Source organism: Callithrix jacchus, chromosome 3 (assembly GCF_049354715.1).
Source record: "Callithrix jacchus isolate 240 chromosome 3, calJac240_pri, whole genome shotgun sequence".
NCBI lineage: Eukaryota > Metazoa > Chordata > Mammalia > Primates > Cebidae > Callithrix > Callithrix jacchus.
Genome location: NC_133504.1, coordinates 178,870,731 through 179,447,446, shown reverse-complemented (window position 1 = coordinate 179,447,446; position 576,716 = coordinate 178,870,731). Strand labels below are relative to the sequence as shown.

At 39.0% G+C, this 576,716-nt stretch overlaps 2 protein-coding genes and 1 pseudogene across 18 annotated transcripts in view; all 3 read right to left on the bottom strand.

Annotated features, from left to right (window-relative positions):
* Positions 1-86,239: 86,239 nt before the first annotated feature.
* Positions 86,240-86,701, bottom strand: LOC100390468 (small ribosomal subunit protein uS8 pseudogene; annotated as a pseudogene). Its single transcript, XR_013533526.1, has one exon. The product of XR_013533526.1 is annotated as a small ribosomal subunit protein uS8 pseudogene (transcript).
* Positions 86,702-215,490: 128,789 nt separating this feature from the next.
* Positions 215,491-557,948, bottom strand: LOC103792108 (uncharacterized). Of its 11 annotated transcripts, XR_013533196.1 has the most exons (16): positions 554,271-556,569; positions 553,973-554,112; positions 511,202-553,455; positions 510,950-511,063; positions 510,179-510,280; positions 508,756-508,802; positions 507,633-507,765; positions 503,731-504,884; positions 503,125-503,328; positions 492,317-492,789; positions 483,047-483,118; positions 481,523-481,764; positions 477,280-477,435; positions 472,721-473,036; positions 472,233-472,408; positions 447,274-447,934 (listed from the first exon to the last, which is right to left on the bottom strand). XR_013533196.1 is itself a non-coding variant. In XM_078367508.1 (14 exons), the coding sequence occupies exons 1-4, from the start codon at positions 556,644-556,646 to the stop codon at positions 508,791-508,793; spliced, it is 399 nt and encodes a 132-aa protein (XP_078223634.1). In that variant the 5' UTR covers positions 556,647-557,948; the 3' UTR covers positions 447,274-447,934; positions 472,233-472,408; positions 472,721-473,036; positions 477,280-477,435; positions 481,523-481,764; positions 483,047-483,118; positions 492,317-492,789; positions 503,125-503,328; positions 503,731-504,884; positions 507,633-507,765; positions 508,756-508,790. The 11 variants fall into 11 exon arrangements, 10 of the variants coding, with proteins under 10 accessions (XP_078223628.1, XP_078223634.1, XP_078223629.1 ...); XM_078367508.1 differs by lacking the exons at positions 510,950-511,063; positions 511,202-553,455 and having other exon boundaries at positions 556,502-557,948; XM_078367503.1 differs by lacking the exons at positions 508,756-508,802; positions 510,950-511,063; positions 511,202-553,455 and having other exon boundaries at positions 556,502-557,948.
* A 10,739-nt stretch (positions 557,949-568,687) lies between these two features.
* Positions 568,688-576,716, bottom strand: part of LOC144581835 (uncharacterized) — a 16,496-nt gene continuing 8,467 nt past the window's right edge. For 2 of the 6 annotated variants that reach the window (XR_013533192.1, XR_013533193.1), the window contains 2 exons: positions 576,675-576,716; positions 575,832-575,963 (listed from right to left, as the gene is read on the bottom strand). The exon at positions 576,675-576,716 is cut by the window's right edge and continues 51 nt beyond it. The gene's annotated coding sequence lies outside the window, so the exon portion shown is untranslated. The other 4 variants (XR_013533195.1, XM_078367498.1, XR_013533194.1 and 1 more) reach the window with 3 other exon arrangements.

Here is a 576,716-nt window from a genome sequence, read left to right as displayed (position 1 = left end):
TTCAGGTTTCACTGGGATCCCCTTGGCCAAGAGGGGTTCTGTTTAGTCAGTTCTAGGGCTTAGAATTTTATTCTTGGTATACAGTTTGTTTCTGGATAACACTAATATTTGAATTAGAAGACTGAGTAAAGCAAATTGCTGTCCCTGTGTGATTGCACCTTATCTAAACTTGTCTAATCCATTGAATGTCCAAATAGAATAAAAGGCTGGGTAAGAAAATCCCTCTCTCTGACTGACTCACCTGGGGTACAGTTATTCTTTTGCCTGTAGGCTCTAACTCAGACTACCCAGTCAGTTCTCCTGATTCTCAGGACTTTAGACTTGGACTGGAACTACGTCAATTGCTTTTCTGTGTCTCCAGCTTGCTGACTTCAGATCTTGGAATTCTCAGCCCGTGTCATCACATAAACCAAGCCATTAACTAAGACATATGAGTTGATTTTGAGCCCTTTTTATTCTATCCCCTTTGATTTCTTTTGTTTCAGCAAAAATTTACATAACTTCTACCATGTGTCAGGGTCAGGCACTATAGTGGAGGATGCTGGAATATGACAGGCTTCTCCCCTTACGACCCTTGAAGACTAGGAAGGAAGTCAGACATAGAAAGAGACAATTGCAATACAGTGTAGTGAGGGTCACAGAAAAGGCAAATCTCTTTATACTCTGGCCTTACCTCTTGGTCTCTGTAGCAATGTCCATGACTGGCTTCAGCTCCAATTATTGAATTTCTGGTCATGCTTCCTCAGCACAGCCCCCCTCCCCCAGGCTTGGCATAGACTTCCAGCCAAGACATCTTTCCTAATGATATTTCTGGGCTCTTGCACTGACGCAATGACAGCTGTGAAGAATGCTTCATCCCAGAAAGGTCAGGGAACAGCGTAATCCACAGACTAGCAGCCACTTTGCACAAAGCCCATGGCTAAAACACAGATTTTAACCTTTTGGGTTTCTCTAAAGCTGGCTTCAGTGTCTGCACCCTGCCCAAGCCTGGCAGTGCCGAGGGAAAGGTGAAAATGGGAGTTATGAAGGGGTGGTCCTTATAAAAGACTTCTTATCCTGCCCTGCCAACCTCTGCAAATGTTGCACGGGATGCTTTGGACCTGTGTTTACTGGACAACATATGTCTGATGAAACAATGCTGCAGCTCACACTACAACAAATGCATGAAAGTGAAGCATGGATATGTCAACCAGTGTCTTCCTTCATGCTGTGGGAACAGGTGAAGGATTCAGCTGGGAACCCAGTCTCTCTAGGAAGACAAATCCCTTTTCTCTTGGCTGTTAAATGACTGCTCTGAGGCAGACACTTCAGTGAGCACTGAGCATCTAAAGGTAATGAGAGTAAATCCATTTTCCTGGGGCTCCCATAGTCTAGCGGGGAAGTTGGAGGCAACACCAGGTTGCAGGGCACAACAGCCTTCCTCTGTGAACAACCTCCTAACCTCCTAGGAAGGCAGTGGGAAAAATGGTTTAGCGAAGAAGGTTTAGGTTTAGGAGTATCCATGTTTGAATCCCAGTTTCAACACATACCAGTTTCTCAGTGTAGACAGTGACTTCACCTCACTGAGCTTTAATTCTTCATCTGATTGTGAGACAGCAGTGCCTTTTCACCATATGGTTATTGGATGATCTGTGGAAAGACCTGACACATGGTGCATCCAAGAGAAGGGGCATGTGGCTATCTCTGTTTCCAACCTCCACCCGCCCCACCGGAGGGTCCTGAGCTGCTCTCGCTTTGCCCCTCCCGTGCATCATCACCACATCTGAGACTGTTTTGCTCTCACCATTTCAGATTGTGATTGTCAACAAAAATTAAGTCATTTAACCCTATAAGTCTCAGTTTCTCATCTGCAAAATGGAAATAAATGATCGTATTGGATTGCTATGGATGGTAAATAAGGCAATGGTTGAGAGAACGCTTTGTGAACTATGAAGCCCCCTACCATACTTGTTCATTACCTGTGTGAAGAGACCCTCAAGAGGAAAGTAAAAGCACTGAAAGAATTTTCCTGGGTTGTAGGTGCAGCTGCTCCCTCTGGTCTGAGTTATGTCTTTTAGGGTTATATTGCATATGTTTTGTTTTAAAAGACGTACTTTTTTCATAATATGAAAGCAATGCATCCTCACAGTATTGCATTTAAAAAGTTTACTGCAGCACTACTCACAATAGCAAAGACATGGAATCGACCTAAATGCCCATCAATGATAGACTGAATAAAGGAAATGTGGTTTCCTAGCACCATAGAATGCTATGCAACCATAAGAAAGAATGAGATCATGTCCTTTACAGAGACATAAATGGAGCTGGAGGCCATTATCCTTAGCAAACTAACACAGGAACAGAAAACCAAACACCACATGTTCTCACTTATAAGTGGGAGCTAAATGAAGAGAACACATGGACACATAGAGGGAAACAACCCACACTGGGGCCTACTGAAGGGTGGAGGGTGGGAAGAGGGACAAGATCAGGAAAAATAACTAATGGGTACTGGGCTTAATACCTGGGCGATGAAATAATCTGTACAGCAAACGCTGTGACACAAATTTACCTATGTAGCAAACCTGCACTTGTACCCCTTAACTTAAAATAAAAGTTTAAAAAAAAGAAAAAAAGAAAAAGAGTTAAGAAAACCAAAGCCTTCTTTTATTCCACTCTACCCATCACATCCTGTTGGCTGCCTTGTGCATTTCCTTCCATGAGCGCTATGTTTGGGTTTGATCTGCCTTGGTTACCAGGTTGAATAGCACTCTATTTGCCTGTTTTAGAAAGCTCTGAAACCAAATGAGAGAGAACAGGGGAGAGAAGAGCAAAGTCGATGAAAGGAAGTGGGTGAACAGACAGCTCCTGGTCTTTAGTGAAGTTTAACTAATATTTATCTTTGAACCCCTAATCTGAATATTAAAGAAGAAAGCCCCAAGGAGGCGAGTGGTGTATCCTCCCTCCTGAAACCTTCTTCAGACACGTAAGTACAGGCCTGTAAGTCTTCTAGCTCAACTCTCTAAACAGCCACTTTACCAGGTATAAAACATGGGGGCCCAGAGTGGAAAGAATAAAAGAGACTGAAAATGTTGGGGACTGGAGAGAAACGTGTGTGTTTGTGATTGTGTCTGTGTGTATATGTGCGTGAGAGAGAGAGAGGGAGAGAGAGTTTTTCTTCTGGGACTTTAAGAGAACATAGTAAGGAAACAACAGTGAAACTCAAAGACAAGCAAGGGAATGTTCATCTGCAGGCAAATTCAGGAGAGTGAAAAGCAGACCAGGTAAGCAAAGGCCTTGAGCTACCTTTAAAGATAACTCAAAGCTGAGAACTTCCGGAGCAAAGGATTTTTCCAGAGTCCTTAAACGTCCATGGATTTGAATATTCTTTGCCTTTTCCATAGTTCAAGGGCCTAAACCAGGGGTCCAAGAAACTCCATAGGCCACGAACACAAGAAAACAGGAGAAGCTGTGGTTTGCTCTCCAGTGGAAATCACAGATATTTCCATCACACAACAGTTGTTTTAGGAATTGAAAAATATCACTACTATTATATTCTAGAGGTTACTCATTCCATCACTAAATCATTTTATTTAAAATATCAATAAAATTCTATTAGTAGATTATACATTTGTTGTTACTTTTAGTATTCGATACAATTAGTTTTACTTGTAATTCTTTGTATTATACTTAATGCATTAAAAATAGTGCTTTGAAAAGAGTCCGGAAATCAGGACTTGGTTCTAAAGAGATTATGGCATAAGGAAGTAAAGAGCCCTAATCTCAGTGATGACAGGAGAGACACCCGCGAAGGCTTCCAGGAGCAGAGTCAACAGGTCCAGAAACTTTTGGTGGCCAAAAACAGAAAACATGACTCTAACTGATTTAGCTACAAGGGTAAGTAGTATCTCACATGCTTTGAAGTCAGAGGTAGGTTTGGGATAGCCTAGTTTATTACATCACCAAAGGGAAGAGTGACTCGTATTCCACTGACTTCTCTACTTTTCCATCTGCAGTGTCAATTTGGTGCCAAGATGACTCCTCATGGCCACAATACAGCTTCCAAAGCTATTGGGGCAACTTACTTGTTTTTTTTTTCATTTTTTTTGTTTTGTTTTGTTTTCTCCTTCAGAGGGAAATAGAGAAACTCCTTTCCTCTTTCTCTCTCTTTACAAGTGAGGGGAAATCTCCAGCAACTTCTCCTGGAGACTAGTTGGCCAGAATTTGGTCGCATGCCCATTCGTCAACCAATAATCGCAAGAATAATTTAATTAGGAATGAAAACTTATGCTAGTTAGAACCACTCCTCTTTCCCCAGGGCTATTTTCCAAACTGCATAGTGTGGGAGTAAGAGGAATAAACCTTGTGTGGGCCTTCATGGAATCCATAGGCTTTGCAATTACCATATTTATAATCTGTGGATTAATGTGTTTGAGATGCTGAATTTGATGGTTTAAACATCTGCCAGTGCCTTCTGCTAAGAATAATTGCATGCACAAGTACCAGGAAGGGTGATGAATGAATGACCAAAAAGCTAGATACAGATTTAGAAAAAATATAGGTGACTCATAGAAGTAGTAAGGGTTTGTACAGCTTTCCAGCTGATATACTCCAAACGGGTTAGAAGCAAACTGAGATATTTAACCCCTGATTCACCAAGGTCTCTGTACAGAGGCTGGGGCAGCTAGTTTCAGGACAATGGCCACTAACCATGAACAACCACCTTCATTTCTTTCAGTGTGCCTTACAAATGCCCATCATATTTCATGTGCATGCCATGAAAAGACAGAGAAGGACTAACTTAGTAATTGAGAACAAAGACATTAGCTAGACTGTGTGGGTTGACATTTGATATTTGCTAGATATGCAGCTCCTCTGTACTAACATTTACTCATTTGTAAAATGGGAATTAAATAACAATGATCATCTCACAGGTCATGGTGGGTTTTAAATACATGACTGCATGCCAACTATTATTTTTACATGTCTGGCACATATAAACATTATAAATCTTACTATGGATTAAACATTTTTTAATCTCCCTACTACTCCTTCCTCTAACTAGAAGACAAAGCAATGCAAACCGCTTACTTTTAGAAGTGACTCTAATCCGAAGGTATAGGTTTTATTTGCTCAACAGATATTTTCAGACGATGTAACAAAAATATATGAAATAGATCAATGCAGTCTTTCACTAATAAATAGGTAGTTGCCAGGGTTAGACATAAAGTACCATGAAGTTTAAGGCTGAACAGGAGGAGAACACAGATGCTCTTTTCTGTGCACACAGACATGCACACCACACACAAAAACACCTGCCAAAGGTAAAATAAACTCACAAACAAAAACCCACCATCAACAATAAGGACTGTATAAATAATCACATTTCAACCTGAATTCTCAGGGCCTCAGAGTCTGTAGGGCATAAATTAGATTGCATTGCCATTAATTCCTACATATTATAGGTACAGGCTGACTTCCTATAGTCAGCCTTTTCCTCCCTATCCTAGCTTGCTACACTACAGACTCGAGAGATAATTCCTTGGTAGCCAGGGGATGTCTGACATAGACAGAAGAGCAAACATGCCAATGTTTCTCCTCTCTGTCTTCCATGATAGCTTCTTCCCTGTTCACATCTAAACTAGTGACTTTCTAGGATGCTTGGCTTCAAAGCTGCAAAGCTGTCGAGCAGCCAAAATAGCATTACATTCCCTAGTGACCTCTGTGTGATAACGAAAGCCCCTCCACTACATGTTGCATCATCCATAATTACCTGGGCTCCAGGATGACACAGCTTATGTCACCATCAAAACATCGAAATGGTCCCTTCAGATTCTTTCTGCATGTTCTGTTTCTACAGTGGAGCAGACACCATTCTGCAATTGCTACGTCTTTCTCCATGAAATGTTTCTTCACAAACACACACAGGTACACACACACACACCACACACACACACCACACACACACACCATACACACACACCACACACACACACCACACACACACACCATACACACACACACCATACACACACACACCATACACACACACACCATACACACACACACCACACACACACACCACACACACACACCACACACACACACCATACACACACACACCATACACACACACACCACACACACACACCACACACACACACCACACACACACATGTTTATTTCTGAAAATAAAAGAGATAATCCATGGTTTAAAGGAGCAATCTGGATCTTTGTACCAACGTCCACACTGTCCCGTCCCACCCTGTTTCCCTATTCAGGAAGCCCACCCTGCTGTTGAGATATAAATAACTGACTAACGGAGCAGTGAGGGGTGAAAGACAAGATGGTGATTCTAGGGAAAATTCAAAATGGCAGTTGCATCAGGCAGCAAGAAAAGTAGTCACAGGAGTCCCAGGAGAAACCATGTTTTTTTCTGCTAAGAGTGCTGAGAGTATGGAAAGTAAATTGACAACTGTTGATGGAGTATTGAGGGCAGCATCTTCTAGGAACAGGTGGTGGTTCACAATAGCCATGGAGATGCCCCTGGAAGTGCCTCCCCCAACCAACACTCATACATACTACACACACACACACACACACACACACACACACAAATACCTGAGCTTCTACTTCCTATCTTCTCTTCCAAGTGAGCGATTAGGATGTTGGACGTAATCCACAAAGAAATGAGCTGCATGTGACATAGATCTTGACATGTCAGTCACTCATCGTCTCTGTTCATTCAATCTTTCTCTGTTCCTGTATTTTCCCATTTTACAAATACCCCAGTATAAGAGAGGAGGGAAGAACAGGCATGTTCTGTGCAACACATATTGCTGATATCATTAATTTCAGATAATATGATAGCTTTCGAAGATACTTGCCTTGAAAGCGATCAGCAGGCAAGCCCAAGAAGGTAGTTCCATCTACTGCAAGCAAGGCTGAGATTCCCTGGACAACAGCAGATGACCACACTTTTGATTAATGTCTTTAAAAAAAATAACAACCACAGTTTGGAATTCTTCTCCTCTCTCCAGAAGGCTCACTTCTTATAGTATGACGAATAACCACTGCAGAGTATGACTAGGTGTGCATTCTGGGATAATGCTGCTACTGAGTTAAATGTGGAAACAAGTGACCCATTCATATATCAAGACACTCAGGAAAGCAAGTGAGTCATGGAAAATGTTTGTCTTTAAATGAATGGGTTAATGTGCCTATGTCTAATGTTCCTCAGATCCGCCCCCAACTTGCCTTTTCATGTGTGTTCAGGAATGATCCCTCACAGTGTTTTGTGTTGGGCCCAGCATCATGTTACCACCCTGCAGCGTCCACTGCTGATTTCCATCATGGAGCCTCTGTTCTGCTGAACACAGCTGTTCTGCCCTAGTGATCACTGCTTTATCTCGACCCAGCCCTGGGGAAGAGGGTGACAGTGATAACATATCCACTCATAAAAATATACAGAAGTGACTTAATCTTCCTGGGTCTTTGCCTTTGCTTCCTCCACTCTAAAATACAGAAAATATCAATGGGTAGCATTTATTGAACATTCATTCTGTGCAGGCACTTTCCCAAGCATTTGCAAGTGTTAACTCATTTAATCCTTTTCTTAGAGTTGTGGTAAGATCAAGCAAATCAATACATGTAAGTGCTTAGGACATTGTACAAAATGTAGTAAGTGCTTATTTTCTGCTATGACTATTGCTCTGATGATTATAACTTCTCTTGTGGTTTTTGTATTAGCTTACTAGAGCTGACATAACAAAGTACCACAGATGGAGTAGCTTAAAAAACACACGTTTATTTTCTCACAGTTCTAAAGGCTGGAAGGTCCCGGATCAGGGTGTTGGTAGGGTTGATTTCTTCTGAGGCCTTTCTGTTTGTAGCTAGCTGCCTTCTGCTTCCTGCATCTTTACAGGGTCTTCCCTCTGTCTGTGTCCAAATTACTTCTTCTAATAACACCAGTCATATGGTGTTAGGGTCCACCCCATTCCCTCATTTTAATTTAATTATCTCTTTAAGGACACCATTGCCAAATATGGTAAGATTTTGAGGTTACATTTTGAAATTAAGGGCCTCAACATAGGAATTTTGTGAGGGCATGATTCAGCTCTTAACAGATATAGTACATGCCTTTGCCCTTATGTTCCTACTATGAAACTCTAGCGATGACTTTATATTAAGATTGCAATGAAAGTTGAGATGGCAAATGATAAAGAAAGGGAATACAGAAAATGACTTAAAAGGGACCAGGCACAGTGGTTCGCACTTGTAATCCCAGCACTTTGGGAGGCTGAGGCAGGTGGATCACCTGAGGTCAGGAGTTTGAGAGCAGCCTCACCAACAATGGTGAAATCCCATCTCTACTAAAAATACAAAAAAATTAGCTGGGTGTAGTGGCGGGTATCTGTACTCCCAGCTACTCGGGAGGCTGAAGCAAGAGAATCGCTTGAACACAGAAAGTGGAGGTTGCAGTCCTTCGAGATTGCGCCACTGCACTCCAGCCTAAGCAACAGAGAGCCGGGACTCCAACAACAACAAAAAAAGCCACCTTAACATGACTTAGAAACTATGTGGCTATGTTTAGCCCAGACCACCTTGAGGATTCCCTAAAGACTGACTCCATCTCCATTTTATCCCTGTAGCCCATCACCTTCTTATCTTTTGTCTTCTAGTTGGTACTAATATGCGACCAAGAGGCTGCAGAGAAAAAAAAGAATGACTGTTTTCTCATAGTATTTTATAGTCATCTTCTCCAGTTCTGATTCTTCAACTCACGCCAAAGAACTTCCCAGAATGATGAAGAGGATGAGTGTCCATTTCTTTCATGAAAAATCCATTTGGATTTTGTTCTTTGACCAAATGCTATCCCAGTAAAACTTAGTAGATCAGTCTGAATTATTCTTAATTTAACATAATTATCAATGTGAAACATGCTTCTACATGTCGTTTATATTCCCTTATTTTTGGAAAATTACTTAACATTACTATTTTTAACTTTCTGCATGTGGTTTCCTTTTCTTCACAGCTGTTTTCCTATCCCTAAAAATGTTTTCAGTCATGCTGTTTAATTTTTTTGGTATTGCTCTTGTTGCTTCAAATGTGGCTGCCATTTTTTTCCAGCAGTTTTGTATTTCTCATTCATTTTTAAATATCTATTCTCACTCAATCTTTAACCTCCTTCTATTACATTGTCAGTTTCTTTTTTCTTTAATCTCTAAGCTTTATTCTTTGAGATTCTTTTTTAAGAAATCTGTTTTCAAATTATTCTGGTGACTGATCCTTTGCTGTTTTCTGGAGTAATTCTGAGAAGTTTCAACTGTTTTATTTTGCTTCCATTCCTTTATCAACATTATTATTATTTAAATTTCATAATCGATACATATGCCCTTAGCCAGTTATTTTCTATTACATGTGTTTGAAACCTGTAGAGAATGGTTTCTTCTGAGCCAGTTATTTGCTCTCAGCAAGTGGGAAAGCTGGCAGAAGGGAAAGCGCTGAGAAAGCCAACAGCTTACTTTTTGATTAATGGTCTCAGCCATTATTCAAACAATGCCCTTTGGCCTGAGGGCATGTGTTTCCCCAGTTTGAACATTCAAAAGTTTTTAGGGCTCACAGTGAAGTTCTGGAAGCCACAGTTTTTCTCTGTTATCTGATTTTCTGCCCTCTCTAGATTGTCTCTATGTGGCTACATCAACAATACTATTGCTAATAAAGTTGGCATGATTTCTGGCTTCTTTCTGCTTCATTTCCCAAGCTTCTCCGTGGTATCTTCTATCCATTCAGCCTTCTTATACATCTTTATCTTTTGTGCTAATTAAAAGATCATTGGCGGGGTCTTTCCACACTACGACATTTATTTCAGAGAAATATACACCTATCCGTATATTTGAAAAGTCTCTCATTTCCCCCATTTTAATATGCTTTCTTTCAGTTATCGTTTATAGTTTGTGATCTGTAGATGTGGTAGCATCTTGTGCCATTAAACAGCAAATGATATTTTCATTTTTTCTAAAATTATTTTGAGGGGTGTCAAGGGAGGAAGGTGGCTACAGATGTCTTTACTTCACCATATTTAATTAGCCCACCCACTATTCACTCTTACGGTTAAATCCTTTGTTTTAAAATAACAGGACTCCCAAATATGTTTATTTCTATTGAGGTGTTTATATAATGGCACATTTCTTCCCACCAAGGCACTTAGTCTATTCAAAATGCATGGTAATACTAGACATGGAAAATCAATGGCCGTGTCTATTTAGAGGAACATGAAGAGAAGGCACTATTTTTTTCTCAGTCTTTCATGGTGTAGTGAAAACTATAAGCTTAATGAAAGCAAGAGCTTTCTTTCTTTCTTTTTTCATTATTTGATGTAAAACCAGTCCTTAAGTTAATACATGGGGCATAACAAGTTCTTGATAAATTTATATTGAATTTATGAATCACATCCATGCCTATGGTTTTACTGACATCTCAGCTCTATGTTAACTGCAAACCTTCAAACAACAGCGGAAAGAAAAACAACAAATACAGTACTACAATGCACAAGAGAAATTATAAGCATAGATTAATCTAAAATCTGTCTCTCTCTCTCTCTCTTTCTCTCTCTCTCTCTCTCTCTCTTTCTCTCTCTCTCTCTCTCTCACACACACACATACACACACACACACACACACACACACACACACACACACACACAAACCTTTTGGTCCAAAGAAGCAACTTGGTTTCCACATCTGAGTTCTGCAAAAGGTGTGTTCAGTGTATATGACTGAAAGGGGACACACTTTCTAGTTTTAAGATGATCAGTTAGTTTTGGCCTCATTTTCCCTGGCTTATCCTCCCCAAAATGTGAAAAACTGGCAACTTTTTTTGTTGTTGTTATAACTAAAGGGCCTATTACTGTTTTTCTTTTCCTTAAAACAAAGAAATAGTTTAATCCAAGTTTCTACTTAATTTATGTCCAATTTAGAGAACAGATAGTGCTTATCACTTTTAGGTAATACATATTTTCAGCTTTTATTCCCAGTAATGTTACAGAAAGAACTTGCAGTATACTTATCTTATCACAGGCATTTTTAAAACAAATATCTGTTGGGGTTGCAGTCCACATAGGTTCTGATAATTGGGGGAAATAAACCATGTAAACTATGCACCATGGAATGCTGTATAGCAGTTAGAAGCAACATGCTGGAGGTGTTCATAGCAACATAACTACATTTTCAAAACTTAGTGCTAAGTAAGAAAATGGAAAACAGGGCCAGGCGCGGTGACTCACACCTGTAATCCCAGCACTTTAAAAGGCCAGAGCAGGTGGATCATCTGAGGTCAGGAGTTTGAGACCAGCCTGCCCAACATGGTGAGACCCTGTCTCTACTAAAAATGCAAAAGTTAGCTGGGAATAGTGGCACATGCCTGAAGTCGCAGCTACTCAGGAGGCTGAGGGAGGAGAATCGTGTGAACCTGGTCAGCGGAGGTTGCAGTGAGCTGAGATGACACCACTGCACTTCAGCCTGGGTGACAGAGTGAGATGCTGGTAAAAAGAAAGAAAAAAAGAGAAAGAGAAAAAAGAAAGAAGAAAGAAAGAAAGAAGAAAGAACGAAAGAAAGAAAGAAAAAAGGGAGGGAAGGAAGGAGGGAGGGAGGGAAGGAAGGAAGGAAGAAAGGGGAAAAAGAAAGAAAATGGGAAAAAGAACAAAATAAGGTCTACAGCTCAGTATCATATAATGTATGTCAAATATATACAACAACAACAAATATCCACAAGCTATAAGAACCCATACACATGAAAAGACAGAAGTTAAAAAATGACTAGAATGGTTGGTTTTGTAAACGGAGGAGATAAGAATGGAGAATGAGGCTTAGCAAACTAACACAGGAACAGAAAATCAAACACCGTCTGTTCTCACTCATAAGTGGGAGTTTGAGAACACATGGACACAGGGAGGGGAACATCAAACATGTCGGGTGGTGGGGGGCAAGGGGAGGAAGAGCATTAGGACAAATACCTAATCCATGCGGGGCTTAAAACCTAGATGACGGGTTGATGGGTGCAGCAAACCACCATGGCACATGTGAATCTATGTAACAAACCTGCACCTTTTGCATATCTATCCCAGAACTTAAAAAAAAAAGAGAATGATTATAAAATGTAATAAATAAAGAAATACAGCCACACTGTATTTATCAATGGAATCAACAATAATCTGAGAAGTATGACAGATTCAACCTGGTGCAATTTCAGGTTTGAAAATACATACATTGATAGGACATGAGAAGGCATATTATGAAAACTAACTGGATCAGGGGCTGCAAAGAAAGGACCTGCAATATTTTGTGGTCCTTTTGGAAATGGGATTTGTGGTGTGAAGGAGAATGAATGGTAAAAATAACCTCAAAGATTAGACCTACAGAGATGTATAAAAAGTAAAATAACTTCCAAGTTATTCTTTTATTTACTGAGTGCTGTCACACATTAGAAAGAACTACGCGAATATCTATACTATTCTAAACAAATCTGAAATACTAGGGTTATGAACTGTGAACTGTGTGGTCAGAGATACAAATACAGTAACCTATGGGAGTGGGTATCAGGACTATCAGCTTTATCTCTATGGATGCTAAGGCAAGACTGCAGCCTTAAGGAAGAGGAGGGAAAGCAGAGAAAAATTTCCAGAGCAGTGGCACCTAGGAACCCAGTCACAGATAATAAAGTTAAAGATGAGGAAGTGCTCACCATGGGATCTAAGTAACGGGGTTGCAGTTTCATAACATTCGTAGACCCAAAGACAGGGAGGAAATGGGGTCTTTTTTCTTTTCCATATTTTTCTCTGGGTGATAAAAACTCTATTGAATGTAATAAAATATTATTTTTTGTTAAAATACTTATTTTAAGTGTAATATTTTTTATTATGTGACATTTTAAAGCAAAGAAATGCAGAGAGAAGAAAAAAATTGTTCATAATCCAATGAAATAACATCATTTCAGGGTGTTTTCTTCTTGTCTTTTCCAGATATAAAGCTACTTTACAAAGCTATAAATATGCTTGCATGCTATTTTTTTCTAATTAAACATGACAATTTCAGCATTTTGTCAAGTAACAATATACTTTTCACAAACATCTATTTTAATGTCTAACTAACATTACACTGATGTAGATAAAATTTACATAACACTTCTCATCTTATTGTCTTAGGATTTTTTCTCCTCATAATATAAACTAATGACTATTCTCTGTATTTAGAGATTTATTTTTTCTATATTTCATAATATTTCCTCAGGAGACATTTCCAGATGTAAAATTATTAAGAATAAAAGTGGCAAACATTTAAGGATATTGACAAATGCAGTACAGTTACTTCTAAGAAAGGTTGGGCCAATGTATACCATCACCGGTAAAGGATGTAGGTGCCTGAAGACATATTTGAGCAGTTGCTGTATTAGGTCAGAAATTCCCAAACTTTTTTTGTTTATATATATCATATGAGCAGCTTGTTAAACTCTAGGTTTCAGACACAACTCATATACAACCTGATTCAGTAGATCTCATGTTTGCAGCTTTAAAACTAACCCAATGTGGCTAACATAAGAATTACAAAGAATACATGTTAAAAATGCCATTTTGAGATATTACTGGGGAGCCTTTTATGTAGGATTTTTTCTATAGCTAATGAGATTATGAATCCAGAAATCCCCTGTTTTCAATAACACATGTAAACTTTAGGATTCTGACCACTCTATCTTGTGTCTTACCCTGAACCTGCACAGTTAATTTTTCCTGGGTGAGCCCAAATCAGGTAGCTCTTAATTAAATGCTGATTTCCTGAACATAAAGTAGAATTTTAAATTCTTACGTTACTATCTAAGCAAAAATGCTAGTGAAAATCTGTCAAGGGCAAACAGTTTTTGGTAGGAGAAAAAATAACCATAGAAGAAAAAGAACTGACACTTGAAGCATCTGGGACTTCAGCATGCTCTGCATCTTGGAGCCATTTTTCTCCAAATTATGCCTCCCAGTCTTCTCTCCTGGTCCTATTCAACACCAATACACAAGGATTCCAGGAGTGGCTGGGGTATCTTTGTCTAGTGACCTATGTGAATCTTCCTCCTGTACAGCAGAATGGTTTATTTTCTTCAATTTTCTTAGCGAAGTCGGCCAATTAGGATCCTTACCAGGTGCGAGTGGCAGGGAGCTGTCTATGGTCCTGTCTGGATTGAAGCTGGCGTACAGAGAATAAGTAGGATTAGCAAACGGAGAAGCAGCTCTAAAAGCTTTTAAGTACTTTGTTCTGGATTTTTCTTATATCCATCTGTTTTCTTGTATTTCCATCACTTAGAGCTATTCTGCAGAGTACCCTAGTATAAATGAATAATTTCTTTTTAATTTATGAGCTTATTAGAGTTGGGTTTTTATGACATGCAGGTGGGATACTTTTAATTCACTCATAAACACAGTCACTCTTGCTTCCAGAACCTGTTGGCCACACCACTGGCTTTGTAAAAAATGAGAGTAGAGGGTGTTTAGGGGGGAAGTGTTTGCTGTTATTAGTAAGCCCCGTGACAGAGTGGAAAAGGCTAAGTAGTTCCAGAGCCATACAGGTAGGGATTAAATACTAATTCTCCTATCTCATAGTTGTGTGGACTTCAGTGAGTTAACTTCTCTAAGCTTCCATTTCCTTCCTATATAAAATTGAAATATTTTATCTCACATGAATTTACAGTTTCAGTGAGATTTTACATACAAGTGGCTATGATGAGCCCTTGGTATAGCAGGTGCTTCACGTGCACCACTCTGGGTTGTAGCTCTAGCATCTTTTTTCAAAACGATGACTTTGAAGTCTGTATTCTTCTGCTTCTATAAATTTTGCCTCATCTAGCACCTCTGAAACCAAACCCTCATTATTTCTCTTTTTCATAACCAAAACTAGATTTACTGAAGTAAAGGCAGAAATAATCAAGTTTTTTACTTGGCTTTGGAAAAAAAATTTCTAATAATCATTTTCTTAGGGGGTGATTCTCTCAGAATAGTCCAATTCACTTATGGATGAGAATGACTATGGGTTATCTCATGAGAAAAAAATATCTCGTGTTCTACCACGTTTTAATTCTACACACTTTTCTGTGCATTATCTCATTCAAGCTTCATAACGTTCCTCCAAGATAGTTAATGAGAATATTATCATACTCATAAATAGAAATCAAAACTGAGGCTCTCCCGCTCATTAATTTTCTCAAAATTAATATTCCTTTGTTGGGCCAGGCACTATCTTAGGTACTGGGGATCGATTAAAAGAATACTAAATTGTGCTCTGAGCTTTCCACAACCAGGGTGGAGGAGAGAAAAACAAATAGAAAGTATAACTTGGAGTTATGGAGGAGTCAGGAGCACACCTGGAATTCACATTATCAAGGGCTCACAGTGAAAATGAGCAGGAAAGCCAGAACTGAAATTAATGCCTTTGCTTCTGGACCAGAACTAAAGCTAAAGATGAAAAGTGATGGCTCTTTCTGATATTTAACATTTGTGCCATGGGATACAGGTTTGATACTGTATATTCTGGTTAATCTAATATTCCACGTAATCGTGAATTCTGCATACTAAATGATAATTACAGTTTTGAAAAAATCAAATAGAAAAAAAAAGTAACAAACCACTTTTGGTTCTGACCTTTAGAGATGTTGTTCCAAACATCAATTTGCATCATAATATAAACTAGAAGGTCAGTAAGGTGTAGTGTGGTGATTAAAAGTAGGAGCTGTGAGATCATGCTGCCTGTGTTAAAATCTTGTCTGTGTCCCATGCTGGGAAAAACTACTTAACTACTCTGTGCCTCGGTTTCCTCATTTTTAATGGAGCTAGTGATGATATCTACTTCACAGAAAATTTTGTGAGCATAAAGGAGTTAATTAACCCACAGCCTTTGACATAGTTCTTGGAACATGGAAGGCACTCAATAATGTGTTAGTGCTTGAAGAAGTTGTGGTTCATGATGGAACAAAGGGTTCCTAGTGCCCAGGTCGAAGTGGTCTTAGGGTGCTGACTGTGCTTCCCTGAAACCTTCCTTGGTCCTGTTATTCCAAGGGTTATGAAAAGTCCCAGAGCCTGGATTACTGCACTGGCAGTACAGGCAGAAACAGTAAGATGATAAGGGTATAGCAATTCTTCCCATTCTTACCATCTTCCTTCCAAAACAAGGCTTTTGGGCTCTAAGACTGAGCAGTTAACCTACCTAATCCTGCAGGTGGGAGCCTCATGGCCTAGCACAGTGGCCCAGATGTAGTTCCAGAGGGTCTCATTACATCCTTATCTCCTTAGGAATAGATAACCAAGAAGCCTGTCCCAAAAGTTTTGGAAAACCTTAGTCATTGTAATGAGTAAATTGAGAGTCAATTCATTAACATATTGTTAATTAGTAGGACTGATTAGTAGAAAAATTTAGTGACCCAAGATGGAAGAAGCTAAAATTCAGCTTTTTGAGTTAGATATTGCCTTAATGGCACATGTCTATTATACAATCAAAAAAAGTCTTAACTCCTGGAAAAAATTAATTATGCATTACTAATCTCCTTCATCAATATCAATTTCCTAGTTTAATGCTGTTTACACTATTGAACACTTCATGAAGGCTAGGAGTGCAAAGTCTACTCATAAGAATCTCTCCCACCATTATGCTTACCTCAGAGTACTCAAGACCACATAAATATGCTTGAACCTTAATTATCAAGCCAATGGCAATTGGAGATATTTCAGAATGTTACTTTTTGGGGTTCAATTTGTCTTTCAGAGGGGCAAAAATAAATGCTACTTTTTTTCTAATTTAACTTTTTACATTAAACCTATTTGTAACTGTAATGTTCAATTTTTAAAATTTTGTTTTTGTTGGCAGACATATAAAATGCTTCTTGCTGGAAAACATATCGTGGCACTTTGATTTTCAATCAAAATGATATTCCTTGAAAAACAAGTAAAAATATCACTTTTCCTTAATATTCATGGCTTTATCAGTAGTACAAGCGTTGTGTGTTTTCAATTCCTGATAAAATATTTATGACAGGGAGAGATACCCTTATCTATGAAATTATATACTCTAATTCAGCAAATACTTTATCTTCTGGAACATGAGTTTAATTGGCATATTTAGGCTTGGGCAATTCTTGCTAGATTAATTCAGATTAAGATCCCTAAGGTTTTGCTTTTATGCCAATCTCTTGAAGGAAAAAAAATCTGTTCTAACTTCTTCTAAAGTGTTTTGACTTTTTGCAAGCTGTAAAACAATGGTTTTATTCAAATTGATGCAAATTTGAAAAGCCCTTGACATTTTCCCTCAACCAGGCATTAAAAAAAAAAATCCAAGTAGCAGGTGTTGGCTTTTATGCAACCAGCCATCAAAATGAGCTTCCTATTTTCTTTTTCTTAAGTTTCCAGCAAACTCTGAACTCACTTTACAGTCTAGAGAAATAGGCCATTGATTCAGCAGCACATAAAACCAACTGGGGTTTTGCCTTGAAGTAGAGTGTTTGGCAAAGGTTGCTGTGGTGATTTGAGGAGCATCCTAAAGCAGATTGTCAAGGACACTCTGAAATAATGGCTGCTATAAATCAAATTCTTCCTTCTTCTTCCCTCTCCTGCTCAACTTCATCTATTAACTGTAAAATAATGACAACTGAAACCCTTCAACAGGTACCAAGAGTACTACAAGGACTTGCATTTATTGCAAAGCCTGTAAAACTCCAATCTAGTGTTTAATATGGTGGGAGGAGGAGAGGGGGAAGAATTCCCACCAAGTTAAAAGTTTATGGAATTCATTACTGGAAAGTTTCACTGTGTGAAGTTTACAGACTTGTGATTTGATGCCTGGTAACTTTAAGCTCCTGGTGCTTTTTGTTATTTTGTTTGTTTTTTGTTTGTTTGTTTTATTTTGTTTTGTTTTGTGCTATGGTTGGAATGCTTATCCTCTCTAAAACTCATGTTGAAATTTAATTTCCATTGTAACAGTATTAAGAAGTGAGACCTTTAAGAGGTGGTTAGGTTATAAGGACTCTACTCTCGTGGGTGGGATTGGTGTCTTTATAAAAGGATTAGTTTGGTCCACCCTTGCCCTCTTACCTTGTACCATGTGATAATGCAGAAACAAGGCCCTTGCCAGATGCTGGCACCTTCTTCTTAGACCTCCTAGCCTCTAGAACTGTGAGTCAATAAATGTATATTGACTATAAATTACACAGTACCAGGTTTTTGCTATAGTAGCACAAAATGAACTAAGATATTTTATCCTTAGTGTTTTTGGGGTACAATTGACTTCTCTTTCTTTCATGATCTTTTAATCAATATTTTGATTTACTTTCTGTCTTTCCTTATAACTGAAGGCCAAAAAAAAAAAAACCATGACTTCTTCTCACCATTCGATGCAATTTCTTCAAAAACTTTCAAAACTGTCTTCTTTTGTTCAGGACTTTGAGGATTGGGAGAATACCAACAATCTAGTTTCAGGAGGTGGTATTTGCTTTGGTTTAATGTTTTGTGCCAAGTCATTCTTTTTTGCAGGTTCAGAAATGACTCTACTTTCTTGCAGGCCTTTGAGTCATTCCACAAATTAGGCTTGTAGTGTCTTGGCTGTATTTTTCTCCCTTCCCCCCTTTTTTTAGTTTCCATTGAATTTTATGCAGCTTTACCATCTTGATTATCTGGTGCCATAATTACCTCAGAGGCAGTCATGGGCAGCGGGTGAAGTTTAGGATTTTCTATTAAGCAGTCTCTAATTCTGACTTTCTGAATATCATGACTTCACACTTGGAAAGGGCAGGTAATAACAATGCCAACTTCATGGGGATATTGTGAGAACTAATAAAAATTTACCATAAAACACTACATATAGCATGTACTCATGGGATACTCACATTTATCTGAGCTCTTGACTATCTTTTTCAGGTAGCCAAAGCTCCTCCAGAATAGAGGCCAATCTTAACTCTTCTACATTTTCAGCCCAGAAGAGTACTTTGCATGTAATTCAAACTCAACAAAAAGATGTTGTATAATCATATGATGGAACCAAATTCTGGTCTCAACTACTTTCCTTAATGAATGCCTGGCTCAGGAACATAATATGTGTTTAATTTACCCAAATGTAATTTCCCTTATCAGGTGTTTTATATGTCCTTTAAGACTCACCTCCTCCAGACCAATTGTCTTGACTGTTCTTACCTCTGAACTTTACAGTTCTTTGTGTATTGTTCATGTTATTGTAGATCAATTTCTCCATGAGGAATACATGTACTATTTCCCACATCACAGGTCTTTGGTAGTTTCCTAGTATCCTCAGGATGGAGTTGTTAACCCTCACGATGGGATGCAAAGTCACTATTCTCTGGCCACTGTGCATCTCTCCAGTCACCTGCCATTGACACTGTTATGCTTTTTTAAGGCTCTTCTATTTAGAAACTTCAAATTACTTTTCTCTCCTTTTCTGTAAAACTGACACAGAATTTTAATTGTTGTTTAATTACTCCTCACTAACCCTTATTCCGCCATAATGGTAAAAACTATTTTTTTCTCCTGCTTCCAAACCCAGTTCCTGACACATAGTTAGATATTTTAAAATGGTGACTGAATAAAGAATTCTCCTATCTTTGGAATACCATTCCCTGTATATGGAATGCAATTCTACCCCGTTACACCTTAAAATAAATGTTCATGATTAAAACCCTACTTAGTCTTCATCTTCATTATCAGGCTTTCCTGACATCACCCAGAGGAAATGATTCATGCTCTCACCTGGTACATTCCTTTTTAAATTGCATGTTTTGCTCAGAATTGCTTGTTTACATGTGCATCTCTCTTCTACTGGGATGTGAGTTTGTGGTGTGCAGGGACAGTATCAAATACACTTTCTGGTACTCGAAACTACAACAGACTTGCTATATCAGAGATGCACAGCCAGTGTGTTGATTCATTGCTCTGATTTCCAAATAGTGGCAGGTTTTCCATTCATCTAGCAAATCAATCCCCAGCAATTCCAGAGCACTGTAAAGGGTAAGCCCATCATCTTTAAGCTATTATTGAGCAATTCATGACAATTTACTGATTAATAAGCCACCAAACTGGAAGAGATTGCTGTTGCTAAAACCCTTGTTAGGTAGAGGATTTTACAGCCTGGTGGCCAAAAAGACATGTGCCTGGAATATCTGAGAGAGACAGAGTCTTTGAAAGTGTGAATGATGGAATGACACGCATTAGGAATGAGCTTAAGTTTTTTGAAAGATATAAATTCGTGTAGTAATTGGCACTGAGCAGAACCCACACCACCTTAAGATTCTAGAAGCATGATCCTGAGCTGCAAAACTACTCCATGAGAGAAGCAGGCATGGAAAATATCCTGGGACTGGAAAGGAGGGAACATTCTAAGGTAATGTTGTGTAGTGGAAAGAACACTGACAAACTGTGTGATCTTGGGCAAGTCTGCTGAGCTTCCCTGGCTCCATTTCCTTTATTTGTAACATGAGGGCTTGAGAACAATTTACATTTTCAACTATCTAAGTAGATACAGTCCTATGTAAACACCAATGTATGACAGTTAAAACTGGTGTTGCTTCGACTGATGCTGGAATGGATCCTGGAAACCCCATTTCAATCCCTTTCAGAAATGCCCACTAGGGTAGCTCTAGGGGACTTTAGGACACCTGGGAATGCAGTTTGTAAACCAGTGGCCTAGATTAAATCAAGGCCACATGTACATCTGACATGCTCAAAATCTGTCATTCTTTAATGTCACCTCTCTGTAATAATAACATTAACAATAGCTACATACATTCACATAAACACACAGGCATACACATATGTGCACACATATGCAGATATTTTTGTATTTACACACTTATTTATACAATTACACACAATTGTATAATCACAATTATACAATTACCATTTACACAATTATTATATTGATTACTGCTTTCAATTTCACCTCTGAAATTGGAGGAAAGCACAGCAGAATTTCATAGTCTCATTTTACAAAAGAAGACACAGCAATGGATTGGTGTTGCAAAGTTGGTGATTGTGGGTTTTGGCATATCTTCTGATAGGCATTAAATGGATGGCGATTTTTTGAGAGTTGAATGATATTGAACATTGTGTGTGCTAAGACTATATTCAGCAATGGGCACACAGAAAAACAAAAAGAGTCCCTGATATTTAGATAGTTATGGTCTAATGGGAGATATATGCATATAGTTGAATTTCAATATAACATATTATAATCTTAAGTTCAGCTTGTGGTTCACAAATAAAAAGGGCACTTAGTATAATGTAGGTTTAAGGAATTACTTTCTGGGGGAGATGTTGATGGTCTGAGTCTAATAGAATAGAGAAGAGCATTTCAAGCAGAGGGAACATCACAAGCAAAGATACCATGTCTTAAACAGCATGATATCCTGAGAAGACAAGGTAGGAGATGAAGAAAGGCAGGATGGGGACTGGAGTGGTAGATGGGGACCAGATGTCAGGGACCAGGATGCCATGCTTTACACATTAAATCTGATGAAAATTGCAATTGGAAAGTTAAAAGTTTAGATTTTTGGTTTAGAAAGATCACCTTGGCTTTAAAAGATTGCAGAAGGGATTGGAGTTGGAAGAGATTGGAAGTGAAGAGAGAAAATTAGCTTGTGGGTATAATAACCCAGGAGTGAGATTATAATAAACTGGTATAGAACAATAATTGTTACTGAAAACAAAACGAATGAAACAAAACTAAAACCCTCTAGTGACTCAAATAAATAAAAAAGTCTTGGCCACTTTAGCTTCTTTCCTAATTGTTTAATGCCACCTTGTATGTGATCTCCTGTCTGTCTCTTCAGCATCTCCCACCTGAACTTTCTCCTCATCACCACATGCCAAAAATACAGCACAAAATTATTTTAACATAGAGGTGACTATTTGAATAATCTGGGGATGAAAGTATCTTAAGAATCATAGTGAAAATCACAAAGGAGACTTATGAAGCATTTGAATGGATACATATTTTAAATGTCAAATATACCATGTACAAAATGAAAATAAAATAACTTCATAAAGCATTTGACTTTAAAACACAAAAATAAAATACCATTAGTGTTCAAACAGTTTACACAATTGGAAAAGCACTCAAAGTTAAGAATATCAATGGCTGAAGGACTGGAACAGAACATCACAGGAAGATTTTAAAATAGCTAATAAATATAAGGACAATATTCAACCTTACCAGTGTAACAGAAAGGAAAACAGAAGGAATGATGAGACAAGTTTTCTATGTCAAATTCTCACAGCTATTTTACAAGTCTACTGCCTCATACTGTTGCTGGTGGGGAGGAACCTGCCACACCTCCACATGGGCTTGGTGTGGGTTTGGGAGTATTCATACAGCCATTCTGAGAAATAGTTCAGTTTTTTATTCATATCTCTATATAGCTCTGTTTCTATCTAAAAATCTCTATGTCACATATCTGAGTAGGTTTTTTAAAACTTATTCCTTTTGGGACTTTTAATTTCTTTACTAGGAATTTATCCTTTAAAAATACTTAAGATGCAGTAAATATTTATTCACAACAATGTGCATTACAACACTATATACAGTGGCCAAAATCTGAAACAGTCCAAATATCTACCAAGGGAGGGTTGCACAAGTACTTTTATTAAGAAAACTGTTTCACTATAACGACAAAGAAGAAAAGGGTACAAAGCTGCACTTTTGTAAAAAAGGATTACAAAAAATATGTAATGTTGCTTTAAGTGACTTAGAAATGTATTTTGCAAGGCTTATTAAACCCAGCTGACACTTCTGATTTGATATCACAAAGTCTTGCTATTGTCAATGTATTGTGCAAGGAAATGACTTTTGAAAAGTAATAATGACTTTATTTCTTTGAAAAAGAAAACAAGTCATTTTCCAGTGACATATAAAAATTCAATGAAACTTGAACAGGTGGCTAAATTTGTTCTGAGGAGAGATCTGTGAAATTCGTGACTCTTGGCAGAGAAGTAATTGTGGAAAACCCCAAGAACCTTGATTTACAAAGTTAGGGTCTCCTGAATATGCATGTTAAATAAACTGAAACAAAAACATGGAAACCTTAGCAGTGGAGACATATGTGTTGGGTGAGAGAACATTTCTTTTTACTTTTTTGATGCTGAATTTTCTTTGAGGACGCACTGCCTGGAAAATAGGAAAGAAATACAGTGTTGAAGCTATAAAAATTAAAGTCACACTCTACTGATTTTTTCACACCTTCAGAGCTTCTCAAAAGAGACAAGGGACATGCAGGGCTATGCAATTTTGTTTGCAGTTTCCTTAGGTTTTACTCTCTAGATCGCATCATCAGAAAGCTTGGAATGGATCTCATTTTCAAACTAAGAGTGCTGAGTATGTTAGTTTTCCTTCCATTAAAATCATTCCATTTCCTGCTGCTATTTCTCCCATTGTCTCTCCAATCACAAACAACCTCCTATCCCAACCCCTCAATAGGTGACGAGTGACCTCAAGAATACCCTGCTTCCGGAACAGCTCATATCCTCCAGCTCTCCAAGCAGGGATGGTCTCACTGAACACCTCTTCAACTGAACCAGCTCCCAGAGGCTCGTATCTCTGTTTACAGACCCTAATTATGCAGCACCTCATGAATAATCTGCACCAAGATGTCCTCCCTGCAGTATCCCAGCTGGCCTGTGGTATTACTTGATCCTTACTCACAGCAAGTCTATAAAAGTTTTAAATTTTCAAGCAATAATCCACCAACCAGGGTGAACTGAGGACATGTCTGACTCCAGGGTGAAAACAGAAAACCAAAAATACACTCTCTCCATACAGATCAGAGGATCCCTCCCTTGGAAAAGAAAAATAACCTGAAGAAAAATCATCTATGAATTTATATTTATTCAAAGCCTACTGTGTGCCCGTAACTAACTACTAAAACATCGCTGAATGATCTCATTTAATTCTCATGACAGAGCAGATACAATAAGGCCTCTGCTTTATTGGTTAAAATACTGAGGTACAGAGAGTTTAAATAGCTTAACTGAGGTCACAGAAACAGGACTTGCAGCCAGGGACCTGGCCCCAAAGGCATGTTTGTTCCTTGTAGTGAAATTCTATAGGCAGACAGCAAGGCCCTGAGTTAATGAAAGCACAGAACATTGAGCTTGAGTTTTTGTAAAGACATATGCACACATTTTGTAAAGACATATTGCAGCACCATTTATGATGGCAAAGACTTGGAACCAACCCAAATGCCCTTCAATGATAGACTAGTTAAAGACAATGTGGCAAATATACACCATGGAATGCTATGCAACCATAAAAAAAGAATGAGTTCATGTTCTTTGCAGGGACATGGATGAAGGGGGAAACCATCATACTCAGCAAACTGACACAGAAACAGAAAACCAGCCACCATATGTTCTCACTCATGAGTGGGAGCTGAACAATGAGAACACATGGACACAAGGAGGGGAACATTACACACCAGGGCCTGCCTCAGGGGGTGGGGTACTAGGGGAGGGAGAGCACTAGGACAAACAGCTAATACATGTGGGGCTTACAACCTAGATGTTGAGTTGATAGGTGCAGCAAGCCACCATGGCACATGTATACCTATGTAACAAACCTTCATGTTCTGCACATGTATCACAGAACTTAAAGTTAAAAGAAAAAGGAGGAGAGCAAACAGCTATTCAGAAAAAACAGCCACTGCTCCCCTGTAGCAGAGGTGAAAAGAGGTGTGAGAATAGAGAAAGGGTCAGGAACACACACGGGGACCGTTGGGCTGATGGACCACACAGCCAGACATCATGAGACTGAGCCTCTGGCTCTGAAGAGTCCAAGTGAGCTTAGGTGAGTCATTTCTCCTGGGTCTCAGTAGCTGTCCTAATGTTAAGTTCTAATGGTACAGGCAAGTTCCTTTATTCTTCTGGTTGTTGAGTGGGGCTCTTACTGTAACTAAAAAACCTACAGACTATTCTATTTTCCAAATATAACCATATTCTGACTCATCTTTACCACCTCACTGCTTTCACCCTGATCCAAACCACCACCCTCTGCCTAGATTGTCACAGGGTTCTTAACAGGTCCCTCTTAGACATCTCCCCTTACTTCTCTAGTGCCCCTTCTCACCGGAAATCAGTGTAATTTTTAACAAAGTCTGTCATTAAAGGGAATTCCTCCACTTTCATTAGAATAAAACAGAAAAGTCTTCAATAACTTAAAAGACTCTATTTCAGGGGTTAGGAAGTGTTTTTCTATAAAGGATCAAAGAGTACATATTTTAGGCCTTGTCAGCCATTATTATGGTCTATCACAACCACTCAGTTATACGACTGTGGTGTGAAATTGGCCATAGACAATATAGAAACAAATGAATATGAATGTTTTCTGATACAACTTTATTTAGAGGAGCAGACCCAGTCTGTTTTCTTCTTCTCGTTCGTGACTTTATTTCCTGTAACTTTTTTACTTGCTCACTGCACTTCAACCACACCAGCTCTTTTTTTGTGCCCCAAACACGTCCTGTCATCTCCTGCCTCCTGGCCTTCTGTTGCCCTAGATCACTCCATGTGGCCAGGTATCTACACGACTCACTCTCACTTTCTCCAGTCTCAGTTAAAGATTACCCGCCCAAGGAAGCCTACTCCAGCCATCTTTTTTCTCACCACCCCAATGCCTCTTTCCCTGCTCTAGATTTCTTCTTTTTCCACGTTTATCACCTTTAAACAAAATATAATTGTTTATTGTCTCTATCATACATCATCTTTCTCCCCCACTAGAATGTAGTCTCCACATGGGCAGGGGGTTGATCGTTTTGTTCACTCACATAATCCAACTACCTAGAAGAGTATCTGGGGGCATAGTAGACACTCAGTACACATTTGCAGAATACAAAGATGAAAACAAATTTAATGCCAAACGAGTTACAAAAACGTACAGAACATCTTGCTGATTTCACTTAACCTCTCCCTTGGCTCAAAGGAACAGAACACTAGAAATGCAGGTGATTGCATTAGGTTAAGGATTTGTCCATTAAGGGGAACAACATGACATTTTTCCTATTTTCACTATGCGCACCTCACAAAAACTAAGTAAGGATTGTTCAAAGAAACTACCAGTAGAAATTAAGGATGTGGGCCGGGCGCGGTGGCTCAAGCCTGTAATCCCAGCACTTTGGGAGGCCGAGGCAGGTGGATCACGAGGTCAAGATATCGAGACCATCCTGGTCAACATGGTGAAACCCCGTCTCTACTAAAGATACAAAAAATTAGCTGGGCATGGTGGTGCGTGCCTGTAATCCCAGCTACTCGGGAGGCTGAGGCAGGAGAATTGCCTGAACCCAGGAGGCGGAGGTTGCAGTGAGCCGAGATCGCGCCATTGCACTCCAGCCTGGGTAACAAGAGTGAAACTCCGTCTCAAAAAAAAAAAAAAAAAAGAAAGAAATTAAGGATGTGTTTGAGTTTTTACCAAAATGAGCTGATTGACGTCCCCTGCTCCCTTAACCCATGCCCTTTGCAACATGACTTAGTAATTCCCTGCAAATAGTGAAACTTATTCTCCAGCCCTTTAATCTTGGCTTGGCTTGCGATTCATCTTGTCCAGTAGAATATGATGGAATGCCGTTGTGTCAAGTCTCATCTGAAACCCTTGCAGACACCATGTGAATTACATCAAGCTAGTCTGCTGGAGAATGAGACATACACAACAGGGCTCAATTAGTTCAGGAATTCCAGTGAGACCTCTGGAATGTCTCAGACAAGAGCAGCCAAACCATTTAGTCCCCCTGCAGCTGATCACAGATGCATGAAGGAGCTGAGTCAATATCAGAAGAACGTCCTAGTTGCATTTATTCAATATTGCCCACTTGAAGAACTGCGACTTAAGTATTTATTTATTTAATCAAAAGTTGGAGCTATTGCCTGTCAATAGCCAATTGATACAGGTGTGGCTGCAAGAAAGAAATATTGGCCTTTCACTAGTTGGTTGTTTGGATATAAGCAAAACTGAAGAAACCCAACAGCCAAGTCAGGTTTTTCTGGTGGAAAAGAGCACATGAGCACATGAGCACATTCTTTTGAAAAACTGACACACATTCCAGGGGTTTAGGGATGAGATGTGGAAACTGAATGAGGAAACTGTGTTCTGTGGCCAATAAACACCACCAGCCCAGGAGAAGCAGAATATCTGTTGAATGGAAGTGGTAGATTAGGATTCTGGCAGTGAGGATTTCCTAGATTATCTGGGAGGTAATCAATAGATAACATTAGAAGCCCTGGCTGTTGGCACCAGTGTTTATGAAAGAAGGTCCTGGAGGCGATAAGAGTAAAGGGGGTGGGTATGGTGGCTGCTCTGTAATTCCAGTGTTTTAAGAGACTTAAGTAAGAACTTCTTGGGATTAGGAGTTTGAGATCAGCCTGGGCAACATAGTGAAATCCCCATCTGTACAAAAAAAAATTAAAGATTTACCCAAGTGTGGTGGTGCAGGACTGCAGTACTAGCTCCTCAGGAAGCTGAGATGGGAGGATTACTTAAGCCCAGGAGGTAAGCTACAGTGAACTATGATCACACCACTGCACTCCAACCTGGATGACAGAGGAAGATCCTGTCTCTAAATAATAATAATAATAAAAAGAGTGAATTTGGATGGAGAGCCGACGTGAAAGGATCACTGATGCACAGTGGAGGGACATCTGTGCTTGAAACAGAGATGAGGAAGAGAATATTTATAGAAAGGCAGGTGATTGTGTGCTTAGGTGTGGAAGGGCAAGGAGGATGAGGATGCTTAATGACTTTAATTATTTTAATAAACCAGGAACAAGACGATTTTACATGGGAGGAGCCATTATTAACTGAGTCAAGATTGGAAAAAAAAATCGTAGTCATGCTTCAGAAGAGTTGCTGTGAGTAAAAGTTGACCATAAGCAGTAAAATAATTGACAGGCAAGTCTGAGAGCACGGCGGAGTGGGCGAGCCCTGGCCATTGCTTTCTTTTTACTATCATGCTCTCTGCTGCTTATTGTTTTTTTTCACTTGCTCAAGTTTAAGAAGAAGAAACACTGTGGTGAAAATGTAGACTTCAGATGTTGCCCAGCAGGTGTGGTAAAAAAACAGGAATGTGATGAAGTTGAGGGGTTTTTTTTTTGTTTTTTAAAAAAGCAATTTAGGTAACCAAAAATGAGCACCAGCTGGTAAGGAAATTGCTTTACATGAGCAGGGCAGGATGGACTGATCAAGGTGGAAGCTACAAAAAAGAAGATGGAACTAAACTTCAATTGAGTTGGGAAGGTCAAGATACTCCAGTGCTAAGGTGTTTCCATAGAAGTCTCATAGAACGACCTATGGTCAAGAGAATGGAAGGGAAGCTATACTGTGCTATTCTTGTGACCCTGACAAAACCCTCAACTCTTGCCTTGCAGGTGATGCAATCTAACAGCACCGAGCCCAAGGAAAATTGTCTATAGATAAATGTTAAATGGCTGCAGGAACCTTCTTTTCCTCTGTTTTGCTTCTCAGTGGCAACTTATCAGTGTCTGATAAGTTCTGAGGAGGAGAGGAATAAGGGCTGTGAGAGTCTGAGTGCCTCAAAAGCAAACCTCAGGGTAACAGAAAAAAGCATAGAAACCCTTGGGCAAGAGTTTGCCATTTCTGGATAAGCACTGGACAAACAATATTTTCTTCTCTGCCTCTCTCAGCCCTCCAACTGCCTCAGGTCCAAGGAGGATGCTTAATATAACATACTTTTCCAGACAATAGAGCCCAGGGTGAAATGGGGGTTTGGGAAAGCAGCATTTCTCCCCAGTACAAATAAACATCCACAGATCACTCTGTGTAGTGTTGAAGCAGAACACTGCTCTGTTTCATGCCATTTTAAATGCCCAGGCATGAATGATCTAAGCTACCCTCATTTCTGAGATAAGAAAATTGAGAGTCCTAGTTGTATAATCAGATAGGTTGTAAGTCTCAGCTCTGACACTTCATGGTCATGAGACTTTTTTCCCCTAACTTTGGTTTTCTCATCCACAAACTGAATATAATGCTATTAAACTCAGATGTATTTGGAGGATTAAATGAGATAAAGTACAACCCAGCACAGAGTTGGGACTCAGCTATTGTTAGCTATGTATATATGCATATATATTAATATCAACATATCATGAATACTACTGTCATTACATCTCATTCCACAGACTGCTAATTGCACAACAAGGATGGGGATAGAAGCTAAAACCTTTACATTCAGGTTGGCTATCCTCCATCCCAGTCACCGAGAAACTGGGAATCATTAACTCTTGATTTTCAATGACTGCACACTGTCACATATTTCGTTGTGACGGCATAAAAGCAAAACAAGTTCAATCTGATGTGAAAGCCTAAATTCATTTCTCCTCCCACATGTAAAAAATTCAGTTGCTATAGGGATTTGGTAATAGGCTGAAAGTTTCTGATTCCAAATGACCAGCAGGCATATGTGATAGAGTTTCATCTTCCTCCACATATTGGTTCAGACTGCCAGTTATTTCAGTATTTGGTGCCTCACATGAGAACTGCTCCCAAGTCGTGAGATAAAGAAATAGACACACTATCATCAGCAGCAGTAATGAATGCATGGGACTCTGTTCAAGTCCTGATGTATAAGCCGTTATGGCAGTAAAGCTCCATTATGGTCATGTTATTTTGCTAAAGCAACTGTTCTGTTTGTTTTGTGCTCTCCTTTTAAAGGTTGATGTCACAATTTTTAAGAAGTTATTTAAAAGATGATGTCAGTTGAACTTTATGTCTATTTTCATGGACTAGGCAGCATCAGAAATACATTAAACCACAGCATAATCAATGCCCGGGATTTATTTATTACCTATTTTATATTGAGAGAACTGAGAAAGCACAGAGAAAGAGGAGAAACCCTCATCAGAATTAGAAATATGTCAACCCATCTCCAAAAAAGCTATCACTTTGGCTTTAGGGAAAGGCATTATTACTGGGCTGTGAGGGTTGATCTCAGTGGAGGTAAAATAATGATAAACTGACAAATGCTATCTCTCAGAAAAAAAAGTAAGATTCTTCCAGCCTTTGTACCTAATAGCTTAACATCAAAGGCTCCATAAAATTAATGAAACATGATTTTATATCTTTTGGAAAGACCTTCATGACCTTGGTCAAGTCTCGTTTCTGAGTCTTAATTTCTTTATTTTATAAAATGGTGTTTATAATACCAATTTTGAAAGATCATAAAGGCTTTAAATGACAACATTGTCTAGCAATGTGCCTGAGACCTGACAGGTTTTTTTAATGTTAGTTTCTTAACTAGAAGTGCAGAGAAATTAACCCAGCAGGATGTCTGCATCTGCATAGATACAGGGCCTGGAAGAACCAAGTAATTTTTTAGTGGTACCCATGACAATGTAATACACCACCAAATTTCGCCAGACATAATGTAAGATGAAATTACATTGCCTAGGGTCAATAGGTGAGAACAGGTATCAGACGTGAATGTGCAATGAAGATTGTTAGATACTGTGTACTAAATTTAATTTAGTCTTGTTTTTATTTACTTACTCCTCTGTTAAGCATTTCTGAGCTCCTGCTGTGGGCCAGTTACCAGAACAGATTTTGAGTGAGCAAAATCTTGAGCATGATTCTTGCCCTCCTGGAATCAGGGTATAAAGTGTGAAATGGTTGCACAAACAGATATAGAGTTGTAACTGGGCAAAGTGCAGTGAAATTGAAGAGTGCTATGCTATGGAGTTGAGAGAAGTTGGCCTCATCAGAGAGGCCCAGAAAAATTTCCTAAGAGTGATGTCTGAGATGAAATTTGAAAGAGAAGCAGTTTTATGTTTAAAAAAAAAAAGGAAGGAGGAGAGAACAAAGAGCACACATGCTTTCTATCAAGGACAGCAGGCAGGTAAGGGGAATGAGACAATGCTAGCATTTTTGGTGTCCAAAGATGGTGGAAGGTGAGCTGTAGGCAGAAAGTGTTGTCTTATAAGTCATGGTATGAACTTCTCTTGTTATTTTCTAAGTTCTGAGATCTGTCTGAAGTTCTTTAACTGAGTAATAAAGGTATCTGAGCAGATGTACGTTTTGAAAGGGTTATGATGGCTACAGTGGGATTTGTAGGAATGTACATATGGTGGTTAACCAGTTAGGAGGCAACTGGTAATAGATGGTAGTAAAGGAGAACTACTAAGATGATCTGTGCAATGTTTAGAAAATCAAGGGACAGTCCTTCGTGATGGGTTACCTAGAACTGTTAGAGAGACAAGGGCATATCAGGAGAATGTCTAAATCACTGACTTTCTCAACCAAGCAGATGGTTTAGTCTTTTAGTGAAATAAAGACAAGTAAAAGAAGCCCACTTTGGCTGGGGAATAATGAAGTAGTCAGTTGTCATCTTAAGACTGTGGTGCACTTAACAAATACAAAAGTAGATGTCAATTAGACATTTAGATATGAGGGGCCATGATCTAAAAAGGAGGCTGTGAGCTTTGAAATATATGTATCAGTGAATTACCCGACTATTGCTGGAGGCAAGGGGATGGAGAGGGATACTAAGGGTGTTAGAGTGAATGAACATCAGTGCCTAAAACTGAGTACTGAGAAACAATTGGTGAAGTAGAGGAAGAAATAACAAGCAAGAAGGCAAAGAAGAGACAGAAAAAAAGTGGTTAGTTATCCCTGAGAACAGCACAAAGGACAATAAATGAGATGATTTTCCATAGAAGGCACAGTCAAGGAGGTCAAATGATGCTGAGGTTAGGTAGATGAAAGACTCTAAAGTGGTACTGCTTTATTTCCTGAAAGTAAATAGTAGTCTACATTTGAATATACAAGTACTAAACCAGTAATGATTTGATTAATCCCTCCCCCTGTATTAAACTCCACTTCCATCACATACACCCATTAAATTACCCTCCATTCATCAAACCACGAGGAGAGTACCTAGCAATAGGATCCACAAAACAACATTTTGAGTCTTCACTACTATAAACAGTGCCACAATGAACATACGTGTGCATGTGTCTTTACAGTAGAGTGATTTATAATCCTTTGCGCATATGCCCAGTAATGGGATTGCTGGGTCATGCCCATCAACGATAGAATAGATGAAGAAAATGTGGCACATATAAACCATGGAATACTATGCAGCCATAATAAAGGATGAGTTCATGTCCTTTGCAGAGACACAGATGAAGCTGGAAACCATCATTCTCAGCAAACTGACACAAGAACAGAAAACCCAACACTGCATCTTCTCACTCCTAAGTGGGTGTTGGACAATGAGAACACATGGACACAGGGAGGAGAATATCACACACTGGGGTCTGTTGGGTGTTGGGGGCTAGGGGAGGGATAGCGGGGTTTGGGGGAATTGGGGAGGGATAACATTAGGAGAAATACCTAATGTAGATGATGGGGGGATGGAGACAGCAAACCACCATGGCATGTGTATACCTATGTAACAATCCTGCATGATCTGCATATGTACCCCAGAACTTAAAGTATAATAAAAAAAGAAAAACCCAACATTTCAGATTAAAGAATGATCACAATTCTTTCTGGAATAATGCTATATCACTCTTATGAGAATTACTATATGTCACTAAAATAATCATTGGGCCAGAATATGTATTGAGCAACTAATCAGTGAAAGAAAATAGAAGAGGATAGGTAGGTACAGGTCAGAGCTTATGATCGGGAGTAGGTACATCTCCATGCCCAAGAAGACCAGAGTCCTGTTGATGACCACTTGCCTCCTCAGGTCTCATCCAAGCTCAGGTCTCATCCAAGCTCTCTTCCCTTTCTAATAGACAGGGAGGTGTTTAAAAATGCAGAGGTATCTTTTTCTCATTTCCCCGCAAAAAAGCTTCATTGCAAAAGCTGTTTATTTTCTTCTATTTGCTTTATCTGTTTTTCTCTTATTAGCTCCCAAATCCTTTGATTTTTTTCTCCTAATCCTTACTAATAATTTCTTATTTCTTTGGTTCATTTGTTAAAACTATTTGACCCTCACAAGAGGCATTATCACTGGTAAAACTGCCTCAATACCAGACCTCAGACGAAGCAGCTGATCTGAATTTGAATTCATATCTCTCAAATATCACTAATTATAATGGAATTATATTCCCCAAGGTGGCAGCACATGAAATTTTCACATAATGAAAGTCTGTATTCTTCTGACTTTTAGACTCACAATGTCACAGCTATTAATGCATCCAGTGAAGCTGCAGTTAGAAAAGAGGAGGAGGAAACCCTGGTGGTTTTGCAGATAGTCTCTCTGTCATGAGGATCAAAGAAAGCTGGACACTGAAGGAAAATGCTAAGAGAAAAAGATAAAGTACAATGGAAAAAGATCTGTAGGAGACATAAAGATGACAGGAAGTCCAAAGCAAAACTGAATTCCGCTTTGGGTAAGAGAACGAACAGAACTGGCATGGCATAATGTTAAATTAGTGTTGGGCAGTAAAACATGATAATAATCTAACAGGCTCAAATAGAAGAACAAAAGTGAAATTTATGGTAAATAAAATGAGAAGTTAGGAGAAGACAGAAGAGAATCCTCACCAAAAAAAAAAAAAAAAAGAAATATTATTTGAATGTTGGAAGATGTTTTGAGATAAGTAAACAAATTACAGTTTTCTAGAGGAAAGAATATTTGAAAATAGAAAGGTAAAATCTCATTACATTCTAAGAAAATTCAAAACTCTGGATAATTTTTTAGACACGTTAAAAATAACTTTTGATATAGTTTGGATATTTGCCCATGCCTGAATCTCATTTTCAATTATAATCCCCAGTGCTGAACGGGGGCCTCGTGGGAGGTGTTTGGGTCATGGAGGTAGATCTCTCATGTCTTAGTGCTGTCTTAATGACAGTGAGTGAGTTCTCATAACATCTTGTCCTTTAAAAGTATGCGGTACCTCCCCCACCACTGGCTCTCTCTCTTGCTCTTACTTTCCCTGTGTGAGATGCCTGTTCCCACTGTGCCTTCCACCATGATTCAAAGCTCCCTGAAGCCTCCCCAGAAGCAGATGCCTCTATGCTACCTGTACAGCCTGCAGAACTGTGAGTTAATTGAACTTCTTTTCCTATAGATCACCCAATCTTTGGCATTTCTATATAGCAATGCAGGAATAGCCTTATATAATTTTAAAAATCAAGAAAAAATTTCTATTACTCTCCATACAGGGAAATGTAGGTACTTCTAGAGAAATAAATCAATGTCTCAGACTTATGATCTACAATGATCTAAATGTAGGTTACTTCTAGAGAAATAACATCAATGTCTCAGACTTATGATAGAGAATGTTTATGGAAAATGGCCACAAACCAAGAATCGTTTATCTTGACAAGTGTAAGAGAAGCGTAAAAAATCAATTTCTCATGTGAAGGGGCTAAAACATGGTCCTCTGCACCATTCTTGAAAATACTGTATTTTAAGCAGTACTCTCAACAACCAAAACAAGAAACAAAATTATAAGTCAAGAAAAAGAAAGTTGTATAAGATGATTGGTGTTCACTTTTTCATTATAAAAATTATAAAAAGTTAGATATTCACACATTTACCTCTGCAAAAAATAATGCTTTTATAATAGCATGGAAATAAAAAGAATCTGTCATATTAGGGAAATTTTGGGGGGTAGAATTGAATAGTCATTAAATATAATGTTTTGGAAGAGAGTCTAATGACATGGAAACATGCATATGATGATATTATAAGAAAATATAAATACACAGCATTTAAGTCTTTATAAGCAGCTTAACTTTTACAATGGTAAGAAAGAGAAGCAGATTAAGACAGGAAGAAATAAACTGTGATGCTGTTTAACAAAACCAGGCTTGATGCTGCAGCTCACACCTGTAATCCTGGCACTTTGGAAAGATGACGCAGGTGGATCACTTGAGGTCAGGAGTTAGAGAACAGCCTGGCCAACATGGTGAAACCCTGTCTCCACTAAAACTACAAAAATTAGCTGAGTGTGGTGGCACACACCTGTAATCCCAGCTACTCAGGAGGCCAAGGCACGAGTATCACTTGAACATGAGAGACAGAGGTTGCAGTGAGACAAGATTGTACGACTGCACTCCAGCCTGGGCAACAGAGCAAGACTCTATCTAAAAAAAAAAAAAAAAAAGTATAGCAAGGTAGATGGAAAATAAAAGTGAGGCAGAAAAGAGATATCAGGTAGGAGCAAGCAAGATAAGATTCCGGAAGGAAAGAAAGACCAGGCGATTTACTATTTTCCTCTAAGAAATTATGAGATGACTTCTAAAGATTTTGCAAAGACAAGCCAAATTTTGATTTTTTAAAATATACTGATGGCGATATGAAACATCAGTGGAGAAGCTTATGAATGAAAGAGAAACAGTTACAAGACCAAAGGAGAGTTAAGGTGGTTTTAAAAGAATGGCACAGTGAAGACACAGAAAATTACAGCAATTCTAGAGTTATTTGCAAAGTAGAATCATTAATACTTGGCAATTGAGAAAAGAGGAGAAAATGGTTGTTAGGTGGACATCGATGATATTTGCTGAAATGAGAATTACCTGAAGGTGAGAAGTTGGAGGGGGAGTTGACTAGTGCACAAATCTGGAATCAGTCGGGAGAGGAGAGCCAAGGTCTGAGTTTTGGGGAGAGCCAAGATGACAATGAAATATGGAGGGATCAAAAGTGTCACAGAAGCAGAAATTCAGACCTGGACAACACACTTTAAGCAATGCAGCTTAGGGCTTCTTGCTCTGGTTATACGGTTTGGCTCTGTGTTCCCACCCAAATCTCATCTCAAATTATCTCAAATTGTAATCCCCATGTGTCAAATGAGACCTATAATCTTCATGTGTCAAGGGAGAGAGGTTATTGGATCCATAAGGGTGGTTTCTCCCATGCTGATCTGGTGATAGCAAGTTCTCACTACATCTGATGGTTTTATAAGTGTTTGACAGTGCCTTCTTCACATTCTCACTATCCTGCCTTGTGAAGACACCTGCTTCGCCTTCAGCCATGATTGTATGTTTCCCGAGGCTTCACAGCCATGTGAAACTGTGAGTCAATTAGGCCTCTTTCCTTTAAAAATTACCCTGTTTGAGAAGTTCTTTATAGAAGTGTGAAAATGAACGAATACATCTGGGTAGAATGTACATCTGTTGATTGTTACCTCTCCTTCTTCCAGAGACACCACAGAAATGCTATCATGAGAATACAGCAATACATATAATGACATTTGAAAGAATCAATAGAAAATAGGTTTCAAAAAAATTCTGGGAAATAGAAAGCTGACATAAGGAAGGAAATAGATGAAACAGGGACGATAAGCCACAGCCTGGATTTCAATACATGATTAGGGGCTAAGGATGAAAGGGAACCAATACGTAGGAAACTTCATAACCCCATGGTGACTTGGGACTCAGAAATGTGAAGTACAATGAAGGACAGAAGGGAGAATAGGGTCTGAAAAGAGGCATTCACATAAAATCTGTGTATGGGACAGTTGTCTGACTCTTCAATCCCATCATCAGGTACAGAATACCAAGAAGCCTGGCAAAATAAAGAAACCAACAGAGAAAACAAAATCAGAAGTTCTCCTCTTAAAAATTAGAATAAGCATTCTGTGAATAGTCATGGTAGCAAAAGAGCAAACCATAATCCCGAAGCTAAACCACCCTTTTTCTTGTATCTAGTTGTGCTACACCAGCTTCCTAAAATGAGAGCTGTTACTTTACAGGCTGTACCCATTACCACAGAGCTCAAAGTCAGCTTTTCTACTGTTCACTCTTTTTTTTTTTTTTTTTGAGACGGAATCTCGCTCTGCCTCCCAGGCTGGAGTGCAGTGGCAGGATCTCGGCTCACTGCAACCTCTGCATGTCTTGCTGTGTGCTCATGCTAGTCCTTTAATCAAGAAGTGGAGTTCAATTCCCTTCCCTTCTAATCTGGGCTGGATGTCATGGCCTGTTTTACCAGTAGAATGCTGCAAAATTGTCGTTCTTGTATGTCTGTGTTACAAATAATCTGTGGACCTTTTGCTTGGGGCTCTTCACACACTCACTTTGGGGTAAGTCATCCACCAGGTAAGTAGTTTAATTATTTTGATAATCTAGTCTACCATGCTGTGAGGGAACTCAAGGTAGCCATGAAGAGGGTCTGTGTGGAGATCAATTCCTGGCCATATCGAGGTGTTCCAGCCATCCCAGCTCAGGACTCAGATGTGGAAATGAAGAAAACAGGCTTAATTTCATAACCAGCAAATTCTTTATGGAACCCAGCTGTTAAAAAATTGCAACTGTATGAAAGTCACCAAGAAATCACTGTGCAAATGAGCCCAGTTAACCCACAGCTCCCTGGGAGGAGATGCGTTGTTTTAAGCTACTAGTTTTAGGATTGTTTTTAATGTAAACTTCTTATTGTTAACCATTAGAATCCACATAAAGACAAAACATGGAAGGTAGTTACAGACTAGGGGTAGAAATACCTATTTTCGACTTTGAAAAAAAAAAAGATGATGACATTTGGAATGTAAAAGTAGGAAGATAGCCGAGGGAAAGAGAAAGGGTATTAATATTCTTATCACACAGGTGGGAGTCAAGAGATACATTCATATTTGATGAGTAAGAAAATGAAGTTGCAAATATATTCATAAAGTGACAAAGAAAATCAACAGACACACCGAAAATTGAGTAAATGGGGTTAGAGAAGTGAAGAGGGGGTTAAAGGAACCAGATCAACATCAATCACAGCAGAATATATCTAAAATTTTAAAATTAAGAAAGAACAACACAGAAAACACCCAACTACCTACCTTTGTTCTTTTGAGGGTTCGGCCTAGAAGCAGAAAGCAATAACATATGGAGTGGCTGCATTTTATTCCTATTTTACTTGCTTTGTCTTCATGTTAAACCAAAAGCATTAAAAATTAAACAAATCGAGCAAGTGGAGATAATTCAGGCTCCATGGGATCACAGGTAGATCTGGGACGGGGGCAAGGTGGAAGTGAAAGCTGCCCGGTGCTACTGGCTGAAGATCAGGGAAGGGAGAGTACAGTACTCAAGACACCACTTCAGTTGAACAGGGGAGAGGTGAAAGGATACAGAAAGAAACAAGAATGACAGATAGGGAATTAATAAAATGTAAAGGCTTTGGGGTGCTTTGAATCTTGAAGCACCCTTTCTTTGAAAACACCTCCATGGGCCTGTCATTTATGAGTCATGGAAAGAGAAATTTCAAGATCATCAAGGGAGCTCTAGGGTGAGGGAGACAATCCCAAGAAACTCACTGGTTGAGACATGCTTTGTCAATCTGCCATGGGAATCTAAGTGCTCCAAATACTCCCTGTGCCCCAGAATTTGAAGGTGGTAAGGACATACCTTGGCCAGGTTATCGAATTCAGCAACAGCAGGGGCAGGTTTGAGCAGGTCACAGTCTTGAGTATGTCAACTGGTAAAGCCAACTTTTCCTCTCAGTTCCACTGAAACCCATTCCATGGCTCTGCCCACAGTTATTTCTTCTTCGATGTATTTTTGGTTCCTCTGATCTTCGTTTGGAAATAATAAGGTGACCAACTGTCCCAGTTTTCTTGGGACTGTTCTAGTTCCAGCACTGAGAGTCCTGTGTCCAGATATATCCCTAGGTTTAGGAAAACGAGAACAGTTAGCACATGGCGAACATGTATGTCTTAGAAAGTGTTTTTTGTTCCTTGTGGTTTGACTTGATCTCCACAAACCTGTGCAGTAGCCATGGCATGGTTTATGTGCCTCCCCATTTGACATTTGAGTCAATTGAGGCCAGAGAGATTAGGCATCTGTGAATAATCAGAGTCAGAAATTAGTTGATACCACGTTTTATCACTTGACCCAGATCCTGCACTCTGTTCCGTATATGAAGTTGCTGGGTTGACATTTGTTTCCTCATAATGAGAACAATACCTCATTAACTCATCTCATCAGTAGGTTCTAGTATTAGCCTTATGTTAAAGATTAGAAAATTGAGGAGCAGAAAAATTAAGCAACTCTCCTGAGAACAGCAAGTGAGTAGTAACCGGCAATCAAAGTGATTTCCTTCTATGCCTTTACTGACTGAGCAGAAAATTTGCAATTCTCCTAATTTTCAGGAATTCCTAATACACCTTCTTAAGAATCCCAACGTACTTTCACGATTTTATCCCCCACTAGTTCTTTTTCATAGAACTTATGTGCTGGCTGAGCTGAACTGCTGTCTGGGTCTGGAATATGTTAACAGATTCTCTCGCTCTGGCTTTTGTTCTGGACAAGCTGCTGACTAGACTTTGTTCATCCAGGCTCTCAACATAGGGTCCAGAAAGAAAAGGCACAGCTTCTGTAATCAAACTTGGGCTTCATTCACAAAAGTGCAACCTTTTAGCTTGGGAGATCTCTGGTCAGTGTCCCAAACTTCCCATAGCCTTCATTTCATCATCTGTAGATTGAAGATGATTATGTGAAATCATGCTGGGCAGTTGAGAATTCATGAGCATATCCTCCTACATTGTCCAACACTGCACATGACACACGGTCTGTGCACTTCACCTCATGGCTGTAGGCATAACAGAAAAGACTGCAATTCTTACCATCGTATACTTTGGAAATGGCTATGTCAACAAAGATTGCACATTCTATTCGCATATCTGTATTTTGTATATATATGTGTGCTTGGCGGCAATTATCTGTTTTTTGGTAAGCAGCCCTCTGCCTCTTAGGTAGTTATGTATGAATGATTGTGAACTTTTGAATACAGTTAGGAATCGTTGACTGTGGACTGAGTAGAGCATGCCACATGCTGTATCCAATGTATTTAAGAAGACCTGTGTGTGTGTGTGTGTGTGTGTGTGTGTGTGTGTGTGTGTGTGTGGTGGAGCCACACATTGCATGGACAGCAGTGGATAGGCAACCATGCATGTTGAAAACAGTGTTTTATTTTGAACCCATATGGTGAGAGGGGCTTTAGTATCACTCTGCTTGTAAACACATCTTCAGTGCCCTGTTGGTTACCAATTTGTCTTCTCATTTCAGTCCGTTTTCTCTTTTGGTTCAAGCATATAGCCATGAATTCAAGTTTGGACTTGAGCTCAAAAATCTTCTAAAATTATTTTGTTAATCTTTTTTATGTTAGTCTGAACATTATATATATACAAATGTGTGCATGTGTGTGTATAATCTTCTAGGAAACATAGAAATTAAGGTTTTAAATGGTTTTTTTTTTCAAAATCCTTTCAGTTTAATTTAGCTTCCACTAATTTCTTACTAATTCCCCTTCAGCAGAAACGTCACTTATTGAAAGAAAGAAAAAAATGCAACAGAGAAGATGGAATCATTAGATCCAAATTAAAACCTTGAAAAAAACAAATCTCTTACATATTAAAATCTTGAAAAAAGACAGTCTCTACAGTGCAGGAACATTAGTACTGTAGCAAAGACTGAGACGTGTCTGTTTTTTTCCCCCTTTCTGGTCACAGAGCTAGAGTACAATTTTTGGCTTTAGACATCTAAGCTGTGGCCCCATGCGTGAGTTCTGGCCCAAGCCAGGATCCACACTGAGCCAACCACCCAAGATCCATTATCTCAAGTAATCTTCATGATTTCCCTGTGAGAGGCATATTAGTTCCATTTTGAAAATGAAGAACCCAAGTCTCCAAAAGGCTAAATAATTTTAAAAGACCACCAAACAAATGCCTAGGATATCAAGGAATTTATCTCAGTTTCAATAGATTATTTGATGATTAATATTTAATCCGACATATTTACAGATGGTCTATTCAGTATAACTGGAGAGTTTGGAAATGTTTCTGGAAAGAATTTCACTGTATACCAAGAACACCAACTAGAGAAAATATACCGTTTTCAATAGCAGTACAAATTACAAAGTATCTAGAATTTAATCTAAAACAACATTGCAATTTTCATATAAAAAATATGAAAGTATTATTGCTTGATATAAACAAAATAAATAATTTTATCTTGGGCAAGTCTAAGCCCAGTACCCAAGTTTTTCACTACACATTGAGACAGAGAGAGAAAACAAGAGGCCAAAACAGACACAGAGACAAGAGTGTGGGGAGACTGAGGGGCAGGCAGAAACATGCTCTCTGTAACTTTGTCCCATTTTGATAGTCAGGGAATAGGCTAGTTACTAAAAGGCTCTGCCCTCCCACTCTGAGACCAGAAGTGGGAAAGAACAGTGTATCAGACATATTTACCTGTTTGTATATGTTGCTGTTGCTTAGACAGCAAGGACCCTTTTCAGAACCCAAGGCGCAAGCAGAGAACAAGTGCAAGTAAGGGACTCATAAAAACGAGGCTTCTGGCCAGGCCCAGTGGCTCACGCCTGTAATCCCAGCACTTTGGGAGGCTGAGGCAGGCAGATCAGTTGAGGTCAAAAGTTTGAGACCAGCCTGGGCAACATGGCAAAACCCTGTCTCTGCAAAAAAAGTACAAAAATTAGCCGAGTGTGGTGCTGCATGCCTGTGGTCCTAGCTACTCAGTACGCTGAGGTGGGAGGATCCCTTGATCCCAAGAAGTGGAGGCTGCACTTCAGCCTGGGTGACAGATTGAGACCACGTCTGACAAAAAAATAAAAAAGGGAGGCTTGGCAGCCTTGTGCTGGGACTGAGCACAAAGCCCTTCACTCCTCGCTAGCCAGGACTCTCAGGTTGATTGGCACATGAAACAGACCCAAGGCCCAAATTTATCCTCTCCAGCCAGAGAGCGAGCTTCTGACTCCACAGGTATACCTTATACTTGTTTCAGGTGCTTTTCCTGGGAAATTAAGTTCATTTTTTAGAGAAATTTTGGAAACTCAGCTAACAAGAGTGTCCTTTTGCCAGCAGGGACTTCTCTGAATGCCCTTTCCAGCTCAGCTCGTCTGAAGCTATGCTCCTATCTTGTTCTGTGGTCCATTTTGCAAAGAGAACATGCACACTGGACATCTCAAAGGTGGCCTTCATGGGCTCATCTGAGGTCTGTGGGGTTGACTCATGAACTTACTGTGTCCAGGAGCATTTTGGTCCAAGGCATTCAGAATGGGCAGCCTGGAAAATCCAGTTGCCACTTTGCCTGACTCCTTCATCGTGATCCTTATTAAAGCTGAGACTCAATGGAACTGCCTACGATACCCTGCTGTGCCCACAATGGTGTGTTCTCATATATAAATACAAATTCTACTCATGAACTCTTTGGATGTTTTCCTGATTTTCAATGAGAAAATGCTGTGGCCCCATGGACTGTTGAAGGCTCTAGAGGCAGAAAACCCTGGGTTCACCCTCTGGCTCTGCCTTTCCTAGGTTAGGAGGCAAAGGGCAGCTGCCTGATTCCTGCAGCATCAATACCATAAGTTTCAGAAGGAAATTATTCGTTTTATCTACAGAGATTGTTTTTATGGGATGTGAGGTACTATATGTAGAAGGACTGCATTGCACAACTTTGCTCCCTAATATTCAGACTATTTGCTCGTATTTTGGCATATTCAATTCTGGATTCTTCAACATGCCATTTCACCTGTCTGAGGCTGGGTTTTCATCTTAAAAAAGGTCATAAATGCCATGTATGTCATAGTGATTAATGTAAAAACAAATTGAAATCATGCTGTATAAACTGTAAAGAATTAAAAAAACAAGCATCATCATTGTCAGAATTTGATTATTGGTTTAGTTTTCACAATCTCTTCCTCACCACTTAGTCATCTTCTGAACCTGTATAAAATACTTACACAATGGAAAGTTGCCCTATTCCTTATCTTGAGTTTCAGGAAGAAAAAATAAATTGAGGCCTGGAGCCTCCAACTTTTAAAAGAAAAGTTTGATTTTTTCTAGTTTTCTTAGATGAGATGCAACAAGGTCAGCCTTTAAAAATTAAAAATTTTCCTCTGGCTTCTTCACAATGGAGAAACTATAATGAAACCCGCTAAATTGCTTTTTAATTGGCAAAGTAATAAATCAGTGAAAATGTATTCTTTTTGTATTTCGGGATGACTCTATTGAATCTGGAAATAATCACTTCATGTGGTATTGTTTTGTCTTTTCTTTGTTGATTCTTCTTTTTCACAAATTTATAGAGGTACAAACACTTAAGGGTGAAGAAAAATAGAAAGTCACATATGACTCCTGGCATAATGATTTGCCTTTTAGATCAGGTGAGAAAAGCACTAAACTTTTTAATTCAATCTAGGAATGAAGCATTTCGGAAATGTTTTTCAATATCCTAAGAAGATTATTACAGGAATTTTAGTGATAGATAAGTGCCTCAAAGGTCCAATCAAGGATTATAGACAGATTTCGTCTGTGCCTGGATTAAGAGACACAAAAAAGATGATGGCAAGATGGTGTCCTAATTTTTCCATATATTTATAGAGAAGGTTTATGTTAGAAAGCACCTTCTTATTCATTGTCTAATTTGATTTTTCTAACAACCCTGGGAGGTAGACAGGGAAAAGATTCATTTTCTTTTCACTCTATTTTTTTTTTAGATGGAGTTGCACTCTATCACCCAGTCTGGAGTACAGTGCAATAGCACGACGTTGGCTCACTGTAACCTCTGCCCTCCGGATTCTAGAGATTCTTCTGCCCCAGCCTTCCAAGTATCTGGGGTTACAGGTGCCCACCAGCACACTTGGCTAATTTATTTTTTTTGTATTTTCAGTAGAGACAGGGTTTAGCCATGTTGGCCAGGCTGGTCTCAAACTCCTTGAACTCCTGACCTCTGGTGATCCGCCCACCTCGGCCTCTCAAAGTGCTAGGATTACAGGCGTGAGCCACTGTGCCCCGCCTCTTACTCTGTTTTCTCAGAAAACTAAGGAATGAACAGTTTTAATGACTTACTCAAGTCATTGGCAGGATTGAGATTGAAATTAAGCTCTGTCTGATATCAAAGCCCAAGAGAGAACACTATTACCAAGTTAATAGACTATTCCAAAATGGATGATAATGTCTACCTAAAAAGGGTCACTGAGAAGGAAATAATAATCAGTGGTCAGAATACCAGTTTGAATGATCAAGCAAAAACTAACAGTTTGGTCCAGCACAAAGCATTTCAAGGTAAACTTGGTTGGGGAGCAGAAACACAACAGTCACTCATTAAAGCACAGACTTTGCAAGACAACTGCAGAGACTGGCTCAGACATTTCCTGCAGACGCCCTGGGCACATCGCTTAACTCCTCTGTAATCAACAAAGGATAGTGATTCGTACCTAGTCTGCCAAAAGAGGAAAGCAATTTCTCCTTCATGGAGCTGCTGCAAGGATTATAGGTAATAATGTGCAGAGCTGTTTGGGACAAGAAGTATTTGCACAAAGTGAGCCTGGTTGAGCTGGCTGTCCCTTTTCAGAACATAACGGAATGTGAAGCCCTTGGCCCAGTCTGTGGGCCCTGCTTCTCCATGTATACAAATGACAGAGAGCAGTGGTATCTGTGTACACACAAGGGAGAGAATTATAGACTCCAGGGCCAGAGACATCTTACAGGGAATATGGAGAATCCAAATGGAATGTTCAGTTTAGGCTACATGGAGGAGATCTTGGTCCCAGAGCCTGGAATGTGGGCTCTACTCTGCAGGTAGCAGCAAACCACAGAAGTGGTTGCAGTAACCAGACGGCATTCTCCAAGCTGTTCTTCAAAAACATTGATCTGGCAACCACTGTCAGAGGCAGGGGGACACATCGGAAACTTGTTTTGGTACTCCATCCTTAGGAAGAGAAGCAGAAGGTAACCATCAAGTCCCAGAATTACCACTCACAGGGGCAACTAGCATCCACAGGCCACTCAAGGGCTGGACACACCTCAAAGCCAGACTCATTTTTCAAATTTTATTTAATGTCTGAAATTTGCCACTCAGCACATCCGACCGGGTGCTATACACTGTTGTCAGCAGCTTCACACAAGTTTGTGGTTGTTTTTAAATATCAACATCCAACATTTGCTCTTGTCCTTTGTGCCCATCTCTAGGTGATTAAAATCCTATCTGGTTTTTCCAGGACTTGAACATCAATACCTTATCAACGCCGCTCTCTGCTGGCGTCCCTCGCTCTTCACTGACCTTGTCTTCCTTTTGTGCCTGAAATGCTTTCATGATGGACTGGATCTTCTCTCACCCCTGAACACTCTGCCTTTCATCCTGAAATCCATGCCGTTAGCCGTTTTTTCCACTCTCTTAGCTCAAGACCCGTCTTTTTGTACCCTGTTTGGTCTCGCTATTCCTTGATTTTTTTTCACTCCTCCGTATTCATGGTGACCTTTTTTTTTTTTCCTGGTGTATTTATTGCTTGGTGGCATTCATCACCTCTGGGTATAGAATCATTTATCCACGATGTCTCCTTTCTTCCCGCTCGAACTTCACTCAATGTTACCTTTATTTCCCCCTGATTCTATTCTGCTGTAATCTGACTTTCCATTATTATTCTTATCAGCAGTCTGTTATTTATAGAGTGGAGAAATAAGATAAGCCCCTTCTAATATAGATGGGGCACAGGCAATGTAGCTGGGAATAAGAAATGTAGAAAGGAAAGCCGAGCTGCAAAAAGCAGAGCTCCCGGGGCATTGCTGATGGCGGCATGAAAAGAGAATTGCAGAGAGGATTTGAGGTAGAAAAGTGAGATCGCAGCAAAGGGGAGAGAAAACAGTCGCTGATCATTTGCTGAGCACTGTGCTAAATGACGCACCTTCTCCTTTAATCTGTACTCTAGAATATGAGGTAGTATTAGTCCTTATTTCATAGGTGAAGAAACTGAGGCTTACAGAGGTTATTTTCCAAGATAATGCAGATACTCTGGAGCAGAGCGTGCACACGAGCCCAAATTGTATACAGATGTAAAACACTCATAGATGGGTTACTTGGCTGTATCTCAAAAAGATCAGAGTTTCTGTCCTTGAATCCAGATTTTCTGAGTCTGAGCCTCTATCGTAAGAGAATATTTTGAGATCCAGATAAAGACTTAGGCACACACTGCTCACGATATTCCTACTTGACACTATCATCAGCCATATGTCTAATAAAAGGGAAATGACAAATTAAATAATAGCATACCCACAAAGAGAAGTTCTTAAAAAACACTCAGACATTTTAGTGATTGTAATAAAAATGGAAAACTTGTCTAAAGAAGTATAGAAAATGAAGCATACAGAGGATGTGTGATTGAAAAATATCAAATTATTCAAATTTAATATTTACATTTTTATTTCATATTTTCTTTTTTAAGATATATTACATAAAATATTTTCTCTCACTTTATAGGAACTTGGAAAAGATTTCAAAGTAAAATCGTGAAGGAAAATGATAGCCCTGAACTTTCTGCTGCTTAGCTCTTTTCATCTTCATACTATGAGAGAGACAAATGTTTGTATTTATACATATCTGATTTTCTTGTTTCAGTTTAAACATTTTGAACACACACAAAAGAGAAAATAAAAGAAATGAAAATCTCTTATAATTTTGCCAACTAGAAATGACCACCACTAATATTTTAGAGTGTTTCTTACAGGTTTTCATTGCACTATTTTTTCATGGTTGAAATCAGGCTCCGTATACTGGTATATTAACAACGAAAAATGTTAACACAAGATTAGTTATAGGAGTAAGTTATCTAACATCACTTATGATTACCTCCAATAATTATTATTGCCCATGTATTTATCTGTATCACCCACACCCACTAGACTGTAAAGTTCCTCATGTAGATATTATATCTATTTTGCTCACAGATACAGTCTTAAAGTGTAGAATAATTCCTGGCATTGCAGGCACTCAAAACATACAGTGAATGAAAATAATACAGGAGAATTTTTCCTTGCCTGCTTTATTTACCTGATTTTAAAAAATTAATTCAAATGTGTTTCATAGTTGCAGAAAATAATATTTTCATTCCCTTGATTATAGAAATGGCCATATGTAGCTCAATGTTACCTGCTTTATTTAGTGAGAGAGAAAAGCAAATATAAAACATAATTTGTCTGACAATTTTTCTGGCACCGTGTCTCAAACATTTGATCATAGTTAAATAGTGGAAATAAGCAGTATCAATAATGGTTTTAAATGATATGAAACACATCAAGAGTAAAGCTTGCCTATTAAGAAGCACAGTTGTAAATACTGCCAAAAGTCAAAAGCAAAGAAGGACCAAGTTTTCCCCCATGAACAGAGTATTCTAAAAAACATATGGCCTCGATTATTATGGAATTTGGGGTACAAATGAAGCAAAAGAAGATCTGAAAGTCTTTGAAAAACACAAGTTTTCTAATTTTTTTTCTAGTTTGTATTTGTCTCTCCACCAATTGAAACATATCCTTAAATCTCTTAACGACATGTTTCAATTGGTGAAGAGACAAATACAAACTAGAAAAGGTCAATAGTAATTATTGGAGGTAATCACAAGTGTATTATGCAAATACATACCTTTCATATTTGCATAATAGCATTTGCATATTATGTACTTTATACTGTTATTTTCAGATATAAATGACAACTTGGCTGGTATAACATTCTTTGACTACTTTATATTTCCTTCTGATGTGGAAGTCTTCGAACATTTAGTGACACAGAGAAGTCTGATAAGAACTCTATTATTTCTAGAAGTAGATATTTATTAATAGTTTTTTTTGTTTGTTTGTTTTGGTTTTGGTTGTTTTTGAGACTCCCATGCTGGAGTGCAGTGGCACAATCTAGGCTCACCACAACCTACACCTCCCAGGTTCAAACAATTCTCCTGCCTCAGCCTCCTAAGTAGCTGGGACTACAGGCAGGCGCCACCATGCCCAGATGATTTTTGTATTTTTGGTAGAGATGGGGTTTCACTATGTTGGCCAGGTTAGTCTTGAACTCCTAACCTTGTGTCCGCCAACCTCAGCCTCCCAAAGTGCTGTGATTACAGGCGTGAGGCACCACACTTGGCCTAATAGTTTTCTTAATAGTTATAAAATTTTTTTCTTCTTTAAATTTCACTTCACATATCCCTCAGAATATGCCCAGATGTATTTCCTTTTATTTGTTATGTTTTGTTTGTTTTATTTTTAGTGAGTATTTTTAAGCAATGCATTAAGTCCATTTCAACCTCATGATCTTGGAAAAACAAATACATCATCAAAGTTAATTCTCTTCTAATTATTCATGTACTATCCCAAAACAAACAAACAAAATCCTCAAATTTTAGGTCAGACTTTTATCTATTTTCCAAACTTAGAATCTTACCTCTTATTGTTATTCTCTGTATACAAATAAAACACTTTCATATCCTATCTGTCATTGTTAGTCCATTTGCATTGCTATAAAGAAATGCCTGATGCTGGGTAATTTAAGAAAAAAAGGTTTAATTGGCAAACGGTTCTGTAGGCTTAGACGCATCTGCTTCTGGGGTGTTCTGGAGAGGCTGATAATCATGGCAGAAGGCAAAGATGGAGCAGGCATGTCGGATTGCAAAAGAGAGAGGGGGGAGATGCCACACACTTTCAAATGACCATATATTGTGTGAACTCAGAGCAAGAGCTCACTTATCACCAAGGGGATGGCACCGGTCATTCATGAGGGGTCAACCCCATGATCCAAACACCTCCCACCATGCCCCACCTCCAGCATTGGGGATTACAATTTAACTTGAGATTTGGGTGAGGTTAAATAACTGAACTATATCAGTCATCTTTTTAATTTCATTGTATTGTCTTTTTATCTCTTATGCTTGGTATTCTTTCAGAGAATGTCTTCTTGTAGAAATCTGCTTGACTGAGCTCTAAAACTAATCAAATAACTAGGAACATCAAAACAGTCCCCTTTATAAATGGTTTTCAGAAGCAAGTTATCCACAAGCATTAAAGTACCCCCTTTTTTACCTTTGTCTACCAGGGTCATTTTTCACGACCCTGAAGTCCTTGTTCTAATTATTGCACATTTCACATCTTATCACATTTTATTACAATTGCCCATTTATTTGAAAATTGCATTTTACTCATTTTTGAAAGTTGGTATCCACCCAGAACCAGCATTTGCCAAATGACATACTGTATATCTTGTCCTGGATTCCATCCTCTTCCTGGTTGATTGAAAATCACTTTACCTTTGTAGATCAAAAGCAGGTCATCCTCTCATCTCATAGGCCAGTAAACAGAAACTAAAGAATTTTCACGAGATCGATCCAAGATGGCCGACCACTAATAGCTCAGGACTGTAGCTCCCAGTGAAAGCCCAGAGAACGAGACGATGCCACACTTTTAGAAAAATTTTCGTCACTCACCGATCAGCCGATTCCCAGTGGAGGAGCCCCACGGGTCGCCAGCGCGACTCTTGTGGCCGCCGCAGCAGTTTTGCCGTCTAGGCGCAGCAGCTCTTCATGCAGAGCCAACGGGACTGCTTCCCCTACTGACCGGAGTTTGGAGCTCCGGGAACTCAGAGCCGCTTGTTGCGGACTCAAGAGGGAAGCCAGACCAGAGATTCCCGGGCAGAAGAGCACCATCAGTCTTATCGCTGCTTTTTAGGCCGCCACAGTGGGTTGTTCGGATCTCAGCACTGGGAATCAATAAGTCGGACGTCGACTCAGAAAACTAATTAGAAAGGCGGTTCATCTACAATGAAGGGAAAAAAACAGCCTAAGAAGGCCGAGTATACTCAAAATCAGAACCCATCAGCAATGGAACAAGCCCTGATGGAAAAGGACTCATCAGCAACCGAACAAGCCCTGATGGAAAAGGACTGTGTTCCATTATCTGAAGTAGGCTTTAAAAGGTGGATGATAAGAAACTTCTGGGAGTTAAAGGAACTTGTTCTAACCCAATGTAAAGAAACTAAAAACTTAGAAAAAAGGTTAGATGAAATGTTGAAAAGAATAGACAATATAGAGAGGAATACAAATGAACTTATGGAGTTGAAAAATACAACACGAGAACTTAGTGAAATTTGTACAAGCTTAAACAGCCGAATGGATCAAGCAGAAGAAAGGGTATCAGAGGTCGAAGATCAACTTAATGAAACAAAACAATAAGACAAGAATAGAGAAAAAAGGATAAAAAGGAATGAGCAAAGTCTCCAAGCAATATGGGACTATGTGAAAAGACCTAATATATGCTTGATTGGTGTACCTGAATGTGACGGAGAGAATGAATTGAAGCTGGAAAATACTCTCCAGGACATTATCCAGGAAAATTTTCCTAAATTAGCAAAGCCGGACACTATTCAACCCCAGGCAATACAGAGAACACCACAAAGATATTCCTCAAGTAGACCAACCCCAAGGCACATAATCGTTAGATTCACCAAGATCGAAACGAAGGAGAAAATATTAAGGGCAGCCAGAGAGAAAGATCAAGTTACCCATAAAGGTAAGCCTATTAGGCTTACAGCAGATCTCTCAACGGAAACCCTACAAGCTAGAAGAGAATGGGGGCCAATATTCAATATACTTAATCAACAGAACTTTCAGCCCAGAATATCATATCCTGCCAATTTAAGCTTTACATTTGAAGGAAAAATAAAATCTTTCAGGAACAAGCAAATACTCAGAGATTTTATTACCACCAGGCCTGCTCTACAAGAACTTCTAAAAGAAGCATTATACACAGAAAGGAACAACCAGTATGACCCTTTCTAAAAATACACCAAAAAGTAAAGAGCATTAACATAAAGAAGAATTTTTATAAACGAAAGGACAAAATAGCCAGCTAATATCAAACGGCAGCAACCCTAAATTTAAATCGACCAAATCTCCCAATTAAAAGATACAGACAAAATCTAACGGTATATCCAAAGATATAGACTCAAAATAAAGGGTTGGAAAAAAAAAAATGTACCAACCGAATGGAGAGCAAAAATAAATAAATAAAAAGCAGGAGTTGCAATTTTCACATTTGACAAAATAGATTTCAAAGCTACAAGGATACAAGGGTAAAAGGATTAATGTAATAATAAGAGATCTTAACACCCAGATACATAAGACCCATAATGAGATTTAGATTCAACGATACAGAAAATTGATAACGATATCCGGGACTGGAACTAAGATCCAGAACAAATAAACTCAATAGAGCTCTCCATTTTAAACACGCAAAATATATATTATCCACAAAATCTAACGATATATCTAAAGATATACAAAAACTCAAAACAAGGGGATGGAAAAAAAACTCACCAACCAAATGAAGAGCAAAAATAAATAAATGAAAAGCAGGAGTTGCAATTCTCACACATAATAAAATAGATTTCAAAGCTACAAGGATGCAAGGGTAAAAGGATTAATGCAACAATAAGAGATCTTAACACCCAGATACATAAGACACATAAAGAGATTTAGATTCAATGAGACAACAAATTGATAACGATATCTAGGACTTGAACTCAGAGCCAGAACAAATAAACACAATAGAGGTCTCCATTTTAAACACATAAAATATGCATTAACCACTTTAAACACTCAAAATATTGATCGGCCATTATTGAAACCCATTTTAGGAATGAAGTAATATTCCTTTTTCCCTCTTTTTCTTTTTTTCCCTAAAAAAAAAAAAAAAAGAAAAAAATAAGTGTGTGTTTGAAATTTGAGGCTCTCCTACTTGTGACTAGAATTTTCATTTAAGAAGAAATATATATCTGCATATAAAATTCTTGAATTGATAAACATTCTTGTATATTCTTAGGCTAGTGCCCCATGAAAGTAGGAGCCATAAAAAAATAAAAATAAAAATAAAAAAAATAAAGAATTTTCACTTAGAAGGTCTTCTTAATGTGTAATCTTTTTCTACCCTACTTCTCTTCTTAAGATAGAATATACCACTGCCAGCCACACACAAATCCCTATCCCAATCTCTAAATCAGCTGCTTTTCATTTTGCATTTTCTGAATTTGGAGACATCAGTTGGAGAACATGATAAGAAGCCAGGAAAAACTGGCAATAACCCAGTTTTCTATTACAAAACAAATTGTGCCTTTGAAATCCAGGAAAGAGTGACAAAAAGTCTTCCTAGCTATTGTAAGTGGCTTGTTATAAAACATATTTTTTCTGCCTCATTTCTGAATCAATTGATGATAGGTATAGAATCCAGGCATATTGAGTTTAAAATCCACTTTGATAATAATAAAATTGGTGGAGAACTTGAACTCAGATCTGCAGCCAAGTGAAATTACTGTTACTGTACCCTGTGCTAGATAGACCTACCTTCTCATGCGGAGCAAGGCAGCACCACCTGTTGGTGCTGTCACTATGACCTAAGCCTGAAGGAGGAAAAGAGCATGTGTTTCCTACAGGGAGGAGTGAATAAGGGGTGTTGACAGTGTAACATTCCCAGAAACAGGAAAAAAGGATAAGAGCGCCCACCCTAACAAATAATTGTTCCCTTTCTTTTCAGGTGGAACCCCTAGAGTGGATGGGCTACCAATTGTATATTAAATTCTGTTAATTAGGATAAATGGTTGATTAAACTTTCTCTTAGATTCTGAGATTGGGTTGGTAAACTTTCAAAACTGTGTGTTAGTTGTTTTGGTTCTTTGGAGATTTTAATAAGAATTTAGAAAGTTTATTATAAGATAAGCTAGCCTAGCCTATTTTTTTCTTTTTGTTTCTCTCTTTCCCAGATTTTCTACAAAGAACATACTGATTAGAATTAAAAAAGTAATAGCAATGAATAAGCAATTAACAAATCAATATTAATTGCTTTAGAATAAGGCTCACCTTTAAAGAAATGCACTGTGCCTCCCTGCTCACTAAATGCTATTTTACATGCATGAATCTGCTCAAACTGCTATAAAAAACATCACAGGCTGGGTGGTATAAACAACAGACATTTATTTTCTTATAGTTCTGGAGGCTAGAAGTTCGTGGTCGAGGTGCTGGCAAATTTGGTTTCCACTGATGGCTTGCATCTGGCCTTGTAGATAGCTGTCTCTCACTGTGTTCTCATGTGACCTTTCTTCTGTACTAGCATAAAGGTAGAGAGATCGCTGGTATCTGTTCCTCTTCTTATAAAAACACTCAAGCTTTGTTTAGTTAGGGCCACACCTTTCTGACTACATTTAACTTTAGTTCCTCTTCAAAGTTTCTATCTCCAAATACCATTGCATTGTGGGTAAAGGCTTTGGCGTTGACATATGACTTTTGAGGGAACAGCCTTCAGTTCATAACACTTTAATTCTAATTTACTCTAATAATTTACCTTGATATCAATGTGAAGTTTGATCAAGTAAGGATTCTGCCCAGTATTGTGTAAGTAAGCATAAATTACCTCAAACGCGATTTGAATTAATGTTTCTCTTGAGTGCATAAATACCATGACAAAATTTGTTCAAAGAGTCAGATACATGGTGGAGAAAATCCTGTGTCCTTCCCTAGCTTTGCTCCTCACAGTGAAAGAATCAGGTTGTTTATACCGCCAACTACTGGTGACTATCACTATCAAGTACGTCACTAACTCGCATTATAAGTTTGACAAGTATTTTTCAATTAGCTATGGGCAAACAGTTGCTATAGGACACATAAAGATAGATGAGACATCTTAAAGACTTGAAGACATGGCATTGTGGAGTTATAACACATTTATTTAAATAATTTTAATAAAGGCAATTATTATTATATGTAATAAAATAAGGAGTATATGAGGTATTTTGAGAGTTTTAGAATGGTAATTAATTGAGCATCTAGTACAATGACTTACGTAGGGTAGGCACTCAATATTTCTGCACTGAATAAACAAGGAAAAAGTAAGTGGATGATTCAAAAAAAGGTAGAATGCAGTTTTTAGGGACATGGTCTCTGGAGTTTAATTCCTATAAACATCATGGCTTTTAAGGAAGCCAGATTCCTGCAATCCCCTTGAACAAAATATTATGTACAGACAGGTAAACAAAAGACCCCTTTCTCAACCACCAACCAAGATGTACTTAACACAACGTTTATTATTATTTTTTAACTTTTACCTTAAGTTCAGTGATACAGGTGCAAGTTTGTTACATAGATAAACTTTGTCATGGGAGTTTGTTGCACAGATTACTTTATTACCCAGATATCAAGCCTGATCCCCAATAGTTATTTTTTTCAGTTCGTCTCTCTCCTCCCACTCTTCACCGTTATGATATTCACACTGTGATATTCACACTGTTATAACACTATGTGTTATTTCCCTGTATGTGTTTTTATCATTTAGCTTCAACTTATAACTGAAAATGTGGTATTTGGTTTTACAATCCTGCATTAGTTTTCTAAGAATAATAGCCTCCAACTCCATCCATATCCCTGCAAAAGACATGATTTCATTCCTTTTTATGGTTGCATAGTATCCCATGTGTATATGTACTATATTTTCATTATCCAATCTAACATTGATAGGCATTTAGGTTGATTACATGTCTTTGCTACTGTGAATAGTGCTACAATGAACATATGTGTGCATCTGTTTTTATAATAGAAAGATTTGTATTCCCTTCTGTATATACTTAGTATTAAGATTACTGGGTCAAATGTTTCATGTTTAGGTATTTGAGTAATCTCCACACTGTCTTTCACAATGGTTGAACTAATTTACACTTTTAGCAACAGTGTATAAGGATTCCTTTTTCTCCACAACCTTGCCAACATCTGTTATTTTTTGACTTTTTATTAATAGCCATCTGACTGGTGTGAGACGGTATCTAATTGTTGTTTTGATTTGCAGTGATGAGCTTTTTTCATATAATTATTAGCCATCTGTATGTCTTCTTTGGAAAAGTGTCTATTCATGTCCTCTGCCCACATTTTAATGGAATTTTTTTGATAGTTAATTTGTTTAAGTTTCTTACAGAAGTTGGGTATTAGAATTTTCTTGAATGCATACTTTGCTAAAATTTTCTCCTATTCTGTAGGATGTCTGTTTACTTTGTTGACAGTTGCCTTTGCTGTTCAGAGCTCTTTAGTTTTAGTAGATCTCATTTGCCAATTTTTGCTTTTGTCATGATTGCTCTGGGCATCTTTATCATCATGAAACCTTTGCTCTTGCCTGTGTCTGATGGTGTTTCCTAGGCTGTATTCCAGGATTTATATAGTTTTGGGTTTTACATGTAAGTCTTTAATCCTTCTTGAGTGGATGAGCACTTTCTATCCATGAGCATGGTACATTTTGCCATTTGTTTGTGTCTTCTCTGATTTCTTTGAACAGTGGTTTGAAGTTCTGTTGTAAAGAGCTGGGACACAATGCCTCCTTGGAGGTGAAAGGGCCAGGGAAAGAATTAATAGTTTGGTTGTCAATTACTGCTGAAGGATCCAGAAGAGGTAATAAGAAATTTGTTGGAAAGACATATCTATAGCTGAGAAGAGAGTTTTTAAATTGTAGATTAATGTAATAATAAACACATTGAGAGTATATAATATGGTCAAATGAGAGAGAAGAATGTGGGAGAGAGAGAATGAAAAAACTAATCTAGGGACATCAGGAAAGATAACAAAGAAATAAGTAAACTTAAAGGAGATTAAAAAGAAATAATTTCAAATGTATAAGGAGAAGCAGACAAAAGCAATATCATTAATGCCCCCCAAAATGAATAGTTTTTGAAGGAACTTGTCAAACTGGAAAATCATTGGCTGAGGCAATTGCTGAAGGAAAAAAAAACAAGAAACAAAAACAAAAACAAAACCACCTTCCAAGGAAAAGTTTTTACAGAATGGATGGCAAATAAATAAATAAATAAATAAAGCCTCATACAAGAGTCTAAAAATGTGTTGGGGGAAGCTGAGGCCATCAGTTTATATTGCTTTTCTAAGAAGTTTGCTAATTAAGGAAAGGAGCAAGAAAGGAACAAGTAACAAATTTGTGACTTGATGGAAAGAAGCTTGAAGTTGAAGCTTGGATTTCCCATTAAAAAGCCACTTGTATTTTCTGATACAATTTGTTGGTCTCTTCTTTGAGAAAATTGTCTCAAGAATGTAATGAAGAGCAAACTATGTACCCAGTCAAAATAACGAAAAATTGATGCTCTATCTGTGTACTTGATGATTCAGTGGATCTCATTTCTTACAGAGATAAGCCCGTTTCTATTTTTAATACATTATTTTAAAAATTTTATTTCCACATTTTCTTTTGGACCCATGTATGATACAGGGTGGCTTCTCTTGGTCTCTCTTTTGAACCACATTATTTTGAGCCATAAAGACTAGAATTATTTTACCTCAATTTTCTTTTAGACATGAACAAAATAATGAATTTTGTTTAATAGAGAGTAAGAATATAAGACACAAACAGAGCCACATTGAGGAGGGATATTAGCCATTTTATTGATCTCTTTTTACATAAGTCAGAGTGGATGTAGCAGAATATTAAAAGTGCAGAGTGTACACCAGAATTTGGAACTCAGAAAAGTAATGATAATGGCTGCTGCTTACTGAGCATGTACCCTGTAACAGGTGTTTGCCAAGCATTCCTTGTCACTCTGAATATTCTCAGCACCACCTTTTTCTTCATTTTAAGGTGAAGTTGAAGTAAAATAGTCAAGAACTTAAGGTATTGATAGAAGAATTACGATTTGAAGTTTCATTTGTACAAAACTAATGTCTGTGTATTATATCTTGCTTTTTCTCCAGAAAGAAATGCTATTTAAAGGGTTTATGAATCATATAAGCATTTTCCAAAACAGTAGTGGAAATTATTTGTGTTGTGTTAATAAATTTTCCTGCATATTTTTAGAAGGAGCCATGGAGGAGTTTTATAAAAATAATAAGTTTCATTATAATTTAAAACATATCTTTAAGCTACAAGGAAAATACTTTCTCAGACTCTTAAGAACTATAGAGGACCTATTTCTGAATTGAATGTAATAATATTTTATTATTTTTGTTCACTTAGTTTGTGATTGCCAACTTTTTCACATCTTATATTCAGAAATTGGAAATTCTCAGCAAGTTGTAATTAAAACAATATTTTATTACCACTCTATTGAAAAGTGGGTAGTGTCCTAATTGATGGTGGCTTTCACATATTGGGGATCTTGTTTAGATGGTTTACTTGGTTGGCAAAGAAAAATTAATTCCTTCACACTGTATTCGTATTGTAACTTTTTTTCTTGAGTCTGTAGTCTTGTGATTATGTTAATCCAGTATAATTCTCTAGTCATCCTAGTATAGATTTCTGGAGTTAACCATTACAGCATCTGTCTCAGATCCCAGCACCAGCCTCTCAGGGCCACCTGTACCATGATGCTTGATGGAGTATATGGCAAGTGGGTGGGTAACAGATACTCAATAATTTAAGTGAATTGAAACAATGTAATGTAAAGAAGCCAACTACATATAAAAATGCATCCAGTAAATAGGTGGCATTGAAGTTAATTTCTGGATCACTAATTAGAAACACTATTGTTTTACATTTTTGTCTATGATTTCATTTTTGCACTGTTTCCTTTATATCTTCTTTAAATTTCTTTCTTCCTTCCTTTTATTCATCTCCTCATTTCACCCTTATATAATGTAAAATTGTCTACATTTTATTAAACATTCATCCTGTTCATGTTTTCTAATTACTGTTATACCTTTGAAATACAGGAATTTCCCACCCTCAGTGATGAATGTAACTTGCATAAAAATTTAAGTAGCTTTGCCAATATCAAACAGCTCAAACTAGAAGAGACGTTCAAATCCTGATTCAAATTTCTATTTCCATAGATATATAAAGAGCATAAAAGTTGTTTCTTCCTTACGAGGCTGGATAAATTGTGATCCCTGACAATGTGGGCTCTTGAAGCTTCCCTATGACTTCAGGGCTTTCTTTTTCTTTTTCTGTTTTGTTGAGTGACACTGCTAGCCACAGATTGAAAATTTCCCTCTGGTTTATTATGTATGAAAAAGTTTAAGAAGAGATCAAGGATGTTTTTATTCCCCTTGGCAAAATATATCAGTGGAAACATTTGCCTGTAGAAATACCAAGGACCAGTAGTTAAATAATCAATAGAAATATTGATTTGTCTTTTCTTCATCATCATTCTTCTATCAGACATTTCTTGGGTTGAATTGGGTTAATTCTGCAGGGCAATTGGCAGATACTGTGAACTTTAAGTTGATCTTTAAGTTTCTGGGATGGAAGTGGGCTTCATTAATAACTAACCCCATAAATATTATGTACTATACAACATTTAAAATCTTTTTTCATTTAATGTCACTAACACTTTATGGAAGATTAAGCCTTGCCAAGTAATATGTAAATGTAGATGTAAAATTTCTGATTCCAATACCTTTAACTATTTCAATGGTTTTATATGCCTCTAAATCTCTGTATTATATAATGTTTTGTTCAAAATTTCTTGAGTGGTTTGTATTTTCCTAATACAAATCTGACTGCTTGAATATATGGTGTCAGAAATAGGGAGTTGCCTAACATAATTTATCTCTCTGAGAGTTTGGCCAAATGGATGGCAAGGAAAAGCATGTTATAGGCTGGAAACACAATAAGCATGTTACATTGTTACCAAACAATTTGTATTTCTAAGGAAGAAGTGGTAACACAGAATGTTAGTTATATGTGTTGGTAGTTATTGACTCCACCAGGGTATGTAAGAGAGAAATTAATTCAGGAAAGAATCAACAGGTTTTTAAGCATAAATGGAAAAGAATGGTCTAGACAGCTCAGACTTTAAATTAGAAGAAAAGCCACCTTCTGGACTTAAATCGTAGGGAATGAGATTGAAAAAGCTTTTGAGAAGCAAAGGCCAATCAGAATCTAGTATTGCAATAAAGATTGGATTAAGGGTGTAGTCTTGTCATTCAATCTAGATATCTTAAAGTTGCCATTAAGCTAAGAGGAAAAGGGAGAGGTGGGGAATATAGCTGTGGGTAGAGTAAGAAAGGTGAAGGCACATGGAAAAACTAAGCCTGGAGGAATAATCTAGGTGTGGTTCCCAACAGGTGGAGCCAACTGGAAGCCAATAGATCAGAAGCCTAGTAAGGTATCAAAGAAAAAGTGTTTCTGACGATAATCCCTTGACTAGTTGAGACCAAAAGAAACCTTCAGACCTTGGTTTATCATTCAAGGGATCCCTCAAGATAACCCATGTCTTTAATGTGTCCAAGAGAGCCAGAGGAAAGGGAGAATTACAGCCTAGATGCCTCTCTCCCACCTGGAGGTCAGAAACAGTGGGTAGCCAAGTGAATATCCCACTCCTGGGATGTCTTCACTGTGGGTCCAGCAGGATTCCATAATTGCAATTGACACGTATCTGCTGAGGATCTTTCATTCTGCTGTTATTTGATGGAAACATTGTATTGGGGTCACCCTAAACCCATTCAATCTTGTATCTGTGCTATCTGTGTTAGTGTGTGTGAGCAGTTAACTTATATTTTTAGTTCATACATTGCTGGATGCAGGGCAGCCACACCCCTATCTGACAACAAGGACTACACTTAATCTAAAAAAATCCTGAATTTTAAGCTAAACATAGTGACTGAAGGGAATGTTTGATTTTCTTCACTGGGAAAGGGATGAGTGTGTTCTGCAATTAGAAGAACATGTTTTGGTTACTCCCATGGTACTCACCACCTGATAATAACACCCTTGTATAATCTCCTTCCCTGGTGGGTTGGCAGGACCTCTGACTTGATTCTAAGCAACAAACCAATAGTAATCGCCAACCACTATTAGCAAAGGTGATAAAGTGTTTCTCCTATGATTACACTAAATGTAAATAGAGGTAGGGCTTTGCTTCTGTGATTATGTTATATTACATAAAACTGTCTGCTAGCAGACCCACTCAAAAGTCTCTGTCCGTTGCTGGCTTTGACAAAGCAATACAACCACAGGAAACAAGTTCTACTACGAGTATAGAAAGAACTAGGAAATGCCCCCCACAGCCCCTCAACTTGAGCCCCTCTCTGTAGCTTTGTGAGACTCCTAGTGAATGACCCAACAAAGCCATGGTTGAATTCCTGATCCACAGAAAATGTGGTTTTAAAGATGTAAGTATGTTTTGACATTATGCATTATAGTAGTCTTCCCCTATCTTTGGAGTCTGTGTTCTAAGACTCCCAGTGGATGCTTGAAACCATGAATGGTATTGAATCCTATATATTGTTGCCTTTAGTGCCATTTTTGTTTTAACTGAGAACTGTGACTGTAACTTTTTCAGTTTGATGTATAATAAGAAAACTAGCATAAGTTTTTCCCTCTTCACAATTTCAGGGCTAGAAGATCTGTTTTTACCTTAGACCTTAACAACTTCGGCATGTGATTGTTTTCTTTCCTTATTAAGACGAGAACTTTCACCTTTTCAATTAAGAAAGTACTTTAGGGCTGCTTTTCGGCACATCACAATTGCTCGTATCACTACTTCTGCACTTTGGGGTCATTATTAAGTAAAATAACGGTTGCTTGAACACAGGGACTGATACTTCCACAGTTGATCTGATAACTGAGGTCACTGCTAAGTGACTAATAGATGGGTAGCAAATACAATATAAACATCCAGAATCAAGGGATGACTCTCTTCCAAAGAAGGATGGAATGGGACAGTGAGAGCTTTCATCACATTACTAGGAATGATGTGCAATTTAAAACTTAAGAATTACTGCTGGGATTTTCCATTCAACATTTTCAGGCTGTGGTTGAGGATGGATAAATGAAACCATGAAAAGCAAAACCACAGGTAAGGGGGAACTGCTGTAATAGAAGTCCAGTACAGGTGTGATTGGATGTGTGATGATCAGAAGGATAGAAAGTGAAAAAAGTTGCTTGCACACCACAAAAAATTCATTGGCTTTTTTTTTATGGTTTGGAATTGCTATTAGGAAAAGATTCCAGTGAGGAACATATTCTCTTACCCTTTTATCAAGGTAGGGCCGTATGAGCAGCTCTGATTAATGCATACTGGAAATGATATGTACCATTTCTGAGTAAAGATTTCTTTGTGCCCTGTATGCCTGACACATATTAGATCATATGTATTTAAGACAGTCAAATTCCATGAAGAAAGGAGCTTCGATCCCAGGAAAATTACATTCCCCTTGCATGTTTTCATCAATAATTTAAGCTGTAAAGTGAGGACAATAAAATCGCATTGTGTTAGTCCATTTACCCTTGGGATTTTTCATAATATGACTTCATCTATTCTTACTAACACTATGAAAGTTAAGTATTTTTATTATCATTTTATTTTAATTGAGACAATTTCTTGAATTAATTTTATAATATTTAAATGGCAAATGTTATGTATATACACAAGTGCATTTTATCTTTCAAGTGAAACAAAAAGTAAACTAGCATTGCTTCCAACTAAGTTTACGAATACATCAATGAAACAATAAATAAATCAAGCAAGCCACTTTTACATCAGTTTTCTAGAACTATATATGCCTATTCCAAAATGAAAGTAATATATCCACTGGCTAATCACAATATGCAATTGAAACTGTGTAAATATCATGGACATTGACTACTAACAGATTTGAACCTGGTTTCAAAAGGTACAAGTTGCTTGACCTTGGCAAAGTAATTTAACCCATTTCTCATTTTTGTCATCTTGTAAGTGTGTGTAGTATTTATAATATAGAACCATTATGAAAAGGTAATGATGTAAAATATCAGGTAAGCACAGTTCTTGTCGCTTAGTAGGTGGTCAAACACTGCTAGATCTCTTCTCTTTCCCCCTTTATCTATGTGTATCATAGGATGTCAAACAGATAATGGATAGCATCAGTTATAGGTATGACACCTCCAGGACATTACTAATGAGAGTCATACATCAAAACGCTAGGATTATTTGTTATGCAACTATTTGCTGAAGCTGTTCCGACTTGAATTTTCAAGACAGTAACTTCAGAGCTTTCTAATATAACAAAATTTATATTTACTTTGAAAGCTATGCAGTACTTTGATTATAAAAACAAACTGACAAAACTGTGCATTTGGAATCACTACATCTTTTCAAAATCCTCCAGTCTTTTCTGTTCATATGTTTCTAGATAAAAAGAAAAAATGCTATGAAGTTTAGTAACAGCTGTGTGTGTGTGTGTGTGTGTGTGTACATATACACACATGTAACTCAAGAACTAAAGAAAGACTGAAGACATGTTTGTTGTGTGACAATCTTGGAATCTAATGATCAGTATTTTGCTTCTTGCTCACTTTCCCTGTACACACCAGGCCTGTTCACCTTTATTCTTTTAATTTTTCTCTCTCCTCTTTTCATTACCAATGTCCCCCCTCTTATCTCACTTATTCTTCGAAACCCAGCTTAGGTTTGTCTTGTGCTAGAAGGCTCTCCTTAAGATTTCTCTCTTCATTAGCTAATTTTGGTCCTACTTGTTTCTAGAGCAGAGGTCACAACTGGCCCAGAAGCATGACACTTGGATTCTGAGGGTCCAAGTCCATAGCAGAAAATTCCAATGCTTCAGGGATATTGGTGGGGAGATAAAATATCAAGGGAAGTGCCTACACACACCAATTCTGGAGGGGTCAAATGTGAGTTTGAAGTTGGAATCCCAAGAGATGAGAAGATAATAAGTGGAGAGAGATACAATATCATTATGTAAGGTACATGAAAGGTTTCCAAGAGGGTGAATTTCCCTAGACTGTTCTACAGAGGATATCTTATCTTTGTGTTCATAAGACTTTATTGTTTATATTCACAGATTAATTACTATGTCAGCCTACATGGCCTGAAGTACTATGTCTTGGTAGGTAAATAACAGTGGTCTAGATATGGCTTCACAATTTATTAACTGCATTATCTTAGCTATGCTGCTGAACTGCTTCTGAGTCTTGGTTTAATAAGATACAAGAGGTCAGGTAATGTCCATCTCATGGAAGGATGGGAAATTTAGTGGGATAATGCATGGAAAAATGTTTGCAAATTCAAAAGTCGGGAGAAACACTAAACAATGTTTTTATACATGCATCTGAATCCAGTTAGTGTTCCTGATCATCTGAGCCTGGATAATTTATAAAGAAACAGGTTTATTTGGTTCATGATTTGGGTGACTAGAAAGTCCAAGAGCATGGAATCAGCATCTGCTTGGCTTCTGGAGAGAGTGTTTTTCTATGTCCCAATGTGATGAAGAGTCAGAAAAGAAAGCAGATGTGAGCGAAGTGGCCAAAAACAATATGTAACCTCAATTTGCAACAACCCACTTTCACTGGGACTAATCCATTCCTGAGAAAACTAATCCAGTCTCATCAAAAAGACATTAATCTTTCTTTATGACCTAATCATCTATGCAGAGTACCACCTCCTAACATTGCCACAATGGAAATTAAGCTTCCTACATGAGCTTTGGCGGGGAACACTCAAACAATAGCACTGTGCAACAAAATTGAGCACTCTTTGAATGCTATTTATTAACTCCTCTATAGACATGAAATACTCATTTTTTTAAACTTACAGTGAAAGCTTTTTGATGGGAAAAATCCATCTATCAGGGCTTATTACTAAGCCATGCTTTAACATATAGGTCTAGGAGTCCATTTGATATTCAACGCATTTGTCTAGTGTTCAGTGAATGATTACTCTTCTCTCTGCATGACACTTTGTAGTCTTCTGGTTTCTCTTATGTCTCTTCTTACAAAAAGAAATTTACACCAATGATCACTTTTCAGAATTAAATTAAGCTGACAATGTAAATGATGGGATTTACCACTGCATGAAATATCTGAGTTCAAATCCTGGCTTTGCCACTCACACAATTTTTTAGTAAATTGCCTAGTTTCCCTTTATCTCCTTCTTAACTTAAAACTATTCTTTTCTCCATTATTCACCTGAATAAATGGAGGTATGAATAGCTTTCTCAGGGAGTTTTCAAATGGCCAAATGACTTAAGGTATGTCAAGTACATATCACAGTGCTTTCCTTACCACAAAATAGTTGAACAATAAATGCTGCTTCCCCTTATCTTCCTTCTGCCAATGTCGTCTCTTCCCTTGAAGGATGTGAAAGCATGGCTGATCTCACTACTTGATTATTGATGGCCTGCTTTCCTGTAACTATCTCTGATTTTAAGGATTATAGACATAGAGGAGGTATGTCAGAATGAGTGGCTACAAGGAAGGTTTTCTTTTTAATGTTAATATATTTTATAAAACAATAGCCTTGGTTGTCCCTGCTTGCTAATCCGTACAGCATCTTCCTATCTACAGATAAAAGGACTTTCTACTTTATAACAAGAAGAAGGCTGTTTGATGTCATTTTAAAATTTTAAAGAAGCCGATAGAAGGAAATCTAGAAATAAAATAACAGGCTGACTCTCAGGAGTTTCAGAGTGAAACAATACTTTATTTCTGTTCACAGGAAACTTCACCATTCAAATGCATTCACTTTTCATACAGCAACTCCTCAATTTCAGACTGAAAGTTGAAAACTGAGCACATACATTCAGAACAAAATCACTTTTGAAAACATCTTTGCAAAAGTACAATTTTGGCATAAAAAGAAGAGAATCAAGAAGGTTGAAAAAAAATCAAAATGGAATTCAGTTCAAGGGAGACAAGTTCTCAGGTGGTTAGCTATTTGTGAAACTTGCAAAGGACCAATCAAAGGGGGAGACTGTACCCATCAGCACATATTGTTCCATAATAACTCTAATTCACTCTTTCAAACATTTAAAGAGTCAAGCAATTATAGGGGCCGAGGATCCTATTTTGTAGAAAAGGGAGGACATAGAATTGATCGTTGCAAGCATATTTATCAGAATATGCTTCATTCCTCTCTATTCTTTCAGATCCTCTGTCTTTTTCATGGCCTCTCCCCATGCCCCACTGCATCTGTAAAGAACTCCCTGACCACTATGCTTAACCATGTTTCCTTACTCTTTCAAAATCTGTGAAGAGAGATTCTCTGCACTGTTTAGGGCTGTTCCATGTAGTAGAGTATTGGCTCTTGATGCCAGACTCCCTGGATTGAATCCCTGGCACTTGCTAATTGTAAAATCTTACGTGACATTATTTAACTTTTTTGTACATATATTGTTTCATTTAACCTTTATCAGTCGAATGTCAAATTTAACTGATAAATAAATTTAACTGATAAAGGTTAAATGAATTAAAGATTGTAACACACATCAAAAGCACCAGAAGTGTGGTTAATAGTACACTCTGAATTAGTTATTTTTAGTTAATATGACCATTTTACATTCATTGGTTCCAGACTTAGAGCTGTGCAGTCTTTCTAAAAGCAAATTTGTTTTAGCCACCTCATGCTGCAATTCCTTCAGTGACTTTACTAATCTTTAGAAGGAAGCCCAAACTCCTTAACATGATGTTATGGTGAGCAATGCACATACACACCCCAGAAAATATTCACACCATAACACTGGAACCTGAGTTTATTTCACTCAGTGGCAACAAGGGCTTTACGTGTCTACTATGGTATGAAGCTTGACATTATCCTGGATTATTCGGTCTAAGAAAGTGTGTCCTTAAAAGTAATTAATCTTTCCTGTCTATGGTTAGAGAGAGACTGGAGATAGAGAAGAGTCAGAGAGATGGAAGAAATGAGGCCACATACCAAGGAAAATAGGCAGTGTCTAAAAGACGGGAAAGGGAAGGAAAGGGATTCTCCCATGGAGCCTTCAGAACAGAATGTAACCCCATAGATACCTTGCTTATTAGTCCAGGTAAACCCATGCCAAACTTCTGATCTAAAGTACTGTAAGATAATACATTTGTGTTGTTTTAAGCCATTAAGTTTGTGTTAAGTTGCTAGAGTAGCCATAGGAAACCAATATACATTATATACAAAGCCTTTTGGTTTCATGCTTGTCTTCTCAGCCTACATTCAGGGCCCTGGAGAACAAGATGGGAGAGACAGTCTGAGTCTAATGGCCAAGCTTCTTTGTGTGTAGGCAGCATTCATATGGGTCTGGTGGTGTATCTCTAGGAAAGAGACAATGTCATTCAAAGGATAATTAATAGATGTCTTGTGCAGAATGAAGGGAATGAGAAGGGGAGGAGCCAATTTTAAGATTTTTTTTTGAATATTCCCTTGGTTTACCTGCCCTTACAATCCCCAAATCTGCAAATATAATGGCATATCACTCCCATGGTGGTTGCTTATATAGCCACGGAGATTTTTCAGATGTAATTAATTTCCAAAATCAGTTTATTTAGAAAGATCACCGGAATGAGGCTTACTTTATTTCATGAGCCTTTTGAATATGGATCTAGAGATCAGAGTAAGAAGAAGGCAGAGATTCAAATCTTGAGAAAGATTTTATGCGTGAATGCTGGCTTCAGAGGCAAAGGGAATTGCACAGCAGGAATGACGGGTGGCCTCCAGACCCTCAGAGTAGCCCCCAGCTGTCAAACATCAAGGAAGTGAGAACCTCAGTTCTGCAGCCACCATAATTCTGGCAGGAATTTGAATGAGCGCCAAAGTGGACCCATCCCCAGAGCCTCCAGAAAGAATCATTACCCTGGAAACTTTGATTTCAGCCCGGTGAGACTCCAAGCAGGGCACTTAGCTGTGGTTGGGCCATGATTTCATAAATGGTTGTTGTATCAAGCTGGTCAGCATAGGGAAATTGTGACATAGCAATAGAAAATAAATACAGGGGACAAGCTAAAGCTGCAATGACACCTTCATCCCAAGTTGCCCACAGAATATAGTGCAACTGGCCCCATGGAGAGTTTAATTTCAACCCAGTCTAATGTGTGACTTTGAGGTCAGAGAATCCCAGGCCAAATAATGGCTCAAATCTTGAATACCTGTGTAAACTTGAAAAAAAAAAGACTTAACTTCTCTAAGCCTGAGTCTGCTAACATGGCTGTAATGAGGATTAAATGAAATGATTCATATAACAGATTTTGCATGATTCCTGGTACACAAAGATTTTTGGCAAAGGTGGTTTTGATAGACCTGCTTCCTCTTCCTCTCATCATTACTTCCCTATCTCCCCTTTCTTTCTGTTGAAACTTCCCAGTATAATTGGAAAAGAGTAGCAGCTGATTATCTGGGAAGATGAAAAGGAGAAGGTTGCAATGATTCTTGAATGCCAAGCTAAAAAATTGACTCTTTTCAGTAGGCAGTAAAAAATCAGTCACTTATTTTAACAGAGTAATTACTTTTAAATTATTTATTTGTAAATAAATAACTAGCAAGGCCTCACTCTTTGGCCCAGGCTCGAGTGCAGTGGCATGATCATAGCTCATTGCAGCTTTGAACTCCTGGGCTTCAGTGATCCTCCCACCTTAGCCTCCAGAGTAGCTGGTACTACAGTTGTGTGGCACCACACCCAGCTAAAAAGAAATTGCTTTGAAGTTCCATTATATATACTGCAAGAGTGATGTGGTCTCCACATGCTTTTATTTTCTCAACTATAACATTAGAAATATATGAAGACCTACCTCCTACAACGGAGTGAATTAATGCATGCAAACTGCATAGAAAGTGTCTTAGATGGTAAGATTCAATAAGCAGAATTTTCATCTACTTATTTACTTATTCATGGTCCAATATTTAGCAAGTGCCTACTGGTGTCAGAAAATGTTCTAGGCATTGAGGAGATATTAGGAGAAACAAACAAACTCTGTGAATCTGACATTATGTTGGTGGTATTCAGATAGTGAATTGAAAAGTAGTTTTTAAAGAGAGAGAGAGAGTGTGTGTGTGTGTGTGTGTGTGTAGCATATTAGATGGTGATAAATGCTCCACAGAAGAGAAGAAAAAGATTATGAAAGGGAATCAAGAATGTCAGGGCAGAAGCAGGGAAGACACGCTTCAGGTATAAATGGATTATTTAGGAAGTTCTTGCTAGGAGAATGGCATTTGACCAAGACTGAAAGGAAGAGGGAGTGTGCAAGCTATGAGACTTTCAAGGGGAAGAGCATTTCAGGCAGAGAGAAGAGCTAGAGCTGAAGTTCCAGCTCCAACTGAGAGCCCAACAGGGATGTCTAAGGAACAGCTAGGAAGCCAATAGGGCTGAAGTAAATGTAGCCAAAGGGCAGAGGAAGTCCCAAGGAGATGAAGGCACTGAATTAGAAGGAGAGGTAAGATTTTGTAGGTACCTCATCACCACCGTTAGAATCTGGGCTCTGAGTCTGCTGGATAAGGAGCTGTTTATTGTTGCTAAGCAGAGGAGGAACACAGTCTGGCCTATATTTTGACAGCATCAGGCTAGATGCTGTGCTGCAAATTGACGTAGGAGAATGAGATCTGAACCACCGAGACAAGTTAAAAGAATTGCCTAGTATTTCAAATAGTACTATAAATGTTTAACTTCAACTAGAGGTTTTAAACAAAATATTTGTTTTGGAAATCAAAATCTGCTTTCCCCAATGAATAATTTAATACATTTTGTGTAACTGAATTAGTTTTTTTCTCTCTCTCTCTTGAAATAATACAGGTAATAGATCTTTCTTCTTCACAGCTCTTTGTAAATTATCTGAAATTCAGCCAGCGTATAAAGCTGGATTAAAATGCTGGCTGCCTTGTCCTCTGTTAACATTTGCTTTGTTCAAAACGTGACTACTGAATAGATGAAGGATCAGGATGATTCAGAAAAGAAATATACAACATTTGCAAAAGACCTGAATGATAAATTACTGATCATTCCCGAAATGCCAGCATCACATTGCAGATCTCCTTACCTGGAATCAGGCAGCACCCAAGGTTAATCATTTCTTGTCTGGGTGTCTGGGTAGTAAAGGTTGAAATACAGAAATATCCAAGACATCTCTGACTCTTGAGGCCTTCTTTTGGCTGTGAAGTTTAGAAACAAAGAGATTTGTTACTCTGATTCACTCCATCGTTGATGACACCACCAAATGAAGTATTTATTATTTCTCTCATTAAATGCAGACATTTAAACATTAAGCATTTATTGAGACTCTTTTATACATTGAAGACAATGCTAGGCATTGTGATAATTTGTATGTGAATTTTAATCCTGCTTTTTAATAGTTATGAGTCCTTAGGAAAATCTTAATTCAACCTAGCCTCAATTTTTTTTTTATTATTTAAAGCAAGTACAGGCAATTTCTTACAATACGGCAGAGAAAACTTGAATAGGTTTCCCTTCTAGAGTCCTGCAATACATTTATAAAAATTCTGGCAAGATATTTTCAATATTTTGAAACATTAAACAATTTCAGATTAAAAATATTTTCAAATATAATTTACATGTAAATATATGGTTATATGCAAGTTCAAAACAAAGCAAAATATAGACGTGAAAAAAATGTAGATAGAACTCAAAGTCATAATAATAAGGACCATCTGACACCATGGCAACACCTAGAGGTATTGGTCTCACTAAAAAGACAAAATGGGACGAAGGATTAAGATAGTGGATGGGAAGCAGGACTAGCTTGTGGCTCCTACTTGCATGGATAGAGCAGTGTGTAGAGATACACAGTAAACTTTTGCTCCAAGAACTACCTCAGGAACATAAACAGGAAACCCAAGAGAATTCACAGATCCTTGGAATGAACTGGGTCACCACTGCAGACTCCCTGACATGCCAAAAATTCATGAGTCTGCTTGCTGTCTCACTAGGGAGGCTTGTGGTATGAGGCAAATTCTTAGCCCTGCTCATTGGCTGCCTGGAAATAGACTTGATGGTCTGGGGTAGGAGGGGGCACAGTGGGAGTGAGACCAGCCTTTAGAACTAACAGCTGCATAGGAGCAAGGTGAAGCCAGTGACTCCCAGCTTTCCCCCATTTCCCTGGTGACCTGTATGACTCTGCAGAGGCAGCCATAATCCTCCTGGGAATTACTCTACTGGAATTGGAACCATCCTCCCATCCCCCACACCAGCCACAGCAAGCCTCACCCAGAGAGAGGTTGACCTCAGACATGCCAATCCCTGCCCACATGGTGGTCTTTCTCTATCCACCCTGGTAGCCAAAAACAGAGGTCATAATCTCCTGGGAGCCCTATGGCCCTGCCCACTGCCTGAGAATCCTGAGTAATTAACCAAGTATCCCTACGGCAAGTTTGCATCCTCCCTATAAGGACCACAGCTGATACACTCTTGAAAGTGCCAGCTTTTGGCTAGAGGCCAAAACCAACACAAACGTAGTGGACTAAACAAAAACACAACCAAGTACCCTCAGAGTCCACTGCACTCCCCTGCTGTCTCTGCTGGGGGCAAGTGCTGAACACAGATCACATCACAGGATTCTTTGCAGACACTCCCCAGTACCAGTTCGGAGGCTAGTAGCTCCCCTGGGTGGCTAGACCCAGAAAAGCAAAAGCAATTACTACAGTTGGGCTCTCAGGAAGCCCCGTTCCTAGGAAAAGGAAGAAAACACCACATCAAGGGACCACTTCATGGGACAAAAGAATCTGAACAGCAGCCCTTAAATTCCAGATGATTCCTCTGACATAGTCTACCCAAATGAAAAGGAACCAGAAAAACAATATGACAAAGTAAGGTTTTTTTAGCATCCCCAAAACTTCATACCAGCTAACCAGCAATGGATCCAAACCAAGATAAAATCTCTGAATTGCCAGAAAAAAAATTCAGAAGCTCAAATATTAAGCTCTTCAAGAAAACACTAGAGAAAGGTGAAGTCCAACTTTAAGAAACCGAAGCCATGATATAAGATATGCAACCAACATTTTTCAGTGAAATAAAAAGCATAAATAAGAAATAATCACAACTTCTGGAAATCAAGGGCACAGAGAAATTCAGAAATGCACTGAAAAGTCTCAGGAATAGAATCAAGCAAGCAGAAGAGAGAACTTCAGAGCTCAAAGACAAGGCTTTTGCATTAATCCAATACATCAAAGACAATGAAGAAAGAATTAGAAAAATGAACAAAGCCTCCAAGAAGTTTGGGATTATGTTAAAAGACCATATCTAAGAATAATCAGTGTTCTTGAGGAAGAAAAGAAATCTAAAAGTTTGAAAAACATATTTGGGGGATTAATCAAGGAAAATTTCCCTATCCTTGCTATAGATCTAGATATCCAAATGCAAGAAGATCAAAAAACACCTGAGAAATTTATTACAAAAGATCACCACCAAGCACATAGTCATCAGCTGTCAGGAGGCCCCTGGTTATCTAAAATTAAGACAAAGGAAAGAATTTTAAGAGCTGTTAGACAAAAGCATCAGGTAACCTATAAAGAAAAACCTATCTGATTAACAACAGATTTAAGGAATGAGATAGGTGGCAACACAATAATGCTAGGGGACTTTAATACTTCACTAACAGTACTAGATGGGCCATCAGGACAGAAAGTCAACAAAGAAACAACGAACTTAAACTACACTCTACAACAAATGGACTTAACAGATATTTATAGAACATGCTTCCCAACAACTGCAGAATACACATTCTATTCATCACCACATGGAACATTCTCCAAGATAGACCATATGATAGGCCACAAACAAGTCTCAGTAAGTTTAACAAAGTCAAAATTATATCAATTAGTATCTCAGACCACAGTGGAATACAATTGGAAACCCACTCCAAAAAAATTTTCAAAACCATAAAAATACATGGAAATTAAATAACCTGCTTCTGAATAACCGTTGAGTCAACAATGAAATCAAAATGGAAATTAAAAAATTATTTGAACTGAACTATAATGGTGACACAACCTATCAAAACCTCTGGTATACAGCAAAAGCAGGGCTAAGGGGAAAGTTTGTAGCATTAAATGCCTACATCAAAAAGTCTCAAAGACCACAAATGAACAATCTCAGGTCATTCCTCATGGAACTGGAGATACAAGAACAATCCAAACCCAAACCTAGCAGAAGAAAAGAAATAAAGATCCGAGCAAAAATAAGTGAAATTGAAACAAAAAAAGCTGTAAAAGATAAATTAAAAAGCTGATTCTTTGACCAAAAAGACAAGAGAGAAGATCCAAATAAGCTCATTTAGGCATGAAATGAGGGATATTACAGCTTGATGACAGAACTACAAAAGATTATTCAAGGCTGCTATGAACACCTTTGTGTGCATGAACTAGAAAACCTAGAGGAGAGCGATAAATACCCAGAGGTATTCTTTAACCAGCAAGTTAAAGAATCTCTCAACAGACCAATAACAAACAGTGAGATTGAAATGGTAGTAAAAAAAAAAAAAACTGTCAACAAAAAAAAAGTTCAGGATCAGACGGATTCACAGCTGAATTCTACCAGACATGCAAATAAGAATTGGTACCAATCCTATTGACATTATTCCACAGCCTAGAGAAAGAGGAAATCCTCCTTAAATCATTCTATATAGCAAATATCACCCCGATATCAAAATCAGGGAAGGACATAACAAAAAAGGAAAACTACAGATCAATATCCCTAATAAATATAGATGCAAAAATCCTCAAAAAAAATACTAGCAAACCAAATCCAAGAACATATCAAAAAGATAGCCTACCATGATCAAGTGGGTTTCATACCAGCGATGCAGGGATGATTTTACATATATAAGTCAATAAATGTGATGTGGTACATTAACAAAATTAAAAGCAAAAATCATGTTTGTCTCAATAGATGCAGAAAAAGCATTTGACAAAATCCAGCATCCTTTTTTGATTTAAACCCTCAGCAAAATTGGCATAGAAGGGACATTTCTTAAGATAATAAAATCCATCTATGACAAACCCACAGCCAACATTATACTGAATGGGGAAAAGTTGAAAGCACTTCCTCTGATAAGGAACAAGATAAGGATGTCCACTTCCAGAACTTCTCTTCAACATAGTACTGAAAGTCCTAGCCAGTTCAATCAGACAAGGTAAAGAAATAAAGGGCATCCAATCAGTAAAAAGGAAGTTGTACTGTCACTGTTCACTGATGATAAGATTGTGTACCTAGAAAACCCTAAAGAGTCATTCAAAAAGCTCCTAGAACTGGTAAATAAATTCAGCAAAATTTCAGGATACAATATTATTGTACACAAATCAGTAATCCTGTTATTCACCAACAGTGACCAAGCTGAGAATCAAATAAGAACTCAACCCCTTTTACATTAGTTGCAAAAAATACTTAGAAATATACTTAACCAAGGATGTAAATGATTTCTCCAAGGCAAACTACAAAACACTACTGAAAGAAATTATGGGTGACACAAATGGAAACACATCCCATGCTCATGGATGGGTAGAATAAATATTGTGAAAATGAACATGCTGCCAAAAGCAATCTACAAATTCAATGCAATTCCCATAAAAATACCACTATCATTCTTCACAGAACTAGAAAAAAACAATCTTAAAATTCATATGGAACCAAAAAAGAGCCCACATAGCCAAAGCAAGACTAAGAAAAAAGAGCAGATCTGGAGGCATCACATTACCCAACTTCAAACTACACTGTAAGGTGTAGTCACCTGAACACGATGGTAGTGGTATAAAAATAGGCACATAGACCAGTGAAACAGAATAGAGAATCCAGAAATAAAGTCAAATATTTACAGCCACCTGATCTTCAACAAAGCAAACAAAAACATGAAGTGGGGAAAAAATACCCTTTTCAAAAAATGGTGCCTGGATAATTGGCAAGCCACATGTAGCAGAATGAAATTGGATTCTCATCTCTTACCTTATGCAAAAATCAATTCAAGATAGATCAAAGACTTGAGTCTAAGATCTGAAACTGTAAAGATTCTAAAACATAACATCAGATAACCCCTTCTAGACATTGGCTTAGGCAAGGACTTCATGACTAAAAACCCCACAGCAAATGCAACAAAAATAAAGATAAATAGATGTGATTTAATTAAACTAAAAACCTTCCGCACAGCAAAAGAAATAATCAGAAGAGTTAACAGACTACCCACAGAATGGGAGAAAATCGTCACAGTCTATACATACAACAAAGGACTAATATTCCAAATCTACAAAGAAATTAAACAAATTAACAAGAAAAAACCAACCTCATCAAAGAGTGGGATCAAGACATGAACAGACAATTCTCAAAAGAAAGTATAGAAAGTTGGAAAGTATGCTTTTCCAACAAGCATATGGAAAAATGCTGAACATCACTAATTATCAGGGAAATGTAAATCCAAACCACAATGCAATACCACCTCATTTGTGCAAGAATGGCCATAATAAAAAAAATTAAAAATAATATGGTGTGGTGAAAAGGGAACACTTTTAGTGTTCTGGAATATACATTCCAGTTTAGTGGCTGGAATGTAAACTAATACAACCACTATGGAAAACAGTGTGGAGATTCCTTAAAGAATTAAAAGTAGATCTACTGTTTGATTCAGCCATCCCACTACTAGGTATCTACCCAGAGGAAAATAAGTCATTATACCATAAAGATACTTGCACAAACATACTTATGGCAGCACGCTTTGCAATTGCAAAAATATGGGACCAGCCCAAATGCCTATGAATGAACGAGTGGATAAAGAAAATGTGGTGTATATGTACTATGAAATACTACTCAGCCATAAAAAGGGAAAGAAATAATGGCATTTGCAGCAACCTAAATAGAATTGGGGACTATTATTCTAAGTGAAGTAACTCAGGAATGAAAAGCCAGATATTGTAAGTTCTCACTTGTATGTGGGAGCTAAGCCATAAGAATGATTCTCTGGACTTTGGCAATTCAGGGGAAAGAGTGGGGGGCGGGTGAGAAACAAAATACTACACATTAGGTACAGGGTACACTCCTTGGGTGATGGGTGCACCAAAATCTCAGAAATCACTGCCAAAGAACCCGAACACCATCTGTTCCCCAAAAACCTATTGAAATTTTAAAATAAATTAATAAAAAGACAGAATGTCTGGGGGCCTAGTGTTCGAAAACCTTCACAGGAGTAAAACAAAAGACCTGCAGCCCACTGGAACCTAGATCCTAAACATTAAAGTAGTAACATCCCCTCAAATATAGATACTGACAAATGCTTCTACAAGGAAGTTATGGATGCAGTGAAGAATCTTGTCTATGTTCTAGACTTTGGATAGATGAAATTAAAAAAAAAATAAGTCACCACCAAGAAATCTAGATTCTAGGGTTGTGCCACCTAAGATTATGGGATCTGAATTTACTAGTAATATTTGGTGCTAGAAGCCCAAACCAAGAAAATAACATACCAATGGAGTAGAACCTTTGAAATCCACAGAAACTCTTCAGAAACAACACAGAACTGTTCTAAAGTTTCATTCACAGGATTCTTGTGAATCCTGCGAGTCCACTGGAGATGAGCTCCCAATCAAAAAGTACACCAGTGACAGTAACCATGCAAAAAAGGAAGAGTCAGATCAGCTGTGGTAGCTCACACCTGTAATCCCAGCACTTTGGGAGGCCGAAGCAGGAGGATTGCTTGAGCCCAGGAGATTGAGACCAGTCTGAACAACACAGTGAGACCCTATCTCCACAAAAAATAAAAATATTATCCAGGCATGTTGGTACGTGCAGGTACTACTTGCTATTTGGGCGGCTGAGGTGGGAGGGTCACTCAAAATCAGGAGTTTGCGGCTGCAGTGAGCCGTGACCATGCCATTGCACTTTAGCCTGGGCAACAGAGCAATATTCTGCCTATTAAAAAATAAATAAGAGAGGGAAAGAGAGAAAAAAATGAAGAGTCAGAGATAGAATAAGAGGAATCAGTGCTCTAAGAATTTAGATAATCAGTAAGTATGAATGGTTCAAATTATTAAGGAAGAAAACACAAATATATCAAATATATTTTAAGGAATAAAATAACCAAAGTTGTTGAGTAGATTCTCAAATATCACACATCTTTCTAAATTCAACGAATTTTTTGAAAAATATTTGGAAAATCCTTATAGATTCTAAAAGTAAGAAGCAGGTTGTCAAAGAGCTATTTCCCAATTCCTGAAAACAGTATGGCCAGATAGTTTTACACGGAGTTCTGCAAAGTTTTATGTAATAAAATATTTCAATAATACTTAAGCAGCTCTACAGCATAAATAGAAGCTTCAAAAATTAGTTTTATCTGTTAGCATAAAATTGGTACCAAACCTAAAAAAGATTGCCTTGATTGACTTAATATTTCAATTAAAGTGAGATATTACATTTATGTAATATGTAATATGAGTTAAAAATTTAAAGGTAACTATTAAAACAAAAATGAAATCCATAACTTCCAACTAAACAAATCAAAGAACAAAATGTTATTTAAAGGTATCTGCTAACAGTGGTTCTCAGATTAAATGTATGCATTGCAGCTTTATGCTATTTATTAAATTTCTCTAGGTTGATGAAATAGAGTGGTTTAAAATAAAGGAGAAAAAGAACATTTTAACATTGTAATAATATTAACATCTGACTATATATAAGAAAATTTTTATTAAGTACTAATAATGTAATTATTTTATGATTAAAATTTTGTTTTATTTATTTATACAAGATAGAATTATAGAAAAAATGTAAATAAAATAGTGGCTTTTAAAAATATAACTGCCTCAGAATTTAAATATACATTAACAAATGATGATTGTATAAATTTTTTTTCAACTTTCATTTTAAGTTCCAGGATACATGCACAGGATGTACAGGTTTGTTACCCAGATAAATGGGTACTATGGTGGTTTGCTGCACAGATCAACCCATTGCCTACAAATTAATCCCAGCATCTATTAGCTATTGTCCCTGATGCTTTCCTTTCCCTGCACAGCTTGACAGGCCCCAGTGTGTTTTGTTCCCCCTCATGTGTCCATGTGTTCTTATGGTTCAGCTTCCACTTATAAGTGAGAACATTCAGCATTTGGTTTCTTGTTCCTGCATTAGTTTGATGAGGATAATGGATTCCAGCTCCATCCATGTCCCTGCAAAGGACATGATCTCATTCCTTTTTATGTTTGCATAGTATCTTATAGACTATTTGAAAGGAGTCCTTAGCAATAGAAAATGAAGTAATAAAAATCATTCTATCGATATTTTCAGTCACAGGGTAATTTCAATAAATACTAAAGAATTTATAATTTATAGTCCACCCTACCTGAATATAATGAAATTAAGTTGGATATATATACCTCCAATAAAACACCTGTCAATTTTGAATAAATCTGTTTTTATTTAGACAATATGTTTATATATATATATATATATATATAATGTATAGTCAACTGGGGCCACACGAGGAGACAGAGAAAAGGCTCAGGAAGACAAAGTTCATTACACTCACAGGCCCTAAAGACAAGAGGGACAGCTGCTGAAAAGGGTCCAGTGGGCCAGGGAAAACCATGAATACGGAGCCTGGACTGGGGTTTTCACATGCTGTGGTCTGAATGTTTGGAAGACCAAAATACATATGTTTAAACCTAACCCCAAAGGTGATGGCTTTGTGAGTTTAGGCCTTCGGGAAACGATTATGTCACATGGCTGGAGTCCCCATGAATGAGATTAACACCCTTACAAGGGGCTGTGGAGACCAGAGTTCTCTTCTACCATGTGAATACACAGCTAAAAAGTGCTATCTGTGAACCAGAAAGCAGGGTCTCACCAGACAAGGAAACTGCCAGCACCTTGATCTTGAATTTCTCAACCTCCAAAACTGTATGAAATAATTTTCTGTTGTTTATAAGCCATCCAGGTTACAGTATTTTGTTATAGCAGCCAGAATGGATGGAGATATCAAGACGAAAACAATGCAGGGCAGAATGAACAGTTTAGAATTGGCTAGCTGGGATAATTCTAGCACACTCTGGGGTATAGGGGTGGTCTGTAGTTGTGTGGTATCTGGTGCTGGGATAATCAAGGCAGAGGAAGAGTGCCTGCTGCGGTACATAGGTTTAGTTTACAAATCCAAGGCATACCCCTCGCTGGTCACTTTGTTATCTCTGGAATTTGGCTAGCTATGGATGTGGAGGAGGCAGTCTCTTTCCCGCCCCCTGACATTTTTATTTAAGATCATAGTATATAGAGAATTTTAAACACACCCATATATAATATTTTTGACTGCTTTGCTTTTTTAAAATGCTTTGCTTTTGTTATTGTGCTGTTGTGCTTAGCAAAAGCAAAGCATTTAAAAATAATTCTTGAATCAAAGAGAAAATAATCCAACTGTGGAATATTTAGGAATAAATGGCAAAGGAAACACCACATATAAAAGATTGAGGAATGCAGTGAATGCTACACTTGTAGTGGAGGGCAAAGGTAGACAGGATCTGTAGCCATAGATATTCATACAAGAAAAGAAGAAAAATTAAAATTACAAATGGCATTCTTCAACTCAAGAACTTAAAATAATGATGAAACAGAACAAAGAAACAAAGAACCATGCATACCAAAAAGATGAGACAAAAGTAATAAAAACAAGAGGATAAATGAAAGAGTAAGCAAAGATACCATTAAAAAGAGCCATGCAACTCTACAAAGAGCTGATGCCTTCACCATCATAATTGCCTACCTTTGGCTCTATCAGACTGATGGGACCTAGTTTTCTATCTTATTCTACTATGACATATGAAAGTTTCGGCTGGATGTTAAGTACAAAGCTGCAGAGAGCATGTCATTTTCATACCAACTCAACTGATGGAAAATACAGGGAAAGGAGTAGGCTCTGCTTCAAATGTATGCATCCTAATCTCATTTAATCTTTCTAACATCTTGTAACATTTAACTGTGGCCACAATAATGCTGTGTAACAACCATGCTCAAAATCTCAGAGGCATGTAATGAGCATTTATTTAGCTTACATGTCCATAGGTCTGCTAGGGATTGGCCAAGCCAACAGGGCTCAGCTGTAGGTAGCTTTGTCTCAGTTGTCTCTCATTCTGAGCCTAGGAGCAGTCATGGTTCTGAGTAAGCTCTTGCCAAGGTGGGACCAATGATGCCAAAGAGCAAGCCCACTGTAATAGTTATTTCCAGACCTCTGTTTATGAAGGTGAAGGCAAGTCCTATTTCTGAATCCAAAATTCAGGGTGGAAAAAGTTACTCTGGCTTCCAAATGAGAGAAACAATGAAGTCACAAGGAAAAGTGGGTACAGGTAGACACAAAAATTGGGGCCATTAATAAAACATTCTATACAATCTAGATGGTAGATATTGTTGATATACATCTCAGCACATTTCTGAGAAAAAGAGAAAAAAAAATCCTAGAAAGAGTGCTGCCCCACTGGGCACCTATAAATAGATTTTCAGAGCCTGCTGGGGGAAATAAGACTTCCATAAATACGAGCAGAAGAAGGTTTCATAGTTTTTGTAGTTCAGTATTTACTATATGCAAGAAATCATGCTAGGCACAAGGGATGCACTAATGAATAAAGGTTGACGTAGATTCTGTCCTCAGGATGCTACCAGTACATAGCCAGAAAACAGGAAAGTATTAGGTAAGTTAATGTATAATGTCATACTTTTTATTGTGATGAATGACATAAAGGAAATGTTGTGTTGTTAATTCATAAAGGAAATATGACTTAATCTGGGTGTCAGATAGGATCCCTCAGGAAAACATGATGAAACTGAGACGTGAAGAATCAGCAGGCATTTCCAAGCCTTAGACAGAGGAAAAAGCATTGCCAGCTTAAGAAAGATTATTTACCAAGACCCTGCCATGAGGAGAACATGTGAGTGGCCACGGCAAAGAGTGTGGAACATATACACCATGGAATATTATACAGCAATCAAAAATGATGAGTTTGTGTCATTTGTAGGGACATGAATGAATCTGGAGAACATCATTCTCAGCAAACTGACACAAGAACAGAAAATGAAATACTGCATATTCTCACTCATAGGCGGGTGATGAAAAATGAGAACACATGGACACAGAGAGGGGAGTACCAAACAGTGGGGTCTATTGGGAGGAAGAGGGGAGGGACAGCACGGGGGGAGCTGGGGAGGGATAGCCTGGGGAGAAATGACAAATGTGGGTGAAGGGAAGGAAGGCAGCAAAACACACTGCCATGTGTGTACCTATGAAAATGTCTTGCATGTTCTGCACATGTACCCCAAAACCTAAAATGCAATTAAAAAAAAAGAGTGTGGAACAAGATGAGCCTGGAGATAGCCAGAGCTAGAGATTTTATAGGGTCATGTGGGACAGGTAGGTGGAGGATGTGGGTCTTTATCCAAAGAAAAATGGAAAGTCATGAAAAAGTTTTCACAGGGGCATAACATCATCAGGCTTTCTCTTTGGAAATATTGTTCTAGCTACAATGCGAAATAAAATGAGCATGATGCAGGAGTGAATAGGTTGGGGAACACGGTGAGGAATTGCTTTCAGTGCACCTGCTGCTGAGAGATGACAGTAGCTGGAGAAGAATGAACCTGCACAGGGGGCGGGAGAAAGCCAGAATGTTAGAATAAGCAATTAAGAAGTATTACTTCATTATAGTGGAGAAAATTGTTATTTACCAAAACGGAAAGAAAGAAGGGTTGATGAATGATACTCTGAGAGATCAGGTACTACTGGAGGTCACTGATAATCTTAATGTGAATTGTTTCAAGGGAGTGGAGGGGAGGGGGCTAAATCTTGACTGTAGTAAGCATTATTTATAGCACCTTCAAACTGGAAACAATCCTTATAATCATAAGCAGAAGATTGAAGACATAGGCTAAGATATATTCATACCATGGAATACTATAAAGTAATATAAATAAACCAATTCTTATTGCATACACTGATATGGATAAACATCACAGACATAATTTGGAGTAAAATAAGTCAATGCGAAGGAACATATACTCAAGATTTTTGTATATAAAGTTCAAACACAGGTAGAACTAATTTGTGGTGAATGGCATAATTTTCTAATGAAAAGGGTAGGTCATTTCAACCCATACTTCAAGGTAAAGTACTCAAACTAGCAATAATAATAATATTATAATATGATTACTACTGTATAAAATTGTCTTGAAATATGACACATGGCTAAAAGAAGGTAATGTTCTAAATTATAATAAACAGATTTGTTGTTTTCATGATAATACTACAACTGTTAACATCAGAATGTTATAAGAGTTACATAAGAAAACATTTTGAAAATGCTGGCTCTTATTGAGAGAGACAACAGTCTCAAACTAAAAGAATGGGTTTGCTTTCTGCAACTTTGCTTCCTGAAACATCATTTTCCTTATTTGTAAAATGCACTGCTAAATAATATCTACCTCACAAAGTTGTTAGATTCAATGAAATCATGTAAATACATGCATATCAAAAGCCTAAAAATTACTAATAAATGCAACTTCTTGATTCCTGTCAATGGCTCTAGCAATCTTCAAGTGGTTTTATGTGCTGATGTACAAGTAAACATTTTTCAGATCTTATTTTTGCTTTGTTTTCTTCCAAGCAAATTGCACACTAGAATTCATCTGCTATAAATGTGTGTATAAAATATTTCATATAAAAAGTGTTACAGGCATATATTGGAGAAAACTGCAGTTTCCAAACTATTGCAATAAAGTGAATATTGCAGTTGTTTGGTTTTGGATTGCATATAAAAGTTATGTTTACATTATACTTTATTAAGTCTGCAATAACATGTTGTCTAAAAATAATGCACATATCTTAATTAAAAAATAATTTATTGCTAAAAAATGCTAATGATCATTATTGCCTTTTGTGAGTCTTATTCTTTTTGTTAGCGCAGGGTCTTGCCTTGATGTTGATGGCTGTTCACTGATGAAAGTGGTGGTTGCTTAAGGATGGTGTTGCTGTGGCAATTTCTTAAATACAGTTTGCTTTATTGATCGACTCTTTTCTTCACAAAAGATTTGTCTGTAGTGTGTGGTGTTGTTTGATACCATTTTGCCCACAGTAGAACTTCCTTCAAAATTGGAGTCAATGCTCTCAAATCCTGCTGCTTCTATATCAACTGAGTTTATGTAATATTCTGAACTCTTCATTGTCTTTTCATCAATGTTAATAGCATCTTCACTAGGAATAGATTGTCTCTCTAGAAATCTTTTTTTATTTCTCATCCATAAGAAGCAACTCCTCATTTGTTAAAGTTTTAGCATGGGGTTGCAACAATTCAGTCACATACTCAGGCTTCACTTCTCATTCTTGTTATCTTGCTATTTCCACCACATCTGCAGTTACTTCCTTTGCTAAAGTCTTGAACTCCTTACAGCCAACCACAAGGGTTACAATTAACTTCTTCCAAACTTCTGTTGACATTGATATTTTGATTTCCTCTCATAAATCATAAATGTTCTGAGTGGCATATAGAATAGTTAATCTTTTCTAGAAAGCTGTCAATTAATTTTGTCCAGATCCATCAGAGGAAACATTATCTGTGGCAACTGCAGCCTTAGAAATGTGTTTCTTAAATAATAAGACCAGAAAGTCAAAATTACTTCTTGATTCATGGTCTGTGGACCGAAGAACGATGTTGTGTTAGCAGGCATAAAAGCAACATTCATCTCTTTGTACATCTCCCTTAGAGCCCCTGGGTGGCCAGGTGGATTGTCAATGAGCTATATTCTCTTTAAAATAATCACTTATTTTGAGCAGTAGGTATCCATTGTGGACTTGAAATAGTCGGCAAGCCATGCTGTAAACAGATGAACTATCATCCAGGTGTTGCTTTTCCATTTACAGAGCACAGGCAGCGTTGACTTAGCATAATTCTTAATGGTCCTAGGATTTTTGAAATGATCACTGAGCCTTGGCTTCAACTTAAAGTCCCCAGCTGCATTAACCCCTAACAAGAGTCAGTCTGTCTTCTGCAGCTTCGAAGCAGGGCATTGACTTCTCCCCTGTAGCTGTAAAAGACCCAGATGGCATCTTCTTCCAATAGGAGGCCATTATGTCTGCATTAAAAATCTGTTGTTTAGTGTAGCTACCACCATCACCAATAATCATACATTGATCTTGATAATTTGCTGCAGCTGGTGCATCAGAACTTTCAGCTTCACCTTGCACTTTTATGTTATGGAGATAGTGTCTTTCCTTAAACCTCTGTTAGTTTCAGACTTTTGCAGTTCTCTCACCTTTCTAAATCTTCACAGAATTGAAGAGGGTTAGGGCCTTGCTCTGGATTAGACTAAGGAAATGCTGTGGCTGGTTTGATCTTCTATCCAGACTATATCAGCAATAGGCTGTTTTTGTTTTTTTGTTTTAAGACACACATTCATGTGTCTACTGAAGTAGGATTTTGAATTTCCTTCAAGAACTTTTCCTTTTCACCTATAACTTGGTTGTTTGGTCCAAGAAGCCTAATTTTCAGCATATCTCAGCATTCAGCATGCTTCCTGCATATTTAAAGTGAAAGACATGCAACTCTTTCTTTCACTTGAACACTTGGAGTTGATTGTAGGACTTAGTTGGCCCAATTTTAATATTGCTTTGTCTTAGGTAATAGGGCAGCCCCAGTTGAAAGAAAGCGATGGGAAATGGCCAGTCAGTGGACGAAGCAGTCAGAAAATATACTGTATTTACCATTAAGCTTGCCATCTTATGTGGGCACAACTTGAAGCATTGCAAATAATTCCACTAGTAACATCAAAGATCACTGATCACAGATCACCATAACAGACATAATAATAATGAAAGAATTTGAAATATTGTGAGAATTACCAAAATGCGACACAGAGACATGAAGTTAGCACATGCTGTTGAAAATATAGGCTTTTTTCAACACAGGGTTGCTACAAATCTTCAACTGAAAGGAAAAAAACAACACATCTGTAAAGTGCAATAAAGCAAAGCAAAGTAAAGCAAGGTATGCTTGTATGAAGAGGGTGCTTGTGGAAAACCACTGAATGTGGTAAATTTTGTGCAAACCTCTGAATGTATGACAGAGTGAATCATGTGGATTTCTGAAGGAGGAGTACTCCATGCTAAAAAGATATCAACTTGAGGAAAGGATTTAATGTGTTCAAGGAAAATAAGGAGGCTAATGTGGCTAGAACCATTGGAAAGAGAGCCTTTAATTATACAGGCAACGGGAGTAGAAAAGGTAGGGTACAAAAAGACAAGGGGCAAAGAGCCTGCATGCTTTCCCATAATCAAGCTCATTTTCTCTTTCTAATGTTGGAAGAGAGGTTTAAAAGAATAATCTAAGAGATTGTTTTAAGACTTTTCAATTAAACAACCCCAGAGTCAATATTCATATCTAGGCCAGACCAAAACCCCAGAAGATTTCCCCACTACTCCTGATGTGCATTCACTGCTTTACTACACAAAGGAGGTGTTTAAGGAAACCTTAGCCATATTTGTAAGCTCTACCTTATTGCTTCCTGAATTGTTTACAAGTTTTCCATTCAACAGGACAACACGAAGAGACTTTCAGCAATGGAATTACTTTTCTTTGCCATTTTTATTTTAGGTTCAGCAGGTACATGTGCAGGTTTGTTACATGGGTAAATTACGTGTTGTTGAGGTTGAGTGTACAGATTGTTTTGCCACCTCTGTAATAAGAATAGTGCTCAATAGGTAGTTTTTTGAACCTCATCCTCCTCCCACCCTCCACATTTAAGTGGGACATGGTATCTGGTGTTCTATTCTTTGTGTTCATGTGTACTCAATGTTTAGCTCCCACTTATAAGTGAGAATGTATAAATTTGGTTTTTTATTCCTGTATTAATTCGCTTAGGAAAATGGCCTTTGATTGAAACCATGCTGCTGCATAGAACACATTCTTGTTTTATTATGGCTGTATAGTATTCCATGGTGTATATATATCATGATTGTCTCCATGCCTTTACTATTGTGAGTGGTACTACATTTAACATTCACATGCATGTACCTTTATGGTAGAACAATTTGTATTTCTTTGGGAACATACCCAAAAATGGGATTGCTGAGTTGAATGGTAGTTCTGGTTTAAGTTCTTTGAGAAATCGCCAAACTGCTTTCCACAGTGGCTAAACTAATTTGTACTCCCAACAGCACTGTAAAAATGGTCCATTTTTTTCAGCAACCTCATCAGCATCTGTTATTTTTTGACATTTTAGTAATAGCCATTCTGACTGTGTGAGATGGTATGCCATTGTGGTTTTGATTTGCATGTCTCTAATCATTAGTGATGCTGAACTTTTTTGGCCATGTGTATCTCATCTTTGAAGAAGTGTTTGCTCATGTCCTTTGCTCATTTTTAAAAATGTGGTTGTTTGGCTTTTGCTTGTTAATTTATGTTCCCCATAGATGTTGATATTAGACTTTTATCATATACATAGTTTGAAAATCTTTTCTGTCATTCTGTATGTTGTCTGTTTACTTTCTTGATAGTTTCTTTTGCTTTGAAGAAGCCCTTTAATTAAATCCCATTTGTCAATTTTTGTTTTTTGTTTTTGAGACGGAGTTTCGCTCTTGTTACCCAGGCTGGAGTGCAATGGCGCAATCTCGGCTCACCGCAACCTCCGCCTCCTGGGTTCAGGCAATTCTCCTGCCTCAGCCTCCTGAGTAGCTGGGATTACAGGCACGTGGCACCGTGCCCAGCTAATTTTTTTGTATTTTTAGTAGAGACGGGGTTTCACCATGTTGACCAGGATGGTCTAGATCTCTTGACCTCGTGATCCACCCGCCTCAGCATCCCAAAGTGCTGGGATTACAGGCTTGAGCCACCACGCCCGGCCAATTTTTGTTTTTACTACAGTTGCTTTTGGCAGTTTCATCATAAAATCTTATCCAGAGATTATTTGCAGAGTGATATTTCCTAGGTTTTCTTCTAGGGTTTTTATAGTTTTAAGTTTTATATTTCAGTCTTTAAATCCATTTTGAGTGTTTTTTTTCATAAGGTGAAAGAAAGGAGTCCAGTTTCAATGTTATGCATATGGCTATCCTGTTATCCCAGCACCTTTTATTGAGTATGGAGTCTTTCCCCATTGCTTATCTTCATCAAATTTGCTGAAAATCAGATGGTTGTAGTTGTGCATCTTTATTTATGTGTTCTCTATTCTGTTACATTAGTCTATATGTCTGTTTTGGTGCCAGAAATATGCTGTTTGATATCAGCTAATGTGATTCCTCCCCCTTAGGATTGCCTTGGCTATATGAGCTCTATTTTGGTTATATATATATGTGTGTGTGTGTGTGTGTGTGTTACTAATTCTCTGAAATATGTCATTAATAGTTTTATAGAAATAGCATTGAATCTGTAAATTGCTTTGGGCAGTATGGTATTTTAACAATAATAATTTTATCCATGATCATGGAAAGACTTTCATCTGTCTGTGTCATCTCTGATGTCTTTCACCAGTGTGTGTTTTGTAATTCTCATTGTAGAGATTTTTCACCTCCCTGGTTAGCTATATTCCTACGTATTTTATTTCCTATGTAATTTTTATATGTATGACTATTTTGAATAAGATGATGTTGTTAATTTAGCTTTCAGTTTGGACTTTGTAGTTGTATAGAAATGCTATTGATTCTTGTACATGAATTTTTATCCTAAAACTTTGCTGGAGTTGTTGATCAGATCTAGGAACTTTTGGGAAGAAAGTATGGAGTTTTCTAGATATAAAATCATATCATCAGCAAAGATGGATAGTTTGAATTCCTCTCTTCTTTTTTTTTTTTTTTACCAGAGTCCATGAGGCATTTTATTTGTAAATATATGTATCACATCCCTAGAAAAAGAATCCCAGGATTTTCCCTCCTGTTTGTTTTCGTCTTGCTTCTTCATGGTCCATGATGCCAGCTGAGGTTGTCAATACAATGAAACCAAACTGGCGGGACGGAAGCAGATTATTCTGCCATTTTTCTAGATCTTTGAGTTGCACATCAAATCTGGGGCTGATCACACCACACTTGTTTAGCCTGCCTGTGAGGTTCACAACAATTTTCCCAGCTCTGTGATCATCAATGATTTCAAATTCGCCAATGTAACCATGCTTCATCATCACAGTGAGAAACCGGACGATGACTTTGGAGCACGGCCTAATAAGCACCTGGCGTTTGCCTCTCTTTTCGGCATTGTTGATGCTCTTGAGAGCATCAGCCAGGACATTCATGCGCACCATTGTGGCGGCACCGAAAGATGGCGGAAAGATGAATTCCTCTCTTCTTATTTGGATGCCTTTTATTTCTTCTGGCCAGGACTTCCAGTAGGATGATGAATATGAGTATTGAGAGCTTATCTTGTTCTGATCCTCAAGGGGAATGCTTTGAGCTTTTGTCTGTTTAGTACAAAGTTGAGTGTGAGTTTTGATTCTTTCAATCCAGGAATATGGAAAGTGTTTCCATTTGTTTATATCACCTCTTATTTCTTTCAGCAGTGTATTTTAATTCTCATTGTAGAGCTATTTCTTCTTTTTAGTTGTATTCCTATATAACTTATCAATATAGATCTCTCATTATTTTGAGCCACATTCTTTCAATTTCTAGTTTTTTGAGGATTTTTAACATGAAGGGGTGTTAAATTTTATGAAAGGTTTTTTTCTGCATGTATATAGATTATCACATGGTTTTTGTTTTTAATTGATGTAATGAATCACATTTACTGATTTATGTGTATTGAACCAATCCTGCATCCCAGTAATAAAGCCTACTTGATCATAGTGGATTAGCTTTTTGATGTGTTGCTGCATTCATTTGGCTAGTATAATGCTGATGATTTTTGCATCTGTGTTTATCAGGGATATTGGTCTGAAGTTTTTTCTTTTTTTCTTTCTTTTTTCTCTTTCTTCCTTTCTTCTCTCTCTCTCTCTCTCTCTCTCTCTCTCTCTCTCTGTCTCTCTCTGCTAGGTTTTCGTATCAGAATTTTGCTGAGTTACGGAAGAGTTTCTCCTCTTCAATTTTTTGTAACAGTTGCAGTAGGATTGACACCAGCTTTTCTTCGGACATCTGGTAAACTCAAAGAGAGAAATGGTTTCTTCAACCACCCTGCCATTGGTAACCATATGGACACTTTCTTGCCTATCGTGGTGGTGTCTAAAGCCCAGCATCAGGTCAGAGGCTAAAGAAGGAAGGAAGTCTGTCGGTCGGTAGTCAGAGTGGGGACTGCAAGCAGTGACTTCAGACTGCTGCTGCTGCCACTTTCTTAACTTTCCTTAATACCTTTATGCCTATGATTTCAACTTTTACTGCCTCTGTCAGAGACTTGTTGTCCCTACCTCTGAATCAAATGTATTTCCCAGCTTTTCTCTTTTTTAAAAAAAACATGCTGTCATTATCTCTTAGCTTGGCCAGACCTGTAGTCATCTTTTTTCCCTTTCTTACCTTCCATGTTCTTCAGCAATATTTATTTATTCAAATAGTAACAATGTTTATTCTCAGTTGGTAATTATGGGTGATTTTTATGATTTTTCTTTTAGCTTTTAGCTTCTCAAATTTATTTGCAAGCATGTACCACTTTTTTTAACTTTTATTTGTAGAAAATTTCCAACATGTAGAATAGCAGTGTAGTTACAGTGATCCCTCATAGTAATAATTGATCTCTGATCCCAACTATTCTGCCCTAACTGCATTATTTAAAGCTGGTCCCTGTGAATCTGTCTGGTCCTGGGCTTTTCCTGGTTGGTAGGCTTTTTAATTTTGATTCAATTTCAGAACTCATTATTGGTCTGTTCGTGGTTTCAATTTTTTTTTTGGTGCAACCTTGAGAGGTTATCAGTTTTCTAGATTTTAGCCGTTTATTGTAGGTTTTCTAGTTTGTATGCATAGAGGTGTTCATAATCATCTCTGAGGATTTTTTTTTTAATTTCTTTAGCGTTGGGGGAAATGTTCTCTTTAACTTTTCTGATTGTGATTCTTTGGATGTTCTCTCTTTTTTCCTTTGTTAGTCTAGCTAGTGCTCTAACGATCTTATTTATTCTTTCAACAAACTGACTTTTGGTTTTGTTGATCTTTTGTATGATTTTTCACAACTCCATTTCACTCTGATTTTGGTGATTTCTTTTCTTCTGATAGCTTTAGGATTTGTTTGCTCTTGTTTTCCTAGTTTCTCTAGGTTTAATGTTAGGTTCTTAATTTTAAATCTTTCTAAATTTTTGGTGCAGGCATTTGGTGCTATAAAATTTCTTCTTAACACTGCTTTAGTTGAGTTCCAGAAATTTTGCTATGTTGTATATTTGTTTTGCTTTCATTACTTTCAAATAACTTGTTAATTTCTCCCTTAATTTGTTTACCCAAGGTAAATCAGAAACACGTTGTTTAATTTTCATGTAAGTATATGGTTTAGTGAGATTTTCTTAATATTGATTTCTATTTTTATTATGCTGTAGTCTGACAGTGTGGTTGGTATGATTTTGTTTTTTTATGAATTCATTGATAATTATTCTATTGCAGACAGTGTGCTTAATTTTAGAATTAAGCACATGTGTGCCACATGCAGATGAAAATATTGTATATTCTGTTGTTATGTGTAGTGTTCTGTAGATGCCTGTTAGATCCATTTGGTCAAGTGCCAAGTTCAGGTCTTTAACATCATTGTTAGTTTTCTGACTCTACTCTGTCTAATACTGTCGATGGGGTATTGAAGTTTCCCAGTATTATCATGTGTTTGTCTAAGTCCCTTTGTAGGTCTTTAAGTTCTTATTTAATCAATCTGGGTACTCCAGTGTTTGGTGCATACATATTGTATTTTTTATTGTTATGAAATGCTCTTCCTTGTCTTCTTATATTGTTGACTTAAAGTCTATTTTGTCTGAAATTAGTACAGGAATCCATCTTCTTTTTCATTTTCCATTTGCTTGGTAGATTTTTCTCCATTCATTTACTCTAAGCCTATCATGGTCATTGCATGTGAGGTCATCTCTTGAAGAAAGAACATAATCGGGTCTTGCTTCTTTCTCCATTTGGCCACTGTGCATGCTTTTTAAGTGGGGCTTTTAGCCCAGTTACGTTTAAGGTTAATATTGATATGTGCAGATTTGATTCTGTTATCATGTTGTTAGCTGGTTCTATGCAGACTTGATTGTGTAGTTGCTTTGTAGTGTCAATGATCTATATACTCAACTCTGTTTTTGTGGTGGTCAGTAACAGTTTTTTATTTCTATGTTTAGCACTTCTTTAAAGACATTTTATAAGGCAGGTCTGGTGGTAACAAATTCCCTTTGCTTTTGCTTATCTGAAAAGGATCTCATTTCCTTTTTTCCTTATGAAGCTTAGTTTGGCTGGATATAAAATTCTTGGTTGGACATTCTTTCTTTAAGAATGCTGAATATAGGCTCTCAGGCTCTTCTGGCTTGTATGGTGTCTGCTGAAAGGTCTTCTCTTAACCTAAAGGTGTTCTCTTTGTAAGTGACCTCCCCTTCTCTCTAGCTGCACTTAATATTTCTTTCACTTTGCCCTTGGAGAATCTGATGACTATGTTTTCTTTGGGATTATCATCTTGTATAGTATCTCACAGGAGTTCTTTGCATTTCCTGAATATGAATGTTAACCTCGCTTGTGAGGTTGAGAAAATTTTCATGGACAGTATCTTCAAATATGTTTTCCAAATTGCTTATTCTCTCTCCCTCTTTTTCAGGGATACCAATGCATCATATGTTTGTTTGTTTGAAATAATCCTATATTTCTTGGAGGTTTTGTCCATTTTTTTCTCATTTTCTGATTGAGTTGATTCAAATAACTGGTCTTCAAGCTCTGAGATTATTTCCTCAACTCGGTCTATTTTTCGATTGATACTTCCAATTGTATTATGAAACTATTTTAATGAGTTATTTGGCTCTATCAGATCTGTTATATTCTTTCCTTAAAATGACTGTTTAGCATTTCAGCTCTTGTATTATTTTATCAGATTCCTTAGATTTCTTGGGTTGGTTTTTGACTTTTTTCCTGAATCTCAACGATCGTGACTCCTATCTCGATTTTGAATTCTGTGTCTGTCACTTCAGCTATTTCAGTCTAATTGAGAACCATTTCTGGAACAGTAAGTGTGATAATTTGGAGATAGGAAAATACTTTGAATTTTATAGTTGACAGAGTTCTTACACTGGTTCTTTCTCATCTGTGTCAGCTGGTGCTCCTTTAATCTTTGAAGTTGCTTTCCATTAGATAAGTTTTTGTTTTGTTTTGCTTTTATATTCTTTGATGCACTTGGAGGCTTGACTGTGGCATAAGGTGGGTTAAGTAAACTGGCTTCTTTTCTAGATGACTTCAGGAGGCCAAGGCTCAGCTCATCACTTCTGGTCTGCATGCTCTCATCCTGTGGGGGCTGGTATCAGGTCCATGGCTTTGTCCTCTGGCCCCTCAAGGTTCAGCACCTGCTGTGCTGCAGGAGCCAAGGTGTTCCTAATCCACTTCACTTGCAACAACACTCTGATGGGGGTGCTGGTCAAAGTACTTCATCTGGACAGTGACAGCAGGATTTGCTCTAATATCTATGTGTCATTAGTGATGGCAGTGCAGCAGGATATGTACACATTGGTTAGGGCAAGGAACCAGTGGGAGATTGACAGCCACTTTTTTTTTGGTAGAGTCAAGCTCTCACTCTGTCACCCAAGCTGATCTAAAATTCCTGGCTTCAAGCAATCTTCCTGTCTCAGCCTCCCCAAGTAATGAGATTATAGGTGTGAGCCAGCACTCCCAGTGCTCCGGCAGACTATTTTTTATTCTTAACTCCTAAAGACAGTTGTGGAGACACTATCTGGCCACCTCTAAGTCATTTCTTATTAATGAGTAGAATCTAACTAAACTGGAGTTAGTTAAGGTAGTCCAGCTCACAGCTCCCCACCTAGAGGGAGAGGGATGCTATATTCTAAAATCTCAGCTATCCAGAACCAAGCTGAGTATGCCTAAGAGAACAAACACTGGCCTTAAAACTATAGTGAGAATCCATGTGACAACATTTATTAATGACGGTTTTCAAGGAGGTCATCAGGCTCGTATTCAAGTTCTATTCATTCCTTCTTTACCACGATTTATAACATGCTAGACTGTCAATGTTGCAAGATGACAACTTGCAAGTAGAGGAACCAATTGCCCCTAATGTCCCTAATTGAAGGGTTTCACAGGAGCTGGGGACTATAGAACCAAAACTAGGAAAGTCTGGGGCAAGCAGAAGCCAGCCACCCTATTTCAAGCCATCTTCAAGACTGACAGCAGTTGACAGATGTGGATGGAGGAAGATGCCACAACAGAATGAGCCAAAAACTGATCTTCCAGAAACAGTCAACAAAACAAGTAAAGTTAAGGACATGATAATTTCAAGCACTGCAATTGGGTCACTCAGTGCAAGGGAAAACAAACTTTCATGCTTCACACCCATGAGGATATCTAAAATTATAGCAGAGCACAAAAATGGATACTATTTTAGTTGAAAAAGTTGAGAAATATGAAGTTTATTTATAAAATTTTCATTTCAGTAACTAACCAAGTGTAGTTGCTTCATTCAAAGGACAGCTTTTAGTTATTTGCAAAATTGTCTCTTATGACATAGCACATTTCCCAGTGTTGTCAGACAAATGAGATGCAACCGTAATAAAATATGCTAGAGGCCATCCACACCTAAACTGCCATTCTAAGCCTTGAGGAAAGTGGTAAGTTGTTCAGGCTTCTACTAATTTGGGCACTAGAGGGATGATTGCTTAAATAACATACTTGTAGTAGGAAAAATAAAAAAAATATATTCTGCCCTTTCAAGAATGTCTTATGGGCAATCCAGGCGGGATTTGCCCTGCAATAAAATCTGTGCCAGCATATGACTTAAAAGTAAAAAATGGTGATTCGATCTGGTGGAAAATAGGCACAGATCTTTATTGTGAGAATATGTAGTTTGTAGGTTCTAAAATTAGAGCAGAGTCTAATTTTAGACTTATTCTAGTTTTAATTTTTTACAACAAATTTATTTTTGTCAAAATAAAATTTTTAAACATGTCTTAAAGACTTTAGAATATTTGGAATAAAATATTTCAGCTATATTAATAATTTCAAATGTAATAATGGCATTTTAATATCAACTTATAATTTAAAAGACACATCAGATACATTACTTCAAACCAACTAATGCTACCATAGAAATTTTAACTCCATTTGATAAATGCAGACAATTACTCTTAGAAAGAGGAATAAATTATTTAGTGTCTACTGCATTTTACAATGCATTATTTTATTTAATCCTTCAAATAACCTGACAAGGAAGGAATCACTAATGCCATTTACAAATGAGGAAACTCACACTTTGGGAAATTTGATTCTTGGCTTTTCAAAGTCCAAAATCTATATTTTCCTTCTGCATTTTTCTATTTCCAGGTAACTTATTAAGAAACACTCCACAAACCAGTGGATTTCAGACAGCTCCATCACTAAGCCTGGGATTCTTTCTGCTAAATTAATAAAACTAACTTAGCTGTTATTACTTTTAATGATAATGAGCATGCATTGACTTCCAATGAACTAAACAAACAATAAAAATCTTGAATTTGGTTCTATGCGACAAAATTTACAGCTGAAACAAAACAGCTTATGTAAGCTGTAAATTATTATGTAACAAGCAGTTTACCAGAATAGCCTGGTTTCTGAAATGTATCGCCCTTATATTTGTTAAAATTGCTATTAGAGTTACATTTTATCTGTATTATCTTGTAATAATATGCAAATATTTATTTTATCATCTTCATAAATATATATTGAGTATCAACTATATGCCAGTATTATCTAGAACTGAGATTTGAAGGTAAGCAAACATAGCCCAGCACCAAAAGCTCTCACAGTTTAGGTGAGTGTGTTTCCAAATTGCTGGCTCTTTCTATTTAGTTAAGAATTATTGAATTTTAAAACTGATTACATATGCAGCCCTAGCTAAATACAGATGATGGTCAAATGTAAGGGAGCAGATCTACAGTTTGGAGGAAGTCATAACAAAATTTAGGTACAGCCAGTTTTATGTGAAACAACAATAATAAAATAAAAATATGGCTGTGTGATAATTCTGTTGTGTACTTTTCGCATCATTTCATGGTCACAAACCTGTAAAAGACACATCAATATCACCATGTTACAGGGGAAAGAGATTGCACAGATGCTAAGTAGTGGAGATAGGTTTTTTTAAAAAAAAATTCTTATACTTTAAGTTCTGGGGTACATGTGCATATCGTGCAAGTTTACTACATAGGTATACATGCGCCATGGTGGTGGTTTGCTACATCCATTGCCCCGTCATTTACATTAGGTATTTCTCATAATGCTATCCCTCCCCAATCCCCACATCCCCTGCTATTCCTCCCCTATCCCCCCAACCCTCAAGCCCTGGTGTGGTGATGTTCCCCTCCTTGTATTTGTGTGTTCTTATTGTTCAACACCAACTTATGAGTGAGAACATGTGGTATTTGGTTTCTGTTCTTGTGTCAGTTTGCTAAGAATGATGGTTTCCAGTTTAATTCATGTCCATGAAAAGGACATGAACTCATCCTTTTTTAAGGTTGCATAGTATTCCATGGTGTATATGCGCCAAATCTTCTTTATCCCGTCTATCCTTGATGGGCATTTGGGTTGGATCCAAGTCTTTGCTATTGTAAACAGTGCCACAGTGAATATACGTGTGCATGCGTCTTTATAGTAGAATAATTTATAATCCTTTGGATATATACCCTGTAATGGGATTGCTGGGCCAAATGGTATTTCTGTTTCTAGATCCTTGAGGAATTGCCACACTGTTTTCCACAATGGTTGAATTAATTTATAGTCCCACAAATTGTGTAAAAGCATAAAACTGGAGCATTTCTTCACGTCCTCTCCATCTCTTGTCTCCTGAATTTTTAATGATTGCCATTCTAACTGGTGTGAGGTGGTATCTCAATGTGGTTTTGATTTGCATTTCTCTAATGACTAGTGATGATGAGCTTTTCTTAATATGTTTGTTGGCTGCATAAACGTCTTCTTTTGAAAAGTGTCTGTTCATATCCTTTGCCCACTTTTTGATGGGTTTTTCTTGTATATTTGTTTTAGTTCTTTGTAGATTCTGGATATTAGCCCTTTGTCAGATGGGTAGCTTGCAAAAAAAATTTTCCCATTCTGGTTCACTCTACTGATAGTTTCTTTTGCTGTGCAGAAGCTCTTAAGTTTAATTAGATCCCCTTTGTCTATTTTGGCTTTTGTTGCCATTGCTTTTGTAGTTTAGTCATGAAGTCTTTGCCCATTCCTATGTCCTGAATGGTATTACCTAGATTTTCTTCTAGAGTTTTTATGGTGTTAGGCCTCATGTTTACATCTTTAATACATCTAGAGTTAAGTCTTGTATAAAGTGTAAGGAAGGGATCCAGTTTTAGCTTTCCACATATGGCTAGCCAGTTTTCCCAATACCCTTTATTAAATAGGGAATCCTATCTCCATTGCTTGTTTTTGCCAGGTTTGTCAAAGATCAGATGGCTGTAGTTGTGTGGTGTTTTTTCAGAGGCCTCTGTTCTGTTTCATTGGTCTGTATCTGTGTTTTGGTACCAGTACCAGGCTGTTTTGATTCCAGTAGCCATGTAATATAGTTTGAAATCAGGTAGCATGATGCCTCCAGCTTTGTTTTTCTATGTTTTTGTTTTGTTTTGTTTTTTGCTTAGGATTATCTTGGCTATGTGGGCTCTTTTTCTGTTCCACCTGAATTTTAAGATGTATTTTTTTCCAGTTCTGTGAAGAAAGTCTTTGGCAGCTTGATGGGTATAGCAGTGAATCTATATATTACTTTGGGCAGTATGGTCATTCTTACAATAGCGATTCTTCCTAACCATGAGCATGGTATGATTTTCCATCTGTTTGGGTTCCCTCTTATTTCCTTGAGCAGTGGTTTGTAGTTCTCCTTAAAAAGGTCCTTCACATCCCTTGTTAGTTGTATTCTGCAGTATTTTATTCTCTTTGTAGCCATTGTGAATGGGAGTCCACTCATGATTTGGCATTCTGTTTGTCTATTATTAGTGTATAGGAATGCTTGTGATTTTTGCACATTGATTTTTGTATTCTGAGACTTTGCTGAATTTGCCTATTAGCTGAAGGAGATTTTGGGCTAAGATGATGGGAGTTTCTAAATCCACAATCATGTCATCTGGAAACAGGGACAATTTGACATCCTCTCTTCCTGTTTGAATACCCTTTTTTTCTTTCTCTTGCTTCATGGCCCTAGCCAGAACTTCCAATACTATATTGAATAGGAGTGGTAAGAGAGGGCATCCTTGTCTTGTGCCAGTTTTCAAAGGGCACAAGAACTGCTTCCAGTTTTTGCCCATTCACTATGATATTGGCTGCAGGTTTGTCAGAAATAGTTCTTATTATTTTGAGATACATCCATGGATACCTAGTTTATTGAGAGTTTTTCATATAAAGGGCTGTTAAATTTTGTTGATGGCCTTCTCTGTATCTATTGAGATAATCATGTGGTTTTTGTCTTTGTTTCTGTTTATGTGATGGATTACATTTTTAGATTTGTGGATGTTGAACCAGCCTTGGATCCCTGGGATGAAGTCGACTTGATCATGATGGATAAGCTTTTTAATATGTTTTTGGATTTGGTTTGCCAATATTTTATTGAAGATTTTTGATCAATGTTCATCATGGACATTGGCCTGAAATTTTCTTTTTTGGTTGTGTCTCTGCCAGGTTTTGCTATCAGGATGATGTTGGTCTCATAAAATGAGTTAGGGAGGATTCTCTTTTTGTATTGTTTGGAATAGTTTCAGAAGAAATAGTATCAGCTCCTCTCTGTGCATCTGGTAGAATTCAGTGGTGAACCAGTCTGGACCTGGACTTTTTTTGGTTGGTAGGCTATTAATTGCTGCCTCTACTTCAGACCTTGTTATTGGTCTATTCAAGAATTCAACTTCTTCCTGGTTTAGTCTTGGGAGGGTGTAAGTGTCCAGGAATCTATGCATTTCTTCAAGTTTTACTGATTTATTTGCATAGAGATGTTTGTAGTAATCTCTGATGGTAGTGTGTATTTCTGTGGGATCACTGGTGATATTCCCTTTATCATATTTTATTGCATCTATTTGAATCTTCTCTCTTTTCTTTTTTATTAGTCTGGCTAGTGTTCTATTTTGTTGATCTTTTTAAAAAACCAGCTCCTGGATTTATTGATTTTTTGAAGGGTTTTTTGTGTCTCTATCTCCTTCAGTTCTGCTCTAACCTTAGTTATTTTTTGTCTTCCATTAGCTTTTGAATTTGTTTGATCTTGCTCCTCTATTCTTTTAATTGTAACATTAGGGTGTTGATTTTAGAACTTTCCTTGCTTCTCTGGTGGGCATTTAGTGCTATAAATTTCCCTCTGGACACTGCTTTTAATGTGTCCCAGAGATTCTGATACATTGTGTCTTCATTCTTATTAGTTTTGAAGAACATCTTTATTTCTGCCTCATTTCATTATTTATCCAGTAGTCATTCAGGAGCAGGTTGTTTAGTTTCCATGTAGTTGTGTGGTTTTGCATGAGTTTCTTAATCCTGAGTTATAATTTGACTGCACTGTGCTATGAGAGGCTGTTTGTTATGATTTCTGTTTTTTGCATTTGCTAAGGAGTGTTTTACTTCCAATTATGTGGTCAGTTTTAGAGTAAGTGCAACATGGTGCTGAGAAGAATGTATATTCTGTGGATTTGGGATGGAGAGTTCTGTAGGTGTCTATTAGGTCTGCTTGTTCCAGGTCTGAGTTCAAGTCCTGTATATACTTGTTGGTTTTCTGTCTTGTTGATCTGTCTAATATTGACAGTGGAGTTTTAAAGTCTCCCACCATTATTGTGTGGGAGTCTAAGTATCTTTGTAGGTCACTGAGAACTTGCTTTATGTATCTGGATACTCCTGTATTAGGTGCATATACATTTAGGATAGTTAGCTCTTCCTGTTGCATTAATCCCTTTATCATTATGTAATCCCCTTCTTCGTCTCTTTTGATCTTTGTTGGTTTAATGTCTGTTTTATCAGAGACTAGAATTGCAACCCCTGAATTTTTTTTCTCTCCATTTGTTTGGTAAATCTTCCTCCATCCCTTTTTTTGAGCCTATGTGTGTCTTTGCAAGGGAGATGGGTTTCCTGACTACAGCACACCAATGAGTCTTGACATTTTATCCAATTTGCCAGTCTGTGTCTTTTGATTGGGGCATTTAGCCCATTTACATTCAAAGTTAATATTGTTATATGTGAATTTGATCTGCCATTTTGATGCTATCTGGTTGTTTTGCTCGTTAGTTGATGCAGTTTCTTCATAGTGCTGAAGGTCTTCACAGTTTGATATGTTTTTGCAGTGGCTGGTACTGGTTGTTCCTTTCCATGTTTAGTGCTTCCTTCAGGAGCTCTTGTAGGGCAGGACTGGTGGTGACAAAATCTCTGAGCAATTGCTTGTCCATAAAGGATTTTATTTCTCCTTTGCTTATGAAGCTTAGTTTGGCTCAATATGAAATTCTGGTTTGAAAATTCTTTTCCTTTGGGATGTTGAATATTGGCCCCCACTCTCTTTTGGCTTGTAGGGTTTCTGCCGAGAGATCCTCTGTGAGTCTGATGAGCTTCTCTTTGTGGGTAACCAACCTTTCTCTCTGGCTGCCCTTAGCATTTTTTTCCTTTATTTCAACCCTGGTGAATCTGACGATTATGTGCCTTGGGGTTGCTCTTCTCAAGGAATACCTTTGTGGTGTACTCTGTATTTCCTGTATTTGAATGTTGGCCTGTCTGCCTTGCTAGGTTGGGAAAGTTCTCCTGGATAATAATCTGAAGAGTGTTTTCCAACTTGGTTTCATTCTCCCCATCACTTTCAGGTACAGTTATCAAACGGAAATTTGGTCTTATCCCACAATCCCACATTTCTTGGAGGCTTTTTTCATTTCTTTTTACTCTTTTTTCTCTAATCTTGCCTTCTTGCTTTATTTCATTCAGTTGATATTTAATCTCTGATATACTTTCTTCCACTTGATTTATTTGGCTATTGAAACTTGTGTATGCCTCACGAAGTTATTGTGCTGAGTTTTTCAGCTCCATCATGTCGTTTTTATTCCTCTCCATGCTGGTTATTCTCATTAGCATTCTATCTAACCTTTTTTCAAGGTTCTTAGTTGCCTTGTATTGGATTAGAACATGTTCCTTTAGCTCAGAGAAGTTTGTTATTACCCACCTTCTGAAGCTTGCTTCTGCCAATTTGTCACACCCATTCTCCCTCCAGTTTTGTTCCCTTGCTGGTGATGGGTTGTGATCCCTTGGAGGAGAAGAGGCATTCTGGCTTTTGGCAATTTCAGCCTTTTTGTGCTGTTACTCTCCATCTTCGTGCATTTATCTACCTTTGGTTTTTGAAGTCAGTGACTTTAGGATGGGGTTTCTGAGTGGACATCCTTTCTGATGATGTTGAAGATATTTCTTCCTGCTTGTTAGTTTTCCTTATAACAGCCAGGCCTCTCTGTTGCAGTCTGCCTGCAGTCTGCTGGAGTTTCCTGGAGGTCCACTCCAGATCCTACTTCCCTGGGTATCATCCATGGCGGCAGCACAACAGCAAAGATTGCTGTGGGTTCCTTCTTCTGGTAGCTTCATCCCACAACGGCATCTGCCAGATGTCAGCCAGAGCTCTCCTGTATGATGTGTCTCCAGTTCGGATACACTGGGGGTCAGGGAGCCACTTGAGGAGGCAGCCTGCTCCTTTGCAGAGCTCAAGCACTATGCTGGGGGATCCGTTGCTCCTTTCAAGGCTGCTAGGCAGGGACGTCCAAGTCTGCTGAAGCAGAACCTACAAATACCCCTTTTCCCAGGTGCTCTGTCCCAGGAAGATGAGGGTTTTGTAAGTCCCTGATGGGTTGCTGTCTTTTTTTTTTCTGAGATTCCCTGCTCAACAAGAAGGGAATGTACTTTACAGTCTACGGGCAGAGGTCTTGCTCAGCGGCCATGCTGTGCTCCACCCAGCTGCTGCGTAAACTTCCTGGTAGCTTCATTTACACGGGCAATGTTAAAACCTCCTAACAGGGCCTCAGCAATGGCGGGCGCCCCTCCCCCACCAAGCTCAAACATCCAATGTCAAGTTCAGAGTGCTGTGCTGGCTGTGGAAATTTCAAGGCAGTGGGTCTTAGCTTGCCAGGTGGGACCCACCAAGCCAGCTCGTTTGGCTCCCTGACTTCTGCCAACTTTTTCAGGGGGAATGTGTGGTTCTGTCTTGCTGGCATTCCAGGTGCCTCTTGACTAAAACAGCTACCCTGGGTGCTGGCATTGTAGACGCCAGAGGGAATCTCCTGGTTTTCAGGTTGTGTAGACCATGGGAAAAGCACAGTATCTGAGCCAGAGTGCCAGAGGATCTGGAAAAGTCCCTAATGGCTTCCCTTGGCTGGGAGAGAGTTCTATGGCCCCTTGCACCTCCTGGGTGAGGCTATGCCCCACCCTTCTTTGGCCTGCCCACCTTGGGCTGTTCCCGTTGTCTAACCAGTCCCAAGGAGATGAACCTGGTACCTCAATTGGAAATGCAGAGATCACTCGTCTTCTGGTGCGTTCTCACTGGGAATTGCAGAGTGGAGCTGCTCCTATTTGGCCATCTTGGCAGAAATCTGAGATGGGTTTTTGAATGACAGACATTGACTAGAGATTATTGTAATACCATGGGATAAGGTTTAAGATAAAGTGATATAAAAATTGGTGTGGGAGTACAGAATACAGGATACATGATTAATTCAACAAAAGACCTATTTCCAGAAGACTTACACTGTCCATGGTAGAGACCAAATTTTGCTTATAGGTCAAATGTGGAGATATGTCAGTGAGCAAATTAGTATAGTCATTGTTAAATGACTGTACTGTTGATTCATAAAACTGTTTCAATGGCAGAATTACCTAAAGTTTAAACTGAGGACATCTGTCTATAGTTCATTGATAAATAATCCCAATCTGAATTTTGTCCTAAACGCCAAACCAGGAGTGCATTAGACAAAAATTATTAGTAATTAGGTCTTGAGATAAATACTTTGATGACTTTGCTTAATATCAAAATTTACTTTTTCTGTTAAACTCAGTAAGCTGTGCGTGGCGGTGCACCCTATCGTCCCAGCTATTCTGGAGGCTGAGATAAGATGATTGCTTGAGTCCAGGAGTTCAAAGCTGCAGGGAGCTACAGTGGTACCACTGCATTCCAGCCCAGGTGACAGAGCAAACCCTCATCTCTTAAAAAAAAATAAAAATTAAAAGTCTCAAATCAGTGCTAATAGTCTTATCAGTTTGAAATAAATTCTGAATTATACTTTGAGTCTTCAAAATCTCATCCTTGTCATCCCAGAGATTAAACCAACTCATTGAAACTTGGACTGCGCAGACTGAACCCCTAAACTGAGAAGCTAATGCTACTTACTTCGGGAACTGTGTTTTCTTAAACACTCTATTCCAATCAATGTTGTTACATAGCAGGGTTTCGATAACATGGTGCAAATGAATGACTATTAATGTTACTACTTTTGCCGTAATGTTACTATTTTTCTATGGCTATGCAAATTATTCCAGCACCTTGAATTTTTGTGGAAGAGTTTATGATTTCTCAAGTACTTTTAAGCATCTAAAGCATATATGCTCAATGAAGACAGGGACTTGTATGCTTGGTCAATGCTTGTATTTCCAATACCTAGAGCATGGAAGGCACTCACTTAATATTTATTGTGTAAATGGATAAATGACCTTTTCATGTCTATCTCCTTTGAATTTCTCAATACTTTAGTAAAGATTATCTGTAAATATTTCTTTTTCTCTCCTTATAAATGTAAAAGTTTAAGTCAAGAGAGTATATACATTTGCCCAAAACCCTGTAGAAAGTTATTGCGAAGTCCCATCTTTTTCCAGAGCATAAGAAGCATTCTTGGATCAAGGGCAACTTATCTTTTTTTTCCCCTAATTTCCCAGTACATATCACTGCACTATGTACATAATAGATGCACCATTAATATTTGCTAGGTGAATTACCATGCGTTCCTGCAATGCACTTCTTTTAAATTATAAATTTGGGTTAAGTGTATTTTTTTTCTAATTTCCCTCTCTTTACTAATTCTAGCAAGAGGATAGGGAGAGCGCTGTGGAAATGTTCATTTTATGAATTCACCTTAAAGGCTATAATTTCATTTAGCTAATTTTAATCAACACTGTTTATTTTTTAACAATTTTATTTTCACAATGTAAATAAAATTTCTCTCCACATTGAGTGTAATATATGAATGAGACATCTGAGGAGAGATGGAAATAACAGATTTTCTGGAACCCAGGTTGATCACTTTAAAGTTAGATGAGTACAAAAGTAATTGCAGTTTTTTCATTGTTAAAATTTGCCTTTTGATATTGGAAAACATTCTTAAATAAATGTGGTTAGGTTGTACATCACCTCAATGGGCATTTCTTGCTTTATATTTTTTGTGAATGACTTATTACTTGCTGATAATTTTATATTTACTTTAGACTATGGAAATGATGTTAGACAGAAAGCAAATTCAAGCTATTTTCTAGTTCAAAAGGGGTGGTAAAGCAGCAGAGGTGACTCACAACATCAACAATGGATTTGGCCCAGTAACTGCTAAGGAATGTTCAGTGCAGTGGTGGTTCAAGAAGTTTGCAAAGGAGACAAGAGCCTCAAACATGAGAAGTGCAGTGGCTGGCCATCAGAAGTTGACAACAACCAATTGAGAGCAATCATGGAAGCTGATCCTCTTAAAACTACGTAAGAGGTTGCCAAAAAACTCAACATTGACCATTCTACAGTCGTTCAGCATTTGAAGCAAATTGGAAAGGTGAAAAAGCACCCTAGGTGGGTGCCTCATGAGCTTAGCAAAAATAAAAATAATAAAAATCATTTTGAAGTGTCATCTTTTCTTATTCTAGACAAAATGAGACATTTCTCCATCAAATTGTGATGTGCGACGAAAAGTGGATTTATACAACAACCCGTGACTACCAGCTCAGTCACGGACTGGGAAGAAGCGCCAAAGCTCTTCCTAAAGCTAAACTTGCACACAAAAGAAAGTGATGGTCACTGGTTGGTGGTCTGCTGCCGGTATGATCCACTACACCTTTCTGAAATCTGGCGAAACCTTGCATCTGGGAAGTATGCTCAGCAAATCGAGGAGATACACCAAAAACTGCAACACCTGCAGCTGGCATTGGTCAACAGAAAGGGCCCAATTATTCTCCATGACAGCACCTGACCATACACCACAATACCAATGCTTCAAAAGTTGAACAAATTGGGCTGTAAAGTTCTGCCTCATCTGCCATATTCACCTGACCTGTCGCCAACTGACTACCACTCTTCAAGAATCTCGACAACGTTTTTTCAGGAAAAATGCTTCCACAACCAGCAGGGTGCAGAAAATACTTTACAAGAGTTTGTCAAATCCCAAATCGTGGATTTTTACCCTGAAGAGTTAAACAAACTTATTTCTCATTGGCAAAAGTGTGTTGATTATAATGTTTCCTATTTTGATTAATAAAGATGTGTTTGAGCCTAGTTATAACGATTTAAAATTCATGGTCTGAAACTGCAGTTACTTTTGCACCAACTTAATATTACTTTTTTTAAAGAAGTATTTATTTAGTTTTAGGTGTTTTTCTTTTCGTTGTTTGCTTTTTTTTCTTTTTGACAACCTCTTGCTCTGTCGCCCACACTGCTCCATAGTTCCAAACTCTTGGACTCTAGCCATCATCCTGCCTCTGCCTTTTGTGTAGCTAGGACCACCAGCATGAACCACCGCAACTGGCCCCTACATCTATTACTTGAATGGATTTCTCAAGCTAGCCATGCCAACAGGCTTTGTTACCACCATTTTATAGAAAAACGTAGGATTTGGTATTTAGCTCAGAGTAGTTGGTGAAATTGGTGGAAAAGCTGCCTGGGCTCAATTTAGCTTAAAGGTCTATGCCCTTTGCATTATGTTCCTATTCTTTCTATAAATAACATTATAATTTTAAAAAGTTCAGGGAGATGGGCAAATAGGATTTGTCTTGTTGTTAAGCACTGGCTACATGCTGAGCACTCTGTTAGATGCTGGTGATCCATCAATGAACAAAATGGACAAAGGTTGTGCTCTTTTAATTAAGCTATTGATAAAGCAAACTTAAAAGCCAGTGCTGGAGATTAAGTGATGCTTAAGCAAACACAAAAATAAACATATCTTTAACCTTGGACTGATTACAGCGGAGGAAATGACCAATGCAAGAATGGAAAACAACACAAGGCTCTGCCTAGAAAATGAGCCTCCTGCCGTAGTCCCTGCATAACTCTAAACCAGCGAAATGTGAGACTGAAGCATTGTATCCACTTCCTGCCCTGGAGTAAAATTTTAAAAAAAATTTACCCAGATTCTTTCAGATTCTGTTTCTTTATCAGAAAGATGGAATTCATCTTTTGAAGATATTTTAAGGTTAGATAATTTTGGTTGTGAAAATGCTACACACTCATACATATAGTAGGTTTTTATTATAAATTATCAAAGTTTTTACACATGCATTTAGTTGATAAATATTTGTTGAACACTTGTGAAGTACAAGAGCTAAGCAAAGTACTCAACATATAAAGATACGTTGAAATTCTTACTCTTAAAAGTAATTGATTAAAGGATAAAACACATACATAATTTAAAAATATATATTACACTTGGACAAGTAAAATATAGATAAACATAGAGGAGAAAGATCTAACACATTAAACCTTCCTGGAAGATATGACATTCCTCCAGTGTGGCAAAAAGATTCCTAGTGGAGAGAACAGCAGAGACAGAAAGATGGAGATGGGACACAGCATTGGTTCCTGGAAGTGTGGACCAGTGCTGGGGCTTGGAAGAAGTAAAAGAGATGGATAATGGACAATTTTTCATGCTTGCTTGTTATCTCATTTAACATACAAGAAAGAGACTGGCTTGACATATTATCATGGCTATTTCACAAATTAGAAAACTTTTGAGCAAGAATAACAAAAAGAACACTAGATTCTAAGAAAATTGATCTGAATACTTCAGATTAAAGAGTAAATAACAGGGGGTGAAGATAAGAATAAAAAGAAAGCAGAAACACAAAATTATAGAGTGATGATCGCATCCTGTGGAAAAGGAGAGAGACTGGGCTGATGGCCGGAGAGCTATATGGTCAAGGGATATATTTTGCTTTATTTCATTTACATATGTCTTTATGCTGAAACTTAAAACAGGAGGAGATAGAAGGTAGTGAAGAAAAATAATGATTAGGAAAAAAGAGCCTAGAAAATAGGAGAGGTAAGGAGCAGAGGTGAAGGGATTACCCTTAATGCTAATAATAGTTAATTAGCGTGTATTCAGTACTTACTATGTGTGAGAATCTGTGGTAAGTGTGTTAACTAACATATTTATAAGGTAAGTACCAGTTTTACATGACTTACAGAAGGAAAAAAACTAAAGTACAGAAAAAGTAAAATAATTGTCCCAATGTTACTGAGCTAGTTAATGCTGTAAATTGGACTCAATCACACCACTAAGTTCTAAGCTCTATGAAAATACAAGCAGAAAAATATGACTCAGTTTGTAGTTTGTTACATTGCCATAACCACATACTATATATAACGTTCCTTCAAATCTAGCTTTACAGTGACATAGTTTAGATATAACTAACAAGAGTGTATTGAAAGAAAAATGTTAATTCCTAAAGTACAACCCTTGTTAATTTTTGTTTTCCCAGCAGGATGAGACAAAGGAAAAGCTAAGATGATTTTTTAAGCACTTGAATTCCTTCCTACCCAATATACGACGTATTTCTATCAAACACAAAGACGTTATGCAATTTGAAAAAATGTCTGAGTTTTGGCAGACATCTGCAAAAAGGATTTTATATTTTATCTTCAAGAAGCATGTGTCTTTTGAAAACCATTTCCAAGTGATTGTTCCTGATGCTGCTGTGATAGAAAATCAGGTTCAGATAAATCAAAAGGCTGGTTTCTTTAAACTCAATAAATGTATCAAAATCTTCTGTTCTCTCTCACTCATGAGGAATCCTGCAAATTTGAGTACATATGAATATTTAGAAACTGGAAGTTATCGGTTAATGTACTGAATTAATTTCAGAACACTGCTGAATTGAATTATTTAGTAAACCTGATATTAAAATATCAATTAACTATTCCATTTCAATATTAATCCAATCCTTGCTCTTTTATTGATAAGTATCCATAATTTATTGATCACTAATAATATTATCATGAGATTGTTTTCAAGCACAATTAGGATAAATTAAAACAGATAGGACCTCTTTTCTTTTCTGGTCGTAATAGAATAACACAGTTCAAATTTTTTCATTTCACGTATTCTGCTAGAGAGTATATAAAACAATCATTTTCAGACAATATATAGTAGGCACCAAGGTTCTGTGATCAGTAAGAGAAGGAACACAACAAGATAGTCCTTATAGTCACATGGCATTCTGACTGGAGGCACACGTTAGATCACAGAGCAAGAGGAAATAAGGCAAGCATAGCATTCGTGCCTCACTGAATTTAAGTTACAGAATTTAGTTTAAGGAGACCAAGGTTGCTGAGTGCTGCAGTTTTAGAAAGAAAAGAGCTAAACAGAAAAAGAGCTTCAGAAATTTACAGAGAAATACTTGCTTGTTGAACACCCAGGGCAAGATCCCACGAGGAAGAGCAAAGAGCACTGAATAACTGTGAGCTGACTATGGTTCCCATAGTCAATTCAGGGCTAGAAAATGTTTGGGTGGTGACCAGCCTGAGTAAAAAGTACTCACTGATTACTCAGAACATTCAAGAGACACCCAGAAGAACCAGGCCTTTTCGGTGAAAGTAAACAATTTATAGAATAGAGAGGAGTGTAGATCTGCTCTGACAATCCTGAAAGATAAGCCTGAAAGGATCACAATAAACTGGAACTAATTAAGAGTCTGCCAGAACAAAGCGCCATCCTCATAAAATAAAAACAATACATTTCAGACAATTCACAATAGAACATCACAACATCAAGAATCCAGTCAAAATTACTAGACATGTAAAGAAGCAAAATTAAGTAAATCACAACCAGGAGAAAAAACAATAGAAGAAGACAAGGAAACGAGGAAGAACATGAATTCATAAAGATTTTTAAATACCTATAAAGTTTTATAAATATATGAATAAGAGGAGAGAAATAGAAAATACAAAATATAACCAAATACAACTGCTAGAAATGAAAATATATTGTGTATGAAATAAATAGGATATAAAAAGCAAGAGAGTACTAACAGATCAGGTATGGCAGAAGAAAATATTAGTAAACTTGAAAAAATAGCAATATAAATTATGTTAAAAAGACCACAGGGAGAATAAAAGATTTTAAAATATCAACAGGGTATCTGTTAGCTATAGAATGATATCAAATACCCTTATATACAATAAAACTGGAGCTCCAAAAGAAGGGGCTGTGAAATAGAATTATTTTTAAATAAACAGCCAAATATTTTCCTAATTTAATGAAATGTATAAACCTATGCTTCTATGAGAAACTCAATGAACCTCAACTGGGATAAATAAAATAAAATCATACCAATTCATAGTGATCAAATTGCACAAAATTGTTCACAGTAATAAAATTTCATGACAAGCCAGACACATAATCTACATTTGCATAAAATACAAATCAGCAGTCATAAGAAACTATGTAAGCCAGAAAAAATAAAAAGATATCTTTAAATTGGTGCATGAAATTTTCAAGTTAGAATTCTGCATTCAGTTCACGTTCTGAAAATTAAAGACCCAAAACCGCCCCTGCAAACACACACATACGTTGTTGAGAAGACTACTGAAGACCCCCCCATAAAATGATTAAATAAAAAATCTCAGAAATAACTGAAATGTATATTGTCAATTTGTTTTTGACAAAAATACCAAGTAGAAAAACCAAATAAGAATGAGACTATTTTCAATCCATGGTGTTGGAACAACTGAATATGCATCCATATGTAGGGAAAACACCCACCCACCTACACACACTCACGTGACACATAAAGAAATCTCAATAAATTCTAGTTATCTTCATTATTTTTTTGGACACGTACAATTGGAATAATGGTATCAGTTCAACTGATCAGTCTAACTTACGTGATAGCAGGCAGGATGTGGCTAAGAGGGTCAGTGAGGAAGCAGAGAAGGTTGTTTATGGGATGAATATTGGAAAGGCCATTGTAATGCTATTTAATTTTTTTAACTTAGGAAAGAAGACATATTGATCTACTTTTAGCTCAGAATGCATGTTAGAAGTAAGTTTTTGTACTAAAATGGTTTTAAAGTGCCCATCTCTCTGCTAGAGTGAACAGAGAATGCTGAAAGCCACAAGAGAAGGCATTCACCAAAGAGAACACAGAGCCAGGAGAGAGCCTTTGGGAAAGAGTAGGCTTTAGAGACGTCGTTTTAACTTGGCAGTAAAGCAAACAAGCAACATACCCATAGGACTGTTGGAGGGGGACAACATATTCGCTAGAAATAGACATTAAAGTCTTAAGGATTTGTTTTGAGCAAATACATAAGAAATAAATACAACTTTTATTTGATAAGTAATGTGCATGTGTGTATGTGTGTACAGAGTGTGCCGGGACACTAGGGAGAAAAACAACATCATGAAACACTCTAAGGGTAAAACGTAAAAACATATACAAAACATAAAAACGATTTTGTTATTTTCACTATGACATCTGAAACATCATTTTTTTCAAACCCTTTTAACATAGGTGACATATCCATCCTACAGTGTCTGTGAGCCTTATTTTATTCATTAGTAAAATAAATTCATTGGACAAAAAGGGTCTCTTTAGTGTATCCTAGATTTAACTGTCTCTATAGCAGTTCCTCTTTTCTCTGAAAATAAGAAATGATGGACACCACTCTCTACAGCACCCTTGACATGAAAAGAAATGCTGTATCAGGGCCTTTTGCTTTAAAAAAATAAAAAGTTTCTTTAGCATGAAAAAACCTTTACAGCCTGTGGGGTGATGATCAAGAAAAAGAAAATTGCATAATCCCCTTACAGATCTCTTCATGGCTGCTATGACCACATATTAACAGTCCCCCTAACAAAGGCATCTGCCAGATGTTTCACGTGACACTGACTTTCCTAAGAGCGAGGCTGTATGATCCAGATGCCAACCTCATCTAATTTGTTGAAACATAATTCATTTCTAATAAGGATATTATATGAGAGAGGAAAGAGTGTTCTTATAGACTGCAGAGAAGTAATAGTTGAGGAAATAACTTGAAATAGACTGAGAATTTATTTTGGTCCTAGGAGACTTGGAAGTGAAATATGAGTTCCTTGAAATCTCCCTCAGGTCTTTAATCTTTAAAGTGTTCTGTGGTTCCCTGAAAATCCCACTCCTTTTCTTACAACAACCATTAAAAATATTACTTAGGTTGGCTTGAGGGCTTTTAGATGTGTTTATAAACACCTGTTAACTGTTGTTCACATGGGGAAACTTGGTTCTTCACTGGCCAGTGACAATACTTGTTCATCAAAGAGAGCACGTGTTGCCCAGTGCACTGTGGCTACTCGTGTATTGGTGAACCATCATCCGGAGCAAAACGTCCTAGTTATCACAGATACCCAGGAAGACTTAGAGTACGTTACTCCAAACCACATCAGCACGTTCTCCTGCATTCCTTTTAATTTCTTCCACAATGACTGAGTTTATTCTGCCTTGAAACCTGATCAGACCTCTCACTTTTTGAAGAGTATGAGATTTCATTAATAGAATTACCCTTCAGGATTTTATTCTGAAAGAAAATTACACCGTCCCCACTTCTCTCACTTTGTGTTATAAAATTAGGTTCACAGCTATTTGTTATTAGCCTCAAAGAAGAAATAAGTCACAGGTGGATCTTAAAGAGAAAACTAGTATAGAGGGAGTCAATCCCTTCCCTATATTCCACTAATGCCCCTGGGAGTGAATGTGTTTGTACAAGCCATGAGCTTCCAGATGGAGAATAGAGAGACTAGGGACATCTAGGGTTACCATTCCAATTGAGCTATGGGCAAATGTCGCAGAAAGTCTAGGAATCAGGGTCAGGGCCAGGAATTGAGGAAAACTCAGTTTCTAGGTGTCAGGACATAAGCCACAAAGAACCTAGTACAGAAGACATGGGAGTTAGAGTCATGGATGGAAGTCAAGGTTCAAAACTGGTAATATAAAGAAAGATAAAGTAAGAATCAGGCCTGGAACAGTCATCCAGTCTTGGTGGGAAGGAAGAAGTAAATTTTGACTGAAACTACTTTAGGAAGAAGAAAGTTCCAATTGACAAGGAATTTATTTAAAGATCCAGACACGCAGATGCTTGGATAAGAAGCAGATTAGCTCACAATGCTCTGCCTCTGGCTCAAACTAGATCTGTTACAGGGTTTGCTTTCAGAGTCATTACCTTCCCTTAAAGAGGGTGTTTTCCTGACTCTTGACCCAGCTCCTAACAGCAAGTCTGAACTAGCCATTTTGCAAAGTGAGCATACATCACTACAGAGCTGCTTCCTCATCAACTAATATAACTGTACTTGCATCTGCAAATGGTCCAACAATTCACATGCCAGTACATTTTATGAATGTCCCTAACTCAGAGATGTTTTAAAAATTATAAAAACAACATGATTTTCCCATCTTCGCTCCTACTGAAGAATGGCTGGTAACACAGATATCCTCTCTTCTCACAACTGCATCAGAATGATTTCAAGACACGCTTAAGACATTTTTCATCTCAGTTCTGTGCTCAGTCATTACAGGAGACATTCAGTGCTTTCCCTTAGGTCAGGCTCCTGGGTCTCTCATCTGTAACACTGAAGTTAAACAGGACTTTTTCTTGCTATAGGCTTACAGAGATTTTAGTGAGAATGATCTTTGGTTTTCATCACATTTTCTTCTCAGATCAAAGGTTTCTAGAATTTGAACATGGTGAAAAGTAGAAGGTGGTTGGGGGTGGATAAGCATCATGACAATCTCCTATTCTATGTTCACTGGCCTCCTATGTTAGACTCTGCTTTTGCAAATTCAGTTTCCTCCTCCCGCGGTATAGTTATATCTGTGCAAATCTCAGATCTCCTACATGCAGACTCCCAGTAAGACTTGCCGCTGGCAGCCAAAAGATGCCTCAGTTCCAGAATAAATAGAGTTTTATGAAAAAGCATCATAGAACCTATGGCATATAGATTAATTGGTGTTCTTAAGTGTTGTAATAGACATACAAATATGAACTTTTTAAGGTTTCAAAAGGCTAAAGCACTAAATTTTGTTTTCAAAATTTACTTAAAGTCTTAAAATTGCCAAATTTTTATTCATAGAGTAAGCAGCAACAAAATATCTTGAGGCTTTCTAGGACATGAATGTCTTTTCTAAACTGTTTATCTCTCCACAAACCAGGGAGACCTTTAAAAACTCCCTAATCCTGACATAACATTTCCCCTAGAAATCATTACATAAATCAACCATCATTTATTTATTCTATGAAGACATATTCCTTATCTTTCTTTCGTTGAATTTTTAGTTTTATCTATTACACATCTATATATGTATCTACCTGTTATCTATTAATCATCTATACTCTGTGTTGGGAAATACAAAAACAAATCCCAGCACCAATACTGCAGCCCAAGACACATAGAGCCACAAGGTTTTGAGCTCCTATCATGTACATGTGTTGGTTGATTCTCACAACATTATGAGATGGATATTAGTATCCTCATCCTGCCATGAGAACAGAAGCTCACAAAGGTTAAGTAACTTGTCCAAAACCACACAGCTTTCAAGAAGCACAGGCAAATTTTGAAGCCAGGTTTGTCTTCAAAGCTAGTGCCTTTTCCATTAATACACTGCCACTTAGCTCTTTGAGCCCGGCTTTACCTTTCCTTGGGGCAAATAATGCTAATATCATGGGATGATTGTGTGAATTAATTACAAAATGTGAATGTACCTGGTACAAAGCCTCATATACATTAGAGCCCAAATACTGTTTTCACTTTAATTTAGCCTATTGTTTTTAAAGTTTACCATTTTTTTCAGTTGAAATTAATCTGTTAAAGTCTGCAGGGAGCTTGTCCTTTCGAAGTGCTTAGGATACTGTGGGGAAAGAGAAAGGCATTATTGTTTCCCAGAGCCCTCAAAAAGATGCTGAAGGTGATAAAAAGAAGCCTGCAGGATTCTGAAGGAAGAACTAAGGAGAAGGGAAGTTTGTAAATGAGACTGAAAAATATGAAACAAATTAGGAGGAATAACAGGAGATAAAATATTACAAAAGAAGGAAGAAAATACTTTGGAAAAGATCTCAAATTATTTAAAAGCAGTACGTCATAGGTAATTATAATAGCTAAGCTTATATGACTCTTTATGTGCCAGCCCTATCCTGTTATATATAGAGAGGAGTGGCTTGAGGGTCTGCATACTAGTCACACAGCTGTTGTGTGGCAGACAAACAGTTTAACTCTAGGGACTTCTCTTCAGCGTTTTTCCACTGGGACTGGCAACATAGATATCAACAGAGATTTAATGGAGGGCAATTTTACTGGAGCTATGAGTGAAAACCCCAACTGCTGGAACAACAGTCATATTCCCATGATTCCTAAATCTTTGCTTCTTTTGTTCCTTCCACTCTCTTCTTTTTTTCTTTTCACTTTCACTTCCCTTCCTTTTATTTTTCTTCTTTTTATCCTGATCCTCTTTCTTGTTGTTTCTCTTTAACACTCAATTGCTGAGATATTCAATCATTAATTTCATTTACTCCAGTAACATTTACTCATAACACGTACTAAGTCTGGTACTTAGGGCCCAGTTCTGAATTAGAAGCATATTTCTTCTGCCAGAGCTTACCATCTTCCCAAGACTCTGTGACATGCTTTTATCTTGAAAATTATTCAGATTGATCCTCTGATTTATGTAGTAAGCACAATTCATCTCTCTTGTCACTGGCCCTTCTAATCTGACTTTTTCCCAGAAGTGAAAGAAGTATAACTGGAAGTTCATGGGGACTGTCAAGTCAATCCAACCTGTGTTTGAAACTGGCTGGTAAGCAGGCCACATTCATCAACACTGCTGCTGAAAAGCTTAACTTTTCAGAGATTACATATAATTCAAAAAGGCAATGTATAAAAGCACTGATTGTAAGTCCCACTATTCCCTAATAATTTGTTCTAATTGAGAAAATGATGACTTCTACCTTTCATAAAGTAATTTTACAATGATCTCCAAAGAGTAAACATTTTAGCTTTTTTAACCAGGCACTTTTATAAAAAATGAACAAATATAAAAGGGGCCTACAAACTAGGTAAATTTAATTTTGTATTTTTCTGTTTAATCTTTGGAGTTATACATATAATCAATAAAGACAAGAAAAAAAAGGTCACATTTGATAAATTATTTTCTTGACAAAAGAAAGACTGAATGAATAATAGAATGAATTAGCAAAAGAGAAGTGAACGAATAGATAAGTAAATAATGAATCAACTACCTACCCACTAAGAACAACCTAATGTAGGCCAAAGATGATAAACCAGTTTCTGAAAAGACATATTTGTTTTTTGTTTTCTCATATTTCTTTTTTCCACTAGAGCTGTCCATAGCAAAATGTTCAGGGATAAACATGGAAATCTTACTAAACCACAATGGTGAGAGTTTTGTAGAGTAGTCTTAGGCTCAGGAATTTCCCTAGTCTGGCAGAGGTAATTGGAGCTAAGGTAAAGAACAGCAAACAAAAAAACAAAAAACTGTTCTGAGTTTCAGATAATCTTCAGCCATGCTAATGAGAAAAGAGACTTGATCCAAGGCCAAGTGTCTAACAATCAGCCAGCCCAGAAGATGCAGGGCTGCTAGCCCTTAGTGGGTTAAAGGCAAAAGAATGCCTTTGAATTAGGGTTACCACTTCTTGAGTGCCTCCTATAAGCCAGAGACGTTGCACACTGTCTTGTTCAAGCCCCGGCAGTCCTCAGTGCAAGAACAGGGCCATGGAGCTTCACCTAAAGTTCCCGAGGCCTTCTGGCTTTCAACATTCAGAAGTATATGGCTCTAGGAAGCATAATACACTAGATATGCTTCACAGTATATAACATCCTCAGCATAATCACATTAATACTTCTACATCCAAAAATTATGAATATTAAGTGTAATAAGGGAAGATTTACATAGTTGTATGTCAATTCAGAACAGATTTTACTGCCAAAGGATTTTTCACTCTAAATTTATTAATGTTTTTTAGATTCAAGGCTGTAGAATTTCAAGATTGTGCAAAAGAAATTGTGAACATAAATTTGTATTGCCACGTTATAGATAAAGAAACTGAGACCCAGAGAAGTAAAATGACTCACCAATATTTGCAGAGCTGAGGAGCATGCAGTCAGGATGTGGACATCAAAGCAATGCTCAATGTTTCTAGAGAATATGGGCACATAGAAAGAAGCTTGACTCTTTCTGGTCCCAACGTCTGTTAAACACATCCTTTCTATTTAATTTACGATGGAACTGGGGACATAGGTTCTCTCAGTGATTCAAGCTTTCCTCAATTTTTGAGGCTTCGAGGATATTAAATGATGAAGAAATCTAAGATTCAATTGTGAAAAATATACATTCTCGCTTAATCTTTCGCTTTTGACAAACATACACACAGTGATCTTCATTTGGAGATAATATTTTTAAAGATCTAAAATTAAGAGTTTTTATGAGTATTCACTGGTTAAATGAGCCTATCAGTTCCATTTACCGTAATTTTAGCCTTAGAGACATGTCAGTGGAACACATTGTATCTCAACAGTCTTAGGATCAAGCGAATTGATTATTGAGAAGATGCTGTGTGAATTATAAAATATAGTATGCACATGCACAATCACCATTCTTTTTTTTTTTTTTTTTTTTTTTTTTTTTTGAGACGGAGTTTCGCTCTTGTTACCCAGGCTGGAGTGCAATGGCGCGATCTCGGCTCACCGCAACCTCCACCTCCTGGGTTCAGGCAATTCTCCTGTCTCAGCCTCCTGAGTAGCTGGGATTACAGGCACGCGCCACCATGCCCAGCTAATTTTTTGTATCTTTAGTAGAGACGGGGTTTCACCATGTTGACCAGGATGGTCTCGATATCTTGACCTCGTGATCCACCCGCCTCGGCCTCCCAAAGTGCTGGGATTACAGGCTTGAGCCACCGTGCCCGGCCACAATCACCATTCTTAATAAACAACTCTATTCTGTGCATCTACCACTTGAGCCACGTGAGCTTCTGATTCTATAGAATTATCTTGTCTTTTTTATTTTCTTGAGACTATAAACTATGCTAGGCTATATCTAGGGATATCTAATGCTGTCAACTCAGCAATGTCCTTTTACAATAGCTTTCTTGAAGTATACTTTATATACAAGTATCTACTGTTTTGGGCACAGTGATTGACACTGAGTATACTTGGAGCTAACTAGATAAGATCTTAACATAATAGAAATTAAATTTAGTGCCAGAGGTGGATAATGAGCAACAAATTGCTAGATAAGTATTTAGTTTAAAATTATGAGTGAGTATTGTGAAAAAATAAAATGTTATCTGAGAGCATGAAAAGGGAGGACAGAATGAAAGCTGGATCAGGGCTGGCCTTAATCTGAGACCTAACAAGAAGTAGAAGACATTGAACTAATATCGTGAAAATGATCATAGTGCCAAAAGTAATTTATAGATTCAATGCTATTCCTATTAAATGACCCTTGACATTCTTCACAGAATTAGAAAAAAACTACTTTAAAATTTATATGAAACCAAAGTGGAGCCCATATACCCAAGACAATCCTAAGAAAAAATAAACAAAGCTGGAGGCATCACATTACCTAACTTCAAACTATATTCCAAGGCTACAGTAATCAAAACAGCATGGCACTAGCACAAAACAGATAAGGAGACCAATGGAACAGAATAAGAACTCAGAAATAAGGCCTCATATTTACAGCCATCTGATCTTTGGCAAACCTGACAAAAACAAACAATGGGAAAAATATTCCCTGTCTAATAAATGGTGCAGAGAGAACTGGCTAGCCACATACAGAGAATTGAAACTGGACCCATTCCTTACACTTTTTATAAAAATTAACTCAAGATGGATTAAAAACTTAGATGTAGAACCCAACACTATAAAAACCCTAAAAGAAAATGTAGGCAATATTATTCAGGACATAGACAAGGACAAGATTTCATGAAGGAAATGTCAAATGCAATTGCAACAAAAGCAAAAATTGATAAATAGGATCTAATTAAACTAAAACAATTCTGCACAGCAAAAGAAACTATCATCAGCATGAACAGACAATCTATAGAATGAGAGAAATTTTTTCGATCTATCCATCCAACAGAAGTCTAATATCTAAAACCTATAAGAAACTTAAACAAATTTACAAGAAAGAAACAATCCCATCAAAAAATGGGCAAAGGACACGCACAGACACTTCTCAAAAGAAGACATTTATGTGGCCAAGAAACATATGAAAGAAAGCACAACACCACTGATCATTAGACAAAGGCAAATCAAAACCACTTGAAATACCATCTCATGCCAGTCAGAATGACAATTATTAAAAAGTCGTGAAACAACAGATGCTGGCAAAGGTGTGGAGAAATAGGAACACTTTTACACGTTGGTGGGAATATAAATCAACTCAACCATTGTAAAAGTCAGTGTGGCAATTCCTCAAAGGCCTAGAACCAGAAATACCATTTGATCCAGCACTCCTATTATTGGGTATATACCCAAAGGAACATAAATTATTCTATTGTAAAGATACATGCATGCATATGTTCACAATAGCAAAGACATTGAATCAACCCAAATTCCCATCAGTGATAGACTGGATAAAGAAAATGTGGTACATATACAGCATAGAACACTATGCAGTCATAAAAAGAAAAACAATTATGTCCTTTGCAGGGATATGGATGAAGCTGGAAACTATTATCCTCAGCAAACTAATACAGGAACAGAAAACCAAATACTGAATGTTTTTACTTATAAATGGGAACAGAACAGTGAGAACACATGGATACAGGGAAGGGAAGAACACTCACTGAGGCCTCCTGGAGAAGGGAGACAGGGAGAACATAAGGGAAAAGAGCTAATGCCTGCTGGGCTTAATACCTAGGTAATGGGTTGATAGGTGCAGCAAAGCACCATGAGATACATGTTTCCCAATGTAACAAACCTGCATATCCTGCACATGTATCCCAGAACTTAAATCAAATAATTTTTTTAAAAATATTATAATAAAAAGAAGTAGGAGATATCCAGTAAAAACCAGGGGGATAATCTGAAATAAGGATGCACAGAGAGGCAGTAGCCAGATCCCACATGGCCTTGCATATTGTATTATGGCACACTGTTGGGGCACTGCCCAGGGAGACTGTGGTTCAACTCCTTTAGATTTTTTATTTTCATCTTCATGTGTTACAGCAAGGACTGAAATATACAAGACAGCATAGATGGTCAATATAGTGTCAGCTCAATATAATCCAAGGATGATTTAGTTGCCATACCAAGCAACATAGTTGGATTGGGATGTAGAAAAAATAATGAAGGCTAGCCTATGATGTGTGATTAGGTTTGGATCATAATCCTGAACACTGTAATCCTGAATGTTGAAATCTCAAAACATAAAAATCCCTAATATCCAAAATTCTGAAAATCATAATCATGGGATAGTTGTATCATGTTAGACAGAACTATTATTTTGTTTTTGTTATTATTATTATGGTCATTATTTGGAATTCAAGTATGCTTTAAGGAGATAAATGAGAAATAAATATAGGTTAAGGAGATGTGTGTGGGTGCTAAGTTGACAAGGGGTGGATTTGCGGACTTAATTTTAGGTTTCAACTTGAATGAATTGAGGAATACCTAGACACCTGGTAAAACATTTTCTGGATGTGTCTATGAGGGTGTTTCCATAGATTAGCTTATGAGTCTGAGTGGAGTACGTGGCAAACATCTGCTCTCAATAGTGGTTGGTACCATCCAACTGGCCAGGGGCCCAGAGAGAACAAATTCAGAAAGTGAATGGCACTGTATCTGAAGGCTAAGACAGATTTTTCTTCTAGTAGCCTCAGAACACGAGGCTCTCTGGCCTTAAGACTCTAGGATTTACACCATTCTGCCTTCAAAAAGTGTCCTTTGTCAGAGAATGAAAAGAACGCAACAAGCTCAGTAACCTGTTGAACCAAAGACACTTGCTAACTTCCTCCAGTGTTAGAAAATACATTATGTGGTGAGATAACTTGATTAGGGATTTGACTGTTGAAGAAGATAGACTTCCTATATTTACCACTAAATTTATCATAGAAAAACTAGCACATGCTTCATTTTAGCTAACAGATGGTGCCTTCAAAACTGTTTGTACTGTTTATACATAATTCATGACCCTGTTGGATCTGAAAATTCTAGAACTCTAGACTTAGAATTCTGGAATTCTATCTTCTCATTTATATATTAATGAATGGAAAAGGTGAAGCACTTTACAAACACTTATTTGAAGATTTGGTGGACTCTGCAGAAGAAAATGAAATTCAATTGAATCCTCAATCCCTAATAACAGAATTGAAATTAGGTCTGAACAAAGCTTCTAAAAGTGGGCCGGGCGCGGTGGCTCACGCCTGTAATCCCAGCACTTTGGGAGGCTGAGGCGGGTGGATCACGAGAGATCGAGACCATCCTGGTCAACGTGGTGAAACCCCGTCTCTACTAAAAATACAAAAAATTAGCTGGGCATGGTGGCATGTGCCTGTAATCCCAGCTACTTAGGAGGCTGAGGTAGGAGAATTGTCTGAACCTAGGAGACGGAGGCTGCGGTGAGCCGAGTTCGCGCCATTGCACTCCAGGCTGGGTAACAAGAGCGAAACTCTGTCTCAAAAAAAAAAGAAAAGAAAAAAAGCTTCTAAAAGTGAATTTCAGGGTATTACCTACCAGTAATGTTTGTTTTATCCATTAGGATTAGTGCATTTGGTGGAAAATTCAGATGAGTGCATTGGCCACCTGATAGGGCAATGACAAAAACTTTATTTCAAGAATTTGTCATTTGCCCCCATTGGCATTCTTTCCAACTGATGACATTCCAGGAGTTTCTAATAAATTAAAGACACATTTTTCTGAAGAAACTAGCAAAGCTACTGACTGGCTCAAAATAATTAAGTGCATGGTATGATAAAAAGACATACAATGATATTGCTGTTTGATCACCAATCTTCTTTCTGCCAATCTGTGGTCTGTAAACGTAGGCATGCAGAATGTATTTATGGATACCCAAAGCAACAAATAAATATCTTTCAAATAATTTTTAATTCTATCTTTAGAATTATATTTTCAGGATTTTTATATTTTAGCATTTCAGTATTTGGAGTGATGGCATGATTGTGTCTTTCAGGATTATAATCAGCTCCCTAGTAGATTATATTCATGCTTCTAACACTTACATTGTATTATAGTCATTTTCCACAGGTGCTTCTTCCATGGTAGGCTTAAAACTCAGGGAGTGGACAACTTTATATCCACCTGTATATCCTGTTTAAGAGATGAAAGCAAACTTCAAAAATAAAAATGAATAGGGCCTATAATTTGAGAAATATACATCTTTCAGTGCAAAGAAATCTATAGATCTAGCAGTGGGAAAGCATGCTGACAAGGGGGCAGTGCCCCTGGCAAAGAGCCTTGTGAAAAACACCTGGGATTAAGGGCTTTATCTTGCCTGAGATGGCGAGTCATCCAGGGCTTTAAAAATGGCGTGATCAGATTGACTTTTAAAAAGATGACTCTGAATGCACTAGAAACAAATGTATCTGGCAGCAGGAGGTCCAGGCAGGTGGCTGTGGCAACAATACAGAGGGGGAAAAGAAGACCTAAATCAAGGGAGTGGCAGAAGAGAGGTAGGGGAGGGGGCATATTAGAAAAGCATCCAGAAGGATTTTGCAACTTCAATTGCTCAACTGACTATTATCAGTTATTTGCTATTTACTAGGTAGGCTAGGCAGAAACAGTCCCCAGCCCTGCTTCTGAGGAGCTCAATCATTTTAGGGGGCATGAAGAAAGTCAGGTGATTCCTATTATAAAATGAGAAGAAACGCACTTTATTGGCAAATGTTTTGGAAAAATCCAGTGAATACCGTTTATGATAATATTCTTTAAATGATTTATTTATACATATTCTTAAAAGCAAAAATAATGGCAGGTACTATTCTAGTTTTTTTGTTTGTTTGTTTTGAGATGGAATCGCACTTTGTTGCCCAGCCAGGAGTGCAATGCTGTAATCTTGGCTCACTGCAACCTCTGCCTCCTGGGCTCAAGCAATTCTCCTGCCTCAGCCTCCCGAGAAGCTGGGACTACAGGTTCCTGCCACCATATCTAGCTAATTTTTGTATTTTTAGTAGAGATAGGGTTTCCCCATATTGGCCAGGCTGGTCTCAAACTCCTGACCTTGTGATCCACCTGCCTTGGTCTCCGAAAGTGCTGGGATTACAGACATGAGCAACCATGCCAGGCCACTATACTTTACATTTGTTAGTCCATTTAATCCTCCCAATAGCTCTTTGTGTTAGGTTCCAATATAAGCTCCATTTTACAGATGAAGAAACCAAAGCATTGTTGTTATTGAATTACACCAAGTAGCTTATCGAATTATCATAAATATACGCCATGCCTTTAGAACACAGCCTTACACGGCAGGCAATAAGATGGAGCTAACAACAGTACAAACCAATTGATCTTTTCCTAAGTTTAGAGGCTGCATGAATGTAGGTGAACAGAGCAGGGCCAAGAGTCACTTCTCTTTGACTCTGATCAATTCCTCCAATCCAAATCGCTAAATTAAATGGGGTGGTTGGATATATGAAAGCATGGATGAGTGGTTGGCTAATAGGTGAAACATAGATTCATCTCAGCCTGGAATTTTTAAAACAGGTGAAGCCAGTTGATCTCATATAACATGTATGTGATAGCTCTTAAAGAGACAGACACCTATGGGTATTTGGATACATATTTCCTGGGAGGCTTCATTATCATGCAGCATTTTCACCTTTAAACTGGTGTTTTATTCAGACCCCGGCTTTTAAATTTGGTTTCCCTTGCTTAGACCATCTTGGGACATTTGCATTCCTCACTGGGAATTTTGAATTCCCAATCCAGGGGTCGGTCCTCTGCGCTAATTGACCAGTCTTTCAGGAACAGGGGAATTCAGACTATGTAGATGGAGGGAAGGATACATTTTCACCTGGACCTCATAACTTACTAGATTAGAGATAACAGTTGGGCCCAGAAATGTATCCCTTATTCTTCCACACTTTATTTTTGTTTCCACTGTCTACAGCTTATCTTGGCAGAGTAATTTTTAGCAGAATTATTCTGATTGACTGTCTTGTTTATTTTAAGCCAGTTTCTTATCCATGCCGGAGAGCAAAAGTTATATAATGTTTCGCAAGGGTAACTGGGAATTCAGCTCTTGGAATTCAGCAATTAATAACAAAAGTACCAAGTCATGAGATTTTCCATTCTCTGTGGGGTCTCTTGTTTGTCTGACTTTGATCTTTGAAGATTTTTGAGGAGACACCAGATTTCACACTTGAGTGGGTTCTTGCCCTCAGAATTAACCAATATGCTTTTTCTCTTGGCTATGGCACATACTGTTCTATCTTACTTGAAGTCAAGTAAAATAGGGTTTTGTTTGGTGTACGCATTCATCCTATTGGCCTTTTGTTCTTTTTCTTCTACTTTTTAAAGAAACGTCCTTATTTTTGTCCAGTTTCATCACAGAGCCAATTGCTTAAGAGTCAGAATTAGAGCCTGAATCAAGGGAATGGCACAGGTTCTATGAAAACTGAAGCACCAAACATGACTCTAGGGTATCCTTTGGATTCCAAGCTCAATTGCATTTAGCTCCTTTATATGCATGATATCTGCAAAAGAGATTTATTTCCTCAGAGTTGTGGTATGGTGTAGTAGAAAGTCCATTAGCTTTGTTAGGACAAAAGTAGACAGTTATGAGCTGACCTGAAATTTACTTATTTTAACATCTTCCTTCCTTTCTTTTTTCCTTTCTTTACTCCTCTTCTTCTTCCCTTCCTTAAACATATTTACTGTGTGCCTGCTATGGACCAGTCCTTGTGTTTGCATCTGGAGTAAAATCACATATTCTCTATCGTGGATCCTATAAACTTATGATTATGAAATGTTAATACTTCTGTCCTGGGGTTTACATCTATCCAAAAATTAGGTAAGTTTGCTTGTGTATGTGAAGCTCTGCTGACTAAGTACAAATGAGTGCAGTAGAGCTAGAACAGTAGAGGCGGGCTCCCGGGAGAGGGATTTACAAGGGCAGAGGTGCTATGGAAAGAATAGGACAGCAGTTGCAGCTGTGGTGCTGAGTCTGGGAATATGGTGAGAGATAAGTCCTAAAAGGCAAGTCAGGGTCAGGCAAGGAAGAACCTGTGCCATTCTAAAGAGAAGGAGACGTATGTTTGCAATGCTAGCCTGGTGTGTTGAAAATACTCATGCAGCTGCAGACCAAAGAGCAGGTTGAAGAGGGGCAAAAACAGATATGGATGGATCAGTTAGAAGGATATGGCAGCAAGCCAAAGGTTATAGAGTGATAGCTTCTACTTGGATGGAGTGATTGAGATTGAAAGAAATAGACTTATCCTAGACAAAATTGGCGGGAAAAGTCTTCCTTTAAGCTCCTCCAAGCTAACTTCTGTTCTTTCAGAAAGCTTCTCTCATTTGTTGAGATGAACAGAGTGTGTTTTTAGACTCATATCATCTTGTTCCGCTTTATAATCAGGTTTGGCTTTATAAAGTTTTTCATTTTACATGTTTTTTTTAACAAAGCAATAAATAAAAGGCAACAACTAAGGCCATTTCAATTGACCTTTATGTGTTTAGTAGTTTAGTGTGAATTTATTCCATCAACATGGAAGAAATTATCCTTGAAAAAATATTTTTAGGGCATGGGAAATCCAGAAATAAACCACTTTCCTTATTTGCCCTCAAGAAACCCCTTTATCAGTGGAGAAGGACATGCAAATAGATAATTGCAAGGATATGATGTGAACAAGATCAAAAGCATGCACCAGATGCAGAAAAGATCTCAGAGAGAAATTGCGTGATTCTGATGATAGGTTATAAGAGGATTAAGAAGGTCACAAGTCACCTGATATTTGAGACAGAGTAGTAGTTTTCATGCTAAAACTAAACACATCAATACCAGGCAGAACTTGGGTGAGTAGCTGAATGTACACGGGAAATAAAGGCAGTTTTGAAATACTCTAGAAACATATGGCTTTGGAAATGTCTTTGAGAGCTGTCCTGTTTAACTGGATCTCCAGCAGCAATAACTGACAAGACATAAAGAACAGGAAAGGTAGAAGCATTCCCCAGACTCCATGGTGCCAGCATGTTGTTCAACATGAGGACTTCCTTGGACTTGAGTCTACTTATAGGTTTTGGAGAAAAGAGTGGTGGTGGAGGGGGATGGGTCCTGAGGACAATATGTATTGTACTGCAAGGCAATGACCTCAAGAGAGGTCATCAAAATTTCCTCAAGTAAGGCAGGATTCCCTCCTTCGAACAGGAGTGAAGAGATGGCTTCTACTAAAGCTGGGAAGGTTGCTTCCACTGGCAACGGAGACTCATCAGAATTTAGAGGCTCATTATTCCCAGCTTTATCGAGGTCTTCTCACACATTCCTCTTCAAATTTTCAGTATCCTATTATTTCCCAATCAATGCCCTCACTTTAACATTAGACACCCTGCAAGCTGGAAATTCAACATGCATTATAACTCAGCCAGTCACTAAGTGAGATTCTGTGTTTGGTTTTCAGGAATCGCAGCCCTGTGGCTGCAGGAGAAAAGGATCTCCTTCAGTGTACACACAGAAGATTTCAGATCATTTACGTGCCACTTGAGTTGGGAATTTGAATTCCTGAGCTCATCCTTCTTTTCCCTCACTTTGTCCAACGACAGTAGGAGCCACCATCTAGCCTCATTACAGTTGTTAGTTCGACAAAAATGTTTTAAAATATCAAATATACCATCATTCACATCCTTGCCTCTTATAAGTGGTTGATTAGGAATGTCCAATAGTGATATTTTGCAAACTTCTAATGCCAGATGACACCCGGGAATATTAGTTTCCTACTTACTATAAAAAATAGGAGTCATTAGTGTCTTTAAATATAATCACATTGGACAGTCAATTTCAGAAATACAAAACCAATTATAAAAACTCATTCTTAAAATTTTGTTTTTAAGAATGAGTTTTTCACTCTCAGCATCAAAATCTATATTTGTCAGATTATCTATGTATTATCTATCAAAATAGAGACCAATATTTATTATTAGAAATTGACTCGGCTGGGGATGGTGGCTTACATCTGTAATACCAGCACTTTGGGATGCTGAGGTGGGCGGATCAAGAGGTCAAGAGTCGAGACCATCCTGGCCAACATGGTGAAACCCCATCTCTACTAAAAATACAAAAATTAGCTGAGCGTGGTGGCATGCACCCATAGTCCCAGCTACTCTGGCAGGCTGAGGCAGGAGAATTGCTTGAACCCAGGAGGCAGAGGTTGCAGTGAGCCAAGATTGCAGCACTGCACTCTCGCCTGGGGACAGAGTGAGACTCCCATTTCAAAAAAAAAAAAAAAAGAAAAGAAATTGACTCATATGATTATGGAGGCTGGAAAGTCCCAACATTTGCAGGAGAAGCAGACAATCAGACCCTGCAGAGCTGATGATTAGTTCCAGTTAAATTTCAAAAGCCTGAGAAATAGATCAGTTCATAGTGTATTTTCAGTTTGTATCTGAAAGCCTGAGAACCAGGACAGCCAGTGATGTAGTTCCAATCTGAAGGCCAGCAGGTTGGAGACCCGTGAAGATCTGATGTTTCAGTTCAAGTTCAAAGGCAGGAGCAAAGTTAATGTTCCAGTTCAAAGACCATCAAGCAGGAAGAATTCCCTCTGAGGAGACAGTTGCCTTTTTACTCTATTCAGACCTTCAACTGATTAGATGAGGTCCAGCCACATTATGGAGGACAATCTGTTTTATTCATTCTACTGATTCAAATGTTAATCTCATCCAAGAACATCTTCATGGACACACCCAGAATCAATTATGACCAAATATCTGGACATCTTTTGACCTAATCAATTTGACATATAAAATTGATTGGCATTTAGGATGTCTTTCTTTATAGCTTAGATAGGATGGTGGGAAACCAGCTCACTTGGTATATATCCATCTGACATAAACTTATAGGTAAATATATATTATATAGAGTAAGTAATCTATGTGTAGGAAGCTTTACAAAGTTTTGATAAACCCACAGCACCCTGTCAATCCCCTCTAATTTTGTCTCCAACCTACCATTCATGGCCCATCAATCAGACCATGATCTTCCTCTCCTCACAGCACAAACTGTTGTTTAGTTATCACAAGGGCATGGTTTCAAAACATATCGTCATTTAATTAAAAAAAATATATGAGCTTGGATGTTTTGGACACTTGCATCAGAATTGAAGAAAGGGAGAAATTGGGTGGTTATACATTAACAACACATGTTTGAGCCAATCCCATGGTGGAGGTAGGTGGCTCTGGAACTAAAATAGGCCTACAAAATTATCCTGAACTTTGATATGGAGGCAGGGCCTTATAACCCAGCATTGGACCAGTCATTAAGTATGCTATGTGCCTTGGAAAGAGTTTTGATTGCATGTTAAGTGTATTGCTTCAGCCAAGAGGTACATCAGGAGGGATGAGCTACAAGCCTTCCGTCATCCCTGCAGCTTGGGTGAATGAGCTCTTCAGTCATGAGCAGGAGTGGGAAATCTGATAGTATAGCAGCTCATCCTTCACTTCCTATTGCAGTTCGTTGCCAATCATAGCAAGATGTGAATGGAATGCAGATGTGTGGTTCAGCTCATAATTATGCATCAAATGATCTGGTGGAAGTTCCACCCTGGAGAGCAATGCTTCAGTGTTGGCTAAAGCAGCCTTGGAGCTGTAATTATCATCACCTTCTCCTGATGTTTGACTGAAAGAGCTAAAAGAGGTTTTTCCCAAACATATCTTGGGTCTCTTTCCATGTAGTCACAAAAATATGACACGGAGTTTAGTGAGAGGGCAGGATAAGGTATGACTTGGGGAAGAGTCTTAGCTCCATAAAGTCATTCAAAGGCCTAAACACCTTCCATCTCATGGCTCCATCCTGTTCAAGATCATTAGAGTTATCTTTTGCCCACCAGTGGAAAAAAAATAGGTCATCTTAATGAACAGGACTGCACATGGCTTTTCTCACTTCTGCTCATATTTTGTTGGGCATAAATTAAGTCTCCTGGGCTTACTGAAATAAGTTAGGAAGTCTGAAAACTGTACTCCAGCTGTCTGCTCAGGAAGTAAAGAACACTAATGTTTGCACTCAGCAGTGGTCTCTGCCACACTATAGGAAGACCTTAGGTAGAATTATGTTCAAATTTCAGTTGTGCCATCCCTAGCTATGCTTCATGGGGCCAACTGTCTAAACTTTCTGGCTCATTTTTCTCATCTCTAAAATATAAGTTATGTGTTCCTTCATGGCTTATTGAAAAATTAATTGTGGTGAATTTAATTTCACAAAAAGTGTTATATAATGGTTTCTTCTTTTTTCTTTTTCTAGCTCTTTATATGCATGATCTTTCTAGTATTTCGAGCTGTCCAAAAAGCTGTGAAAGTTGGTGGCCTAACGGAAAGTTAGTTGTTGTGAGAGGATTTTTCATGAAGTGGCAGATGGGCCTTATTGACTTTCAAAGTTCTTCAATCCCATAGACACATCTGAAATCACCATTAAACTCACAACAACTTAAGCCAGAGTCAGACTGTGCATTTACATTGGAACCAGAGTCTGGAAAGTGCTCAGTAACCATAGCTTTTCTTTTCTTCTGGAACTAAGTCTTCTCAGCAGAATATCGACATCTATAAAGCTTTCAGACTCGACTTTTCATTTCTCCTCTTTGCAGAACTGTGCTTGTCTTGGCCTTTTCATCTCGGCATTTAAGTGAGAAGAATTTCAATTGTTTTCAGTCAATCCCACAGTGCTTTTTCAATTTCCTTTTGTTTTCTTTGGGATTTTCAGAAAACCTCATGTGCCCTACATAATGCAGTTGTGATTCCAAGAGTCTGGTGCCTCAAAGTCACTAACAGATGCTTAAAAATATTTCAGCTCCTGTGTATGAAAAGCAGCATTGGACTAGGCATTAGAAGGCCAGCACCACACTCCAGCCCTGACATTAATTAGCTGTGTGACCTTCAAGAAGTACTTTTTTTTTTTTTTCCTTTCTGGTTCTTAGTTTTTCAGTTGAATGAGGAGAGTAAGTTGAATCCATAGTTTGTAAACCATGTTTTGTGGAACCCTGGGGTTTCTTGGGGATAAGATTTTTTTACAACTCAATTTTTTACTTAATTAATATATTTTGAGTTCTAGGAATGTCTCATTACTTGATGTTTCATTAATTTTTGCTTAAACCACTAAATTCTGATGACCTATAAGGGTCAATCATGCTTCTACTTTCTTTAGCACAATAAATTGACCAACATATGTATGTTTTTCAAATGTAGGATAAAGTGAGGAACTAACAAAATCCCCAATATTAGAGTAAATCAAGTGAAGTCAGTTGTATCATAAAATAGCACAGAAGTAAGCTCAAATAGAAGCTCTACCTTCAACTGCCTTTGGGTAAAATATTTGAATTTTCTAGCCTTAGGTTACTCATTGTAATATGTGGAAGAAAGTGCTCACGTTGCAGATTATGGAGATTGAAGTTAATGCTGTACAGTGCCAAGAACAGAGGCAGCAAATGTGCACACACTGCTGCTTTTCACTCCCACAAGCAGTGCCAACCAATTAATGCCAGATTTGCTTCCCAACCTGGATGTCGCTCCAGAATCCTTCCCATACTGGGTAGCAGGCAAGCACTACAACAAGAGAAAATCTGCATTTGGGATAAAGTGCATCTGACATCCTGTTATGCTCCCATTTTCTCCATGTATAATAAGAATAGCTGTGGACTGAATTGTGTCCATCCCTCCAAAAATTTCATATGTTGAAGCAATAACTTCCAATATGACTATTTGAAGATGGGACCTATATGCCAGCAATTAAGGTTATATGAGAATTGGGCCCTGATCTAATAGGAATAGTGTTTTGTGAGAGATCAGAGAGCTCACCCTCTCTGCCATGAGATAACACAGCGAGAAGGCAGCTGTCAGCAAGCCAGAAAGAGGATCCTCATCAGAATTCAGTCTTGTTTTCACCTTGATCTTGAACTTCCACCCCAGACACTGTGTGAAAATAATTTTTTGAGGTTTAAGACACCCAGACTATGGTATTTTCTTCCAACAACTTAAAGTTGGATAATACAGGAATGTCAATGCCTTTTTAGATATATATTATGATGACTAACGAGGGCACCATTCATCCAACGTTATGCATGTCTACTATGCATGGTACTCTGTGATAGGTGTAGGGCATTTAAAGCCACATGTAGCATGTATTAATTCCCATGGAAGTGTCTGTCTTCAAGAAAGTGCTACCATATTGCTGTTGCATAAAATAACCTAGAAAGTGCATGCTACCTTGGAGATATGCATACACAGTTTAAAAAAAAAATGCCAGTTAGATGAAGACTTAGGGATAACATTGGGAGAAATGCCTGATGTGGGTGATGGGAGGATGGAGACAGCAAACCACCATGACATGCGTGCACCTATGCAACAATCCTGCAACATCTGCACATGTACCCCAGAAGTTAAAGTATAATAAAAAGAGAGATTTTAAAAAATTCACTGAAGACTTTGTATGATAGTGTAACTTGGAAAAGAACTCCAATTTGCTTTTGACTGTGAGTATACCATGAGCCTTTTGTTTATATTTTAACAGTTTCTCTCCACTAACCACAGTAGCTAGAATAGAATAGGACCTTATACATGTTTGTGGAATAAACACATGAATTAATGTCAATATGCAATATATTATATACAATATATATAACCATATCTCATACAAAAGAGAGGAAATGAAAATATACACTAAATTGTTAACAGATTATCTTCACTTTGCATAAATACATGTTTATATATAATAAAAATGAAAATTTACATTTCTCTTCTGGTCAAAAAAAATTGTGTCACTGATATTTAGCAAGGAAAACAGAAGCCAATCTAGGTGACCTGATATTGACTAAATTATATTCCCCACACATTTATATTTTGAAGCCCAAGCCCCATATGATAGTATTTGCAGGTGGGGTCTTTAGGTAGCAATTAATGTTAGATAAGATTATAAAGGTGGGAGCCTCGTAGTAGAATCAGTGTTGGCTCTCGGTTGTGGCAGACGGTGGCCTGAGTGCCTCTTCAGGCCTGACCCTGACTCATCCTTCCTCAATGGGTGGGCCTTCCCTGCAGGAACTCCAGCAACTCCAGCCAGAGGCTCAGGGACAAAACCCAATCTCCCCGGGCCTGATGCCCTTAGGGAGGAGGGTGGCCACAGACTCTGTGGACCAGCAGACTTAGCTGTTCCCCTTGGTGGTTCTGAGGAATCTGGACAACCCAGATGAGTGGGCTTCCACTTAGTCAAGCACACCCCCTCGACCAAGGGATAGTCAAAGTGCTTTGTTAAATGGGTCCTGTTCCCTGTGCCACCCAACTGGGTGAGACCCTTCAACAGGGGTTGTCAGACACCTTATACAGGAGCGTCCCTGAGTGACATCTTCAGGCATGGAAGTGAACCAGATGAATAGGGCCTGAAGTGAACCCTCTAGCAAACCACAGGAGCTCTACACAAAAGAAATCTGACCATTCAAAGAAAAACAAAGAAAGAGAAAGCAGCAACAACAGAATCAAAAATAAAAAAGTCCCCACAAGAGCCCTATCCAAGGGTCAGCAGCCTCAAAGATCGAAACTAGACAAACTCACAAAGATAAGAAAGAATTGAAAAAAAACACCAAAAACCCAAAAGGCCAGAGTGCCTCTTATCCAAATGATCACAATGTTTCTCCAGCAAGGGCACAGAACAGAACAAAGGAAGAGACGGACAAATTGACAGAATTGGGCTTCAGAAGATGAGAAATAAACAACTACACTAAACTAAAGAAGCATGTTCTAACCCAATGCAAAGAAGCTGAGAAACTTGATAAAAGGTTAGAGGAGCTGCTAACTAGAATAACCAGTTTGGAGAGGAACATAAATGACCTGATGAAGCTGAAAAACATAGCATGACAGCTTTGTGATGCATACACAAGTATTAATAGGCAAATGGACCAAGTGGAAGAAAGTATATCAGAGTTTGAAGACCACCTTGCTGAAATAAGGCATGCAGACAAGACTAGAAAATAATATAAAGGAACAAACAAAGCCTCCAAAAAATATAGAACTTTGTAAAAAGACTGAATCTACAATTGACTGGAGTACCTGAAGGAGATGAGGAGAATGGACTCCAGCTGGAAAACACATTTCAAGACATTATCCAGGAGAACTGCCTCAACCTAGCAAGACAGGCCAACATGCAAATTCAGGAAATACATAGAAAATCACTAAGATACTCCAAAAGAAGATCAACCCAAGGCCCATAATCATCAGATTCTCCAAGGTCAAAATGAAGGAAAAATGTTAAGTGCAGCCAGAGAGAAAGGCCAGGTCACCTACAAAGGGAAGCCCATCAAAGTACAAATGAACCTTTCAGCAGAAACTCTACAACCCAGAGGAGACTGGGAGCCAATATTCAACATTCTTAGAGAATAGAATTTTCAATCCAGAATTTCATTTCCAGGCAAACTAAGCTTCATAAGTGAAGAGGAAATAAAATCCTTTACTGACAAGCAAATGCTAAGGGATTTTGTTACCACCAAGCCTGCCTTGTAAGAGCTCCTAAAAGAAGTACTAATTATAGAATGTAAAAGCTAGTACCCGCCACAGCCAAAACATACCGAAATATAACAACCAATGATACTATGAAGAAACTGCATCACCTAGTGTGAAAAATAACCAAAGTAACCAGATAATATTATGTCAGGATCAAGTTCACACATAATAATAATAACCTTAAATATAAATGGGCTAAATGCCCCAATTAAAAGACATAGACTAACAAATTGGTTGAAGAGTCAAGACCCATCGGTGTCCTGTATTCAGGAGACCCTTCTCAGGTGCAAAGACACAAAGGATCAAAATAAAGGAATAGAGGAAAATTTACCAAGTAAATGGAAAGGAAAAAAAGGCAGAGGTTGCAATCCTAGTCTCTGATAAAACAGATTTTAACCCAACAAAGATCAAAAAAGGCAAAGAAGGGCATTACATAATGGTAAATGGAACAATTCAACAAGAAGAGCTAACTATCCTAAATACATATGCACCCAATACAGGAGCACCCATATTCATAAAATAAGTTCTTAGATACCTACGAAGAGACCTAGATTCCCACACAATAATACTGGGAGACTTTAACACCCCACTGTCAAAATTAGATCAATGAGATAGAAAATTAACAAGGATATTTAGGACTCAAACTCAGCTCTGGATCAAGTGTACCTAATAGGTATCTTCAGAACTCTAAACCTGAAATCAACAGAATATACATTCTTCTCAGCCCCACATAGCACTTATTCTAAGATCGACCACATAATTGGAAGTAAAACACTCCTCAGCGAATGCAAAAGAATGAAAATCATAACCAATAGTCTCTCAGACCACAGTGCAATCAAATTAGAGTTCAGGATTAATAAACTCACTCAAAACCACACAATTACATGGAAACTGAACAAGCTGCTCCTGAATGACTCCCAGATAAATAATGAAATTAAGACAGAAATCAAGAAGTTCTTTGAAACCAATGAGAACCAAGATACCAAACCAGAATCTCTGGGACACAACTAAAGCAGGGTTAAAAGGGAAACTTATAGCACTAAGTGCCCACATCAGAAGCTAGAAAGATCTCAAATTGACACCCTAATATCACAAAACAACTAGAGAGGCAAAAGCAAAGTAATTCAAAAGCTAGAAGAAGATAAGAAACAGTAAGATCAGAACAGAATTGAAGGAGATAGAGACAGAAAACACTCTCCAAAAAGCAATGAATCCAGGAGCTGTTTTTTTTGTGAAAAATTAACAAACAGATAGACCAATAGCTAAACTAATAAAGAAGAAATGAGAGAAGAATAAAATAGACACAATAAAATTGATAAAGTGTATATCACTACTGACCCTACAGAAAGAGAATATTATAAACACTACTGAGCAAATAAACTAGAAAATCTAGAAGAAATGGATATATTCCCGGACACCCTCTCAAGTCTAAAGCACGAAGAAGTCTAATCTCTGAATAGAACAATAGCAAGCTCTGAAATTGAGGTTACAATAGCCTACAGACCGAAAAGAAAGTCCAGGACTAGACGGGTTCACAGTCGAATTCTACCAGAGGTACAAAGAGGATCTGGTGCCATTCCTTCTGAAACTATTCCAAACAATTTAAGAGGAAAGACGCCTCCCTAACTCATTTTATGAAGCTAGCATCATCCTGTTACCAAAACCTGGCAGACTCAACAAAAAACAATATCCCTGATGAACATTGATGCAAAATTCCTCGATAAAATACTGGTGAACTAAATCCAGCAGCACATCAAAAAGTTTTTCTACCACAGTCAAGTTTGCTTCATCCTTGGGATACAAGTATGGTTCAACATATGCAAATTAATAAATGTAATCCATCACATAAACAGAACCAAAGACAAAAACCACATGATTATCTCAATAGATGCAGAAAAAGCATTTGATAAAAGTCAACATCTCTTTGTGTTAAAAACTCTCAATAAACTGGATGTTGATGGTTTTTCTCTCAAAATAATAAAAGTTATGTATGACAAACCCACAGCCAATATCATATTGAATGGGCAAAAGGTGGAAGCATTCTCTTTGAAAACTGGCACAAGACAATGATGCCCTCTCTCACCATTCCTATTCAACATAGTATTGGAAGTTCTGACCAGGCAATCTGGCAAGAGAAAGAAATAAAGAGTATTCAAATAGGAAGAGAGAAAGTCAGATTGTCTCTGTTTGCATATGACATAATTTTATATTTAGAAACCCCCATCATCTCAGCCCCCAAACTCCTTAAGCTGCTAAGCAAGTTTAGCAAAGTCTCAGGATAGAAAATCAATATTAAAAATCACAAGCACTCATTTACACTAAAATAGACAAAAAGAGAGCCAAATATGAATGTACTTCCATTCACAATTGCTACCAAGAGAATAAAATACCTATGAATACAGCCAACAAGGGATGTGAAGGACCTCTTTAAGGAGAACTACAAACCACTGCTCAAGGAAACAAGAGAAAACACAAATAGAAAATCATTCTACTCCATCCTGATGAATAGGAAAAATCGATATTGTGAAAATGGCCATACCGCCCAAAGTAATTTATATATTCAATGCTATTCCCATAAAGCTATCATTGACATTATTCACAGAATTAGAAAAAACTACTTTAAATTTATGTGGATTCAAAGAAGACCCCCTATAGCTAAGACATTTATAAGCAAAAAGAACAAAGCTGGAGGCATCATACTACCTGACTTTAAACTATATTACAAGGCTACAATACCAAAATGGTACAATACTGTTACCAAAACAAACATATAGACCAATGGAACAGAAAAGAGATCACAGAAATGGCACCACACATCTACAACCGTCTGATAATCGACAAACCTGACAAAAACAAACAATGGGGAAAGGATCTCCTATTCAATAAAAGGTGCTGGGAAAACTGACTAGCCATATGCAGAAAACTGAACCACGACTGAACCCTTCCTTATACGTTATACAAAAATTAACTAAAGATGGATTTAAAACATAAATGTAAAACCAAAAACCCTAAAACCCTAGAAGAAAACCTAGACAATACCATTCAAGACATAGGCATGGGCACAGAATTCATAAGGAAAATTCCAAAAGCAATTGCAACAAAAGCCAAAATTGACAAATGAGATCTAATTAAATAAAAGAGCTTCTTCACAGAAAAAGAAACTATCATCAGAGTGAACAGGCAACCTTCAGAATGGGAGAAACTTTTTGCAATCTAGCTGTTGTAAAAAAGTCTAATATCCAGAATTTACAAGAAACTCAAACAAATTTACAAGCAAAAAACAAACAACCCCATCAAAAAATGAGCAAAGTATATGAACAGACAGTTCTCAAAAGAAGGCATTTATGTGGTCAACAAACACATGAAAAAAAGCTCAACATCACTGATCATTAGAGAAGTGTGAATCACCACCACAATGAGACACCATCTCACAGCAATCACAATGGTGATTATTAAAAAGTCAAGAAACATTAGATGCTAGCAAGGCTAGGGAGAAATAGAAATGCTTTTACACTGTTGGTGGGAATGTAAATTAGTTCAACCATTGTAGAAGACAGTATGGCAATTCCTTCAGAATCTAGAACCAGAAATGCCATTTGTCCCAGCAATCCCATTACTGGGTATATACTCAAAGGAATATAAATCATTCTACTATAAAGACACATATACATATGCTTATTGCAGCACTATTTCCAAAAGCAAAGTCATAGAACCAAACCAAATGCCCATCAGTGATAGACTGGATAAAGAAAATGTGGTACATATACTCTATGGAATACTATGTATCCATAAAAAAGAATGAGATTATGTCCTTTGTAGGGACATGGCTGAAGCTGGAAGCCATCATCCTCAGCAAAACTAGCACAGGAACAAAATACAAACCACCACATGTTCTCACTCAAGTCGGAGTTAAACAATGAAAATACATGGAGACAGAGAAAGAAACAGCACATACTAGGTCCTATTTGGGGTTTGAGGATGAGGGAAGGTAACTTAGAGGATGGATGAATTAGTGCAGCAAGCCACTATGGTACACCTATTCCTATGTCACAAACCTGCAGGTTCTGCACATGTATCCCAGAACTTAAAGTAAAATTAAAAAAAGAAGAAGAAAGAAAAAAAAGAATTAGTGTTGACTCTCTTCTTCTATTCTACAGGAAGCCAGAAAGATGCCCTTACCTGGAACCAAATCAATTGGAACCTTGATTTTGGATTCCCAATTCAATGAGATATATCATGAATATGAATATGAATGTATAGTAATTATATATATTCAATTATATATAATGTGTTATCAATATATAGTAAATACATTATATCTGATGAAGGAGTTTATCCAGAATATGTAATGGACTTTTACAAACCAATAGCCATATATATTTATAAACACATACATACACACACGTGTGTGTGTGTATTGTTTAAGGCAAGTCTGGAGTACTTTATTATAGCAGACTGAGAAGACTAATATATTACCCAAGTAGGAAAGTTTTCAGCACAGAGATTTAGAGGCCCATATACCCTAGTATGTACTGGAAACTGGGGTCAGTGGAAGTGAGAAGATTAGAGGATTAGAAGGAGGATAACACAAATGGTATCATTTGCTAGGTTCACCACCAAAGTAGGTGTTTCTCAGGAGCCTCCTTGGAAGCTGCTATGAACTTCACACCTGTTTTCTGCCCACACACCATCCACCATCATAGTTTATTCATCTGGAATGCAGAAATCCTGTTTAATTCATCACTTACACACAGCACCTAGTAGAATGCCCGAAACATAGAAAACGTCTGACACATGTTTATTGAGTACAAAATGTCTTCTTCCACCATCACAACTGATTAGAAGGGTAAGCATTACCAACCCCAATGATGAAAATTAGGAAGTCTCTGAAATTCATCAAAACTGCCATAAGATACAATATTATGCAATAGTTTTTAAAATTTCAATGACACAAGAGAATGCTGATAATAAAACACTATCTTTACACACACACACACAGACACATACACAAATAAACATGCTGAGATATCAGCCGTGATTATTTCCAAATAGGGGAATAAGGCTTTCCTGTATTCTTCACTACAGAGGAGGCTGAGGTGGGAGGATTGCTTGAGTCCAGAAGTTTGCAGTTGCAGTGAGATATAGTAGCACCACTGTACTGCAGCCTGTGTGACAGAGTGAGACCTTATCTCTGAAAAGAAAACAAAAAGTGTGCCCATTCTGGTCAATCCCCACCCCTTATAGTCACTATTCAAATTTCTATCACCATAAACTAACTTTGCCTTCACATAATACAACTACACAGTTTGTAATCTTCCACGTCTGTCTTTTTTCTCAACATAATATTTTTGAGATTCATACATAATGTATATGTCAGTAAGTTTGTTCCATTTTCTTATTTTCCTTTGTATAAACACATACAACAGTTTGTTTAGTTACTGAAGTACTTACAGGCATTTTAATTGTGGTTACCATGAGTAAAGCTGCTATAAACATTTTTAAAAAATATTTGTGTGAAAATAAATTTTCATTTATTTTGGGTCAATAACTAGGTGTATAAATTTCTGAATCTTTAGGTAGACAATGTTCAAATGCCCAATAGTGTTCCAAATTGGTTGTAGTATTTTACAAACCTCCCCTGAAACTTCAAGAGCGTATGAGAATCCCACCTGCTACACATCTTCACCAAGGTTTTTGTAAGTGTTTCTACTTCGAGCTATTCTGGAAAATGCATACACTCTTTAAGTTTGTAACTTGTATTTCTCTGATGGCTAATGATCTAAAGTAGTTTTTTTGAATGTTCATTGGTCATCTATACATCTTCTCATTGAAGTGTATGTAAAAATGCTATCCTTTTTTAAATTGAGGAATTAGTCTTGTTATTGATTTAAAAGTTCATTAAATATTCTGAGTGAAGTCTTTCATCAGATATAATATATTTACTATATATTAATGATATATATAATAGAATGTATATACATAAGCATTTAAGAAGAGGTTAAAAAAGAGAGAGTTGATACAAAAATAGTCTAAAAATGTTTAAAACTCTGAGTCATTGATTGACATATTAGCCTCTTTCAAATCTCACCAATAAGAAATTTAAAAAGACTTACATATATTTAGCAACACCACTAGGCAAAGAACTGTGAAGTGTGCTATATAAGGAATATTGGATCTCATTTCACAAGAATGAGAGCTTGTTGGGAATGTGTTACTTGCTTATATTATCATTTGATTTAGTATTAAAACTGGCAGATTGAAGATAGTCAAATGTATTTGTTGAGAGATTGAGATAATAAGTTAATTGGCTAATTATATCATTTAATTATCATAAAATATAATCAATCACTAAGCTTTGGGGAAAAAATAAAACCACTGCAAACAAAAGCAACGTGTATATTATATACTGATGGTGTTTGGCTTCATCAAAGTGAAGAATGGGCACAGTCTGGAAAAAGGATAAATGGAATGGAACACCCATCACCAGTTCCTAGATGTCCATAAATCCCATTTAGCCTAAGGCTAAGAATCAAATAATGCACTAATGTTTCTGGACATAATCAATTTCTCTCTCATGTACCATAACTCTTACTTTCTCCTGGATCAATCCTATCAGCATTCACACATGGTTTTTGTCTCCTTTCACTAACCCTCTTTTGACCTCATATTCGCCTCCAGCCTTCTCAGAGGAGAAGAAAAAAAGAAAAAGAAAAAGAACTTTTTGAAAAAGTTGTTGGCACCTGCTGTCTGTGCTTCCCAGTCTCCCATTTATTTTTTCACTCTTTCCTATCTGGTTTCTGCCAGCCACATGCCATAGATATTACTCTTGTTAAGTCTGCAGAATGTAAAATCAATGAGCAGTTCTGTGTCCAAGCCTTAAGTGGGAGTCTCTGCAGCACTCATCAGGACTGGGTCAATATAACAAAGTGGTTTATGCGGGGGCGGGAAGCCACACTGCATGGATTGGGATGTCAACTCTACTGCTTATTCAGACGTCCTCCTCTGACCATCATAGCATCTTTGTTCTTCCTGGAAAGTTGCTTTCTCTCTTCCCCACGTGGTGCTTTTGCACTTATTCTTTTTACATAGAATACTCCTTTCCCTTTTGTCTCAATGAGATGAGAGTTGAGATTGCAGAAATCATCTGCCTTCCACAATGATCTCACTGGGAACTGCAAACCGAAGTTGTTCCTATGCAGCCAACAAACATATGAAAAAATATATCGTCATCACTGATCATTAGAGAAATGCAAAACAAAATCACATTGAGATACCATCTCATGCCAGTTAGAATGGCAATCATTAAAAAGTCAGGAAACAACAGATGCCAGAGAGGATGTGGAGAATTAGGAACGCTTTTGCACTGTTGGTGGAAGTGTCAATTAGTTCAATCATTGTGGAAGACAGTGTGGCAATTCCTCAAGGACCTAGAACCAGAAATACCACTTGACCCGGCAATCACATTACTGGATATATACCCAAAGGATTATAAATTATTCTACTATAAAGATGCATATACACGTATGTTTATTGCAGCACTATTCACAATAGCAAAGATTGGAACCACCTCAAACGCCCATCAAGGATAGACCAGATAAAGAAAATATGGCACATATACGCCATGGAATACTATGCAGCCATAAAAAATGAGTTCATGTCCTTTGAAGGGACATGGATGAAACTGGAAACCATCATTCTCAGCAAACTAACACAGAAACAGAAAATCAAACACCACATGTTCTCACACATAAGTGGGAGTTGAGCAATGAGAACCCATGGACACAGGAAGGGGGACATCATACATGGGGGCCTGTCTGGGGATGGGGTGACAGGGAAGGGATAGCATTAGGAGAATGTAGACGACAGGCTGATAGGTGCAGCAAACCACCATGGCACGTGAATACCTACGTAACAAACCTGGACGTGTATCCCAGAACTTAAAGTATAATTTAAAAAAAGAAAAAAAGAATGCTCCTTTCTCAGGACCTCCCATCCTTCCTTTCTCTGTTCACATGAATCCCCCTCAGAGAGGACTTCCCTGTCCTCCCTTGTACAGTAATGCTGTCTCCCCTGTAATTTCCATATCTGTCCTTGAAGCAAGGCCCATGGGTATAAGAGCTCTGCCACACTCTGACTCCATGACCAGGGCCAAGCATAGAACTCATTCCCATCCGGTTTCTGCCAACCACATGCCACGGATATTACTCTTGTTAAGTCTGCAGAATGCAAAATCCATGAGCAGTTCTGTGCCCTAGCCTTACGTGGGAGTCTTTGCACTTTTCTCCTGCAGACATTACCATGATGCTTATGGCAACACACTGCTGCAAGTATCCAGTGAATTAATGTAGGCAAACTGCTTGCTACAGGGCTTTGCACATAATCATCTATTGCCATAAGAAAAGTCCACACTCACTTTTCCCTTCCCAGGTATAACTAAAACATCTGCTGTGGCTACAATTACCCACTTGTCTCTTCTAGAGAAAGATCTCCAATAAGTGGAACAAATTGCCATATCTGTTGGGAAAATAAAGTTATTCTTTTTAGAGATGGTCACACTGGAGAAAAAATAAAAGCAGTAAATAAGTCTCCACAAACAAAAAAAAATAGAAATGAGCCTTCCCATGCCTTTTAATAGAAGCGTTATTTAACTTTTATGGGAGTGTCACAGAGAACACACTGGTTTCTGCCCAGTGAGCTTACCAACAAAATAAACAAGGGAGGCAGTGGGCCATTTGATCAACCTCCACAGAAGACTCACAGCAACTGGAGAATCAAAATTAACTGGCTGTGTTTATTCACTTGTAACTTTTATCTGGGTTGAGCTTACATTTTTGCCTGAGCACATGCTATCTTTCATGGTCTATTATGAACTTTTCTCTGAAGCAACACACGTCCCAATCTTCTTTCTCTCTCTCTCCATCATTTTCTCCTAGAACTTGTGATCCCAGCATATGAAGAGGCATGCTCAAGGCAGTGTGGCATTACGGTTAAGCATCAAGCTATTATCAGACCATTCTAGTTCTATCATCTGAACACTGCCTGACATAGAGAGATTTTCCTAATGTGTTAAGCCTAACTTTGAAACTGAGGAAAGTAATGTCAGACATCCCATAGAGTTATGGAAAGGTTTAAATTCGATGATTCATGTAAAGCCCTTGAAGCTTACCTGGCCTGAAATAAGCAATGGTTCAATATTTGATTGCTTTCTTCTGCTCCCATATCATTAGGATGAGTCTGACTATGAAGTTTACTGCTCCTAGAAGCAGCCTCCAGGAGGGCCCTCTCCTCCCTCCAGTCTTGTCACTTAGCGTTCCAGTTTCTGAGTCTTCCTGAAACTTGAATGACAATACTTTATAGAAGACATCCACGGAGAGACTGGGCTGCCCTTCTTGGGGAAATGGAAAAATGGAGAGTGAAACATGTTCATATGTTTGAAGGTCTTTTCCACCTTGTGACTCAAAGACAACAAAAATCTGAACAAAGGTGATTAATACATCAGCTATTTAGAAATCTGCTTCACATCTTGATTTTTTCCTCCATGCAAATTTTGAACTACCTCTAACTAACCAAATGACTCTAGACTGGGTAGGAAGAGTTTAGTGTCTTCCTGTCATAGAAGAGAAGTGTGAAGGCAGATTACATCAGCTCTAAACTTCATCAGAGCACCAGGAAACCATGATCCTATTCCCTTGCTAGAAACAGACAACAAAAGAACAACCAGACAATGTGCTGGTGTATACTTTTAGTCGTCTAACTAAACTTTCAAACTGTGGTTAAATCATATTCTGTTAATTTAAATCCATCATTCTCTGATTATTCTCTTTGTGAAAGAGTCCCTCCAAGTCCAGGACTTGAATGCAGATCTGGACCAAGCGAACTTAACATTTACAGAACTCTTAACCCCAAATCCACAGAATACACATTCTTCTCAGCACCACACTGCACTTACTCTAAAATCAACCACATAATTGGAAATAAATCACTTCTCAGCAACTGCAAAAGAACAGAAATCATAACAAACAGTCTCTCAGACCACAGTGCAATCAAATTAGAACTCAGGATTAAGAAACAAATTCAAAACTGCAGAACTTCATGGAAAATGAACAACTGGCTCCTGAATGTCCGCTGGATAAACAATGAAATGAGGCAGAAATGAAGATGAACTTTGAAACCAATGAGAACGAAGACACAACATACCAGAATCTCTGGGACACACTTAAAGCAGTATCTAGAAGGAAATTCATAGCTATAAATGCCAACATGAGGAGCAAGGAAAGATCTAAAATTGACACCCTATCATCGAAATTCAAAGAGTTAGAGAAGCAAGATTAAAAAAAAAACTCAAAAGCTAGCAGAAGACAAGAAATAACTAAGATCAGAGAAGAACTGAAGGAGATAGAGACACAAAAAAACCTTCAAAAATCAACAAATCAAGGAGCTGGTTTTTTGAAAAGATCAACAAAACAGATAGACCACTAGCCAGATTAATAAAAAAGAAAAGAGAGAAGAATCAAATAGATGCAATAAAAAATGATAATGGGGACATCACCACCATCTGAGATTATTACAAACAACTCTATGCACACAAACCAGTAAATCTGAAAGAAATGGATAAATTCCTGGACACTTGCACATTCCCAAGCCTAAACCAGGAAGAAATTGAAACCCTCAATAGACAAATAACAAGGGCTGAAGTTGAGGCAGCAATTAATAGCCTACCAACTAAAAAAATCCCAGGTCCAGACGAGTTTGTGGCCAAATTCTACCAGACGTACAAAGAGGAGCTGGTACCATTCCTTCTGAAACTATTCCAAATAATACAAAAGGGGAGAATCCTCCCCAACTCATTTCATGAGACCAAAATCATCCTAATACCAAAACTGGGCAGAGACACAACTGAAAAAGAAAACTTCAGGCCAATATCCATGATGAACATAGATGCAAATATCTTTAATAAAATACTGGTAAACAGAAAGCAACAGCCCATCAAAACGCTGACTCATCATGATCAAGTAGGCCTCATCCTGGGGATGCAAGCCTGGTTCAACATACAGAAGTCTGTAAACATAATTCATCACATAAACAGAACCAAAGACAAAAATGACACGAGTTTCTAAATAGATGCAGAAAAGGGCCTCGACAAAATTCAACAGCCCTGTATGCTAAAAATCCTCAATAAACTAGGTATCAATGGAATGTATCTCAAAATAATAAAAAGCTATTTATGACAAATCAACAGCCAATACCATACTGAATGGGTAAAAAACTGAAAGCATTCCCTTTGAAATCTGGCACTAGACAAGGATGCTCTCTCTCACCACTCCTATTCAGTATAGTACTGGAAGTTCTAGCCAAGGCAATCAGGCAAGAAAAAGAAATAAAGGGTATTCAATTAGGAAAGGAGGAAGTAAAATTGTCTCTATTTGCAGATGACATGATTGTCTATTTAGAAGAACCCATCATCTCAGCCCAAAATCTCCCGAAACTATAAGCAAATTCAGCAAAGTCTCAGGATACAAAATCAATGTGCACAAACTACAAGCATTTCTATACACCAATAACAGACAAAGAGAGAGCCAAATCATGAGTGAACTCCCATTCACAATAGCTTCAAAGAGAATAAAACACCTAGGTACACAACTAACAAAGGATGTAAAGGATCTCTTCAAGGAGAACTACAAACCACTGCTCAACGAAATAAGAGAGGACAGAAAAAGATGGAAAAACATTCCATGCTCATGGTTTGGAAGAACTGACGTTGTGAATATGGCCATCCTGCCCAAAGGAATGTAAAGATTCAGTGCTATCCACATCAAGCTTCCAATGGCCTTCTTCACAGAACTGGAAAAAAACCACTTCAAACTTCATATGGAACCAAAAGAGAGCCCGTATAGCCAAAACAATACTGAACAAAAAGAATAAAGCTGGAGGCACCATGCTGCCTGACTTCAAACTATACTACAAGGCTACAGTAATCAAAATAGCTTGGTACTGGTACTAAAACAGAGATATAGACCAATGGAACAGAACAGAGGCCTTGGAGGCAACAGCACATATCTACAACCATCTGATCTTTGACAAACCTGACAAAAACAAGAAATGGGGAAAGGGTTCCCTGCTTAATAAATGGCGTTGGGAAAACTGGCTAGCCATGTGCAGAAAGCAGAAACTGGACCCCTTCCTGACACCTTACGCTAAAATTAACTCCAGCTGGATTAAAGATCTAAACATAAGACCTAACCCCATAAAAACCCTACATGAGGCTGGGCGCACTGCTCCCAGCACTTTGGGAGGCCAAGGTGGGTGGATCACGAGGTCAAGAGATCGAGACCATCCTGGTCAACATGGTGAAACCCCGTCTCTACTAAAAATACAAAAATTAGCTGGGCATGGTGGCGCGTGCCTGTAATCCCAGCTACTCAGGAGGCTGAGGCAGGAGAATTGCCTGAACCCAGGAGGTGGAGGTTGTGGTGAGCCAAGATTGCGCCATTGCACTCCAGTCTGGGTAACAAGAGCAAAACTCCATCTCAAAAAAAAAAAAACCCTACATGAAAACCTAGGCAAAACCATTCAGGACTTAGGCACAAGCAAGGACTTCATGGCTAAAACACCAAAAGCAATGGCAGTAAAAGCCAAAATAGAGAAATGGATCTAATTAAACTCCAGAGCTTCTGTACAGCAAAGCAAACAATTATTAGAGTGAACCAGCAACCAACAAAATGGGAAAAATTTTTTGCAATCTACCCAACTGACAAAGGGCTAATATCTGGAATCTACAAAGAACTAAAACAGATTTACAAGAAAAAAACAGAAAAGCCCATTCAAAAGTGGGCAAAGGATATGAACAGACACTTTACAAAAGAAGACATCTATGAGGCAAACAAACATATGAAAAAATGCTCATCATCACTGGTCATTAGAGAAATGCAAATCAAACCACATTGAGATACCATCTCACACCAGTTAGAATGACGATCATTAAAAAATCTGGAGACAACAGATGCTGGAGAGGCCTTGGAGGCAACACCTCCAAGGTGTTGGAGAATAGGAACACTTTTGTACTGGTGGTGGGAGTGTAAATTAGTTCAACTATTGTGGAAGACAGTGTGGTGATTCATCAAGGACCTAGAAATAGAAATATAATTTGACCTAGCAAACTTGTTACTGGGTATATACCCAAAGAATTATAAATTGTTCTATTATAAAGACACATGTACACATATGTTCATTGCAGCACTGTTTTCAATAGCAAAGACTTGGAACCAATCCAAATATGCATTAACAATAGACTAGATAAAGAAAATGTGGCACATATACATCATGGAATACTACACAGCCATAAGAAATGATTAGTTCATGTCCTTCATAGGGACATGGATGAATCAGGAAACCATCATTCTCAGCAAACTGACACAAGAACAGAAAGTCAAACACTGCATGGCATCACTCATAGGTGGGTATTGAACAATTAGAACATGTGGACACTGGGAGGGGAGCATCACACACTGCGGTCAACTGGGGAAACTAGGGAAGGGACAGTGTGGGGTGAGGAGGGTGGGGAGGGATAATGTGGTAAGAAATACCAGATATAGGTGATGGGGGGAGGAAGGCAGCAAACCACCTTGCCTTGTATGTACCTATGCAACAATCCCACGTGATCTGCACATGTACCCCAGAACCTACAGTACAATTAAAAAAAAAAAAAGAGTCCCTCCCTGGCCCTCTCCTCTCAAGAAGTAAGGGAGTGAGACCTCGCTACTGCCCATCACTCTGCCCACTGAATGCATGAAGGCCTAGGGTCTTTGGGTGATAGCTGTCATTTGCAGACCAAGCTGAAGCAAGAGTCTAACCTTATATTACAAGCGAGGACCCCTGTCAGAGGATGGGTTCTCCAGGCAGAGCCTCATTTGAAAAAGAAAAATATCCCTCTTCAACTGATTGAACTCTTTCCTGATTAACACTGGATAAATATGGAGACTATTACTTAGATACCTCATGCTGGGAAGCAAATGTGATAATTATATCTGTCAATCTGCAGAACCGTGTGCCCACCCCCAAGCCCAGTCTCCAGTGAAATGCTACCATTTCGATCTCATCTGTGAGAGAGGCAAATGGAGAGAGGACAATGACTATGGAGAAAGCTAAGAGCACCCCAGCTGTCAAAGCATGTGTGGGAGGCAGCGGATGGTTTGGTGTCACATTAGCAATCTCTTGAATGAAGGGAAAAATGAAAAGGAAGTCTGTCTGCTTTGCGCCTTAAAAGGAGCAGCAGTTGAAAGCATTAAAATTAGATGCCATTTTGCTGAAGATCATGATTATTTAAAATGTCAGTTGTTTTATCTAAAACTATCATTTATGATGGAACACAGTGAAGAATATCAACATAACCAGAGATGGAGGCTTTTCTACATGTCACAGAGTGAGGAAAGATGCTCCATTTCAGATGGTGCTGAGGGCTTATAATGGTGGTGGGTGTGTGTTCGGATGTGAACATGTACACATTCCTAATGCTGCTCTGAATACCCCTCTCCTTATTAGGAGAGCTAGGCTTCAGCCCAGCACACAAGCTGGAAAAAACAGGGGGAGACTTTCCATGGGTGGAGAGGAAGGAGAGATTCAGCAAGGCACAGTGAAATACCAAAACACATAGTCCCAAAGAGGTACCAGGAGCTCTTGTATAAAGGTCCTGATGATGTTGATGGTAATAATAATAGCTAACATTTACATACTGTTGAGTGTAATTCTTATTTTATTTATGTAAATCCGTTGAATGCTTACAATAGCCTCATGAGTTAGAAAACTTTTTTTTTTTTTTTTTGAGAGGGAGTTTCGTTCTTGTTACCCGGGCTGGAGTGCAGTAGCACTATCTTGGCTCACTGCAACCTCCACCTCCCGGGTTCAAGCAATTCTCCTGCCTCAGCCTCCTGAGTAGCTGGGACTTCAGGTGTGCACCACCACGCACAGCTAATTTTGTATTTCTAGTGCAGATGGGATTTCATCATGTTGGTCAGTCTGGTCTTGAACTCCTGACCTCAGGTGATCCACTGCCTTGGCCTCCCCAAATTTTAGGATTACAGGCATGAGCCACTGCACCCAGTCCAGAGAGCATTTTTAATCCGCTGTTTACAGATGAGGAATCCAAAGATCAGGGAGATAATTAGTCCAAGGTCATGATGGTAGGAACTGGCTCCAGGAGTTGGCTCCAGAGTATATACTCTTATCTTGCTAGTTGGATGCTTCTCAGAGTAATGGTTTGAATAAGTACAGGAATTAGTGTGAAATAGCAGTTGGCTCAAAAACAGAATGGTCATGGCAATTACTATAGAAATATCCAGGAGTAATGAGGGGTGTGGTGTGGGGGTGCAGCATGGAAAAGGCCATGTGGGTTCTAACAATATAAAACCCAGTAGGCAACAGGGCCAAACTGCAGGTGGCCCTGAGGAGCCAGTCAGAGCATGCCTAGCATGTGCATGTGAGCACAGAGTTTAGGATGCATCTATTTGTTGAGATTTTCTTATTCATTTTTATTTCTTCAACACTGTCATTTCCTTCCAATCACAGGACCTTTGCACATTCTGCCATCTCCTCCTGGAGATGATATTCCCCAGAGAATCTTTCCCTGACCACCCAAAATACTAGTCCAGCAGACCCTTTCCCCTTCTTAGCACGAAATACCATATATATATATATTTTTTAAATATATATATATAATGTTTGAAATCCCCACAACAGTTCTATAGGAGAGGCATTTTTCTTTTTACAGTTGAGGAAACTAAGTCATGAAATATTTAAGTCTTGTTGATGGAAGTAGTACAGCCAAGATAGGAATATAGGCATTTGGGTTCTAATGTCTACTCTTTTAATTTCACTTAAGTAAACTGTTCTTTCTACAAATCCTCAGGTAAAATTTATTAAATAAGGAGATGAAGGAATGAATGAATGTCTTCATAATGGCCAAAACAATGTCTTGTGAGGTCCAGTGGCTAAGATAGAACAAAAGCTGGGAGGAAAACTGAAGAATTCTAAGCACAGTGACTGTCCATAGAGAAAAAAGTTGACTCTTCTCCTTAGGTAGGTAGGACTTGGCTTTGGGAGAGTCTTTGGTAAGTCTAGATGGAAACCAGACAGATGTCTCCAGGACCACGGCTCAGACAGATCATAGAGTGATTTCACTGCACTGCTTTTCTGTTCCTTTGCAATTTCTAGATGTTTTTCAGCATCAGTTATTAAGGAACAAATGGAGATCCCTCACATGATACCTGAGTGTGAATATTTTCATCAAATTAAGCAGAGCTGTGATCATGTTGATTAATCCATCCACCCATCAGTCACTCAGAAATCCTTCTATATCACGCCCTTCATGAAGCAGACAGGATTAGATGTAAAAAATATTTATTGAAGAAATAAATCTCTTCACAGGAACACCTGTAAAGGAGAAAGGGGAGTGTGAGCAGGAGTAAGTTGGAAAAGGATTCAGACTATGATGTAGGGTCTTAACCTTTGAAAAGAAAGAAGAAAGAAAATGGGGAATGAAGAGACTTGGACCACAGAGCAAGTCTGAGAAGGTCTCAGCCAGGTCTATGGGGAGTCCATGAGCAGAGGTTGCTCATTAGAGGAGTTCCAATGATAGGAACCCCACCATGCTCAAATAGTGACTGGGAACAGCCTAGGTAAGTCAACACGGCCTCAGGTGGCTGCTGCAGTGGATTCAAAGATAAGGTTTGGCAGCTGGAGGCTGTCAATTCATTGTGCTTTTAGTAACAGCTCCTTTTGTAAGGAGCTCTCTATGGCCTCTATGCTGCATTCTTTAATGCTTCATTCGTGTGCCACCTCCTTTTTGAAGCTCTCCCTATTCAAATAAAGTCTTCCTCTAAAACTTTTGGCACTTTCATCTTGTTTTGCCTTTTCATGTATCATCTTAAATTTTAGTTTAATTGTGTATGAGAAAGTTCATGATGGGGCTGGAGCACTCTGACCTACATACTTATATTGGCTATTCTCAAATATCAGAACTCTCAGTGACCTCTGGACATCCATGACCTTTATAAGGAAAATGTGATGAGATCTTCGACAAAGAGATGATTGAAATGCTTTTGGTGCCATCCTAATGAATACTGCTCTTGGTGTCCTGAGTAGGCAAAGACTGAATGTTACCAAGTAAAGGAAAAAGGTATGTCGTTTATGGTGTTCAGGATTGGTTGGGAAGAACATTTTTAAGTGGCACATGGCGTGTTGCCACTTGGTGCCCCTTGAGGAACTTGTTCTTAATCCTTTCCAGACAGGCTATCACATTGGAAGGACCAGTTTATCTTTGTGTTCTATAATGAAGCAGCTACTTATGAACCAGGCCCTCAAAAGCTGACCAAAAGAGCCCACTCAGCTTAAGCCCTTCCTGCCTCAAATCTGAATTGATTAAGAATCACCAATACTATGTCGAATAGGAGTGGTAAGAGAGGGCATCCTTGTCTTGTGCCGGTTTTCAAAGGGAATGCTTCCAGTTTTTGCCTATTCAGTATGATATCGGCTGTGGGTTTGCCGTAAATAGCTCTTATTATTTTGAGATATGTTCCATCAATACCTAGTTTATTGAGGGTTTTTTAGCACAAAGGGCTGTTGAATTTTCTCAAAGGCCCTAGTGTGTGAGATGCCTCTCCCTGTGTCCATGCATTCTCATTGTTCACTTCCCACTTATGAGTGAGAACATGTGGTGTTTGGTTTTCTGTTCTTGTGTTAGTTTGCTGAGAATTAAGGTTTCTAGCTTCATCCATGTCCCTGCAAAGGACATGAAATACCTAATGCAGATGACAGGTTGACGGGTGCAGCATATCACCAATGTGTATACCTATGTAACAAACCTGCACACTCTGCACATGTTTCCAAGAACTTAAAGTATAATAAAAAATAATTTTAAAAATTTATATTTCCATGAGAAAGACTGAAGAAAAGAACTACCTATATGTGTCCTGCTGGGTAAAAGTAGAAAACACTAGGCAGGAGGATGAAGGAATCCTCAGAAATGGGAAAGTCATGTGTACTAGCTGTTATTAACTTCAAGTTATTAGCTTCAAGTTCAGCTATAGATAGAAAATTTCTCCTTCCAGTGATGGTTTTCCTGCTCAAATATCATACTCCTGAGAATAAATGGCTTTCCTCTCTGCTCCATTTACTGATGTGTACTGTGCCTTCAAGTACCAGCTCTGCCAATTTCTCAGTTGTCTCTCCTCATCAGAGAATAGAGTGCTGCCTCTGACCAGCTAAAGCATTAGACTTGCTACCCCCAAAAGACCTTACAGGAACCAACAACTTATCTTTCTTTATTTCTGAAGAAAATTTCCTACCCTGATTCCCTATCACCAGCAATAGCCTCTGACTCTTATACCCCATTTATGGACCCCTGCTTTTTTGTAGACACACTTCTTATGCACCATGTGTACCCCATGGAAGCACTGCTGCCTTTTTACAACAGCCAGTTATAGGGGAAAATTGAATTTTAGGGTGCCTGGCCATAGAAAGGTATAATTAACTCTATAATTGGTCATCTTTCCTGTTATATATGTTCACATTATCATGCCCATTCCTTGTAACGCAGTTGTTACAGTTTTAATCATTGTTGTAATTATAGAGAAATGCTTTCCTTCACTTGAATGGCTTCATAAGATCTTGCTGTCTTGGTCATTGCTGTATTCCCAGCCACTAGCATAGGTCATGGCACATAAAAAGAAGTGATTAATATTTGTTCAATATATGGATGGATAAACTAATGAGTGAATGCCAAAGGATCTGCTGAGTGAGGCTAAACTCACATTTTCAAATTAGAACTCTCTACTTCTACACAGGTTTTAGTACCAACCTATATACAAATTCTAGAGCCTATTCAGTGCATCCTGGTAGCACCTTAGTGCCCCTCTATAAAAACGTTTTCAAAATCATCTGGCTATGGTGTTTATCACCCCAACAGAGGCTAGGGTTTACTTAGTCTATTGAACCAACTTGTTCTGTGTAAGAGTCTGGTGTGTGTGTGTGTGTGTTTGTGTGTGCATGTATGTGTGTGTGTGTGTCTGTGTGTCTGTGTTCCTTTCTAATATTTTACAAGTTTGGAAGTAATTTACAGAAAATGACCCCTAAGTCAGTTCAAAAATTACATTTGTGGTAGAACTTAGGCTTGCCATGTTTCTGGCTTTGTTCAGCTTGGTTTCTATAGTAGGTCAGGTTGAATTTGTCCCACAGTATAGGTGTGAAAACAACTACTTCTTGTTTTAGAAAGCTATTAGGCTAACTGTATGTGTTTGCTCAAAATATAGGTTTAAATACTAAGCCTCTCTTAGTTAATCTCTTCTTTAAAAAACTTTTCTTCCTTCCAACATGCTGGCTGTTGATCTATCTGTTAATGAAAATGAAGACAATGCTACTGCTCTCTGCTATGCTGGTCAGAGAGCTGTGCCTGAATTCTCTACATAACTAATTTTTTAGTCTTTGTTACAGCATCAGAAGTATTTTAGCTAGCTCTTCAAGTTTTAGAAATATTTTTCTTTTTTTTTTGTATTTTAAGTTCTGGGGCATATGTGCAGATCTTGCAGGATTGTTGCACAGGTACACACACACCATGGTGGTTTGCTGTCTCCATTCCCCCGTCACCTACATCAGGCATTTCTCCCAGTGTTATCCCTCCCCAACCTCCCCACCTCCTGCTGTCCCTCCCCTATCCCTCACCCCACAACAGACCCCAGTGTGTGATGTTCCCCTTATTCTGAAATAATTTTAGATTAACATAGAAGTTGCAAAAAGTTCCCATGTCCACTTCATTTGGTTTTCTCCAATGATAACATCTTTCATTACCATGGAAACCATCAGAACTAAACTAATAACTAAAATACAGATCTTATTCAGAATTCACCAGTTTTTATGTTAACTCATTTGTGTGCGGTGTGTGTATATAGTTCTGATGTTTTACTGCCTGTAGAGATTCATATAGCTGCCAGCACAATCAATACTATTTCTTGATAGTAACATATTCCTCTAACACTTGAAAACCTCTCATCTGTTCTCCATCTCTATAATTTTGTCGTTCTGAGATGCTAAGTCATATAATATGCAGTCTTTTGAGACTGGTGTTTTATTACTGAGTTTCCTGCCCTTGAGAAAGATCCAAGCTGTTTTACATATCAGTATTTTTTCCTTTTCACTGCTCAGCAGTATTCCATTGTATGGATGCATGTGTTGGTTCAACCATTCATGCCTTGAAGGGCATCAGTTGTTCCAAGTTTCATGCTAGCACAAATGAAGCTGCTGTTTTAAATTTTTACAAATGAGGTTGAACATTTGGGACAATGTTTATGTGCAAAATGTTTTAATTTCTCTATGGTTAATCCCAGGATTTAAATTGATAGGTCTTATAAAATGCATTTTTTAACTTTATAACACAGCCAAACTTTGTTCCAGAATAGCCATACCATTTTTCATTCTCATCAGCAAAGTCTGAAATATTCAGTAGCTCCACATCTTTAATAGCACTTGGTATTTTCACAGATATATTTTTAACTTTGACTATTTTAGTAGCATTGTGCCCTGTTTAAAAATAGTTATTTTTTCAAGAATCTGAGATAAAATGCATTTCTCCATTGGACTGAGCCAGAACAGATTCAATGTAACACAGGTAAACATTCCTTCAATAACTATGGCAGAGCGAGTTAATGTTTTTGTACTAAACGTCAAATTTGCGTTATAGAATTCTGTAATTTATAAAATACTATATACAAGAACTATGTCCTTGTTTTATCACTCATAAGACACATTTAGGGATAAATTAGAGGGTACCTGGATTAACTAAATATAAGAGTTTTTGAGTGACAGGAAAGATGTTTGCTTACCTGTAGAAATTGAGAAGTCATCAGAAAAGTAATACAACCAAAGCTAGGTTTTTGGAAGATCCATATAGTTTCACTGTGGTAGCTGGAGAAAATGTAAAGTATGATAGAGTGGAAACTGAACAAGCAGCCTTAGAGAAACTTCATAAAAATGTATACAAGGCCAGTGGTAGAAGAAATGGGATATAGGAAGAACATATTGTGAAAGAAGAACTTATATATCAAGGGAGTCGTGAGATTTAGAGTGACTCTAGGGTTATTAAGACAGAAATAAGAAAGTAAGAATTAAAAGCTGGTATAAATGGACTGGTAGTGATAGTCAAATCAACCAGTACTACCAACACCTGCCTGTGCTAAGTGCTTATTTTGTAATCTTTACAATAGTCCTACAAAACAAGAACAACTAGCTTCAACTACAAATGAGGAAACTCAACCTCACAGATGTCAACGATTTGTCTGAGATCAAACAATGAATATATTTATCTTTCCATCTGTGAAATATATTTATCTTTCCATCTGAGACAGAAGTGCTATCAATATGATTATTGAAATATTAAAATAAGATTGCATCTACAAATTTTAAGGGCCATATAAATATTATCTAGTATTGTTTTGGTGATAAGTTTTCTCAAAAGATAGAATGCACCAAAGGTTTCCAGGATTTTAAATAATGGTCACATTTTCTCCTCAGAAAAAAGATGTTATCACAAAATAAATGTTTTTTATATTCAAAGTAGAAGCTCTTTGGGTTTAATTCCAAAATCTCCCATCAGAGATCTTAATTTTAAAATAAATATGACAGAGAACTCAGAATGATTTTAATTTTCCATCAATTATGTATAATATAAATGTGCATATAAGCAAATATTGCAGTAGAATAATAATATTTTATCCTCATTTTTCTAGAGTGTCAAAATGATAAATTTGAATATTTGTGGTAAACACTCAGCGAAAATGTCAGAAACATTACTTCCGCAAGGCAGTGTCTCATTGTCAGCTCTTTGTAATCAGTTTAATTTTTATTGAAGAAAAGCAACAATCACAAAACAGCCTTCTTGTGTCCTTTGAATTCTTATGGCTGCAAATGAGGCTTCCAGCGGCGTCTATTTCATTTTGCAAAGGCACCATGTTGAATCATTAATTACCTAAGACGGTACCGAATCCTTATCTCCTTCTGGTAAATATATTTAATATATTACACATATACATAGAAATTAGATCAGAACCTGGGGCTGTAACGTCATCTTAAAATTCCATCCGCCAGATTTCACTTTAGAACATCAGAAATCATTAAAGGCGAGGGGAAAAGTGAGGGCAGTGAAGCATCAGAGTGTCAGGCTGTCTTGTCACAATAGCCTGTGCTATTCCCTTCTCCCAGTCTCGCCAGCTCCAACCCCCCTTGGATTACTGACACAGCCTTCTATCTCATCCCCACCACCATCAGCAGCCCTGTCTTCCCACAAATCTGAGTGCCCACTCCATAATGCCCATCTGGCCATGTTTCGTTCCTGTTCATAGTCTCTCAAAGGCTTCCCATGCCTGTGATGTCAGGGTTCCTAAACAGCCAGCAAGGTGCTTTCTACCCATCCCCCACATATCTCTTCAGCATACGCTCTCACTATCATCAATCTGATAAATCATGCTCCCGCCATCTGTAATTATGTAGATTCACTTTAACCCTAGGCTTATTATTTTAGTAGACTGTGCCTGAGGTGAAATTCATGACTCAGTTTATGTTTTACCTCTTCTGTGTCCTCCATAACATTTTCTCTGACTACAATCACCATTTTTCATCCAGCAATCATGAGACTGAACATGGTGCCCTGCAAATTGGTTTCAACAACCTTTTATAGTTAATGTATGTTGTTATAATTATCCTTTGTCTTTTTTCCATCTTCCAATAGTTTGAAAGATGCTTATATACAGCAAGGCACAAAAAAGCAAAGCTCATGTCATATTTGACAGCATAAATGTAGTCCCAGTGTCACAGATGTAGCTGACAGGGAAATAAATGTCATCTATGAATGTACTTGAAATAAAAGAGAGGAAGAAAGAAAGGAAAGAAGGTAGGGAGGTGAAGATAAAGGAAAAAGGAAGGAAGGAAGGAGGGAGGAAGGGAAGAAAAGGAAGGATGCAAGGAGGGAGAAAGGGAAGAAGAGAAGGAAGAAGGGAAAGAGGGAGGGAAGGAAAGAAGGAAGGAAAGAGGGAAAGGGGGAGGGAGGGAAGGAGGGAGGGAGGAAGGGAGGGAGAGGGTGATGAAAATCATGGTAAGGCTAAGGTGTAGTGGATGTCCATTCTAGTCCTGATTCTTCTCTCATCAACAAGTTGAGAGTCCTAATAAATTTTTATCCTATTTGAGCATAAGTTTTGCATCTTTAAAATAAGACACAAAGAATTCTTAGGGTTCATTTTAACTTGAAAATTCTGATTCTGTGACTCATTGCCAGTATCCTCAAGGTGATTTTAGCAGCAAAAAAAGGCAGGACTTCTGGTGAAGCCGGACATGCCTATCTCACTGTTGGAGCCCAGGAGCTGCCCCCCCAGTCTTCCTTTAGCTCTACCCTGGCACAAAATTCTCTACATATTTATAATTTTAAAAAACATCTAAGTTAATGCTGGCATTCTGAATGTTCTGCATTTCTCACCATTCGAAATGCAACCAAGCCTTGTTCAGGTCTTTCCAGTACCCCAAAAATTATGATAACTGGGATTACGTCTGTATAAGACCAAGCCTCTCCTTGGAATTTGACATTATACCACATTTGTACATTCAACACATACTTACTAAGGGCTTATTCTTTAACTAAATACTATACTAAGCACAGTGGTATGATTAAAAATTAGACATGATTCTTTCTCTCACTAAGCTTTAAGTCTAGTAGGAAGACAAAACAATGGTATCTGCCTTAACAATTTTTGCATTATAACATAAAGCCCAACTCAATATGGATAGGAAAAAGAAATGTATTGGCTGTAACTGAAGAGACTGTCTGTGGGTCGAATTCAGACAGAGACTGATCAAGGTTTTCAAATGATCATGAAGAAAGGACACACACAAATACACAAGCGCGCACACGCGCGCACACACACACACACACACACATTTTCCTTTCTCTTTCTTCACTACACGATGGCTACGTCACCTTCAGCTCCTACATTTTTACTAATGTATGTCCACAGAAAAGACAGAGCTACATCCTAACAACTTTTTTTTACGTCCCAGAATTGGGTTTCATTATGCTACACTGTCCTGATTTAAAGTCAGAGACCATCCTGGAAGCAGTTACCACCCCAGAGGGGAGGATGTAGTGATCGCTTTAGTCTCAGTCGTGATCCTGCCCCGGAGCCCTGGGGTGAAGTCACCTTAACTTAAAGCTTATGGGCTCTATGGGCTCTTGAAAACTAAATTGCACTTCTCTTTCCCCAATAAGTGAGAGGGAATATGGGAAGCAAAACCCCCACATTTGCTTTAATATAATTTAAATGTTGGTAAATGATATGAGAGAAAAGAATAATGAGAAAATCAGAGAAAATGTTGAACTTAGAGAGTATGGCCTGGGAAACTCTCCCTAAAGAAGTGATCGTTCCACAAAACAGGATCTTTCAGAGGAAAATAAGGAAACAGCCACAAGGCAATCCATGGGGACAGTATTTCAGGCTTGGAAAATAGCACAAAAGTCGGAGTCTCCCAGGAGGTTGGCTGCTTCTGGACAGCATGAGATTACATGGCTGCATTGCAGTGGGAAGAAAAGGGTAAGGCAGTGGGGAAGAGGAGTAGGCAAGGCCTCCAACATGTCAACTGCATTCTAAATATTTTAAGAAGCCACTAGTGGAGTTATTCCTCTCATTCCTCAATATTGCTAAACTAATTATTCAGCACATCTTCATATGTTACTGATTCAATAAGCACACATATTGAAGTTGTCAAGAAGTAGGCATGCTTCCAGCTTTCGAGAACCTCATGGTCTAAGAAGTGAGAGGAAGGCAAGACAAGACACAGCGAGATAAGAAGAAAAGCAGCCACAGGTGAGCATCTGCCCCAGTGACCTGAAACTGTGCTAGGTATGTCATCTGGGTTTTCACTAATTCCCCTACAAGCAATTTACCAGGTAAGTGTCATTTTGCAGAAAGAGGACACCCAAGTCTTCCAAGCTTGCCTGAGGTCTCACCCATAGATTAACTGGTAGAGATAGGGTTTAAATTTAAACCTGGATGACCTCTAATAATATTTACAAGACCTTCTTAAATGTAATAACAAAGCAGTCATTTACATGTAGTTTCTGCTAGTTTTCAAAACAATCCAATAATAGTGATCTTCCCTTTAATAATAAAAGCAACACGTTCTTGAATAAATAAACACATTTCCAAAGTCGCAGAACAAGAGAATAGCACAGACCAGGATCATCGGAGTCCCAAGTGTTCTCTGACCTGCCATGCTCCCTCCAAGATCTTGAAATGCGAAGTACTTTGCTGATTCAGAAAAATGAGGGCACAAGTCCAGCTAAAGAATTAAGGAAGGCTTCCTGTCTGAGCAGCAACTTGCTGCTGAGTCATTGACTGAACCTGGGGAATCAGACTTGGGGAGATTTTAATATGGGAGCTCAAGCACTTTCCACCATCCCTCTCTTCCCATTCAAAGAGCCCTTCAGTGGGTCCTGGAGTAGATATTAAACACATGTCTCTGACAGGCAAGACCTTGAGGATGGACCCAGGTTAGCTGGGGCCCCCCCACCCTGTTGATACCCTCATCTCTTTCCCTGTTGGGTTTCAGGGAAAATAAGCTTCTGACAAGCAGAGGAAAGCAGGTACCTGACATTTTTGGCTTCTGTCTACCTAAAGGCTAACTCAGTTCTCACAGTGCAGTGCTTTGCTGCCCCATCAGCTGGTATCCTCCATGCCAGAGACCCCCATAAGTACCCCAAGGGAAAGAAGCTGTGTCAGGACTCATGGTGGCTTGTGTCACCTCTCCTGGATTAGACCTTCAGGGATGCATATCTTAGTCATGCTTCCCCATAGCATATGTTAATTAACTCGCATTGAGCATGCAATATGGTCCAAGCGGACTGGGATGCTCAGTAAATAACACAATAGTACTCACCTAGCTTCATGGTGCTTCTCGTCATTAAACACGTATCTCTGACAGGCAAGCCCTCCAGGATGGGTCCAGGTTGACTGGGGCCCCCACCTTGTTGCAAGCCTCCTTGCCTTCCCTGCTGGCCTTCAGGGAAAATTGGCTGTCAGGGAGAGGAAACACCAGGACTTACAGTTTGATGTGATTTTATTTATGTATGCATTTATTTATTGAAGGTGTATTAGGTTCCTCAGCTGCAGGAACCTAATATACCTCTGCAAGGTGTATTACAGTCTATAAGGCACAAGAGCTCTGTCCTGTGGATACTACGGGCTGATAATCCAGGCTAAGTTTCTGGGCTTTCACTTCCATCTAAACCTCATGGGAATCACGTCTTCTTTTAGGTTTGCTGACAGTGCAAATTCCATAAAAATCTTTTCAATATGTATTTACTAATTTGAATTAGAAAATAATCTGTTTAAAGGGCACATATTAAGGGATCAATTGTGCATGGTGGGAAACAGACAGAGCTGGTGTCTGTCACACAGGCATGCCCCCTCCCTTGGCAGTCACTCTAGTGCCTGCAGGAAAAACTTCCAACTCCTTAGTCTGGAAACAAGATCTTCTGTGTCCATGAATCCTGGTCTGTATTTCCAGCATCAGTTGCCACCATTTGTCCACCGGCTGCATCATCAGGCTTCTGGACAGCTCCCACACCATCTTCAGTGCTCTTCTCCCTATCAAGACTCCCTTATCCTACCCTTCTCAAAAATGGGCTGTTCTATGATCCCACTTAAGAGCACCCACTATGCAAACTGTTCCCTGAATCTTTCAGGTGAAACTGATGGGTCTTGTTGTGATCCTGAACCAGCCCTTCATGGTGCTAAGAAGACACTTATCACAATACAGCCCAGGTAGGTGTATATGTACCCATCGTCATCCATAACTCCATCATCCTCTACATGTAGCACAGGGCCTCGTCTCACTCATGGAAGGTACATGACTTAATGATTACATTTATGGTAATAATGTAAGATGGTGGATTTCATAGAGCTTAAGTTGAAGGACAGCAGCCTGACAAAAGTACAAGGGAGAGAAAAGAAGAGGGGATTGGCATGAGACATTTGTTTAACTAAACACAATTCTGTTGTAAAATCCCTAATGGAAGCCTCCAGGTCTTCATTTCCCAACTACACATGGCTGTAGCTTAATTTCTTAGAAAAAAAAGTGAACAACAATAGTGAACAAAAAGTAATACAGGCCAGCATAAAAATTGAGCTATATGGTTTTGGTACTATTTTTATCACAGATCGAAGATACGGCCATTATAGAAAATATAGAAAACACTAACAAGCAAAGAGAAAAAAAAAAGATAGCATTAATTCCACCACAGAGAAAGAGCCACTATTCATTTTAGTGTATACTTTTCATATTTTTGTTTTCATTTGGTATCTAAAATGTATGTTCTATTCTTTCTCCCTATCCCTCTAATATGGTTTGGGTGTGTCCCCACCCAAATCTCATCTTGAATTGTAGCTTCCATAATCCCCACATGTCTGGGAGGGACCTGGTGGGAGGTAACTGAATCATGGGGGCAGGTTTTTCCTGTGCTATTCTCCTAATAGTGAATACATCTCACAAGATCTCATGGTTTTATACAGGGCAGTTCCCCTACACATGCCCTCTTGCCTGCTGCCATGGAAGATGTGCCTTTGCTCTTCCTTCACTTTCCATCATGATTATAAGGCCTCCCTAGCCAGGTGGAACTGTGAGTCCATTAAACTTCCTTTTCTTTATAAATTACCCAGTCTCAGGTATGTCTTTAAAGCAGTATGAAGATGGACAAATACAACCTCCTTCATTTTTCTCTTCTTTGTTGTTTCTTCCTCTTTTCCTGCCTTCCATCACCTTTTCATTTTTGTCCATATTAATATAGGCAGTTATTCAAAATATAATATTCTAAATAGTGTTTGCCAAATGCTGCTTTTGGTGTAAAATCCAGGGAGAATAAGAATATATACATTTGATTTTGCTTATATTTCTATCAAGGTTCTAGAAAGAGACATAATAAAGAAATAAAAGTGGTTGCTTATTGGAGTGAGCTGAGGCAAACTAGCTGGATGAGGGCAAAAGTAGAAGAAAGATTTTTACTTTTCACCAATTATCATTCTATAGTACAGATGCTCCTTGACTTACACTGGCGTTACACCCTGAGAAACCCATCAGAAGTTGAAAAAACGGTAAGTGGAAAATGCATTTAATACATCTAACCTCCCAAACATCATAGCTTAGCTTATCCTCCCTTAAATGTGCTCAGAAAACTGTACTTTGATTATGCATCAGATGAACATAGTTCCTTGTAAATAAACATAAGAGTGTTGCAGGTCACACATGCTTTTCTGTATTATGCTTTTGCTGCTCCCTCAACTAGTGTTCTCTTGAATGTAGGTGGCACTTCAGACTGCTCTTCCAATAGAATGTGGTGAGAGTGGTGCTGTGTCAGTTCTTCATGCCGTAGATTGATCTAGATGCTTTCTGGGAAGCTAGTTACCATCCAAGAAGGTGACTACCTGTGTATCATCATCCTCTGGGAGCCTCAGTTTTGCATAGAGGACAATAAATATCAAAGCATTAGTCATATGCATAAAGAAACCACCAGGCATTCTGCTCAGTCACTCCTCCAGATGTCACTGGCCTCAGCAACATTCTTAAAGCAACTGTATCATGGGAGACCTCCGGCAAGACGCTGTCCAGTCAAACCACAGAAACCTGGAGTCACATTAATGTATTTTATTCAAAAAAAATTTAGGGTGATTTGGTATGCAGCAATAGACAACCTGAGCAGAAATACTAAAATGTATGTCAACAAATATTTACCATGTGCCTGCTCTACAGCATAGGGGTGAAAATCTCAGATTTTAGGGCCAGGCTACCTGCATTCAAAACCTAGCTCTAACTCAACTATCTGTGTGACTTTGGACAACTTTATTCACTTTTCTGTGTCTCAATTTTTCATATAATGGAGGTAATATTACATAACTCAAAAGTATGCTGGCACACAGCAAATGCTTAGTATTAGCTATTATTATGTACCAAGAGTTATAGAGAATTCTCAATGTATTTTTTTAATATGGAGATATTCTTCAGGTAAATAATAGGCATTATTCCTGAAAATACTGTGATAAATATTTTTTGAAATTTTTCAAATAAAATTGTATCTCTATATTCAAATTGGGATTCGACTGGAGTTTCTGATTTTTTTCCTCTCTGTTCTCTTTTATAAGTTATCAAGGTTATAAAATCAGAGCTCATAAAAATCTCTGATTTTGGAATAATTTACATAGCATATAATCAATTCCTTAGAAGTTGGAATCAACTATGAAAATGCTTGGAAATTTTGACTTTGAATTTCTCATGTTGAAAAGATGCAACAGGTTTGTAATTTATTCTTACTTTCTTGGGAAGCACTAGACATAGTTTAACAAGATGGTGTCATGCTCAATTCATCATGGGAGCATGATGGCCATTTGCTACGTGGTGCTCTGATGGAGAAGTCAAGCAACAGCAGAACAGTTTTGTCTGGCCCCTTTTTATTTGCCTGCCTGAATTACAGATGCTTTTTATTTTTCCTTTTTATTGTGAACATCACAATAAAAGTTACATCTAAGAATTACATCTAAGAGTTACAGTCATGAACCTCATGGCATTCATTCGATTGGTGAGCCTCTGATTTAAACATTAATTATTCAACTTTATTTTATTACTTCTTTCATTTCTCATCTTATTCTATGTATCACTTATGTTTCTGTCATTTTTCTGTGATTTTTCTTGAACAATGGAAGTATAGCTGAACCAACTTCCCAAATACTAATATATTTTCTTTTCCTGCAGAATCCAGTTCTATCCACTGTCTCCATCACTTTTTTTCCTTAATTCTAAATTCTGTCCTTCAATTGTCTAAAATTTTCTGGCCTTAAATCACTTTATTCATAAACATCTTCTTTAATGATATTTCCTCAAATCTTTTTGAGAATATGAATGAATATATCCTAAATGTATCTCCTGGTTTGTTTTTCCTTTTTAATCCAATTTTCTTTTTTAACCCTTCTTTTGAGTTTTTCAAACTACTTTTTTCATAACCTTGCATTCCACAAGATCAATTCACTTGGTAGTGGGAGGTGACACTGCTTCTATCAAAAATAGCACCTATCTGTGTATAGAAAGCACTGATCCTGACACTTGGAGTCAGTAGTGGCAAGGGAAAATGCAGCAGCTGAAACTTTCAAGGCCTGAATTTGGGTAACAGAGGGAAGATAAATAAAAAGGTAAAAGAAAACAATTAGAGGAATCTAAGAGGGAAGCAAGTGAGAGAAGTGAAGGCTTTTACAGTTGGGCGTGTTGGCTCACGCCTATAATCCCAGTACTTTGGGAGGCAGATCACCTGAGGTCAGAAGTTCAAGACCAGCCTGGTCAACAAGGTGAAACCCCATCCCTACAAAAATACAAAAATTAGCCAGGGATGGTGGTGTGCACCTGTAATCCCAGCTACTTGGGATGCTGAGGTGTGAGAACAGCTTGAACCTGGGAGGCAGAGGTTGCAATGAGCTGAGATCATGCCATTGCACTTCAGCCTGGGCAACAGAGTGAAACTTTGTCTCAAAAAAAAAAAAAGAAGGCTTTTGCTTGCAAAAGAAAGCTCAGAAACTTACAAACCCATGAGCAGATGAATGGCCAGGATGAGTTAAAAACAGCCTAAAATACAGAAAGGAGAGAAGATCATCTGTGTGAATTAGGTAAACCCTTTACCTTTGTATGTCTCCACACGCATATGAGAGGCAGATACAGGTTTAGGAAGTATCTAGACATGAGCCCAATACAAAAAATGCCCACAAGACTTCCCTTTCTGGGTTTTCATTTGGTTTTTCTAGAGGTGTTTACGGAGTGAAGACATTTTCCTAAACGAGTGGTTTTCAGCTGGGGCAGATGCTGGAGATGTTTTTGATCATCACGACTTAGGGAAGAACCTACTGTCATCTAAAGTGTAGAGGCCAGCGGTGTTGCCATACATCCTGCAATAGCCAGGACACCCTCCAACAAGTCATCTGCCCCAAAATGTCAATAGTGTCCAGTTTGAGACCTAATCTGCTAAAATCAGAAACCCAGCTGGAGGATTCTATTGGTGCTCTGACTCTGGCTGAGCCCAAGCCTGGCCTGTCTAAGTCAGGGCTTCCAGAGAGGAGAAGAGGGGATGGTGTTGAGGACAAGCATATTTCCCCAGCAACCCATCTGTAGTATCCTTGAGGATAAGCACCTCTAAGGAATCCGTTGTTTCAAGAAGAGTGGGACCCTCCAATCTAGTGCCAAGAACACATTCTTCTGGCACCTGGGATAAAGGGTAATTTAAGTTTATTAATTTATTTTTGTTTTTGTTTGAGACTGGATCTGTCTCTGTCACCCAGGCTAGAATGCAGTGGTGTGATCTCGGCTCATTGCCACCTCCACCTCCCTGGCTCAAGTGATTCTCCCACCTCAGCATCCAGAATAGCTACCACCACAGGCACATGCTACCATTCCTGGCTAATTTTTAAAATCTTTTTTTAGCAACGGGGTTGTACTATGTTGCCCAGGGTGGAATCGAATTCCTGAGCTCAAGTAATCCACTGGCCTTGGGACCTCCCAAAGTGCTGGGATTATAGGTGTGAGCTACCGTGGCTGGCCTCATGGGAAATTTTAATCAATAGAGAAAGTCTGAGAGAAAGCAGAGCCAACCGCATAGATCTGGAGCTCCCATGGTAAAGCCACTCAGTTTTCAGATAAGCCCTGGTTGGAGTCAGAACTGTCATCTCCTTCTAGTTCTGCCTCTGATGAGATAGGTGGTGTGGTGTGGATTACAGAGCACCCATTTTGGAGACTGATCGGCTAGTGATCACATCCTACCTTCGTTCCTTGCTGTCTTGTGACCTCAAACAACCCTCCTAAATATTCTGAGTTTTCGTTCATTCATGTGTAGCTTGAAAATAATAATGGCATGACCATTTTCAGGGGAACATGAAGTATAGTAATTCACATGAAGTTCCTGATACCAATTCACTGTGGCTATTATTCCCATCCTCTTTCACCTTACCCCTTCACAAAGCCTCAGGCTCCTTAATGACAAAAGCAAGATGTTGAGCTAATTTTTTTCCGAAGTCCATTTCAGCCCGGAAAATATAGAACATTCCAGGCATCTGGACTGCTGATATTTGACACTGCCATTCAAAGAACCAGAAGCACCAGAAGTCTCTATCACCTTGGGTCACAGGTTTTTCTCTCTGTCTTGAGATGTTGCTTTATTTCGGTCTGAGCCCACTGATGCCTGCACCATACCTAACTCAGGCATCGTCAGTCCCTGGGCTCCTTACTTCTCTTTTGTGGATTTCAGATCTGGTAGAAGGAGTACTATGTACTTCTTTTCTCTTTTATAACCACATCCATCACTGACTGCCAGCTGAGTCCCTGAAATATTTCTAAAAGGAAGACATTATGTCACAAGAAAAATGTGGCTGATTTATTATATGACAGTAATTTTAGGGCAATTACATTTTCACTTTGATATTTAACACATGTGATTATTTTTATTATAGAAAATGCACATAAGTAAAAAGAAGGAAATGAAATTGTCCATAATTCCTTCTTCCAGAGATTATCCTGTAATATTTAGGTATAATTCATTTCAAATGATAGGCTATGCTGTGCAGTCATATAATCTGCACTTTCCATTTGCAATATACCATGAACAGTTTCTATTTTAATTCACATAGGCCTACAACCACCTTTTAAATAACTCCATTATGTGCTTTTCTAAGATGTGTAATATTTAATCTATCAAATCCATAACGATGACATTTGAGTTCCAATTTTTAATCAACTATATGAAAAAGTTAGCCTTGTATCACTATTTTTGGATATTTGTTCAATTGTCTACTTAAGATACATTTTAATAAAAATTGAAATTCCATGTGAAAAGCAGGGAGTCTTAAAGATCTTGTTCATTTTTTTATCCCTAGTGTATAACTATGGTATCTGGCATATAATACCATCTAAAGTCATATTTGTTAAGTGAATTTTTTTGAAGTATAATTGTTAGGTTAGAGGGTAGGCATATTTTATATTTTTACATACATTATAAAGTTATATACAGAGAGTTAATACAAATATATAACCCTATCAACAATATCTGAGGGTACCTTTATCCTTCCTTGCTCTTAACAATATTGGGTATCAATAATATTTTAAACTTTGTAAAATTATACTAAAAAATTATCTGACTTTATTCATCTCTTAGATTCCCTATGATATTAAATTTTGTTTATATTGTTTTCCATGTATGTATATTATGTGTCTTTCTATGTTCTTTTGCCTCTCTTTTGTACTGAGATTGTTTTTGTTTTACAAGTTAATTTGTAAGTACTATGTTTATTAAGAATATTAATACTGAGATTTTATTCATGTTAAATACATTCTACGAGGTGCTATTTGTCCTTTACTTTATGTTCTTTCTTACACACCTACATTGTTTCTATTAAAATGTTTTAATCTATTCCTTGATGGCTTGGGGAAGGCTCATACAAACTCAAATGCCTTCAGGAGCCAGGCAGGTGACAGATGTGTGTTTTAAAAAAGATGTAGCTAAGACTACAGAATATGCTGTTACTAAGACAAATCAGAAACGATGTGACTTTAGGGCTTACAATTCAGTTATTTGCTTCTTCCTTTCTTTTTTTCTCTTCCTATCCCTGCTTTCTTCTCTCTTCCCTTCCCTCTCCTTCCTTCCCTTATTCCTTCCTTTATTCCTTCCCTTATTCCTTCCTTTATTTCTTCCATGATTCCTTCCTTTATTGCTTCCCTTATTCCTTCCTTTATTTCTTCCATGATTCCTTCCTTTATTCCTTCCCTTATTCCTTCCTTTATTTCTTCCATGATTCCTTCCTTTATTCCTTCCTTTATTTCTTCCATGATTCCTTCCTTCATTGCTTCCTTCCTTCTTCTTTCTCACTTTCTTTTTTCTTTCTTTCTCTTTGTGCTTTTTTGTTTCCTTCCATTTCTTTCCGTCGTTCTTTCCTTCCTTCTGTTTTCCTTTTCTTTGTTTCATTCTTTTCTTCTTTCATTGTTTTTTTTTCTTTCTTTTCATTTCCTCTCTCCCTCCCTGCATTTCCCTTTTTTCTTTTTTATTCTTAAGAAATCTCTCCCCTACCCAAAATGAATACATCTCTAAGCGGTATTTGAGCCAGGCACCATTAATCTGTAATCTCTTCTTTCATAACTCCTTGAATTTACTCCCTACTTTAAACAATCCTCTCTATCCTAAGACTAGAGATATGAGATACACACACATATATGTAATACACACATTATTTATATACATATATATATAATAAATATATATACACATCTCCATCATGTAGTTTTCAAATTTTTTTAAATCATACTTTAATTCACCTGGAATTTATTTTAATGAATGGTGTAATATTAATAGATGGCTTTTACTTCGTTTTCTAAATGAGTAGCCATTTGTCTCATCACCATTTTTCAAACTGTCTCTCTTTCCTAAGGGATTTCAGGGTCCTGCTATTATCATATACTAGTTTCTCATATATCCAGAAGTCTGTATCTGTATATTCTGACCTTTCCTGTGAATTTGCCTGTCTCTATTTTTATCTATACCACCACCTCTCTATTCTATCTGTTATATCTCTGTAGTAGATATCTGGTAAGACAATCCCTTCAGTCATCCTACACAATTTCTCATACCATTCTATTCTTGTACAGAGCTTCATTGGATATCCTTATTTAGTTATTTCTCCAAATAATTTTTAAAATAGGAATTTTGGTTGGAATAGGATTAAATCGATTTTTGAGAAGACTAAACATACAAGATACTGAATCTTCATAGCTAGTAAAATAATAAATAAATGTACTGTTATTTTTTAATTGCATTTTAGGTTTTGGGGTACATGTGTGGAACATGCAAGATAGTTGCATAGGTACACACATGGCAGTGTGTTTTGCTGCCTTCCTCCCCTTCACCCACATTTAGCTTTTCTCCCTAGGCTATCCCTCCCTGTGTACATGCTCCCCTCCTGCTGTCCCTCCCCTATTCCCCCCAATAGACTCGAGTGTGTAGTACTCCCTTCCCTGTGTCCATGTGTCCTCATTTTTCATCACCCGCCTATGAGTGAGAATATGTAGTATTTCATTTTCTGTTCTTGTGTCAGTTTGCTGAGAATGATGTTCTCCAGATTCATCCATGTCCCTACAAAGGACACGAACTCATCATTTTTTATTGCTGTATAATATTCCATGGTGTATATGTGCCACATTTTCCCAGTCCAGTCTATCATCGATGGGCATTTGGGTTGGTTCCAGGTCTTTGCTATTGTAAACAGTGCTGCAATGAACATTCGTGTACATGTGTCCTTATAGTAGAACGATTTATAGTCCTTTGGATATATTCCCAGTAATGGGATTGCTGGGTCAAATGGAATTTCTATTTCTAAGGCCTTGAGGAATCGAATTTATTGTTTTTTATGCACAAATTTCGTACCTTTCTTTTTAATTATAACTATTTTGTATTTTTATTTTTTTTAATGGGGGATACATATAGTATTTAATATGAATGCAACTCATTGTTATATGTATATGTGTATGTGTATATATATATATATATTTTATGTATACTATATATGATACATTATATAATATATACAATCTATTATATACATATTATATATAACATGCCAAATGCTGACTATTAATGTTGATATCAGACACTTTTGTCATGTATGGAATTTTAGCTTCAGTTCTTATAGTACTCACAGACTTATTTCATAATTCTAAATTCCATTTTTGAGCCAATCTCCCTGAATTTTAGTAACAGTTATACTGTTTCATAATGTATGACCTTCACAAAATTGCTGAACCTCTTTGTTCCTCACTTTAGTTATCTGTAAGAAAGGAAGATAATACTACCCACTTAGAGGTGGTTTGAGTATTAAATTAGCCAATATATGTAGAAGTGCTTAGAACAGTTCTTGACAATGGAAAACAGTCAGTGCTAGCCATCATTATTAAGCATGATAAGGCTGGAGTGCAGTGGCGGGATCTTGGCTCAATGCAACCTCTATCTCCCAGGTTCAAGTGATTCTCCTGCCTCAGCCTCCTAAGTAGCTGGGCTAAAGGCAGGCACCACCACGGCCAGCTAATTTTTGCATTTTAGTAGAGACGGGGCTAATTTTTGTATTTTTAGTAAAGACAAGGTTTCACCATGTTGGCCAGGATGGTCTCAACCTTCTGACCTCATGATCCACCCACTTCGGCCTCCCAAAGTGTTGAGATTACAGGTGTGAGTCACTGCACTTGGCCAACTGTTACTAAAACAGTTTTAAAAACAAGAACAGATATGTAATTTTATTTTAAACTTATAGAAATCTCTCAAAAAGTAAAAATCATTTTTTCCATATTACAATAAATGCCATAAATAATTTTTTAATGTTAAACTATCATTGAATTCCTGGCTTTAATCCTGCTTGGACACATGTATTCTTTTATTACACCAACAAGTAAAATTTGTTGCTATCTTTCGTGATCATGTTTTATTGTCCAAATGTTCTAATTCTCGTGATATAATTTTGCCAGATATATTTTCCTAGAAAATTATTAGTTGAGGTATTCAACTAATAATTAGTTAAGGTATTAGTTAAGGTATTCAAATGTTTTAGCATGAAATTGTAAATATACTTTTATTATAATTCATAAACTTCCTGTTCATATATATTATTCCCCATTTTTAAGTTCTGTACCATATACTTCTATTTTCTATCTTGTATATACTTTCAAAATGTGTGTCTCTTTTATGAATAATTTTATGACACAACCTAGAAGAAAGGGTATTTTTTAGTGAGAAAAAAAGTCTCTACATATATAAAATTATAAAATATTTGCAGTGAGCTCAATTACCCCTAATTCTTTCACACTACATGCATTATTCAGCAACCTCTGCATAACAAGCTGACCAGTGACTTAATACACATTTGTTATTATTCACCAGGCTGTGGCTAAGCTGGGTCACACATCTGGTATGGGTTGACCTGTGCTGACTGTGTCAATATTGCCAGGGCAAAGCAATCAACACTGTAGGTCTCACAGAGGGTTGGTTAGACTACGATGATCTCACTGGCTCACAAAGTGATAGCAGAGATCCAACAGAAAGATCAATAATAATCAAACTTTCTTGAGGCTTAGGCTTGGAAACTGCCACACTCTATCATGCAATGCATGTCACAAACCTAGCCAAAATTTAAAAGAAAGAGAAATAGTTTTCCCTGCTTGAATAGAGAAGCTTAAAAGTCACTTTGCAGACAGAAATAGAGAATTTGAGGCATTTTGGCAATCAATCTGTTCCACAAAGTAATGAAGTGCCTTCACTTTTCCTCCTTCATGTGCACACATAATCCTGTGATGATCTTGCATAAACCTTAACAGTTGAGATTATCTCTGAAATGTCCTATGCTGCTGTTGTCTCCCAGTTTAGTCTGAAAGTCTATTTATCACTTAAATGCATTCCAGTCTTGTATGTTGTTCATAGGTTTATCAAAGTCCCAATATATTAGGACTTGTGCTTCTGGGAAGATGGAGCAAGTAAACATTTTTCCACTCTTCCAACTCAGTACAGCGAAAAATAAACTATTTCTGTGTGAAATCTAAGAAAAATGTGTGTAGGACTTGTATGCTGAATGCTAAAATACTGATAAAAAGATTTTTAAAAATTGAAATAAATGGAGAGGCATACTGTGTTCATGGATTGAAAGACAACATAGTAAGTGTGCCAGTTCACCCCAGAGTCATTCACAGGCATAACATAATTCTAGTCAAAACAACTATTACCATTTGTTATCTAATATTGTGCTTTTTTTTAAATAGATGTAGACAAACAAGATCATTCTAAATTTTATATGGAAAGGTAAAGGAACTGGAATAGCTAAAACAATTTTGAAGAAAAATAAATAAAATAGGAGAACTCACTCTATTCAATTATAAGTTTTGTCACATAGCTATAGGAGTCAAGCCTGTGGTATTTGTGGAGGAATAGACATATAGACAAATAGAAGAAAATGGAGAACCTGAAAACAGCCTCAGATAAATCCAGGCAACTGTGTTTCTAATGCTCAGTCTAAGATAATACTTAATCTTACAGAAATGAAACTATATCCAAACAAAAACCTATACATGATTGTTCATACTAAGTTTACAGGTGAATAGTAAATAAAATGTCATACACCTATAACATGGACTATCACTCAGCATTCTAAAAGAAAAGAACCATTGACACATGTAGTAACTTGGATGGATCTCAAGGGCATTGTGCTAAATGAAAGCAAAAGCCAATGGCAAAAGGTCAATTAAGGTCTAATTATATTTATAGAATACTCTTGAAATTTAAGTATATAGAAATAAGAAACAGACCAATTGTTACCAGGGGTTAGAGAATTTTGGGGAAGGGAGAGGATGGAGATGACTAAAGAGGCATTGCACAGTGCAGATCTCTGTGATGACAAAATAGATCTGTATCCTGATTATAGTGGTGGCTGCACAAATATACATGTGATAAAATGGCATGGAACCATACATCTATGTAACACCAATGCTAAATTGTTGGTTTTGATATTGTACTGTAATAATGTGTGATGTAATCATTGGAAAACTGGGTGAGGGTATGCAACTCCTCTCTGCACTACTTTTGTGAGTTTCAGTAAATCTATAATAATTTCAAAGTAAAGAGCTTTAATAGAAACAGCAACCTTTGGATCTTGACCCAGGGAATGGCTGTGGGATCCTGCCGCTCTTTTCTTCTTCCAGAAGCCCGCTGTCTGCCTTTACTCTGTAGAGATCAGCACTCTTCCCTTCCAGGAGCCACATTCTCTTACTACAATGATGGGACAGGTTCTAAAATCACTTCGAAGCATAGTGTTTCTTGATGTTTGGACCCTAAACCAACAACAACTGCTCCATTGTCTCAAAGCATTCTTTGTCCTAAGTCAAACCCATAAGAGTCCCCTTGGAAGTAATACCACAATGAATTACTGTTTAATTGCATCAGCTCCAATTTTGTGTACATTATACTGAAGTTTTCTGCCAAAATTCATGTTCTTTTCCTCTTGAAGTCTGTCATGTGATGGTTTCCCTATAAAAATAAATATTGGAGACGTGGTAATTTGTAGAAAGCAAATGGAGTAGAAAAAAAAGCAGGGGTTGCAATCCTAGTCTCTGATAAAACGAACTTCAAACCAACAATGATCAAAAGAGACAAAGAAGGGAATTACATAATGGTAAAAGGAACAATCCAACAAGAAGAGCTAACTATCCTAAATAGATATGCACCCAACACAGGAGCACCCAGATACATAAAGCAAGTTATTAATGACCTAAAATGAGATTTAGGCTCCCACACAATAATAGTGGGAGACTTCAACATTCCACTGTCAATATTAAACAGATCAATGAGACAGGAAATTAACAAGGACATCCAGAACTTGAATGCAGAGCTGGACCAAGCTGACCTAATAGACATATACAGAATGCTCCAACCCAAATCCACAGAATATACATTTTTCTCAGCACCACATTCCACTTACTCTAAAATTGACCGCATCACTGGAAGCAAATCACTCCTCAGCAAATGCAAAAGAATGGAAACCATAACAGTCTATCAGACCACAGTGCAATCAGATTAGAACTCAGGATTAAGAAACACACTCAAATCCACACAACTTCGAAACTGAACAACTTGCTTCTGAGTGTCAACTGGATAAACAATGAAATGAAGGCAGAAATAAAGATGTTCTTCAAAACCAGTCAAAATGAAGACACAACTTACCTGAATCTCTGGGACACCTGTAAAGCACTGTTGATAGGGAAATTTATAGCAATAAATGCCCACATAAGAAGCAAGGAAAGATCTAAAACTGACAACCTATCATCAAAATTGAAAGAGCTAGAGGAGGAAGATCAAAAAAACTCAAAAACTAGCAGAAGACAAGAAAGGATACAGAGACACAAAAAAACCTTCAAAAATCAATAAATCCAGGAGGTGGCTTTTTGAAATGATCAACAAAATAGACAGACTGTTAGTCAGACTAATAAAAAAGAAAAGAGAGAAGAATCAAATAGATGCATTAAAAAAGATTAAGGGGATATCACCACCGATCCCACAGATATACAAACTACCATAAGAGATTACTACAAACAGCTCTATGCACATAAACAAGTAAACCAGGAAGAAATGGATAAATTCCTGGACACTTGTACTCTACCAAGACTAAACCAGGAAGAAGCTGAAAACCTGAATAGACCAAAAACAAGGGCTGAAGTTGAGGCAGCAATCAATAGTCTACCAGCCAAAAGAAGTCCAGGTTTAGATGGGTTCACAGCCAAATTCTACCAGATGTACAAAGAGAAGCTGGTTCTTTTCCTTCTGAAACTATATCAAACAATACAAAAAGAGGGAATCCTCCCTAACTCATTTTATGAAACCAACATCATCCTGATACCAAAACCAGGCAGAGACTCAACTAAAAAAGAAAACTTCAGGCCAATATCCATGATGAACATCTATGTAAAAATCTTCAATAAAATATTGGCAAACAGAATGCAGCAGCAAATCAAAAAGCTTATTCATCATGATCAAGTAGGCTTCATTCTGGGGATGCAAGGCTGGTTCAACATACACAAGTCAATAAACATAATCCATCACATAAATGGAACCAAAGTCAAAAACCACATGATTACCTCAATAGATGCAGAGAAGGCCTGTGACAAAATTCAACAGCACCTTCATGCTAAAAACTCTCAATAAACTAGGTATTGACAGAACATATCATAAAACTATAAAAGCCATTTATGACAAACCTACAGCCAATATCATACTGAACTGGCAAAAGCTGGAAGAAATCCCTTTGAAATCAGGCACTAGACAAGGATGTCCTCTCTCACCACTCATATTCAATATAGTATTGGAAGTTCTAGCCAGAGCAATCAGGCTAGGAAAAGAAATAAAGCATATTCAATTAGGAAAGGAGGAAGTCAAACTGTCTCTATTTGTAGATGACATGATTGTATATTTAGAAGATCCCATCATCTCAGCCCAAAATCTTCTCAATCTGATAATTAACTGCAGCAAAGTCTCAGGATACAAAATCAATGTGCATAAATTACAAGCATTCATACATACCAATGACACACAAATAGCCAAATCAAGAGTGAACTGCTGTTCACAGTTGCTACAAAGAGAATAAAATACCTAGGAATACAACTAACAAAAGATGTGAAGGACCTCTTCAAGAAGAACTACAAGCCACTGCTCAAGAAAATAAGAGAGGAGACAAACAGATGGAGAAACATTCCATGTTGGTAGTAAGGAAGAATCAATATCATGAAAATGACCATACTGCCCAAAGTAATTTATAGATTCAACACTATCCCCATCAAGCTACAAATGACCTTCTTCACAGAATTGGAAAAAACCACTTTAAACTTCATATGGAATCACAAGAGAGTCTGCATAGCCAAGAAAATCCTAAGCAAAAAGAACAAAGTCAGAGGAATCACACTACCAGACTTCAAATCATACTACAAGGCTACAGTAATCAAAACAGCATGGTACTGGTACCAAAACAGAGACATAGACGAATGGTACAGAACAGAGGCCTCAGAAGCAACACCACGCATCTACAACCATCTCATCTTTGACAAACCTGACAAAAGTAAGCAATGGGGAAAGGACTCCATGTTTAACAAATGGTGTTGGGAAAACTGGCTAACAATGTGCAGAAAGCAGAAACAAGACCCCTTCCTAACACCTTACACTAAAATTAACTCCAGAGGGATTAAAGATTTAAACATAAAACCTAACATCATAAATACACTAGTAGAAAACATAGGCAAAACCATCCAGGACATAGGCACAGGCAAGGACTTCATGACTAAAACACCAAAAGCAATGGCAACAAAAGCCAAAACAGACAAATGGGATCTAATTAAAATTCAGAGCTTCTGTACAGCAAAAATAACTATCATTAGAGTGAACCAGCAATCAATAGAAAGGAAAAAAATTTGTGCAATCTGCCCATCTGACAAAGGTCTAATATCCAGAATCTACAAAGAATGAAAACAGATATGCAAGAGAAAAACAAACCCCATTCAAAAGTGGGCAAAGGATATGAACAGACACTTTTCAAAAGAAGACATCTATGAGGTCAACAAACATATGAAAAAAATGCTCATCATCACTGGTCATTAGAGAAATGCAAATCAAAACCACATTGAGATACCATCTCATGCCAGTTAGAATGGTAATTATTAAAAAATGTGGAGACAACAGATGCTGGAGAGGATGTGGGGAAATAGGAACACTCTTACACAGTTGGTGGGGTGTAAATTAGTTCAAACATTGTGGAAAACAGTGTGGTGGTTTCTCAAGGACCTAAAAATAGAAATTCCATTTGACTCAGCAATCCCATTACTTGGTATATACCCAAAGAACTATAAATTGTTCTACTATAAAGACACATGCACACGTATGTTCATTGCAGCCCTGTTTACAGTAGCAAAGATCTGGAACCAACCTAAATGCCCATCAATAATAGACTGGACAAAGAAAATGTGGCACATATACACCATGGAATACCACACAGCCATAAAAAAAACGATAAGTTCGTGTCCTTTGTAGGGACTTGGATAAATCTGGAAACCATCATTCTCAGCAAATTGACACAAGAACAAAAAAACAAACACCGCATGTTCTCACTCATAGGCAGGTGTTGAACAATGAGAACATGTGGACTCAGGGAGAGGAGCAGCACACACTGAGGACAGTTGGGGGGGACTAGGGGAGGGACAACAGGGGTGGGAAGGGTGGGGAGGGATAACATGGGGAAAAATGCAGGATATAGTATGCACCTATGCAACAACCCCGCATGACCTGAACATGTATCCCAGAACCTAAAGTAAAAGAAAAAAAAAGGAACATTAGACTAGGAATAAAAACCTCAGTTTAAATCATTTTACACCATACTATTTTATGATTGAAAACAAGAAGACAACTTGTTCAGCAGTTAGAAAGATCACCTTGGACATCATTCAGAGAAGAGGTTGGAGAGGAAGAAACTGCAGGCATTGAGAGAGCTACAGAAATAATTCAATTCAGCAAATGTAAGATGAGCTTTTCCTTTATCTTTGGTAATACTGTACTCTGTGCCTAGAATGTACTATTCCATATCAGTACAGATAGACATAGATGATAGATAGATAGATAGATAGATAGATAGATAGATAGATAGATAGATAATCAACGAATCAAGCACTGTTAGTTGCTTATCTGACAAAATACCTGACTTTGTTTCACCTCTTTCCCATATGAGTCAGAGATAAATCCTGATTTATTTCTCTCAAACATGACTATTATTTTGCCATTAAAAATAATGCATTTGAAGGTGTCCTTTAACCCAGTTTTCATCATTGAGTTCTGAGAACAGGTTTGCTGGAAGATCCTTCATGAAAGTTCTAGAACTTACATAAACAACAGAAAGAAACAGTGCCTCTTCTTGCACTGAACATGACTAAAAGTGACTATGCAAGGGTCTCACCAAGGACGAAAGTCTAATGAAGGTGGTAAAATTGAAAAATTGAAAGAACTGGGTAGATGTTAAAATTCCTGAGAAACTGAATGACCAATCCTAGAAGCACATTATCCCTAGTCATTAACATAGCTATGATACATGCTTTTTATTATTATTAACTTTTATTTTAAGTTCAGGGTTACACATGCAGATTTATAATATAGGTAAACTTGTGTCACGGGGATTTGTTGTACAGGTTATTTCATCACCCATATACTAAGCACAGTACCCAACAGTTATTTTCTATTCCTTTCCCTCCTCCCAGCCTCCACCCTCAAGTAGGCTCCAGGGTCTTTTCCCTTCTTTGTATCCATGTTTTCTCATCATTTAGCTCCCACATATAAATAAGAACATGTGGTATTTGATTTTCTGTTTCTGCATTAGTTTGCTAAGGATGATGGCCTCCAGGTTCATCTATGTTCCTGCAAAGGATATGACCTTGTTCTTTTTTATATGCCCCTTATTATTGAAGCCAATTAAATCAAGTCTTCTGCTAGTTGCAGCCAAAAGCACAGTAGCTGATGTAAACAACTCTATGAACCAGACAGAGTTCTATGGGTAAGAAAACAAAGTGAGGATATCACAGTCCCTGCATTCTAGGAGCGTGCCATCGTTTGTAAGAGTTTACAATCTGAATGTGAAGTGTTAGTAACAATAGCTTTTTTCTAGGCTGTGGTAAAATTCCTCTACATCTTATAAGGCCTACCCAGATTCATTTCATTTTTTTCATGGATTCTTAATGCTTCTCTCATAGCACTTATTCTAATTTTTCATATCTTGCCATTAATAAACACCCTCTCCCTAACACTGTAAAAGAATGAAGCTATTTTGGAGTAGTACACTGATCCTATTTTACATCATGTAATTGTGAGGCTAAGAGTTCAAATGACAAAATCATGTATAGCCCACACATAATTGCAGCCCTGACTATAACTATGATCAGATGACTTAATCTTCTGGCCTTGACCACAAGCCTACAAATATCACAAATAAATATTTCATGAAGGAAAATCTAATTACTCACTAAACAATTGACATTTAAGCTCTTGTTTTACTTCCCTCTGATGACAGTGCCACAAGGTCATCTTCAAAACATCGTTTTTATTCCAATGCATGTTTATATGGCACCAGGTCTTTGGTAAATGGAATGGACATTGTGTAGCCAATTATTTGTAGCCAGAAATCTACGTTATATTCCGTTGAGGCATTAAAGAAACTGCATTTGATTACTGGTTACTTTTTGTTTTGTTTCATGGCTTATTCCATCACACATAAGTTGACATATTTGAGTTTAAGAAGACCCACAGGTGTGGAAATATGGAGTATAATCATGACATCTGTTCACATGCAAATGTCTTAAGTTTGGTTCTCATATTGAACTTTGTAGTCCTAAACTACCAAATTAAAATGGAAATCTTTTCTGCTCTTCAGGTATAAAAGCAATTGCTACACCTTAAATTGGTGGCAGATCACCTAGATAAAATAAAATGCTGGGGAAAATAAAATTCTATGCAAGTTCTCTATCTAAGTAACGGTGGTCCCAACATACATTTTGTTTTTCATCAATCTTTAAGTTCTGGGGTACATCTACAGGATATACAGATCAGTTACATAAGTAAATGTGGGTCATCATCTACAGGATATACAGATTAGTTACATATGTAAATGTGGGTCATGGTGATTTGCCATATATATCAACTCATCACCTAGGTATTAAGCCCAGCATCCATTAGCTATTCAAGACTGAACCAGGAAGAAATTGAATCCCTCAATAGACCAATAACAAGTTCTGAAATTGAGGCAATAATAAATAGTCTACCATCCCCCCATCCCTCCGCTAAAAAAAAAAAAAAAAAAAGCCCAGGACCAGATGGATTTACAGTTGAATTCTACCAGAAGTACAAAGGGAAGCTGGTACTATTTCTTCTGAAACTATTCCAAACAATTAAAAATGAGGGACTCCTCCCTAACTCATTTTATGAGGCCAGCATCATCTTGATACCAAAACCTGGAAGAGATGCCACAAAAAATAAAAGTTCAGACCAATTTCCCTGATGAACATTGAAGCAAAAATCCTCATTAATATACTGGCAAACAGAATTCAGCAGCACATCAAAAAGCTTATTTACCACGATCAAATTGGCTTCATCTCCAGGATGCAAGGTTGGCACCTGAACTTATATCTTTTAAATAGAGATTAAATTAGAGATTTTTGCATTATATAGTCAACTTTTTCCTTGCAAAGAAGAAGGTTTTAAGTTTGGATGAACTCAATGGTTGTTTTAAGATGACTGACCTAAGCAGAACATTACCTTATTCTCCCTTAATTTCTGTGGTGCTGATAATCATACATATCCTACTCCTGCAAATCTATGAGTCACCTAATTATTTTTCTCACATATGATTCCATCCCCTGTGAGCTTAGGAATATGTATTTCTGCAGAAACATATTATATCGTTTCAAAAGTATATCTTCTAATTTTAACAGTAGGGTGAGCCACTCTGCAAAATGTGTTAAATTCATCCACAGTCCTCAATCTTACAGAATCTCTGTGACATTTCCTGCAGCTAAGCCAATACTTGGAAGCCACAGAGAATCAATGATCAAAGTCCCTGTATCATTTTCTCTGCATGGAGTCTGAGGCCAGGCTCTCCAAGCTAATTGGATTTTCCCACCTTCCCTCAGTGTCTGTGCTAGGAAGGATGACAGTGAAAACCAAAGAGAGTAGAGGAGAAATCAGTCCCTACCCCTTTTTCTCCCAGTTTGACTCTAGTCCCATCCTTTGAACTTGATATATAATCTTGATCTCCTCATCTTCATCCTGGAACTCTCTAAATACCTAGCCTAGATTTCCCATTGGATTCCTCCACTCCTGGTTTTCTCAGATTGGAGAGATTATATTCACTCTTGTGTGAGGACACAAACATGGCCTGGTTTTCCTGAGGAAAACATTTAAATGGGGAGAGAATTGGCAAGAAGCAAAGAAATAAGGTGATACAAGAATGAAGAGGAAGCTTCATCCTGATGTCACTGGAGGTCATCTTCATGGGAATGGATCAGTCAAGATAGTTACATGAACAGGCTCTAGTAGACACTAGGATAGCAAAGGTCAGAAGCAGAAGTGACCACTTTTGCAAAAGCCTCTCAATCACATTGCTTTTTGATAACCTAGCCTGTCCTCTTCACACTTCTCTCATGTCCACCACCTGTCACAAGCCAAGTTGTACCTTTAACTGACCTTAACGATCTTGTTTGGTTTATGCCCAGGTATCCAAACTCTAATGTTTAGAATGAAGAGGGAAAAGAGCAGGTTGTAATCCCAGCTACTTGGAAATCTGAGGCAGAGAATTGCTTGAACCTGGGAAGCAGAGGCTTCAGTGAGCCGAGATCACACCACTAGGCTTCAGTGAGCCGAGATCACACCACTGCACTCCAGCCTGGGCAACAGAGCCAGACTCCATCTCAAAAATAAATAAATAAAAATAAAGTCATTAGGGTGAGTCCTAATCCAACATGACTGGTATCCCCATATGAAGGGAAAATTTGGACAATAGACAAGTCCAGAGGAAAGACTTCGAAGACACAGGAAGATGGTCATTGACAAGCCAAGGAGCAAGGCCTGGATCAGATATTTTCTTCACCATCCTGAAGAGGAGCCAAAACTCACCAAACCTTGATCTCAAACTTCTAGGCTCTAGAACTGTGAGGCAAATTTGTGTTGTCTGACCCATCCAATTCGTGCTACTTTATTTTGGCAGTTGTATGAAACTAACACAGCTAGCTAGTAGCTTCTCTGAATGTGAGCCACTCCTAGGGTGACTTGAGCTTCCTCATAGCATGGTGGCTGTGTAACTGAGCATTCCAAGAGCAAGGAAATGGAAACTGCCATTTCCTTTCACCTTGAAACTGGCATGGTATCATTTCCTTTGTGTTCTATTAGTCAAAAATCAAAAGGCCAGATCCTATGAGAAAGGAATATACACTACTTTTTATAGAAGAAGCATCAAATAATTTTCCGGACATGGGCAAAAACCATCTCCAGCATTATGACTGAGAGATAAAAGATAGAGCACTTTAAATATACCTTGTAAAAAATAACAACTAAGATTTGTTGAATAGTTACTATGTCCTAGGCTCTAAAATATTAAGTGCATTATTTCTTTCTACTCTCACCATAATCCTATATAATCTTAATATAGATATTGTTGTTATTCTCAAATTGGAATCAGAAAGATTAAGAAACTTACTCATGGTCACACAGCTAAGTAATTGTCAGAACTGTCATTTGAACCCAAAATATCTGATTTCTGCCTTCATGCCTTTAGTCACTGCAATATTGTTGTATGGGTCTTTCAGGATGGATAGTGCAGAACTTTCTGTGTTGGACATAACTTCTACCTCAGCCCTTTACACATGCACCTACTGTATTTTAAGCATCTCTTCCAAAATATGCCACCCAGATTATCTGGTTTAAAAGGAAAATGCAACCCAGTCCCCTTTTCATTCTTAATAAAAGATAAGAATAAAATCTAGCAACTTCTAAGAAATAGCCATAGATTCAAAAAGGATATATATAGGTCAGATTTAAAAAGTTTGTTACTCTGAGAATAAACTCGAGTGCATTGAGTTTATAAGCACAAGTAAGAGAATAAATCAATTTAGCTCTATAGCCCATCATTCTTTACAGGTTTGTAACAAGGTGTACTTTGTTAGATTTTAATCTGCCTACATTTGAGACAGCAAAGCTCTCCACAATCATCTTTTAATGGCATTGCAATTTATAGACAGTAACTAATTTCAAACTTCATAGCACTTGGCTTTTATGATTATTTCAAATCATTTAAATGCAAATGAATTTCCAGAGAGAGAAAACATCAAATGCCCTTGAGTGGCACCATGTAATAGAACCATGCACGGAAGCCACTGTAGGAATCTGAAGCAGTTGGATAGGGTTGGATGGTAAGGCTGTATAAAATTGTTTGCTTAAATCCAATTTACATTTCATTCCACATTATATTCTATTTACCCATTTTGTCATTTTAATACAACTTATTTACTTAATCCTCTGAAATCCCATCCATTCGCCATTGTAAATGTAATATTTGAGTTAGGGGAAAGGAATGGCAATGCAACATTCCAAAACAAGAATCAGGGGCTGGGACGGTGGCTCATGCCTGTAATCCTAGCACTTTGGGAGGGTGATGCTGGTGGATCACCCGAGGTCAGGAGTTTGAGACCAACCTGACCAACATGGTGAAACCCCATCTCTCCTAAGAAATACAAAAAAATTAGCCAGGTGTGGTGGCACTCGCCTGTAATCCAAGCTACTTGGGAGACTGAAGCATGGGAATCACTTGAACCTGGGAGGCAGAGGTTGCGGTGAGCTGAGGTCACACCATTGCACTCCAGCCTGAGCAACAATAGCAAAACTGTCTCAAAAACCAACCAACAAACAAAAACAAAACAAGAATGGAATACTCTCAGATACATCTTGCTTCTCCACCCCTCTTTACAGTAAACGATGCCACTGTATGATGCAGCCCCATGCATAAATGAGTAAATTGTACGATTGCTCTTCTTTCAAATAGAGCTTGTATTTGTCTGCAGACAAAGTAGTATTTCCACCACAAAATTGCTAAGCAACAATATACATACAGTATCAGGACAAAGAAGGCTGGCCTCTATATGAACTCATTCTACCTTGATAGTTCACTAAAGTATTGAAAGCATCATGACAATACACTTAGAGAAAAGCTGTGAGTAGCAATGTGCTTTTTTTTTTTTTTTTTTTTTTTTTTTTTTTGAGACGGAGTTTCGCTCTTGTTACCCAGGCTTGAGTGCAATGGCGCAATCTCGGCTCACCGCAACCTCCGCCTCCTGGGTTCAGGCAATTCTCCTGCCTCAGCCTCCCGAGTAGCTGGGATTACAGGCACGCACCACCGTGCCCAGCTAATTTTTTGTATTTTTAGTAGAGACGGGGTTTCACCATGTTTACCAGGATGGTCCCGATCTGCTGACCTCGTGATCCACCCGCCTCGGCCTCCCAAAGTGCTGGGATTACAGGCTTGAGCCACCGCGCCCGGCCGCAATGTGCTCTTTAAAAAGGAGGAATGATGATCGTTCACTCCCTCACTCTGCCCAATATATGCCAAGCTCTGAGTTCAGCACTAGGAATACAGGTATCATCCCTGGTCTCTATAAGTTTAAACACAGTAGAAGAGAAAGACACAGTTGAACAGCCATACACCAAGACTTCATGGCATTGCAGGGTAGTGACTATCTCTGAGCATCAAAGAAAGTGGAGGTAAAGGAGATGGTAAGTAGTGTGGCAGATATTTCAGAGAACAGCTTATTCAGATCACCTGTTTTCACTCCTAGTTTTGGGGGCTTTCACTTCATGATGCTTATCTAAGTTTTAACCATTTATAGTTAGTGGTTCTCTTATAGAGTAGTGATCCATACAGACAAGGGCTATATCTGCCCTGTAAATCTTCCAGTTTATCACAGGGCTCCACACATAGTAAGAACTTCATACATTTTTGTTGAACAAGGGAATTAAAGTTACTGTTCCTTTTCAAAAATTTTAATCACAATTATCAGAATTAGCTTTCATACCAATCATGTGTTGCCTATACGATCACCACTTCTCTACATTTGAAGATGCTGGGCTTTCTATTGTGGTCACTGCCCCCGCTCTTTTCTACGTAGTCCATAAAAGCCTAGTTCAAAACTTTGGTTTTATCATAAGAACTGACCTGACAATGCCACCTGTAATGACCTCCCTACCTCTGAATTTGTTCAACATGAGGTTATCATTTTCATGGATTTCAACATAAAATTAGTATGCTGTTCTCAGCTCCATGAAGTATGTGTTTGTGTATCTATGCAAGTGTATGTGCATATGACTGGCATGGAATTTTTTATGAAACTGTTTTAAATACACACTATGTCTTTTATGCCATGTTCTCCACTGTGTAGCATATAGGACAAACCTCAAAGAACATAATTTCCAAGCCTTGATATTCTAGATTATAATAAGATCACCTAAACACGAGCCATTGTTTTCTATTTTCAGGGGAGCTAAATAAGCATGAAGTACCAGGCCCAGCACCAAACAGCAGGTGCACAGAGGAAGACCCAGAATTTGTTTTCTTCACTTATAGTCTATTATTGTTTTCTTGCTTCCATGTTGCACAATAAAGTCATATAAAAGATGAGAATTTGAAGCAATCAAAATCCATAGCTGATAATCTAGCTCTTCAAGATCAGTTATTTTCCTGATCTGGGCCTCCATCGTCTCCCCTCAAAAATGAAAAGTCTGGATTAGGAGCTTTCTCAATCCTTTTACAACCCAAAAGTTTCAGTATCCATTTTCTGAGTTAATGGTTTTTGCTGCCTGGGAGAAATGAATGAAAGATTCTGTTTGGAAAATTGAACATTGTGATATACAATATAATAAACTTCTACTCATATTACAGTATAATGACTTTTATATGTCAGTTTATGACTAAAAATGAACTAGGCAAGACATACAGTATGCAGATAGCACTCCCAATCTTTCCTATGAAGCTCAGAATTCAATTAGATAGAATGACGAGTGAAACCATAATTGCAGGGAGAAAAGGAGTCATCTATTCAAGGAACATAGAACCCACAGGCAGGTTCATTGAGTGCTGCCTGAGCATTAGCACAAATCTCTACATCAATTCGATAAGAACATCAGGAGAGTTTCCACAATAGTGTTTGGAAAAGGTTGTGAGAGAAAATTAGTTAGATATCAAAAGTGATTCATTCTGGGTCACAGGACATAAAGGGTGGAAAAGAATAATGCTTAAGTGCATCAGCTTTGGAGCCATTGAGATTTGAGTTTAAATCTTAACTCTACAACTTTAATGTGGAACTTGGATCGAGTTATTAAACATCTGTAAGCCTCAATACAATTATATGCAGGGAAAGGTAACAAAAATATTTTCCTCAAGTTCTTTGTGTCTGATTTCAATGGTGTAATTTGTGTAGCCGACAGAGAATACTAAGTGTTCAATAAAGTCAATATTGCAGGAGATCAATATTTATTAAATTGAGTTCACACAGTTTTAGGAAGCTATATTGCCAAGATAATCATGTTAATATGTCAAGAAGATTGGAGATAGAAAGAAACCAGAAAAAAAAAGTTGAAAAGTAATTGTCATTAATATTTGCAGGGACATGATTGAAGCTAGATGCCATTATCCTTAGCAGACTAACCCAGGAACAGAAAAACCAAACACTTCATGTTCTCACTTATAAGTGGAAGCTAAGTGATGAGAACACATGGACACACAATGGGCCTTTTGAAGAGTGGAGGGTGGGAGGAGGGAGAGGATCAGTAAAAATAACTAACGGGTACTAGGCTTAATACCTGGGTGATGAAATAATCTGTCCAACAAACCTGCATGACACAAGTTTACATATGTAACAAACCTGCACTTATACCCCTGAACTTAAAAGTTGAAAAAAATTGCAAAGTGCTTAGGAAACTCTCTTTGGTGTTTATCTAGTTAAACAGTCTTAGCAGCTCTTTAAGCAGCCAGAGAATGGCTTGTGATTCTTACTTTAGAGATGAGGAAATTAGGTAACTTGTTCACAGTCACCTACTCACAGGAAGTGGAGCTGGTTCTCATACACATAAATTCTAAGTATCCAAACACTAAAAAATAAATAAATAAAATGAAATACCTCACAGTTTGTGTGAGGAGACTTTCAAGTAAAAAGCAAGGATTGGGTTTAAATATGAGGCCAATAGGGGTTGTCTAGTAGACCTAGAAGAGAAGAAATGTTATTAGATTATAAGCATGAAACAACTTTTTATTCTTTATCTGGAGTATGGCTGTACAGATGTCCTGAGTATGGCTGTACAGGTACAGATGTTCTTGAATATGGCTGTACAGATGTTCTAGACATGGCTATACAGATGTTCTGGATTATGGCTGTACAGATGCTCTGGAGCATGGCTGTACGGATGTCCTGAATTTGGTTGTACAGATTTCCTGAAGTATGACTGTACAGATGTTCTGGAGCATGGCTGTACAGATGTCCTGAATTTGGTTGTACAGATTTCCTGAAATATGACTGTACAGATGTTCTGGAGCATGGCTGTACAGATGTCCTGAATTTGGTTGTACAGATTTCCTGAAGTATGACTGTACAGATGCTCTGGAGCATGGCTGTACAGATGTTCTAGAATATGGCTGTATGGGTGTTCTAGAGTATGGCTGCACAGATGTTCTGGCGTATGGCTATACATATGTTTGAGCACCTGCTTTATACATGCTCCAGAATAAAGGTTCTTATCCTCGTTTCGGATAGAAAAAAGGCAGTTCCAATCCCTTTTCTCCCTCTTATGGTGTGTTCTACTACAGGCTAGACACTGCTTCAGGAGCTAGAAGGACATAAATGACCAGTTAACCCTGATTGGGTTGTCAGGACATAGTAGAGCCAAATAAGAAAAAAAGCAAATCTAATAAAATGGCAAAATATTAGAATAGAGGAAAACATAGAGTTCTTTGAGATAGGAGTGGAAAGTTTCTGCATAGAGACAGAAGCAGAGAAAACCATCCTTTACTAGTGATGAATGGACTGAGTCTCAAGATGAGCAGGAGATCATCATGGGAGGAAACTGAAAGAAGTAGCTGTGAGAAGAAAGGGTGCTCCAAATCCTAGGCAGATTGCACAGTCCATGCCAGAGCATTACAGTATTGAGGGGTGAGCTTATCAGGTTATCCACTCCTTTCCCTGGCCTGTACCAGGAAAGCCACCTAATTAAGAATGTAATTCTTCCTTCTCTACCCTTCCCTTCTTCTAAAGTTACTTTCTTTATCCTTGGTGAGAAGCAGCCACTGCATTTGGTACCACATAGCTTGATCTCAGCTAGCCACAGCCATGTAAACCAGCATGGGCATCTGACCCACAGGCAGAATATTCAGTGACATCCAAAGTATGACTTATAGCCTGGAATTAAAAAATGATTCAATTAAATGCTGTATTAATCAGTGTTCTTCAGAGAAACAGAACCAATAGAATATTTAAATACAGGTGAGACAGATTGACGGATAGACAGATGTTAATTATGAAAGATAGCTCACACAATTATAGAGGCAGAGAAGTCCCACCACCTGCTGCCTGCACTGTGAAGGTTCAGAGAAGCTGGTGATGTAGTTCCAGTTCAAGTCCAAAGGCCAGAGAATCAGAGCAGCCAGTGATGTACATCCCCACGTCTGGAGGCCCTGGAACTGGGACACTGGTGTCCCAGGAGAGAAGAAGATGGATATCCCAGTTCAACAAGAGACAGAAACGTTGTCTTTCCTTCATCTTTTTGTTCTATTAGAGCCCTCGTTGGATTGAATGATGCCCCTCACATTGGTGAAGGTGGATCTTTTTCACTTAGTTTACTGGTTCAAATGCTAATCTCTTCCAGAAACACTCTCAAAAACACACCCAGAAATAACCAGTTATTGGAGCATCCCTTAGCCCAGTTAAGCTGACATGTAAAATAATTAACCAACATAGGTGATCCACTTATTAATTTAAAATAGGAAAAAAGAGATACAAATGTCAATGATAATATGAGAAAAAGCAAAAAAGAAAGAAAAACAAACAAACAAAAAAACTGTATCTAGAATTACCAGTAGAAAGCGTGAAGAGATGGAAGGTAGACAGGTAGACAAACCGTAGGTCGGGCATAGTTAGCAGCGAGAAAGGAGCACAAACAATCAAAGAAACTCAGCTGGTAGAGAGATGAGAGTAAAAATATAAACAAAGATCAATGTCAAAGCTTCATGAGAGAGAGAAATCTACTCTCTTGGCCCCTGTTACTGTTTTTGGTATTACATGCTATTTCAGATGTAGTTTAAAAAAAAAGGGCAAAAACAGCAGGTAATTTTGTGTCAGCATTTTTGACAGTCTTCTAATCAGAATCTGTATTTTGTATGTAGACTAAACAGCCTCAAAAGGGGTATTTATGTACCTATGTGAGAAAAAAATGAATAGGAGTAAATGTTTTAAGTATAAAGATTAATATCTCATTTGTCCCCAGTCTTTCTGGCAGCCATAGCAAAAAGAAAAACACATGGTGAGTAACTAAATTTTATTATCAAGAAAAGTCCCAATGGCCCAGAGGAGTTGAGATAGGATAGGAAAAGTCTCATTTCAAACTTCAGAATGAATTTCCACAAGGGTCATTCTACTAGGGTTACTCTTTAGTACAGCAGGCACTCTCCTCCATGATAATTTCAGAGTAAATTCAAAAACGGTTTTGAAATGATGCATAGCATTCATCATAATCAATGGGAAGAAGCCCTGCAAAGGTCTCATGTGATCTGGCTTTGCAACTCTCTATGGCCATGTCAGGAACCCAGCAGACTCTGAACACCGGGCAAACTCTCACTTAATCTCTTCCATGCTTCCTCTCACTTTCCACAACCAGGGACATGTGAGCAATGAAATGTAACTTTCAAGGGTGTAGGGCATTCCATCTGCTTTGTTAGCTGAATGACTATTGCCTAGTATAGAACCTGGTACATAGTTGGAATTGAGTAGATACGTGTTTATTTAATGTGGACTGACTCATTTAGATTTCAACTTCTAAATTATAATAGGTTCCCTTTACTAAATATGCTATCAAATATTTTTCACTTGTTGTTGAAATCACATCCTTGAAGCTGGCCTTCCTAGAAGACTATATGCTCTATGAGGAAGACTATAAGCTCTCTTGTATACTTCTTACTATATCCTCAGGCTTGGGGTAGGATCCTGCACTTAGATGTTTTAATACATGAATGGCAAATGATTGATGATAGGAAGGAATGACCCATGAGTCACAAATTGTATCATGTAATGCAGGCTCTAAACGTAATATTTTAAGGGAACTGAAAAAGGATGGAAGAATTGCAGGACGATTGAAAGTAAGAGGAAACAAATAGTAAATGATAGAGGAAGAGGGTAACAAGCACAGGTAAAAGAGGTTAAGAACCAGGGCACAGCTGCTGATGATGAGAAGGAGGGTGAACCCAAACAGATCCTCTCACTTGACTTTCCTAACAGGAAGAGTTATAGCTGAAGCTTATAGGTAAGAGCCTAATAGTCTAAGGATTTAACTATGACATACTCAACGGATTAAGTTGAAGATATAATTTTAACTATGATCGTTAAACTTTATGGCAAAGAGCCTCTGAGTTTTCACACTGGCATGGCTGGCTCAGGATCGCCTGGCCCACCTACCCACCCATTCTGCAGATAAGGGAAAAGGTCCAGCGAGATCTCATGAGTTGTCCAAATTTGCCCAAATGGCTGTTTAGTGTTGCAAGCGACTTCGCAAAACATTGACAGTAAAGAGGGGTCCTCAATTTTCTCAAATGAAATCCTTTGTTTGCGGTATCATAGCAAGGACTAATAAGGGTGAGAGTAGGGAAGGCAAAGGAGTGTGCTGTTTTCACTATCTGCACTTTCTCTTCAGAGTGGCTGTGCCAATCCTGGGAGACATGCTGAAGCCAAGGGCCTAGTGAACGTGATTATCCTCTCCCTCTGCTAATTAACCCCTGCAACTGACCCCAAAGAAAAGACCCGAGGGATCAGTTGCCTGAGGGAAGCCAAGGGTCAGATCAGCCAAAGGCCAGGATAATAAGGCTGACCTTTGAAAAGGCAATCAGACTTGCACAGTGATTTGAAAGCGGGTAGGCCTGCCTTGCAAAGGTCAGCTACTTCTTCTGAGTAGAAATAGCACCTTAGCATCTAACGCTGAGTGAAGGTTGCAGGGGGCTTAACAGGTGGGTCCATGTGACACTGGTGAGCCAGGTGGCTGTCCTACATTGACACCCCACTGGAGCCCCATACAGGAATCTGACAGAATGAACCTTCCTTCAATAAAAAGACTTAGAAACTTCCTCCAGGTAAATACATGCACTGGATTCGAGAAGATAAGCACATAGGTGCTATGCCTAGAAACAGCAGCACCTCCTGAAAAATACAATTATTCTATCACATAGCACATTTACTCATTTTCCTAAATGTAGAGTGCAGCAGTCTTGGCTTCTGTGTGTAATAAAGTTTATTTTCCAAGCAAAAGCTTACTACAAACACCAACCTATCAAATGAAATCTGAGTGCTATTAATTGAAATAGGATGGGGAATAAGACATTTCCTTCAAGCCCCTTATGCCCACAGCTGTCTCAGAAGCATCTCTGATGGACTGAATTTAAAAACAAAAACAGAAACTACTGGTGTAATAAAAAGGATTTCAATGCCATGCTTGCTTATGGAATGATTTCTTAATGTCTGTCTGTCCCACTGTACTATTACCTTTTCAAGAGCATAAATCACTCTGATTTTCTCAATGTAGCATTGCCAGCACCTAGCATAGAGGTCAAAACAGTGCTTCAGATGGTGTGTGGGAAAGTGCTTTGTAAATTCTAAAAAAACTAAAAGACTACAGCTACAACGGAGTAGTCTCAATTCACTCATCAGAATCTATTTTCAGGAAGCAATTATGTTCACTCGAGTTGAAAGTGTTCTCTCAGTAAGTTCACTGGCTCCCAACAAACAAACAGAGAATTATTGTTTGACTGATGCCTGACAGACACTTGAAATGACTCCCAGGCCTATTGTTGCTTGTCATCATTTGAAAAATGCCCGTCCTTCTCTCGATAGCTCCACGTCCCACAACTCATTGTTTGTGAGGCATCCATTGTCTCCAAGTTTCTGTCTCAAACACCTGCATTAGCTCCTTTCAAACGCTGCACAACCGCAGAATATAATTGCACTTTCATCTTCCTTAGGTATCATGTCTAAAGAAAAATCTGTGGTGGGCCTATTCTTCTGATTAGATGGGCATGCCAACCAAAAAATAAATTGAACCTCTGTCTTTCTGTGAAATCCAATATTTCACAATATACTATTTGACACAGCTCTGATTGCATTGATCTGAAAGAGAGACTTGTAGCACACCAAGAGAATGTTCACCTTTTACTATGTTACACGGATAGAGTGGTTTAAAGGCCCAACGTATAAACAAAGTGTTGAGCCTTCATTGCTGATATATTGACATACTAGGTATTAAGAAAATATTCAGAAAATGTTTTGCTCAAAGTTACTTAATGAGGATGACCTATAATGCTTGCAAAGTGCCTCACAGATTATGAGGCATAAGGTGCTGACTGGGAAATCCAACAGACAGGACTCCCTGTCTAGCTACATTCCCACCAGGTCAGCCTGTGGTCACTCTTTTCATAGTGGTCACTGTTTTTCATAGTGCTGCTGTGAAAAACAAGGAAGTGTTCATAGGGAAGAAAATGCTTAAGGGCAGACGTGCAGGACCAGCTGACTTCACCTGGTAGCACCTTCTAAGCAGAGGGACCAGCACTCAAATGAGCAAGCACAGACCTCTCTGGCCTCTGTTTTGCCTATAATCCTCTGGAAGGAACACAAGGACGGACTATTTTACCAAGACCCATGTACTGCACAGAAACACGGGACTACAGTGGTCGGAAACAGCAGTGCCACTGTCTCAACCCTTCATTCTTTCGCTGGTACGTGGAAAGCACGTGATCAACTAAATCCTCAGCTATTTTTTAGTAAACACCTGCCTGGTCAGGAGTCTTTCTTTTTGCATTTATGAAATGAGTTTGTAACCTTTTCTCATGAGCAATTTCATTTTTACTGTTTTTTTGTATTGGTTTGGTGCTTGGCTCAGCATCCACACCTCTGAAGATGGTTTTAAATCTCAAATCCTTTGTTAATCATGTAGCAATTTCATAAGCAACCTGTTTTTATCTTTGTATATATCCTTTATAAAAATGTTGTTCAGAAAGAGATGGGGTGATTCCCATGATGATACAGGAGAGCGGTCACTTGGGGATCAGGCAGACTTGTTCGTTAGAGGTATCTACATAGGATTGACCTACCATCTTTGATTGTGATTTCAATTATTACTCTTTAATCACAAGAATTTTGCCAATACAATGCAGCACCCTGAAAAAATCACTGGAGAGTAAGAGAAGATCTAAATTTGAAATTTTACTCTGTTACTGTCTGTACAAATGTACCATAATATTTTTCTGAGAGTCTCAGCTTTCTAGTCCCTAAAATGGGGGTAAAAATGCCTTCTTCTGATGAATGGTCTGAAAATGTAATTCACTGACTCTGAATACCTGGTGTCTAACAGGTCTGCAAACACATAAGTGGCTGCTGATGCTCATGCTCATGCTGTTAATGGCCCAGGCTTAAAAATAAACAGCGCTTCTTTTTATTCCCACATGTTGGATAACTGAGAATATTTTCTTCCAGCATTTGCTTATTCCCAGTGGGAACTGTCTCAGTGACTCTCTTCATATCTTCTATCTCTCAATAACAGAGGTTTAAGCCCAGCTCCACTTATAAACCAGTATGCAACCTTGGACAAATTGCTTCCCCCTCTTTAAACTTTATTTTTCTTATCTGGAGAGTGAGCATAATATTGCCTACTTTGCAGCATGGTTAATTAGCTGTTATTTGTTCAGGCTGCTATCACAAAGTACCATATACTGAGTAACTTATAACACAATTGTTTCCTTATGCTTCTGGAGGCTGGAGGTCCAATGTCCAGTTTCTAACATGGCTACGTTCTGGAGACGGCCCTGACTTCTCCTTTTATACTCACATGGCAGGAAAAAAATAATCAGCTGGCTCTCTGGTCTCTTCTTACAAGGACACTAATCTCATTCACGAGGGCTCTACCCTCATGACCTAATTACCTCTCAAAGGCTCCACCTTCAAATAACATCACACTGGAAATAAAAATTTCAATAAATAAATTTTAAGGGGATGCAGACTTTCAGTCCACAACAGGAGGATTAACATGAGATGGCACAAACAGGACACAAAGTAGTAGCTGCTACTAAGAAAATAGTTCCTGAACCAATGGCTCTTCTAGTATCTTCTGCCAAATCAGTGAAGCCTTTTGTAAACATGTAAATTAATAAACAAACTGATTCTTATGGATCATTTGCTGTGTGCAAGGTATTGTAGAGAAAAGCTAAATGGAAGCTATGCCCTTAAGTAACAGCTATTCTCCTATATGGTGATATTCATCACTGTAAGTATGCTTCATTCAAGGGATGAGGTGATTGCCATGAGAGAGGTCAAACGAAGAGTCTGGGAGATTGCAGAGGATGGAGGAGAAGCCTTTTAGTTGGATAAGGCCATGAAGTTTCCTTGTAGAGAAAGACTTTAAACCAGCCCTTAAAAAGCAAGTAAATTAGTTCAAATATTGTGGAAGACAGTGTGGAGTTTCCTCGAAAATCTAAAGACAAAACTACCATTTCACCCAGCAATCCCATTACTGGGTATAATAACCAAAATAATATAAATTGTTCTATTATAAACTCACATATACACATACATTAATTGCAGCACTATTCACTATAGCAAAGACATGAAATCAACCTAAATGCCCATTAATGATAGACTGGATTTAAAAATGTGGTACATAAACACTGTGGAATACTATGCAGCCATACAAAAGAATGAGATCATGTCTTTTGAGAAAGATGGATAGAGCTGGAGGTCATTACCTTTAGCAAACTAACTCAGGAACAGAAAACCAAATACCACATGTTCTCACTTGCAAGTGGGAGCTAAATGATGAGAACACATGGACACAGAGAGGGGAATAACACACATTGGAGCCCTTTAGTGGGTGGAGAGTGGGAGGAGGGAGAGGATCAGGAAAAATGACTAATGGGTACTAAGCTTAATACCTGCGAGATGAAATCATCTGTACAACAAACACCTGTGACACACATTTATGTACATAGCAAACCTCACTGGTACTCTTGAACTTAAAATTAAAAAATAAAACATAAATAAGCAAGTAAAATATTTTTGAAAGTTTTTTTTTTTATAAAAGAGCAAGTAAGAATAGACCTGAGGAGATGGGATTTAAGTTAGGTTAAAACTCCTTGGTGGCATGTACCTGACAGCAGGAAATAAAAAACATTTTGTAATGGTTCTGTTAAGGAAAAGGTAGGATTTTTTGAAAGATTCATAAAGCAGAACTTCAGCATCAAGCTTGAGGAAATTCAGGAACCAGGGCCTCTCTGAAGATGCTAGCAAAAAAGCATACAACTCTTCTCTCAAGGATGCAACCAAGAAATAACTAATGTTTCAGCTGCATTTCACAAATAGACATCTCTGTTCCTTTCTTCAAATTATCAGGACAGAGAATGAAATAGGCACAGTGTGTATCAGTAAAAAGTGGCCAGTGTAGGGAGGACATAGTCATTGGGAATGCCTTTGTAAGCAGAGCAACTACTCCAATTTGTGTTGATTATAGACCAGAATGAGGAAAGGCATTCTAGAGTACAATAGCATGGAGGTCAAAGTGCTTAAGATGTGCACAGAGAATAGCATGCACCATGGCCAGATTGTATGGGGTGTGCAGGAGAGGAAAAAAAAATGAAAGCTGCAACCTGTTTCTATTCCATCAATACTTTCCAAATCCCACAAATAAAGGATGAGTGAGAGATGAGGTCAGAAAGGAACGAGTGACATTTGGCTAAATTACTGCAAAGAAATTGTACTGTGTAGGGTTTGCTGGGTTGTTACCGAACACCAGGACAAAACTTATCTGGAAACATTATGTGACAGTATCAAAGTGTGTTCAGTATAATTTCACAGACTGCTCAAAGTAAAAAACAAAGTACTTCAAATAGATTGAAAAACATTACTTGAATTGAATTCAATTTATCATAACCTGGAAAATTTTGTTTTGATTTTGCTATCTAAATGGATTATTCTCTCTATTGGGAGTTTCCAAATTATGTCTAATTCTCACTCATTCATTCAACCAATTCTTTGGAGAATCTGAACATTCATTTATTTCTCAATAGGTAAATTGTGCCTGGTTGTATATAAAGACTCAATCCCTATGTTTTAGGGATTGAGTCCCTAATGTCGCTCCTGAAACCTCACCTTATTCTTCTGCAAAGACTCCACCAAAACAAAAATTGAGAGGTACATAAAGGAATACATTTCTATGAGAAAACAGTGACATGTTTTTTAAAGAATAAAAAAAAGAAATTTGAAGAAGGTTTCAGAGCATAGAGCAAAAATACAAATAAATGTAAAATTAAGGTAATAGAAAAGAAGTATCAATGCCCATTACATGTCTTAGGTGGGGGAACCAGTATGAAAAGAGGAAAAGAAATTAAGAAAAATAAAAATATCTGGCACATACCATATACTTTTATTTTTCTTAATTTCTTTCCCTCTTTTCATACCAGTACCCCCACCTAAGACATGTAATGGGCATTCATACTTCCTTTCTATTACCTTAACTTTACATTTATTTGCATTTTTGCTCTATGCTCTGAAACCTTCTTCACATGATTCAGAATAATCTCAGACTTAATGAACAACCCCTCAAATTAAAACAGCTGGCTAATAAATAAGCACAATTAATTAAACAAAAAGGCCCACATATTAACATGTTTACATACAGTGCACAACATCAATGATTAATTTTCTGAAGGAAAAGATAATTCACGTACAAAAGAGCCAAATCAGACCATCACCATTCTAGCCCAAGCATCAGAAAACTTCATAACAATAGACTCAAAGTTCTGAAGGAAGAATTTTCAACTCTTTAATATAAAAGATATTTCAAAGACAGCTTTTATCCTGTAAAATGTAAACATAACTAGTACATTTTATAATAATTACATTTGTTTTATTTTTTCTGTCATTTTAGTTTTGTTTGCTTCTTCAACTTTTTTCCTGATTTCTGATAGACTAGCTATGTTTTCTTATTTTTTATACTGTCTCCTGCATAAAGAGGCTGTATAAATTTATATTCCAAGAGTCGTTTTTAAGAATACTCTTATCCTCTTTCGAACATCCTCTCTAGGTAGTGTCAGGTTTTTTTTGACACATTTTTGACAAGCTGATAGTAAAAAAAAATCATTTTATTGCCTACTAACTAAAAAAGATTCACACTAATTATTGTGTTTATTTTTGGTAAGTTGTTCACATATCTTTTCTCATTTCTAATTTGTTTCTTCAATACCAAATTCCAAGTTTTACATATTGTAGATATTATTTTAAATATTTTTCTCAGGATATTACTTGTTTTTTAATATTGTGTTTCACATTTGAATTATAGAAGTTTTTAATTTATTTTATTGTATATATTTTTTTGAGAAAGAGTCTCACTTCCCAGATTGACATGCAGTAGTGCAATCTCAGCTCACTGCAACCTCCACCTCCTGGGTTCAAGAGATTCTCCTGCCTCAGCCTCCCAAGTAGCTGGGATTACAGGTGAGTGCCACCACACCCGGCTAATTTTTGTATTTTTAGTAGAGACAGGGTTTTACCATGTTAGCCAAGCTGGTCTCAAATTCCTAACCTCAGATGATCCACCCACCTCAGCCTCCCAATGTGCTGGGATCACAGGCGTGAGCCACCATACCCTGAAAGGTTTTTAATTTTTAAGAGATCTCACTTATAATGCTGTTTGTTATGGCTTCTGAGTTGTCTCTGAAGACTTTACAATTCCAAATTTATAAACATATCACCCCACATGTTTGTAATATTTTTGTCTTAATAGTTTTTATTATACTCTAAGATATCTAAGGATGTATAATCCTGAGTTAATTTTTAATATTAATCCAACGTTCTAAAGTCATCTTTAGATTAACTTTAAACAAGTCCATCTTTTCACTAGTGAGTTGAAATGGTATTTTTTAAAATTCTCCAAGACATCTGAAAGAAATGGTAATTTTATCACACATGGATTTCCATATATATACATGAGTGTGGATTTTCTATTCTGTCTCATTGCTATATTTATCTATTCTATGCAAATACTATATTATATTTAGTATTACAGTTTTGTGTATGTGTTTTAATCTCTGGTCAAACACTTGCTTTTATTTCTTAAGCTATCATTTACAGATTAATTTTAGAATCACCTTATTTTAGATATTATCATAGAGGGTATTGTGCTACAGGATAGAGGGTCAATACATAAAAATTAATCATAATCGTCATGCTATCAGTAATCTACCAAAAACAAAAGTTTAAGGTATATACCATCTACGATCACTTGAGAAAAGGAAATACATAGGTATAAATCTAACAAAACACAAAAACAGGATCTACATTAAGAAAAACTGTAAAGTGTTGATGAAAGAAAGCAAAGAATGTCTAAATAAATGGAGACAAATACCATGTAGGTGGATTAGAAGGCTTTGCATAGTAAACATGTCAATGCCACCAAAAATGATATATAGATTAAAAACAATATCAAAACTTCACCAAAAGTTTTGTAGTTATAAACAAGATCACTGTAAATTTTATAAGGAAAAGCAAAGAATAGCTGACATCATTTTGAAGAGGAAAACTGAAGTGGATGGACTTACATTAGCCAATCTTAAGTCTTACAGTATAACTACAGTAATTAAAACAATGTGCATTGGTGGAAGTATCAACACAGATCAATGCCACAGAATAAGAAACCCAGAAAGAGATCCACAACTGATTTTTGGCAAAAGTGCAAAGACAATTCAATGGAGAAAGGATAGTATTTTTAAAAAAATGATGTTCAAACAATTGCACATGCATAGGTTAAAAAAATCAACAAAAGCCAAAATAGACAAATGGAACCTAATCAAACTCTACAGCTTCTGCATGGCAAAAGAAACACTCATTAGAGTGAATTGGCAACCAACAGAATGGGAAAAAATTTTTGCAGTTTACCCATCTGACAAAGGGCTGATACCCAGAATTTACAAAGAACTAAAACAGATTATAAGAAAAAAAACAAACAAGCCCATTCAAAAATGGCCAAAAAATATGAACTGACACTTTACAAAAGAAGACATACATGAGGCCAACAAACATATGAAAAAATGCTCATCCTCACTGGTCATTAGAGAAATGCAAATCAAAACTACATTGAGATACCATCTCATGCCAGTTAGAATGGCGATCATTAAAAAATCTGGAGACAACAGATGCTGGGGAGGATGTGGAGAAATAGGAACAATTTTACACTGCTGGTGGGAGTGTAAATTAGTTCAACCATTGTGGAAGACAGTGTGGCGATTCCTCAAGGACCTAGAAATAGAAATTCCATTTGACCCAGCAATCCCATTACTGGGTATATATCCAGAGGATTATAAATCATTCTACTATAAGGACACATGCACACGAATGTTCATTGCAGCACTGTTTACAATAGCAAAGACTGGAACCCACCCAAATGCCCATCGATGATAGACTGGACAGGGAAAATGTGGCACATATACACCATGGAATATTATGCAGCAATCAAAAATAATGAGTTCATGTCCTTTATAGGGACATGGATGAACCTGTAGACCATCATTCTCAGCAAACTGACACAAGAACAGAAAATGAAATACCACATGTTCTCACTCATAGGTGGGTGTTGAACAATGAGAACACATGGACACAGGGAGGGGAGCACTACACAATGGGGTCTGTTGGGGGGAATAGGGGAGGGACAGTAGTGGGTGGGGAGTTGGGGAGGGATAGCATGGGAAAAAATGCCAGATATAGGTGAAGGGGAGGAAGGTAGCAAATCACACTGCCACATGTGTACCTATGCAACTATCTTGCATGTTCTTCACATGTACCCCAAAACCTAAAATCCAATTTAAAAAATCCTGAACCTAAACCTCATGCCTTCTATAATAATTAATCCAAAGTAAATCACAGATCTAAAAGTAAACTCATAGAAAACAATATATTGTACATTTTAAAATAGAAGAGAGATTTAGAATGTTCACAACATAAAGGATAAATTTTTGAGATGATAAATATCTTAATTACCCACATTTGATCATTACACATTGTATGCTTGTATCAGAATTTCACATGCATTCATAAATATATACAACAATTATGTATCCATAACTTCCTTTTAAAAAATCTTCTTTAAAACAATTATAGTCTTTATGTTCACAAAACATAATTAATTCCAGATATTAGATATCTAGTAGAAGATGAAGTTAAATTGCCAGAGCCTACTTTAGAATTAAAAATAATGTCATTCTCAGAAAACTAACACGAGAACAGACAACCAAATACCACATATTCTGACTCATAAATGGGAGTTGAAGAATGAGAATACATGGATACAGGGAGGGGAACATCATACACCACACACCGGGGCCTGTTGGGGGATGGGGGACTAGGGGAGGGATAGCATTAGGGGAAATTCCTAATGTAGATGATGGGTTGACAGGTGCAGGAAACCATGATGGCACGTGTATACCTGTGCAACAAACCTCACGTTCTGCACATGTATCCCAGAACTTAAAGTACAATAAAAAGTAAACAAAAATAATGTAAGACACATAAGACCATATATGCTATAATTTCATTCATATGAAATATACAGAACTGGTGAATTCTTAGAAACTGAAAGCAAATTAGTACTATCCAGGAGCTGAGAGGAGAGAGGCATGGGTAACGACTGTATAACTTGTATTAGAATTCCTTTGGGGTGATGAAATGTTCTGAGAGCAGACAGTGGTGATGTTTACATAACATTGTAAATGTATTAATGCCATTAATGGTAAGTTTTGTGTTCAGTACGTAAAATGTTTAAAATATATAGAAGTAAAAGAATAGGCAGAAAAGAAATAAAAGTAAAAAAAAACCCACAAAACTATAAACCTTTTGGCAGAAAGTTTTATGAAAGAGAATCTTTGGTCAAATAATTTTTAGACACAAGTTCTATAAAAGATATTTTAAAAGTTGATAAATTGAATTAATCAAAATTTTAAAAAAGGTTTTCTTCGTGAAAGGCCCTGTTAAGAAGACAAAAAGACAAGCCACTGAGTTGAGGAGTAAGGGAAACCCATTTGCTCATCACATATAAGACAAAGGACTTTTATCCAAAATATTTAAAATTACTCTAAGCTCAATAATAATAAAATACAGAATTCATTTAGAAAATGAGAAAAATACTTCAACAAACACTTTGCTAAAGAAGCATGTAAAAGGATGCTGCAAATCACTAGCTATTAGAGAAACACAAATTAAAATATGAAGATACATCACTAAAAACCTATCAAAATGGCTGAAGTAAGAATACTGTTAGTACCGAATGCTGGAGAAGGTATGGAGAAACTGGGTATCTCAAGCATGCTATCGAGAATGCGAAATGGTACACCTACTCTGGGAAACAGTTTGGCACTTTCTTTAGAAGTTAAACACATACATTTGCCATGTGACCCAGCAATGCCACTCCAAGAAAACTGAAATGCATATTTACACTAAAACCTATACACATATGCTCACAACAACTTTGTTTATAATAATCTCAAACTGGAAACAATCTAAATTTCCCTCAAGGGGTGAAAAGTAAAATAAACTCTAGTACATCTATACTACTCAGCAATAAGACTAAACAAATTATTTGATGGTTAGATCTCAATAGCATTGTGCTGGATACTGTTAAAGCCAGTCTCAGAAGGCTGCATACTCCATTATTCCATTTATTTATTTATTTATTTATTTTTAATTTTCTATACATATATTATTTGAGATGGAGTCTCACTCTGTTACCCAGGCTGGAGGGCAGTGGTGCTATCTCGGCTTACTCGTGCCTCAGTCTCGGAGTAGCTGGGATTACATACCAGTACTATCTGGTGTGTAATCAGCTACTCCGAGACTGAGCACAAACATACAAAGTTTTTACTAAAAATACAGAAATTAAATGGGTGTGCACCAGTTAATTAACCAGCACACACAGTTAATTTTTGTATTTTTAGTAAAAATAGGGTTTCAACCATGTTAGCCAGGCTGGTCTTGAACTCCTGACTCCAAGTGATCCACCCGTCTTGGCCTCCAAAAGTTCTGGGATTACAAGCCACCACATCTGGCCTGACTCAATTTAGCATCCTCGAAATGACAAAATTATATCGATGGAGAATAGATTAGTAATGATCAATGATCATGGTTTAGAAGAAGCGTTACACAAGTTAACCTATGTAAAAAACCTGCACTTATACCCCTGAACTTAAAAGTAGTTTTAAGAGTGTGATTACAAAAGAATAATGTGCAATTTCCCATGTAGTGAAGAAATAATTCTGTATCTTTATCATGGTGGTGGTTATATAAATCTATACAGGTGATAAAATGTCATGGAATTTATATCTATTACCCATAGACACACCATAAACATGAGTGCATGTAAAACCTGATGAAATCTGATTAAGTTAAACAGTCAACTTAGTTGCACTATGCTAATGTCAACATCAATTTCCAACCTTTATTAAAAAATTACTATACTTTAGTGATTATGTAAGATGCTATTATTGAAGGGAACCAATAGGTACATTTTATCTCACTGTACTCTTTGTAAGTTTATCTCAAAATAAGCTAACAATGTACATAAAGGAAATTGTATTATATGTATTCTTTTATGAAATTTTTGGAGGTGCTCTCAATACTGCTTATGAACTTCATCTAGAAGATTAGTCATAATTCCTTTTTTTTTTTTTTTTGAGACAGAGTTTCTCTCTTGTTGCCCAGGCTGGAGTACAATGGCACGATCTTGGCTTACTGCAACCTCTCCCTCCCTAGTCCAAATGATTCTCCTGCCTCAGTTTCCTGAGTAGCTGGGATTACAGGCATGCACCACCATGACCACCTAATTTTTTTATTTTTAGTAGAGACAGGGTTTCACCATGTTGGCCAGGCTGGTCCCAAACTACTGACCTCATGATCCACCCACCTTTGCCTCCCAAAGTGCTGGAATTAGTTGTGAGCCACCACACCAGGCCAAAGATTACCCATAATTCTTATATCTTCATTTTCACTGCTGTACAGTATCTTTGAGTATTCTGTACTTACTATTTATCCTCCCAATGATATACATTTAGATTGTTTCTAATCTAATTTTTGTTGCTTTATGAGTGACAACAGCAATGCTGTGAACAATCTGGTTCCCAGATGAGATTATTTTTGGGAGGCATATATCTAGGAGAAAAAGTCCTAGATTGTACAGGATGGACATTTTGCAATTTACAGAAAAACCCACTGCTCTCCAAAGTAGTTATACCAGTGTGCACTACAGCAGGTAGTTATAAGCAATCCCCTTCTTCAGGCTGTAGTATTTGTCAGGCTTTTAGTTTTGCCAGTCTGATGATGGTAATTGATATCTCATTGCAGTTTTCTCATTATGAGTGTTGTTTCTAATATTTGGTGGTTGCCTCTGCCTCCCTCCTCAAAGCTATTCCCTACCATGGAACCCCATTACTAATTATGCTTCAGCAACCTTGTCCTTCCTTCATCTCCTTGTTTAGTCATACAGACTTCCTGCCTTGGGGTTTTTTATTTTATATTTCCTCTCTTCGCCCCCTCTATTTGAATTAGCCTGTCATCCAACAATCATAGGACTGGCCTTTCCTCATCCTTTGGGTTTCAGTATATCTTCTCAAAGAGGCATTTTATATCTATCTTCATGTCACCTTTTTAAACTTTTAAAATATGGTTTATTACTCCCTGAAACAGCAGAAATAATCTTGATCATTTTATGTTTACTAACCTTGTTGTGTCACTTCCCTTCTAGATTATTAAACCTTCATGGAAGGAATGGTCTTGTCTTTGTCACAGTCTTCCCTACACCTGGAATATCGAAGAGGTAACAGGATGTTGTGGGAAAATTCTGAGGCTTTGAGCAGCTTGGCATGTTGCAAGAATGGAGCGTGTAAGACCTTGTAGGCCACACTAAAGAGTGTGAATTTATTTTTAAACATGATGATAACATTTAAGGAGCATGAAAAGGGAACAGGGAAATCCTACTTATATATTAGAATTTACATAATTCTCCTGCACAAGCCATAAAATACCAGACTTATCATAAACCTGTTCTCCAGATTGGTTGACCTCTAGTGGCATTTTGAGACTCCCCATTTTGAAACCTCTGTGTGATTCAACATAATATTCTGTGTTGTTTTATTTCTTATTTTTCTGAAGTTTATTTCATGCAACTTCTAAGAAAATAAATTAAAATAAAAATTTACAGTGAGCTCTAATTTGATAGTTTAGCAAGGTATCAAATAATAAACTAAATTTGTTTTTAGTAGAAAATCAAAGTAGAGGTTAGTGAATTTTGAATCAAAAAGACAACCTTAAATACTACGATGTTGCCATGGTCTTCAAATTCATGTATTAGTTAACAGAAAAGAGAATTAATGACACAACTCCCCAGTTACTAGAACAAGAGAATAAATAACAGAAGTAGAAGTAGAAGGATAAAACCAGAAACTCTTTTTTTTTAACAATAGCCACAAGATTAGAATAGAAACTCTTAAAATTTTAAAATATACTTGGATACATAAAAACAAAAAAAATAGGGCCTGATAAGATATGAGTTAAATTTTTTTAAGTAAAAAAGTCTAACCATGTACGAAAGAAAATAAACACCAAGTAAATATTTGGATAGGCAAAAAGTTTTCTAACTACCAAGAAAAATATTTTTAAATTGCTTAAATAATACAAATAATCAGACTCATTTAAAACATTGTATACATTTTAATATTAATACTTGAATATACTTTTAAAGACTGTAGAATAATTATAAAAATCTATGACTTATTAAGCTACAATGAAAATATTAATTTTTATAAAATCTATTACTTATTAAGCTATAATGAAAATATTAATTCAATATAAAAACAAAATGTATAAGCCATACTCTCTAATTATTATGCTTTGAACTTGTTATATATAGATACACATAATAAATTAGACATATATATAAGATAAATATATTGATATGTAATTTTTAAAACATTTTTTCTAAATAGTTCACCTAAAACCATATACAACTGTTAGCAGTTAATTTTGAAATCTAGATGGTACAGATAGTTTAAAGTTTTCTGAAAATTCTTAGAAGTAAAAAACTAAAAAATATTTAAATAGCTCAGGCTAGTCAGTAGTATCAAAGCTTTAAATTTTTCATTGTCACAGACTCAGATATGCAGAATCTGGCATCCTTATAAGATGAAACAAAGGAAGCTTCATTGTGTACTTCAAAGTGACACTTGTAAGGATTCAGTTTATAAATAACTAATCCCTTTTGATTCTTTTCAGCTAAGAATACAAATCCGTCCATTTCCCTTCACTTTTTTATGTTATAGGGCAAGCCATTCTTCCTCACTTTTTATACTTCATTCTGTTTGTACAATTGATTAGGGAAGTCTGCATAATTTGTAGTTTAATGAATCCCACTTTCTCACAGATATATGCTACTATTTCCAATATTTCCAATATCACCTTAATCAGGAATAAAAATAATATTTTAATTGTTCATCTCCTTTACTTTCCTTGTTTCATTTTAATAGGTACAGAACTTTAAAAGAGAGATGTTTATTGAGGGTTTTGAAATTCTCAACACTGGCTCCATCCATAAAAGCAATAAATGAGGAACTGTCAATTACCCTCTGTCTGTAAAAGGCAATTGCATCTTAAAGGCCCCACATTGAGAAAGGCCAATTCACCAGGCTTCTTTCTGCCTATACACCATACACCCAGAAGGGATTAAAATGGAAGCAAAACCAGGTAAACTGTTACATTAACAAAAAGGAATAGTTTTTCTATTTATTGAGGTCAGTGGACTTTTAAAACTATATATACCAGACGCTAAATCTCAGTCCTAACAAATGTGTCCCATGAATTATATAATTTTCTGCTGAGAATTACTATGTGATAAAGTTGTAAAGAATTCCTAGAATTTTTTGTTGAAAGCCAAGGTAGCAGTTGTGTAGATTATTTTATGACAAGTATGTGAAAAAGTATTTGATTATATTTATGATAATATTTATTTTAAAAAACATATATAGATGCTAAACATTTTTAGAGAATGTGAATAGTTTAAAAAAAGTGTAAAAAATGCAAATTTAAGAAAGATGATCCAGCAAATAGGGTGCAATGACACTTCTCTGAGGGAGACAAGGAAAAAGTATTTTAGCAAATGAAAGGTTCCATTTCTGAAATTAATGAGCACTTCTCAATGTCAAGTTTGCTCATCTTATGAACAGTTCTATTATTAACATACAGAGAGCTAATATGAAAAGCACATTCTTATGTTAATTATCTAATTAACTAATCCAGGCACAATTAAGCCACTAAATTCACACAGTATTAATTTTTCTTAAGTTGGTCTCATAGATACTAAATTTCTTGACAAGTTAACATTTTTGTGGGTCTTCACGACACTTTGATGTTTGATAAGTCCACTCCAGTAGAATTCTTAGAATACATGAACTCAATAAAAACTAGAGGTCTCTCATTTAGTTTCATAGGTCTATTTTCTAGAGGATTTTGCCCAATTTTACCTGAAGAAATTTAAAAATATATATTACCCAGCAAGTAACATTTCACTTCAAATGATAATATTAAGCCCTTCCTTTTTAAAGCAATTAATAATGTGATGATGAGAGAAGGAGAAGGAAGTAGAATGTGTTGAGTGTGTGGAGATATGAAGAAGCCCTGCTTTGAAGATTGGAAATGTGAAAGCAGAAGAGACAGGTGTCCCTGTTTTTTTTTTTTTTTCCTGTAGCCACTGAGAGTGGGAAGACTGCTGTTTATCCCACATAGGCAAGATGCTGAACATGGGATTATGATCTGACTGGACACAATTATTTCTTGAGGCAGCCCCCACCATCTTTTTCTGAGTTTCCCTAGAAGCCTGGAGAAGATCAAAAAGACGGCAGTGGCTAAGCATGAGAGCTTTTATCTCTGCCAGAGAATTACCCTAGGTAGGAAACAGAGTTAGACTGATAAAGCACAGAGTAGCAGCAGCTGCAGCCACATCAAAGGTGAGAATTGGGCCAACAAAGGAAAAGTAGCCAAATACTCCAGTGGGTGTCAGAGGATACTGTAGAACATTCTGATGTCAAGGACAGAATTATGTTCTTTGATGGACACTGCCCATCAGCAACCTTGGCTGCTATCACCCATGATCTATGAATCACATAATAGACAACATATTGTGATGCCTGCTGGGGAATTTGACTCAAAACTGAGTTTTAAAATAGCAAGTGATTGAATTAAAGGTGCATATGAGTTGAAGAATAACTGGGTTGGTCTGACAGTTTTCCAGATTTAGTGAGGTTTAATTGGCTGCTAATAGAGCAACAGTCTCAGCTTATATTGATTCTGATGTTATCCATATCTATTGGGCTAAAATAAGAAAATATATTCCACTACTCAGAAGAAAGAGTGCTCATGAAGAGTCTAGACTTTGCTAATAGGGAAAAGGTATAAATTCAATCTCTGCCACTAGGCTAGCTGAGTACACCTCAGCAAGCTTTTCCCTTCCTTAAGACTCACTGCCTTTTGCCTGTGTCAGGTTGGAGGCTAATAAAATACCAGACAGCACTGGTGCAAGGATGAGTGTGTCACTGACTCAGAAGCCAGTCTCCTCTGAAATCCTTTGAGTAACTAAGTCTCTCTTCCCACATCCTGTGCAAAATCCTTCACCAGAGTTCTGGAAATTCCTGAGAGTTTGTGTCTCTCCCAGTCACCATTAGCTTTAATGCCTGTTTTCTGCTAAAATTTCAGTCTTCACTTTGCATTTTGTGGCTATCCACTCCATTGAAAATCCAAATTTAAACGTGCATTCTTCCATCAGCTGCCTCACGTAGATTATTCTTTTAAGGGCTCCACATTGCAATAATGCATGATAAATAACATTTACATTGAATATTTAGAAACTATATTTTTAAGGCCCTTTCCTGATTTCAGAAAGTCAATTTTAGCAGCCTCCCCTCTATTTTCCTCAGCTGTTTCCCCTGCCCTTCTTTCTCCTCTGTGCTCTGCCCTCACACATCTCCCTTTTACTCCATTATGACCTATATGTGTAATGTTTTACTTATTTATATACATATGTTATATACACATTATATGTATATGTGTTATATATGTTGTATGTATTATACATACTATGTAAAATTCTAGAAATTAAAGAAACAAGCACCTTAACAATTTCATTACCAAAAAACGTTCATGTTCATAACTAAAAACTATCCAGGAGGTTAGCATCCAGGCTTTACCTATGTTGGCTTAGGAAATTCTCCAAACCCAACTATGTCTCAAGTCCATCATCTAAACAGTGAGGAGAATAATGGTGGTTGCCTCTTAGTGTTGTTGGTTAGGAGATGTAATGAAGTATCACACGCAGAGTGCTCAGGAGACTTCCTGCCTTCAGTAAACACCCAGTAAGAAGTGCTGAACTGCTCTTAGTATAATTGTTTGGCATTCCAATTCCAGCCATCAATTTATCATATACAGAGTGAGAAAGGTAAAGACAAATGAATAGATAGAAATAATTCCTAAGGGAAAAAATCATTCTGGAGAATATTTTTATTCATTGTTAATTTTTTCAGTACTGAATTTTAATAAGCAAACAAAATTGAAGATATTGTTAAATATCAGATAAGAATTTTTCACAAAAATATTTATTATTAAAATATTTATCTCTCTAATGTTAATAAAAACGATTATGCAAATAGCATTATAAGGTTAGACTCATTTCTTTAACAACGCTCCTTAATTTCAGGTTTAAATTTATTTACTATAAAATAAGTGAGATCAGGTGGTAAAACTACCCTGTCTCTAATTTCTTAATTCTCTCCTTTTCCCACTTCTAATTTGTGTAAGGTGAATCATGATTTTTATATTACTAAGAATTACAATATTTTGTACTCTTTTGCATATAGTTACCTAAGTCTTAACTATATATCAAATAAATGCAATATTCAATCCAGATTTTTACACATTTTTTTAATTTTTAAATTTTTTGCGTTAATTGGCCATTTTATTTGTTTTGTTGTAAGAAAGGCATATGGTTATTGTATTTATTGAATATTCTGTATCTAACAATACAGATGTTCCATAATTTATGATGCGGTTACATCCAGCTAAACCCATCATAACTTGAAAATATTATAAGTCAAAAATGCATTTAATACTCCTAATCTAGTGAACACCATGACTTAGTCTAAGCTACCTTTAAGGTGTTTGGAATATTTACTTTAGCCAAATCATCTAACCCAAAGCCTATTTTTTTTTTTGAGACGGAGTTTCACTCTTGTTATCCAGGCTGGAGTGCAATGGCACGATCTCGGCTCACCGCAACCTCTGCCTCCTGGGTTCGGGCAATTCTCCTGCCTCAGCCTCCTGAGTATCTGGAATTACAGGCATGCGCCACTATGCCCAGATAATTTTTTGTATTTTTAGTAGAGACGGGGTTTCACCATGTTGACCAGGATGGTCTCGATCTCTTGACCTCGTGATCCACCCACTTCGGCCTCCCAAAGTGCTGGGATTACAGGCTTGAGCCACTGTGCCCAGCCTAAGCCTATTTTATAGTAAAGTATTGAATATGTAATTTATTGAATACTATACTGAAAGTGAATAACAGAAAGGTTGTATAGGTACTTGAAGTATGGTTTCTCCTGAAGGCGTTGTTGCTTTTATACCATTTTAAAGCCAGGCAATTGTAAATCAAACCATTGTAAATTGAGGACTGCTGTGGTTTATTTTCCGCCTCCAAAGCTCATATTGAAGTCTGATCCCAAATGTTGGAGGTGGGACCTAATGGAAGATGTTTTTTTCATGGAGTCAGATGTCTCATGTTCATGCCATTCTCGCAGTAACCAGTGAGTTCTCACTCTCTTAATTATCCCAAGAGCTGGTGGTTTAAAATAGTCTGACACCTCCCTCTTTCTTGCTTCCACTCTTGCCAAGTGACCTCCACACTCCAGTGCCCCTTTGCCTGCCACCAAGAGTGGAAGCAGCCTGAGGATCTCACCAGAAGCCAACCAGATTCCAGCACCCTGCTTCTTGAGCAGTCTACTGAGCCATGAGCCAAATAAACCTTGTTTTATTTATAAGTTACCCAGACTCAGGTGTACTTGATAGCAGCATAAATGGAGGAAGAAAGAAACCATCTGTACTATAAGCTCTATCCAGGCCACCAGTACTACGTTGAAATTTATCCATCATTTCTTGGCATTAAGTATTACTGTCAAGAAGAAGAAGTTCAGACTACTCTCTCCTCATGTAGATGGCTCACTTTTTCTGCTAGGGTATCAGAAATATAATTTTTATCTCTACCACACAATCAGTAATTTTATTAGGACATGCCCCAGTGTTGATCCATCAGAATTTTATTTTCTAGCTATGAATTGACTTCCTTCTTTCTTTTGGGAAACTTTCCTATATTATGCTTTTAAATACATTTTATTCCACACATTGACTTTACTAATAAGGACACCATTTATCTTTATGTTTTCTACCCTCTATATTTATTCTCTACTATTTGCTTAATCTTTTCATCTTTTTTTCTGTGCATTCTTTCGTGATTATCCCAAATCTCTGTTCTATGACAAAAAGCAAAAATCAATTTTCAGCCATTTTATATTTTTATCTCTTGCTCTTTGTAATTTATTATTTGTCCTGTGGTGTCTGCTCTAATAGTTGACAAATGTATTATCATCTTCCATTCTGACTTTCTGTTTCTCATCACACACCCCCCCAACCCCTCCGCTTTTCATATTGGAGTTGGGTGAGTCTCTCCCAGAAGCACTTCTGATCATGATCAGGATCATCACCCACCTTTCTAACCACTGGCTCATAAAATCTTCAAGGATACTCTGACTCTTCCACTATCTCTCTGAGACCTTAGAAAGTTGACACCATCAGAGTTCTAGTATCCTCATGTTTGTTTTTAATGATTTCAAAGGAGAAACTTTCATAACAGTGATGATGATGATAATGATCATGACAATAGATGATACATATTGAGCCCTTGCTATCTGCTAAGAACTGTTTCAGCAAATTTTTAATAATTGCCTCATTTAATCTATGTAACATCTTCATAAAGACGGTGCTTCTACTATTCTTATCCTCATTTTGTCAATGAGGCACGATGAGAAAGTGAAGGCATGGAGCAATTAAGGAAATCACCCTGAATCAGACAGCAATTTAAAAGTGGTTGCTTCACTGCAAATGTTTTCCAATACTTTTTTTGAATTGGTGTGTCTTTAAGATTACAAAAAAAAAAAGTTATCTGCCTAACAGAAAGGTGCTCCCCAACCTACTATTGTATTTTGAATTATTTTAATAGCAAAAAAATCATTATTCACTGTACAGTCCTGATTCAAGCTGACGCCCGCCTGACTGTCATAGTCTCTAACTGGTCTCCTGTGTCCAGCCACACTACCTACCAATCCATTCTATTTGCATTTGCATGTGGTTTCTTCAGAACACAGACATAAGCCCACTAGCCTACAATCCTTCAAGGGTCTCATGGATGTTAGGATGGGTCCCTAAATCATCCATGTGATTCTTAAGATTATCTATAATCTGGCTTTTACCTCCCTTTCTGGATTCATCTGCTATTCCCCTTCCTGAATTTTTTTATTGCAGATCCCTGGACTCTACTCCTTTAAAGTACTATCTGTATAAATGTGTGAGTTGCAAGTGCAATTTTGTTACACACGAAGGTTACACAGTGATGAAGTCAGGGCTTTGAGGATATCCATATCAAACATATATTGTACCCACTGCTCTTTGGCTTCTTATATCTTTGGTCTTCCTCTCAAATCCCAGTTTCTGTTCCTCTGCATTCAGTAAATGTTACACATTTTACCTGTCTCAACTTTACCATCTTTTTTTTCTGATATTTTAAATTGTACTTTAGGTTCTGGAGTACATGTGCAGATCATGCAAGTTTGTTGCATAGGTACATTCTAGCTAGCAATATGCAGAATGCAGAAACTGGACCCCTTCCTAACACCTTACACTAAAATTAACTCCAGATGGATTAAGGACTTAAACATAAGCCCTAACACCTAAAAACACTAGAAGAAAATCTAGGCAAAACCATTCAGGACATAGGCATAGGCAAGGACTTCATGACTAAAACACCAAAAGCATTGGCAACAAAAGCCAGAATAGATCAATGGGATCTAATCAAACTCCAGACCTTCTGCACAGCAAAAGAAACAATCATTAGAGTGAACTGGCAACCAACAGAATGGGAAAAAAAATTTTGCAATCTACCCATCTGACAAAGGGCTAATATCCCGAATCTACAAAGAACTAAAACAGATTTACAAGAAAAAAACAAACAAACAAACCAATCAAAAGTGGGTGAAGGATATAAAGAGACACTTTGCAAAAGAATACATATATAAATCCAGCTTTGCCATCTTTTACACAGGGCTTTTGCTGACCCTATACAGGTGTCATTCCATATAGTAGTACAACTTTAAACATTCACCAACCACTTTTCATTGAAATTAAGTTACACATGGGTTTGTTCACTTTGGTTTTCCCAGCACTTAACCTTACATCCAGAAATGAGTAGGCTTGAAGTAAATGTTGGTTTGTGGATGAATAAATAAATACTGTTGGAGAAAAAAAAAAAATTGAGAAGGCACCCTAAATGTGGACTCTTGTGCTGAGGGAGAAATTAGATTAAGAGATGAAATGTGCTTGATAATTTTTCTGTGCACTGGGAATAAGCTGCTTATTATTTATTTGGGGCCCAGTTTCCTCAGTAGGTTGTAGGCTCCTTAAGGAGATGGACCCCATATTATTTATGTCACATACCCACTAAATAGAAACATATTTGGCTCAAGGACTGACGATAAATTTTTGTTCCCACTGGGTGCAGTGCCTCATACCTGTAATCTCAGCACTTTGGGAGGCCAAGGCAGGCAGATCACTTGAGAGCAGGAGTTCAAGATCAGCCTACCCAACATGGCAAAACCCTGTGTCTACTAAAAATGCAAAAATTAGCCAGCCATTGTAATATACACCTGCTCAGGAGCCTGAGGCAGGAGGATCCCTTGAACCCAAGAGGCTGAGATTCCAGTGAAATGAGATTTTACCACTGCACTCTAGCTTGGGTGATGGAGTGAGATTCTGTTTCAGTAATAAAAACAATAATAATTTTTGTTTCCCTAAGTGTCAGTGTGTACCCACTATCCATGGGAAACTACCAAACTAATCACTCAGTCAACTGGATGTTACTGTCTTTTCAAAAGGAAAATTCACACTGATTTTTCAGTGAGACACACATCACACAAGTGAGACCTACTTGCATGCCTCTTTTTAAGATTGGTTGAGTTCTTTTCCATTTCCAAAACGGTTGAGTTTCAACCACTTTTAAAAAGCAACACTTTTTCTGTTGTTTGGAGTAGTCTTTGTTTGCTAATAAAGTTCTCCTTAAATAAAACAATAATCAGGTTTCATTCCATTATGCATAGCACAAAGCACATGATTTATAAAGCCCACAGTATCATAACAATGTGAAAACGTCTTGTCAGATCTCTGGGAAAAAAACTCTATATCCCAGTTCAGTAACACAGACACTGGAAATGCAACCAGGCCCTGGTTCTTCTGTGCACAGTAGCCTCTCAGAGAGAAAGAGAGAACAATACAAGAGACTACAAGTTGAAGTCTCAAAAGCCAGCTACTCAGACAACCCACTGGGATGATGAATGAGCTGTCAAGCAGATAAATAAACAGTCACTCTGCCATAGCATTCAATACTTTATTTTCATCAAATAAATGTCATTATAGAGATACATCATTTGAGAATCATTATGTTTAGAGGACCTTGGAAATGTTATTAATAAGAGTATCTAATATTCATTCACTACTATCTCAGGGGTAGGCAATTTATATAGAGTACCATATATAGCACTCAAAACAATTCTATAAGACAATTAAATTAGTCCCATTGTTGCATACGAGATTCTAGATGCAAAGAGAAAAGAGGTAACTCTCCTAAATTCTCATAACTATAAAATGGCAGAACAAGGATCTAAATTGGAACTATGCAATTCCAGAACTTATGACCTAAACTATAGCTAATCCCTTTATCATGTAGATAAAGACAACAAACAGTGTAAGCAAAGCTACCATGTATTAAATTGTTAACATGAGTATTTCTCTGAGAAACCTTATACATTGTGTTCTTTACTTCTGAAAATAACATATAAATCTGAACATATTGTCCCTATTTTACTAGTGAAGAGAAGGAGGTTCCTTTCCTGACTTCCCCCAGGTCACACAAATACTAAGTGCAAGATATATGATTCAAACTAATGTATATAGACCTTGAAACTTAATCATTACTCATTATTAGTCTTAGTGGCTTCAAAAGATAATAAAGGCAATGGTGAAAATATATAAATAATTCAAAAATGATAATGTGGTAAGAAAAACACTGGGACAAAAGATACCTGGGTTCAAGTTATGGTACCATCATTTATTTATTTGGTGATCTTAGGAAAGTTATCTTCTCATTTCTACTCCTTCTGAATTTCTATTTTCTAAAGATTAAAATTGAATACAAAATATCTTAACGAAAAGTTACTGTCAAACTTAAAGTCACGTAGGCATGGGGCCTGACATGTAATAAAAATTCAAAAAATGTTAGTATATACCAATTAAACATGAAAGCAGATGTGTGTATTTAAGTCTGTCCCTTCTTAGATACTGCTGAAATAAAAGCAAATACGGGTAGAAACCCTCAAGCACACACAAAAAAGAGGAAATAAATATGGATAATAGGTTTCAATAGATTTTTGAAGGATGGAAAGCCAGCAGAGGAAGTTAAAACCTAAACACCTGGGAGTTGAATAATTGCTTCTAATAAGGAATTCAGTGAAATCCAAAGAATCTCAAAAATGTTCAAAATTGGTGGTACTACATACTATGAAAAATGTGGATGATACCTAGAACTTAAATGCAGGTGTCATCCTCATCTTCCCTCTTTCACCCAGTGAAGAGGTAGTTAGCTACATGTTCCTGCTGCTATAGGAGACTAGAATTTATTCTTTGGAGAAACAAAAAACAAAGAGGTCCTGAAAGCAGATTCACCGTGTCTGGAAGTTGTTAGAAGAGTGACACATTGAAAATGTGCATTCCATGGAAGCCTGCAGAGTGAATGAGGCAAGCCCAAGTGTCATCCTTTATTTCCAAGCACCAGCAGAAGGGAAGGTATGAGATGACTTCAGTCACATATCTGGTACCTTTCACAGATTGGCTTGAAAGCTGAACTTAGCTGGAGCCTTCTTTTTCTCCATGTTCTTTCACGGCCTCTTCACGTCTGTGTTGTTTAATAGTGTGGATCCTGTGCTCCAGAAGACTAGGGTGAAAGCTTGTTGTCCTCTTAAATGCTAGGCCCAGAAAAATCACAGCATCATTTTCTCTCTGTTTCATTGGCCCAAGCAGTTACAGGCCAGCCCTTGTTCAAGAGGAAAGAAACAGAATCCTTCTCTCAAAGGGAGGAGTGTCATAGAATCCATGGCCATCTTTAACCATGCAAAATTATTTGCATTTCACATCAATCTAAAATATGCTCCCTCTCTTCCAAGGTTTCCTAAGAAGCATCCCATTTCATTACAACATTAGCTTATAACCAGGAGGGGTGGAGACTCTTCAGATATGGTTCCTTCAGTACAGGTCCTCTTAATCTAAAAACCTGGAACTGAAGACATAGCCTGTGTGGCCTCTTCACACCCAATATATAATGCTGGAACAAGAACAGGGTACTACCATTGACAGCCCTGTTTAAAATAGAGAAATGACAAGGCATGTTGCCATCAGTAGTGTAGAGAAATTTTAAAGTCTTGTCAGATATATGTTGCCAATTCCTTTATTTCATTTCAGTCCTACTTTTTGGAAAAATTCTCTGTGGCTCTAACCTCTGCCCTGTGGGTTTTAGGTTCTACCATAAATCATCTTTTCTTTTCCATACCAAATAAACTGGATAGCCCATATTTCAGCCCAATTTCTATTGAAAGACTGGAGGTCCTGAGAGCTCTCATACCAGCTGGGGGCATATATGTCAATCAACTTTTTATTTATTTATTTATTTTTGAGACAGCGTCTCACTCCATCACCAGATGCCAGGCTGGAGTGGAGTGGCATGACCTCAGCTCACTGCAACCTCTGCCTCCCGGGTTCAAGCAATCCTTCTGCCTCAGCCTCTGGAGTAGCTGGGACTACAGGCACTCACCACCACGCCCAGCTAATTTATTTGTATTTTTTTTTAGTAGAGACGCGGTTTCACCATGTTGGCCAGGATGGGCTCAATCTCTTGACCTCGTGATCCACCCGCCTCAGCCTCCCAAAGTGCTGGGATTACAGGCATGAGCCACCACGCCCGGCCTAAACTTATTTTTAAACCTTCATGTATTTCATTTGGACCTGAGTAAGATTCACTATAGTAGACCATATTTATACCCATAATGACATATATAAAAAATATTTGTATTTCATCTTCACATTTTTGTCATTTCATTGAGCAAGCATTGTTATTATCTTCATTTTCCAGAGGAAGATACGCCTTTCTGACAAAGGCTTTTCTCTGTCTTAGTTTGGCTGGGAGGTTGCTGTGGGGCAACTTGTAAGATCCTTCAAAGTCCTCTTGTCTAACGACAGGCAACAAATATGCCTTTAAATCTTTCTGAGATATTAATAGTCTCGTAGCCACACCCCACATTTTTGCCCTGAAATTATCCATTATTGCCATGGATTTGATCTTTACCCTGAAACATTTCTTTGAGAATCTTCTAGTTGATGGACATAGCTACATTATTTAGGTTTTTAAAAATAGGTGCCAGATTCTACTTCAGCTATATATTGCTATATAACAATCATCCCCTAAATTTAGTGCATTTAAAAAAACAAATGTTGAATAATTGTTTGTAATTTTATGAGCTAGGGATTCAGGCAGGAATAGGCTGTGTTATTCTTCTGACACTGTATAACTTAGTAGCATTCAGCTAATAGCTAGACTGGTCTAGAGAATCCAAGATGGCTTCCCCCAGGATGCCCAGTACCTTGGTGGGGATGGCAGGAAGGCTGAAGTCAGCTGCCTCCCTGCTCCCTCCATGCAATCTAAAGGTCTCTTCACATGATCTTGTCAGCAAAAAAGCTGTAGTTTATAACTGGTGACTCAGGACTCCAAAAGGATCAAGGCAGAAGCTGCTGGTCCTCCTAAAGTCTCAACCCAGAACTGGCATAGTATCACTTACGCCACACTCCAGTGACCAAAGCAGTCACATTCACATTCTAGCCCAAGTTCAATGGCAGGAGAGCAGATGCTACCTCTCAATGAAAGGTATGTCACAGAACTTGCAGCCTTCTTCAATCCACAATTATTTTAGAGAATGCAGGAAGAGAATAGAGCTCTAGTTGTAAGAGAACTAAATGTTAAACTACAGAGTTTAACATTTACTTAATACAGAGTCAATAGATAATATCTGTAATTATTACCAAGGCCAATAAGTACAAACATATAACTTACAGGTTTTGAGACAAATTCCAGAAATTATGGCTTTAAGAAAAGAAAGTAGGTACTTCTTAGGGTAGGACTTGTTGGCAGAAAGGGAGAAACAAAGCTCTTCTTACATATCATTTATAGTCTTTTGAATAATATTTGATTAGTTTCGCTATGCATATGAATTACTTGACAAAAATTAAAATTAATTTCCAAAGAATAGTTTCTCATCATTTTTTAAGTGTGGTAATTGTACCCCACTAGCCTAAGATAAAGTTGAATAAATTTTACAAAGTTATTATTCTAAAATAAGCAACTAAAGAATTCTCCAGAAATTCCCCTCTGCCTCTCACTCAGGATAAGCTCAATAAGTCAAACAATAAAAACATTTTGGGAGAGCCAATTCTATAGTTTCTATAAGAAAAATGATTGAGACTACAAGCTTACAATTTTTTTAAATAAATCCAGTTTGTCACACTTTAAAGGTGTGCTAAAATGGACGGTATATTTACAATTGAACTCCAAAATAACAACATGGGTAATATTTGTGTAGTGTTGTGTCTTTGATAGTTGATTTTCTTATACATATTTTTATATCATGTTCACAACACATCTGTTGTGTCATTGAGGAAGCATTACTATTATCTTCATTTTCCAAAGAAACTGATGTTCAAATGATGATATGGTTTGGCTCTGCATCTCTAACCAAATATCATCTTGAATTGTCATCTCCATATGTCAAGGGAGGGACTTGTAATCTCCACATGTCGAGGGAGGGAGGTGATTGGATCATGGGGGTAGTTTCCTCCGTAATTTTCTCATGACAGTGAGTGAGCTCTCATGAGATCTGATGGTTTTATGAGTGTCTGGCATTTTCCCTGCTTTCATTTCTCTCTCCTGCCACTATATGAAGAAAACCCTTGCTTCCCCTTCACCTTCCACTATGAGTGTAAGTTTCCTGAGGCCTCCCTAGCCATTCATAACTGTGAGTCAATTAAACCTCGTTTCTTTATAAATTTAAATTACCTAGTCTCAGGTAGTTTTTATACCAGTGTGAAAACAAGCTAATACAAATGAGCTAAGTACATTATCAAAGCTGATTTTCTTTTCCAAACCCTGAGCTCTTTCACTACTCTTGCTACTGGTCTGTCAAACCTTATAAGACTATGATCAGAGTATGTAAGGGAAACAGAACTGTGACTGTTCATCTGAATGTGAAAAATACTACCACACTTGAACATTCCACAAGAATGAGTATAATCTCAACATGTGTAGTAGTATAGGTATTACTGCAACATCAAGAAGCAAACAATGCCTTTCTTGATGCAAACAAGAAACAGAAAAGGATTTCCAACTCAGTAATATTTCAGTGAGAATGTTGAAAACTTTTCCCTATTAAGTTAGAGACATTATCCAGAACACTTTCTTCTGTACAGTGCCAAAGTGTATGTAACTTGAACAAACAAACAACCATTCAAAGTATGGTTTGCAGAAATTCTGGTGTGATTTTTAACAGGATGGAAAATGTGGGACTGGTGTGGAAAGGTTTTACAGTCACATTTCACAACATGGGGTACTCAACTGCTCCTCTTGAATGGACTGGTGTGAAAATGCACACTTATCCTCTAAACAGGCTTCACTTAGGGACCTGCAACTTTGGCTTTGAAGGATAGAGCTTCCATCTTGTATAGTATGATGAGCCACTGGGAGTTGTAGTTTTCAGCTTGGCTAAGAATTGTTGTGTGACCAGGGGCACCTAATACCTGAGTCTCAGTATCCTCATATAAGCGTTAAATAAACAACATTTCCCAAAGTGTTGTGCCCATACCACTGATGGCACACATGTCAATCTTAGTTAGGACAGAGCTAAACATTTTAAATTGTGATCATAATTTGTTTATTTTAATGGGGATTAGAATAACAATAAGGTATCTTATTTTTCTCTAAGATTTTATCAACATAGTCATTTTGTTTGAGACTAGAGCAGGGATCAAAAATTGTTGAAGGTAGTCAAATTTTTAAAAAAGACAAATAATAATAAAAGGAGTATATATAAATATATAAGTTTTAGATGTGGGGAAGCAACGAAAAAGTACTAGACCAAAAGAATCCTCTCTGCTTGAAAAATGTGATCTTTTTTCCTTAAAAGACAAGACCATCAACAAGAAATGATTTTTTCTGTATTAATATGAACACTAATAACAGTAGCTACTGCTAATGACTATAATATAAAAAAGAAATGCTTATTTTCCCTATTAAATAAGGAAACAACAGGTCAAAAATCACACATTTATCTTTTGGTAGTGCCAGGATTCAAAGCAGTTTCACAATAATTGCGAAGTTCATATCTTCCCATGGGCTATGGAAGAACATAATAGCTAAGCGTTAAGTGGCTAGGGCTTTGGAATCAGACTGCTCAAACCGGCAACTTGTGTTTGCCATTTTGACTTTTATTAAATTTTATTTGGGGTCCAGGGGAAGATGTGCTGGTTTGTTATTTAGGTAAACTGTGTGTAATGGTGGATTTATATACAGATTATTTTGTTACCTAGGTAATGTGTAAACTCAATCTCTCAAGACTGAGCCAGAAAGAAATTGAATATGTTAATAAACCAATAATGAGCTCTGAAATTTAATCAGTAATAAAAAAAGCCTACCAAGAACAACAACAACAAAAATTGCCAAGGAACAGAAGGATTCACAGCCAAATTCTACCAGATGTATTAAGAAGATCTGGTAGTATTCCTACTGAAGCTACTCTGAACAATTGAGAAGAAGAGATTCCTCTATAGCATACTCTATAAAGCCCACATCATTCTGATACTAAAATCTGGCAGAGACACAACAACAACAATGAAAAATTCTTCAGTCTAATATCCTTGATGAACATAGATGCAAAAATATTCAACAAAAAATAAATACAGCAGCACATCAAAAAGCTTATCTACCATGATCAAATAGACTTTGTCACTGGGCTGAAAGATTAGTTCAACATACATAAATCAATAAATGTGATTCATCACATAAACAGAACTAAAGACAAAAACCATATGATTATTTCAATAGCTGCAGAAAATGGTTTCAACAAAATTCAACACTGCTTCATGTTAAAAACCCTTAAGAAATTGGGAAATGAAAGAATATACTCCAAAATAATAAGAACCATCTATGAAAAACCCATACATAGCCCCATCATACTGAACGGGGAAAGCTGGAAGCATTTCTCATGATGAGCAGCACAAGACCAGGATGCACCCCTCTCACCATTACTATTCAACATAGAATTGCAAGTCCTAGCCAAAGCAATCAGTCAAGAGAAAGAAATAAAAGGCATTCAAATAGGAACAGGGGAAGTCAAGGTATCCCTGTTTGTATACAATATGATTCTATACCGAGAAAACTCCATAGTCTCTGTGTAACAGCTCCTTGCTCTGTTAAACAACTTCAGCAAAATTTCAGGATACAGAATCAATGCACAAAATCAATAGCATTCCTATACACCAACAACACCCAAGCTAAAGGCCAAATCAAGAACTCAATTCCATTCAAAATAGCCATGAAAAGAATAAAATATAGCTAACTATGGAGGTGAAAGATCTCTACAATGAAAATTATAAAACACTGCTCAAAAAAATCAGATGACACAAACAAATGAAATAGCATGCCATGCTCATGGATAGGATGAATTCATATTATTAAAATGCCCATACTAGCAAAAGCAATTTACAAATTCAATGATATTCTTATCAAACTATCAATGACCCTCTTCACAGAATTAATTTTTAAAAAACTGTTCTCAAATTCATATGAAACCCACAAAAGAGCTTGAATAACCAAGGCAATGCTAAGCAAAAAGAACAAAGCTGGAAGCATCATGCTACTCCACTTCAAACTATACTACAGGGTTCTAGTAATCAAAACAGCTTGATACTGGTACAGAAACATGTAGACCAATGACTCTACCATATGTTACCTGTGGGACTTTGAACATATTTCTGAAACTTCCTGTGCCTTTGTTTCTATGTCTGTAAAGGAGGATTAATAATAATAATAATAATAATAATGTGTTTATATTGTTCTTATAAATATAAAATATTTATGGCAAGCATAGAGCAAAACACCTGATGGATAATAAGCTCTTGTTAATGTCCAAACTGTCATTGCCATTGCTTTTGATGATGTTGGCTTGTTTTCTTCATAATTGAATTTCAAAAACTTGCCCTTGCTAATATTTTGCAGTGCTGTGCCTTCTATGAATGATTTTCTTATATATAATTTTATTTGGCTTGAAAGCCTTCTCCTGCCTATTAAGCCTCTAGGTTTATGGACCTCATTTTCCCCTGGATCATTTTGTATCTCACATTGGTCTTTGTATCTTTAAAATGCTTACCAAGCTTCAAATGTCGTATGTCTTATGCTTTTTTTTTTTTAAACAAGGAGTTTAGTTTTATTTTCTCTGTGCATCTGCAAAATGCTCAGAACCAACATAAAAAAGTAATACCTCCTGTGGAAAAAGTTACATTACAAAGGGGAATGGGGTGGGGTGCTCAAAGAGGTTAGTGCCTCAGCCCCAAGGAGCTACAGCATCTCTGATTGGTCCAAGGAATCGAAAAGATATTGGGAAGATGTAACAGGAGGAAGGAAAATGTGAATTTACTGGGGGAGAGGGCCCCGAAGCGGGCCTCAAGGGGAACTGGTGGCCGGGGAGTGGGTCTTGCTGTTTCTGTTTTTTTCTCCCTTTTGCCCTTGTGTGGCAGAAGTCTGGGAGATGATTCAATGAAAGATAAAAGGTGCCATATGTTGTATGCTATCTCTGTGCCAATGCTTTATTTATATCATCTCAAGCAACCCTTTCAATCACACTTGCTGTGGTTGTCTTTATCATTGCTTATAGAAAAGGAATTTGTAGTGCATAGAGGTTAAGTGACTTGCCCACTCTTTTGCAGATGAACTGTGGCAGAACCAGTATTCTCCCCTATTTCCATGTGATTCTGTAATGCACAGCTTCGATTGGTACAATACATTGCTCACTTATCATTTACTATGACTTGAATTTCTGGTGGTCCTAGACCTTCCAAGGCTTTGCTCAGAAACTGTCAAGTTAGTTTGCAGATGATTCCAATTCTAACTTTTTTTTTTTTTCTGAAGGCATTTTTAGTTTAGGGCTCAAGAAACATGACTCCCATATTTAAACAAATTTGGAAGAGTATTCTCCCAGGACATCATCTGAGTGAGAAAAAAAAATTTTTTGTTTGCCTTGCTTCAAAGTGATGTCCTTAGTCAAGATGAATGCATACTCCTTTTGAGTAGTTTAATCTTTTTTCTAGTTCAGACAAAATGTATGGTATTGTTGGTATCTACTGGCTTTTTGTGATAGTCACAAATTGTCAACAAGAACCTTAAAAACTCTCTGAGTCTTGATTCACAATGCCAATTTCAGCCAATCCCAACACTTTGAAGGAAGATTTACTAATAGGAAATAAAAGTTCCAATATTTCTTAGAGTTATAAGGCTCTAAAAGAAATTTGGTACATTAAGGTAGTATCAATCCCTGTAACAAAATATCTGATTTCATATGGTCTTTCTTGTGCTCTTATGATTCAGCTCAGTGAAAGAAATTTCCAGGCAAAGGAGAATTCTGAATTATAGTTATTTCTATTATGGTTTTACTGGTGATTAACTTTTCTTGTTTGCCAATGGCACTGATGACCACAGTGAGTTTTAGCCTTAAAATATCAATATCTATTAAAAATAACACATGTGGGCTATTGCTATTATGTCTTATGGTAAAAGAGTCATGACTAAAGCATCATCTACATGAGAACTCAGTCCCTTTTCCTCCCTTCTCTCTTTGAGTCTTCTGCTTTTGTAAACTTTTCTCATGTGGCCCATTCATGTGTGAACAGCCAGTGATATCTGCAATGAGGGAAAAGGATAGAATATAATTGAAATTGAGAGACAGATATAGGAAAAAAGGAGAGAGAGAGGGATATTGGAAACTTCTCACTATGTGCCTACATTGTTTTGAATTCTTGTGTAGATTCAATATGCAACATTACTTAGTGCTCACATTAACTTTATATTTATTTATCTCTCTACCTATCTCTCTATGGAGCCATCAGACCACCGTATTTGGGCACAAACACAGAGTGAAGCCTGAGATAAGGTTTAGCTAACACAAATGTTGATCCTTACTGGGTGTGAACATTTGGATAATTGTACTCTTATTTTATCTTTTTATGTTTTCTCATTGCATGAATGTTAATTTAAAAATGGATTGTTTTCAAGGTTCTTATCGTTAAAAAAAATAATAAATATCTAAAGAGTCCTGTCCCAGCTTGGGCTCTCTAGAAACAGACTCTGAGACAGAGTTTAGAGTGCAGGGCATCTCTTGGGAGCAAAACCTGTGGAGGAGGTTGTGAAGCAGAACTGGGTGAAGTAAGCTCATACACTGTGACACAGACCCAAGAGCCTCAGTGGACCCATGAGAAGGTCTGGAGTTGAAATGACCCATAAAGCTGTTGCACATGGGGCTAAAATGAATGGTCCTTTTTCTCTATGCCAATCAGTTGGATATGATCCTCCTGTCCAAAGTTGTGTGACCTTGAGCAAGTGGCTCTACTGAGGCTAGTCCTTGTGGGCTGGTAGCTGAAGGCTCATCCCTGACAGCATTTCTTTAAGCTAGGGCAACAAGTTCCTCCATTGAAGAGGAAATCTGGGGGGCACCTGCTTCACTGGCACATGGTCTCTGCCATCACACATGGTCCTGGGCTTAAAGGGGATCATGTTTGTTTCAATGCTCTGCTTTTGCTGCTGTACTGAAATTTAAATTTTAAAATAAGAGTTTCTGTATTTTCAGTTTGCACTGAACCCTATAAATTAGGCAGTCAACATGTTCTGGGTACACAGCTCAATATTCAACATAGCTCCTGCTCCCTGCGGTTCTGATGTATCCTTATAGAGTAAGCTAGCCAGCCATCAAAAAGGCACTTCCAGAGTAAAACAGGATTAGTACATTCTACCCCTCAGCTCTGCTGATGCAGAATAAAAACCTTGAGATCTTCTGAAATGGAATTAAACATCTACATAATTTAGCTAGTTAGGTCTAAGTAAATGCCATTAGAGGTCCCTAAATGAAATTAGGCAACTGAGTTAAAATAAAGAATTAGTAAATCTTTTTTCTCCATTTTGTTGCAACTTTTAAAAAATGTTTTATAATAATAGAGTGTTGAAGAAATTCTGCACTAATTTGATTGTATTATTTCTATCTTCTTTTTTCTTTAGCTTGGTACAGAAGCAGAAACAGAATAGATTACTAGAACTGGAAGTCCTTCAAGTAGCCCTTTATTTCATAAGTGAAGAAAATGAAGCCCTACAAGTACATTGTCCAAAGTCACACAGCTGCTCAGGGCCAACTCACGAACTAGAAGCAAGTTCTCTTGACTTAAGGAAGTATTTCACCATATTTGAGATTTTTTCACTAAGTACATAATTGGTTGTCCAGACATTAATTTGCATATGCAAGACATTTCAGTCCATGCTTAATTTCACAGTAGCTCAAAAAATGTCTAATATATCAAGTCTACATTAAAATCTGTATACCAAAAGTGGGACAACAGATTTATGGGGTAACTCTCCAAGCTGCAGATGCTGTCATTTTCTCCATTGAGTTAGAGTTGTCAGCTGCTGCACCTGGAAGCCTTCATTCCAGTTGGTTGCAGTGAATTTACTTCAAGATGCTACCTGTTCCTCTTTGTATAAGCAGAAAGTTACCAAAACAGGAAGTCTGATTATAATGGGGGCATAGAACGAGTCTGACATTGTATTTGCACATCTGGAAGCTGAATATAAAATATCCAGAGATGAGAACTTTCAACTTTCAAAAAAATTCAGAGGGCAAAACTGATTTTGTTTCATAGACAAAAATGTGTTTATGGGAGGCTGATGGTTTGAAACAAAGCCAAGAAGCCGAACTATATCAAGTATCATTGTTATTGGGATCAGCTGAAAAATAAAATTTGGGGCCAATTATTCCTTTCTAGAAGCTAAGATAATTCAGGAAAATAAAATGCAATCTTGGATAGGGGCCAAAGGACTCACAAAGCTTTGAGTATTCGATAAAATGTCACAGTGAACTCTAGCTCTAGCATTTCAAATCACCAGCAACTCTGTCTCTAGCATTTCAAATTGCCAGGTAATTTGGTTTGTTGTTTTCCTGCTATAAACTTGAGTCTGCCCAGCCATTTTGTCTTGACTCCTGCAGCTACCTGTATTTGCCTCCATCTTAAACTAGGAGGAATAAAAAAGAAAGAAATCTAATTTCTGCCTACCATCAGCATTCTTGCAAAATAAAAATTAGATCAATTAGATTGATGGATGAATCGCAGTGGGTGTTTCTTAGTCACCTTCCCTATGTCCTTTCTACTTTTTTACCTTTGAGAATTTATGCTCATTGAATTTTAGCCAATGTATTTAAGGTGGACTGAATTTGTTTCAAGAAATGAATGCCTATTGGCTTGAACCAATCAGCCTATCTCATGCCTGATTCAGACATGGATTTATGACCAGGTTAGAGCCTCTGAAATGCTGTGGCTACTCCAAGAAAACAGTTATCTCTTCCAGTCCTATTGCTAAGAGGATACAAGGCTTGGAGCCATCTTGCACCATTAGATGAACCGGGTATTGAGAAAACCAATATAAAAGGAGGCAGGAGGCAGACATCATCAAATAAGCACTAATAATATAGTCTGAGCTATCTAGATGAAGCCATGCCTTTGCCCTTGTCAGTTCCCCTTTTGATTTGAGTATGTGCTTATCCTATGGCATAAAAAATAAGGATTATGAAACTATCATCCCATTACAGGCACTTTGAGTAAACCCAACCTGCCCTCCATATTATCCCAGTAGGAATTCAGAATGTCCTGGCCTCAGGACTTGACCCCATCTTGATATATTTGTCCAGACTTTGTCTACCCAGCCCTTTCACAATGTTGTTATTATTTCTTCCTCTACGCACCTCCCCTTCTCAATAATCATTTGATTACTGACCACAGAGTTCACTACTTACCCCAGAACCCCAAGTTGTGGCAATCCATTTGTCTGTGCCTCTCCAGGATGACACCAAGCAATCCCCCTTGGGCACAATGTCAGGATGGGGACTTTGCAAACACACTACACAACTGGATGGAAGAAGAACTCACAATTTCTTCTCGTGCTCATTGAAAGCTGAGAAGATTGGATATCTCTGGCTCCTAGTGTCCCTAAAGAAGGAATAATTAGATCATATTGATGGATGTGTTTCTGTGATTGAAGGTCAGTCCTGGGAAAAAATATGTTCTCTCCTTGAGGACAGAACATATTTTTTCCAATAAAAAAGAGTGGTAAGCAAGGTGGGAAGTGGAACCATCCTGGAAGCAAAAAGCAGAGTTGCTTCTGTGTTCTTTTCCAATTGCATCATCTTTCCCTAAAAAAAGGTCTTTAGCTTAGATATTTTGGCTACCATACAGTTAATGTTTTCAAAATTTGTGATACTCTAAGTTGTTTTGGGTGGGAGGTAAAGTCTTCAATTCTCTCTACTATACTCTCTGGGAAAAAAAATTTGATAAAACTTAGTGAGCCACCTAGAAAACATGAAGGCAGTGCTCATCTGCTCATTCCATTAACTGGCATAGAACCCTTGCCTGGGAGAGTGTGGAGGAACCTCAGAAGCAGACTCCCACTCCTACCTTAGAAAATGAGAAAGCTGAGGCTCAGGAACCTCCTTACTCTTGCCTGAAATTAGGCTGAGACTTAGCCTACTGCCAGATAGCCTGGTTTCTACCCAATATTCCTGCATTACAAATACTACGTCATTCATAGTATAGTAACCGTCCATGTGCCAAAACTTGATTGAATATTTGCTATGTGTAGGGCACTATGCTAGTCACTCTCAATGTTAATCAATAAGTCAATTCTGTATTTGAAGGGCAGCTTCACTTTCTATAGCAACATGAAGAAAACTCATGGCATTCCAGGCTAAAGGGGTTGCAATTATACATCTTTACAAAGGAGAATCTAGTATGGGGACTTTCAGCGGATCAAAATGCATAGCTTGGGGATGTCCAGGACTATTGTTTAACACCTCCATGTGGGACAAATTGCAATTACTTACCTAAAATCATAATTTATCATCATAGATGGATATATTGATATTAAAAGCTGTACTCCTTTTCCTCTTCAGCACTGTACTAAAGGTAATTTAGAAGAAACTATGGGCATAAAGTTTACAATAAACTTCTTAGGACTTTTCCTTCAATAGATGTATCCTGGAACCTGTCAGCTTATCAAGCTGAACTCTCACTGTGATCTTTGATTTCAACTCTCTTTCATATTTTTGTGGTTTCCAAATCTATATCTGCATCAAAGGCCCCTTCCCAGCTTTAAAACCTTATTGTCCAAACATATATCAGATTCATCCAGCTAGATGTCACATTGAAGCAATTCAATAGATCTATACTCAACAGTTCCAAACCAGAACTCTTCGTTTTCCTTGCAAAGTTTTTGCTTCTCTCTCCCTGTGTAATTAGTGATGTGTATCGCTTAAGATAGAAATAGCATATTTATCTGTAGCTTCCCCCAATCCCTTGCCCTTATACCCAATTGGTTACTAAGGCTTATCAAGTTTTTCTTAATTGTATTATTAATTTACTTCCTCATTTGAATTCTCACTGCTCTACTCGAGACCTTTATTGCTTCCTCATTGAGGTTTCACATGACTGTCCTTTCGTTCATCTACAGCTTCACCATCAGAATTCTGTTTCTTCATATTAGATTAACCATGATGCTTCTCTACCTAAAATATTTTAACACTTAACCACTGCCTACTAAATAAATCTCAAATTCCTAAGTTTGATATTCTAAACTCTCTACAGATTTCAGCTTACATTTCTAACTTGATGTCAACCACTCATCATAAAATACAACATTATCTGATGAAACTAAACACTAGCCATTACTGTAAGACGTCATATGCTCCATTGCTGTCTTTTACTAGACTCTCTGTCCCCAAATCTTTATCTGTCAAAACTTTATCAATGTGCTTTGAAGTCTAACACTGACTGTCATCTCCTCTATCACGTCTTTTCCTACCATCCTTCCAAATGGAACTAAGTCCAGTTTTTGTTTCAACAGAATAGTTTTTTCTTGATATCTATACTATAGCATTTTTCACATTATACTATCGTTTATTACATACCTTTTCATATCCTTAATTAATATGTATACTCTAAGAAGGTTGAAATCGTGCTTTTTCTCTTCTCTGTTATTCAAATGTCTACCACATTCCCCTGCATAGAAAAGGCAGTTTGATAACTATTATATAAAGGAACACATAAACTCATGAATATTGAAAGATAGGTTTTGTAATTATAAACATTCATGTTAGATCTGCATATGTTTAGTCAAACTGCCTGTGGTCTCAGTTACTTGGGAGGCTGAGGGGGGGAATTGCTTAAACCCAGGAGGTCCAGGCTGCAGTGACCCATATTTGTACCACTTTAATTTAAAATTTGTACCAATTTAATTTAAAATTTAAATTTAATTAAAGTTGACAAAAATGGAAGCCCAGAATGGCAGGTTCTGATGATAAGAAAAAAAAAGGGAAGAAAGAAAAGGCTCCCATAGTTAGCTGGGAGTAGGCGAGATGCAATAGTTAGTGAGTAGGTGCTCTAAATTCTAGTAAAGATCTCTCCACTCAGCTAGTTTTTCTCTATAGCTTTGAGTCCCCCCAAATTATGATGATACCCTTCAAACAACTGACTTAGGATACATGTGAAATTAATTTGTTAACTAAAGTTAAATTAACATTAACTTTAATTTGTCAGTAAAAAATAAAACATTTACTTGCCTGAAATTCAGTATAACTAGGTCCTAATGCTAGGTTTTGGTCCTAGGAGCACTAAAGAATCATGCAATATTGGGAAAATGTGCTAGAAATTGGAAAATAACATTTGCTGGTAAATTTCTCATGATGAAGTGAGCATGATAAGGGCAGAAGTTTTTATACTATTCACCTATGCATTCACAGTGCTTGGAATAATATCCAGTTCCACAGTAAGCCCTTAGACAACTATTTAGTGAATACAATAATAAATAAATAAATTTATTATATGCTAGAAATTTTCTTTGGTGTTTTATATGCACTACTTCATTTAAATTTTATAATCTCCCTATAGAATAATAGGTTTCATTAGCTCCACTTTGCAAATTTGAGCACCAAGGCTCAGAGAGTAAAGACGTTGCTAAGAAACTAAGAATTACTTAGTGTTGGAGCAGGTACTAACACTCAGGTGTGTACATCTCATTGTTCTTTTTCCATCTGTAAAATCAGAATGTTGGAAAAGTTTAAGGGCAAAAATATATTACATATACACATTTACATGTACATACATACATACATAAGGTGAGGGAAGAAATGCATGCATACTTTCCAGATCAAAGGACGTATTATTGGTCTAAAATTTTAAAATTACATCATGCATTCCTTAGTTTACTCATAAAATTGTCATAACTAACATACTCAGATTTTATGGATGAGAAAAATAATAAAACATTTCTGGAATTTAGAAATGCTCAGTTAGTTTTAAAAGAATTTTTGTACCTTCCCCCCACCCCCCCAAAATAACCAAAAAGTCCTTAAGAAGTATCCCCAAAATCACCCCTAATTTATAATTTTTCCTTCTGGGCTTTCACATCTCTAGGACTAGATTACCACCAAAGTCTAATCAAGCAGTAAAAATTTTATAATTGTAATAAAGTGCAGAGTGGAATATTCAAAAGCCAAAATGTACGTTCCAGAGACCAAGTATGAAGAAGAGTAGAAGGAAAAAGATAATTATTGCCTGAAGTCACAGAGGCAGGCCTCATGGAAGACTGGAGGATGAGGGAGATGAGCTATATCACTATGATGGCTATCTGGGTGGACTTTCTCATTTTGTTTTGTTTTGATTTTGCCTTCTCAGTATCCATTTCCTAATTCTGCTTTTCTTTTTGGAATTTGTCCCAATCCCACTTTGTTAATTTGATTTAGAGGGAAAGGAACCCCCATCTACTACCCCCAATACATAGGGTGAGTTTTGGTCTGAGGTTTGGCCAATCAGAATTATACAGGTTTATTCAAGGTATATAATGAGTTTAGGTCAGTTAAAAAAAAAAAAGAGAGAGAGAGAGACTTTTGCTAAATGACTTGGCAAAAAGAAACCTCCTTTCTACTGGAGGAGCTAAGCTGGTAGGATGAAGTCTAGAACTGTGATGATCATTCTGACAATTCATGGGAGAAACCCACGGATAGACACCCAAGACACGAATTCCTGTGTGATTTCCTGAGCTCTTAAACTCATGCCTGAAGGAACTAGACATCTCCATGGACTTTTCACTTTCACCATTCACAAATTCTTTTTTAGAAACTAATCCAGTTTGAAGTGCTTGTATCCCATGCAGCCAAGAGAGCTCTAATACAAGCATGGATATGTCTTGAATTAGGGTGGGTAGAGAAAAGTAATAAAGGTGCTTCTAATAAACTGTTATCTATCAGGAACAAAGGCCAGATGTAGGAACAGGTGATAAAATGGAAAGAAGAGCAGAGATAATATATTGGGGCAGACCATAATATAAATGTTTTTACTGTTAGATGGGGCCAGCAGATGTAAGACTTTAAACACATTGATGGAAATTCTTATACTAATGATGTCAGAGAATCATTGAAGGTTTTTGAGCAGTAGCCATAGTGGCAAGATTAATTTATACCTGAATAGCACTTTACAGCTTTCAGAGTGATTATTCATGCATTATCTTATGTGATCATTTTTCAAAGACATTAATATTATTATATATTTTATAATAAATGTTATTTTACAGATAGCGAAACCAGGATTTAGAGAGGTGATAAAACATGCATTCTATCAAACCCTTAAATGTTTTCTCATTGTTCTTAGAATAAATTCAAACTCCTTACCACAGACTGTAATTTCCTGCATGGTCTGGCCTCTCATTTTCTCCTTAGTTTTATCCCGTTAGATTCCCTGCCGTGTTTACAGTGCACCAAGATATTGTCTTGACTTTCACTTCTTCAAAAGCACCAAGCTTTTCGGGACTCAGGGCCTTTACACATGATGTTCCTCTGCCTGGAATCATCTCTCTGATCTTATTCATTCAACTAATACTGGATGTGCCTCAGTTCCCAGCTTTACCTAATAGGGCTTTTCCCGACTGGCCCACTCCACATAAAGCAGGAGTCTTTGTTCTACATTCCAATAAAACCATGAGTGTTTCTTTCAAAGTAGTATCATAATTTATAATTATGCATTAATTACTATAATTATTTTTAATATGGTTTATTCTCTTAGACTACAGTTCATGTGAAATATGAGAACTAGAGTCATTTCTTTTTGGTTCCTGTCTATCAAGGACTGAAACCATTAATTTCCTCAGTATTCAGTATCCATTTCTTAATTCTGTTTTTCTTTTTGGAACTTGCTCCAACTCTACTTTGTTCATTTGATCTGGAGGGAAACAAACTCCACCTAGTACCCCCAATCCATGGGGGGAGTTCTGGTCTGAAGTTTGACCAACCAGAATTACATAGGTTTGTTCAAGGTGTATAGTAAGTTTAGGTCAATAAAAAAAAAAAAATGAGACTTTTGCTATATTCCTCAGTGGCCCTGAGTCAGAATTACTGAGTGAATTAAAGAATAAATGAATGAATAAAGTTTCTACTTTCTGAACTATAAAAGATAAATACAAGTAAAAATGTGTATGGCTTATTTTGTAAAATTCCGGAACAATTAAATTAGGTAATGCTTGTTAAAGGTGGGCGATGTTTTCACCCAAGCACTTGCATTGGCCCCTTTAAATTAGGTTTTGTTATAGTCAAGTTGTGGAGAAAGGATATTTGCTAAATCCCTTTATCTCTCTGTTCTAATCAAAGGAGCGGTCTCCTGTAATGTAGAGAAAACCACCTTTCTACTCAAGGCAGACGGTGAGGGCATGAGGTTTACTGTTCAGTAGAAAACAAAGCCAAGATGATCATTATCATTGTCATTATTATCACGGCCATTATCTGAGCAACAATGTGTAAGACTCTCTCGTGTTTTGACTCCATCTATTGAGTTAATTCTCACAATAACCCAGTAAAAGTTGCTATTATTGACTACACTTTCGAATGAAGAGGGAGATAAAGAGATGGTAATAAATGCACCTTATATCACATGGTCAGAGGCATAGCCAGGACCAATCCAAGCAATCTAGTTTCTGAAGCTGTGTACTTAACCATTGCAAATACTGCCAACTTCATCACCATTTGGCTACACAGGCAGGGGCAGCACAGAAAGACTTGCTATGTATCTCTGCCAGCTGGGCAAAGACACCTCAGACAGGGCAGAGGGGTCACACAGAGAGATACAGCTGCGTAGTTCCTTGAGACTCCCTCATTCCTCAAGGGGCCCATGTCAAGGGAAGATCCAGTGGCCATCAAGGTTCCTGCCAGAAAAGGTGACAGAGACTCATCAACAGAGTGGTGGACAGGACCCCCAGACTAGTGAGCTGCAAGGGGATGGTGTAAAGAGTCAGGATTTACAGCCAGTGGGTACCCAAGTGAGGCCAAGTAAGCCAGAAATGCCCTCAGAGTTCCAGCCAGAGACAGCCCAAATCAACATCTGTAAGAGTCACAAGCTTCAGCCACTGCAAGGATTTTGGGTGGCTCATTAAATTGTATCTCTTTCTTTCTTTCCTTCTTTCTTTCTTTTTTCTTTTTCTTTCTTTCTTCCTTCTTTCCTTTCATTCTTCTTTCTTTTTCTTTATTTCCTTCCTTCCTTCTTTCTTTCTTTTTTGAATACTAATCCAAATTATAAATAAGGGAAAAAAAGTGATAAAACAACATAGTTTAACTTCTATTGTTCCACAACTAGCACTAGATTGAAGGCATGGACTGGTGAGAGAAATCAAAATGAGCCTGCTAAAAATCTCACTTCACCAACTCTCACTGATTTATTCAATGAAGAAATGTGAAGAAAAAGCCAGTCATTTCCCAACATGGAAATTCTCCCCTGCAGAGTGAAGAGCTGAAATTCAGAAGAGAAACACGGAGAACACCTCAGGAGTGGGACAAAGAGAAACACGGAGAACCACTCAGGAGCGGGACAGAAATGTTCTACCATCAGCTCAAATGTCATTAAGGTGAGCAGCAACCAGGTGGGAAAAAGGATATTAAAAGATGCAAAATAAAAATCAGGTCAAGACCTGCCACCATGAAGATGTTTCAACTGGGCTCTCCTCGTGTGCCCAGGGCCCTCCTGGGAGGAGTGGGAGACAGACAAATGTCATCCCAGAAGACCCAGAGAACCTCATTCAATAGAGATTTCTAAAGGAATTGTCAAGTTGTGATGTCCGAAAGAAATGTCAGATGAATTGATACATAGTTTTTAATTTTCTCATAGCCACAAGAAATAAAAGTAAAAAGAAACAAAAAAGTTAATTTAAACAATATATTTTAACCTAAATTGTTAAAATATTATTTCAACATGCAATGACTATAACAACTACTAAAAAGATGTATGTTCTTTTTTCATGTAAAGTCATTAAACTCTCATATGTATTTTATATTTACATCCTATGTCAATTTTGATTAGCCAAATTTTAAGTCCTCAAAGAGGAGCATGTGTCTAGTGGCCACATTATTGGACAGCACAGATTAAAAGTACTGAGTTGGCTACATTTAGACTGTGATAGATAATATAGATAATATTTTTTTTCCCTAGGAACCAGCGCATGAAGCTTAACAGGAAGGCTAAAACACACACACACACACACACACACACACACACACACACCATTCTGACTGCCTAGCTGAGTTTTTTTGTGAGCTAGGATTTCAACCTCTTCAACCTTTATTTATAAATCACATAACATAGTATCTGACACAATACAATAGTACGGGAGTGTGAACTATTTTTATTACCAGCATTATTAATAGCAGGGACAGAATGAAGGACCAGGTCTCCTGACTTCTAACCAATCCCAGACTTTCCAGAATCCCAGGGGCATCTCATGTTAGCAACACATTTGTCCTAAGAAGACAATGTTAGGATTGGCCATCGGCATTATTAAAACTTGTACACTGGATTCCTGGTGCTGCAAGATCTGAGATCCTTCAAGTCACCTGTTTGCAAAACAAAGTGCAGAAAAACAAATCTTCGCATTTTCCTGAACTGACCTTTAAATCCACACATGCTGCCTCTACCATGCAGCCCCAGCTGCTAAGCATCCTGACGTTCTTATTAAAGATGCAAGATCCAGCTTGCTAGCAGGAAGCATCAGAGGCCTGTTATGGGTGAAAAATACTGAGGCCACAGTTGAGGCCACACTTGAACTACATTCTTACTAATGAATCAAGGCCACACTTACTTATGAACTACATTCTTACTAATGAACTACATTCTTACTAATGAATCAAGGCCACACATTCTTACTAATGAATCAAGTAAGAAAATCAAAGTTAAAAATGCTTCATAGCTATCTTTTTGCAACATCCTCAGAACTGACAATGAAAGAAAATGCATTTTCTTAAGACAGCAACTCTTGGGAACAACCACAATAACCAAATCAAAGAGAGATTATTACATATAGAAGAGACGCTAACTGTGAATGGGTCAGTACCTAATTAAGTCTCTTTTCTAGAAATGAATCCTCAGGCTCCATTTGCTGTTCCTAGTCACTAAATATTTTTTAAGGTTGCTAGCCTCTCAGGAAATTTGTCCTCATATTACTAATTTTCTAAACCACAGGGACAGATTAAAATGCTTATGACCACAGGTGTGAAAGAATCATACTAGCCAAAATAGGAACCTCAACTACACTCTCTTTACAAGTAATATGGAAAAATCAAGCTTCCTCACCTGAGTGGCAAACATTTAGGGAGTGGATCAGAGAGGTGTCACAGCCGCAGAAGATGGCGATTTCACTTATTCCTTTTTCACTCTGTCATTGTTCATCTACCACGGGCAAGTACCGTGCTAAGTCCTGAGGACAGAAGGGAAATGTAGTTCCACCTTGATGAAATTTACAGTCTTGTGGCAGGAAAGAGAAACAGCAATTAAAAATTATATAGACAACAATTTAAACTGATTGAACATTTTGTACCAGGACCTGTAATCAGTATTAAAAATATATTATTTCTATGCATCATCCTACTGGAAATGAGCATCAAGCTACAAGTAAGGTAAATGCTACAAAGGAGGGGAGCACAGGGTTATGGCATCACAAAACAGGAGGCTTGGCCTGATTTGAGAGATGAGGAAGTGATAAATGAGCAAGGTTTTGCTGGTAAAGGCTTACCAACAAGTGCTCCAGAGTAAAAGTGTGATGTGTAGTGTTTGCTCATCTCTAGAGTGTAAATACCTCTCAACCACTGATTTTAAGCTACTACCATGATGTCATTGAAGGTGGAATTGGAAAAAGATGTGCACAATCAGATCTCTTCATGAGGAAAGGCAATCTTGCTCCAACTAGATAATATGATAATAAGCTATTCTTTGTCTAGAGAAGAAACGATACACTGCAAGTTGAATGAGTCTGAATTCATCTGCTAGGACTGCCATAAGAAAATGATGCAGACGGAGTGGCTTAAACAGCAGAAATCTATTTTTTTCAGTTTTGGAGGCTAGGCATCTAAGATTAAGGTGCCAGAAAGGTTGATTCTGGCCGAGGGCCCTCTTCCTGGTATGTAGACAACCACCCTTTCACTATGTTCTCTCATGACATTACCTCTGTGTTTGCATGGAGGAAGAGACATATGTTATCTCCTTCTTTTCTTATGAAGACACCAATCCTTGGGTTGTTCATGGCCCCATCTTTATGACCTCATAACCTTATTAACAACCCTAACGGCCCTGTTTTCAAAAACCATCACGTTGGGGGTGATATTAATAACCACAGGCTTTGTATCCCTACCCAAATATCATCTTGAATTTTAATCCCCTTGATCCTCATGTGTCAAGAGAGAGATCAGGTTGAGGTGACTGGATCATGGGAGTGTTTCCCGCATGCTATTCTCGTGACAGTGAGTGAGCTGTCCTGAGATCTGATGGTTTGATAAGAGACTATTATCCTTTGCTCGGCAGTTCTCCTTTCTGCTGCCTTGTGAAGAAGATTCCTTGCTTTCCTTTCAGCTTCCACCGTGATTGTAAGTTTCCTGAGTCTTTCTCAGACATGTTGAACTGTGAGTCAATTAAATTTATAGTGGTACGAAAATGGATTAGTATAGAGGGTTAGGGATTCAACATATACATTTTATGGGTTCTCAATTCAGTGTATAACAGTTCTTATCTTCTCCCTTTGCACAGTGAATGCATATGTCAGTCCTCTAACTCTGAGGTTTCCAAACTGCAAGCTACAGGCAGGAATAGTGTGCCCTTATAGCCATGATAACAGATTTAGGCAGGGGTAAATGCATAGCCAGGATCTATCTGTAGAATGAGTAGATGTCTTAACCATAGAAATAAACTGAAATTCTCATAAGTAATTACATATTGTTATGATAAATAAAATAATAATGCATTATAGATATTGATAAGTTTCTTGTAGCTTTTGTTCAGAGCACTTTACCAGTAAGAAAATGAAACTGATTTAAATCTGGGAAATGAGTTCCTGAAGCTGAATGTTAAAAATAATGAAGAGTTTTCCCAGTTGTAAAGGGCAGAGAACATGCCAGAGGAGGGTCCTATCTACAGCAGACTCAGAATGGTCCACAGTGTGGGTAGGTAGAGCACAGTATTCTTGGAGAAGACATTGAGGTGGGAGTAAAAGACTAGGGACAGATGTGGAGAGTTTATTTCACTGTGCCAGGTAGGGCGGGAATCCCCCTGGTTATATTTGGCTTTTCATAAAGAGCTTTAACGTGGAATGCAATTTGAGAAGACCTGCTTTGTAGAGGTCTTTTGTTAATATGGAATGTTAACTGCAGAAGCCAGAATCTGGGAGCATGAAAATCAGATACGAGGCTGCGGCAGTAGTTCTGACACATGAAGAGGGCTGCGCCAGTGCAGGTTCAAAACACGGGATGGCGGATACAGTTCTTACCATTCTTCTCTTCCACAAACATGTGGACTCCTCACCTTTTCTCATCAGACTACTGATAATAGATGATGAATGTCAAACAGATATACAAATTTTCTACCCACAAAAATTGGTTAGTAAATAATAAATCAATGTCTATAAGCACACACTATAATTAAGATCCTACTTATAATTTTTACAAAATAGCCTATGGAGGAACCTATACATTGTTTCACTTATTTATGGCGGAGAGCTTCAATGCAATGCCTTTGGTTTAGAGAACTAGAAGGCAGAAAATCCTGTGTGCAAATGACTGATTTAAAACAGATAGCTTTTGTCATACCCTTAAGCTAAACAAGGTTTTGTTTTCTCATTTCTAGAAGTTTAGAATTAGTTTTCTTAACATTTGGGATTTAAATCTTGACAACTAGAAATAAAGTCTAAAGAGTAGAGTAAATTCAGATTGTTGAGATCCTAACTGATTTCAGCATTTGATTTTCAAATAATGTTTAGCACACCTAGAAAAAGTCAAGCCTTGTTAAGACAGAATTCTTAAAGAGACTTGCTTACATAATTTTGTCTTTACAGGGCACTACGGCATACTTCTTTTCCATGCCCATATCTTTAATGTAAAATATTATGAAAATGGTGGGAGGTTTTTCTGAGAACGATTCAGCCCACAAACTGGAAAAAAAAATACATAGCTCTTGAGCACTTACTTGCGTTGCATCATTAAATTCTTATATCGGCTCTACAAAGTGCTGTTATCATTACCATTTAATAGATAAAGGAGCTGAAGCTTTACTTACCTAAATACACAAAACTCAAAAGTGGATGCCACCTTTTCTGTCCAACTACAGAGCCTGGCCTTTAACCATACCAGGACATGTGTGTTTTCTTCTTCATTGCTCTCTGTGTTCAGTCAAACCCGAGGTCCTGCTGAGTCTTCCCTGGGTTGTTCTTGCGTATGTGTTCCTGTTCCACCCCTTCCTCAGACCTACCATCCAGCTCATACTAAGACAACCACTTAACCCTCTGGCTCCAAACCAGAGTTTTCAAATATAAATCTTATTGGACCATTGCCCAGGCTTTAAACTCTTTAATGGTATCCCACTGCCCTCATGATAAAATCAAGCATAATAAAATTAGAAATCCATATTAGATTTAGGAGACTTGACATGAGCATACCCCTCTGTGATTCTACAGCCTCTACTTCACAATCTATGTTCTAGGTACACAAACTACTTACATCTAATCATCTAACAGTTATGCGATGCTCTTTCTTACCTCTGGTACTTACAAACGATGTTTTCTCAAAGACCCCAGAAAAATGAAAGGCGTTGACCTCAAGCTGGAGCCCAAATTTTCAACCGAACATAACAACATTGGCAAATAACCATCTTGAGGTATATTTGCATAACATGAAAAATACAGAAAGCCCACTCTTTCGTAAAGCAGAACAGTTCCCTGAAAAAGTTAGTTATATATGTAACTACAGGTACCAGCATCTTATGTCTCATGATCTCCAGGCATTGCTCTCTAACTTTTGCTCTCTGGAATTATATAAAGGCAATCTAATTATTTTGTACACAATGTTATATTGCCAAATATTAAGTCAATTCTCATATATGTTTTAATATTTATATTTAGACATAATTGTGTGTATATGCGATTTCCTTTTCTTTTCTTTTCTCTTTTTCTTTTTATTTATTTATTTTTTGAGATAGAGCCTTGCTCTGTCTCTCAGACTGGAGTGCAGTGGCATGATCTTGACTCACTGTAACCTCCGGTTCCTGGGTTCAAGAGATTCTTGTACCTTAGCCTCCTGAGTAGCTGAGATTACAGGCATGTACCACCATGCCCAGCTAACTTTTGTATTTTTAGTAAAGATGGGGTTTAACCTTGTAGGTCAGCTGGTTTTGAACTCCTGGATTCATGTGTTCTGCCTGCATTGGCTTCCCAAAGTGCTGGGATTACAGGTGTGAGCCACTGTGCCCAGCTGTGTATGCCGTCTTCATAAGAAGATAAGAGTGTGTGTAAAACACAATGGAGACAAAGGTGAGAATAAGTAGTTAATCCTATACTCCTCAGATACATCTTCTAAAACAATAGTTCCTGAACTTCTTACATTGTTACCCCATCAAAAAAGTGCATTTCACATTATGGCCCACTATATGCACGTGCACACACAGGCACAGGCACGTTTCATCATGTGCCATATACAGATGTTTCAGGACCATGGACTATGACGTTGCAGCCTAGGAGCAATAGGCTGTATTGTGTAGCCTGGGTGTGTAGCAGACTATACCACTGAGATTTGTCTAAGAGCACTGTATGATGTTCATACACTGACAAAAATTGCCTAACAACACTTTTCTCAGAATATATCCCCATTGTTACGTGACGCATGGCTATGTATCATAGGCATTTGACCCTTGAGCAACTCATGGTTTAGGGGCAGTCAAAACTTTTGAGTCCCCAGTAACTTGACTACTAATGGCCTGCGGTTGACCAAAACCTTATCAATTACATATGGTTGATTAAAATGTTTTATATATGCATTATATAGAGCATTCATATGTATACACATATGTATATGTACATATATATACACGTATACATATGTGTATATACATACATGTATATATATATGATTGCACTTTAGGACCTGGGGTCCATGTGAAGAACATGCAGGATTGTTGCATAGGTACATACATGGCTTCCATCCCCATAACCTATATCTGGCATTTCTCCCCATGTTATCCCTCCCCAACTGCCTACCCCCTGCTGTCCCTCCCCTAGTCCCCCACAACAGACCCCAGTGTGTGATGCTCCCCTCCCTGTGTCCATGTGTTCTCGTTGTTCAAAACCTGCCTATGAGTGAGAGTATGCAGTGTTTGATTTTCTGTTCTTGTGCCAGTTTGCTGAGAAATTATGGATTACGGGTTCATCCATGTCTCTACAAAGGACACAAACTCATCATTTTTATGGCTGCATACTATTCCATAGTGTTTATGTGCCACATTTTACCTGTCCAATCTATCATCAATGGGCATTTGGGTTGGTTTCAGGTCTTTGCTGTTGTAAACAGTGCTACAATGAACATACATGTGCATGTGTCTTTATAATAGAATGATTTATAATCCTCTGGATATATACCCAGTAATGGGATTGCTGGGTCAAACAGAATTTCTATTTCTAGGTCCTTGAGGAATCGCCACACTGTCTTCCACAACAGTTGAACTAATTTACACTTCTACCAACAGGGTAAAAGCATTCCTATTTCTCCACATCCTCTCCAGCATCTTCTGTCTCCAGATTTTTTAATAATCACCATTCTAACTGATGTGAGATGGTATCTCAATGTGGTTTTGATTTGCATTTCCGTAATGACCAGTGATGACAAGCATTTTTTCATAAGTTTGTTGGCCTCATATATGTCTTCTTTTGAAAAGCGTCAGCTCATATCATTTGCCCACTTTTGGATGTGTTTGTTTTTTCTTGTAAATCTGTTTTAGTTCTTTGTAGACTCTGGATATTAGCCCTTTGTCAGATGGTAGATTGCAAAAATTTTCTCCTATTCTGTTGGTTGCCAGTTCACTCTAATGATTGTTTCTTTTGCTGTGTAAAAGCTCTGGAGTTTAATTAGATCCCCTTTGTCTATTTTGGTTTTTGTTGACAATGCTTTTGGTGTTTTAGTCATGAAGTCCTTGCCTATGCCTATGTCCTGAAAGATTTTGCCTACATTTTCTTCTAGGGTTTTTATGGCATTAGGTCTTATGTTTAAATCTTTAATCCATCTGGAGTTAATTTTAGTGTAAGGTGTTAGGAAGGGGTCCAGTTTCTGCTTTCTGCACATGGCTAGCCAGTTTTCCCAACATCATTTATTAAACAGGGAATCCTTTCCCCATTGCTGTTCTTTGTCAGTTCTATCAAAGATTGTATAGTTGTAGATGTGTGGTGTTGCCTTCAAGGGCTCTTTTCTGTTCCATTGGTCTATATCTCTGTTTTGGTACCAATACCATGCTGTTTTGATTACTGTAGCATTGTAGTATAGTTTGAAGTCAGTTAGCATGATGCCTCCAGCTTTGTTCTTTTTGCTTAGCACTGACTTGGCTATGTGGGCTCTCTTTTGGTTCCATATGAAGTTTAAGGGTTTTTTTTTAATTTCTGTGAAGAGGGTCATAGGTAGCTTGATGTGGATAGCATTGCACCTACAAATTCCTTTGGGCAATATGGCCATTTTCACAATGATTATTTCTAACCATGAGCAGGGAATGTTTTTCCCTCTGTTTGTGTCCTCTCTTACTTCCTTGAGCAGTGGTTTGTTGTTCTCCTTGAAGAGGTCCTTTACATCCTTTGTTAGTTGTATTCCTAGGTATTTTATTCTCTTTGTAGCAATTGTTAATGGCAGTTCATCTTTGATTTGGCTCTCTTTAAGTCTGTTATTGGTGTATAGGAATGCTTTTCTGCACATTAATTTTGTATCCTGAGACTTTATTGAAGTTGCTTATCAGTTTCAGCCGTTTTGGGGCTGAGATGATGGAGTCTTATAAATACACAATCTTGTCATCTGCAAATAGAGACGATGTGATTTCCTCCTTTCCTAATTGAATACCCTTTATTTCTTTTTCTTGTCTGATTTCTCTGGCTAGAACTTCCAATACTATATCGAATAGGAATGGTGAGAGAGGGCATCCTTGTTTAGTGCTGGTTTTCAAAGGGAATGCTTCCAGTTTTTGCCCATTCAATGTGATATTGGCTGTGGGTTTGTTGTAAATAGCTTTTATTATTTTGTGATATGTTCCATCGATACCTAGTTTATTTAGAGTTTTTAGCATAAAGGGCTGTTTAATTTTGTCAAAGGACTTCTCTGCATCTATTGAGATAATCATGTGGTTTGTTGTCTTTGGTTCTGTTTATGTGGTGGATTACATTTATAAACTTGCACATGTTGAAACAGCCTTGTATCACCAGAATGAAGCCTACCTGATCATAATGGATACTTTTTTGATATGCTGCTGCAATTGGTTTGCCAGTATTTTATTGAAGATTTTTGCATCTGTGTTCATCATGGATATTGGTCTGAAGCTTTCTTTTCTTACAGAGTATCTGTCAGATTTTGGTATCAGGATGATGTTGGTCTCATAAAATGATTTGGGAAGGATTCCCTCTTTTGGATTGTTTGGAATAGTTTCAGAAGGAATGGTACCAGCTCCTCTCTGTATCTCTGGTAGAATTTGGCTGTGAACCCTTCTGGACCTGGGCTTTCTTTGGTTGGTATGATATTTATTGCTGTCTCAACTTCTGCCCTTGTTATTGGTCTACTCAGGGTTTTGACTTCTAACTGGATAAAGCTTGGCAGGGTGCAAGTGTCCAGGAATTTATCCATTTCTTCCAGGTTTATTGGTTTATGTGCATAGAGTTCTTTCTAGTAATCTCTGATAGTAGTCTGTATTTCTCTGGAATCAGTGGTGATATCCCCTTTATCGTTTTGTATTGCATCTATTTGATTCTTCTCTCTTTTTTTTTTTTTAATCTGGCTAATGGTCTATCTATTTCATTGATCTTTTCAAAAAACCAGCTCCTTGATTTATTGATTTTTTGAAGGGTTATTTTGTGTCTCTGTCTTCTTCAGGTCTGTTCTAATCTTAGTTATTTCTTGTCTTCTGCTAACTTTTGAGTTTTTTTTATCTTGCTCCTCTAGCTCTTTCAATTTTGATGATAGGGTGTTGATTTTAGATCTCTCCTCGCTTCTAATGTGGACATTTATTGCTTTAAATTTCCCTCTAGACACTGCTTTAAATGTGTCCCAGAGATTCTGGTACATTGTATCTTCGTTCTCATTGGTTTCAAAGAACATCTTTATATCTGCCTTCATTTTATTGTTTATCCAGTCGACATTCAGGAGCCACTCATTCAGTTTCTATGAAGTTCTGTGGTTCTGAGTTAGTTTCTTAGTCCTCAGTTCTAATTGGATTGCACTGTGGTCTGAGATACTGTTTGTTATAATTTCCATTATTTTGCATTTGTTGAGGAGTGATTTACTTCCAATTATGTGGTCAATTTTAGAGTAGGTGTGATGTGGTGCTGAGAAGAATGTATATTCTGTGGATTTGGGGTGGAGAGTTCTGTAAATGTCTGTCAGGTTTGCTTGTTCCAGGTCTGAGTTCAAGTACTGGATATCCTTGTTAATTTTCTGTCTCATTGATCTGTCTAATATTGACAGTGGAGTGTTAAAGTCTCCTACTATTATTGTGTGGGAGTCTAAGTCTCTTTGTAGGTCATTAAGAACTTACTTTATGTATCTGGATGATCCTGTATTGGGTCCATATATGTTTAGGATCGTTAGCTCTTCTTGTTGCATCGATCCATTTACCATTATGTAATGTCCTTCTTTGTCTCTTTTGATCTTTATTGGTTTAAAGTCTATTTTATCATAGACTAGGATTGTAACTCCTACTTTTGTTTTGCTCTCCATTTGCTTGGTAAATCTTCCTCCATCCCTTTATTTTGAGCCTATGTGTGTCCTTGCATGTGAGATGCATTTCCTGAATACAGCACACTGATGGGTTTTGGCTTTTTATCCTATTTGCCAGTCTGTGTCTTTTGATTGGGGTATTTAGCCCCTTTACATTTAAGGTTAACATTATTATGTGTGAATTTGATCTTGCCATTTTGATGCTGGCTCGTTGTTTTGTCCATTAGTTGAGGCAGTTTCTTCATTGTATCAATGCTCTTTACCATTTGGCATGTTTTTGGAGTGGCTGGTACTGGTTGTTCCTTTCTATGTTTAGTGCTTCTTTCAGGACCTCTTGTAAGGCAGGCCTGGTGGTGATGAAATCTCTGAGCAATTGCTTGTTTGTAAAGAATTTTATTTCTCCTTTGCTTATGAAGCTTCGTTGACTGGACATGTAATTCTAGGATGAAAGTTCTTTTCTTTAAGGATGTTGAATATTGGCCCCCACTCTCTTCTGACTTGTAGGGCTTCTGCCAAGATATCTGCCGTGAGTCAGATGGGCTTCCCTTTGTGGGTAACCTGACTTTTCTCTCTAGCTGCCCTTAGCATTTTTTCCTTGATTTCAACCCTTGTGAATCTGACGATTATGTGCCTTAGCATTGCTCTTCTTGAGGAATATCTTTGTGGTGGTCTCTGTATTTCCTGGACTTGAATATTGGCCTGCCTTGCTAGATTGGGGAATTTCTCCTAAATAATATCCTGAAGAGTGTTTTCCAGTTTGTATTCATTCTCTCTGTCACATTCAGGTACACCTATTAAAAGTAGATTAGGTCTTTTCACATAATCCCATATTTCTTGGAGGCTTTGTTCATTTCTTTTTACTCTTTTTTCTCTAATCTTGCCTTCTCATTTTATTTCATTGAGTTGATCTTCAATCCCTGATATCCTTTCTTCTGCTTGGTCAATTCAGCTATTGAAACTTGTGCATGCTTCATGAAGTTCTCATGCTGTGTTTCTCAGCTCCATCTGCTCATTTATATTCTTCTCTAAGCTGTTTATTCATGTGAGCATTTTGTCAAACCTTTTTCCAGGGTTCTTAGTTTCTTTGCATTGGGTTAGAACATGTTCTTTTAGCTCAAAGAAGTTTGTTATTACCCACTTCTGAAGCCTGTTTCTGTCAATTCATCAGACTCATTCTCCATTCAGCCTTGCTCCCTTGCTGGTGAGGAATTGTGATTGCTTGGAGGAGGAGAGGCATTCTGGTTTTGGGTGTTTTCATCATTTTTGCACTGGATTCTTCCCATCTTTGGGAATTTATCTACCTGTGGTCTTTGTAGTTGGTGACTTTCAGATGGGGTCTCTGAGTGGAAGTCCTTTTTGATGATGATGAAGTTATTTCTTTTTGTTTTTTAGTTTTCTTTCTAACAGTCAGGCCCCTCTGCTTTAAGACTGTTGCAGGTCCACTCCAGACTCTACTTGCCTGAGGATCATCTGTGGCAGCTGCAGAACCGTAAGGGTTGCTGCCAGTTTCTTCTTCTGTTATCTTTGTCCCAGAAGGATACCCGCCATATGTCAGCCTGAGCTCTCCTTTAAGAGGTGTCTCTTTGGATATATGTGGGTTGGGGAGCTGCTTGAGGAGACATCCTGTCCCTTATAGGAGCTCAAGTGCTGAGCTGTGATCTCCATTGCTCCATTCAGAGTTGCTGGGCAAGTATGTTTAAGTCTGCTGCAGTAGAACTCATAACCGCTTTTTTTTCCCCCAGTTGCTCTATCCTGGGAAGGTGGGGCTTTATTTATAAGCTCCCGAAATGCTGCTGCCTTTTTTCAGAGATGCCCTACCCAGTGAGAAGGTAGCCTAGTCACAGTCTGCCAGCAAAGGTGTTGCTGAGCTGCCATGGGCTCTGCCCAGCTGCTGTGTGAACTTCCTTGCAGTTTTGTTTATAGAGGTATAGTTAGAGCTGCCTCAGTAATGGCAGTCTGCCTCAGTAATGGCGAAATGTCTCTGTAATGGCAGACTGCCTTAGTAATGGTAGACTCCCTAGGCAATGGTAGACTGCCTCAGTAATGGCAGACACCTTTCCTGCACAGAGCTGGACTGTTCCGGGTCCAGCTGTGTTTCCTTGGCAACTGTCAGTCCAGAGTGTTTCAGATTGCTTGTCTTTGTGGGGGTGGGACCTGCTGAGCCAGACCACCTGGCTCCCTGTTTCAGCCCCCTTTTTTTCAGTTGAATGGGTAACTCTGTCTCCAAGGCATTCTGGGCGCCAGTTGAAATGGCACCCAGATTTGTGGGAGTTTTTGTGTGGAGACCCACTGCACCAGCTGAAACCATTATGCTGGATACTCATGGTGCTTTTTCACCTGAGAATCTTCTGGTCTGGGGCAGTAAAAATGCATTTGGAAATGCTGTGATCACTCACCCTCTGCATTCTTGCTAGGAACTGCACTCCAGAGCTGTTCCTATTTAGCCATCTTGCTATATACAGTATTCCTACAATAAAGTAAGCTAGAGAAAAGAAAATATTATTTAAAATCCTAAGGAGGAGAAAATACATTTCCAGTACTGTACTATATTTATTGATTCTGTAAGTTTACAAGATGAACAGTCAGTCTAAAATGACAGCAACTGCAGCTGCAGACCTTCATCAATGGTCCATATCAAGCAATTCAACTTTTTCTTCTATATCATGCTGTGACTTTTCTCTGCTTCTTGGGGACATTTCCAGGATCATTAGTGGCACTACCTTTGTATGAGTCCCATGTCACTTGGTATTGCACTAAACATGATGAAAGACACATGAGAACTACACGAAATTGCTTTTCACTGTGATACACAATTTAATGGAGAGATGAACTGCTCATGCAGAGATGATTAGCATCACTTGGCATTTTAAATGTATATTCCCAAAACTTGAGCTCACCAGAATGGCAACAGGAGGTGACCACAAAATTATTACAGTGGTACAGTATTATTACATTTAATTTTATCCAGTTATAATTTAATATTGTATCTTGGCATTTGCTTACATTTTTCTAACTGCAAGTGGCATCATAAAATAGATTTATGTACATTTATGGTGGCAAATGTCTAAAATCTATTTTAGACTAGTATCTACTATTTTATGCATTAGTCATATACTTAACTTTCTCTTATTTTTTTTGATATTTCTAGGCTACTCAGTTCATCAGCCAGATTTCCAAATTGTAGCATGTCTCAAAAGTTTTTTCAATATATTTATTGAAAACAATCCACATCTAAACAAACCTGCACAGCAAGAGTCAACTGTATACATACTAACCATACACACACACACACACACACACACACACACACACACACACAAACACCCCCTACATGTTCTATTCAATAAACTCATTTTTTTTTCTTTCCTTCCTTTTTTTTTAGATTCTGGTCATGACTCACACATTTATTTCAGAATCTGCTGATGTACAACAAGCAATTTGAAAGACACTCTTCTAATGAACTCTATCTCAGACATGGTCCTCTTAACACATAGATTCATGAACTAAATCAAATATTCCCACCACACTCTACTGCTAATAAAGAATGTTAATTCCATGTGGCCAAGTACTATATGATGACATCCCGAAGCACAATGAAGTTACCAAACCACCATAAATGTCAGCATGGGGGGCCAGGATTTGGCTGCATGGGAACAAAGCAAACGGCTTGGCCAGCAAGGGTTTAGGAGTCATCAGAGTGGACTGAACAGTTAAGTCTCTGAAAATAGATAAAAGAATGTGTTATAAAAAATGACCTAAGAAATATTCTCTGTGCCTCCTTTCCATGCAGTAAAAAGAAGAACCCAAGGGAGAATGTCTCAATTCCTTATGCCTGGACTCTCAGCCTAGATCTTCCATGAGTGAACTATGAGATACCTAATACATCCTTTTATTTCAACAGGCCTTCATCTAGTTCTAATATTTACAAGTTTTTCTTAGAGTATATTAATGGTCCCTAGCCCTGGCTATTAGCTATGGAGCTTCTACAAACTCTGGAGCAGGGTCCTTCTTCCAGCAATCCTGGTTTAATTGATCTACAATAATACTTGGGAATGGGGTAGTTCTAATGGTGAGCTACTGACGGGCATTGTTGCCTCAAGTAATTTCTAAGGTCCTTATAGCACATACTGTAATTCTACAGCAGAAAATAAGAAATCTGTGTGTGATATGTAAAGACAAATTTCCAAGTGGCAATATGGCAGGCTGTGCAAAGCAAAGGCTCTGGAGTCAAGTCAACATCCTTTATTTTCTAGCTTCAGTTGTCTCATAGGTAAAATAGAGAGAGAAGTAGTCCCTATCTTAGGAAGTAGGCAGAGGGATTAAAGAAGAATACAAGGATAGTGTCCTTTGCATAGCACTGTACACACGTGTGCATGTATAAAGCTTTAGGAAAATGTGAGCAATCACTGTTATCAATGTATCTGATTAAATAACTGAAGTCACTTAAAAATATAAGTGAAAGTAAGCTATGTTTACTCTCCTACCCAAAGTTTAAGTTAAATTATTTGTTTGGTCCCAAATAAAAGAAAACTAAATGTTTGCAGTATGCTAAAGTAGGGGAGAAATTACATGATATCTGAGTTGCTTTGAAAACCTTCACAAAGAAAGCAAAAAGAAAAGAAAAATAGATATAATGTAAATATGACAAACTCTTGGCAACTGTAAAACATAGTGAATATGTAAAGGTTTGTGGCACTATTCTTTCTCCTTTTTGTCATTTTAAAAAGATTTTATAATAAAATGTTTTTTCTTTTACTCTGAAAACAAAAGAAATAAAGTATTGGCTATGGCATGGTCAGATCTGCAGACAACATAGCTCCCTTCCCAAGAAAAGACTATTTCCATGATAATCCAGAACCTTCCAGAAGAGTTAAGAAAGGGATTTATGCACAGAAGTCATGACAAAGGAAAAAACAAAGACACAAAGTAAATTCAGTTTTTGTCTATTTTGTTTTGCTCTTTAGTTGGTATATTCTTGAGAAACAATGCAGGCAAAAGTATCCAATTCTTATATCAATTATATGACATGATGTGAAAAACAGTAATGCAGAATTCTGTACTTGTGGAAATTAGTTTGTCTGGAAACATCTGAGGTCCTTGTATGTAAAGAGACCTTCAGAAAAATCTCTTAAATCTGAACTCTTACAAGAGGTTTTAGTTTCCCAGAAATGTGGCCTCCTGAGAATCACAGGAAAACTTCAGACCTGTTGATTCAATGGTCTCTTTGCTGTGCCGCAGAGTCCATAAAAAAGTCTTATTCATTCAACAAGCATGTAATGAGTACCTGATGTGGCATACACTGATCTAGTACTCAGTGGAAAAAAAAACAAAAAAACAATTCTGACCTTGCCCTAGAATGGAACAGGTACGTTCCTGGTGGTCCAATTGTTAAGTGCCTGCTGTAAGATTTGCTTCATGAATTAGTGGTCTGTTGTAAGGCTTCTTTTTAAGAAAAGGTTTTGATAAAAATGAACCAACGCTATTTGAAAATGACTGGTCTATTCTAAACCTTCCTTTTAAGACTCGAATCTTATGGACTTAAAAGGGTAACCAAATCTCCTGAGGTTGTGTGGAACTGGTGGCAGGACCAGGACTGGCATACCACACAGCAGCCACCAAATGATGGCTCTTCCCTCTCTCCCACACTATTTTTTAGCTCTTCTCCCACCCCTCCCACTTGACAGACTAGTCTAGTGGGAGCTCACAGATTTGGAATCAAAATTTAGAGTCTAAATCCCAGATAAGTCAATTACATTTTCCTGAACCTCAGTTTTCCTGGCTCTTAAAGGATACATGTGGTTTGGGGATCAAATCAGCCCAAATGTTTTGTACATAATCTGTAAACTGTAAAATGCTATACAGATGTTAGTAATTATAGTCTTGGCCCCTGTATCTTCTCATTGGTACTCCTCAAAGTAAAATAATTGAAAGATGGAGTCATAATAGTGAAATGAAAGGAAAATAAAATGTGTCCGCTGGCCAAATTGTTATAATTAAAAGAAAAAAGAATAGAATCTAAAACAATCTTAGTTAGATGCTGGCCCCGCTGCTTCCTATGCAATGTCAGTCAGTGCAGGGAGGTCCCATGTGCAGTGGTGAGGCTTGAGCACTAGAAAGTTGCATAGAGTCTGAAGTAATCTCCCTAAGTCTCCAATTCATCAACCATAGAGTAGAAAAGATGACACTAGTGTCTATTTCATTTGGCTACTCTTTGAGATAGTGCTTTTAAAGCCTTTAGCAGAATAGTTAGGACACATTCAATGCTCAACAATGATTATTATTTTTAATTCTAAAATATGAACAATAACACCTACCTCATAGGATATTTATGAGGATTGAATGAACTAAAGTAAATTGCATATCCAATAAGTGACTGATGTCTCTGAAAGGTTAAAAATATGTTCTTTACCTTTTCTTTCACTTTTTACTGATTTATGAAACTGGTTAAAGAAAATATGCTTCCTAGAGAACTGTAACTTAAGGGGCATGTGATAAGCCAATTTCTCTAAGTTAGTGGCTCCAAAATTTTAGTGTATGTCAGAATTTTATGCCAAACCAGGAAGGCAATCCTATTCACATTTGCCAAAAAAATAATAAAATACCAAGGAATTCAGCCAAGTAGGAAAGTAAAAGATCTGTACAATGACAACTACAAAACACTGTTCAAAGAAATCACACATGATACAAACAAATGGAAAAACATGCCATGCTCATGCATAGGAAGAGTCAATATCATTAAAAATGGCCACGCTGCCCAAAGCAATTTAGAGATTCAATGCAATTCCTATCAAACTACCAACAACATGCTTCACAGAACTAGGAAAAAACTATTATGAAATTCATATGGAACAGAAAAAAATCACAAATAACCAAGAAAATTCAAGCAAAAAGAACAAAGCTGGAGGCATCATGCCATCCAACTTCGAACTATACCACAGGGCCATAGTAATCAAAACAGCATGGTACTGGTAAAAAAAAAAAAAAAAGTTTCATTTTTTTAAAAAGGAAGCAGTATTCATGGCCCCTCCTCCTATGGTGAAGGAGCTCAGAAATCTGATATTTAACAAATAATTTCAATACAATAACATAAATGATGGTGATATGATTTGGCCATGTCCCCACTCAAATCTCATCTTGGAATTGTAGCTCCCATAATTCCCACTTGTCATGGGAGGGACCTGGTGGGAGGTAATCAAATCATGAGGGAAGATCTTTCCTGTGCTCTTCTCATGATAGTAAGTCTCATGAGATCTGATCATTTTATAAAGGAGGGTTTCCCTGCACACGCTCTCTTCTCGTCTGCTGCCATGTGAGATGTGCCTTTCACCTTCCACCATGATTATGAGGCCTCCCAGGTACATGGAACTGTGAGTTTATTAAACCTATTTCTTCTGTAAATTGCCTAGTCTTGGGTATGTCTTTATCAGCAGCATGAAAACAGACTAATATGGATGGACAAACACTTCCTGAGTGGTATAAGTCCTTGTTACTCAAACTGTGGTGCTTGTTCTGGCAGCAAAAGCAACCCCCTGGGGATTTGCTAGCATCATAGAATCTCAGCTGCACTCTGACCTGCTAAATCAGAGACAGCATTTTAACAAGATCCCTGGGTGACACGTGTGTGTGTGTGTGTGTGTGTGTGTGTGTGTGTGCACATTCTAGTTGAGAATTTTTAGTCTAAGCTCTGTCTGTTGAGAATTAGGTCACTGATTCTCTACTTGGATCTCATTAGCTTCTTTTTCTCTTAAAAAAATTCATTGTTCTTCCTTATAAATGGGAGCTTTATAAAAGCTTGGTAGAAAAAAAATGAGTGTATTAAGGTATCTCAATATTTCTGCAGAATTATTATCAGAAGTTTTCCCCATTATATTGGTCAATGTCTTTTATTTAAAAGACTGTATGATAAATGGATTTTAGAAAGACAAAATCTCTTTTAAAATATTTATCTTCTGACCATTTTTATTTTACTTTTAAGATGGGAATGAAAATCATTAGGAATTTTTTCACTGGCTCCTACCTCAAAGTTAAACTTGATTTTCAATTACAGTAACTTTTATTACCCCGGTTTGGATATGTTAATCTCCCTCCATATTTGTAAAGTTTTTGCTGTTCCAGTGCTTCTTACATATTTTTTTAAAACATAGATATAATTAATATACTATAGGCCAAGCACTGTGGCTCATGCCTCTAATCCCAGCACTTTGGGAGGCTGAGGTGGTCAGATCACTTGAAGTCAGGAATTTAAGACCAGCCTGGCCAACATGGTGAAACCCTATCTCTTCTAAAAATACAAAAAGCTAGCCACGTGTGGTGGTGCACATCTGCAATCCCAGCTACTTGGGGGCTGAGGTGGGACAATCATTTGAACCCAGGAGGCTGAAGTTGCAACAAGCCGAGATTGCACCACTGCACTCCAGCCTAGGTGACAGAGCAAGACTCCATCTCAAATAATAATAATAATTAATATGCTATAAAGTTCAAAGCCAGATGATTTTTGCACATGCATTCACCCATGTAACAAAAGAGTTACACTGCACCCCTTGCCAGTATATAGCTCCCAATTCCACCCCAATTATTCCAACTTCTATTACCATAGATTAGTTTTGGTCATTCTTGAAGCTCATATAAATGAAATCATAGAGTATATAATCCTCTGTGTCTGCTTTCTCTTACTTAATATAATATCTTCGAAATACTTCCATGTTATTGTGTGTGCTAGTAGTTTATCCTTTTTATTGCTGTGTAGTATTCCATTGTATGAATACATTGCATTGTTTTATCCATGCTTCTGTTGTGGGCATAGGAGTAATTTCTAGTTGGGGGTTTTACAAATAAAACAGATGGGAAGAATCATATCTTCTTATCCTGGTGACTATCAACATTTATTTATATTAGATATGTACTTAGGAATCAGCTGCCCGTTTAACAGTTTTCTGTGGATATGAGTAAATCCTTTCTGGTTATCAGGGGGTTATAGATTAGGGTTGAATGGAAATAAAAAAGTGTAGAAGGGAAAAGAAGAAACAAGCATAAGAAAAAATGGAATAAAGAGAAAACGTGTAATAGCACTTCAAGAACAGAGGTGGGCCCTCCTATAAGGGAAAATGCTGGTGGAGCAACCCAGAACCCTGGAATTCTTTAGGTAAATCATTTCTTCTTTTCAGTGGTTACTTTATTTATCCAAAAGTTGCTGATAGACTATATGTCCTGAATGATCCTTTCCAGCTTGATAATCTAGAAATTTAACAAGTGAATTATGCAGTCATTTGAAAAGGAAATGCATTGAAGAGTCCTTTCTTATTAATAACTTGTGGAGGAGGAAATTTCTATCACTCTACCCTCATGCCAGGCCCACCTCTCTCTATTCCTCACTGAATCCCTCTCTCAGAAGGAGGCATCGTTAAACTCACTGACCAGAAGCCACGTGTTCATTGGGTCACATTTACTGGATGACAGGTCACTGTGTCTTGTTGGGCAGGAACTCAGGTTGCCCCATCGTTTTCTCACCCTGTCTCCTGGTGCAATAAACTCTCCTGGGCAGGCCCTGAGCTCTAGGGAAGGTTGGTCCTCCTGTTGTCTTCCCTATTCCCATTCATATGTTCATCAGGGTGAATATACTCAGAAAATATGACACCCATCTAAATGTTCCTTCGTGTATATGCATGTTTCATTCCCTGAGGCCCCGTATTTAAATTTGAAGAAGAAAAGATACTACATTTCATCCTGACTTTATCACACACTAATTCCAAATTCTCAGAGATCTGTATATTAGTGGATACTGGAATCTAGGTTGACTACAAATAAAGCATTTTCTTCCACTTGAGGGTTTGTTTTTATTCCCTTTTTGCATTGGACTCCCTTAGTCCAAAGCTTCTGAAGGGAAACATGGTTGAAATATTCAGACTCCCTCAAAGCCTTCTGAGACATTATGGAAATCCTACATCCAGGGCAGCCAAAGGTTGTGTGAAGAAAAGTGAATTGTTAAAGCAAGGATCCAGGTGCCAGGTTCCACAAACATCCAATCCATAAACCTGCAGCCACAGGTCATGAGAGTTTCTTGTATTAGGAGGATGAAGAAAATTAGACATGAAGGAGAGAGCTAGGCGGTCTGGGAACACAAACTACCTGCAAAAGGACTGGAGCATGTTGTGGGAGTGCTGGTCTGAGCGATCGCCATGTGCCTGAGCTTTTCTTTATAGAGCAAATTTACTGCCCCTTGCCAGCTTTTGTTATCATAGGGGTTTATATGTCCACTCCAGATGTGAAATAAAGATGTTTACAGGGATTAAGTCACCTGTCCTAGAACACACAGCATGTGGCAAAACCAACTTTAATTTCTGTCTGCCTGCAAAACCCAGGATATTTTTTGCCATGACCAGCTATCACCATCTATCATTCTAAGCTGAAGAAGTTGTAGCCCAGATGGCCTTTGCAAATTAGTTGTCAGAACCAGGACTGGAGACTGGCACTTCTGACTCAACTCCCATCATACTGCCCTGTCTGTTACTGCCAAAACAAAGTGAAGCCCCATTTGGTTTTCAAAACATTTTCTGAAATGTTATGATGGGACTGTTTGGCCATCTTACTTTTAAAGACATGAGCCCTGGAATCATACTGACTTGTTTTAAAGCATAGCTCTATTATTTGTAGTGTGCTATTGGTAAGCTACTTAGCCCTCCTGTGCTTTAGAGTTTGTTATCTATGAAATGGGTAAAATAATAGTGCCTTCCTATCAGGTCTTAGGAAGACTAAATGAGATAATCCATGTAATTAGTTTATCATTATATTAGACATGACGACTACTATAGAAATAATAATAATGGCTAATATGCATGGTAAGGTGACTTATGCACCATAGACATAGGTCGTTTTCCTGGCACTCCTGGATCTCCTTCATGTTTATTATTTCTGTGCTATTTCTCACTCATTAGCAATAAAGACAGTTCCACTGAAAACCAGAGTTTTGAAGATAATACGTAGGGTGATTATTCTGTCTTCATGATAGTCACGGGTCTATGAAGTACACTTTCTTGGGGCCTTGAATCAGACCAACATCTTAGATCAAAGCAAAGGACAAGCCTGTGTCTCATCTTCATGATTATCCAACAGATTCGTTCAGTATAAGAAGCCAGGCCCTAAGCTGGGCTCTAAGACTCCAGGGACGAAAATAACAAGAGTTTCTTCCTCACAGTTCAGCCAGGGAAAGAAACATCAACAAATGAGGAGAGTATAGTGGAACAGGTTCTGCTACATTGAGAAAGAGATAAGAGGTCATCTGTTTGCTGATTTAGGGTCCTGGCACAGCCAGAGCAGCCCACAAGCAGGCCTCCTGGCTTGAAGACCTGATAAATCTTCTGGAGGAAATAGGAGAGAATGCTGTGGGGCTAAAAATCAGCCTGGGACACTGATAATAGGAGAGGTTCCCTTGGCTCTGAGCAAGGCTGTCTTCTTCACTGACCTTCTGACCTCTCAACTCCCTCAATGGGTAGATTTAACTGTCGAGGTTACTATAAACATTAAACAGAAACTACTTTTGTCATGTAGCAACTACATGTTAAATCATAATTTGAAAAATTTGATGATGATAATAATGATAACTGTATACTTTAGAGTGAAAAAAATGGTAATTGCATTAAAATATTCTCTGAATCAGATCTGGGTTAGTTTTAAGACTCGGATTTTGTTTAAAGTCCATTATAAAATGAAAGATAGATTGGAGAAGAAGAGCAGAAGAGCATTTCAGACACAGGTTTATAGGACCCAGGTCTACAGGACCCAGGTCTACAGGACCCAGGTCACACCCTCCTCCTCTCCAGAGTTCATTAATCCTGCTTTTAGGAACTAAATAGATGGTTCTAACCCCAGGAAAATGACCCTTTCCCACCCAAAACAGAACCACAGGGCTGTAGTAGGAGTCAGAGTCCAGGGACTGGGCTGCATCCAGGGCAGAATCAGCAGCTCTGGCTATGGCCACAAGGCATACAGCAGAAATCAGACCTGCAATTACCAGCAGAACATTTTACTAATCACCAGAGAGAATATGTGAATCTTCAGAGACCCTGAAAGGGGAGGGAGAAAAGTAAGAAGGGTTCTGTTGCTTCTGTCTTTCTGAAGAACTTTGATTAATACAGCCATCAAAAATAAAAAATACTATTTTTTGTGTGTTGATGTGTACCTGAAGTCTAATTACTGGAAAGTTTCAGGCAGGAGGATGCATGAGTCCAGGAGGCTGAGGTTACAGTGAACTACAATCACATCACTGCTTTCTGGCCTGGGTAACAGAGGAAGGCCCTGGAGAGAGGGAGAGAAAAGGAAGGAAGCAAAGAAGTGAGGGAGGGAGGGAGGGAGGGAGGGAGGGAGGGAAGCTTTGTAGGAGGGAGGTGAAGACATGAAGGAAAGAAAGAAAGAAAAGTGTATGCCAAAATATAACATGTAGCTAATAAAAAAAAACATTGGGAAAAATCACAATGAGCAGATAAAAGACGAGTATCTGCAATATATAGGGGGATTATATATTATCACAAATAAAATAATGTGGTCTCCATATGTGCAAGTTACAGAAGAGAAAATTTATGTGGACAGCAAACATAAAAAGATGCTCAAGTTCACTTATAAACAAGGAACAACAAGGTATTAATATATCCATCTGCTGGCAAGAGTTACAAAGCGCAAAACACTGATTGCTGACAATGAAGGGGGGATGTGGTCACATAGATCACTGGTAGAAATGTGGCCTGTTATAATCTTTTTGGAAACAAAACTGGCAAAATCTATTCAAAAAAAAAATACAGTTTTGTCCCAGGACTCTCTTCCAACCCAGAAATCTCATTTTCATAAATCTACCCTAAAGAAATTTTTTAAAATTATATAAGGTACATTTTGCAACATTGTTTCACTGGGTCAAGAAAACTAGAAACCAAAGTCATATGCATTGGTACAGTATGATGGAATAAATGTTTGTGCATCTACCTCATAGAATGCCAAGCATCCATTAAAAATGAGTTTGAGGAATAACAGTTGATGTAATTTCTATTCAATATGATAAGAAAACTAAGATGCAGAGAACTATATAAATATTTATGATATAATGATGTTTTTCTAAGGTAAACAATGAACTTTCATCTCTATGTATTTAGAGGTGAATACATCTCCATTTGATTGCAAGCTGTTATATAAGCATTAGTAAAGTACGTATAAAAAGATGCCCTTCTGGTCATTAGCATGGGTTTAGGCAGGAGGGCACATATATAGCAAAGAAAAATAGCAGAAATTGGAAATAAAAATAGGAGAAAAAGGAAAAACAGATGGCACTTAATAAGAAATATAGTATAATTTGATTCGTGTAAAATATCAGTTCATCTATAAAAATTAGAACAAAGCATACATATATATGTGTTTATACCTTATTATTTATACATAAATATCTAAGTGTGTGTCTGTCTGCTGATTTGTAGGACTATATACTCATCAACTAACCGACTATTTTTCACTGAGGATCTACTAGGTGCCAGGCATTTTTCTGAGGGTATAGCAGTAAGAGGAAAAGGTACCATTGTCCCAGCCATCATGGAATAGACAGAGTAATGAAAACATTCTGTTTTACTATATACTTATACTAGTTATTCTATACAGTTATAATTATTATTATAAATCAATAAGGGCTATGGAGAAAAATCAGTCTTGGAAAAGAGGTACAGAAGGCTGTGGGTGCAGATTATATTACAATTATAAATACAGTTTCTAGAAAGATGCTCTCTGATAAGAGATATTTGAATACAGACTTGAGATTGTTGCTGAAGGAGGAAGCAGAGAGGTCAGTGAAGAAGCTGTAGCAACAATACAAGTGAAAAATATAGTGGCTTGAGCCAAAATCGAGACAGCAAAGGAGGTCAGAAGTGACTGGACTCTGAATATGTCCTGAAGAAAGAGGAAAGGGGATTTGAAAGATTCAGTGTGGCGTAGCAAAGAAAGAGAGGATTCACAAGATTTTAGGAGGCTGAGCCAGAGGAATGATGGCATTTTCATAAACTAAGATGAGGCAGATGGCAGGGAGAGCCAGCCTGGTGTGGACAGGAGTGGTGAGAACACTAGGAGCTCCATGGTGAACAGATGAACTTTTAAAAATCTGTGAGACAGGCAAAGAGTAACAATAATTAGGCAGTTGGATACACAAGTCTGATATTCAGCCAAAGGTCCTGTTGGGAGGTAGAAATTTGGAATCAGCAATCTAGAGATTTCTAAAGTCTTGGTACTGAATGATATCATAAAGAGAATAAGCGGACTAAGGAAAACAAGAAGTCCAATAACTAAATGCATGGTCTGTGTGCTATATTCATATTGTCAAATGAAAAATGCAAGTTTCAAGGTAATATGTGTAATATCTTGTTTGGTTAAAAGGTAATTAGACTAAACCCTTACATTATTCCACATTGGCATGTGTATATCAGAACGAGGAGGAAAATGGAGGGTGCACATGAGGCTATTCACTTTGGCTATGCCAGGGGCTGGGAAGTGGAGCAGTCACTATGGAGAGGATCATTAACTATGCCTTTATGTATCTTCATTTTTTTATTTTTGCTTGTCACAGCAGAAAATTGTTGTAATTTGTAAAACTTCAAATGAAGAAAAAAAATATCAGTTTGCTGCACCCCAAAATAGTAATTTCCGATTTCCCTGCAAGTAGGAGGAATAATAACACAAGTTCTCTGTAAAGTACTGTACAAACACTAAGGCCATATGGGAAGGGTAGAATGGCCTCTTGTTGCTCTGCAGATAAGCGACTTATCAGCCAGAGATTCTGAGGGGGAAGCATTGGACATTGGCCTTGAGCAAGAGCACAGCTCCAGGGAAAGTTTCAACTGTCTTTGACAGTGATTAACTGAGCTGGAGAAAAGCCGCATCGCTCTGAGATGAAAACTGGGAAATACATACACATGGGGCAGGAAGTTTCAAATATAAGGTATGGCAGAAGCAAAAGAAGGTTCCCATATACTGGAATGGAACTGGAGGAAAAAATCTATATTTATACTGGTTTCAGGAACAATTACCTCATTGAAAACAGATACCTACTCCTTTGTTCTCAGTCTACACATATGAAACCTTATGATAATAATTATGGTGATAACACAACTTGCTATATAGGAGTATGGTGATTAAATAAGACTACAGTTAACTCAATGCCTGGTGAATAGCAAGCACATAGTAAATGTCTGCCATTATATGATTATAAATATCTTAGTAAAATCAATTTGGTTAATGCTGTGGGTTGAATTGCATCTGAAGATATGTTAAAGTCTGAATCCATAGGCTCTGTGAGTATAACTTTATTTGAAGGTAGAATCTTTGCAGACATAATCAAGATAGGATAAGGTCATACTAGACTAGGTGAGCCTTAAATCAGTGGCTGGTGTCCTTATAAGAAGAGGGAAATCTGGACACAGACACACAGGAAGAATGTCACAGGGAAGACAAAGGTAGATATTGGAATGATGCAACCACATGTCAAAGGATTCTAGCAACCACCAGAAGCTAGAAGACAGACAGGGAGCATTGCTCTCTTGGAGTCCCCAGAAGGAACCAACCTTGTCAGCACTTTGATTTCAGATTTATAGCCTCTAGAACTGTTAAACAGTAAATTTCTCTTGCTTAAGCTATCAAGCCTGTAATAGTTTGTTATAGCAGCCATGGGAGATTAATACAGTTAAATATGAGACCACGTGGTGAGCTTTTCTAGCAGCAATTCTGACACCACAGAAACCACTTTGGTCTGAGAATGTATCAGTCTCATGAATCTGGACAAGCTGATGACTGAACAAAAAGTGGAATATTCCTTCATCTCTTCTATTCAGTGTAAACTTGGATAGCCTAGTGTATTTCATAATAGTTTAAAGAAGACAGAAACCACCACAGTCCTAACTGGGAAACAAATTCTTCAGATGCACAAGCATTAAATAAACTTCAATGAGACCAAATGAGCTGCATTGAATAATAACATAGAATCGGGTTTCATTGGAGTTCACTATTCTAAACAGTTTGAATTTCTTAACCTATTTAATTCATATTACAATACTTTTCAGTAGGAAGAAAGAGCAGTTAATATTACAGTTTCGTTTACTTGTAGTTAAGTGGTATTATGTGATAAACTTTGGAAAGTCTGCAACACAAAAACAGATTAAAAAATCAAAGATCCATGTCCCCTTTCTACGATATACAGTTGTTGTTTGGAAGTAGTTGCCAAGCCAGGGGTTATATTTCCCAATTCCCTTGCATCTAACCCAAATATGACTTGTTTCTGGCCATTGAAATATGAATAAAACTGACATGTGTCAAAGCTGGGCCAAAGAATTTACATATATGGTAAACTTTTACCATGTTCCCTCTTTCCCTTAAGTATGAACTCCAGAAGCTGGGTGATGTGCATGGAACATCACAATCTGAAAGAAGCCTACATCTCTGAGTTATTTGCTAGAGTCAGCCCCAGAAGGCCTGCCCCACAGAAAGGAACATTGGTAAGCCATCTTGGGATTGTTTTTTAGAGCTTTTAGCCTACTTTTCTTATCATTATTTTTGCCATCATTATAATTATTGTCATATAACTTTCATATTTAAGAAAAAAGGAATGGACACTAGAAACTCCACTGTTGTACTGAAGCCATCTCCTAAAAAATACCTCACAGATTGGAAACTCACTACAATGTGTCTAATGTTTGAAGTTTGGGTCAAGAGAAAAATCTTTCTTAATGCGCTGTTCATTTTCTTTCCAGGCCCCTACCAAGGAAGGTGACTATTTTTCCCAAAGTGCTTGAAAATGATGTTTTTGTTGAAGATTGCTGGCTTTCAGATTATGACTTAAAGCTGTAGAGAGAGATAAGGATGGCAGCTAGACTTTGTTGGTCAAGCTCACCCAACCCTTCTGTCTGGGCAACTAATGTGTCATAAACCATTTGGGAGAAATGGCTACATTACTGAGTGGCTAAGCAAATGAAAAATTCGTTTTCCTCAAAACTGCAATTTTCTCTAATAGAGAGAAACAGAGAAATAATTAGTCACAGCGTTGGATACCATTTTGAAGCTGGTCCTTAAAAGCCAATCTTCCCTCTCCTAATTTTAACTGATTAAAGCTGATAAGGTAATATTTTCTCAACATTTCACATTCTATTTTCTCCAGGGTAATATCTTAGCTCATATTTGAATAGGTGTTTTTTTTCACAAATCTATCAGCTTGTCATTTATAGACTCAACATTTGCATGGAAGTCTAGATAGTAGGAGCAAAGCACTTAGCACAACTCATTGCATGATGCACTGTAACTACTCTGTAAAGACCGTTTCCTTTTCTCCTTATCACTCATCATCTACTGTCACAATTACTTAGTTCTGCCACTGGAACATGACAACAGCAGTGGGTAACTTGTAAATGAATAGGCATGGTTATGTTGCAATAAAACTTTATTTACAAAACAAGCATTAGAGCAACATTTCAGAGATAGGGAAAAGCAAGGGCCACAAGCTTAAGGCATTAATGTGTGTGGCATCAGCACGCTCAGAGAAAAGAAAAGACCAGCTGACCAGAGATTAGTGAGCAAGAAGGAAAAGAAGTGTGTAAGAAGAGGCCAAAGAGGTATCAAGAACCAGGTAAAGCAGGGATGTGGAGGCAATGATCTAGCTTTAAGTCTATGTGCTTTTGATGAATTAGATATACAGTGAGGGAAAGTGATAAATCAAAGCATATTACTAAATATTTTACTTAAAAAACAAGATCACCCATGGTGGGAAACAGAGAAATTGGGAAATAAAACTCAAAAATTCTATTTTGGACAGCACATGGTATGCAAATCATTTTTCCTATACAATGCTGCAATGACAATTAGTGATTCATTTGTTTAGTCTTAAACTCGAGGTCTCATCATTCTTGGCCTTTATCACAGGTGTGTGCCATAGAAGGAGAGTGGACTTCAGGGAAGACAGAACCAGGTGGAAATGTCAGCTCTCACAACGTCTGGCTGTGTGAACCAGGGAAGTCAGCCTCTCTGAGCCTCTGTTTTCACATCCAGGATATAAGTTTACTGTTATCCACGCCAGAGTTATTTTGAAGAAAATATTTTAATTAAAAATATAGAACAAAAAGCTAGGCATGGTGGCAGGTGCCTATAGTCCCCTCTGTCCTCAAAAGGCTGAGGTGGGAGAATCACTTGAACCTGGTAGGTGGAGGTTGCAGTGAGCCAAGATTGCACCATTGCACCCCAGTCTGGGCAAAAAGAGCAAAACTATGTCTCAAAAATACATATATGCATTGTATAAACTACATGCTCCATAAAAATTATTTCCCTTCCTCTCATTTATTTATTCATTTATCAAATTTTAATTTTATTTTATTTCATTTCATTTTATTGTGAGACAAGGTCTTGCACTGTCACCTAGGCTGGAGTGCAGTGGCATGGTCATAGCTCACTGCAGCCTGGACCTTCTGGGCTCAAGCAATACACATTGCCACCTTGGCTTCCCAGGTATCTGGAATCAGAAGTACACACTACCATGCCTGGGAAATTTTTTTTTTTTTTTTTGTAGAAATGAGGTCTTGTTTTGTTGCCCAGGCTGGTATCAAACTTCTGGGCTCAAGTGATCCTCCTGCCTCAGTCTCCTAAAGTGCTGGAATTACAGGATGAGCCACTGCACCCAGCCTATTAATTGCATTTTGTGCTCAGTATATGCCAGGCAGTGTTCTGAGCACTGGGATAAGATGTGAGCAAGACTAACAAATCTTAGCCCTCGCAAACCACAGATGCATCCTTGGTAGATGGATCTGAATATGGGTATGGATGTGGATGGGTATAGATATAGACCATTGGTTCTCAATTAGGGGTCATTTAGCACCCAAGAGGACATTTGACAACGTCTGGCATAATTTTTAGTTGTTATTTTAGCAGGGAAATGCTACTGGCATCTAGTAGGTAGAGGCCAACAGCAAGACTAAACTTGATGCTAGGTATGAATGGCCCCATCCACAACAAATGATTATTAAGTTCAAAATGTCAATAGCGTGTTGAGAATCTGATATTTTATGTGTGTATGGGGTGTGTGTGTGTTTGTGTGTGTGTGTGCACATGCGTGACAGAGTGAGAGAGTTAAATAACTATGAAGAAAAGTACAAAAAACAACGTAATAGAGTACTGTGAAGAAGCCATGTAGGGCTACTTTATGTACAAATATCAGGTCAGTTTTTCTTGAAGATATGAGCCCTGAATAAAATGGAGGCTCTCTTTGTAATATCTGAGACACGACTTTTCCAGAGAGAAGAACTAGGACTTGTACCTGTCTCTCAGGACAAGTCTCAATAAATAAATAAATAAATAAGAAAAAATCTTGATTCCAGCCATCAATGTGAATTAAGTTTATAATTAGTTTTTGCTTTAATCTCCAAGGATTTATGTAGTTCTTTATTTCTCATACTGTGAGCAATAATAATAAAGACAAAGATATTATAGCTGAATAGACTTAGGACCAAAAGAACAATCCTAGATACATAACCTTTTTAATTTTAATTTTTTTTGAGACAGGATCTTGTTCTTTTGCCCAGACTGGAGTGCAATGGAACCATCATAGCTCATTGCAGCCTTGATCTCTTGGGCTTAAGGGATCCTCCCACCTCAGCCTCCTTAATAGCTGGAACTGTAGGTGGAGGGGTCACCACACCCAGATTGTTTTTATTTTTATTTTTATGTTTTCCAGGCTGGACTTAAACTCTTGAGCTCAAGTGATCCTCCCACCTTGGTCTCTCAAAGTGCTGAGATAATAGGCATGAGCCACCACACCAGCCCATAATTCATTTTATAACATTAAAAACTCACTTAATATCTTGTAACCCTGGTTTCTTCACCTGAAAAAAAAAAGAATTGATAACAGCAAATAAATAAAACATAATATCCCATGAAAAGCACCTATGTCATTGTCTGACACACAGTGGGAATTCAAATAAACAACCATCCTTCTTCTACCCAATTTTCTTGAGAATAAAAACATTTTGTCTCTTTTAATTACCACTTGTAAGTGAGCTGAAAATCTCAGAATCATTGTTGACTTTTTTGTTTTGTTTTTTTGAGAAAAGTCCCCTCTAACATTATCCCTATGAATTAGTTTTAAAGTCGTACAGATTCAGCCAACTTGGTAAAAATAGATCGGTTTGGAATTTGACAGTTTAGGCATACCAGAGCTCACCCAAGGAGCTGTCCAGCAGGGAGTTAGAAATCCAGGTTAGAATACTGAAGACAAACTAATTCCCATGTCAGCATTACAGGAACATTGGAAAGGGCAAAATCTTCAAGGAGAGTAAAGATGATTGAAATTTAAGGAAAGCTTGCATGTAAAAGGGAACGCCTATCAAGTAGGTGGGATAACCCAGACAATGAAGCTTCACAAAAGCCCAAAGAATGTAGGTAGTCGACAGAATCAGATGTTTTGGAGGAGGATGAGGACAGAATAAAAACCAGTAGATTTGATTACTGCAAAGGCACTTCCAACTCTCTAGTTGGCCAGTTTAATACAGCTGTGTGAATGGAATCCAGATCACAAGGGAATCCATTGGAACATAATGCCATGTAGGCAATATAGATCTATATGATGTTTTCAAGATGCTCATAGCAAGAGTAAGTAGAGGGATGGGATGCATCTTTAAAAAAAAAGGTGGAATGGTGACCTAGAGCAGAAGTGAAAGTACTGGTTTGGGCAAGCAGTGGAGGAGGAGCAATGGAAGAGAAGTGGAGATACGGAATAACTGAGAACTCACCGTATCTCACCATTTTTTTTTTTCCAGTGAGGCAGAAGGTAAGGATGATCAATGATGAGTGAATAGCTGAAGAGTCTGAATGGCAATTTAAAAGATTTGCAATGAATTATTTCAAGAAAAATGTTCAGGGAAAAAAAAAGATTTGCAATGGTTGCTTTGGAAATATGTCAGAACCCTTTAGAGATAAATCAAGTGTTGCTAAGCTGTGGGCAGAGCCCAGCTGAGCTTACAGGGAATCAACTTGTCATGAATTTGATTACCACACTGTAGCTATCATCAGCAACAGTAGCTGGCACAGAGCAGAGCAGAAGCCAGTATACTGGAGAGTGGATGGTCTGGATTAGCATATTGAAAGAAAGAATGTGACTGAAGAAGGTTAAAGTTGAAAGGAAAAATATCAAAATGGTAGCAGGCAATTTACTGTTTAGGTTGGCTGGGAAGGTGTGAGTAAAGAAAAGAATTAAAGGAAGAGGGCATTCTTTATTCAGTCAGTTATTCACCAGACACATTTCAGATCTAGCATGTATGGGCTATAAGTGAGGTGGGGTATTTAGGGCAACAACTCTGAGTAGAACACAATCTCTGTCTTTTACAGATCTCTCTATCCAATAGAAAAGAGTATGAATCATGACCTGGGGTATCTTAGAGAGCATCCAATTCCAAGAGAAAGAACGCCATTGAAAACTTAGTAGGGAATTTGTTATAAGGATAAGGATATATTTCATGGAACCAAAATGCTGGGAGTACAATTGGTCTTCAATAAGGATTAGAAGCAGGAATAGGAAGTTCCAATGAATCAGAGTATCTACCTTTTCAATTTCGATTTTAATTGAGTCTTATTATCTCTCATATCTTTGAGTCTTCTTTACCTGAAGATCTGAAGGTGGCTTTCTCTACTCTCTTCTATCTTCTTAATGATGCTTTAGCAACCAGTGGTTTACCAAGTTAAGCACCCAACCAAAAGAGTATAAGTATATGTACTAATGCATATGTATATGTATTAGTATATGGGTCACCATGTACTATTATCAGATTCTAGAGATTACTATATGTGTCATTATATACTAATATCAGATTCTAGGGAGCCAAGATGATTGCTCAACCTTGCCAAGAAAGTGCTTCCCTCTGAGTCGGATGTTCAACCTTCAGTAAATCAGCTATGCCAAGGGTGGCAGGATTACCTTGTTCAAAACATGAGGGAATATAGATGGGGCAGAGACTCAAGAGAAAAAGAAACGTTCAAGAGGTCAGAGACTCAGAGGGGAAATGCTGAAAGTTTTGCTTTTTCTTGATACAGAACAGCAAAGGCATAATAAAGAATCACACCTGCCATGTGTTAGGTATGTATTACATGCCAAGCACTAACATGTGCTTTAATAAGGTAAGGGTTCAGCCTGAGGTTCCTGAAAGTAGAGACTAAAGCAAAGTCTTGCATGGAGAGAGTTTATTTAGAAATGTAATCCTAGGGAGGAGGAGTGAGGTTGGGACATAAAACTAGGAAGGAAAAGCCAACTGGCCATCAGTCCTGAGAGACACCTTAATGATCCTCACGACATAGTTCTCAAAACTGTCTTCTTGGGGCTAAATGGGACAGCACTTATTCACCTGTTCCCCCTCATTGGTCAAGGATTGCACTACACTGTTATTCTCCCAAAACTTCCAGGTAACAGATGCACAGTGCATCCCAATCTTCAGCATCAGAGAAAATACAGGGCAGGAAGTGGGAAGTATTCAGTGCAGGGCTGGATGAGATGCTGTCAGGTTGCACCTGGTGAAATGAGTCCAACCTGCATAAAACTGGTCTAGCAGTGGCTGCATAAAAGGTGGAACCAAGAGAATATGTAGCTGTGTGCGAGTGGATTACTGGATAAATAATGTCAACATATAAACAGAATACGAGATCAGGCTTGCAGGAGCTGCCTGTGTCTTCTGTGCTGGATCTTTCATCAACAGTTTCCTAATATTCACCAAATGCTGACCATTTATGAAGCAGGGTACTGAAAGCAGGTATAGGAGAGAGAGATAGAGAGAGAGAGAGAGAGAGAGGACAGAGACACAGAGACACACACTCACAGAGAGAGAGAGAGAGACAGAGACACAGAGAGAGAGAGAGGAAGAGACAGAGAGACAGAGACACACACACAGAGAGAGAGAAAGAGACAGAGAGACAGAGACACACAGAGAGAGAGACAGAGACAAACACAGAGAGAGAGAGAGGAAGAGACAGAGAGACAGAGAGAGAGAGAGAGCAACAGAGAGAGAGAGAGAGACCAAAAGGGAAATAACAAATATTTACTGTATACAAATGATTCTGTATTCGCTATCATACAAATTTTATGCAGAATCACGCTCATTTCTCCCAACAGTAAATAGCTCTGGAGTTTAAATATTCAAGTCTCCAATTAAAGATGAACAGAATGATACTCGCGTTAGTTAAGTAATGCATACAAGGTCACACAACTAGAATTAAAATCTAGATGAACTCCTCCATAATTTTTTTTCCAAGGTTAATTAGACACAGTCTCTGCCTTCAGGAAGTTTGCATTCCTGTAGAAGGGAAAACAACATGAAGACATTAGCAGTCACAACATTCTGCAGGATCACTGACCACTGACCAGGAGAAAGCCAGTAACTAGACTTAGGATTTTCAAAGATTGGATAGATGTGCTTCAAAATACTGATTATACCTTAATGCTAGATGACTTTAGGAAACCTGGGGTACAAAGCACATCAGACATGTATAATTTTTTTCCATCTTTTGCTACCATGCAACATATTTATTAATATTTTGAACAGGTTCAGCTACTGGGAATTTTGGAAGAGGGAGTGAGGGGGAGAGCACATGTTTACCTGATGAGCCGAGCTAAACTACTGCCAGGCCAGAGACCTTGGCAGAGTGTCCAGATTAGGACCGTAGAGGCAATGAAAACAGCAGAGGACTTAGGATAGAGAGTTCCGTGTCTGTTAATAGGGCACTTAGTCACTTACAAGGTTAAAATATGCCTGCTGGGATTCTCTGTTTTCATCTAGAAATTTAATATTTGTAACACACTTTGCATATTATAAACAGTAAAATAGCTTCTTACAATATTGTCTTCACAGGATACACAAATGAAAACTACTGGGGCCCCTCAGGACTGTAATTATTGCTGGTTTTCCAGATGGAGTCATACCAAAGAAACATGAATTATGATAAAGCCCAGGGATGCTCAGCTGTGGCAGAGTTCACAATTGAGGTTAGCTCACATTGCCCCATCACAGACACAACCATCACATTGTGTGGTCTTCTCTGGCAACAGAATCTGTCAGGGAGCAAAGCAGAAGCCAGTAGATTTGACAGTGAAAGATGCTGGGAAAGAACTTTGGGAAGTTACATTGAAGAAGCCAATCTGTCTTCATGGCCATATATGGTTTCATAACTATATGGTAAGATCTATTTGTCAAAAACTTTCATTTCTCACTATTCCTCAACCTATAAATGTGTGTGTATGGTGTGTGTATCCATATACACACACACACAGGGATTAACACAATTAAATAACATTGCTGGTGGGAATGTAAATTAGTTCAGCCACTGTGGAAAGCAGTTTGGGGTTTTCTGAAAGAACTTAATACAGAATTAGCATTCAACACAGCAATCCCATTATTGAACATATACTCAAAGGAGTATAAATCATTCTACCATAAAGATACATGCATATGTTCACTGCAGCAGTATTCACAATAGCAAAGCTGAGGAATCAATCTAAATGCCCATCAGTGATGGACCAGATAAAGAAAATATGGTACATGTACACCATGGAATACTACACAATCATAAAAAAGAACAAGATCACGTTTTTTGCAGCAACATGGGTGGAGCTGGAGGCCCGTATCCTAAGTGAATTAACAGAGGAACAGAAAACCAAATAGCAGATGTCCTCACTTTTAAGTGGGAGCTAAACATCAAGCACATATGAACATAAAGCAAGGAACAGGAGATGCTGGGGCCTACTTGAGGGTGGAGGGTGGGAGGAGGGAGAGAATCAAACAATTACCTATAGGTATTATGTTTATTACCTGAGTGGTAAAATAATCTGTACCCCAAAACCCAGAGACATGTAATTTACCCATATAACAAAGCTGCACATGTACCCCGAATTTAAAAGCTTTTAAAAAATCCATATTTATGTTATAAAATGATAATGATTCATTAAACTCCCATTTTAAGAGAAGAAAAAAGAATGGAGGGAAACATAAAAGATCAGAACAGTAGGAGCTAGAAATTCTCAGTTGGAAATCATTTCTTGTTCTGCAGACAGCTCCTTGAAGCTAATTATGAGACCTACCATTTATTCATTGCTAAGATGAACCAAGCTTTTCCTCCTTAATGTTCAAAATAACTCTTTGAGGTGAGTATTTATTATGCTCACCATACAGATGAAGCTTCAGCACATGGAGATTAAATAACTTGCCCAAAGACTTTAGCTAGTGAAAGATGAGGCTGAGATTCAAGTCTATGTTTCTCTGATTAGGAGTTCAGATCTCCCTCATGTATATACAGTGCAATCCCCATTCTTGCCAATTTACTGAAGAAATTTAACATTGCCCTATCCTTCCTTTCTGTTCTGTTTCACCGGACATTGGTGAAAAACAAAGCTTCAAACACTAACACTGGATAGAGAATAAGAAGCAGTAGATTTTACATATTTTCCACCTATTTTTTACTTCCTTGTATTTTCATGTAGATATGGATTATTGATTAAAAAAATGCAAGTTGAATTTTTAAATGATGGACCATAAACCCTCAGCCCTAAAATTTGTATTCATTTATTCCACAAATAATTATTGTAGCAAACATTGTGCCAGATACTTAAGAGAAGAAAAAAGAATGGAGGAACATTAACAATGAATAGGTTCCTGGCTTCAAAGAATTGTTAATACAACTAATATGAAAAGTAAAGGAGACAAAGATGAAAACTAGGAAGAGTGAGGCAAATATCACATTGGGAGTCCACACGGTGGACTGTGAGGGCACAAAAATCTGTGCCAACACCAAATAAGATATCCTGGTGGTATGAATAGGAAACCTTTTTGGACTCTGCAAATGGAAGGAAGGATTGGTCATCATTTAAGATGGAAAGATGGAGGAGTGAAGCAGGTTGTGATGGTGGGTAGAGTGGGAGGCTGATGAAAGGCTCAATTTGAATTGTCTATTAGACTCCCAAATAGAGAGGCAATATGGAACAGTTGAATGTTGAATCTGGAGTTTGGAAGAGAGGTCTGGACCCTTTGGCATATTGATAGTGTTTAAAGCCGGATATTGGGTAAGATAATGAAAGGGATGAATTTGTAAAGGAAGAGATGAAGAGCAAGCACTGAGCTGAACCTAGGGAAGCTCCAGATAAAAATATCACAAAGCCAAAGCACCAGTAAATTAAAGTGAGAAAGAACCACCAGTAAAGTACAAAGAAAATCAATGGGTTACACTGTTTTGCTATTGTTGTTATTGTGGTAAAACACATAACATTTATCATTTTAATTATTCATAAGTGTACTATTCAGAGGCATTAAATATATTTACAACATTGTGCAACTATCACCACTATCTATACTCAAAACTTTCAAAATCATCCTCAATAAGAAAGCTGCACCCAATTAAAAGTAATTACCCCTTCCCTACTTCCCACAACCTCTGGTATACTCTATTCTATGTTTTGTCTCTGAATTTGCCTACTCTCAGTGCCTCAGATAAGTAGAATCACATAACATTTTTTCTACTGTGTCTAGCTTATTTATCTAAGCATAATGTTTTCAAAGTCTATACATGTCATGGCACATAAAAAATTGTATTGTTCATAGCTGAATAATATTCCATTGTATGTCATAGTGATATCACATTTTGTTTATTCATTCATCTGTTGATGAAAGCTTGGGTTGTCTCTACCTTTCACATATTGTGAATAATGGAACTACGGACATTAGTGTGCAAGTATGTGTTCAGGTCCCTGCTTTTAATTATTTTGGATATATAATTGATATTTCTGCATCATATGATAATTCTCCATTTAACCCTATGAGAACCCACAAAGCTGTTTTCTACAGTAGCTCCACCATTTTATATTCCCAACAGAAATACACAGGTTTTTCAATTTCTCTGCATCTTCATAAACACGTTTTATTGCCCTTTCTTCTGTTTAAAATTATAGCTACCCTAGTTGGTATAAAACAGTTTTGGTATATGTTTCTCTACTAATTAATGATGTTGAACATCTTTTTATATATTTATTGCTCCTATCTTCTTCAGAGAAATAACTATTCCAGTCTTTTGCCTATTTTTGAATTGGTTTGTTTTATTTTTGTTCTTGAAGGGTGCCAAGACCATTCCATGGAGAAAAAGACAGTCTTTTTAACAAACAGTGCTGGAAAACTGGGTATCTACATGCAAAAGTATGAAAATAAATTACTTTACCACATACACTAATTAACTCAAAACATATCAAATGCCTAAACTTAAAGACTAAAGCTACGAAACTCTTAGAAAATACTGGGGGAAATCTATTGATATGGTTTGCATATATGTCCCCTCAAAATCTCGTTAAAATGACTCCCAATGTCAGAGGTGGGGCCTGGTGGGAGGCCACTGAATCATGGGAGTCAATCCCTCATGCATGGTTTAGAACCATTCCCTCGATAGTGATAAGTGAATTCTTGCTCAGTTACTTAGAACCATTCCCTTGATAATGATAAGTGAATTCTTGCTCAGTTACTAGCATAGGATCTGGTTGCTTAAAAGTCTGAGACCTCCCCCTCCTCATTCCCTTTCTCACCATGTGACACCAACTGTTGTTCCTTCACCTTTCACCATAATTGTAAGCTTCCTGAGGCCCTCACCAGAGGCACATGCTGGAGCCTTGGTTGTACAGCCTACAGAACTGTGAGACAAGTAAACTCTATTTTTAATAAATTATCTAGCCTCAGGTATTTATAGTGATGTAAGAACTAATCAACACATCTATGTAACATTAGATTTCACAATGGTTTCATAGGTGTAATACCAAAAGCACAGACAACAAAAGGAAAAGAAAATAGAGAGTGAAAAAAATTTCATAAAAGTTAAGAATTATTGTACAACAAAGGATACTGTCAAGAAAGTGAAGACAACCCACCAACTGGAAAATGCATTTGTGAACTGTGTGTCTGAAAAGTGTTTAATAGCCAGAATATATTAAGAAGCTTTAGAGTTTTATAAATCTTAAAGAAAGCATAGCAAATGCTGTTGATAAATGAAGTAAGATTAGGATTAAGAACTGACCACTGTATTTTACAATTTGGAGGTCAGTAGAGACACTGAAGTGAGTAGTTTCCATAGAGGTATAGGGAAGAAAGCCTACTTACAGTGGTTTTAAAGGAAAAGAAGTTGGAAACAGAATAGATAGATAGGTCTTTCAAGATTTGCAGCAAAAGAGAACATACAAATGAGACTAACAGGAAGAGAGGGTTCTAGAGGATACTTCTAAGACAGAAATAGTACATGATTGAATGCTGATTATAATTACCTAATGGAGAGATATGTCTATTGAGGATGTAAGAGGGAAGAACTCGTAAAGCAAGTCTCCACTGGAAGATAACTATATAGGGAATGATACAAAGATACTGTTTATTTTATTAAACGTGGGAAGGTGAACTAGTTTATCTGGTATCTGCCATATGCTAGGAGCCATGCTTTGAATTCCCTCTTCTACATAATTTCTCAAAAATTGTATTTATCCCAACAGCTCTTTTAGGCTGCTCCCAAAGCTCAAAAAGATGAAATATCTTGACCTAGTGAACAGCAGAGCCAGAGCTTAAATCTTCAGCTACCTCAATCCAAAGACCATCCTCCTACCTCAACAATTGCTACCTTCTCTTAAGGAGGAACAAACAAACAACAATAGGCTTCTAGCAGGTGTGAAAGATGGGGCAAATTAGGAGGCAGGAAGCCAATTAGAAAGCTCCTTTAATCATCACCATGAGCAGTGGTGACTGCAAAAGCGTTAGCTGAGATCACGGCAGTGGGACTGAGTGGGAAGTTCAGCAGGGAGACCTTTATGAGGTGGGTTCCTCTGACATGGAAGATGTAAGGGGTGAAATTGAAGTCAAGAGAGGTATCAAGGAGGGGAAGAATCTAAAACGCTTTTCCATAAGGGTAGACAACAGAGGAGAACAGGTGGTTCTACGGTTATAAATGAGTATAGGAAATAGAGAGTTCTCAGGGCCAGGTGCTGTGGCTCATGCCTGTAATCCCAACACTTTGGGAGGCCAAGGCAGGTGGATCACCTGAGGTAAGGAGTTCAAGACCAGCCTGATCAATATGGTGAAACTCTGTATCTACTAAAAACACAAAAATTAGCCAGCCGTGGTGATATATGCCTGTAATCCCACCTACTCAGGAGGCTGAGACAAGAGAATTGCTTCAACCCAGGAGGTGGAGGTTGCAGTGAGCCGAGATGGCACCATTGCACTCCAGCCTGGCAACAGAGCAAGACTCCATCAGAAAGAAAAAGAAAGAAAAGAAAGAAAGAAAAGAAAGAAAGAAAGAAAGAAAGAAAGAAAGAAAGAAAGGAAGGAAGGAAGGAAGGAAGGAAGGAAGGAAGGAAGGAAGGAAGGAAAGAAAAGAAAGAAAGAAGGAAGGAAGGAAGGAAGGAAGGAAGGAAGGAAGGAAGGAAGGAAGGAAGGGAGGGAGGAAGGAAGAAGGAAGGAAGGAAGGAAGGAAGGAAGGAAGGAAGGAAGGAAGGAAGGAAGGAAGGAAGGAAGGAGAAAGAAAGAAAAGAAAAGAAAGAAGAAAGGAAAGGAAGAAAGAAAGAAGGGAGGGAGGGAGGGAAGGAAGGAAGGAAGGAAGGGAATTCTGAAAGGAAAAGAAAATATTAATGTGTGTGGATTCATGGTTTTCTTTTCTTCCATCTTGTTTGTCCCATAATTCTGCTAAAAGAAAAAATCTTAGACAAATTAAATGTAACACTTTAATTGAGCAAAGAGCAATTGATGCGTTAGGCATTCCCCAAACCAGAATAGGTTCAGAGAGACTCCAGGACACCCACTTGGTGAAAGAAAATTTATAAACAGAGAAAGTGATGTACAGAGGATGGAAGTGAAGTAAAAAAGAAAAGCTGGGTTGGTTACAGCTTGGCATTTGCTTATTTGAACACAGTTTGAGCAGTTGGCCTTCTTTGATTGGCCAAAACATGGTGATTGGCACCAGAATAGGTTACAGTCTGTTTGTACACCCAGTTAGGTTTCAGTTCACTGTGTATGAACTTTTAGGTTGAACTTAAAACATGGATAGGTGATGCTTTTGGCTAAACTTAATTTAACAACTCTCTTTTCTTCTTCCATCTTTCACTTTCACCCCCTACTTACTGAGGAGGTCAGTTCCTGGCATAAAGATCCTCTCGGGAAAAAAAAGTGATAACAGAAGGAGGACTGTGTTATCATAAGGCTTAAGGTGCTGAGGAGAGAGGCAACTCTGAGAACAGAACAGCAGAACGGGAAGGATGAGAGAGTTGAATGTGCAAATCTCCTAGGAATCTGGCAGAGAAGAGAAATGACAAGGTTTTATAAAATATTAGTCATCTTTAATATGTACTGACAATTTCCCATATGCAAAATACCATTCTGTGTGCATGTGTGTATACTGGTGTGTGGATGTGCATATGCATGTGCGTGTGTGTTGGGAGAGACCATGTTTAATCCTCACAAATACCCAGTGTGGTAGCTGCTTTCATCAGGCCCATTCTACCCTTGAAGATACCATGGAAGGCTAAAAAACTAGCCTTCCAAAAGATGATCATATTTTAATTTCTAGAACATGTGGATGTTACTTTATGTGGCCAAAAAAAAAAAAAAGGCTTTAATAGATGTGATTAAGTTAAGGACCTTGGGGATAATTATCCTAGATTATCCAGATGAGTCCTAAATGCAATCAATCATATGTTTTCTTACAACAGAGAGGTAGACAGACATTTTCCTATACATCAAGGAGAAGGTGATATGAAGACAGAGCAGAGAGAGGGTTGAAGATGCTGGCCTTGAAAATGGGAACGCTGTGACCAAAAGCCAAGGAAAGCTGGCAGTCTCCAGAATCTAGAAGAGGCACAGATTCTCCTGTGGAGCATCTAGAGGAATACAGCCCTGCCAACATCTTGATTTTGTCCCAGTGATATTCATTTCAGATTTATGGCCTCCAGAACTGTGAGAGAATACCTTTCAGTTGTTTTAAGCTAAGTCTGTCATAAGCTGTTGCAGCAGCCACAGTCTCCTGTGGCTAATACAGATGCCAAGAGAGCTTAAGTAATTGCCCCAGTAAATTTCCAAGCTCTCTTCAAACCCAGGAAGTCTGACCTGGGGGGCCTTCAACAACTCTGCTGTCATCTTTCCCGAATGCTGGCCTCCTTTAAATGTTTGCAAGACACAAGCATAAGGATTGGAGTTCCTGTTGGTCTTCATTCTTTGACAATAATACCACTCTGCCACATCTTGGGGGCCCCTGCTTGATAAGCATCACACACGACAGGCACAGGGCCAAGTCCAGGCCAGTGTCAGGGGTTAGTGGGGCAGCGAGAACAAGAGCCCACACCTCCAGAGCCCAACAGAGTTTGCTAGTTTCTGAACCAAATCTGCAAGAACCACCTTGGAGCAGCTTTTAAACAAAGTCTCTGGGAAATTGAGTGAATAATGCCTGTGAAGTCTGGAACCTTCCTATTTGCACAGCCTTAGACCTCCAGTCAGCCCCCAGGAAGGGGAAGCCCATCCCCAGGGCTGCTATGGGTCTCATCTTCTCATCTTTACCTAAGGGCAGATAGTCCCATAAAATTTTTTTTTTGTTTTCTTGAGACAGAGATTCACTCTGTGGCCCAGACTGGAGTACGATGGTGTGATCTTGGCTCACTGCAAACTCTGCCTTTTGGGTTCAAGCAATTCCCCTGCCTCAGTCTCCCAAGTAGCTTGTATTACAGACACCTGCCATCATACCCAGCTAATCTTTGTATTTTTAGTAGACATGGGGTTTCACCATGTTGGCCAGGCTGGTCTCAAACTCTTGACCTCACTCAGGTGATCAACCCACCTCAGCCTCCCAAAGTGCTGGGATTATAGGTGTGAGCCTATATCCATGTATAGGGGACTAGCCAGCCAGTCCCCTAAGATTTTAATACTGTATTTTTACTGTGCCTTTTCTATGTTTAGACATATTTAGACACACCAATATTAACCATTGTGTTACAATTGTCTATAGTATTCAGTACAGTAGCATGCTGCACAAATTTGTAACCTAGGAGCCATAGGCTACACTATGGGTATATAGTAGGCTATACCACATATCCATCTAGGTTTCTGTAAGTAAACTCTATGATGTTTGCACAACGATTAAATCACCTAACAATGCATTTCTCAGAATACATTCTTGTTGTTAAGCTACACATGACTATAAATAAAGTTTCCTTGGCTCCTCCCCTTCCCTGAACTGGATACCTTCTTTAGTCAGGCTTTAGAATATAATTAAAACCCTTTTTGAAAAGTTTTCCATTTCCAGGAAACATCTCTTCTGTCACTGGAGATATGCCAAGTGTCCTGGTCCTGAGATGCTGTCTCCTCTGCGCTCCTAATCTCTTCATGGGCACTGGGAAGTGAAGCCGCCTCCACAGTATTAGCCCTGTCCACCCTGTTTCCTAGCACATCCTCCTTCACTAATGCACATTTTGTTCCCATCACCAGGATCTCCTGAGCTCCTCCTCTGCACAAACTGTTCCTCCTTCTCACAGCAGTCTCTTTCTGTCCTCTGGGACACATGTACACACACCTGTCTTCCCTGGCTGATTTGGTTGTACTCTCAGGGGCCACTCTGTTGCCAGTTCCTCTGCGAGGAACTGTTCCTTGATTAAACTCCCACTAGGTCTGTGTCTGGTCCCCTCCCCATACTCCCATAGCCCCATAGATCCTGTGCACATCCTGGTTATAACCGGTAGCACCTGCCAGTGTAATTGTCTGGGGATTGTCTGTGAGCTCCACAAGCAAAACCGTTGCTTCACTTACTCATCTTTTGTTTTTTCAGTCCAGAATCCTAGCACATGCTAGGGGTTCACTAAGGATTTGTAAATCACTGGATGAAAACACAAACAACTGAATGGGTGGCTTTGGGTTTGCTTGTCTCTGAAGTCCTTTGTTTCTTGGCAGACAGTATAATGTGGAGATAATGTATCCTACTCTTCTCTCTGTCCTTTATAGGGCCTTGCCCAGAGCAAGTGTTCAATACTATATTATTGATTAATTCACATCAAAAATTACTGATGTTACTGATGGTATTAAACAGAGGGCTCTGAATTCTAATAACCTAGACCCGGAATTTATTTTCAAAACTTTATTCCTCACAATTTACTCCAGTAAATCCTTTCACATGCTGGACCACTCACTGCTTTCCAACAGGGCATATCCCTTGAATATCCCTGTGCTTTTATATATGCTTTTGTCTCTACCTAGAATTCACCCTGATGTCCAGCTAGAAAACTCTTATATCCTAAGGTCCAGTCAGACTGGAAAGAAATGCTCCTTTCCCCAGCCACACTTCTACACTTTGCACCTCTCTCTATTATAACATTTTCTACACTTAAATCAGTGCAGTTGTTTAAGTGTTGGTCCCATTGTGCTGTGAGATTCTTGAAAATCAACAGTATCTTATTGAATTTTGTGCTGCTGTATCTAGAGCCTACTGAGGTGCTCAATAAGTGTCTGATGACTGAATGAATGAATGTGTAATATCAGATAGACTAAAACAGAGCTCAGGAGGTCACCCATAATGACTGCAACTTCAATCTTTTACTCTCAGAACATTTCTCAGAAAAAAAAAAAAAACACTGAAACACATAGAAGGAAAGTAGCCAAGCCCAAATGTATACAGTAAGGTAGTGGGGTAGCCAGAACAAGAACCCAGCCCTTGAGAGTCTAGCCTGATGCCTTTGTCACTGGTCAGCCCTGAGAGTCTGGTCTTGGTCTTCCACCCACTTTCCTTTATTATCAGCCACCAAGTAGCACTTCAGATCCACCCAGGTGCTGAGTTAAGGTCCCGGTTGCCTGGAAGTCCTTGCATTCCTTTGAGTCAGAAAAGCAAGGAACTCATTGTTCCAGCTAGATGTGTTCTCCCTAGGGAAGCTGCAGACAGACTTGATTAGCTCCCTCTTAATTGTCTATGAAATGCAAATGTGTCCCACTCTCACCCCAGTGACATCCTTTGTCTGCTTCTGTGCAAGGGCCGATAATGCCGATTAAATGCCAAGGCTCACTTAACAGGTGTGCTGATTGCCACTGTGGGATGATTTACTGAAGCAACGCTCGGGTATGAAACAGACAAGAAAGAACATTCTGTCTCTTGCTACTCTCCATCTTGGTTATTAGCTTTTAAATTTGGGCTTTGCTGCCAAGAATTAACTATTTCCACCTAAAAACAATATCAGAATCATGTTTCTCATGTGCCAGAAACGCAGCAACATTTCTGATCTCTAATCTCCCCATCACAACTGCATCTCCTCAGTGCAGTCTCTTCCAGTCTTTGCCCACCTCCACCCCCAAATCTAACCACCCTACTCACAGCTTCCTGAGTGATCTTCCTGAGAAGGCACAGCTCTGTCATTTTCCTACTCAAAAGGCTTCAGTGACTTCCCTCTACCAGAAGAGAGAGCATGTTTAATTATAAGGTTTGATGTCTGTGGCCCTTGATTTAGCCTAAATAGTTTATTAAACCACTTACCCAGGAACCTATCTATTTAATCAAGTGCACATTCTTCAGCCAGGCACGCAAAATCCTCTGCATGTTGGGCCCATCCTTTTTATTCACAATAATCTCCCACTGCACCATCAGCCCACCATGAACCTTATACTCTACTTTTCGCATCTGGTTAGAAGCAAACTTCTAAGTTGCCTTTACCTGAATTACTCATCCAGTGGTATAACCCTTCCTCCAGAGCCATCTCCCACCAAAAAAATGAAAATGAAAAAAGAAAACCTTTTCCAGTCCCCTTGATCGGAACTTCTTTCTCTTTCCCCCACAATCTCAAAGTTGCTTAGTGTATAATGATTAGTCTTTGGGCATTTACTATACATTATAGATGCATGCCTGTTGCTTTCTTTCCACAACTTCATTTCATCTTTACAAAGTGAGTTATTGTTAATCTCATTTTATGGATGGGAAAACCGAGTCTCTGAGTGATGAAATAACTTGCCTAGATTGACAGAGTTAATAAGAGGCAGAACCTAGCATTAAATCCATATATTAAGTAATTCCAAGGCACCAGCCCTTACTTATCTTGCACGTATGTGTTGGGACTCTGGGTATTTATTACTGAATATCATGTAACTGACAACTACTCATGTTTGTGACTACCTCTATCAACAATTATGAATCCTGAGAGAAGAAGAAACATGCGATTTTCACTTGTCCACCACTCCTACTCAAATGGAGAAGCTCAAAAGTAGATGTTGTTAAAATGTTTTAAAGCAATCCACTCCATCTTTGGGGAAAGATGTCTGTTTCTGCATCTACATTTTACCTTAAGGAGTCTATAGATGTGTTGCATGAAAATGTAGATTTAAATTCACCTGGCATAGAGGATGGGATCATTTGTTATATTTATATCAAAGGTCTATATGGCTGGAAGTCAAGGCAGAGGGCAGGTATTTAATGTATACAGGCTGAAAATCAAATGCATTTACCCCAGACCTCTTAAGAGCCCAGTATTCACATTGCTTTGGGTTTCTGCTTTCCACTACTGCAGGGTCCTACCTCGAGAAAAGCACTACCCATTCCTTCTCTTTCCAAACTTCAACTTCCTTCCCCCAAGTCCATAGAGCCATGATGACATGCCCTGCTGCTCTCAGAGAAGCTTGCCCATAGACAATTTTCATTTCAAAGCTCAAACATGAAAAGCACTCCCTTGCTGGGTAAATGAACTCACTGTTTTCTTGCTAAATTAAGCTCTGTTGAAGGGAAGCTGGAGAATGAAATTGGCAAAAGAATTGAGGAGATAGGGAGTGAAAAACAAAACTTTGATCGCTTATTTTCTCTTTTTCTTTTTCAATTCTCAGCTAAGCTTAACTCAGCTGAATAAATGAACTGTGTTTTCCTAAAATGCATTGAGAAAGGCGACTATCAAAAAGGGCTTGTTCAATGATAATGTCTGATGTTGGTGGGCCTTGAGCTAACCTAACTGGCTAATGAAACTACGTACCCCTCTATGCAGACCCCTGTGGTAGTTTGGACTTTAGTTGTGGGGGAGGGTCATAAACATCCATCTTCCTTTTGTACAGAGGTGGGAGTTCAATTTCCTGGAACCCGACACTCATGCAGTAGCAGTTTCTTTGCTACCTCTGGAAAACTGCCAAAAAAAAAAAAAAAGAGAGAGAGAGAGAGCTGTAAGTTTTTCATAGTAGGCAGGGGGTAGATTTTACTTCCCTCAGGCTCCCTTTGAGTCTGAGCCATCTCCCTCCATAACAAGTGGAAATAAGGCTAACGATTGAATGATCTGTACAACGAAGCTACCCAGTTTCCTGACAATAGAAGAGAATTGTGGTTAGCAGGGGCTGGGGGACAGGGGAACTGGGAAGATGTTGGTCAAAGGATACAAAACATCACTTAGTAATGAGTAATACTTTCAATAAATCTATTATATAACATGGTAATTATACTTAATAATAATGTATGATATACTTGGAAATTGCTAAGAGAGTTGATTCTAAATGTTCTCACCACATAAAAAATAAGTATGCAAGGTAATAAACATGTTAACTCACTAGATTTAATCTTTCCACAATGCATATATATATCAAAATGTCATGCTATATACCATAAATATATGCAATTTTAAATGTATCTATTAAAAAATGAATAAAAATATAAAAGAGCAGACTTTTTCTCTCTGGGAAGAAATGCATTTTCAGAGAGTTGTAAGAGGATGCCACATAGAGTCAGGAGAGAGAAAGGGGACAGGTGCAGACACAGGGCGGCACAGCTGGTCATCACGATGCCTGGAAAGGAGAAAGAAAATCTTCACTTTCACAGATATCCCTGAGATGCTGCCCAGGTTTATTCTATGTGATTTTTAGGATACATATTTATTATCCCTCATGTTAAATAAAACAGCAACAACCAAAAAACCCTTCCACTATCACTTGGCTCTTTTTCCTAATGTAACTAATGAAACACTGCCAATCAGTTCTTGTACAGCCCCCTTTGTGTTGTCTGTCCTTCCTTCTTTCGGACTGAACCCACTTGTCCAAGGGTTGTGAGGGAGATGAAAGAACACACAAATATACACACACACACACACACACACACACACACACACACACACACGTGTAGTATTGACCCATGGCTGAGGCTGAAGTGTAGCTAAAACTAATAACACCTAATGCTGTCAACTGGGATCTTGCACTGGACCACAGGGAACACTCACCTTCACTAAGTGAAACATAACGCTCCATTAGTTTTCCAGCTCTGTGTTACTTCTCTAAGTGCCTAAACTTCAGTTCCAAATGTTAAAACACTACAGATTATTGCAAAAAAAAAAGGAGTAGTGAGAACAAAAATTATTTACATCCTGAGTTTTACTTTGACCCTTTATGCTTTTGCAGTACAGAAAAGAAAGCGTGATCCATGTATCCTTCCTAAAACACTCTGATTCCATCCTTCAGTGAACAAGGCCAATTGGTGATTTGAATATAAGTAGTAACAGTAGTGTTCCTTTCTTTAGGGATATGATACAAAAGAAACTAACAGTACCATATAAGAGAGAGATAACATTCTGGATGTAACTGTGACACAGTATTATTTATTGTATTAGTCCATTCTCAGGCTGTCAATAGACATACTCAAGACTGCGTAATATATAAAGGAAAGAGGTTTAATTGACTCACAGCTCAGCAGGCCTCAGGAAACTTATAATTATAGCAGAAGGGGAAGCAAACACATACTTCTTCTCATGGTAGCAGGAAGGAGAAGTGCTGAGCAAAGCGGGGAAAGCCCCTTATAAAACCATGAGATCTTGTGAGAACTCACTCACTATCACAAGAACAGCATGGGGTTAACCATCCTCATGATTCAATTGCCTCTCAACAGATCCCTCCTACCAGGTGTAGCAATCATGAGAACTACAATTCAAGATGAGGTCTGGGTGAGGAAACAGCCAAACCATATCATGTAGAGAGAAATAGAAAAATTGACGGGATAAGAACAGTAGAAGAAATCTGTCTGAATGTTCAGGATACAATTTGAAATTGGGCAGGACACATACTGTTTCAAATATCACAGCCTTAGAGAGAGTGTGGAAGACTGGAGAAGCATAGCCTTTCCAGTCAAAATGGACTTCTGGTTCTGAATGCATGATAAATGTATTCCATTTTATTCTTTCTGATAATCACAATTTTAAAAATCCCTGGACGAAATGCATACATCATCTAGTAGAAAACTCTGGGAGGTGGAGAAAAGAAAGACACCATGCTAAGGACCCTGGGACTTGAGGAAGGACAAAATACCACTTCTAGGTACAGCCTAAGACAGAGTTCTATCTTCCACCACACCCCTGCAGTGATGGGCATTGCCCTTCCTCCTGCACTGTGGACACTGTGGACACTATGGCATGGAGTCCTGTCGTCTAGGTAACACACAAGTGTAATAGCACTTCAGAAACTTTAAACACAACTTGGCATTTAAATCACAAAAGGGAGCCAGGATATGAATTCTGAACCTAAACAGGTTGACCACCTGATAAAATAAAAGACTTAAATAGGAACTAGAGTCTCAAGACTTAATACTCAAAATGTCTAGAATACAGTCCAAATTACTAATTGTACCAAGAAACAGGACTATCTCAACCTAAATGATAATGGATGATCAACAGATACCAACACCAAGTGAACACACATGTTGAAATTATCAGACAATGATAGACGACTAAAAGGAAAAACCTCCAAGGATCAATCCTAAACACTCTTGAAACAACAACAACAAAATCTCAGCGAGAAAATACAAGACATAAAGAAGAATCAAATGAAATTTTCATTTGGAAAAACAAAATAACTGGAATAGACTAAGAAATACCTAAATTTAATGCAGCTAATTAATAATCTTGTTATTCTGCTAAAATGACCTTTTAGAATTCTATCTGCATGAATTCCTCTTGTGGGCTTGGGTTCAAGTCCTGTGTAAAATGAGTATCATATGCAGTATTTCTTAGAGCTATTGAAAAAATTTAAATGTTATTAAACATCAAAAAGAAAACATGTCTTGGTGCTTGATTACTGCCTAACAAACTACTCCAAATTTAGTGGCTTAAAACAACAGAAACAGTTAATTTACTCATGAATCTGTAATCTTGGTAGAGCCTTTTTTTTTGTTGGCTTCAGCTAGAGTAGCTAGAAGGTTGGTAACTAGCATAATCTAGAACACCTGAAAGCTCTCTACTGCACATGACTGGTTCCCTGGGCTAGGAATAATCAATGAAGGGGGAGGGTCAGGGCTCTACATGGTTCTTCTATGTGACTATCCACATGACAGTTTCATATTATCAGGACTTTTTATATGTAAGCTCAGCGCTCCCAAGATGTATGCTCCAAGCAAGTCAAGGGGAAGCTGCCTAATCTTTTGTGATTTAGTATCAGAAGTCATGCAGCAACACACCTACCATAGTTCCAGGCCCACCTGAATTCAAGGAGAGGAAGTATAGATACCCCTTCATTCCCCAAAGGAGGGGTGTTGACAAAACATGGTAATAGGAAGAGCATTTTATAGCTCACGTTTTATTATATACAAAATACTATGTCTAGTATTTTAACATATTATGCCATTTATTTCTCCTGCCTTAAGTAGAGAAAACAAAATTCAAGGGAGGATTCTAACCTAGGTCAGTCTCATGATGATGATGGTGGTAACTAATAATTATATAACAATTACTATGTACAAGACACTGCCTTGCACAAGTTTTTTTAGATATCATTTAGCCACAGGAGAAAAATACTATTATTAATCCTAGTTCTTCAAATAAGAAAATTTTGCACAGAGGGTGAGTAAGTTTCTCAGGTTTGTTCAGCTCATACATTGCAGAGACAAGATTAAAACCCAAGCAGTCTGGTTCCAGAGGCCATTTTCCACCACCCTTACTTACTCTCTAGCGCTCCAACATTTTTTCCTGCCTTTCACTTTGTTCTTACTAATATAGTTATGGTCTTCATCATTATGGTCAACATTTGCGTATGTGTCCAGTTTGGCTCAACCATAAGATGTAAGTGCAGGGGTGATAATGGGTGAGGACAGGCGAGTCTGGGCAAGTAAGGAAAGGAACTCAAGTGGAATTATTTTGAGATTTACCCAAAGGGAGTATACACCTGTCAAACAACTTTTAGTAGCAGCCAAAGAGCCCGGAAGATAAACTTCTAATTGTTCTTTTTTTTGTAATGCTTGATGGAAACAGTATTAAAGTGTTTGTGATAGACCAACCGAGACGTGTGGCTAGACTTGGTCATGTGCAATGGGCTGGTTCAGATTTTATCAAAGTGGAAAATAATGTATTAGTTGGAGAAACCACCTAAGTCTGACTTTGAACCTCTGGTTCCATTAATTCACTAGTCGTGTAATTGGAAAAGTTGCTTAAACCTTCTAACCCCAATTTAAACATCTATATAATAGGGCTAATAGTCATTCCCAGCTCCTAGGGCTAGCAAAAGAAGTAAATGACTTTAAGCCAAATCACATTTACCCTTGATTTAACCTATTACCAAAATAGATCTTACACATAGTAGGCAGTATATATAAGTAAACTGAATAAAGACTGCATTTAGTATTCTACCTGATATACATCATCTACCCAGTGGGAATGTACCTGGAATTTTTACATTAAGATTACAAGAAAGTATACTGGTCATTTGGCAAGGAAGGAGAAAATAATATGGAAGAGAATGGCTCCATTGAAAATATAAAAATGATAAATAATAATAATAAAAGGACAGAGGGGAGGCTTTTTATTATCCGTTTTAAATGAAAATTAGAAGCGAGACCCCTGGCTTCCAGAGCCACAGCGTTTTCTCATCCCCTGTATTAGAGGAACTAGAAGAGTGGAAGTTCTGACTATGTGACTACATAATTAGATCATGAATGATAATTAATCTTGGACCCTGAGTCAGCTTCCTGCCAGGACGCTTCCTTTCTCAGGTCCAGTTCTCCATAGCCCAGCTTGCCCCAGAATCCTAAACCTAAAATCCCAAACCATTTTAGTTTGGCTCAATTAATTTCCCCTCCAAAATCTTGCCTCTTGCCTTAGCTCTTTGTTATGCTTCTGCTGAATTTCCCCAATGATTATATTTGTTTCCTCAGAGCCTGGAGAGTGCAATGCTTCACTCTTCCCAACAGTCCTCAAGGACGTGGTAGAAGGCCCCTCCCCGTTTCCATTTGTGCTTAAAGTCTGCATGAAATTGACATTATGCATATGCAATGAACAATTTGGAAAACACTGCCAAGAACAAAGACCAACAAATTGGCGTGATTTTATTTTAAGTTCTATTTTGGGTAAACAAGATTGAACACGCTCCAGTGGTTCCCACGGCTGCCAACCACATCTAAATCATTCTGGGTCAAGCCTTGCTGGCTTCCATGTTCAATGTAAAGGTGGCAGAAACAACGAGGTTTGGAGACTGGAGAAGAACTGAAGATGAGCCAGGTTTCTGCCCTTGTGCTGGAATGAACAATGTAGGCATTTTCTCAGAAGGGCAATGTTGGAAGAGAAGCTAATTTGAGAAGAAAATGTTAATAGGTTCAATTTGGGGAATGTTGAGTGTTAGTTGCCTGTGAAACTCTAATAATCTTGACCCTAATTCCCTCTCTTTAAAGAAAAATGTATTGAAAAAGATATTTATACTGTCTTAAGTCTGGGTTAATGGAAGACCTCAGGAGGAGGATGTGCGCTGAAATGACTTATTAGGAAGTGTTTTTCTCAGGCAGATTCCCACCGAGGATACCTTTGCTCAGTCCCCCAAGGATCCAGAGAGGCAGCATAAATCACAACTCAGGAGGAGGGGGCAACGAAGCCCAGGGCCTCTGCATTTGCACCTTCCTTGCTTGGAAGTCTCTCTCCTTAGATCTAGCTTCCTAAAATTTGGATCTCTACTCACATATAATCTTCTATGGAGGCCTTCACTACCTACCTAATTGAAAAGTTTTTTTGCTCCATGATGTCCATCACCATTGCCTCCCTCAGAGCCACCATGATCACCACCAGCCCTTGCTGTTGCTCTCCTAGCCTGCTTTAATGTTTTCCCCAGCACCCTGCATGGCTTGATGTATATGACATTATATGTCATAGACTTGTTTAGGGCTGTCTTTCCCCTTGTAAATATAAGCTCCTAGAGATCAAAGACTAATGTGCAGTTGTATCAGCAGTGTCTAGAACATGTCTGTCACATGGCAGGCATAGAAATGTATAGAATGATCACCTGTTAAAAGAATCACTAGTAATCCCAGCACTTTGGGAGTCTAAGGCGAGTGGATCACAAGGTCAAGAGATCAAGACCATCCTGGTCAACATGGTGAAACCCCATCTCTACTAAAAATACAAAAAATTAGCTGGGCATAGTGGCACATGCCTGTAATCCCAACTATTCAGGAGGCTGAGGCAGGAGAATTGCCTGAACCCAGGAGGCGAGGTTGCAGTGAGCTGAGATCCCGCCATTGCACTCAAGCCTGGGTAACAAGAGCAAAACTCCGTCTCAAAAAAAGAAAGAATCGCTAGTGAGGAATTGGAGAGAGATGGAGTCACTATGAAGGAACCGCCTGGAGAACACAAGGAAGTGTAGGTAAGAACCCAGGAAAGGACTCAAATTGCCCAGGAAGAAGGAAACCTCTCATTCTGGTGCTGAAAATAAGAAAGTAGGGGTGGAAGTAGGCACAGGAGAGACTTTTGAGAGATTTGGTACCTGACAGTTTCCATTTCTCTGTGAAACTGCAGTTACCTTAGACCTTCTGCCTGCCTCAGACCCCAGTAAGCTCATTAAACATACTCTTAGGAAATTTTTATATTCTCTAATGATTCCATTTAAGAATCCTATTTTATAAGCCTATCAATTAGTCTACCATGCACCATTCATGCTTGATATTAAATGCCTTCATACCATTTTTCTGTGCTTGTTACTAGAGATTCAAAGGGGGCATGAGATCTGGGTGGAGTGTTGGAGTTGCCCGTGTCAGGGCCTGACTGCAGCAAGGCCTCCCAGAAGGCAGCCCAGTATAAGGAAAGGAGTCAGAGGAGAGCCCTCAGTGCCCCAGATCCTGACATCAGCACTGGCACTGCTGTTTCCTGCTCATCACATTTGACCCCACAAGAAGCAACATGCTTTAGAGAAAAGAATTTTATAAATGGACCCAGAAGCCCCACTCTTGGTGGCTGAGTGGCCTCAGACAGTGATTCCTTCTTTATTTTTTTTTTCAACTTTTATTTTAGGCTCAGAGGATACCTGTGCAGGTTTGTTACATGAATAGATTGCATGTCGTTGGGGTTGGTGTGCAAATGATCCCATTACCTAGCTAGTGAGACTAGTATCCAATAGGTAGCTCTTGTTCTAATCAGCAGTTCTTCTGACTCTAAATGTCTGGTGGGGTAACATGACCTCCATGGCCCTTTTGGCTATGGGATCCTCCAACTCTATGACATGGTCAAATTTGTGTTGTCAGATACATTTTACCAAAAAGGAAATTGAGGCTCACAGACATAAGACAACTTGCCTGAAATCACACAGCTCTAGAGCAGCAGAGTTAACCCAAAAGTTCTGCTCAATCCAGTTCCAAAGCTGGGCCTCTTTCCCACTTTGCTGTGGTTCCCTCTGTCCTCTCAGCAGTCCTCAGTGCTCCAAGCAGCAGAGTTCACAGGGGTGCTGCTGACCATCTGACAGAGCCAGGTGGGAAGCCTGTGGTAGAGGGGAGGACTGTCCTCTCTTGCCTAATCTGCATCAACCATCTCAATTTCCCTTCTTTGGCTCTGTAGATTTCTCATTCCACCAAGGCACGCCCTGCTACATGCCACAGCCACCGGTGTGGTGCTTGTGTAAATCCTGTTACATGATCTGGATCTATACAGCAACCCTGTTACATGTGAACCCAAGAAGAGAGAAGTTGGGAAGGGGAGAGAGGGAAAATGAAAATGACTTCATTAGCACATGGTGAGTTAGATACGAGGCCTCTGGAAAGCGCCGCAACCTTCACTTGGCATGGAGATTGGGGTGGAGGCTGGGAAAGCCTGTGGCCTGGGAGCAAAGTGGGCTCCACTTCAGTGTGAGTGGGCAAAATATTCCCTTCTCTCAGCCTCAGTTTCCTGTCTATAAATAGGAAAAACAATGGCTGCCTTACAGAATTGTAATATGAAGCAGAGAAAAAAGCTTGCACAAGGCTAGCAGTGTGTGACATACTGTAGGTGTCTGATAAACGGCAGGTGATCTGTGCTTAAACTCATAAGAGAGGGCTCATTTGAAATGGCAAGGTTGGGATGAGCCACTTGCTGTCTTGAGAAGAGGAAACATCTTCAGACAGATGGCAGCCCCTTCTTGGGGTACAGTTTCTCTATCCAGAATCTGCCACCCTGGCCCAACAAGGTACCACTCCACAACCCAGGCAGACAACACCGTTGCCATGGTGATGGAGTCCTGTGCTCAGTTTCTGCTCTGGCCAGCCAGGACACACAGAACACAGATGGACAGCTCTCTGTTTGAACAGAGATCATGCTGCTAATGAGGAGGGAGGCATGGGCCAGCCCACAGTCTCAGGACTCTCACTAACTCAGTGCATCTGGAAGCATCTGCTTTACTTCAGTAGACCCCAGTGTCTTCGTTGGTAAAATAAAAATACTAAAACCTGTCTCGAAGTGTTATTTTAAAGATTAAACTAGGTTATTCACATAAAATCACCAAGGATGGTTCCTGACAGGTCCTGATCAAATGCTAATTCTTTTCTTCCTTCCTTGTTATTTCTGATGAAATGAGAAGGAAGAGGAAAGAAGGACGAGGGGAGGGAAAGAAGACAAAAGGTAATGATGAAGGGGAAGAAAAACAACAATAACCAGAACAGCCACAAAAACAATAGCACTCAGTGTACCTCATGCGTTTGGTGTTCCAGGCCATCTGTTTGTGTAATTAACAATCCTCATTGTATCTGTTTACTATTACTGTTGTAACCAATTACCACAAAGGTGGAGGCTTCAAAGAGCACAATAATTTTCTTACAGTCCTAGAGCTCAGAAGTCTTAAGTGGGTCAGCAAGGCTGTGTTCCTTTGGAAGGTTCTGGGGGAGAATCCATTTCCTTGCCTTTTTCAGCTTTTAGAGGCTGCTCTCATTCTCTGGCTTGTAGGCACACCACCCCTTCATTACTCCAACCTTTTCTTCTTTTGTATCTCTCCTTCTGACTTTAACTCTCCTGCCTAACCTTTTTTACTTACAAGGGTCCTTATGAATACACTGAATCCACTGAGATAATCCAGGAGAATATCCCTATCTCTATATCCTTAACTCAAATCGCATCTGCAAAGTTGTTTTGTTTTGTTTGCTGTGGAATGAAATATATGCACAGGTTCTGAGGATTAGCATGCGCACTTTTTTGGGAAGGTCATTCTTCTGCCTACTATAACCACACCAGCTACTAGATGGGTATTATCAACGTTTCTACTTTAAAGGTTAAAATATATAATAATAAAAATATGACTCAGAAAAAGTAGAAACCTCTCCAAAGGTCACACATATGTAAGGATTCAAACCACATTCTGTCTGACTCTGCACCATATGTTCTTTCTGTAGAATATATGTGAAGATACTCAGTAAATGTTGCCTCTAATCCCAAAGGGTTATATTGAATGATCTTTGAGATTCACCTTCTGTCTGATACTCTATGATTCTCTATTCAGGGGAAAAAAGAAAAAAAAATACTTCATTCTAGCCAGTCTTAACCATGATTATTCCTACTCCTATGGCTCTAAACTCTAAATTTAGGAGTCCTAATCCCAGCTAGTCAGGAGGCTGAGGCAGGAGAATTGCCTGAACCCAGGAGGCGGAGGTTGTGGTGAGCCAAGATCGTGCCATTGCACTCCAGCCTGGGTAACAAGAGCGAAACTTCATCTCAAAAAAAAAAAAAAAAAAGAATGGAAGAGACTGATGGGAGTGAGTTTTTCCCAAGCAAGAATTTTGAGAAATGCATGACAAGCCCTGTTCCTATGTATACTACCTTGAAGTAATAAATACAAAATCTGCTTAAGATCCTGTACTATTTCCCATTGGTCTCCTCTCCTGGCAGCCCAACCATCAAAATCAATGACAATCATGTTGGCGTTTTGCTAATTGAACCAAACAGGAGGTAACTGGTCTTGAAAAATCCTATAATGAAGTAATTAGCTACTCCATCAGTAAACGGAAATAATCACAGATTGTTGAAGCTAGAAATAAACTTTTTGATTACACATAGGGACCTACAGCCCAAAATGTCTGAATCACCTGATACAGCTGTGATGGGCAGGGCTGGGACTGACAGCAGGTCTCCTGGCTGCTGGCCTAGGATTCTTTCCACAGGACCACCACTTCTGGAAGTTTGAATATAACTAGGTGCTTTCTCCTAAAACCTGGAGCATCAGGGAGGAAACGAAAGACTGTATAGGCATCACAGCCTTTGCTCCAAATAAAAGATGGATTACTGAAGAGTCTGGAATCTGTGTGCATCTGGGTTTGGGCTGGTCCTTGGGTCACATGTACTCAACCACACATTGTTTGATGGGCGTACCAGCTGGCTTGGCTTTCAGGGACCATTTTTTAATTTTTTTTTATTATAAAAATGCTGGGTTATGACTAACAATCACTTGGAAACTATATTTTAAAAGTTAAAATAAAGGTAAATCATTCACCAAGATATCCACATGTTAATTATTGCTAATATTACGAAGAATATATAGAATTTCTGGCAATTTTTTTCCCTCTGTGTCTACTCAACAGCTCTTTGGTGAAAAGAAACCTCCCCCATTACATAACAATACTAAAATATTTTTATGGCCTCATAATGGGCCTCACACTGTTAGCCTGACCTCTAATTGAGCAGTATAAGCCTCAGTGATTTGCTCTTTGCCTGGGCCACGGTGATCTGCTCAAGAATGGTCATGTGAATTAAGTCAAACCAATAGAAGATCTCTCTAGGAGTTTTGCTAGAGCTACTGACTACTGGAAAGAATTCTGAAGCATGAAGTCTCTTTACTGGGGTTACTTCACACTCATGTTATCATGCAGGGAAACAGCCCCCAAATAAATCCAAGTTGAAACAGGAAGAACCTGGATTGATAAGGGGTACAGAGGAGAGGGAGGGAGGGAGAGAGAAAGAAGATAGAGGGATAAAGAAAGGAAGAGAAGGAGAAGAAAAAGGAAGAAGAGAATCTGGCTATATCACTTTATTTAGATGACTAAATGTAAATATATGTAAAGCCAGCTCTTCCTAGTAGATTTTTTCTTTCGTTTTTTGTTTTTTTTTTTTGAAATGGAGTCTTGCTCTTGCTCTGTCTCCCAGGCTGGAGTATAGCGGTGTGATTTTGGCTCACTCACTGCAACCTTCACCTCCCAGATTCAAGCAATTCTTCTGCCTCAGGCTCCTGAGTAGCTGGGATTATAGCCACCCACCACCACACCAGCTAATTATTATTGTTATTATTATTATTGCATCTTCAGTAGAGACAGGGTTTTGCTGTGTTGGCCAAGCTTGTCTCAAACTCCTGACCTCAAGTGATCCACCTGTCTTGGCCTCCCAAAGAGCTGGAATTACAGACATAAACCACTATGCCTGGCCACTTTTCTCATTCTTATGAGCCAATAAATTGTCTTCATGATTAAGTCAGTTTTCATATTTGTCACTTCCAATTGAAAGAACACTGACTGATACCAAAATCAGTATCCACGGCAAGTGGCAGATGCTAATATGTGAAACTGGCTGAGGTGAGGGAAGTTGTAAAGTGGTGAGAGGGCAAGAGTATCCCAGCTCTGATGCAGAGATTGAAAATCCTGTGCTGAAGTGGACTTTATTTTCTCTTGTCACTTCATGCTATACATATGACTTTGTGCCCTGCTTTTTCTTCACCTAGCACAATTATGGTGCTAACGGCAATGGTTTCTATTAATTGAACACTGAGCATTGTGTGCTGTGCATTATCCATGCATTCTCTCATTTTGCCCTTGCCATAGAGACCTGTGGAACTTTGAACTTGAGAGAGATGATTTAAGGTGTCTGGTAGATTCTAAGCAGCAATGCATTTGAGAGGTGACAAAATAAAAGTTTAGAAAAATTACGACCTGACAATATAGTAGAAAAACACAGGCACACACATTTTCTAGGGAGAAATTCAAGCCTGCTGCAGAAATTTGTGTAACTAATAAGTAGCCAAATGTTAATCACCAAGACAATAAATAGGTAAAATGTCTCTGAGGCATGAGAGATCTTCCTGGCAGCATTTTCCATCACAAGGCTGGAAGCCTAGGAGAGAAAATGGTTTCCTGGGCTGGGTCTAAGGCTGCTCCAGCTGTGGCTGAAAGGGGCCAAGGAACAGCTCAGGCCATTGCTTCAGAGTGTGCAACTTCCACATGGTTTTGGGCCTGTGGGTGCAGAGAATACAATAGTTGAGGTTTGGGAATCTTTGCCTATATTTCAGGGATGTATAAAAATGCCTGGATGTCCAGGCAGAAGTCTGCTGCAGGGCAGAGTCCTCATGGAGAACCTCTGCGAGAGCAGTGCCCAACAGAAATGTAGGGTTGTAGCCCCCATAAAGAGTTCCCACTGGGGAACTGCCGAGTGGAGTTGTGAGAAGAGGGCCACTGTCTTCCAGATTCCAGAAGGGTAGATTCACTGACAGCTCATGGACACTCAACACCAGCCTTGAAAGCAACAGGGAGGAAGGCTGTCGCAAACAATGCCACAGACATGGTGCTGCCCAAGGCCATAGGATCCCAGCTCTTGTATAAGTGTGCCCTGGATGTGAGACACAGAGTCAAAGGATATCATTTTGGAACTTTAAGGTTTAATGATTGCCTTATTGAATTTCAGACTTACATGAGGTTTGTAACTCCTTTGTTTTGGCCAATGTCTCCCATTTGGAAAAGGTGTATTTACCCAATGCCTGTACCCCCATTTTATCTTGGAAGCAACTAACTTGCTTTTGATTTTATAGGCTCATAGGCAGAAGGGACTTTCCCTGTGTCAGATGAGACTTTGAACGTGCACTTTTGGGTTAATGCTGGAATGAGCTAAGAATATGACAAACTGTTAAAAAGGCATGCTTGTGTTTTGAAATGTGAGGACATGAGATTTGGGAGAGGCCAGGGGTGGAATGATATAGTTTAACTGTGTACCCACCCAAATCTCATTTTGAATTGTAATTCCCCTTGGGATGGACCTGATGGGAGGTAATTGAATCATGGGGGTGATTATCCAATACTGTTCTCAAGATACTGAATGAGTTCTCATGAAATCTGATGGCTCTAAAAGGGGCTTTTCCCCCTTTTCTCAGTGCTTCTCCTTCTAGCCATCCTGAAAAGAAGGTGCCTTTCTTCCCCTTTGCCTCCCAGCATGATTGTAAGTTTCCTGAGGCCTTCCCAGCCATGTGGAACTGCTAGTCAATTAAAACTTTTTTCTTTGTAAACTTCCTAGTCTTGGGTATCACTTCATAGCAGCATGAGAATGAACTAACAAAATACTAAAAACTGGAAATAGCACACCTCTATACTATGTCAGAATTTGGATTTGACACCTTTAAGATTATTCCAGATTTGAAGATTCTGTAATTTATTGTAGGCTCTGAAAAGGGCAATAGGAAAACCGAGTCTCAGAAAGGTGCCAGACAGGGTGTGATCAGAAAAACAGAAACCATAGTAGGTATTTTAACAGAGAAAGTTTATTATTAGAACTGAGTTAAGTGCTAGCCAAATGAAAAAGCAAACAGGTAACCTGAAGATAACCCAGATTGCAACTGTAGGAAGCAACTGTCATTCTTAGGGTTAGGAAGAACTGTCTATTACTGTTATGGGAGTAAGATCCATGGCTGAAACCACACTGAAAGGAATTATAGGCTAATAGAAGAAGCTAATCCCTTCTGTCCTATTCTCCCTTCAAGTCTTGCTCTAACACTCTTTATCAGCAGATCCTAACAGCTGACATACCAGAAATAGAGTTTGCAGGTTCCAAGCACCAGCATTAAGAGGACAAATACAGAAGGATGTACTTGATGCTGAGAGATTGAGAGATGATAGCTTAGTAAGTGATAAATAAAGGAATCTTGCCTGCTAAAAATTTAGATGCTTAGAATTGTATATGGAAGCACAAAATATTCTTTAGTAACATTGGAATACAGCAGAAGAACAGCTGAATAAGCAAAATGCAAATGAGAGACCTGGACAGAAAAGTTAATCTTATATCATTGAAATGGCTTTGGTAGACAGTAGAAAGAGATCCAAGTGGAAAATATCAGATTTTTGGAAATTAAAATGTTCATATGATTTAAGCTACATGTCTATGTTAAAAAAGCATTCTGCATAAAAGAGAGTAGGTCAGAATCTTGTTCTTTTCCTAATGAGACAAAACAGATTTAAACTCATTAGGAGCACATATAGAATATTGGTTAAGCACTGGGTTCCTGCAGCCAGGAAAACCTGGTGTTAAATGCTGTTGCCTAGCCCTGCCAATTTACACTCATCTGTGTTTCCTGATCATTAACGTTGAGACACAAAACTACCTTCTTCTAGTTCCAGTCAAACAGGGTAATTGTGAGGTGTAAATAAAATATGCTCTTAAAATGCTTAATAAACACACTTAGCCCATAGTAAGTATCAACACATGGGAGCCATTATCAGTGCATCTGCCTCACCCTGTCCTACCTTCATCTGGTCCTTGCTATATCTTCTTCAAAAATCAAGAAGTTGATAGCTTAGGTCTTTTGTGTGGAAGACAGCATGTCAGGAAAAATTCTTGAATTCAGAAAGTTAGCTTTATTCTTGTTCTCTGCCTATAAAATTAAGAGCCCTGATTTTTCCCCAGCCTTTCTCATTAGTCCAGAATTGTCCAGATTCCTTTGACTAACTCTGAACTTTATTTTATACCCATGGCTCAAGGAATGTTTTTCCCTGTCCGAAGAAGGTCCACAATTTTCGATCATGCCCTGTACTTCCTGAAAGGCTTCTGTAATGGGATAGACTATCCTACCTCAAATTAAGCTCTCATTAAACCACATTAATTCATGAGTGAATTGCTATACTTTCTTCAAAAATTAAGAAGTTCACAGCTGAGGACTTCTTATGGATTAATAGATCCCTTGGGAATTGATGAATTCACAAAACAACACTTGAGTTAAACTCAGATTAGAATAAAACAAAATACCCTTCTTTTCATTAACCCAAGTTGATCTTCAGCTAAAGGGGTACAACTGTGGCCATTCTGATGTTTTCTCCACAGATAAGCATTATCAGTCTTCACTGTTCTCTATTGTATTTGCATTCCTCTGTTGTCTTCATAAAGAGGTTGAGGATTGAGGAACTGAGCAATTAAAATTATTTTTTGGCATTTGTTCTAAAGATGGAAGAAAAATTACATTCTGTCAATAAAAGGCACAATGAAAATACATGAGGGAAAGCTCTGTGGAACCAGAACCAACTAAAGAATCTGATCAGAATTTTTTTTAACAAGAACAAAGCAAAACAAAACAAGCATGCATTTGCTCCATCTGTCACCGGCCCATGGAAAATAGGATAGGGTTTACCCTGATGTAATTTGTTGACACAATGACATAAGGGGCAACACTAATTTAATCTTGTCTTCAAAACCAAATAATGATTAACCACACTGAATTCTTCCCACAAATTGCATTACTATTTTTTTTTATTATTCTAACTAATTATCCACGAAAGTCCTGCTTTTAAGGGTGGACTTTCTATCATGGGTTGCTACAGCTGATTAAATGAGAGGCATCTAAAATGTTTTCTGTTTTCCTGGAATCCCAGTGACGTTCCTAATGCAGACTCAGATGTGAATAACTGCAGCTGAAACTATAAATGGAAGATTAAAACCATGCCTCCAGATGTGGGGAGTGTGTCACAATGCACATCATTCTCTTGCCTCTTAATCTAAAATAGTAGTAATCATATTAACATAAAATAGTAGGTGATTCATGGTTTCAAAGCAAGTTTTTCCATGGTTAGAAATCGTATTTTTATTGTGTGACCATAATTTTTAAAGGATTTTCATCAGAAAGATAAAGAAGAATTGATGAAGTGATAATTGCCTTGGGATAAAATGTAAATTCCATTAATTTTTTTTGAAGGTTTAGATTTTTGCAATTGTTAGCTTTTTCCCACAGTTTATCTCACCCCTGTATCTTAATTCCTGTTTTCAGAGCCTTTCTCAGTTCTTGATGCACTTGTACTGTATGATTTCATTATTTGGGTACCAAACAATATTGAGGAAGAAATTACTATTATCTCCCTTTTATGTTTGAGGAAACTGAGGTTCAAAGAAATTCAACAATTTATTGAGCAAGGTCACACAGCTAGCAAGAGGCAAAGCTGGGATTGGTGCCCAGGCTGACTCAATGCCAAAATTAATGTCTTTTCTAGAAACCTATATTGTCACAAGCCCTGACTTCCATCTCCTTATTATTAACCTCGGGAAAGCTCCTGAAAATTTCAGTATGCTTAGAAAAGATTTTCCAAATTAATCTGCCATAGACTTTAGGACAGAGGCTGGTTCTGGTTACTCTCTGCTTCTGGAGAGTATAGTACAGGGCTAGCAGCAGAGTATCCATTCATTAGAACATATTTTTTTGTTTTAAGTGTACTTTAGGTTCTGAGGTGCATGTGCAGATCATGCAGGATTGTTGCATAGGTACACACATGACAGTGTGGTTTGCTGCCTTCATCCCCCCGTCACCCACATCTGGCATTTCTCCTCATGTTATCCCTCCCCCACCTCCCCACCTGCCTCCCCGCTATCCCTCCCTTGGCCACTCCAACACACCCCACTGTGTGATGCTCTACTTCCTGTGTCCATGTGTTCTCATTGTTCAACACCCACCTATGAGTGGGAACATGTGGTGTTTGATTTTCTGTTCTTGTGTCAGTTTGCTGAGAATGATCATTCGAACATCTTTAACCGAGGGACTGGGTTTTCTATTTAATCTGCACTAATGGAGTCCTACTGGATGGGGAAACAGGAAACAGAAAAACGAAAGGAAAAAAAGGAGGAGAAAAAGTGGAGGCTGAAGACAAGGACAAAGAGGCTCAAGAGGCCCCAGAGGAGGACTGGTGACATAAGATGGCTGTGAAACGCACCCAGGTTTTGGTTGACCTCCAAGAGACCTTTGCAGTAATAGATGAGAAGAGTGTCTATGAAATAAATTATCAGGAGCCAAATGCCAGACACAGAATATTTCTCCATTATCTGCTACAGGCAAAAGAAACTCAGGTTCTTAAAAACAACTTGTTCTTTTCTACTCTCACACTGTTAAATTATAAATCCTTAAAGCTAGAGTGTTAGGCAAAATTTACCAATCTTAAAAACAATACTAAATAGCATGTACTTAGTTAATAGTCTGGGTCAGACATTCTGCTAACTGAGGTAACTGCCTCTATTACCTCATTTAATCCTCACAGCAATTCTATGAAGTAATTACTATTATTCCCCTTTGTACAGATGAATGAGATGAAGCTCAGAGAAGTTAAGTAACTTGCCCAAAATCAGAAAGGAATAATCTTTCTGAGTGTAAGTGTTATCTTCTGTAAAACAGGGATTATAACAGCTCCCTATCAGAGTTGTGTTTGAATGAAAAGAGAAAATGTATATATATGGGAAGAGAGTCCAGCATACAGCAAATAACAGATCTTCACTCAGTAACTTAAAGCAGAAGTACAGATGTGGTTTGAATGCAGGTGGTTAAGGTCCCAGGTGTTACAATCAAATACAGCAGTCAAAGCACTTGCTCTGGTATATTCATCTGGATGGGTTATCTTGGCTGTCTAAGCTAGCCTTGATTCCTTAGTTCTATATGGTAATACACAACAATGATAGATTATGCCTTATGGGGATATTGTTAATAATCAAATGAGGTTATTCATTTAGGTAGGTAGAATTCTACTACGCTCCCTAGGATCTCTGCCCTCTGGTGTCATGACTTTTGTAATCCCCTACCCCTGAGTGTGAGAGGCACCTGTGACTTTCCTCTAACTAATAACATGTCAAAGTCAATGGTATATCATTCCTGTTGTTAAGTTCCATTATATAAGACAAGCTTGTCCCCCTGGCAGCCTGTGGACTGTGGCCCAGGATGGCTTAGAATGTGGCCCAACACAAATTTATAAACTTTCTTAAAACACTATGAGATTTTTTTGTGTGTGTGATTTTTGTTTAGTGCATCACCTATCATTTGTGTTCATGTATTTCATGTGTGGCTTAAGAAAATTCTTCTTCCAATGTGGTTCAGGGAATCCTAAAGGTTGGATGGACACCCCTGATATAAGACTTTGTTTTAGCAGAGCAAAAAGAAAAATTCCCCCACTGGTCTTGAAGAAACAACCAGCCATGTTGTGAGCTGCCATGGAGGGGCCATGCAGCCGGTAACTCCAGGCAGCCCTTGGAGCTGAGGTAGCCTCCAGCTGACAATCAGTAAGAGGGCAGGGCCTTCAGTCATGAAGCCACAGGGAAGCAAACTGAGAAATCTTGGAAGCAAATTCTTCCTTAGTTGAGTCTCCAGATGAGAATGCAGCCCAGCTGACACTTTGATTGCAGCCTTGTCAGTTCCAGAGCAGAGGACCCAGCTCAGACTTCTGACCCATAGAAACTGACAGACAATAAATCCGTGCCATTTTAAACTGATAAGTTGTAACAATTTATTATGCAGCAAGAAATAACCTAATACATACATATAAAGCATTTGGCACTGAGCCTTGTATGTATTAGTTTTCAAAAAAATACTACATATATCGTCTAAATATGTCAATCAGCAAACATGTTTGCAGAGTTCTTACTTGTGTATAATACATGTCTTTAAAAAACAATTGCACTTAGTGGATTCATGCTTTCTATATAGTTAAGAAAAATACATTTTTAGAATTTTCTAGTTAACTTCTAATAAGATCCAGAATTACAGAACACTCTTAGAGGCTCTAGATAGCTACATTGCAACAAGGTCTCAGAGAGGCTGTGGATGCATAAGATTCAACTATGTACCTGGAATATGAAAGGTCTCCAAATAAGGAGTGAATCTGTAAAGTGGATGGGTGGGAACGACTTTATATAAACCATGTTATTTATTTTTAGGCTTTTGTCATATTATTAAATGACAATTTTTGGCAAACTGATTGATAGTAGCAAACTTCAGTTTACCCATGTTTAGCCATGATACAATACACACATGCTTTTAAAATCCGCTCTAACAGCTGGTGAGAATTCAGCCTGAGACAAATTCATAAACATGTATTTTATAACCAGCTTGGTGAGATATTAAAAAAATGAAGCCAGCTTTATCAGTTATTCAATAAATGTAAATAGAATATTTTCACAATATAGGCTGCTCCTGCTTTAAGGCTGCTGATATTCAGGAGCTTCTCCAGGGCTGCTGATATAGGCAAGGGGGCTCCTTCTCTAAAGTTATTGATGTTTTGGGGCTTCTCCCCCAGACTCTAGTTACCCTAGAGAAGGGGATTACATGACCATGGACACACTGACAAAAGTATTGAAAGACAAAATAAAACAAAGTCTTCTTCTTGCCATACACTAGAGCTCTCCTTGGCTACTACTTCTGAATAAGGACTCCACTTACACAACTTTTCCATACCTAGTCTAGCAATGTTTTTCATTATATTAATCTCAAAACAAGAGAGGACGAGTTTTTATTGACCCATCCATTCCTTCAATAAATAAGTTATTGAGTACCTACCCTATACCAGTAAAATAAAACAGAAGAGCCTAGAGCAGTTTAGTGGCTTGATTGATGTCACACATTTGAAATGCAGAAGAATTGGGACTCACGCCTACAGCCAGCTCTGTTGGTCTGTTCCCAACATGTCCTCTGGCCACAGCAGAGGACAATTACTTGTTTCTGTCATAATGATGTAAGATGCAGGGACATGAATGAAGCTGGAAGACACCATTCTCAGCAAACTAACGCAGGAACAGAAAACCAAACACCGTATGTTCTCACTCGTAAGTGAGAGTTGAACAATGAAAACACATGGACACAGGGAGGGGAATATCATACACCAGGGCCTGTTGGGGCAGGGGAGCAAGGGGAGGGAGAGCATTAGGATAAATACCTAATGTATGTGGGGCTTAAAACCACAATGTCACATGTATACCTATGTAACACGCCTGCATGTTCTGCACATGTATCCCAGAACTTAAAGCAAAATAAATAAATGGATAAACAACTTTCTAAAATTAGAAACAAATGCAACTTCAAGGGGAACAATGTCAGAATGAGTTCTGAAAGACAAATGATACCTTGTTCTGACGGGTTTTGCTTAGGACTGTAATTGCCAGGGACGTACAGAGATGTGTGCCAAACCCAATACTCAACACTTGATGACCCCAGCCTGTGCAGTGGGGAGGCACTGAATCATCACCTAATTACAGCCCTACAGTCTTCAGATTGCCCAGTGCCTTGTGCTGATATTTTGTTTTGTAATTTTAAGTCTGCTATAAACTACTGCTCTGAAGGATACCTTCCAAATATACCCTCTCAGAAAGGTCTCCAAATGATTGAAGGAAAAGCAAACACCACCTCCTGTTTCAAGGTCTTTCCCATATTGTACTCCCAGTACTTGCAAACAGTTATACTAGCCATTAATTCCTTTATTCATCAAATGTTGATAGATCACACCTCCTACTTGGGGGACACAATCGCGATGAAATTGATTTCCACTGGGCAAGAATAACTCTCAGTCACTTCCCCTTGCATCTCATGCATCGCTCAGCACCTGCTCACAGTCTTTGCTATAAACCACCTTTAATTTCTGATGCAGAGTCCTCACAAAAACACATTTTGTTATTTCCAGATCTTGTACAGAGTTTGGCATATATGGCTACATAGACCAAATGAATGGGCATAGGGAAAAAAACAACCACTAAAGAAAGGACTCTGAAACCGATACCTTGGAAAGGTGTTGATGAGTGACTGACAGTGTGGGCCCTGGAGCCAGGCTGCATGGATTTGAATCTTGGCTCTTCCACTCACTAGCTGTGCATGATCCCAGGCACACCCACTTCACTTTACCTGTAAAAGAAGGATAATAATAGCAATTATCTCATAGGACTATTGGAGGAATGACAAGAGCTAATATAGGTGAAAAGCTTAGTACAGTAACTGACATTTGGTAAGCACTCAATAAATGTTAGCTATCATTATTATAAAGAATATTGAACATTACCATCAAAATTAGATATCTCTTTATATACTATATAAATTCACTTTTCATAGTAAATTTGAAAAAACTGTCTTATAACATCTTCCATACCGGCTACCTTTGGGAGAGTAATTCCAAAGTCACCATGATATACATAAGCTATTGTTTTACAATCAGGGCAGGAAGAAACAAATGTTGTTTTTAAAACTTAGATTTATATAATGAATTGGTTTTGTGTTCTGACTCCTTCTCCTCCCCATCTTTGTAAGTACAATTTGTTAATTCCTTTCTGTGTTCCTGGTCCTAGGCTAAACTTTCTTTCCACTCTGATTACTCTTTGCTGGTTTCAAGCCAGACTGCCTAAATTTGCAATCTTGTTCTTCTCCATCCTGTCTATGAGAGCTTTACTCTCTGTGCATAAGTAACCTCCTGCATCAAGTGGGAAAATAAGTTGGACCTCCCTCTTAGTATGGTTAAGTTGGCATAATACTGGGCAAAGATCAGTCCCCAGTGAATTCTAGTTATTTGACTGTTACCTTGAGACCTCAGGACAATATCTGACCTCATAGCTGTTTGCTGAACACTTGTTGATGTTATGTTCTATGAGCAGCAAGAGCAATGACTCGGTGCTAGGACAGTACAGAATGGGTAGCAAAAACTGCAAAGTGTTCCATGAAGCCGGAATATGTGTCACTCCAGACATGAAAGCCAAAACCCTCTTCCAGATGTTGAAGCACTCCTGCTTCAAGGCATTGCCCAAAAGCCAGGCCTCCCCACTTTGCTTGGCAGTGAAGGCCAATAATCCACCTTAATTTGGAAAATTCCACTCACGTTCCTGGTCTCTGGCCTTCCACATGTCCCCGCGAGCTTTTATGCCAGGTTTGAGTTCCAAACGTTGAGGAAGAAGAAAGGAGGGAATGGAAAAAAAAGGTAGAGGAGAGGCCGGAAATTGAAACGGAGTTGTTTGGTAATGGAAAGTCCCTTTCAAGTCTCCCTAATTCTTTATTCGGATTCCATTGAGTGTGTGCCAAAAAGGAAAAAGGAAAGATTAAATTCTCCTATCAGATCTGGCAAAGAAGTTCAGCCAAGCAGCTTAAGGAACAGATTAGCTTGCCTTGAAAGCAGAAGTGTCGATACACAGGATGCCAGCAGGCTGCAAGGACCCCTCCTTAGAAGCCTTGGCATTCACTGGGCCTGGGAGAGGCTTGCAAGAGGAAATTGGCCCACAGGCAATAGCTTGATCCTCAAGAAAGTGTGAAACATTCCCTCTGCCCAGGGGTGGAAGGACGCTTTAGGTACTCACGCCTTAGCTAGTCGGATCCACTTCCCTTTGAAGAATAAACTTTTGCATCCTCCTCACAGAGAAATACAAGAGTTTTGTCACCAGCTGTAAGGGGTTCAGGGACCTCAGCTATCCCACTCACAGACCTTGAACCCTGTCTTATAAGATTCCGGACCTCTTTGACAACATCTTCCTACAAGTCTTTCTATTTTTCACAGGCCTCCTTCCATCAGCCATCACTAAATTCAAGATACTTATTTTTAAATTAAGATCAGATCCAAAATTCAAAACATGTCTGTCTGTGCCCTAATGTGTCTGTGTTTAATTTAAAAAAAAAAAAAAACTGGCAACTTTAGTGGGGGATAATAACCTGAAAACCTGATCCTTGGAGTAAATACTGGGCCCTACTATTATTTCCTGGAGTAAATATTGGTCTCTACTTTTAGCTCCTGAAGTCCCGGACCTGGGTTTTAGGAAAGTCACTCAGCATTTCAGAGTTTTCAATGTCTCCAAGAATAAAATGTGAATTTATTAGTCACCTGTCAACTTCTTCAGGTTTTGTCAGGTTATATTTTCTGTGTGTCAAAGTGATTCTCCAATGATAAAAGGAACTACAGAAATATGAAATTTAATGAGTATCTATCACATGACAGACCCTGGATATGGGGACATAAGTCCCTCCTTCCCTAAAGGAGCTCCTGCAAAATGAGGAGGTGGCTGAGGAAGGCAATGACCATAGTCCATTATGATAAAGCATTCTGATAAAGGCTTTATGAGGCCTTCCAGCGAGGAATCCATCCCTTCTAAGACAATCTCTCCTGAGAGAGAGAAGCATCAGAACTGAACCCACCAGGGTGGTGAAAGGAGCCAGCTGAGATAAGAAGGGACAGGATATTTTCATGAAGGGAATCAGCATGCTCAAAATCAAAGAGCAGAAGTGTAATAATTACTGCACGATATGGTTTGGCTGTGTCCACACATGGAAGTCATCTTGAATTCTAGCTCCCATAATTCTCATGTGGCATGGAGGGACCCAGTAGGAGGTAATTGAATCGGGGGTGGCGGGGGGGGCAGGTCTTTCCCATGCTGTTCTCATGATACTAAATAAGTCTCATGAGATCTGATGGCTTAATAAAGGACCTCTCCTGCACACAATCTCTTGCCTGCCACCATGTAAGATGTGACTTTACTCCTTATTTGCCTGCTGCCATGATTGTGAGATCTCCCAACCATGTGGAACTGTGAGTCAATAAAGCATCTTTCCTTTATAAATTACCCAGTTTAAGGTATGTCTTTATCAACAGCATGAGAACAGACTAATAGTCTGCATATCTCAGTTCAAGCTGCTGATATGGGCATGAGTACTGATGCTGGGAGTCTTGAATTAAAACACAAATACTGAAAGGACATTGCAGGGTCATGAAGTGGGGCTGAAGGGGGAGAGAGTATGGAACAAGTCCCCTCTTCAGTCTCCTCACCACCCTGAGAAAAGACAGGGCTTGGCTGTTGAGAATATTGATTTCCTCTACTCCCATGTTTCCCTGTTTCCCAATGCCCATGGCTCTATTGAGGGGAGATGCTACCAAAGGCCACAATTCCCCAGTGTGTCAGATGATTCCACCTGCCTTTAGCCTCTCCAAATTTCAGATCAGAGGACATTTTTAGTTCTTCAAGGTCTTTGGGATCCTGTCCTTAAGCAAGGGACCCAGGTGTATATCAAGAAAGCTGAGCCCACGCTCTGGCAGAGGAAGGCAAGCCTGTCATTCACATAAAGAGCATCCTCTAAATGATTATGTGTCTATAAGTGCATGGAAACACTGGGGATTTAGCAAAAACCAAAGAAAAGTACTTGAAAGCCCCCTGCCAAATACTTATCTCATTAAATTTTAAGTGTGTTTGTGTTTTAAAGGGAAATGTAATCCATATGTTTCTGATGGACTTAGGTTAAACATATCCAAATTCTTCATAATTATTTCTACCATCCAAGAAGTTATTGGAACCTGGAGTTTAGTCTCAAATCTTCCTCAGAAATAGAAAGCTGTGGATTTGTTCTAGGAGCAGGAAGAGTAGGTGTGGTAGGAGGGAGTAAGAAAAGCAGGTGGGACAAAGTTCAATTTTGTGTTTGATGCAGGGAAAAACAAATCTCCCTAAAACAAACTCTTCTGTGACAGTTCTCACCTGCCCTTTCTCTGTGGCATTCAGAGTCACCCTATTCATAGGGAAGGTGACCTCACATCTTCCATTGTCTAGGACAGTCCCAGTCAATGCCACTTGTCCCAAAATCATTGTCTACAGTGCCCATTTTTATTTTCTAAATATCCTGGTATGAATAAGAAATGATGTGATCACCCTGGAAAGGGCAGGCTCCGACACACCCATTCTCACCTTTCTTTCCCTTTGAAATAGCCCAGATAGAAATGGAACACAAGCCACAAATTCAAGCCACATATGTGTTTTAATATTTTTCTAGTAGTCATATTAAAATAGTAAAAATGAATAGCCAAAATGAATTCAAATATGTTTCATTTAACCAAATATATCTAAAATATTACCGTTTCAAAATATAATCAACATAAAATGTTAATGAGATATTTTACATTACTCTATTTATACTAAGTCTTTGAAACTTCTGATGCATCTCAAATTGGATTTACTATATCCCTTAACCACAGACCACAACTGTCTACCGTACTGGACTGTGAAGTTCTGCTATGAATGTCTTCCATGTCATGCTTTTTTATACAATCTATGGTTAGTAAATTCACTTGCACTGAGTTCCTGTACTTGTAACTTAGTATATAAAGTGAGGAGTTTCAAAGACTGGCTTTAAAACCCGTTATCTTTCCATGGACTCAGTAATAGGAATAAATCTAGTTCCTCATTCAAATCCCAGGAATAACTTGGTATTCAAGGTGGTATCTTGTCTCCCCTTGAAATATTGAAATCCATTATTTCCTTGGGGTAGCTAGACACATAGCCATGGAAATTTTAAGGTAGGAATAATATATTGGCTATTTCAATATTTCATATTATCCTCAGTTTATAATCAACAAAGATTGGTTGCTGCTATTTTTATGTTCTTCTTATCTGCTACCCTTTTTCTAAGTGTCCCTTTAGCTCAGTGAGATTCTTGTTTTTCTTTGAAGCTCTGTCCCAGGGCCTCTGCCATGCCTGCAAACACCAGATTCTTAGTCATTGTTCTAGGAAGGCATTGGGGCTCTTACTTCAACTCTCACTTATTTAGGAACTCTGTGGCAGGAATTTCCTCCCCTATCATTGGGCATGAAACGTCAAAGGCTGTTCATGTACATCTGCTACTGGAAATGATAGATTTTCTCCAAGAGTGCCATATTTGCTTAGTGATACATTCAATTCTCATTTAAATTGAAGTTGTCACTTCCTTGTCACACTGGGCTTCTAAAAGGCTGTGTTCACAAATGCTCATGTGCATGAACACACACACATACACACACACACACACATTCGATTGCTAATTAATGAATTTGTGTATCTTTTTCTTCTTTCTCCCTGCTTCTATTTCTTCCTTTCTTCCTTTTTAGCCTTTACCACTGAGGCGGACACATAATAAGTACCTAATATGGTTTGGTTGTGTCCCCACTCAAATCTCATCTTGAGTTGTAATCCCCATAATCCCCATGTGTCAAGGGAGGGACCCAGTGGGAGGTGATTGGATCACGAGAGCAGTTTCCTCATGCTGTTATCATGATAGTGAGTGAGTTCTCATGAGATCTGATGGTTTTATGAGTGTGTGACAGTTCCTCCTTCACATGCTCACTCTCTCACCTGCCACCTTGTGAAGAAGTTGCCTGCTTCCCCTTCTGCCATGATTGTAAGTTTCCTGAGGCCTACTCAGACATCCGGAACTGTAAGTCAATTAAACCACCTTTGTTTATAATTACCCAGTCTCAGGTAGTATTGTTATAGCAGTGTCAGAATGGACTAATACAGTACCCCAAAAATACTTCATAGCTAACTGATATACCTGACAAATTTTAATCAAAAGCAAGAGGTTTTAAAATTTTTTTTAAAAAAGCCTCATAACTAAACATTTAAACACCCAAAGGCAGCTTTATAATTCCAGTTTACTACAAACCAACTCAACAGACTCAAGTCACTTCTAATCTGGGAAAGTCTAAAATAAAGCTAATTCTGTTAGCTTTTTAATGAGACAAAAATTACAGTTACTGTGAAAACTTTAACTTAGAATTCTCAGACTTGAGGATAATTAAAGTCACAGCTTGAATGTTACAGAAATAACTATTTCAATTTAATTTACTATTGCATACAATATAAGGGCTGATTACTTTCCCCTTTGCATTTTGGACTTTGATATAACTTCCTTTTTGTGAGTTAAATTTACTTAAGTGTCAATATTTTGCAATTCAAAGTACCAATTAACTTTATATGTGTTTTCCCCCTTAAAAAAAAAAAGCGGCATTCAACAAAATTGTAAATGCTCTCTTATTTTGCTTCACTTCAATCACACACTTTGGGCTTGAGTTGTATTTTAGAAATGTGTATTTCAGGATCAGGCAAACTCAGGGTGTTCCTAGTTCAAAAACTCTAATCAAATACATTCATCAACACGTTGGTTTTATTCTTGGACATTCATCCCTTTTTCCTAGGAATGTAGTGTAGCATCACAAAAGAACATGTGATCCAGAGAATACTGGGATTTGAAACCTAGATTTCTATGAGATGTTGGGCAAGGTGTTTAATCTCTCTTAGCTTCTCCAAATTAGAATAATTCCTACTGAATGCTTGTATGCTAGGTACTGTTCCTGGTAATTTTCAAATGTTACCTAATATAATTATTAAAAATCCCATCTCTCCATTTTGAAGATAAGAAAACTGAAGCTTAAAGAAGTTAAATAACATGTTCAGAGTCACACAGCTAGTGCAGAATAAAATTCTGATTCCCAACTCATTCAATACTTTCAGTTCCACTGCTTTTAATCTCTCCTCCTTGGATTCTGTAAACTGAAGGTGGCACTATTGTTAAGACACAGACAGGGAGACTTGATGCAGGGCACACATCTGGCTCAAGCTCAATGTTGTCAGTGGACCATGGGTACCCCAGGATCGCTAACTCATGCTCTGACCTGTCAGCCTAAAATAAGTGACATAGAGATCAATTCTCCAAAACAAAGAGTGTATTTAGGAAGAACAAGGGATTGCATTCCTGGATATGTGTGCTATGGCAGACCATAGGCACATCTGAGGAGGCAGAAGCAATGGAATGCTTTTTTATATTTTCTACTTTTTTTTTTTTTAAGAGATGGATCTTGCTCTGTCATCCAGGCTGGAGTGCAGTGGAACAATCATAAATCATTTCAGATTCAAACTCCTAGGCTCAAGTGATCCTCTCACCTCAGCCTCCCCAATTTTTGAAATTACAGTGTGAGCCACTGTGCCCAAGGAGAATCTATTCAAGGCAAGATTTCAGGAGATTATCAAAGGCAGTGGTGTTGTTTCATTGGTGGTGCCAGCTGTTGATAGGTGAAGGTCTTCATAAAAGAGGCTTAACTGGAAAGTTCTGGTTGGGAAAGTCCTTTTTGGCAGTTCCTGATACTGTCATAACTGTATGAGGGCCTTCCTTCATGACCTCCCAGCTCCATTTTCTTAGAGCTTCACATGAGTCACTCCATTTTTATACTGATAATTTTCACAGATCTGAGAGAGAATTCCCCAAACTATGATCTTTACACCTTTCTATGTGGCCCAAATTTACACAATCCTGCAAAATAAATACTGAACCAACCAGTAAGAGCAATCTACTAACCAGGCTACCCTTCTGGAAACCTTGCAGGCTACAAGTCTCAAGACATCTCTGGAGGCACAAGTCCTTAAGCAACTCACAGCATCTGGTCGAGTCCATATAAGGTTCAGAGTTATCCAAGCAGCATTCCAACCAGTTAGCATAGCCAGACCTAGAGACAGGGGCTCCAAAAATGCAGCCATCCCTGATGCTGGGCAACCCAGAACCCCGTTTCCCAGATAGAAAGACAGTATTGTTGAGAGTCATATCTTCTAACCAGGTGGACAAAACTGATCAAGTAGGGAAGAAAAATGAAAAGACCATCTTACCAGCTTTCACATTCCGAGACCAGACTAGACCCCTGTTCTTCTACATTAGATGAGCTATTTTAGTGTCCTCCCACACAAAACTTGCCTATTTTGATTAAGCAAATTCAAGACAGATACCAGTCTCTGAAATAAAAAGAATTTTTAAGAATGTGCCAACTAACAATTTCATTATTGTTATTTATACTGGGACTGGCTTCCATAAAATATTCATAGAGCAGAAACCAATCAACTTGAAAGTTAGAATACTGGGAGCAGGTTCCCATCTGCCCCTTATGAATTTCATGACTGTCAGGAAGAAGTTATTTCATCTTTCTTGCTCAGTTTATTCACCCCATTTAAAATTGCAAACACACACACTCCAGAACTCCCTATCTTCCTTCCCTACTTTATTTTCCCCATAATCATTTTTACTTCTAATGTGCTAAATTATTTATTTATTTATTTTGTTAATTGTTCTCCACAGCAAGATGCAAGTTTCATACAGATGCTAGTGGATTTCACTGGTCCAGAATAGAATGTAATACATAAGAATTCAATACATATTTCTGGCAGTTGCTGTTGAATATATTATGTGATTTGATTATACCATATGAGTGGTTACCCTCTTGAGATGCTATGAACCCTGTGAGTTCATAAAGATAGTATTAAACAAGCCTTAGGCTAATTTGAATATGACTGAAAGCATAATGAAGATAACACATTTTTACCATCACTAGTTCCTGCAGCTAACATATCTACTGTCTTATTAAACAAGAGAATTTAATGCTTAAAATTGCTGTTTATTACTTTTTATGATTTTCATGAATTATCTATATCTTTTGTTAATAAAAATGATAATGCTATTAGTTTGACCAAAAGTGTAGTTTGTCAAACAAGCAAAACAACAAACAATGGGAGAAAAAGCTATAAAAGAAATTTTTGGCCTATGACGTTTCTCAAGTTAATCTTCTCAAGCCATATTTTGTTACCTTAAAAATAAGTGTGGTATAAGATAGCACACATAAATAGCCTAACACATACTTAATAAATATTAGCTCCTTTTTGTTCACATGGTGGAAAAGAAATTCTTTTCCAACCCTAGAATCCAGGATTCTATGTTGTGCAAGCATGAGATGCGTAAGTGAAGCTTAAGGCTAGAATTTCAAAATATCATATTGTCAGCTCTTTTTCAAAGTTCAGCAAATAAGTAAAACGTAACAAATCACTATTTAACTATCATGAGTTCAATTCTTATAACAACACTACAAAATTGGCTCAGAAAATTCAGCAACATAGGTGAGGACAGTGCTTATATCTGTGATTCTCAGGAAAGTAACCAGTGCGGGGCAATTCATTGGAGGGTTTATTTCTAGTTGTAAAAGGAGAGAATAGACAAAAGTAAGATACTGAGATAAAGTTTGAGAAGAAACAGAAAGAGGACACTGGAAGACAGAGTGACAGGGCAAGTAGATGACAAAAGCTAATTCCTTCCTATGCTGAAGCCCCTTCTATCTGTATGACCATCTGAGCAATAGAGGATATGAACAAGCATATTCCCTCTTTCTCCCATTGGTTGCTAAGTGACACCAGAAAAGAGGTCAGAAGAACACAGCTTAAAACGGGAATCTTTTCAATTTCTCAATATTTCTCATGCTTCTTGAGAGTAGGAACCTTTCATGGTTATCTTTGTCTACACTCCCTGAGGCTATGCATGGGACATTAAATACAATAATAATAACTAGGAGCAATTACGCTATGCCCAGATGTTACCTTAGATACTCTGCACATACTACCTGGTTTAGTTTTACACTTCAAAATTTCCACAATTTTCTAAGTCCCACTTTTAGAATAAGGAAACTGAGGTTCAGAAAGGTTAAGAGATTTTATTAATCAAAGATAGGATAGGTTAAATTAAATTAACAAACAGCCTCCAAATCTAAAGGGTTATTTTTTACTCAAAGTCCTCTCTGATTTGAATCCAGGGCACTCTCCAGAATAACCTTCCTCCAAGTGGTGAGTTGAGACTCCAAGCTGATCACTCACACTTTGAATCTGTGATCTTAATGTGAGACCTCTTCAATAACTATTTTGGCAGGAGAAGAAGAAACATGAAGATCTCACACTGACAAATGCTTCATGGCAGAAGTGCTTGTGTCACTTTTGCTCACAGCCATTGGGCAACACAAAGCCCCATGTGACTGTGATTACCCACAAGAAGAGATGAATTAGATACAGTAAGTCCTAACAGAGACTTGCCCAAGGCTACATAGGGTGAAGACAGAGTAGCAAAGACTCCATTCCAAATGTTTTGATTCTAAATTCCTAGATTATTGCTTTGTTAGCCAACCAAACAGGAAATTCTGAATACATAAAAGAAAGATTCTCAAATATTAACAATGTTTTAGGAACTGTAAATATCCTAGGAAAGATTTAGGGCTAGTAAGAAGCTTCTTCCCACCTTAAATTATAATCTACTGTCCACCAAAAATGTGAGAAATTACAGATGCTTCTGGAAGAGCCAAAAGGGAGAAGTCTATCACTCCTCAGTAATGCTATCATGGTCAGCTCAATGCCACCCCAGATAATCTAAACGGTAAACATCACTAGTGTTAGTATTAGTATAGCCTGTATCTATTGGGCAGTTGTTCCACAGCAAATGGTTTTGAAAATTCTTTTCACATACTGATTCAATTCATCCCTACATGAGCCCAGTGAATTAAGTATCACTATCAGCCTCATTCTCATGTGGGAATAAAGGATGCAAAGATCAAGGGGTCACGTAATATAAGTTCTACCTGTAAGATGGCTATGGAAATACAGTTGAAGAAGCAGTCTTTGTCTGCCTTTTTACCAGATTGCTCTTTTTAGGCTCCTTGTACATCCAATTCTAGAGCTACCTCCATACATAGTCATCTCTGGGTAGGACAAGTGAACACACCAAGTCTCAAAAAGTCAGAGAAAGCAACTGGGGGGCAGGTCCAGAGAAGTAGACACTCAAGTATAAAGCTTCAGCTAAATACCAGACACCCAGGTTACACAGACCAGTTCTCAAGACAACCCAGTGGAAAAAAGAACAGGAAGAAAAGAGCAAACATTGGTGGAAACTTGTTGAACTAATGAAGTGTAAGGAGCTCAGCGCCCTGTAGAGGATTCAGAACTCCAATGATATAATCCCAGCAGCTTCTTCCTTCTTTTCATTAGCAGCACTGGTTGAGGCTTACTGTCAGCTGCAATAGGGCTTGTCTTCTCAGGGCATTCCCCTACTCTGAACAGATTTTTAATGGAAAAAAAAGGAAAAAGATTTTAAAACTACTTGAAGAATTTACAAGTAAATTCTCCAAATATGAGAGCTTTTGAGGATGAATAAGCACCAGTTATGTATCTTCTGTAGCACTGAATTAGGGGCTTTAAGAATGTATCAGAAGGGGGATCCCAAGATGGCCAAATAAGAGGCAGCTCCCAGTGAGAGAGAGGCAGAAGCCAAGTGGTCTCCACAATTCCAAATGAGGTACCGGGTTCATTTTGTGGGTCTGGTTGGACAGTGGGTATAAACCAAATAGGGCAACTTGTGGCAAGGTGGGGTACTGCCCCACCCAGGAGAAGCACACAATCGACTGGAGGACTGGGGGAATCTCCCCCTCTAGGACTTCGGTTTGGATACAGTGCTCTGCCCAAGCCCTCTACAACCCACAGAACAGGAGATCTTCGCCATGCTGAAAAGTCTTAGTGAGCTTCCTGAACAGGGCAAAACAGAAACTTCAGCCCTGGGGCTGTGAGCAAAGTTCTAGGCAGAAGCACTGGCTGATCTCAAGAAAGCCAAAGAGCCTGTGGGATGGAGCTACCTGACCCCCAGTAAGAAGAGGAATGGAATGCAGGGAAATAGCCCAAACAGCAGGATGGGTGTCCCCTGCTGCCACACAAAGCCCAGCAGGCCAAAAAACTCACTCCAGAGTTAGGCACCCAGAATGTCAGAGAGTGACCAGGAATGCTCCAGCTCAGCAGAGCATTTCATTACAGAAACTGCCCTAATTTTCCTGAGTAAATAAAAGACACAGCAACTCCACTGAATCTGTGGCAGCCCAGCAGCGCCCCCGCAGGCAGTCAAAGGAAAGGCTGCCTCCCCAAGCAGTTACCTGAGATGGGGAGAAACCAGCAAAACAAGAATGAAACCACCAAAAACCAGAACGTCTCTCCCCCATCAAGAGTTTACGACTCCTCACCAGCAAGGGAACAAAGCAGGACGGAGAATGATTTTGACGAATTGACAGAAGCAGGCTTCAGAATTTGGGTAATAACAAACTTCTCTGAGTTAAAGGAACATGTTCTATCCCAATGCAAAGAAACTAAAAACCTTGAAAAAGGTTAGCTGAAATGCTAACTAGAATAACCAGCTTAGAGAAGAACATAAACGACTTCATGGGGCTGAAAAACACAGCACAAGAATTTCATGAAACACCCACAAGTTTCAGTAGCCGAATAGATCAAGCAGAAGAAAGGATATCAGAGATTGAAGATCAAATCAGTGAAATAAAATGAGAAGGTGAGAAAAGAAAACAAAGAGAGAAAAGAAATCAACAAAGCCTTCAAGAAATAATGGGGTTACATGAAAAGACCTAATCTACGCCTGATCAGTGTACCAGAATATGACAGGGAGAATGAATCCAAGCTGGAAAACATTCTTCGGGACACTATCCAGGAGAACTTCCCAAACCTAGCAAGGCAGGCCAACATTCAAAAACAGGAAAAACAGAGACCACCACAACAATACTCCTCTAGAGCAACCCAAAGGCACATAATTGTCAGGTTCACCAGGGTTGAAATGAAGGACAAAATACTAAGGGCAGCCAGAAAGGATGGGTCACCCACAAAGGGAAGTACATCAGACTCACAGCAGATCTCTCGGCAGAAACCCTCCAAGCCAGAAGAGAGTGGGGACCAATATTCAACATCCTTGAAGAAAAGAACTTTCAATCTAGAATTTCATATCCAGCCAAACTAAGCTTCATAAGTGAAGGAGAAATGAAATCCTTTATGGACAAGCAATTGCTGAGGGATTTTGTTACTACCAGACCTGCCCTGCAAGAGCTCCTGAAGGAAGCACTAAACACAGAAAGAAAAAACAGTACCAGCCACTGCAACAAAGAACCAAATGGTAAAGACCAACGATGCAATGAAGAAATTACAACTGAAGGGCAAAACAACCAACTGGTAATAATATGTTGGGATCAAATTCACACATAACAATATTAGCATTAAATGTAAATGGACTAAATGCCCCAATCAAAAGACACAGACTTGCAAATTGGATAAAAAGCCAAGAACCAACGGTGTGCTGTATTCAGGAAACCCATCTCATGTACAAAGACACACATAGACTCAAAATAAAGGGATGGAAGAAGATTTACCAAGCAAATGGAGAGAAAAAAAAAGCAGGGGTGGCAATCTTAGTCTCTCATAAAACAGACTTTAAACCAACAAAAATCAAAAGAGACAAAGAAGAGCATTATGTAATGGTAAAAGGATCAATACAACAGAAGTGCTAGCAATCCTAAATATACATGCACCAATACAGGAGCACCTAAATACATAAGGCAAATCCTTAATGACCTACAAGGACACTTAGACTCCCACATAATAATAGTGGGAGACTTTAACACTCCACTGTCAATACTAAACAGATCAATGAGACAGAAAATTAAAAAGGAAATCTAGGGCTTGAATGCAGATAGGAACCAAGCAAACTTAATAGACATTTACAGAACTCTTAACCCCAAATCCAGAGAATATACATTCTTCTCAGCACCACATCACATTTACTCTAAAATCACCCACATAATTGGAAGTAAATCACTCCTCAGCAAATATAAAAGAACAGAAATCATAACAAACAGTCTCTCAGACCACAATGCAATCAAATTAGAACTCAGGATTAAGAAACTAACTCAAAACCACACAACTTCATGGAAAATGAACAACTGGCTCCTGAATGTAGACTAAGTAAATAATGAAATGAAGGCAGAAATAAAGATGTTCTTTGAAACCAACAAGAAGGAACACAAAACATACCAGAATCTCTGGGACACATTCAAAGCAGTGTCTAGAGAAAAATTCATAGCAATAAATGCCCACATGAGGAGCAAGAAAGGGTCTAAAATCAACAGCCTATCATCAAAATTAAAACAGTTACAGGAGCAAGATCAAAAAAACTCAAAAGCTAGCAGAAGACAAGAAATAACTAAGGTCAGAGCAGAACTGAAGGAAACAGAGACACAAAAAAACCCTTCAAAAAATCAACAAATCCAGGAGCTGGTTTTTTGAAAAGATCAACAAAATAGATAGACTGCTAGCCAGACTAATAAAAAAGAAAAGAGAGAAGAATCAAATAGATGCAATAAAAAAATGATAAAGGGGACATCACCATTGATTCCACAGAAATACAAACTACCATCAGGGATTACTACAAACAACTCTATGCATACAAACAAGGATATCTGGAAGAAGTGGATAAATTCCTGGACACTTGCACTCTCCCAAGACTAAACCAGGAACAAGTTGAAACCCTGAATAGACAAATAGCAAGGGCTGAAGTTGAGGCAGCAATTAATAGCCTACCAATTAAAAAAAAAGCCCAGGTCCAGAATTTTACAGCCAAATTTACCAGACTTACAAAGAGGAGTTGGTACCATTCATTCTGAAACTATTCCAAACAATCCAAAAAGAGGGAATCGTCCCTAACTCATTTTATGAGACCAACATCATCCTAATACCAAAACCAGGCAGAGATGCAACTAAAAAGGAAACTTCAGGCCGATATCCATGATGAACATGGATGCAAAAATCTTCAATGAAATACTGGCAAACAGAATGCAACAGCAAATCAAAAAGCTTGTTCATCATGATCAAGTAGGCTTCATCCTGGGGATGCAAGGCTGGTTCAACATATGCAAGTCTGTAAATGTAATCCATCAAATAAACAGAACCAAAGACAAAAACCACATGATTTTTTAAATAGATGCAGAAAAGGCCTTCGACAAAATTCAACAGTGCTTTATGCTAAAAACTCTCAATAAACTAGGCATCGATGGTACGTATCACAAAATAATAACAGCTATTTATGACAAACCCACAGCCAATATCATACTAATTGGGCAAAAACTGGAAGCATTCCTTCTGAAATCTAGCACAAGACAAGGATACCTTCTCTTACCACTCCTACTCAACATAGTATTGGAAGTTCTAGCCAGGGCCATCAGGCAAGAGAAAGAAATAAAGGATATTCAAATAGGAAGAGAGGAAGTCAAACTGTCTCTATTTGCAGATGACATGATTGTATATTTAGAAGACTCCATCATCTCAGCCCAAAATCTCCTGAAACTGATAAGCGACTTCAGCAAAATCTCAGGATAGAAAATCAATGTGCAGAAATCACAAGTATTTCTATACACCAATAACAGACAGAGAGCTAAATCAAAAGTGAACTGCCATTCACAATTGCTACAAAGAGAATAAAATACCTAGGAATACAACTAACAAAGGATGTAAAGGGCCTCATCAAGGAGAACTACAAACCACTGCTCAAGGAAGTTAACAGTGGACACAAACAGATTTAAAAACATCTCATGCTCATGGTTGGGAATAATCAACATTGTGAAAATGGCCATACTGCCCAAAGTAATATATAGATTCAACACTATCCCTATCAAGCTACCAATGACCTTCTTCACAGAATTTGAAAAAAACACTTCAACCTTCATATGGAACCAAAAGAGAGCCCACATAGCCAAAACAATCCTAAGCAAAAAGAACAAAGCCAGAGGCATCATACTGCCTGACTTCAAACTATCCTACAAGGCCACAGTAATCAAAACAGCATGGTACTGGTACCAAAACAGAGATATATACTAATGGAACAGAACAGAGGCCTCAGAAGCAACACCACACATCTACAATCATCTGATTTTTGACAAACCTGAGAAAAACAAGCAATGGGGAAAGGATTCCCTGTTTAATAAATGGTGTTGGGAAAACTGGCTAGCCATGTGCAGAAAGCAGAAACTGGACCCCCTTCCTGACACCTTATATTAAAATTAACTCTAAATGGATTAATGATCTAAACATAAGACCTAACACCATAAAAAAAAACCCTAAAAGAAAACCTAGGCAAAATCGTTCAGGACATAGGCATGGGCAAGGATCATGGCTAAAACACCAAAATCAATAGCAACAGAAGCCAAAATAGACAAATGGAATCTAATTAAACTCCAGAGCTTCTGTACAGCAAAGGAAACAATCATTAGAGTGAACCAGCAACCAACAGAATGGGAAAAAAATTCTGTAATTGACCCATTTGATAAAGGGCTAATATCCAGAATCTACAAAGAACTAAAACAGATTTACAAGAAAAAAAAAAACATTCAAAAGTGGGCAAAGGATATGAAGAGACACTTTACAAAAGAAGACATCTATGAGGCCAACAAACATGAAAAAATGCTCATCATTACTGGTCATTAGAGAAATGCAAATCAAAACTACATTGAGATACCATCTCACAGCAGTTAGAATGGTGATCATTTAAAAATCTGGAGACAACAGATACTGGAGAGGACATGGAGAAACAGGAATGCTTTTACACTGTTGGTGGGAGTGTAAATTAATTCAACCATTGTGGAAGACAGTGTGGCAATTCCTCAAGGAGCTAGAAATAGAAATAACATTTGACCCAGCAATTCCATTACTGGGTATATACCCAAAGATTTATAAATTGTTCCATTATAAAGACACATGCACACATATGTTCATTGCAGCACTATGTACAATAGCAAAGACCTGGAACCAACCCAAATGTCCATCATTGATAGACTGGATAAAGAAAATATGGCACATATACACCATGGAATACTACACAGCCATAAAAAATGATGAGTTCGTGTCCTTCATAGGAACATGGATGAATCTGGAACCCATCATTCTCAGCAAACTGACACAAGAAGAGAAAACCAAACACCATATGTTATCATTCATAGGTCGATTTGAACAATTAGAACACATGGACACAGGGAGGGGAGCATCATATGCTGTGGTCAGTAAGGGGGTGTCTAGGAGTGGGACAGCTGGGTGGGGAGGGTGAGGAGGGATAATGAGGGGAGAAATACCAGATATAGGTGATGGGGGGATGAAGGCAGCAAACCTCCTTGCTATGTATGTGCCTATGCAACAATCCTGCAGGATCTGCACATGTACCCCAGAAACTAAATTACAATTGAAAAACAAAAACAAAAATTTAGTTCCAAGGAAAAGTTAAAAAAAAAAAAAATAGTATGTATCAGAAGTCCTCAGTATCTCAGTTTTCAAGGTCCAGCAGTGTTAGGGTTGAAAACAGCACTGGATGTAGATTTTAAAGATCAGGTTTTTGGTTTGCTACCCATGGCACTATGAACAAATCCATTAATCTCTGTGAGACTCATTCCATTGTCTATTAACAGTGAAATATGCATCACTTACCTCCTAGAATATATGGTATATGAAACAAATGCAAAGATTTCCTAATATCCCAGACTGCTTCTCTTGCTTCCCAGCCTCTGAAAGTGTGTCTCCTTCTCTCTTGAATGTCCTACCCCATCCAGTCACTCTTTATGTGGCTAACTATATGAAAACACATATGATACTGTATTGCAACACCATTTTACATGCCTGGTTCCCAACTCTGCTATGAACTCCTTTACAACAAAGGATGGTGTCTTGCCATCCATCATTAAATGACCAACAAACATAGGGTTTATACTGAAAATGCACATTGGGGATGTGTTTTATTTTTTATTTTTATTTTTATTTTATTTTATTTTAGGAGATGGAGTCTCACTCTGTCGCCCAGGCTGGAGTGCAGTGGCGCAATCTCGGCTACTGCAAGCTTTGCCTCCTGGATTTAAGCTATTCTCCCACCTCATCCTCCTGAATAGCTGGGATTACAGGCGTGCGCCATCATGCCTGGCTAATTTTTGTATTTTTAGTAGAGACGGGGTTTCACCATGTTGGTCAGGCTGTTCTCGAACTCCTGACCTTGTGATCTGCCTGCCTAGGCCTCCGAAAGTGCTGGGATTATAGGCGTGAGCCGCCATGCCCAACTGGGGACTTGTAATTCCATAAATGCTATGAACAAAACACCCTAACACTGAAAACAGTGAAAATGCTGAATACAATATACACAGACTTCTCACTAAATGCATCAGTGGACTGACAAAGAAGGAAAAATATGTAAAGGTCAAAATCTAAGAGCACAAGGGTAACCCAGAAAGTTGAGCATAGCACTGAAGGCAGCTCTCATCCAGGGTTTCTTTACTGAGCTCCAGTGGTCTTGAGCCCTAGTTAACAGGGAGACAATCCCCAGGCTTACCCAAAGTAAGGAGTCTGATGGGAGATTTCCCAAAGAGCTATGACCTTAATTTAAAACTGAACATAAAACGACTCCACTACCAAAGTGATTACAAAAGGATGACCCTGTCACAAACTTTTACACGGTGTGGAAGAAAAAAAGCTCTCTGAACATTCTTAATCATAAGTTGACCCCCAATGAAGCTTATTGTTCCAAATCTCCATAACTGGCTGAGAATTCCTGGCTGAAAATTTGGTTTAGAGTATTCCCAAATTAGTAGAACAAATCTCCCCTAAAGAAATCAAGTCCAAATCAGGCCTCAAGTAATTTTTCAGATGAGGAATAAGAGGAGAGAGCTCACTATCACCTCTTCATTCAATATTTTGTTGGGGGTCCTAATGGAATAAAATGGAATTAAAGTCATGGATAAAAATAGAAGTTACACACTTCTTAAAAAAATAAAGAAAAATAGCATTACCCATAGATAATATGACTATCCACATACAAAAAACAAAATCAACAGATTAACCATTAGACTTAATAGATATTTTATCAGAAGTTCTGAGTAAAAATTAATATGAAATATGAACAGAAAATAGACTCTAAAAGAGAAGTCATTTGTAATGTCATAAAATTAAGTATTAATGTCTGTTAGACATAAATCTAACATAAATGGGAAGGAGCTTTATGGAAAATATAAAACTTTATTGAAAAACATTAAAAAAGAACAAAATTTTAAAGAAGAGATATGTACATGGATAGGAAGATTCAATATTTATGTCACTTCCTTCCAAATTTATTTATAAACCTATAAAGTCAATGTAATTCTAAGAAACTTTTAACAGGTAATTTTTAAGGAACTTGGAAAAATGGCTTGAACATTTTATATGAAATAGCAACATTCCAAGGACAGCCAAAACACTCCTAAGGAAGAACAATGTGGGGTTTTGCCTTTCACAATACCAGGCTTTATTAGGTGAGAGTAATTAAAGCAGGCCTGTGTTGGTGTAGAGAGACAAGTAAGTAGAGAAGAAGAAAAAGGAGGTCAAAACAGACCTACATATATATGGAAAGCTGATTTATAACAGCCAGCATTGCAGATCAGTGGCAAAAGATGGACTATTCAGTAAGTAATCTTAGAGCAATTGGTTACTTATATGGACAAAAATGAAAATTGACACCATTGCTCAACCATACATAAAATTTCAGTGGGTTTGAATATTTAAATACAAAATTTTAAATATAGAAAGCTTCTAAAGCATAATACAGAAGAATACCAGAATATCTTGATGACATCTGGAGAAGGAAGGGTTTATAAAGAAGAAATAGAAAGTACAATCTTGAGGAAATGAATGATGTACTTTGTCAAGGTTAAGAACATCTGTGTATCCAACGGGATAATACAGAAACTGAAGTGACAAGTCCTCAAGCAAGAGAAGATGTCTGGGACAACATCATGATGAAATTAGTATCCAGACTGTATATACCTGTATATACAATTTATATTAACTCATCAAGACAATTCAGTAAAATGGGAAAAGTCCTGAATAAGCATCCCACAAAATTAGAAAACCGTAATGCCCAGTTTCAAAATATTCTCCATCTCGCTAATAATCAAACTAATGTAAACTAAAACCACAAGAAGGGACAATTTTTTATCCAATAGGGTGGAAATTATTAAAGACTAAAAATAACAAGCGTTGACATGGATGTGAAGTAGACATTACCATGATAGACAGCAGGTGGGACTGTAAATGGGCATAGCTACATTACATAACAAGGCAATGGCATTATCTAGTAAGGTTGGAGATGTTCAAATCCTGCAGCCAGTTTCATTCCCTGATACCTACACTGCAGAAAATTTTGCCCATGTATACCATGAATTTATAATAATAACATTGCTGAAAGTGCTTGTAGTAACAGGAAAATAAATTTCAAGGAAACAACTAAAATGCCTATTAAGAGTGAAATGGATAAGTGAATTCCTCCATATCCATTTTCTAGTATAGTACTGAAAGAATTGGTTACAGCTATGTGAACGGCATCGATATATTTCAGAATACAACATTGAGCAAACAAAGCAAATAGCAAAAGACCGATAGCAGTGTGATGACATTGATATAAATGTCATAAGCATGAGAAACCCCCCAAAATTTATTGTTAATAAATGCAAACATAAATGGTGTAACTATAAAGAAAGGCAAGGAAAGGTTCAACACAAAATTCAGGGTTGTGGTTGCCTCTGAAAGGAGAGGTAAGGGTATGGGATGAATGCTTTCATATGGTGGTTCTCACAGTATGGTGAGTTGATGGTTTACTTTGCTGTTATGTTACCTAACATATGCATTCTTATAACTGATATTAGGTAATATATATTTACTACATAATTGTAATTAACATGTTTTTACTGTTTAATATATAAATTTTTAAGACATACTGGATAGTGAATAATTTCAGACCACCTTACATTAGAAATCATTAACTTATGAATTTCCCTTTACTAAGTATTTTGCTAATGCTATTAATAACTAATAATTACCAAACCATTGTTATGTAGCTGGAACTGAGTAATCACTTTTTACAAATTATTTCTTTTAGCCTTCTCAAACCTGTTTATCTTTATGTCCATCATATAGATGAGAAGACTATATGAGAGATTAAGTAAATTGGGAAGATTTCATAGGTATTGAAGAGTCCCCTCCCTATTGGAGCCCTTGGGCTCACCAAACTTCAGCTTTCAGTGTTTTCAGCAACATTTAAAGGCTTAGTACATGGTCAGTGTTCAATGGATTGGGAGCATAGTTTCTATTGCCAGGAAGCTTAAATAATCTCACTCAATGATCTTCAGAGATGAGGCCTTAGAAGATGACCCCTCCAAGTTGATGATAATTAGTGAAAATCAGTAGGAAGGATGCTAACCATCATGGCCCTTGTAAATAAGTCAACTCCAGGTGGGGAAGCCAAAGAAAGAAGAAAAAAAAAAAAACAAAAATATGTGGGATTGTTTTCTAAGAAGATTATTTAAAAACATACAAGGCTGCCATTGTGGGGAGGAGCAGAGGGAACCAGCAGGCATGGAGCAGTCCTTATGCATGATAGTCACTTTCTCTGAACTCTCTCATTTCATTTTCACATCCATCCTGCCATGGCATATTTTATTTCTTTTATAGATGAGAGAACTAGAGCTCAGGCATCATTCCTGACTTACCCAACAACGCCCATCTAGTAAGGAAGAGATCTGCACTTGAATCCAGGTATGCCTGTCTCCAAAACGGTCTTTTCTCAGCTAGACCAAATCAAGAAACATCTTTGAGCTTCTGCTGTGTCAGTCTGTCCAGTATGTCCGGCATAAAGGGTGTGTGACCCTTTCTCATGTATACCAGTTTTGGTGTCAAATAAACTTCAGTTTGAATTCTGGAAAGTTGATGCTTGATATTCATAATTTTTATTTGGAAACATATAATAATTAATAAGAAGAAAATCAGTCTTACAAGACTGTCATGGTGAATTCACGAAAGTATTAATTACGAAATTCTCGGTATCCAATAGGTGTTTGCACAGGTTTGTGCTCTTACTCTTCCTACCTTTCTCTAGGTAGGAAATTAGTGAGCTGCACTTGGATTTTCCAGAGTAGCTGAGAGGCCTTTATGAACTGACTTCCTCCTCTGGGGCTTGGTGTTCTCATCAGCACAAGGGCAGTACACCAGATATCATTTTGAAGAACCAATCCCCAAGGGCCACAGTGAATCAGGCTTCAGAAATGAGTTGGCAAATATCCTCCATCATTCTATGAAGCAGTGTGAGCAGAGAGCAGGGAAATAAATCTCATTCTATTCTTTTCTGAAACAACAAGAATAGGAACCCTCACCACCCACCTCACTGGGATCTGGGAAGAATTAATGAGACATAATGCGCAGTGCTCCGCTGAGAGCTATTACCGTCTTACAGGGGGAAAATTCCCATTGTTGCCAGCAAACAAGACTGACAATTTGATGAGGTGTGAATATTTTTAGTGTAACAGTATGTAAACACTGCTTTTTTCATCCAAGTCATCCCTGTGCACACACTCTTACGCATTTTTATGAGGCCATTTCTCTGTGGCTGTAAATAGTCTGTGCTTGCCCTTTTCCACAAGCTTGTAGAATGTGCTGACCAGGGGTCAGGCTGAACGTCTAAGCTGATTCCTAGGGCTGTCCAGATTATTTGGGAGAATGTTAATAGGCATATTCACATTTTGTACCAACGTATATGCCTTCCCACTGGCCTATACAAATTGCGTCATGCAAGGCCAGGGGCAAAAAAAAAAGTTCTCTATTGGAGAAGGTTCAGCTATTTCACAGTGATAAATATGGAATGGCAAAACATGATTACCGAAGCATAAAAGTAGAAAAAAAAGACAGGATTCTTGGTGCTAATTTGTGTCCCTGCCACATTTGCTTAAAAAGTCAGAAAAAGCCTAGGTCTTCAAACCAATACCTTCTCAATAAAGAATTTCACCATTCATTCAATAAGCATTTATTTACTCGGCACTAGGTGCCAGAAGCTGAACCACGCACTAGGACATAAAAGTGAATATGACTTAGCTCCGCGCTTCTCTGCGATTATATTTTAGTGAAGGACTTGACAAATAAACAATGACAATTCAGTGGAACGTATGCAATGCACAGGTTTTTTTCCATCTCATCCTACTGTCCGTCTAACCCTGAAAGCATCACCTTCCTCACAATACCCGATAAAGAGATGACTTGTCATGTCTTTCCTCAAGGGATGTCCTTGGCAATTGCTTCTGCACTTTGTTTTTTTGTTGTTGTTGTTATTTTGTTTGGTTTTGGTGGTTTTTTTTTTTTTTTTTTTTTTTGAGGTAGAGTCTTGCTCTGTTGTCCAGGTTGGAGTGCAGTGGCGCAATCTCAGCTCACGGTAACTTCATCTACCCAGTTTGAAAGGATTATCCTGCCTCAGCCTCCCAAGTAGCTGAGATTACAGGCAGGCACCACCACACCTGGCTAATTTTTGTATTTTTAGTAGAGACAAAGTTTCACCATGTTGACCAGGCTGGTCTCAAACTCCTGACCTCATGTGATCTGCCCACCTTAGCCTCCCAAAGTGCTAGAATCGCAGGTGTGAGTCACCGTGCCTGACCTGTTTCTGCACTTTGATATCTCTTTCCCAACACTCTCTCTGCTGCTGGTTACATCTTAAATTCTAGGGCCTTTACTGTCTTGGACCCTATTACTACACTGCTGGATGGCCCTGGGCAGTGGAGTGAATGAGGGGCAAGGTAGGCTTTTCTCTTTTGCCTCAACACTGTATTCTTCATGATACCACCTCGCAAAGTGGTAACACGTATCTCATGCCACTAAGGGTGGCAAGCATGGTGAGGTCAGAGTGTAAATCCATGCACTAAAAATAACAAATCCTGCCATGTCCACCTCCAAAACATCTCCAGTCCAATCATTTCTTCCCCTTTCCAGTGAGATCCCCTAATCCGAACAACTGATGATTATTTGTAATTTGACTAAACCAATAGTTTCCTGATTTCTCAAACTCTACTTTTTCCCCACCCCAAAGTCAATTTCCCCTCAACAACCAGAACAAATTTTAAAATTATAAATTAGATCACATTCTGTATTACACAAGGCCTTCAATATTTCTGTAACACTTAAAATCCAGAATCTTCACAATAGTCTTCAAGGCCTGGCTCCTGCTGGTCTTTTCCAATGTCTCTCTCACTTCTCTTCCCCTTACTCTCTGGATCCAAACAATATGACCCTCTTTCTGTGCTCTAAAAAGGTTCAGCTTGGAGGAATAGCTCCAGTCTGCAGTTCCCAACAAGACCAATGCAGAAGGCGGGTGATTTTTGCATTTCAAACTGAGGTACGTGGTTCATCTCATTGGGAGTGGTTAGACATTGGATGCGGCCCACAGAAGGTAAGCAGAAGCAGGGTGGGTCATTGCCCCACCTGGAAAGTGCAAGGGGTCAAGGAAGTCCCTCCCCTAGCCAAGGGAAGCTGTGAGGGACTGTGCTGTGAGGGACAGTGCTATCCAACCCAAATACTATGCTTTACAGCCCACAGACAAGGAGATTGCCTCGGGTGCCTACCCCACAAGGGCCCTGGGTTTCAATCACAAAACTAGGTGGCCATTTGGGCAGACACCAAACTAGCTACAGGAGTTCTTCTGGGGTTTTTTTTGTTGTTGTTATTGTTATTGTTTTTCTCATGCCTCACTGCCACCTGGAACACCAGCAAGACAGAAGCATTCACTCCCCTGAAAACGGGGCTGAAGCCAGGGAGCCAAGTGTTCTTGCTCAGTAGATCCCACCCCCATGGAGCCTGGCAAGCTAAGATCCACTGGCTTGAAATTCCTGCAGCCACCACAGCAGTCAGAAGTAGACCTGGGATGCTTGAACTTGGTAGGGGGGAGGGGTGTCTGCCATAACAGAGGCTTGAGTAGGCGGTTTTCCCCTCACAGTGTCGACTAAGCCACCTGGAAGTTCAGACTGGGTGAAGCCTACCACAGCACTGCAAAACAGCTATAGCCAGACTGTCTCTCTAGAGTCCTCCTCTCTGGGCAGAGCATCTCTGAAAGAAAGGCAGCAGCCCAAGTCAGGGGCTTATAGATAAAACTCCCATCTGCCTGGAACAGAGCACCTGGGGGAAGAGGCAGCAGAGGGGACAGCTTCAGCAGACTTACATGTTCCTGCCTGCCAGCTCTGAAAAGAGCAGCAGATCTCCCAGCACAGTCTGTCCTAAGGGACAGACTGCCTGCTCAAGTGGGTCCCTGAGCCCCATGCCTCCTGACTGGGAGACACCTCCCAGCAGGTGTTAACACACATCTCATAGAGGAGAGTTCCAGCTGGCATTTGGTGGGTGCCCTTCTAGAACACAGCTTCCAGAGGAAGGAACAGGCAGCAATATTTGTAGTCCTTCAGCCTCTCCTGGTGAAACCCAGGCAAACAGGGTCTGAAGTGGACCCCCAGCAAACTCCAGCAGACCTGCAGAAGAGGGGCCTGACCATAAGAAGGAAAACTAAGAAACAGAAAGCAATAGCATCAAAATTAATGAAAAGGATGACCACACAAAAACTCCATCAAAGGTCACCAACAGCAAAGACCAAAGGTAGATAAATCCATAAAGATGAGGAAAACCAAAGTAAAAAGGCTGAAAATTGTCAAAACCAGAATGTCTCTTCTCCTCCAAATGATGGTAACTCCTCACCAGCAAGGAAACAAAACTGGACAGAGAATGAGTTTGATGAACTGACAGACGTGGGCTTCAGAAAGTGGGTAGTAACAAACTCCTCCAAGGTAAAGGAGCATGTTTTAACCCAAAGCAAGGAAGCTAAGAACCTTAATAAAAGGTTAGAAGGATTGCTAACTAGAATAACCAGTTAAGAGAAGAACATAACTGACCTGATGGAGCTGAAAAACACAGCACGAGAATGTTGTGAAGCATAAACAAGTGTCAATAGCCAAACTGATCAAGTGGAAGAAAGGATATCAGAGATTGAAGGTCAACTTAATGAAATAAAGCATGAAGACAAGATTAGAGAACAAAGAATAAAAAGGAATGAACAAAGCCTCCAAGAAATATGGGACTATTTGAAAAGACCAAGCCTATGTTTGATTGGTGTACCTGAAAGTGAAAGCTCTAAAATTGATACCTTAATATCACAATTAAAAGAACTAGGGAAGCAAGAACAAACAAATTCAAAAGCTATCAGAAGACAAGAAATAACTAGGATCAGAGCAGAAATAAATGTGATAGAGACATGAAAACCCCTTCTAAAAATATATGAATCCAGGAGCTGTTTTTTCAAAAAGATTAACAAAATAGACTGCTAGCCAGACTAATAAAGAAGAAAAGAGAGAAGAATCAAATAGAATTTAAAAAAAGGGGAGATCACCACTGATCCCACAGAAATACAAACTACCATAAGAGAATACTATAAACACTCTATGCAAATAAACTAGAAAATCTAGAAGAAAAGGATTAATTCCTGGACACATATATCTCCCAAGACTAAACCAGGAAGAAGTTGAATACCTGAATAGATCAATAACAAGTTCTAAAATTAAGGAAGTAATTAATAGCCTACCAACCAAAAAAAAACCCAGGACCAAACAGATTCACAGCCTAATTCTACCACAGGTACAAAGAAGAGCTGGTACCATTTCTTCTCAAATTCCAAACAATAGAGAAAGAGGGTCTCTTCCCTAACTGATTTCATGAGGCCAGCATTATCCTGATACCAAAACCTGCAGAGAAACAACAACAACAACAAAATGTTTCAGGTCAATATCCCTGATGAACATCAATTTAAAAATCTTCGATAAAATACTGGCAAACTGCATCCAGCAGCACATCAAAAAGCTTATCCACCATAATCAAGTCAGCTTCAACCCCGGGATGTAAGGCTGAATGAACATACACTAATCAATAAATGTAATCCATCACAGAAACAGAACCAATGACAAAAAAACACATGATGACCTCAATATATGCAGAAAAGGCCTTTGATAAAATTCAACACTCCTTTATGCTAAAAACACTCAATAAACTAGTTATTGATGGAATATATCTCAAAATAATAAGAGATACTTATGAGAAACCTGCAGCCAATATCATACTGAACGGGCAAAAGCTGGAAGCATTCCCTTTGAAACTGGCACAAGACAAGGATGCCCCCTCTTTCCACTACTATTCAACATAGTATTGGAAGTTCTGGCCAGAGCAATCCAGCAAGAGAAAAAAATAAAGGGTATTCAAATAGGAAGACAGGAAGTCAAATTATCTGTTTGCAGATGACATAATTGAATATTTAGAAAACCCCATTGTCTCAGCCCAAAAACTCCTTAAGCTGATAAGCAACTTCAGCAAAGTCTCAGCATACAAAATCAATGTGCAAAAATAAAGTGAATTCCTATACACCAATAATAGAGACCCAAATCATGAGTGAACTCCCATTCACAATTCCTACAAAGAGAATAAAATACCTAGGAATACAACATACAAGAGATGTCAAGGACCTCTTCAAGAACTACAAACCACTGCTCAAGGAAATAAGACAGGACACAAACCAATGGAAAACATTCCATGCTCATGGATAGAAATAATCAATATAATAAAAATGGCCATACTGCCCAAAGTAATTTATAGATTCAATGCTATCCCTATCAAACTACCATTGACTTTCTTCTCAGAATTAGAAAAAAAATACTTTAAATTTCATATGAAACAAAAAAAGAGGCTGTATACCCAACACAACCCTAAGCAAAAAAAAAAAAACAAAGCTGGAGGCATCACACTACCTGACTTCAAACTATACTACAAGGCTACAGTAAGCAAAACAGCATTGTACTGATACCAAAATAGGTATGTAATCAATGGAACAGAACAGAGACTTCAGATATAACACCACACATCTACAACCATCTGATCTCTGACAAACTGACAAAAACAAGCAATGGAGAAAGGATACCCAATTTAATAAATGGCGCTGGGAAAACTGGCTAGCCATATGCAGAAAACTGAAACTGGACCCCTTCATTACACCTTACACAAAAATTAAGTCAAAATGGATTAAAGATTTAAACATAAGACCTAAAGCCATTAAAAAAAAAAAACTAGAAGAAAACCTAGGCAATACCATTCAGGACATAGGCATGGGCAGACTTTATGACTAACACACCAAAGCAATGACAACAAAAGCCAAAGCTGATAAATGGGATCGAATTAAACTAAAGAGCTTCTGTACAGTAAAAGAAACTATTGTCACAGTGAACAGGCAACCTACAGAATGAGAAAATTTTTGCAATCTATCCATCTGACAAAGGGCTAATATCCAGAATTTACAAGGAACTTAAACAAATTTACAGGAAAAAAAAAACAACCCCATCAAAAAGTGGGTGAAGGATATTTAAAGACACTTTTCAAAAGAAGACATTTATGTGGGCAACAAACATGAAAAAAAGCTCATCATCACTGGTCATTAAAGAAATGCAAATCAAAACCACAATGAGATACCATTTCATGCCAGTTAGAATGGAGATCATCAAAATATTGAAATAACAGATACTAGAGATGATGTGGAGTAATTGGAACACTTTTACCCTGCTGGTGGGAGTGTAAATTAGTTCAACCATTTTGGAAGACAGCATGGAGATTCCTCAAGGATCTAGAACTAGAAATACCATTTGACCTAGCAATCTCCTTACTGGGTATATACCTAAAGGATTATAAATCATTCTGCTATAAAGATACATGCACACATATGTTTACTGAAGCACTATTCAAAATAGCAAAAACTTGGAACCAACCCAAATGCCCATCAACATTACACTGGATAAAGAAAATGTGGCACATATACACCATGGAATACTACACAACCATAAAAAGAATAAGTTTGTGTCCTTTGCAGGGACATGGATGAAGCTGAAAATTGTCATTCTTAGCAAATTAACACAGGAACCAAAAACCAAACACCACATGTTCTCACCCATAAGTGGGAGTTGAACAATACTAACATATGGGCACAGGGAAGGGGACATCACACGCTGAGGCCTCTAGGGGGGTGGGGAATAAGGGGAGGGATAGCATTAAGACAAATACCTAATGTAGATGGCGGGTTGATGGGTGCAGCAAAGCACCATGTCACATCGCTATGTATGTGACAAACCTGCACGTTCTGCATATACGTCCCAGAAGTTAAATTTAAAAAAAAAGAAAAAAAAGATGTTGAGCTTGGTTCCATACTTTTGGATCTCTGCATTTGTTATTTTTTCCTATCTGAAATTTACTCCCTCAAGATCTTCACTTGGTTGGCACCCTTATGTCACGTCTCATCTCAAATGCCCCCACTTCACTGACTATCCAGTTTATCCCGGCACCCCCTGCCATGAGGTGGTAACACCATACTCACTTTTATTTTGTGCATAGCTATTGTCATGACCTGAAATTATCATGTTTATTTCTTTGCATTTGTTTTTATTGTGTGCCTTGCTGAACCAACTTTCTAAATCCCATTCAGAAAAGCATCTCACTGCCTTATCTACCCTTTTTCTCAACACTTAGTGCAATGCCTTCCAAAGGGTAGTAGCTCAATAAGTGAATGAATATCCTAATCATACAAAAGAAAACGTTTAGAGACATTGATTGCTCAGATTTCCCAGACAACTTACTGAAGCACTATTCAAAAATCCATAGTGCCCCACTCCACTTAGAATACCATCTTCTTCAAAGCCTACCTCCTATCCACAGGGCTAGCCTGGACCAGAAATCTGTGCCCTGACAGTGCCTCACCTATTTGCACTCTAGGACACAGAGGCAAAAGTATATTTTTCAGAGTCTAAGTCTTTCAGTCGAATATTTCAGAAAAATATTTTAATAACAATTCTGGCCCTACACATTTATCAAAACAGTTCAGCCCCTTCAAATTTTCTTCTTCCAAGTAAGGTGCTGTAATGCTCCAGATACAGTTTGGATATTTTCTCGTGTTCTCCTAAGAGTCATATCTTGAAATCCTATCCCCCGAGGTAGTGATATTAGGAGAAAGGATTAGATCATGAGGATCAAATCCTCATGAATGAGATTAGTTCTATTATAAAAGAAACCCAAGGAAGATCCTTAGTTTTTCCATCATGTGAGGATACAACAGAAAATCGGCTTTCTGCAAGCCAGGAATCAAGCCCTCACCAGGAATAACATTGATTGGCATCTTAATCTTGCATTTCCCAGTCTCCAGAACTGTGCAAAGTAAATTTCTGCTTTTTATAAACTACCCAGCCTATGGTATTTTTATTGCAACTCAAACCAACTAACATACCCCCTCATTCTTCTTAATCACCAAACAAATAGATATTTGATCAAGAAAATATACAAACAGACACACCTGCCAGGGATAAGCATTCATTTTCAAACACAATGCAATCTGAATCCAACCTAAGTAAAGGAAGGCGTTTTTCTGGCAGCAGGAATACAGTGGCTATTGCTCCTATTGGTCACATCATCTTCCAATATTAGAAGAGCAATGGCCATTTCCCTTCAGACTCTGTCCTTTATCATTGTGATATCTGAGAGACAATCATCTCCTCCTATTGGCCAACCCTTAACTATCAACAGGCCAGTAGAACATTTTAAGTTATTTTAATTTTGTTTGTTTTACTCTTGGGTCCAAGTTACTTCTCTGATAGATTGTTTTTTTGAGGTCCATAGACACAGAAGAAAGGCTATGTAAGACTCCATCCATAATTCTTGAAAAGGGAACGGTGTTGCTTTTCCAGGGAGGGTCCTTCATTCAGATACAGATAACAGCTAAACAGAATGCTGTGGCTGCTTGGAGGGGAGGCCACTGACACAGCCCATGTGTGACAGGTGGATGAGGCAGAAACGGGAGTAGGATGTTAGAGAACATTTCCCAGGCAGGTGATGTAAGAGCCAGCCCTAAATAGTTTCCAAGCAAAGAAAAGAAGAGAATTTCAGGCAGAATCTAAATGAGCAAAAGCCTAAAGTCAAGTCAGAGCATAAAACATCCTGAGAACCCAGGGAATTTCATGTAGGTGAAGCACGAAGAGGCATAAGATAAGAGTAGTAGTAGATGTGTCTGAAGTGGAAAAAGAAAAAAAGCACCTATCGTAAATAACCTAGGAGGTAACATAAGAAGTCCAAACACTTCTCTGAAAACAAAAGCAACATAATGACAGGTTTTAAGCAGAGCAGAATCGAAGCTGGATTTCAGGATTTTGTTTTAGTATTAGAGTTTGCTTAGACCATACATGCCCCTCCCATACACATAGGTGTCATGCCAGATCCTCTCCCCTCCCCTTGCCAACCTATACCTGAGCACTGAGTCATTGCCAGGCACTAGGACTTCTAAGAACATCAACCACAAATCATTACCTTAGAAACAGGCCTGTGGTTTTTTCTGTCATTGTTGTTTCAGTTTTTCCCTTTTACAATGGAAGAGACCTAATTGAAGTTCCTAGTAATTAAAATAAGCAAATGCTACTTATGTCATGGAGTATTAATTAGCCTGCCTTTGCTTCTGAATGTCTTCTTTGAATAGATCTTGATATTTAGAGGGGAGTTTTAGTGTCAGAGGTGTCTTTCTTCTGCTTTATGCATGACTGTTGAGCCTTTTCCAAAACAAATTGAAGTCTGCTGACTAATATTTAGATGATAAACTTGACATTTCCATTTCCGAGGTTATTAATCATTTCCTATATTCCAACCAAGCTTTATGTTTTTAAAAAGTCCTCTTATATTATCCACATTTTCTCTTCAAGCATTCTAGAAAATGTGTCTACGTGTTGAACCAGCTTCTTTCACAATAATGTTCTCAGCAAGCCAGGTAAGGAAAGGAGCAATGTTTAATTATGTTAATCTGTCTCCATTCACTACGCAATTACAGTGCTGTTGTACAGAGCATGTAAAAATAGTGATAAAGAGTAATTAGAGCATGTGTTATTTGACTTTCTGTTTCTGAGTTATTTCACTTAAGATAATGGTTTCCAGTTTCATCCATGTTGCTGCAAAAGTCAAATAACACATGTTCTCACAAGTAGGAACCAAATAAGGTGTACACATGAACTGAAAGCATGGAGTAATAGACTGGAGACTTGAAAGGGTAGGAGGTTGGGAGGTGGGTGACGGATGAGAAATTATTTAAGGGGTACATTAAACATAAACAAAGGTTGGTTTATGTTTATATGGTTAAACCAAAATCCCAGACTTCAACACTACCCACTCTGCAATATATCCATGTAACAAAACTGCACTTGTACCCCATAAATTTATGTACATTCAAAAAAAGAAAACACTTAGAATATTAATTTCTAAACCCAGAGACCCCACTATGTAGAGAAATGAACACCACGCCAGGGATCAAAGACCTCCACGCAGTTCTGCTCCTGGGTGGGTTTCCTGACATAGACAAGCTACTTCATATTTCTGAGCTCCTCATAAGCTGTATTAATGGGGTAAATCTGAGGCTTTCCATCAAGATTAAAAGCAGGCAGCCAGCTGGTTAGGAGATAATGCTACTATTCTTATCATCACCATCACTATTATACTACTGTGTGTGTTTTTTTAAAGAATGATTATTGGAAGCTAATTTTTTCAGCACTTTTATTGTAAGCAGAAGTTTGGGATTTGTTGGTTTTATTTTGGCTTTAGTAGGCAAAAGTACAGCATTGGGAGCCAGACAGACAGGACTCACACTCACAAGCTGTGTGTTCTCAGCAAAGTCAGTTAATCTAACCTACCCTCTATTTTCTCCTGGGTAAAATGAGTATAATGATACTCTCTACCCAAAGAGCTGTTACAGTGATTAAGATGTCTCTGCAGTGTTTGTCGTGTGCTAATGCTTTGCTGATGCATAGCTCTCTGCACCCTATGGAAAAGTTTCGCTGGCATTTTCCACCAGAACAAAGGAGTTACTGTCAAGAAAGGTCAGCAGGATCAGAGTAGATGGGCAGTGCCTTCACCCTTTCTGGAGAGCTTTCTCTGACTTTCCATGTGTTCATCAAAGCATTGCCTCAGCTTGCTGAGCTTCCCTGAGTGTAGGCCTGTCTACAGTGTGTGGCAATCTTCTGTTTACTGAGTCATCTTCACAACTGTACTGAGAATTTTTAATGAAAATAATTGTGTTTAACTCTCCATTCTCCCTTCAAGGCCATCCACATTTTCTAGCACATGTTCATAATAGTTGACTAAGATAAAACGGAAGAAATAAACTGAAATAAAATTCTTATGACTCCATATGGACTATAAGGAATAATCAGGATGTGAAATTGTACTTTTATTTCAAACAACTTTTTTCAAGCCTATTAGACATCTTAGTGGATTTTAAACTATTTATTGAAGTAGAGTTCATAAGCAATGAAAATGATATGAAAATCAGAATAGATATTTCAAAAAGAGCTGTTGATGGTCAGGAACTGGTCATGTGAGAAAAAGAACCAACTTTGAGCCTATATAATAAAGAAATGGAATGAAGTTCTCTTTGGATACAGGAAAACAGAATATAGAAAAAGTGTGTGTGTGTGTGTGTGTGTGTGTGTGTGTGTGTGTGTAGTGTGTATATATATGTATACACACACACACACTCCAAAAAGACCTTGAATACCAGTCTAAAAATTTGACCATAATTAAAAAGGAGCAACTGAAGATTCCTGAGCAAATGAATAACAGGGTAGAAGAAGCACATTTCATATTTTCTTGCCAGTTACTGTCTCCAAACACAACCACTGCATAAGCTAGCTCTCTTACCTCACTTAGAAGTTGAGGTGTCTATGGAAATCGCCTCCTTTGGAGTTTTCCTTCCCTTACTGAACAAGCTTATCTGTATTTTCTTCCCATCTGGTGGTTACTCTTGAACCGCATGGAATTTAGCCCAGGTTTGGAACGTCAATGCAAAATAAAATAAAATTAATAAAATAAACCATTCCCCTCAAAAATACAACTTTTTTCCAACATGGCAACTTCAGCTAACTGCCTTCTCCCTCCCCACTTTCTCCTTCCTGTCAAGAAGTTGAGTACTGAGTACCATAAAAGCAAAACCAAAGCAATTTGATGTCTTCTGGAGAGTCAGGGACTTTTTTGCTGTGAAACTGTGTTTAGACCTAAACAAAAAATACAAAAGTCATTATGGTATGTGTGCATGTATATGAGGATGTAGGTAACATTTCCAGGAAAGGGCAATAGCACATATAAATATCCCAAGGCATGAGAAAAGATGGTTCTTAAACATTTAAAGAATCAAGAAATCTTCAGTAAATGTTAACTGAGTACTTATTGTGCGCTCCAACTTACAGGCAATCAGAAGAATGCAAAAAATATGTGCAAAGTCTCTAATCTTAGGCAATGTACAATAATAATAGACATAATTAATAGTCATAGGCAACTGAGATAACATAAGGTCATATGAAATAATCATGACAAATTGGTATGATTATGGTACAGTTAGCATATAGAGATATGCCTGATAGAGCTGTAAGCACATTATGCCTGTATATTATTTCATTTTCATAATAACCCTATGGAAGAAATTTTATTTTTAATCCCAACATTTTATATAACACCAAGGCTTAGAAATGCTAAGTATTTTGTTCAAGCTGATGCCAATAGTAAAGCATGAAATATGTCAGAAGCATGCCAATATGTCAGAAGCATGAAACATATTCACTGAATCAATATTTGTAGCCTATTATACACCAAGAATACTGAAATTTTTGGGAGACTGAGGTGGGTAAATAATTTGATCCCAGGTGTTCAAGACCAGGCTAAGCAACATGGCCAAACCCTGTCTCTACAAAAACAAAAGATACAGAAAGAAATTAGCCAGGCATGGTGGCATGTGCCTGTAGCCCCAGTTACTTGGAAGGCTGAGGCGGGGGGATCACTGGAGCCCAGAAGATTGAGCTGCAGTCCCATGATTACTGCAGTCCAGCCTGGGTGACAGAGATCTTTTCTAACAAAAAAAAAGAGAGAGAGAGAGAGAGAGAGAGAGATTACTGGTTTTGATATTTCCTTCAAGAAGCATATCTTTTTTATTCTAGGACTGAGACACACAGTAAATGAAAACATAAATATGTTAATTATTTTAATCAATTTAGGTATAATTTAATGCAGTAAGATACACCACTATTAAGTGTAAAATTTGAAATTTTGAAAAATAAATATAGTCAAGCAACTGCCACTACCCTCATGCTTTAGAACATTTCCATTGCCCCAAAAAGCAACCTCATGTTTCTTGGTAGTCAATCTCCTACTCGATCCCAGCTTTTAGCAACCAGTAATCTGCTTTCTGTCACTATAGTTTTGCCTTTTGTTTGATAATTTCATGTAAACAGAATCATACTATGTGTAGTCTTTGTGTCTGGCTTCTTTTACTTAGCATAATGTTTTTGAGATTTATCCATGTTATTTCATGTGTCAATACTATTTTTCCCTTTTATTTATGAACATTATTCAATTGAATAAATACATCACAATTTGTTTCTCTATCTATCAGTTGATGGACATTTGGTTTGTGTCCAGTTTTTAGTTATTATGAATAAAGCCACTATGAACAGAAAAATCTCTGTATAGTCATATGTTTTCATTTCTGTTAGGCAAATACCTAGGAGTGGGATTGTCGGGCTGCATAATAAGTGTATATCTTACTGTATATGAAACTATCAAATTGTTTTTCAAAGTGGCTGTTTGATTTTGAATTCCCATCACATTCTGCCCTCTGGACCTGTCTGTTATCCATCATCCAAATCCTTCCCAAGGCCCTCTACCTCTTCGTTCTATGTTTTAGTTACTGTCTTCATGGTACACATACCACAAGATCCAAAGGTCAAGTTGAATATTCTGTTTGCTCCTGTTGGCCGTTTCAGATTGTATCTCCTCACTTGCCCCCACCTAGAACTCCAACTCCTCCTGAAGTGCACTTCACTTAATAACTGCTCTTCTCCAATACAGCCAGACCACTCTCATCTGATGCTCTCCTGATCACTGTTATTTCTTCATTGGTGATAGTAGCATCTGCATTCCTCTTCTCTAACATTATTTCTTTCACCATAAATTTTATTTTTTACTCAACAAATATTTTTAGAGGGTCTATTTGTGTTAGGCACAGCTTCTGCTATTTGTTTACAGTAATAGACAAATAGATTAATCAATTGATATCCCAGTCTTCATTTAGCATGTATTTTAATGGAAACATGCATACATACATATATTTACAACATGCATACACACATATGTATATACATACACATGCACATTTATGTAATTTATGGATAAAAGCAAAGCTGGAAAGGGTTAGGCAGGCTTATTTTTTTGATAGGAGGAGGTAAATTTGTGATAATTTTTAATAGTATATTAAAGGAAGGCTACACTGAGAAGCTGAGAGTTCAACAAGGTCACAGATGACAAGGTAGGTCATGAATTTCTGTAGGTAAAGAGATATATTAGTCCATTTTCATGCTGCTAATAAAGACATATCCAAGACTGGAAAGAAAAAGAGCTGTAATTGGACTTACAGTTTCACATGGCTGGGGAGGCCACAGAATCATGGTGGGAGGTAAAAGGCACTTCTTACATGGTGGCAGGAAGAGAAAATGAGGAAGAAGCAAAAGCAGGAACCCCTGATAAACCCCAGACTTATCACTACCACAAGAACATTATGGAGGAAACTGCCCCCATGATTCAAATGATCTCCCACAACACATGGGAATCATGAGAGTACATTTCAAGTTGAGATTTGGGTGGCGACACAGCCAAACCATATCATTCTGCCCCTGGCCCTTCCAAATCTCATGTCCTCAGATTTCAAAACCAATCATGCCTTCCCAACATCCCCTAAAGTCTTAACTCATTTCAGCATTAACCCAAAAGTTCACAGCCCAAAGTCTCATCTGACACAAGGCAAGTCCCTTCTACCTATGAGCCTGTAAAATCAAAAGAAAGCTACTTAATTCCTAGATACAACGGAGGTACAAGTATTGGTTAAATACAACCATTCCAAATGGGAGTAATTGGACAAAACAGAGGTTACAGGCCCCATGCAAGTCTGAAATCCAGCAGGGCAGTCAAAATGATCTCCTTTGACTCCATGTCTCACATCCAGGTCATGCTGATGTAAGAGGTGGATTCTCATAGTCTTGGGCAGCTCTGCTCCTTTGGCTTTACAGGGTATAGCCCCACTCCTGGCTGCTTTCACAGGCTAGCATTGAGTGTCTGCAGCTCTTCCAGATGCACCATGAAAGCTCTCAATGGATCTATCATTCTGGGGTCTGGAGGACAGTGGCCTTCTTCTCACAGTTCCACTAGGCAGTGCTCCAGTAGGGACTCTGTATGGGGGCACCAACCCAACATTTCCCTTCTGCATTGTCCTAGTGGAGATTCTCCAAGAGGGCCCTGCCCATGAAGCAAACTTCTGTCTGGGCATCCAGGCATTTCCTTAGATCTTCTGAAATCTAGATGAAGGTTCCCAAACCTCAATTCTTGACTTCTGTGCCCCTGCGGGCTCAACACCATGTAATAGCTGCCAAGGTTTACAGCTTCCACCCTCTGAAACCATGGCACCTTTTAGCCATGGCTGGAGCAGTACCTTGGCACATTTTAGCCATGGCTGGAGCAGCTTGGATGCAGGGCAGCAAGTTGCTAGGCTGCACACAGCATGGGTCCCTGGGCCCAGACCCCAAAACCATTTTTTTTCTCCTAGGCTTCTGGGTCTGTGATGAGAGGGGCTGCCATGAAGACACATGACATGACCTGGAGACTTCCCCATTGTCTAGATTAACATTCAGCTCCTTGTTACTTATGCAAATTTCTGCAGCCAGCTTGAATTTCCCCTCAAAAAATGCGTTTTCCTTTTCTACTGCATTGTAAGGCTGCAAATTTTCTGAACTTTTATGCTGTTTCCTTTTTAAAGTGAAGTGCTGTTAACAGCACCCAAGTCTCCTTTTAAATGCTTTGCTGCTTCGAAATTTCTTCTGCCAGATACCCTAAGTCATCTCTCTCTAGTTCAAAGTTCCACAGATCTCTAGGGCTGGGGGAAAATGCCACTAGTCTCTTTGCTAAAAGATAGCAAGAGTCACCTTTGCTCCAGGTCCCAATAAGTTCCCTATCTCCATCTGAGGCCACCTCAGCCTGGACAATATAGTGATATTGTTTGTATCACTATAAGCATTTTGTCAAAGCAATTCAGCAAGTCTCTAGGAGATTCCAAACTTTCCCACATGTTTCTATCTTCTTCTGAGCCATCCAAGCTGTTCTAAACTCTACCTGATACCCAGTTCCAAAGTTATTTCCACATTTTCTGGTATCTTTTCAGCAATGCTCCACTCTACTGGTACCAATTTACTCTACTGGTCCATCGTTATGCTTCTGGTAAAGACATACTCCAGACCGGGAAGAAAAAGAGGTTTAATTGGACTTATAGTTCCACATGGCTGGGGTGGCCTCAGAACCACGGCAGGAGATGAAAGGTACTTCTTAGCCACAGCAAGAGAAAAATGAGGAAGAAGCAAAGCAAAAACCCCTGATAAAACCATCAGATCTTGTGAGACTTATTCACTATCATGAAAAGAGTAGGGGGAAAACCGCCCCCATAATTCAAATTATCTCCCACTGGGTCCCTCCCACAACACATGGGAATTATGGGAGTACAATTCAAGATGAGATTTGGATGGAGACACAGAGCCAAAAACATATCAAGAGAATTCCGAGCAAAAGCAATCATAAATACAAAATCCTTGAGGCTGGAATATGCCCAAGGAATATGTTCGGCAAGTGAAAAGGCCAGAGTGCCTGGAGCACAGTGAGCAATGAGAGAACAATTTTTGTACAACCATTTTCATTTTTTTAAATAATATTGTAAATATCTCAGAAAGGATGTATTGTTTCTAATCACTATCAAAAAAGTCATCATAAGGACATGTTCCCCTGTCCCCACATTGCCATCCCTGCCCCAAAGTTATCCAAATACTAGTAGGAAATTTCAACAAACAAAAAACAACAATCTACCCTCAGCCCTGACTTAAGTGAGTCAAGTGTTCACTGCCACATATACAATGTGTGTGTGTGTGTGTGTGTGTGTGTGTGTCAGCGATGGCGGACGACAGGGATCTGTGCATCCATGAGAGTGATGTGGAGAACTGGTAACAGCAGTAGTGGGAAGCCTCTTTCCCGGGGGCCTGCTGGAAAGACAGCAGCGGAGGACAAATGCAAGCAGGCCCTTCCTGTGTCCGCAGAGCTCGATAGCTCAGGGAGATGACAGTGGGATAGTGGCTTGCCCATAAGAAACTGGGCAGGCCTGAGCTGTGTGCACAGCTCAATGTCACTGATAATTAGGGAAATGCAAATCAAAACCACAGTGAGATACCATCTCCCACCAGTCAGAATGACTATCATTAAGAAGTCAAAAAATAACAGATACTGGCAAGGTTATGGAGAAGGAACATTTATACACAATTGTTGGGAGTGTAAATTAGTTCAGCCATTGTGGAAGACCGTGTGTCAATTCCTCAAGGACCAAAAAACAGAATTACCATTCAACCCAGAAATCTAATTGGTATGCACCTGAATGAATATAAATTGTTCTGTCGTAAAGACACATGCACACACGTTTATTCACACTAGCAGAGACACAGAATCAACCTAAATGCCCATCAATGGTAGACTGGATAAAGAAAACGTGGTACTTATACACCATGGAATACTATGTAAACATAAAAAAGAATGAGATTATGTCCTTTGCAGAAACATGAATGAAGCCAGAGGCCATTACCCTTGGCAAACTAACACTGAAATAGAAAACCAAACCCACAGGTTCTCATTAATAAGTAGAAGTTAAAAGATAAGAACGTGCAGACATAACAGGGGAACAACGCACACTGGGGCCTTTCTGAGGGTGAAGGGTGGGAGGAGGAAAAGGATTAGGAAAAATAACTAATGGGTACTAGGCTTAATACTTGGGTAATGAAATAATCTGTACAACAGACCCCCATGACACAAGTTTACCTACGTAACAAATGCGCACGTGTACTCCTGAGCTTATATAAAAGTAAAATTTCAAAAACCAAAGATCCAGTGGTCATGCAAGACTGCTTAATCCCCCTAACTTACAGGCTTAATGCATGTACTTTCTCATTCTCTCAGTGATCATTGTATATCTTCTCTGACGTTTTCAAATATGGTCATTTTTCATTTCCCCATTTCAGGGAAATTCAGTATTTCCTTGAGAGAAACACTGTCAGCTGGTGACTGCATTTCTTAATAAACTGAGAAAACACATAGAAATGTGGGCTCCCTCAGCTCCATAAAACAGAATCTGCCACCCTATCTCTATGTGTACCTGTGCATTTTGCCTTACTTCCTGCTAAAGTGAGTGACCTGCCTATCTGGAGCTACTTTTTTAAAATCTGGATTCTATCTCTTCTCATCTATTAAATGAGTTTTCTTCTAAAACTATTTTTTTCTCATTACCTGAATCTTTACTGCCCTCCATCTGCTAGACTAATCCCAACTGCATTCAAAGGTGCCATAACAAAACCCATCTTTTTTTTTTAAGTTTTTTTAAATTTTACTTTATGTGTATACTATATCCAGCATTTCTCCCCATGTTATCCCTCTCCATCTTAACAAAAACATTTTCACTGACCCGGCGTCTCATTTAGGCCACCTCCCCCTTTCTTTGCTTCTCTTAAAAACAACTCTTCGAAAGAGTTGTCTCTGCATGATTTCGGTTTTTCCATTCTCCTTTCAGCCCATTTCAAATACAAACTTCCTTAACAAATCACTGAAACTTCTCTTTCAAGGTTATTAACAAGCTTCACGTTGCCAACTTTAGTGACCAATTTTCTGTTTCACCTTATTCCAGATTGCCACAGCGTTTGACAGCATTGGTTGCTTCCTCTCTCCTTAAATACTTCCTTCACTTGGTTTTCAGGGCACCACCCCTTTCCTACTCTTTCCTTCTAGCTCACCAGTGATACCTGAGCAGTCTCTTTTGCATGTCTATCCTGAAGTGCCTCGGGGCACGGTCCTCCTGCGTCTCTCTCCATGGCCTCCCTCATGATCTCATCATGACACACCCCTCATCCATGTGGAGTGTGTTCCAAGACTCCCAGCGGATGCCTGAAACCATGGATAGCACCAAATCCCATATAGACTATGCTTTTTCTTATACAGAAAGCTTTTTCTTATTCATTCTCTTGTACCTATGATAAAGTTTAATTTATAAATTAGGCACAGTAAGAAATTTACAACAATAATAATAAAAGAAAACAAGTATAACAGTATACTATAATAAAATTATGTAAATATGGCCCCTCTCTTTCTCTCTCTCTTTCTCTTTCCCTTCCTTCTCAAAATATCTTCTTGTGCTGTGCACACAGGTAACTGAAACCACAGAAAGGAAACTGTGGGTAAAGTGGAACTACTGTATATGTTGAGTATGAGCACTAAAATTACGAGTCTCATTGCCTTCAGGAGCCCCAAGCTGCATGTTTAATAGGTATCTCAGTCTGTACAAGATCATAACAGAACTATTGATTTCTCACCACTGCCACCAACACCCCCTCCCCCACCACACGCATACATATTCGAACCTCCTGCGTCTGCTCCCCATATTCTTTTAATACATGGCATCAGTGCTACTCAGTTGTTTTATCAGTTTGCTACTGCTGCCATCACAAAATAGCAGAGACTGGAGACTTAACAAAGAGATTTATTGGTTATTGATTCTTGAGGCTAGGTACTCAAGATCAAGGTGTTTGCACCTTCAGTTTCTTCTGAGATCTCTCTCCTGGGCTTGCAGACAGCAGACTTCTCCTTACATCCTCACATGGTCATCTCTCTGTGCACATGCACATGTCTGGTATCTTCCTATATGTACAAATGTCCTTTTTGTATAAGGATTATCAGTCATATGGCTTAGGGCCTACCTTAAGGGCTTCATTTAAACTTAATCACTTCTTGAAATACCTTGTCTCCAAATACAGTCACATCCTGAGGTATTGTGGCTAGAACTTCAACATATAAATGCTGGACATAGAGAGACACATAATTCATTCAATAACAGTTGCTCAGTCCAGAGCTTCAGATGACGTTCCTGTTTCTCTATTTCACTGCTTAATACATCAATGAGTCCTTTCGATCTAGCTTCAAACATGTCTTAAATTTGATCACACACAATCTCTATTTCTAGAGCCTAGATACTAGAGTCTTCCCAGAACTGGCATCCTACTTCCAAACTTGCCCACATAGTAGCTCGAGGGAAAATTAAATATATTAATTCAATAGTTCAATGGCTTCCTGATGTACCAGCATAAAATCCAACTCCCCTACCTTTGTCGGCATGATTCAGCCCCTGCCTCTCTCTCCTACCTCAGCACCCATGTGTCTCTCCTTGATTTCCATGCTCTAGCCACACTGGGCTTCTTGCTATCCTTATACCAACCACATTAACTCCAGCATCAGACATGTGACATTTTCCAGTTTCTCTGACTGAAACACTAGTCCTCTACACTTGGTATGGGTTGACCTCTACTCATCATTTAGCTCTCTACCTCCCAGTGATGCTCCATACCTTTACCCTCCCCTATTTTCTTCAGGGTTCATGTCATTCTCTGGATTATGTTTAGTCTGCAACCAAAATGTCAAGTCCGAGATGTCACAGACCTTGCTGTCTTGTCTACTCTTATCTTTTCAGTGCTTACAGTATAATCACATATAGCACATCCTCAACACTTAGTGAATACATAAATCAATGATGAATAAGTGAATATTATTTTTACCACTAGTTTGTAGTTTTAAAAACTGAAGCTGAGGCATTTTGTACAGGTTGCCCAAGGTCATATGGCTGTAAATGGCCACTGCAGAGCTGAAATATACTTACTTTAAATTCACATCTTGTGTGTCCTTATCACAACACAATGCCTAGCTGGGACTTAGAATCATCATCTGGGTTAAAATTTTAAAATGATTGTAAGATTTACTATTAAATTATTGTCACTTTAACTTGCTCTTATGTCATTTTGTGACAGCCAGACATTTTCTCCCATAGTACCAGAATGGAGACAGGTAACTTACACTCGCCCTACTCAGAACACAAACACAGCAGAATCCACACCTTCCAGAGAAAAACAGATGTACAGAGACTGTGAGAAAATCATTCATTTTTCTCTTAGTGTCCTGTTCAAAACAAGAAGAAATTTTTAGTAGTGGGGAAATTTTTCCTGGCTTCACATCTGCTTTTGTTTTCAAAAATTTTTTGTTATTGTTGTAGATAAGCTCATAGACTCTCCGTTGTATTGTTTTTCACCAGAACGTTTTGAAGTTTAGATTTTACTTCTGTGAGTAGCTTAAGTAACAGAAATTTATTATCTCCCAATCCTGGAGGCTACAAGTCTAAGATTAAGGTGTTGGCAGGGTTGGTTCCTTCTGACGACTGCGAGAAAGAATCTGTTCCATGGCATTCTGCCCGTGTCTGTGTCTGTCTCCAAATTTTCCTTTTTAAAGAACTCTAGTCGTATTGAATTCAGGCCCACCTTCATAATGTCATTTTAACTTGATTACCTCTGCAGACATCCTATCTCAAAATAAGGTTATATCTTGAGGTACTGGGATTTAGAATGTCAACGTATCACTGTTGGGGTGGGGTTGGGGGCACTATTCAGCCATTAACAATTCTTACAAGTATTCTAAGAATCAAACATCCAAATACCAGAAAACTGTAAAAGTAACAAATCAACCTCTTATACAATATCCTGAAATTTACCATTTCTGGAAAGAAAGAGGAAGCAGATGAAAAAATAACATATTCACTGAGAATATACTACTACTTCATGCTTTAATTCAATTTCATTGAATTGAATTAATTTCAAATCAATTGTATCTAATGAACTCATGACATTATCTTATTCCACTCTTAAAACATCCAGGTGAATAATATTCCTACTGACACAGGAAGATATTAAGATAAAGATAGGCAAAGTAAAACATTTGTTGTCAACATAATGGAAAATTTTCGATGTCTTGTCATTTTTATGTGATTCTAAAGCCATGCTTTCATGTATGCTAACCTTCTCATGACTCTTGCCTTTAATAAAAGAGAAGTAGAAATCAGTCTCTGGTCACAAGGTTTTATAGTCTAGCTAATAAAATGAGCTATATACAAAACTGAAGATGAATTCAAAATCAAATATCAACGAGACCAAGTTTAAGTTTCTTGGTAAAAGTGACTTTGTCTTATTCATCAATGAGTCCTCAGTACAAAGTTCCATGCCTAGCACAAAAAGGATGCTCAATACATATTTGCCAAATGAGTAGGTGAATAAGAGCATGAACAAACAGCAGCATGTTAAGATGTGATTCATTCAACAAGCTGTCTATTGAATGCTTCTCATGAGCCATGTATGTGCCAGGTACTGCGTCAAAGGGTACAGAAATGTACATGCCTTAAAGGAAGAAAAGCTGGAGAGTGAAACAAATAAGGTCAAGCTCCTCCCATGATTCATTTACATAAGGATCATTCCAGCCCCACTTGTGAGAATAAGACACAGCTACTATTTTCCAAGAACTCTAGTAGATAATTCGTAAAAGAACTAATATCTATTGAGTGTTCACATGTTGAAAGGCACTGTTTTAATTGCTTTTTACATGCGGATGCATTTCTTGCTTACAACATCCCTGTGAGCTGGGTATTGTTTTACTACTCCCATTTAATGGATGAGGTAACTGAAGCAGAGAGGGTAGGAGTGTGCCTGAAGACACACAGCTGGATGGCCAAGCTAGGTAGGACTGGAACTCAGGGAGGTTGATTCAAGAGCTTGTAGTGTTATGGAATACAATATCTAACCTCTTATGGAATACAATATATGTGAAGAAATGAAAACACAGGTTTTAAAACTCAATATGACAAAATGTTAACAGGCATTGAATCCAGGCACTGACTTTAAGGGTGATTAATGAAGTTTAATTTGTATACTTATTCAAAAATTTTCATGATAAAACAGTTAAGAAAAATAATAGGTTTTGAGGAGTTTAGATCAATGAGTAACACACACACACACACACACACATCCTAACTTACAGTTCAATAAATGAGGACAAATGCTAAGAATCTAAGGCACAGCAGGACTCATCTGTTGGTAGATGTATGTCTATTTTCTCCCAAGTTTATCAGATCCTTGAGAGTAGGGACAGTGGCCTCCAATCATGTATTTCCAGCACTCAAAACTGAATCCAAAATATGGTCAATGTTTTATGATGCTCAATGAACAAACGAATGAAAGAATAGGAACGAGAGGTCCAATCTGACATAGGGCAGGGAGATGGTTACAACCATGGCATATCAGTTTCCTAGGACTTCTAATAGAAAGCATCTCAAATGGGCATCTTAAAACAATAGAAATCACTTGCTTTACCGTTCTGGAGGCTAAAAATCCAAAATCAGGATGTCAGCAGGGCCTCCTCCCCATGAAATTTGTGAAAAAAGTATCCTTCCTTGCCTTTCCTAGTGTCCAGTGTTGGCCCCCACCAATCCTTGATATTCAATGGCTTGCAGCTGGACCACTTGAATCTCTGCATTAGTCATCACATGGCATTCTCCTTGGGTGTTTCTTTCCTCTTCTGATAAGGACACCAGTCCTAGCAGAATAAGGGCCCATCCTATTTCAGTATGACCTCATCTTAACTAATGATAACTACGAAGAAACTATTTTTTAAATGAGGTCACATTCTGAGCTACTGTGGGTTAGGACTTCAATATATCTTCTGAGGGGTCATAATTCAATCCAGAACATACGGTACCAGAAGAGATGCATCCATCCTAACACAGCTTATCTCTCCAAATGTCCAAAAGATCACAGACTTAACCAGAACGCGTCAGCATGTAAGATGGGAACAACCTTAATATGTGTTCATTGACAATCCTGACATGGCAAGGAATTTTATAATCTCTGCCAATCAAATGCCAACAACAGCTGGCTTTCTCCCAGTGCCAAGTCAGCTTTCCCAAACAGTTTATGACTGGCTTCTCAGCAGCTATTTATGCTTTCAGAATATTAAGCAGTGTGTAGTCACTTTCTCAGGGAGGGCTTCTCAGTGTGGTTTCTAAAAATGTGCTGAGTGTGTTTGAGAAGGGGAAAGGCACCAGGGGTCCTTTAGTGGGGCTCGCGGAGCCTTGTAATCACAAACAGATGAGAGCTTCCTGGTTCTGATGCCAAGAAACCAGCAAGAGTCCCAAAAATCAGCTCACAATCAGCCTGGGCAAAATCACCGTCTTACAAAAATTGTCATAGACTCATTCCTTCCAAACAAGTCCTCAACCCTCCAAGAAACTCAATCTGCTGATATGGTAAGGGAACGCAGTCTTCCCAGCTTTGTGATCTAGAATTCATGAAAGGCCTTCTATGGCCTCAAATTGACATAGAGAGCTCCCCAAAATAATGATGCACTGAGCACTGCCGGGGCTTTGCCTTCCTCTCCATGTATACTTGATACTGGTGAGCTCTTGCATCTGCTAAGATTCTAGAGAGCTAGCAGCAGAATCTGACTGTAACTTAAAAGAAAGGAGAAAAGTGCTTATTGCATGGTTACTGTGGTGGTGTGTAGGGCTATGGGAAGTCTGAACAATCTCGGTACACCTGGGGATGTACTGAAGGGGTTCAGGAATGAGGAAACTGACATTGATGTTCTCATTGTGGAATGATCCAAGAGCCCTGGGTGCCTGTGAGTCTTCTTCAGTCAAGATTCCAATTGTTATCCTTGCTAGTGTTTTCTGCCCTTTTGGGTAATACAACAGAGAGGGAAAAGTCAGTCCTCAAGTGAAAGAATGCTATTATCATAAGCAAAGAGAGGAAGCAGTGGAGTGAACAGCAACACCAGCTCCCACTGAGAGACCCAGGCATATGATTGTCAAAGGACTCGCTTAACCTTGCCTAGCAGCAGGCAGATCTATCACAGCCTGTTTTCCTGAGGCCACACTCCGGGGAGCCCTGCAAGATCAGCAAGGCTCTGGGTCTGCCCAAACCATGGACAAGGGGTACCAGATGGAGAAGTAACCCACCCAAAAAATGTCTAATTAGGGATTCCCATAAGAGAGTCCATCAAGCAAGTTCTATTACTTTTAATATCCTTCTTCCAGTCTAGAGCTAGTACCCAACATAAAATGCTAAGACAAGTGAGCCCTGCTCTAACTCCTACAGGAGATAAAACAGTTTCCTTAATCTGGAATTTAATACCCTCTGTAGCAGTAGTTTTCTATTTCCAGGATACTTTCCAGAATGTTCTGAGGCTCAAACTGTGTTCCCACAATACCACATATAAAGAGTCACTTCTGCATGTACCACATTACAAAGCTTCCATGAGCAAGCAGAATTCACCTGATTTCCCTAAATACGGGCAGAGAGGATGAGAAGAGAGACTGATAAGCAAAAGGAAATCTATTAACAACAGGATAACTTGGGAATGACACAAGGAATTGACAGAGGCAGAAAAGGAGGCCTATTTGGAGCATCGTGTTGATTTAGAGGAATAGAACATTAAGCAATATTCAAAAACTATAAATTATTTAAAAATAATAAATATGATTACATTTAAAAGTAAAAAATAAATTTCTGAATGTCTCCCCACCAAAAATCCAACACAAAATTAAAAGACAAATAGAAAACTGAAAAAAAAAAGCTTATAACAACTATATCAAAGGATGTTAATTTATCACTCTATAAAGAATTCATTCAAACTAATAGTAAAGGAAATAATAACATAAAGAGCATATATAATTGTTTCACAAATATTTATTGTTCACCTATTAAGTGTTCAGTTCAGAAAAGACATATAAATTGCTTAGAATTATATAAAGAGAAGCCTAAACTCAGTGATTTAATAAATGCAAATAAAAACAGAAGGATAGCTGGGCGTGGTGGCTCAAGCCTGTAATCCCAGCACTTCGGGAGGCCGAGGCAGGTGGATCATGAGGTCAAGAGATCGAGACCATCCTGGTTAGCATGGTGAAACCCCATCTCTACTAAAAATACAAAAAATTAGCTGGGCATGGTGGCGTGTGCCTGTAATCCCAGCTACTCAGGAGGCTGAGGCAGGAGAATTGGCTGAACCCAGGAGGCGGAGCTTGTGGTGAGCCAAGATAGCGCCATTGCACTCCTGCCTGGGTATCAAGAGCGAAACTCTGTCTCAAAAAAAAAACAGCAGGATATAGTTATTTTTACCTAACAGATTGGCAATGAGTAAAAGGGATTTTCAAAACATGGATCTGGCAAGATTTGGAGGAAATATATATTTACACACTGATAATGAGAGTATAAATTGGCATAACATTTTTGAAGGTCAGTTTGGCAAAAGATCAATATCTATTATAATGAAACACCCTTGAATTCAGATATTCTGCTCTAAAGAATTTCTGTGTACAGACATACCCACAGAGGCACACAAGGATATATGGCTAAAAATATTCATTGGAGTACTGCTTGGAAAAGAAATTTAAAACATAAAATGCTCCAAACTGAAAATAATCTGCATGTTCATTAATAGATGATGTATACATAAATTATGGTACATTTATATAATAAATACCATGAAGCAACTAAAAAGAATGTCCTAGAATGATATAAAGAGAATGGTATATGCTAATATAAAAATATCTACAATATAAAGTAAAATGAAAAAGAAGGCACAGAAAAGTATTCATCAAATCTTTTTAAAATTTATTTAATTGGCAAAACATAAACCTTTTTTATTTTGTGAGCGTATCAGGTATGAAGATAGAAGTATATGTGCTTGCATTCTATATGTGCACATGTTCATTATATTTATACATTCTATTTCATTGTATTTATCTTTTTCTACCTATTGCATGAAATTCATGTTTTAAAATCTACACTTTTTAAATATTTATTTGATTTGTGATCATAACATTCTTGTAGACTATTTTCCTTCCCTGGAGCTTTTATTATTATTGTGATGGTTAATTTTAATGTGTCAACTTGACTAAACCATGGGGTGTCCTAAACTGCACATTATTTTGGGGTGTGTCTGTAACAGTGTTTCTAGATGTGATTAGCATTTGAATCAGTGGACTCTGTAAAGTAGAACACCTTCCCAATTGGGTAGGCATCATCCAATCTTCTGAGGGCCTGAAGAGAACAAAAAGGCAGAGGAAGGAGGAATTCAATTCTTTTGCTTTCTGCCAGCTTGCCTGAGCTGAGATATAAGTCTTTCGCCTTTGGTCTGGGATTTATGCCATCAGCCCCCCTGGTTCTCAAATCTTCAGACTTGGACTGAATTACATCAGCAGCTATGATGGATCTCCAGTTTGCAGACTGTAGATGACAGGACTTCTCAGTCTCCATAATCATATGGGGCACATATGATAATCACATAAGAGGGAGAGAGAAGCAGAAAAATAGGGTATACACCCTATTTTTATATCCTATATACCATAATTGTGTGTGTATATGTATATATGCGTGTACATGTGTACATATGTACACACATATTTTAAGGTATCTGTATATAATGTGTATATATATACCTATTTTTTCTGTTTCTCTGGAGAACATTAATATAATTCTTATTCTATATTTATTATATCCTCACATTTTAATCCAGCTCTCAAATATACTACATATCCAATGCAATCTTGCCTTTCCCTCCTTCCCAAATCCAGCAATTTTTGCATAGTTGTAAATTTTGGGGAGGCATTTAAATAAGAGAACTTGTGTTTGAAAATCTTAACTTCAAGCATATAAGTCCTAAAAGAAAAACATATAAAGGTGGCTTTGGGTTTTCCCCCAGGACCAGAAAGTCAACAATATCATTTGAAGGGAGAATTGCAGTCCTTGCTCCCGAATAGTAATATGACTACCATACATAATATTCAATGAGCAAAAGCCTCAAAGCTGAACGGTTCTACCTGTTGGGTCTGCTCTCTCTCTCTCTCTCTCTGATAAGCACATCCCAGAAGAGGAACAAAATATGGTTGGCTAGTTAGGTGACAGCAGGTCATTGTGGTCCTAGAAATATAGTCACCAGAATTTAGAAATGGATAAAGCAACCTGAAATGCCCCCAAAGCATGCCACACTGAATTCATTTCTCCTCTGCCTCAGGAACACGGTCAAGGACAGCTTGACCACCCAGGTTTAAGCAACAGTTTCTCAGTTTACAGGATTTACACAGAGGACCCCAGGATAATTATTTCAGAAGTTAGAGAGTTTCCCATAGAAGGACAGTCCTCCTGGGAACAAGAAACAGCTGGGTGCGAGGCTTGTGCACTTGCTCCGAAAGGAGCATTCCCATACCCTTCAGTGATGCAACAGAGGGATATGCACACACTGGGGATCAGAGAGACATATTTTGAATCAGTGCTAAAAGTCACAACTACAAATTCTCCTCTGGGTTATTTCCTTATTAGCGGCTGTGAAACATTACAGCCAAAAAGCTTCATGAAAGGTACTAGGAACCAACATGGCATTCAGTTCTCTAATTAGAAACATAGTATTTCAGCTTGGTTTGAGTTTTGGACGGCATTGTGGCAGACAGCAGATCAGCAAGATGTCCTGAGAGCCACGCAAAGAAGAGTCATTCATGCCAGTGGTATCATTGTGCTTTTACGGGGAGGAGGAGACCTGGCACGGGGTCACATTTTAAGTAATCATTTTAAAAAAGCAGCAACAAGCACTTTATCATGTGCACTATGTAGCAAGCTCAGTTCTAACCTCTTCTGTGACGATCATTTAGTCCCCCACTGCAGCCCTGCGGTCCCTGTCCCTGTTATTGCAATGCCAGGAAACCTAAACATAGAAGGAGTAATGTAGCAAAGGGACTCAGCTAGTGAATGTGGAGATAGCTGGCACCAGAATCCCGGTAGAACGGCTTTAGGTCCATCCACATAAACTCTGCTATGCTACCTCTCTATCCCTTAACCAGGTGCCTCCATCAAGACTCTCCTTTCTCCTCATTTCAGAACAAGTGCAATGATCACTGATAACAGCCACCTCTGTCTGAAATTTTACCTATCACAACTTGATTTTTATTGCCTCAATCACTTTGCATCAAGTAGAAATATCACAGGTGGGTGTTGGAATGAGACTGACCTCTGTTTGGAATTTGCTCAGCCCCTTGCTCCCTGTCAGACCTTAAGCTGAGAGTCGACTCTCTCTAACTAAAATTTTCCCATCTGGAAAACTAGAATAACAACACCCACCTTACAGGGTTCACAGACTAATGGAGACATTTGCAATGCATGTGATGGAGGAACAAACATACAGGATATGTTCAATGTACACTGGTTCCCTCCCCTGTCTTTTCCTATTTCATAGTACACTATCTACACTTATTCACCTCAGGTGCTAACAGAAAAACACTTCTGTGTTCTGTAATAGCCCCCATCTCCATTCTGGCTAAGAGCAACCACACACAGAGGCACTCATTCCTTTATTCACTCATTCATTCAGTAACACAAAGTAGCATGCATGTCGGTGGGGAATATTTGTTTCCCGGGGCTGCTTTAGAATACCACACACTTGGTGGCTTAGACAAGGGAAATTTATTCTCTCACAGGTCTGCAGAATAGAAGTCTGAAACCAAGGTGTTAGCAGAGCCATGCTCCCTTGTAAGGTCTTAGGGAAAGATCCTTCCTTGTTTCTTCCAACTTCTGGTAGCGCTGGGCTTCCTTGACCTAAAGGTGTAGCATTTCAACCTCTTTCCGTGGCCATGTTGCATTCTCTCCATGTGTCTCTGTCTTCAGATGGTGTTTTTCTCTTCTTAGAAGGATGCTGATCATATTGGAGGAAGGGCCCATCCTAATGATCTCATCTTAACTTGATCAAATTTGCAAAGACCCAAATGATTTCCAAATACAGTACGTTGCCAGGTACCAGAGGTTAGAAATTTAACATGTTCTTTGTGGGCACACAGTGCAACCCATAAGAGGAAGGACCAATACAGAGTGGTACAGCATGGGTCCAGGGGAGGCAGATGGGGAAACTGAGGCATGTGCTTGGAACTTTTGGTCAATTTGCTTCTCTCCGGTTTCCCAGCATGAGTCTCCCACCATGGCTATGCACTCTGTGGGGAGGAAAACTGTGGCACAGGTCAGAAGTACTGAGGGTAACTCCATAAGAAGCCAAGGAGTTGGCAGTCAGCATTTCTCCCTTGACACCTACTATGCACTGCACACACTCCAATCACCGAACTCAATCCTCCCAATACCCCTCTGAGGTTATAAAAGGTGGAAAGTGAAGCAACTCATGAATGATTAAACAGCTAACTGCTGATAAGGTTCAGGGCTGGAATTTGAATCCAGCTCTGCCTGGCTCTAGAGACTGTGAACAGACAATCATTTAATAAAAAATATGTCACAGCTGTTCAGTGCTGTATGCACATGAGGAATTAAGGTTAGCATATTGTAATATCATTGTGGATCCTTCATTGTTATTTGCCACATGGAAACGGCAACCACCCAATGTGGACCAGCTCACCAAGGGGATGCAGGGTTACTTATTTAATTGACTGCCCTCCACCTTTCCTCTCCTTTCCTCAAATGCCATTTTATCTCTGGGCACAGATGGGGCATTCACTGAGGTGTTTGTGCAGCTGTAGCCTGTTGGGACTCCCACAGATCAGCCACAGGGTGGAGTGCTAAGATGTGGTGTTGCATCCGTGACTGCTCACCTTACCTGAGTTGTCTTCCCTGCTGTCCTTCAGGAGCTCTGTGACCTCAGGCAAGTTAACTAACATCACTGAGCTTCTGTTTCCCCATTTGTAAAATGAGGATAATTATACCTATTCACAGGTTGTTGTGAAAGCTAAAAAACAAAAACAAAAAACAAAAAAAAACATGGCAATACATGAAAAACTGGTGGTATGGTACCTGATACCTAATATGTGTTTAACTAATATAGCTTTCTTAGGTCTATGAAGCAATAGATTCTCCTATATTTTAACTAATTGCACTAGATTCCTATAATATGGTCTAAATGGGGAAGGAGTGGAATGAGAGATCACTTTAACCTTAAAACACACAAAATTGGGATTTTTCTCAAAGGAAGCCATATTTCAAATCAGGGGGTATAGGGTATAAGAAAGCACAGAGACTTTTAGTTTCCTAAAGCAGCCATAATGTGGCGAGATTACTTGAAACAAACAAAATGTATCTTCTCACAGTTCTAGAGGTTGGAAGCTTGAAATCAAGATGTTGGCAGAGCCATGCTACCTCTGAAGCTCCTAGAGGATGAGACTTCCTTGCCTATTCTATCTTCTGGTAGTTACAGGAATTCCTCAGTCTGAAAATGCATCTGCACATAGCCTACTTCCTGTGTCTCTGTGTCTTCACTTGGCTGTCTTCTTATAAGGATGCCATTCATACTGGATTAGAAACTCACCTTACTCTAGTATGACCTCATTTTAACTAATTACATCTACAATGACCTCATTTTTAAATAAGTTAACATTTTGAGGTACTGAGCTTTAGGACTTCAATATGCTCTTCATGTTAAGACACACTATAACTGACCATGTGGACTGAACTCCCAGAGAATGGATTTCCACTCTCCCAACCAGGTTCTAGGCTGTGGTCTGCCTGATGGGGTCATTGAACCCTCAGGCTCAGGAGAACCCAGTGTGCACACATCTCTTTCCATTTACATTCACTGACATCATGCTGATGGTTTGAAATCAGCCAGGTGGGAATATTCACACCATGTAAATTAGTAAAAGTTGCTCAGAGAGCCTGTTGTTCAATATTCACCCCTGTTGTAAGCCCACTGTTGTAAGTCACTAAGCTAAGGGAGTCACTTGGCTTTGTAAGATTGAAGAGAGCCAAGACTCATGGGATTCAAGGGATGAGAGTATGCAGAACTGTAGAGAGCTCCACTATTTATTGAGGAAGTCAGTTCACTTCTATAAGAAAGTGTGTAAATGCAGGATATCTCCCCTTTGCTACCCAACAGGCCCATGTTGAAGGCTGAAAGAGATAAGGGTGTAAGTACACGGTGTTCTTTTCAAAAAAACAAATATTTTGCTATTTTTTGGCAGAATCTTGTTTTATTCAGCATGGAAAGTACAAAAAAGCCTCAGACATAGTCCACAATAAGTGTATTAGTCCATTCTCAAGCTGCTATAAAGAACTGCCTGAGACTGGGTAATTTGTAAAGAAAAGAGGTTTAATTGACTCACAGTTCTGTGGGGCTAGGGAGGCCTCAGGAAACTTACAATCATGATGAAAGGGGAAGCAAGCATGTCCTTCACATGGCAGCAGGAAGGAGAAGAATGTGAGCTGCATGAAGGGGGAGTCCCTTATAAAACCATCAGATCTTTGAGAACTTACTCTCATGAGAAGAGGATAGAGGAAACTGCCCCCATGATTCAATTACCTCCCACTGGGCTCCTCCCACCACACACAGTGATTATGGGAGCTACAATTTGAGATGAGATTAGGTTGTGAACACAGCCAAACCACATCATTCCGCCCCTGGCCCTTCTAAAATCTCATGTCTTTATACTTCAAAACACAATCATGCCCTTCCAACAGTTGCTCAAAGTCTTATCTGAGACAAGGCAAATCCCTTCTGCCTATGAGCCTGTAAAATCAAAAGCAAGTTAGTTACCTCTTAGATACAATAGGGGTTTAAGCATTGGGTAAATACACCCTTTTTAATTGGAAGAAATTAGCCAAAACAAAGGGGCTACAGGCCCCATGCAAGCTGAAATCTAGCAGGGCAGCCAAATCTTAAAGTTCCAAAATGATCTCATTAGATTTCATGTCTCACATTCAGATCACACTAATAAAAGAAGTGGGCTTTCATGGCCTTGGGCAGCTCTGCACCTGTGGCTTTACAGGATACAGCTGCCCTCCCAGCTGCTTTCATGGACTCTTGTTGAGTGTCTGTGGCATTTACAAGCACACAGTGCAAGCTGTTCATGGATCTACCATTCTGGGGTTTAGAGGACAGTGGCCCTCTTCTCACAGATCTACTAGACAGTGCTCCAGTGGGGACTGTACGTGGGGGTTCCCACCCACATTTTCCTTCCACACCGCCCTAGCAAATGTTCTCCATGAGGACTCTGACCGTGCAGAAAACTTCTGCTTGGACAACCAGGCATTTTCATACATCCTCTGAATTCTGGGCAGAGGTTTGCAAACATCAGTTTTCAATGTCTGCACTCCTGCAGGCTCAATACCACATGAAAGAAACCAAGGCTTGGGGCATACAGCCTCTGAAACTATGCCCAAGCTGTACCTTGGCCTCTTTTAGCCATGGCTAGAGTGGCTGGGATGCAGGGTACCACGTCTCTAGGCTGCACACAGCAGCGGAGCTCTGGGCTGGCCCAGCAAACCATTTTTTCCTAGTAGGCCTCTGTACCTGTGATGGGAGGGGCTGTAATGAAGCTCTCTGAAATGCCCTGGAGACATTTTCCCCATTGTCTTGATGATTAACATTCTGCTCCTCACTATTTATGTAAATTTCTGCAGCAGGCTTGAATTCCACCTCAGAAAATGGGTTTTTCTTCTCTATTCATTGTCAGCCTGCAAATTTTCCAAAGTTTAATGCTCTTCTTCCCCTTGAATGCTTTGCCACTTAGAAATTTCTTCTGCCAAATACCCTAAATAATCTCTCCCAAGTTCAAAGTTCCACAGATCTCTGGCACAGGGCAAAATGGCACCAGTCTCTTTGCTAAAGCATAATATGAGTCACCTTTACTCCAGTTCCCAACAAGTTTCTCATCTCCATCTGAGACCACTTCAGACCGGACTTCAGTGTCCATACTACTATCAGCATTTTGGGCAAAGCAATTCAATGAGTCTTTGGAAGTTCCAAACTTTCCCACATTTTCCTATTATCTTCTGAGCCCTCCAAATGTTCCAACCTCTGCCTGTTACCCAGTGCCAAAGTCACTTCCACATTTTCAGGTATCCTTATGGCAGCACCCCATTCTACAGGTATCAATTTACTGTATTAGTCTGTTTTCATGCTGCTAAAAAGAACTGCCTTAGACTGAGTAATCTATAAAGAAAAGAGGCTTAATTGGCTCACAGTTCCACGGGGCTTGGGAAGCCTCAGGAAACTTATAATCATTGCGGAAGGGGAAGAAAATATGTCCTTCTTCATATGGCAACAGGAAGGAGAAGAATGAGAGCCAAGTGAAGGGGAATCTCCTTATAAAACCATCAGATCTCATGAGAATTTACCATCATGAGAATACCATGGGGGTTCAATTACCTCCCACCGGGTCCCTCCCATCACATGTGCAGATTATGTAAACTACAATTCAAGATGAAATTTGGCTGGGGACACAGCCAAACTATATCAGTGAGTGTCCAATAAATATGTACTAAATCGTAGTATTACTCTTAATCATTAGAATGGGTTTTTGTAGTTTGTTCATAATTTAGCTCCAGTAAAAGCATCCCATTCTAAGATACTGACCAGGTGCTAAGCCAGAATGCCTTCTTAGAAGACCTTGTCAACAATTTACCCAGCAGTGGGTAATGGTTTTCTATCTGTCTCCAACTGGGAGACATCATCTGTTTTCTCCTTCATTCTCCCACACTTCCACCACCTTGTATACGGCTCCTATTCTAAGGCCCTACTTGGACTCTGAAATTAGCATCATAATGGGTCTTCAGTTTCACATTTGCCCCACCAACTCAACTATTTCCTCATTCTGCTCCTGGGGTGCTCTTTCTAAAGATACATCTGACCATTTCATCCTTCTGTCTAGAACCAGAAAATAATTTCTGTCACCCTCAAATACAACCCAAACTCCTTAGTATGGCTTTCAAAGCTCTGGGGCTATGATTCAGTCTGGGTCTGGGTCTGGGTCTGGGTCTGGGTCTGGATAGGATCTTTTGATGCCTGATGCTACTTCAATGCAGGTGGGCAAGTAACCCAAGTTAGCCAATTAGATTTTCCCAACCCCGGTCACTGTGGTTGGTGATCCAGGAAGACCGCTGACCTAAATAAAGCCAATACATCTTACCTGGGATTTATTTTTTAAAAAACAATAAAGTTCCTCTTTATTTCAAGTCATTAGGCTGGAAAGAAATAGTTCTAGACATATCTATGATTGTTTCTCACCACATAAGAATTCCACATTTCATCTTTGAAATAAGAAAATACATACACAGGGAAGAATGAAGGGAGGGTGGGAGGAAAGGAAGAGAGAGGGAGTTTGAGGGAAGCTAAAAAGCAAGATAGAAACTTAGAGGCAGAAGAGAGAAGTGAGGTCTTTGTGCTTGAGTCCAGTTGTTCTGGGGCCATCTCTTTTGGCTCACACGCTTTGCCACACAAGTCCACCTCCATTCCACCTAAACCATCTCCAATTTGGTTTCTGTGATGGAAAAGAATCCTCACAAGGAAGACAACCATTGTCCTTTTGCCCCCAGCTTGTCATTCCAGCCTTGCCCATTTTTCTTCCCTGGACTCTCTCCTTGCCGATTTTTCTTCCCTGGACTTTCACAGTCTGATGTACATTCCTGAAATTCTTTTGTGTGGTAAAAAGTGGTTGGACATCCACTTTTCTTCATCTTGATTGTGTGTTTCTTTGTCTGCTTTTGGTCTGTCCCTCCCACTGTAGATGAATTTCAAATGATCAAACTATAAATTCACTGCAGTATCCCTGACACCTAGACAGGGTTGTGGATATAGTATTTGTACAACAAATATTTTGCTGAAGAAATACATTTATTCTCAAAATGGAAGAGAAGGTGGTCATCATAAAGGGTTGCAGGCTTAATATCTTAGCCTTGCTAGACTATGAACTCACTGACAGCAGACAATAATGTTTACCATGTCCGAAGCCCCAGCCCAGTGTGCAGTTCCTTGCACATGGGGGTGCCAGTAAAAGGGAATAGGCTGACTTTTTCTATAAGCTTGTGGGGTCTGAAGGGAACCCCAGGAATCCCTAAATATTGGGGGTACTCATTATACCTGTGTTTAAACCTAGGTGACAATTAGCCTAGGTTTAAGCAGTTTTAATGAGTCCCCCCAATGACTTCTGACTTCTTCCCTACTCTTTTAGAATAATAAAAATTAATTTATTATTGATAAGAGTAGCCAACATTTATTTGCCTCTCACTAAAATCAATATAATTATTTTCATAATGTTGTAGCTTTGTAGTTTTGTGTAATTTAATCTATAGAAGAACATATATTGAAGCTATTATCATTCTTTCCTTTTTATAGATTAGGAATTGAGGCTCACAGCTGTTAAGTAACTTGCTCAGAAGCCCAAGACAGTAGGTGTCAGGGAAAAACTGCAATCTGAGACCATCATCAACTAGTCACTCCACCATCACCTTCATTTAGTGTATACTCTGTAGCAGGCCCCATACTCACATTTAGGATAAAGATGTCAGTGGGACACAACACCTGCCTTAAAAGGGCAAACAGGAAACAGATGGCGACATGTAAGGGAGAACATCATGGTAAGGTACAGGGAACAGAAGCTGAGGGTAGAGGGAATAACAGCATCAGAAAAGGCCATAAGGATTGAATTTTGGAAGGTGAGCTAGGAAAGAAAGCAGAAAAGAATAGAGAAGAAGAAAACAGGAAGCATTCTCCACCAAAGAAACAAGTGTCTCTGAGAGGCTAAAACCAGAGTTGACAGTAGTTCCTTAATTAACAGAACTCAAAGATCAGGATTTGAGATAAGAAGTGGGAAGAGGGAAGGGATAGATGATCAAAATTCCAAAATGCCATTAGTGTCTCATCAGGGAGTCAGACCATCCTGAATATTCATGCCTAGAACCAGTACAGCACAGTGTCCTGGGTATGGGCTTAGGAATCAGACAAACACAGGCTGTTATAGCCTCGGTTTGGAAAACGGAGCCACAGGTCAATACTCTATCTGATAGTTCTTTATTATGTATCCCAGAGGGTAGAAGTTAGGGAAAAGGAGGAAGAAACAGGAACATAAGTTGGGCTAACAAAAGATGCATTATCAATTTGGTTGCCACAAGGTACAACTAGTCTGTAGGAGTGTTCTTCGAGAAAACATATAAAATGTATGTTTGCACAGCCTGTCTAGGGTAATAATCAGTCTACCCGATTCTACCTCCTACTGATCAAAGGTTTGCCCCATGGAGCATTAATTCTCCAGTCTGTGCACAGGTGACTAAAGGTACTGTGGAGTTGGGGTCACAGAGGAGCCCCAGGACAGAAGGCAGCAGGCATAGGGTGCTTGAGTGAGGTGAGGTCAAGTCATCTATACGTGAAGTGACTGGAACTCAGACTGAGCTTGTTGCTATAGCAACCCCTGAAACAAAAAAACTGGTGAGGCCAAGAAATAGATAAGTCTCATGCAAACTGTCCCAACACCTGCCGGCTAGGTTTCTTATGTGTTCCTCAGTTTTTTTGTGAATAAAATGGAAAGAGTAATTGTATCTGACTCCTGAGAAAACTCCAGTGCTCACAATTGTTCCTAGAACACACAAGAGGCTCAGGAAATAACAGCTATTCTTACTATTACTGTCATCATCAAAAACAATGGTATGAGCAAACTAACTTTGCCAGAAATTTGCACTTAGAGTCATTTATTTTTAACCTATTATTACATACACAGAAGTTTATCATTATAAAAGCAAGAGTAACCTTGAGATTTAAAAATAAAAATCGGCACTTTTTAAAATCCCTTTTATCTCTGTACCTGGAATCAAATTGACCTCTCCTTAAAAACATGACTTGGAAGGTACCATGAATGAGGACACAGAAGATGTGGGCCTTAGTTTCATCTTTGTATATAGCTGTGTATCCTTAGCAATTCCATTTGTTCCAACCAACAAAAGGTATTGATTCTAGAGGGCAGGCCCTGGGTCTTGCCCTACGGACTAAGATCAGTCAGGCTTAGTCTTCTGAGATCTCAGTCTAAGAGGTGGATACAGACCCTGAAACATCTGACTCTGGTATCAGGCAATAAATTTTTTGTGAACATTACAAATACCCAAGGAGCCATCAGAGAATCACATGGAGCCTCTAGAAAACTGGTTTCCTCACTGGTCACAAGAATGTAACAGAGTATCCCAAGTATGGAGCATAGATCTCTAGTAAAATTGAGACAATTTAGGTGGTACAAAGACAGGACATTAAATAAACTATAATTAATAGTGTAGTAAGAAAGTAACTGTCTTTGTAATCTTTCTGGTTCTTTGAGGATGTAGCTGTCATCTGGAACTTGCTAATCTTCACTTTTAATAAACAAAATAGGAGACCAGTATCTGGCTCATAGCTTTTGGCTACTTGGTATTTGTGTATGATTTTATAAATTTGTTTCATTTTACTGTTTTTTATAACTTTTATGTAAAGTTTTACTTTTTAATTGAAGATAACAATATATTGCTTTTATTTTAGACATCGTTATTTTAGTTTTAAAAAGCAACTTGATTGAAAAACATATTATATCAAGACAGTACAGATGGTATGTAAATATAAGGAAAAAATTTTTCACTATATGATTCAACATAAAGTAACTACTTGGATGGATAGCATCAAATACAGCAAAATCATAAAGGTGGAATGAAAATTTCTGGAGTTGAGGAAATATTGGAGTAGATGATTCAGAAGGGTTACTGCTTTTTATATATATTTTATCTATTATACAAATACTTATGGAAAACACTTGTAAGAAGAGTCCTTCAAGAGTGCTGACTCTGCTAGGGTGATTTACCTACTTCATCCTCTGTGGCTTGGAATGAGGATATGATGGATTTAGCCAAAGCAGTCATTTTCAACTATGAGGTGCTCTTGATGATAGATGCCAAGCTCCAGGAGAGGAAAGAAAAGAGACGGGGACACCAGTGAATATGGTACCACCAAAACAAAGGAGTCCTAGACTATCTACTGCTAGGCTTCTTTTAGATGATCCTGAAATAAACATCTTTCTTGTGTATTGTACTGAATTTTTGGAGTTTCTGTTAGATGCAGCTGAACCTAATATTAAATGATGCAGCATTTATTTCTTGCAAGAGAGGTACTATGAGAAATACAATCTAAACTATAGTATTACCTTACTGCATAAAGTCCTGCAGGCAAATATTATGGACTAGGATTGTAGGTAGAAAAGCTGATGTCCCATGCTATATAACAGCAAAACAGTCTGTCAACCTACTGACTCATAGAAGTTGGAACACAGACCACACACTCACGTAGGCTATATCATTAGGACAGAAGAAAGAAAAAGTCAAGAATGTTGGTATATTGGTTATCCACCACTGCATAACAATTACCCCCCAAACTTAGCAGCTTAACAGAGCAAACGTTTAACATCTGACAGTTCCTGTGGGTCAGAAATCTAAGCACAATTTAGTTGGATCTCTCTGGATTAAGATTTCTTTTAGAATTGTAATCAAGATTTTTCCTGGGGCTACATTCTCATCTGAAGACTCAACTGAAGGAGACCCACTTACAAGCTCGCTGATGAGGTTGGCAAGATTTAGTTATTCACAGGCTATTGGACTAAGATCCTTATTTTCTCATTGGATGTTTATCAAAGGCCTCCTTCAATTTCTTGTCACGTGGATCTCTCCAGAGAATAGCTCACAACATGGAAGATGGTTTTCCTGAGAGATCAAGTGATAGGATAAGAGAGAGAGTACACCCAAATTAATCTCACAAATGGCATTCATAAGCCCGTTGTGTTGTGAAGTGAATCAGTAAATTCAGCCCACATTCAAGGGATGTAGATTACATAAGTAAATTCCAGAAGGTAGGGATCATTAGGGACCATCATAGTTGATTACCATAGTTGATATGTGGTAACACTATCTGCCACTTTCAACAAAGTTTCACAAAAAATAAAGTCAAACAACATCTATCCATTTACAAAAAGAATAGCAAGAAATGAAGCTTTCCTCTGTCTGAAGATTATAAGCTAGCCTACCTAAGAGGCCATAATGGAGGTCTAGAAAGATTACAATCTAACCTGAGTCTGTTATCAGCAGCTGCAGCCTTAGCATCAAATAAACTTGCTTGTGAAATAAAAATAAGAGAATTGCTTCCTAACCAAAGCCTGTTGTTTCAGATGGCCATCAAGCTTCGGGAGAAGAATGGGCAGATCACGGAGAATTACTATTTAAATCCAAGAGCCATCAGGTTTAAAACCTTTAGCTAGAAGAGATTTGGGGCTGTGGTCACTTGTACGTAGAACTTTCCAGAAGCATATGGAACAGGAACCTTTTAAATTATTAAGCAAGAAACTGCCCCACAAGAGTTGTTGTTTGTTATGGACTGTGGCTGTTGAATTTGTGCAACACTCTCCTTTATTGAGTGGAGGTTCTTTCGGCAAAAGTGCTGTTTCTGCTTCACTGTTGGTTGTTGGTGCACAGTGAGTGAGAAGCTGATAGGTTGTGTTAATGTATAAGTCACTGGGGTTTAAAAAGGCAAAATCAGACCTGGTGAAGAGAACCACACATCTTCCAAGATCCTAGACTTTCAGAAAATACAGCACCTGGGAGGAGATACCAAGGTCCTCTTTCTTGGATAGGGATTATATTCTACATATAAAAAAATGTAGGTTCATAGGGTGGGTAGCTAAAGGATCAACTGTGACAGAAAATTTTTGATGCATATCTAATATCTATTGTTCTCTTTTGCACAGTCTAAATATTGGAGCCACCAAAACAAAATACTCCTTAAAAGCTACAGCTTCATTCACTCCTTGTGTCAAATTATTGTTCTGGGCTAATCTCCTCACACCCAGCAGAAAGGCTGGTTTGATAAAAGAAGCAGAAGTGAAACTGGAACTCTTAGAAATCAAAAGAGGGAAGGAAAGCTTGAAACAGCTGAAGTCTGGTTATTAATCTGTTCTCATACTGTTATAAAGAACTACCTGAGACTGGGTAATTTATGAAGAAAAGAGGCTTAACTGACTCACAGCTCCACAGGTTGTACAGGAAACATTGTTGGCGAGACCTCAGGAAACTTACAATCATGGCAGAAGGGCGAAGGGGAAGCAAGCACTTTCTTCACATGATGGAATGGGGGGGGTGGGGGGAATGCTACACAGTTTCAAACAACCAGATCTCAAGATAACACACTATCTGGAGAACAGCAAGGGGGAATTCTACCCCCATAATCCAGTCACCTCCCATCAGGTCCTTCCTGTAACATGGGGGATTACACTTCAACATGAGATTTGGGTGGGGACACAGAGCCAAACTGTATCAATGTGGCTTGAAGGTTCTACACAAGCAACTCCAAATGGAGCTGAAAACGTACAATAGACATATTTTATCTACTTGGTAGTTTTTTCAGCTTTTGGCAACAGTCAGGATACAGCGTGTCAAAGTTGAAATCTCAGGACTAATTTGGAAGTTGGGACACTAAGTTCCCCCAGTTTGATGTGGTCTTTCTGTTGTGGAGAAGAAAACTAGAAATAGAATAAAGGAAGTGAAACAGAAAATGAAGGAGTGAGCAATACCCAGCACAGATGTCTTAATTCAAAAAATAGGATGAAGGTGATTGCTGCCCTGACACTGATTATGTGCAGCCACTATTCTGAGCTCTACACATATACTGCCAATCAGTTTACCTTCTCAGCAAAGAGATACTCTCTATCTCCATTTTACATGTGAAGAGACTGAAGCTCAAATAGGCTAAGTTACTTGCCCAATGTCATACAGCCAGGATCTAGGCATTTGGTCTCTAGGGACCATGTGCCTAAGGATCAACTTCTCTGCACAAAATTTTCTGAGTCAGCTAGGGAATGAGTGAATGAATCAATCAATTACACAATGACCAAATTTATAAGTAAATTGAATGAATACATTTACAGACAAATGAATTGAATAAATAAATAAATAGCACCACTTTTCTGAGAACTACAAAGGATTTGGCAAATCTCCTTAGCCTTTATTCTCAAGATACATCCTCCATGAAATCTTAGTCTAATCAAAATTGCCACTAAGGCAAGACAGACTTTATTTGTATCTTTGTAGGTACCATATGGGAGGGGAAGCCAGTGTAAGGAAGAGAGAAAGAGAACATCAACACAGCTTCACTCTTTCCTCTAAGTCTAGCCTCAGTGCCTCCTATACCACAGAGGTCAAATCACACACCAGTTACCTCCCAAGGAAATTATATTTTCTCTCCCAAAATGTTATTATTTATAGAGATTTATTTGGGTTTAATTTTTTTTTAAGTGGGTGAAAGTGCTATCAGTCACTCACATTTATTCTTCCATTTATTTATTAATTCATTTGCTGGACATTTATTAAGTCTGTGTGCCAGGATTTGTGTTAGATTCAGCTTTGCTTTGAGAGGAGAGTCATTGCCTTAGGTTTGATTCCCCTACAGGCAGACTCTGAGACAAGGATGGGGGTGTAAGAGGTCTATTTGTAGGCAATCCCAGGACAGCTGTCACAAGTGTGTAAGTAGCAGAGTCAGACTGGGCAGGGAAGGAAGCTAATAAAGGGTATGACTTCATGCTGGTTAGTGCAGAGCTGTTTTACCTGGGCAACTCTGGAACATGTTGTAGAACATGCCTCCAAGTGACCCTGCCCAAAGGATAATGAGATGGGTTCATGAAGAAAAGAGGTTTAATTGACTCACAGTTCTACAGGCTACATAGGAGGCATGGTTGGGGAAGCCTCAGGAAATTTACAATCGTGGCAGAAGGGCGAAGGGAAAGCAAGCACCTTCTTCACATGGTGGAGCAGGAGCAAGAGAGAGAATGAAGTAAGAAGTTCTAAAAAGTTTCAAACAGATATCATGAGAACTCACTCACTATCATGAGAATGGCAAGGGGGAAGTCTGAAGTCTTATCATCTAATTCTCATCCATCACTGGTTGAGGGGAGGGCTGCTCCCAGGGACCATAATCCCTTTACACTTTTGGCTTCCCTGCCTGTGATGCAGAAAACTCTCTCAGGCTGAAAGTTCCAGGTGCTTGGAATATGACACTGTAGGCAGGCACTAGAATGGTGAGTGCCAAGAGGATATGGGATGGATGGGACCCCAGAGCATCTGCTGCAAATGAACATGTATATGATTAATTTAAGCAGAAACTAGAATAAAAATATGACTTTGATACCATGAAAGCATATAGAATAATTGATCTATTCTCCACCAGGCTTCCCTGACCACACATGCACACACTTGCACACACATATGCACGCATGCACATGTACACACACACACATACATACATACACTCTCCTCTTCATTCCACAGCTCGCAAGTATTCCTTATCAGATAACTTAGCTAAATGCTTATGTTCTCTTTACAAGGACGAAGGCTATCCTTTTGAGACTGCAAGCTTTGGAAAGATTGTGATTCCTCTTCTGATATGGAATTCAATATAAATCACCCTAAAGCATAAATATGTGTGAGGAAGTTCCAACTAGTTGTGATTTTTCCCACATTAATGAAAGAATTCTTTTGTGTTGAAAAAAATGTCATATTATTTCTAAACAATTTCTTCTTGTCCCTGTTTTGTTTCTGTCTCAGGTGCATACTTGGTCTGCCCATTGGGTGGTTTCTAAACTCTTCAAAAAACTAAAGCATCATGCAGAGGACCTTGTCTGCTTTAGAATCAGTAGTATCTGCAAGGCCTGGTACATTAGGCATAGAGTGGGAAGTCGTTCAATGCTAGATGGATGGATGGATGGATGGATGGATGGATGGATGGATGGATGGATGGAGAAAAACATGAGTGAGCTCTATTTGAAGAGAGAGAAACCCCAGGACATGTCAGAGATTTCAAAGACCAAGTAAGCTCTAAACCTAGACTTAGAGGATGGCCAGTGGATGTCTTCAGATAGAGGATTCAGTGTGGGAGATAGGAAACACCTTATTTTTCAGATGTTTTGAAAAACACCATTCAATTTAACTTAGTTCTACTCTCGGGTTGGAATTCATCAGGCCCCTGGGGTTAGAGTTTCTCAGAGCCTGCTAGTCAGCTTGACTTGGGAAGACCACGCAGGTGGTCTCTAAAGTTGTCAGCAGCTTCAGTCACTGCCACAAATAATTTATTTCCTCTGCTGGAACTTCAGCTACTGAGAGGGACAGGCTAATTGGGTCTTCCTGGCAATCCACGTCAGCTAGAAGCTTCCTGCTACAATCCCTGCACCTCCTTTCTAACCTTTTGCAGTGCCAAGGCATAAAGAGAAGGAACGTTTATAAAGCACATGCCTGCTGAGAATACCCTGTCATGATTGTTTTCCCCAGTTCAGGCATTCCCTGCCAGCTACTTCAAAGGCTTTTGAAGTTACTGCTAATTTAAAAGCAATAATAAGATTGACACTGAAATGCTTCCCAGCTGGTTTTTCTGGGCAATAACTCTCACCAGTTCCTTTACAACCTGCTTTCTGTTAGTTTGGGGTTTGGAAAACATGGGCTTCTAAAACACTCAACAGAACAGAACATGTTTCTAAAACAAAGAAATAACATGATCCTAGCACAGATATAAACATGTTCTTCTCCATTTAGGATATATTTCTTAACAATGAATGTCAGTGAAATGTACCTGGCCCAGTACCTGGCACTTAACAGAGTGCTTATAGCAAGTGTGGGGTCAGTAAGTCCTAGGTTTAAAACTCAAGTCTTCAACTTATTAACTGGTTGGTCTTAGACAAGTTATTTAATGTCCCTAAAGCTCCAAGTTATTCTCTAAGAATAGGGTATAAATATACCTCTCTTGAAAGCTAGTTCGGGAAGTAGAAACTCAAGGACAAAAATTCACAGCTGTGAGATTCAGATGCGAGGTGAAAACACAGCCTTACCACTTTTCAGCTGGTAACTTAGGCCTTACTCAATTCACCTAACATCCCTGAGACTCAATTTCTTTAAGACAGAAATAATAAGACATCTCTCATAACTCACATGGTAGATATAATAGGAATTAAATGTTATGACATATAATTTAATGGCACAGTATTTGGTACTGAGTTCAGTAAAATGACAGCTTTTGTGGATGTAAAGATAAAACGAGAAAAAGTATTCAAGTAGCTGGCCCAGTACCTGGCCCTTAACACACTGTTAAGCAAGCTTTTTCTATTATAAAACCATTTTCATTGACAATTCTGTATCCGCTGTTGCTTCATAATCAGCTTTCCCAATGCTCACTGATTAATTTTACCACTGTTTTTATTATTGTCACAGTCACTTAATCATTTTAAACATTCTGTCAATGTTTAAGCTCTGGCTTAGAACAATAACAGTTTAACATGGCTCATGAGTCGCCCCTTCAGCTGCAGGCTGGGAGTTCTTCTGAGCCAGGATAGCTTTGGTTGCAATTATTTGTCTGCTCCACAGTTTTTCATCCTCCAGCAGGCCAGCTCCAGCTTGTTTATTTACATCAGAACCAGGCAAAGTCCCAGAAATGAGTGGGAAAAGACTTGGAACTAGCATCTCACAGTTTCTGCCACATTCATTGGTCAAAGCACATCACCAGACCAACCCAGATCCAAAGATTGGGGGAAAGACTGCATATCTTGATGGGACATGCTGCAGAGGTTTATGCAAAAGGGCATGAACATGGTGAGAGGTGAAAATAAATATGTCCATTCTTGCATCTATCACATTGCTTCAAAATAAATTGCAGACATTTTAACCATGAGTTCTTCATGAGAACTCAGACACTCAGTCTTCAGGCATAGGCTCAGAAATAGACTTCCAGCCCCTTGAAAGTGACAGGCTATGAGCTTTTCCTTTCTAAGAAAACCTGTTAAGCAGGTAATTGGAAGAACTAACCTGGTATTGCTTTACTCCCACTATCTGCCTGAGCCTTCCCACTCATAGCAGGGGTACTGAATGGCAGTCCTATTGATTGTCATTATGCAGCAGCTTCAATGCTCTTACGAAAGCAGGGATAGCAAATGGGCATGATGCAGCTCCTGAATGCCAACCTTGCCACAGGCTCATCGAACCATCTAAGTCAGGGTGGGGTAGCTGAGCTAGAATCCAGAATAGTTGGGGTTACCAAAAAGGGCAGAGCCAGTGCCTTCAGGGATGGGAGAGGATCAGAATGCCAATTCTTTCCCATCTTAGTCATAGGTAGGGTGGGAATTCAAACTGACTCAAGGGAAAGAGAAGATGGTTCTTAAAATCTGGTCTCATTTCCAAGGGTTTAAAGAGACTTTATTTTTAAAGAGCACATGAGGTATAGTCAGAATTGGTGTGAATCCCAGTTCTGCTGTTTACACACTCTATGACATTAGATGACTTGCTTACCACTCCTGGTTTGGTTTCCATTCTTCCATTCTTCCTACTTGGGGCAATAATATTTAATTTACAATGATACAATGAGGACTGGAATAAGGAAATACCTATGTAAAAGACATAATAGGTGGGCACTCAATAAATGTATATTTCACATTCTATCATACTAACCACCTTCTAAAATAGAACAAATCAGAGTGAGATGTTTAAATAGTGAAGTTCAATACCTTCTTTTTGAGGTAGTAGGATCTGTGCACTAATTAGAGATGATGAAAAAAATGCCTTCACTTGAAGCTTCAAAAAACTCTACTCATATGTCACCCCTACTTTCCAATACATTTGCCCCATTATGACTTCTTCTTTTTTGTTTTTTTTTTTCATAGAGTTTCACTCTTGTTGCCCAAGCTGAAGTGCAATGGCATGATCTCGGCTCACAGCAACCTCTGTCTCCTGGGTTCAAGAGATTCTCCTGCCTCAGCCTCCCAAGTAGCTGGGATTACAGGTGTACACCACTACACCTGGCTAATTAATTGTATTTTTAGTAGAAATGGGGCTTCACCCTGTTAGCCAGGCTGGTCTCAAACTCCTGACCTCAGGTGATCCACCCACCTAAGCCTCCCAAGGTTCTGGGATTACAGGCGTGAGCCACCACACCCAGCTGACTTCTTATTTCTCAGCTTTTCTTCTATTTGCTTATCTGGATAGTCAGATTAGTCAGAGTTCTGTATGACTATGAAACCAAAGCATTGTGGAACGCTTGGGGTCTGAACCCAGATTTCTGCTTCCATATGAAGTCACTCAGGTTAGGGAGAAGAGTCAAAGCTTCCACTAATGAAGAGCAAGTCCTAGAAGCTGGCTGATCACAGGCAGAACTTACACTAAGGTTCCTAAACTATCTTTTTGTCTTTCCATTAAGAATAACCCAAGTATTGTTTTCATCCAAGGTATATTATATTTAATATACCAAGTAAATTTACACTAGAATGTAAGTTTTATTCGGTACAATTCTCAGTAACTTACTTAATATGTAATACATGAGAGGCTAGATGATATTACTAAAAACTAGTATTTATTTGATGTCTACCAGGTATCAGGAACATGTATATTGAACACAATATATCTAATATGCAGTATGACTCTAAGAATAATGTATGGTTAAGGTGAAGTTGGGCTAAAAGTAAGGGCGGCTCAAAATGTAACAGTGGCTTAAGCAAAAGTTTACTGCTCTCTCAATTTAAGTTCCAAGACAGAAAATAGGCTAATATGCTGCCTTTGTTCCAAAACATTTTCAAGAACCCAAGCTCTTCTGAGTGTGAATTTCATTCCACTCTTCAGAAAGTGATCTCTTTAGAGTTCAAAATTATTGCTTTGGCTCCCAGTCACTACACCCACATTCTAGCCAGCAGGGCAACATATAAGGGTAAAGGGTGTGATCCACTTGTCTTTTTTAAATAAACCTAATAAATAAATAAATTTGATAAATAAACTTACAAAATTTGTTTATCAAATCTGGAAGTCTTTTGGGGGACTCTTTGGGGTTTTCTTGGTATAAAATCATATCGTCAGCAAACAGATAATTTGGCTTCCTTTTTTCCAACTTGGATGCCTTCACCCAGTAGCATTTCTATACATCAAAAATAATCAGGCTGAGAACCAAATTAAGAAGTGAATCCCATTTACAATAGCTATAACAACAAGAATACCTGGGAACATATTTAACCAGAGAGGTAAAAGATCTACACAGGGAAAACTACACAATGCTTATAAAATAAATTGTAGGTGATACAAACAAATGGAAAAACATTCCATGCTCATGGATTAGAAGAATTAATATTGTTAAAATGACCATACACTCAAAGCAATTCTCAGGTTCAATGAAATGACTATCAAAATACCAATGTCATTTTTCACTGCATTAGAGAAAAAAAAAGCCCTACAATTCATATGGAACCAAAAAGGAGCCCAAATAACCAAGGCAATCCTAAGCAAAAAGAACAAAGCTGGAGACATTACATTAACCAACTTCAAATTATACTACAAGGTTATAGTAACCAAAACAGCATGATACTGTTTTAACAATAGACACACAGATTAATGGAACAGAATAGAAAACCTGGAAATAAATCAAAATACCTACAGACAACTGATCTTTGACAAAGCTGACAAAAACACACTAGGGAAAGAACACAGTATTCAATAAATGGTGCTGGGAAAACTAGCTTGCCAATTGGAATGAAACTAAACCCCTATTTCTTACCATATATGAAAAGTAACTCAAGATACATTAAAGACTAAACTGCAAGGAACTCAATTCATCAGCAAAAACAAACCATATCACTGAAAAATTAGCAAAGGACATGAACAGTCATTTGTCAAAGGAAGACATGCAAATAGCCAAGAAACACATGAAAAAATCCTCAACATAACCAGTCATCAGAGAAATGCAAGTTAAAACCACAATGAGATACCATCTTAAACCAGTCAGAACAGCTATTATTAAAAAGCAAAAAAAAGAGAGACGTTGGTGAGGATGTGGACAAAAGAAAATGTTTATATACTGTTAGTGGAAATGTAACTTAGTGCTATCTCTATGGAAAACAGTATGGCAATTTCTCAAAGAACTAAAAACAGATCTACCATTTGATCCAGCAATTCTACTACTTGGTATATACCCAAGGGAAAAATAATTACCATATCAAAAAGACACCTGTCCCTGTATGTTTATCACAGTACTGGTTATAATATCAAAGATATGGCATCAACCTAAGTGTCTACCAATGGATGATTGGATAAGAAAAATGTGGTATATACATATATATGATGAAATACTATTTGGCCAGAAAAAAAATAAAATCATGCACCAATGTGGATGAACTTATGCCTGTCTTAAGTGAAATAATCAGAAACAGAAAGTCAAAGCCACACATATGCTCTTACTTATAAGTGGTAGCTAACTAATGAGTACACATGGATACAGAGTGTGGTGTAATAAACACCGGAAACTTGGAAGGGTGAGAGAGGGGTGAGGGATAAGGAATTGCTTAACAGGTACAATGTGTACTATTCAGATAATGGCTATACCAAAAGCCCAGACTTTACCACTATGCAGTACATTCATCTAACAATATAGCACTTATACCCACTAAGCCTATAAAAAATGTTTTAAATTAATTTAAAAACGTTTTCCAAGTAAGAACCTATGACACTCGAGCATGAATATCACTGGCCAACACTTAGTCAAAGGCTTTAAGAGTAACTGGAAAATGTAGTCTTCATTTTGGATAGTAATTTTCTACTCCTAAGAAGAAAGAAGGAAATAGATACTGAGGGGAAATTAGCAGTCTATGCCAATGTTATTAAAATCTTCAAAATACAGAGTAAATAGCCTCAGAGATGTCACTTGCTTAGCTAACCCATATTTGAGCCCAGGGTTGCATGAACTTATTTCATTCTTTCTACTAAATTCTATTGTCATAAAATTATTCTTTCTATAGGGATCAAGGCCGTAGACAATGCCATTAATGATGGGTTAGTGGAGTGGAGTTGAAGACGTGTGCCATCCCAGACTTTGAAACTCCTTCTTCCACTGTTTTATAGCAAGGCTATGACTAAGGATGATTGTTACATTGCCAGTGGTCTTTAAAAAAACTACAAAAACTCTCCCCTTTCGTTTTCTCATCTATAAAATAGGCATAATACCTATTAAAAATCAGAATCAAGGGCTTTAGTATATGTAAAAGTGATATATGAACAAAGCAATACTGTAGGCAGGGCGTGGTGGCTCACGCCTGTAATGCCAGCACTTTGGGAGGCTGAGGCGGGCGGATCACGAGGTCGAGAGATTGAGACCATCCTGGCCAATGTGGTGAAATCCCATCTCTACTAAAAAAAAAATACAAAAATTAGCTGGGCATGGTAGTGCACGCCTGCAGTCCCAGCTACTTGGGAGGCTGAGGGAGGAGAATTGAACCCGGGAGATGGAGATTGCAGTGAACCGAGATCACACCACTGCACTCCAGCCTGGCGCCTGGCAACAGGGCAAGACTTTCTCAAAAAAAAAAAAAAGAAAAGAAAAAATCATAAATTAAAAAATAATACTGTAAACAGATGTTAGCACATTTTGTTGTTGTATGTAAGGCACTGAGCACATTATTTTATGTAAGCGGGTCCTCATAGGAGGAAGTGATGTATTTCTGCAAGGGTCAAGCTTTAAAGGTTTCATGAGTGCAGTGGCACTTTTATTTATTTGTCATTTAGGGACTGGGGAAGGAGGTGCTCTGGCAGGGGTACCCACACTATAGAGACAGAGAGTTTGCCAGGTCATGGTGTTTGGGGAAGACTAAGGAAATGAAAAATAATAAACCCCTATGAATCAATGATGAAGGGCAGATATCCTTGCAATTTTGTGGCTATTCTGGGTGACCTTCATTCTCATGGTCATCTTATGGTAATGATACAAGGTGGCTACTCTAGCCACTTTGGTCACCACTGCCTTGCCCCAGCAGCCTACCTAAAGGAGAGAAGAGAGGTAAATGAAGGAAATTACAGTGACTCTGATGGGTACCTACAGAGCCCATTCCTAGGAGAGTTACAAAAGATGTGTTCATTAGGGACATAAAAAAGGATCTAAGAAAGAGAAGAGCTAGCTCCACAACCAAGTCAGTAAAGCCTAGGATTACACAGTAGCAAATTTCAAATAGTCCCATATTCCAAGGATTCCCAGATTTTTATGTTCTTTTTCCTTTACTCCTAATCTCATCTGTAACATTCTCAAAAGATTTCAAGACAATTTTTGTGCTATCTTAAGTAAAATGATAGTAAGAAGGGCACCTGTGTCACCACCCACAGTGGCCAGGAACGAAGGGAGTGCTGTGTGAGACATAGGAAAGGGAGAAGCAATAGGGAAAGGAAGGCAGGCTGGTCCCAGAAGCCAAGTGGATAAACTCATAAGAGTGACTGGGTTTTCTAGAGCTGGAACCTCCTGAGGAATCCTCAGCTTTTCCTCACCTAGCCTTCCCCCTTAGCTTAAGCCTAAGATGCATGGTCAAGATGTATTAAGGGTCTACATGTCTAGACTTCCCTCTCAAGACAAAGGGAAGGCTCTCAGCTGCATGAAGTCTGAGGCTTATACAATTTGGGAGAATCTCTTTAAGAAGAATGCAAACTTGGGGATATAGAATTAATTACGGAGCCTTGGAAGAAAGTAAAAGAAAAAATAAGGGTAAGAGAATACCACATGATAAGAAAATAGTGAATGGGACTCATGTGATTGAATTCTAGGCTTGACTTTATCATTAACCAATCATGTGACAATAGATACACCAGTCTCCTCACTGAGCCTCAGGTTTCTTCTGGAAAATGGTGTCTCCTCCCCTAACAATATCAGTCAGCATCATGGAAGGAAATAGATGGCTTGATATGGTTTGGCTCTGTGTCCCCACCGAAATCTCACCTTGAATTATAATAATCCCCACAAGACGTGGGAGGGATCCAGTAGGAGGTAACTGAATCATGGGGGCAGGTTTTTCCTGTGCTGTTCATGATAGTAGATAAGTCTCGTGAGATCTGATGGTTTTATAAAGGGCAGTTCCCCTGCACATGCCGTCTTGCCTGCCACCATGTAAGGCAAGCCTTTGCTCCTCCTTCACCTTCTGCCATTATTGTGAGGCCTCCCCAGCCACGTGGAACGGAGTCCATTAAACCTCTCTTCCTTTAAAAAAAAAAAAAAAAACTTACCCAGTCTCAGGTATTTCATATAGCAGTGTGAAAATGGACTAATACACTGTTCATTCTAAATGGATCATAACAGAAGGATTTGGTAGGTGAGGCCTGGATGAGGATGAAGTATAAGGAATTCTGGTAGAGTACCCAGGAACTGCAAAATGGAGAGCTGTCTCCAATGCTAGGCCTGAAAGGACAAGGATCGAGAATAAGTACTGAACCCCAGAGAGGGTAATGGTATGGAGAGGGCTTCCAGATACCACCAACATTGAGCAACCTAAAGAAAAGGGGCTGGGGAAATAAATAATCATTGTCATTCACTTCTCACCCACTACCTTCTGCTGGGGGATCCTGTCCAAGAAATTCATCCAGAATTTTGAAGACAGAGGAACGCACTGATATGGTCTATACAGGTTGTTCTCCTGAGGCATAGAAGAGGAAAGAGAAGGGTGGAAGTGGGTCTGAAGGAGGAAAGGTAGCAGTAAAGATTTCTGGTTCTCTTTAGATCTGGCAGACTCATTGTCTGTCTGTACAGAAGATCTCCAAAAGTTTGCTGACTTACAACATGAGTTTGGTAAACTTATGTCTTCCTTTTCCTTCTTCACCATGAAATATCTCTGCCCAAAGAGAATAAAGGAAGCAATGTACGTTCCTGTGTCCCATTTCCCTCTGAAAACGAAGCATTTGGGATAGACTTCAAATACAGTTCTGGGTACATCATGCCATTTCTCAGAGCCTCAGTTCATTCCTCATCTGCTTTACAAGATGTTGTGGTGACCAGCTAAGAAAATGGATGTTTGCTTTGTAAGCTGTAAATCAGCACATGAAAATTTGTCTTTATCATAAAGAATGAAATAAGAGTAATTTCATCAGGTAAGTGACATTTTTGATGCTTGTCCTATGCTTCTGAACTAAACACCTAATATTCTTCCAAATCACCCTTTGAAGAAGGTACTACTAACTCCCTGTTTTACAGATGAGGAAACTGGAGATTGAGAGATGTTACATAAGTTGCTCCAAGTTATACAGGAAGAACAGTGCCTCTTAAATATAAATATGACTAGAATCAACTGATAGAAGACAGACTGATAAAGAAAGTCTGGATAAGGCCTGAGATTCTGAATTTGTAACAAGTTGATACTGCTGATCTACTAACCATGTCCTAAAGAGCAAGGAACTAAAAAGTGGAAAGCAGAGATGCAGATCCAGCAACCTGACTCCAGAGCCTGGATATCAGACCACTACAAAGACTTCTGGACTAACTCTACCCTGGTTTCAGGATCCTACTGAAAGAGGTCAGGCCTGGGGACACTGGTGTGTGAAAGCTCTTGGAGGACAGAATGGAAGTGAGGGAAAAGCAGATCACAAAACCAGGCCTAAACGTGAATGGGATGGAGGAAGTCTATTGCCTCCCTCACCCTTCCTGCCATTCAGGCCCCAGGGTCTATGCCTTCCACCTCCCATGGTCATGGACCTAATCTAGATGTTCATTTTCTAGCGTCAGCACCAAGAGTTCAAATCCTAGCTCTGCCATTTATCATCTGGGTGACCCTGGGCAAGTTACTTATTCTCTCTTTGCCAAATGAGAGAAGGCATTTCTCCTAAGATTGCTGTGATGGCTAAGCTAGTGGAAATACATTTAAAGTTCTTAGAACAATGCCTGACTACAGGGAACCATAACTAGTCAAAAAACATTGTAACTAGTCTCCTTTATTGTAGGCCAATTCCCGTCAGATCTATTCTCTTTGTTAAGGCCAGATAAATCTTTCAATAAACATGATCTGGCCTTGTCAGTCTTTAGCTTCAGACCTTTTGATGATGGCCTTTGATTTCAGTGTGGTCTGCTTGGTTCTTCCTCTAACCCTTGGACCCTGCCATGTTCCTATACTCAGATCACATTAAAAAATCTGTTGTTTCTCTGACATTGATATTTACCTTTTTCCTTTAAGCTTTTGTATGTACTGTTTCCTCTTTTTGACCTGTACCTCCTGCCCCTTCAAGGCAAAACTCAAACACCTTTGTGAGCCAGTCTCATTCCCCTATCTCTCCTCCCCATCTCCCCATCATGGCCAATTTTGTAAGAGGAAATGTGGCCCCAGAACTCTCTGTATCCTCCATTATGGAAGACCACAGGGTGATCCATTTGTCCATACCCCTTACTGTCCTCATATCACGTACCTTCTGGGCTAATGCAGGCCCTCATATGTGAAGGAGTGTTGCAAGATATAGGGATTTGATGCAAGTTATAGAAACAGGAAACAAGGGAAGGAAGAAAGGAGAGAAGCAGAAGGACAGAGAAGAAGTTGGGGCAACCTGTGCTACTGTAAACAGAACTCACACTCTCTCATCAATACAAAGATCCACCCAACTTAGAAATAGGTTTCGTTTTCAAAAGTTTGTTATAGAATTTTCCTGGTTCTTTGCTCGGCATCCACATATTTCTCCACAGAGTGATGCTGTATTGCAGGCTTGCCAGTTGTGATATCAGTCAGGAGTAGTAATTTATTTGTGAAATAACCCCAGGCCAGTTCTGAAAAACCTTTGTCATCTTTCAAGTCACCAGGTGAAACAACTTGAAGTGACTTATCAGTGTACCGAGGTTCTTGACAATTTCAAATTCAAGGCAGAAAAATGTTCCTACGGAAAAACGCCCGCTGTATTTTTGGAGCAGGTCCCCTAAAACCACCTGACAAAGGAGCTTGGGGAAAGAATAAAGTACAGGATCATTCTCTGGGTCAAAGCCTGGGAGCAAATTTTTATAGGTAAAATGTTGGTTCACCTCATTTGCATTATATGTCATTTTTTACCAGCCTGTGGAGCTGTAAGAGTCTGTTGATGTGGCCTTGTGTGTGACATGCCATAAGCAGTCCATGCACTGAGTGGATTCCGGGTGCTGAAATAACTCCAAGAACTCATCCTCACTCTTCATCTCTCACAGCAATACTGTGGGATAAGGACTGCCAGCATTACCACTCCATGGGGAAGGAGTGAGACAGCTGAAGGGCTTCAATTGCATAGTCACCAACAAGTGGCTCCTACAAACAGATAGGTTCATGACCCAATTGTCAGCATCTGCGAATGTGACCTCATTTGGATAAAAAGCCTTTGAAGCTGAGATTGTTAGAGATCTTGAGATGAGGAGATCGCTTGGACAATCTGCATGGGCCCACAATAAAATGACAAATGTTCATGTAAGAGGACCACCGAGGAGAAAATGATGTGAAGATGATGCAGAGAAAGAAGTGGCCACAAGCCAAGGAATGCCTACAGATGCTGGAAGCAAGACTAGACAGTAAACAGATTCTCCCCGAGTGCCCCGAGTGTGGTAGCCCTACTGGCAGTTCAATTTCAGATTTTTTAACTCAAGAGCTACGATATAATGCATTTCTATTGTTTTAAGCCATCAAATTTATGGTAATATACTACAGCAGCCTCTGGAGACTAAAACAATGGCAAAGCCAGAATTCAATCCCAATTCTGCTTGGCTCGGCTCTGTGACTTGGGACAGGTTACTTATGTTTCATAGGCTTCAATTCCTGATTAAAGCAAAAATTAAATGAAGTAATGTGCTAGTATCCAGTACCTGACACACTGCCCAGTGGCAGCCCTTGTCATAGTTTAGTAGGAGTTTATGCAGCAAGGACTATAGAGGAAGAGAACCTTCTGAGGCCATGAAGCTGGAGTTCAGAAGTCCTGATGACCTCATCTTCCACTTCCTAGTTGTGTGGCCTTAATCAACTTACGCTCTTAGGCCTGAGTTTCCTCATTAACATGGAAATAACACTACCACCTAGGACTGTGTTATATATATATAACAAGATCAAATTCAAATGCAGCATGATAAAGACAAGTTGCTTTGTACTTCTTCCTTCTCAGTTTCTCAGAATTAGAAATGTAAGCCCAATTTCTCTGCTCAGGACAAGTTAGATATTCATAAGACAAGATTTGCCTAAATTGTTTTTTAAATGTTCAGCGAAAAGTCCAGTCTTTCATACCTCATATAGTGTCCATGGTGAGTCCACATAGGGCTAATCACTGGGGACCCAGAATCGAATATAAATGAGCAGAACTCATTTCAGCAACTTAAAATTCTCTCAGAATTCATGAATTGAGTACTCTGAACTGAACTTGAACTCTCTGGCATTCAAATTGGCTTATACAGTTTTGATTGCAAGAAAAGAGAATTTTAAAAAGTCATTAAACAAGGTGAAAAGCCTTGTTGGATACGAATTGGCTCTTAAAGAATATTACAATGATATAAAGCTCAAATGGGTCAGAAATTTATGAAAGTCATTTTCCTTAAATAAAACATGACTTTAAATATTCAAGGGAGAATTCTTTGCCAAATGTACTTGGTGTTTTAAAACATCTGAAGAACTGCAAGAGATTTTGCTCATTCCAAAGACAACATGCTAGACAGCAGGATATCCACATCAGAACTGAGGGCTTCACTGGACCTGAAGCGTGTGCATGAAGCAGCCTGCACAGTACTACTGGCATCAGGATAGAGCCACACCGATTGTCCCTTGTTTGCCCAACTGTGAAGACCATTTAAGACCTGGGCATTGGACATACAGATTAAGAGCCCCAGTTAGCACAGCAATTCTGTAATTGCTTGCTCTTCAAACAGAATGCAAACTCCTCAAAGGCAAATAATGGGCCTTTTACTGTCACATTACCAAACATCTAGCAGAATGACCAGTCAATACATGGGAGTTAATGACTCAGTAGGTGAGAAAAGGAAGGAATATGAAAGAAAGAGGGGAGGGGAGGAGAGGGGGAGGGAAAGGAAGGCAAGTGAAAGGAAGGGAAGGGGGAAGGAAAACAAAGGAGGAAGGGAAGGGAAAGGAAGGAGAAGGAAAGGGAAAGAAAATGAATGAAATAGTAGATGCATAAAAAGATAGGTAGGTGACCGAGTGTATGGATGGATATGTTGATGTGTGAGTGTATGAATGGGTAGATGGGCAAAGCAAAATGGGTAAGACAGATAAATGATGATGATGCTGATGAAGAAAGAAAAAGAGAGAGAGAGAGAGAAAGAAAGAAAAAGAAAGAAAAAGAAAGAAAGAAAGAAAGAGAGAAAAGGAAAGAAGGAAGGAAGGAAGGAAGAAATGCAGGCAGAAGGATGGGCAGATGAATAAGTGTATGGTTGGATATATAAATAAAAAATGAAGGACTCGATAATCAATGGATAAAAGGAAGGAAGGGAAAGATGGATGGATGGGCAAATAGATGATTGAATGGATAAAGAGACGAATATAGGGCCTGCCTATGAATTCTTATGTGAAGGGGCTAACAATTCCACACTTGAATATTATACTCCCATATTTCTATTTCCCTTTTAAAAGATTACATTTACCTTTTAAACCAGGTGTCTGTAATGCCTTAATCCCCAAATAATATACTATACCCTTATAATTCAATCTACTTCAACAAAGAAGTAACATGTGGCAATGAACAAAGCAACTGGGGGGTCACAAAATCTGCTCCCAGGTGACAACTAGTATCGTAGAAATGGGATTTGAAACAGCCAACAGCAATCCATATAATCATCACACCATGCTGATTTCTCTTGTTTGCTAAGTGTTAAATTTGGATGCAGTGAAAATTCTATCATGTTATACAAAACCTACACCTAAATTTCTATCTTTCATGGTTGTTGTGATCACATATTGATGCCAATATATTTTGCAACCTTCAAAGCAACCCTAGGAAATATCTAATAAGATTCTCTAATATGGATGTTAGGAAAAGGTTGATTGCAAAGGTTGACTCACCTCTGAAAGCCCACATAGCAGGTTAGTGGCAGAGTTGGGATCAGAAGGAGCCCTGATTCCCCTGGCTCTGAGACTGACTCACTTCCCATCAGTGTCTGCCTTTCTGTGAGATGCTCATTTCTTTGCACAGTCATAAAGGAAACCCAAAGGAGTCCTCAGTGATGTTAATGAAACCTGACACCTAGGCTGAAAATAGTCCAACAGATCTGTAAGGGGATTTGGGGGCAGGAAGCAATATTCAATACTCTCAGATGCTTCTGAAATCTCACTCCTGAAAGGTCACCTCTCTCCCCAAATTGTGATTCAGAAAGACTTGGTCTCCCTTGTGACATTAGCACATAGTCTCAGAACCAATGATCCTTCCTCACCAAGAATCTCTAGTGTTGCTGCTGAGAAAGCACCATCATCACCGAACAAGGCTATACGTGGAGCTGGTCCTCACAATGCCCTGAGCTATGCCTGCGTATTTGTAAGGAGCAGAGATGTGGTTAGAAGGGGAATAAGTCAATGGAGATCCCAAGAGATGGAGAACAGCCAAGAATCATAGACCCTGTGACCTGATGGAAAACATCAGAGATCAGCTGGTCTAACATCTTCTATTTATACACATGATGTGAGACTCAGAAACACCCATGAATCACCACAGCTCTCAACAGCACTGTGATGTTGAACTCAGTTAAATCCTTACCAAAAACTGAACAACAGGTGATAACCCAAAGAGAAAACAAATGCTCAGAAAGAATAGGTGACTTGCCCAAGGGCACAGAGCTAGTAAGTGGCAGAGGTAAGGTGGGCAGGCACGTTTCTGGTCTCCACACCACTGCTCTTTCCATAGCCCTGTGCTTGTTGAAGACCCTAAGGCTGACATTCAAAGAAGAAACTAAGGAATGAGGAGAAGAGAGTCAAAAAGGGCAAAGAGAATGGAGGAGGTACCCAGGCTCAAGCTTAAGGGATGTGCAGCCCCTGAAAAACGCTTGCAGAGATGTGTATCTGTGTGCATGGTTGGAGAGAAGGGGAAAGGGTCTTGAGCTTTATTGACCTTTTCTCCCGCTGGCTTGGTGGGATTGGGAAAACAACAAGCAGGGAATCCCTCCAGGTCACAGGACATGGTAGTGATAAAGGAACATGCAGGTGTGTATGCACGTATATATGTCTATCTTTTCATAGTTACCAGCCTCTGTTTATTCTAATACATAAACTTTCCTCATATTTCTTGAAAAGTTCTGAGAACTCATCTGAGAAATGAATTGGAAAAATTAAAAACAAAAATGACAAACAGAAATATAAGCGCAATGGAGTTCAAAGGCCACTGCTGCGCATTAGTTGTTGTGGGGGCAGGGGGAGGCATAGATAATAGGCAGGGTCCAGCAGTCAGTGAGGGGATTTGCAACTGCCCAGCCAGTATGCTTAGCTTCTGCCGCACACTTCTGGTGCTTTGTGGGTTGGGAAACAATCGATCCACCCATGAGCTTCCTTCCCCCCAGAAACTCAAAGCTAACCAACCACACCTCTGCCAGCTTTTTATCTACCCTCTTCCACAAGTTTAGCATGGAGGGAGAGATTGGCGTGGTAGTGTTGGAATTAGTTATACACTTCTAGGTACCGCTCTGTTACTCTCTGGTGGTGATAGTGTAAGCCACATGTTGTTCTGAGATTGTATTTCCATCTGTAAATAGGAATAGTGACACATTTTCTGCCTCTCTGCTCTGCACATCAGCCATGCTCGTTTTCTCAAGAGTGCCCTCCAACTCTAGCATGCATTACTCCCATTGTCTGAAATCTTCTTCCCATCCCTTACCCCATCATACCGTCTCCTAGACAAGTACCCTGGCCCTCACAGACCTGTCACAGTTGCCCTTTTACATTTATCATGGTGGCTATTGCCATCATTTCTCTCCCACAAAGTTCTCCAAAGTGAGGGATTGTGTCTGCTTTTGTTTGCAATTATAGCACAGTGCCCAAGCTCTGTGCCCTATACCTAGTGGGTGGTCAAAAAATATTTCAACTGTTATGTTTCTTTCAAAGGGTTGTTCTAAGGAACAAAGGATTGAATGTATCTAAAAGGCCATGATCAAAAAACAAAGGACAAGTGCTGGTAATATGGAGAAATTGATACCCTTGCACACTGTTAGTGGGGATAAAAAATGGTGCAGCCACATACAATAGTATGGAGGTTCCTCGAAAAATTAAAAACAGAAATACCATATGATCCATAAATTTGACTGCTGGATATTTATCCGAAAGAAGTGAAATCGAGATCTCTAAGAGATATTAGCATGCCCAATTATAACAGCCAAGATGTGAAAACAACCTAAATGTTCATGAACAGGTGAATGGATAAAGAAAATATGGCCTATATATAGAATAGAATATTATTTAGCCTTTAAAAAGAAGGAAATTCTGCCATATGTGGCAACATAGATGAATCTTAAAATCATTGCACTAAAAGCAATATAAGCCAGTTTCAGAAAGACAAATATTGCATAATTCCACTTACATGAGATATATCTAAAACAGTATCTAAAATAGCCAAATTCATAGAATCATAGAGGCTAATGGTGGTTGCCAGGACCCACAGGAAGGGAGAAATGGAAAATTACTTGTCAATGTGTCCAGAGTTTCAGGCAAGCAAGTTGAATAAGTTCTAGAGCTCTAGAGATTGTCCTATCTACAGTTAGAAATCCTGTACACTTAAATATCATATGTTTTAATTTAAAAAAATTGTTTAGGAGGGTAAATCATATGGGAAGCAGTCTCACCAAAATAAAATATGATTAATAAAGTAAAAGATAACAAATCACCAAACAAATGTGAATTGTGATAGTTATCTTGAAAAGAACATGTATATAAATGCAGAGTCGTATGTGGGTTCTACTCTCTCCTCTTGAGCCCATAGTCACACGGAATATTCCCAATCCCTACTTTCTCCACCATGAGCAGCCAACGCCGCCTGAGAGATGCACACAAAGTGCTGGATCATCACCTGGGAAATTGTGAGCACTCAGTTAATGGCAGTTCCCTTTCTTCCTGTTTGGTTTATGTGATGGTCACAAAGAAAACTCGAGACCACAGTCACAAAATTATTCATAGCATGAAGGCATCTCTTGGCATGATTCAGTGTTTTCTGAAGGCACACAAGTCTTCCTATGCTTGGTTTCACATCATTAAACAGGCTAGCCTCACTTTATTTGGTAGATAAAAGACCTCTTCTCATGCTTTACCTTTTACTCTTCTCTGAGGTGTAGTTATTTGCCTGGTGAATGGCAACAGTCATTGGTTCACAGCGTGTACCTAATTTACAAGGACCCCAAGCCCTGGGAATCTCTTCTCTCTCTTCCCTTCCACTCCTGCACCGGTGAGAGAAGTGACCGAAATAACGGAGTCTGGACTGTAGCTTCCAACTTTGCTAGGGTGGGCTAACCCAAGGCCTAGACAGGAAGCAAGCCCATTTTCAATCCCGGTCTAGAATACGTATGCCTGCATAGACTTTATCAATAATAAATCTAACATTTCCTTCTCTATTTGCTAATTCTCTTGCCTATTTCTCAATCGTTTCAAAATTCTGGTAGAAAAGAGAGGGCTGCGAGTTACAGACCCAATCACATATCCTGATGCTGCCCCCACCCCTTTTCTCCCATTTGCTGGCCTGGCACAGCAAATAGCAATTTCAGGAATGAATAATATTATCTAATATATAATGTTTATCATGCACTAGGAACTCTTCTAAGCATTTCACATTTTGTTTTGTTCCTATTTTTCACTTAACTCTCACAACAATGCTTTGGGGCTAATCTTAGTATCATCATTCTCATTGCACAGAGGAGTAAATGGAGGCGCAGCAGAGAGAGTTTCTATAACTTGCCCAACGTTACATCACTAGAAAGTGGCAGAGGTGGAACCTGAATATCATCCGCCTGACTTGCCTGAATGCTGTTTAGCCACTATACTTCAAAGCACCTGGTTAAGGAAGACATCTACAAATGATTTTCCCTTTAGTTACAGTGCAAAGAATCTATGAATGTACTCAAGAAATACAAACGCTTGGTTCTTCAACTAATCCCAATCTTGGTGTCTTAGGAATTGGGGATGAGGGTGGAGCATCCAGTCATTTAATATAAATTTAGTTTTCATACCTGTGATGGTTAATATTTGGTATCAACTTGACTGGATTGAAGGATGCAAAGTATTGTTTCTGTGTATATCTGGGTGTTTCTAGGTGTTGCCAGAAAAGGTTAACATTTCAGTCAGTGGACTGGGAAAGAAAGACCCACCCTCAGGAAGATTCACCCACAGTGTGGATGGGCACTATCCAATCAGCTGTCAGTGCAACTATAAATAGCAGGGAAAAGAAGGTGGAAGATGCTAACTTGCTGAGTCCGACAGCCTTCATCTTTCCCCTCTGCTGGACACTTCCTGCCCTTGAACATCAGACTCCCAAGTTCTTCAGCTTTTGGACACTTGGACCTATACCAGTGGTTTGTCAGAGGCTTTCAAGCCTTCAGCCACAGATTGAAGGTGACACTGTTGGCTTCTTTACTTTTGAGGTTTGGGACTCGGACTGGCTTTCCTGTTCCTCAGCTTACAAACAGTCTATCATAGGATTTCATCTTGTGATTGTGTGAGTCAATTCTCCATAATAAACTCATATATATATATATATATATACGCACATATATTTATATATATATCTTATTATTCTGTCACTCTAGTGAATCCTGACTAATATACTTAGCATTATAGAAAATTTGGTAGTTGAGAGAATAATTCTTGCTTTACAGTCATGTATTTAAAGTCAAAATTTTTTAATTAATTAGTTTTTCTACAAGATGACAGATTAGAGGCTTTTAGTGTACCTCAGCCACTTGGAATAACAAGATAGTACATAAAGATCAACTCTATGAGCTTTAATTCAAGAAGGAAAATGGGAATCTACCAGAGTCATGGACATTCCAGATCCAGGGGAGAAGAAGGCCAGAAACAGTCCCTGTGACGTTGGCTGGCTAACAAAGGTGAATGAAGCCTCAGTATTTGAGAAAGGCAGAGAGCCTCCTTCTGTGACTCACCTTTCCATGGAGATCCCAGCAACGCATACTGAGGAAGAACATTTTGCCTCTCCCAAGCCCAGGAGCCACCTTGGGGACAGGCTTGGAAATGCTGAAAGGGAAAGGCATTGGGAAAAGCTACAAACATTTTCCCATACCTGGGACTGAGAGCAGGATGCCGTTTCTAATGTAGGTACACACAAAGTCAGCCATCCTTTAGTGACCCAGCAGCATGACCATGCAGGCATTTTAGTCTCAGGCCAGAGACTGTAGCACCAACTCTGGAGCAGGGTAGGGATCACCACAGCCAGAACTGTTGAACGCACCTCAGCAGTAGGTACTGGAATTGTGCTCTCCCTGGCCACAGACCTAGGGTGGGAGGAGTGCTGCTACAGCTGCAGGTTCTCCTGGATAGCCAGACTTGCAGTCAGGGCCAGCTTGGAGACGTGGAACCAGTCTTCATGTGCCAAGGTTTGGTGTCCCAGCCTGCTCCTGTGGGATCATGGTACAGTAGAGCCATTTCTGCTTCACTCCCAGGCAGAAATCCAGGCATTTAGAGGACTCAGTCACCGGAACCAGCACCCTGAGGTGCCCTACTCTTCATAGACATAGGTTGTGATGCAGCAACACCCTCCCCACTCTATACCCAGGCAAATCTCCAGGCATTCAGAGCACTCATTCACCAGGATCAGCAGGCTGACCCACCCAGGTCTTCCCATGCAGAAATCCTAGTACAGAGAGGCTTTCTCTGCTCCACACCCAAATACATTTCTAGGCATTTGGAGCACCAGCTTGCCTGGATCAGTAGCCTGAGCCACCCCACCTTACCTAGACATAGATTGTGGTATAGCAAAGTCCTCCCTGCTCCACACCCAGGCAGATCTCCACACATTCAGGGCACCAGCTCACCTGAATCAGCAGCCCGAGCTGCCCCACCCTGACTGGACACAGATCATGGCGCAGCAGTGTCTTCTTTGCTCCCTGCCCAGGCAGATCTTCAGGCATTCAAAGAACCTTCTCACCTGGATGAACAACCTGAATTGCCCCACCACTCTTGTGTAGAGATCTTAGTATAGAGGAGACCTCCTTCATTCCATACCCAGGCAGATCTCCAGGCATTGGGAGGACCCATTTCCTTGAATTAGGAGTTTAGACTGCCCCCTATCCCCATGTGGAGAACTTGAGGCCAAGAAGGTTTCCCAGATTATTGCCTAGGCATACCTCTGGACATTTGGTGGCCACCCACTGGATTCTCCGTCAGTGCTAGTGCTTGTGCCAGGCATTGAGAGGACCCATAGGAGTACCTGTTCAGTCTGGCCCCGCTTATCATGGTCCCTATCCCCTTGGGGCTGAGCAGGAAGCTCAGACCACTATGTATTTCATAAATCAGCCAATTGACTGAAGCAACAGAGAGCTTCTGCCAGTAAACAAGGATCAAGTATGTACCCAGCCATGTTGGCCACAGCCAGCTCTTACCTATAAGCACCCTCTACTGGCTTGTATGTCAAACTGCACAGCCCAATGCAACATCTGCAAAAAGAAGTGCATAAGGCCATAGCAGGAAAGCCAAGAGATCCTACCCAGCATTCTCTACATCTGCAGAGAAGAGTGAGGGGAAGAAAAAGGAAAAAAAGAAAAAATCCTACCCACAAAAAAATAATTACAAAAATTAAAAGTGCCAACATCTCCAGATGGGAAAGAACCAGTACAAAAATTCTGGTGTTATGAAAATTTTGAATGTAATTACACCTCCAAAGGATCACACTAGATCTCCAGCAATGGCCCCTAATGAAAATGGGAACTCAGAATTTACAGATAAATAATTCAAAACATGGATTGCAAGGAAGCGCAAAAAGATCCAAGCCAAGATTGAAAATTAACACAAAGAAACTTATTAAGACATCCAGGAAATGAAGAAAGAGATGGACATCTTTAAAGTAAATCAGTCAGAGCTTCTGGAATTGAAAAACTCATTTAAGAAATTTCAAAATACAATTGTAAGCTTTATCAGTAGAACTGATCAAGTAGAAGAGAAAATTTCCATGCTTGTAGACTGGTTTTTCAAACTAATCCAGTCAGATAAAATAAAGAAAAAAGAATTTTAAAAATTAACAGTCTTCAAGAAATATGGTATTATGTAAAGTAACCAAATCTATGAGTTATTAGCATTTCTGAGAGAAGGATAAAGAGCAAATGACCTGGAAAAATATTCAAGAGAATGACTGAACAAAATTTTCGTAATCTTACTAGACAGGTAGACATTCAGGAACAAGAAATCTAGAGACACCTGTGAGATACTGTACAAAATAAACATGAAGGCATAGAGATACCAGATTGTCCAAGGTCAAGGCAAAAGAAAAAAGCCTTAAAGAGAAAGGCCTAGAGAAAAAGGTTAGCTCATGTGCAAAGGGAATACCATCAGGCTAACAGCAGAAACCTTATAAGCCAGAAGAGATCAGGGGTCTAATTTTAGCATTTTTCAAGAACAGGCATTTCAACCAACAATTTTATATTCCTCTCTAACTAAGCTTCATAAGCAAAGGAGAAATAAAATCTTTTCCAGACAAGCAAATGCTAAGAGAATTCATTACCACTAGACCAGCCTTACAAGAGATTCTTAAGAGTGTTCTAAACATGGAAACAAAGAACAATATCTGCTACCACAAAAATACACCTAAGTACACAGTCAACAGACCCTATGCAACAACCAGACAATACAAACTACAAAGCGACAAGCCCATAACTTCATGATAGCCTCGAAACATCACATATCAATATTAACCTTGAATAATAGGTATAAAAATACAAATTAAAAGTCAGAGAATGCCAATTTGTATTTTTTAATAAAAGCAAAATCCTTTCATCTTCTGACTTCAAAAGACCCATCTCACACATAATGATACCCATAGGCTCAAAATAAAGAATTGGAGAAAGATCTATTATGAAAATGGAAAACAAAAAAGCAGTGGTCACTGTCCTTATATCAGAAACAAACAAAAAAAAAACCAGACTTTAAACCAACAACAGTAAAAAAGGACAAAGAAGCTCATTATATAATGATAAAGGGTTCATTTCAACAAGAAGACTTAACTATTCTAAATATATACACACCGAACATTGGAGCACCCAGATTCATAAAACAACTATTTCTAGAAATAGGAAAAGACTTAAGCACATAATAATAGTGGAGAAAGTCCTGTTCAACACCCCACTTACAGCATTAGATAGATCACTGAAGCATAAAATTTAAAAAGAAATTCTGGAATTAAATGTGATATTTCACCCATTGGACCTAATGGGCATCTACAAAATACTGCATCCCTCAAGCACAGAATATACATTTTTCTCGTTTGCACACAGAACGTACTTCAAGACTGACCGCATCCTCACTGTCAGCCAGTGTCAATACATTAAAAAAATCAAAATAGTATCAACCATACTCTCAGATCACAGTAGAATAAAAGTAAAAATCAATAATAAGATCTCTCTAAACCACATAATTACATGGAAATTAAACAACTTGCTCCTGGATGACTTTTGGGTAAACAATGAAATTATGTCAGAAATTTAAAAAAATGTGAAATAAATGAAAACAGAAACATAACATACCAAAATCTTTGGGATGCAGCAAAAACGGTGTTAAAAGTTTATAGTGCTGAGCACCTATCTCAAAAAGTTAGAAAGATCTCACATTAATAATCTAACAGCAAACCTAGAGGAATTAGAAAAACAAGAACAAACTAACACCAAAGCTAGCAGAAGGAAATAAGTAAAATCTTATCAGAACTGAACAACATAGATAACCCAGAATCTTTGCAGAGAATCCATGAAATCAAAAGGTATTTTTTGAAAGGATAAACAAGATCAATAGACCACTAGCTAGATTAACAAGGAACAGCAGAAGATATAAATATCCACAATCAGAAATAACACAAGTAACATAACATATCCCACAAAAATACAAAAGATCCTCAGAGGATATTATAAGTACCTCTATGCACACAAACTAAATATCCTAGAAGAAATGAATAAATTACTGGAAGCACACAGTCTTCCCAGATTGAATCAGGAAGAAATGGAAACCATGGACAGATCAGTATTGAGTTCTGAAATTGAATCAGCAACGAAAAACCTACTAACCAAAAAAACCCATAGACTGGATGGATTCACAGCTGAATTCTACCAGACATACAAAGAAGAGCTGGTTCCAATTCTAGCAAAACTGTTCCAAAAATCAATCAAAGAGGAGGAATTCATTCCCAACTTATTCTATGAGCCACAATTATCTTGATACCTAAATCTGGTGAAGGTATGACAAAAAGAGAGAACTGCAGGCCAATATCCCTGATAAATATAGATGTAAAAATTCTCAACAAAATACTAGGAAATCGAATCTAACAGCCTATCAAAAAGTTAATTCATCACAATCACCTGGGCTTGATTCTTGGGAAGAAAGGTTGTTTCAACATATGCAAATTAATAAATGTCATTTGTTGCATAAACAGAATTAAAAACAAAAACTATATGGTCATCTCAATAAATGTGAAAAAGCTTTCATTAAATTCTAACATCCCATTAGGATAAAACCCTCAAGAAGGTAAGCACTGAAAGAGCATGTCTGAAAATAATGACAGCCATCTATGATAAACCCACGGGCAACATCATACTGAATGGGCAAAAACTGGAAGCATTTCCCTTGACAACTGAAACAAGGATGTCCACTCTTACCACTCCTATTCAACATAACACTAGAAGTGCTAGCTAGAGCAATCAGGCAAGTGAGAGAAATAAAAAGGCATACAAATAAGAAAAGAAGTCAAACTATCACTCTTCACAGAGGATAAGGATTTTAGATACTTAAAAAACCCTAAAGATACTGCCAAATGGCTGGGGAACCAGTAAACATTTTTAGTAACATTTTAAGATACAAAAACGATGTATTAAAATCAGTAGCACCTTGCTACACCAATAACATTCAAGCTTAGAGCCAAATCAAGAATGCAATCCCATTCATCATAGCCACAGAAAAATAAAATAAAATACCTAAGAATAAATCTGACCAAGAAGGTGAAAGACCTCTTCAAGGAGAAGTGACAAAACACTACTAAAAGAAATCATAGATTACACAAACAAACGGAAAAAACATTCTATGCTCATGGATTGGAAGAATCAATAATGTTAAAATGTCCAAATGTCCAAAGTGATCTGCAGGTTCAATACTATTTCTATCAAACTACCAATGTTATTTTTCACGGAAGTAGAAAAAATTCTCTAAAATTCATATGGAATGAATGAAATAAACAAAGCCAGAGGCATCACATTACCTGACTGCAAACAGTATCTAAGGCTAGAGTAACTAAAAACAGCATGGTGCTAGTATACAACAGTACGTAAATGCAACAGAATAGAGAACCAAGAAATAAAGCTGTACGCCTACAGCCATCTGATCTTCAACAAAGCCAACAAAAGTAAGAAACAGGAAAAGTATTTTCTATGCAATAAATGGTGTTGTGATAGCATAGGTAGATGACTGAAACTGGACCCTACTGTATTAGTCCATCCTCACACTGCTGTAAAAAACTACTGAGGACAAAAAAAGTATTGGATGTGGCAGATGAGAGGCAGGACTAGATTGCAGCTCTGACTCAGATAGACAGAACAGCATGTGAAGGCTTCATTGTGAATTTTAGCTCCAGAAAAAAAATGCAGGAATAAATCAGGAAACCCAAGAAGACCCAAAGACCCTCCAAAGGAAACCAATTGCTTCTGTACAATCTGGGAGACACACCAAATATCATGAGGGCCCAATCTGTGGAACTGGGAAAGAAAGATTGTCCACCCCAAACACACACCACCACTGCGGAAACTGAAGGTCTAGTTTACAGAATATTCCAACCTTACCTGAAGCTGAGTCCATTTAGAGAGATGAGCAAAATACATGGGTAGAAGCAGCAGTGGGAAAGGCCCTGTGAGCTCACTGAGTCCCCAAGCAGGCCATTCCCTGCCTGGAATCACAGGGAACATTTGGGAGCATGGCTGGAGGTGTGGGGAAGACGCCACAGGGAAAAAGAAATATCCAGATGAACTTTGTAACAATTTGAACTGGTCAGGAAGCCTCCTGGCCACAGCTTGGGGGAGGGTATGAATCTGGTGTACAAACCTTGCCGGCGGGGTAAAAACTAAACCCCTACTTTCTGTTGCATCTAGGAGACAGGTAGCCTGGGGCAAGTTCTCAGCCCTGCTTGCCCACTGCCTGGAAACAGACTGAGTGCTGATAGGGGAGGCATGGTGGGAGTAAAGCCGGCCCTCAGAGTGTGTGGGAGCTGGGCGAGGCCTGTGACTGCCAGCTTTCCCCCACCTCCCTGACAACCAGCATGACTCAGTAGAGGCAGCCATAATCCTTATAAGAACATAACTCCATTGACCTGGGAACCTCACCCCCATCCCCCACAGCAGCTGCAGCAAGACCCACCCAAAGAAAGACTGATCTCAGACACTCATAGTCCTGCCCCCACCTGATAGTCCTTCGATACCCATCCTGGTAACTGTACACAAAGGGCATATACTCTTAAGAGTCCTCAAGCCTGTTTCTCTCCATAGCACAACAGCTGATGCTGTCTGGAAAGCACCAACCCCCAAAAGGAGACCAACCAGCATAAAAAAATAGAGCATTAAATTACCCTCAAAGAGTCCACAAAAAATAAAATACCTAAGAATAAATAGAGCGTTAAATTACCCTCACATAGCCACAAAAAATAAAATAAAATAAAATACCTAAGAATCCTCACAGGGTCCATTTCACCTACCAGCACCTGCACCAGAACAGGGGCTGGTATCCACAGCAGAGAGACCCATAGACTGTTCACATCACAGGACTCTGTGCAGACAACCCCCCAGTACCAGCTCGGAGCCTGGTAGACTTTCTGGGTGGCTAGATCTAGAAGAGAGAGAACAATCACTACAGCTAGGCTCTCAGGAAGTCACATCCATAGGAAAAGGAGGAAAGTACTAAATCACCAGAACACCCTGTGAGGACAAAAGAATCTGAACAACAGCCTTCGGCTCTGTACCTTCAATCTGACAGAGCCTACCCAAATGAGAAGGAACAGAAAACCAACTCTGGTAATATGACAAAACAAGGCTCTTGAACACCCAAAAAAAGTTAAACTGGCTTACCAGCAATGGATCCAAACCAAGAAGAAATCCCTGATTTACCAGAAAAAGAATTCAGGAGGTTAGTTATTAAGCTAATCCGGGAGGCACCAGAGAAAGTCAAAGCTCAATTCAAGAAAATTCAAAAAATAATACAAGAAGGGAAGGGAGAAATATTCAATGAAATAGCATAAATAAAAAGTAATACTACAGGAAACACTGGACACACAGAAATGCAAAATGCCTTGGAACATCTCGGCAATAGAATTGGAAAAGTAGAAGAAAGAAATTCAGAGCTCAAAGACAAGGTCTTCAAATTAACCCAATTCAACAAAGACAAAGAAAAAAAGAATAAGAAAATATGAACAAAGCCTTGAAGAAGTCTAGGATTATGTTAAACAACCAAACCTGAGAATAACTGGCGTTCCTGATGAAGAATAGAAATATCAAAGTTTGGAAAAAATACTTAGGGGAATAATCAAGGAAACATTCCCTGGCCTTGCCAGTTCCCAAGAAGTTCCTTTTCTCCATCCGATACCACCTCGGCCTGGACTTCATTGTTCATATAACTGTCTGTCAGCATTTTGGTCAGAACCATTCAACAAGATTCTAGGAAATTCAAAACTTTCCCACATTTTATCATTTCTTCTGAGCCCTTTAAACTGTTTCAACTTCTGCTCATTACCCAGTTCCAAAGTCACTTCCACATTTTCAGGTATCTTTATATGAATGCTCCACTCCTGGTACCAATTGTCTGTATTAGTCTGTTCTCACACTATTATAAAGAACTACCTGAGCCTGGGTAATTTCCGAAGAAAAGGGGTTTAATTGATTCAAGTTCTGTATGCTCTATAGGAAGCATTGCTAGAAAGCCTCAGGAAACTTACAATCATTGAGGAAGGTGAAGGGGAAGCATGTACATCTTACCATGGCAGAGCAGGAGAGGGAGTGTAAAGGGGAGGTGCCACATACTTTTAAATGATCATATCTCAGGAGAACTCATTCACTGTCACAAAAACAGCAAGGTGGAAACTGCCTCCTTGATCCAATCATCTCCCACCAGGCCCCTCCCCTAACATATGGGGATTACAATTCCAGATAAGATTTGGGTGGGGACACAGAGGGAAACCATATCACATACCTTTCATCATATAAAATAACTAACTCATGATGGATTAAAGATTTAAGGATAAGACTTCAAACTGTAAGAATCTTAGAAGAAAACCTAGGAAATGCCATTCTGGACATAAACCTTGGGAAAGAATTTATCACTAAGTTCTCAAAATTAATGGCAACAAAAAGAATCATTGACAGTGGGACCTAATTAAACTAAACAGCTTTCGCACAGCAAACTATAATCCTAGCACTTTAGGAGGCTGAAACAGGAGGACTGCTTGAGCTCAGGAATTCAAGCCTAGCCTGGGAAACAGAGTAAGACACCATCTCTAAAAAGAATAATAAAAAATAACCAGGCAAGATGGTGCACACCTGTAGTCCCAGCTACTTGGGAGGCTGAGGTGGGAGAACTGCTTGATCTCAGGAGGTTGAGGTTTCAGTGAGCCACAATTGCAATACTGCACTCCATCCTGGGTGACAGAGTGAGACTTTGTCTCAAACAAGCAAATAAACACACACATATAAAACAAACCAAAAAAGAGAAGCTATCAACAGAATAAACAGACAACCTATAGAGTGGGAAAAAAATTTAGCAAACTATGCATCTGGCAAGGCTCTGATATTCAGAATCTGTAGGAAACTTAAACAATTGAACCTGCAAAATACAAATAACACCATTAAAAAATGAGCCAAAGTCATGAACAGACAATGCTCAAAACAAGACATAGAAGCAGCCAACAAAGATGATAAAATGTTTCACATCACCAGTCGTCAGAGAAATGCAAATCAAAACCACAATGAGACACTATCTCACACCAATCAGAATGGCTATTACTAAAAAGCCAAAAAACAACAAATGCTAGTAAGGCTGCAGAAAAAAGGGAATGCGTATATACTGTTGGTGGGAATGTAAATTAGTTCAGCCACTAGAGAAAGCTGTTGGAAGATTTCTCAAAGAAATTAAAATAGAACTATCACATGACCCAGAAATCCCATTACTGGGTACGTATCTAAAATAAAACAAATCATTCCACCAAAAAAACACATTCATTTTCATGTTTATTGCAGCACTATTTACAGTAGCAAAGACATGGAATCAACCTAGGTGCCTGTCAAAGGCAGAATGAAAGTGTGATACATATCCACTGGGGAATAATACATACCCATTAAAAAGAACAAAATTATATCTTTTATAGCAACATGGATGCAGCTGGAAGCCATTATCTTAAGCTAATCAACCCAGGAACAGAAAACAAAATATTACATGTTCTTATTTATCAATGGGAGCTAAACAGCGAGTGTTCATGGATATAAAGATGGCAACAATGTAAACTGGGTACTACAATAGGGGAGAGGAAGAGAAAGGGAAAGAGCTGAAAAACCTACTATTGGCTTCTATGCTTGGTACCTGAGTGATGGGATCATTCACATCCCAAACCTCAGCATCACACAACATACCCGGGTAACAAACCTGCACACATATACATGTACTCCCTGAATCTAAAATAAAAATAGAAAACAACAAAAATTAAAAACTAAAAGTCATAGCTATAAATGATGGATGGTAGTAAGACAGATATAATTGTCCTCACATCTCAGAATAACAAAGACAATCAGAAACAGCTTGCCTGAGAAAGTATCCTTTGGTTCCACTATTCTCCAGTGAGGGTGTACTTGGACTTAGGCTCAAAGCCTGACTACACTTAGGCACATCCATGTTGATATCAACCTGTTGTCTGTTCCTGCATCAATTAGCTTGGGATAATGGCCTCCACAGCCTGATTGCTTTCAGACAAGAGCATGCAATATCTGCTTCATGGATAATTAGGACCAAACATCAGCCATGCCTTGTCTCCTTGATTTCCTTGTGATCTCTGTCCTTAAAACTCATTTACTTTTACCAAAGCTTGTTCGTATCATTTTTCCAAAGAGATAGAGTATAGTGGGTTTAACTGCTTTAGTGTAAGACCTAAAAAATTAAAAGACACCTAGAAACCTCTTGGCTCAGGACTCCAATGTTAAAAACAGACATTTGGTGAGTAGCTGCTCTATATGCCAGGTGCCTTAAATGCATTCATCTTACTAAATCCTAATAATAATGATAAAATGTGGGATTATTATTCTAATTAAACAAAAAAGAAGCCAAATCTCTAGAAAGTCGAGTTACTTTCATAGCTACCAGGGAGCAGTGCCAGGATTTGAACTCAGATCCTTTCCTTATGCTATATTTCCTCTATAGTTAGCTTTGCTGTCTAGATAGCCAAGGACTTGTGTTCTGATTCAATATTGCCATATCCACCAGGAGTATTCACCATATACTTCCCGATATTCACCAAGAGTAACATAAAGCAATAAACGATACAATTGTTTTACTTCAAATAAACCTCATAATCGTCAATATTATCACTGCACAGTATCTGTCATATTGGCTAAAAGACCAGTCACATAATTATATCATAAAGCCTGATCTCATACCTGGGCTGCCTATTTTCAAAAAGTAGACAGTCAAATCTACTTGATATTCAAACAAAGCTCAGCATCACTTGTTCTTCTCTTGCCATTAAACTAGTGTGGTTCTCATCATCAGCAAGTATCATCAAATCAGGAAAATGTGGTCCTGGCTGACAGGAGTTCCAGCGAATGAAGCACTCAATGAGAGTTGAGTGTGCTTCTTGGGAGACATGAAATGAAGACAGGGAAAACCGACACTTTTAATCAATGCTGGCAAGAGCAGTTTGATAAAATTGATTGAAATTATAAATATAAAAGCATTTAGACCCATATATCACAAGCATAGAATTATGTATTTATAAAGATATCATTGTAACATTGTTTGTGGGAACAGATGTTGGAAACCATTAAAATGTCCATCCAAAGACAGCTAGTTAAATAAAACACATGAAGGTCCACCATTTCTAATCCAGAACACTTGAGGCCGGTTTTGTTTTAGAATGCAGACTTCACTCTAGTTTGGTAACATGGCTCATAGATGAAATATACACCCGTTACCAGCAGGCCCTGGGAAGCAACCACTAATCAAATACATTGGGACTTCTGAGGCATGCCATATGAACATGAAGAGGGATAACCAAAAAGCATAAACATTTTCATACCACTTCAAATTTGTTTGCTGCCAGATAAGTTTGGGTGTCAAAATTTAGAAGGAGAAACCTAGTTTTCAGGGCTTTGGGGACTTGGGAATTGGAGTTAAGGATTCTGCACCTGTATTTTATGTAGTGCAATAACGTGAAACTAGCTAAAGATAAATGAGGTAATTCAATATACCGATGTGGAAACTTCAAGATATATTCTAAATTGGAAAAAAAAGTCAGGAAGTGTATATAGGATGCTATCATTGGTGTTTCACACGCACACACACACACACACACAAGCTATATATGCATAGAGCTGCTGTAGAAAGACACTCAAAGAACTGATTTCAGTTTTTGTCTCTGGAAATGCAAGTGGGTGTCTGGGGAATAGATGTGGAGCAAGAAATGTCCCTTTTCTCTATGTGTACACTTCAGAATATTTGGAATTTATGTGGAGTACCTGTGTTTGCAAATTAAATTGAATAACTAATATTCTCTTGACTGCCTCTTGAAAGACATTTCCCTAAATATCCCATTCCCCATCACTCTATCACATTCCATGATTTATTTTCTTTGCAGTACTTTCTACTAGCCATGTTTTCATCTTAATTTGTTTATCATTTTACTATTGGAATACCACTTTAGAATGCAAGCTCCATGCTCACCTGGCTTGCTAGTGAATCCAGCACCTAGACAGGGACTGGCACAGGGGAACTATGAAGACTGGCACAGCCCACACCAAGAGGCAGGCTGAGGTAGAAAGTGCAGAATCAACTATGCTTGTTCTCATAACAAAGGCTGACCTCAGTGTGCAGACAAAAGTGGACCCTACTGGTTGTCCATAAAGGACAATTTTTGAATCATTTCCCTGATTGTAGAGAGTGCAAAAGGGCCGGCCACACTCTCATATATGGCCCCATTATAATATCTAGCTTGGAACACTTTGAACAACACATTGTGTGATGCGGCTAAGGTGTTCTGAGCACCTCCCACCTTCCTTCCTGTCCTTGAAGAAAGAAATTCACACACCTACACCTGCCTGCAGACCTCCCTGCAGCCCCCTGCCAGCGCATCCTGAAAAACCCCATCCCCTCACATGTAGAACATACCCATGCTTCCCTGTTCCCTCTCCTCCTGAGTCCTCTACTCAGAGGTCCTCCCCAGCCACTCTGCTTAGCTGAACCTCATCCTTCAAAGTTCACCTCAAAATATTATTTCCCCAATGGAGGCTTCCTAAGTCCCCCAATTATAACAAATCCCCTCCCTCAAAACCAATCTCCTCTCCCATAACACTCAGGCAGATAGTTCATTTTAGAAAACTTATTCCATCTGGTATTAAAGTCAGCTGTTTCCACATTATCTCCAGTAGACCGTGAGTCTCTCAAGCACAAAGACCCTAACTAAAGGAACAGTTCTCCCTTTATTCCCAGCACCTAAAGTGGAACTTTACACATTCTTAGAACCAAATTTGTTTTAACTTTAAATCAGAGAAGAGAGGAGAGACAATTAGAGCATTCAAAAGCAATGTTCTGTGTTGTGGGGGGAAAAAGGTAAATGTTTAGGAATCCTCATTTTTTATCTTGGCCCCACCACTGACAATTCTGTAACCTCTAGTTGTTTCCTTAACATCTCTGAGCTTTTATTTCCTCAATTCTAAAATGGGTCAATAATATCTACGTTGTCGGAATGAGATAGAGATTAAATTATAGAAATGCAACCAGTTAGCCAAGGACTTAACACAGAGTAAGCATACCACAGAAGCCATTTCTTTAGTTTTCTTTATTACATGAAAGAAATGATGGATAAATTAGAAAATATTTTTTTAAATGCTGATATTTACTATTCAATGAAATTCACAATTGGGCCATGCAGAGATTTAACTTTTGACCTTATTCCACTACCTCGAGGTCCAGTTTTAAATTGACTAGAATAACTGACAAATGCATAGAATAAATCCAGAGGAAGAACATGCATTCCCAGAGGTAAAGCCATCATTTCTCTGAGCCTTCAGATTAAAGGCAAATCTTCTAAACTCCTATTCAAACAAACTTAACGTGGCAAGATTTCTCTGACTCAAAAAATACAGTATGTGACGCTGGGACATCCTATCTCAAATTCCAGTTGTTTCTTACCTGAGCCAGGTGAAAGGACAGGGAAGACTCAGAAGCTGCAGTGGGTAAATTAAATGCCATCGGCATCACCAGGAGGCTGAACCAGGTTATGTGCTCCAGTGACCATACACTATGTTTATGTCATGCTATCTGCTTTTCCACTCACCTGTCCTGTTGGTCTCTGCTCTTTTTGTCCCCAGTTGGGTCCAAGAGAATTAATTAGTTCCTTTGCAAAAGAATCTCACCAAAAAATGGAAAGACGATTATATGACCCTACACTTGCCCAGTTCTGTTTATTATGAATCCAGGAGTTGGCATGAGTTCTCTCTAGCAGGAAGCATTGAGCTGCATTCTGTTAAGTCACAGGTGTCCAACCTATGGCCAGATAAGTGGAGAGACTTGACTACGTGGCTCCAGAACTCTCCTTGGTTGTGGTATGTGTGGCTTCATACCCAACACATAAATCTAGCTTTACTTTCTTTGGGAATCTTTCCCTATGAGAGATACAACTCTTCTAGGGCCCCCACAGCAAGGGCCATCTTTAAACATTTGCGGGATCTAGGAACTCATGTTCTCAGAGGCTTTCTGTACACCACATTAAAATAAAACATATCCATATCCCATGTTAACTGTATAGTCTTCTCCCCACACCCACAGATTCTACATCCTTGGATCCAACCAACTGCAGACAGAAAAGTTTATTTAATAAATGGTGCTGTTTTCCCTAAATATGTACAGACTTTTTTCTGTCATTCTCTAAACAATACAGTATAACAATGATTTACATAGCATTTACATTGTATTGCGTATTATAAGTAATATAGAGATGATTTAAAGTATACAGGAAAATGTGTGTAGGCCACATGCAAATACTAAACTATTTTATATAAACGGACATAAGCATCCATAGATTTGGTATTGACAGGGGTTCCTAGAACCAATCCCCCATAAATACTGATGACCAACAGTCATTGTTTCATTAAGGGAAATGTTTAGGATTATAAAAATAATTCTGAATTTGTTTAGTATAAATTATTGGTATTTTTTCTTACGGCTTAATCTTTATTTTATATGTTTATATATGTCTATTTTGTGTGTATATATTTACATCTATGTGTGTATATGCATGTGTGTTGAGGTGAAGTAGGACAGCTGATGTAAAGTTTTATGAACATTTAACTTAACATTTATTTACTTGTAATGTTGTAGTTTTCTCTTTCAGGAGTTGCCATTTTTTCATATATTGAACATTACATTCAAGCCCATGAAAAACTCACAGGCCTTAAGGCTCTCTGCTTTGAGTGCCTAATGGATAAACTGCATTAGACCACAGCCCTTTCCAGTTGATACGCTGAAGTAAATTATGTTTTCGTGAAGGTCTCCCCATTGGACTCTGACTCTCTCAAGACAGGGCACAGTGATATGTGCTACAGCTCTACGTACAGGGGACCTCTACATAATGGGGGCCTCAGGACACTGTTGCAGAGTTGAAGTCCACCCAAAACATTTCTATTATACTCTCTGTCAGAGATCATTTCTAGTTTTAACCAGATGAAAAGCTTCTAAAATAAAACAATACAAATATTCCTGTCTCCCCTCTTTTCTCCTTCAACAAAAACCTATTCATCCCAAATGCCACTTCACAGTAGACTGAAAATGTCCTTTTAAATAGGACCAGAATGTGAAGGTCTGCAGAAGTTCAAACCTAGAATGTTTTTTCTGAGGCTGTAACTCAGCCATGAAATTTTGCTCCAGGCAGATTTCAACAAGTTAGGTCTTAGCTGCAGGATGAATGTTTCATGCATGTACTTCACTCAAAAACCAGAAGCTTTCTTATACTATTATTTTACATATAAAAGTTGGACAAAAACTGTTCTCACACACATTCTCTTTTGAAACTGGGTCTGCCAGAACATTCTAGAATATCTGAACTAGTTTCTCCTCTAGAGAAGAAGACTGACTTTGTTGAAAAACTATTATGTATCTAGAGGTGTCCAAGAGAGAGAACATAGTCATGAGTTTCTAGTTTCCTTTTCTTTTTGGGCCAGTAAAGCCCCTTTTTCATCTCCCTTTTCAGCTTATCACTAGAGACAGGAACTAAAATCCATGGTGTATTAATCCCTTTTCATGCTGCTGTTAAAGTCATATCTGAAACTGGGCAATTTACAAGAGCAAGAGGTTTAATGGACTTACAGTTCCACATGGCTGGGGAGGCCTCACAATCAAGATGGAAGGCAAAGAGAAGTGAGTCACATCTCACATGGATGGCAGTAGGCAAAGAGAGACAGCGTATGCAGGGAAACTCCCATTTTTAAAACCAGTCCATCTCATGAGACTTATTCACTATCACAAGAACAGCTTGGGAAAGTCCTGTCCCCATGCTTCAGTAATCTCCCACTGGGTCCCTCCCACAACACATGGGAATTATGGCAGCTACAAGACGAGATTTGGGTGTGGATACAGACAAACCATATCACATGGCTTCAGGCTACCAAAAGCCTAAAACAAAACAAAACAGAACAACAACAAAATGAGGCAGGTTGGATAATCTTGTAAAATTAGACATTGTGCTAAGTGCTTTTTATGTACATTGTTTCTTTTTAACCTTGTACTAACTTTAAGAAGAGTAGAAAGCATTATCCCCATTTTACAGACAAAGAAACTGGATTCAGAAAGGTTAAAAATTTGACCGAAATCAAACATCTAAAACTAGTCAAAGACAATTACTATCATCCCATAATTGCACAAAACTGCCTCAAGAGCTAATTGAGAAAAATAGGTAAAAAGGTTAAATACATACGTGTGTGCATGTGCATGTGTGTGTGTGTGTGTGTGTGTGTGTGTGTGTGTGTTTTATGTATCATAGCTGCTGGTTCAATCAGTTCTGGAAGAATTTTCCAAGAAAGAAAATTAAACTCAAGTGTACACTGAAGATACAAGAGATCCAGTTTTTGATGATCCCATTCATTTTGCAGGGAGAGTAATTCTGTTGATTGTCAGTGCAAGTATGTCTCAACTCTCCCTCCCTTACCACCTTATTTCTGGATTCTTCTAACAGCTCTATAGCTGTTACATATAATGATGTCCTTCCCAGAGGCCCTTTCAATTAGGGTCTGGTTGTCCTAGCCTGGGAGTGCTGAGGGCAGAAACCTGCAATGATCAGCCCCTTCAGAAATCTCTCAGTTGTAGAGCTGTCCCAAGATTATCTAAGTTCGCACCCCTCCCCAGGAGGCCCACATCCAATGATGGACCAATGTGAGAATATAAAAAATCCAGGTCATCTTGGCTTAACTCAGGACAACTCCAAAGAGCCACTCTAGCTCTGGAGGCTTTGTGGGGTTGGATAAAATTATCAAAGATTTATCACCACTCAACTTCTCCCTTTCCACTGGTCTTCATCCCAAAGAAACACTTTAATAAATATCCATCCTGTTAAATTATTTCCAAAGTTGGCTTTCCAGATAAACAACCTGCAATGCCTTATCAGGGGAAAGGAAGAAGAAAGGAAGGCAGGAAGGCAGGAAGGGAGGGAGGGGAGAAAATAGAAGAGGGGGAGGGAGGGAACAGGGAAAAAGAGGGAAGATAAGGAGAAGAGAGGGGAGGGAAGAGGAGAGGAAAAGGAAGGGGAAGGGAGGAAAGGGAGGGGGGAGAAATTAAACAGGATAATTCATCCTAATCAACTAAATTGGTCTCTTCTTCCAGTACCCTCAGAAGCCTCACTGTGGTTACCATTTCCAGTGATACTTAAACATTTGGCAAAACACATCTTCTGTGATGAGAATCTTAATTTGTTTACTTAGAAATAGGATTATTCCTAGACTAAAAGAAGATTCTAGGAAAAGGTAGCCATAAACATTATCTGTTGAGCTGATTTTTCCCGTACTGCCTACCACTTCCCTGGCTGAAAGTTTAGTGTGGTCTCTCTAGTTGCAAACACATATACCCATATGGATCCTTTAAAACAGACATTATATATAACAAGACAGGCTGGGTTTGCTTAAGAGTCATCCAAACTTGAACTGTGAGGTAAGGAGTATATAAATGTATTACACTAAACAAGTACCTTGAGCAAAGTCATTCACCCGAAACTACCAAATACCTACAGTGTGGTCTAACATTTATTTGTGATTACTACTCATAATCATACTTAGCCAGGTGTGGCAGGGAGAAGAGTATCTAATACAGCTGACACCAGATTGCTCTATCATTTACATTGACCAAGTTCTGCTGGTCCTCTTTCCATCTCCTCATCCTGCTATGTTAGTCTGCCCTGGAGCATCTTTTCCTTGTTTTAAAGGCCATATTCCCAGTCCTTGCCATTTGTTTTCTGCTAGTTTCATTTATGAATCATCTTAAGCAATCGGATTAGGTTGCTTCATCCATACAGTGCTGCACGAATATCTGTCCATAATTGTCCCTTGGCCTGAGACTGGCTGTTCCACTTGCATGACCCTGTGTTCCTTTGTGTCTGTCTCTGATCTGAGTGCTCTGTCTTGAATGCTGTCTTTACGCTTTGTGTCATACCTTTGGGTTCTGCACACATTTTACTCATGTTAATATGATTCACTGCTGAGGGCCTAGGATAAGAACCGCTCCTTTTATAGAGAGAAGCGGCCATTGTGACACTTTGCGAGCATCAACATTTGCATGCCCTGACTCCAAGGGTGTAGGGATTCTGATATTTAGGAATGTCACTCAGGATCAAGTGGGCTATGCTGGTTTGCTGCTCCTCCAGCCATCTCCAAGAACACTGATTCTTCCAGTTTCTCAGGCATGAATCTTCTGCTCTTTGGACACTAAGACCCCTGCCTTTATTCTCCCATGCATGTCTACTCATTGTAAATGTGATGCTGTTGGGGCCTTAACAAGGTCCCAATAAATAGTCAACCTCTTTCCTGACTAAGTTCCAAACCAGTAGAAAAACAAAACGAAGGAAGCAGGCAGGTTGTGCCAAAGTGTGACGACTGTTAAGCTGATATTAGAGAATCTGGCTCATGACCACAGGCAATTAAACTTCATACTGAATCCCAGAATTGGTCAGAATTATCTCCCAGACATAGCAATTCTGAGCCAGAGCAAACCCAGATAACTCCTAAGGGGAAGGAAAGTTTCTAAGTATTGCCAGTTTCTCCCTCTAGACTCTCCAGAGAGTTTAGTTATTTTTCTCCTCCAGTGGAGGAGGCCAGGAGTGATATAATAACGGATGTTTCTCTACATGGATTAAAAACACCAAGAATGGTCAACAGTAGCAACAAATAGTCTTTCCAGATGCATCCTATGTGCCAGGCACTGTTTTAAGCCCATTACATATTTTAACCCATTTAATCCTCAGGACAACCTGATGAGGTAGGTACTATTTCTAACCTCCACTTCAGCAGATGAGGCACAGAGAGAGTAATATGTTTGCTCAGGGTCAGTCTCCCAAAAAAGGGCTAGAACCAGGATTTGAACCCAAGAAGTCACATTCCAGAAACAAGGCCCTTAACTACCAAACTATAATGAGCTCCAAATCTACTGAGAATACACAAGTGTTCGCCCCTAACAATTCCTTTCGCTATAGTCCAACTACACCTGCCTCTCAAGCTAAGCATGAGCTCCCACTTCCTCCAAAGTCCTCTTGACAAAGGAGCTCCTTGAGATTTCCTTACCTGCTAGACCTGCAAGACTTTGGACGCACAAGAATAGCCTTTACTTTTAAACCTACTCATTGACAGCCTGAACACTGTAGCCTTTGTTCCAGGGTGGACAGAAACCAAGGGATGCAAGGGTTAAGCCACTGAAAGATAAGATCTGATTCATTGTAACCTGTTATTAGATAACTCCAAGTGAATGAAATGATGTAGAGAAAAAACAGCTAAAAGTACGGTCTGATTTGTATCTTGCAACTATCAATTATCTACCATGTTAGGGTATTATTATTAATGCCTGCTCTATGCTACATGCCGGGCACTGTTCTAAGGCCTCAGTGGTGAGGTGGTGGAGGCAGGGGGTAGTGGAGGGTGAGAGATGGGAACAAAACAGTCAAGCAAGTGAATAAAACCTCACTGTCCTCAGGGACCTTCCCGCCTTATCAGAAAACCCAACTTTAATTCTATAATCACATAAGCATGCTACAGCACACTGGAGAAAGCATTAGGAAACGAACAGAAAAGTGCTAGGTGAACAAAGGGCAGAAAAAGAGATCTTGTCTAAGGAACTAGATGTCAAGAAAACTTTTCTTGGGAAGCCATTTGGCCACGAGTGAAAATGGGTAGCTACTCACCGACATAAGATTGGTTAGAGCAAGAAGCGCATTCCAACCAGGAGGAAGAGAATGCAAAAGTCTTGGGGATGGGGGCCGTATGGGACTAACAGGCAGCTTCCTGTGGCTAGTGCCAAGAGGAGATGGAATTAAGCAAGGTTGAAGCAGTACACAGGCCATGTGAGAGACATGGGAACTTACTCTAAAAGCAAGAGGAAGCTTTGCTTCATGTTCCACTCATTCATTGATTCATCCATTCAAAAGACCATGTTTTTGCAAAATCTACAGGTGCCATCTGTGATGAGTTCCATGGATATGACAGACAGGTAAGGCAACACCCTTCTCTCTCTCTCCTTCTCAATCTGTCAACTAAGAGATGTAGACTGGATGAGGAAAAATTACATCACATTTTGTTGTGATGAAAGTGGCTTGTCCCAAGTCCTAAGAGAATACAAAATGGAGTTGTCACCACATGCACCAAGAAAACCATGAAGAATGAAAGAATGAAAGGAAACTATCCAGACGATTCCCAGCAGGGAGCACTTCTGTCCCAAAGAGCAAGGTGGGTCAGGAACCTAAATTATGAGTGGACAAACAGAAGACCTGTCTATGTGTGACCTGTCAGGTAGTTGGGAATTAGAAAGAAAAAAGCCTTATATGCCATGATTTTATCTCACTGTATTAGTCTTCTCAGACTGTTATAACAAAATAACACAGACAAATTTGCTTAAACAACAGACATTTGTTTTCTCACAGTCCTGGAGGCTCAAAGTCCCCAGTCAAGGTCTGGCAGGGTCAGTTTGTAGGGAGAGCTCTCTTCCTAGCTTGTGGACGGCCGCCTTCTTGCTGTGTCCTCACAGCAAGAGAGAGGGAGCTCTCTGATGTCTCTTCTTACCAGGATGCTAATCCTATCAAACCAAGGTCCCACCCTCATGACCTCTTTTAACCTTAATTACTTCCTAAGAGCTCTATCTCAAAATGCAGTCACACTGGGGGTTAGAGGTTCAATGTGTGAATTTTAGAGGACACAATTCAGTCCATAGCACTCACAGTTAGCAAAGAGACACTGAAAGGTTTTAAGCAAGAAAGTAACATGATCAAACTATTAATTTAGAAATATACTGGTCACAGGGTTGAGACTAGATTAGAGCAGGGATGGGGACAAGACTTGAGGCAGACAGAGGAACTATACTATCATTTCTTCTTCTGTGTAAAAATAATAATGATGATGAGCATGGAGAGAAGACGCCAGGTAGAAAGATGCTAAGGAGGGGCGGGGACTGGTGTCTCCAGGTTTTGGGCTTGGGTGATTGAACCCAAGTGACTGCTAAGACTGGAAGCACAGGATGAACAGATTTAGGGACAGAGGTGGATAAGTAATGAGTTCAAATCTGGGAATGTTGACTTTGATGCAAAGGCAGAAATGTAGACCATCTTAAAGATCCATTCTTATATATAAAGATCATTGCTGGGCTTTAAAGTAAAGATAAAGGCTGAGTACTGTGGCTCATGCCTATAATCCCAGCACTTTGGGAGGCTGAAGTGGGTGGATCACAAGATCAGGAATTCAAGACCAGCCTGGCCAAGACGGTGAAACCCTGTCTCTACTAAAGATACAAAAACTCAGTCGGGTGTGGTGGCTCACACCTGAGAGGCTAAGCCAGGAGAATCACTTGAACCTGGGTGGCAGAGGTTGCAGTGAACCAAGATCGCACCACTGTTCTCCAGCCTGGGCAACAGAGTGAGACTCCATCTCAAAAAATAAAATAAAAATAAATACACAAATAAAGATGAAAACAAGAATTAGAACTTTGGTTGGTTGGCCAACTAAGAAGTGAACTTGAAGTTTTTAAGGGCTAGAGGCTTATTTAAAAGTGTTTCTGCAAGGAATATCTTAGTGCTTAGGCCTAATCCTAATTCTTAGTTCAAGCAACATGTTTCCTTGCCATCAAAATTCTATTCCCTAAATCGGAAGCTTTTACTAACTAGCCTTGCATCAATACTAAATGTAGATTAATTTCTTTCTCAAGAATATTCAATAGCTTAGTTCAGAGAAACAAAACTGTAGCAGGTTTAGTGGTATATAGCCTTTGGAGAAGATGTTTGTCTCCATTTATTATACATCTACTTCTGGGCTGCTTCTCTTTGTTATAAGTCAGAACAATTAATATAGTTAGCTAACAACTAAACTTACAGATAATCAAGGAGATGATGCAGATCTTAATCTGATAGTCTGTATATGGTATTTTATACATAAAGAACTGAGACTCTGAGAGGTTAAGTAACTTGCCCAAGATTACAGAACAAGAAAGATGCGGTCAGGTTTTAAACCAGATGATTTTGTTCCAAGACCCATGCTCTTCCACTTTCCCAAAGGAATCCTCCCAGTACCGTGTCTGCTCTCCTTTTGTCTAAGAAAATATCAGCTACTACTTTTCCTGTTTTAATTGTGCTTTCCTGTGCTTGGCTTTGGCCACACAGGGTGGTCACCTTTACACTCTCCAAGTCCTGAGCTCAAACCCTCTGGCAGGTTTCCTACCCTACCCTTCCCTGTGTTATGCCAAATGGATTCGTTTCCTACTGCTGCTGCAACGACTTACCACAAGCTTAGCAGCTTCCACAGCATGAATGCATTATGTTCCCGTTCCGCGGGTCAGAGGTCCTATTCGGGGCTCAGGGGGCTACAGTCAGGATGTCAGCAGGGCTATATTCTTTCTGCAGCAGAGAACCTCTCCTGACCATCAGCTCTTTTTGCCTCACGGCCTCTTCCTCCATCTTCAAAGTCTGCAGCATCAGTCTGAGTCCTTCCCATGCTGCCATCTCTGCTTCTCTAACCTCTGCCAGCCTCTTCCACTTGAATAGGTCCCGGTGACTTTATTGGGCCCACCTGGATAATCCTGATTAGTCAGCAGATTTGCAGCCTTCATTCCATCGGCAACCTCGATCCCCTTTGCCACACAATCTAACACATTCACAGGTTGGGGGATTGGGACGTGGACATCTTTGGGAGCCATTATTCTGCCTACCACACCAAGAATTTCCAGGTTCTTTGACCCAGCAAGGCAAGGGGCTGAGTTTTGGGATAAGGACCATCAAGACCTGAAAAGGGCTCAGCATGGTGACTGGCACATAAATACAACTAATCAATGTTTGTTGCTATTGGGTTGTTCTAATTATTATTGACTCATGAACCTCATAGGTGGTGAGAACAGAAACTAAAGGACATTGGCACCAACTATGTGCCAGGTGTTGGGCTAAACAACATACATAGAATCTCATTTAATATTTATAATAAGCATGTAGGACAGGTCTTATCTTCTTCACTTCATAGAAGAGAAAACCGAGGCCCAGGGAGGTGATTACTAATTAATTTCAATAGATGGTTAAAAAATAAAAACAGGGAGGGGGCTGCCCTTGACCTTCTTCAGGCATATAGGGTGAGTAATGTAAATGAGAAAAGGAAACCAACAGTGATAAGAAGTTACTAAAGTCAGGAACCAGCCAGACTCTTAGAGCCTTTACCCACACCCATGATGACAAGCCTAGTTCTCCTTCCCAGAAACTCCCATTAGCTCTCTGAATTTCATCTGGGAAGGGCCTTGCCTGCCACAGGGAACTATATAAACTTATCGATGGATATTCAAAGTGTCTCCCATAGCCCATGAGATGTATTGGGGATGGTGGACAGATGAGTCGATTCAAAGTTATCATCTCAACCTCTTGGTACCCACTGCTGCTCCTTCCAACTTCTTAACACCATATTGGAGACCCTGTAATTTCACTGAAGATATTTATAACTAAACTCCCAGGTGAGATAGCTATCAGCACATGTGTGTATGTGTGCAGCACCCCAGGTTGCTCTTTTATGAAATATTTCTCTTTTCATAGGTTTCCCTTATTCCTTTTAACCCAATTTCACCCAGATATACGTACTGTGGAGTAAGGGAAAATGGGAGGATGATTGGAGTCCGGCTCCAGCAACTTGCCACTGTGGGACCTTTGGCAAATTATTTCACCTTCCTGGGCCTCGGTTTTCTCATCTATAAAGTGATGAAGATAAGACCTGTCCTACATGCTTATTATAAATATTAAATTAGATTCTACGTATGTTGTTTAGCCCAACACCTGGCACACAGTTGGTGCCAATGTCCTTTAGTTTCTGTTTTGTTTTTTTTTTTTTCAGACGGAGTTTCGCTCTCGTTACGCAGGCTGGAGTGCAATGGCGCAATCTTGGCTCACCGCTACCTCCGCCTCCTGGGTTCAGGCAATTCTCCTGCCTCAGCCTCCCGAGTAGCTGGGATTACAGGCGCACACCACAATGCCCAGCTAATTTTTTGTATTTTTAGTAGAGACGGGGTTTCACCATGTTGACCAGGATGGTCTCATCTCTTGACCTCGTGATCCACCCGCCTCGGCCTCCCAAAGTGCTGGGATTACAGGTTTGAGCCACCGAGCCCGGCCTAGTTTCTGTTCTTGCCACCTACAAGGTTCAGGAGTCAATAATAATTAGAACAACCCAACAGCAGCAAACACTGATTAGCTGTATTTATGTGCCAGTCGCCACGCTGAGCCCTTTGAAGGCATCATTACTTGTAAACTTATATATCACAACCATCGAACAATGTAAATTCTCCTGTTATATCTTCTTAACAGATAAAGAAACTGAGACTCAGAGAGGCTAAGTAAATTCTCCAAGGTCACAGTGAAAGGAAAGTGATTTTAACCCAGTTGGGCAGAACTTTAAAGAAGAAGTTCTTAGAAACAGCTAGACAGAGAGATATGACCACAAAAAGATTTTTAAAAATAAACTGAAACTTCCCATGCCTTTTTTGGCCTTCCGCCTACAATAAACACTCCAATTTCTGGCCACCAACCAGGTTATTTTTTCCAAGCTCTCCTATCACCTGGATTCCAAAGCCCAGAAAAGGAAGAAACATGTTTACCTGATTAATCTTTGTGATCTCTGAGCCATCACCCATCAAAGGTCTGGCTTTGCCAGGAAGCAATTAGTGCCTAATTGACAATTTCTGGTGTCTCTGTATCTATTCCCTAGACCTGCTGGCAGCTTCCCTCAATCAGAGTATTTTATTATAAAAATTTTCTCTGGTGAGGCTTCCAGGGCCTGCATTCTAGGTGAAGGAGAGCACTGGGCTGTCAGATAGGGGAGAAGACCCTGGAGTCCTGCCTGGACTCAGCTCTGGCAGAAGCCATGTGCCTTTGTTAGTCCAGGCTGCTATAACAAATTGCCATGGACTAGGTAGCTTAAAAACCAACATTTACCCAGTCTATCATTGATGGGCACATGAGTTGATTCCATGTCCTTGCTATTGTGAATAGTGCTGCAATGAACATACATGTGCTTGTATCTTTGTAACAGGATGATTTATATTCCTTTGGGTATATACTCAAATATTTCTGGTTCTACATCTTTGGAGCTGAACAATGAGATCATATGGACACAAGGAGGGGAACAACACACACTGGGGTTTCTCCGGGAGTGGGGTGGGAGGAGGGAGAGTATTACAAAAAATAGCTAATGCATGCTGGGCTTAATACCTAGGTGACAGGTTGATATGTGCGGCAAACCACTATGAAACACCTTTATCTACTTAACAAACCTGCACATGTACCCAGGACTAAAAATAACAATAAAAATAAATAGGAAACCAACATTTATTTCCTACAGTTCCAGAGGCTGGGAATTTCTTTCTTTTCCCCAATGGGTACATGTACAAGTTTGTTACATGGGTATATCCTCCATCTGCATGATGCTGAGGTCTGGGCTATAACTGATCCAGTCACCCAGGCAGTGAGCATAGTATCCAATCGTTATTCAGCCTTTGTCCCCTACCTTCCTCCCCACAACTAGTCTCCAGTGTCTATCATTACCATCTTTATGAGTACCCAGTGTTTAACTCCCACCTGTAAGTGAACATGTGGTATTTGATTTCTGTTCTTGTGTTAATTTTCCTTGGATAATGAGGCTGGGAATTCTAAGATAAGGGTGCCAATATGGCCCAGTTCTAGGGAGGCCTCTCTTGCTGGTTATGCCCTCACATGGCTGAAAGCAGAGACAGAGCAAGAAAGCTTTCTTCTGCATCTTATCCTAAGGGCACTAATTCCATTCCTGAGGGCTCCACCTTCATGACTTAAGTATCTCCTACAGCCCCACGTCCTAATACCATCCCACCGTGAGTTAGGGTTTCAACATATGGATTTCGGGGAGAGACAAGCATTCAGTCCATAGCACCTTTAAGAATCCCACCGAATCCGTAGACAATGATTGGCCACAGAAATTAACCATGACTGCTTCATCTCAGAATCCCTTGTCCTGGCACAGTGCCTGGTCCATTGTTACAGGCTGAATTATTGCTACCAAAACAATATGCTCTAGTCTTAACCTTTGGTTAGGGGTTGTGTGTGAATGTGGAATTAGGGTCTTTTTAGTTGTAATCAAGTTAGGATGAGATCATTGGTGAATCCTTAACCCAATGTGGTATTCTTAACAAGAATAAAAGAAGAGACATAGAGACGCACAGAAAGAACAGAGTATGGAGGCGAAGCAGAGATTGGAGTGATGGATCTACAAGCCAGAGATCAATGGTCACCACCAGAAGCTAGATAAAGACAAGGAAAAACTCTTCCCTAGAGCTTTCTGAGGTAGCATGCCAATACTTTGATTTCAGACTTCTAGCCTTCAGAACTGTGAGACAATACATTTCTGTTTTTTTAAAAATTATTTATTTATTTGTTTCTTTGTTTATGACATGCTTTGCTCTCACCTAGGCTGGAGAGCAGTGGCATGAGGATTCACTGTAACCTCTGCCTTCCAGGCTTAAGCGATCCTCCCACCTCAGCCCCCCAATAGCTGGGACTGTGGGTGTATGCCACTGTGCCCAGTGAATTTTTGTATTCTTTTTGGCAAAGATGGGGTTTTGCCATGTTGCTTAGGCTGATCTTGAACTCCTGGGCTCAAGATGTCCTCCTGCCTCAGCCTCCCAAAGTGCACGGATTATGCCAAGTCCATTTCTGTTGTCTAAAGTCACCAAGGTTTTGATACTTTGTTACGGCAGTCTTAGCAAATTGACACAGTGAGTGTCTGAACAATTCCTGAGCTCATCTCTGACCATGGAGACAAAATTCTGAGGTTCACAAGTTAGCTCCCCCTCTTATTTAGCTGTGCAACCATAAGAATAGTGTGTAAACTTTGTAGGTCTTAGTTTCTCTTCCTATAAAATGAAAATAAAATGGCACCTACCTCACAGAGTTGTTGAGAGGATTGAGTCAATACAGCTAAAGTGCTTGGTACAGTACTTGTTCCATAGGAAGAGTATGATAAATATTAGCTAGTGTTTGTATCTGTATTATCTCCAGAACTACATGATTTCTGCCTGGCAGTTTTTCTCTATGCCTGGTGGGGTTTCTCTAATAACAAGGGCTTTCTTGATGACATGAAATATGATGTCACTTTTTAAAGGTTCATTCTTGATTCTCTATGTAGTACTTTTGATGCCTCGCCCGTGTCCCCTTGGGTCACCCTCAAGGTCACTATCTAGCTTGGCATGCACTGAAGTGTTCTATGCCTCTTGGCCTGAGGGTGTTCTCTGAACACGGAACATGCTCAGCACTCCTCGGGAAGACTACATGGGTTCAAGGTCAACCAGGTGAAACCGGGGGAACAAGGGATTAACCCTCCAAACTGTGAGGGAAGAGATTTGATAGAAAAATTTGTCCTTGCTTTTCAGTAGGACAAATTTGCAGAAGTGTATTTCCAGTGGGTTCTCAGTGCAGTTGGGCCCCAGTTGCCCATAGCGGGTACCTTCTCCATTAGGGATCAGCAAATATGAACCAAATACAGCTAGACACTTGTTTTTAATAAAGTTTTATTGGGACATAGCCATGCCCATTTATTTGCATGTTGCTTTGCCTACGCCTGCCTTCACAGTACAACAGTGGAGTCAAGTAATTGCAACAGAAACCATATGATCCAGCAAGTCAAAAAGGTTTACTATCTGGGCCTGTAAAAAGAACATTTGCTGCCCTCTCGCGCTAGAGGAAGCATAGTTATTGGTTTCCTTTTCTTCCCCGACTCACTTCCCCACTTATTTGAATTCCTTACTGGGAGCACCCCCCTCCTAAACAAGCTACCTAAGCACAAATCCCTGTGTTGGGGTTGGCTTTTGGAAGGACCCAAACTAAGATGCTCTGTTAGACCAACTCCATCTCAAGACCTAACACAATGGCTCGCATTTAGCGGTTCTCAAATATTTGTTGTATAAATGAACGGATGGAAAGTAGAAAGAAGCTGCACTAGGTCACAAATCAAAGAACTTCGTTAAAAGGGACAGCATTGCTAAGATGGACCCTAGGATCAAGTAGAAAAAACAGAGCTTTGATACACTAGGTACTGCTTCTCTGCCCAATGAACACCTCTGTTTTCTGAAATCCCAATATTACCACATCATAAGTAAACTTGACTCCTGCAGGAACATTCTCTGAAAGGGTAAATACTCTGTCTAAGATTAGGCACGCAGAACGCAAGCTCTCATTTTGGGCCTTAGGACAGGTCCTTCGATAAATTTGTTATCTAAGTAAATTAAGATAATTGAAATTAAAGGGGGTAGGGTGCCGAGAGAGGAAAGGTAGGGAGCCGTCCTGCACTTAGGGGTGCCCATGTCTGCTGGAGTACCCTCTTGTCAGCTCCTGTAATAGCTAAAAATATGTTTAAACATTTTCCCCAAGGCATATCATAGGACTGAGACTTGAAGCCAGGAATGTTCTTTCCATCATATGTGGGCCCCCTGCCAGGTTTCCTGAGCATCTCTCACGTGCTGCTCACAGCACTCGGCACCTTTTCATTCTATGCCAATGTGAAGGCTTTGTCTATTTTGACAAAGACCTTTGTCAAAATGTAGAGGAACCCTGCCTCGCAAATTCAGGAAATGACATCTCACTTCAGATTCAAGTGTTGGACAGTCATTTTTGTATTCCAGGAAACGTGACAGGCATTGACGTAGCTGTGAGGATGAAACTTGCAGACCTCATGCAGCAGGGAATATAACTGACCTTGGATCCAGATGTTGTACCTGAAATCCATCACATTTATGCCCAAGTCCCCCTGACAACACAAGCTGCCCTCACAATGGCTAACTGCAGCAAAGCCACCAAAGCCAACCCGTTCCTGAGAGACATGGAACTCCAGGACATCTTTGTTGGCCAACTGAAGCTCAAGGACTTCCCAAAGGCTTTGTCAACCCTTCTGTAGACTAAACAATAGTCTGGGATGCTTCCACCAACTTCCTCTCCCTCTCCCCTTCACTGGGGTCAGAATGACACTGCCCTCTGAGGCTCTCCCAGCCTTTCCAAACTCCTGACCTATTTCCTTTCTCACAGGCATTCCTTCCAACAACATCTTAACATGTCTCACTCCACCTTGGTGTCTACTTACTGACAGACCTAACCCAATGCAGGCAGTTCACTGAAATCTTACAATTTTAATCTCTAGTTTTTAAATAAATCCTCAAGAAATAGATTAGCCCACAGCCAAATAGCAAACTACAAAAGTCCTAGTGCTTAGATTTAGTGTCTCCTGACTCCAAAATATGCATTCTGTGCACTTGTTTGCCTCACAGAATCGGCTGTTTCATTCCCACACTCCCACACAGAAATTTCCACAGAGATTGAGGCATCAGGCACTTGTGGATTACTCTCAAAAACATGGAGACCAAGAGGATATGCACTCTTTGAGTTAATGTATGAGTGAAAAGACAATATGAGGGGCTTAGAGGTGTACCGAGGGCATGGTTCCGCAAGGAGGGGAGACAGACCCACAGCACTCATTAATGCAGGAAAGCCTAGAGACAGAGGTGCTTAAAACCATCTGGACATTCTATTTAGCAAGAAACTGTAAATAAATGTCTGTACAACTGTCAGGAAAGAAAGACATAAAACACTATTTTCGAAAATGTAAGATAGGGAAAACGAAGCAAAATTAGTCAGATTTAGGGTAGCATCTCTGGTGAGGGATTCAGGAGTTTTGTAAGCCTGGTCATTTTGTCCTAAACTTCATAACCAAGCAAGGTGAGAATGTGATGGCAATGCCAGAGGTAAAACAGAGAACCCCTTCCCTGAGATTCCCCCAACTGACTGTGCTCAACCCCTCCTACCCTGTCTCATCCCTAATTACAGGGAACCAGCAATTACAGGGTTAATGCCTGGAATAACAGAATGAATCTAAGAATCCCGTCCTAACTCCTTGGCCAGAATCTACTCTGATTGGTCCAATACCAATGTAGACTGTCTGCCAGACCATCTTCTCCAGGCAGCCCTCCCTGATCCTTCAATGGACTCAGCAGTCTGCCACCACCCCATAGCTTCTCTGCTTATTTGCATCACAGTCTAGACCAGGCTGTTTTGCCTACAAACTAAGAGTGTGTGTCTCCTCAAACAGAAGCTACATCTTTGGCTCACTAGTGCAGTGTTCGCCACATAGGAGGGGCTCAATAAACCCGTTCAATAGTTGAATGCACAGATGGGGAAGGGCTAGATGCATCATGAGAAAGAGAAAACTGTTTGTTTGTTCTCTGAACAGCATAACCAAGGTATTCTCTGAAGTGGCTATATCATATTTGAATGTATCTTTTACATCAAATATAAAACTCTTTCTAATACCCCTGACATCTGGCTGTACCCACACCAGTTGTGTATCTAAGAGCCAAGGACTTAACCTTATCTAAGCCGCCCTGAAGTTATGGTGTGACCTAGATTTTAGAAGGCAGCTCATTCAGGTGACCACTGACAAACACACAGGGTAGCTGCAAAAGACAGATCATGGCTAAACGGCCACTCCATTGATTGGGGATGGGATTTGCTGAGTCCTTGAGCCAGAATATTTTATTTGTTCCATTACTTTATCCTTAGAAGAATTCTGTGAGGAGGTTATTATTTTACAGATGAAGAAAGCAGGGGGCTTGACGTATCTTTTCCAAGGAGGTACAGTTAATAAGAGGCATGGCAATGATTCAAACCCAAGAACTTTGTTTCCTAAGTGACTCAGGGCCATGGTCTCCTCCTCTCTGAGAATTAGGACCAGGGAGCTCAGGCTGTCACAATGTTCCCTAAAAGGATGTGGAGTTACAATTGTGGGTCTGCAGAAGGGATAGAGAAGAAGAGGATAGGATGATTCCAGGGGATGCGTCCCAAGTACCCTAGGTTGGGAAAAAAGCTGCTTACATCCTGCTTAATGCCCAGTACAAAGAAATACTCTAAAATATTTCCCTTCCAGCATAGAGACACTGAGCCTTCAGAGATACAAAGCTGTAGTTCCCTGAACACTGGGAAATGCCTTGCTCATCTTTCTATCTCAAGCATTGGACTCAATAATTTTCTGTGGACTTAAACTGAACTGTATGTCTAAGCCAGTGCTTCTCAACTTAAGGACATTTAAAACATATTATTAAGGAAGTGGGAAGAGGGGGAAATACTTTGAAATTAAACTGGGTACAAAGCGAGTATGAGGAGATTTATTGAAGAATGAAAAAAGAGCTAAACTGAAGAATTTGACAAGCAAACAAAATACAAGGACTGAGACTGTACAAGTGTTTCAGAAGTACCAACGAGAGCAGGGAGTATCATATCGTATGATTTTTAACTTGGCATATGATGAGAGGAATTTGGGAAAATGGTCCAGAGGTAGGAAATGAGCGTGCAAGGCAAGCAGAGTCTAGGGACTGGCTGATTTAGGGAGATGGTTTGAAATGGGGAATTTAGAGTTCTAAGCCTCCAGAATTAGCGCTTGATGGCTTTGGGCAAGCAAACACACTCATCTGTTCATCCATATACCTAATATGCATTAAAAAGTTGCTACATACCAGGAACTCTGCACAAAGCCAGGCCGGGCTACCTGCCCTAGTGAAACTCACAATCTTCCAGAGAGAAAAGTGCTAACAAGCAGTGGCAGCAGGGAGTGGCGAGTTTTACAGTGGGAGCTGATGGAGCATATCCAGGGATCCTTCTTGGTTTGTGACACAGGGAAGTTTCCCTGACAAAGAGATAACCTGAGACTATAAGGTAGAAAAGGCATTGGCCACTGGAGACAGAGGTGGAGAGTGTTCCAGGAAGAGAGAGAAGCATGTGAGATGGGAGGGTAGTGAGAGTTAAGGAGCCTCCTGAATACTGGAAGAAGTTTGGAGTGGGAGAGGGAGGATGACAAGGCAAGATTCAAGGAGGAAAAGGCAAGAGCCCGCCAGAACTGGCCACGTGTCGTAGGCACCTTCAGAGCAATCGGGAGCTACTGAAGGATGAGGAACCGGGGAGGAGCAAGATGCTAGCTGTATTCCAGAAAGGTCCTCATGGTGGAAAGGTAAAGAAAAGATTGGATTGGTGAGAATCGGTTCAGGAAGAGCAGGCTAAAAGCTTTCAGCAGTGTGTGAAGATGAATGAGAAAAGCCCTCCTCAGACAGTGACACACGAGCTGAGCATTAATGGAAGAGGAGAAAATTGTGAAGGGAAGTCCTGGCAGTCCATGGCCTAGGCCATGCCTAGGTACAGAAAGGGCATAGGGTCCAGGAACAGCCATAACCTGCTGTGGCTGCAGTGTGGCAGGAGTGACAGAGGCCAGTCATGAAATACCTCGCGTGTTAAGCCAAAGGACAGAGACTGTCTCCTCTAAAAGCCAGTAGAGTAGAGCAGTTTAGAGCAGAGGTTTGGAATCAGAACAACCAGAGTTCAGATCCCAGCTTTACTGCAGCCTAACTGTGTACTGGTGGTCCGTGAACTTAAGCTGAATCTCAGTCTCCTCACCTATAAAATGGTAACACTGTATGGAGTAAAAGGTAAGGGCACAGTGAGCCATCACAGTAGTGGGGCTGCATTCAGGGTAGTCTTAGGATAATGCATAGAACATACTCTGTTTTTTTTCCCCAGAGAGCCCTGAGGAGATCAACCTTGGACCTGTCCAAAGGGCTTGAGTAGACAAGGCACCCAAAGGCTCAAGTCATGTGAAAATGCAGTTTTTTCCATAACAGAACCAGTCAATGTGGAGGCTCCACTGGGCCTCTGATCCTCTGGCCCATGTCTTCTTCAGTGTAAAGTGCCTCGACATCTCCTACTTGGATCCCCAGTTATCACCCTGTATCCTGTCAATGCAAGCCATTACCTTCCTTGGAATGAGGGCTCCTCACTTCAATGGCTTCTTCCTCTCCCAGGCCTTATGGAAGACAGCACTCTCCCTAACCCTCCCATGCCCTGACCAGGCTAGGGCAACTATGACCTAAAGAAATTAAAAGTTGTGCAACTTGGTTTGGGCTTCCAGCAAGTCTTGCCTGGGTCCCCAGATGAACACAGTATGTCTGCCCTCTGAACCAATATATGTCCCACTTCTCCACTCCATGTCCTGTGGCCTGATCCATTTATTCCGTTTGCCAGCTAAGTCCCAAGGTATAAAGCCAGATGCAGAACTCAAACCACTATAATCAAAGCCCATTTCTACTTGACAGCTGTGTCACCTTGGCAAGGTAACCTTCTCCATTGCCTATTTTTTCATCTGCAACACAGGTATAATAATGGCATTTGCTTCGTGAGATACTTGTGAGGGTCAAATGAACTAAAGTACGCAAAGTGTTCAGTAATAATAAAGTGTTTGTGACAATAATGATGATGGGTCTGGGAGCTGCTAAGAGGTGAGGAAACCTCATTCTCCTTCTTTAGGGTAAAGTTTTGGGGGCTGCACAGGGAGCTGATGGCCTTATCATGTTTCACACATGCTGGAAACACCCCACCTGTGACCTCTACCATCTCATGTCAGGCTGGTGCTCAAGGCAAATTTCTGTAAGATAGGCATCTGTGATAAGCTTTCTCACCCCCTGGGAAGCCTGGAATTTTACAGCAGCAGGAGTGAACCTTGTCTGATCTCCTAATCTTCTAGTAAGAACACCTAGAGAGGGGCAGTGACTAGCCTGAGGTCACACAGCTAACGGGTAACTAAGCCAGGTCCACAATCCATGGTAATTGACAAGTCCTACCTGTACTATGCAACAAATCTGTGGTGGAGGGAACCACAAACTTACTAACATTCACTGAGGACATATTATGTGCCAAGCCCAGAAATGGAGGCTTTACATTTATGAACCCATCTCGTCTTCACAGGAACTCCAGGAACTGGATGCCATCATTCCCATTTTACAAGTGAGAAATAATTACAAACGTTGCAAACCCATACAAGCATGTGCTGTGGGCAAGACTCTTTAGTGTGTGTGTATGTCTGTGTGTGTGCACATGCGTGCTCATTTCGTCCTTCAAACAACACTCTGAGGAGGTACAATATTGTTTTCATTTTACACATGTGGAAGCTGAGGCACAGAACACTAAGTAGCTTGGCCAAATCACAGAGCTGATAGGTAACAGAGTCAAGATTTGAATCCAGAAAGTAGGTCCCAAAGACCATCTTTGCTGAAGTTCTGTACCTTAAACACATAGAACAAGAATTCAAAGCCAAGCCCAGGTGACCCTGGAAGTTACAGTCTTCCATTACCCACACTCCTTCCTGGCCCCTCCTGGGTGCCTGGCCATATTCTAGGCCCTGTAGGATGCCAGAAGCTCACACACCTGGCATTTCTAGGGGCTTCCCTGAGCCGTTAAGCCAAGTAATGTAGCACTACCAATCCTGCCAGGCTGGGGGCTGCAGAGTGCAGCTAGAAGTGTGTGCACTGGGGATTAAGAGAAGAGAGCAGGCTGGGCGCAATGGCTCATGCCTGTAATCCCAGCATTTTGGGAGGCCGAGGTGGGTGGATAACAAGGTCAGGAGTTCGAGACCATCTTGACCAACATGGAAAAACCCCGTCTCTACCAAAAATACAAAAAAAAAAAAAAATAGCCAGGTGTGGTGCCCTGTGCCTATAATCCCAGATACTCAGGAGGCTGAGGCAGGAGAATCACTTGAACCCTGGGGGCAGAGGTAGCAGTGAGGTGAGATCATACCATTGCACTCCAGCCTAGCCTAAGCAACAAAGGGAGACTCAGTCTCAAAAAAAAAAAAAAAGAGAGAGAAGAGAGCATGATTTTTTTTCTTTCTGGCCCTTGACCAAGGCACTGAAATTTGCAGAATAACTGCCAGATGGGTTACTGAAACTCTGAGCATTCCAATCACCAGCCTCTAAAAGCCCAGCTCCCATTCCAAACCCAGAGTAACTCACAGCAAATGTCATCCTCGCTCACATCACAGGTCACTTAAATTTCTGAGCAGGCACACATTCTCATGGCAAGCACTCTTTCCCTTCTCCTTGCCCTTTATCTCTCTGATTTTCAGAGCTGAGCTCTGTTAAATGAGTGGCTGCTTCCAACCCTGACAGTAGTCCTGAAAACCCTGTACTCTGCACAATGGCAAGGAACAATGGTTCCACTATCAACAGAGGCCACTGCGCTGCTGGCATGATGCTGGAACCTCTGCAGTAGACCACATGCTGCCCCGATGCTGGTTAGCTCCCCTGTGTGCTGGCATCTCTTTCACTTAGGTCAAAGCACAGCATCTCTTCAGAAAGCAAAGCCCCTCCCAGTCTGCGGCCCTCTAGGTCCTGAGAAAGGCTTTCTTCTCCCCTAGTGCCAGGTACTTCACTTCTACACTTGACAGACTTCAGATGCAGGTCCCTGGCCTGAAATGAGGAGGAAGAGGCTCCTTTTTGTTTATTTATTTTTATTTATTTATTTTTTGAGACAGAGTTTCACTCTATCACCAAGGCTGCAGTGCAGTGGCACAATCTTGGCTCACTGCAACGTCTGCCTCCCAGGTTCAAGCAATTATCCTCCCTCAGCCTCCCAAGCAGCTGAGATTATAGGCATGTGCCACCAAGCTGGGCTAATTTTTGTATTTTTAGTAGAGACAGGGTTTTGCCATCATGGCCAGTCTGGTGTCAAACTCCTGGTCCCAAGTAATCTGCCCACCTCAGCATCCCAAAGTGCTGGGATTACAAGTGTGAGTCACTGCCCCTGGCCAATTTTATTTTTTAAAACTAACTTTTTATTGTCCTACAGCCTGGATGACAAAGTGAGACTCTGCCTCAAAAAAATTAAATTAAATTAAAAAATAATAACTTTGGCAGAGGCAGGTGGATCACCTGAGGTCAGGAGCTCAAGACCAGCCTGGCCAACGTGGTGAAACCCTGCCTCTTCTAAAAATACAAAAACTAGCTGGGCGTGGTGGCATGTGACTGTAGTGACAGCTACTCGGGAGGCTGAGGCAAGAGAATTGCTTGAACCTGGGAGGCGGTGGTTGCAGTGAGCCAAGATTGCACCACTGCACTGCAGCCTGGGCAACAGAGCAAGGCTCTGTCTATAATAAATAAATCACTTTGAGCACATCTACTGCTTGTGGCCAGAACCTCTGGATGCAGGAACATCAATGAAAACATCTGTTCTTGCCCTCTTATTTGGTAAAGGAGGAATGAGGCGGGGAGGAGATCGCCGGAAAGACAAAGACAACACAAAACAGTCTTACATTTGTCTACAGGGAATTAGAAAACGCAATGTGAATCAGAAGCTACTATAGGGGTCAAGAAAGCATGCAAAATTTAGTGTGGGGGTGCAAATCTAGATGGCAGCCTGTTCTATAAATAATCTTCTATTGGAACACAGTCACTCCCATTCATTTACATATTGTCCATGCCTTACAGTGGCAAAGCTGTAAGACCACATGCCTTGAAAGCTGAAATAATTTGCTATCTGGCTTTTTACAGAAAAATTTTCCTGACCCCCCCCAACAGTGTATGATATTCCTGGCCCCATTGAATAATTTATACATTTAATTCTATTCAATCATCACAGTCATTCTTATACTGTGGGTATTATCAATTCCTTTGCAGCTGCAGGATTAGAGAAGTCAAGTCGCCATTCCCAGGTCACATAAAAGTTAAGCAAAGTATTTGGATGTGATCCAAAAGCACTGACCTTCCTTCACACCAGTGAGCTAGGGCTTGTGCTCTACCTCTAAGTGGGAGGATTTCAATGAACAGCGAGGAGTTATGGAAAACATACCAGTGAGGATGCATGGCTCAGGTGAAGGCAGAGGGGCAGGAGGAAAGACAGCCGATAGCACAGGGGATGTTGAGAGAGCATCAGAATTTCAGAGCTCGATGGAGCCTTTGAGATCAAGCTCATACTGTTAGAGGATATACTGGAGAACAGGGAGGCAGAGCAATGGGCCCAAGGTCAACAGGGAGAGAGCCTCATGGTGAGCAAAACACCCTGAGGGACTTTGCAGGGACTAGGTGCTTCGGGCCATGCCAATCAGGCCTCCTATCAGTTGCCGTGTGTTCACTCTGGGCTGATCTCAGTCCCAGGGAGCACCAAAGCTGCGAGTACTGTCAGGCTCTTTGAAGTCATAATCAAACCAATTGTGGACTTGCTGTTTGTTTTAACTACATGCCCTCATGTGACTGCAGTTTTTGTTTGCCCAGGTGTAGAGAAAGGACACAGGACTGGAAACCAGCTAACCTGGCATCCTGTTTGTCATTGGGTCCATGTGTGACCTTGGGCAAGTCATTTAAATGCTCTGGTTCCAGTCTCCAGCCTGTGGGGTACAGGGGAAAGGGGACTGGGATAAATAACACTCTCCTACCAGTTCACATTTTTTTAATAATAATTAATGAATATTTACAAAAATGTGAGCTGACAGGAAAGTGTTATTTATCCCAGCTGATATTCATTAAACATGATGAATTAATACAGAAATCATTAAGGAATCCAAAGAGGACTCACCAGCTGATTGGTCATCAGAGTGTGTGTGTGTGTGTGTGTGTGTGTGTGTGTGTGTGTGTGTCAGAGTCTCACTTTGTTGCCCAGGCTAGAATATAGTGGCACAATGTCAGCTCACTGCAACTTCCACCTCCCAGGTTCAAGTAATTCTCATGCCTTAGCCTCCCAAGTAGCTGCGACTATAGGCTGCCACCATGCTTGGCTAAGTTTTGCATTTTTAGTAGAGATGGGGCTTTATCATGTTGGTCAGGCTGGTCTTGAACTGCTGACCTCAGGTGATCCGCCAACCCCAGACTCCCAAAGTGCTGGGATTATAGGCATGAACCACTGTGCCCAACTGGCCATCCTTTTGTTAGTCAGATTTCATCTCACAAAATCAAGAATGAATCACTTGACTTTCTGAGACACAGAATATCTGTAACTAGAATTCAGGCATTTATTTCACCAAAAGTATTCATTGAGTTTAATTGTTGCCCAGATTTGAGCTTTATGCTGAAACAAATGCCTGAATTCTAGTTACAGACAAACGTAAAGATTTGAGCTCACAGCTATGAATAGGACAGGAGTAACTAGACAGTGCAATGCAGTGTGACAAATGCCTATCGCAAGTGGCAGTCAAGGACAGCTATGCCCTGTGGCTTTAGAGCCAGCCAGTCTGGGTTCAAAACCTGACTACACCACTAACTGTGCAGTCTTAGACACATTCTGTAACTTCCTTGTGCCAGATGTCCTCATCTGTAAAACAGAGATAAAAATAGTATCTTTCTCAGGGTGGTTGTGGAGGATGAATTGAGCTAATTCTTGTACAGCTCTAGCAATGTGCCTGTGCAAAGAAGCATTCTGTGAACATGGGCTAGTACGATGATGATGGAGCTTTACTTGGTGACAAAGGAGAAAAAAGAAAAAGCACCTACATGAACCAGGCCTCCAGGGCTCAGGGGATGTAAAAGCACAGGCTTCTTCTTAAGGAAGGAGCATCAAAACCGAGGCTCACAGGATGAGCAGGAGTCAAGGTGAAGGGTAGAGTGTGCAGTTGAGAAAGTTTCGCAGGCAGTGGGCCTGGGGTGTGCAATAACCCAGAAATAAGGGTGAATGGATGTTTTGGGGAACCACAAAGAATGCTGGCAGGGTAGGCTGGGGAGATAAGCCTCAATCTGATAACCACCCTCTCCCACTTCTACTCCGGAACTAGAGATGTATAATCCATCATACAACTTCTCTGCAGAGCTATGTCATAAATTCTGGGGGAATCCCACACCTGCCTTAGAGACTGTGTCACACTGGAAATTGGGACTCAAGTTGGCATTTGGTCAGGCAGGAGATTTGCCAAAAGCTGAAAGGGGAGAAGAGCCCAGGGTGAGTGCTGGCTGTGTGAAGTGGGGTCACCCAGGGAAGTCAACCACTGCTGCAAAAATTGAAGTGGCTGGAGGAGTTAGAGTTGAAAACATAGCCAAGAGGGCCTGAGGGGAGCCAAGAAAACATAGAAAGAGAGTAAGAGTGGAAAATAAGCAACAGTTTTCCAGACAAAAGCCTGAAGAGTGCTGGAATGCCAGCATCCTGTTTGTACAGACCCAATCACATGGTGTGCAGATAGTCCAGCCTGGTGAACCAGATGGCCAAGAATCTGGACAGATCAGAAACACCCCTATGCACTATAGCTTGAGTCATGAGGGTTAGTCTGGGCAGGGGTTAGCAGAGGAAAAATCTCTATATAGACCCTGATTGTGCTCATATATTGCCCTCCCTGTATGGGGCTGGGACCATTCCCACCCTCATTACCCACTGGGGAGGTATTAGCTTTCAACAGCCACAGCTCTAGAGACAGAAAGTCTCCAGTCACCAGTGCCCTCCATCTCATATACAAGTAAGCAGGGACAATAATAGAACTCTTGCAGTGCATTGCATGAATACATACAGGCAAAGGGCTTAAAAAATAGTGCTTGAACCATAGTTCTATTGATTTTACTTTATTTATTCACGTAAGAAAATGTACTGAAGCATAATTCTAGGCTCCATGTTGCTTGCTTAGAATATAAAGCGAAGGCCGGGCGCAGTGCTTCACTCCTGTAATCCCAGCACTTTGAGAGGCCGAGGCAGGTGGATCACTTGAGGTCAGGAGTTCGAGACCAGCCTGGCCAACATGGTGAAATCCCATCTCTATTAAAAATAAAAAAATTAGCTGGGTGTGGTGGTGTGCACCTATAGCTACTTGGGAGGCTGAGGCAGGAGAATTGTTTGAACCCAGGAGGCGGAGATTGCAGTGAGCCAAGATTGCACCACTGCACTCCAGTCTGGGCGACAGAGCAAGACTACATCTTGGGGGGGAAGATACAAAGCTGAATATGGCATGATCCCTGGCCTCAAAGAGCTTGTAAACTATTAAGTAAGCCAGGCAAGCAGGCAGATGAGTGCAGAACAGAGTTATAGTGACCGTTAGAGGAAGAAGTCAGGGATGCAGAGGGAGTCCCTGTGAGACTGAGGAAGGGCAAACAAGTAGGGGACAAAAAGATAGACGGTAAATACAAAATTACATATCCTGATCTCTAACACCTCTAAGGGTGGCCCAGGGAGGGAGGAGAAATAAATGACAACAATAAAAAGAACCATGAACATAAGCTGGTGACTCTGCCCTGAGAAAACACAGGCCTGCCCTCTTGCCAAGCCAAAAAATCTGCCTATTAGAGAAGACACCATCCTCTGTGAAGAAACAGAAAAAGATGCCAATGTCCCACACTTGGGACAAATATATACATCAAAGAGTTACCAACAAGTTGTGACTGCGTCTGCTTTCCTTCCTGACATTCAGGCTTCTGGGTTTTTATTGTTTCCAATCAATTTATAGATGCAATAAAAATAAATACAAGAGGCAGTGGATTCGTCTCATGTGAAAAAGGAGGCATCAGCCAGTTTCAGATACATTCAGGGCTTTCATTTCTACTTGAAGTTTCATGTTTTGAAAATTAAATCTAGTAAGAATTAGAACAACTATAATTCTTGGTAGCTCCAACACTAAAACATTCAAAGAAAGGAAAGAAAACTTGCCCACAAAGTGAGTGGAAGTAGTTTCCAGAATAATTCAAGGCTCTTTAACATAAGATTTGCTGAGTTTTTGACCTGTTTCTGATAACTGTGAAAACTGGGTCTAAATCACATCTTTAGGGATCTTTTTTCCCCATCTGCTCCGGGAGGACATTTGAGCACAAAAATATACGTGTTTCTTCTGACTAAAACACCAAAGCAGTGTTGGGCTAAACTATTTTTTAAAATTTGATTTGAAAATTATATGTACTTTCAATAGAAAAATTGGAAAGCACAGAAAATCAAAAAGAAGGAAAAATCATAACCTACAATTGCAGTTCCTTGTGGCAACCGCAGTTTAACTTTGGGGCACTCCCTCTGACATTGTGTTTCAGTGCATATTTTGCTATTTTTCTATGCACTTGCTTTAAGTAGTTATGACTATGCTATAGGCCCACATTCATATTTGACTTGCTCACCTAATGCTGTGCTATAAGCCTTAGTATTTTTGAGTTGCTATTATTTATCATCCCCACATGTCTGATCACTTTTCCCAGAAAGGTAAGTCTGCCTGGATTTTGAACCAAAGATTGGGAATTGAACCAGAAGGAATGAAAAGGGTAAGGAAAATTATCCTTTAAGTCTTACTCATATAGACTGAGCTCTGGGTGAGGACACTTTGAAGGGTTGAAGATACTGATGCTTCTCTAGCCATCGGGCAGGATGAACTGGAAAAGCAGGACTGGCCCAGGGAGAAGTCACATAGGAAGAGCTACAGTGGTTTAGAAAAAAATGCAACACTCAGTTCTACAGCTCCCAGGAGCCAGCTGATGTCAGAGCCTCTGAGACCACCCCCAGCTGCTCCCCATTTGGCCAGCCCAACAAGTTAAGCTGGTTTATCCTCTACTGTTTCGGTATAGAGATGCCAGGCACCATCCCCAAACTCATTGCAAGGCACCACCCTCAAACTCATTATACTAATCGTGAAGGGGACCCTACTTCTAAAATCTGGCAAAGGCTCTCTAGTAATTGACTGGGATAGGAGTTGGCAAAAGTTTGCTGTGAAGTGGGTAAATAGATGAGGCTCTGGGGGCCACTTACAGTCTCTGCCTCATGTTCTTCTTTGTGTGTGTGTGTTTTTGTTTTTAATAATAATTTTTTAATAAAATCCTTCTTAGGCCATGGGTCAGAACATATAGATTTCTAGGCAAGAACTTCTTTCTCTTTTTATTAAAAAATAAAATAAAATAGAGATCCTGAGAGTTGTTCCAAAATTTCTGAGACATGCTACACCAATCTAGTCCAGTCTTAATTGACATCCCGAGAGTAATCAGTACAGGGAATTAAACACTCCATGGGGGAGCCTCCAGTTCCCCTCTGGAGCCCTGAGAGCTTCCAGGAGTCCCATTAGGTTCTTCTGGAACTCATAACTCTTATAAAGTTTGAGAAGATGCCTTCCCAGAAGCACAAAAGGCTAACTATTGCATTCAACACATGATTTGGGACATTGATAGCCTATAAGAAAATAATTCCAGAAAAATCCATGGTTTCCGCTATTGTCATATTTACCAGAAACACAAACACAAGACACGTTTCCTTGACTTGGAAAACTTTTTTTTTGAGATAGAGTCTCACTCTGCAGCCCAGGCTGAAGTGGAGTGGCACCATCTTGGCTCACTGCAACCTCTGCCTCTCAGGTCCTGGTTCAAGCAATTTTCCTACCTGAGCCTTCTAAGAACTGGAATTACAAGCACGAGCCACCATGCCCAGCTAATTTTTGTATTTTTTAGTAGAGATGGGGTTTCACCATGTTGGCCAGTCTGGTCTTGAACTCCTGACCTGGTGATCCACCCGCCTTGGCCTCCCAAAGTGCTAGGAGGCCAATTCAAAACTTTTGAATTGAGTTATACGGGGAACTTTAACCAAGAGCTAGTGAGTATAACAGGAGGCTGACTATCGAGAAAGACAATGGCCCAACTCTACATAAATGTAGAACTCTGACCCACAACTGTCAACAACCTGCCCAGAAAACCAATCCATTATCTATAGTAACCAATCCAGGAAGCCAGTCTTCTGTCTATAATCAGATATACAGAAGTCAGGTTAGCAGTAACTGATAATCTCTAGTCATTGGTCCAGGAAGCCAATCAATAACCCCTATCACAGTCAATCCACAATGGCCAAGATATTATTAATAACTGCCAAGCTTCCTAATTGTTGTCCCCACTTCCAGCTTAGGACCAAACCGGAGAAAACTAAATATTCACCCGTAATCGATCACATGGGATGCCCTGCTTTGACTTAGCCCATGTTCAGATTTCCCAGGCTAACAGCCTCCACCCAGGGCACACTTAAGGCCTTCCCTTCTCTCCACTATGACTCTTTCCCACTTCCCTGCCTGCCTTGGAGTCTGACACATGATGTTGGCTGACTCCCTTCCTATACCAAGCCGTGAATAAATACCCTTCCTTTGTTCTCATGTGGTTAGTCCTCACCTATTTTCATAAGGTTATGACTCTTTCCTCTATTTTACATATTTTTATCATAAAACTTCACCAACTTTAATGCCACTTTCAGCATTACATAGAATTTAAAAATAGACAACAACTCAGGGCCTCTCTAATTTATCACACTAAAGTTATAAATAAGGAAAGTAAAACACAGAAATGTTTGATCTGATGTTTACCTCTATGACATTATGCTGTCTGTGAAGTAGGATAATTTCACACTACACTGGGCTGAAGTTCTTTCTCTGTGAAATAGAACACAGATTCCAATGATTGGATGAGTGACATTTGTTTTACCAAGTACCTACTATGTGTACATTGTAATGGTGGATATAAAAAGACATCACACACACACACACACACACACACACACACACACACATATATTATATAAAATACAATGAAGAAACTTGATAATGAGTTAAAGAGACCCCTACATATACAAAAAATTAGGAAATTATGTAAGATGCCATTTCCAAAGTGCATTCCAATATTAAATGCATTTAGAAGATGGTGGGTGTACCAAGTTCAATGAGATTTTTGTTCTAAGATTTCCCAGAACGTTTAATTTTCAAAGGGGGAGAAACTGTACATTTACTTCCAAACATAGATTCCAGAATTCATTCTGAGCATCATTTGACTTGATGATATAGAAATTATATCTTGAAAAATTTTTGAAGTCTCACTGAAATAAAGTAACTAAGGCAAAAAAACAAAAAGTCACTTCCTTAGTAACATCTAAGTGTGTTCCAGGCATTATGCTAAGTTATATTCTCTTACAGGATCCCCACGAGTTAGGTATGACTATTATGCCTGGTACACCAATGAGGAAAGGCAGGGACCCAGAGGTTGAGCATCTTGCCCAAGAGTTGCTTTCCCCAAGAAAAGCTCACTAATGAGCCTGCCTTCACTGCATTGGCCTCAGGGGGTGCCACTTCCCCTTTATGCTGTGGTCCAAGGGCAGAGGGCACTTTCACTTCTGTGAGTCTATCTAAGGCAGGATGTGACCGTTACTCCCAAAAGCCTTACCAAAGGAGAGTTAACATCAGCAAAATACACATAAAGGGTCTTCAGGTTCTAAATATTCAAACTTGTAGAATGGCTAACAGTGGTTTGGTTAAATATTTGAACTTGTAAAATGACTAAGAGTGGTCCGTTTTGAGCTAAATTGTGTTCCTCCAAATTTATATATTGAAACGTGAACCTGCAATATAAGTGTAGTTGGAGATAACATCCTTAGGAGATCAGTAGGGTTAATTGAGGACTTAAGGGTGAGGCTGTCATTCACCTCTCCCACTCTTTTTTCTGTCTCTCTTTCTCCATTTCTTTCTCTGCTATGTGAGAACACACTAAGAAGTCAGTGGTCTGCAAATCAGAAAAAGACCTTCACCAAAACTGAGTCAGTTGGAATTTTGATCTTTGACTTCCCCCAGCTTACAAAACTGTGAGAAATTTTATTTCTGTTGCTTAAGCCACCTGGTTTATGTATTTTGAGATAACCATAAAGAAGTCCTAACCCAGCCCCCCATACCTCAGAATGTGACTGTGTTGGGTGATGGAGCTTTTAAAGGTGTCATTAAATTAAAATGAAGCTGTTAGGGTAGGTCCTAATCCAATCTGACTGGTGTCTTTATAAGAAGAGAAGATTAGGACACACACAAATACCAAGGGTGAGCAGGACAGATAGACCACTATGGGAAGGCAGCAAGAGGGCCACCATCTCTAAGAGGCCTCAGAGAAAACCAGCTCTGCCAGCACCTTGATCTTGGACTTCCAGCCTCCTGACCTGTGAGAAAACAGATTTCTGGTGCTTAAACCACCCAGTTTATTGTATTTTGTTATGGCAGCTCTAGCAAACTAATACACACTCACAATCATCAAATTCAAATCCTAGTACCTTAACTTATTGCATATGTGACCAGAGAAAGGTCATTTGATTATTCTGAACCTCAATCTTTTTGTCTGCAAAACTGAAATAACAGTAGCATCCAGTAATCTTTTAAATTTGCTGTGAAGTTGATGAGATCACTGACTGATCAAAGTGCTTGGTATATAATGAGTGCTCAACTAGTGTGAGCTACCTAAATTATCACTCACATTCACTCCCAAGTGACAGAGTCTGCCTCTAACTCCCGCTGCTTGAGAGTGACCTCATAGGTTCCTAGGTGCTTCAAGTGCAGGAATACAAAAGTAAACCTATTGTCCATGTAAGCCACTCACCCTTTTGTGGTTCCTGCCCAAGGATCTGCCAGTGCAGATGATTAACACCAGGAACATAAATATGTTTCCCTCCACCGTCAAGGTATGTTTAACCTTGACCTTGTAGCCCACTGTTTTAGTCATTTTCTGCTGCTATAAAAGAATATTAAAGACTGAATAATTAATAAAGGATGAATGTTTATTTCATTCCAATTCTGGTGCTGGGAAGTCCAAAAGCATGGCACTAATATCTGGTGAGAGTCATCCCACAGAGTAAGGGAAGTGAAGGAAAAGGACAGAGAAGGGAAGTTGGACCAAATTCACTCTTCTTATCAGGAATCTACTCCCCCAATAACTAACCACTCCCACGATAATGACAATAATCTCTTCAGAGCCCCAGTGGCCTAATCACCTTTTAAAGACCCTACCTCTTAGGACTGTCAAATGATAACTAAGTTGCTAACATATGAACATTTGTGGACGCTTTCAAATTATAGCATTCTGCCCTTGGCCTCTAAAATTCATGCCCTTCTTGCATGCAAAATATGTTCATTTCATTCCAATAGCCCCCAAAGTCTTAACTCATTCTAGCGCCAACTCAAAAGTTCAAAGCCCAGAGTCTCATCTAAATAAAATATGGGTGAGACTCAAAGCATGATTCATTCTGACACAAATTCCCTCCAGCTGTGAGCTTGTGAAATGAAGCAAGATATCTACCTCCAAAATATAATGGTAGAGCAGGGATAGGATAGACATTCCCACTTCAAAAGGGAGAAACTGGCAAGGAAAGAAGGGTAGGTGGACCAAGTAAGTCCAAAACCCAACAGGGAAACAAAATGAAGTCTTAAAGTGGCAGAATAATCTTTGACTCCTGAATCCTGAATATAATGGGGCATGGGTTGGGACCTATGCAGTTTTGCCTGTGCTGCTCTTACTAGCTGCAGTCTTATGTCTGAAGCTATCCCAGACTGGCACTTCACACTGGTGTCTCTCCAGGTCTGAAGTCTCAGGAATAGCCCCAATTCCACCACTCCATTACATGTTTCCCTAGTGGAGACTCTCTGTGGCTGCTCCAACCCCTCATTTCCATTGGCAATGCCCTAGTAGTGGCTCTCTGCAGTACCTCCACCCCTCTGACAGGTAAATACCACATGATATGAGGGAGTGTGAATGCCACTCCTTTGGAAGTGGCAGCCTGAGCCACACCAGGGGCCACTTGAGCCCTGGCTTGGGCAGCTGAGAAGTGCTGTGCTGAAATGCAGAGTGCAGAGTTCTGAGGCACCCCTGGGCACTGAACCTGTGGAGGGCACCCCAAGCTCATCCCCTGAAACCAATTTGCCCTCCTAGAGCTCTAGGGCTGTGATAAGAAGACAGCCTCAAAAATGTTTGCAATGAATTCTGGGTCCTCCTCCCATCGTCTTGATGAGTAGCACCTGGCTTTCTTCCACCCAGAGAAATCTCTTTAGCAAATGTTCACTTGGCCACATCCTTAGTATTCTCTCCTGAACACATTTTTTTTTTTTATTCTTTACATGGCCAAGTTACAAATTTTCCAAATCTTTGCATTATGATTCTGTTTGAAATATAAATTTTGTCTTTAAGTAACTTACTTACTCTCCTATCTCACTTTGTGTGGTTAAAAATAGCCATGCAGCAGCCTGAATGCTTTGCTGCTTAGATATTTCTTCCACCAGATATCCTAACTGGTCATTCTCAAGTTCCACAGTCTATGAAGTCCTCAGTCACAGACACAATTCTGCCAAGGTCTTTCCTGGTTTGTAAAAAGGATGACTTTTATTCCAGTTTCCAGTACCTTAATCCTCATTTCCCATATGAGATCTCATCAAAATGAGCTTCACTGCCCATATTTCTACCAATGTTCTCATCATGACCACTTAACTAATCTCTATGAAGACTCAGACTTTCCCTAAAGTTCTCTTCTTCTGAACCCTCAACAGAATCACCATTAATTCTCCATTCATGGCAATACAGGCTTTCTCTAGCCTAATCCAGTTTCAGATTTTTGTTATGGTAACAATCCACTCCTGGCACCAATTTTGTCTTAGTGTGTTTTCTGTTGTTATAACACAATACCACAGACTGGGTAATTTATAAAGAACAGAAGTTTATTTGGTTCTAGTTCTAGAGGCTGAGAAGCCCAAAAGCATGGCCCTGGCATCATGGCCTAATCACTTCTTAAAGACCACACCTCTGACTACTATTACAGTAGCAACTAAGTTTCCGACACGTTCAAACCACAGCACCCACACATATCAAGATGTCTTCATACTGGCCACAATGAGAGAAGACCTGGTACAATGTAGGGAATTACCTAGTTTCCTCTAAGCTTAATAAAACACCAGTTTTATTTTATTAAAATAAGTCCTCAAAGAACTGCCAGTGAGTAGCATTTTTAAGAAACTTATCTGTGCCATATAATAAGCTACTGTCATTTCTCTCTTGTATGCTCAAAGTTTAATCTGCCACTCGGTAGTTGTAAAAGAGCAAATGAAGAGGTACCTGTACGGATGCCAGTATGTTACTAGTGTCTGTGTGACTTGCTCCAGGCTTCATGCTTTCATAGCTCTATTTCTGATTCTTTTATCTCACAAATGAAAGAAGGTAGGCCAAGAAAGACATTCTACCTTAGTCACACCCAAAGGGTAAATCCATTGACCAGTTTTGAGTCACATCTAATAGATGTCAAAAATCGTAAAATTGTCTAGCTATTGTTAAGGGCCAGGTTAGTCCTCTCGAATGATTTTCAGAGTAGGTTAGCATCTCATTTTAAGGAGTAGAGTTAGGATATGTAGTGAAAGTGTGTTTATGGAACGTCAACACACTAGTAAAATAACTTTCGTCTTGTTTGTGAAGCTAACATTTCATAAGTGCATATTATTTACCAGACAAGGTCTTTCATTTGTGGAATAAATATTTACTGAATACCAATTATGTGCTAAACAACAAGACACACCAAATATTGTGCTTTCGTGGTACTCACATACTGGTCAGGGAGACAGTAAAGAAAACAAATAATAACTGAATTATAAGTTATAGAATAATAAAGGTTAGAGAAGATAAATCATTGAATAGGAATAATATGTGCCAGATACAGGGGCGCGAAAAGGTGCAATTTGAAATAGAGACCAGGGAAGTCTTCCCTGAGAAGCTGACATTTCAGCAACATTTGATAGAAAAGCTAAAGATATTTACCTTATAGCCACTATCTCATTTAATCCACTGGACAACTAAATAGTATGATTATCCCCATTCCTATATAGATATGTGTGTATACATATCTAAATTTATATTTAGATAGAAAATATTTATGAAGAATTGACTCAAGTGATTGTGGAGGCTGAAAAGTCCCAAGATCTGCAAGTTGAGTCAGGTGAGTCAGAAAGCTAGAGACCCAGGGGAGCCAATGGCAATTCTAGTTCAAAGGCCGGCTGGCTCAAAATTCAGGAAGAGTCCATGTTTCAGCTTAAATTTAAAGGCAGAACAAAACTGTCATTTACCCGAGGGAAAGATCAGTCTTTTTCTTCTATTCAGGGGTTCATCTCACTGGACGAGGCCTACCCACATTGGGAAGGTAATCTGCTTTACTCAGTCACCTGACTCAAATGTTAATCTCATCCAAAATTATCATGACAGAAACATTCATAATAATGTTTGACCAAATATCTGGGCATCCCGTGGCCCAGTCAAGTTGAAATTAACCATCACAACTGTAAAATCTCAGTGTACAGTGGTGTCTTAGTCTCTTTTATGTTGCCATAGCAGAATACTACAGACAGGGTAGTTTATAACAAAAAGAAATTTATTATTTACAGTTCTGGAGGCTGAGGAGTCTACAGTTGAGGAACCTGCATCTAGCAAGGGCCTTCTTGCTGCTTCATCCTATAGCAGAAGGTGGAAGTGCAAGAAAGCAGATGCAAGAGCAAACTCACTTTGGTTTTTTTTTTTTTTTTGAGATGGAGTTTCACTCTTGTTACCCAGGCTGGAGTGCAATGGCGCGATCTTGGCTCACTGCAACCTCTGCCTCCTGGGTTCAGGCAATTCTCCTGCCTCAGCCTCCCGAGTAGCTGGGATTACAGGCACGCACCACCATGCCCAGCTAATTTTTTGTATTTTTAGTAGAGACAGGGTTTCACCATGTTCACCAGGATGATCTCGATCTCTTGACCTCGTGATCCACCCGTCTCAGCCTCCCAAAGTGCTGGGATTACAGGCTTGAGCCACCGTGCCCGGCTGCAAACTCACTTTTATAACAAACCCACAAAGATAATTAGAATGACAATCCAAATATTCTGCTTTTGTGGTCAGGGAGACCACATAGCATACTGGTCAGGGAGAAAAACTGTTATAAAATCAATCCATTTATGCAGCAGAGCCCTCTTGACCTAATCACCTCTTCTTAGATACCACCTCCCAGCACTGTGTCAGTCAGAATTAGGTTTCCAACCCATGAACATAGTCAAACCACAGCAAGTAGTTAGGATGTGAGGGGATAGGGATCGGGATGGGGTAGAGTGTGGCTGGGATGAGGATGGAAATGAAGATGGGGATGGAGATGGGGAGGGGATTGGGATGGGATGGGATGGGATGGTGGGGTAGAGTGTGGCTGGATATGAGAATGGGAATGAAGATGATGGAGGGGAGGGGAGGGGAGGGGAGGGGATGCGATGGGATACCACTGCATGGTATAGCATGGCATCACCAGAAAGCTGGATTCAAAACATGACTCCACTGTTTTCTAGCTTGTATGATTTAAGACAAATGATTATAATCTCTGACCTTTGGTTTCCTCATCTGTAAAGTGAGAATAGTCGTGCCTGCCTCCCAGGGATACTGGGAGAATGATAAAAGCTAATGTGTAAGGTGCCTAACACAGTATCTAGACCAGAGCCAACAGTATGTGTGCTGAGTACACTCTCCCCAGGGGGAAGGGAACTGTGCTAGACACTTCCCCAGATGCTGTCTCATTGCACTTGGCTTCTTTTGGGTTTCTCTTTGGAAATGTTTTTATTCTCAACCAGACTAATTAGCCATATTTCTCAGACCCTAAGCTTCATGGGGTTCTTCCGATTGCTTTTCACTCCTTGGAGGCCCAGAAACACTGCAGCCCCCCCAAAAGAAAGGATTCTTGCCAGGTGGTTGGTGGGGGGGCAAGGAACCTGGGTACTCCACTTAGGATTGAGTCATTCAAGGATGGAGAAAACCACAGGCCTGAGGCTCAGTTTTAAGGTTCTGAGCAAAATAAGCTGAATACTTTGCTGGAGTCTCACAAATAGCCCAGCCCTGACTCAAAGCTCCTCTGCCCTGCTTTTGATTTTGTCAAATGTCCCAAAAATTAGATATGCAATTCCCACTTTCTTCTCCACTTGACAGAGAGGAGAGTGGATGTATCCCTGGGCCCTTTTCTCCACCTGCAGTGGGGTAGAAATGAAGTTCATTTCCTCTCGCCTGCACTGCTTATTATAGAAATTTTGCTTATGGGTTTTCCACGTAGACTTAGGCAGAGGCATGGCTCAGCCACTTAGCCATCGGACCTAAGTTGTTTTACTTTCTCGACGTTCAGTTCTTTCGTTTATACAGCACTATTAATATACATCTCTCAAGGCTTCAATTCATAAGTGGAATTTATTGACTTCCTACCATGTCCTAGACACAGGAACGACCTTAACAGCTCTGAGGAGGGATAGCTTCATAGGCATGCAATGTCTGTAGTTGCATGGGGCACTGGGCTCACAAAAGTCATCTGGAAATTTTTAATAACTATTGAAGAAAGGGCTCCACATTTTCACCTAGCACCAAGCCTGGTAAATTTAGCAGTCAGCCATCATGGCTCTAAGAGACAGGAATTACCCTTATGTTCCTTTTACAGATGAAAAAATTATGATGCAGAAAGGTTCAACAACTTGTCCAAGGCCACACAGCTAGCAAGTAGCACAAGAAGGAAGTTTCTTTCTGATCCATGCTTTGAAATGCTCCTGGATAGTGCCTTCCTGGTGAGAGAATGTAATTCAAAGTCGTTACTCTGTGCTTCCTAACTCCAAGTGGCTTCCATCCCCTGCCATTCTCACTTCCCAGCGCCCAAGTAGTCTTTATCCACATGCTTATGACTCTTAGCCCAGCGGCTTTTAAGAAATGATCCCCATGTTTCAGATGCATACGATTATTGAATATAGTGCCTGGGAGGCCTGCTACAGTTAAGTCACTGCCCTGTCAGTAGGTTGAGGCAGGATTTTTTTTAAAGGAGCAGAGTTGGGTTATCAATGCCTGCTATCACTCATGAGGACAAGTAACAAGACATCAGAAAGTAGATGGAGCCTCCGGTTGCTGGGACAGTCTCCTATCCTGGAAGAGACTCATTTTTTAAAAAATTATTTTAACCAATTAAATTTTGGGGGGACAGGGTCTTGCTCTGTCACCCAAGCTGGAGTGCAGTGGCACCATCATGGCTGACTGCAGCCTCTAACTCCTAGGCTGAAGCAATCCTCCTGCCGTGGCCTCCCAAGTAGCTGGGACTACAGGCATTTGCCATCATGCCTGGCTAATTGTCACTTTTTGTAGAGAGGGGGTCTTGTTGCCCAAGCTGGTCTCAAACTCCTGGTCTCAAGAGATCCTCCTGTCTCAGCCTCCCAAAGTGCTGTGGTTAAAAGATACTCCTGGTCTCAAGAGATCCTCCTGGCTCAGCCTCCCAAAGTGCTGTGAATACAGATATGAGCCACCATGCCCAGCCTCTCTGTTTCTTGACAACAGAATAATCAAGACTATCTCAGGTCTATTGCAGGGTTTGGGAGTGAGCAGAAAGTTGGGGGTGTGGTGTATGAATTGTGAGAAACCCTCTCCCGGAAGCAGCAGGGCTAGAAAGCCAAGACAAGAGAAGTGGCTGTAAAAGGGCCCTGGGTCACTGTACCAGGCATCTGGGGGTAGAGGGCAAGTCTCTCACGACAGAATTAGAAATAGATCAAGACTTGACTTGTGAATCTGGACCCAAGACAGGGACGAGGGTTGCGGCAGGAGCAAGAATCTGTGCCTCCTAGACTTGGTTTCATCCTTCCTTTTTTTCCCTTTGTTTTACCTCTGTATTTGGTGTTGATGGTGGTTGTTATTTTATACAGTAAGTGTATGTGTAAAGGAACCAGGAGAATAGGCCTGTGATCTTGCTTGGGCCAGACTTTGAAAGGAGGGTGAGGAACATATGCCCAGGTAACTGTTTTGCAGCATGTGGTGGTGGCAGCTGGAATAGAATTCAGGGAGGACAAGAAGAAAGCAATGGTCAGGAGGAAGAGGTAAGTCCTTTAGATTACTTGGATGTCCCCTGGAGCAGTAGTGCTTTTTCATGTGCATGGTAATCACCAGGACATCTGCCTGTTAAAAGGCAGACCCTGATTCACGAGGTCTGAGTGAGGCCTGAGACGCTGCCCTCTGTCAAGCTCCAGATGAGGTTGATGCTGCTGGTCCACAGATTGTACTTGAAGCTGCTGAGCCCTAGAAAAGGGACAGTCCCTTACACATGGGGCTGCCATTCAGATCTGTTTTACTGGGGAGATTCGAACAGGAGGAAAAATGCCAACAGGATATTTTCAGGGAAGAATGCATCCTTTCAAACAAAGCCTAAAAGCTCTTGGGGTTCTCACTACAAAGAGAATGGCCAGGAGGAAAGAGAAGTTGAATATTTTCATTGACAGGTTACATTGCTTTTTTGTGAAGGTCAGTATGATCTGAGGAATGACTGAAAGCCCCAGCTGTGTCTCGTATCCCTCCCACCTTACTAGGGTGTATGAAATTCCTACCATCATGAAAAATGACTGTATTTTACTATGGCACCATTTCCTCAGGAATGTTCCACTCAGAAGGGTTGTTCTTAGGTATTAATTGATACAAAAAATAAGAGTTCTGTGATCAAATTAATTAGGGCAACACTGATGAAATAAAGTGGAATATGATTCTTTACTGTGAGACTCTTCAGAGCACGTCCAGCGCTCACATACGTGGGGAACAGCTAAGGTAGGAACCAAACTGCCGGAGCATTTCCTAACCTCGTCTGATTACAGAGCTCTCTCTGTTTCTGTTTCTCTCTAGCTCCCTTCCTTTCTTCCTTTAGGAGCAATCAAATGAGTGCCAGTTACATCAACAAAATGCTGGAGGTGGGAAAATTCCTTGTTTGTTTCAACAGAGATTTATCTTTTTAAGTATTCAATATTCATAGCCAGGCAGCCACAAAAACACTCCTACACTTCCAGTGTGAGTTTAAATTGGTATCAGTTCCAAAGTTACTTGGAACTATGAAGGAAAAACAACCAAACTATTTATAAACTTTAAGACAAAATATTAACTTCTGTGATTTTAGATTTTTTAATTACCCCAAATATAAAATTTTTCGAACAAAGCTTTGGGAATGTTCAAAATTATCTATGAGAGTGTCACTCCGTTTAATACACTCATCTGTCATATGAAGTCATGACAAATATCCATGGAATCATACAGAAGTGTGCTTACGCTATTTTGCTATATCAATTGCAAAACGTAGCTGCCATTCGTCACTCCTCCCTCTATTCGTGACCTGTGCAAATGACTGGGGAGCCCCGTCCCATCCAGAGGTGGTGTTTACTTCCCCACGCTGGAATTCAGGCTGGCCTTGTAACCTGCATTGGCAAAGTGTGGCAGTGACAGTGTGGCATACCAGTTCTGCACCTCAGCATCTCTGCTTCTGTTTTCCCTCCTGGAATCTTGTCACTGCTATGTCCATACCCCCAGGCTGGCCTCTAAGAGGATGAGAGACCAAGGATAGGAGTGCTATGAATTCACCAGCAAGTGAGAGAACCCAGCCAAGGTTGTAGACCTATTAGCAAGCCCCACTGAAACTAGAGTGACTGTGAAATCTTCTAGCTAACCCCTGAACTCATTTGCAATCATGAATGGTCATTGTTTTAATAGGTGATAATAGATAACTGATAGTTACAATGTCTTATAAAAAGAAAAAAATCACAGGGTAAAATATTATGTCAACTAATGTGAAATTGTTATAAAGGAATTATGACCAAAAGAAAAATGATATGCATGAAAATGTGATGAATGGTTGTTTTACAAGAGCAAGCTTATTAAAATATTGATATATTTTTATCTCTCTACCCTTGTGCATTTCCAAATTTTCTTTGATGAGCATGCGTTATTGTCATAATGTTTGCATAATATACAAACGGTTTATTTAGCAATAATAACTCGGGAGTTGGCCGGGTGCAGTGGCTCACAACTGTAATCCCAGCACTTTGGGAGGGCGAGGCAGGCGGATCATGAGATCAGGAGTTCAAGATCAGCCTTACCAACATGGTGAAACCCCATCTCTCTAAAAATACAAAATAAAAATTAGCCGGGCATGGTGAAGCGTGCCTGTAATCCCAGCTACTCAGGAGGCTGAGGTGGGAAAGCCAAGATCGCACTACTGCACTCCAGCCTTGGTGACAAAGCAAGACTCTATCAAAAATATATAAATAAGTAAATAACTTAGGAGTCTTAGGGATAGTTGGTATCTGCCACATACTCTACTATCCAGACTGGTTCAAAGTGCGTGTTTTAATAATCATAAAACGCCTTATAATCTGTAAGGTGTTACTGTTTTACTATGGTGCCTACTTTCATAATTGTCAGGCACTCTAATAAGATGCCACACTTTATGCTCCAAAACTGGTAGGGTTTTTACATTTTATTTTTATTTCAGTTAAGAATATATTAACCCTAAAAAGCCAACGAATTGACAATCCGAAGATTTGAGCAAACTTCCTTATCATTAAGTAATATATAATGGCAATAATAAACACAAGCCCTGTCTGTGTCATACAGCAACTTCTCAGGCTAAGCAGAACTGAGCTTTCATCTTGAATGGCAGCTTTGGAAACAGGATCATGCACAGAGCATCCCTTGAACTGTTTACAGAGACAGTAACGTGAGGAGCACACCCTCCCAAGATAAAAGCTGCTTTATGGTATATAAAGAACGTCCTTTGAAAGTACTACTAAAATTGAAAATAAGACTTTGTAGTTCTCCAACAACTTTCATGCAAGCATCTGAAAACCTTTTACCGACATACACCTTTAATCGGCACAACCGCCTGAGGGTAAGTAACAAGTTTTACTATCCCCATTTTATAGGTAGAAAACTCAAGGTAGAAAGGTACCAGAAAATGATACATGCTAGTTAAATTTATTTGGTTGCGAATAACATAAAAAATTGGCTAATCAGGAAATAATGCTTTATATAAATATATTTATATAATATATATAAGATATAAGTATATATAATATATAGTATTGTATCTTACAATAATTATTAAAGAACAAAAAAATTAAAAATAAAAATAAATGTGTGTGTGTGTGTATGAAGGACATAGTAAGGCACATGGCTATGACAGAAGGAATTTGGGCAGCACAAGGGCTTTAGGTTCCAGCAATGAAGTCTCTTCAGGACTGGTGTCTGGATGAAGCTGTTTCAGCCATGTGTCACTCCATTCAAACAAACTGTAGAGACAGAATGCCTGAGCACCCTGGTTGAGTCACAGGCCAATTCTATGAGTATTGTACAATATGGTTGAGGAGTAACTCCCCAAGAGAAAGAAAGATGTTAGGTAGACACAAAACTATCTATGCATATTTTGGAATGAATGAAGTGTAAAAGGAAGCTTTTTTCAATTTTTTCCTGTCCATCACTTATTATTCAGCTCTTTTTGGAACCAACCAGAATCTTCTAGAAACTAGGAAGGAAGGGAGTGTCTTTGAGCCTAGCCCACAGTCCGGCAGAGAGTTAGTTCAATAAAAGAATACTGACTAAGTGAATGAATAAATCTGTGCATTCTTGAACAAAATATTGAGAAATAGTATTTGTCAATTTTCTCTTATGGTTTTGTACACACTTCAACAACCTGGTCCATTTCCGGGTTCCCTTTCAACAGGCATTAAGTGCCTACCCACCCAGGCCTCCATATCCTAGAGTTCTTCCTTCTCAGGGGTGTTCAGAACTAGCTCTAATATGGCCCATCCAGAATTCATTACATCTTCTTCTTTTTTATTTTTTTAATTGAGACAGAATCTTGCTGTGTCACCTAGGCTGGAGTGCTGTGGTGTAATCTTGGCTTCCTATAACCTCCATCTCCCTGGTTCAAGCGATTCTTGCATCTCAGCCTCCTGAGTAGCTGGGATTACAGGCATGTGCCACCATGCCTAGATAATTTTTCTGTTTTTAGTGGAGACAGGGTTTCACCATGTTGGCCAGGCTGGTCTCAAACTCCTTACCACATGAGAGCCACCTGCCTCAGCCTCCCAAAGTGCTGAGATCACAGGTGTGAGCCACTGTGCCCAGCCAGAATTCATTACCTCTTCAAGCCTGAGACCTCTTCTGCCTTAATGTTCTTACCTGTTAAAATGTAATGATAACAATTCTACCTCGTAGGGTTGTTATAAGGATTAATGGAGATAATATTAGTAAAGCATTCAGAGTAATCCTGGAACATAGTAAGATACTATTTGTTGGTTGCTATCATCATCATATCGATATTATCATTATTCTTGTTACGGAGCACTGTATATTTAATACCAAGAATTTCCCATTCACTGTTGCCAATTACTCTCAGCACAATCAGAGTTGGTTGAGCTGAGGTTGTGCTGAGTTATGTAGGGTTGTTTGTTCCCATGAAATGAGTAACGAAATGAAACTCAAGGAATTTACGTTATCAGCTCAAGGTCTGTCAGTTACTAGACGTCATCTTCCACTGCTTATCTCTAAGGACTGTCTTCTTCCTCTTACAACGTGTTACTTCCCAAAATAAAAGGTAAAGAGTATAGCTAAAAATAGTGAACTTGCAATGGTGGAATTCCAGGCACGTAGAAGGAAACATCTCTCCTGTGACCCACAACACATCTTAAACAGGAAATCTTGCTGGCTATGAACTCCATTCATGATATATACCCAAGCATTTTCCCCACTAAACTTCAAGTTCCTTCAGAGTAGAGAAGTGCTCTCCCAGCACCAAGCATCGTTCCTGGCATTTGGTAAGTATAACACATGCACTATATAGCCAATACATGCACTATATACTCTACAGGAGAAAAGCATTAAACATTCTCCAAAATGTGTCTGTGGTTTGTATCCCATGGAGAGTTACCTTTTCTTCTCCCTTCTTAAGATGTCTTTTTTTTCCCTTACCCTCGTTAATAAAAGAAGGAATATTTACTTGGCTTTTCAAATGTTAATATTCCTTACTCAGCCCTCTCCCTAATCTGGTCTTTTCTTCTTCTCTGAACCCAGCCTGTCACTATGGCCACTTACTTGTCCCATGAACAGTATAAGCTCAACGTGCCCCAAACCATGTTTATCATCTCTGCCAATTTCTACTCCTCCCAAATTTGTTCTTCCTCCTGTAATTTCTGTTCTCTCTAGAATGCATCATCCACCAAGCCAGAAACCTCAGGGTCATCTCTCATTCCCATCACACTTCCTCACCCATCAAATACTTCAAGACTGCCAATTCTGTCTCTGTAAGTATCTTATATTTTTTCTCTAATCTCTCTTCCCACCACTTGTAGGCTGCCATCACCCCTAGCATGGACTAGTGCTACAGTCCTTTTGTCTTCTGTCTTTTCAATCTATTTATTACTGAGTCAAAGTGTTATTTTTGAGCAGAGATGAACTAGCCATTCACCAAACTGGTTTTCCTTTCCTCCAGAGTAACAGCTTGGCTAGGCAGGACACCAGACTATGCCACCTCAAAATATGCCTCTTTGGTATAGTATTATCTTGAGCCAATTATTTGGAGACCCTGCAGGCAAGAGAATCTTTGAAAACAGAGTAGAAGTTACCCTTTTGTAAGGAAAATTTGCATCTGTAAAAAAAAAAAAAAACTCCATATGCAAGAATCTTAGCCTGTTTTATGCTGCTGTAACAGCATACCACAGATTAGGTAATTTACAATGGACAGAGATTTATTTGGCTCATGGTTCTAAAATCTAGTAAGTTCTTGCTGCATCATTGCATGGCAGAGGGCATTACCATCACATGGCAAGGGAACAAGAGACGGGGCTAAACTCATCCTCAGGTCCTAGAAACATCTTAAAGATCCTACCTCTCAATAGTGTTTCATTGGGAATTAGTTTTCAACCCATATACTTCCGAAGACACATTGAAACCATAGAAGGGTGTCTCCTTCTTTGTACCAGGAAGAAAAGGATGACTACACCTCTAAAGATTCTTATCAGCGGGAAAGGTACTGACTTAATCTGCATAACAAACTTTACACTTGTTTACTAGGCTTTTCCTGGGTATTTCTCTATAACCAGCCTTCCTCATACCTTTCTTTCATTTCAACAGACATGGTATTTAAACCTGAATTCAAAGCCACTTCTGTGAGATTTATTCACTTATCCTTGCTTGTCTCCAATCTACAGTGAAGTATACATGTTAATAAATCCCCAGTTTTCTCTTGTTAGTCTATTTTTTTGTTACAGAGATCTGTCCCAACTAAGAATTATAAAGGGTAGATGTTTCTTCCTGTACAGCTCCATTTCCCAGACTCCCTTGCTGTTAGCAGTGGCAGTGTGACTGTGCTGACTGAGCTCTGGACAGTGGAATGTAGATGGAAGTGATAGCCTATGTTCATCTGCAACTCTGAATACCTTCCTTGAACCCAGTCCTTGCTCTCACCAATCGAAATGCTTGTCACTGGAAAATAATCTTGCAGGGCATTTAATTACTGAGGTTTCAGAATTTCTCTATTGGAACACCTACCTTTGCCGTAATTGATATATCTTTCTATAGCAGATATTTGACCTGCTTAAAACCTTCTAATCTCTGCCCATCATCTTTGAGATTAAGTCCAGAGTTAGTTATCCAGCTCTGGCTCTGTCAAATTCTGGCTCTTTCAAATTCTCTAATCATTTCTCTTACCAGTAAGGTCACACATTTCACTTTCCAGGTTTATCCAAATACATGTCAGCTCCCCCACTCCCAAGGATAGCTCATATATCTTTTTATCTATCCTTGACTATCTTCCTGGTCTTTGAAATACCCTATTATGTATATTATAAACTTAGTTTATATTAACCTTCAAAGATTAGTTCAAGTGCCGTCTACTCCAGGAACCTCTCTCATCCTCTTTCAATCCAGGCTAATTTCCCCTCCCCTCAGTGCTTCCCTCTACCTCAATGTATCACAAACTACCTTGCAGTCCCAATAATGTAGCCATCTGGTCTACCCAATAGGCTGAAAGGATCAGCCCTGAGAGGGGTCTATGACTTGTCCGTCACTATATCCCAGCTCCTACCCTAGAGCCAGTGTAGCCTATACAGTCATCCCTCAGTATCTGTGGGGGACTGGTTCCAGGATCCCCAGTGGATACCAAAATTCACAGATGCTGAAGTTCCTTATATAAAATGGTGTTGTATTTGCACATAACCTATGCATTCTCCTATATGCTTTAGTTACTAGATTACTTATATTACTTAATACAATGTAAATTCCATGTAAATTGTTTTTATATTGGATTGTTTAGGAAGTCATGTCAAGAAAAAAAGTTTATGCAGACACAACCACCATCATTTTTTCAAATATTTTTTGATCCACATTTGGTTGAATCCACAAATGTGGAACCCACAGATACAGAGGGCCAACGGCATATGCTTATTGGATTGAAACCTTTCTCATTCCAGCTGACTTATTTCCTAGGCTAATGATCTGCTTTCTTTGTTCATGAGGCTTCTTTGTTATGCAAAAGTACTCCAAGAAAGCCCAGGTCCTTTTTTTTTCTCTTTTTGGAATCTGTCTGTTTTATTTGGGTCACCTAAGTATGCTAGAGTTTACTAGCTCCAGGAAAATGATCAACAGAGACGGGGGTGGTAAGGAGATAACAGCCTCAGCATTCATTTTTCATCCCTAGCGCTGCTGCTATATGTAAGTCCTTGCTCAGTTGTAACGGACCACCAGAAAATGAGTGCTTATGCTAATAGCTCCCCTTCCTTTACACCAGCTCAGCCACAGGGTTTCTGAGGCCACCACACTCAATATTCAGGCCTCTCAGGCCCCCATGAAGGTACCTCTTTCTAGGAACCCACCTTTCAGCTGGAGCAACTCTCTGAACACTCCCACAACCATACCCTTCACCCAGTCCCCGAAGACCCAACCAACTCATTATGCCGCCACTGTCTTCAAATCTTGAAGAAGTCCCTCTCTACTTTAGACTGTACCTCAAACAGTCTATACTTCCAGCAAAAAAGAAAAATGTTGTGAGATTAGAACTGAGTTGGGGGAGATCGATCCAAGATGGCCGACCACTAACAGCTCGGGATTGTAGCCCCCAGTGAAAGCTCAGAGAACGAGACGACGCCACACTTTTAGATGAATTTTTGTCACTCACCGATTAGCCGATTCCCAGTGGAGGAGCCCCATGGGTCGCCAGCGCGACTCTTGTGGCCGCCGCAGGGGTTTTGCCGGCGTCTCGGCGCACCAGCTCTTCATGCAGAGTAAACAGGACTGCTTCCCCTACTGACCGGAGTTTGGAGCTCCAGGAAGTCAGAGCCGCTTGTTGCGGACCCAAGAGGGAAGCCAGACCAGAGATTCCCGGGCAGAAGAGCACCATCAGTCTTACCGCTGCTATTTAGGCCGCCACAGTGGGTTGCTCGGATCCCAGCACTGGGAATCAATAAGTCGGACATCGACTCAGAAACCTAATTAGAAAGGCGGTTCATCTACAATGAAGGGAAAAGAAACAGCCTAAGAAGGCCGAGTATACTCAAAATCAGAACCCATCAGCAACGGAACAAGCCCTGATGGAAAAGGACTCATCAGCAAGGGAACAAGCCCTGATGGAAAAGGACTCATCAGCAACAGAACAAGTCCTGATGGAAAAGGACTCATCAGTAACGGAACAAGCCCTGATGGAAAAGGACTCATCAGCAACAGAACAAGTCCTGATGGAAAAGGACTCATCAGTAACGGAACAAGCCCTGATGGAAAAGGACTGTGATCCATTATCTGAAGTAGGCTTTAAAAGGTGGATGATAAGAAACTTCTGGGAGTTAAAGGAACTTGTTCTAACCCAATGTAAAGAAACTAAGAACTTGGAAAAAAGGTTAGATGAAATGTTGAAAAGAATAGACAATATAGAGAGGAATACAAATGAACTTATGGAGTTGAAAAATACAACACGAGAACTTAGTGAAATATGTACAAGCTTAAACAGCAGAATGGATCAAGCAGAAGAAAGGGTATCAGAGGTCAAAGACCAACTTAATGAAACAAAACGACAAGACAAGAATGGAGAAAAAAGGATAAAAAGGAATGAGCAAAGTCTCCAAGCAATATGGGACTATGTGAAAAGACCTAATATACGCTTGATTGGTGTACCTGAATGTGACAGAGAGAATGAATTCCATTATCCAGGAAAATTTTCCTAATTTAGCAAAGCAGGACACTATTCAACCCCAGGCAATACAGAGAACACCACAAAGATATTCCTCAAGAAGACCAACCCCAAGGCACATAATCGTTAGATTCACCAAGATCGAAACGAAGGAGAAAATATTAAGGGCAGTCAGAGAGAAAAATCAAGTTACCCATAAAGGTAAGCCTATTAGGTTTACAGCAGATCTCTCAATGGAAACCCTACAAGCTAGAAGAGAGTGGGGGCCAATATTCAATACACTTAATCCACAGAACTTTCAGCCCAGAATTTCATATCTTGCCAATTTAAGCTTTACATTTGAAGGAAAAATAAAATCTTTTAGGAACAAGCAAGTACTCAGAGATTTTATTACCACCAGGCCTGCTTTACAAGAACTTCTAAAAGAAGCATTATACACAGAAAGGAACAACCAGTATGACCCTTTCTAAAAATACACCAAAAAGTAAAGAGCATTAACATATAGAAGAATTTTTATCAACGAAAGGACAAAATAGCCAGTTAATATCAAATGGCAGCAACCCTAAATTTAAATCGACCAAATCTCCCAATCAAAAGATACAGACAAAATCTAACGGTATATCCAAAGATATACATAGACTCAAAATAAAGGGTTGGAAAAAAAAAAATGTACCAACCAAATGGAGAGCAAAAATAAATAAAAAGCAGGAGTTGCAATTTTCACATTTGACAAAATAGATTTCAAAGCTACAAGGATACAAGGGTAAAAGGATTAATGTAATAATAAGAGATCTTAACACCCAGATACATAAGACCCATAATGAGATTTAGATTCAACGAGACAGAAAATTGATAATGATATCCAGGACTGGAACTAAGATCCAGAACAAATAAACTCAATAGAGCTCTCCATTTTAAACACACAAAATATACATTATCCACAAAATCTAACAATATATCTAAAGATATACAAAGACTCAAAACAAGGGGATGAAAAAAAACTCACCAACCAAATGGAGAGCAAAAATAAATAAATAAAAAGCAGGAGTTGCAATTCTCACACTTAATAAAATAGATTTCAAAGCTACAAGGATGCAAGGGTAAAAGGATTAATGTAACAATAAGAGATCTTAACACCCAGATACATAAGACACATAATGTGATTTAGATTCAACGAGACAACAAATTGATAACGATATCCAGGACTTGAACTCAGAGCCAGAACAAATAAACACAATAGAGTTCTCCATTTAAAAAAAAAAAAAAAAAAAAAAAGAACTGAGTTGGGGAAAGCAGTCTGCCTACTTCTTTTTTTTTTTTTATCCTGAAACTCCAAAAGGTTATTAACTTCTTTAATCCCTGAAACTTAAAAAGGCTATTAACTGCTTGCGTGAAGAGTAAAGAAAATTTAGATCTCAGCAACACAGACTAGTTAGCTTTGTTAGGAGAGGAAGGAATGCCTTTCCTTCATTTCCAGTATCTCTACAGCGGCATCAAATGAAACACAGTTAAGTTTCTCAACCACCCTGCTACAGCACCCATCATTTTGAATGCCCACTATGCCACTAGTGCTAACAAGGCCTTGTCCATTGAGGAGCTCATGGCATGGTTGGGAAGTTAGATGACTCAATGCAAAATCAAAGTGTGGTGCATTAGGGCTGGGCTAGAAGGAGCCCCAAGTGTGTCGCAGATGCACACAGCAGGCACCTAGCCCCACTTGGCAAATCAGAAGAGGCAACAGCAGAGCTGAGCCTTGGAGAACTAGGAGCAGTTGTTCAGGTAAAGCAGGAAGGCATAGAGGAGGTGTTTTTCTTGTTTCCTTTCCATTTAAGCTATAAAAATATTCTTCCTTTTGTTAACTAGAGATGAAAGGGAAGCATTAAAGATCTTTAGCGTGAGCATGACATGATGATGGGGCAAGCTGGAGGGAAGCCAAATTGGAGGCAGGGGAACTAGTTCCAAGGCTCATTCTCTCCTTTCCTCCGGGATGAGCTGTCTGCTAATTATCTCCTGCCAAAGAAGCCAAAGGCCCAGAGGCCCATGATGACGCAGCACTAAGGGGTCCCTGCTTTTGCTAGAATTATTCCTGATACTCTTGACAGAAGACTTGGCTTCCCCAGTCTCTGATTCTTTTGCAAATCCCCAGAATTCACTTACGGTGTCTGCCCTAGAGCTTTTGTAAGCTGAACTCAAACCCAAAAATGCCCCCCTTGACTAACAGTTCTCTCAGGGTGGAACTAAGGATATCAGTCTAAAGGGAAAAACCCACAGCATGGAGTTCCCCTTGGCTAAAGGAGAAAGCATGTGCACAGTGGTGTGGCTTAAAGACCTACAGTGCTCCTTGACCTTGAAGGGTTGGGCTCAAGTTCATGGTTCTTTTGAGACTGTCAGAAGCCACAGTGAGTCATAACCCTGTTTGTCCTGGGAGAAGGGAGGGTAATGGGGTGTGAGTCACAATGGAGAGACTCAGTAGTATGGGGCTTGAGAAAGGCCTTTAATAGTGATGTCCTCCAGTGTCTTCTAATTTCTCATGTCCTTTCAGACTTTGAGCTGTACAAGGGGCTAAAAGGGGGACTGTATGGTGGTCTCTTATTAATTAGAATGGATAATTAGAGAGTAAGAGAAAAACTAACAAACAAAAGAAGGCCAGAGATAAGAATGGCCCTGAGGAATTCGAATTCCAGGCAATCTTAAAAAGAATAATAATGAAAGGTGTCTTGTTTTTCCTGCAAAAAATGTGACTTGGTAGCACCATGAGTGTATGAGTAATCTCGGGGACAAATCTGCCTGCACTGGATCCCTGTTCTGCCTCTCCTTAAATGTGTGAACATAGGCAAGTTGTCAAACCTCTGTGGACATTAAGCAACATATTCTTGAACAATTACTATATTGCAAGCACTCCACTTGGTATCTTATTTGCGTCATCTCAAATAATTCTATCCCTATTTTATAATAATGCATTCATTACAGGGTCATTGGGGAGATTAAAGGAGATAGCCCAGTGAAAGGGTGTAACTGCTGGCACAGTACAGGGATGAAATAAGTATGATTTTCCTTTAACCTGCTCCTTTTTAAGAAAGTACACATATACATCTTGGGCTATAGGTTTTCTCTGAGCATGTTTACTTTAGTCAAATTGATACATGTCTCCCTTGCAAAAGGAAAAAAAAAGCCTTTAATTTTGGTCATTCTTGCACTGTACAGCTTTATGTGCATTTTCACCAACATTAACTTCACACACATCATTCTAATTATGATTTGTCACCTGTGGTATCTTAGAACTATTCCCACAGAACATATTAGCGAAGAGCCAATCTGTTTACACAACAAAGAGAACTGGGAATAACCCTGTTTTTAATGTACCTATTCCTGTGAGATCCTGAAGTTAGAAAGAGACAGCTCCCCTGACTTTGCTGCCCTGACTTTTGGGTTATACAAATCAAGTTGGCTTGACACAGGAAACAGCACTCCAATCCAGATTTTAACAAACTGGAAGGGAGATTGAGAGAGACAGGATGAGCCTCTCCTTCGGGCACCAGAGTTCTCACTTGAAGTTGTGATTCCTTGGGTAAATCTTGCATCTTACAGAAGATAAAATTATGTAATAATTTAAAACTATGACTCCCTAAACTATGAGGATGCAAAGGCACAAGAATAATATAACGGATTCTGGGGACTTGCAGGAAAGGGTAGGCGGGTGGTGAGGGAAAAAGACTACACATTGGATGCAGGGTACACTGCTCAGGTGATGGGTGCACAAAAGTCTCAGAAATTACACCTGAAGAACTTATCCATGCAACCAAACACCTCCTGTTCCCCAGAAACTATTGAGAAAAAAGCCAAAAATTGAACAAATATTAAAGTAAACTATGAACTTTAGTTGATTATGATACATCAGCGTAGGTTCATCAGTTGTAGCAAATGTGTCACTCTGGCGAGGGATGTTAACAGCTGAGTAGCTGTGGTTTTGTGGGGGCAGAGGAGATATGGGAAACCTCTGTACCTTCCTTTCAAATTTGCTGTGAACCTAAAACGCCTCTAAAAAATAAAGTATATTAAATAAAAGATATGACTTGGTAACATCACATGAAATTTAGTATTCAACCCAAGACTAGAGCCTTCTTTGGCTCCGTCTGATCAACAGCTTATCCCTTATGAGAGTTATCAAGCCTTTATACAAAATAAATATATATAAATATAAAACATATAAATAACTATATATATAACGTATAAACAACTACACACACACACAGACACACACACACACACACACACACACCATACAGCTCCCTAAAAGCTAGGATTGTGGAATTCTTTTCAATGAATTATCCATGGATTAATAGTACACATAAATTGCTCTAAAAATTACTAATAAATGAAAGAAGGAAGGAGAGAAAAGACTGAACTTCAGCTACACAGGAGACTTGCTAATTCCTGTCTGTCCAAGAACTAAGAGAGATATTGTAGGGTCCAGCCCTACAGGGTCCCATGAGTCCCTCTCTGCTGGTGTGGAGACAAGAAGCTGCGGAAATAAAGACACAAGACACAGAGATAGAGAAAAGAGAGTTTGGGCCCCGGGGTCCACTGCTACAAAAGTGCAGAGACCAGCAGTGGCCCCGAATGCCTGGGTGCTCTGACTTTTATTGAGTACAAAGCAGGGAGCAGGGCAGGTAGGATGAGGTAATGGTCAGTGATAGGGTCAGCTAAATGACTTGTCTTGGAGACAGGGGCCCAAGACTTGGAAGAAGCCGAGGTGAGGAGAAAACCTAAGGCGTCAGCACTTTCTTCATACTTGTCAAGCAATAACAAGGTCACTAAGATTTGTTTCTAATTCTTATCTTCTAAGAAAAAGAGGAACCTGGTGCAGAAGCAGAACTTGAAAGCTGACATGGAACGTGACCACTGAAGCACAGCATCACACAGAGACAATTAAGTTCCCAGACGTCTGTGGGCTTCCCTGACAGCCGTCAGGCTTACCACAAGAGCTTGGTGAAGCAGAGTTTTCTCCTCACTCCCCCGAGGAAGGAGACGTCTCGGCCATCTTGGACATCTCTTTTCCTAGCTGGCTAAACAGCAGGTGCTTTCACAGCACTGACACGGTCACACAGCCAAGGCGTCCTCCGGCAGCCCTTATGCAAGTGTGAGAGGACTTAGAGCATCTTGCCTTAGGGTCACCTCTTTTCCAAAGCCACTTCAGTCCCATACTTCTTGACCTGAGAATTATTAGTAAGATTAAAAATTATGTGATTATATAGATGTATATATTTGTGATTACATATGAATAGCTATGATTATTTCATTTTATATATATATATATATATATATATATATATATGAATAACTATGTTTCTCTAATTCTTTTCTAATTCTATGTTTATCTGAGAACAGGCTGAGGCTTCAGATCCTTGCCTCGGCTCTCGCAGAGGTTTTCCCCCCACAGATATAAGAACATTGGCTTGGCAATCAGACTTTCCTTGGGTAAAATCCAGGCTCTGCCACTAACTATCCCCGAACAAGGCAAGTCACCTCTCTAATCCTCCATGTCCTCATCTGCAAAATTGGCATATGAATACCTCTGTAGTGTGTAGGATTATATCATCACTCTATCCATCGATAACGTTCATGTGAGAGTATTCAGCACGATGTCTAGTACATAACCTGCATATTCAATGTTTGTTCCCCAAAGTTCCTAAAATGGGAAATATTTCATCCTTATTTCCTCTACATCTCCCTCTTATTTTTCCCTATTATAGAAGCCTTGTGCGGTATGTGCAACTTAATAAGAAAAAACTGTTTGAGAAAAAGTTAAGACCCTATCAGAAATTTCAGAACTCTTTACCAAAAAGGGAATTGTTTCTCCTTCTCCTCCTTTTTCCCCTTCTCTAAGGGCTCATTAGCGTAGTTATGACTATTCACAGACCTCCTAAGGTAAATTGGAGTAGTGAGTAGCCTATGAGAGCAGGTTAATACAAAGGGTTAGGGACCTGGGTTCCAGAGCCAGAGCCTGGGCTTGACTCTTGATCCTGCAAGCAATTCGTTTTGTGATTCCTGATAAATTAACTTCTCTGTGCCCCAGTTACTTCATCTGTAAAACAGAGACATTAATAACATTTACCCCCTAAAGCTGTTAACTGTTGACATAAGTAAAAGCACTGATAATAGTGGCTGGCTCATAGAAAACTCTCACTGAATCTTATATATTTATTGCTGATCTAATTTTGCAGTTGAATTTGCAGGCACAGAGAGGTTATGATGTACCCAAGGTCACACAGCAGGAAATAAGAGCAGATCTTACATCATCTGCCTCAGCTCTCTCTTCCTTCCCCACCACACTGCAAGGGAAAGGAGAAAGTTGATTGTGAGGCCTGTAAGCAGAGACAGCCTTGAGAACCGACATGACTTAGGTGCAGCTTTAAGATTAGATTGCTTGTAAGTTCCTGGAGCAAGGAGCTCATCTTAATCCACTTGATATTCCTAGTACCCACACAGCATCTAGGACAGAGTAAACACCAAGGGCATATATTGGAGGAATGAATGAATAAAAAACATCAGTGAGAAAACTGGGACTGGGAATCATAATACTATTGGGAATTTTGGACTCTGACGAGTGAACCAGGTCCTGCCCATTAGTGGAGGTGTATGGAGGTGGGGAGGAGATGAGGGACATCTAGAATTCTAAGGGAAAGAAGGAACAAACAGATTCACCCTTAGAAAATGCAGCTCAGGTATAATCTATTGGAAGGGAGGGGGAAGACTGTCTTTGATTTTGGAGATCAAGTCTATGGAGGAGTGTGTTCTGGAAGTGGGGCAGTATATTCTTGAACTTACTGCTTCCTACAAGACCTCACCCCTGACTAATTCTCCTCTCCATACCCCACTTCTGCCCAAGCTCCGAAGGAAATGCCTTGGTGGAAAATAAGCAGAAATGGTTGGTCAGGAGTAGCAATTGCCAGAGTTCCCCTAGTGAGGAGAGGTCTTTTCATGGAGGTAACTAAGTTCTCTTCTCATGCCAAGCTGTATCATATTTGTGACTCACAAGGCATATTCCTGTCTGCATTCTCACTGGAGCCCCTCAAGACAGCTACTAGATAGGAAAAGTAGAGTCTATTAGCCCCGTCTCACAGGTGTGAACACTGAGGGAGTTAGGGTCAGGAACAGGCCCTGACACAAGAATCAAATTCATACCCTGGCCTCCCCATCCAACTCATTTAGGTTCACAGAGCAAGGGAAAGCTGCCCCAGGTCACTGAGGGAGTTAGGGTCAGGAACAGGCCCGGACACAAGAATCAAATTCATACCCTGCCTCCCCATCCAACTCATTTAGGTTCTAGATTGCACACATGGCAAATTCCATGCCCAGGGTTCACAGGATGCCTCCCCCAGCTTCATACCTCCAACTATATCCCCACCCACACCATCCAGGTGTGAGGGTCAGAGATGGATGCTGGGTGTCTGTCTCCCAGGGTTGGAAGGAGTCTTGTTTGAGCCACCAATGTGGTAGCCTTTTATAAACTTTTGTCAGTCTGGGTATTACAAGTGGTCAGGAGGATAGGTTCTGGCAGCTGCCTGCATTCAATCTACAGTCGGTCCCATACTGATGGTATGGCCTTGGGCAAGCTACTTAACCTCTCCAGGCATGTTTCCTCACCTTTATTATGGATATAATCACAGCAGATTTTTACTTTAAAGATTTCTCTAAGCAGTTCAAACTTTCCATGATAGATTGGGATGCCCCATCCAGTGATGAGTCCCCATCACTAGAAGTTCCCCAGGAGGCTGGTGAGTGCAAGCATCTGGATTTAGGGAGAACACTGTAAGGCTGAAGTGAACACTGAGTAGACACAGAGAAGCAATGACTTACCCAAGGTCACATAGCAAGAAGAGCAGATCTTACATCGCCTGCCTCAGCTCTAACTCTCTTCCTTCACCACGCTGCAAAGAAAAGGAGACGGGCTCACTGGTTCCCAATCTCCCAACTACCTTAGAATTGCCCAAGGGATATTTAGAAAAATGCAGTTCCATTGGCTCCAATCCTGAGTATTCTGATTGCAAACATTTCAGATGGAGCTCAGAAACCTGGGTTATTCTTAGGAGTACCGAGGTGTATTAGTTTGCGAGTGCTGTTTTAACAAAGTATCACAAACAAGGTGATTTAAACAACAGAAACATGTTGTCTTCCAGTTCTGGAACTTAGAAGTGGGAGACCAAAGTGTAGGGAGGGTTGGTTCCTTCTGAAGGCCATAAGGGAAAATCTGTTCCACGCCTCCCTCCTAGCACCTGGTGGTTCCCATCCATCTTTAGCTTTCCTTGTCTTGAAGATGCATTACCCTGATCTCTGCCTTCATCTTGACATTAGATCCTCCCTGTGTTCATGTCTGTCTCTGTGTCTCAGTTTCCCCTCTTCATATGAACACAGTCAGGTTGGATTTGGGTTCATCCATTCTAATGGCCTCATCTTAACTTGATCATTTGTAAAGACCCTATTTCCAAATAAGGTCACATTCACAGGTGCTGGGGATTAGTACTTCAACATCATAAAGAACACAATTCAACCCATAACTTCAGCTGGGGTTAAGAATCAGTGCTGTGGACCAGAGCTTTTTCAAAGGCAATGTACACAGGAACCTCCAGAAGATCCTATAAACCAGCAGGTTCTGACTCGGTTTCTCTGTGGGCCCTGAATCTGCTTTTTGGACAAGAGATGCTGTTGGTGCAGGTCCAGGGACCACACTTTGAGTAACGAGATCCTGTTCAAGACAAGAGTCTTACAAAACCCAGAAATGATTGCCAAGCAAATAGAAGCTCCTTGCCTCATTTCTCTGAAAAGGATTGACTTTGTTTTATTCTTTTGAATCTCCACCTGCAAGTAGAACTCAGATTCTTCACTCCTGTCCCGGAAGAAGGTGCCCAGGAGGGGCACTCATCCTAAGGTGGAAAGAAAGGATTGCGCTCCCAAGCTTTGAAAAAAAGTTTCCCTCCTCCTTATCCTCCCTACCGAAGCTTTGACCTGTTTAATCTTGTCTATTCAGTCATTTTCTTATTCCCGTCGTTTTGTACTGTCCTCCCCCTGCCCCACCCTAGGCCCATCCCCAACGCCACCATCTGTTAGCCCAGCCCAGCCTGAGCCTGGGTGGGTGCAGCTGGCTCCCAGGAAATGACCGCCGCCAGGTCACCTGCGCCAGTCAAGTCACAGACCAGAATCTCGCATCCCAGCAAGACCAGCCCAAGCCGCGAAGCAGCCCAGCCTCGCCTCGGAGCCAATCCCCAGCCGCCGGCGGAGAAGGCGCGCCCCGCCCCCGCACGCGCCGCCCGGGGCCGGGGTAATCGCTTCCACAATGGAGCGCGCAAAGCCGGGCACAAAGACGACAGCTGCGCGGCAGGGCCTGCGAGACCGCAGCAGAGGGGCAGCCGCCCGCGCCTCGCAGCCTCCTTAATTTATTTATAGATGCGCTCGCTCTTTATGTGGCCTAGTTAAGGACGCCTTTCCATAAATACGTAGAAACGGATGTTATTCTAGAGCCCACCAATAATAGACACAGCTGTAGAGGTTGGTGCTGAATTAACAACCCCACCTTGCTGTCATCTTCCCCCACCCCTCCCGCCAATGGAAAGTAAAATTAAAAGTGCATGTGTTTGGCTTTGACTTAGGTATATGCAAGAGAGTAATCCTATTTAACAAAGACATGTTTCTTTGAAAACAAAGGAAGAATGTCTTAGCAAACAGTATTTTGGAACAAGGCTATACCTTTGCTAATCAAAGCCTGCTTGTATTGGGCCCGGGGCTCTCACCCTTAACTAGGAGCGTCTGTTTAACCCAAACACGATCCTCTTCTTCCCCATGCCACACGTGGTTCATTGCTCCACAAAATACGATTTGCCAAACACTATTCCGGCTCTTTCTGATCCACCCACTTGTTTGGGGCGTTGGCCCCATCACCGCTCTTTGGAGTCTAGGGCCCCAGAAAGAATCAAATCATTACAGAGCTGTGAAAGCGTCTCCAGCCTATATCCCTTTATTATTTCTCCCAGTTTCTTCTACAGACCCTTAATTCTATTATCCGGTTGTAATTTGGTTCTGTGTCTCTCCAACATTCTTTCCTTTATTCTGCTCCCTTTCTTTTTAATCGATTGACTCATCTGTAATTGGATTTTCTCTGGCTCTTACCACCTATGAAAAGTAGCTATGTGCGTGTGTATGTGAGTGAGTGTGCTTTCTAACTAGGTCACACTCTCCAACGCCTCGCAATATTTAATCTTGCTCCAAGTTTCTAAGTATGAATTCGATTCCCTGATTCCTTGTGAGGCATGGCGGGGTTGAAGAAAGAATACAAGCTTTGGAAGCAGTTTGGTTTGTTTGTTGTGTTTAAGGCTGACATTTATTGAGCTCATACTATGTGCCAGGCATTCTTCCAAGCACTGTACAAGCATTAATAATCTTTACCACCTCCTCTTAGGGCAGATACTCTTATTACTCCATTTTACAGAAAGCAAGGAGACAAATGGGCTTAGAAACTTGCCAAGGTCAGAGCTCTTGATAACGATGCAATTTTCCTAAGTTCTATTCGTTTCATAGCTGGGTAACCTTGGGCACAGCTTATTATTTCTGCCTTCATTTCCACATCTGCAAAATGACTAAGTGTTGGTTTCTCTCATAGGGCATTTGTTAGAATGTACTGAGGGTACAGTGCCTGGTTGTCAGTGGGGATTAAACACACAGTCAACCCCAGTGCTGGGACAATGCAAGGGAGTACAGTAATCCCTGAGCTATGTATTAGAGCAAAGACTAAATAAGGGAACCCTGGGAGCAAGAGTACAGAAATACAGCACTGCTCTCAGACGCTTATAAAGCCACTACAGTCTTTGCTTTGGAGGAATGCAAACAGGAACCAAACAGATCACTTTTGAGAATCACTAGAAAGATTCTGCTGCTGACAAGCAATGTGATTTTTGATACTCACTTCCTCTCTGCAGCCCCTGGGTTTCCCAAATGTAAAAAGATAGCAGGGAGACGGCTGATCACTGAGATCTCTTCTGTAACTATCTCTGGGGAGAGGGTTGGTGCTCTCACCTCAAGGCTGGATCAACCCTGCCATAGCAAGTAAGTGCTTACACACTTCTCAGCTTCATGTCATAAAATTATTTAGCTGGCACCACAAATGGATAAAGTAGATACTCTTATCTTCATTGTACAGATGGGGAAACTGAGCCATAGAGTCGCCCAATAACTTGCCTAAGGTGGGGCATGGTAAGTGGTAGTACCGAGACTCAAATGATGCTGTCTCCACTAAGGCTCAGCCCGGCCTGTTTCTGGTATGATTCTCAGGTGAAGACAGAGGTGAGGTGGGGCAGACAGCAGGGCAGTGAGTCAGGCACTGGGAAGGGATAAATGACTAAGGGACAATAGACGTGCCAGGCTGACACCATGAGGAGCTTGTTACATCATTTACTTTTTGTAAACTTATCCATTTTTTAAACAATCTAATAGATTTTGCAAGGCTGTGGAATGAAATAATGCATACGAAATACTTAGCACAACATCTGGGTCTCATAGTCTCATAATCCTCCAATTCAAGCAAAATATTATAATAATAATTATTATTGGAATGAATGTTTAAGTAGAGTCTGTGTGGAAAGGTATACAGGGATTTTAAATGTAATTACCAGATTTTTTATATCAGATTAATATATATTTTTTAAGTCATACTGTCAAAATCAGTCCTAAAAATTATAAACAGAATTGGTTCCACCTCATACCCCTCTCTCTACCAGGTCCTTATGTTGTTCGGAGAGACAGAAAACACAATTTTGACTGTCTCTCAAGGGGTGGAGTGAGGAATTAACCTCTACTGTGAAACTACAGAGTAGTATAATTTCGTAACTTCAAACATCTGGCAAACTCCACAGGTCGTATTTGCAAAAGCAATTTTGCAATGACCACTTTTGTTATCGCTTAAGTCTTTTTGAGTATTTTCCTTGGGTAATCTCCAATGTTTAACATTCTGCAGATTTAGAGATTTAATTCTCAATTTTCCCAAAGCCACATGATCCCAAATGTAACACTCCTTTTCACATTTAAACAGTATATGTGTATTAACCTTGACAGCTCAAAAATATAGTGTAATTGGACCATAGTTGTACAGACTGATCATTATAGTATTGTTTGAAATAATAAAGAGCTGTAAGCAACTTACATATTCGACTATGAAGAGTTGAGTCAATAGCTCATGGCATCGTAACAGTACTCTAGTTAACATTACTAGGGGTTGGTGGGAGCAGAGAATAGGGAGTTACCTCAAATGAATAGGAAATGTTCTGAAATTCTGTAACAGAATTACACAACCCTGTGAAAGACTAAAAACTACTAAATGGTACACTTCAAAGGGGTGAATTTTAGGGTATGTGAATTATCTCAATTGAAAAAAAAAGTGAGGAAGAAAGACTGGTACGCTTCTGCCCATTAAGAGCCTGTAAGCCATTACACAAAAGAAACTTTAAATGATGTTATAGAAATGTACCTACTGACAGGGAATAAGATTGAATACATTAGGGGAGGTGGGGGCATATCCTGAGTGAGAAAATAGGACTCATTTTGATAAAAAAGTAGTATCTGTGCCCAGAAGGATATTACTGAATATAAACCAAAGTGTTAACTGGTTATTTCTGAAACTATAGATGGTTTTTATTTTCTTTTTCCATCTCTAGGGATATATATATATTCATAGCTGGATATATAAGTTGCTTACTGCTATTTATATATAAATATGTTTTATTTATCTATTATATATATAATGTATCTATTTTATTAAAGGAGGAGAGGAAAGGAGAAAACAATTCTAAGAAGATACGATGCTATATGACAGGAGAAGTTAGACCTTCAATGAAACAGAAGTGGACAAGCCTCAACAGTGTTTCCAGTGCACTCCACAATGCATGCTCTGTTCCAGAACATCCATCATCTGTGGCCAGGGGAACAAACACACAAGGCTTCAATGTTTACTCATAGACTGCCCTATCTCTTTCACTTTTGTTTAGAAAATGAAGGGGCAGTTCTCCTGATAAAAGTTACAAACAAAGCCAGCTGACAATCTCTTTTTTTTTTTTTTGAGACAGAGTCTTGCTTTGTTGCCCAGGCTTGAGTGCAGTGGTGAGATCTCAGCTCACTGCAACCTCCGCCTCCCGGGTTCAAGTGATTCTTCTGCCTCAGCCTCCAGAGTAGCTGGGACTACAGGCACGCGCCACCCCGCCCAGCTAATTTTTTTTATTTTTAGTAGAGGCAGGGTTTCACCATGTTGGTCAAGCTGGTCTTGAACTCCTAACCTCAAGCAATCTACCTACCTCAGCCTCCCAAAGTGCTGGGATTACAGGTGTGAGTCAGCACACCCAGCCACCTGTCAATCTCTTTTTGATAAACATAACTGAGTTTCACCTATTATCAAAGACACCTTCTAAGACCTGTTAATAGCGATTTTTTTGGTTGCTTATTTCCATATCATTAATATCATATTGAAAACCGTACCTATCAAGAAAGAAAGGAGAAAAAAAATGATATTTTCAGAGTACCTGCTATAGATCAGGCACGTTTCAGGCAGTGCTGATGGCCATGTTTACTTGGCCCGGAAGTAAACATGCCCGGAAGTTGAGCACTGGGACTGCTATTGTCAGAGACACAGAGAGGCTACTACGCCAGTCTGAGCTCACCTGGCTGGTGACAGCAGAGCCAGGGTCTGAATGCCAGTGTGTCTGACTCCCTGGAATCAAGTTCTAATCCTTGACAGCATGCCCCCCACCACCCTTACTCCCACAGGGTCCTCGTACTCAACTAATTAGCAAAGCACCATAGATTTCTGGAACAGCTTCTATGAAATAAAATTGATCAGAGCTGCCACACAACTCAGTGAATTGCCAGTGCTCAATCCCGACCTTCCTCATTGTGGATGAAGCCCCCAGCACGCACATACTCCATGTGCTAGAAAACATAACATTAGAGGGAGAAGGAGGGAGGGGAAAGGAGGAACGAGGAGGGGAGGTAGCAAGCCTCCCTCCTACGGGTCCTCCATCCATCCAGGGCTTCCCCTGGCCCCAGCCCCCTCCCCGCCAGCTCTGCAGTTGGTCCCATTATCCCTTCCACCCCAGCTAATTATAGTCACTGATTACCTAACAGCAAGCCCTACTATCACCTGCTTTGGCCTGACGGATTATGCCATCTGGGCCACGTGGCTAGGGTCCGAGAGCCATGAGAGGTCACAGAGAGGGGCAAATGGCTCTGAATGGGAAGAAGTGTGTTTACAGCCCTGACAGCTGACTGGGCCATTAAAGGGGCTTTAGCTGTGTGTTCCCAGCTGAAACCCCTCTCCAGGGGCCTAGCCACCTAGCGCTATTAGCTGATTTGATGTGGCTGCATATCACACCAGTTCCAAATGTGGACATGCTATGGGACTGCACCCTCTCCTAAAAAGGACAAGAAAAAGGACTCAGAAAGCTGTGGGCTCGCAGTTGTTTGAGATCCTTGTTGAGCCGACACCAAAATACACCCTCTGAGGAAATGGCCAGCATTTTGAGAAAGCAGTGTCCAACTACATTTTTCACTTCCTGTTTTTATCATACATTACCTTAAATATTTGTATGAAATACACTTTATGAAATTGAACTTTGTGTGGTGACTTCTACATTATTAACAACTTTTGTGTCCTTACCAGCAGTGTGTCTGTCTCTAACTTTAATATGCCTGTGTGTGACCTGTCGATCTTACTAAAATGCAGATTCTAAATCTGTCTGTGTGGGGAAAGACGGGGAGGTAGAACACAGGTATTGTATTTCTAAGGAGCTCCTAGAGGAAGCAGAGGCTACTGGTCCACAGACCATACTTTGAGTAGCCAGGACCTAATTAGCTATGAATAAAATTAAATTAGTGAATTAACATGATCTAGAAAACCTATAGATTAGTATTTCTCAAACCATGTACTTCAGAATGCTAGTTATCCAAGAAAGCTGCCTGTGTTCCAACAGGTCAAGTAAGTTTGGGAAGCCCTAGGTACTCTGGGTCTCTCTGGGAATTCACAATATACATGAATAACATGTCAGAGCTAAGAAAACCCGAAGTGATCTGTTCCACTTTGTTGTGAACAGTTTGCAGTGTACTAAAGGTTTTGTGCCCTATGCCCTAAATGTCTGTTGCAATTCTTGCTGAATATTTTATACTATCCTGATTGCTTAACCTGTCCATTAATTTCTCCATTTTGAAAATGCCTTCTCAGCCAAAGTTACTCACATGAAGCACACACATGCACGCGCGACACACACACACACACACACACACACAAGAAACGATTTGAGACTTCAGGGCAATGCCCAAATGAGGTACTGTCATAAAATGCAGGCATTTTGGCAGTTAGTTTCCTGAGAGCTTCTAAGTACAAATAGTAAAGCTTGCCCAGCTTTTCCTACTCCCAGTTTAAGGAGGAAGCAGAAATAAAGGAGTGAAAAACAGGGGAAAGCTCCAGTGGCGGGATCAGGAGGATTGAATACATAGCAGGTCTGGAGGCCTAATGGCAGAGGACAGCAGTCAATGGAAAATTGAGAGTCAAGACTGATTTGCTTAGAATATAACTTTTAAACATTGCCAAACATTTCTAAAAGTATTTTTACATGACCTCGTAACATGCACACCATGTAATACCAAATTTTTTTTAAAAAACGACCAAGTAGAAGGCACAATGCGATCATAGCTTGTGTGCGTCTGTGTATACAAGTGTGTCTGTGTGTGTGTGTCTGCAATTAACCACACACACAACTTTGAAGGAGTAAAGTGTAATCATTAAATTATTAGTGTTGGACTCAGACAACATTAGGTTCACATCACAGATGTTCCAAGTTTCTTAACGTTAATTTGTATTTTCTTTGAGATGGGGCTGACAATTCCCACCTCTCAGGCTTATGTGGGAATTAAATGAGAGGTCTGGCAAGCACTCAGCACATTGGCTGGCTCAAATTAAACACTCACCAAATGGAAGGTATGATTGTAACTAATATTGAAAAGGCTGCAAGAAAATGCACAAAGTGTTAACAGTGGGTGATCTCTGAGTGATGAAATGATTTTTTTATTTGTATATTTCTGTATTATCCAAAATTACTCGAAGAAAAATATAATATTTGAAGTCAAAAACCTTATTAAGTAAAATGTGAATTGTAAATTTTGGGGTTGGTGAGATGTGGATCATTTTTATTTCTCCTTTATAGTTTTTAATATTTTTCAAATTGTCCACTATTCACTAGCTTTAGCAGTTTTTGAATATGAAAGCCAGGCCTATATATTTTTCAGATATTTTGGAGAAATACAGAAAAACTCTGAAAAAAACTTAAAAAATCAGGAAAAAAAATTTTTTTCCTTTTTATTTATTTTTTTGTTTAAATTTATAAAGTACAGACTCCTAAATGAATAGTCTTCCTGAATTGTACAGTGTACATTGTGGAGTCACATTCAGTGGTCCCAAAATAGTCTCCCAATGCCCACTTCCCATCCCTCTCCCCAGAAAAAGTCACTGATAAATTGGATATAAATTCTTCCAGTATATATCTAAGACACACATGTGCATGTATGTATATATTCCTATGATTAGGTAGAAATATCTGCATTAAAAAAATGCAAGAAAGATTTTAGAGGGCCCCTAACTGTAATGAATATAGAGATAATCTGTCCCTCAACTTGGCTCTGGGAGGGAGAACATCATCTTCATATTCTCCAAGGGAGAATTGTGCAGTCAGTAAGCACCTACTCTGTTCTAGTGTGTATGCAGTTTACTAAACAAAGGTGAAAAAGACACTAGCTCTCTGCTCTCAACAAGCTCCCAGTCTATCAGGGAAATGCACATATTTTAAATGTTTGCAGTGCTATGTGACAAATACAATAATAGAAGCTGATAATAGGTACAGGGGCAGTTAAAAAAAAAAAAAGAGTGAATCCCTCCTTCTCTAGGAATTCAGGAGGACTTCTTGGAGAAGGACTTATCTGACTTGAGTCTAAAAAATTATACATTCCAGTTCCTATCAGACCCATGATACTTGAAGTTTTCCCACATGCATCATGTCTACTCACCTCTCGGTTTTTGGGCTGGAACATGTCCTCACACTTCTCCTCTTGGCTAAACCCTATTCATTCTTCCAAACCTAACCAGAAGTCACCTTTTGGAAGCTTTTCATCACTACCCAGACTATAGGAGGTACCCCTGCTTTCTGTGCGTGCGTATTTGTCATATCTTACCTTAAACTGCTTAGTTATATGTCTGTCTCCCTATAGGACTGGAAGTCAGTATTTTGCCCTATTCATCTTTGTGTGATGGGGCAGGACTGAACACCTGGAGACAACCGAACATCACACCTGGTACACAGTTAGTGCCAAATAAATGTTGCCTGAAAAAATACAGTGCTAGAGTAGCACAACATTAGACCCATAATACCTATGGCCACATCTGGCATAAAAAGTGTGTTTGTGCTAATCAGAAAACTCCTTTTCGGAGCCGATCAATTTGAAAAACTATTCCTTCTAGGAGCACATAGTTCTTAAGGTATGCAGATGAGCAAACAGACAGTACCTTTTGTTTATGGAAAGAAGTTGTCATTTATTCTGGCTGTTCCTCCCCGGCTAAAGAAGCCCTAGTAAGCAACAGCAGAGGCTGACGTCCAGCCTCGGGGCATTCATCTGAGCGTCAGTTGTAGCCCTGATGACAGGGTGATGAACAAGATGTGTTTCCTCCCCACAAAGAGCTTAAAATCTGTTCGATTCAGCAGTCAAGTAAACCCACATAATGAGTGGGTGCTTTTAAAATGCAGAGTGAATGAATAAATGTTAAATAAATGAATCAATTTTCTCAAACTGATTTTGACTGCATACAGTTAAGTCCTACTCTGCTTTGTGCTCTTGCTAAGGTCCCCTTTGACTGAATCCTAATTCCTTTTCTTCCTGGCAGAAGCTTCTGGAGGCCTCTGGCTCATCTTCAACAGGTTGAGTTTGCATAGGACTCAGATTAGCACCGAGGGGGCCCTATCAGTGCTTTTATGTAAACTGACTCACCTCTGCTTTGGCTAGGGTGCTAGGATGCTCCTCAGAATGCTGTTTTCTCTCCTCCTTGTTTCTAAGCGAGTCTTTAATACACATATACACACAAGGTTTTACACTGCAGAAGCAATGAGTAGTGATAGTCCCACTGGGTGTGTCACCCAGAGGGAGAGGAGGAGCAAGACCTGACCCCAGTTACTCACAGCTCTTGGTACATGGTGAGCACTCCCAAGCCTGGAAGAGTATTTCTAAGCCAAAACTCCAATCTGATTGGTGGATACAATGAGCAGATCACCTGGCATGACAGATGTGGCAATCACCCACGATGCTTCAATGAGTTGCCTAAGGCTATCCCACCAGGAGTGAAGCCCATCTGGGGCTCCTGAACTCTCACTGAGGGCACTTTAAGTGCCACACACAGGCAAATGGCCACCAGGGGGTGTCTCTAAAATGCCTCTGAGGTCCTCAGACATCAATAACAGCAGGATCAGCAGTGTCATTAAAGAGCGAATTATAGCCCAAAGTGCTTTTAAATGCCGGCGGGACCAGTCCTTTGCTTTGCATTGCACAGCCTCCACTTCTGTCTCGTGTCAGAATTCTTGCAAAAGCATCCGTACTGGGCGGTCCAGACTTGCCTATTCTCCCTGCTTACTTTCAATCCACTCTTACTTTTTTCCACCCAGCCAACACTGGAATTAGACCACCTCTCTGCTAAAAGATAGTCATCATCTCTCAGACTGTCCCTCAGAAGCAGCGCCCACTTCTCAGCATGGCATTGGGATTACTCTTTTACAGTGACTTCTCTTTTTTGGGGTAAAGTCACATCTTCTCAGCTAGGTGAAATCTCCTGAGGCAAGAAAACCATATCTTCTTCAATGTAATGTGGTAGAGAAAAGTCAGTCATAGGCCTGTTTATAACTTTTAGCTGCCTTTAACTATCTGGCCTGAACAGTTTCTTTACTAAATCTCAGTTTTCTCAGCTGTAAAAGGGGAATAACAATAATGACTATGATATAGGGCTGTGTGAGGTTTACTAATGATGCAGACAGAGTCATTATAAATAGAATCATAGCATATACTTCCTATGTAGAGCATAGCAAGTGCTCTATAATATTAGTTACTACTATTATGTGAGAAGGTAGGATGTATTTAGGGAAAAACAGTAGTTTGCTGGTGGCTAGAACTTCAGCTGAGGGGAGAATAGACAGAGATCAGGCTGGAGAGCTAAGCCAGGTCAAGATGACAAAAGGCCCCCTGAGCCATGCTGAGGAGTTGGGACTGATCATGAGGACAAGAGTGGGCATCAGAATATATTAAGCAGGGGAAGGTCTAATCTGATTTTTATCTTAAAGCCTCCCTTGGCTGCTAGGACAAAGCACCATCAGAAAAACCAGTTAGGAGGCTGTTGCAGTCATCCTGGTGAGGGCTGATGAGGGTTTGAAAGGGTGACCCTAGGTGATTTATTTCATGCCTTCTATCTGCAAATAGTTGTTAGATGTGCCAAAGTGAATGAGACCTTGTCCCCATCCTTGGGGAGCTCATGGTCCATTGACACAGATGAAGAAACTAAGCATTGTATAATAGAGTGGAGAACAATGGAAAAGAAATGAGTACCACTTGGAAGCAAAGAGACAGAAATACTGTCTACCTCTAATGGGGAGGAGGCTCCAAGAAGGCTTCGAGGAGCAGACAATCTATGAGGGCTCCCTCTTTCCTGAAGGATCCTCTCTGCTATTTTAAAGATAACCCAGAAAGAATAACTGGATATTCTAATACGGTCCATTGTCTCCAGGACAAAAATTCTCAGCATGTATAATGGACCCAAAGACAGGATAGGGAGAAGGCTTCTCAAAGATAAGATACTATGAGTTGGCTGGGTACAGTGGCTCATGCTTATAAACCCAGCACTTTAGGAGGCTGACGTGGGCTGATCACAAGGTCAGGAGTTCGAAACCAGCCTGACCAACATGGTGAAACCCTGTCTGTATTAAAAATACAAAAATTAGCTGGGCGTGGTGGCGTGAACCTGTAATCCCAGCTATTCAAGAGGTTGAGGCAGGAGAATTGCTTGAACCTGGGGGGCGGAGACTGCAGTGAGCCGAGATTAGGCCCCCATACTCTTGCCTGGGCAACAGAGCAAGACTACATCTCAGGAAAAAAAAAAAAAAAAGATACTATGAGTTTCTGAAAATCTCTAAATTCCATTTTTGTGACAATGCTTTAAACCTTTAATCTCCCCCTTTGTGCTATAATGTCTGTGTTTTGTATTTTATCTTTCTTTTTTTTAAACATGGTCTTGCTTTGTTGCCCAGGCTAGAATGCAGTGGCACAATCATGGCTCAGTACAAGCCTCAACCTCCCCAAGGCTCAGGTGATCCTCCCACCTCAGCCTCCCAAGTAGCTGGGCCTACAGGCATGCACCATCACACCTGGCTAATTTTTTGTATAGACAGGGTTTCTCGAACTTGCTCAGCTTGTTCTGCAATTCCTGGGCTCAAGTAATCTGCCTGCCTTGGCATCCTAAAGTGCTGGGATAACAGACATGAGCCACCGTGCCTGTGTTTTGTATTTTAGAAGGGAATTCCTTGGATAAAGATAATAGCTTGCTCTTCTGTTTTATTTATCTATCTGTCTAACTATCATTTTTTAAATTTCCCTGAGAAATTCTTTTAGTAGAAACAGGCATTCTGAAATCAACTGGAATTTAATGTTCCATTAACATTTCAGAAATGCCAGCAAGAAGCTTGAATAGATAATTACTTACAAGGGAAGCACAATGGGTGTGTTCGCCTTTCATATTTCCACCAGAAAGACTACGTTTCAAAGTGGGATGTGTCACCAAAAATTATTTGGACTATATTGGTCTCCACAATTATAGATTAACATTTACATTTGGACAAATGGTTTCCAACTGAGTTGCCTATTAAGTGATCGAGTACAGGAGCAGTGGTAAAATGAAACCTAGTTTGCAAGCCTCAGACAAGAAGGTGGTGATGAGTTGCAGAAGGTGAGAAGTGCCATAACTCCTGGCACTTCTCACCTTCAGCTGTGCCAGAAGGAGATGAGTGGCCAGGAACTGAACCCAGGATGCCCACAATGCTAATAAAAGCCCACTCTTTTATAGAATTTTTCAAAGCACTTTCCCATGTACCATCATGTTTGATCTCACCACCACCCTGAGAAAGACATGCAGGTGCTCTTGTTGTCCTCATTTTACAGCTTGTAAAAACTGAAGCTGTGATTCTGATGACTCAAGAAGGACGCACAATGAGAGCAGAAAGGGACCACAGTTCAGACCAGCTCTTCTGACCCTCAGTCCTGTGATCTGACCACCATACTGCATGGCCTCCCAAAAACCTTTGAACAGTCACAGCTCAAAGTAAGGGCTCTGGTAATGAAAGCATATATGAATGTAGCTGGAACACTAATGGGTATAAAATGATCACACAGAAATGACCTGACCTCCTGCTGCCAGGGAGTGGCCATGGGGATGTTGCTGGTGAGACCCCATAGGGCAGTGGTTTTCAGTGGGGGACTCCAACTAGCAGAACCTCAGGCCTAGGGGACCCAGGGAAAGAAACCACACAGAGGAAGTCCTTACAACAGAGAGACTGGAAGCAGAACCACTAGGAGAGGTGAATTGCTGACATATCAGTAGAGAAATACTGTTCTTCAAAGCTGAAGACATCACGCTACCTGACCTCAAACTATATTGCAGGGCTGCAGTAACCATAACAGCATGGTACTGGTACCACAACAGACACATAGAGCAATGAAACGGAATAAAGAGCCCAGAAATAAAATCACACAGCTACAACCATCTCATCTTCAACAAACCTGACAAATTCCTTATTTAATAAATGGTGCAGGGATAACTGGACCCCTTCCTTACACCATATACAAAAGTCAACTCAAGATGAATTAAAGACTTAAATGCAAAACTCAAAGCCTAGGCAATACCCTAGAAGACAACCTAGGCAATATGATTCAGCACATTGGCACAGGCAGAGATTTTATGACAAAGATGCCAAAAGCTATTGCAACAAAAGCAAAAAAATGACAAATGGAATTTAATTAAACTAAAGAGCTTCTGCACAACAAAAGAAACTATCAACAGAGTAAACAAACAACCTATAGAGAAAATATTTTCAAACTATGCAGGTGATGAAGGTCTAATATACATCTACAAGGAAATTAAATTTATAAGAAAAAAAACCTAACCCTGTTAAAAAGTGGGCAAAGGACATGAAAAGACACTTATCAAAAGAAAATATACATGTGACCAACACTCACATGAAAGAAAGCTCAACATCACTGATCATTAGAGCAACAAATCAAAACCACAATGAGATATCATCACATACAAGTCAGAACGGCTATGACTAAAAAGTCGAAAAATAACAGAGGCTGTCAAGGTTGTGGAGAAAAAGGAATGCTTGTACACAGGTTGTGGGAGTGTAAATTAGTTCAGCCATTGTGGAAGACAATGTGGCAATTCCTCAAGGACCTAAAAACAGAACTACCATTGACCCAGCAATCCCATTACTGGGTGTGAACCCAAAAAACATAAATTGTTCTATTAAAAAGACATACGCACTTGTGTGTTTACTGCAGTGCTATTCACAATACAAAGACATAAAATCAACCTAAATGCCCATCAATGATAGTCTGCATAAAGAAAATGTGGTACATATACACCATGGAGTACTATGCAGCCACAAAAAGGAATGAGATCATGTCTTTGCAGGAACATGGATGGAGCTGGAGGCCATTATTCTTAGCAAAGCAACACAGGAGCAGAAAACTAAATACTGCATGCTTTCATTTATAAGTGGGAGCTAAATGATGAGAACACATAGACACATGGAGGGGAACAATGCACATGGGGCCTACTTGAGGGAAGAAGGTAGGAGAGGGAGAATCAGCCTAGAGTGGATACTAGGCTTAATACCTGAGTAACAAAATAATCTGCATGACAAATCCCCATGACACATGTTTACTTATGTAACAAACCTGCTCATCCTGTGCATATACCCCTTAAAAGTTAAAAAAGAGAGAGGACAGTATTTCTCCATTTTTTGAAGAGATGTGTAAGGCCAAATTAGGACTCTTCTTGTTAACATTACAGGATGCAAAGCAAGAAGCTCAGACCAGAGGCACAAGGGCAGTGTGAGACACACAGACCAAAACCAAGTATTTTCTGATCATCCTATTTCATCATATTGATGAAGGGGCCCACTGGTCTATGAGGGAGGCAAACTGGAAACTATCAGACCCCACCAACACCTGAACTTTCAAAGACTTCCTCAATTGGCCTTAGGATATAATGTAAATTTCATAGGAGGATTCACCTGCTTACCTTCTCAGCCTCCTCTCTCATCATGCTCCACACCCTACATGTGTATCCACAAACACCCCACACATGACCTATCAAAAACATGCACTGCATCACTTCCTTTACTGTAGCTTACTCTCTTGTTTCTAGGTCTTGGCCTAGGCTCTTCTTTGTCCCAGCTTCATTTCCTCCCTCCTATCCCAATTGCCTAACTCCTACCTATTCTCCAAGTATCGGCCTACAGGCCACTTCCTGTAGGAAGTGTCTCTCCAGCACCTCCACCCTTGCAGGCTAAGTTTGCCTGCCATGCTCTCCCATGTCAGTCTGCACTTCCTCAGACCTCGCTATAATTGCTTGATTCTTATTCCGTCCTCACCACCTGGCAATTACTTGGTAGAAACAGGGACTGCTAGCATACTCACTACGGTAACCTCAAACTGGGCACTGTAGCATTTGTTGAGTGATGGAATAGATTAATTCTTTAATTAATTTAGCTCGTGGTAAAATATAATAAGCAAAAAGCATTTCTCCTCTATAGGTGGTTAGTTCAGTTGGGCTTAGCTCAACAAAGATCCGGTTGGGCAAGCCTCCATGCCATGTTACATAAAAACCTAAGTAGACTATTAGAGTCAAGATTCTGCTGCAAAAGTGAGCAAGAGTCCTATTTACAGAATTCTGTCTTAAGAAGGCTTATTTCTGTCTGGGTGTGATCCAAGTTACTGAGGGCTTTAAATAATTGGGAAAGACATTATCTTTGGAAGGTAAAATCTAACCCCTGTACCTTGGTTCTTGCCAAATATCTCCCACAACCCACATTAAGTAGATTACTCTGTCCTTAATCACATGCTAAATGCCTGCATCTGTGGCTGGCATCAGCTGAGTGTGAGGCAGCTGCAATCCTCACGTATATCTCCTGCTATTACAGCAGGAAATAAATTGGGTAAAGAACTCCAAGTAGTGGGTGAAGAAACAAGACAATACAGGTTAAGATCTTCATTCATTTATTCAACATTGGTTAGCAATTATACTCCAGGTACTGAAAAGAGAGAAATAAGACATTCCCTTTCTTTGAAGCGCTCACTAGGAAAAAAAAAAGTGCTTAGAGAATGAAAAATTCCTTGTGCTTGTTTAGGCTTCACTTCTGAAACTTTAATGTGAATTTTAAGTCACTTGGGTGTCACATTGAAATGAGGTTCTGATTCAGTAGGTCTGGGGTGGGGTCTGAGAGTCTGCATCTCTAACAGGCTCCCAGGTGACACTGATGCTGCTGGTCTGGGACCACACTTTGAGCAGAAAGCATCACAATATAGTATAGAGAGAGGCAGAGACAGAGACAGTAATTTTATCTTCATTGACCTCATTTCCTTCTCACACGAATGCTGAGAATGAATACAGGAGGTTCTTTACGACCCTTTCATAGATTAAAAACAAACAGACAAACACTGACTCTGGGAGAATACACTTTTCCCAAGGGTATCACAAGTGCTGAGGCTTGGATTCATTTATTCATCAGCAGTACCCCAAATCCCCAACTTAGCCCTCTATGCTGCCCCCTAACCTTAGTGGCTGACCACAGCCATGGCTCTTCAGACTCTGGATGCAGGCTTGGCATCTGCTGACTGTGGCCTCCCAAGCCTCACACTGACCACATTGACAGCCATAACCCCTTTCTCCGTGTTTGGCCTCTGCTGACATTCACGAGTTTGGCGGCTACCGGGACAATGGACTGAGGACCACAGAGATTGGGATAAGAATGAAGTTTAAAGAACACAGGAGCACTTATCACCTCTAGGACTCAGCCAGGTCTCTGAGCACCTGACATCCCCTCCACACTGCACTGTGTCCCTGAACAAGTTACCTGCAGACCACAAGCCACTGTTCCAAGGGGAATGGGAGAGACCTGCACTTGGTGAGCACCTGCAACGTGTAGGAGTTTGCACAAGTGACTTCCTTGAGTCATCTCATGCAAGAGGTGGAACATGGGTTACAATCTTCACTTGTACGTGTATTTATTCATTCAACACTAGTTAAGGATCAGCTATGCTCTAGGCATTGAATAGAGATAAATATAAGATACACTCCTTCTCTTTAAGGGATGCTTGAAGAGTGGGTGACAGGCTAAAAATCACCCAGCTAAGAAGTGTTGTGGCAGGATCAGGAAACCATCATCTCCCTAGCCTAAACCTATCATTTTTTTCCAACACCAATGAACCCGTTGGACCAGCAGCCTTCATTATCTGAAAAGTCTGTTAATAATACAGAGATTATGATTCAGTAGCTTTTGCAAGAGGCCCTATAGTTGGCATTCTTAGCAATGTCACACCAAGAAATTCTGATCCTAGCAAACTTCAGATCATACATAGAGGGTGCAGGAGCATTGACCATGTTAGGCCACCCTGAGATCCTGCTTAGTGCAGAGAGAGCACACATCCTCCTACCTCGCGGAGACTGAGTCGACTGGAAAGAAGAGTGCAGTTATTGCATCCAGCCAGATTTGGAAGCAATATAACAAATGTTACGTCTGAAGACAGGAATGCAGCCCTGCTAGAATGCTGCAGGGCTGGCAGAGTGTGTGGGTCGGGCAGCCCGACAGTCCCACCCTTACGCTCACATCACATCATGTTATTAAGACCTGTGTTCCTCCGTACTGGTATCCCGCCATGTGATTATTGCACTGTGGCTCTCAGTCCCACAATCCTAAGGGATGAGCCACCTGGGTCCTTATGTAGGCAGATGCCCTCAGTAATCACGCTCCTCAAGTAATTGCACAGTCTGGAGTTAACCCCAGACCCAACAGGAAATCACCCAGAGCAACCCATTAGGAAGGAGAATGGGAGCATAATGGACCCATCTGGACAGAGGAGCTGAGCCCAGATGAGGTAGGGACAACTGAGATGGTAGAAAGAGTACTGAGATGAGAGTCCTGGGTTCCAGACCTAATCACTGACTGCAGAAGCCTCAGGAAGTCATGTCTCCTTTCTGGGCCATTGAGTCCTCATGAGTAAGATCCTTTCTGGCTCTGATTTTCTGAGTCCTTGATATTATTACAGGGTGAAGACACTTGCTCAGCTTGAAATGAGAAGCCTGAGATCCACTCCCGGTTCTTTTCTCATTGCACCCTTCACTCTTGGAAAACTGGTCCACTCCTTTCCCCAGAAGGCATCTGACTCGCTCCCATCCTGATTTCCTTCTCCCTCCCTTCATATCTATAGGGCTACTGGGGTATCTCATAGAATCAAGAAAATTTGATTCAGAAAGGGAAAGAAAATGGGCATATTCCAAAAGCAAGAGTTTGCAGCCCCTATTTCTAGTATGCTACCATTAGCTGCTGCCAGCACCACCACCTTTATATCGTTCTGATTTAATTATTAAACTCTAGGAGACAGAGAATTTTATTGCCCAGGTGGGATTGGATGCCTAGTCCTGACTCAACCAGGTATGGCCAGGTGGACAGGGTTGCTGCAAGGAAATATGGCCAGTTACAGTCCACTGCATGTTAGAGGCAGTCTACAGAAAAGGGAGCTGCCATACTAGGGCTGAAAGCAATAATAATTCCAGGGGGACTCTAGCCTTTCCTGTCCTTCCACCTCTTCCTCTACCACTGACGCTCTGTCCTTTCCTAGGCCCACATGGGCTCCTGCAGGATACAAAACTCAGTGCTCATGACAGCACTGAGCCCTTTGACCCTGACCCTCCACAAAGCACATGCTAGCAGCTTCTTCCTAGAGGTATGTTATTCACTCTGTTCCCAGAGGTCAGCCTTCACTCAGAGCTCATGGATTCTGGAGCTGGGTAGAACACTGACTATGATCTGTCACAGCAGAATAGTCAGCTGACTGCCCTCTTCCAGGAATCCTGCCAGTAAATCTTTATGGGGCATTTATTATACTGTAAAGGTCTGTGCTCAGTGCTGTGGACAAAGACAAGCTCAGAAGTACATAGACTCTCTTCCCAAGAAGTCCATACAGGAGAGAGAATAGAAAACAGATAACAATGTAACTAAACAGTTCCCAAAAACTTTCAGGAGCCAAGCACAGAAAGCAGTGGGCGAACTTTAGGAAAGGAGAGAGGTCAGTAAAGCATTTCCAGGGAAGGTGGCATGGTAAATTGCTCTTAGACGAAGAGTAGAGGTCAGCCAAAAGAAAGGATGGAAGACAATTTCAGGCAGAAGGAACAGCCCGGGAAAAGGCTCAGAGGCATTCTGTAATACAGCAAAGGAAGAGCTCGTCTATGTGAGGTGAACAGAACACGTGAGGCACACAGTCCAGTGAAGTTAAGACTGGAGGGCTGGGCAGGGGTTACACCATGTTATACAGAGCAGATCCTGCTGAACCTGCTGAGCAGTGTGGAGGAGGGGACGGGAGTGGGAGACAAGGGTGATTACAGTCATCCAGATGAGGGATGATAGAGATAAGCTACAAGGTAGAATTTAAGCTAAGACCTAGAAGACAAGAAGGAGTCAGCCATAGGGAAACGAGATAAAAGAATATTCTAGGCAGAGAAACAAAAAAACTTGTGAAGTCCCCAAGGAGGGAAGACACATGAAGCAATAAAAAGTCAGGGGGTGGCTGAAGGAAGGAAGAGCAGCGAGGTCGGTGAGGGAGGCAAACCCTGAGGTCCACCCTGGCCGTGTTTGAATTTTCTTCACAGAAAAGCCTTTGGAGCATTCTAAACAGCCAGTTTCCATGATCTTACTAGCATTCCTTTCTAAAGATTCTCTTATTGTGTGGCCAGTGGGATGACAGGAAGCGATAATGCAAGTAGGAAGAACAGACAGGAGTTTATCGACATATTCCAGGCAAGAATGATCAGGATGGCCAAGGGGGTAGCGTGACTTGGGCAGATTAGAAAGTTTTGCAGATAGAATTAGCAGAAATAGTTCATGGATTAGAGAAGTGGTGATAAGAGAGAAATCCTGACTTGTTTGCAAGTGCAACTGAATATACAATAGTGCATGTACCAAGACGGGGAAGACAGGCAGATGAGCAAGGTCTGATTCTGGGGGTGGTTAGAGGAAATATGAAAATCAAGGGCTCTCTTTAGAATGTGTTCCGTTTGAGACACATTTTAGATCTCTCTCTCTCTTTTTTTTTTTTTTTTTTTTTTTGAGACAGAGTTTCGCTCTTGTTACCAAGGCTGGAGTGCAATGGCGCGATCTCGGCTCACCGCAACCTCCGCCTCCTGGGTTCAAGCAATTCTCCTGCCTCAGCCTCCTGAGTAGCTGGGACTACAGGCACGCGCCACCATGCCCAGCTAATTTTTTGTATTTTTAGTAGAGATGGGGTTTCACCATGTTGACCAGGATGGTCTCGATCTCTTGACATCGTGATCCACCCACATCGGCCTCCCAAAGTGCTGGGATTACAGGCTTGAGCCACCGCGCCCGGCCTGCATTTTAGATCTCTAACAGAAGATGTCACCTAGCAGATGGTTACATAGTTTTCACTCTATGGCTAGAGACAAAAAGTTGTATTTGGCCATTTCTCAGCTCTCATTTTACCTGCCCTATCTGCTACATCAGATACAGTTGTTAACTTTTTCCTTCTTGAAATATCTTTCTACCCCACAACCCCCACCATCCAGCCCCACCGAAATCCCCCTGCTTTTGCTTTATCTGAAACCACATTCTCTCACAGGCTGGTAATAATCTCACAGACTAGTCCAACTCAATTTTCTCTTCTTCTCTGTCTTAAAATGTTGGTGAGCCACAGTTATGATCCCAAACCTCCTTTGTTCTGTCTCACTTTCTGTCTAGATACCTCCAGTACCACCAGTCCCATATCTTCAAATGCCATTTATATGCTGTATCTGATGTAGCACATAGGGCAGGTAAAATGTGAACTGAGAAATAGCCATTAGATTTATATCCCAACCCTTTAAGGGTTGGCCCACAGTAGATGCTCAATAAAATATAAGTTAAATTCAGTGACTGAAAGACCTAGCCCAGGAATGGCAAATATAGAACATTTTTAGCTTCCAGGTTATCACAATTATTGCCTTTTTGAAAAACAAATTGATGCTCAGCCTCAGAATCCCTCAGCACTATCGAGTAATTGGAATTGTCATGCAAATTTAATCTATTTGCCATTCCTGGTTTAGACTCAACAATCAGAACAGGACTTTACCTCAGAGTTGTTCAATGGAGCCTCATTAGCACAGCTTCAGGAGGAAACACAAACCATCTGCCAAGGTCTTGCAGGGGGAATTCCTGCTCTGGTGGGGACTGAACCAGATGATCGGGTGATCGCTGAGGCCCTTCAGAGAGTCTGTGGTTCAGATGGCAATTCTCTCTAACATGCAGCTGTTCAAAGTACAGAGAAAAATCCAACCCAGCCTAGGGTTAATAAGTGCAAAATAAATCTTCCCTAAAACTTCCTCCTATGCATTTTTTCTCCCTCTTATCTTTACCAGCCTCCTGAAATGTCTTATCTGCAAAGGCATGGTTCTATTCTAAATCTCTATCAACACAATTACCATTTTCCCTTCTTCCACACAGTAACATTAACCTAACTTACCCATTCAGCCATAGGCAGACTGTCTTCATCTCTAAATGATGCACTCCCCCACATAAAATAAAGGCAGACAGTTTCATTCTTTAGTCCAAAGTACTTACCATTATGGAGAGAATTCTGCTGCGGACAACTCCTGAGTCTTTGGAACCTTAATACTTTGAAATTTATTCCTCTTCACCACCTGGAGGCTCATGAGTCCATTTGTGGCCTTTCCCACCTAATGCTGCCTTGCAAGCTAATGAGCAGTTGGTTCATAGACATGCAAGTATATCTCTTCTATTAGGACTCGTACATCCATACTGCAGTTGAAAGGGCAGAAAATTAACCAGCAGAAGTGTCTCAGTGCCCTCTATCTCCTGTCACCTTTATTCAATACTTCAGTGAACATGTACTGCATGTCAGATTCCACGTTACTTTCTAGAATAGAATCGAGAGGTACAGGGAGGAATAAGGTTTGGTTTTCTTTCCCACCTGGAGCTCATAAATGGGCTTTACAAGTTCTATATGTCCTTCTGAAATGATATGCAAAATGGTGTGTGTGTGTGTCTGCCTCCAGAAAGAAGTTTATAATTGTCTTCAGATTTAGAATCCAAAAGGGCTAGGGATTCCTGGGGATCTAAAGTCAGCTTTGACACTTCCCTTCCCGTCATCCCTAATGATGTACAAACCAATCACTGAAGATTGCCAGGTTTGCTGTCTTTGCCCCCAAACTGCTCTAGATCTATCTCCCACTGTCCATCCCCCACCTGAGTTCAATCTACCCTCATTTCATTAGCTAACAGTCTCCCACATGGTGTCTCTGCCATCCTCCAATCTATTCCCCACACTGAAGTCAGAGCATATTTTCAGCTCTCTAATCTGATCCTTTCCATCTCTTGCTTAAAACCTTTTAATGGCTTCCCACTGCTCTGAGCATAAATGCCAAGCCATAAACTTTCTCATGAGCATTTACAATCATCACACATTGTTCTCTATTACTCTCTTCACTCTGTGAACTCCAGCCTCATCCAACCTCATTCTCATCTTTAAATTCTCTATCCGCTCTCCTGCCATGTGGTTTGGGCACATTCTGCAATCTCTACCTCAAAGGCTTCTTTTCCTCTCCCTTCGCCAAATTATATTGTAATAATCATTTCTACCAGCCACTTCCCCGACCTCCCTGACTAGGCTAAACGCACTATTGTAAAACCTCCTAGCTCCGTAAACTTCATGCTCTTTGTCCAAGTTCGAATTGTGCAGGCTTGATATGATTAATGTTTATCCCTCAGCAAACCTGACTGTGCATCATTGTATCCTAGGGCTTAGTGGAACACTGGGTACATAGAAGGCAAGAGTTTGATTAATACTCAGCGAATGAACAAATGAATAACTGAGTGGGTGAGAAAAGAAGGCATGTAGCAGATGCTAAAATAAAAGAAAGCACTGAGCATTGCCACAGCACAAAAAAAAAGGGCACATGTCATTAGGAGATCATAAGGGCAAGGAGTGCACCTCCTATATCTTTAGTGTCTAGTCCAGAGTTTATGATGCATGTATATATGCAATGTACATTGAATGAAAACATGAAATAGCAACTAACTCTACCTGGGTGACTGACAGGAGGCTTCAAGAGGACAGCGTTTAACATCAGTCATAAAGGAAAACTAAAAGTATTCAGATCAAAGGGAAAAAGAGGCAGGCAAGGGGCATTTCAGACAGAAGAAAAGGCAGGTACAATGGCATGAAGCCACAGAAAAGGAGGAAAAGTTCTTTGCAGAAAAAAGGAGATTAGGTGAAACAAACATGGAGTTGTGCTTCCTGGGTCCTCCTCCTGATTCCCTCCTGGGAGGGAAAAATGTTGTTTTCCCAAATGCTGGAAGCATTTGCAGAGAAACATCTCCAGCAGTCAGCTCCCTAGGGGTGGCCTGGGCTACGGAGAGCCATCTTACCCAGGGTCACGCCATTCCAGGAGTGACCACTCCCCACCTCTGCTCAGACATTTGGGTCCACTGAGGGACAATCTTAGCAGCTCTTTTCTCCAGAGCTCCCATTGGGGTACCACTATTGGTATTCCATTACCATGGTTTAACTCTTCCCTCCACCTTCCTCTCACAGGTGTTGATCTCACCTGAACACCAAACTCTGTACTTGAGTCTCCTTCTCAGAGAACTAGACTGAAAGCCTGGGTTATGCCATGAGTGGGTTTATGCAGAGGAATCAACTAGAAAGGTAGTTGAGAGCAGGATGGTGAGGATTCTGTAATGCATGCCAATAGGTATGAACTTACGCAGCTGACAGTGAGAGACCAGGGGCCTTGTAATAAGAGGGTGCTGAGTTTAGAGTCTTGTATTGGAAAGACTTCTCTGGCTGCTGTACAATGACTCTATTAGAAGGAGGCAGAGAGGCCCGCTGAAAGACCGTTGGACTTGTCCAGGAAGGTGAAATGTGAGTTCCAAGATGGAGAAATAATGGGTCGTGGAGAAGAGGGGTGGTGTTGAGCAATTTAGGAGGAAAAATCAAAAGTCCCTCATAACACATTGACTACGGGGACAGAGTAGGGATGAATGCATAATGACACAGAGAGGGTGTGCTAATTCATTCCTAGGAGTGGCAGGGAGAGAACTCCTAATTTTTAAATTTCCACTTAGAATAGGAGTTCTTTCTTTTAAAGCCTTTTCCAAGGCACTCCGTGTAGCAGAGAATTCAAATGGTAACCAGGACTCTCCTAGAGCCTAAAATACATAATAAGCCAGCAAAGTCTTATGCAAAAAGCAAAGTCATTAGCAAAGTTTGTGTTTGTTCATCAAGATTAAGATCTTGGAAATTTTTGCCTGATATCATTAGTCATCATGCTTGCTAAAGAACATTCTTCTGTTAAACAGACGGGGATTCAAATAAAAGGAGCAAACATATCAATATGCAAGAAGGAAGGCCATATTATTAATACAGAATGAAGCAGAACCTGGCAGGATTATCCTTCATTCAACAAGTATTTAGTGAGCATCTTCTACATGCCAACCATTATGCTATGGGCTGGGAATACAATGATGAGCAAAAACCTGCAGAGTTCACACCACAAAGCAAGCACACATCTGGAGAAATTTAACATAAATTAATTATGTGTTGCTGGTTCCAGCGTGCCCCTCTTCATCCATTTAGTTCAAATGTATTTCTATAGCTCCTACTTTTGCACTGAAATTTCCTTTCATGTTTTTTCTCATTCATTGTGGCATAATAGAAAGAGTAGACAGGCATACCAATTGCCTTACTAATCATGTGACCTCGAGTAAATTCGACACCCTTCCAATGGGGCCAGTTATACCAATCTCCCAGGTATGCTTGAAAATGCACTAAGATACTATGTACAACAGCCAGTTAGGTATGCAACATATCATATAAGCCTTTATGTGAATTCAACTATACCAAATGGAGATGGGAATGAGGGTGAGAGAGAGACAATAATTTAAATATATAACTAGGGCTGACTACATAATTTGCAGGGCCCAGAGAAAAGTGAAATTGAGAGACTCCTTATTCAAAAATTAAGAATTTCAAGATAGTGATAGCAGAGCACTGGGCCAAGTACAGGGTTCTTCTGAGTGTGAGGCCTTTTGCAATGCCACAGAATGCACAACCATGAAGTCAGCCCTGGACTTTTCTTATTCCCATATCCCAGTGCTTCTTGGTTCCCATGTATATCTAATATGTTAATAAGTTCTGCGATTAATATGATCTCAATACTAAAATATATGTTTTGTTTACTTGATTTTTGTTTACTTTGGCCACTAACCAGAAACAGCCTTATTTTCATGTCCATAAAATCATATATGCAGTCATTTAGCTTAAGGGATTTTCAAGGGTAGTTGTATTCGTTCATTTTCATGCTGCTGATAAAGACAGACCTGAAACTGGGAATGAAAAGAGGCTTAAGTGGACTTGCAGTTCCACATGACTGGGGAGGCCTCAGAGACATGGTGTTAGGCAAAAGGCATTTCTAACATGGCAAAGGCAAGAGCTAATGAAGAAGAAACAAAGCGGAAACCCCTGACAAACCCATCAGACCTCATGATACTTAGTCACTGTCATGAGAATAGCACAGGAAAGACAGGTTCCCATGATTCAATTACTCCCCCGCCTCCCCGCCGGGACCCTCCCACAACATATGGGAATTCTGGTAGATATAATTCAAGTTGAGATTTGGGTGGGGCACAGTTAAACCGTATCAGTAGTTTTTACAATATTTTCCTGTTACACACTGGCTTACTACAGCCTGCAGGAGGTGAGAGCTCACTATAGCTGTCATTTCTTCTGAGCCTTTGACTGTAGGAATCAACCTTGTACCCGAGTCTGGATCACATGCTTTGCAGTGAGAACTTCATTCAAGCCACACAGTAAGCCAGCAGGATAAATAATAACATCCTCATTCTCTAAAGGACGGGGAAACAGAGCCTCAGAGCAGGAAAGCAATTTCCTTAAAGTTACCCAGAAAATAAGTGGCAAATTGGGTATTCAAGTATGGGTCTTTGGAGCCCACAGTCCACATTCATTCACTGATGTCTTAATAAATGTTTGTTCCTTCCAACATTCTTCTGCAAATCTTGCCCCAACCTTTTGAAATGAAGAATTGTTTGGAAAATGAGAAACCTGATTTTCTGCATCCTGGTAGCAAAGAATGGTTTACCAATTCAGTTCAGGCACGTAACGCCAGAGGCAGAGCAACAGGAGAGCCTGGAAGTCTGGCCTGTGCTTCTAGAGCTCTGATTGCCACATGATGAAAACTCAGGGCTGACATCACTAGTCTCCAGCCTCCCAAACATGAGCCCATGTGGAGAGAATGCTATAAGGGGAAAAAAAAATAAAGGTTATTTTAGAGTGAATGATAGGTATAATTAATGTTACTGACAATGAAAAGCTTAGTTGCTGAGTGACAAATGAGTCATCAGTGAGCTTGATGTTGAAACGACATGCCATCTTGTTGCTCAAATACTTACTTATTAGGAAAAAAAAAGCAATTTCCTGATCAATGCACACAAAATTCTGGGTTGAGAACACTAAGTGAAAAGTGGAGAAAAAAAATGCTTGCATGTTCTATTTTACACTTATGCATGTGCACAGCCACATTTATGTGTAATTTTGGGTTTATCATTCCCCTTTATGAGTTTTTATTGTCTCAATGTCTTAGCATGAAGGCCGTTCATAATCTGACCTTATCTTCCGTTCCTATGATCGCCCTCCCTAGTCTCTTCTCTAAACATCCAAATATTACTTTGACATTCCAGATGTAGCTCTACCTAGACATGAAGCCTGGCCTGGTCTCTGGGTCAGAAATGCAGACCATGAAAAGGCATGACCTGTTTGTTGAATGATAAGAAATTCAATGTATTCCCTAATTTTACTGGGTATGGCCTCATTCACCTGTCCACCTGGCAAGCATGTCCTCTCCATATTGAGTCAATCACTTCTTTCTCCAGGTGTCCTCAGCACTTAGTTCACACATCTATTATTTAGATCAACATGATGCATTGCATTACATATCTTTCCATCCCCCTAATATCTGACGTATCACTGAATGAATACATGGGGGCATCTTCCCCCATTAAACCATGGGACTTGTGAGACTAACATCTTTATACTGCTCATCTTTGCACCTCCCTCTGTGCTTGGCACAATGTTTTGAACGAAATATGTGCCCAATAAATATTAACTGGAGGTATTTGCCTCCACCAAAATTGCTTTTAATGATTATAAATTTGGCATTTGGTGCCTCTTGTAAACAGAGGCAAGCTGATTATTTGATAACAAAGATCTTACCAGCCTGCAGGAGGGGTGTGAGGAAAAACATGTTCTGAACTGACACAGATGCTGCTGAATTAATAATTAAAAATTGCAAGGAATGTATAAATGATAGAACATAAAATGTGAAGGGACAACACAATGGTCTGTTTCCCATTGAACAAGAATCATCTGGTCCACTAATGAAGTAGAGTCATTAGTCTTGGCCATAGGAAATTAATAGCTACCTTTCTGTAGTGACTTGCCATATGCCAGCTATTTGCTGAGCCCTTTTGAATATTATCACATTAAATCCTCTCAATAGCCCAATGAAGAAGGTAGTACTTGTATTATTCCCTTCCATTTTCCTTTTTGGAGATTAAGCTTGAGAGAAGTATGATAATTTGCCTAAATATCTAGGCAATAGACAAAAGAGCTAATAGACGAACTGGATTCAAATCAAAATATGTTGCTTCAAAAGTCCATTCTCTAAACTAGTCTGCTCTGTAGGTAAAATAAGGATGTCTTTCTCAGCTCAATGATAAAGGAAATCATCTATTTCATAGACTTCCATCTCTTCATCCTACAAATGATAAAACTGAGACTCAAAATGATAAAGGAATGCAGGATCTTAAAATCTCATGGCTGAATTGAATGTTAAAATTCATCTAGTCATCCAGAGAGATCCAAGATGGCTGATTACTAGAAGCTCAGGATTGTAGCTCCCAGGGAAAATGCAGAGAACGAGAGGACGCCACACTTTCAGACGAATTTTTGTTGCTCACGGACCAGGAGATTTCCAGCGAAGGGGCCCCACAGGTCGCCAGCGCAACTCTTGTGGCTGGCGTGGTGGTTTTGCCAGTGCCCCAGCACAGCGGTTCTTGGTGCAGAGTAAACGGGACTGTGTCCCCTTTTGGTCGATGTTTGGAGCTCCAGGAAGGCAGAGTCAACTATTCAGCTGATTGAAAAAGGGACTCAAGAAGGAAACCAGACTGGAGATTCCTGGGCAGAAAAGCACCATGAATTTTAATGCCACTGTTTTAGCCACTGCAGTGGGTTGCTCAGATTCCAACACTGGGAATCAAAAAGTGGGACATCCACTAAGAAACCTAATTTGAAAGTCGGTAATTACAAAGATGACAGGTCGATAAATTTACAATGATGGGAAGAAATCAGCGTAAAAAGGATGAGAAATCAGAGTGCCTTTCCCTCTACAGGGGATCACAGTTCCTCATCAACAAGGGAACAAGGCCTGATGGAGAATGAGTGTGTTCCATTAACAGAATTAGGCTTCTGAAGGTGGATAATAAGAAACTTCTCTGAGTTAAAAGAACATGTTCTAGCCCAACATAAAGAAACTAAGAACTGGCCAGGCATGGTGGCTCAAGCCTGTAATCCCAGCACTTTGGGAGTCCGAGGTGGGTGGATCACGAGGTCAAGAGATCGAGACCATCCTGGTCAACATGGTGAAACCCTGTCTATACTAAAAATACAAAAAATTAGCTGGGCATGGTGGCGTGTGCCTGTAATCCCAGCTACACAGGAGGCTGAGGCAGGAGGATTGCCTGAACCCAGGAGGCAGAGGTTGCGGTGAGCCGAGATTGCGCCATTGTACTCCAACCTGGGTAACAAGAGCGAAACTCCATCTCAAAAAAAAAAAAAAAACCATAACTAAGAACCTTAAAAAAAGGTTTGACGAAATCCTAACGAGAGTAGACAATTTAGAGAGGAATATAAGTGAATTAATGGAACTGAAGAATACAATAGGAGAACTCCGCAAAGTATGCACAGGTTTTTAACAGTCAAATTGATCAAGCAGAAGAAAGAATATCAGAGGTCAAAGGCCAATTTAATAAATGAAACAAGAAGACAAGAGATTAAAGAAGAAAGAGTAAAAAGGAATGAGCAAAGCCTCCAAGAAATATGGGACTATGTGAAAAGACCTGATTTACTTTTGATAGGTGTACCTGAATGTCATGAAAAAAATGAATCCAAGCTGGAAAATATTCTTCAGGATATTATTCAGGAAAACTTTCCTAACCTAGTAAGGCAGGACAATACTCAACTCCAGGTAATACAGGGAACACCACAAAGATATTCCTCAAGTAGAGCAATCCCAAGACACACAATTGTTAGATTCACCAGGGTTGAAATAAAGGAGAAAATTCTAAGGGCAGATAGATAGAAAGGTCAGGTTACCCATAAAGGGAAGCCTATCAGACTCACAGCAGATCTCTCAGCAGAAACCCTACAAACTAGAAGAGAGTGGGAGTCAATATTCAATATCCTCAAAGAATAGAATTTTCAATCCAGAATCTCATGTCCAGCCAAACTAAGCTTCATAAATGAAGGAAAAGTAAAATTTTTCACGAACAAGCAAGCACTCAGAGATTTCATCACCACCAGGCCTGCTTTACAAGAGTTTCTGAAAGAAACACTATACACAGAAAGGAACAACCAGTATCAGCCGTACCGAAAACTTACCAAAAGGTAACGAGCATCTCCATAATCAAGAATCTATATCAACTAATGGGCAAAATAGCCAGCGAGCATTAAATGACAACATTAAACTCACAAATATCAATATTAATCCTAAATTTAAATGGATGAAATGCCCCAATCAAAGACACAGACAGGCAAGTTGAATAAAATGTCAAAACCCATCGGTACACTGTATCCAGATCCACCTCATAAGCAAGGACACACAAAGACTCAAAACTAAGGGTTGGTGGAAGACTTATCAATCAAATGGAGAGCAAAAAAGAAAAAACAGTTGTGACTTTTGTCTCTGACAAAATAGAGTTTAATAGTAACAAAGACTAAAAGAAACAAAGAAGGACATTACATAATGATAAAAGGATCAATGCAACAACAGGAGTCAATGATCATAAATATATATGCACCCAATATAGGAACACCCAGATACATAAGACAAGTTCTTAATGACTTACAAGAGACTTGGACTCCCGCACAATAATAGTGGGAGACTTTGACACCACATTGTTAATATTCGACAGATCAACAAGATAGAAAATTAACAGGGACATCTGTGATTTGAACTCAGACCTGGAACAAGTAAACTCAGTGAATATTTATAGAATTCTTCACCCCAGGTCCACAGAACATACATTTTTCTCAATATCACATTATACCTATTTTGAAAGTGACCACATAATTGGAAGTAAATCACTCTTCAGCATTTGCATAGCATTTCACAGATTTAAATGAAATATTGGTTGGCTGTTTGTTTGTTATTTTCTTCCCTTGTTCCTTCCTGTCTCCCCTGTTAAGCACAATTATCGGCATAAAGGAGGTTTTTGGATTGTATTCCAGCCTGGGCAATAGAGCAAGACTCCTGTTCTCTCTCCTCCTTTCTCCTTCTCTTTCATTCTTTCTACAAAAAAAAAAAATCATCTAGTCAAATATTCCTACATCCACCTGCTGACAATGTCTAACAACTTTGTTGAGATAAAATTAACACATCATACAACTCACCCAGTTTAAATTATAATTCAGTAGTTTTTACTATATCCACAGTCATATGTTGATTACCACAATTTAATTTTAGAATATTTCATCACCCTCCCAAAGAAACCTCATGTCCATTAGCTGTGCTCCACATCCCAGCCCCAACCCCAGGCTTAAGCAACCACAAATCTGTCTCCATGGATTTGCCTATTCCAGATATTTCACAGAAATTGAATCATACAATATGTGGTCTCCCGTGCTTGGCTTCTTTCACTTAGCCTAACATGCTTTTGAATATCTTGAAGTCACCTCAATACATAGCAGCAAACTTTTGGCAGCAACAACGAGTGGTTGGTGGGTGAGACACATTCCCCCCAAGTAATCTTCATTAGCCCCATTCCATAAGCTACCCCAAAATAAACATAAAATCTAAATTAGGAGAGTATGTTTGATATTTACTGTGATTTGAATTGTGTTTGCCCCTAAAATTTGTATGTTGAAGTTAACCCCAATATCTCAGAATGTGAGCTCATTTGGAAATACAGGCTTTACAGAGGTAATCAAGTTAAAATGAAGTCATCAATGTGGGCTCCTATGATGAGTGTCCCAGTCACAGGGGGAGAATGCCAAGTGAAGACGGTTTATGCCACCACAAGCCAAGAAACTATCAGAAGTTAGGGAAGAGGCCCAAAACAGGCCTTTCTCTGAGATGAAACCAACCCTGCCAATGGCTTGATTTTGGATTTCTGGCCTCCAGAACTGTGAGAGAATCTACTTCTATTGTTCAGGTAACTCAGTCTGTGGTACTTTGTACCCGAACAAACTAATACGACATTTAAACACAGCTTCTGCACAAATTTCCTAGTCATCTTCGGCCTGACAAGTACATTGCTACCCTGAGGCTCCTCCTCAGGCAAGAACTGAAAGTCAACATTTCTTTAAAATCAAATCCATGAGATTTCCACCTAAGCCTGGCCTTCTTCCAGAGCTCCCTACTTTAGGCAATGGCAACACTCTCCAAACAAATATGCAAGCCAGAATTCTAGAGTCATCACTGTCCTCTCTTTTATGCCTACTTTCTCACCACACTGCGCGCGCGCGCGCGCACACACACGCACGCACACACACACAAACACACACACGTTTTAAGTCAAGAGTATTTCGCAAGAGAATTCTATCAAGCCTATGAAGACAAATCAACCAAATACCTTTTAGAATGTTCCAGATCATGAAAGCCGAAACCTCATGATTCCTTCATAAAGCCAGCAAAATATTAGCATCTGAAAAAACAAAAGAACAAAAAAAAATATATAAGCTTAATAAAGAATCTCTATACAAACCCTAGCTAAGATAGTAGGTTACATAATCCATGGGTGTTTAAAAGAATAATATAGCATGACCAAACACAAAGTGATTCAGGAATGCAAGCATACTTCCTTTTAGTCTACTGGCCCACAATGTTATCATACAAGAAAATGAGAAATGGCCAACATGGTTTGCCTGTTAAAACACTTCATTGCACTTTACTCTATAACCTCATCTACTCTCAATATTTTTAAATATTTTTTCATTTTTTTCAGGAATCATTAAAAGTCCTTTGGTACCAGGGACCATGTTTCCCCCCCACTTTTAAATACACTAATGGCTTTGCCAAACTTTAATCTACTGAAATGTCTGTCTGCACAGAGTCTCTTGCCAATATAGATGCAGAAAACATGCTCACTGCCAACATCTAATGGAGGCAACCTATTATGTAATAGTCAAAAACAACCTTTCTCATCTAGGAATTTGAATTTGAAAGCCAAAAATACATTTCCTGGAAAAAAATTTTGAAAAATTATGTCAGGGCTGAAATTCAACCCAACTCAGTGTACTGCTATGATTATCTATTGCTATGTAACAAAACTACCCAAAATAAAACAATCTATTATTGTCCTATGGGTTGACTGGGCTCCACTGGTAGGTTCTTCTGTTGGGTCATGTGGTTGTAGTTGGTTGGTCATTGAGCTGACTTAAAGGCTTTCCTAAACTACGGCCCCTGATGGCTCACACACATGGCTGACAGTTGATATGGGCTGCTGGCCGGGAGCACAACAGAGGTCATTGACACAGGTGCCTGTTGCAACTTGGGGCATTCAAGGCTGTCAGGTCAGCTCAGGACTGCAACAGGCGCAGCAGTCAACAGCTGGCTGAGATGGTCTAATTATCTCCATTACATCCTCTATAACACAAAGATACATTATTAAAAGCCCTTTAAACTCATGGAAGAATCCTATGACATTTAGAAGTCTTGTTCTTTGTCCTGTGTGAAGACCTCTAGAACCACCTTCTGACATCCTTGGAGGCTAGTTAAGTAATTGGCTTTCAGATGGTCAAGCCTGAGTTCCCAACTGAGTAGTTTTGTCAACTTTCTAAACCTCTTCTGTACACCACCTCACAAAGTTGTGGTAAGGTTAAAGAATAAAATGTGTGAGGTACTTTGTACACTGCCTGCTATATGATAATAAGTTAATAAGTGGTATTATTAATATTGCCATTAACATGGCCATCATTGTTTTGAAGGGAAAAGAAAGGCTATATTTGAAAGAAAAGAGATTATTTTATATTTTGAGCATGGATAGACTAATATACTATATTATGTCCCTCTTTTATGTTGCCATGGGTTCCATTTTTATATGAAAGGATCAATGACACTATTCAGCTTACATTATCTCATTTTTCCTTGTTTGAACATATATCTTACTCTGTAGATAGTAAAAAAAAATTATAAAAAGGAGAAGGGGTGTGTGTGCATATGTCGCATATGTGTGTGTGTGTGTGTTTGTGTGTCTACATTCTGGGGATACTCTTTTAGATGAAATGAGACCCTTATCTGTCTTTGAAACCTCACTTATCCTTGAGGCCTCCTTTGCCTATTAATTTCCTGGTGCAAACTTCCCCTCCCAAACCTCCCTACAGGTGTCTCTTTCCTTGATGTCCCACAGTGTGGCTGTACCTCTGTCAAAGCTCTCACTACAGCTTGAGTTGTGTTGAGGAACCTGGACATGTGTTCTTGTCCCCAGTGAGCCAAATGCTACTTGGAAGCAAAGACTGACCACCCCCACACCATGACTCTCTTCACCCTGATTCAATCACTAGCTCTAGTACATGCCAAATAGTTGTCTGTTGAATTAAATGTGGTCCAACTTCCTCATTTTATAGTTGAAGGAACTCAAACCCAGACAGATCTAAGACTTGCCTAGGGTCACACAGCCAAGCCAGAACTAGAATCTCAGCTCCTTCCTCCCTAGTAAGTGCCTGTGTGCTCTACCAGCAAATGCTGTGGCCTGCTGGGACATGTAGGGCAGGTGGACAGTGGGACCCAAGGAACAAGTTATGTTTGTCTGCACATGGGATTGTAGACAGGTTCTCTGAGGACACTTCATAATAGCCTTCCCACCATAAGCCCTAACTACTGGTACAGACCCATGAGGAATAGCATGGCCTACATTGAGGACAGAGTTTTACAGGTGGAAATGGCAATGACAACAGACATTGGAGATGGCACAGCAGAAAGGCACTGGACCAAGAGTTGAGCAGGTCTGGGTTTAAATTCTCTTTCTTCTGCTTCTAGCTGGTTGATCCTATGTAAATCACTTCTCTTTTCTGAGTCTCAGTTTTCTCATCTGTTAGGTGAGAGTTATAGCATCTACTTGGAAGGCACAAAATAAGTGACCACCAGCACAGGAAACCATTGTGTATTAATATTTTTGACAATGACAGAGTGTTCTGATTGTCCATAAATTCAAGTTTGCTGTCACACCAAATATCTATCCACAATTTCCTCTTCTCTGCCCCTGTATATAAAACCTAGAGGCCTTTGCTCTTTGCTTCCTGATTGTATAAGGTCTTTTACTGGAGTTCTTAAGGAATCAACTTTGGAGAGGCTCTAAGTGTCTAGGGGTGGAGATGCCTTCCACCCTAGGAGTTCCTGGCTACTTGAGGATTTCATATTCTCTTTCAACCTCTTCTCTAGACTCTCTGTCTGCTACATATCTGCTTGAAAGAGACATTCAAATAAGGCATTTATCAAAGGACAGTATATTAAACAAGGTACCAATATATACTTGTGCTAGGCACCCAGAGAAAAGCACCGTTAGTAGGATTTAGAAGTATTTACTACCTCTTGGAAAAGATGATACTTAAGCCGTGCTTGAAGGAGGGTCAACTCATGTGTGGTAGTTATCAGTAAAATGAGCAGGATACAGTGTGGGTGCTACAGAAAGATCGCTTGGTATGGTATGAAGGTTGGGCATGAGTTTAGACGGATGCTGGAAAACTGCAATGATGACGCTAGTTTTTCCCCTGCCCCCACCCACTTTCTTTGCTATGCAACTGGCAGGCCCTCTTACTCTGAGATAGTGGCCAGAACATGCTCATCTGGTGATAACAGAGGCACAGAAAAGCGAAGCTCAAAGTTCAAGGCCATTTGAAGATACAACTTTTGTCAAGTCTGCTAACAACTCATTGTCCAAAGCAAGTGGCATGGTTTAGTCCACTCTCAAAGAATGAGACAAAAAAGTGGCATGAGTGAAATAGGCTCTACGAGCCAGCAGATGTGTGCACAATAGTACAGAGAGGAAGACCAAGGTTCAGCTAACTCCCCTAGCCTGCTAGCTCCTGTCTTTCTGCCCAGCCAACTTTCACTCATCTGCACAATAGAAACTGAGGGAAAGGCATAGTAGAGGATGCTTTTGATCTATTGGAAGTTCCATTTCTTCCCTCTCACTCATTGTGACTTGAATAGGTCACTGTATCCTGCTTGTCCTCCTTCATTTGTCTTTAAAGCAAATCTTTGCTCTCAACTCATCCCATTTTTTTAAGAGCTCAGTGAACACAGGACACTCAACAAATTGTCAGTGGCTCCTCATGACCAACCAATAAATTCCAAACTCTTTAGCTAGACAATCTAAGAACTGTCTAACCTGTAAGCTATTTATATTCTGATTTGTATTGTAGCTATTTCCACAGAAATCTTATCTTTACTACTCAATTGTTAGCTTCTTCACAGAAGGGATTGGGAGTTATCTAGTTTTTATCAGAGAGCTCATCTTATAACAAGCACTTAATATATTTTTGACTCTGTGTTAAGATAAAGCACTGAACAGCTTCGGGACATGATGAATGTAATCATCTCCGTAGTGGACAGAGCACTGGGCTTGGAGTTAGAAGACCCTGCTCCAGGTACTGATTGCTTCTTGCCACTTGCTGATGTTGGAAGCATCATTTATTCTCCCTGAGTATCAGTAATCTTAACTGATAGAAGGAAGTGATAATTGCTTATTGTAAAAAATGAAATGGCAAATAAAGAAGAAAAAGTTGCAGTATAACTTAGAAAGAAATGTCACTAGAATTGTTATTCAAACAAGAGCCTTTGAAGGACCCAAGTTTGTCACTGCCAGACCCGTAAAAATGCAGAGTTTAGTAGGACTTTCTTTCCACTAAACTCAGTTAAATAAATGATCTTTTGCAAAGCTAAAGTCATAATTTTATTTCAATGAGTTATAGGTCTTAAAACTAGAAGTAACATCAATGAGTGAAAGGTTTTAGATGAGATAGATGAATGGGATTTGTTAGAAGTAAAAAGTAACAGGTAAGAAGGCATCATTATGCCCACTTTTCAGCCCATGGATGCCAAATGATTTATACAAGCTAGCAAGCTATAAACCAAATATTGTATTAAACATCTCAGGAAGAAAAATATATCTATACTACACACACACAGAGCCATGTTTAGTTACTCACAGAGCATAGGAAAAACTTCTCGGACTGCTTCAGGCTGTCAAGATAGGGATCTCCCAAGGAAATGTTGAAGTGAAGGAACCTTTCACTAATGGCAAAGTCAACCAAGAATTTCCCATGTGAAAATGTATTAGTAACCAACATCATTTGGCATCATTGCAGAAATAAAGACTTTTGTCTTATCCTATCATAAAATCAAGCTCACCAAGCTTTTGAGAGTCTTGATATAGTCTAAACCTGTCACTCCACTGGATACCCAAAGCTCAGGTGGCTTAACAATGGACACCCTCTATGTCACCAAGTAAGACTTTTATTGCTTTGAGGAGAGATTGCAAGTGCTGAGAGAGGAAGAGGAGAATCATGGGTGCAATAAGGAGTTCAACTTTCTATCCTATGCTTTTTTCCATTCAGGTTTTGCAGGTATCTTGTTCAAAGTAGTTCCATTTCCTCTTGCAGTTTCCTCCTAACTGTCCCTGAGATCTCTGCGGGCAAAAGAGGGAGTGACTCTAAATAGCCCAGGCAATGTTCTTAATGGTCATTCAATTTAAAACTCCAACTGTAGCTGTAACCTCCGCCATAGTGGCCTTGTACCTCTTGGTTATGAACAGCCTTGCCAGTAAGCAAAGGATATGGCCGCCTTCATATCAACAAATGGAAGGCTCAAGCAGGACTTTTCATGAGGAAACATTTCCCTTTCACCTACGTCTGCCCGAAATTCATTCAGTACTCAGATGATCTTGAAGATCATCTGACCAATTATCCAAATTTCCAAATAGGGAGGCAGAGTCCCAAAGAGGTGAGGAAATTTGCCCAAGATTATCCAGCAAATTAGCAGCAGAGTAAATACAGAACCAAGTTCTCACTACCGTAGTCCAGCCCACTTTCCAGGTGTCCACACTCGACTCCTCAGTTGCTTAGTAGCAGTAGCTCAGCATGGATTGGTGGAGCTCCTAAGCCGCCTCCCTGGGCTGGACACTAAAGGGAAAGGTGAGTCAGAAGTGACCTCCACCCACTATGTTCGCTCAGTCTAGGCAGAGATATGGAAAACAAAGACAAACATAGCCCAGTGGAGTAAGTGCTTCAGTGGAGGCTTGCACAAGTGCTAGGGGAGAACAGAAGAGAGAAAACTCCCTATGGGGAGACAGGGTTGAAGAGGCCTCTGTGAAAAGACAGCAATTGAGCTGACTTTCAGAGGACAAATGCAATGTAATGAGAATATAAAGGAATATATACAATGAGTTGTGTTCATAGAACCCTGAGAAGGCTCTATATAGTCCATCTCTTGAGGACAGAAGGATAAGAAATTCTAGAAATGGACCAAAACCAGATCTTGGATTACCTTCTATATCATGATAAAGGACATGGGTTTTACCTGGAAGGAAAGGGAAGTACATTAGTTTGCTAGGGATTCCATTAGCAAAGTACCACAGATCGAGTAGCTTAAGGGACAGAAATGTATTGTCTCATAGTTCTAGGGGCTGAAAGTCTGAGAACAGGGTGTCAGCAGAGTTGATTTCTTCTAAGGCCTGTGAAGAAGAATCTTTGTCATGCTTCTCTCCTAGCTTCTGGTGGTTTGCTGGCAATTATCCCAATCTCTGCACTCACCTTATGCACTCTCCCTGTATGCATGTCTATGTTAATATTCTGCTTTTGTGTAAGAACACTAGTCATATTGGATTCGTACTCATCCTAATGACCAAATTCTAATGTGATTATCTCTGTAAAGACACTGTCTCCAAATGAGGTCACATTCTGAGGTACTGAGGGGTAGTACTCCAACATATCTGTTTGGAGGGACACAACTCATTCGGTAACAAAAAGTGTTTGAAGAGTTATAAGAAAGAGAGGGAATCTGTTAGATCTGCATGCAAGGTTGAACATAACGTACACATACGTAAGATAGATTGGAAAGAGTTATGTCTGGAGGCAGCAAGACCAGATGTAGTGTCCAGGTAAGAGGGCATAAGAGCTAAATTCTCAGCAGCAGGAGCAAAATATAGTGGAGGGCATCAGGTCACCAGATTGCGAGCTATCTTTTAGGTAGCCACTAACAGACCAATTCAATGCTGGCGATGAGGGAGAGTGAGATATTTAACAGGTCTCTGAAACTTTTAGTTCAAGTAAATTGGAAGAATGGTGACACCGTCTACTAAAAAAATGAAAAGAAGGAAAAGAGCAGATTGTAGATAAGGGAGACTAATTTTAGTCTCAGGCTTCTTGAGTCCAAATTGTCTACATGCATCCAAGTGAAAATATTGAGTAGGCAGCTGGAAGTACAAGAAAGAATGGGATTTTTTTTTTTTGCCACAGTTATTTCAGAGGACCTACTAAGTAAGTGGCAGTTGGCTGAGATTTTGAGATATAAATGTGAATGACAGCAGCCATTCTTAGCTGCATAACTAATCCCTCAACTCTGTTTTCTGCTTTCTTCATGGCAAATTCCTGATTTTGTTCAAATGTTTGTTTGCCCATGTGCTCAAGGAAGACGGCTCTAGCCTAGACCCAGGAAGAGAAAAGAAAGGAAGGAAGGAAGAAAAGAATGGAGGGAGGGAGAAGAGGGAAGGATGGAAGGGAGGAAGAGAGGGAGGGGAAAATATAAGAGGGAAAGAATAAGAAAGGGGAAGAAACTAGAAAAGAGATTCTTGTTTAATGAACCAAGAAAGTCATTAACTTACAAAGTTGATAAAATCTCAAGTGAACATCTGATTTAGCCCTCTGATTTCAGAAGGGTCAGGTATTAATAGGTCTATTTTTTTTTTTGGTTTTTTTTGAGACGGAGTTTCGCTCTTGTTACCCAGGCTGGAGTGCAATGGCACGATCTCGGCTCACTGCAACCTCCGCCTCCTGGGTTCAGGCAATTCTCCTGCCTCAGCCTCCCGAGTAGCTGGGATTAACTGGTGTGTGCCACCATGCCCAGCTAATTTTTTGTATTTTGAGTAGAGACGGGGTTTCACCATGTTGACCAGGATGGTCTCGATCTCTTGACCTCGTGATCCACCCGCCTCGGCCTCCCAAAGTGTTGGGATTACAGGCTTGAGCCACCACGCCCGGCCTAATAGGTCTATTTTAAAGCCTTCACATCTGGTGTTTCTACTCAAAAAAAGATTTGCATTCTATCCTTTTTTCCCACCATTCTTTTAACCTACTCTTCCTTCTCTTTCTCTTTCCTGTTCTTTCTTTCCAATTTTTAGACATCCTAAACTTTCTTTTTTTTCCCCCTTTTCCACTCACATTTCCTTATGTCACTTTCTTGTCTTGGAACATGGCTTTCGCTCTGCTATATAGTATTAAATATGTATTAACAAGAAGAGAATACAGGGAGGAGAGTTTGAAACCCACAAAGTGTGATTTATGCATAGGAATGATATACTGACTACATAGAGAAGGTTGAAAAGATTGAGTAACGTTGGGGCCATTTTTCCTAATAAGGAAGCGTCCATGGCCACAAAGTCAGCTTAGAAAATACAGTATTCTCATGCCATTCCTCTGCCCCTTGCCCAGTGCAGACATAACTAATCCATCATGGTACTAATTTTCATTTGACACTAGAATCAGCCTTAAGTCCCTTCTCTTTGTATCTCTTTAGGTAGCCTATGGCATGCATGATGAAACATTTGCCATTCTGGACCCAAAGTCTACAGTAGGCTGAAGCAAGAGGATTTAGCAATTGGGTTAAGATCTCAAATGAATTGTCTATGTTACATAATCATACATTCATTCCACAAGTTTTTATTAAATATCATCTCTACATGTTGAACACTGTCATAAATAAGGCACAGTTGTTCTAGGAATTGGGCTAGTTATTGAGGTAGGTAAGTTAGCAAATCTTCACCATCTTGGATTATGGATGCTTAGCTAAAGTTAACCTACCTACCTAGGTCCTGGAACCATAGAGTAGGTGCCCCAAACCCAGCCTTAGTGACACTAGAAGTGAATGGTGCCCTTTGGGACGGGCAACACTGCAACCCCAGCTTACAGTATAGACAGAGTACTTTACCCACTTCTATCTTCTGCTGTTCCTATCACATTAGCATTTCTTTCCACCCATTCTATGCATATCTCACTGTATGGAGCTCCATTAGCTCCGGTGGCAGCTGTTCACTCAATAATTCATTCATTCAGCTGATCATTCTGCAATACTGATTGAGCCTTCATTAGGTATCAGATACAACACTGATTGAACTTTCATTAGGTATTAAAAAGGGGCTTCCTTGGTAACAAAACAAGGTCTCTATGCTCAACGTGCTTACATTTTACTAAGAAAAGGCACATAATAAACAAATAATAAGAAAAATATTAGATCGTGATGAGTTCTGGGCCCTAAGTAAAATGGAATGATGTAACCAGGCCCATTTTTATTTCAGAGGTGAGTGAAGTCCCCTAAGGAGATAACATTTTAGGAGAGACCTGAATGATGAGAAAAAGTCAGACAGGCAAATTTCCTGAGATAAGCCTGTGGCAAGCAATGGAAACAACCAACACAGGGGAATGCATCCCTCCCATGCAGCTTCTACATCCAACCTTATTGCCTCTTTGATCACCTGGCCCAGTGACAGACCTCAAGATACCCAGTGACCTTGAGAACAATGCCATGGTCACCCAGCTTCTCTCTAATACATTCTTTATCACATCACCATTTTAATCACCAATTTAAACATCAGCACTGGCCATGGGGGCCTTAGCCACACGACCCTTACCTCCCTAAGATCACCCTTCTTTAACTCTTGATCTTAGTCTTAGTTGCTCCCCTAGCTATTCAACAGGTGAGGAATTTTATCTTGCCCTGGAATTCTGGATTAGAAAGAAGGTAGCATCCTGGAAGTGTTCCTCTTGGAAGACCATTCCACCAAAATAGCAAGCACTCATCTTCCTCATTGCTCTATTTCAAAATTCCTCCCAGGTACTAAATGTTAGTTGAGGGTCAGAGTCATGCTTTAATGAAGAGCCACTAATCATCTCAGGCTCCGCGGTAGAAACAAGCATGGGAGAAGAGAAGCTGTGAACATTGTAAACCCATCATCTCCTTTTAGCCCACTATGTAAGGCTTCCATTCTCCTTGCAGCTGGTGATATCCTGGCTCAGCCATGGACAGTGGAGCATGTTTTAAGCCTGAGTTTTTCAATGTGTGTCATGTGATTGTGTTCCATAAGACATCCATAGGTGTTCTGTGCTGAAAATAAAGAAAATAGGAATGAGAGACTTCTGTTGTTGCATATACTACTTACATACTTATTTTCTTCTAGATATGCCAGAACTTCTGATAATACACTATTGTGTAAGTACATGTAAAATTCTGTGAATAGTATTTGGCACATAGGGAGGGACCATTTAATGGTTTCATGAAACCACTAAACTCTAGGTTTCATTATTTTATCAGTCAGGATAGGTATGCTTATGCTTCTGTAAAAAAAAAATCTCAAAATCTCAATGGTTTAGAACAACAAAGAGTTATTTCTTTATCTTACATGTTTATTACTTGTTGCCTGTGGGGTAGGGGTTGGGGTTATCTTTATTCTGGAAATGGCATCACGTACAGATGCAGGAAGAAAAGCAGACAGAAAATGTGAACACTAGTACTTCTGCATGTCACTTCTACTCGCATTTCGTTGGCCCAAGAAGTCACCTGTCTGTAGCTAACTTCAATAGCAGCAAAAATACATTTTTTTCAATATATCCAGAAAGGGAGGAAAACTGCATACTTGGATAGGTGGTAATAAGGCTTGCATCGGCAATCATCTATATATTTCTTTTTTATCATTATCATTATTTTTATTATCTCTATCAATATGTCTCTCCAAGAATAAAAAATTATGTATTTTCAAAATTACTCAACCGAAGAATCACTCGCTTTTAGAACGCTGATTGGTAAGGAATGCAGCTGGGATCATGCTCTTCTCTGCAATCACTTAGAATAATTCTCACTTTGCTCTCCCCCTCCGACACTTCACTTACAGTTGTCTCATCTACTTGGTCTTTGAATGTTTTGCTCTCTCCCCTGACTTTAGATCATCTGACTTAGAAGCTATCCAGTCTCTCCTCTTGGGTCTTTGGACACCCCTTGCCTTTGTTCTACTTTAGCACCCATTCTGCTCTCTGTTCCCGCTATGACCTCTTCTCAGCACACCCAACCCCATATACACCTCTCCACCTTGTTCAGCTCTGTCTGTCACTTCAATCAAAGGAAAGAGGGAAAAATTTGGACAGTCAGCTATCAGCAAAGTATTTTATTGCCATGTATACTGCTTGAGGATCACACAAACAGAATTCAATGTATCTTCGAAAACATGTCAGCTGCCAGCAATTTCCTGGAATAATAATTGCATCTCTCTGGGGCAGGGGAATTGAGAGTTTATGTTCTTCATTTCTCCTTTCGCAATTGGCTGTTCTGTCTGGAGAAGTCGGACGAAATGACTGTAGCAGCACGATTCTGGCCCACTTAAAACTTCTATTATGAAACCCAGTTGCATAAGCTATAAGAGCAAACAAGTTATATTCTCAGGAACAAATTCGAGTGAATCAGCTCATCTGAGCTTCACATCTTCATCTGTTTCTGAAGTGGCTTATTTAAATTTTAATAGAAAACGTTCTACGCGGGGCTCAAATGGAGGGAATGAAAATAACAGTTTATCTCTTAAGACAAAATTGTGTCAGGAGCAAAAAAAAAAAAAGAGAAAAATAGGATGCTAATTTCCTGGAAACAAACCCCCTATGTCCCACTTCGTAGAAACTGGACAAAGCAAGATAAAGTCTATTGTACTGAACAAAAGAAGCCATGGTACGTTTGGAGACTCACTGTCCCTTTCTGTTTGGCTGCTTAAACAATCATTCAAAAAGGAAAAGTTTCCTTTGGGAAATGTGAGAAAAGCTTGCAAGACAAAGTTTGGCACTGTCAGGGGACAGTTGCAGAAGGAAATAGAAGCAGAGATAGCATGGGTTGGTGGGAAGGCTTTTTGTATGTTTGTTTTCTTGAGAGGGAGTCTCACTCTGTAGCCCACACTGGAGTGTGGTGGCACGATCTTGGCTCACTGCAATCTCTGCCTCCTGGGTCCTGGTTCAAGCAATTATCCTGCCTCAGCCTCTTGAGTAGCTGGGATTATAGGAATGTACCACTACGCCCAGCTAATTTTTGTATTTTTAGTAGAGATGGGGTTTCACTATGTTGGCCAGGCTAGTCTTGAATTCCTGACCTCATTATCTGCCCACCTCGGCCTCCTCCCAAAATGCTGGGATTACAGGCGTGATCCACCATGCCTGGCCAGGAAGGTTCTTAATGGGCTTGGAAATAAAGATCTGGGCTCAAACACTGACTCTGTCATTGCTATGTATGTGGCCTTGGATAAGTCAATTGATAGTGGCAGGGGTAATGAAGAGCATTGTAATGGCTCTCATATGGTGGTGTCCTGAGGTGGAAATAATGTAAGAAATCACTTGCCTAGCTGATGCTCCTCCAGGGGACCATTTCTCAATGACCTTCACATGCTCCAGACCTGAAGTTAGCCACCCACGACCCACAGGTCAAATCTAGGCTGCTTTCTGTGTGTAAAGACGGACTCACTGGAACACAGCCATGCCTATTTGTTTACTATCCTCTATGGCTGCTTTTGCACTATACAGCAGTGTTGGGTAGTTACAAGAGGCCATATGGTCTACAAAGCCTAGAGTATTTATACCCCGGCCTTTTGCTGGAAATTTTAGCAACAGTCACTCCAGAGAGTTGTGAAATTTGGGAGTCAGCTCAAGCAAACGGGCTTTCTCACTCCCTAATCACTCCTCGGTGCCATCACTCCTCAGTTTCTGTGTCCTGTGAATCCTGCCTCCAAAATCTCTCTTGATTCTTTGTGACTCTCTTCACCTCCATAGCCAACCCCAGATCTAAGCCACCATCATTGCTATACTGGCCTCCTATGAGGGCTCCCAGCAGCCACTGTGGCTCTCCTTTCCTGCCCATCTTTCTGTCTCTCTCTCTCTCTCTTTCTCTCTCTCTCTCTCTCACACACACACACACACACACACACACACACACACACACAATTTGTTCTTCAAACAACAGCCTGAGTGTGGTTTTTTTTAAATGCAAATTATGCAAATTCCCTGCTTAGAATCACTCAGAGAATTCCCATTGCTCTTAGGGTAAGAAGCAAAATCCTAGCAGATACTGCAGAATCAGATTCCTACCTCCTCACCACCTTAGACATAGGTAAAACGCCACAAAACTGGCTTCAGACTTCACCACCCTTCTTTCTGTTGGTCCATTAAAGGAGGCCTGCTCTGCTTGCCCAAGACGTACACATAGGATGATTCCTGCTCTAGGAAGAGGCTTGTCCTCAGTCTCCATCCTTTCTTCCTGGATCACTCCTGCTCATCCTGCAGGCCACAGAATGACTGTCACCTACTCAAATACAACTGTTTGTCCTCACCCTTCAGTAACCCCCACCCTGGTTTATACTCCAGTAAACTCATAATTGGAAATAGACATTCAATTTCATGCTGATTTTTGCCTGTTTACCTCCTTCCTGAATGTAAGCTCTAGAGAGCAGGGTAAAGCCACACCCATGGTCACCTCTGTATCTCCAGAGCACACCACACTTCTTTACATATAGCAGGAAAATGCAGCAGTTGATGGTGGACATACCACTAGGCTGCCTGAATTTAAATCCCTCTACTGCATGACAGCTGTGTGACAAAACCATTTAACCTCTTTGCATTTCAGTCTATGCATATATAAAAAGCTAATGAACATGTATGGTATAATAAATAGTATGTGGTAGAGTGTTGTGAGGAGTTTATATGAAAACAGAACAGTACAAACATATATTTAATGCTGCATGAATGCTTGACATTCTGATCGGGGAGGTTGTCAGTGAAAATGGAATGGAGGAATGATTCATTTTTCCCTTCCTTCTCCAAGGAAGAATGTCTTTGGAGTGTGCTATTTAATTGGAAGTTCATATTTGTGCTCCAATAGCACTGGATTTAACTTTTTTCTCTAAACACCTGCCTTGCACCCCCTTTGCTTTTTCACATGCTGTTCTCTCCTCATCCCCAGTTTTGCTGGTGAATTCTAGTAATCTACTAAAACTCTGCAAATGCCACCTTCACCCTGAAGCCAACCGCTCCTCCTGCTTCCTTCTACTGTCCCAAGGACAGCCAAGAGAAATTAACCTCCCTTTCTACTGATTATAACTAACAGAGAGAGAGAGAGAGATAAGATTGCTCTTCTTCGTAGCTGACATGTATCATTATTCCGAAAAGCTTTAGGTCAGTTGAGTCTACACAAGGTGATCAAAACTGTTACCATCACAACATTCCGCAAACACGGTGTTTGCACCGTTAGTATAACACTCTCATTTTACTTCCATGTTTTTAGTAATCTACTCATGTCTTCCCCAGAAGATTTCTATCTATGAGAGGACAGGGACCATGTCTTACTCACCTTGGACTGGCCTGAGGGTTTTGTCCTCTTCCCGGCATGTAGTAGGTGCTCAGAAAATGCTTACTAATTTACAACCAGTGGTTGAATTTGTTTCTGTGTTATCGGCACCTACTGCAACTCAATAGGGTTTTGAAGAAATGTTGGTGGAATTGTGCCAAAAACGCATTTTTAGAAATGACTTCTTGCTTTCTGAAAATAAACTTCAAGGACAAGCACCAATGCAACTCAATGCAAGAGAGATGAGGATTCGCCACTTGTTGAGTGGCACATGAAAAGAAGAACATTCCGTATTATTTTGATTTTTAAAAATAGTAATCCTGCACTTTTCAAATTTTTTTAATAGACAGGTAAAATCATATTTTTTATCATGTGCAACATGATGTTTTGAAATATATATACATTGTGGAATGGCTAAATCAAGCTAATTGACTTATGTATTACCTCACACAGTCGTCCTTTGTGGCAATAACACTTAATATCTATTCTCTTAGCATTTTCCAAGAATACAACATATTATTTACTACAGTCACCATGTTGGTGATTAATATGGTTTGGTTGTGTTCCCACCCTAATCTCATCTTGATCTGTAATTTCCATAATCCCCTCATGTCATAGGAGGGACCCAGTGGGAGGTAACTGAATCATGGAGGTGATTTCCCCCATGCTGTGATCATGATAGTGAGTGAGAGCTGATGGTTTTATAAGCATCTGGCATTTCCCCTGCTGGCACTCTTCCTTCCTGCTGCCATGTGAAGAAGAACATGTTTGTTCCTCCTTCTGCCATGATTGTAAGTTTTCTGAGGCCTCCCCAGCCCTGTGAAACTGTGAGTCCATTAAACCTCTTTTCTTTATAAGTTACCCAGTCTCAGGCAGTTCTTCATAGAAGCATGAGAATTGACTAATACTGTGAAGAAATTGTTCTGCATCTTAACTGCATTAATATCAATATTCTGTTAAGACAGAAGAAGCCAAAGGAGACCAGATACTCTCTCTACCCCTTAGTCCCAAGGGTTTCAGCATGTGACTGACACCAAAGCATGTGGATGACTTCAGAGTCACAGTAGTGATGGAGATCATTTGTCCAAGAGGTTGATTCAAGGATCCACAAATGGGTGGTAAGTTTTCAGTTCAGAGATGGCAATCAGCTTCCTCATTGACTGGGACTATGGTAGGTGGTGGTTGGGCCTTGCCTCCTGTGGTTTCTGTCCACTTTCTAAGGCTGTTTCTCCAGCCTTCTTACCAATTTTATGAGCATTTCCACCTTGCCTTCCTTCCATTTAATTCATTTCCTGTTTAAATAAGCCAGAGTTTGTTTTGTTGTTTACAAACCACAAACACTGAGAGGAATAAATATCTACTATGAGCAACTAACTGTAATTCCATTATCTCTTCAATTGTCCAAACAATCCCATTAAGTGGGCAGTATTCCAATACGGAATTATGCTGTTCAAGATTCTAAATCCTGGAAGGATCTAAACATTAGAGTTGCTCTAACTAAAAGGGCTTTTAAATGATAATTCATTTATTCAATCAGCTCCTAAAAATGTATGAATTTGCTGTGACTCATGGTACATGAAAATTATATGATCTGATGGACAGAAAATACCTGCTGTGGGATGTCTCAGTGACATTCTCTTTCCGAGTCATGATGGTCCTAAGTCATTTATAAGATTTGGAACAGATAAAATACTATTTTGAAACATCAAATTAAAATTGTTCAAACATACATGCAATTTCTAAATTTACATAATAATGGAATTTTTAAGAAGCCAAGAAAATATTCCCAACGAATGTATGCAGAAAATATTGAGGCTAATTCAAGTCAGTCTCACCCTCTCTTAATTAGTACTTTACTTTTTCAGTGTTGACAAACCTAAACTCCAGAAATAGTCCTACAACGAAATCTGCCAAATCACCTCCTCTGTGTTTTCATTTTATAGCTGAGGAAAGTGGGACTCAGATGGGTTATAAACTTATGCCTAAGATACCATCCTAGTAAATTTGAGCCACAGCACTCACATTATGTTTTTTCTTTCTTGGTCTCTCTAAGGGTAATTTTTCCAGATCTAACTTCTATTCACTCCTTTCTTCAGGTATGTTTGCAAAGTAATATCTAGTATATAATAAATGATATATAACTGTTAGCTGCTACTTGTTAGCTGTCATATCATCCTTATGATAAATCCCTTCTTTAATCTATTCAGATTTTAATTTTAATAATTACATTTTTATCTCCAGAGCTCCCTTTCATTCTTTTTCCAAATCCTTTTGGTCATGATTGCTAGTCCATTTTTCCTTGCTATCTTTATTTTGTCTTTCATTTCTTTAAACATGGTATTCTTAGGTAGAATGCCATCTGTATCTGATAATACCAGAATAATATTTGACCTCAGGGGTCAAACTCTGTTCATAGTTGTTTAGACTGACTGACATCCTTAATGCCTTGCATTCATGTGTGTTTTGTCATGTTTCCCTAGGAGTTCTCACTTGCCTAAAGTTAACCTTGGCATGCCCTGGAGGCTTTAAGCTGAAGATGCTGACTCCCCAAGATATTCTCCATCTGCTATTTCTGGGCAGTAGGGATGGTTCTCCAACTAGGGATGCTTTAATCTATTGGCTTTATTTTCTCTGACTTTATGGATAGTACTAAAGTAACCCTAGATCCACGTGAGAACAGGCCTGTAACAGAGCTAACAAATTCCACTGGAGACTAGTATTGTCACTAATTAAATTCTATCCAGAGTCACAGCCATGACGCACATGCTTTTGTCATTTCTTCAGTCTAGCTTTTCACTGATTGGATAGACGGTGCGAGAGTGAAACTTTAGGAGGGCATCTCAAGCCCGGCATCCTCCCTCTTGCATGACCTCCGTTTTCTCATACCCGGTATGTTCAGTAATCCTCAAAACTTCAGGCACCTGGTTGCATCATTTTACCCAGGATGACTGCCTTCACGATCACTCACCTCTCTGGTGTCCATTCATGATTTGTTTGAGTTGTGATTTTCAGGACATTCCTTACTTTCTTGTGGTCTCGGCAATGCACAGGCAAGTGTGGTTTCTTTGTCATTTATTCAGCATGTATGTATTCCACAGTATAAAAGCTTTCCAGCTCATCTTGTCCACCACAGGGATGGCTCTGATTAAAATGGCTGCTCTCCAGGCCCCACCAGCCAGGGAGAAAGAAGACCAGACACTTAACTTTCATGTCTCTTGCTCCCAGCCTTTTCACATGCTCCCAGAAGAGTCCTGCCAAGCCCTAAGAGAATGTCTTACAGGTGATCTGAAGTTTATGTTTCCACCTTTTCTTGTGTGCTCTCTAGATTGCCGTGCTGTTATTTCTGGTCACCAGAGATATCAAAATGGTCATTCTGTCTCCCTTGTCCACGAATCACCCTCTGTTTGCCCCAGCTGCTGCTGCTGCTTCTGCCCAAGACCCAGGACACCAACTTTTGGATGGAGAATGCCAATACCAAGAGTCACAGCACCATCCCATTCACTCTAGGCTGGCTCACCCTTGTGATCAAGACCACCATCCCATGGCTATTGTCATCTTTGTTTTCTACTTCCACACCAGTCATAGGCAGAACACCTTTTTACTTATTGTCAGCAAGGGAGCATCAGGGTCAAAACTTCATTATCCCTATAAGCAACATGCTCTGAGCACACCAGGCACTATGTAATTTCTCTACACACATCATCTCATTCATCCCCAAAATAATAGTCTATAATCCGAGGGACTCCAACCAGGATCTTCCAGCTGCACTAAGTTATCTCTCACTATTTTCAAACTAGCATCTAAATCATATAGTGGTTAAGAATGCTTGTTCTAGAGCTACACTGCCTATGTTTAAATTCTTGCTCTGCTGCACACTATGTGTGACCTTGAACAAACTACTATACCTATCTCGCAGGCTCAGTTTTTCTATCTGTTAAATGAAGTCAGTCAAAGGACACATCCCATAGGGTTGTCAGGAGCATGAGATAAAAGAATCACTATAAAATATTTGGCTCTACCATAAAAAAGGATGAGTTCATGTCCTTTGCAGGGACATTGATTAAGCTGGAAACCATCATTCTCAACAAACTAACACAGGAACAGAAAACCAAACACCATTTGTTCTCATTCATAAGTGGGATTTGAACAATGAGAACACATGGACACAGGGAGGGGAACCTCACACCTGGGGGCCTGTCAGGGGGCGGGAGGAGTGGGGAGAAATACCTAATGTAGATGGTGGGTTGATGGGTGCAGCGAACCACCATGGTACATGTATACCTATGTAACAAGCCTGCATGTTCTGCACATGTACCCCAGAACTGAAAGTATAATAGAAATACACAAACAAATAAAAATGTTTGGCTCTATGTCTGGCACATTGGACATGCCAAATAAATGTTAGATACACTTTAAGTTCGCTATTATTGGTACTGTACATCAATACAAAAGTAAGTGAAGTCAGGATAGATTTTGCTAATTGTGACGTTTTCATTAAATGGATATTAAAAGTATAGTTAGTGTGACGATATCCATGCTAAAAGGGGGGCCACAGATACTAAAAGATCACAAAATACTGGCCTATGCTATGGGCATCCATACCTATCTCACAGGGTTGTTGCAAGGATTAAAAGAAAATGGAACCGGGTGGCCAAAGGCCCAGGAAGGTAACACCCATCTGTGCCCTTGATGGAGATCTAAGTCATGGGGACCTGAGAGTGTGGGCTCTGCAACAAGAGCAGCTTGTGTGACAAAGATGGATGGAGGTTGCGACAAATCTCTTCTCACCTCCCTGATACAGAGCTCAATAGGCCAGAGCTGCCCACTGGTTAGAGTTCTAGAACAGTTGAGAGAGATTATAGCACACAAAATCAGTACTTCCTCAGTCCAGGATCTCACAGTGGGTGACAGGGTAATGGTTTTCAGGAATCTCTTTTGGTTTCTAAGATTAAAAATGATATATATCAAAATAATATACTAGAAAAGAACAAAAGGAAGTCAAATGAAGGGCACAGACTTGAAGAAACACTAGGGAGATTATATTTATTTATATAGTGATATTGTGTCTATACTTATCTCTGTGTGTGTGTATATACACACGTACACACACACCACACACACTCACACACACACACACACACACTCACACACACCTATTTATCTGCACTTTTATCACCAGTCCCATCTTTCTCAGCCAATCAGGTCATTTTCTGCAGACTTGATAACCACCAGGAGATTTAACATTCTCTCTCGCTCTCTCTCTCTCTCTCTCTCTCTCTCTCTCATCTCTCTCATTCTTTCCCACCCCCCACCCCCATCTCACTGCTTAGTGTCTTTGTTTCCTGGGACATGGAGTCATCATTTGTACTCATTGAAATGGGAAAGTAAGAAGAAGAAAGAGAAGAAAACGAAACACATGAAAACACTTGTGTTCTAGTTAATAAGTAAGACAGAGCAAAGTCTAACAAACCCAAAGTTGTATTTTTTTGGCTGGGAGCATATTGTTTATTTACTAAGGATGCTACTTACTCCTTCCTAATTTCTGTGAGACCATGGAACACCCTTTAGTGACATTAATTGCTTTTCAATTCAGTAAATCTATTTTTAGCACCTGCTGAGCAGAAGGTACACAGCTGGATGTGTTGGAAAATACAAAGTTCAAAATACATCTCTTCCCTTTCACTCATGTCCATGCATGTCAACCATAATCACCCTTCAAGGCTTATATATGCAATTATTTCTGATACCCAGTATTTAGCAAGTAGTATGTACTCAATAAATATTTGTTTAGTGAACAAATAAATAGGTCTGCTCGAATGTCCAAACAGTACAGGCACACCACAGTACCAGTGGGTAGAGACATACCTCTCCCTTCCTCTCATTTTAAAAATGACCCAAGCCAGGCAGTGACCATTAGCATCAAACCCTGTTTCCTTCCTTTGAATCACCCTGGTTTTGGAGTTTCTCTTGCCTCCTTTGTCTCAGTACTTGCTTATCTCTATCTCAATTCACCACCTCGGTTCAGTTCCGGCACCTTCCCATTGTTGCATGCTGTCAGCACATCTATTGAAGTACCTGCCAGTTGATTTTGACTTTGTTGCAATATTTCACATCAGGCCTTTAGGACAGGGGCAGAGGTGTGCTGTCAGCTTTCCAGAAAGAAACCTCCAGCACAAAGAGGGTTTCAGTTTCACTCAGCTATGCCTTCCACTCTACCTTACTGGTTTTTAAATAGAGTATTGGCATGTTCAGAGCTGTGTACCTTTAGGGAAGATTGCCCTGAAAGAAATGGCAAATAAAAAGAAATAAGTCTGGAGGCAGAAAGTTAAGAAAATACTCAATCATCCAAGTGAGAAGAAATGAATGAACTAAGGTGGTAATGAAAAGGGAGAATAAGAAAGAAATGAGAGACACATTATGGGTAGTAAATGGTCTGGAAAAGTGATCGGATGAGATTTTGATTCAGCAAGCTATGGGGGACTGGTGATCTGTGAAGCACAGTGCTGTATCACAGAAAATGACCTTTATGGATCAGAGCTGCCAGAGAAGGTGCTGCAGAGGTGATGAATGGGAGCTGAGCACTCAATCACAAAGAGTAAGATGTGATTCCAGGTGGGAAACAATGATTCGGGAGCATGTGGTAGGAACCACAGAAACTCCCATGGATCCTAGTATCCTTACCATCAAGGCTGATAGGGTTTCAAAGATTTGCTGGACATTTGTTGTCCTTCTCTGTCCAGTACTCACTTCTTCTTCTGAAAACAAAGCCCATCTTTCCAATGGGGAAGCAAATCATTGTGAATCACCAACACTGACCACTCCCTTAACCTGGATGCCAGAGTGAACAAATAATTCAGCCAACTTTGGACTCTATTACCCTGACCTCAGGGACCAGTTCACCTATGGACAATAGGCCTAAAAGTATCCAATTAGAATTATATAAAAGATTGATACAATCTATTCCGAGGCATTAGAATTTGGATTTCTTTTTCTAGCTAAAATGAATGTAGTCAATTTATTTTCCCCCTCCTCTACCCTACACACCCACTATCATAGCCACAAGGAGAGTTGTATGTAATAAAAACCCAGTGCCAACTAGCCTAAGAGCTTAAGAACATTAAAAAAAAATAGCCTGGTTCCCAAGCCCATTTTCCTTCCACCATACCCTACTGTCTTCATCACCCTTATAGAGGCTTCGGCAGAGTTACGTAATAGAGACAGTATATCCCCTCCAAGAAAAGAGATTTGTTCATTAATTACACAACCGTCCTCTCAGTATTTCTGCTCTGTTACCTGTTGTTACCTCTTACACAATTTTTTAACAACACAATTTTAAAGACAAGATGATGTGACTTAACATTGCACATGCAGGCACCTATGCCTTAGAAATGTGCTACTGGCTTTTATTTATGACTGTTTTTATAGTTCTCTTTATTTTCCCATGCTGGGCTTTTCAAGGTAAAAGTTTAGTTGTAAAATTGGATACAGATTAGGGAGGAACTAATATCCCCCTACTGTGGAGCTGAGAAACTCTATCAAGTAAACACCCACATTTTCTTCATTGAAGACACATGGCTGTGCTGGATTGCAGATGCTATTAGCACGTCTACTGAAATATCTGCCTTTGCAGGATGAGAAGACAGCTACGTGCTGACATTCTAAAATGAAACAAACCTGTGTTGTTCAATTGAGGTGCTGGGAGTCTCTTCTATTATGATCTCCAGATTTAAAGAGTGTGTTTCTTCTGAACACCTTGCATGAGGTAAATGTAATGTAGGTCTGGTGTTCACATGTCCAGTGAAAATCCATGATCAATGGATTGAGGTTTTACATGACTTTTGAGAAAAACATTTGAAAACCATTTGGAATGATTTGGACAGCAATATTAAAATAAGCCTATATTTTAAAAACTATTAATGAGAAAACTTATGCTACTAGACTTTTAGGGAAAATTAGGAAATCACAAGAAAATGTGCTGAACTCAAAGTATCTCAAAAAATAAAATTCCAAAGAAAAACTTAGGCTCATCACATATACAATTACTCACATTTTTCTTAGCCTTTCGATTTACAAAGATTTTACTCACAGACTCTTATGTAAGTTAGAAAGAGTTGGCACTATTATTTTTATCCTCTTTTGACAGCTGCTGGAATTGGGGTGTAAGGTGGTTAAGTAAATCTGCAGAGGTCAGACAGCTAAGAAATAGGGAAGGCATGACGCAAAGAGCAAAGAGCACCCCTGCCTCTCGGTGCAGGAGGCAGCACGAAAGAAGATGGGATCTGAAGTCTGGGCTTCCCAGACATTGGCCTCAATTTCCTGCTACATAGGCCCAGTTACTTAATTATTTTAACATCCCTGCTCTTTCTCACCTCCTATGGTTGCTCCTCCTGCTTGGAAAAATGTCCCTACTTTATTCTCTTAAAAAAAAATACCAGCACTTTGGGAGGCCGAGGCGGGTGGATCACGAGGTCAAGAGATCGAGACCATCCTGGTCAACATGGTAAAACCCCATCTCTAATAAACATACAAAAAAATTAGCTGGGCATGGTGGCACATGCCTGTAATCCCAGCTACTCAGGAGGCTGAGGCAGGAGAATTGCCTGAACCCAGGAGGCGGAGGTCGCGGTAAGCCGAGATCATGCCATTGCACTCCAGCCTGGGTAACAAGAGCGAAACTCCGTCTCAAAAAAAAAAATAAAAATAAATAAATCTTCTTGTAAATTTGTTTAAGTTCCTTGTACATGCCTAAAGGGATATAAATCATTCTATTGTCAAGATACATGCATGTATACGTTCATTGCAGCACTATTCACAGCAGCAAAGCCATGGAATCAACCTAAATGCCCATTAATGACAGACTGGATAAATCAACTGTGGTACATATAGACCATGGAATACTATGCAGCCATAAAAAGGAATGAGATCATGTTCTTTGCAGGGAAATGGATGGAATGGGAGGCCATTGTCCTCATCAAGCTAACACAGGAACAGAAAACCAAATACCTCATGTTCTCACTTATAAGTGGGAGCTGAATGATGAGCACACATGGACACGTGGGGGAGAACAAGACCCTGGGGCCTATCAGAGGGCAGTGGGAAGAGGGGGAGCATCAGGAAGGATAGCTAATGGATGCTGGACTTAATACCTAGATGACGGGATGGCTATGCAGCAAAGCACCATGGTACACGTTTACCTATGTAACAAACCTACACAACTTGCACACATACTCCTGAACTTTAAAATAAAAAAAAATCTTTATCAGCTCAATATCATCACTGCCCTTAGGATATCTTCTCTGATGCTCACGCTTGCCCTCAAAAGCAGGGTTATATCCCCTCTGTGCACCCTATGCCTGCCCCAAGTTTCCATCGTACTTTTCAGAGTAACTGGTGGTTTATACATCCTATTAGGGGTAGAGATATTATGATGTGCAATTGTCTACTAAGGTTGAAAGCAAATTCTAAGGATGCCCAGGTGAGTCTCCTGCAGCTATGTCTTACTAACTGTGAGATCTTAGGTAAGTTGGTGGGCCCTTCTATCCTTTATTCTGACATTTGTAAAAAGAATATTGATTAATTTCTTATGGCTGTTATAGCAAATTATCATAAACTTGGTGGCCAGAAACATCAGAAATTTATGCTTGCACAATTCTGCAGGCCCAAAGTCTGATATCCAGTTGTTGGCAGGGCCATGCTCCCCTGAAGGCTGTAGAAGATGATCTGGCTAGTGTCTCTTTCAGCCTCTGGGGGCTCTGGGTATTCCATGGCCCGTGGCTGTATCACCCCACTATCTGCCTTTGTGGTCCCATTGCCTCCGCCCCTGTGTGCTTCTTCCCTGTGTGTCTCCTATAAGGTACTTGCCATTGTATTTAGGGCCATCTTGGATATTCCAGGATGACCTCCTCATCTCAAGATGCTTAACTGAATTACATCCGCAAAGACCCTTTTCCCGAATAAGGCCACAATCACAGGTCCAGGGATTGCATATGAACATATCATTTTTGGATGATCCCTATTCAACCCACTGCAAGGTATTATAACAGTTTACTAGAGTTTCTATATCTGTATGGAATATTGAAGGAGATGATGCACATAAAGCTCTCAAAACAGTACCTGGCAAAGAATAAGATGTTCAATAAATGATGGTCATTATTATCACTCTGTTTCCTAGTGACTATCACAGAGGCTGGCACATAAATATACTTCTTAATTCTTATTTTCCTGTTTTCTTAAGTCAGAGATGTTCACTAGCACACCTTAGATATATCCCTAACAGCAACGGTTTCAATGGATCATGCTAGTGAATCTTCCTTTTAACAAGGATTTTCAGTTAACCAGAATTCTCTTTCCCCGTGACATGTAAATCTTGGCAGTGTTTCCAGCTGTAGCTCTTTCTCAAGGGCATGGGGAATTTTGCTCTTTGTCAGTCCTCAAATAATGAATGACCTCATTTAAAATAAAGTTGAAGCGGTCAAGTGTATGTGATTATAGACATGGGAAGGCTATGAAAGCAACCGTCAACTAACCACTCTGCAAGATTACAGACATAAGGATGGATCAAGGTTGGCAAAGACATGACTTACCCAGGTCATTCCTAGAGTTGGCAACAAGACAGGATCTCTATTCATCCAGATTCGGCCCAGTCTTATTCCCACCAATGCTCTGCCTCAACTTGCTGACATCATTCAGTGAAAGAACTTATACTAAAAATATCATCTATTTGAAAAAATGGAGGATCAGAAGTAATTTATGTGACAACAAAATCTTACTCATAAGCTCTTAATACTCTATTCTAACAGACCCATGTAATGATATAGATAATAGCCTTAAAATTTGTATTTTGTATTTTACTTTTATTTGGAAACAGCACCTCAGAAAACCAGTATATGACATTTCAGGCTTATTTGACACCCAGAAGTCCAAAAGTCTTCGACTTTCTTTCTTTCTTTTTCTTTCTTTTTTTTTTTTTTTTTTGAGATGTGGTCTCACTCTAATGCCCAGGCAGGAGTGCAGTGGCATAATCATGGCTCACTGCAGCCTCAACTTTCTGGGTTCAGGCAATCCTCCAACCTCAGCCACCCAAGTAGCCACAGGTATGCACCACCATGCCTGGCTAATTTTTGGTAGTCTGGTGCAAAAGTAAGTGAGTTTTTGCCATTAAAAGTATTAATAATTGCAAAAAAACATACTTCTCTTTTGTACCAACCTAATACAATATCATTTACAATATAAATATTTTTAATAATATTTTTGTAGAGATGGTGTTTCACCATATTGCCCAGGGTGGTCTTGAAGTCCCAAGCTCAAACTATCTGCCCACCGTGACCTCTCAAAGTGCTAGGATTACAGGCATGGGCCACCATGACTGGCCCAACTTTTCTTCATAATAGGATCACCCTTTCCTCTTCACAAACTTTCAGCTCCAACAAAATAAAATGCTGACTAACTCCATACCTATTCCATGCTTCCTTGCTCCACACTTCTGTTCAAACATTTTTTTCTTTGTGTCTTGAGCACCTTCTGCTCTATTTCTACCTTGCCAAATCCTGTCATCCTTGAAGTCTCTGTTAAAATTTTATTTGCTCCAGAAAATCTTCCTTGTTTGCCACCAACTTGAAAGTGACATTTCCTGTCTCTGAACCCTCATTTTACATATTTTACACCTTTCTTGTGGCATTAATCATTTTCTAATTTATATTTACTTACCCTCATTTTCTATCTCTCCCCTTAATTTATTGAAGTCACAGAGACATCTGTAAAATGAGAGTCAAACAAATAAACTGGAAAGTTCTTATGTCCACAGGACTTTCAGAGAGAAGTTAAATATGCAATCCTGATACCTTGGCCACAGCTAAATGGACCAAGATGGAACCCCAGTTCAAGACCAGCCAATCCCTGGGTTGACCAGCAGCTACGAGGCAGCAGATAGGGGTGAGAGTGATATGCTGGAGCTGGCTTATGGGATCCAATTTTCCATTTTCAGGATTTGAGAAGCCAGGTGACATTATGTTGATAGTTTGAAACCACCTATCGTAGGAGTATTTGTACTATGCAAATTGCCAACATACAGGTGTCAGAGTTTCCCCTACCCCCACGCAGCCTCCCACAGAGAGAGCTAGTTATTAAACATTTACCAGCACAACACTGATGATAAGCAAACTGACCCTTCTCCCTGGGCAGTAGAAGTGTGAGACCTAGAGAATGACTCTGTGGCCTTAACAGAAACAAAGGCAGAACTAACTCAGAGAGGAGGCTGTGTGTGAAAAACAACAGACAGACAATGGTAAGAGGCAGCAAAAGCCACAAGGCTGAGAGATAGGAATAGAAATGGCGGGTTCAGAATAAGCAGAGGCAGGGAGTGGTGGAAATGTGATGATGGCAAATTCCTGGAATAGAAACAAACAAGTGCCTCTGCCTTGGAATGATGACTAATCCTGCCTCCTGGACGTTTCGCTGGATCCCACATGACCTTTCTAGTTCCTGCTCATCTGCAGGGCTGGAGCGGCAGGGATCCTGTTTTCCTTACTGTCCTGCCTCCCAGATAAACTCTCATCACAGAGGACGTGCAACCCAGAGAACATGATAGGGTGACAACCACACTTTACAGCTCATAAAGTGCTTTCACATCTATCCTCACATTTAATCTTCGTGATAATTTTGGCAAGCACACAGGACACTAGCTCGTGTGAGCCTCAGCCAACACATGAGATAAGGAAGCTGAGGCTCAGAGGAACTGAAAGACTTGTCCAAAGATATGAGGCTGGAAAAGGGAAGAAATGAGATACGATCCCAAGTCCTCTGGCATCAGGATCAGGAGTTCAGTCCATTTTGGCATAGGTGAGCTGGAAAGTCCACATAAGATGGAAAATGCTTTAACATTTAGCCCTCTCAGATCACGGCCCATGAAGGACAGCAGGGTTAGTCGACCATCGGAAGGAGCAAAAATGCCAAAAGATAGAAAAAGTGAGAGGAAAAAGAAAAAGAGAGAGATAAGGAGAAAATGTGATTTGGAAGTCTGGGTATCACATATAAATAAATAATATAATATATAATTATGTACACACATAAATATACATATACAGTATACATGTAATATCACATTATGTATGTTATATGGCACCAAACATACCTTGGTTAAAATCTCAGCTTCCCACCTCATTGGCCATGAGAACTTGAAGAAGCCGCTTACCCTTCCTGAGACTCTCTTCATAAAGTAGACATCCAGTAAAGCCTGATGAGCAAATATATGTAGAATACTTGACACAAAGCTGGACATAATGTAATAATTTTATATATTTTATATGCAATTACTATTTTTTAACATAATTAAAACAATGAATAGCTATAATCAGTTATTAATTAGGATCATTAATCTGCCTTTAACCTAAGAAAAAAGTCGATAGCTAACGAAAGAGCTGCTCTATATAAATGAAGAATATTTTATACATGTACACAGTCTTCTTTACCAAAAATTAAAAATATCATTGAAAACATACAGGGCTCAAAATTAAATGTCTTCAAATAAAACATAAAGCAAAAACAACTGATGCTGGAACTTGGTCCCTGGGCAGGTTTGATTTTTGAAAACGACAAAGAGGCCAAATTATGCTTCGATTCCTGCCTGAACTGAGTGAGAAAGGGGCATGACTGCCTTGCCAGCAGCCTGCTTGAAGGAAGGCTGCAGATGCTTAAACAAAGGATATTGTATGCTGGACACAGCTTTCTGGGACCCTCAGCCATCAGGGAATTCTGCAGCCACATCACAAACAGCGTTGCTGAATTTTCCTTCAATTTTCTAAAATAGCAATCACCACAAAGAAGACACCTTAACGAGTGCTGTGAATGCAAATTTATTAGGCTGATCTAGAATAATAGTCCTTGCCATTGGCAGAAAAATCACCTGTATTCCTGGAGACGTCCGTATGTGGCTTTATAAATTCCTAATAGAGCCTCTGCTAATATATTACAGAACTAGACTATTTCCATCTGAAGGATGAGTATCTTATGCTGCAACCTAGAAATTAGACCCAGAATATCTGTCAGGGGTGCTGTTTGACTATAACCCAAATATAATTTTTTTAAAATATAATTTTAAAGCTAGTTAAAACACAAAAAATAAAGCCAAGAATTAAATCAACCAAGTAGCACTCACCTTAACCAATGACCACCTTTTGCATATGTGCTTTCCAGCTTTTTTTCCTCCTCATGTCTGTGTTCACAGAATTGAAATTAGAGTATCTTCATGATTTTACAATGCAAATTTTCAGGAATTGGCTCATTGCATCACAGGAGTGGAGCAAGAAATGGTAATTTGAAGGTATCCATCTTACCCTACACAGGCAGGATGCCAGAAAGTGTCATCACTAGAGAAGCCTCACTTCTTTGAGAAAATGTCTAGTTAAGGTGCTTCTCTTTGTATTCCAGGATAAGAAATAGCCCCATAGTGGTTTTTTTTTTTTTTTTTTTTTTTTTGAGACAGAGTCTCACTCTGGCCCAGGCTGGAGTGCAATGGCATGATCTCAGCTCACTGCAACCTCTGCCTCCCAATTCAAGCAATTCTCTTGCCTCAGCCTTCCAAGAGCTGAGAATAGAGGTGCATATCACCATGCCAGGGTAATTTTTATATTTTTAGTAGAGATGGCATTTGACTATGTTGGCCAGGCTGGTTTCGAACTCCTGACTTCAAGTGATCTGCCCACCTCGGTTTCCCAAAGTGCTGGGATTACAGACATAAACCCCATAGTGTTTTGTCCCTCCCACCCAGGACACAAACTGATTCCAGGTTTTTGACCACATCTCAATGTGCTGCCACAGGGGGTGTTCACTCTGCCCAAAACTCTCTTCCCCACTGTCCATTTATCTCTCTGACTCCTTTTGAACACTCAGATCTCATATTACCCACCCCCTCCACTAGCAAGCCTTTGCTGACCCTGACCTGACCTGCCCCCTTAGGTTCAGGAGGCCGTACAGAACACTACAGCTGCCTCTTCTAGCACTTAACTATTTTAGTTTTGGTTTTCATGTCAATCTCTTTCCCAAAGGAAAGACAAATTATAGCCAGAAGCTAAGAAAAGGACCAGGAAGCCTGGCTCGTGCCACCTGCCATGGATGCAGGTATGCCGTGGTGGTATTTGAGCAGCAAGAGTGTGGGCCTGAGAGCGAAGTGGGAGCAGTGAGCTTCATGGGATTGCAGATGTGTCTGTCCAGATTCTCCTTATCTAGAGTTCTGTGTGGGCCTCCAGACTAGAGCTGGTCCTCAAAAGGGGTCACACAGGAAGAAAAGGAATCTTCAAGAAATACAGTCATGGCTGGGTACAGTGGCTCATGCCTGTAATCCCAGCACTTTGGAAGGAGGCCAAAGTGGGTGAATCACGAGATCAGAAGTTCAAGACCAGCCTGACCAAGATGGTGAAACCCTGTCTACTAAAAATTCAAAAAAATTAGCCTGGCATGGTGGCAGGTGACTGTAATCCCAGCTACTTGGGAGACTGAGGCAGAGAACTGCTTGAACCTGGGAGATGGAGAATGAGTGAGCTGAGATGCGCCACTGTACTCTCAGACTGGGTGACAGAGTGAGACTCCATCTCAAAAACAGGAAAGAAGGAGAGGGGGAGGGGGAGGGGGAGAGGGAGAGGGAGAGAAGGAAAGGAAAAAGGAAAGGAAGAAAGTCATGAACAAACAGCCTGAGGCTCAGGGAAAAGGATGGATAGACATTGGTTCCTACCATCAGGCACAATTCCAGAGAGGAGTGGGAAAGTAGGGGGTAACTGTAAACCCCAGCGGTGGGTTCCTGAGGAACTCCTAGGCCCTCAACTGTCAAGATGGAACAGGAAGACATATAGCCAGGGATGGCAACAGTGGTCAGCCATGGTGCTGCTAGCATGCTCCTGAATCCAAAGAAAGGCAAGAAGAAACACAGGGAGATGGTCGGTAGCACTGACGCTGTCTGGGGAGAAGGAGATTAGAATCTCCCTCTGTGGGCCTCAAGGGTAGGAACTCTCTAGACCACAGAACTACAAGATAGCTTACTACGCATTCATGTGCCCTCCCCAAGAAGCAGCCAGAACAAGAGTGGGTAGAAGGAAGGTGCTGGATAAATTTATGTTGGATGGATGGATGGATGGATGGATAACTGCCACACAGGATTACCAGGAGATAATTGTGTCTCAAGAAGTAATACATAAACAAGGCTGGGCTCGGTGGCTTGGTCCTGTAATCCCAGCACTTTGGGATGCCAAGGTGGGCAGATAATCTGAGGTCAGGAGTTTGAGACCAACCTGGCTAAAATGGCAAAACCCCATCTCTTATAAAAATACAAAAAAATTAGCTAGGCATGGTGGCGAGTTCCTGTAATCACAGCTACTCAAGAGGCTCAGGCAGGAACCCAGGAAGTGGAGATAGCAGTGAGTTGAGACTGCATCACAGCACTCCACCCTGGGTGACAGAATGAGACTCCATCTCAAAAACAAAAACAGAAACAAAAACAAAAAGGAGTAATACAGAAAGAGTATCACTTGAGCAGTCCATCACCTCCACCAGGAGTCTGGAAGGACAGATCCAGAAGCCGAGCAGAGATGCAGGCTGTACAGCTCCCTGGAGCCGTGGCCTCATAGGGAGGCAGCTGAGCAAGCTTGCAGAGGGTAGCCTCACTGGCTAAGATTCTACTCTTCAGTCATGTCCTGCTCCTGAACCAGGTACCACCACACCATAGGCCTGACTCAAGGCAGGGTTCCAGTGTTCATATGTGCAAATGAGGAATGCTTGAGATTTTAGAGTTCTAAGGGACTTCAAGAGTCTTGAGGGTGTTTTCACAGTTCCCAAACTATAATATTTCAGTAGTTCAGATATTCATATACACATTTTATATTATTATATTGTATTATAGCAATGTTATATATTATTGTAATTATTACATTATATATAATTCTTATAGATTCTATAATTATTATATATAACTGCTTATAGATCCAACCAGCTGCAGATGAAAAATAGTCAGAGAAAAAAACAATAAAAAATAACAATGATAAAAATATTAAAACTTTAAAAAAAATACAACTATTTACATAGTATTTGCATTGCATTAGATATAAGTAATTCAGAGATAATTTGAAGCATACCAGAGGATGTATATAGGTTACATACAAATACTATGCCATCTTACGTCGGAGACATGAACAGTCATAGATGCTGGTATTTGCAGGGGGTCCTGAAACAAATCTCCCACAGATATCAAGGGAAAACAGTATATATGTATTTTATATATATACACATACATATATTACATACACACACATATGCACATGTATGAATGTACCCAAATACCCCACCACTTACACATTATAGTTATATGTCACTTAATGACAGTGATATGCTCCGAGAAATGTATCATTAGATGATTTTTTTCATTGTGTAAACATTATATAGTTACAAAATCCTAGATGCCATATTTTACTACACACAGAGACCACATGGTATAGCCTATTGCTCCTAGGCTACAAACTTGTACAGCATGTTACTATACTGAATCTTGTAGGCAATTACAACACAATGTTAAGTGTTTATATATCTAAAGATAAAAAGGAGCAGCATCAACATAATATGAAACATTTAAATAGTGTACACCTGTATAGGGCAGCTCCATTATAATCTTCCAGGATCATCATATATGCAGTTGTTTATTGAAACATCATTATGTGCTACGTGACTGTGCCTAGGGAGAGGCAAGCAGGAGGAGAGAGATAGAAGGATCATTTTAAGAAATTGGCTTACACCACTGTGGGAGCTGGCAAGTTCAAAATCTATAAGGCAAGTAAGCAGGCTGGAGATCAGGCAAGAAATGTTGCAGTCTTAAGACTGAAGGCTGGAAAGTTAGGCAGGATTTCTATGTTGCAGTCTCTAAGCAAAGATCCCTTCTTGTGAGGAAACCTTAGTCTTCACTGTGAAAGTCTTCAGCTGACTTGATAAGGCCCAACCACATTGTGGAGGATAATCCACTTTACTTATTGCCAAGTAATTGTAAATATTAATGACATCTACAAAGTACCTTCACAGGAACATCTAGACTGGAGCTTGACCAAACTACTGGTCACCATAGTCTAGCCAAGTTGACACACAAATTTCACCCTCAAAGCCATAACTCTGTCAGCTCTCAGAAAGCCCCTATGACCGACGAAACAAGAAGGCTCTTGGCTTTGAAGATGCCAAATTCTTTGGCCCCATTTCCAGACTCTGGCAAGGGGGAGATGCATTCTGGGTGAGAGAATTACCAGTTTGTAAAATGCTGAAAAGATGCAAACCAGCCAGGAATGACCTTCCAACTGGGCGATTTGCACACGCAGGGCAGGGCTCTCTGGGCAGCACCTTCTCAGTGCATTCCTGCACCACAGGAGTAGTCCCCCTGCCCATGCACTCTGCACCTTCTGGGAGATGGGGGAAAACCTAACCACAAATGATGAAAAGGAGCTCTTGTGTCATTAGGTGGGACTCTTGCTTCACCTGCCACTCCCGGCTAGACCTGGACAAATGGATTCCATTGTCAGGTTGTTGTAAATGTTTTTCCAGGCCCAAGCCATGCATCCTTCCTGCTCAGTTGCATTTTGATGTGATGGGAAAGCACTCACATACCCCTTCCTTATGTGGGCCAAGGAGAAGTGTCTGGAATAGGCTGTGGGAGCCCTGGCCTGGGTGCCCACCTCTCCACAGCCTGGAACTGGCTGAAGCTCTGGAGACAATGCTGATTTAACTTGATTACTGAGTCACACCCAAGCCTGAGAAACCAGGCCGTCCTTTTAACATTTTATTTTTCCTTTTTAAACAAGGAATCTGTTGTCTTCTCCAGACATGGAACACCTTTCTATCTTCGAGGTTGCTCACATCCTCATGACAGGAGTCAGCGGTAGGTTCATTGCAGGTTGTTTTATTTTTCATTCCCCCATCGGTGAACAACGAATGCTAGAACCAACCCACAGAGTCCTTGTGACAGTTCCATAATATACTGGAGACAAAGTGCATGACATAAAGCGTGTGCTGAACTATTCCCTTTCCTCTTCCTTTCCCTCCCTTCCCCTTCCTATTCCCTTCCTTTCCTTTATGTAACACCCCGTGTGTTGTCCCATTGACTGACAGGACAGCCCCTCGAGACAGGCACTGATGGTCCCTGGCTGGAAGTGGAAACTGGGAGTCAGTTTGTCATCCTTCTGGACTTGCGATGGATTGTAGGAGCACCTGCTTTGTTCCCAGATTTATGCATTAGCTAGCACACTCAGGCCTGTTTTGCAATGATCACACAGATCAAGAAAAACAGAGGAAATGGTTGTCAGGTAATATGACAACAACCAACCAGGACAGGCAAGCAAGAGAGAGCTCTGGGGCTGCTGTGGGTGAGTCCTGGGCACAAAACAGGGCCACAGAAGAGGCTGGAGATAATGAAGTTCAGGGCCAGGATTACAGTGGGTATGCAGGGGAGCTGAGGAGAGGAGTGAGGATCTGAGCCAAAGGACAGAGGGTAGAAAGAAAAGGCCACCTTACACAAGAGGAACTGACTGTATGAGATTCTATAAACATGTCATCAGCTGAGAGAGGAAGGTGGATGGGAGAGGAGCTGTGTCAGGAGAAAGGCAGCTCCTCCACCCTGGAGGCTGTGTCTAAGCCACCATCATCTCTTGCCTGGAGTATTGCAACAGCCTTTCGACTGGTCTGCCTGCTTTCAACCTTGACACGACCTTGGCCTCCACAGAGCAGCCAGAGAGCCTATAAAGACATGAGACAGCTGCTCCTCTGCACGAAACCCTGCAGTGGTTCTACCCTGAGAGAAACCAAAGTCCTCATAGAGCCCTTGCAATGCCCTCTGGGTCCTTATGATCTACCTTTCCCATGTACTCACTCTACTCCAGCCAAACCAGTCACTGGGCTGGCCACACGCACACAGACACAGGCCCGTTGCTGGGGGCCTCTGCCATGGCCACTTCTCCACTGGAAATGCTCTTTCCTCAAACATCTGCTGGCTGAACTCCACTGCCTCCTTCAACCCTGATCATATCCAGCATTCTCAATGAAGTCTACCCAGCATGTTGGATTTCCTACTGCAAATTTCCCCTGGCTCTGCAGTCTCAATTTCCCTTACCTGCTCTTCTTTCACTTTTTTGTCCATACATTTTTTTTTATTTTTTACTTTGTATTATCTATATTTCATTACTAGAATGTAAAAGCCTCACCAAAGTACAAATTTTTATCTGTTTTGTTCATGACTGTCTCCCAAGGTCTGAGAATGGTCTCTGACCAATAGTGGGTGCTCCATAAACATGTGCTCGAAGAATGAATGAATGAATAAATAAACGAATGAATAAAAATAGCCTTGAAACCAGATAGATTCAGGTTGTTTTGGTTTTGTTTTATGTAATTTCAACTTTATTTTAGATTCAGCGGTATGTGTGCATAGGTTTGTTACCTGGGTATATTAAGTGATGCTGAGGTTTGTGGTACTGAGAATAATAGCATACAATAGATAGTTTAAAAATCCTTGTGCCCTCCCTCTCCTTTCCCTCTCTAGTGGCCCCAGCGTCTATTGCTGCCACTTTATTCTAATGTGTACTTAATATTTAGCTCCCACTTATAAGTGAGAATATGTAGTATTCGGCTTTCTGTTTCTAGGTTCATTCACTTAGGATAATGGTCTCCAGCTGCATCCATGTTACTGCAAAGGACATACTTTCTTTTTTATTGGGTGGTATTCCATGCTGTATATATGCCACATTTTCTTTATCCAATCTACTGCTGATGGGCACCTAGGTTGATTCCATGTTTTTACTATTGTGAATAGGGTGGCAATGAACATACAAGGGCATGTGTCTTTTTTTAGACCCTAGTTTAAATCCCTTCTCCACAACCTGTGTGCTTCTCTTCTTGGGGAGGTATACTAGACTTTCCTCAGTGTCAGGGTTGGTACCTGCAGTTTTCTGACACTCAGCATGTGTTGTGTTAAATATTTTACCTCAAGGATGGAGGCTGGGAGTGAAATAGCATTAGAAGGAGTCATCAGGGCTTTATCTTCAGATTTAACATCGATGGCAAATTTGCTGCTTACAAAACTGCAGTTTTGTAAGTAGCAAATTATTATTTGCCTTGAATTTGTGCTAATTTCTGGCCTCTGGAAAATCTTTGATAAAAGGCAGGAAAGAGAGCCCCTAATACTTGTTTCCTGGGGGAAAGATTCCCCGGGAAACCCTCACTGTCCTTATACTATCCAGCCAGAGTCACCTCTTTGGGCTGTCAGCTAGAATCCTGCCGAGCAAAGAAAGCAAAAAGATTTAAAATGGGGGACATGGAGAGAGGCTTAAGCAGCCTGGGAGGAATTCTGCAGAAGAAAGTGACTGTTGTCCTTCCTTCTGAAGCTCCTTTTTGTTGCCCAGTCTGGCTGGAAGCAGCAGGGTCTGAACCTCAGCCAAGGGACAAAGGGCTTTTTTGGGTAAGAGAAGTATAATTGTGGTCATGATGGGCCAAAACAGGAGGGAAGCATTTTATGGGGTAATAGGGCCTCCCAAATGTCAGAATTGGTGCCTGCAGGATGTAATTTAATTCTGTAAGCACTTACGAAGCACCTGCTTTGTTCCAGGCATACTCACATGATTAAGAGACAATCCCAGGGCTCAGAGAATTCCCAAATTAGCAGAGGAGTCATTCATTCCATTTATTCATTTATTTATTTAATATCTTACTTCTTTGACCATTAATTAAGAACAAGGTCTTGAAATAAGAGTCAGGTTTATTCATTCATTCAGTAAAGATTTATTCAGTGCCTACTTAGGACCCAAAGCTGCTCACTGCCTTAGAGAGAAAAAGGCAGACAAAATTGGTCAGGGCTTGTTGGGGTGGGGGAGAGACAATGAACAATAAGCATAACAAATAAATTACATAGTATGTTAGAAGCTGGCCAGTGCTATGGGGAAAAGAAAACACAGAGCAGGGCCAGGGAACCAGGAATTTTGAAGGCTATCAAGGTGGACCTTACTGAGAAGCCTACAGGTGAGCAGAGACCAGGAGCAGTGAGGAAGTTGGGCAGGCCTGTGGACATGCAGTGGGGAAGGGAAAGCAATGCAGAGAGAGGACAACTACAGAGCAGGCCCTAAAGAGAGGCCATGCCTGTTCTGTCCAGGGCCAACGAGGAAGCCCAGGAGGTAGGCAAAGAGTTGGAGGAGAGAGGAGTAAGAGAGTTATGGCTAGGGGCAGAATATGCAGGGCCATGAGGGCTGTGGTAGGATTCCTGCCTTTATTGAGTAGTAAGAGTTGCCCTGGCAGGTTTTTGGAAGACAAGTGCCAGGATCTATTTCATGTTTTAATAGAATCATTCTTGTTACTATGGTGGGAATAGACCTTAACTGTACAAAGCTGGAGACATGGAGACCTACTAGATGGCTGCTGCAGCAATTCTGGGAAGAGGTGAATGCAGCTCAAGCCAAAATAGTAATAGCAGAGGTGATGAGAATGGCTGAATCCTGAGTATATTTTGAAAGCTGAAACAATTTTTGATGAATTGACTCTAGGGAGTCCAAGAGAAAAGAAGGAGTTGATGATAAATTCTAAGGTTAGCGGCCTGAGCCAGTCAGGACTGTTAAAGAGGCCTATTAAAGTGTGATCTTGGACAAGTCTCTAAACTCCCATGTTCTTCTTTGTAAAATGGAAAATAATAATATCAACATTATAGAGTTGTCATGAATATTAAAAGAGATAATACATGCAAAGCATTTGTCTTGTGAAGAGGGCACATAATAAAGGTAGATAACCAACTAATTAAACTTACATCATGTTCAAGGCACCAGAACAACACTTTGAGGGATTCTGACAAAGATGGAATATGCATGAGGTGGAAAAGAGGGTGACTGAAACGAATAGTAGACTGCAGTTTTTTTCTCATGGTTACTTCTAACCACTTTATTACCTTTAGTAAGTGACTTAGCCTCACTCTACCTCTATTTCTCAATATGCAAAACAAGAGGGAAGTTGATCAACATCAAAGATCTGCAAGCAAATCCCCATGTGTTTTTTGCAAATAAAGTTTTATTGGAACACAGCCATGCTCATTTTTCTGTGTATTGTCTATGACAGCTCTTCTGCTACAACAGCATCGTTAAATAGTTATGACAGAGAATGTACAGCCTCCGAAGGTTTAAATTTCATCTGGCCAAGTACAGAAAATGTTTGCAGGTTCTGCTCTCGAGTGTTGTTATTCACATAGTTGTTAGACATAGGCTGACATGGGTAGGCACACATGTGCCCATAGCCAGAGAGCCATGAAATCTTTTCTTCAGATGAAATATTAGCCGGGAGCCTAATATATAACAGAATAAATGTGACTTTGGTCTGGCTAACTAGTGGAAGAGGTAGGAGAGATATGAATGTCGTCAATTCTATCTCAGCCTCTGACCACCCTCACATCCTGGGTCAACCCTGAGGCAGCTCCTCTTCAGCCTTAGAATGAAACACAGTTTGAAAGAAAGGAATCTCAGATCATCTCTAGGAGCTATTTCAGGTCTCTATGTATCAAGGAGACTATGCCAAATAAACTAATAAACTGTATAGCTTGGATACCACTTACATTAAAAGCCTCAAAAGTGCTTTTTCAGTTTTGAGAAATGAACTGAGAAGTAAATTTTATACTGGGTAAAGTCAAAATTCAATTTTGTTGTAGCAGACATTTTCAACTTCACGAGTTAGATAGGGGTAGCATTTCCACATTCCTGACTTCTCCCTAATGATCAATTAGGATACTAAGTGTGTGCCTATTACTTTGTCTTAGCATATGGAACCCTTGAAAACTTTCAACTTTAATCGATTTTGACTCTTCTAAAAAACTTCCATCAGGAAGTATCTTCCCTACTCTAACTTGTATTTTTCTTCAGACTTGGATATTTGTGTGCTATAGATTGAATGTTGTGCCCCCTCAAAAGTCATATGTTGAAGCCCTAACTCCCAATATGATGGTATTTGGAGATGGAGCCTTTGGGAATTAATTAGAGTTAGATGGTTTCATGAGGGTGGGGTCCTTATGATGGGTTTAGTGTCCTTATAAGAATCAGCAGGGGGTCCTGGCACGGTGGCTCATGCCTGTAATCCCAGCGCTTTGGGAGGCTGAGGTGGGCGGATCATGAGATCAGGAGATAGAGACCATCCTGGACATCATAGCGAAACCCCGTCTCTGCTAAAAATACAAAAGTCAGCTGAGTGTGGTGGCGTGCTCCTGTAGTTCCAGCTACTCAGAAGGCTAAGGCAGGAGAATCGCTTGAACCAGGAAGCAGAGGATGCAGTGAGCCGAGATTGTGCCACACCTGTAATCCCAGTAATTTGGGAGGCCAAGGTGAGCAGATCATGAGGTCAGAAGTTCAAGACCAGCCTGGCCAGGATGGTGAAAACCCATCTCTACTGAAAATTTAAAAATTACCCAGGATTGGTGGTGGGCACCTATAATCCCAGCTACTTGGGAACCTGAAGCACAGAATTGCTTGAACCCAGGAGGCAGAAGTTTCAGTAACCCGAGATTGTACCACTGCACTCCAGCCTGGGCGACAGAGTGACACTCCATCGAAGAAGAAGAAGGAGGAGGAGAAGAAAAAGTAGAAAGAAGAAGAAGAGGAGGAGGAAGGGAAAGAGGAAGAGGAAGAATCAGAGAGCTTGCTTCCTTCTCCTCTTTCTCTTTGCCCTGCGAGGACACAGTGAAGATGGCTCTCTGCACTCCAGAGAGAGAGACCTCACCAAATCAGCCGTCACTCTTACTATGAAATTCTACCAGAATTCCAGAAGTGTGAGAAAATAAATTTCTGTTAGGTAAGGCACCCAGTCTACGGTATTTGGTTACTAAGACACTGTACCCCCAGTCCAATTAGCTTACCAATTAGTCTCTTATCTCCCCATTCAAATAATCCTTGCAAATCCACATCTTACAAGAAATGTTGCTGACTTAATTGATGATCTCTCTTTCACAATAGTCCAAAATTGACAACCACCTATTGGTCAACATCAACAGACTCTCCCACACAAATATTCTATTACTAATGTCCAAAACAATTAACAACCCCCCATTTCCTCCTCCATGCTCATCCTCCCTTCCTCACTTCTATTAATGTCACCAGCATTCTCTCAGTCACCCAAATTAAACTTAAGATTGTATTTTATGCTCCTGATCCTCTGCCCAGCAAATGCAATTGACAGTATTTATTTTACCTCCATTATATATTTTGCATTCAGCTCATCTACTTCATTTCTATAACGATTTCCTAGCTCAAATCTTGGTCACCTCTCCCTTATTACATTAGCCTTCTAATTCATGTCTGGTTTCAATTACTCTCTCCTCAAGTCCTCTTTCATAAGACTTCCAGATAAATCATTTTAACTGCAAACATGATGATATCATTCCTCTCTTCTCCATCACTGGTATAATAAAGTCAGACACTTGTTTCTCATTTCAACCTAAATTTGAATTCTATCTTTAATTCTCACTATTCCTCTTAATATACTTGACATGCAAATTTGAAGGAGACAGTCACTCCCTACTGAACCTTGCCCTTATTTTCCTCTGGCTTCTTCCTGTAATATCCCCTTGAGCTTTGCTGCACATCCAGATCTTCCAAGGCCCAAACAAGATTTTACTTGATGGTGTCTCTTCTGGTCCCCTCTCTCTCCTTCAAATACTCTCAACATTTTGACATTTACTTAAAAATATACGTATATATTTGTCTATATATTTATTTATTTTATATATTTACCTATATTTTAAAAATATGTATACACACACACACACACACACATACCATTCCTATCACAAAAAGATTAATTATAGGTAATAAATGCTGGGTATTCTAAGCATTATTATCACCTTCACCTATATGTGTTTCATATCAAGTGTCACCTAATACCAGAGTATGGCAGAGATGGCTTAATCTTCACCCAAAATTTCTGCTCTTTCTTCTATAGAATAGAGCTATCTTCTGGGAGGGAGCTGCCCAGCCAGGGACTAAACTTCCCTTGCCCTTTTGCATCAGTGATGGACCAAGTGACTGGTTTTGCAGTGGAATATGAATGTAAGTGACATATGTCCAGGTGATGGTGATTAAGATGTGGATGTTGCTTTTCTATTCTCTTGTTTCCTTTCTACTAGCTGGAGGCAGAGAACTCTGAGATCTCAGGAAATTGCAGAACCCCAGGATGGAGAGAGTCTGGGTCTCTGAATCACTGTTTGAAGGGAAGTTGTCTACAAAGCAGAAACACTCACATTAGATTCTCAACTGAGAAGGAAATAAGCCACCAAAATGTGGGGGTTTATTTGTTAGAGAAACTAGTATTATCTCAATGAACAAAATATGCTAAATGCCGAAGGTACCAGGGATAAACAGTAGGCAGGTAGAATTTAGAACAGTCAAAATCTAGCCAGTGTAAAGATGTAGTTAAGGGAGACAGGACCAGACAACAAACCCTCAAATAAAAGAGCTTGATTGGGCCCTGGAAGATCTAGACGTGCAGCAAAGCTCAAGGAGGTATTACAGGAAGAAGCCAGAGGAAAATAAGGGCAAGGTTCAGTAGAGAGTGACTATCTCCTTCAAATTTGCTTGTCAAGTATATGAAGGGGAATCGTGAGAATTAAAGATAAGAAGGTAAATAGAATTCAAATTTAGGTTGAAATGAGAAACAAGTGTTTGACTTTATTATACCAGCAATGGAGAATAGAGGCATGATATCATCAGATTTGCAGTTAAAGAAAATTTATCTGGAAGTCTTATGAAAGAGGATTTGAGGAGAGAGTAATTGAAACCAGGGACATGAATTAGAAGATTAATATAATAAAGAGAGACGTGGCCAAGATTTGAGCTAGAAAATGGTGACAGAAATGAAGTAGATGAGCTGAATGCAAAATGTATAATGGAGATAGAAAATAAATACTGTTGGAAATAATATTATATGTTAATATAATTTATATATTATCTAAATACTTATATTATATATATTTATATTATATATTTTCCAATACAAAGATTGTATACTATAGAATATATTATATAAAATATATAATAAATTATATATTATTAATATATTTATATGGTATAAATAATATATTATAGATAATATCATATTATATATTATTTCCAACACAAATAATTTAAATATAATTATAATTTAAAGAAAATAGTAATATTTTTGAGATGAGGAAGCTTTGTTTCATAGTATTAAGAAATGACAACTATAAAAGTGCCAGGTATGGTGGCACATATCTGTAGTCCCAGCTACTTGTGAAGTTGAGGCAAGAGGGTCACTTGAGCCCAGAAGTTTGAGACTATAGTGCTCTATGATCATGTCTGTGAACAGCCACTGCACTTCACATTAGGCAACATAGTGAGACCCTCTCTCTAAAAATATTAATAATAATACAAGCAACATTCATTGAGCATTGATTATGAAATGGACTAAAGACTTCACATAGAAGGTTACTCAAGTTTATAAGTTGTTGAATAAGGTTTTAAACCCAGACCCACCTGTCTCTAAAGATCATGGTTTATTCATGACTAGTTTAGGCTTTTCTTCATGTTATAAAGCTAACATATACATAACAAATAGAAGTTAATATTTAAGAAGTATTTCCTATTTGCCAGTCTCAAGTTTATACTTTACATGTATTATGTATTATGGAATTTAATCTACAATACACACACACACACACACACACACACACACATAGGTATGGATACTATGTGCATATATACAATATATGAATGTATACATATATCCACATCTGTGTGTATGTATATTTACATACATACAGTTGACCCTCGAACAATGTGGGGCATGCATGCGGGTGCTGACCTGCTGACACCCCCACAGTGATAAGTCCCAATATGATTCTTAACTCCCACAGACTTAACTACTAATAGCCTACTGTTGACTGGAAGCTTTATTGAAAACATAAACAATTAACAAGTATTTTGTATGTTGCATGTATTATATACTATATTCTTATAACAAAGGAAGCTAGAGAAAATACTTTTAGAAAATCATAAAAAGAGAAAATATACGTGCTATTCCTTGAGTGTAAGTGGATCATCATAACAACTTTATCTTCATTATTTTCATGTTGAGCAGACTAAGAAGGAGGAGGACAAAGAGGAAGGGTTGGTCTTACTTTTCAGGGGTGGCAGAGGTGGAAGAAAATTCATATATAAGTGGATTCGCAGAATTCAAACCCATGTTGTTCAAGGATCAACTGTATGTATAATAGAATCATAATCTATAGCTTATCTACTTACGTATATATGTGTACACCATATAGTACCATTATCATGTTCTTTATACAGTTGAGGAAATGCAAGTTCAAGGTCTCAGTGAGCAAACAGTCCTGCAAATGTGAGCCTCGGCAGCCAGAATGCTAAGGACAAAGGTTTGCCACCTGCTAAGTCTTTGGTTTTCCAGGCCTGTGTGTCTCTGCTAACCTGAGACCACAAGGTCATTAAGCACCAGACCTGTGCTGTATTTATTATTATAAGTCCCCATACCTAACATTGCCTTCAATAAATATTTGTTGAATGGAATTGATGAAGTTCAGGGAAAATTGTTACCAAGAGTAGGACTAGCATTTAGAGTCTGTGAGATTAGAGGAGAAGTAACAATTTCTGCCAGAAAAAGAAAATAGCCTGGCATTTCAAGAAGCAAATTAAAGTCCAAATGTTTAGTGAACTTCTCAGTGTTTATCTTTCTGGAGAACTTCTGTGTTTCTGGCAGTGGGTCAGGTCTGGAGAACCATATGCAGTAAAGAGGTCACTCAATCTCACCCAGGCTGTCGAGAACAACCTTATAACCCTCTCATTGTGTGCCTCTCAGCCAAACACTGCTCAAGGACTCCAGAAACAGAAAAATGCTCTGACTATATTGGAAGTTTGGGGAATATGCTTGAGAAAGAGTTAAATCCCAGGTTTTCAAAAGTTTATATTTTATGTTTGAAGCATTAAAAAAAAATGAGGCCAGTGTGAAGAAGGTGATAAGATTTCCTAATGAGGTAACCTAGATTTGAAGCATAAAATGAATAATTAAAATTTGTGAGGGGGCATAAGGTAATACAAAGCACGGTCATATATAGTATCCAAATTAGACCCAATCCAAATCTTACTTGTTTTTTTTTTTTTTTAAGGAAAAGGCAGTGGATTTGCATTTAGATATTGGCTTTTGATTTTGTTGTTGTCATTGTTGCTGTTATGTTTGATTTCAAATAACTTCTACTTATTTTTTCTGTGAAGATGGTATATTGTGTTCACACTTTGTTTCTCTTTTCCAAAGAAAAAAGAAAAATATACATGTGTAGGGACACATGCCTGTATGCACCTGCAAAAAGAAATAGGAATAAAGGAGGAGAAAAGATGACTTCTTTCAGATAAGGAAGGGAACAAAGGCACAAATGAGTGAGAAAGAATATAGCCAAGGGCCCGGCATGTAATGGGATTACATGCCTGTAATCCCAGCACTTTGAGAAACCAAGGTGGGTGGATCACTTGAGGTCAGGAGTTCGAGACCAGCCTGGCCAACATGGCAAAACCTGGTCTCTACTAAAAACACAAAAGTTAGCTGGGTGTGGTGGTGCATACCTGTAATCCCAGCTACTCTGGAGGTTGAAGCAGGAGAATCACAGGAACCCAGGAAGCAGAGGTTGCAGTGAGCCGATATCACACTACCGCACTCTAGCCTGGGTGACTAAGTGAGATTCTGTCTCAAAAGAAAAAAAATTGAGAAATAGAGAATATAGCCAAGAGCATCCTGAGCTCTGTATGTAGGGCTCAGCAGTGGGTCAAAGGGTTCAGGTCCCACAGAGTGACTATCATAAAACTTATAACATCCAAGATAGGCAATCAGGACTAGGCTCACTGCTTAGAGCTAGTGGCTATATATATAAGGTTTTGCAACTTACAAATAAGGGGGAAAATCCCTGCTTCCCAGCCCTACCTGGAGCTATGGATTTTAGCAGCCTTCAAGCCCAAGAGGGACTGGAGGGCACAGTCACAACCTCACAATTAGAAATAGAACCAAGCTGATTTGGAGAATGGATTTACAGCATTCTCATTATTGTTGTGTGTGAAACAGGATGTCTGAAATGCTATGATGAGACCTAGAGACTTACATGGGCCTGAAGGCAAGGGAAAGACAATTTTTAAATCATTAGGTAGGACAGAATTAGCATAGATAGAGACAGAAAAGAATGAATAAAATTCTCTCATTTAACCCTAGCCCTATTTCCTAGCCTAACCCTAATAGAACAGAAACCAGGAATCAGAAATGCCCCAGATACCTCTGACTTTCAAGACAGTGAAAGAAAGAATAACAGTATGTGTAAGAAACAGTTTGACTCCTAGAACACCTCATAAACTCCAAATGAGATAACTACTCTCCTCATTCCCACTTATACTCAGGACTGCCAAAGAGGAGGCCACACTTGAACCATGGAACCCAAAGCCTCTGGACTCAGTGATACCAGGTACAGTCCAGCTCCCTTTTTCACTAACTCCTGGAAGGTCATCATCTAGGTTTATAGTCCAGGCAGTAGCCTTGAGGATTCTGGACTACTGATTCCAGGTGAAGAGAAATGTAGTTACTGGACTACTAGAGATTCTGCAAGGAACTAGCTGACTGTCTGCTCAGTACCCAATAGTGAAGCCCATAATTCAGAAAGTCCTCACCCCATGTGTTTAGCCTTTCAATGAGCTTTTAAATGCCTCACTTCTCAATATAAATGGACAGCAAAGAACTGTTTTTTGAAGAATACTTCCAACATGATAGATGAAAATAATTGTTAAAAAGTATCAAAAAATAGAGGAAATGCAGTAAGCAAGAATGAAGGCTTTAAAAATATCTCAAAGAGGTAAAACATTACATGTATGAGGTAAAAACAAATACTATTTGGACAATAAGAAAAAAAGAACTCTTCCAAATTAAAAATATGACAGCAAAAATTTTAACTCCAATATAGTATTTGAAATATAAAAAAGAAGAAATCTCCTGGAACCAAAGTAAAAAGAGTTAAAAATAGGAAACTTAAAAACAAAGGATCTGTTTAGGAGGACCAACAGCTAAATATTAGGAGTTCCAAAAAGAAAGATTAAACACAGGAAAAGAAATAATAACAAAACAGCACAAGAATTTCCCATGATTAAAGAATATGAGTCCAGAGATTAAAAGACCCCATTGGTGTCTTTTACACTCTGAGTACAAGAAATGTAAACAAACTCTCACCAAGGCATATTATTATAAAACATTAGAACAGTGAGGGTAAATAAAAGACTTAGGGTCCACAGAGGAGAAAAAATACACAATTTTATACACTCATGCATCAGAGTGGAACTGAACTTCCTTATGGGAACACCAGATTCTACAAGGCAATGGAGAAATATCTTCGGATGTGGAGGGAGAGGTAGTGATTTTAAGCTTAGAAGTCTATACCAGGGCAAACCATCAATCAAGTGTGACAGTCAAATAAACAATTTTCCAAACTGGCAATATGTTTAAAAATTATCTGCCATGAATTCTTTCTTTTTTTAATTTTTATTTTAGGTTGGGGGTGTATGTGAAGGTTTGTTTATATAAATAATCTCATGTCATAAGAATCTGTTGCACAGATTATTTCATCACACAGGTATTAAGCCTGGTACCCAATAGTTATTTTTCTGCTTTCCTCCCTACTCCCACCCCCAACTCTCACATAGACACACTGTCTGATGTTCCCTTCCTTGTGTTCATTGGCATTAATTCTTATTCAGAAAAAGATGAAGGGTAGGTTCTACCAAACAAAGCCAACAATCTAAAAAGAGAAAGTAAGGAATGAAAAACTAACCTGGACTCCAATGCAAAGGTAAGGTAATTCTCATGATGATGGTAAAGGATGTCCCCAGGCAACAGCTGCTCACAAAGATGTAACGCTTCAAAAATGACAAACCTGTCTTTTTCTGTGTGATGATTCCACACACCACTACCCCTAATACATTGCCTTAATTTCTCTGCATATACTGAAAAACGATTGCACTTTGTGAGTTGTAGAATGAATTAATGATAGATACATGGAAAAACTAGGCAAATAAAAAGTGAAGAATGTATTAACTCTAGAGTAAATAATATATAAACTATATACATACACATACAAACAAACAAAGTTGATCCTAATACCCTACCTTGCTCAATGGTGAAAAATATTTACATACCACAATGTAAATACTTATTTAAACACAAATGTGATACAACTATAATGGGAGAGAGAGAGATAAATACCCATCTTCCAAAGTAAACAATAAATCGATACTATCAGAAACAAAAAAATAGCAGCATATTAATATATAAAACCAAAAAACCAAGAAGTAGCAATGTGTTTATGTTATTTGGAAATACGGAAGTAAATACACAAAGAAATGGGATGCCCCTGGTTACTGATAACTTGGCGTGGATCCTAATACTGTAGAACGATTTGACTTTTAAAATATTTTCTCACGATGCTATGATAAAATCTAATTAAATTTAAAAGGAAAATATTAAAAAATGTATTAATATGATGTACTACATTAAAAATATAAATAAAAACAATAGATACAGGAAAAGCATTCAACATAACAAAATGACAAAATATTCATTTGTTAATTCATGACAAAATGTTTATCAAACAAGTAGTAAATATAATTTATTTAACTAAAATTAACTACAAATATATTTAACATAATGTATCTTTAGAAGCATTGAAATTAACTGAAGAAATAAAATAAAGCTATCTTCTTTTTGACTTCAATTTGAGGCCCTAGACAATGTAATAAGGAAAAAAATAAGAGGTATAAAATTAGAAATTAATATTTCTCACCATAAAATTTTCTCATAGAAACCCAAAGATAATTTATAGAACTATTTAGAATTTTTTAAGAAGTTCAGCAAGATTTCTAGATACAAGATCTATATACCAAAGTCAACAAGAAATTCTAGCAGAAGTGTAAAAATAAAGATCTCTTTAAAAATGTTTATCACATCATGTTTGCAATAGGAAAATGTCAGAAACCACTTAAATGTTCACCAGCAGAAAATTATGAAAGTCTATACTGTTAGAAACAAAATAAAAACAAACTAGAATTAGATATGTTAAAATGAATAAATCTCAAAATGTAACAAAAAATGCTGTCAATGTTAAAAATAGAATGTTGATATATTTAAATTTGAAAAATACATTCTTTATGTATTTAGAATACATTTTTTATGTATACATAGAATAGTTAGAATGTTAGTGTTAAATTCAATTGTTAGACACAAAGACTGAAGAAGTAACAACAAACATGACTGTCTGTTTTTCTCTCACGTAAAAGATATGCAGAGAGATAGACCATCCAAGGTTTACATATGGCAGACCCACAGGATAATCAGCAACAACATTCTTCCATCTGTCTCTCTGCCCTTCCCAGACAATATCTTTCATCCTAAGATCCTAAATGCTTGCTATAACTCTAATCATCATATTGAAGTTCCAGTGGCAGGTTGGAGAAAGAGGCAAAGGAGATGTTTTACCTTATTTATAAGATTTCCTTCTAGTTACACACAACACTACTACCCAATCTTAATGGCCAAATCTTATCATTAGCAGTACACTTATTGCGAGAGCAAGTGAGAAATATACTCTTCCCTCTTGCCCTCGATTTGTAAAAATCGAGATTTACCTGTTCCAAAGAAGAGAAGAAGAGATTATGGTAAGCAATTAGGTAATGACAAACACCCAATTCACAATAATATTCTAATGGGATTTAGCATTATCTCTGATGAATGAGAACATAAAACAGGATGGAAAAGGAGCACAACTGAACTTCTGATAATTTACTTCTTAATAAATATTATTTAAAGCAAGTATTTCAAAAATGGTAAGATTTGACATAGCGAGGTGGTAGGTTTGTGAATATCTGTCATATTTATTTTTGCTTTCTCTGTATTTTTAATATTCCATGTAATTAAAAAGTTAACTTAATGTTAACTTAGAATAATCATTCTTTTATTCTAAAAAAGTAATCTAAGCTTATACACACATAGACACAAGCTATAAGCTATACTTAGAAGACACAAGCTTCATGACAAACTGTCTCTTATATGAGGCTTCAGTTATTTTAACTTTAAAATAAAACCCTAGATTCATCAAATATCTCAAGTTCTGACTGCCTCTAATAAATCCTTGTTGTTGTTATTAATCAGCATTAGGTGAACTCCTACTACTAATACATGGAGATAGCTGATCATAAGGCTTTTTTCCAAACAATGCATCATAGATTATACCCTGGGTATCAATTGCCTATTTTTATGGTTCCCCATACAAAGGCTGATGCATGCCCCTACTGATTCAAATTGTAGTTATAGGAAGAAAAGTGGAAATAAGACTCTTCTCTTAAGCATAGAAGACCATGAATACATTATTTCACTCCATTTTTGACAGAGATCTGTTTGAGTTCACACTACACATAGCTGCTTACTTGATGCTTCAGCCAAGAACTTTATGACACCCCCCACCACCACACATAGATTAAATTCGGTGCCACTTCTTTTAAACTGTTATGGTGGTCCATGATTGCTTGTATCTTGTACTTCCTTCCCTATGCCACTCATCCCATATCCTTCCCTGTGCTCTGAATGCCTCTTTGTTCATCTGCCCCATAAGAAAGACTTCAGATTTCCTTGAAGGAAAGGTGCACTGTTTCGATCACTGTGGTATTCCCAACATATAGCCCTGGGTATGGTACATAGTAGGTGTTCAATAAATATTTTTAAAATAAATGAGTAACTGAATGTCAGTCTCTTCTTTCTAGTATTATCCCAAACACTGGTGTTGCTGCTTAGTCAGGATAAAGACCCTTGCGGTCCAAAGGCTTCCCTTGTTACCTCTAATTTACATTATAAAACACTGTGGAAAGCCCAATTGCCAGAAACTCACCCCTGCATGGTCATTTTACAGTAAGTACTTTTGGAATATCCCTCAACAAAAATATCAGAATTTAGAGGTCTTAATTGCTGGGAAAACAATTCCCAGTACCAACAGAAGAGTCACAGGGCACAGCGATTCACATCGCACTACTGAAGGATTTAGTCTGGATAATGGATTGCCAGAATTCCTAAATCATGAAGAGAAATGGCAAAGAACAAAATCTCTGTCCGATGCTCAGGCACCTCATTCATTTCCTGTTTTTCCAGTAAGTTCACATTAGACACAATCCTTAACTTTTTCAGATCTCATCTCTTGTGGAGATACATGCATCTTCCCAAAGCATTACAAAATCAGAGCCTGAAGCATCTTAGGCTACACGATTCCTTAACCTTCTCTGACTCTACTTCTCAAAAAATCTACACAACTAAAAATTTAGGGTTCCATCCACCTTTTACAAAGAAGGCAATATATTTAAGGAAACCGCTGTTATGTTTATTAGGGTAAGATTAAGGACTTAATCACAAGACGTATTGTTGATAATATTGTTATTACTGTTTGTAGTGGATTAGTGTTCCTTCAAAATTCATGTCCACACAGAAAACCTCACAATGCGATATTTGTAAACAGTGTCTTTGAATATGTAATTAAATCAGGATCTCACGGTGAAATTATCCTGGATTTAGAGTAGACCCTAAGTCCAAAAACTGGTGTCTTTACAAGAGGCGAGGACACAGAGAAATACTCAGGGAAAAGGCCATGTGAAAATAGAGAGGCAGAGATTGGAGTTATGCTGCAACAAGCCAAATAGCCCCAGAATCCACCAGAAGCTGGAAGACTCAAGGAAATATCCTTCCCTAGAGCCTTCTGAGGAACATGACTCTGCTAATGCCTTGGTTTCAACCTTCTAGCCACCAGACCTGTGAGAGAGCAAAATTGTTGTTTTAAGACACCCAGTTTGTAGTACTTTGCTATGGCATCCCTTAGAAACTAGTTTGGTTTGAAAACACCAAAACCAGTTGTTTGGTGCAAATGGTAAAAATATGTCTACGCAAAACACAATAATAAGAAATAATATTATCACTGGGAAGGATATTAGGAAAAAGAAATTCTTAAGAAGGATTAGAAAACCTTGATCCTATCTGTGGTAAGTATAGAAGTAAAAATACTTACTAAGTGGATAATCAGTGTTTCTCTCAAATGACCAGTAAAAGCAGCCAATGATACAAATAAAACTAGACTAACTCAGAAATTTTTTTAAAGAGAGAAAAGGGAATAATCACCCAGCAATCTATCACCCTGTTGGTCAGCATTAACATTTTGTTGATATTTCTTTCTGGGAGAAAAATATCCAAAATTATGTTCAAACTTTAAATATATGTTCTATTTTTAACATTTAGCATTTTAGCAAACCATATTTCTGTGCTGTTATAAACTGTTTCATAGGCAAAAATGTCAAACTTTATTGATAACAATTGATAAAATGCTAAATCACATTTTATTGATTCCTACATAGATAAAATGTAATACTTCATTGAGACGTTCTTACATAATTTACTTCAAGTATTCCCTATTGATGGACATAGATTATTTTCATTGTTTTTTCTACTACAACTAGTTATCCAGTAAATATCTTGTTTCAGAACTTTTAACAATATTCATGATTATTTTATTAGAATGGATTCCAAAAAGGTAAAAGGAGAAAGGACTCTTGGGTCAGGTAGTATAAAAATTTTAAAGACAAAATACTTTCCAAAATACTTTCTAAAAAGAGTATACCAATTTATACTTCAACCAGCAGTGTGTAAAGGTAAGAACAGAAAACAGTAATCTATATACTGAAATATTTACTAATTTCACAAGCAACAAATGAAACCGCATTAATTTGTATTTTTTTAGGAACTGAAATAAAAGAAAAACACAAATGCCTATGTTATGAGCCAGCAATTCCACTCCTAAATGCATGAATACACCCACCAATTCATTTCCAGGCATATATCCAGGAGAAATGAGTGGCATCTTCATCATAGCTGTTTCATTCACGATGGTCAAACACTGGAAACAACTCAACTGTCCCTCATCAGCAGAATGTACATGTAAATTGTGGTGTATTCATAAAATAAAATACTACAGAATAAATTTTGAAAAGAACTAACTACTACCACATATCTCACAGACATTACATTACATAAAAGAAGCCAGAAAAAAAAAGGAAAAAATACTGTTTAATTACATTTATATGAAGTTCAAGGTCAGGTAAATGTAGCTAATAGAAACTGAAATCAGAATAGTGATGGAGGGAACTGAAGAGTGTTGGTTTTGACTGGGAAAGAACATGGAAGTGGGTACAAAGTGTTGGAAAATTTGTATATCTTAATCTGGGTGGTGCACAAGCATATGCAGGTGTAAAATCACACTGCATTTAAATTAGTTCAATTTATTACACAAAGCTTATACCTTTATGGAAAAGTACAAATTATTTAAAGAAAAAAAAAAATGTAGATTTTGAAGGACATTACAAGTAGATGAACCTATTTGTGCAGGTCCTTTAAGGTAAATGATTCATTGCTCCATTTACCTTAAAGTGAGAATTGGCTTCTGGATGATATCATGCTTTGCTGTTCAGAGAGTTTGGTAACGAACTCACTGAACTATTTACACATATGTTTGAAGGTTACAGAAAACCTTGGTCCTATCTACTACCACATATCTCACAGACATTACATTGTGAGATATGTGGTAGTAGATAGGACCAAGAACTTGTGCCCAAAAGACTTAGAGAGTAAAGAAAGTCATCTTAGCAATTACCATCTAGAAAATCTACCACTTCAATTATTATTTAAATAACTCTTGTAGAGACAAAAATCATAAAAAGAAAAAGAAAAATGCACGCTAAAATCTTCAGCAACTGAAGAATGGTACAAACACTAGGAATCAGAACTGCATTCTAATCCAGGTTCTACAGTAAATGAATTCTATAGCACCACACTTTCCTGGATTTCTATCTTTATTCTTTTTTTTTTTTCAGTCCCTTTTGGTAATTCCAAATCTTCCACTCTTCTAAATGTTGGTGTGCTTTAGGGCACCATCTCCCTAGATAATTGCATATAATTCCATGACTTAAGTACCATGTTTAAGCCAGTGCCTCCCAAATTTCTATCTCCACACCTGACCTCTCACCTAAACTTCATACTCATAAATGTAACTTCCTGCTCAACATCCTCTTTAGACAGTTAATAGGCATCTCCAATTTTAGGCCTTGGTTTTCCATACACACTTGAGTCTCCAAAAACTACTCCTCTTCTAATTTCTCCAACTGAGGACAAAGTTAACCAAACTACTCAAAGTCCCATACCCAGGAAATGAAGAATCATAAAACTGGGAAAACCCTTTCCCATTTTTGCTTTTATTCAAAGTCTCTCCAAACAGGAATGAAAACTTCATCAGTGCAAGCAATTTGTTTTCCTAATTGCTAATATCACCGGTGACTAGAACAATGCCTGGCATGTTTTAGAAACATAACAGGAAGATGTGGGTTGAATGAATGAATGATATATTAAACATCATAAATTCTTAATTGGAATAATTTCTAATTATATATAAAGAACCAACTTTAGTAGTACTATCATACATCCTCTGTAGTGTTGTCAGGTTTAAATGAATTACATTAGAGAAAATGTCTTGGGTTTTTTTTGGCAATAAAATGGTAGATCGCTCTACTAGTCTCTGCGGGACAATGACTTTGCAACTTTGACATTGGCATTTGTAGGTAAAAGCAGAAAGGTTTGTGTTTAAATCTAGACTCTGGATTTAACTTGGGGGGGACCTTAGTTAATTAGGGAACCTTAGGTTATGTGTTTAATCTCTCTGGGTACTCTCATCCATAAATTGAATATAAGTAAATCTGCCTCACAAGATTGTATTACAAATTACTTTAAATGATACAATGTTTATGAGAGTGCCAAACAAGTACAAGATCCTCAAATAACAACAACAACAACAACAACAATAAAATGATGACAGCAGTTACTGTTCTGACTGCCATGAGATGGTATAACATTGTGATTTTGATTTGCATTTCTCTAATGATCAGTAATGTTGCGCTTTCTTTTATATATATGTTTGTCGGCCCCAAAATGTCTTCTTTTGAGAAGTGTCAGTTTATGCCCTTTGCCCACTTTTTAGTGGAGTCGTTTTTCCTGTAAATTTAAGTTCCTTGTAGATTTTGGATGTGAGACCTTTGTCAGATGAATAGATTGCAAAAATGTTCTCCTACTCTGTAGGTTGCCTGTTCACTCCGATAATAGTTTCTTTCACTGTGCAGAAGCTCTTTAGTTTAATTAGATACCATTTGTCAATTTTTGCTTTTGTTGCAATTGCTTTTGAATTTTGTCATGAAATCTTTGCCCATGCATATGTCCTGAGTGATATTGCCTAGAAAAATAGCTAATGCATGCTGGGCTTACTACCTAGGTGACAGGTTGATAGGTGCAGCAAACCACCAACAAACTTGAACATCCTGCACATGTACCCCAGAACTAAAAATAAAAATAAATCATGACAACAGAAAAACGGGCATATATATTTTTGTAAATTATACCATTATCATGATGTTTCCTTGAGGAGCCAAGCATATTTTTTAAACAGGTTTGGTCAACTCTTTCTTCATACAATTTCAGATATCCCTCTACAGATAGGAAGATTTCAGAACAAGTATGAAGTTAGGGATAAGAGAGAGAAGAGGGGTGAAAGAAGTCCTTATTAAACATACAGTGGATCCTCATTATTTGTGTCTTCCATATTTGTGAATTTGTCTACGTGCTAAAATTTGTTTGTAATCCCAAATACTACTGGAGCTTTTGTGGCCATTCACAGAAGGGTACACAGTAGCAGAAATTTGAGCCTACACATTCCCAGCTAAGTCAAACCAGGTGATGTTCTGCCATTCTGTTTCAACACTCATCCTTAAGTAAGTGTAAATAAGTATCCTTTGTGAAGTCTACTTTGTGCCATGTAATTCCCACTTTTGTGCTTCGTGTTGGTGATTTTACTGGTTATAGTGGCTTCAAAGCATAATGTTGAAGTTCTGTCTAGTTCTCCAAAGTGCAAGAAGCTATGATGTGAGAAAATACAAGTGTTAGACAAGCTCAATTCAGACATGAATTATAACGCCATCCATCACGGGTTCAATTTCAATGAATCAACAATATATATTCAATAAGGTGCCTCTAAACAGAAACACACATAAAACACACAATTTTGTATTGATCAGTTGATGAAGATACTGTGAACAGAGGCTCAAAGGAACCTAACCTGAAAAACAATTTCCCCCGGGAACAATGGTTGAGTAATCTCGAATTCAGTTTTCCTAGCAACTCTTCTTTTGTGAGATGGAGTCTCCCTCTGTCGCCCAGGCTGGAGTGCAGTGGCACGATCTCGGCTCACTTCAATCTCCACCTCCCAGGTTCAAGAGATTCTTCTTTCTCAGCCTCCCAAGTAGCTGGGACTATAGGCACATGCCACCACGCTCGGCTAATTTATTTTTGTATTTTTAGTAGAGACAGGGTTTCACCATGTTAGCCAGGATGGTCTCCATCTGTGATCTGCCCCCCTCCGCCTCTCAAAATGCTGGGATTACAGGCATGACCTACTACATCCAGCCCCTAGCAATTTTATAGAACACACCAACCATGAATTCTTGAATCAACTATACTTTAGAAAACCTAGAAATAAAAATTTTTAATGAATTATACTATAAATACTACCATTGATAAAGCATTAAATTGCTTTTATTGGAATTTACAAGAGAGTATAAATCACGTAGAATTAAATAAATTGCTAAAAGTTATTCAATTTTCTTCCCAACAAGAAAAATAAATTCTTAAATGATCCCTCTAGATTGCTAAATTTAGAGGCACGAATATGATTTGTGAATTTACTAAGAGGCTTGGATAATTATGTTTTAAACTATGCTTCAACTTTATATACCATTCAAGGATTCTTTGACATGAGAATATTACAATACTTATACTTCCCAACACACATCTTCTCTCTACCCCATCCTGAATTTATTAAATTATTACTGTGACATTGTCAAAGCTTACACCATTTGCATTTGAAGATGTGACCATAACTTCAATAGTTTTTCAGATTTGCTATATTTTTAAGCAGATTTCAATACTCAGCATCAGAACTTTGACTGCAGTTTCCCTGTTCCCAAGTAATGACTTTGCAATTATTCCTACTATAAATGATTATTGGAATAGAACTATATCGTTATCCATATGCTGGAGGGACACACCTCCACAACGCATATTACATGCACACACACACACACACACACACACACACCAGAAACCACTCCCCACCCAGGGACCCACTCGCAAAGTACAAACTGGAAGGGATCTGGGCAGCACAACAAGCCACTCTCAGAGAAAGTTAAACATCCTTGGGATGCTATTTCCAGTTTCAGAGGTCACGCTATAAGGCACATTGACAGTTTGGAGCTAACCTAGGAAGAAACAACTGCCATTAATGGAAAACCAAACATGACGTGTTCTCACTAACAAGAGGGAGCTAAGCTATGAGAATACAAAGGCATAACACCATGGACTTTGGGGATTCAGAGGGAAAGGATGGGCAAAATGTAAGGGATAAAAGACTACAAATTGGGTTCAGTGTATACTTCGCAGGTGATGGGTGCACCAAAATCTCATAAATCACCACTAAAAAAATTACTCATGTAACAAGATACACCTGTTCCCCAGAAACCTATGGAAATAAAAAATTAAGAAAGAAAAGAAACAACTGCCTTCCTATGTGTCATTGATTCTCAGACACATTTTTCTTTCTATTTTAATATCTCTGAAACTGAGGTGTGCTTTGCTATTGATAACATGTAAGAGTTTAATTGGCAGTGGTTTTTGTTTGTTTCTTAGTTAAAAAAAATTAAAAATCATATTGCATCTTACAATTAGTGGCATATTTGATTTAACAGGATACAGTGGCATAGATCTGAAGGGGCAGCCCATGGAGGAGATTGAAGGAGCGGTGGATATTTGGCAGGAATGGAAAAAGTTTGGTAACTGGGGCAGAAAATGGCAAAGGTGAATGTAGGAGGATTCACAGTCAGAGACTGGAAATACTTTAGTCAAAAGATTGTACAAAGGTCAACTTGTCCATGATCATCATCCTCAAATATTTGAAGGGCTGCCATGTGGAAGAAAATAACATACTTGTTTTGTACAGCTCCTGAAGACAGAATGGGGGCCAGCATGTCAAGTAAATGATACTGCATGGGGCTCAAGAAACTCAGGATTTTAGAAATTTGAGTTTGCCAGCAAATGGATAAACTTTCTTGTGAGAAAGTGAAACTTACAGAAAGGAGTCAAGAGAGGCACATGGCTTTAGAGGGTGTCCATGCCTTAAATTTAAGGTTTAACAAAGCAACTTCTCTACTTAAGATTCCTACACTCTAAAAATTTATACCCATTTTAGCCTCTACCAGAAAATAACTTAGGTAAATAATCACAAAGAAGAATAGAGAAATGTGTAGGAAGATGTTAATTGTAGAGAAAGAAAAAGTCAATCAATATATCCATTCATAAGGAAATGTTTAAATAAGCACTAAAATTTGATGAAATATAATACAGCTGTTGAAAATGACCATTATGAAGACCATGTACCAGCAAGGAAATCTGTGTCTGAGTCTTGAGAAAATAATGACACAGAATTACATCTTTACTGATTATATGTAAAAATATGTAATTTTCTGCATATGGAAAAAACTAGATAGAAATATGGAAGTGAAAACAGGTGATTTTTTTGACTGGCAGAATTCTGGGTTCATCTTTTTCTCTTTCATTTTAAATTTTCACTATTATTGTGGTTAGCAATTTTAGCAACCCTTGTTGTGGGGAAGTTGCTTTGTCTTATTTGAGGGACACCAACTGGGACTTCTCTGATATTAATAACATGTGCTGTAAACTCCTGGTGCTCCTTTCTGAAATATTTACAAAAGGTATCATAAGTTGTTTGGACCTAATTACCTAATAAACAGACCTGTCAAGTGTTTGTTTTAGACTATGGACCACATCAAAACATTACTGAGACAATAAAGGCGATGTGAACCAAGACAATTCTGGAATTATCTGTCATACCCCGACTCAAATAACTCATCATCTAGTCTCAAAAGCAAGATCACAAATAAATAAAACTAGCAAAATAGGTCATATAATCTAGATGAGTACAATTGAGGAGGGGAAAGTAGCATGGGAAAACAGGGGAAGACAAGTAATTTTGATTGCCTGGAAGGCATCAAGAAACGCTGCACAGAAAGTATGATTTTTAAGACTGGTTGTTTTATTTCATCTAAATAATAAATGCTCTTATTTAAAAAAGAAATAAACTATACTGAGAAAATGTTAATCTCCTGCCCCAGTCACCATGAAAACCCCAGTCCTGCTCCCGAGAGCCAACCTCTTTGAACAATAATTTTACCTTCTTCTCCTGGTAATTGTTACCATATCTTTAAATAAGATGCTTATACTGCTAAATCCTGTTTTATAAAATTTCAACCTTTTGTATTGACTTCCTGTTATAGAAGTTAAGGGGTTAGCTTTCTTATGCCATCCTCAACCCACATCCCTCAATTTAATTATATATCAAATACTGGGTGCATCATTATGACTCTATAAATGTTGTTTATTACTAAACCATGTAATACAGCATAATTACATATTCCTTCTCTTAGAACTTATTGTTTTTCCTTGGGTTCTTAATACACTCTGGTTTCTGTTCCATTTTTAAACATATTTACTATTACTTTTGTCCTAAATGCCCCAACAGATCTTTCAAAATCTATCAGTAACTTTTGCACATGCTGGGCTACAGTTTCAAACACTCTATCCATTTCTGCCTCCTGCCCTCCTTTCTTCGACCCATCCATTCTGCACCCTCTCTCCCACAGCCTACAGTTCTGCTGCTGCTATTGTGGACCCTTTGATCTCCAGGCCAGCTACCTGGCTTTCATGCTAAGCCTTCTTTTCTCCACTCTCCTCTACCTCAGGCATTACATGGCCTAGTTTTTTAATCCCACGTATTTCTCTTCCTTGATTGACTCCCTCATTTTATAATGAACATTCTTCATTTGCTTCCTAAGAAAAGATCTGTAGTGGGCAAAACGTTTGAGCCTTTCATGTCAGAAAATGTCTGTATCCTACCTTATACCCTCAATTGATGATTTGGCTTACTATAGAATAGTAGGTTGAAAATAATTATCCCTCCAAGTTTTGAAAATAATGCACTTTTGTTCCAGTATTCAGTGTTGATGAATGCTAGAACATTCGGAAGCCATTCTGAATTCTCAATTTTCTCTTTCTTTCCCCCTCCCTCCCTCCTTCCTTCCCCCTCTCTTTCTTTAATGTAGGGTCTTCTTGTGTACCGTGTGCTGAGCAATCAAGGAGCCTGTCAGTGTAGAAGCTCACATATTTCAGCTGTGAGAGATACTCCTATGTTATTCATTTAATTATCTTATCCTTTCCTTTTTCTCTATCTTCTCTTTCTGAAACTCCTCATGCTTAGAGGTGAAGCTTCCTAGATTGAGATTCTAATTTTCTTTCCTTCCTTCTTATTCATCATTATTCCTTTTGTTTTTCAAGAAAGTCATTTTCCAAAGTTTTATGCACTTTTAAATTTCTGTTCTGGTGTGTGAAATAAAAATATTTTTCCCAAAAGCTAGTCAGTGCCCTGATGTTTCCTTTTCCCTAGCTTCCTGTTGTTATTCTAAAGATGTAACAAAATTTCTGGTCTTTCTGGAGTTATTAATGGCAGCTTTTTAAAAGATTTCCTCTGTTCCCAACATTGTCTCTATTTCACTGAATTCCTTTTCCTTATTGTTTTCATTGGTTTGTTTCTTTCATTGGTTGGTTGGCTGATCTTTTGTGTGTTTTCATCTCTTTCACGAGGAAAGTCTTTCTCAAAATACCCAGTTATCCTGGATTGTCCACTTGTTTCTTAAGAGTGAAGTACCAAGTGTTTTATCTGAAGCACTGTAAGCATGGGCAGATACTTAATTGCTGGGTTTTACTCGGGGTAATGAAAGGGCAAGCCATCCTTGCTGATGGAGAGTTCCACATGTCTGTCTCTAAAAATCTCTCTGGACTTACTTCATTTCTACACAAAATGACCTTTCATTCTGCTTCTATAGAAGTTAAAGAGTAAGACATATGTCTGGCTGCTGGCTTTCAAAAGCAAGGGAGAAGGGTGCTGAGGGTCTCCAAGTTTGTTATATAGATTTTCTTTAATCCCATTTAACCCCATGCTATGCTACCTTACTTTTGCCAGATGTTGGTGTTCCTGACTAGACCATAGACCATAGTCCCACTAGTTTATTCTCAAAAAATGACTTTTCTCCTATGTGATAGTAAAAGGCAGGCACGAAACCACCTTCTGGCTATGAAGGCTGGGAGGAACCTGCACCCTCAGGGGTCTGCCAGTCATGCTGCTTGAGCCTGTCCCTCCAGCCTTCCACAGCTCCTGCACTCTTCTTGCAGAGTTTCTCAGGCTCCATGGGCAAGTCATCTGCAGGCATTTAAGGAGGCACTTTCTCTAGTCTGCTAGTTGCTTGCCATGCCTGCATCTGTTTCCTATCTTCAGAAAAGTGGTTGAGCCATTCCATTCATTATTGTCTTTCCTACTATTCTTTTTGTTCTTGCAGATCAATATCTGTACTTATCTGCCAACATTTCAAGGGTTTGGGAGGGAGAAGTGATAAGTGTATGTGGACAATGGGCTGTGATTAACTGGAAGCCTAATGTCAATTACGAAAATGTAAACAAACAATGGAGTCAGCCAAGTGGCAAAACTAGAAAGGGCAGTCTAGGCAGAGTTCTACATGATGGTCTTCTAGTAGACATAGAAAATCATCCGTTCCTGGGTAGCATCTTTTGTCTGTGGAATACTACACTACTTCTTTTGAAAATTGAATAGCACATAGTATGCAATTTTCAAGCTTAACACATGGAAAGATACAGACTTTATTCCAGGTCTCTCATTAAGTAGTTGTGTGTCTATGAGGAAAATTTAACTTCTCTGAGCCTCCACTTCCTCATCTGTCAAAATTGGAGAAAAAAATGAACCCACTTCATAAGGTTCTTGAGCCAATTAAATGAAAAGATACTTTGTGATGGGTTTAGCCTGTGTCTAGCAAAGGAGTGAGGACCAATAAACATGTCATTATCATCATCATCCTCCTCTAATTATACAAATATATATTAATAGGAAAAATTTGACTAAAAGACTGGCAAAAACAATTTAGATGAGCGGAAGAAAATTTTATGAAGAATTAGCAACAAAGTTACAAAAGACTTACATTGCATTCTGTTTCCTGACAGAAACTAGAGTTATTTGAAGGGTTAAATGAAACATGAATATTTGTGTAAGACGCTATTTGTAACTTCACACATTACTTATTAAGTAGTAGTTATTTTGCTATCATTATTATTAAATATAGGAGTAGGATAAATAGAGCATCCTGAAATTTTAGAAGTGGAAAGTTTAAATTAAACTGCAAATGATAGTGACTGACTGTCAGACTTCAAAACTTGCCCAAAGGCACACTCTGTTATTTCAGTCAATCTCTGGAAATAATATAGGGTCCAACCGAGTTCTATAGGGCTTTGTACTTTGCTTAATACATATCATTACCCATGTATTTTCCTCAAGGGACTATAGCTGTGGTTAGGGAGGAACCCAGTTGGTCTAATTGTTCCCTCTATTTCCCCAACATGTAGCAATTTACCTAGCACACATAGTTTATAATAATAAATAAAAGTTGCTTAAATTACCTAAATAAGTATTTGCAAGAGCAAGCTTGAGGGATAGAACAGAATATGCCTTTCATTTCATGCTCATGACCTCACACACCCTCAAATATTCCATATTCTACCCTTTATTTTTTTTAAATGAAAGTTCTTATGCATAAACTAGGTATATTGAGCAGCACTGCAATAAGCTACGTCATTTGACTCCAACTCTTCATAAATCTCCAAGGCTGGCAAATCCTACAAGAGCCTGCCCAGCAGTACTGATGCTCTACTTGACGAAAGGGTTAATAGGAAAGCATTTTAGGAAAGGCCTACAGTGCTGACTGTATTTGTTTTTACCCAATATACTTACCAGGCTTTTCTTATTAGCTAAACATCTTGTCACAGATTATTAAAATGAAACAAGGTTGTTAAAACAAATGAAAAAAAAATGCTGTCTGTCCGTAATGTCTTGAATTTTACTCTTTGTAGGCCTGCCAATTGTAAGATTCTACAATATTTCCTGTCACCAAGGAGAATGAATGGCTTTTGCTGCATAGTACCCAGGGTTGAAAAGTATCCTAAGACAAAACATTATATTTTAATGATGCTCAAAGTACTTTCACTTGTTTACATCATTTGGTTCTACCCACCAATCCAATGGGGATAATTCCATTCTTGCAATGGAGAAACAAGGAGTTAGTGTGGACTAAGTGACAAACCAAGGTCGCACAGAGTTGAGCATACAAGATAGTGGGAAAGTAGCCACATAAACAGCAGTGTGGGAGGAAGAAGACTTGGTTCTTGTCCTGGCCCAAGCCTAATAAGCTAAGTAACCTTGGGCTAGACATCTCATTTCTCTGGGTCTCAGATTCCTTATTTAGAAAATGAGAAGTAGAATCTTTTAAACAACCACCTCTTGCATGAACTCAGAGTGAGAACTCACTCCAACATTGGGAATCCTATTTCAATGTGAGATTTGGAGGGATCAAAACATCCAAACCATATCAGAGGTGGTTTGTTTACGTGAGAACAACAAAAACAAAGCAAAAACATTCAGACTGTCTTAAATAATAAATATATTTAGCTCAGGAAAAAAGAAACCTGGAAATCAGCTAGACTTCAGGATTTATTAACCTGAAAACTAGAGCTCAGTTCCTCTGCAGTTTTATGATCGCCCCTTACTCAGTGTATTTACTTCCCTCTGACACCCAGTGGTTTCTTCTTCAGTTATTGGAAATGTCTGACTCAGTACCCTTGGAAATTCCCCCTCTTGTCTCTCTAGTCTGAGCTTGATCAATTCATGAACGGAGTCCAGGGGCCTAGCAAGGTGCTAACTGTCTTAGACCTGGATTCCTGAATCACTATGCGGGTTTTAGAGGAATTAGCTCTTAACCACTCACATTAACCTCCAGAACTGAAGGTGGAGCCATGGTTCTTGAAATCAAGAGGTAGAATAGGAGGTGCATCACTGAATAAATACTGGGATAGTTTACTTAGGGCAAATACAATAATGGGTATATAAACAGCAATCTCTACTGCACTCAATAAAATAAAAAAAATAGTATAAACACTCTGATGCAATATAATAGTCTTACAATGTTATTTTATAGTCTATATAACTATATAGACCATATAATAATACATGGTATTATTATATTACATATCTCAAAATAATAAAAGCTATTTATGACAAACCCACAGCCAATAGCATACTGAACGGGCAAAAACTGGAAGCATTACCTTTGAAAACTGGCACTAGACAAGTATGCCCTCCCTCACCATTCCTATTCAACATAGTGTTAGAAGTTTTAGCCAGAGCAATCAGGCAAGAAAAAAAAAATAAAGGGTATTCAATTAGGAAAAGAGGAAGTCAAATTGTCTCTATTTGCAGATAACATGATTATATATTTAGAAGACCCCATCATCTCAGCCCAAAATCTCCTTAAGATGATAAGCACCTTCAGCAGTCTCAGGATACAAAATCAATGTGCAAAAATCACAAGCATTCCTATATATCAATAACAGATAAACAGAGAGCCAAATCATGAGTGAACTCCCATTCACAATTGACACAAAGAGAATAAAATACCTAGGAATACAACTAACAAAGAATGTAAAGGACCTCTTCAAGGAGAACTGCAAACCACTACTCAAGGAAACAAGAGAGGACACAAACAGATGGAAAAACAGTCCATGCTCATGGTTAGAAAGAATCAATATCGTGAAAATGGCCATACTGCCCAAAGTAATTTATAGATTCAGTGCTATCCCCATCAAGCTACCATTGACCTTTTTCACTGAACTGGAAAAAAACACCTTAACTTTCATATGGAACTAAAAGAGAGCCTGCATAGCCAAGACAATCCTAAGCAAAAAGAACAAGCTGGAGGCATCATGCTACCTGAATTCAAACCATACTACAAGACTACAGTAATCAAAACATCATGGTGCTGGTACCAAAACAGAGATAGAGACCAATGGAACAGAACAGAGGCCTTGAAGTAAGATCACACATCTACAACCATCTGATCTTTGACAAACCTGACAAAAACAAGCAATGGGGAAACGATTCCCTGTTTAATAAATGGTATTGGGAAAACTGGCTAGCCATATGCAGAAAAGTGAAACTGAACCCCTTCCTTACACCTTGTACAAAAATTAACTCCAGATGGATTAAAGATTTAAACATAAAACCTAATGCCATAAAAACCCTAGAAGAAAACCTAGGCAATACCATTCAGGACACAGGCATAAACAAGGACTTCATTACTAAAACACCAAAAGCAATGGCAACAGAAGCCAAAATAGACAAATGGGATCTAATTAAACTCCAGACCTTCTGCACAGCAAAGGAAACAATCACTAGAGTGAACTGGCAACCAATAGAATGGGAAAAAATTTTTGCAAGCTACCCATCTGACAAAGGGTTAATATCCAGAATCTACAAAAAATTAAAACAAATTTACAAGAAAAAAACAACCACCCAAAAAGTGGGAAAAGGATATGAACAGACACTTTTCAAAAGAAGGCATTTATGTGGCCAAGAAACATATGAAAAAATGCTCATCATCACTGATTATTAGAGAAAGGCAAATCAAAACCACATTGAGATACCATGTCATGCCAGTTAGAATGGCAACATTAAAAAATCTGGAGACAGCAGATGCCCGAGAGGATGTGGAGAGATAGGAATACTTTTACACTGTTGGTTGGAGTGTAAATTAGTCCAACCATTATGGAATATAGTGTAGTGATTCCTCAAGGATCTAGAAATAGAAATACCATTTGACCCAGAAACCCCATATACCCAAAGGATTATAAATTGTTCTATTATAAAGATACATGCACATGTATGTTCATTGTGGCACTGTTTACAATTGCAAAGACCTGAAACCAACCCAAATGCCCATCAATGATAGACCGGATAAAGAAAATGTGACCCATAAACACCATGGAATACTATGCAGCCATAAAAAAGGATGAGTTCATTTCCTTTGCAGGGACATGGATGCATCTAGAAGCCATCATTCTCAGCAAACCGATACAAGAACAGAAAACCAAACACAGTATGTTCTCACTATAAGTGGGTATTGAACAATAAGAACACATGGACACAGGGAGGGGAACATCATACACTGGGGCCTGTTGGGGGTGGGGAGATAGGGAAGGGATAGTGGGGGTGGGGAGATTGGGGAGGGATAACATTGGGAGAAATATCTAATGTAGGTGAGGTGATGGGCAGATGGAGGCAGCAAACCACCATGGCATGTGTATACCTATGTAACAATCCTGCAAGATCTGCACATGTAACCCAGAACTTGAAGTAAATTAAAAATATATATTAAAAAAAAGAAAGTCAACTTATAAGAGATGCTCAATAAATATTTAATTGCTAACTGAAATAATAAATAAATAAATTTAAAAGTAAATACAAAAATTAAAAAAAAAGATTAAGAAATCATAAAGGTATAACAGTGAAATGAGAACAATGGGAAAGTTACCAGATAGACTCTGAACAGTAAATGTCCCAACAAATTAATTAAAGGTAAAAATGGTAATTTTGTCTTGAGCCTCCTGGCAGCCAAAGCAAAGAAGGAAGAATGATCGGTTAAAAGGGCCATATTACACTTTGGAGAAAGAAAGATATTTCTGATCCAGAGGCCTCAGATAAAATATTTTTCTCACAAGTCTTCCTAAAAGGGTCACTGCATGACAATGGAACTGTCAGTAGCATCCCTATGGTGTATGTAACAAGTTTGAAAACATCTATCAACACTAACACAAATTTAATTTACTTGCTCTGAGATATTTGGTCCAAACCAAGGCAATTCTCACATGTTCTGGATTAATTCAAGGATAAAATCGGGGGTGATCAGAGCCATGTCTCTCAGACTGGGGTAAAATTAGAACGGCTGGGGACACAACAGGAGGTAAAAATAGTATATATTCCTGGTGATAGGAAGGAAACCATTTTGGCTTGGCCTTTCTCCTGACAGCAACAGATTTAAAAGATTATTTTTGTATTTAAACCAACATAAATATATTACAGAATAGAATACAAAATGCATAAATGCTATGAAAGAGAGAGCATAAAACCTCAATGAAAGGATATCCCATTTGTGTGTACAGTCTTGAGTTATATACACAGACCCCCAGAGGCATCATCTTATAGTCTTCTACCTTTCAGGTTTGTTCAGGGGAAAGGTTTCAAGACACTTTCCTCTACACTTTCCTCATTTGGCCAACTCATAGTCATCTCTGATAGCTCCTTGTGCTTCTGTAATCATGTCACTCTGTACATTCTGTTATCGTTATTTGTTTAAAATCTGTCTCCCTTAATAGAATGGTAAGAAATTGGTTACCTCATCCTCCAATTCCTGATGCAGTGTCTGTTTGGGTATAAGGGACTAATAAATTAATATGTTAATGAGCTAAATATGTCCAATCTTTTTGGCCCTATTTGTTTCCCCTCAAAATTAATATGGTAAAGTCCTAACCCCAGATCTTCAGAATGTGACCTTATGTGGAGTAGGGCCTTTAAAAAAGTAATCAAGCTGAAACAAGGTTATACGGGTGATCCCAATAAAATATGACTCATGTCCTTATAAAAAGAGGAGATTTGGACACAGAGACATGCATAGAAGAAAGATAATATGAAGACATGGCCAAGAGGACGGCCCTGGAATAGACCTTCCCTCACAGTCTTCAGAAGGAACCAATTCTCCCCACACTTTGATCTCAGACTTTTAGCCTCCAGAATTGCAAGACCATACATTTTTATTGTTTTAGTTTCTCACTCTGTGGTACTTTGTTACACAACCCTAGAAAACTAATACGCTCATCTTCAAATCCTTCAGATGACCCCACCTGCCATGAATATAAATGTGGGTCTCTTTCCTTGCTCTCTTGCTGTCCATGCAATGGAATACATACTTCTCCACAGAAGGAGGAAGTAGGTCCTCAAATACTATACAATTTTAAGGTATTTTTTCTTTAATATAATCCAGCAGCCTTCTACAATAGGCAGAAAAATTATAAAGATAGTTTAACTAAAAAGAGAGATGATAAATAAGTGTCATTTTCATTTACAAGGAGAATTAAATTTTTGTGAACCAAACGTCCAAATTGGTATCTTAAAATTTTGTATTAAAAAACAATCCTGGTTCATTGAGTTTACTTATAAATTTGGCTGTAGTTTACACTTAGAAGAAATGGTTTTAATTTCATTATACACTACCAAATCAACCAAGTCATTGTACATGTAAACTTATCCTTCGTGTCTTAAAAATGTTTTTTTTTTCCTGGTGCTTTACTCTAATTTTCCTTAATATTTTTTCCTTTATGGCATCTCAGTAACTGAGTGTTTCTTAAGCTAGACAGAGAAAACCAAAAGGAAAGACATTCTCAATCATGGGATTGAGGCTGTAGATCACAGCGATTGTTTTCCAAAGAGTAAATCCGAGTACTTTTCCACTTGAATCAGAGTACCTTTCCAGGACTAGCTACAGGTTGATCTTGGAACAAATTTATTTGCCATGACAGAATAGAGAAAATGTAGTACTATTATTTACCACAAACCCTGAACACGTTTGCAAGAATACCAAAAACCCTAGGTTAACATTGTTTCACGTTGTATGATCCTGTGTTAACAATTAAACAGGGCAAAGCATTCTGTAAACATTTAAACCACTAATATACACCTGGCATCATCTATGAAGAATTCGGGTACCTCCCACACATTTGGAATTCAGGTGTGAATTCTAAAGTGCTCAACAAATTTAAAATAACAGAAGGCAGGCCAGGGTCACTGCAGCAGGAGCGCTAAGGGTAAAGGGAAGTGCTAGCTGACGTCCTAATAACAAATGAGGAAGCAGGAAACCCATAAAAACTGCTCACAAGCACATAAAACCACAGCATTCATTTTTTATAGAGGCACAGAATGTTAAGTGTGCCATAGGCCCCAAGACATTAAAGTAATACAACCCAACAGAAGGTTCCATGGTCACTGCAATGCTCTCTGGAAAGGCAAAGGGATCAGGAACCAGGCACTCAGAAGGCCCCCTGATTAGCCAGGCCGCTTGGAAAAGTCATGTAATCTCTCAAAGCTGCTCTTTAACGTCAAAAAAAATAATAATTCTGTCACTCCTTACTCCACAAGGTCATGGTGGGGATCAAAAGTAAAAGAGCTCCTGCGTAGAGTCACTGACTGGATTTCACACTCGTCCCTCCTCTCTCTTGGCTTCCAGCACCCCACACACTGTCCTGCTTCCCTCTAATGCATTGGCCATTCCTGCGCATACTGCTATGCAGGTTCCATTCTTTGATCTCTAAATTCTGGAGTACTCTAGACTTCACTCGTTATCCTTTTTCTCTGCTGTATCTGTAATCTTTCCTTAGGTAATCTCAAGGCTCTAAGTATGATCCCTTTTGCTGATCATTCCCACATTTTTATCTGCAATTTTAACCTTTCTTCTGAACCTCAGACTTACATGTCTAACTATAAGCTTGACATCTTCACTTGATGCCTGATAGGCAGCTCAAACTTCATATGGCCAAAATAGGCCTCCTGATTCTCTATGATCCAACCTCTTATTTTCTTACTCTTCTCTATTTTCATCAATCTCATCCTCTCAATTGCTCAAGCCAAAAGAATCTAGAAGTTATCTGGGTTTTCTCTATCCTTTGTCTCCCACATCCTATCCATCAGCAAGAACTGTCAACTCTTCCTCTGAAACAAATCTCAAATCTTTCCATTTCTCTTCACCACTACTACCATTGCCCTTGTCCTAGCCACCATCTTTGCTCATCTGAATGTCCAGAGAAGATCCTCAACTGGTCCCCATTTTCCTATTACCCTAGGCAAACATTTTTACATTTATTATATGCTTTATACAAACTTAATTTAATGACATTATATAAATAAATAACAAGTATGTAAAAGATAGTATTTTTAATTTAAAAATCCACCAAACAATTAAAACATACATATGTATGTAAAAAATTAAAAATCAATAAAGTCCTAGAAGGATACACACAAAATCTATGACACATTTAACTTCCTCAAAAAAAAATTTGAATAAGGATGAAAGACAAAATGGATTTGACTTTAACACATAACATTCCCTTGTTTTTTTTTTTTTTTTCCTTTTGAGATGGAGTTCTGCTCTTGTTACCCAGGCTGGAGTGCAATGGCGTGATGTCGGCTCACCGCAACCTCCACCTCCTGGGTTCAGGCAATTCTCCTGCCTCAGCCTCCTGAGTAGCTGGGATTACAGGCACACGCCGCCATGCCCAGCTAATTTTTTGTATTTTTAGTAGAGATGGGGTTTCACCATGCTGACCAAGATGGTCTCGATCTCTTGACCTCGTGATCCACCCACCTCGGCTTCCCAAAGTGCTGGGATTACAGGCGTGAGCCACCGCAACCGGCAACATTCCCTTCTTTTAAAAAACACAAGAACTTGGAGCAAACATGTCAGTATGCTAAATGTTGATTCTTGGTCAGATATTTTGATACTGTTCTCTGCAAATTCCTTCTGATGTTTTTCAAAATAAAAAAGTAAACACATAAAAGAGAGGACAGAAAACATAAAAAGGACAAGGGTAAAAGGATGATAGAAAAATTATAAAAGGGTAATATCCTTGATCTAAAAAAATGCATTAAAACTTTAAATATAAAATGTTCTACATATGGACATGTAGAAAAGTATTTCAATTTTTTGAAAAAGAAAGAAAAGTCTTGCTCTATTTCTAATTGAAATGTTTCCATCTGCCTCTGCACTGTATAATAATATAAATTAAATCATACAATCCATTTAGAGTCTTCCAATGGCGCAACACATATTAGAATAAAATTCACATTCCTTACCACGGTACCTGTGATGATCATCTATAAAGGGTATATTTGTCTCTATTGTAACATAACAAATGACCATAATCTTAGTGGCTCCAAATAGCAACCACTTATTAGTCCTGGGTCCTGTAGATCAGAAGTCCATTCACAGCTTGGCTAGGGTCTATGATCTGATGAGGGCACTAAAGGCTGAATTCAAGGTGTTGACTCAAATGTTAATTGCCTTGGGCAACACCCTCACAGATACACCCAGGATCAATACTTTGCATCCTTCAACCCAATCAAGTTGACACTCAATATTAACCATCATAATTCACCATATTTATGGTCCTGGGGTTATAAAAATGATGTACAACAATAAGCAGGAAATCTTAGGACTTGTTTTAGAATGGCCTTTATCTATCTGCCTAAAAGATAGGATATTTTATAAACATTTGGTTAATGAAAAAAATGAGTAACAAGAGTAGTCATCTAAAATCACACATAATCTCACAAACATTAGCATTAAAGTAGTTTAATTCATAAAGACCCTGTGACATCATGAAAAGCTTAAAGTGGGTATGATTTGCCATGGTTAAGAAGAAAGTACACCACAGCAAGACTAATTTGGGGTGAGAGGATAGCTTAGAAAGATAAACCCAAGTTAACTGACACAGGCAGTTTAAAATAACAACAACAACAACAACACAGACTAATTGTTAAGGCTTGGTTTCATTTGACTCAGCTACTTACAAGCTCTGAGGCTGAACAATTTATATAATATATCCAGTTTGGGTTTCTTCCTTCACAAATGGGCAACCACTCCACAGGTGGTTGGGAGGTTTAAATTATTGGATGCATGTTCATTATCTAGTACATTATCCAGAGCATAGTACTACTTAAAAATTGTCATCCATCACTCTGGAAAAATCAGTTTGAAATAACAATTTCCCAGATTTGCTTCAACCAGGCAGTCTTTCAGTGGATTTTTGCAGGGTAAGAGTGAAGAGGGTTGGTGGTATGTTATGTTAGAAAATTAGTCAGAAATATATATTTCTGAATGGAAACTTATTAAATTGAATAATTCTTGGTGTATTACTTAAGGGCTATATTTCTTTCATTCTAAAAGAAAATAGCCTTACTGGGTTTCACATAAAATACATATATTCTTAGAACTTGAATTGCCTGCTTTATTGACCATGAACTTGATGGATTCTAGTCTTGTGATTAGATTTTTTATATGGCACAGTTGACCTTAAAATATGAAAATTATCCAAGTGGGTCCTGTTGAGTCACATGAGTCCTCTGAAAACAGAGTTTTCCAGCTGGTAAAAAAAAAAAGAGGAATATATATTTCTGACTAATTTCCAACATTAGAACATACCAGCAACCCTCTTCACTTTTACCCTGCAAAAATCCACTGAAAGACCTTGCCTGCATGAAGCAAATCTGGGATTGTCATTAGAAATAGCTGATATATAAAATATAGATAATAATTATATATTTATAATATATAATACAATTAATATCTATAATTATATATTATAATATCTAACTTATAATCGATATAAATGTAATTATATCTATATAATTACAGATATTGATTATATAATATATAATCATATATATATGTGTATATATATAAAATCAATGTTCTTTTTTAAATGACCTGGACAACTTTCTGAACCTCAATTTCTAGGAAGTTGCCATACTGAAGACTAATGAATTCAGTGTAGTCAGTTTTCCTTTCACTACTGAAAAGAAATTCTTATTTATTTATCTAAGAATCTTGCAAAGTAATTGAGTAAAGTTTAATGAACATATTTTATTAAGAATACCTACCTTTATATACTGCAATCTCAGCAAAGAGCTCCCAATGAAAGAAGCAACAGTGCAGCGACAGTAAATCCCAGCTCTGCCACTTAATAGCTCTTTGGCACTGGGCAAGTTAACATAATCTCTCTGTGCTTCAGTGTTTTCATCTGCAAAATGGTAACAGTAATTAATCATATGGATGATGTAAACACCAAGTCATTCAGTATAAGTAAAATATTTAGAACAATGTCTGGCATAGAGTAAATGCCATACATATTTATCGACTTTAAGGAACAAAATTAGGGCTTTAAGGAACAAATAGAACCTGGCTAAGGGAACAAGATACCGGCATCTCACGCTCATTCAGTGAATACTCCGAATTTGTAGATGGCACTATTTAAGTTGCTGTTTTTCTCCACCACCAACACCCCATCTTTTTTTTTTCTGATGAGCTGCTGTATCAATTCAGATTCTCTGAGAGGTAGGCACCAAAACTATTAGATAAACAAGGTATTTAATGAGGAAAACACATGTGAAAGATAAAGAAAAAAGGAGCAGAAGTGGTAAAGAAGACTTTCCAATCATAACACAGATTGAATACTTGTGCAAGGAGAGAGACAAAGAATTGGCCAGGAAAAGTTCAGACTACAGTGAGGTTCTAAGAAAATCTCAGCCAAGCCCATAAGGAGTCAACAAGCAAGCACGACATGCCTGTTAGTGGAATCCCATGTTGGGTAGAGAAGGATTGGCCCCAGTGCCCCTGCTGTAACCAGATGTTGGCTAGGAGGAGTCCAGGTGAAACACAACATTGGCAGTTTTGAATGTGAAAGTCCAACAGCTGCCATCAGCTGTGCTTCCCACAAAAGGTTCTCTTGAAAGAGGATCTGAGTGCCACACTTCTTTGGTTGCCACAGCCCCTGTGATTGCATTTATACAGGTGAAATGCACACATAACATGATGTCCACTGATCGTTTTTGTTAGGCCATCATTTAAAGACAGTTGTTGGGAGGTGGGCACCGGCAGGTATCACTGAATACCCTAATGTTCTTTGGGGACCAGCCAAGAGGAAGCAGCTGAAGCTAGTGATGGCTCTCTGATGGGATCTACCTCTGAGGATGACTGATGCATTGCTGGTTAAATATGTCTATGCACTGATGCTTTGAACCTTTCCTAAGTTTGGCATTTGCTGATCATGGAGTCCAGTACTGAGGAAACTCCTATAACATGAAGACCAATATAGGAATAATATGTATGTATATCTATTATATGTATAGATAGGGGTGTATGTGTGTATATTACTTAGAGGCTATAATTATTTCATTCAAAAAATAGACTTATTGGGTCCAGTAGAAAATATATACATTCTTGGAACTTAAATTGCCTGTTCTATTGAATAGAAGAATGCCATTAAGAAAGTTGGCACTGCTTTTTAGCCACTGAAATGATAATATACAGAATTATTTGAAAAACATCAAGAATAAAGTAACTTTCTAAGTTTCTCATCTTGAAATTAGATCACAGACCACCTTTCCAAACTCAACAGTCCCAGCTGGCTCTCTGGCCTGTGTGTGGACCACAACTTCATAGCATACCTGGTGCTATGAGGGGCCCAGGGACACAGAATAAAAAAGACTAAGTGCCACGGCTTGGGAGGACCCTGCCTAGTCGGCTAAGCTGAGGACAAAAGTGCTATAGAGGTGTGTGAAGGCACTACATGAATTCAGAGGAATGAGCCTAACCCCTCACTATGGAAAGAATAATGAACAGCTGGAAACTCTAGGTAGCAAGCTGTGCTATAACAGTGCATACACCTGACATCCAGCTTTTTCCTCATCCTACTCCACACCTTTGCTTCTAGTTTAACCTGGGCTCTCCAAGTACAGATGAGGTCAGTGTGATCCTTGCCACCCCAGTCCCTATCATTTATTTATTTACCAATTTCTTTTTCTTTTTGAGATGCAGTTTCTCTGTTGTTACACAGGCTGGAGTGCAGTGGCAGGATCTTGGCTCACCGCAACCTCCGCCTCCTGGGTTCAAGCAATTCTCTTGCCTCAGCCTCCCGAGTAGCTGGGACTACAGGCTAGCGCCACCATGCCCAGCTAATTTTTGTATTTTTAGTAGAGACAGGGTTTCACCATGTTGACCAGGATGGTCTCGATCTCTTGACCTTGTGATCCACCCGCCTCGGCCTCCCAAAGTGCAAGGACTATAGGCATGAGCCACCGCGCCCAGCCTTATTTACCAATTTCTTAATCAAGGACATATTGAATACAAAGTGCATTTGGACTATAGTTTGTCCTGATCCCAGGTCCATACACAATATATATCTATATTGTTATATTAATTTGCAATATTAACCAACTCAAATCACTTGGGCAATGAATAGAAGGCTACAAAGTGTAATTCCAGCAGTTATAAATTAGCCTGTTTCTCATCTATATTTTGCAGAGATAGCATGAAAGTTTGAAGGATTTTATTAGTCCATTTCCAGACTGCTGATAAATACATATCCAAGACTGGGTAATTTACAAAACAAAGCAGTTTATTGGACTTACAGTTCCACGTGTCTGGGCAGGCCTCACAATCATGGCAGAAGTCGAGGAGGAGCAAGTCTTGTCTTACATGGTTGGCAGCAGGCAAAGTGAAAGCTCCTGCAGGGAGACTCCTGTTTTTAAAACCAACAGATCTCATGAGATCCATTCACTATCATGAGAACAGCATGGGAAAGACCCAGACAAAATGATTCAATTATCTCCCACCAGGTCCTTCTCACAACGTGTGGGAATTATGGGAGCTACAAGATGAGATTTGGGTGGTGACACAGAGCAAAATCATATCAACTATTATGAGGTTTGTCACCAGAATAGCAGCAGTTATCATGTGCGACCTGAACAACTTTCTGAACCTCATTTTCCTTGCCATAATCTGGAAAATAGAGATAACAATACTTATCTTGCAAAGTATTCATTAAATTTCACATGAAAAGAGCAAAGTACAGTGACTGAAATAATATAAAATGAAAGGTAGAAAATAAACTAAGATGTTTAAAAAGCAAATTTAGATTTTTGAAAATAATTTAGAAGGTGGACAAATGCTCCTAAACAAGAAATTCAGGAATCCTGAAGAAAAAGCATAATAGATTTGAATACATAAAATAATTGACATCTACGTGATGAAATATAGCATAAACAAATGCATATGAGCATATAAAGGGCCAGAAAAACATAGTTGCAATGAACATAATGAAGATTAATAGCCATTTTACTTAGAAAGTTTCTGCAAATTAATAAGAAAAATAGAACACCAGAGAAAAATGACCGAATATTATAGATCAGCAATTCACAGAAGAATTATAAATTGCCAATAAAGACCTGAAAACAGTCTCAGCTTAGCTGCTTCTTAAGTAACTCAAATTAAAACAAATAAGTGATTCCATTGTTTTTACTGATCATGTGAATGCAACAATGTAAGTATTGATAACATCCCTTATAGGTAAATATATGGGAAAATGGGTATAGTACTTGAGGGGGCATTGAGTCAAGGTGTCTGCTTGTGTAGTAAGCTTCACTATTATGACGCTTGGTTCCAAAAACTGGGGAAAGACAATTTTAACCAACAACTTTTTTAAAGAAAATTATTAGTGTTTACTATTATCATCATAAAGAGATTGGGATATTTCCTGAATCTTAACATTGCTCATGTAGTTTCACTGCAGGAACACTGGGAACTAGGCATTAAATTACATTTGGACTTAATCTTGGGGAATCTTCTCTGGGTTATGGGCTTCATACTTCTCTGTCTTGGTGCCAGCTAACTTTGTTCATTTGGTGAAAAACAGTAACCAACAAATTCTGAGTTTTAAGTCCTTAAATAGCTTCAACCATCAGAAAATTATTGATTCAAGTCACAATTTTCCCGTGCCCCAAAATTCCAAGAAAGTCAGTTTCTCACCCTGATTAGATCCAGTGAATACTCCTGGACCAATAATTGATGATCTCAGAGATGTGGTACTGTGATTAGCGCAGCTTGAGTCTGGACCCACTCCTGACCCAGCACACTGCATCAGAAGATGAGTTCCCATTAACTTGGCTGCTCTCAGAAGAAGGATGAGGGAAGTCATAATTCCCAGAGGAAGGGACTGTTATTCCCAAAAGAAAAACATGCTAGGCAGATACAAAAGGGTTTAAAATATACAAGCACTCAGTATATTTTTTAATAAATTAGATAATTAAAAGATAAATTGGTACAATCAATTATTGGAAGAGGAATTTACAATATCTATCAAGATTTTATATAATTTTACATCCACTAATTCCATATATTCACAAAAAGTAGTAATTTATTAACTTGTTCATCAAATATTTGGTGCATCGTGTGTACTTACTATTCTAAGACCTAGAATAATAGTAGTAAAAACAAGATACAGTTTTTATGTATTTACATTTGAAATAAGAACAGAGATTATAAATAAGTGATTGTCACATAGTAAACATTTATTATTAAGCATTCTGCCCAATTTCAAGATGTCACAAACTTACAGTATAAATGTATTTTTTGTTTATGCTCAGGAGTTTTCAATATCTTCAAAGCTCCATCTATGATATCATACACTGGCAATTGAAAATGGTGTCATGTTATACCTAATTTTTACAGAATTGTACACTTTAAAAAAAGTTTTCACATCTACCATCTAATTTCTCTCATGTATCAACACTCCAAATTAGGTAAAGGCAAGATTTTTATTACTGTGATTACCATTGAATCTCCTCTCCAGAGCCAAGGAAAACGCAAGGTGTAAAGTAAGCACCAAGTAAGAATTTGTTAAGGAATCAAAATTAAGAGGCATGGCTAAAACACAGAGCTGCTTAGGTAACATAGCAAGTCATCTAACTCAGGAGTTCTAGCTCCAATTTTTAGGTTTTCCCAGCTACACCATGTTTGCAATTCCTGGAATCCTGTAATCATAATATTTTAGGTACCTTCATTTTACTTTGCAGCTGCCATTCCTTCTAGGTATAGGGATCTTGAAATTTGTTTGCTTTTTAAAAGAAATAATTAGGTATTTTGTTCACAGTATTTCACAAAACAAAAATTGCTCTTGTAAAACTTGAAACAAATAGCAACTGGAATTTAAAGTATGAAGCATAGAAAGAAGTTCTGGTAACACTCAGATTTGAGCCTCAGGAGAAATCTAAGACTCATATTTTAATTTTAACCACATATGTGTGACTTGGACAACTTACTCTGCCTCTACAAAATGAGGTGGTTACTCCAATTGAATAATTTCTTCTGGATCCAAAACGTGATGATGTATCTACTTTTTCAGCCATGCCTGTTCCATAATTGCGGACCTCAATGGTTGTGTTTTAGTTGACTCTGAAAACAAGGAAATGCATTGTTAACCATTACCAGCAGCTATGTGAGTAAATGAGTGTTTTAGGCTCCACAAATGAGGTTGCAAACCTAATTATGACAAAGAACAAGCATTAGTTATGTTACTTGGTTAAATGAGTCAACGGAAGAGAGTTAAAGCCCATTCTTTTTCTTGGAGAAGTCTCATCAAATGCCGTGACTTTGCAGATGCCTAGGTAAATGCATTGAATGGGAATTACTGAAAAAGAAAGTCTGTTCTTATGCAATCTCTTTGTGTTGAAAATCTAATGACAGAAGTAGTCCTGAGACAAGGTATAACACAATTAGTTATATCCTTCCAGATTACAAAGCATAACGAGCACACATAGTCCCTCACCTAATTTTATGGCAGCTTCCTGTGGTGGAATATAAATGGGTTTTGGAATCCTGTGAACCCAGGTTGAAAATTCTAGCCTTTGCCCTGAATGACATTGGCTAAGGTATTTAAACTCCCTAAATCTCAAATTTCTCATATACAAAATTAGGATAATAATATTTACCTTCTGAGATTTAATCACAAATGTATTTAAGCACCTGGTTGAGTCCTGTGACACCAAATAGATGATGAATAAACATGGACATATCACAGTTTGTTTAACCATTCCATTCATCTATTAAAATGCATCTGGGTTGTTTCCAGTTCTGCCTATTATAAATAAAGCTTCCTTGAATATTTATGCACAAGTTTCTGTAAAAATAAGTTTTCATTTCCCTGAATAACTCCCTCAAAGTAGAATTGCTGAATGATACAATAGCTGCATATTTAGTTTATAAAGAAATTGCCAACCTGTTTTCAAGAGTGACTGTGCCACTTTACATACCACCAGCAACATAAATGAGATCCAGTCTCTCCACATTCTCAATAGCATTTGGTATTGTCATAATTTCTTATTCGTCACATTCTGACAGGTATGTAGTGACAACTCATCATGACTTTCATTGGTATTTTCCCATTTGCTAATCAGGTTTTGTATATTTTGAGAGTTCTTTATGTATTTTATATGTTGGCCCTTTTGTCAGGCAAGCGGTTTGCAAATATTGTGTCTCCAGCCTGTATCTTGTCTTTTCATTCCCTTAGTGTCATTCTCAAGGCAAAAGTTTTTAATTTTGGTTAAGTCCAATTTATCCATTTTTCCGTTTATGAATCTTACTTTTGGTGTGATATCTAAGAACCCTTCACCCAAAAAAAGAGATTAACAGTTTTGTGTTTAAATACATAATGAATTTTAAATCATTTTTTGTATGACATATGAAGTTTAGGTTGAGGTTCATTTTTATTGCCTATAAATTACAATTGCTCTAACACTATTTGTTGAAAAGGTTATAATTCCTCCTATGAATTGCTTTTCCATCTGTGTCAAAAACTGCCAAGAACAAACTTTGGGAAAAGGGCACTCTCTTCAATAAATGGTGCTAGGAAAATTGGATATCCATAGGCAGAAGAATGAAACTAGACCACCATTTTGAACTCAATGTAAGACTCCATATAATAAAACTATTAAAATAAAACAAGGAAATGCTTCAGGACATTAGTCTAGAAAAAATATTTTATGAATAAAACCAGGCAACAAAAGCAAATATAGACATATGTGATGAAATCAAACTAAAAATCTTCTGCCCATCTAAGGAAATAATCAGCAGAGTGAAAAGACAATCTACAGAATGAGAGAAAATATTTGCACACTACTCATCCTACAAAAGATTAATATTCAGAATATGCAGGGAACTCAAACATCTGAACAAAAAATTTACTTAATTAAAAAATAAGAAAAATTAGCTGGGCATATTGATGTTGTCTCTTTATATTCATTCTCTAGTCTGTCCTTTTAATCTGTATGTCTATCTTTCCACCAATAACATGTAGTCTTAATTACTATAGCTACATAAGTCTTGAACTTGGGCAGAGTGACTCCTCACACTACATTCTTCTTTTTCACAATTATTTTAGCTATTCTAGTTCCCTTGCCTTTCCATATTACTGTTAGAATAATCTTGTCTGCATGTACAAAAAACTATAGCTGGAATTTTGTTGACAATCTTATTAAATGTGTTTATCTGCCTGGGGAGAATTGACATATTTATCATGTTGAGTCTTCCAATCCATGAACATGGTATGTCTCTTCATTTATTTAGAAATTCTTTGATCTCTTTGATCAGTATTTTGTAGTTTTCAGTTTGCAATTCCTGTACGTATTTTTTATATTTACAACTCAGTATTTAATTTTTGGAGCAATTGTAAATGTTATACTTTTAATTTTGATGTCTGTGTGTTCATTGCTAGCATATACAAATGCAACTGATTTTTGTATGTTTATCTGGTATCCTGTAATCTTTCTGAACATGAGTTCTGGGAGAGTTTTTAAAATCAGTTCTTTGAGGTTTTCTATGTAGACAACCATGTCTTCTATGAATAGTGAAAGTAGTATTTCTTCTTTTTTGATGTGTATGTCTTTTTCTTTTCTTGCCTTAACTGCAACTACTAGAAAGAACTACAGCATTATGTATAATGATGAAAGCTGACAGCATGTATTTTTCTCAGTTTAAGGGGAAAGCATTCAGTAATTCATCACTAAGTAAAATGCTAAGCTGTAGATTTTTTATAATTTTTTACTCAAGTTGAGAAAGTTATCCTATATTTCTATTTTTATGATTGCTGTTATAATACATACATGCTGAATTCTGCCAAATGCTTTTTATTTTATTTTGCAACAACTAACATGATTGTGTGTTTTTTTCTTTCTTTCTTTCCTCTGGTAAGATGATGGGATACATTGGCTAATTTTTCAATATTGAACCAGACTTGCACCCTTAAAATAAATCTATTTTGGTCATGAAGTATAATTATTTTTATATATTATTGAGTTATATTTGTTAATGTTTTATAAATCATTTTTGTGTTTATATTCATGAGGGATATTTACCTATAGTTTTCTTTTTTCTGTATTTCTTTTGAGTTTTCATTTCAAAATACCATTAGCTTCATAGGTCTAATTAGGAAGTAGTTCTAGTTTGTTTTCTAGAGAGACTAGACTGTGCTGAATTGGCATTAATTCTTCTTCAAATATTTGGTAGAGTTCTTCAGTGAAATCATCTGGAACTGGATATTTCTTTTTAGGGGATGAATTAAGTCTATTCTCACACTGCTATAAAATACCTGAGACTGGGTAATTTATGAAGAAAAGAGGTTTCATTGACTCACAATTCCACAGGCTGTACAGGACGCATGACTTGAAGACCTCAGGAAACTTACAATCATAGCAGAAGGAAGGGGGAAGCAAACACATCTTCACATGTAGGAGAAGGAGGAAAAGAGAGAGAGAGAAGGGAAGTGCTGTACATTTTAAAACAACCAGATCTCATAAGAACTCACTATCACTGAGAACAGCAAGGAGGAAATCTACCCCCATGATGTAATCACCTCCCACCCGGTTCCTCCCCCAACATTAGTGATTACAATTCAACGAGATTTGGTTGGGGACACAGAGTCAAACCATACCAAAGAGTTTTAAAATTACAAATTCAACTTTTATAAGTTGTTGGTCTACTAAAATTATGTTTCTTATTGAGTGTGTTGAGAGTTTGCCTTTTGAGAAATTGGTCCATTTTATCTGTTATCAAATGTTTGTATGTGGAGTTGTTCATATATTCACTTATTATCTAATGTCTTCAGGGTTTGTGGTGATAGCTGTTGTTTCATTTTTTTTATATTGGTAAGTTGTATCTTCTTTTTTGCCAATCTTGCTAGAAATTTGCAAGAACCAGCTGTTTCTTTTTCTCTGTTTCTCTTTTTTAATTTTGTTAATTTCTTATCTTTATTATTTCCTTTCTTCTGCTTGCTTTATTCTTCTTTTAGCTTCTTGAGGTGGAAGCTAAGATTATTAATTTGAAATGTGTCCTGTGTTCCATTGTAACCATTTAGTGCCATAAATTTTTCTCTCAGTACTGCTTTAGCTGCATCTCACAAATTCTGATATGTATTATTTTCATTTTCATTCAGTTCAATGTATTTTTTTTAAATTTCCCTTGAGAGTTCTTACTTGACTCAAAGGTTATTTAGAAGTAAGTTGTCTAGTTTTAAAGGGACTGAGGTTTTACTGTTATTTTAAAAAATAATTTCTACTTTGATTTCACTGTAGTCAGAGAACACGCTCTGGATGACTGTATTTTTGTTGTCCATTTTATCACTCAGAATATGATTTAACTTGGCATATGTCCCATTGACAAAAATGTGCATTCTGTTGTTGATAGAGTGTTCTGTAAAGGTTGATTACATCCTATTGGTTCCATTAGCCTTGTGATTTGAATATTAGATCTTTTTATATAGTCATGTAAGTCCTGAGTCTCTGTTCAATTTCTAAGTTTATTTCCTATTGTTGAGATTGTATAATTTCTATTATTCTTTCTTTCAGTTTACTGATTCTTTCCTCTGTTCCTTCATTCAGCTGTTGAGTTCATCCACTGAATTTTTTTATTTCTGTTATTGTATTTTCTGTTCTATAATCTGAGTTTATTTACAGCTTCTATTTCTTTGCTGAGATTATTTTATTCATTTGTTTCAAGCATGTTATAATTGCTCATTGAAACATCTTTTATAATAGTTGTTCTTTCTTTTTCAGATAAATGGGATAAGACAATCAGTACACTGAAAGAGAACAATGAAAATTATGCAATCTGAGCATCCTGAAAAAGAGAGACTTGGGGACCTTTACGACTAAAATAAAAGCTCTAACATTCATGTTGTCAGAATATGGGAAGGAGAAAAAGGGCAGAACTGAAAAAATAATGGTTGAAAACTCCTCAACTCTTAACATGTCTGTCATCTCAGTGTTGGCATTCACTGTTATTATTCATTCAAGAGAGACTGTCCTGGTTCTTGGTATGATGAATCATTTTTGACTGGAACCTAGACATTTTGGGTATTTTGTTAAGGAACTCCATATTTTATTTTAACGTTATACTTTTGTTAACTATCTGTGGTATCACTCTGGCAGCAGCAGAAGTGGATATTGACTCATTACTTCCATGTAGAGATAGATGTCCATGTTACTCACTTGGCCCCTATTGATAACTGAGGAGAACATGGGGCTCCATGGCACTACTGAGAGGTAGTGGGAGTCTCAGCTCCCCATTAGCCCTCCCCTGATACCACTCTGGATAAGAGTACAAATGACTCATTACTGCTTCCCACGTCTTCCAATGTCACCACAGGGTTTGTATGGCCTCATTACCACTGAACACTAAGAAAAATCCAGATTCTCCATTAAGTATCCTCTGACATTAGCTCAGTAGAGGGAGGGAGTAGAACCTAATTACGGCAGGGTGCAGGTGGAAGTCCAGGTTCACAAGTAGTTTCCACTGACATTGTGAGTGGGGCTTCATTACTTCTTGGCAAGAATGAAAGTACTAGCTTTCTACTTGGCCTCCTCTAACACCATCCAGTACCATCTAACATCATTCAGGTACGTTTAGGGTGCTGGAGAAAACACTTTGTTACAGCCTAGCAAGAGTGGAGCTCTAGGCAATCCACTTGTTCTTTGCTGCCACAGTTGATAGCTGGACCACATTGCTTTTTTCTGTAGTATTTGGCTGGAATAGGATGGTTATCACTTAAAGTTTTCTGTGTTGCTAGACTGCCATTTTCCTCTTTTTTTTTTTTTTCCTACAGAGAGCAGGCTTTTTGGGGGGCTTTTTTGTTTGTTTGAATCTGTTAACATTTACAGAGTTCTAGTTTCTCCAGTTCCAATTCTGGGATATACAAGGCAAAAAGGAAACAAAATGGCCTTACTGTCCCTGGGTTCCAAGAGGCTTAGACAGTTACTCTTCTTTTCTTTACCTTTTGGACTTTTAGAATTTTGTTTTGTATATAACATTCAGGGTTATCCGTTGTCTTTAGTAGGAGAAAGAGGGGCAAATAATCTACTCTATCTTCAAGGAGGCAGAGGTTCTAAACATTTATTCTTAATAACATCTTACTATAAAAACACTTTTAAATGGCATTGAATGAAATGTTAAAGTAGAATAAAGACTTCTTATAATGTCTAGTAATCTTATTTTTGTTACTCCTTATAATATTAAGAGTTGTAGGTGAGAACTGACCATATCCTTAGCAAAGGCATGTGTATGTCTACTCATCTATCTAATTTAAAGGTATTTTTGGTAGGCAGATTAATAACTATGAATATGTGGTTTGATGATGCTAAGTAAACCAGCCTTCCTCAAATAAATTCTCTCTCTGGCTAGTGTATAGCACTACCAGGCTTAAGCTTTATCCCTCTAACATATCTCTATAATACCTGCTGAAATATAAATATCTGTGGAAAATATATGGTACTACTTTAGCCCCTAATTGTGCTGGATGCTTCCAACCCTCACCAACAGAAAGGAATAGATACTTAACAAAACTAAATAAACATGAGGACAGTTCACCAGAACCCCCAAGTATCTTCTTTTAGACACATACACACAGTCAAGTACATACATCTCTGCAACACATACGTACATACATCTCTGCAACCCATATATACATACATATGCATCTCAAACAACCAAATGGATAAAGAAGACCCAATTTAATCAGTACTTCAAATTATAGTATTTATTGACAACTGTTTGGTATGTTGAATAGGCTACAGGAAGTTGGGTATAACATGTCTTCCCAATCACTTGAAGAGAGATAATTTGATTTTCCCATATGTCTTTCAGCTATTCAGGAGCTAAGCTCAGAAAGTATTTATTAAGCACTTACTGTGTAACAGACACCATATCACTAGGGATAAGAATGTATAAGTCACTTCTTTATGCTTTCTCCTATTTGATGGCTCTTACACCAAAAATTTGTTTCTGTGAAACTGGCTGTCTTAAACACAATTTGTAATGCATTTTAGAAACTTCTTTCCCATACCTCCACCCATTAATTCTTAAAATAAGGTAGGAATCTCTCCTATTATGTCTTATATTTAACAAATTAGGGCGGTGCGGTCAAGAAATTTCAGTGTCTTTCCCACCAACACATAACTAGAATTGCAGTGATGTCTTACATAGTGATCTTCTGATCCTCCAAGCCCTGAATACTTTCATATGACACCTAGAAGCTGCTCAGTTTCTGAGAGCTGTTTACCCCAATGATCTGACCATCTTTGGTTAAGATTCCACCTTATGATTGTATTCATTTTCCTAAATCATACTACTAAACCAATAATTCCATGAGGATAAAGCTCTTATTATGAGTCATTACAATTTTATACATCTGTCCTTGTTGGCCGTCCCTTACTATTTGTTAATTTAAGAATGATTGCAATGGATACAGACACTGAAATGTTATCCACTGACCTGCCTCTGCCCCTTCCTAGCTGTGTGGTCTCAGCTAAATTAATGAAATTTTCTTAACTGAGGTTTCTTATTTGTAATATGGGTGTAATAATGCTTACCTCTCAGGACTGTAGAGAAAACTCAATGGAGTGTGCAAAACTCCTAGGACAGTGCTGGGCAGGGAGCAGGCCCTCCTCTCCTTCCCACTGCATAGCAAACTTCTTGAGAATAGGAACATTTCTGCAAAGTGCTTTGTACTTATCAGGCATTAGAAAGAGATTTGCTGAATGAATGGATAAACAAATTCAATATTGCAATGGTATTATACTCTATCAACTTACTGTATGTAAAGTTATTTTGGAATAATGCTAGAATAATAAAGTAATAATGCTAATTATTCCAAAATAACTTTACATACAGTAAGTTGATAGAGTATTCTTGCAGTATATATACTATATAGTCTTGTAGTATAGTCTACAACATATGTATACTAATATATACACTATACATATCTTGACTAAAATTAAATATATGATCATTAATAACACTAAATATTTTCACTTTAACATGTTTGCCCTATTGTTTATTTTATCTCTGATGTCTATAATAGCTCCCTGCTACCTGCCTTTATCCTTTCCTGTGAACTAATCATTCATTCATGCATGCAGTTAACATTTGCTGACTACTTACTGTCTACCACAAACCAGTGTGCATGATTCCTAAGACTCCTCTGTTTCAGCCACCAAAGGATTTATACACCATGAAAATAATAAAAATCCATAAACAATTTATAACTGGTGGAGGTATTATGATAGAAGTACAAAAAAGTGCTATGGTTATAAGAAAGATTCATTTTGCCCAGGGAGTTTGCTTACCAGAGCTTACATGCTAGAAAGTGATTTTTCTCTTCGTAAACTAAATTGACTTACTGGTAATAAAAATATAGCTTCCATTTGTATAGTATTTTGAAAGTGCTTTCACATACATTTATTTTAATCCTCACAATGAATACTCTATAGTGTAATGGTTTTCTTTAAGATGTATTTGTCCAAAAAAGGAAGATATGAGGCCAACTGATATGCAACATGGAAATTCATTTGAAATCTCATAGATAGAAGATAAAAGGCAGAACTGGAAGCAGTATTCGACTGGAAGCTCACAGGAATCATTCCAAGAATTTTTGCTGTTTTGCTAATAGCAGAGACCAGTTTGTTCACGTTCATCCTTAGTGCCATCTCATTTCAAGCCTGACCTGCCATCTTGCTCTTAGGTTATTGCAACAGCCTTCTGACTGGATTCTCTGATTTGTATCTCATCTCCCTCCAAGCCATTTGCCATATTGGGCACAAAATAATTTTTCAATACAAATCGGACCACATTATTTGCCCATTGAAAGCTGTTTTGTCCTACAGAGCTTCACATTCCCCATGGAGTTAAGTTCAAATGCTTTTGCATGTATATAAAACTCTCCATCGTTTAAACCTGTCAACTTCTTCAAATTTTTTATTGGTCACTTTCTTCCAACCATACTTACTGATTTTACTCCAAGCCACCATACTGTCTCCATTTCCATGCCTTTATAGCTGCACTCTTTGGCTGAGAATGCTTTTAGCTCTCCACCATTTTGTCTGGAACAATAAAGGTAGACATATAAATTATGGCATTTTTCTTGTTTGTAACTAGACTTACTTAACAACAATAGCAGAATCTTTACAACATAATTTCACTCTTGTTTATTTTCCTCTTATTACTATATGAAATACAATTTGGGAATGATTAGTCTAGCTTTTTCTAGTAAAATCTCACAGAGAGATTATTATGTTTTGTTATTGCATATTAAAGATTCATGACATTTATATTCATTTAACATAGAACTAAAATAAATTCTATTGTGAGCATATTTTATGCTACATGCTAAGTAACTAGCTGAGAATAAGTCAAACAGGGCGTATCTGAGTGTAACATTGATCTCATATTCAAATGAAATAGACAATAAAATAAATGAATAAATTAAATCTTACATATTGGTGATAAATGCGCCTAAGGAAATAAACGATGTCCTGAGAAGGAGGATACTTCAGAGAGGACAGCCCATGAAGGTCTCTAGGAGGAAATATATCTTAGATGAAACAGCCATGCAGTTGGGAGAAGAGTCAGCTGGGCCAAGGCAGCAGCAAGCACAGAAACTCTAAGTCAGAACAAAGCTTCGAGGGTTTGAAGAACTAAATGACCAGGGTAGTTGAGCATGTGTGAGGGGTTGAGTGGTATGAGCTGATGGTAGAACATACACGGCCTTGTAGGCTAGGGCAAGGAACCCACTGGATGACTTTAAGAAAACAAATGATGAATTTGATGCAACACTAGCTGCTGGGTAGACAAAGACCTTCTAGGTCTGGGGTAATTGTGAAAAAACATTCTCTAGGCCTTATATGAAAGACCAAATTGATCCTCATTTCATATTAGCTATCTGTTATCATAGAAAACAATACGTTAATCTTGCCAGGACCTATATAAAACACCATAGAATATGTTAATAAAAGTATCTAGCATCCCTGAAGCCCTGAATCTCAGAAACTACATGACAAACTGCTGGGAATGTTCAAATCATGATAACCATATAAAGGTTCTATGTTGGATGTAGGTCCGGGAAGTGGATTTTCAGTGATGAATACCTCTGTCTCAACTGACTTGACTTTCCCTACTTCTCCAGCCTTGCTCAAACGGCCTCACCTCACCCCTTTGCTCCCTCTAGGCAATGCCCTCCTCCCTTTCTATAACATGTCCTACTATTTGTCGCCTCCAAGGCTTGACTAATCTTGCTGATTCCTCTTCCTAGAATGTTCTTCCCATTTCCCTCTGACCATCTCACCCTCAACCTAGACATCTTTTAAGATTCAACTCAAGTACTAACCTCTTTCATTGAAGGCTTTCCCCAACACCCCAGGTTGAAGTAACAATTCCCTCTTTTTTACCTCCTTACAACATGAACAGTGGGCCATTTAAAACCATCATTAACCATCTGTAAAGACCAGAGCACTTGTCTTATTTATTTATTTATCTACTTATCAGCCCCTGGCACAAAGCCTCGCTCATTTAACTGATTTCATTGACTTAGAGAATGGAAGGAAGGGAGGGAAGGAAGAAAGAAGGAACAACATCCATCTGTAGAGTGTATGACCTAGAGGAGGGACACTAACAATGCACATGAATGTATAAATGAAAGTCTGTGGCCCCTGGTTTCAATAAGATCAACAGAAAAACCACACTAGCACTCAGCAATCAGTTTCTCATAAACTTAATGCAGCATCTCATCTCTGCTTCATGGAGAAAAACTGTTCTGGATTTCAGTAAGAATCAGAAGTTTACTTTCAAACACTGAAATTCTCTAGCTTTCCATTTTTATAGATTAACTCCCATCTTTCAAAGATTTTCACTTAGGAGACTGAGGTGACAGATCACTTGAGCATGGAAGGCAGAGGCTACTACTGTGAGCTGAGATTACGGCACTGCAGTCCATCCTGGGTGACAGAGGAAGACCTGTCTCAAAAACAAACAAACAAAAAAAAACAAATATGAAAACCAAATACCACATATCCTCACAAAAAAACAAAGATCTTCTAAACTGTCACCACCTCTTGGAAGTCTTCTCCAGTTTAGAGGAGACAAAATCATGAAACCCACAACAATTTCAGCACTGTAAATTAAGAGCAAGAACTCTGGGATAGTGTTTCTACTACTGGCTCTGTGGTTTCAGGCAAGCTGCCTAACACCTCTGTGACTTAGTTCACTCGCCTTTGTAATGAAGGCAATGGTAATACTTCTCATGGACTTGAAAAGAGGACCGAATGTTCAAAATAACGCCTTGCACACAGAACTATATAAATCTTAATATTTTATATTATAAATTGTTAATAGTTATTATAAAAGTGAGTATTATAGGAAAGAATTACTGAATTTTCTTCCTTTCTTTCATCCTTTCCTAAACAAGAAGAATATAGGTACCTCTGTTTTAATTTCCATAACATTGCTTATTTTATAAGTTAAGGGCCTAAACATATTGGCCATAGAGAGAATATACTTCCACCATTTACATGAATAAACAAGGCTACATTTAACTTACAAAACAGGATATTTCTCTTCTATAAATACACTGTAATATTTGTTGCTTCAGAGTCTATATTAGCAATAGTGAAACTTGGCAAGATAACCAATCTTGTGTAACGGCAGAGAAATGGCAGGACAATCTTGCCTAAGATTTAGAAATTTCAAATAAGGCAATATCTGTCAGATGTACAGAAACATTTTTTTTTTCTGAACTAAAATGAGCTGAACACAAGTATAAAGCTTATTATCAATCTCATTTTTAGTTCCTTTGAAATCTTTCGTGAGTTGCTCCTAGTTAAAAGACTAGCCATCCCCCCCCTCAAAAAATCCATATGTGGTAGAGAATTGGGTAAAATAATGCCTATAGAAGTTGAAAATCCATCACCCTCCAATGAAGAGGGTGAATCTTATCCTCCTCAGCAAATGAACTACAGAAGGCTCCAAAGAGACTGAAGCCTTTAGACAGTACAGGGACCCCTGAAGCCTTTAGACAGTACGAGGACCACTGATGTTACGCCTAAGGAAAAATTACAGTATGTCCTCAACAAGGATGAATAAATAACAAGTTAATAAATTATCTCTGTTTACATTTACAACCAACAAACCAGCCATTTTAATACATAGTTTGTACCTAAATTTCAAGCATTCTCGATTATTAATAAAAGAGACTATGTTAGAATTCACAAGTTTGACATCTTATAGTCTCTACCAGAATAAAGTTCCTAAGTCCCTCAAAGAAATATGTACTGCTAGTTCAAAGGTCTTTCTGTGCCTTTTCCGCAGTGTCTCTCTTCAGATTCTTCCTCCAGCTTCCAGCTACCAGTCCAGACATTCTACCTTGTTGAGCGACAGGGGAGACAATTGGATTCCCAGTTAACAAGATGGAGTGAACAGAATACAGGAATGTAATTCATAAGATAGGAGTGGTTTTGCCACTTACTGTGTATCTTCACAAATATACTTAACTTTAGCTTTCATTTACTCACAAATCAAATGTAGATAATAGTATTGCCTCCTCCTTCCATCTTACCAAATTACTGTGAGGATACTAGAATTGTTTATGAAAGTGATTCTAAGCTGCAAAGTTTTACTAAAGAGAAGTCCTTCTGATCCCACTCATTCCATAGCATAGGCTTTAGTACTCAGTGGCCTCTGGCTTTAGACTGTCTGAGTTTAAATCCAGGCTCTCACTCTTCAATTGTGTCCTTGAATGAGTTCATGCTTTAGTTTCCTCATCTGTAAAATAGGGCTAACAATAGCATCTATTTATAAAGCTATTATTAAATGTGAAATGGAATGGCACCTATGTAGCACTTAGAACAATGCCTAGAACCTAGAAAATAAGGGTATGATCCAGTGAGTACTTCTTTAAGTGGCTACCTTTTGAGTATAGTGGAGCTTTGAGGATTCCAAAGAATGGATAAGATGGTTCCTACCCATCTTTGGAGATCTCACAAACTTGCAAACAGTAGACACTCAGGTAAACAAGTGCTATGACAAAGATATAATGAGGCAAAGTACAAGGTACAGATTCATCCCTAGCTCCCTCCTCTGCCCTTTTGCCCATATTCTGTTTCCCTGCTCTCCCTAGGTAAGTTTGCCTGATAATCCCATACACTTTCATGGCTTCAGCTATCAAATGCACACCAACAAAAACCAAGAACCATAGCCCAGAACTCTCTACTCTTACTCTTTGATATGTCTACTTAGTTTACTCTTTACCCCCACTCCTGAACCTGTACCTCTTTCGACTAACCCCTCAAACCTAATAATTGGTCAAACTATGACAATTATGTCATAGAAACATGCCCACTCCTCAACCCCTGTACACATCTACTATATTTACCTCAATGATTGCAGCTGCCTCCTAAGTATCTCAGTATCTCTCTTCAATCTCCTTATCTGCAACCCAATCCCCATTCAGACAAATGGGGGGTTCTAAAATTTTTATCTGCTAACAATACTCCCTCTAAGAAAAGTCTTGATGGTTTGCCATTGCTGGCAGAACAGTGTCTTATCAGGCTGGCAGCACTCTTAACATAAGTCTGAGGTTCCTTTTTACTCTTATCCTCACTTTCCAGATCTCAATGCAAAGAATGCTCTGTGTCCCTTTCCAGATGGTATCTGAACCTTCCATTACTCTCCACTTTTGCTTTTGTTGATTATGCTCTTTCAAATGCCCCACCTGCTACCTATCCAACCACTCATCTTCTCCCTTATCCTTCAATGTACAGCTCAAATGCCACCAACTGCACATAATTTTCCCTGATTAAAAAAATCCCTCAAGATTTATTGTTTTTTCACCTGGATTTGCATATAACATGTAGGTTGAACCATGTGTGTTACCAGTTTTGGGTAGGTCAAAAATGGTCAAATAACTGTAGTTTCCAGTACTCGAACCTATAACATGAAATGTTCCTCTTACGGCATTTATCCCATTTCATCAGACCTCTTTTTTAAGCATATTGCCCATGTACCTTGTCATCTTCATCTTTCCATGCCCAGAGCCTCACAGAGTGCCAGACAAGAAGTAGATGCTCCAAGGAATGCATGTCTGGATCTTACCACTTTGTTGAGCTATCTTAAGTCTAGGTCTTAATCTTACTCTCATTATTTGGGGTCTGCCAAAGGTAAACGTAGCCATCCAGGGCTGTCTGGAAGACAGTCAGGATTGCAGGGATTGCTTTCCTTTCCCCATTTACATCAAGACCCAGCTCTCTACCTACTAAGTAATTACCTAACCTAGATAGGAAAACATCAGCCTCCTGGGTTGTCCTTTTTTTTTAGGTAGCAAGTAATTTTCAATGATACCATTCAGGGCACTTAACACAATTCACTCATTCAGTCACAAGGCTGTGATTGGTACTGGGAATACAGTAGTAACTAAGGCAACCAGAGACTATGAGTCTGAAGGATTTTTCTTCTCTAATCTATTTTTCAAACGTTTTCCCTTAAGAATTACATAAAGAAAGTGTATTTTTCAAAAAATAGCTTGCATATTTGAAAGTTTTAAATGTCTTATACATCTTAAGTCCTCTAAAAATATTATAAGTTGAAATAATTATTGCAAAGGATGAAATTTCAATATATATTTGATTTTATCACTTTAAATTACTATTATTTTTAATGTATTCAATGAAATCTGAAAATCATAACAATTTGATACCCATGACTCTTTTTTATGAGAAAGATTTTTTAATTTAAAAATTTTAAATTTTTTTTCTCTTTGAACTCACATTTGCATTATACTTTGCCCTTGAATTTGATACATTCATATAAAATCAAAACTGTGGTGCTTCATATTTAGCTCAATTAAAGGAACATGTGTACTACATATACTTGGCAAATCAGTAAGCCAAATTGTACTTTCCTTCCAGAAAAATTCTACCTTTATTTTTCAATTCAAACAAATGTGTTAATTTGCATTGGAAAAAAATATTATTAAAACATTGAGGCTGGGCATGGTGGCTCACGCCTGTAATTCCAACACTTTGGGAGGCTGAAGCAGTTGTATCACTTGAGGTCAGGAGTTTGAGACCAGCCTGACCAACACAGTGAAACCCTGTCTCTACTAAAAATACAAAAATTCGTTGGTCATGGTGGTGGGTGCCTATAATCCCAGCTACGTGAGAGGCTGAGGCAGGAGAACTGCTTGAACCTAGCGGGCAGAGGTTGCAGTGAGCTGAGATCACACCACTGCCCTCCAGCCTGGGCAACAGAGAGAGACTCCATCTCAAAAATAAAAAAACCAAGACCCACAAACATTGAGAAATAAGTTACAAAATGAATCCTATAAGACAGATTATAAAAGGATATCAAACAATATAGATCTAACACAAGTAATGCAATTCATCAATTATAAAATGAATATAAGTGTGTTAATTCTTATCAACTAATTCGTACTAAGCAATGAATGTACAATTTATCAAATAATGACTATATCATTTCTCTAATAAAAATGTATATCTCTCTCCAGTCAAAAGACAGAGAATGTAGAATGAAGCAAACACAATTCAATCATATGCCACCTACAATAGACATGCTAGATTCAAAGATATAAGTAAGTCCAAAGTGAAAAGATATAAAATTATATACCACACAAACAGTATCCAAAAGAGAACTAGAGTGGCTATACTAGTATCAGACAAAATGGGCTTTAAGACAAGATTTGTTACTTGAATCAAAAAAAGACATAATGATAAAAGGGTCAATTCATCTGGAAGACAAACAATAAAAACATAAATGCACGTAACAACAGAGCCTCCAAAAACATGAAGTAAAATACATAAGTTGAAAGGAGAAATAAACATTTAACAGTAATAATTGGAAACATCAATAACCTGCATTCAATAATGGATGAAGACTTGAACAACAATATAAACTAACTAGATGTAACATATCTACAGAAAACTCTAAAAAATAGCAGAGCATATATTCTTCTCAAGTATACAGGAAAAAATTTCGATGATAAAATGTATGTTAAGAGGCCATTAAGAAAACTCAATAAATTGAAATGCTTTTAAATCATACAAAGGATGTTCTTTGACTACCACAGAATACATTTAAAAGTCACAACAACAAATAAATTTGAAAAACACAAATATGTTAAAAGTAATCTAAATACTTTTAAATAACAAATGGTTTTAAAATATACAAGGCAAATGAGAAAATTATCTGAGATTAATGAGACAAAAAACACAACATACCAAAACTTATTAGGTGCACCTTAAGCAGTAATCAGAGAGAAATTTGTAGCTGTAATGCTTATTTATAAAAAGAAGGAAGATCTCAAACTAACAATCTAAACTTCTATCTTACAAAACTACCAAAGAATAAACTAAAACCAAAGCAAGCAGAATAAATATAATTATAAATATTAGAGCAAAAATAAATGAAATAATAAATAGCAAACATTGATGAAATCAAAAGTTACTTATTTGAAAAACATAAATAAAATTAATGAACATTTACTGAGGTTGAAGAATAAAAGAGGAATCAAATTATTAAAATCAGAAATAAAAAAGAGGACCTCAGCACCAACCTCATAGAAGTAAAATGGATTAGAAGAGAACACTATGGGCAGGATGCAGTGGCTCACATCTGTAATCCCAGCACTTTGGGAGGCCAAGACAGGAGGACCGCTTGAAGCCAGGAATTCGAGACCAGCCTGAGCAACAAAGCAAGGCACCATCTCTATAAAAAAAAATTTTTTTTAAATAAGTAAATAATAACTTTTTAAAGAAGAGAATGCCACTACAATTGTATGTCAACAAATTAGAAAGCCTAGGTGAAATAAATTTCCAAACACCAACAACTCATACTGAAATAAATACAGATTGAATTAACAATTTTTAAACTTTCTACCAGGAATGTCTAGGCCCACTGATGGCTTTACTCATCAATTCCACCACAGACCTAAAGATTAATTAATATCAATCCTTCATATACTCTTAACAAAAAATTATAAGAAGTAATACTTCCCAACTCATTCTATCAGACCAGTATTAATTACTTTAACATCAATAGCGACAAAAACATCACAAGAAACCCACAGACTAATAACCCCCACAAACATAGATGCCAATGCTCTCAACAAAATACTTGCAATCCAAATTCAACAACATATAAAAAAGATTATACACCATAACTAAATGAAATGTATTGCAGGAATACAAGGTTGGCTTAGAATATGAAAATCAACCAACTTAATACACTCTGTTAATAAAATAAACCATAAAACTGTAATCATCTTAACAGATGGAAAAAAAGCAGTAAAAAGGCAATAACTTTTACATCAATTACATGATAAAATAATAATCTGCATATATCGATTTAAATAAAACATATTACTCAAGTTAATTTCACTTGTACCTTTTTACTTTTTAAAATGTGGCCAGTACACACCTGTAATTCCAGCAATTTGGAAGGCCAAAGCAGGAAGAGAGC

Excerpts from the sequence above, each read along its gene's own strand:
- LOC103792108 (XM_078367502.1), bottom strand. The coding sequence starts at position 556,646 with ATGGATCTCATGAGATCTGTTGGTTTTAAAAACAGGAGTCTCCCTGCA. Across the intron at positions 510,281-553,972 it reads TGAGATTGCAGTATATAAAG|GCTTTACTGGATGTCTACTT; the intron begins GTAGGTATTCTT and ends TTTGCTCATCAG. Across the intron at positions 483,119-510,178 it reads AAGCTGAGATTTTAACCAAG|ATGCTAATATTTTGCTGGCT; the intron begins GTATGTTTGGTG and ends TTGTTTTTTCAG.